The sequence below is a fragment of the Ictidomys tridecemlineatus genome, chromosome 10 (genome assembly GCF_052094955.1).
Source record: "Ictidomys tridecemlineatus isolate mIctTri1 chromosome 10, mIctTri1.hap1, whole genome shotgun sequence".
Classification (NCBI taxonomy): Eukaryota; Metazoa; Chordata; class Mammalia; order Rodentia; family Sciuridae; genus Ictidomys; species Ictidomys tridecemlineatus.
Genome location: NC_135486.1, coordinates 62,334,954 through 62,772,995, shown reverse-complemented (window position 1 = coordinate 62,772,995; position 438,042 = coordinate 62,334,954). Strand labels below are relative to the sequence as shown.

The window sequence follows — 438,042 nt, the reverse complement described above, 5'->3', positions numbered from 1 at the left end:
GATAGGGGAGGAAACAAAGGAACTGCCATTTAAAAGAAGGACTTAAGCCAGGCGCGGTGGTGCACGCCTGTAATCCCAGCAGCTCCAGGAGGCTGAGCAGGAGGATTGCAAGTTAGCACTTCAGCAAAAGCGAGGTGTTAGGCAACCCAGCAAGACCACTACAGAGGGGAGGGAAGACAGGGACACCACAGACAGGTCTGTCCCCAAAGTAGCCTGAGCCTAGGGGTCACCAAGGCTGGTGGTTGAGGAGATGGTCCTGAGGAGGCCGGGCTGTGGCGGCTGCTGCAGGGACCAGGGGCGCAGTCCTGGGACAAGGCCATGCCGACGGGGGCTTCTGAGAAACAGGCAACACAAAGACACGCCTGCCCCGCCTCCCAATCCTAATTCTTGCGACCATTTCAGACATGTCCCTCAGAGTAACAGGCGGGAGTTTAGAAGGAATAGGAAAGGGGACATTCTCAAGGGAGAAAGTGGGTCCTCTGAGAGATGAGAGGGACAGTGTTCCCCTACTGCCCTTCAGTTTTATTCGGGATCCCAGAAAAGTTTCCAAAGAGTCCCACCTAGGTTCATGTCTGGACTTTTAACTGACAGCCAGATGACAGACTTTCAAGTCCCCGCTGCCATGGCAACTCCAGGTCACCTTGGCACATGCTGACTCGTTCTAACTGGAACCTCTTCTGTAGTTTTTTTCTTTTTGGTACTGGGGATTGAACTCGGGTGCACTCAGCCACTAAGCCACATCCCCAACCCTATTCTCTATTTTATTGAAACAGGTCTCACTAAGCTGCTTAGCACCATTGCTGAGGCTGGTTTTGAACTTACAGTCCTCCTGCCTCAGCCTCTGGTGCTGTTGGGATTACAGGCGTGCACCACCATGGCCATCTGGTTCTGCAGTTTCCTCACCCTTCCTTCTTACAGGTTTTGTGGTTAGGAGGAGCTACCCTTATCTTCCAGAATCTGGTCTATGAAACGGTCACAGAATCTCTCCCTTCAAAGTAACCTGGGTTCCTCTTATCAACAGTATTTCCTGCCTGCATTTCCTTGCAGATAAAAGGTAGTTAGCTGAGGAATGTCACATGTCCTGTCCACTTAGGCCAGACAGGGCTGCAGGCAAATGCTCTTTGGCAAACAAAGCATGTGGGGCCCATTTTATCTGTCTGTCCCCTAATACTGTCCCAGCAAGCCCCTTCCCTGTGGCCTAAGGTGTACATAGCAGAACAGGAATGGAACAGGCACAGAGAAGACTGTACCCAGGGGGATTCAAGTCAGAAATATGGAGGGGAGCCCAACTCACCCTCCCTCCAGTCTGGTGGCTCACGTAACCAGCAGAGGTGGGTCAGGAATCTGAAGCAGGTGTAGACTGGGAAGGCTGCGTTGGTGGGCAGCAGAGGGGTTGGAGGATTGGCTCCCCTGCTCTGCCTTCTGGACCTCCCTCCCCAGTAGAATCCCTGGGAAGATCCTGAGATCCAGACTCCAGCAGGGGTCAGCAACTGCCATGCCCTAGGGTGTGCTGGCCCAGTCTCCCCCGGCAGACACCACCCAGCAAGGCCCTGAGGCCTGATTAGACCTAAGCCCACTCACGGAACTCCCTTCAGAGAACTCTGCAGCAGGCCCACCCAGGAGTGTAGGGAAATGGTCTGTGCAGACAGAACTCCAAAGGACAGACCTCCCTCTCCACCCTACCTACACTGGTGAGAAGGGAGGCTGAGAGCTTCTCCACCAGCCTCAGTCCTAGGCCACTCCAGCTGGCAGCTCCCCGAGCAACGCAAGAGAAGGAAGGGGTTTACGACCACACACACACACACACCTCCCTCTCTCAGTACATACATAGCTCAAGAAGAAATGGAAAGAGACAGCTGGGCATAAACAGTGACCATCCACTCTTGGTGACCATTCACTCTTGCCAGGTTTTGCACGTGACTAAAACACTCAGGAGTCACTCCAGGGGAACTGGGCCGACTGGGCTGCATGAAATAACCACACAGGAGACAGAAATACCTTTTTTTCTTTGGCTTCTCTGATCTTAAGGGTCCACAGAAAGAGAGAATGAGAAAGAAAGACTTTTATTGAGGAGAAGCCATTCAAATGAGACAAGGGGTCAAGTTTCAGGGGCTGAGTCTAGCTTCATGATGTCTGCTGTCAGCAGGTTGACTGACATCTAGGAAGGCCACACCCAAGGGCACTGTAAGATAAGGGGACACACAAAGGGTGTTTCCATGGAACATTCTATCCCAAACTGGACAAGGGGTTATATCACAAAGGAACAGATGAGCATAGCTCCACCCATGGAGCTGTAGGAAGACATGCCCAGGCACAAAGACACCATCCCTCCAACCCAAGAAGGGCAGGGCAGTCTGGCATGGCTGCTGCCAAATGCCTCAATCACCCAGCCTGGGAGTGACTCAGTCACGTGCAAGGTTGGTCTCCCACACACTCTCATCCACTATTCTGACCACCTTGGTGGACACAATTAAATCTTTTATTCTTTTGTCGAGTGTGTGTGAGTGTGTGTGTGTTCTTGCTGTGCTGATTGATTTGTGGACATACGCACGTTTCTGTTTTCCTCATAATTAGCATTTTTACAATAGCTCTTTTCCTTGTCTTATGAGGCTGAGGGTTTTGGTTTTTTTTGAATTTTGGTTTTGTTTCTCTTTCTCTCCTTCCTTCTTCAGCTAACAACCAAATTCTCCTGCTCTTTCTCTCCCCCTCTCTTTGTGTTTCCTCCTTTTTCTCCTCTTTCTTTATAACCATCACTTGCTGCGTCTCTTCTGTGTTCTCTGGGTTCACATTTTGAACATAAACTCTTTGCTACCTCCTACCACATTTTCTTTTCTCTTAATGAATTGTATTTTTACCATTTTTAGAACTATTTGGTTTGTATAACTGCTGCCCCCACCATTCATGCTGTTGCAGTGGTTGATGCTATGGATGGCGTAGTTGACACCTGCTGTTTACTTTAATGCCAGACCTCGTTCACAGTTATTTATCATTTTAGCTGCTGTCAACTGCTGACCCACCATTCCTGTTTCTGTGGTGATCAGTGTTGTTGATGTCAGTAGCACCAGGCTTATACAGTTTGCATTTGTTGTTGCCATTGTTTCTCCCTTTTCTGTGGGGGGCTGGGAACCTATGGGAACAGCACAACTTCCGAGAGTAGCACCCCAGCTCCACCCACACTAACCCCTCAAAACTCCAGCTCTGTTGTTCTGCAAAGAACACAGACAAAAACTAACTACCAGACCCCAAGTAGGGACAGCTAGGGGTGGGCCCTCAGGCCCCACTCACAGACCCCCACTCCTACAGCATGAGCAGAGAGAATTAACACAAAGCCTCTGACACCACACCCACAAGGGAGCTCCATCAGGATCACTTTAGGACACTTTGGGAAGAGAAGACCCTGGTCTAAAAAGGCCCACACTAGGAGTGGAAGAGAAATTCCTCCAAACAGAAGCAAAACTCATCACAGGAATACAAAAAATAGGAGGAACAAGTTGACACAACACCCCCAAAGCTCATAATTCACCAGCAATTGAGGATATTGAAGTAGGTGAAATATTAGATAAAGAATTCAAAAGAATGTTCTGTTTGGAAATGTGGGGAAGCTTCTTCATGCTCTATAGATACAAACAGTGGCCATCCAGAAGGATGTCCAACCCCCAAAGCAGCAGCTAATGATATATCTTGGAGAATGTCATACAGAAAATGAAATAAAATCCATGGATCCAACCAGATGTAGAGAATATGGGTACAGAATAATGTACAAGAAAAAGCCCAAAAGACTGGTGAGTTTTGATGCTCAACAAGATACGGGAATTCATTTGTACTTGGGTGTCAGCCATTAATGTCTCTCATTGGTGTATAGATTTTGATTTAGCACATTTATTAACATAACCATAATCATATGATTTGATTTTATTTCATTTTCCAAGCCAGATTGCATTTAGGTATCTATTAATACTTTGCCTAAAATTTTCTGTTTAATCGTAAGACTTTTAATTTAATTTTATCATACTATGAAATCTGAAACAAAATTTGCTTCCCCAAACTACACTTTTAACCAAAGTCTTATTAAAAATGCAGGTTTCTAGCGCCCTATAAAGGTGTGATTAAATAAATAATAAGTCAAGATTTTATGTCACACAAAAGAAAAAAGAATTCAAAGGAATGATTATAAAAATAATGAATGAGCCAGTTGCAATGGCACATGCCTGTAATCTCAGTGACTCAGGAGACTGAGGCAGGAGGATTGCAAATTTGAAACCAGCCTTAACAATTTTGTGAGGCCCTAAGCATCTTAGCAAGACATTATCTCAAAATAAAATATAAAAAGAGCTGGGGATATGGCTCAGTGGTAAAAGTGCCCCTGGATTCAATTCCTGGTACAAAAAAAAAATTGATCAATAAATTTCAAGAAATACAGAAAAACATCTGAATGAATTAAGAAAGTCAGTTCAAGATATAAATGAGAAATTTAAAAATGAGACAGAGATATTGAAAAAGAACTAAACAGAAATATTAGAAATTAAAGACACAATAAATCAAATAAATTGTTCAGTTGAAAGTCTCTCTAAAAATGGGGCTGGGGATGTGGCTCAAGCGGTAGTGCGCTCTCCAGGCATGCGTGCGGCCCGGGTTCGATCCTCAGCACCACATACAAAAATAAAGATGTTGTGTCCGCTGAAAACTAAAAAATAATAAATATTAAAATTCTCTCTCTCTCTCTCTCTCTCTCTCTCTCTCTCTCTCTCTCTCTCTCTCTCTCCCTGTTTAAAAAATAAAAATAAAAACAAATTGAAGTTGCAAACAAGGTCTGCATGCTTAAAAATATCAAAACGGTGAAGCTCTGAAGTTTTTTTTAAAAAAAGAAAGTCTCTCTAAAAGAGTGGATCATGCTGAAAACAGAATCTCAGCTGGAAAACAGAGTGTCCTGATCTTGAAAATTCAGATAGTATTAAAGAAAATGAGTAACTATGGTCAGAATATGTAAGAACCATGGGACAACATTAAGTCACCAAATTAAGAACCATTGGAATTGAAGAGGGGTTGTGAGATGCAAGACAATGGAATGGATAACTCCTTCAGGAAAATGATAACAGAAGAACTTTCCAAACTTCAAGAGTGAGATGGACATCCAAATACAGGAATATAAGAACATCAAATAGACAAGATTTAAAAAAAAAAAAACCCTCTCCACAACATATTATAATTAAAATGCCTAACATACAGAACAATGATAGAATTTTTAAAATCTCAAGAGAAAAACATCAGGTCACATTTAGAAGCAAACCAATCAGAATTACTTCCAAATTCTTAACACAAACTCTAAAATCCAGGAGGGCTTGTAATGATGTATTCCAAGTCCTGAAAGAAAATAACTGTCACTCAGTATTTATCCTAAAAATTAAAATCATCATACTATAGCAACATAGGGATACTCATGTGTATAGCAACACAATTCACAATAGTCAAACTATGGAACCAGTTTAGGTGTCCATCATTGGATGAATGGATAAAGAAAGTGTGGCATATGTACACAATGGAATTTTATTCAGCCACAAAGAAAAATGAAATTATGTCATTTGCAGGAAAACAGATAAACTTGATAACATTATGTTAAGCAAAATAAGTCAAACTCAGAAAGTCAAGGGTCATATGTTTTCTCTCCTCTGGAAGCTTGAGCATAAAAAGGAAAAGAACGTTGGGATAGGAAGGGTCTCGCGAAAATTAAAGGGAGGAGACAGAACAGGGGGAAGAAGGAAAAGGGGAAATACTGGAGAATGAATTTAACCAAACTATACTGTTATATTGTTTGCACATATGAATATATAATAACAAATCTCACCTTTATGTATACCTATGATGCACCAATAAAAAATGTGGGGGGAAAAAGAAGATAAATCTCAACCAAAATTGATATATCTAGCAAAGCTATTCTTTAAAATCAAAAAATAAATAAAAGCCTTCCAAGATAACCAGAAACTATAAGAATTCATGACTACAAAGCTGGCATTACAGAAAATACTTACATACTTCACACAGAAGAAATGAAAAACAAACCCCAGAACTCACAAATGAACATATCCTTGGAAGAGTAGTTAAGCAAATGAGAAACAGACCAAATTAAACATTAGAAATAAATAAAAATGACAGTAATTAATAAATGTCTCTCTCTTTGAAAGAGATAGGCTGGCAGAATGGGTTGAAAAACAAGACCCAGGGCTGGGGTTGTGGCTCACCTAGCATGTGTAACACATTGGGTTTGATCCTCAGCACCACATAAAAATAAATAAAAAGTAAAGGTATTATGTCCATCTACAACTAACTAACTAAATAAATAAATAATTTTTAAAAAGAAAGAAAAACAAGACCTGAATACGTGTTGTTTGCAAGAGACTCACCTTCAGGCAAAGACAGTCACAGGCTGAAAGTAAAAGGATGAAAATTAATATACCCATGCAAATGGTACCAAAAAACAAGCAGAAGTAGCTATTCTCATAACCAACAAAGAAGACTTCAAAAGAAAGTTAATCAGAAGAGACAAAGAAGGTCACTTTATACCAGTAAGGGGGGGGTAAGCCAACAAGAAAATATAATGATATAAATATTTATGCCCCAAACATTGGTGTACCTAATTATATAGATGAGACATTACTTGAATGAAAGTCTCAGGTAGACCCCAGTACAATAATAATGGGTTATTTCAACATACCACTCTTACCAGTAGGTGAGATTATCCAGGCATAAACTCAGTAAAGACTCTTTGGACCTGAAAAGTTTTCTAAATCAAATGGCCTTAACAGACATCTAAGGAATATTTCATTTAACAACAGCTGAATACACTTTGTTTTCAGAGACTCATGGAGCCTTTTCTGAAATAGACCATATTTAAGTCACAAAGCAACTCTTACCAAATACACACACACAAACACACACACACACACACAAAAAGAGTTATAATTCTTTGCATCTTATCAGATTACAATGGAATGAAGTTAGAACTCAATGCCAAAAAGCCCTACATAAACTAAATAAATACATAGATATTGAAAAATACACTTCTGAATGATGAATGAGCAATATAAGAAATCAGGAGAGACATTTAAAAATTCTTAGAACCAAACAAGAATAATAATAAAACATACCAGAATGGCTGGGACAATCTAAAGACAGTACTAAGGGAAAAGTTAATAGCTATGAGTACCTACATAAGAAAATTAGAAAGATTCGAAATAAACAACCTAATGATGCATCTGAAGACACCTAAAAAATAAGAACAAACCAATTACAAAACCAATAAAAGGAAATAAGTAATTAATATCAGAGTGGAAGCTGGGCACAATAGTGCATGCCTATAAGCCCAGCAGCTTGGGAGGCTGAGGCAGGAGGATAATGAGTTCAAAGCCAGCTCAGCAAAAGCGAGGTACAAAGCAACTCAGTGAGACCCTGTCTCTAAATAAAATACAAAATAGGGCTGGGGATGTGGCTTATTTGTCTAGTGCCCCTGAGTTCAATCTCTTGTTCCTCCCCCCAAAAAATCAGAGCTTAAATCAATGAAATTGAGAATTATGAAAAACAACAACACACCTTTGAAATAAAGAGGATTCTTAAAAAGATAAACAAGATTGATAAAACTTTAGTCAAACTTAAGAAAAAGAGAGAAGACCCAAATCAATAAAATTAGAGATTAAAAAAAGGAGAAATCATCACAGACATAACAGAAATATAGATGATCATTAGACTATTTTGCAAATGTATACTCCAATTAATTGGAAAACCTAGAAGAAATGGATACATTTCTAGACACATAACATCTGCCCAAATTGAATCAAGAGGACATAGAAAACCTACACAGAACAACTAGCAATGAGATACAAGCAGTAAACAACAACAACAACAACAACAAACTTGCAACAAAGAAAAACCCAGCACCAGATGAATTCTCAGCTGAATTCTACCAATGTTTAAAGAAGAACTAATGCCAATACTCCTCAAATTAGTCTATGAAATAGAAAGGAATGAAACACTTCCAACTACCTTCTATGAAGCTAGCATCACACTCTCATATCAAAACTAGATAAGAACACATCAAAGAAAGAGAACTACAGACCAATGTCCCTGATGAACTTAGATGAAAAATCCTTAATAAAATGTTAACAAATCATATTCAACAACATATTAAGACTGTACACCATGACCAAGTTTGTTTTATTTTACAAGAATGGTTCAACATATACATGGATATTATTCATCACCCAAATAAAATGAAAATCACTTAGTCATCTCAATAGATGCAGAGAAACCTCTGGCAAAATTTAGCACCCATTCATTATTAGAATACTGAAGAAACTAGGGATAGAAGGAACCCACCACCAATATCATAAAGGCTCATATGAAAAACCCAAACCAACCTCCTGGTGAATGGGGAAAAAACTGAAAGCATTTCTTTTAAAATATAGAACGAAACAGGCTGTCCACTCTAACCACTGCTATTCAATAAAATACTAGAAGTTCTAGCCAGAGCAATTAGGCAAGAGAAGGAAATAAAAGGGACAAAAATAGGAAAGGAGGAGGTCAAATTATCATTTTTTACAGATGATATCATCCTATACTTAGGAGACTCAAAAAGTTCTGCCAGAAAATGGTTAGAGCTAATAAACAAATTTAGCAAAGTAGCAGGTTACAAAATCAACAGCTTTACCATATACTAATAATGAATCTGTTAAGAAAGAAATCAGGAAAACAATCCATTCACAAATCACCTCTAAATAAATAAATAAATAGTCTAATCAAGGGGGTAAGACTCTATGAATAAAACTATAGAACACTGAAGACGACACAAGATGGAAAAACTTCCATGTTCATGGAGAGACAAAATTAATATTGTTAAAATAGCCATACTATGAAAATCAATACACAGATTCAATGTAATCCCCATCAAAATACCAATGACATTCTTTACAGGACTAGAAAAAACAGCTCTAAAATTCATTTGGAAGAATAAAAGACCCAGAATAGCCAAAGCAATTCTAAGACAAAAAAGCAATGTTGGAGATATTATAATACCTGTCTCCAGATTATGCTACAGAGCTCTAGTAACAAAAACTGCATGGTACTGGCATAAAAACAGACACATAAGGGGAAAGAAGGGGGGTGGAATAGGAAAGACAGTAGAATGAATCAAACACAACTTTCCTATGTTCATATATGAATATGTGACCAGTGTAATTCCACATCATGTACAACCACCAAAATGGGAAGTTATACATCATGTATGTCAAAATACATTCTACTGTCATGTATAACTAAAAAGAACAAATTAAAACCTTTTTTAAAGACATCTAGACCTATGATACAGAATAGAAATATAGAGACAAACCCACACAGATATAGTCATCTAATTCTGGACAAAGGTACCAAAAACATATTGGAGAAAAGACAGTCTTTTAAACAAATGGTGCTTGGAAAACTGATTATCCACATGAAGAATGAGAGTAGACCCTTACCTCTCACTCTGCAGAAAAGCCAAATTACAATGGATCAAAGACCAAGAAATTAGACCAGAAACTATGCAACAAAATGAAGGCTCAACAATCCAGTTTTTAGGCAGAGGCAATGACTTTTTCAATAGGACTACTAAAGCTCAGGAAATAACGTCCCAAATTAATAAATGGGATGGCATCAAATTAAAAAACTTCTGCACAGCAAAATAAACAATGATGAAAGGGAAGAGACAACCTACATAATAGAAGAAAATCTCTGCTAGCTACTGTGACAGAGGATTAATATCTAGAATATATAAAGAATTCAAAAAACTTCACACACACACACATACACACACACCCCAAATTAATAAACAGGCAAATGAACAAAATAGTATCAAGGGAAGAAATACAAATGGCCAACAAATATATGAAAAATATTCAGCATCATCAGCAATTAGAGAAATTTCCTGTAAATAGGAAATTTAGATAGGTACATAATGCATTGTATTTCATCTCACTCCAGTCAGAATGGCAATCATGAAGAATAAAAACAACAATAAATGCTGGAAAGGGTGTGAAGAAAAAGGAACACTTTGGCAGGAATGTACATTAGTACAATGGAAATCAGTATAGAGGCTCTCCAAAAGACTAGGCATGGAACCACCATATAATCCAGCTGTACCACTCCTTGGTATTTATCCTAAAGAATTAAAGTCATCATAATATAGCAATCCATGCATGCACACCCATGTTTATAGCAGCACAATTCACAAGAGCCAAACTATGGAACCAGTGTAGATGTCCATCAATGGATGAATGGATAAAACAAAAATGTGGCATACATATATACAATGGAGTTTTACTCAGCCATAAATAAGAATGAAATTATATCATTTGCAGAAAAATAGATGAACTTGAGAACATTATGTAAGCAAATAAGCCAAACTCAGGAAGTCAAGGGTTATATGTTTTCTCTCATATTTGGAAGCCAGAGAGGAAAAAAGGGGAAAAAAAGGAGGGATGGGTGTGGAGAGATTAGTAGAGGAGAGGAAACCGACTTACATAGTGAAAGGGAAGGGAAACAAGAAATACTGGGGAATGATATTAGCCAAACTATATTGTCATATTGTGTGCTTGTACAAATATGTAACAAAGCCTACCATAATGGACAACATAATGCACCAAAAAATATGGAAAAATAAATATATGATGAATGAATTAATACAATATTAGCAATCATGCATATATTATTATATGCATATAATATTAGCATAGCTTGGCAAAAACTTATCATTCAAAAAAAAGTCCTAAAAAATAAAGGCAAAATGTTTATTCAGATAAATAAAAGCCAAGACAATTCATTAACAGCAATAGAAAACAAACAGCAAGACAGTAGATTTCAACTCAACCACATGGTAACTACACAAGAAGCAAATGATCTAAACACTCTAATTAAAAGGCTCATATGCCAGCAGACTTTAAAAAGCAATATCCAGCTGTCTTCAAAACAGAAAATCTCACTTTAAATATAAAGGTTCAGATAGGTTTTATCTTTTTTTTTTTTAAGTTGTCAGTGGACCTTTATTATTTATTTACTTAGCTGCCTGGTTGAGAATTGAACCCAGTGCCTCATACACTCCAGGCACCTGCCCTACTGAGCCACAAACCCTTGCCAGATTCAGATAGATTTTTTTAAATAAAAGAATAGAAACACGGCTGGGGTTGTGGCTCAGTGGTAGAGCGCTTGTCTCGCACGCGTGAGACCCGAGTTCGATCCTCAGAACCACATAAAAATAAATAAAAATAAAGATATTGTGTCTATCTACAACTAAATATATATTTAAAAAGAATAGAAACATATATCATGCCAACACTATGGTGAGAAATTGCATTGGCTTTATTGATATCAAAGATACCTTAGGAACAAGAGCTGTTAGCAGGGATGAGGGACGGTGCCCAGCCCTTCAGAGGGATGCCCAGAGAAGGGCAGAATCCCCCGAGGGCCTCGGAGACTGATTCCTGTGGTCTGAGTGGGGCCTGAGAGTCCTTATCTCTGACGAGGGTGGGGTGGGAGAGGAGGTGTCCCTGTTGCTCCTGTTAGGACCCCTGGTGGAAACGCTGGCTTCCACTGACCGTTCAGTTTCTTCTTCTCCACAAATTCATAATTCTACCTGGAATACTAAGGACGTGCCATTGAGATAGGAGGTGCAGGACAGAGTTTTGGATGACAATAATGAGCCCCCCCCCAATAAAACAATAATAATATGCCCAATTTTGGATCTGTTGGGCTTTCAATACGGTGCCTATAATCTTCATTTAAACAGCAGCCTAAGAGGGCCTTGGGGCTCAGGGGAAGCGGCGTGTCCTGCGGGCTGGCCCAGGGGCTCTCTGGCTTCCGCGCTGGCATCAGCTCCCCCTCCGAGAGGGTGCGCATTTGTCCCAGGTAAGTGTCACCTCGACGGGACTCGCGGCGCGGAGAGCGGTGCCCTGTGTGGCTTACGGCCAGTCTCGGTAGCTGGTGGAGGACACTTCAGCTTATCAAGAAGTGTCCCAACCGTCAGTCGGGACCGTTTTCACAGAGGGAATATATGTCGGCCTCCTTTTCCACAAGTCTTGCCAATGCCGCTCGCAACGCGTCCGCGGCTTCGCGTGCCGAGCACTTTGCGTAGCCGCGAGGTGAGCACTGGGCGGCGAGGTCATTCTTCCCTCCAACAGCAGGTCCCCGGTAACCAAGCGCTTCACAGCGCCTGTCACGAAACAGCCCCAAGGGTGAGGCGGACGAGCGCGGCCGGCGGTGCCTGGGGTCTCGAGGACTCCCCGCGGCGGCCGCGGTGGGCTCTGCGTGAGCGTGGGAACCGGACTCGCTCTCGGGACGCGGCCGCCGGTCCTCCCGGTTACCTGACGATGCGGGGGTCCCCTGCCCGGGTGGCGCGGGCCGGGCCGTGCGCACTTGGCGGCTGTTCAGCCTCTGTATGAGCTGCCCACCCAGGGGTGCAGCTCCTGCGCGCTCCAGGTGAAGCGTGGCTGGCCGCGCCCGGATTCGCCCCGGCCCCGCGGCCCCAGCTGCGCGCGCTCCAGGCGGGAGGGCTCCGGTCGGGGTCGCGGACCCGGGCGCGCGGAGCCCGGTGCGGGAGCCCCGGTGACGCACCAGTGACGTTGGCGGCGGCAGGCGGGATTTCCCGGCCCCTCCCGGGAGCTGGGCGAGACCCCGCCACCGAGTGGGCGCGGCCAGAGCCTAGCGCAGGAGGCGAGAGCTAGGGTCGCCACTGGGCATCAGGGGCCTGGCGCGGACGCGCACTGCAGACCGAGGAGCCTGAGCCCCCCGACTCCCGCGCCCCGCCCCAACCGCGCGGTCTCTCCCTGGCCCCGCGCCGCGATGCCACTCGGCCTGGCCGCCCCCCGCGAGCGCCGCGCCAGAGCCCCCACCCGCGCGTGAGCGGCGCCCTCGGCCTGCGCCCACTGCGGTAAGTGGCGCCCGCGGCCGGCCGGGTCCCCGGGCAGCAGGGGAAGGCGAGGGGCCGCGTCGGGGCAGCCTCAGCCCTCCGCCGGCGAGCTCGGGGCGAGCCGGGAACCGGAGGGAAACTCGGGCGGGAAAGTGTCCGAACTGGAGAAACGGTTCCGGCGCCTGGGTCGATCTGAAGCTGCCAACGGCGGCACGCGACACAAAGACTTGTGGTTCTCGGCCGCTCGCTCCAGCCCATCGGGCGCAAGTCTGCGGCCGCGGGGTTCCCCGCAGCGCGACCCTCCTGCCGAGCTGGGCAGGTCCACACAGCCCGCTCCGAGCACCCGGGCTTACAGAGGTCCGGCGCGGGCGGAGGCTCCGGGGACCCCTTTAACATACGTGGGTCGTGGAGCGTTTGCTGATCCTTCGACAGGGACGTCCTCGGTGCAGAGGACCTTAGAGGAAGGAAGTCATTTTGTTGGGGGGCAATGGCGAATGCCTGTGGAAGCCCTCTTGATTCCCCCGCGCAGAACACCGACCTCGGGAGCGGTCCGCGGAGGCTGCAGACCCAGGTTCTCTACTCTATGGCGTCTGTCCCCGCGGCTGGTGCTGAAATGTGCTGAGCTCCTAACGTGCGCACCCAACAGCGTTGGGGGAGCTTTGGTTTAATTTTTTAATCGCTTCGAAAATAATGAGAGTAGGAGACAGAGGTATGATTGGGAAGGAATCCTTAATTTAGACGGCTCTGCTTCTTTTCGTGTATTTTAAGCTAAGGATGTTAGAAAACCCCCAAAAGGGTAACTTCGATCAAGTGATATCATGCATCTTGGCCACCGGGTCTGGTACCTTCTTGGCCAGCTCCCACAGCTGCGGGTTCTTTTCCTTTTCTGTTGCCTCCCAAATCTGTACAAGGCTGGCATAGAGCAGGCAGATTCAGCCAGAGCCGAATATGAAGGCCTTCTGAGCTGTGCCTATGTTCCCTTTTTAACGTGCTAGTCCTGTTTTCTGCTCAAGAGCAAGGTGTGATGGTTCCCACGGTGGCACAGGGAAATTCAGCGGCAAATGCCTCACAGCCACAGCGAGGACGCCTGGTGCTGTGGCTGGCTTCTCCATTCCTAGTGCAACAACCCCTTTTTCTGATGTGTGCCTGCAGCAGAGAAAGGGAGACAGGCCACCATCCGATCTGACCCTGTTCCCTGCGAGAAGGCTACTGTGCAAACAGCTGGGTAATAAAGCCTTTTCAGTCCTTAAAATCAAGACAAGGCACCTGTAAGCTATTTGTTCTTTTTGTGAGGTTGGCTTAGCCCTCAGTCATGGTAAGAGATGGCCACTGCACTGGATAGACAAGAGGTGTTGATGTAAACCAAGGTCTGTTTCATAGAGGGCACTGGTGGTGGGGTTATTTGGCTCAAATAACTGCAGGGGGCTTCCTGTTTGCTCCTCCACCATCCTTAGTTCCAATCCTTATTCTCCTTTAATTGAAATTGCCCAGAGGAAGGCTGTGGAAGATGTCTGGCTGAGAAACAGCAGCAGAATGGTCATTCCCAGCAGTCCTGTGATTGGCCAGGAAGCTGCCTTGCACATGCCTATGCTGATCCTTTAGAGGAACCAGAAAAGAGCTTTCCAATGCTCATGTCACAGGTTTAAAAGTAAAAGGGACAGCCCCCAAGGCCCCATCTCAGTGCATCTTTCAAAATGGTGGAACAGCAGGTGGGAATGTGGACCCTTGTCCCTGGGGAAGTACTCGTCCATGCTGACTCAGGAGGATAGGACACTTGGGATTGAGGGGTGATCGTGTGCCACTTCCCCCACACACACACAACTGGCACCTGGGCAAGGGGCCACCAAAGAGCAGAGAGAACTTGAAAGTCTACACCAACAATCTTTTTTTAATTTATTGCCACATCTCATTATCATTTTTTTTCTCAGTTTGTAGAGTAAAGCATGCCTAATAATGTGTATCAGAAGATTGTCCTTTTCTTTATGGAATTTTGAAACATTGCCTTTCAAATGTTACCTGTTTTTTACTCTCAGAACAATTTTATGAGCTTCTAATCTTGCTGATTTCCTTTTTTAATATTTATTTTTTAGTAGTAATTGGACACAATACCTTTATATATTTATTTTTATGTGGTGCTGAGGATTGAACGCAGGGCCTTGCACATGCTAGGTGAGTGCTCTACCGCTGAGCCACCACCGCAACCTGCTGATTTCCTTTTTTAATTTGGCATTTGTATTCACTGTAGAGAAACTCGGGCACGGTAACTTTTATTATCCTATACAAAGGTTATTTGTTCAGCATTTAACTTCATAAATACTACAAAAATATGCCATCAGCAGTGACTAGGACAAGATATTTTAACTGAAAGTTAGAAAGAAACTAAATGAGTATCAGAAAAGGCAAATGAGGAGGTGAAGCACAGGACACTGCCCCCTCCAAGGCATCAATTAGCTCGTTAAAAGCATAAACAATAAGCCAGGGACCTGAAATAACTGGCCAGAGTGAATGCACAAGTGACATTCTCACTCAGGGAAGGAAATGGAAGTGGGAATTACTTCAGAGAAAACAGTGGGTACCAAAGAGATGCATGTACTGAGCCAGGGGAGCCTCTGGGGTCTCTGGCTGCCAGGAGCTTTGACTGGGTCAGAGGCCAGCTGGAGTGTCAGCGGGTCTCCCGCTGGTGGGGGAGTTGTGTTGAAGCCAGGGCACTCCGCATGAAAGAGCCCTGGGTGCACAGAAGTGAGCACACATAAGTGGTGGTGGGGAAGCTGTTCGTCCTGTCTGCAGGCAGATCCATGAAGGCCTGACCCAGGAGAGCAGGCAGGGGTGGGAGCCCAGGTAAGTGGCAGCAGGGGGAGGAAGGGCCTGTCATTGCCTTGGGCGGGATGTAACTGACAGGTGATTTCCCTTGATCCTCATGTGGTACCTGCAAGGTTTCAGTTTTGCAAAAACAACAACAGTGATGTTGTTGGGTGTCCTCTCTGTCCAAGAGTGTTGGCAGGGTATCGGATGGGTGACAGGGATTTTTACCAACAAAGGAAAGCATGATGTAAAATGATGAGCAAAAGTGATTGAGACAGAGGGCAAGGGCCAGGACGAGGGAGTGAGTGGGCAGAACCCACCCTGGGAGGAGACCTGGGCTCCTTTCCATGGATGAGGATTTTTTCCTCTTTCTCCTTAAATTTCTCAGGTCATTTCTGATTGACTGGGTTGGCCCTCTGTAGTGGGTCAGGTATTTATGAGGCTGTACAAGGTCCCCCAGAGATGGAAGTAATGCTGTAAGTACCTCTGCGCAGTGCTGAGCAGCAGCTGTGCCCAAGCTGGCACTGGCTGCCCAGCCGCCTGTCTTGCTTGTCCTGTGGCTCCTCCTGCTGAAGGCACTCCTGACTGATTCGAAGCCGTGGCCTTGTCTTTGAGCCCTCCCCATGGTCATCAGGGGAAACTCTTATTCAAGCACCTCCACAGTTACATCAAAGGTGCTAACATTGAGAAACAGGAGTTCCCCAAACCCTGCCACCAGGCCAACCTCATTCACTTTTGGTGTTCAATATGTAATATTGAAGGGTTTCTACCATAACAGGGCCCAGTGTGGAGGTCCAGTTGGGCTTATAAGATGGGCAAGGAAGAGCACAGGGGAGCACAGCCGGCCTGGCAGCTGAGGCAGTGCCTCCACATGGCCCCACACAGCTGAGTAGGACTTTCCAAGCTTTCCTGGTAGAAGGCCCAGCAGTAGTGACCTGGGCTTTGGGGTCTCCTGGAAGTTCAAGGCAGAGGATAAGAAGGCCCCGAAGCCAAGGTATGGAGGCTATTGAGTGTTTAATGGTACCCATGGGTGTTCTGAGGGAGTGGGGATCCAGAGCAGCTGTCACAAGTGGGACTAGCCTTGCCCTCCAGCTGGGTCTGCTGTGTGGTCAGGGATGCTCTGGTGCAGCATCCCCAGGATACTCTGGCCCCAGCTCTGTCAGCCCTCTGTCTGATCAGAAGTGGAGGGCCAGGTGGGCATTGGTGTCTAGGGACCCCAGGGTCTCCAATTTGGGCTGAGGGGTGTGACATGATCTGGTTTTGTGAATGGAGCTGGGCAGGTAGAGAGAAGACATACACCTTGCCATATGAGGACGTGGCTTCCGGGGGCTCGCAGGTCTGTTGCTGAGCAGAGGTCTGGCTGCACAGCCTGGAGGGTGGAGGTGGTGGTACCCAGGTGAAGCTGTGTGGTGCACAGGATTGCCTAGGGATCCCTAAGGCCTGGTAAACCATGTAGGAGCCCCACATTTCAAAGGACAGATGTGAAGTTTAGGGCAAACCAAAACCTTCTATGAAATGCATGCTGTTTCTAAGACAGGCACTCTCAGGGCGGATGCCCTCAGGAGAGACCCCTGGGCCCTACCTCCAGCTGCCCATCCCCAGAGCGACTGCAAAGCAGCAGCACACTCGCCAGGCCTCTCTCCTGAATGACTCATTCTGCCTGTGGTCAAGCAGAAGCAGCTCTGCCTCTTGTACATGGTTCCTTTGTCCCCTGTTGCTGCTGCATGTGGCCTGCTGGCACCAGCCTCTCACTCTGTGTCTACACAGGGAGCTAATTTGTTAGCCTTTGGAGCATGAGCATCTTTAGCGGAGGAAGAGTTTTCAGTTTCTGTTTCACTCAAACCTCTTCATTACCTTTTCCCACCTGCGCATTCTGGGACCCCAAGGTGGATAGCTGGATCCTGCTTCCAAGTAACCATGGCAACATGCCTGGGCCACCTGCTGAACAGCCCAGGACCCAGGCCTGAGCTCGGCCTCCCTGGGCCTCATCCCACCCATGGTTTCTTGGAGGGGCCTCTGTGGGCAGTGGTGATGGCTCTGGGTCTGGCTGTACTTCCTAAGCCTAATGGTGCAGCCGTGGACACAGGCAGGCCACTAGGGTAAGCCAAATCCCACCCTCAGGGTTTACTTTTAGTGAGGACGCACCAGTAAGAAGTCAGGAAAGCAGACATAACTTAACAAACGAGCATCTCAAGACAGCGCTGAGTGCCTATGAGAAAACGAGTTAAGGAGGGGTCAGGATGCCCGAGAAAGGTGTTGTACAAGTAAATGGGCTGCTCCTGGCAGGACATGTGTGATCTGAGACCAGAGGGCCTCCCTAGTGAGCCAGAGAAATGCAAGTGTGGGGCCCATAGGCAGCTGTGTGTCCCCCATCCCCACCCCTAATGAGAGGAGGCTACCTTAATCGAGAGGAGCACTGGGTAATGTGACAAGCTGGAGGAAGAGATGGAGGTTCTTGGAGCAAAATAGCAAATACAAGAGGTAGATCTTTCTGACTCTGAAATGGACCTTTTGGCAGCTGATGGTTCTCTGGAAGCCTCACCAGTCCACACTGTGGCTCAGGGGCTCAGTGACTCCTGACCAGCTAGACCCCAGGTGGCAGTGAGAGATGGGAGAGACCAGGCCTGAAGGGGAGTTTGACCTGCCCTGGAGCCTCCAGAGGGTATCCCCAGAGGCTGGATCCAAGATACTCAGGCATGAAGAGGCCACCCTTAACTTCATCCTGCTGGGGCTCAGATGGGGCTGAGGACACGGTGGGGTAAGAGCAGTCCCACAAGCTCAGCTCGCTTTGCTGGGTGCATCTGAGTTTGTCAAGGATCCGGTTGCTTCTGGATCCTGTTGGTTTGACCCACCAGGTTTGGAACTACCTACTTGCAGCTCAGGCTATCTGTGACATCCATCTCTAAGCCTGGCTGTGCAAACTTCATACAGTGTTTTAAATACAGCTTCTCAGTCCTCCCCTTGGGCTTTCTGGCTCACAGGTCTGGGCTGGGGCTGAGGAACCCCTTTGAGCTTTACAGCCACCAGGATTGGAAAGCATTGAAGCAGAAGACTTTTGTGGGCCCTTCTTCCCAGCATCTGGTTACCACTGTCCTGCCTGAACACGCCCAGGGTTCTGTATCCTGTGCCAGCCGCTTCGGCCCTCACGCGGCTGTGGGCAGTGACGGCCAGTGAGCACAAGGCAGCTGCCACCCTGCGGGAGCCCAGGTCTCCTCTCCAGTCAGAATCTTGGGTCTGCCTTCCCCCGCCTTGGAGAAGAGAGTGCCTTCTCCTCAGGGCCCTGGCTGTCCCATCCTGCTGGAATCCTCTCCAGGGATCCTCAGGAGCCCAGGGAGAGGTCACCCTGCCTTTCCCTGCTGTCTTTCTAGTGGCTCTGGAATCCTCCCTTCCCCAGAGCCTTGTGTTCCCCAAACATCTGTCCTCGAATAGACCCAAAACCTCTGTGTCCACAGCCTGTTCCCAAGGACCTCAGGGCCCATGCTGGAGAAGACAAAGGTCCTGTTGGCTCCTCCCTGTCTTCCTCCTTCCCCTTGACACAATGGTGTGTCTGCTGGCCAGAGGAGGGCCAGGGACCAGGAACAGGGGTGCTTCCTGTCTGCAGCCAACTGGCCAGGATCCCCCGCCTCAGCTCATGCGATCAGTGAAACCAGGAGCCCTCAGGGTCCCCAATGTGAAGAAGAAAGGACCGTGGGATCTGTCACTTGGGTGCCTCCTGGCAGGGGGGTGACACCAGATTTCTAACTACCAACCGGCTGATTAAGGGAGGTAAAATCACCCCATCCTCCACCTTCAGCTTCCTTAGAGTCTGAGAGGCCTCTGAACCCAGGTGGCTCTGGGACCCCTGGAGGCCAAAGCCAGACTGCTACTTGGCAGGCCATGGACTGGGGCTGATTAGGAAGTGTGGACTCCAACAAGTTACTGAGTCAGTTACAAGTTTCATCACTGCTCTCAGGTGTTGAAAGTAAAGGACCGCCTTGAATGGAGGCTGCATTTTTTAAATTAATTTTAGGAGGGACCCAACTTCTGTTTAAGCCTTCGTGGCCTGAGACCCCTGGAATCAAGGTCTGCAGAGCCTTCTGTTTCTGGTTCCAAGATCCAGAAGTGATGCCAAGAGGTGGTGGGTTTTCTAAATATTTTGTGAGTTTTGGGCCACTGGCCTGGTTCTGCACCCACACACAGGACTTCAGAGCCAAGAGCTCCTCAGAGGAGGTGGTTCTGAGGCTGGCCCACCCTCCCCCAGACCAGCCTCACCACTGCACTAGCCTGAGCCCTCCCCTGGCCCCAGCCTCATTTTATCTGCTTCTCAGGTTTGGATGCTGGTCTTTTTATCCTGCCTTGATGCTGTGAAGACTGCCTGAGCAGAACCATGGGGACACTTGGCTGACTTTGTGTGGTCTGGTCCTGGTTGGACTTGCAATCCCAGGGGCTCCTCCACTGGCACCTGTTGACTGTGGGCTGAGAAGAGGAACGGCCCCTGGCAGGCTGCCTCCCTCCTGTGCCCATTCCTGGCTCAGAAGTAACTGTGTCACTCAGGCACTATGCAAGGCACAGAGGTCAGATCCTTCTGTCTGTGGCTTTGGCTGCTGGGAGGAGGTAGGATTTGCCATTTGCCACCACTACTCAGAGACAAGCCACTACCAACAACCACATCACAGGATCTGCAGCAGGCTGTCAACACAGTGAAGAAAAACATTGTGAGGCTCCCTGTCTTTCCTGGAAAATATCCAGATTATTTTCAGACTTATTTAATGTGTTCCTTTTTTTTTTTTTTTCCACTGCTGGTAAAATATTCTCTTCCCTGCGTGATATAATTGAGCAACACAGACGAGTCTACCTGCAAGGTATGAGTAACCACCTCTGGGAGTGCTCTGTAACAAATGATCTGGGTGTCAGTGGGTGAGAGCCTTCCATGTCAGCTTCCTAACTCTTTGAAGGCAGTTGCCTTTGAGTAGTCTTGCAAATTACTTGAATTCAGAGTGAAAATGATATTACTGGGTTCATTTCCTTTTTCCTTTCAGGATCAAGACATTAAGTTGTTATCTAATCTCAAAAAAAGGCAGGTGACAATATCTAGTAGCCCCGGAATTTGCCAGCCTGTGTCATTGATCCTGTTCCCATAGGAAGTATTTTCTTGATTCTAATTATTTTGGGGCAAGAGGATGACAGACTGTTACAAAAAGGAAGACGGAAATGCAGAGAGGCAGATAACGCGCTCCAGGTCTCACTAGTAATTGGAAATAGAAACAGGATTGAAAGCAGGTCTCCTGACTACTTATCCATTTTTTTTGTACAGGAAAAATTATTTTTTCTAAAATAATTCACAGATGCTCAAGCTGCATCTCCAGAGCCAGCATCCCACCTGTCCCTATGTCACCATGAGGGAGAGTTCTTTTACTCAGTTCTGGCAACACTTCCTGCAGCCAAGGTGTGCATGTGCTGAGCCTTGTCCTCCATCCTGTTCCATTCCATCTGGGACGTGAATCATCTCCATCGAGTGTATTCATGCTGTATATGCTACCCTTCTGTTAATGTTTTTGTAGCCTTTTTACTGCTCTGACCGAAAGACCTGAAAGAACAATTTTAGAGGAGGGAAAGATTATTTGGAGCTTATGGTTTCAGAGATCTCAGTCCATGGTTGGCTGGCTCCAATGCTCTGTGCCCAAGTGAGGCAGAACATCAAGGCAGAAGAGGAAGGCAGCTCAGGACATGAATAATCAGAAAGCAGAGAGACTAAGCTTTGATCAGCAGGGACAAAATATAAACCCCACAGGCACACCCCCAGCAACCTATCTCCTCCAGCCACACCCCACCTTTCTACAGTTGCCACCCAGTTAATCCAGTCAAGTGGATTAATGCACTGATTGGGTTAAGCCTCTCATAACCTGATCACTTCTCATCAAAGCTTTCTTGCATTGTCTCACACATGAGCTTTTGGGGGACACCTCACATCTAAATCGCAACAGTAAGTCACTTGGTAACTGCCTCATGAGATGAACCATTGCAGTATCTCCTGCTGTGTTCAAGTACAAACACACTAAACTTCATCACCGGTACGTATGACCATTGAGGTTCCCCGTACACAGTGTACATTGAGGGTTCTGTGCTGTCCATGGTTTCAGGCATCCACTGGGGCTTGGAATGTCCTCATAGCTAAGAAGAGACCACAGGGTGTGAGCAGAGAGAGGGTCGTGGATTGGCAATGGCAGATGGCAGCAGTTCAGCCTGCTGAGGGTATGAGGAGAAGATTTGCAAGGCACGCTGTGATTGGGTGAAGTGGAATCCCCGTTAAGGTCAGCTTGTGGCTTCTGATTGGTTCAGCTGAAATTGCCTCTTGCTGTCGACACGGAGTTGGGTTTGCTTGGTCTCCCGCGGTACAGGAGCTGCTGGCTTTGACGACCTCTCTGAACAGTCTCATGAGGGAATTCGTAAAGATCACCAGCCTCTTTCATGAGTGTGCATTGGGTTTTGTGGAGGCCAAAACACACAGCGGAGCACCATCGGCATTAACAGATAAATCCCAGGAAAGCATATGGCAGCATGCGCATATGAATGTAAATGTTTTTAAATAGGAACGACTACTGTATGCATTATTTAGAGATATATACATATGTTTGAAAGGAAACAGACATATGGGACTCATCCACCAAATTCAGGCTAGTGACAGCGGGCCAGGCACTCTGTTAAGGAGAGGTGCCCGGAGACCTCAGGCGTTGCATTGTGTTTCATAGTCCAGGTGGTGGATAAATCAATGTGTTGGCTTCTCTACAAAGTATATGTGGGTCCCAGACATTCCTTAATGAGAAGTAGGTTGGAAATTGTCCAATTCACTTGCCTAGGAGAATATGGGAGAAATAACAGTCAAGATGAGTAGATCAGAGGGATGCTCCTAAAAACCTCAGTGCATGGCCTGTGCTGCTGCTCTGTGCATACTGAAGCCTGACGTCCAGGGGTCGTTTCCCAACTCACAGCTGCCCAGACAGCAGATCATGGCTCCACCAGGAGCCCTAGGAAGAGAATCCAGTGATCAGTGGCCAGAGAGGTCCACACGGGGAAGTGGACATGTAGAAGGGCCAGTTCCTGCAGCAGCTACCAACTGCCCCATCCTAAGAAAACTTTGTGTCTGACCCCAGCAGCAGAAACCAGCCAGAGCCTTACAGGAGAGGGGGTTTAGGGTCATAGGGAAGTTCACGGGCCCAACATGGCTGCAAGAGCTTTGAATGAAAGCCAGCTCAGGCTTCTGGAGACGGGGATTGGGGACCATGGGACGAGGTCTCCATCACCTCTGAACCCATCCCCCAGGGCCAGTGGACATTATCTCACTGCCCTATGTCCACGGACCTCGCAAGGAGCACACTGGGGAGAGAGCTTGAGAGGGCCTGAGCAGTCACGTGGCCACACTGCCCCAGTGAGGCTGAACTGTGCTCCGCTAAGCTGACCAGTCTTGGAATTTCTTCCAGCCTATTGATCCTTGGTGTTTTTTAATAGTGAACTTATTTAATATTCTGAATTGGCACCTATACACAGGAGTCAGTACAGAAACCTGTCTTTACCTCCCTGGATTCCGAGGAATTTTACAGATGTGGTTGCTACTACCTCCGGTTATCCCCTTTTATTCTAGTTGGAAAACAATCTAAAATTCTTCACTAAGTTTTGATTTTTGAAGGAGTCATAATATTAAGGCTACTATATATATATTTTATGGAATGAAATCAGAATATAAACAAAAAAACTATCTCAACTGAAATAATTAAATTAACTTAGAGGTGATTTTAACTTCATATTTCCCCATGGAGTTTGGATACTTTTATAATGCACACTTATTTAGGGATGGGGAAGCTGAGTCCATTTGGAAGTAAGCACCCCCCCCCATTCCCCACTTTCTCTTAGTTTATTTGTGCTCCTAGAACAAAGTACTTGAGCTTTGGGTAATTTAGAAACAACAGAAAGTTATTTCTCATGGTTCTGGAGGCTGGGAAGTCCAGGGTCAAGATTCTGGCAAGTTCAGGTTCTTGTGTAGACCTACCTGTTCCCCTTAGATGGTGCCACCTAGATGTCCTTATATGGCAGGAGTGATAGTTGTGTCCTTGCGTGACTGCAGGAAAAGGCCCAGTTACTCCTCTCAGCCCTTCGTGGGTCACTAATCCACTCGGGAAAGTGGCACCCACAGGACTCACCCAGTTTTCCACTGGCCCAACTCCTCACATCACACTTTGCTATGTGAATTTCGGGGGAGGCACACATTTCAACCTTCGCCCCTCCAGCAGAACTATTGGGTCATGGCTAGCCACGCTTGAACCTCTCCGTCAACACCACTGTCCTGTCTGCCCCCATGTATTCCTTTGCAGAGAAAAAGAGTTGAGGCTGGTTTCTTCCATTCGATTCAATGATTCAAACACCTGTGGAATGTGAGCACCTTCACTAGGTGCTCTGGGGTGTAAAGGTGAACCTGACAAGCCCCCATTCTAAAAAGAGCTGTCTTAGAAAGGAGGAAGACACGTCGGTCTGCCTAGCAGGTCTCAAGCTCACATGAGGTGGGGACAATCAGAAGCCCAGAAGTGGAGTGGACTGGCCCAGGGCTCAGGTCTAGGACCAGGGCTCAAGAAAGGTTGGAGGAAGCAGTTCATGAAGTAAGTGGAGGAGACTCTTCCCCCGAGGGAAGAAGAGCAGCAGGAGCAGGAAGGTGGGAAGTGCTCTCCCTGGGAGCAGACCAGGCAGGGGGTCAGCTGGGTTGGAATGGTGTCATTTTGAATAGCATATAGGAAAGTTTATTACCCATTTTTTAATGTTTTTTTAAGTTGTAGTTGGACACTGTACCTTTATTTTATTTATTTTTATGTGGTGCAGAGGATCGAACCTAGGGCCTGGCACATGCTAGACTAGCACTGCACTGCTGAGCCCCAGCCCCAGCCCCTGTTACCACGTTTTTAAAAGTCTCTTGTAATTGGCATTTGACATTTCTGAAGAATTATCCCAGCCACTGCATTTTAACCATTTATGTTTTTTGAAAACAATGGCCCCAGGGCTCTCTACAAACCCTCCTCCCCTGTTTACTGACTACTGCGGGCAAAGTCAAGCAGGTGTCACTTGGTCACTCCCAAAGACAGCAGTGCTGATTTAGTTCACAGAGGAGCTGCGCGTCCATCTCCTGGCCCTGCTCTGTCCTGCAGGGCTCAGGCGAGTTATTACAGAGGGGGCTGCGCAGTCCAGGACTGGGGACATGTTTCCAAGGAAATGAGCCATCAAAGAGGTGGCTGTAATGACCACTAGTGAGGTACAGAGCTGGGTGGTTGTGGAGGTTGGGGGTCTTTGACCGGTGAGTTGTGTGGAGCCCCAGATTCAAAGGCAGCCCAGGGCTCTGATGCCAAAGTGAAGGGGTTGGCCAGCGGCCAGGGGAGACCCACAGGCAAAGCTGCACTGGCTGTAGGGAGGCTGCCCTTGAAAGGGACCGCCGTCCAGCACCTGCCAATCAAAGTGAGTGGGCTGGTCAGAGTCTCAGTCCGAACACTCGGGTGTGGAGAGGATGATGTTGGATTTTCCTGACTCTAACAAGGCATGCAGCTGCCTGAGTGGCAGGCTGAGGTTGCCTCTGGGTCCCCCTGGACCATATGCAGGACCAGGGTGTTGGAGGTCCAGGGCCTTTTCATCCTTGAGGCATCTGTCTACTGGGTGACCCATGGGACACCATCAGCTGCTATGGGCTTTTTTAGGCTGGTGGCTATTGGTGTTGTTGGGCCCTGAATGGGGACACAGAACTCTCCCCAAGACTGCCCTGCTGCCTTCTGCCTAGGGCCCAAGTGGCCATTTTGTCCTGGGATCTCACCAAAGCCCCACCCCTTCCTGACAGTCCCCAACCACCCTGGTCCTGAGGCATCTCACTCTTCCTCCTGCTTCTGTCCTAGCCATTGTCCCCTCTAGACCCCGAATGCTTCCCTGTATTAGGCTTCTGGAAACAACTGCTAGAAGACTCTTGGGTGGAGTCTGTTTCTTAACCTGCCACACCCAGCTCCTCTTACAATGGGGAGGTACAAGTTAGCCTCTCAAAAAAACCATTAAATTCCTTATTTGCATTCTGTGTAGGCAAATAAGGAATTTGTTGTTGTTGTTGTTTTTAATACATCACCAGTTCAAGGTGTTAACGTCATGGAAGGCTTGCTGTTCCTGAGAGTCCCGGAAGGAGGCAGTCATAAGGTCCAGATTGTGGGATAAAGTGTGTGTGCGTCTCCATTGCCGGGTGCTGCATGCCCCTGTGGTGTTAGAGACTGCCACTTCCTGAGGCTCCTCTGCCAAGCAGTCTCCTAGATCCTTTGCTCCCATCTCATTTAATCTTCAGAACCACGCCATGTTGGGAGTGCAGCTGCACCTGTCCCACAGGTGTGAAAACCCAGCTTGGGAAGATTGGTGGCTTCTCCAAAGTCACAGTGCACAGTGCCAGAGCTTTCCCTGAGGTCAGCCGGTGGCCACGGTGCCTCCTTTTGTTGACCATAAGAAGACAGCCTCAGCTTTGGGTTCTGAATTGCTTGTCTTATGACAATACTGTCTGCAGCAATGGCCAGGGGAAAATCCTGTCCGGGCAGAGCATTTGCTCAGTAGACCGTGCGCTCGGGCTGGGCGGGGTGATTGCTGGCACCAGACAGCTCAAGGGAGCAGGGAAGAGGTACATGCATGGAAGGACTGGGATTAGGTGAGAACTAAGAGGTCTCCAATCGTGCGGCCTCACACTCGCAGAGCCCGGGGATGGAGAGCCTCTGAGTTCTCAGCTCAATGTGCCTTGTAGCCTTCACTTAGTTCAGGCTCTACCCAGGAGCTTTGAAAAGGCTAGGAAGGAAAACGAGCAAGAAGACAAGCCACAGACAGGGAGAAAATATTTGTAGGACATGTATAATGAAAGACTCACCCTAAATAGGCAAAGAACTCTTAAAATTCAGCAATAAGAAAACAAACAGCCCTGTTACAAAACGAGCAGACATTCTGAGCCAGCAGCAACTGACTCAAGAGGAGCAGATGGCACATCAGCCAGGCAAGGATGCACCACATCATGTGTCGTTAGGGAAATGCAAATGAAAACAGTTAACAAGATAGCACTATGCACTTACTACAGTGGCCCAAATCCAGAAGGCTGGGAACACCAGATGTCTGCCAGGACAGGAGCAGGAACTCTTGCTCATTGCTGGTGGAAATGCAAAACAGAGTGACCACTTTGGAAGACAGTTCGGCAGTCTCTTACAAATCTACACCCCCTTTTACCATAAGATCTGGCAATTGCTCTCATCAGTATTTCCCTAACAAGTTGAGAACTTATTTTCACAAAAATCCTGCACATGAGTGTGTGTGGCAACCTTATTCATAATTGCAAAAATGTGGAAGCAACTGAGATGCCCTTTGGTCAGTGGGTAGATAAATAAAATGTGGTGCATCCAGACAACGGAACATTAGCACTAAAAACAAGGGTACTACTGGGCACAGTGGCAGATGCCTGGAGGCTGACACAGGAGGATTGCAAGTTTGAGGCCAGCCTCGGCAAGTTAGTGTGAGACCCAGTGTCAAATAAAAAGGACTGGGGATTTAGTTCACTGGTAAAGTGCCAGTGGGTTCAATTTACAGTACAAAAAAAAAAAAAAAAGGTTACTATCAAAACACGAAGACACGTAGGAACCTCAACTGCATATTGCTAAGTGAAAGAAGGCGGTATGCAGAGGCTGCATGACATTCTGGAAAGGGCCAAACTGTGGACACACTAAAAAGATAAGTGCCAGGGACCAGTGGGAGGGAGAATGGACAGGTGGTAGAGAGCTGGGACGTGTAGGGCAGGGGGTGCCCTGTGTGGCACTGTGAAGGCAGACCCCATGTTTACACATCGTGCAGACCCAGGGAATGTGCAACACCACGACAAATCCGAATTCACTCTGGGTCGTGAAGCTGTCGACGTTGGTTCACTGTCCCTAATGTACCACTCCAGGGCTGAAGGCCGGTTGTGGGGAGGCTGTGTGTTTGTGGGGACAAGAAGTTTGGGGAACCTGCTGTACTTTCCACTCAATTTTTCTGTGAATCTAAGCTGTTCTAAAAAAGAAATAAAATCTTACAAGGGCTGGGAAGGTAGATAGCAAGAGAAGTTTAGGAAGACGGAGGAGAAAGTGCTACCCCAGGGTACTGAGAGACCCAGGAAGGGGTGTTGTTCTGTGGCTGTGTGTAGGTCATAGGGTCTGTCTGCAGAAGGTGGCATTGCTGATCCTTCTTCCAGGCCCCAGAGGACCTTTGCCACATGAGGTCCTCACGGGCTTCTGGCAGTCCCTCCCTTCAGCTTGGCAGCTCCTGCGCTTGCGTCAGGGCCCCCATGAACCTCTTTTGGGATCAGTGGTCACCCAACCTTGAGAGAGCCAGCAGGAGGTCAGACACTCCCTAGGGGCTGAGGCTGAGGCTCACTGGCAGCTCCCCTCACCAATCCCTCAGGAGCTGTCTGAAAACCACACCCATGACCAAGACGCATACCAAGGTGGCAAAGGGACCTGGAGAGGAAGCGGTGGCAGAGCAGAGAGGACAGAGGAGCCTCCTTGATCTGTTCTCGTGCAGCACAGAAGTCCTAAGGGGAAACATGTGACATGGGAAATCACACACCCACCTGCACGCTCCACAATAAAATCATCCTGCTTTTAAGAAAGATTGAGTCTCCAGAAATGTGGAAATTGATGGTTTGCCCTAAAATCGTTTATGGAAAATTCATTCTTGCTGGATGATGCTAGGAGCTGGGATGTGACAGCATTTGTCCTTCCTTCAATTAAAATTACATTGAAGACTCAAAACTATCATTTTTCTCTGTCAGTCACTTCCCCATCTGTAAAAATAGCTTTTCTGTTGAAACAATGCCATGTGAAATGGAATTTGACATAATCTGACGTCCCTGGCTGCCTTCAAGGGATGGCAGAAGCTAAGGTCTTCAGACTTGTTTGTTCCAGCTGTCCTCTGGCAAAGGCCCAGGGGATCCTCCGGCTTCTCCCTTCAGCATTTAAAAAAAACCAGGGAGCCTTCATAGTTTTGCGATTGCCATTTTCAGATGTCCCTCCTGCCTCTTTAATGATAGATTCAGGTATAAAATAGAAACAATCACTCCATTGCTTTATCAGCCTTTGCAAGCCAGGAATACAGTGATGATCCAGGAAGATGAGGCCCTTCTCCCTGCCCAGCTGCTGCTTGGCCGTGAGACAGACTGAAGGATGCACAGGAGGGCTGTGCATCTTGAGCTGAATTTAAAGGGTGAGAGAGGTCAGGGAAGATTTGGAGGTCAGCACAGCCCACCACATTATGAGAGTGGAACTAGCATTAAGCAGAAAGGAAGGGCATTCTTGGCAGAGGGAATGGCGCACAGAAAGACCTGGGTGGAGCAGTCCCTCTGCAGCCTCAGCAACTTAACAAGGCCTTGAGCAACTCTGAGAGACCCCGTCTCTAAATGAAATTTAAAAAAAAAAAAAAGCGTGGGGATTTTACAAGAGAAGCAGAACTTGAGAAGTGACCCTAAGGGAGAAGCGCTTCGGTTTCCCCTTACTCTTGTGCTGTTGCCTGAGAGTGGGCCAGGAGCAGAACGGTAGTGTAGACAGCTAGTGCATCGATAGAAACCCTCATATCTGGCCAGAGAACCTGGGAAGGGAGCCCTTGAGGTCATTTTTCCCTTTTTCTCCTTTCTCCCATAGCCTTGCCCCAAGGGCAGGCTCCAGGTACAGAACTGCACAGTGGTGGCAGCATCTTGGGCCATATCTCCAAGATAAACCCTGTCTTTCCAGCAAAGAAAACAGGAAAGGGGGCTCTTGTGAACTGGAGAGTGTGGGAGGAGTCCTGGGGGAGAGAGAGTGGGAGAAGTGGATCATCTCATATGAACCCACAAAAGCCCCAGCCTCGCCCATGAGATGCACGTGCACAGGCTAGATCTAAAGCAGCTGAACAAAATTTTGAGAATCCAATCAAGATCCACATCAGTACTCAAAGCTTTGAGTAGTACATGCAGGGAATTGTACACACTTTAAAAACTTAAGAGAGGTTAGACTCTGACCTAACCACATATGAAAACATACTCCTGAACATCCCATGTGTCAAAGGGGAAATCACAAAGGAAACTAGAAATGTTTTGAGTTGATATCAAAATGTGTGAGTTTCAGTGCTTATGGGGAAATTTTCACCATTAAATGCTATTTTAGAAAAGAAGAAAGGTCTCAAATCAACGACTTCATCTTCCACTTTAAAAAGAGAGAGAGAGAAAATTAAACCGAAAGTAAGCAGAGAGACAGGAACTAATAAAGATAAGAATAGAAATCAGTGAAATTAAGGACAAACAATATTAAAAAATCAATTAAACCTACAGCTAGTTCTTTGACCCATAGCCAAATTGACAAAGAAAGAGAGAAGACAGATTATCAGTATCAGGAATGAAAGAGGAAACATCACTACAGACCCTACATACATAAAAAGAATATTTTCAAAAACTTTACATGAATTCAATAGCTAGAAGAAATGGACAAGCCCCAAGGAAGAGACAGCAATCAATCAGACTTATCACAAGAAGAAACAGGAAAATTGAATAGTCCTATTTCTACTAACAAAAGTGAATTCATAGTTAAAAACATTTTACAAAGAAAACTCTAGTCCTAGGTGACTTCACTGGGGAATTTTACCAAACATTTAAGGAAGAATGAGACTAATTCTAATTCCATCCAAATTTTCCAAATAATTGGCAGATGAAGAAACATATCCCAAATGATTTTCTGAGGCCAGAATTTTTCTAATACCAAACCCCAACAAAAACATTGTAAGAAAGCTGCAGACCAATATTCCTCATGAACATACACAGAAGTGTCCTCAACAGAATATTAACAAACTGTGCCCAGTTATGCGCAAGAGGGGCAAGACATCATCACCAGATGGGGTGGGTCTCAGAAATGAAAGGCAAGAAAAAGGCACAAGTGAGTTGGGAGGCTGCAGTAGTCCAGCACTCCTGTGACAGGTGAAAGGTGGGGGCACCAGAGATGAGGCTGAGAAGGAGCAAGAGGCCAGCCCTGGACAATGGTTTACAACCCTTCCTCCCCCGCTGCATGAGAAGACAACCTCGTGAGCCAGCTTCCTCTGTTACCCTGGATTGCTGCTGTCACAAACCACCAAACAACCTAAAACAACACAAATTGACTCCATGACAGTTCTAGAGGTCAGAAGTCCAAACGGGTCATCAGGGGCTGACCCCAAGGTGTGGCAGAGCTGTGCTCTTTCTGGAGGCTCCAGGAGAGATGCTTTTGCTTGCTCTTTCCAGCTTTCAGAGGCTGCTCGTGTCCTGGGATCCCTCTCCTTCAGGGCCAGCAGTGTCACAGCTTTACATCTCTCTGACACAAGTCTCGTGCTTCCCTCTTTCACTTTTAAGGGCAGTCGTGATTACAGTGGGCCTTACCAGGATGATTCATGATACCCTGCCCACCTTAAGAGGGTCAGCTGATCTGCCATCTTCACCCACCTTCTACCTTAGTTCCTCCTCGTCATGGAGCCTAACAGGTTTGCCGGTTCCTGGGTTGGGTCACGGACATTTGGGGGAAGGCTGTCACACCCCAGAAACCTGATGAGATTAACTGTATTGCTAGGCAACATTTCTTATGGTAAAGATGTGTCCCTTTGGTAAATTACATGTGAACTGGGAGTAGCTAGGAAGAAACCTTAAGTACCTGATGTAGAAACCACTCTGGAGTTTGGGCCGTTGCTATTGTCTGAAAGTTTGTCACGCACCGTTCATAAGTTAGGGCTTACCCTCAATGCGAGGCATTTAAGGACTGTAACACTGGGGGCCATGGTCACGGAGTTTGTCCCTGACGAGTGGCTTGTGCCTTACACAAGGGGCCTGAGGAAGCTGCATTTTGCCCCATGAGTACTGAGCGAGGAGCTGGCAGGTGGTGGGCTCAGATAGGGGACCTGCTGGAACCCACTGGTGATGACATCCCAATCTTGGATTTCCCAGCCCCAACAACTGTGAGAAAGACATTTCTGTTATTTAAAAGCTACCAAATCAGTTGGGCGCCATGGTGCACACCTGTAATCCCAATGGCTTGGGAGGCTGAGGCAGGGGGATTGCAAGTTCAGAGCCAGCCTCAGCAATTTAGCAAGGGCCTGAGCAACTCAGAGAGACCCTGTCTCTAAATAAAATATAAAAAGGGATAGGGATGTGGCTCCGTGGTTAAGCATCCCTGGGTTCAATCTTTGGTACCTAAAGGAAAAAAAAAAAAAAAAGCTACCCAATCTATGGCATCTTGTGGCAGCAGCCTGAAGGGACTAAGCCAGACTCCTGTTGAGGGCCCGCGTGGCTGTCACTGGAGCTGCGGCTCTTGTGAGAGGCACCTTCCTATGTAGATCTAATCTCCTCGCACCTCACCCTTCACGCGGGGCTACGGTCACTCCTGGCTGTAGCACAACCTGCAGTGAGAACTTCCCACAGAGGAGCACCTGTGCTCCTGGAAGTTACTCGGCTTTTGCGTCATCGACGGTAGCCCCCTCTAGTCTGTCCCCTCTCCTCGGCTGTTGGAGGACCCCAGTCCTTTCACTTGCTGACGGTGCTCTTGGAAACCTTCCTGCTGTCTGTTTTCAGACCCCAAGTTCCAGGCGCTTGGAGCCTGAGTGGCCGCCTGGTCCCTGGTTCCAGCCAGGTCCCTTGTTTTTGTGGCAAGTTCCTCCGGATCCCTGGAGTGAACGCAGCTGAGCAGGGCACCTAGTGGCACTTGGGAACAAGCCCATCATCTTAAAGTTGGCCACCCTGGAGCGGCTCTGTCAAGGAGGGAGGCAAACAAGGACATTTGTCCCTCTGTGGAGACCTTTGGAGTCACCTGACTTTGTCCCACCTCTATGCTATAAGTGCGCTGTGGCTGGAATCAAGTTGTTCCTATTAAGTATAAGAATGATAGTCACCAACACCATAGGCAGAATTGTCTCTAGGAAATAGAATTGTGCTGGGTCTTTATCTTCTTTGTTGCAATTTTATCTTCCCACACTGGACATGTATTTGTATAGTAAGAATAAACCTTGTGAACTGCTTCCACTTGTCAGCAGCTGCTAGAGCTAGACCTTCGAGTGACGGGCAGAGGAACAGGGCAGGCGGGTGGGCTGTGGGCCGTCTGATGAGGCCCCGGTGGCCTTGACCTGCAGATGGAGTCCCAATCTACTGTGTCCTCTCAGGGGTTCTCTCTCTCTGCCTTTAGCCCACAGTCTTCTGAAGGGTTGATCTGAAAGTCCCCACACTTACAAGGAAGCTGCTAAGCTTGGGAGCGAGATGCCATGGGACAGTAGGGACACCGGGACCCAGCAAGGAGGCTTTCCTGAGCCTCTACACACACCTCTGGTTGTGCTTCCAGGTGAGCCCCAAGGCCGGAGCTCTGAGTCAGCCTCCAGCTGACGACTGACTGCTGTCACCACCAGCCTGCGTCCAGGCCTCTCACTGTGCCACCTCTCAGCAGGTAAGGGAGTGGTGACCTGTCCTGTCCTGGTTCGCTCAGGAGCAGGGTGGGGATAATGCTTGCAGCAAGGCCAGCTTCTTCCTCCAAGCAGTGCTGCTGTCCCCCAAGCACACAGCCACAGGCCACTGCTGAGCCTGAGCTTGATGAGGGGTGTTGGCCTCCACTCTTCCACAGCTCCCCAGCACAGGGCCCCGTGAGTCAGACCAGCAGCTCTGGGGAAGGAAGCAATGCCCTGGCGCCACCCCAACTCTGCGCTCCCTGGGTCAGAGCCACGGGTGCACCCCATCAGAGGCCCCATGAAAACTCTCCACCAGGTCCTGGCCGCAGCCCATGCAGCAGGGGCAGGTGTACCTTGTGCATCTGTTTGCAGTGACCGTCCTCCCTGCTCAGGCCTTAATCCTTGCCTCTCATGGGCGGAGTAACTGATCTGTGCCAGGCAGACACTCACAGTGAGACCATTGGCATTGCAGGGTCTTGTCTTAGTCACTGTCATCTTTATGGGACAGGCCAGCAGAATTTCTTCCCCCTCTAGAACAGCAAAGCTATACTTGGGATGGAGTGTGGGTGAGGTTATTTAGAAACAGACTCCCGACCTGAGGTCTGTGAGTCTCTTGGAGTGACAGCAAATTAAAATCTACAGCAAAGCAGTTTCCCCTCAGAAGTGCCTGTGAGCTGTGTGAGCCAAGGGGAGAGCCTCAGCCAGCCTGCGAAGCCTAGAGTCTGGGTCCTGGATCCACACAGTGGGCTCTGGAACTTCTGGCTATTGGCTTAATTGCTCTGATTTTTGCACTTTTTTTTTTTTTTTTTTTTTTTACAAAATAAAAATGAGCACTGTCCTTCCAACCTGATGGGCTGCTAGAGGAGTGACCATTACTGACTTCCAACACACTTCCAGGTCTTACTGGTGGTGACGCCCTAACCAGGGTTCCACCTCTTGGTCCTCATTCTCCCCAGGGCTGAGAAAGTCTCCACACAAGAGCACAGCGTCCCCCTGCCCTTGCTATCCTAAGCATTCCCCTCTCTGTCCTGGGAGGGTTTGTAGCGGGAGGCAGGGAGGCTGGGAGAGCAGCCTCCAGACCTCCCCTGTGCTTGCTTCCAGGGAGGCAGGATGAAGGAAGGCGTGTCCACTTCCAACAATAGCACCACCAGCATCTCCCAGGCCCGGCGAGCTGTGGAGCAGCTGAAGATGGAGGCCTGCATGGACCGGGTGAAGGTGAGCGCGTGGGCGGGCGCAGGGCCTTGGCAGGTGCCAATTCGCTTGCATGGAGTTCGGAGCATGCCCAGGGTTCACGTGACACGGAACACAGGGAGGTCCTGATTGTGCAAGGAGGCCCCCAAACAGACCCCTGCTCACTTCAGCCTGAGTAACCACGTCCTCCTGCCAACAAGTGAGCAATGGAGTCCAAGGATGAGGTCAGTCCCAGAGTTTCTGCCCCATGCGGTGACTTTGAGGTCAGGCAACTTCACATATTTGGTGACAGGGGCATGCTGGGGGTGCAGCTTGGAGCCATGCCCCTGTGTCAGACGCTCCTGGGGGAGGCTGGGAGTGCCGGCCACTCCCACTGTGAGTTGCTGCTGAGGGCAGGCTACTTCACCAGGGAGAGCTTCAGCAAGGCGAAGCTTACATCTCCAGAGCCCCGTAGAAGCTGGTCAGAAACCAGCGGAGCTGGCGGCTCTGAAACGCAGCTGAGCGTCGTGTTCATGGAGTCTGTCAGGACACAAATCCAGGGCTCCTCCTGCTCAGCATCTAGGATTCAGAAATTAGAATCTGCACCAGCAGGCGACTCCTAAGGCCTGTGTTGGCAGAGCCCGCACCCTCAGGGCTTCAGCACCGAGCCCTGCCTCACCTGGAGCCCTGCCTCACCCTGCCAGCCCTCGCCTCTGTGAGATAGTCACCCTTCCCCCCAGGGCTTCGGGTACAAGCCATCAGAGGAGGCAGAAAGCCCACACAGAAGGACCTGAAGGTAGCCCTGTGTGGTGGTGCACACCTATAATCCCAGAGGCTCAGGAGGCTGAGGCAGGAGGATCATGAGTTCAAAGCCAGCCTCAGTAACATCAAGGCGCTAAGCAACTCAGTGAGACCCTGTCGCTAAATAAAATATAAAATAAGGCTGGGGATGGGGCTCCATGGTGGAGTGCCCCTGAATTCAATTCCTGATATTTCCCCCGGCCCCCCAAAAAAGAAAGACCTGAGGGTGTACTCGGCAGGCAAGGATGGCACTAGGAAGGCAGTTGGTTCAGGTGGAGCCTGATCACGTGGGCGTGTGTCTCGCACCACCCCGTGCCAGCCGTACCACAAATCGGATCTGGAATGTCCTGGAGGCCAGTGTGTTAAAGGCTTGGTCCTTGGCTTGCTGCTGTTGGGAAGTCACGGAGCCTTTAGGAGGACCTGGGGGAGGGGAGCGTGTCTTCTGGGGGGAGTACGGGGCTCTGGGGTCTCCCCCACCCCGTCTCCTATGTGCTGGCCATGAGTGAATGACCGCTCTGCCATGTGCATGAGGTGCTGTGGCCCCCACCCTGCACAGACACAGTCCCTGGTCCTCGGTGAGAGGAGAGAGCAAAGTTAGCACCCAGAGAGCAGGGAAAGCCCAGGGGTTGGGGGGACTGAAGAATGCCTGCGAGGGCCAGTGCTGGGGGAGTGCAGATGGGCAAGGCCCCTGCCGTGAAGACCCTGGTGACAGCGTTCCCAAGCACAGCGCTGCAGGTCCTGGGAAGCCGCATTAGCAGGCCGTCTCCACCACAGTGATCAGGGCTGTGGGCTGGGACGGGTTTAGGGCTGACCCTGGACGAGGAAAGGTCAGCAAACTCATGTGCAGAGAGCCACCCGCTGGACCGGGAGAGGGCTTTGGGCACCTCAGGAGCAGGTGCCATGCACACAAGCGCAGGGCTAAGCCACAAGGCCACCGGGTGTGGGTGCGAGGCGAACTACCAATGAGTGGCAGATCCGCTGGTCAGAGGCCAGGAGGCAGCAGAAGCCCTGAGTAATCGGGAGAGACAAGGGACAGCGGCTGGGCTGAGCAGAGGGCCAAGGGGCAAATGACCAAGAAAATGAGCAGAACTCATGGAGACTGCAGCAGAGCGGTAGAGCCCTGATGGAGTGCCTGGCCAGGGGCCTGGGAGGAGTGGCTGGCGGGGCTGCAGGACGGCCGCCAGGTGGGGGCTCTCCTTCAGCTATGAGGCTGGGTCTGCCCGTCAGGCCCTCCCTGCCCTTGAGACCCTGAGACACTAAGAGGAGAGGTCCGACGCCAGGTCAGAGGCAGGGAGCCTCTGGGAAGCCTGTGCTTTGGGACGTGTGGCTGGTCCAGACCCTGGGGACTCCAGGGAGCAGCCAGGGACAGCCACATCACTGTGGAGAAAACCATGTCACTGAGGAGAGGCCGCCCTTCAGGCACAGGGCATGATCACTCCTGCCATATCTTCCTTGTAGAGCCTTCAACATTGTAAAATATCATGGTCAAATGCACAGGTGCATGATGTGCCATTTAAACCCCTTCTAGATGTACGAGTCATCACGTTAAGTATGCTCACAAGGTGATGTGACCATCGACACCCTCCAGCTTTAATCTTCCCAAACAGACATTTGTGACCTCTTCCCCTCCCCCATTCCTGGCAGCTGCATTCTACTTTCCGTCCCTATGAATTTGAGCACTCAAGAGACCTCCCACAATTGGAATCATAAAGCACTTGTCCTTTTATTATGGCTCATTTCACTTAGCACACAGCCCTCAAGGTTTTGTGGCCCATGTCAGCATTTCATTCCTTTTCAAGGCTGAGTAGTATTCCCATTGTCTGGGTATGCACTTCCTGTATGCATTCCTCTGATGACGGACACCTTGACCCATCTGAGCCTTGGCTGTCAGACTGGTCGGCACTGTGCAGATGGGTAGGGGTCTCTTCAGCACACTGAGTTCATTTCTTTTGAATGATCTCCAGAGATCATTCTCTGAGAATGTGAGAAAGTCAGTATCTTTATTTGGGGGCTTTTAAAAATATATATATAGCGGGGATTGAACCCAGGGGCACTCAACCATTCAGTCACATCCCCAGCCCATATTTTTTTTTTTTTAAATTTAGACACAGGGTCTCTCTGAGTTGCTAGGGCTTTGCTAAGTTGCTGAGTCTGCCTTTGAACTCACAATCCTCCTGCCACAGGCTCCTGAGCCCCTGAGATTACAGGCATGCACCCCAAGCCCAGCTTATTTGGGGGTCTTTAATTCTTGTTTTGAAAATGATACTCTGTTTCTCTGTTCACAAAAATGGTACTTTCTTATTTTGGAAAATTTTGGGGAAATGCAGACCAGTAGAAAGAAGAAAACTGAGTGATCTGTGACAATCACAGGTGGTGTGTTCCAACTGAATATGTCTTACATATCATAAAATTGAGGTTATAGTGTACCTCTTTTGCTTTTCTCATTCTGATTTATCACTGAACAATGTTTTGTGATAATATATCCAGGTCTGTAAATACTCTCCTAAAATGTCCTATTTAGTATCGGTTTTCTACGTCATCTGGAGTACAGTGCTTTATTGAAGTGTTCTCAGACATTTCACTTGCTTCGACTTTGGGGTACTGGGGTACTTTGGGCACTCAGTGAGCCCACTGGCAGATAAAATTTGCATGTTTGATTATTTCTGTGGGATAAATTCCTAGAGACTGAAAAATTTCTTGAACAAGGATACACACATGGGGCTGTGGGTGTGGCTCAGTGGGAGAGCCCTTACCTAGTGCCGGTGAGACCCTGGCTTCAATCCTCAGCACCATATTAAAACAAACAAATAAATAAAGGTTAAATTCCTAAAAAAGAAAGAAAGAAAGAAAGAAAGAAAAGATACACACAGAGTGTTTGAATCGGTTTCAACCTAACCTGACCCTGTGTAGAGTTAGCACACAACCTACGGTTTCCGTTGCAGACACCATGTCCCAGGTCCCCAGGCTCACTGAACTTCATTCAGACTTGCCTGCAAATTCAGGCGTTCCCAAGTACACCTCCCCTGCCCACCAGCTTCCATCATTCATGAGAAGGACTCAGAACTCAGGAAATTGTTTTAGTTACATTTACTGGTTTATTATAAAGATTATAACCCAGGAGCAACGCAATGGATGAGAGGCACAGGACAGAGTATTGGGGGTTTGTGGCACCAGCCGTCTGGAAGCCCCACCTCCCAGAACAGGAAAGGGTTCACCAACCTGGACGCCGGCTCCAGCCCATGGCTTAGGGTTTTAATGGAGGTTTGGCCACTGGTGACTGAACTCCATCTCCAGGCCTTCTTCTGCTTCTGGAGGTCAGGGGTCAAAGCTAAAACTTCCAACTCTAAACTTGGCTGGTCTTTCCGGTGATCTCCCCCCATCTGAAAGCTATCCAGGGGCCCCTCATTCATTAGCATACAAAAGACACTCTTATTACTCTGGAGACTCCAAGGGCTCCTGGAACTCTGTACCAGAAACTGGAGAGATCAAATACTTCATATTCACCGCAATCTAATATAAAAATCTGACTGTGCATTTTTCTACATGAAACTCCACAGTGAGTAAAATACTAGTTCCTCAGCATTGTGCACCAGACTCTTGATTCACTCCATTCATTACAGTTAGGAATTTTGAATTCTCCCCTGGGTTCATCTCCTGGTACTCCTGTCCATCTGTCTGTACCCGTGCTCCCCGTCGATCTTGCAAATCCTACCATCTGGAAGCTGTCTTCTTCTGCCTGGAAAACTCCTACCCATCCAGCAGCGCCAGTTCAGAGGGCAGAGCAGACCTGAATCTGGGAGCCTTCTTGTGCTGGAAGAGTTCTGCTCTTCTTTCTGTTTTTCAGTGAGTCCTATTCTTGGGCTCACTCATCCTGATGTGTGGATTTTGCTCTTTGAATTCATGAGACAAGCACCCTGAAAGAAGACGTTGATGGTGAGCTGCTGGAGTCTGCTGCAGCACTGGAGGACATAGCCCACCATTAACAGATGCGGCTCTGGCCTGGGGATGTGGCTCAAGTGGTAGCGCGCTCGTCTGGCATGCGGGCAACCCGGGTTCGATCCTCAGCACCACATACAAACAAAGACATACAAACAAAGATGTTGTGTCTGCCGAAAACTAAAAAATAAATATTAAAATTCTCTCTCTCTTAGAGAGAGAGAGAGAGAGAGAGAGAGAGAGATGCGGCCCTGCTGGGCACAGTGGTGCACACCTGTAATCCCAGCAGTTCAGGAGGCTAAGGTAGGAGGATCATGAGTTCAAAGCTAGCCTTGGCAAAAGTGAGGCACTAAGCAACTCAGTGAGACCCTGTCTCTAAAGAAAATACAAAATAGGGCCGGGGATATAGCTCAGTGGTCCAGTGCCCCTGAGTAACAAACAAACAAAAAAGAAGTACCACTCTTCTGTAGAGGCTGCAGCTTGTGCAGACCCCACCTGCCAGCAAAAGCCCTCGATCTCTCTTTCACCAGCAGAGAGAATAAAACAGAATAGAAAAGATCTAAAAGGAGATAGCATTAAAAGCTTTCATTAAATAGAGGAAGATCTGCAGATATAGTTTGCCATATCCAGGAAATAATTCGTAGAAAATGATCAACACTGAGACACTCATACTGATGAGTTTCCTTCAGTTCAGAAGTGATTAAAAAAAAAAAAGCCCAACATCACCAAAAAATAATAACAGAAAAGAACAATTTTTATTTTTTTAAATAATAAAGTCTATTTGGTAGACCAGAGGAGCGACCACATGGGCACTGCACCTAACTCTTATTAAATTCTTCATATGGTCCTCAGGGGCTTGAATGTCCACAGCAGCACTGAGAGTTTGATGCTGCCAGTGTCCCAGGCCACAGGCAAGAAGACTCAGTTTCAGCAGCTATGTGAAGACGTGAAGACGCAGACCCAGAGCCTCGCCTTGGGAGGAGGGAGGCCTCTGTCTAGACACTTGGCCATGGTCAGAAGAAACAGCCTCCTGCAGCCAATGAGCCGAGTTCACATATATATTCTCAACTCTGCATAAACATAAACATAATACAAATATGTGCTGCTTTTCTTTTTTCTTTTTCTTTTTTTGGTACCGGAGATTGAACTCAGGGACACTTAACCACTGAGCCACATCCCCTGTCCTTTTTCACATTTTATTTAGAGACAGTGTCTCCCTGAATTGCTTAAAGCCTCACTAAGTTGCTGAGGCTGGCTTTGAACTCACGATCCTCCTGCCTCAGCCTCCCAAGCCACTGGGATTACAGGCATGGGCCACCATGCTTGGCTATGCTGCTTTTCTGTTTTATGCTGTAGAACTTTATGAAAGAAGATGTAAATGTGCATAAAACTGTTAATTTACACATGAAAATATGCATTAAGACTACAAGATAACCTCTGGGGAAACTCCCAGTCACCAGTTCCTCCCCCAAAGGGGGAGCAAGCCCAAGGACTTGCTCACCACTGGACCCACACACTATCTGGGTCTCAGGAGTCTTTGGTCAAAGAAGATTCACTTGATCTACTTAGAACAACTCAGTTTTGATTCAGATCCCAAATCAACATCATGGAAACAGGATCAGGTGGGATAGTCAGGGCAAAGACTAGAGAACTTAAGCATAAAATTCAGTTTCCGGGACTAGTCCTCAGAGCAGTGTGGAGGGATAATCACCACCCAGCTCACACGCTCCAGCTCGTGCCATTGCCGCTCTGAGCCAGGGATTAGCCATCCAGCCAGGGCCACTGACACTTCACCAGAACAGGGCTCCGACTCCTCCCTCTTAGATCATTAGTTGAATCTGGCATGTAGGTAGGTCTGACAGACAGGATCAAGGTCACATGATGCTGGTGCCCAAGCTGCAAGGGATTCTTGGAAAGTGAGAATTCAACATTCTCAGATCCTGTTTTGAGAAATCAACTTTCTCCCTACACTGAGCACATGGAGAAGCTAGTCCCTCCAACCAGAGAAGAGGTCCAGGTGCAGGGGACAAAGTGTATGACCACTGTCCACTGTATCCCATTTCTGCTTATTTCATAGGTGTGAAACAGTAAATAAGAGTTTATTTCTGAAATTGATCAACATATTTTGAATGTATTAAAACTGCAAAGAGGGGCTGGGGTTGTGGCTCAGTGGTAGGACACTTGCTTGCACGTGTGAGGCACTGGGTTTGATCCTCAGCACCACATAAAAATAAATAAATGAAATAAAGGTACTGTGTCCAACTACAACTTAAAAAAAATGTAAGACACCAAAGCAATCCCAAAGGTATCTGTCATAGTAAGTGTTAAGTGGAATTTAGGTTTTCTGATTTAATGTTAAAAATAATGTACTTTACACTAGGCAGACACTTAAAATAAAACAACCCAGACTTAGAATTTTTTTAAAAAATGGGCAAAAATATACCAGTTATAGTCAATATGTGCAAGATCTACACGTGAAAGATAGTAAAACTCTGAAGAAACAAATCAAAGAACATCTGCATGAATGGAGAAGTAGTCTGCATTCATAGATAGGAAGACCCAGTATTGTCAAGACATTTTACCCAGCTCCATTTCTAGATGCAGTGTCATCCTAATCAGAATCCCAACAAGTTATCTTGTGGCTCTGACAAGCTGATTCTAAAGTTTATATGGAAAGGCAAAGGCCCAGAATAGCCAGTGAAATACCGAAGGCAAAGAACAGTAGCAACAGTGGGAGACTGGCTGGACCTGCCCACACGGCTCACTTGAGCTGCAGCAACCAGTGGGTGGGCTGATACAGTAGGGACAAGGGCTCAGCGGGAGGAGATAGAGGGCCCAGACATGGACCCTCACAGATACAGAGGAGCAGGGGCAGCCCACGGAGCAGAGGTGGTCATCTAAACATGCTGCTAGACATCCACTGCAAAAAAATGAAGCCAACTTGGGCCTTTCACATTGCACAAAAATTAACTCAAAGTGAGCCATAGAAACCCAAAAGACAAGACTGGAAACTGCCAGAAGACAACACGGGAGGCAATCTGGATGACCTTGGGCTTAGCAATGAGTTTCAGGCACAACAGCAAAAGCATAACCCGTGAAGGAAAGTATGAGTAAGCTGTTCTTCATTAAAATTAGTAACTTCTGTGAAAAATACTAGTAAGGAAGTGAAAAGCCACAGAGGGGAAGTCTTTGCAAAGAACATAGATGGTAAAAGACATATTCAAAATAGACAAATCTCTTAAAATTAAATAATGAGAAAACAACCACGTTTAAAAATGGACAAAACATCTGAACGGATCTCACCAAAGATAACATATGATGGTAAATAAGCACAGAGTCCTGACATTGCATGTCCCTAGCGAATTGCAAACCCAAGCAATGAAAGCCACTATCACCTATGACAATGGCAAAAATCTAGAAAACCAACAGTAATTTAATAGATTGAATTATGTTGGGTGCATGGATGAATACGCAAGAATGAATCCCACTAATGCCAGCAATGAAGAGATTAAATACCTAGGCACACATATCAATAAGTAAATAATGTCAAATGCTGGTGAGGACCGGGAATAACTGGGCATCTTATTTGTTGCAAGAGGGAACTCAAAGGACACGGCCACTTAGACTGTCTCTTACAAAGCCAAACGGTACCCAGAGCAAAACACGAGGAAGGATCCAGGGCAAAATTGAATCAGGCCAACTTTCCCACGCTCCTAGTGGTCTCTGCTCGCCTCCTTTTGTCTGGCTAACCAACCAAGGGCTGGGAGGACCCATTGGATTCTGACCAGCTGTGCTTCTCTCCTGGCCCTTCCTCATTTTCACCTATAAAACGAAAATATATGAACTTCTTTACCCAGAAAATGCCAAGAAGACCTGCCCGTAAGCAGCCCTCGTGGGGCACCTCGCACATCCTGGAAGCCCAGGGCTCAGCCCAGGCACTGCCTGGAATGCAGGCTCACAGAAGCAGAGGCTGCGCTGCCTGTCTGCAACCACTTCCCCAGACATGAGTGGACTTGGGAAGGCCATACCTGAGAGAGTGAGACACTCAGAGCATGGAAGGGCAGAGAGGTCTGAACAGCAGAATGCCTTGCCTTGGACTCTGCAGTCCTTACTGCAAAATAGCTGCTCTCTAAATTAATGTTCAGTTAAGATTCAAAGTAAGGACCACCCCAATTCTACTGTGGATTTCCAGGAAGCAGACTTTGAATCATCCTGAGGTTCAGTTAGATGAAAATGTGTGGGTAACCTGGAAGTTTCTTTCATTGAGTCTTTGCCTTTGCAGTGCTGGGTTGAATCCAGGGCCTCCCACTGGCCAAACAAGTGCTGTGCCACAGAGCTGCACCCCAACCCAGGAGGGTTTTCCTAAGTATATGTGTTTTAGGAGGAAGATACTAAAACATATCATAGAATCATAATATTTAAAGATTTCTAATACTCTTTCAGGAACAGATAGATCATTGGAACAGAGTAAGAAGTCTCAAAACAGACCCCAGACTACTGAGAATTTGGAACACAATCCCAGATGGTATCTCAAGTTAGTGGGGAATAGATTATTAATAAATGTTGTTAGATGTTGCTAGTACTTTGGAAAATAAATAAAGCTACATGCTTCACTAATTTTAACTAAGTAAATTTCAAATGAATTGTATTCATTTGCTCAGACTGTCAAAATATCAGGCTGGGTAGCTTAAGTAACAGATTTATTTTTCTCAGTTCTAGAGGGTGTACGTGCAAGATTAGGGTGTCAGTGAGTGTTTGTGTGGTGAGGCCACCTTCTCAAGTGTCCCGACACAGCCTTTGCTTTGTGCTTGCAGGGAGAGAGGCCATCCCTCGTGTCTCTTCCTTTTCTTATAAGGACTCCAGTCCTATCAAGTTAGGACCACCCTTTGACCTCATTCAACCTAAATTATCTCCTGAAAGGTCCTGTCCCCTATCACTGTCACATTGGGTTTGTGGCTTCAGTTTGAATTGGGTGGGAATGTGATCAATGCATACCATGGATCAAAGATTTATATATAACCAAGGAAACCACAAAAGTACTAGGAAGCAGGAGGGACTTTTTTATGGCATGAATTTGAGACAGACTTTCTGATCATGCCATGAAACCCACAGTTCATAAACTAAAAGTTTTGACTGTGCATCAAGTTGGGATCCTGTCGTCCTCCAGCAATGTGGACACATTCCATTTGGTGAAGCCATGTGGGAATCATCAGGAAGTTTGCTGAGTGGGCGGGGATCTCACTCCCGGCTTTTCCAAGTTTGTCTGGATCCAAGGCTCTCCCCATGGTCTACTAACAGACACCTTTACCACACCCCGGCTCCAGTTCTCTTGCACTTCTCCTAAGAGTCACCAGCAAAGCTGCCACAAGAGGAATTCTTTTGGAAGAAAAGCAGCCAGAAAGCAGCCAAACACATAAGGGAATATGTTTCCTGTGGTTATGTTTTCTCCAGTTGATAAAACTCACATGGTTGAGTTGATGAAGCCAAACCAGAAGATTCTAAAGCCAAAGACTGTTGCTAAAATAGAAAGGACAGACTCCAAAGTTATGGCGTAGCTGGTGAAAATCTGAAAACCAGCAGAAGCAGGGAGCGCCTCCTGCTCCCAGGTTGCTCACTGGTGGCTGAAGGGAGGTCCAGGGAAAGAGGGCAATTAGGGAATGGGAAGATGGAGAGAGCCACCCTCTGAAAGAAGAAACCAACAATGCCAAGTCCCTGGCCTGTGGGGGTCTTGTCTTGGCAGTGGCCACTATGTCCCAGGTCGAGCCTGAACCTAGGGCATCTTCCTCATTGCAGGCAGAGGCCACAGTGTCCCCAGGTCTAGCCTGAGCCTAGGGGACCTTCCTCATTACAGGCAGCAGCCTCAGTGTCCCCAGGTCCAGCCCTAAGGGACCTTCCTCTTTGCAGCTCCTCCTGCATCACAGTTTGGGCATAGCCAGTTCTTCTTTCATCACCTTCCACAAGAAGCCTCATCCAGACCTGCAGGAAGTAGCTGTGCTTTCTACAGTCAGATTTAGAAATGAGCTCCAGGAAAGGGTGTCAGAAGGCCAATTCTAGGAGTGGGGTCAGATCAAAAGAGAGCAGCCTTTGAATTAAACCAAAGCATAAGGCAGGATAGGGATCCAGGAGGGAGGAACGTGCCCCAGGAAGGAAAAGGGCCCTTTCAGGCACCAGGCTGCTTCTCTGGGGGCGCTGTGGGCATGGAGTTGCCCTGAGAACTGGGAGAAACCTTCCCATTCCTAAACATCCTTTCCGTCCTTCAGAGAGCAACCAAATACATAAGGGAACAATAGTAGCCCCTGCCTGCAGGGCACCATCTGCCTCCTCACCTGGCTGCAGTCCAGCAGGCATTGCTGTTGCCATTTGCAGAGCAAGCTGAATGCCTAGATGTGCCTCCTGCCCAGATGTGCGTCCTGCCCAGGGGACGTCCTGCCCAGGGTGAGTTCTGTCCAGGAGGACAGGGCAGATTAGCCCCTGTTGCAGCCTAGCCAGGATGGTGCTTCTAGACTCACATCCACTGCTTCTCCCTCAGCCTTCCTGTAGCCCCTCTGCATTGAGGCCAGATGACGGGGATCTTGCTGTGTTCTTCGCTCACCTCTGAAGTTCCCAACACCATACAAAATGCTCTTTTGGTAAATTTACAAAATGACTGATTTGTGGCTTTCTTTGTAGTAAGTTGGGAGAAACCAAAGTGGAGATGGTCCATCAGGTAAAACTTCTACCAATCTGTTGGAAGGGTTTGGCTAAGTTAAGGTCCAGGGTAGATGTGGGTGAGTCACACATAGATGGGCTGCACGGGAGCTTTGCTGGTCCTGGGCTGGGGCCATGTGAGGACACCTCTGATTTAGGACAGCTTGGAGATACTAGCCCTCTCACGTGCCTTAGACTCACCTCTTAGTGTGCAGTCAGCTAGGACATGGGGGAGCCTTTATGGCAACTGTGGTAACTGACCCACGGTCAGTTACGCAACCTTACAATTCAGAGGGGACTCCCTGCTGGGTTGTTCTTTTATTCACACACAGATCCTGCCACTTCTGATTTCCACCTGTGGCATAGGGTAGCACTGGCTGGGTGGGCAGAAGGTGGGTAGGAGGACTTATTGAATATCTGGTTTTTTTTGTTGTTGTTGTTTGTTTGTTTGTTTGTTTGTTTGTTTTTTAAAGAGAGAGGATTCCTTTAGGAAGTGGCATTAGTCTCAAATACTTTCCAATGTGAAAAGAAGAAGAAAAAAAAAAACGATCTTAAGAACTCACTCTTGTGCCAGTATAGTGGCGCACACCTGTAATCCCAGCAGCTTGGGAAGCTGAGGCAGGAGGATCATGAGTTCAAAGCCAGCCTCAGCAACTCAGTGAGGCACTTAGCAACTCAGTGAGACCTTGTCTCTAAATAAAATACAAAAAAGGGCTGTGGATGTGGCTCAGTGGTTAAGCACTCCTGGGTTCAATCCCCAGTACCAAAAAGAAAAAGAACTCATCCTGCAGTGTTTGTTCAAATTTAGAGACAAGGTACACACTCTAATGTCCTGGGGATACCCTGGGGCTAGCAGAATTCCTGGTGGAGGGTGCACCAACTTTGACCTTGTAGAAGACGCCATGCCTAGAGCTGGCTACAACCCACCTGTGCCCCTAACAATGATCCTGCTTTGTTTTCTGGGGGTAGAGGGAGGAATAGGCAAAGCCAACAAAGATGCTTCTAGTTGATTCCAAGTACTATTGTTCAATAGACCCAGACTGCTGAGAAATAGGTGTGGTTTCTCTACTTTAAATGCAAAGTGCAGAGGTTGTCACAGTAAGAGTAGTAATTATGTCATCTGTCTTGTCATGGAATGTGACTATAGTAATTGCAACATTCTCTCCCATCCCTGAAGCTTGTAATTATAGTGCAACTAACAGGATTATGTGCTAACTTGGGCTGTTTTAATCACCTCTTTTACTCTGAAATGGATGGTAAAATTCCACAGTTGTTCCCAGACTACTGATTCTGTTCAACATCTGCTGTCCTATAGCTTTGTATGTGCATGTGCTGGGGATGGAACCCAGGGCCTCACGCTCGCTAGTCAAGTGCACCACCACAGACCACAGTCCCGGCCCTGGGCTGTGGCCCGAGCAGTCCATCACCACGGAGCTGAGAGCTGATGGGGGATGGGTGGGTAAACATCCACAGTCAGAGAACTGTAATTTTCTACCAGGATGAAATTCTGTCTTTGAAAACAAATTGTCTATTTTATGTTTCAAAGATAGCAGATGTCTTCTGGAATCTGGAGATGTCTATCACCCTTATTTTATAGGAAGGAAACTTCCAGTCGGAAAAATCAATCTAGGGCTGATTAAGAAAACCCTCTCTTGGGCTGGGGCTGGAGCTCAGTGGTACAGCGCTTGCCTAGCATGCATGAGGCGCTGGGTTGGGTCCCCGGCACCACATAAAAATAAAAACAAATAGAATAAAGGTATTGTGTCCATCTACAACTAAAAAAATATCTTCAAAAGAAAGAAAGAAAGAAAACCCTCTTGCCTCACGTCTAAGGAGCAGATGTAGGTTGATTAATGCCCGGATAATACAATGAGAGTCAGGATGTCACCTTTCATGTGTAAGTCACAAGGTGACGGTCGTGGCCTGTGCTTATGTTTTCCAACCCCATTACCGTAAATGCCCAGGTTTATCTGAGATCCTGTGGGTATAGGGGAATAAAGGGACTTCGGATGCCGTGTCTGGTTAGGGGAGCTCCCTGGGGTGTTTGTTGTAAGATGACAAACACTGCATTGGACACCGCTGTGCCTGACAAGCCCGTCCTCAGTGGTATAAGTCTTAGTCCATTTTCTGCAGCTGATACGGTTCTCGAGGCTGAGAAGTCCAAGAAAATGACTCTGGAGTCTGGCAAGGACCTCTGAGCTGCGTCATAACGAGGCGAGAGGGCAGGCAGTGGCCGAGAGGGAAATCCAGCCAAACCACCTTTATCAGGAGCCCTGAGAGACAGACTGCTTCTCCCTCTGCTCATGAGGGTGGAGCCCATGTGGACCTCCTCCTAGAGGTCCCCACCTGTCAGCACCTCACAAGGCCATCACACCCCAATCTGGATGTGGGGGGTGCACAGATGGCAGCAGTGGTGCTCCAGAAACTTGGGGTGCTGCTGAGAATCCACCCAGACACAGAATGTGGAACCAGTGCTCTGTGGCTGTACACTGGCTCCGGTGGCATCCACTCCTGCGATTCCTGCGGTTCAAGCACAGACAGGGCTCAGGATCCAGAGAGGCATCGTGATGGCTTATAGGGACACAGCTGTGATCTGGAAACAGCACGGAAGGCAGCTGGTCTAAGAGCAGCCTGTTTTCTTGAGAGTGGTGGCATCAAGTAAGTATCACTTTGGGGAGGCGGCAGAAAACTTCCTGGATGGGACCCGCTCAGGACTGGCAGGACAGTCACAGCACAGCTGTTGAGCTATGAGGGAAGAAGGCTCACCAATGTGGGAGGGACAACACGAGGACCCAGCCAGAGTGGCCCCCCAAGCCCCTTGAGCCCCCTCCTCCAGGATGTGGCCTGATGCAATGTGGAGGTTCCAGTGCAGCCCCCCGGAGGCCACCCATGAAGGCTGTTGCTGACATCTGCAGTAGACTGACCCCAGGAAGAAAGCTCTGTGGCATCCCGCGAGCTCGCCTCTGGCTGCAGGGGGATGGCATGTGCAGGTAAGCCATTGCGTGGTCAGCCTTGATCCCCCCACAGTGGGGACAGTCCACACATCCCGATGATTATGGTGACTTCATCACTTCTGAGTCTTCTAAGGGGACAAACACCCCACTTTGCTCTTTTCCTACATCCTCTCAATTAGTTACAAGGAGGATGCTCAGCAATCGCTTCCTTGATGAGATAATGAGGTTGATAGAGAATTCAAAATCAACTGGAGCGCGGCCAAGTAAATGAAAGAGGTGGAAATTGAAAACTAGACACTGCAGAGGACGGAGAGCCAGAGGAGGTATCCTTGAAGCACCTGCAGGCCTGACCATTCTGAGGAGGAAGGGGTTTGCAGGGTGGAGTCCACAACAAGAACCCAGCGGTGTCTGCCCCTGTGGCTGCAGAGATGCTGGCATGGGAGGAGGGAGCTGGGACCACTTTCAGGAAGGAGCTGTAGCAGGGCTCAGCCCAGGTGCCCACCCACCACGTGGTTCCTGTGCAATGTCCCGCACAGCTCTGTGGCCTCCAGAGTCGACTTCCCTATTCCTTTGCTCCTATCCCTTGTGATGCTCCACAGGTCCCCTGCAGGCTTGGTCCACCCCAGGCCTCTATGTGCCTGGGAAATTGCAAACCATTGCCAATTTCAAACACTCCCATTCAACTCAACAGACATTTATTTAGGATCTAAAATACTGGCCACAGTGCTACTAAAGGTAGAACTGGAAATCGTCCCAGTAAAAACAAGCTTAGGGATATCTAACACTCCCAGTTTTTACTGAGAAAAGCAAAACTCAGAGAGGTTGATTTCTTTGCCCAAGGTCGCACAGCTAGCTTAGGGGTGGAGATGAAATGAGAATCCCTGTGTTCCTTGGTGCCCCTTTCTCCATTCCACACTCCTAACAAATGTAGGCTATCGGGATTTAGGTGGACTCTTCAGTTCTACTCCTACTTGATTTATCTGAGGGAAAAAAAAATCATTTTGGAATTATTAGTAGGATTCCAACCACTGCTAGTGTAGGTGTGTCTGGCTGGAAATCAGAAGAAGACTCCCTGTAAGATGTGAGCCAGCCTGTGGAGACGCAGGGGGCTTTAGAGCACCTTCTCACTGATCCGCTTTATAGTTCTAGAGAAGACCTGGCGTTGGGTGCACCCAGAGGCAGTGGGGGTGGGAATAGCTGCTGTGCATTCCCCTGCACTGAGCCTCTTGAGCCTAGGCCTCTTGTAGCCATTGCCAAGAAGCCTGAGGGGCAGCTGAGTTAACGCTCAGGCCATTCGGGTGCCAAACGCTGAGGAGACATGAGTGAAAGAACTGGTAGCTTCATCTCCCCCAGCGAGCCCCTCTTGGTGCCGCTCTGCCCCCCAGCCTTCTCTCTGCCATGACAGATGACCATGCATGGATTAAAATAAGTCTGGAAGGGCCAGGGCTGCCTGGCCAGGAGGGGTTCCCTCTGAGGGAGTGGCGTCTGTGAGCTAAAAGGTACAGTCTTGTAAAACAGCAAAACCATGTCCTGTGAGGCGAACAGAGTCCTCTCTGTCCTCTCTGGCTTGGTCCTGAGAGCAGACTGCAACACAAGAGCTGATCACGAGGGTACACCATCCAGCGGCTGGCCAGGGCATCAGCCTTCTGTCTGACTCCTCTAGAAACGGACCAGCAGAGTCGTTGCTGGCCGCTGGCCTGGACCCTGCACTTCTCCCCCAACGAGAGTGTGACAAAGGGCCTGGGCCTTCCCGCCAGCTCTTCATCCCTCTCCGGATGCCGACCTGGCTTCCAGGGGTAGCATCTCCATGGCAACATCGTCCTGGGTTAGCACCGCCCGCCTGCAGCCTGTCCTCGGGCCTGTCCACCCTGCACGCGGACCTCTACCTGGACCACCTGGCCTCTAACCAAGCACCCGTGCTTTGTCCCCACAGGTCTCCCAGGCAGCCGCTGACCTCCTGGCCTACTGCGAAGCGCACGTGCGGGAAGACCCTCTCATCATCCCGGTGCCTGCGTCAGAGAACCCCTTCCGGGAGAAGAAGTTCTTCTGCACCATCCTCTAACCCCAGTGGTGAACGCCCCTCCCCCGTCCTCCTCTGTCCACGGAAGCCGTAGGGACCACGCATGCTCTCAGCCTTGGGGCGCCCCTGCCCCGCCCCCGCCCCCCCAGGCCGGCGGCTCACCTCGGTTTTTCATGTTTTCTCCTGACATTCCATTTCTTTTTATTTGCAATCTCTCATTTTTATGTCATTATTTTCATTAGTGGCAAAGAGAAATAGACGTTTTATAGCCAAATAACAAATGTGCCCTGTAATCGTAAGATGGATTTAAGGGTTTACGGTTTTTAAACACCAAGTTTCAATACATGCAGTTAATGAATTTACTCAATAATTCATTGAAATGAAAAAGCGTGCCCAAGTAGTCCCCACTTTGGTAAGTTGGTTTCGGATGAGAGCATCTCGACCAACTGCGAGGTTCAGGGATCCCCCGCCGGGGAGAGCAGTCCTGGGGTCCCCCACTCCGGCTCCTCCAGGGAATCAGCAGCTTCCCTGACCTGCGCTGGGGGCCACGCAGCCCACCCCCGCTGGATGGCCCTTTCTCCCTCCGTTTCACGGGGCCCCCGGCAAGGCTGTCCTCTTCCAAATGCAGCCACTGGAGTGGTAGCCAGGACAGCCCGCAGTCAGGCAGACCCACCGCCACCTCTCCTGCTCCCTCCTACTCTAGCCCGATCCCATCCACAAGGGCCCTTGCTGGGAGCAGCGCAGGTCCAGCGAGGCTTCAGAGGAGTGGCAGCAGTTCCCGGGAGCGGCTGCTGATCTGGCCTTATTTAACTCTCCAACATTGGAGACCTGGAGGGAGGGAAACTGAGGCATGAGAGATGACACGGTTTGCCCACAGTTACCGACAGCTGTAGGGAAACCCCACCTCCTGCTGCCGTGGCTGGGAAGCCTTCCAGGCTTATCTGTGACAGGGGTGTGGAAAGCTCGCCCTATGCTCAGCAGACCTTCCCACCAACGCCCAGAGGAGCCTGCTGAGCCTGCATGGGGGCAGCTTAAGGACGATGATGAGCCCTGCGGGCCCCAGAGAAAGAGCAGACAGTGTGCTTTAGCCTGGGGGCTTCTGAGACAAACTGCAGGCCCCACCTAAACCACTCAGTCCCTGATGAGGGGGAGGAGCAGCATGGGAGCAGAGGCTCTTAGTCTAAAATGGTCCTATTCTGAGTATTTGGAACCAGCCTCTCTCCTGGGCTCTGCAGGGCCTTGCTGGGTGGCTGGAGCGATCCACTGTGTGCCCAGCTGTTTTAACGTGCAAAGAAGGCCCGATGTCATTACTCCTCCTGCCTTTCTGTCTGGAAGGAAATCAAGGAGAGCTCTGATTATTGTTTAAAACAAATACATGCACCAAATGCCAAGGTGCAGTGTAGGGAAGAAAGTGGGACTTGAAAGACCCCCCCAGCTCAGTGAGATGAGGAATATAAAACTGCCTACAAAGAAGCAAATATGATTTTCAGATCAGTTAATGACGGGCTGCCCTCAAAAGTGGTGTGAGCACAGAGTCATCCTTTGTTGCTTTTTGAACAGGTTCTTAGTTTCCGAAGGCTCACTGATGGCACCAGAGCTGTCAGGAGGCCATCGACTCAGACTTCAGAATTGTACACTGAAGGTGTGATGGGACTTCCATCCTCCTGCAGTGGGGGCTGTGACCAGGCTCTCTTTATTCTGTGGTCAGCATCATTAGCCTGATAAAGCAAAATGCAACCCATAAAAGCACATCAGAGAAGCTGAGAAAGTGGGTCAGCACTTAGTGGCAAAACCAGGTCAAGAGAAAAACGTGCTTTGAATCTTCCACCGAACTTTCTCAACCCTTTTGTTTTTGCTTCTGTCCCTCTGTGTTCCATCTTCCTTTTCTTTCTCTGCCCTTTCCCAGCTCTCTTCCTCACATTCCCCAGGTGAGATCCTTTCACCACACCCCAATTCCAGACCTACAGCACTTTCTGTGGGTCACCCCTCCGGGTGTTCCTGAGCTCTATTCACACTGGGGGCTGTGAGCTGCTCCTTCCCATCATCAGTGAAGACAAATGACATAACAGCTGCCGCTCTCATGGACTGCACCTGTATTGGACAGTTGCCATTTCATACTTTCAGCTTCCTGTAGGGGGAAGTCACCCCTTACACATGAATTTAGTGGGATGTGGTACTCACCCTCCTGCAATGGAAGCTGGAGTGGGTGGGTGTTCCCCATTTTTCAGGTGACCCCTTTCCCACTCTGTACTAGCCAGGGGGTGGTCAGTGACCCAGGCAGACTACATGGATCCCCCTGCTTTGTGTTGTGACCCTGTGTGAAATGCTGAGAATCATCTCATGAAAGCTGCAGTGGTCCTCGGATGGTAAAAGCCCAGCAAGAGAAGCCAGACTGCAGGGGTGCATGTCCACTGGTAGCAATGTCCAGGGACAGCAGGGTCCTGGGCCCCACTGAGCTGCCTTGTCCTTCTTATATCTCCCTCCTAGCTTCCTGTTAATTCTGTGATCCTCCAACCTCCATCTAGTAAATTCTTTATTCTTTTGTGAAATAGCCCAAGTTGGATGGAAATACCATATTACCTAACAATTCTGCTCTTAGGTGTATTCCCAACAGAAATGTGTATGTAAATTCATTAAAAGAAACACTAGAATGTTCACAGAGCACTGTTCATAAAATCCCCAATTGGGAAAGCACCCGAATACCCATGTTGAGTGGGTAACCATATTAGGGTCTCTTCACATGCTGGAATCCTGCATAGCCTGAGAATGAACGGTCTGCAGCTTCAGCCCATAGCCTAGAGGTGAGGGAGGTAAGACGAGTATAGATTATCGATTCCATTTTTATGAAGCACAAAACCTGGCAAACCAATCCAGGTTGCAAGGAGAGATAGGAGGTTCTACTACTACTACAGAGTCACTACCAAGGGAAGATTTACCAAGGGAACAGCCACCGTGGGGGCAGGAGGGAGCTTCCGGGGTGCTCTGATTCTGGATCTCATGCCATTCACCTGAGTGTGTTCCATTTGTGAAAGTTCTTTCATCTGTACACCTTGGATTTGGGTGCTTTTCTGTATGTATGTTGTACTTCAATAAAAAGTTGGGTTTTGTGGCTACCAGTTATGAATCCTACGTCATTTATTTTTTCTATTCTGGCAGTTTTCTCAACTCTTGGCTCCCCCTCAGACATCATCAACATGACGCTAGTGATAACTAACGTCAAGAGTGGGGCATTTTCAGAGTGTGTCTGCAACCCTTTGAATTGCCATCCACAGCCTTCTGGATGGAGAACAGGCTATCAGCACCACCCAGGTGGCTGCCTGAACAGATGTGCCAACACCAGGCTGTGGGCTTTGTGGGGAAACAGGAATTCTACAGGGACACCCCCAGCAGGGCTGAGGTGACAGCCTCTCAGCCCTCCTGCCTCTGACCATGAGGAGTGGAGTGGGGATGGCCTGCCAGGAAACCCATTCTGAGACACCGCCTCTGAGCCAAGAGCCCAGGGGCTCCCTGAGGATCCACACGACACATGTGAGTGGGTACAAAGGGGCAGGAACTCTGGGCCTGACCCTGCTCTTCCGACACGGCTCCCTGTCTGCCAGGCCATGTAGCCAGCCTGCTGGTCCCGATTCCTGAGAAGCTGCGTTGGAGCGTTGGAGCAGTGGAGCCCGGAGTGGTGGCCGGGTGGGTTGGAGTGTGGGCAGCAGGCGTGGCCTGAGGCCATGTGGAGCCCACCATGCAGGATGGGGGTCCTGAGGCCCCACAAACCAAGATGCCAGCCTGTCACCCTTCAGGGGCCAGACCTGGACACCATGGGTCACCTGCTCAGAAGCCCACTCCATGCAGTGCCACAGCCTGGAACCTGGGAGCACAGACCCTCTCACTACCTCAACCTCACACTTCTGACCTGGCCTGAGAAAATGGATGTGGGGCAGACCTGCATGGAAGTCAGGGCTCCAGAGTTGGCCAGTCGGGTTAGTACCTTTCCAAACCCTAATTAGCATAAGTCTGGACCACTAGCAGTGCCCCAAGTGCTATGCAAACCCCTAGACTAGCCCACCCTTATACTGCAAACGGTCTGTTCCTGTTTCTGTCTAGTAAGTTCTACTTGACACTCATTCATCCTGTTCTGTGGATTTCATTCTTGGAATTCAGGAGGAAAGCCCAGAAAGGAAAAGAAAGAGCCCCAACATGTCTTGGCGACAGAGCCTGCTTCCTTACACACAGTGGAGTGGTGAAACTCCAGTCGCCCCCAACAGCAGAAGCAGGAACTGAGTTTCATCTCAGCAGTGTGGTCTCACCTCCACCCTGTGCCCACCCCCAGGGACTCCCGCCCACCTCCCACACCTCACACTGTTTCCAGGAACTCAGTGCTGCCTCCCTCGCTCTCAGCCATTCCCTATTGGCAGCTCTGCTGCACGGAACCCCAGGGGGATCACAGGATCTTCACACTGTCCAAGCGCTTGCCTTTGATCCTGAGCTCCAGGCCTCACAGAACTCAACAATGAGTCAGGAATTGTCAGCAGCCCCCCTCTGAGTGAGCCGTGGGGGAGAGCAAACCAAAGGTCAGAAGGGATTTTGTTCCAGTGGCTGTTCACACTTGAGATTAAATAGTAATGACAAGGGGCTGGGGTTGTGGCTCAGCAGTACACGTGCCTCAGCACCACACAAAAATAAATAAAATAAAGGCATTGTATCCAACTACAACTAAAAAAAATATTAAAAAAAATAGTAATGACAACAACTCATGCTTAGACCTGTGAACATGGGCCACGGCAGTGCCCAAAGGGCTCCTTCCACTCCCTCAGCTCTTCCATAGAGAGAAGACTCCTGTCGCAGTGGTTGTTATGCGGCACCGGGGCACCCTGCCCCTCAGCCTCGTGTCCTCCCCAGAGCCCAGCCCTGGGCAGCATGCTGGAGACGAGCTGGGAGCTCTGCTGGCTCGGAAGGGGTGGCTCTGGGCAGCCTTTGGGGGTCAGCCAGTGCAGGCTTCTCAAACACATTACCAGAGACTGGGTGGCTTATAAACAGCAGAAAGTGATTTCTCCCAGTTCTAGAAGCTAGCCCTCAGAGGTCAGGGTTGCAGCATTGCTGGGCTCTGGTGAGGGTCCCTCCAGGTCACATGCTGTCATCTTCTTGCTGTGTGGAGGACAGAGAGAAGCAGACCTTCTCTGGACCTTACAAGGCACTAGTACCATCTAATCCTAATCACTTCCCAGAAGCCCCATCTCTTAACACCACCAACGAGGGGATAAGGTTTCAGCACATCAACACGGGGGGACACAAGCTCAGTCCACCAGGAAGGCTGCTGGAGATTGACAGGCAGCTCTAGGCCAGCCATGGTCCTTTCCTGCTCTCACGCTGCCATTCCCACCTCTTGGCTTCTCATCACGTGACTCTGGAAGCAGCTTTGTGCTGGAGGCACAGTGGTAAGGCTCAAGCTCAGCTTGCAGGAAGCCCCCAGTAGACCCCAGCACCAAAACAAGGAGAGACAACATGGCCTTCAAAGAGAGGTCATTTAAAATGAGGCCAGGTGGTTGAGTTAGGACCTGATCTGACAGGTGTCCTTAAACGAAGGGGACATCAGGGCACAGATACGCAGAGGCCAGGGAGAGGACTCAGAAGGAACCAATCCTGCTGGCACCTTGGACTTCCAGCCTCCAGGACTGCAAGGACATAACTGTCCTTTTTGCCACGCCGTCTGCAGGATTCTGTTACGGCTACCCTTGCACCTAACACAACTCTGAACTCCTCACCTGGGGCTTAAGTGGAGCCAGTTGCTTTCCTGGTTCTTCATAGTATCAATTTACAAATCCTCATGACAACCCAGAACTAGGATTAGAAGGCAGCAAAACAAGGCTCAAGGAGATCACATGAGTCACCAAAGCAACATGAGTAGTACCGGGCAGAGGGGGATCCAGGAGGCCCTGGGGCCCCGAGGGCAGGCTCCTGCCCACCTTTCTGTGCTGCCCCTCAGAGAAGGCAGGGAAGTAGTCAGTGTTGGGTTCAAATGGCAACAGGGAGCACCTGAACGGGAGGCAGGGGCGCCAGGGCACCAGGCAGATGGCGGCCATCACCATCAGGACAAGAGACGTGGAGATGGGGAGCACATAAGCAGACCTGGGATTGACCTTTTGCATGTTCCAAAGAAGGGGAGCCTTTGAAGAGGAGCTCCCGGCTTCTCGTCTCCAGGATCCAGTCATCCCCCACTTCAGAGTCTACAACAATTTTGTGACCAACTGAGTATTAACCACATCTGCGTTCCAGGACTGGTGGTGTACACCTGCAACCCCAGCAACCTGGGAGGCTGAGGCAGGGGGATCTCAAGTTTGAAACCAGGCTCAGTAACTTAGTGAGGCCCATTCTCAAAATAAAAATAAATAAATAAAAAGGACTGAGGATGTAGCTCCATGGTAGAGCAACCCTGAGTTCAATCCCAAATCCCCCAGATACCTTTACCCCCTAACTTTCATATGCTGATAAAGTTACATGAAGCTATGCCTAATCCATTAATAGTTCATGTATTTTTGTAGGAAATGAAGCCCCCACACCTTGGGAGAGTAAGTGGACTCACTTAAGAGTACAAACAGGAAGATCTCAAGTTCAAGGTTAGTTTGGGCAGCCTAACAAGACCTTGTCCCAGAGATCCAACATGGCAGCGGGCATGGAGAGATCAAGTCTCTGACCTCTTCAGCTGCGTGGGCATAGGGAGTCCTAAACCGTCTACATGCTGTTTGCTCAGGATCACTAGGCAAAGCTGAGCTGACGTGGATCTGGGGCAAACTGTCTGGGCCTCTCAGAACACACATGGAGCCCGGATGGGCTGAATTCAAGCTCCTGTTCATCTGCGTCTCGCAGACAAACCGCTGTGACTCAGCACTAAACGATCCCACTGAAACAATGGTTGGCCCTTCTGAATCTGCGGAGGTTAATGCCAACCGAGCCTTCATAGGCAGTGCCACAGGATTGAGACGGGGCTTGGGAGAGTCAGTCAGGACCCACCCGTTGCATTGGTCACCCAGCAAAGGGAACAAACTGTCGCCATTTGCATGGGATACCACCATGGCAGAGAACTGACATCACCAGAATGCGGTGGAGGAGATAACTCCATTGAAACCGGCGGCGACAGGTGTGTAACCCCCTAGCCCTTCCTCTCCACACAGCGGGGAAACCTTAAGGGCCCCTCCCAGCTCTCCTGTGTGCGCGATAGTCAGACCGAGGGAATCAGGAGTGGCGCGGGACCGCAGCGCGGAACCCCCGGCTACTGCTCCCTCCAGTGCTGACAACTGAGGTCTCTTGCACCAGTTACGGGGGCGTGGCTACCGGAGGACAAGCAAAATTCACTGAGGGTTCTCAGCCCCAAGCTCCACAAACTTAGGGTCTGAGGGAATGGCAAACAGGGAGAGTGTGCCCAGTCGTTCATGAAAATAGGGCTCCCCGGAGCAGCAGACCTGGCGTGTAGCCAGTATTGTGTTGAGCTTCACCGGTGAGTGGGGCCTGGCTTGAGGAAAAGTGGGGAAGTGACTAGACATTAGAGAAGGCCCTAGGCACTCAGGATTGGAGACCCACCCAGTCTGGGAGGAGGAGCTGCTGCACAGTGATTGGTTCCCCCGTATTGAGAGGAGAAGCTTGGCCCGGTGGACACAGCTCCACCTACTGGAAGAGAAGTTATTCAAACACTAAGACTGCATTTATTAATTTTTTTTCTTTTATTATTTGGGTTTTTTTCCTTTTCCTTTTCATTTTTTTTATTTTTTAAATTTTTGAAAATATTTTTTTAATTTTAATTTTAATTTTTTTGATTATTTTTTAAATTTTTTTTCTTTTTTTATTTTCTATTTTCTTTTGTCTTTTCATTTCTTTTCAATTTCCTTATTCGCCCTTCCTTTAATTCTACCTGCTTACTCTCATTCTCTTTAGTGACTTCTTCCCTTCCCTTATTATACCTTTTCTCCCAAGCATCAAATAAATTTATAGGAGTAAACAGTAACTCAGCAGTCAAACAGAACAAGAAGTAACATGAGCAGCATGAAAAAGCAAGGAAGAAAAGGAGTACAAACAATGCAGGACAGCCTAAATATTCAGGAGGACCTAGAGGCATCAGAAAAATGGTCAAATAAAGAACTCAAGGAATACCTTAGACAGATGGAATGGAACCTTAAAGAGGATATGAGACAGCAAATTCAAACAGTGAAAGAACACATTGAAAATGAATTACATAAACAGATAAAAGAAGTAAATAAGCATCTTTATCAGGAGAAATAGATTATAAAAAAATCAAACAATAATTCTAGAAATAAAGGAAACTATAAACCAAATTAAAAACTCAAATGAGAGTATCACTAACAGAGTGGATCAAGTAGAAGCCAGAACATCAGATAATGAAGACAAAATATATCATCTTGAAAAGAGTCTAGCCAACTCAGAAAGGCTGGTAAAAAATCATGAGAAAAACATCCAAGAGATATGGGATAACATAAAAAAACCAAACTTAAGAGTCATCGGGATAGAGGAAGGTATAGAGGCTCAATCCAAGGGAATGAGCAACCTGCTGAATGAAATAATTATAGAAAACTTTCCAGAAATAAAAAAGGAAACGATGTACAAATTGTAGATGCATACAGGACACCAAGCACACAAAATCACAGTAGACCAACGCCAAGACACATTGTTATGAAGATATCCAATATACAGAACAAAGAGAAAATATTAAAAGCTACCAGAGAAAGGAGGCAGATTACATTCAGGGGTAAACCAATAAGGTTAACAACGGATGTTTTATCACAAACGCTGAAAGCTAGAAGATCCTGGAACAACGTATTTCAAACTCTGAAGGATAATGGATGCCAACCAAGAATTTTGTATCCAGCAAAATTAAGCTTCAGGTATGACAACGAAATAAAAATCTTTCATGATAAACAAAAGTTAAAAGAATTTGCAGCCAGAAAACCAGCATTGCAAAGCATCTTGAGCAAAACACTACACAATGAAGAAATGAACAACAATAACCAAAACCAACAGTGGGAAGTACCTCAGTAAAGACAGAGGGTGGGGGGAAAGCTAATCATGGAGAAACAAACTAAATTAAAAAAAAAAAGATAAATAATCAAACATGGCTGGAAGTACAAACCATATATCAATAGTAACTCTAAACGTTAATGGCTTAAACTCTCCAATAAAGCGACATAGGCTGGTAACATGGATTAAAAAAACAAATCCAACAATATGCTGCCTCCAGGAGACACATCTGATTGGAAAAGACATACACAGGCTGAAGGTGAAAGGTTGGGAAAAAAATATACCACGCACATGGTCCTCATAAGCAAGCAGGGGTGGCCATCCTCATATCGAATAAAATCGACTTCAAGACTAAGTTAATCAAAAGGGATAAGGAAGGACATTATATACTGTTAAAAGGAACCATTCACCAACAAGACATAACAATTATCAATATTTATGCAACAAATAATGGTGCTGCGATGTTCACAAAACAAACTCTCCTCAAGTTCAAGAATCAAATAGACCACAACACAATAATTATGGGTGACTTCAATACACCTCTCTCACCATTGGACAGATCCTCCAAACAAAAGTTGAATAAAGAAACTATAGAACTCAATATCATAATCAATATCCTAGACTTAACCGACATATATAGAATATATTAACCATCATCAAGTGGATATAATTTTTTCTCAGCAGCACATGGATCCTTCTCAAAAATAGACCATATATTATGCCATAGGGGAACCCTCAGTAAATATAAAGGAGTGGAGATAATACCATGCATTTTATCTGATCATAATGGAATGAAACTGGAAATCAATGATAAAAGAAGGAAGGAAAAATCCTACATCACATGGAAAATGAACAATATGTTACTGAATGATCAATGGAATACAGAAGACATAAAGGAGGAAATCAAAAAAATCTTAGAGATAAATGAAAATACAGACACAACATATCGGAATCTATGGGACACAATGAAAGCAATTTTAAGAGGGAAATTCATCACCTGGAGGTCATTCCTCAAAAAAAAAAAAAAAAAAAAAACCAACAAATAAATGAGCTCACACTTCATCTCAAAGCCCTAGAAAAGGAAGAGCAAAACAATAGCAAATGTAGCAGAAGGCAAGAAATAATTAAAATCAGAGCGGAAATCAACGATATTGAAACAAAAGAAACTATTGAAAAAATTGACAAACCTAAAAGTTGGTTCTTCGAAAAAATAAATAAGATCAACAGACCCTTGGCCATGCTAACAAAGAGAAGAAGAGAGAGAACTCAAATTACTAACATACGGGATGAAAAAGGCAATATCACAACAGATACTACAGAAATACAGAAGATAATTAGGAATTATTTTGAAAACCTATATTCCAATAAAATAGAAGATAGTGAAGACATCGATAAATTTCTTAAGCCATATGATTTGCCCAGACTGAGTCAGGAGGATACACACAATTTGAACAGATCAATATCAATGGATGAAATAGAAGAAACAATCAAAAGACTACCAACCAAGAAAAGCCCAGGACCGGATGGGTATACAGCGGATTTTTACAAAACCTTTAAAGAAGAATTAATACCAATACTTTGAAACCAGACAAAGACACCTTAAAGAAAGAAAACTACAGACCAATACCTCTAATGAACCTAGATGCAAAAATCCTCAATAAAATTCTGGCGAATCGGATACAAAAACACATCAAAAAAATTGTGCACCATGATCAAGTAGGATTCATCCCTGGGATGCAAGGATGGTTCAATATACAGAAATCAATAAATGTTATTCACCACATCAATAGACTTAAAGATAAGAACCATATGATCATCTTGATAGACACAGAAAAAGCATTCGACAAAGTACAGCATCCCTTTATGTTCAAAACATTAGAAAAACTAGGGATAACAGGAACTTACCTCAACATTGTAAAAGCTATCTATGCTAAGCCTCAGGCTAGCATCATTCTGAATGGAGAAAAATTGAAAGCTTTCCTTCTAAAATCTGGAACAAGACAGGGATGCCCTCTATCACCACGTCTATTCACTATAGTTCTCGAAACACTGGCTAGAGCAATTAGACAGATGAAAGAAATTAAAGGTATAAAAATAGGAAAAGAAGAACTTAAATTATCACTATTTGCGGAAGACATGATTCTATACCTTGAAGACCCAAAAGGGTCTACAAAAAAACTACTAGAACTAATAAATGAATTCAGCAAAGTGGCAGGATATAAAATCAACACGCATAAATCAAAGGCATTTCTGTATATCAGCGACAAAACTTCTGAAATGGAATTGAGGAAAAACACCCCATTCACAATATCCTCAAAAAAAAAATAAAATACTTGGGAATCAACCTAACAAAAAAGGTGAAAGATTTATACAATGAAAACTACAGAACCCTAAAGAGAGAAATAGAGGAAGATCTTAGAAGATGGAAAAATATACCCTATTCATGGATAGGCAGAACTAACATCATCAAAATGGCGATATTACCAAAAGTTCTCTATAGGTTTAATGCAATGCCAATCAAAATCCCAATGGCATTTCTTGTAGAAATAGATAAAGCAATCATGAAATTCATATGGAAAAATAAAAGACCCAGAATAGCAAAAACAACTCTAAGCAGGAAGTGTGAATCAGGTGGCATAGCAATACCAGATTTCAAACTATACTACAGAGCAATAGTAACAAAAACAGCATGGTACTGGTACCAAAACAGGCGGGTGGACCAATGGTACAGAATAGAGGACACAGAGACTAATCCACAAAGTTACAACTATCTTATATTTGATAATGGGGCTAAAAGCATGCAATGGAGGAAGGATAGCATCTTCAACAAATGGTGCTGGGAAAACTGGAAATCCATATGCAACAAAATGAAACTGAATCCCTTTCTCTCACCATGCACAAAAGTTAACTCAAAATGAATCAAGGAGCTTGATATCCAATCAGAGACTCTGCGTCTGATAGAAGAAAAAGTTGGCTCTGATCTACATATTGTGGAGTCAGGCTCCAAATTCCTTAATAGGACACCCATAGCACAAGAGTTAATAACAAGAATCAACAAATGGGACTTACTTAAACTAAAAAGTTTTTTCTCAGCAAGAGAAACAATAAGAGAGGTAAACAGGGAGCCTGCATCCTGGGAACAAATTTTTACTCCTCACACTTCAGATAGAGCCCTAATATCCAGAATATACAAAGAACTCAAAAAATTAAACAATAAGATAACAAATAACCCAATCAATAAATGCGCCAAGGACCTGAACAGACACTTCACAGAGGAGGACATACAATCAATCAACAAGTAAATGAAAAAATGCTCACCATCTCTAGCAGTCAGAGAAATGCAAATCAAAACCACCCTAAGATACCATCTCATTCCAGTAAGATTGGCAGCCATTAGGAAGTCAAACAACAAGTGCTGGAGAGGATGTGGGGAAAAGGGTACTCTTGTACATTGCTGGTGGGACTGAAAATTGGTGCGGCCAACTTGGAAAGCAGTATGGAGATTCCTGGGAAAGCTGGGAATGGAACCACCATTTGACCCAGCTATAGCCCTTCTTGGACTATTCCCTGAAGACCTTAAAAGAGTGTACTACAGGGATACTGCCACATTGATGTTCATAGCAGCACAATTCAAAGTTGCTAGACTGTGGAACCAACCCAGATGCTGAATGGATAAAAAAAAATGTGGCATTTATACACAATGGAGTATTACTCAGCACTAAAAAATGACAAAATCATGGAATTTGCAGGGAAATGGATGGCATTAGAGCAGATTATGCTAAGTGAAGCTAGCCAATCCCTAAAAAACAAATGCCAAATGTCTTCTTTGATATAATGAGAGCAACTAAGAACAGAGCAGGGAGGAGAAGCAGGAGGAAAAGATTAACATTAAACAGAGACATGAGGTGGGAGGGAAAGGGAGAGAAAAGGGAAATTGCATGGAAATGGAAGGAGACCCTTATTGTTATACAAAATTACATATAAGAGGTTGTGAGGGGAATGGGGAAAAAACAAGGAGAGAAATGAATTACAGTAGATGGGGTAGAGAGAGAAGATGGGAGGGGAGGGGAGGGGGGATAGTAGAGGATAGGAAAGGTAGCAGAATATAACAGTTACTAATATGGCATTATGTAAAAATGTGGATGTGTAACCGATGTGATTCTGCAATCTGCATTTGGGGTAAAATTGGGAGTTCATAACCCACTTGAATCTAATGTATGAAATATGATATGTCAAGAGCTTTATAATGTTTTGAACAACCAATAAAAAAAATACCTTGTCCCAGATATAAAAAATATAAAAGAACTGGAGGTAGAGTGGCAGAGTGTGCCAGAGTTCAATGCCTAATACTGAAAAATAAATAAAGGCATGCAGTTCAGTGATAAAGCACCTTGGGTTCAATACCTAGTACTGAAAAAATATATATATTAAGCTTAAACTTTACCAGTATGATATTTATAGTTAGACATAAGTGAATAATTCATTTGTGATCACACTGAGTCAGATATTTATAATGCAAATTATATTTTTAGCACCCAGATAACAGCAATATATTACCAAGAATTTATTTGCTCACCAAAGTCCTTTATTAGCTTGCATATAATTAAAGCAATTTTTTGGCACATGTATGCTTCAACACAACTATTTACATTTTTTAGAACATATTTGTTTATGAACCAGCAAATGCTTTACAGTCTTTAGTCTTAATTGGAAGAAGAAAAATAGAAATTTCAATAAAGAAATTCTCTCTAACCACCCCGCCAAATAAAATATGTACAACCAAGGTAATCAGTAAACCAGGCACTGTGGGAGACACCTGTGATTCTAGTGACTCATGAGGCTGAGGCAAGAGGATGGCAAGTTCAAGACCAGCCTCAGTAACCCAGCAAGACACTGTTTCAAAATAAAAAATGAAAGGGACGAGGCTCAGAGGTAGAGCCCCTCTGGGTTCAATCGCCGGTACCACATATACACACAAAAAGGCAATTCATGCTAGATTTGGAAAAATTCTAATTTATAATGTATGTGTCATCAGTGACTGTTTCATAAACAACACGAGACCACTCATTTCCTGTCGATTATGAGCTGGTCGTGTTAAGATCCTAATCTTCAGTGATTTTTAAAAATCTGATTACCAACATACGTGCTCGTAGATCTGACTGATCCTGTGTTTAAAACTGTGGCAGAAAAAAGCACATGAAGCAAGAAGCCACTAGACCAGGCAAAATGGGAGATGAGCCAAGAGCAGCTCATGCTCACCAAGTACTCACCGCGCAACAACCTACTCAGCCCTCTCACACACTTCACCACCAGGTGTGCATCCCATGTTACGGATGGGGAAACTGAGCAGCGCTGTTCTGGTCCCTGGTAATAAGCAGGTGGGGGAAAGGGGCTGGTGTCGACTTGCTGGTTTCCTTGGTGCAGAGACTCCCTCCAGGACCGATCTCTAGCTACCAAGGTAGCATCTACAGGTTTGCCAGCTCCTGAAAACTCAACAGCCTGCTCCGACTGGCCAGTCTAGTTACTTGCCTTCGCTCCTAGTCAAGGCAGGAGTTGGGATTTGAACTCAGGAACTCTGACCTCAGAACCACTGTTTTCAGGAAGGATAATCGGCGAGGGGAAGATGAGGGCACATGCATGGGGCTCCCAGGGCTGTTTCTGAGCAACAGCAGCCGGGGCAGTTTGCACCAGTGTTCCAGCGCTCTGACTGGAGGTTTCAGACAGAAGAGGGAAGGAAAAGTCAATCTTGTAGTATATGGACACGTAGAGGAAGAAACATTGACAAATTTGACAGTTCTTAAGTTTGACAGTTCTTAAGTTCTAGGTTTTGTTTTGTTTAATTAAATGCTGCGTTCCAGAGAGATCCTTAGGTGGTGGGGCAGGCAGCTAAGCTGCTGTCATTTGGTGGAGTCAACTCAGATTCCTTTAACCCCTGGGAAATGGGACGCAATCAGAGATGGCAGTGCTGTGTGGGCCCATGCCCAGGAGGTCAGTGTTCTTCTTGACTGGCCCTCGCTCCTCTTCATTTCTGTCAGAGGCATTATGGAATACCTTGAAAAAACATAGAAAGTATTGTTTTCTCCAAAGCAATTTACAAAATCCATGTGTTCTCTGCATTCTTATGTATTGTCCTCTCTATAGTTTACTGTACCTCGGCACACAAAGGCAAGAAAGGATGTAATTCCTTTTCTCTGAGCTCAGGGCAAAGACTGTCAACTCCATGGGCTGATGGGGGAAGTGTGGTCAGGGCTATTCCCAGAAGGGGTTGCTTGGAATCAGTGGGGGCATCTAGGAGGGCAGGAGCCTCTTTCCAGGAGTCAGGAGGCAGGGCTGTCCAAACAGAGACCCAGGGTAAATTAAAGTCTCATGAGACCTAAGGCTCAACCACTTTACGAAAAGGAAAACCAGATGACCAAATCAGGTGCAAGGGCTCCGGGTCGACTCTGAAGCTTCGGCTTCGTTAGCTTCGTGGGAAATGTGCCATTTCTGGTAAGACCTGAAAAATAAGTGGGAGCTATCCAGGCCAAAGACCTGGAGGGACGGAGAGCAGGCAGAATGCGTGACTCATGGAGGACAGGAGACTGACGGTTCCTAGCCTTCCAGAGGTCCGGGAGTCAGGAGTTGCAACCAGATGGAAGAGGGCAGTGCCTGAGTAGGTGAGCAGGCGAGAAGGAAGAGCCAAAGGGCTTTGAAAACAGAGAGGGGAAGACCGTGGTCAGAGCTGGTTCCCTGGGACATTCCAGGCCCCCATCAAGGTGCAGAGAGCTGTCAGTTTTGCTTTGTGCTATAATGCCGAGGCTCTCCCTGTTTGAGCATAGTCCCCCAAAAGAAATGCATTATATATCACAACTCAGAACCTACATGAGAGGTTCAGAATGCATCTGACCTTTACTATGTGCAGGGCCCGTGTTTTCTACTGTGTTCTCTCGTTTGTTAACTGCCAGGCATGATGCACTACATTGCTTCCACACACAGCAGTGGCTCCTGACCCCAGTTCAGAAACTGCCTCTGTATAATGTATGATTACGATAGCTGGAAGCCTTTGAACTCCCCAGAAAAAAATCCCACTCACATTGGAAGCAGTAGCGGTCACTGGAGAGTTTGCAGGGATGATGGAGGAGGATTCTACATCAACACAGACTCATCAAGTTCCCCTGGACGTGTCTGCCCCACCAACTGAGAGTCCCCAGCCTTCTCCCCAGCAGGCCCAGGCCCCTCTCCTCCTTGTCTTTCCCTCCCAGGAACATATGCACCCTTTTCCATGTTTCCCACTGGCCAGCACAACTGGTGGCTTTCACTGGTCCACCTCTTACAACCTGCTAAGAAGTTACGATTCTTAAATTTCCCCCCATTCTTCCATGTATCTATTTCCCCTGCCCCACTGTGACTCCAGGTGCTCAACAAAGGTGCATCCATCCAAGAATTCACTAATCAGTGATGTGGATGATCAAAGCCATTTTATAAATTAGGGAAGAAAGGCTCACAGGGATGGAGGATGATGGCTCCGCTGGTGAGCCGAGTATCCCCTTCCAAATGGAAGCCCAGGTGGGCAGGACTCACTCCAACCAAATGCACAAGTCAGTTCTTTCAACGCCCCTGAAGGGGCCCAAGAATGAGTCAGTGACAGGGAAAGAGTGAGCCTGGGTCTTACCACTGTGGAGGGGAATGTGATGGTGAACGTGTCCACTATTTCAGACTGAGTCTGGGCAAAAGGGCCTTCAGAGAGTACTCACAAAAGGCCCTACGTTCAGTTCCATTTGACACTCAAGGTCACTGGTGGCATCTCATCTGTAAAATCATTTTCCTTATTCAATTTGTGAGTGCTCTGGTACGCTCCAAGTGTGTTGGTCCTTTTCAATTGAGATGCTGTATCTTGTGCCCGAATGGGAACAAGACAGTGAGAAGACTGGAAGGGGGCATCAGTGGCTGACTTCCACAAACACGTTCTCAAAGACTTTCATTCATTATACCACATGCTTATAAATCCAAACGCTAGAAATATTGCAAAATTGTGATCTAAATTGTTAGTTTTTGCTGGGAGCCATCTGTGAGCCATGGGTAAACTGAGAGATGTTGGAGCCATTAGGCAGGAAAGCCTGGTATCAGGAGCTCCTAGTAGGAATCCACTGGTTGGAGAACACCTGATTCACGTGTGGCACTCTCCTATCTCATTGCTCAAGTTCTGGCTCAGCTCCGGGATGCGAGAACCGAAACAAGACTCCTCCCCCTGAAACCTTATTCCTGCCTTTCATGTACTCCCCCTTAAATAAAGAATTGGGGCCTTGTTCAGTTGTTCAGTTTCAGCTCCTATCAGGACAGGAATACTTATCAAGCGCTCCACTTTAAATCTAATTTCTGGATCTGTCTTTATTTCTTACTGCTCATTTCAGAGTTTTTATTTTCCCAGGCAGCTCATACCTCCTGGGCAGGAACCTGCTCCGTTGGGGTGCTGACTACCTTAATATAGATTTAGGACAATACACAGAATCCATTTTAGACTTTTTGTAATGCGAGGTCGTTTAGCAGACTGAGTCGTATAAAGAGGAAATGCCCAGTTCCTGCAGGGCACATAGCATCATACAGGTGTATTAGAAGGGTTTGTAAGGAGAGAGAGTGGAGTTCCTCATTTGACATTGGAAGGGCTGGGGATGCAGCTCAGCAGCATTTCTTTGCATGCGTGAGGCCTGGGTTCAATCCCCAACATGGAAAAAAAAAAATCAGTTCACATAGGTCAATTCTGTCTTCTCTCAAAGCATTTTCATGTTCTATTAACCTCATCTCAGATGATCACAGCGACCAAAAAGGGCCTCAGTGAGCTGGATAAAACATGGAAGCAACTGTCTACCTGCTCTGAATTTGTGAAAGCCTCAGAATCATTCCCATAATGTTTTGTTCCCCACTCGAGCTCACACTATGGAAACTCACCCCAATGGAGGTGTCAGACCCAGCAATCCCACTTCTAGGTATAACTAGAAAGAAATCCATGTGCACACAGCAGTGGGTGTAGGAGTAAATACTGCAAGACTGCAAGAGTGAAAACTCAGACACATCGAAGGAGCAGCAGGCCCAAGGTTAGGACATAGAGCCTGATGTGAAAGGGAACTTGGATATGAATCCTGGTTTCCCCATGCACCAGCTGTGTGACCTCACATGGGTTAGTTGGCCTCTCTGTGTCAGCTTTCTCATCTATAAATAAGGATAGTAACAATGCCACCTGTCACATGGTGTCCAGCCCCAGGATTGCAAAGGCCAGGCATACTCTGTTCCCATCCCCGAGAAAGAGTTTGGAGGACTCAACAGGGAGGTCTTGGACTCTCTTACTCACACACTTCTCATTGGCAGCAGGCAGGGAAACAATAGAGGGCCGCTCTGGGCCTAGGAGCAGGGGGATCTATAGGGTGGGCTGCACACCCACCGCACAGGGGGTTTCCTGGTGTTTTATTAGTACATTCTTACTTTACAACCCAGATCCTTGGCTTTGATCTTCACCTAAGGATTGGAGACCAGGGAAGTGGCCAGGGGCCCTCTCCATTCCCTCTGTTATCCCATTCTTTAGAGCCCCAGCCACCTCCCACCCTGGCTGGTCTGTGGCTTACTCCGCCTTCTATTCTCCCCACCTCACTCTGGAAGGCCTTCAGCACACGGACCCCCCATTTCTCTCCCTGTCTAGGGGCCTGTGACCTTACTTTGACCTCCCTCCTGCCTGCCAGCGCTCCCTTCACATACTTTCTAGTTTCCAGAGAAAGCAGGTGACCTGGGCTTACACCTGCATAGAACAGGTGACTGTCTCCTCCTATGCTCTGGAACTGAGGGTCAACCTGCCTCATGGCCACGCCTCCTCCTGAGGCCATGTCCCTCATGCAGCTTAGCAGGGTGTCCTGCTGCCTGTCACCCGGTGAGGATTATGGGTTACCTGCCGATAGCCCCCTGTGGTGAGCCCCCCCCTCTGGCACAGACCCCTACTGCCTGGCAGATGGTCCAGGCGGTTTTTGTTTATTTGGGGGGTTCCCTGGCCTTCCTTCTTCCTTCCCTTCCTTCCTCCCTCCCTCCCTATCCAGGTGAGGTTTGCAGGTGCTGCAATGAGCCTCAGCAGGCCTGTGCACATAGCCTCCTTCCCCTGGAGTCTGGCTGCAGTCCTCTGCCTTTGGAGAACCAAATCCTCATGAGCAGAAGGCCCTCGGCCTGGCCTCCTCCTTGGCTGTGGGCAGCACAGCCTTCTCCCTCCTAGGGGACACAGCACCTGGCCTGCACCTCCAGAAGCTCCCTCTTCCCTGGAATCCCACGACATCTCCAAGGAACCAGGGAGATCTCAAGGTCCTCCCTGAGGCCAGACCAAAAGGAAGGACCTCTGGGTGTGTCCATTCATGGGTAGGTCACTGATCTTCAGGAAGCACAGGTTCACCCACTACCTGTTCGTAAACATCAGGTAATAAATGTCAACAGCAGAACTGTCACTTTCACCAGCATCATTCATTTGGTCTGTCTGCTTTGCCGAGGGCACTGTACTGTGTCCACCCAGGCTCCCTGTGAAATGATGGACATTTCATTGCTATCCGTCCATTCCTGCTCCCCCAGTTCGTAGGCTGCCAGCTCCTTCTTGCTTTTCTTTTTTTTTTTTTCTCCAGTGCTGGGAGTTGAACCCAGGGCCTCACATGCCAGGCAAGCACTCCACCACTAAGCTGTACCCACAGCGGTCCACTCCTTGCATTTTATTAGCCTGACCCAGACCAGGCCCAGTTCTTTCCAGTGAGGTCCAGGGACTGCTTCTCTGTGGCCCAGGAGGTTGCTCCCAATCCTCATCCCTCCACATCCATGCCCTTTGCGTGAGTCTTTGTAGCTCCTCCTACAGAGGTGGCTTTTGTCTCATTGCACCACCCAAGGTTGTGCAGGGCCTGTGGGTAAAAATGACATCACCCACCTCTCAGCTGAGGTCTGAGCAACCCTCCTGTGCTTCTACCTCTGTCATTAGGACAAGTCTGAGCCACCACTTGTTGGGTTGCACGAGACTAAAACATTCAAGGTCACTCCAGGGGAACTGGGCTAACTGGGCTGTGCGAAATAACCACACAAGAGACACAAATACCTTTTCCTTGGGGTCACTGTGATGGCTCCTCTGACCCTAAGGTCTACTGGAAGAGAACAAGCGAGCACGTGCTGACCACTTTTATTGAGGAGAAGCTATTCAAATGAGGCAAGGGGGTCAGGTTTCAGGGGGCTGAGTCCAGCTTCATGATGTCCACTGTCAGCAGGTTGACTGACACCTGGGTAGGCCACACTCAAGGGCAGAGTAAGAGAAGGGGACTCACAAAGGGCATTTCCATGAAACATTCTATCCCAAACAGGGCAAGGGGGTAAAATTACAAAGAACAGGTGAGCATAGCTCCACCCATGGGGCTGTAGGAAGGCACGCCCATGTACAAAGACACAGTTGCTGGCACCCAAGAAGACTGGGGCTATCCAGATCACGGCGTGACAGCCAGATGCCACACCGGTCAGCAGGGGAGTCTGACCTAGCCACGTGCTAGTTTGGCCTCCCACAACCACTTCCTCCTGCATCGGACACAGGAGCAAGAATGAACACTGAGTTTGGAGTTCAGGTACGGTTTCTTACACTGAGTAACTAATCCTGAACTCTCATTCCTTTGGACTCACAGTTCATCTTTATTTATTTACTTTGGTACTGGGGTGAATCCAGGTGTGCTTCACTACTGAGCTACATCCCTCTTTTCGATTTTTTTTTTTTTTTAAATTTTGAGACAGGGTTTTGCTAACTTGCTGAAGCTGGTCTTGAACTTATGATCCTCTTATCTCAGTCTCCCAAGCTGCTAGGAATACAGGTGTGTGCTACCACATCCAGCTCAAAGCTCATTTGTAAGCAGCTGCCAGTGGTAACTACTTTCACAAATAGCATAAGTTTGTTTGGTTTTTAATCTTGTGGTCATTCTTTATCACATTCTACAGACAAGGAAACTGAGGCTTAGAGGAGTTAAATTAGCTCCTCTGACATCAGGATTAGGATTTCTTACCAGATCTTCTGTTGTCACGAGAACCCTATTTCCACTACCTGTGACCTTAGTAAGATCAGATGAGGTCACTCACTACTGCATCTCTACAGAAGATTATCATAGGTTTTGTTCCCCAGCTTCTGTTTATCTGAAGAAAAAGATTCTCAGTTCATTGTGTCTAAGCCAGAAGAAAAAAAGTTTAGTAGTGTATAAAGCAGAATCTAGTCCTAATATCACACAGGAAATTCACCTAATACTTATTCCAACATGAACAGTGAAGCCTATGCATAATAAGCTACTTGGAATTGCCCTTTTATCTTTTAAGATCAAAATATATCCTGTCCTCTGACTCAGAATGGCTCTAAGATATTCTTGCTGAATTAATGTAACATCATTTTGAAAACTATCCTCTCTGCTAGCATTTGAAATTAATTTGCTCTGCAATGCAGTGCAAGACTTCTTTGCACACATTTTGGTCTAAAAGCTTTGAAGTAATTTTAATGATGTGTCTTGGGCAAATACAAAAATAAGGTTGACTTTTAACCTAAACAAAAGACAAAAAATATGGGAGAAACTGGTTTTTCCTTTTCTTTGATCTCCTAAAAGCTAGGTTTCTAACACATCTCAAGGCACAGAAGGAACAAGAAAGAACAAGATGAAAAAATGAGAAGAGGAGGGGACATAAATCTGAATCACCCGAGTACGGAGCTATAGAACTCTGCAATCTGGGGAAGGTACACTGGTGAAGAATGCTTAAGAGAAATAACAGATGTTTAATAAATATTTTAGAAATAACAGTTCTACATAACACAGTTAAGAGGAATCTTAGGGGACAGCCTTCTCAGAAGGCTTTCAGATAAGCAAAAGTGGAAAAACCTGAAACCTCTCCAGAAAAGGCACTTGCTGTGTTCCCAGAGTTGAATTCACAAGAAGAGACCAGATGCTTCTCAGGTGTCTTTAGACTCTCTCATTAGAGCCGTCTCTTTCATTTTTAAAGTTTTTGTATTATTATTATTATTATTATTATTATTATTATTATTATTATTATAATACCATGTGGAACGCTGCCATCTGCCCACTGCAACCTGGAGAGCCCCTTCCATCCATATCACAAAGCAAGTCACTCCCGTGTGTTGGTCATTGCTGAGTGTTTGCTTCCTGGGCCATAGCTGCCCCCTTCCTTGACCCCTTTGGGTTTATTTCTGTTCCTCCTAATTGCCCTCTTTGCTTCCAATTACCTTGATTCCTTCTTACCCAGCTGCTGGTCATCCTCCGAATCTGCTGCATCTCCATCCTCTGTGAGGCATTCTCTGTGTGGCAACCTTGACTGCAATCTGCCCTAAGGCCCAACTAGTAGAAATGACCTTCATCCTACCTGCCCACTGCTACTGAGCCACAAGCACAAGACCGTGTGGCTTTGAATCAGACACAAGCGGGCACTGTATGCAGGATTTTCAAATGTGACCCATATAGGAGAAAGTCCAAGAGCATCTCCTGGATTCAAGACGAGTGGTGGGAGCCCACTGGACAGGTGAGGGTAGCAGTGGTTTGGTTTATGCAGCAGTCATTGTTGGGGCTCTGAGCAACACTGGGTGGCCAGCTCACCACTAATGTTTTTGTTTAACTATAATTATAAATGTTTCTTGGTAAAAGGAAACTGAACCGCCACGCTTGCAAACCTGCCAGTTGTTCATTTCAGTGGGAAATCTGGTTGTGCAGACCACACAGCCACGAAGCCACTGAGGTGTCACCATCCATGTGGCAGTGGATCCTAAATCCAATTAATTCCAAAGAAAACCAGCAGTTGCCCCTTTCCCCCCATCTGCGTGTTCTTTGTGTGCCTTCCCACCAGAAGGGTTGACCTTGGGGCTGCCAGGCGAGCTGAGACGCGTGGCCAATGTTGAAGAGTCGAGTTAATGAATGGATGCCATTAAATTGGGCACGTTTTTATAACAGGTAAACTTGGCCTTCCTGGTGCAGCCATGCTCCCATGGTCTTCCTCTTCCAGCCCTCATCTCCCTCCAGCCTTCCTCCCCAGCCTACCCTATCACACTTCTCACACTCACTACCACTCTAGCCACTGGGATGTCCAGGACTGAGGATCCTCCAGCCCATGAACAAGCATGTCTAGGATACTAGCAGAACGCCAGGAGAACTTCTAGGATCAGGGGCATTTTAGAGAATGTTGCAGAGTCGGACATGTCTCGTTTGTTGTCATCAGATCCCGTAGTGATGCCAGCTTTGACACTCCCAGGCTGGCCAGGGCATACTCTCGTCTCAGGACCACCCTAATGCAGCAAGGCTCTGGGTGTGGCAGCCCCCAGGACCAAGGCACCTCCACATGGCTCTAGCAGGAACTGTAGACTGCCAGTGTTTCCTCTCTGCCATGAGGAGGGAAAGAGAACTTGGAGAAAACAAAGGAGTGACGTAGTTCTCTAACCAGGAAAAGGCAGCGGACTCTCAGCAGAAAGAGCCTGAATTCTGACATGAATCCAGAGATCGCAAAGAACTGTCCCCTCATCCCCAACTCTCTTCATAGGGAAGCTTCTTCCTAGGTCAGGTGATGCCCGAACAAATGAAGTCTGAGATGCAAAATTGAAGAATTACGGAATTAAGGTGTGTCCAAGTCTTTTTTGGTTGTTTCCCTTGTTGTAAAGCAGTTGTTACAATTAATTTCTTTTTCTGAGTCTTCGTGGTACTTTTTCGAGGGATTAAAGGGGCGTATACCTAATTGTAATCTGAAAGTGTTCGTACTCATGTTTAGGGAAGAGAAGGAATGTATCACGTACAGGCTTTACCTTCGTGTTTTCTCCTTTAATATTCAAAACAACCCACTGAAGGATGTCCCATGAGTCTCATTTCACAGATGAAGTATCTGAGACCTAAAGACACAAAGCACTTCCCTGGCTAAGGAAATAAAAGTGTTTGCCTTTATTTTGCTTAGATTTTGAACTTAGATTAGTCTAATACAGCTGCAGAGAGCATTTGATTCTGTTTTTTCTCTCATAGAGTTTTCTAAATTTTAAACTTTATATCATTAGACGGGGCCACAGTTGCCTTGGTGGCATGTGGTCTTTTGTGCTACCATTTGGAACCTCTAAAATGTTTTCTCTTTGGACATCTCTAGTCCTATCTTTTTTTTTAATATTTATTTTTTAGTTTTGGGTGGACACAATATCTTTATTTTACATTTATGTGGTGCTAAGGATCAAACCCAGTGCCTCATGCATGCTAGGCCAGCGCTCTACCACTGAGCCACAACCTCAGCCCTCTAGTCCTATCTTTGATAATAAGAAATTTCCTACCACGTGTAATAGTTTTTATTTTGTTTTGTTCTGTTTTGGTACTGTGGGTTGAACTCAGGGGCACTCAGCCACTGAGTCACATCCCCAGCCTTATTTTATATTTTATTAAAGACAGGGTCTTACTGAGTTGCTTAGCGACTGGCTTTGAATTTGCAATCCTCATGTCTCAGCCTCCCAAACTGCTGGGATTACAGGCATGCACCACTGTGTCCGGCTTGTAATAGTTTAAATAAATACATGTATGTGTGTGTGTGTGTATACATATATATATATATATATATATATGACATAATATATATATATGAATAAGAAATGTTTGCATAATGGTTGCATATGGGCAGTGCATTGTTGAAGGGGAAAAATTAATGCAAACCATTCTATGTGAGGAGGAAGACAGAATCTCATCTTTTTAAAGGCAAAATGACTCAATGTGGAAGTACAATACAACCGACATATTTTATAATTATTAAAATGTTATTTTCTCTTTGAGGACCAATAGACATACTCCTTTTCGTAAAAATGTACAATATGGATTTCTCAAAGGAAAACCTGAGTTGAGATCTATTTTGAGCTTACAACTGTTGCTAACTATCCTTTCCCAATCTTGTTTGCCACCTAATTTCTCCAAACCAATAATTAACAGGCAAAAAGAGGCAAGTTTTTTACTGCCACCTACTGTCAGAAAAAAATGGCCCCGCTAAATGCAATTAGGAATGACTTCATGGAGGTGCGATGGGGTGACTGACCTCACGCCTGCAGGAAACCCCTGTTGTCTTGAGTCTGTCTAGGCTCACATTTGTCTGGCTCCCCTCTCTCCTCACATCCCTGATTCAGATGACGATGGTATAGTTGCTACTGGCTCTTCCTCGTCCTTACACAGGCCCCAGTCTGGCTTGGCTTCCATCTGCAGTCTTCCAGCTCCCATTCTCCCCCTTCCCTGACTCAAAATAGCAAGGCATACACCATTTCCACGTCACTACTTCCTTTTGCTCCTCACCTCCAAGTCCTGTCCCTCAGCCCTCCCTGCTCCTCCATGGAATCTCCCTGCCTCTGAAGGTGACAGCCCTGCACACACCCTGTCTTTCCTCCTGGGTTCTGGGTTATTCTCGCTGTCCCTTTTCATTTTCTCTCCTCATATCTAAATGTTGGGGTCTCAGTTCATCTTGACTCTGTGCTCCATCCCCAGTGCTGTGAAAGAAAAAGATGTTTAGTTTTAAAAACTTCCTACGGAATTACATACACAAAACAATATACGCTACATGTATTAAGCTATTTAAGGAATTTTGGGAGAGCAATTTTGATTTCGTAGATTGATGATAGAATTGAGATCTGTTGAAGAGAAGATCATCAGCAAGAATGACCTTCTTGTGGAGCAAATGGACAGGCTTTTACAAGTGGCAGTATAGGAACAGGGACCTGTGGTAAGAGATGGGCCGCAGGAAACAACCCCTGGATCCCAGTTTCATCTCACACCTAATTTTATTTTATGCATCTTTTAATTCATATATGTTTATCCATTTATATCAGTGAACATTCTTGTTGACACAAACCAATTTACATGAACTATGGTTTTTGAATACCAGAGCACATTCAAAGAAATCAAGTAAAACCCAAGTTCTTTTAAGTTTCCTGCTATAGAGATAAGAGTAACCAAAAAAAAACCATATAAGTAAGAGCATTTCAAAAAGGAATCTAAAATAAAATGCAATGCAGCCTTTATTTTATAATATGTATAATTATATAATTTATTAAAATTAATTTAACAATATACAAAATATTAGCAGTAATTTTTAGGTTCAAAACCATAAATGTTGAGATGGCAAAACTCTACAGAGATCTTTTCCATCAACAATCTGATCTAGCTCACTAGTTCAGGCTGAACATTGACTCTTGAAGCACTTCTTCAGTCATGCAAAAAACAGGACTAACAGGTTTAGTCTATTCTTCCCCCAAAAGTGACAATCCAGCAATGCCAAATAATATAAGAAAAAGGATCCACCATGTCTCCTGGCCTATCTGCAAACCCTCCAGCTTCTTCATCTTGACATGCCAAAATGAAATCTTGCAGTTTGTTTCTGTCAATCCACTGAAGCCTTCTAATTATCTTTAGGGAAGCCAATACCCACCACAAATAGCACACATCTGGTAACTTCTCCAGCCTTCCATTGAGTCCTCCTGAAGGTAACTGTCAGTTCACAAAGCTATCAACCAAGTAAATCAGAACTTATTTGATGCAAATGACTAGTAATAGCCAGGAGTCCTGTGCAACAATAGATCTGTTCAGCATGGGATTCAGAACCAGGTTTACAACCCAATCCACCATCAAAGTTCATACAGGATAAAACAAATTCGATTGCCTTTTCCACATTAATAGCATCAAGTTTCCCCAACAGAGCCAAAGTTGTCACTGCACAAAAGGAGAATCTTGTATCATTTCTCCCTACTTTACAAAAGTAGATTTTCATATCCCATGAAGCAGCTAATCTCTCTGGTCTGCACTTGTGTTCAGCCCTTATCTTTTTAGATTGGACCCCTCTGTTCCAGTGCTCCTATATGCTGATATAACTACCACAGGGCATGCTGGAACTCCAGTTAGACCAGTTGCTTACTGGGATCCCAAATGTTTCCAGCAAAAGAACCATCTTCTTTCTGTAGACTTTGAACATATTCCACAACCTTACTTACATCAATAACATTAATACTATCATAAGAGTAAGAATCTGGACAGCACTAAGGGTATACAAAAGATAAAGATCATGTCCAATGCTTGCACTGATTCCACCACACTCATATTGGTATGACTTAATAAACGTCAGAATTTCTTCTCTATTCATCTGATCAAGTTGTCCCATGAGATCCATTACTCTCAGACCCCAGGAGATGCCACTCATTCTCAAATACTCAGACATACAGTATTCATAATCATATTTCTTTGAGCCATAGGATGCAATATAATCTGCATGTTTCACCAGTAAAAGGGTGATAGGTGCATCAGACTTGAAGATAACATCCTTCTGTGGTGTGCCCATGTCTGGGAGTGAAAAGCTCACACCTAATTTTAAATGTTCCTGTCGGTCACTTGTTAGGCTAATTCCTTCCTAAAGTGTTCAACATGCCAGTTGTGCCTTAACTATGATTTGGGGGACATAGGGAGGCACTGTGTCCATTTGTATGGCCCAGAGAAGTGGCATGAGTTGAGGAGGTTGGTGGGGAAGGCTGGGGCAGTTGTTGGGACCAGGCGGGGTGAGCGAGGATCAGGATGAAATGGGGGAAGCCAGTGCTCCTGGGGCACCCAACAGTGAGCTAGGAGGGAAAAGCATTTGTGGAGTCCCCAGCAAAGGGCAGGCTGCATTCATCACTGGAAAAGTAAAGTATATACATCAAGAAGAAATAACTAGGGCTGGGGTTGTGGCTCAGTGGTAGACTGCTTGCCTAGCATGCATGAGGCACTGGGTTCGATCCTCAGCACCACATAAAAATAAAAGAAAGATATTATGTCCACCTAAAACTAAAAAATAAATATTAAAAAAGTGGAGATGATGAGATCTGTTCAATGCTAATCACCAGCAGCCCCCAGATTTATGATTATCTTTAGCTCCAGGGCAGTTGGTGTGGACAAGTTATTTCCCAATAAATGAGCTGACTTCTTTTGAGCTCAGGTACAAACTGATGCTAAAGGAATTGTTTTCAATAAACATTTATATGGCTGTGGGGGTATCCCTAGGACTGTCAGGACTGTCCTCTGAATCTTCAAAGCATGGTGTCATGCAAGCAAGGAGCACAGGAGACAGGAGCACCAGCTCTGGGGAGTATGATGTATTCTCTCTGGGACAGGTGGAATTTGAGTGGGTCATCTACGTGGAGGTGCCAGAGGATACCTGAGAATAAAAAGAAGAAGGAGGAGAAATAACTAGGCCATAGTAGTTAAATCTGGACAGAAAATTGGAGTGGGCTAAAGGAGGATCCCAACATTACATTTTAATTTACATTTTATTACATGTATCTATTCTGATAAGTGTGCATTCACTTCACGCTACACATGAGGTTTAGGGGAAGCAGAATAATCACGAGCAACAGTGATGACAGCATCAGAACGAAGAGCACTGAGACAGAGTCGCCCTCTTGGTTACAAATGTTAAACAGCCACAATCACTAGAGCGCTGCAGTGCTGAGGAAAGGATAGACTAATGCAAAGATGGAGTTCATAAAAGGTGTCATTGTGTTTAGAACTCTAATTAAGTTAGTGACTTCATAAAGCAAGAGATGGGGTGCAGTGGCCAATGCTTGTCAACCCAGGTACTCAGGAGGCTGAGGTAGGAGGGTCACAGGTTGAAAACTGCTGGGGCAATTTAGGGAGACCCTGTCTCAAAATAAAAAATAAAAAGGGCTGGAGGTGTAGTTCAGTGGCAGAGTGCCCCTAGCTTTTATCTGTAGTAGAGCAAAATCAAAGAAAATACTTAAGTAAAGATATAATGTGCCCAGGGCAACAGTTAGCTTATGGAAAAAAAAATTAACTGAAAAAAAAAAATTTAAAAAAACCTATTTAGAAGATTTTTGCATCACACCATATTCCAAAATAATTCCCAAATGGATTAAAAAGTTTAAAAAATAAGAATATGGATCAGATGGGCTGGGGCTCAGTGGCAGAGCACTTGCCTAGTGTATGTGAGGCACTGCGTTTGATCCTTAGCACTGCATACAAAAATAAATAAAATAAAGGCATGCTGTCCATCTACAATAAAAAAAAGTGTATTAATCAGATGCCCTGGTCAGTAACTTCCAAAATTATGGAAAAATAAAATATGGATAATTTGAATTTATAAAAATGTTAAATGTTTTTGTGTTCTAAAAGTCATAATTCAAAAGAAAAATATTTTCAATAAAAGTAAAATATAAAAAGTTAATATGTAAAAAGCTCATCCAAGTGGTTAAAAAGCAAATACATGGATAATTCACAAAGAATAGAAACAACTGAAAAACCATAAAAATATTCCATATAAAAAATGTTCTGCCTTTTGAATCAGGAATTCTTTTTAGTTCTGGGGATGAAACCTGGGGCTTCAGATATACTAGACAAGCAGTATACTATACTACTATACTACTGAACTATACTACTGAACCACATCCCAGCCCCTCAAGGCAACATTTTTAATGCCAGGGGAAGTGGAATAAGAGATTCATGTTCAAGACAGCCACCTGCACTGATGATAGGGCAGTGTGAATAGAGACCCCTAAAATAGTATTTAAAAAGAATATCCTATGGAATGTGGGTAGTTTTGTGAGCAGATGTGCCCATATTATTTGTTTTAGCAGAATTAAGGCAACAACCTCTACATCCAATGATAGGTATACCAAATGAGAAATCACAATGGGATAAATGATTAGGTGATTAAAAATCATAGTTTCTACACTTACAGGGTAGGAGAAAAGAAATGAATATAAGTTCTTATTTATAGTATTCACAAAAATATTTTAAATGGGAAAAAACTAAATAAAACATATGACTTGTATTTAGTGTAATTTAGTTCTTCACATATTATTCTACATTTTCCAAATTTCTTCTCATGGTCACATTTTGATTTTGTAACAGGGAAACAAAAACAAAAACAAAAACAAAAGTCCTCTCCTGGAGCCCTCAAGCTGGACTGTAAGCTCCTGGTTGCAGCCTTCGATCTGGTGCTGCCTTCTGTCCTCCTTTTCCACCGTGTTCCCTGGCATTGAGGTCATACCAGACTGTTGAGATTCCCTCACAGCAGGTCACCTCTCCTGCCTAGAGTGCCTGTGAATGTCCTTCCTCACCCCTTTGTCTGCAGGCTCCAGCCCTGTGTTTACACAAGACAGCCCCTTCTGCTTTGTGCTGTCATAGCACCCATGCATTCCTTTCTCCCTGCGCTAGTGGCATTGGATGGTTGTGCAGTTGACCAGCCATCTGAGCTTGCCCTTCCCTAACCCCTAATCCTTGCACCCACAGGTCCAAGGATTTGAAAGATGGTAACAAGTTATAAAAACTATTTCAGCTACAGGGCTGTCAGAGAGCCAGTGACGACCCACCCCTCTAGGTTGCCAACTGGAGGGATACTACCTTGATTAGTGAGTACTTATTTCTACCTTTAGTACTCACTCGAAAGTTGTTTCAATACTGATATTTAATACTGCATTCTAACTGGGCATGGTGGTGCAAACTGTCATCCCAGCAACTCAGGAGGCTGAGGCAGGATCACAAGTGCAAGGTCAGCCTCAGCAACTTAGTTGAAACCTTTTCTCCAAATAAAAAAATAAAAAGGGCTCAGTGATAAAACACCTCTGGGTTCAATCCCCAGTGTATGCGTGTATGCTTGTGTGTACACACACACACACACACACACACACACACACTGCTGCATCTGTCCACCTCAGGCTCACACTCAAATCCTCCTGCCCTGCTGTTATGGTTTACATCTGGAGTGGCCCCCAAAGGCACTAGCCTCCTGTCTGAAAGGAATGAGGGGACACGGTGAAACCATAAGAGGGACATAGTTGAAGGGTCCTTGGAGGTATGTCCTTTGGGACTGTATCTTTTTCCCAGCCCCTTCCTCTCTGTCTCGGAAACTGCTTGCCAGCCTCCTCCATAGGCTGAGTGGCTTTTCTCTGCCACACCCTCTGCCATGATTTTGTACCTCACCTTAGACCCAAGACAATGGAACTGGCTGAACGTGAAGTGAAACCTCTGAAACTGTCAGCAGAAGTAAATCTTTGTTTTTCTCAGGTATTTTGTTACAGCTAAAACACCTGCTCTTTTAATATTTTACATAGAACTTTCAAGAGCTTTGTAATGTTTTGAACAACCAATAAAAAAAAATTTACATAGAACTTATCACCTTCCAATATTTATGTGTCTATATATGAAGTCTGAGATCTGCACTTGCCTCTCTATTACCACAGGGCAGGTTTTACTTAAAGTGCCCTGCATATACATAATATACCTGTAAAAGTGCCTGGCATATAGATAATAGATGCTCAGTGAGTATTTACTAAATGAATGGATCTGACAAAATTACAGGCAATTTCTCTTTTGGGGCTATCTCATAATTCTTTATTCACAAAATGAAATGATAGGTTATTAAGAGGGCATTACTACCTTTTTTAAGGATTAAAATATATCCTTTGTGATAACCAATTATTACTCTCTTGACAATGGATTTCCCTCCCACACACACACACCCAGTACTGGCACTTGAACTCAGATGGATTTTACCACCAAGCTACATCCCCAGCCCTTTTTAATTTTGAGAAAGACTCTTGCTAAATTGTGTAGGGCCTCACTAATTTGCTAAGGCTGACCTCAAACTTGCTATCTTTCTCCCTCCTTGCCTCAGCTGGGAGTTGTGACAACTTGACAACTTCTTTTTTTTTTTTTAATATTTTTATTTTGTAGTTGTAGTTGGACACAATACCTTTATTTTATTTTTATGTGGCTGAGGATCGAACCCAGGGCCGCACAGATGCTAAGCGAGCCACTACCCCAGCCGCGCCATGCTCTTGACAACTTCTAACTGAAATATAGAAAGCATATCAACATAGCTTCTAAAACAGAAAATTCTCTTTGTGCAGTACTGGAAACTGAACTCAGGGCCTTGGACTTGTTAGGCAAGCACTTTACTACTGAGCCACATCCTAGCCCTGAGAGTTCTATCAGGATATGTGAAGACAATACACATTCTCCTTCCTTACTGCAATATGCACATGATGCCTGGGAAAGGGAAGGCTGATCTTGGTGACATTTTCCCATGTCACAATGATCAGTCTTTGAATTCCATCTGTTTCCTACAGGAAGGAAAGTGTTCCTTTCTGTCTTCAGGGAAACTGCCCAGAAACATTTTCTGCTCAAATTTGCATCCAATACTGCGGTAGTCAGCCTGAGAAGGTGCCCAACAATCCTCTTCTCTTGGAATTCACTCCGCATTGACTGGGGGCTGCTCTGTGCAATCAACAGGCAGAAGCGGCAGTCATCCAAGGGTTCACAGTGCAGGTGCCCACCGCGTGAGTCAGTCACCCAGGACGGGGCTCTCCAACCAGTGCCCGTCCTTCAGATGACTTCAGGGCCAGCTGACATCTGCCTACAACTTTTTAAGATCCTGAACCAGGGCTTAGCTCCCAAATTCCTGACCTACAGAAATTGAGATAGCAAAGGATTACAGCTGTTCTTAGAATTTTGCATTTGTAACAGATAATTTAAAAAAATACACAAATCTCTCTTTAAAAACATATTTTTGGCCTCACGAGTTTATTTAAAGCATAGACAGTGTATAAACCCTGTAGACCCGTAGCTTTTACATGACCATTAAACCAAGAACACAGTGCAACAATGTTTAAGAACAACCAAATACAAAGTAACTGCAAGAGAGGGCTGCTCTGCAGAAACTAACAGGCCCCGCAGCGACGCTCGGGCTCTGACCGCGCGGAGACCGCGGGGGGAGGCCGCGGGGGAGGCCGCCGGAGCCTACGCGTCCGTGGGGGCCCCACCACCCAGGGCCCGCACAAGCCCGGCCCCCGCACTTCCGTCCCGCCCGCCGGGTGCCGGCCTGGGCGGCGCCCTGGGCTCCACCGCGGGAGCCCTCGCGGCCCGACGTTCCCGCCCTGCGGTCCTGGAGGGCGGACCCCGCCGCCCCGCGCGGGGCCGGCCCCCACACTCTTCCTCACCACGGCGGGCAGGCGGGCGCGGGACTTCGGCCCGGCGCGAAAGGCATGCGCATGCTCCGGTCGCGCGGGACCCTGGGAGCTGTGGTTTCCGGGGCGCGGGGCTCTGGGCGCGCCCCCTGCTTGAGGCCCGCGCGGGACTCCAGCTCCCGACCGGCGCGCGCGGGGCGGGGCCTGCGCGCCGATGGGCGGGGCCTGCGCGCCGACGGGCGGGGTTGCGCGGGGCGGGGCCTCGGCGCCGTGCGCCGCTGCCCGCTGTCGAAGGCAGGCGAGACGTAGGCCGGGGTCGCCCGCGGGGCCGGGCGCGCGCGGGGCCCTCGCAGTCGGCCGGGACGCGGGGGAGCCTTGCGCACGGCGGGGCGCGAGGGGGAGCGGCTGGGCGGCCAATGCGAAACTGGCTGGTGCTGCTGTGCCCGTGCGTGCTCGGGGCCGCGCTGCACCTCTGGCTGCGGCTGCGCTCCGCGCCGCCCTCCCGCGCCCCCGGGGCCGGCGCGGCAGGTGAGGCGCGGGGCCGGGGCCGGGGGTCTTGCGCGGAGCGTGGCCGTCGGGCGCCGGGGCGACAGGCCGGACGGAAGCCCATGCCGGGTGGGCTCGCTGTGCGCTCTGGGCCACGGCGGGGTCGAGTGGGACGGGCGCGGCTCGCGTGCCGGGTCCCGGAGCGCGGGGCCGGTTGGCGCGGTGCATTTGCGGGCACCCGTCTTGGCCGAGCGCGGCCACCGCGGGAGCGCACCCAGGTGCAGAGGGGTCCAGCTCCCCAGCACCCCTACAGCTTCCCCTGCCATTCCTCCTTAAGGGCTTGCCGAGGACTGTACCCAGAGCTGGAAAGCAAGCTATTTTTAAAGATGAGGTAATACCTATTTTGTTTTTTTAACTATGTTGGGATTATTTTCTTACCTCCTTTTCGCAAAACAGCTGTTTTTTTTTTAATCGGAAAGTTTTAAAAACTGGAATGTTTGCCGTTAGGCAGATGTCTCTTGAGCCTTAACTTAACAAAATATTTAGTAATCTTCAAAACTGGCTCACTGTCATATGAGATTATGTTGGAGTTATTTTAGTTTCCTATTTGACAAACCACCAGCTTTTTGAAAAGGCTATTTGTGACCTGAATAGATGAAATATTATTTAAGTGATATGACGGAAGTACATATCACTTAAATACATATCACTTAGTGCTGTTAACCTATTAACAAGTTGGGGGTTTGTTTTTTTTCTAGCCTGAGTTAATAAGAAATTGCCATACATTTGAAGTGCTTGGTAACATCTGTTGGGTTGGTGTTTTATCAATTTCCCTTTCAATCAGTGAGTCCTACTGAAATGTACTTGCAGAGCACCCTTAGAATATTTTTTACCTTAACAGTCTTTTGGGGTTCAGTAAAACAAACAAAAACCTTGCCTTCATGCTTCCATCTTTGTGAGCCTGCAATCAGTTTCCTAGTTGGAGACAAGCTTTTCCTATTTGCTTGGTGTGTGACTGGTGCCTGTCACCCTGTTAGACCAGGCTAGATTAAGTAAACAGGTGAACTGTGGGAAGGGACAGTGAGGAGATCAATACTGGTTGTAGAAATTAACTCTGACTTTGAGTGGGTATTGGGCATCTGGTCAGATAATAAATAGGATATTGTAATCTAAAACCTGACAGACTCTTAACTTTTTTCCCTTAAGCACTTTCAAAACAAAACAGGACAAGGTTTGTGATTGCCAAGATTTCCCACAGCTGCTTTCTCTGTTATGCTTCTCCATGTTTAAACTAAAACATTTGGGAATTTTTGCATTTTGATCCTACTCTTTAAACCTAGACAGAAAACCCCAGGATTTTGCTAAATATTCTTCCCACGTGTTAGCATATTAAGATTTACTTCTGTTCTCTCTTCTGCCTCTTTGTCTACCTTCCATCCAATCAAATCGAGACAGTATTTTTTGGGAGATTTACCTCCCCAGAATATTAAGAAAGGCCTTCTGGCTAGCAGTTGGCTCAGCAAACATTGCAGCTTTCTCTGGGCCAGCTCCTGTTTTAGGTGCGGAATTAAGCAGTAATCAAGATAAAGGGCTTGCCCTTGTGCATTTATTAATTGGAAGACAGAGGATAAGAAAATAATTATAAATCTCATGGAACGTTGACAAGTATGTTTCAACAGGGAGTCACCGAAGGCCACTGAAGAGGTGACAGTTGAGCAGGGACCTGAGTGAAGTGAGTTGTGTTCCTGCCAGGATCTGTTCTAGTGGGGATTGCCTTCAACAGCTGAGACCCGCAGGAAGCAGCTGTTAAGGGGAAGCAGGCCTCCTTGTGAGCTCCATGCATCTGGAGGATCCTGCAGGATGAGGGAGATAGCCATCAGGCTAGGCATGCAGCATACTGGTTTTGGGTAATGCCTTAGTAAGGATGGTTTAACAGTTAATTTAGAAGAAAGATGTGATTTAAAAGAAAAAAGGGGGCGTGGGGGGGCCTTCCCTGTGTAGGCTATTTGGAAAGAAGAAAACCAAAGAAAGAAAAGGAACACATTCACTGAGTGAATACCTGCAGTACAAGGTGTGCTGGATGTCTGGTATGCTCAGAAGCCTGTGGGGACCTAGGGCAAGTAGGTCAGAAACCAATTGCTGCTTGCTTTGCAAGTTTGCCTAGGCCTAGTTCTTCTAAAATTACCCCCTGTATGCTGTGTGCTAATTGTGTCTCTGTACTTAAGTTTCTTTGTTTTGAAAATGATGATATAGGGTTGTTTTGAAGACTCAGTGAGTCCCAGGACAGGGCCTGAGTCACAGCACTCCATGGCTTTGGGAGAGGAGGAGTAGAGTGCAATGGTGGTAGCTGAAGTCTGTGTTAGCAGGCTGTTTGGGAAGGTACCTCTGAGGCTGGCAAGAGCACACTGTAGTAGAGTACATGGTGATTCCTTCTCAGTAGGTCTGGGAGGAGCTTGTGTGGTTTCCTCATTTTCAAGATTTTCACCTTTAGTGATTGATATTCAAGAGCATGCAATGTGAGAGTGGAATTTTGTTTGATTTTTTTTTTGTTTGTTTATTTTTGAGCTTATTTTGAACAGTCAGTTTGAGGTCAGCCTCCCTAGGTTTTTGGATGTATAGTCAGTGCAGAGCCTAGCAGGTAGCTAGACTTTCAGAATGTATTACAGTGTTTTTTAAGAGAGAGAGTGAGAGAGGAGAGAGAGAGAGAGAGAGAGAGAGAGAGAGAGAATTTTTAATATTTATTTTTTAGTTCTCGGTGGACACAACATGTTTGTTGGTATGTGGTGCTGAGGATCGAACCCGGGCCGCACGCATGCCAGGCGAGCGTGCTACCGCTTGAGCCACATCCCCAGCCCTGTATTACAGTGTTTAAGAAAAGAAATGGTCACTATCCTGGGGAGCTTCCCTGGAGATATGAATTATTCCTGACATTGTTGCTTGCTGCTGTCCGCACCTTTAAGCACAGAGAACACAGGAGGTGCTCAGTAATTTGAATGAACGAATCAAGAGAATAAAACTGGGGGGGATGAATGAATAGGTCATCCATCTGCTTTCATGCCACCGTGACTTTATGATTTAAAGTAGTTTCTTTGAAACAAGTTCTAAGTGTACTTGTTACAGAATCATATTGGTCATATATACATACAGTAATAATGTCTGTTTCATTCTACTATCTTTCATATCTCCATATCCCCTCCCCTTACCTCGCATCACTTCCCTCTAACTCCAATCATTTACTGGAAAATGCCATAATTTTACTCTTCTTTAAAGTTGAATAATGGGCTGGGGATGTGGCTCAAGCGGTAGCGCGCTCGCCTGGCATGCGTGCAGCCCAGGTTCATCCTCAGCACCACGTACAAACAAAGATGTTGTGTGCCGCAGTCTGGCTGGCTGGGCACAAAATAACCGTGAGGTCACGAGCCACATGTAGGTTCAAACAGGAACTACTTTATTGCCTGAACCCCACGGGAACTCTCTAGAACTCCATGGGAACTCAACGGGAACCCCTCGAGAACTCCAAAGTAGCGGGCACCTACAGCAGCAGGAGCCGCCCCACTGCCGGACAGCAGAGGTCCACATACACAACTGAATACACAGCTTGCCCCAATCCAGCATCATCCAGTTACAGCAATCAGTCATCATCCCAGTAATTATACACAGGTTAACCCAATTATCACCATCCCAATGGCTCGCCGGTGTTACCTCCCAACCACTCCTGGCAAAATGCCAGGCACCATCCTGACTTGGTTGTGGCTCTCAACAGTTGTGTCCTCCGAAAACTAAAAAATAAATATTAAAGCTGAATAATATTCCATTGAGTATATATATCACATTTTCTTTATCCATTCATATATTGAGGGACACCTAGGTTTCTGGTACACGTTTGGGGGAAATTATTTAATATGCTTTAATATGTCATTGATGTAATACACATTCTTTTCATGTATCTGCAGCTTAATTTATTTGCACAAGTTCAAAATCCCCAGCTAATGAGCACTTAAATTTTTTAAAAAATCACCACTGAAGTGCCCTTCCTGCTCTCCTCCATCCCTGCCTAGTAGAAACCATCTCCCTGACATAATGGCAGAGCTTTGCCTGCTTTTGTGCTGTATATAAATGGAACTGAACAGTATGTACATAGTTTTTACAGCCTATTTCTCTTGATATGATGTAGGATAGTATCTGACTCTGTGGTATTCTGTCATAGATACACCATGATTTATTTGATGGGTTCTTTGCTTGTTCACTGTGGGCTTGCAGTTTTCACTGTTGGCGAGTGGTGCAGTGGTGAGCAGATATTTGTGTCAGTGACTGTGTCTTAAGAGTTCTCAAAAAAAAAAAAAAAAAAAAAAAGAATTCTCAGGATGGAATTGCTGGACAAAGGTTATTCCCTTCCAAGGTGTTTGCATATTGCCAGAGTGCCCTGCAGAAGGCAGCACCAGATTATATGTCCATAGCAGTGAAGGAGAGGGTCCGTTTCCTTGAAGTCCCTGCCATCATTTAGTTCATATCACTTAAAACACTTGTCAGTTTGTACGTAAAGGAAAAGTGGTGTTTTACTGCTCTAATTCAAGTTGAAGTTTTTTTCTATGGGTTGTTGACTATTTGCCTTCTTTCGTGAGTGATCTTTATGTCCTTTTGTCTCATGTTTTTCTTAGTTTTCATTTTTGTCCCTGTTTTCAGGCACCAGGGTCAAACTTGGTGCTGCGTGGTTGTAGCACATAGCAGGGTGGAGAGAACACAGAGTTGGACTGGTAAAGGGAGCTGCCGCACATTCCTGCCCAGTGCTCATGAAGCATCCACTTGGGGTGTAGACCTGTAACACTCAGCAGTCTGTCCTGCTGTTGCTTTTGATAGTATGTGGGAGGCCCGTGTTTCTCAATTCTGACTTCCATGTATCTGGAAGCAGAACTTCTCTAAAAAAACAGAATATGCCCTCCCCCTGCCGCAGCAGGAGTGGAGAAAGGCACTTGAAGCAGAGCAGTTGAAGAGAAGCAGCATGGGTATTAGGAGCAGGAGGACTAACAGAGGTAGAGAGATGGAGTAGGACCCAAAAGTAGTTTCCAACCACAATCCTATGGGATTGTCACATGCCACGTGTTTATCTTTAGATGTGTTTATTTACTTATTTTTAGAAAAATCTTGCAGGAATATGGAGAAATCGGGGAGAATAATTCATGTATTTTTGTCCTGGTTCAGGTGAAAGATACCACTGAGACAGCAGCTAGAAATAATGCCAAGACAGCGATAAATTTGAGGCATTTTTTAATCAAGATTTTGATTCATTCATTTTGATTTAGTGGCACATGCTTGTAATTGTTGTGACTTGGCGGCCCAGGCAGGAGTCATAAGATTGAGGCTAGCCTCAGCAACTTAGAACCTTAGCAAGACATTGTCTCGAAATACTAATTATTTATTTATTTAAAAAAATTTATTCATTTTTTTTGTAGTTGTAGAAGGACAGAATGCCTTTATTTTGTTTATTTTTATGTGGTGCTAAGGATCGAACCCAGTGCCTCACGCATGATAGGCAAGTGCTCTGCTCAGCCCCAGCCTGAAATACTAATTATTTTGATTATCACCAAAGCTAAGGTAATAGCTGTTTGGCATTCAGATGGATATTTTAGTTATTTTGAAATTTTGCTTTTGTGAAACACTTTTGTTTTGTGATGGCATCAGATAAGTGAGGCATTTAGGTTAAGTGTAATTTTTACCTTTCTATATCTTTAAATCTTTTGAGGTGACATTTTGAAAGACTGAACTAGAGCATCTAAATACTTTTTCGTTCAAGTTTTCTGTCATTAAGAAATGAGACAACAAGCGGTAGCGCGCTTGCCTGGCATGCGTGCGGCCTGGGTTCGATCCTCAGCACCACATACAAACAAAGATGTTGTGTCTGCTGAAAATGAAAAATAAATATTAAAAAATTCTCTCTCTCAAAAAAAAAAAAAAGAAAGAAAAGAAAAAGAAATGAGACAAAGCTGAGCATAGTGGTGCATTCCTGTAATCCCATCGACACGGGAGGCTGAGGCAGGAGGATCACAAGTTCAAGGCCATCTTGGGCATCTTAATGAGATCATCTCAAAATAAAAAGTGCTGGGCGATGTAGCTCAGCGGTAGAGCACCCTGATTTTAGTCCCTAGTACTTGAAGGAAAACAAAGAAACTGAGGCTGAGGGATGTAAATACCTTCTTGCTGAGGTCACATAGCACATTGGCTGTGGAATCCATGTCCGACTTGACTGGTGATGGCATTTGCCTACCTCCTGTCACTCGAAGGTCCTTACTGTTTTTCTCTGTGCAGGGAGTGGTAGGAATGTCAAAATTTTCATGTATGCATTTCAGTTTTCCAAGTTCAGATTCATTTACTTCCAGCAACAGGTACAGCTTTCACAGTATAGTTATATATCTGAGAGAAAAATGTTTCTGGGCTAAGAATTAAAAAAATGTGTTTTAACCAGCATGTTCAGTGATTTGCCCCATGGCTGATTCCTCATTTTTAACTGGTGTTGTGGATAAGATCAAATAAGCTACATGGGGCTGTGTAAACACCGAACAGAATAGAGATGAGGGCTAGACTCAGGTCTTCTGGAGTAATGTCAGCCCAGTACTGACTAGCTTTTGACTTGGGGCAGGTCCTGAGTTCTCTGTACCTGCTTCCTCATTTTGTCAGTCTGTACCTACCAGCTGGGTTGTGAGCATTAAGTGAACTTCTGTGTGTAATCATTTATCACATATCAGGTGTTCAGTGAATAGGACTGTTAATAAGCAAGCTTAATCCATGAAAGTTTGGGTTTATTTTAAAGATATTTCTGTATTTTTAAAAGAATTAATTTTGGTACAAATGTAATAACAAGTATCTGTTTCTTTTAGAAGTGAAGTCTTTTGTAAATATATATTATCTGTTATCTGGAAAATTAGGTATGCATTTCCTGTATTCCTATCATAATAATGTAACAGCCTTAACAGTTTCCTAGAATAATCTTACCCTGATTTTATTATTTTAGTTGGACCTTTGAAAAAGCATCAAGGTGTTTTTTGTTGTGTGTTGGGCTGAAAACCTGGATCCTGTAGCATATAAAAGCACTACATTTAGTGTAGTAAAGATTCCTGGCTAAAAAAAAGATTCCTGGCCTCATAGTTTATTTTTGCCAATATTCTGGGTCAGTTCCCAGCCCTGGAGAAAGGTGACGTGGATTGCATATAAGCTGGTAGCTCTCAAACTGTATCGATGAGAAACAAGGATGGAGCCTGTATCCTCTTTCTAAAGACAAGTTTTAGAGTTTGCATGTAGTCCTGCCCAGTAGAACTATGACAGTGAAAGATGAACCATTGCTCCCTGGCCTCCTCAGCCCGCTGCCAAAATGTCTGCAGGTGCGCCTGCAGGTTCCAGTGCTGCCACTGGCAGTAATCGGAGAATTCAACAGACACAAAATCAAGTAGATGAGGTGGTGGACATAATGAGAGTCAACGTGGACAAGGTGCTAGAAAGAGACCAGAAGCTCTCTGAGCTGGATGACCGTGCAGATGCGTTGCAGGCAGGAGCTTCTCAATTTGAGACAAGTGCTGCCAAGTTAAAGAGAAAATATTGGTGGAAGAATTGCAAGATGTGGGCAGTAGGGATCAGCGTTCTGATCATTATCGTCATCATCATCATTGTATGGAGCGTCTCTTAATGAAGAACAGGTGGAACAGGTGGAACTTCCTGCTGTCCAGGAAACCTCTTCAAGACGTTTGACTTCGAACCTGCTACATTATCCAGCTTACCTACTGTTATTTCCAAAATGATTTTTTTTTGTTAGTTCATGTAAAGTTTGGTTTCTAGGCTGTGTGCCTTGTTTTTTAATATGCACTCCAAACCAGAGGGCCAGCTTGCCCCCGTTTTGCACAGTGCCTTTACAGATTTACCTATGAGCAACAGAGGACATCTGGACTCCAGAGTACTGTATCTAGACTTAACGTTGTCACTAATTCATTGCCATTGATTCCAGTTAAGGGAATCCATTCCAAGTTCGTTCTCCTGTCATTTGACATTATCTTCAGAGCCACATTTTAAACCTTTGGGTAATCAGATTTCCAACTTGTGCCTTCTCGGAAAAACACTACTGCCTAATACTGATCTGTGACAATAATAGGCTATGCCTTATTTTGATACTTTTCTGGTTCCTTGTAAGCCGTCTTCTTTTTGTAAGCAGTACTGACTCTTGCTGTATTTAAAATAAGATGCTGGTAAAGAATTTTTGCTCTTTCATTAGATATCAAGATGTTTACTTTCTTGTTATATATATCACTCGATAAAATATTAATTAGAAATAACCCCTTTAAAAAAATTTTTATAGAACTATGAACATGACCAAAGTTCCTAGTTTGCCAAAAAGTTAAATATGATTAAATTTTCCTTAAGTCTGTCCCTGACAGATAAATTCAGAAAAGTGCCAAATGGAATTCAAGGTGTCCTTCAAAAGGAGAATGGTAATGTTGTGTGTGGACCTTCCACACCCTGAGCACTGCGGTGTCTCTGAAACGCTGTAGATGGCTCCCATCCCTTCTGCTTCGGACTTTTGCAGTGGGGTTGAGAGGGGAGTGAGGCTCTCATTGTTTCCTCTCACACTTATAAACAAAGAGTTTTCCCAGCTTCTTGCAAACCATCAGCTGTGGACTCCATTGTCTAATAATTACTTGAGCAACAGTTTTGTAGCCCTTTAAGTAAGACCACCTGTGCAGTTGATCATTACCTAATCCAGTCCTCAGAGGTGATAGTTTTTTGAAGTTTGTTTCCTATTTTTTTTTCATATTCTGCTTCTTAAATCAGTCTTCTAAATTATGGTTGTGATGAGGCATTGGTTAGCGGTGGGTGACTCTTCACAGAGGATAGCTAGCCGAGATGCCTGCTTTCTTCAGTGACAAACTGCACAGGATGCTGCTGTGGAAATAGCTATTCTCTTCTGAGAGACTTTTTGTTACATACATTAGACTTAACATGAGGGTATGTGGCTTAAAGGTGGGAATTCCAGTGTGAATGAAAGCAGGTTAAGAGGCACTGAGAGAGAAAAACACATGAGCTTTATTGCTCTGTGGCCCACTTTTACTAGAATGTTCTAAAATGCTTGTTTACATGCTAGTATGACTTTACAAAGCAGCAACAGCTGAGCTGCACCAGGAACTGGTTCCATTTCTTTAATATCTGTTTCCCTGATATCACTGAGATGATTTAATGTTGGAGACATGCCTTGCAGTATGCCCAGCCGTGAGAAAGCAGCTGTTGGTTTAGAGACATCTGCACACCCTCAGCACAGGGTCCCTAGCTGGGTCTGACTCTGAATCCTTGGTGCTCACCCTTCAGCCTTAATACGCAGTCCCATGTAACCCACTGGCTCCGGAATTAACCTAGGAATACCTCGCTTGTATCCGTGCATTTAGATGGGAACTCACGCACTATAATGACCTGAATAAAGTGTTTATAAATAAAAAAAAAAAAGATGAACCATTTATGACTTGTTACATGATTTTTTAACTAAAACTGTTTCTCCTCTTTTTTAATTTTTATTATTATTTTTTTTTGCAGGGCTGAGGATTGAACCCCGGGCCTTGCCCATGCTAGGCATGTGCTCTCCACTGAGCCCCATCCCAAGCTCCTTTATTCTTTAGAATAATTTGTATATAATGAAAATTTTGCTAGGTAGACTTCATTGACATAAGTAAGGGTTCTGATACTTTGCAGTATGAAAGTCCTTTGACTTCACCCCACAAACTTAATAACTAATATCAATGCAGGACTTTACCTGTTGAAGCACTTTTCTTCTGGCATTTGCTGTTGAGGGTCTCTTCTGTGTCTGGAGCCAACCCAGGACCTTGGTAAACATTAAGTTTTACTAGAGCTTTATGGGAAGTGTTGTTATACCCATTTTTAGTCAAGGAAACGGAGACTCAAGAAATTAAAAGGGGCTGGGAATGTGGCTCAAGTGGTGGCACGCTCACCTGACATGCATGAGGCACTGGTTCAATCCTCAGCACCACATAAAAATAAATGGGTGAAATAGAGGTATTGTATTCAACCACAACTAAAAAATAAATATTAAAAAAAAATAAGTTAAAGAACTTTCAGCTGAATGTGGCAGAGCCAAGATTCTGTGGCCTGATTGACTTGTTGTCTGTTATTGTTTGACATATTGCCTTTTCCCTTACCACAAGCATCTTACCTGTTTTGAAAAACTTCCATGCTTGCATGAGTGCAGAAAGATGGAAAAGACTGAGGTAGTGTTTACCTTTGAATGGGGGCTTATGGGTAATTAAAGAGGTGTTTTTCTTTGTAATTACTGCACACCTAAAGACATTTTATTTGTAATAAACTGCTCCTGTTATACACTGAACTTGTAGCAACTGAGACATAACTTATTTCTGGTTTCTCATTGTTTATAGATTCCCTGGCCTTCTTTCCTCAGTGGAAGTCCAGTCACTATGATGTGGTGGTGGGTGTGTTGTCAGCTCGCAGTAACCGTGAGCTCCGGGATGCTATAAGAAACACCTGGCTGAAGCACTCGCTGCGTCACCCAGCCCTGAGTCAGCGGTAGGTGTTCTGCAGGCTCCTTGCCTGCTTTGAGGGTGTTAAGACCCTGTCTTCGGGAGCTGGAGATGCTGATTGAAATACTAGGCCACCTTGCTTCTCTTACACATTGTTGGGCCCCAGAAGTGGATTTGACCAGTTTGAAGCTGATGGGCTCTTGGAGGAGAGTGTGTCTGTTGGTTATGTGCCGTGGTTTCTTTTTGGCTCTGACCTCGTCTAGCAATCCCAAACATTTCTACTCCAGAGTGCTTTTCCCTGACTGCCCTGAGGTGGACACTTGGGGTGTGGCAAGCACCATGCACATTCCCTTTCCTGACTGCCCTGGCCACACTGTGCTTCTCAGCACCCCTCCTGCGGCCAGAAGGTGGCTCAGCCATTGGTTAGGAGCATGGGGCCCTGTCTGTTCTCCTTATAATGAGGGAGCTGCAGAAAGGAAACTTAGAAGCCAGGCCCCGCGATGCGCAGACACTTGAGCCATGAGCAGAAGAGGCCTCTTGGGAGTTGAGCTAGCACTTTTGAGTAGCACTGCAAGTGAATTGCAGGTGTGAGTTTTCTTGTCACTGGCCATGAGCATTTGGGGATCTCCTGTCCTCCTCATGCAGCTTTCATTCCTTTCCAAGACAGGTTTCCTTAGTCATGATCCCAACGATGGTAGAAATCATTGCCCAGCAAGCAAAGGCCTAGGATTGTCACCACTGTCAGACCACCTCCAGAACACATACTTCCTACAGCCTTTCCCACCTCGGTGCCAGTTTCACCGTGGCTTCCTTGCTTTCACGGGCCACATCCTGTCCCTTGGTGCTGCTTTAGGTCAGATCTGGAATGGACTTCTTCCACCTTCTCTGTTCCATTCTTACCTGATTGTGCAGGAGCCCCTTCTGTGGATTTCTTGCTTCTACCTTTGGCCCTATACATTCTGTTTTCCATATAGCAACCAGTGTGGTCCTTTTTAAAATTAGTCAAATAGTAGTAGTTTATACCCCTGCCTGACTTTCTTGCTTAGAATGAAATCCCCAGTGTCCAGTGGCCTCTGTTCCTCTGTGCCACCATCTACTCTGCACTCTATGCCCCTGCTGTTCCCTGCTGAGACCTCACTTCCACTAGAAGTTCTCCTTGCCATAGGCCCATGCATGGGTGAAGGGCCCCCTGTTACATAGCAGCCCCTTCTTGCCCGCTTCTTATTCCCTTCTGGTGGTATTGCCACACTCACCACCCGCCAGTGTGCTGCTGTACTTAGATGTGCATCTGCACTTCACCGGAGCAGCTGTATTTAGATGTACATTACACATCATTTGTCTCCTTGACTTGGTGAGAATCCGGCCTCTGTGTCTTACTGGGTCCTGGCGTGGCCTGAAAGCAAGGCACTCAACACTTGAACGAACAACTCAGAACTAAATGTAATGAGCAGAATTTACATTCAGACGCTCACCAGTAGTTCATTCACCTTCGTAGCAGTTCTTGCTTTAAATTTAGTAAGCTGGGTAGCTTGTTTTATGAAAATGATGGCTGTCTATATACAAATAGGTACTAGCTAAAAGCACCTTTCTGGGGAATAATTACATGAATTCAGTAAGAGCATTTAAGACAGCTGAAAGGCCACTTTTGGTGAATGCATGCAGTAATCGAGTGCATTTGTCCGTGCCTGTTTTGTTCCTATACTGGCCGGCCATGTGTGGGTTTCTGCCTTCAGTGGCCTTTGGAGTGTTTGCATGTCTGGGGCCTGGCGCACTTTCCTTTCTCTGGGAGCCAAACTCAGCACTAGACACCTTGAGGCCCTTCCTCAATTCTAGGCCTTTGTAGTGAAAATGTCATTTGTCGATTTGACATGTTTGTCAAGTGTCCTTTGTAAGCAGGCGGTGCTCTCTGTGGTGGAACACAAATGTAGGTGCAGGATAGCCCAGGTGTTTGGAGGGCTCGCTATTAGGAAGAACCTGGACGTGATGGTGTTGCAAGGTGTTTCATGGGCAGTACTGTAAATAGGTATAAGATGGCCTAGGGTGTTTGGGGTTGAGGGGGTTGATGAGGGCAAGTGTTAGAAAGCCAGGGAAGGAAGGAAGGACCCTGATAGGTTGTGCAGAGGGGTAGGGTGGGGTTCCTGTGCCTGCAGGAGTAGGCAGCGGCCCGAGCAAGCAGAGCAGGTGTGTGGAGGCTGAGGGAGCTGGGCCTGTTCAGCCAGGGCTGCTGAGGGACGAATTTACCTGGTTAGAGAAAAAGGGACTGGGGTGACTGCTAGCTTTTGTCAAAGTACTGAGTGAAAAGAGCAGTTTGCATGGGAAAGAAGCTCAGTGCAGTATGCTGAGTTGGGAGCAGGGTGTCCTGAGAAGTGTTTGTTGCCTGGCTGTCTGGAAGAAAGTGCTTCTATATACATGTTGTTCATTGTAAATTTCCCAGTTACAAAGGATGTGCACCACTTAATCGACAGATAATAGAATATATAGCACTCTCAGTGAATTCCATGTGGTCAGTCGGTTCTCACAGAATGTTTTTATTGTTTGCTTGACTCTCTCTTTTTTTAAAAAAATATTTATTTTTTAGTTGTAGCTGGACACAATGCCTTTATTTCACTTATTTATTTTTATGGGGTCCTGCACGTGCTAGGCGAGCGTTCTACCACTGAGCCACAACCCCAGCCCCGTTAGCTTGATTCTTGTGTCTTAGCCAACTTGTGGTTGCAACTAGCAACTCTTTAAGTTAAAGAGTAAGACTGAGGGGCTGAGGCTGTTGCTCAATGGTAGAGCACTTGCCTTGCACATGTGAGGTGCTGGGTTCAATCCTTAGCACCACATAAAAATAAATAAATAAAAAGGTATTGTGTCCATCTACAACTAATATATATATATAAATAAGACTGAAGTGCCAGTTAAGATATGTTAGAGTTTGCTGGGTGCTGTGGTGCATAGCTATAATCCCCGCAGTTTGGGAGGCTGAGGCAAGAGGATCGCAAGTTCAAGGCCACCTCAGCAGCTTAGTGAAGCCCTGTCTCAGAATGGAAAAATGAAAAGGGCTGGGGGATGTGGCTTAGTGGTTAAATCCCTGGGTTCAATCCCTAGTGTCCAAAAAAAAAAAAAAAAAAGATATATCAGAACTTGACTGTCAGACAATGAAATCAGTGATGGCTTGGCTGAATCAGACCATAGTCTTGAACACTGGGAGGGAGTTTCCTTAATTTTGGGGTCCCATCCACAGTGTGACAGCTATGGGTACTTCACATTAAGTTTAATTTGCATTATTAACATTTTCCCCACACTTTCTTGAATGGAGACAATCAAGAAAACAATGTGTTGAGCGCTTCTTTGTGTTTTTGCCAGTTTCTATGGTGGAAGTATTTCCACCATAGCAAATTGCACACCACTAAAGTGACATTCCTGAATGCAGAATTGGAGAATGATGTGCATAACATGCTTTTTGTCACATCTCCATCATACAGCTATAGATACAAATAACTTCAAGTGCACTGTTGAGAGCCACAGCCAAAGGGGCCCCAGCAAACTTCCAGCTGCCGGCTGATGATCCAGCTGCCAGCAAACTTCCAGTTGCCGGCTGATGATTGGCTCACAGTGGCCCCAGCAACATCTAGCTGATTGGCTCCTCTGCGGTGATGTTCATTGGGCTGTTTCCCTGCCCTTCAGACTGCTAGCTGATGATTGGCTCACAGCGGCCCCAGCAACATCTAGCTGATTGGCTCCTCCACGGAGCTGCTCATTGGGTGACTTCTTTGGCTCTGCCCACGCAACCCAGCCAATCGGCCTCAAGAGCAGGAGGATTGTGGGAGGTTGAGAGGCTGGTGTGGGGGGGAGAGGCTTGTGGAAGCCGGTGGTGGCAGTTGGGCTCTGAGGGTTTTTCCCTGGAGCTGTTTTGTTTGGCGTTTGTAGTTCTAAAAATAAAGTTAGTTTCTTTTTGACAAGTGGCTCCTGATTTGTGCCAAGCCAGACTTCGGCAGTGCACAATAGTAAAATATAGTAAAATCAGAGAATGGTGAATCTGAACATTTCCTTGTTTTTGATATATTTAATGGTAAGATGTGCAATTCTAATTTTTAATAAAGGCTGTGCTTAATCATCATTTCACAGCATTCCTGTGAGAGATGGCACTAGCCGGTTCAGGACGCACCTGCCAGTGGGTTGTGCAGGTAAAGGTGGCTGACTTAGGGATCTTTTACTTAGAGGATGAGTCCAAACTAAAGATACTAGTTTGAGTCATTCCCAGGCTAGTTTACCCTTGGGGGGTAAGTGACACTGTCCAGGGGGAGGGAGTGGAAAGAGTTAGCAGACTGAGAAGAGCTCCAGAGGTGCAGCTCAGGAGGAGAAGAGCCGGTTACAGGCGTCCTGGTGGATGAGGTCTAGGAGTGGCGGGAGCCTCCCCTTGGGGAGGCTGAGCTCGAGCAGCAGGAGTACCTGCCGGAGCAGAAGAAAGCAAAAAAGGAAAATTGTGGCCTCAGAGGTTTTTGAGACGCTGCTTCAGGGTAGTTTGCTTCTGCGTGGCTTGCCTGTTTGCTCCTGCTTGCTGTTAGTGCTGTCAGTGCAGCTCACAGCAGAGGGCTCTCTCAGAATGCATGTGCTGTGGTCAGCACTGTGCCATTTGCGTGTTCCCCCATTTTGCTTGACTAGAAGACTGTAGAGTATTCTTCAGTGATATTCAGATGCATCTGGAAATTCCTTATGCTTAGAATCTTGAATTACTGAATTTTGAACTTTGGAAACTGCTGATTTCACCAGTTAATTTATAACAGTGTTGATGCAAATACCGTAGTCTTGTAGAGATTAATCCTCATGAACACTTGCATCTCAAAATAGAAGTTCTGGAATGGGTGAGGAAGCAGGCACGGGTGTGGTCAAGGTCACTGACTTGTGGATACCCACGTGTCTTTCAGGGTGCTTGTGAAGTTTATCATAGGTGCTAGGGGCTGTGACGTGCCTGTGGAGGACCGAGAAGACCCCTATTCCTGCAGACTGCTCAACATCTCCAACCCAGGTAGGTCATCTTCCTCCAAGCTGCATCCACAGCTCAAGTGTTGAGTAAAAGTTGCTAAGTTAAGTGGCATGGAGTCTGTTTTTTTGGGGGGGTTGTTACTGGGTATTGAACTTGGGGGTACTCGACCACTGAGCCACATCCCTATCCCTATTTTGTATTTTATTTAGAGATAGGGTGTCGATAAGTTGCTGAGGTTGGCTTTGAACTCGAAATCCTCCTGTCTTAGCCTCCTGAGCTACTGGGATTATAAGTGTGCTTCACTGAACATGGCTGGAGTCTGTTTTTAACAGACTAAATATTTGTCATGAGAATTTGTGTGTCTTTCTTCTCCGACAGAGTGACTAATCACTCAGGGTATTTGTAGAGCTTCTTGACAGATATAGAATTTTAGGATCCAGAAGAGTATTCTTCAGTGATATTCAGATACATCTGGAAATTCCTTATGCTTAGAATCATGAATTACTGAAATTTGAACTTTGGAAACTGCTGATTTCACCAGTTAATTTATAACAGTGTTGATACAAATACTGTAAGTCAGCTTTCTCTTAGAATCATTGCCTAAGCTTCTACAAAAGGAATCATAAAAACTTTAAATGCATGTAGTATTTTTTAATTCTTGAGAGTTAAAGATGTGTGGGAGTCCAGTATGGTGGCACATGCCTGTAACCCCAGGTGCTTGGGAAGCTGAGACTGAAGGATCACAGTTTGAGGCTAACCTCAGAAACTTAGTAAGAACTTGTCTCAAGGTAAAATAAAAAGGGTTGGGGTTGGGTAGCTCAGTGGTAGAGTACTTCCTAGGATGTCAGAGACCTTGGATTCAACAGCCCAGTTTGAGGAAGTGCCAATTCTCTTTCAGCATTTCCTGTATTTGTTTATTAGTATTTTCTGTTGTGTTTAGCTGTGGTTCAACTTTTCACAGTATTCAGTGGGCTGAGTTGATTTCTGGCATTTTGAGGTTTGTCCAACCTTTGCAGTGACCCATAGGTTGCTTTTAGAGACAGTGCTAGTGTACTGGTCAGAGTGTGGCTCTGTGGCTGGCTCTGCCCTACTCGGGCTGTGGGGCCTTCTGTGCCTTCCCTTTGTCCCCTGTACATGACTGCAAGGAGGGTGCTGGCTACTGAAGTGTCTGAGAGGGCTCCTAGGACTGGAAGCAGGACACGCTGCCCCCACGGGGAGTCTGAAGATGTGCATGTGCCAGGGAGTGGCACAGCATAGGCAGTGCTCCGTATTAGTTCATTTTAAAGAACCTACCTTTTTATGAGGTTAGGTTTTAGTTGGCTTTTAAGTAAATTGGGCCGTGTTATTTGGGTCTGTGTTATATAGCGGGGTTTCTTACTTAAGATGTCTAATGAATTAATGTTAATTAATGTTTATGTTGTAAGCAGAACATTGTATGTAAGTGTGTTGTTCCGGGAAGAGGATCCTTTAGCTTTCACTGGAAGCCCAAAGGGTTTTGAACTCCTAAAAATGCTGTATTGGTGATGATGTGGTAGCCTACGGCAAGTTACCCTTGAAAACCAGAACCAGACCGCAACCAGGAAAACCATCTGGAACTTCATTTTGAAGAGCTGTTATTCACTAATAGTGAAGGAATGGACCTTTGCATTAGTAGAAAATTTCGATATATGTATTCAATGGGTTACACACTTTTTTAAATATATAAAATCTAAGTTAATGTTGAATCTAACTTTATCTTTTTGACTACCCTGAAAGCATTTATAGTTATTTCAGTACCTTAGAAGGTCATGCTGGGCATTAATTATGACACTATGGTGTGTAGAAGGTTTGATTAGTAGCATTATTAAAGCAACGGGGTTTCCTGTGTCTAGGGAGCTTGAGTGCAAGGCATGTTTCAGACAAAAAATATGACTGTTGTGATGTGTTTGACCAGTTGCTTTTAACAGATATGCTTCTACTTTTTTTTTTAATATTTATTTTTTGGTTAGACACAATACCTTTATTTTGCTTATTTATTTTTTATGTGGTGTTGAGGGTCGAACCCAGGGCCTCGTGCATGCTAGGCGAGCGCTCTACCACTGAGCCACAACCCAGCCCATGCTTCTACTTTTGATGTTCTTTATTTCTTGCATATACAAAAGAGAGTTTTTGTTGTCCACTGTGTTTGGAGTCTGGACTCCTGACGGTTCTTGCCCAGCTCCTGACCGAAGTCTGTCCGCTTTTCCTTCCTGCTCATGTCTGTGATTGACTAGGAGCCATCACTTCCCTTTAGTCACATTTTATTGAAGATCCAAGTGTAAAATAGCTCCTAGGAACTCTGAGGTTGGAATCTAAATGATCTGCAGGTGTGTGGAAAGAAATTATAAGGTTTTAAAACTTATAAATTTAACTTTTTTGTGTGTGTATATGGTGCTTAGGGTCAAATCTAGGGTCTTGTGCATGCTAAGCAAGAGCTCTCCAGTGACCTACAGCCCCAGCCCTAATACCATTTTTATTTATCTGAAAATAAGTAAATAATCTTTATTTAAAAAAACATTAATTAATCTTTATTAATACTGAACATACAGAGTGACCAAAGTGTATATTCCTGTGCATACAAATTAAGTAATTATGTGGGTTTGCATGTAGACTTAAAACTGATGGAGTGGTATAATCAAAATTTGAACACTGGGCTGAGGCTCAGTGGCAAAGCCTAGCATGCGTGAGGCATGGGTTCGATCCTCAGCACCACATATAAATAAGTAAAATAAAAGCATGCTGCCCACCTACAGCTACAAAAAAATGTGCACACTGTAAGAACTTTGTTATGATAACTTCAAATAAACATAGGCTTTATATCATTTCTCAAAGTAGCTCTGATGTTCTTGGCCATATTGGTGGTTTCACATGATCTCTGGTGATTCTCTCCTGGTACCTGGGGAGGTAAACTGGGAAGGACTGGGTGCCCATCAGCCATCTGGGAGAGGGGAAGGAGCACGGGCTTTGGAGTCCTTGCAGCTGGGTTTGGTGCCTCCTCTGCCACTTTCTGCAGCTTTGGTAGATAGATTAAGGTCTCTGCACTTTAGTTTGTGGACCTGCGAGCTGGAAAAGGCCCCCACCCAGAGCCTGTGAAGGTGCCTGGGGTGGGGGGCGGGGATCAGACGCCAGCCTCAGTGCTGTGGAGATTCCTCTCATCTGTGGTAGTAAGCAGGCATTCTTAAATTGGCCGACAAGAAGCAGCATTTGGGGGATTTGCCTATCAAGAACAGACTTCATGACTGCAGTCAGTGCATTTTTGTTACTTCTGTTCATCCAGTTCTTCTGGTTGGCCTGAATTTAATATTCTCCTGTGGTTTTCAGGTGTGTCTGACCGTGTATGCAAAACCCTGTTAAGGCTGTGATGATAATTGAATGATTTACCTAAATTTGGCTGAAAACTTCTTTTTTTTTTTTTTTTGGACACAATACTTTTATTTTTTAATTTATTTTTATGTGGTGCTGAGGATCGAACCCAGTGCCTCGCATGTGCTAAGCAAGTGCTCTACTGCTGAGTTACAACCCCAGCCCTGAAAGCTTATTCTTAAATTTCAAAATAGGTTTTTTTCAAGGAGCAGCCTTGATTTTCAAACATGAAAAAAAATTGCCATTTGTGAAAAATCATATAATAAATAGTTACCTATATTTTGCTGTTATTTTTTTGGATACTGGGACTTGAACCCAGGAGCATTTCACCTCTGAGCTATATCCTCAGCCCTTTTGAGACAGGGTCTTGCTAAGTTGCCTAGGGCCTCTCTATGTTCTCAGGCTGGCCTCAAACTTTTGATCCTCCTGCCTCAGCCTCCATGGAGTTGCTTGAATTATAGACTCCACTACTTCTTGTTGGTAAAGGAAAAGTTCATATCTGTTTGTGTAAAACCCATGTTCTCGTTATTTCCATAGTTTTGAATCAGGAAATCGAGGCATTCAGCCTTTCTGAGGAAGGTTCATCTGGGCTCTCCGAGGCCCGGGTCGTCAGCGTGAGCTTCCGAGTGCTCCATCCGATTGTCATTACCAGCCTGGGAGTGTTCTATGAAGCCAGTGATGAGGGTTTCCAGAGAAATATCACCGTCAAGCTCTACCAGGCGGAACAGGAGGTACGTGCCTTGTTCAGAAGCCTAAGCTCTTGCTCTTGGCGAACAGCAGGTGGGAGGCCAAGCAGCTCTCTCATGTGGGAGGCTCTCTTTTCTTGCCTCTCAAATTGAATACATGGTACTGCAATACATTATAAATGCTGGTTTGAGGGCTGGGAATGTGGCTCAAGTGGTAGCATGCTCGCCTAGCATGCATGAGGCACTGGGTTCGATTCTCAGTACCACATAAAAATAAAATAAAGATATTGTGTCCACCTAAAACTAAAAAATATATATATAAAAAATTATATTTGGGAGAGATTACCTATGAATAAATGTGTTAGATCTAGAAAACATAAGTAACTAGATTAGATTAGAAGTTCCCATCCTAAACTCCCCTAAACCTCAAGGATTTCAAAATCTAGTCATGGAGGGGTCTGGGGAGATAGATAGCTCAGTTGGTAGAGGGCTTGCCTTGTTTGCATAAGGCCCTGGGTTCAATCCCCCTCCCCCTCCCCCCCAAAAAAATCTAGTCATGGATATATAAAGTTTGGGACTCTTAGGATACGTGAGTGTTACTATGTCTTCTAGCCCTTAAAATCTAAAATACAAGGTTAATAGCTGCTTGAGATCTTTTTTTGTAATGAAGATGTGTGGGAAATGTGCGTTTACAAGAACTGAGGTCACTCTGTTCCTGAATTTGGGGAAATCTGATTTGAAGAAGCAGAGGATCTAAGAGGACCTGTTTCTGGGTCTTAAACGTACAGAAAACTACACAATTATGCAGTGAGCACTCACTCATAGCCACCAGTCATGGTCTGCAGTAATCCACATCTTGCTGTTTATCACCTATGTTCATCCATCTTTCGAAAATGTCTTTCAGAGTAGGTTTCTGGATGGGTGCCCTTTAACCCGAACATTCAGCATGCTGCCATTCACCAGACTTAAGTTTTTAAAAATTTGCATAAAGTACAACTTGTAGATTTTTAAACTGCATAGACCTGCTTTACCCACACTCCTCTCAAAGTACGTGGGACACACATCCCCTAGAAATTTCCCTGCGTTCCCTCCGGGTCTATTCATCCCCCATCCTCCAGGGGCTGCTGCTGTTGGGAGTGTTTGCCATGCACTGGCCTTGCCTGTCCTGGGACTTGGGTGGAGTGGAACTGCGCTGCAGTGCTCTGTGGCCGTGTTCCTTTTGCTCATTTTCCGACTCACTGGTCCTGCTATGTGACTGAGTTTTCCTTCAGTCTTCTATTAGCGGGTTGTGCTGCAGCATGGTGCTCGCCTGTGTGTTCCTGCCAGTAGGCACCTGGGATGTGTCCAAGAGTTTTCTCCTTTACTCTGTGTGAAGAATCAGTCACTGACTTAGTCTACTGCTCCTGGATAAGCTCCTCTTGGTCACAGTCTGCTGTGATTTTCATACAGTGCTAGAGGTTTTGTTTCTCAATGGGCAATGTAAAGTTTGGTCTTTTTTTTAATCCAGTCCTAGAATTTCTTTTTTGTTTATTTTATAGAAAGTGTTTATTCCAGTTACATTTAGCATAATTATCAAAGAGGTTTTTTCATTTTGCTTCGTGTGTGTGTGTGTGTGTTTGGGGGGGGGGGTGCTGGGGATTAAACCCAGGGCCTTGTGCCTGAAAGGCAAGGACTCCACCACCTAGGCCATATCCCCAGTCCCAACTGAGCCATATCTCCAGCCCTATTTTTTTTTTTTTTTACTTTATTGTTGGTCGTTCAAAACATTACACAGTTCTTAATACATCATCTTTCACAGTTTGATTCAAGTGGGTTATGAACTCCCAACTTTACCCCGTATACAAATTGTTGTATCACATCAGTTACCCTTCCATTGATTGACATATTGCCTTTCTAGTGTCTGATGTATTCTGCTGTCTGTCCTATTCTCTACTATCCCCCCTCCCCTCCCCTCCCCTCCCCTCCCCTTTTCTCATCCCTGTTTAATGTAAATCTTCTTCTCAAGCTCTTCGTCCTTACCCTGTCCTTGTTTACTCCCCTTATATCAAGGGGGTCATTTGGTATTTGTTTTTTAACGATTGACTAGCTTCACTTAGCATAATCTGCTCTAATGCCATCCATTTCCCTCCAAATTCTATGATTTTGTCGTTCCTTAATGCAGAGTAATACTCCATTGTGTATAAATGCCACATTTTTTTTATCCATTCATCTATTGAAGGGCATCTAGGCTGATTCCATAATCTTGCTATAGTGAATTGTGCTGCTATGAACATCGTTGTAGCAGTGTCTCTGTAACATGCTCTTATTAGGTCTTTAGGGAATAGACCGAGAAGGGGAATAGCTGGGTCGAATGGTGGTTCCATTCCCAGCTTTCCAAGAAATCTCCATACTGCTTTCCAAATTGGCTGCACCAATTTGCAGTCCCACCAGCAATGAACAAGAGTGCCCTTTTCCCCGCATCCTCTCCAGCACTTATTGTTGTTTGACTTCCTAATGGCTGCCAATCTTACTGGAGTGAGGTGGTATCTTAGGGTAGTTTTGATTTGCATTTCTCTAACTGCTAGCGATGGTGAGCATTTTTTCATGTACTTATTGATTGATTGTATGTCCTCCTCTGAGAACTGTCTGTTCAGGTCCTTGGCCCATTTATTGATTGGGTTATTTGTTATCTTATTGTCTAATTTTTTTAGTTCTTTGTATATTCTGGTTATTAGGGCTCTATCTGAAGTGTGTGGATTAAAGATTTGTTCCCAGGATGTAGGCTCCCTGTTTATCTCTCTTATTGTTTCTTTTGCTGAGAAAAAACTTTTTAGTTTGAGTAAGTCCCATTTGTTGATTCTAGTTGTTAACTCTTGCGCTATGGGTGTCCTATTGAGGAATTTGGGGCCCGATCCCACAGTATGTAGATCATAACCAACTTTTTCTTCTATCAGATGCCGTGTCTCTGATTTAATATCAAGCTCCTTAATCCATTTTGAGTTAACTTTTGTGCATGGCGAGAGATAGGGGTTCAGATTCGTTTTGATGCAAATGGATTTCCAGTTTTCCCAGCACCATTTGTTGAAGATGCTATCCTTCCTCCATTGCATACTTTTAGCCCCTTTATCAAATATAAGATAGTTGTAGTTTTGTGGATTGGTTTCTGTGTCCTCTATTCTGTACCATTGGTCCACCCGCCTGTTTTGGTACCAGTACCATGCTGTTTTTGTTACTATTGCTCTGTAGTATAGTTTGAAGTCTGGTATCGCTATACCGCCTGATTCACACTTCCTGCTTAGCATTGTTTTTGCTATTCTGGGTCTTTTATTATTCCATATGAATTTCATGATTCTTTTATCTATTTCTACAAGAAATTCCATTGGGATTTTGATTGGCATTGCATTGAACTTATAGAGAACTTTTGGTAATATCGCCATTTTGATGATGTTAGTTCTACCTATCCATGAACAGGGTATATTTTTCCATCTTCTAAGGTCTTCTTCTATATCTTTCTTTAGGGTTCTATAATTTTCATTGTATAAATCTTTCACCTCTTTTGTTAGGTTGATTCCCAAGTATTTTATTTTTTGGGGGGATATTGTGAATGGAGTAGTTGTCCTCATTTCCGTTTCAGAGGATTTGTCACTGATATACAGGAATGCCTTTGATTTATGCGTGTTGATCTTATATCCTGCCACTTTGCTGAATTCATTTATTAGCTCTAATAGCTTCTTTGTAGACCCTTTTGGGTCTGCTAGGTATAGGATCATATCGTCTGCAAATAGTGATAATTTAAGTTCTTCTTTTCCTATTTTTATGCCTTTAATTTCTTTCGTCTGTCTAATTGCTCTGGCCAGTGTTTCGAGGACTATGTTGAACAGAAGTGGTGAGAGAGGGCATCCCTGTCTTGTACCAGATCTTAGAGGGAATGCCTTCAATTTTTCTCCATTCAGAATGATGCTGGCCTGTGGCTTATCGTAGATTGCTTTTACAATGTTGAGGTATGTTCCAGTTATCCCTAATTTTTCTAGAGTTTTGAACATAAAGGGATGCTGTACTTTGTCGAATGCTTTTTCTGCATCTATCGAGATGATCATATGGTTCTTATTTTTAAGTCTATTGATGTGGTGAATAACATTTATTGATTTCCGTATATTGAACCAGCCTTGCATCCCAGGGATGAATCCTACTTGATCATGATGTATAATTTTTTTGATATGTATTTGAATCCGATTCGCCAGAATTTTATTGAGGATTTTTGCGTCAAGGTTCATTAGAGATATTGGTCTGTAGTTTTCTTTCTTTGAAGTGTCTTTGTCTGGTTTCGGAATCAGGGTGATGTTGGCCTCGTAGAATGAATTTGGAAGTTCTCCCTCTTTTTCTATTTCCTGAAATAGCTTGAAAAGTATTGGTGTTAGTTCCTCTTTAAAGGTTTTGTAAAACTCTGCTGTATACCCATCCGGTCCTGGGCTTTTCTTAGTTGGTAATCTTTTGATGGTTTCTTCTATTTCCTCTATTGTTATTGGTCTGTTTAGGTTGTCTATATCCTCCTGACTCAATCTGGGCAGGTCATAAGACTTAAGGAATTTATCTATGCCTTCACTATCTTCTATTTTATTGGAGTATAAGGATTCAAAATAATTTCTGACCTATTTTTTTTTCTTAAGCTGTAGGTGGATATAATACCCTTATGTATTTTTATGTGGTGCTGAAAGTCGAACCCAGTGCCTCATATGTGAGGGGCAAGCCCTCTCCACTGAGCCCCATCCCCAGCCCTGTTGTGTTTTGTTCTGTCTTCTCTGTTGTTCCCGTTTTTCCTTTTCTGCCTTCTGTGGGTTGACTGAATATTTTTTAGAATGCTGTTTTTAATTTCTGTTCTTTCTTTAGCTTCAGCTCTTTGTCCCATTGTCTTGTGCGAGGATAACAGTATGCATTCCAGTCTTCTGTTCCTGTCCTTCCCCTTCAGGTCCAAGGCAGAGTGTTTCCTGTCGTTGCCCGTGGGTTTCCTGTATGTGCACCCTCAGTCCCACAATACTTGTTACAGTTTAAACAGCTGAGTGCATGTTAAGGGAATATAGAGGAAAATACTCTTTGACACTTGCCCACATATTCACCATTTCTGATGCTCTGTATTCCTCCATGAATGTCCAGTTTCCATCTGATATCATGGTCTTCAACCCAAATAATAACCTTCAGTGTTTCTTACAAACAAGTTTACTAGTGATAAATTTACTTTTCATTTTTCTGAAAATATTCTTGTTATACTTTTATTCTTTTTTTCTGCTTTATTACTGTGGAATATTTTCTGGATATGGAATTTTCCTTTTTTTTTTTCCTCTAGTATTTTAAAGATGCATCCCCGTGTTTTTGGTGACAGTTGTGCTAGGGAGAACACAGTCATCCTTCATATTGTTGTTTGCGTATGGATGTGTGCAGTGGTGTGTGCGTTTGGGGCTGCCTTTAAGGTTCTTTGTATTTTGTTGTGAGCAATCTGGATGTATTGTGCCTTGGAGTGACTTTTCTCTTTGTTCCCTGAGTTGCTGAAGCTGGCCTCCCGAGTCACTGGGATTGCAGATGTGGCCCCTGCACTCGGCCCTGTATGTGCATGACACTTATTTTGGTATCGTCCCCTTTGTGAACCACTGTTCATTTTTCCTGTTTTTCAGAGTTAGGTAATTTTTAAAGTTTTTTTTTAATATTTATTTTTAAGTTTTAGTTGGACACATTATCTTTATTTCACTTATTTATTTTTATGTGGTGCTGAGGATTGAGCACTCTACCACTGAGCCACAATCCCAGCCCCAGAGTTAGGTAATTTTTGTTGATCTACATTCAAGTTCCCTTAGTCTTTTATCATCTCAATTATGCAATTAAGCCTATCCAATAAATTTTTTATTTTAGATTTACTTTTCTTCAATTTTCATCTGAAAACTCTCTCTTGCAGTTTCTGTTTCTCTAAACTTCTTGTGTGCTCATTACTTTGAGCATGTTTCTCCCTGACAGACACTTGACTACAGTTATAAAGGCGTCATCCTTGACTGCTTGTCTGTGAATCGTCTTCTGTCTTGAGTGCAGTGACCTTTTCTGTTTGATCTTCTGTCCAGTAACTTCAGCTTGTGGCCCAGATGCTAGAGCGAGTCGCTGTGGGAGCTTGGGTCCCCCTGTCTTCCTAGGAGAGCACTGGATTCCTGTTCTGTTTCAGCAGTTGCACTGGCCAGATTCAGGCTCTGCGTGGCTTCCCTTGCCAAGGACAGCAACTGAAATCTCTGTTCAGTTCTCTGGACCTCAGGGGGGCTGCTTCAGTGCCCTCACACTGTGCTTCCTGAGCAGCCACAGGTTTGGGCAGAATCCACAGGAAGACCGTGGCTCTCCCTCTGTGGCCCCTTCCTTGCAGGGGTTTCCTTTTCACTGTTTAGCTGATGTGTCTGTGCCAACTCCACCCTCTTAATTCTTTAGCCAGAAAGACTGCAGGTCTGCATTCAGTCTCAGTCACCCTAGAGTGGTGCCTTCAGACAGAGATGGGATGAGCACCCAGGGTCCCTTCTGGTTTTGATTCTCCTCTATGTTAAGTGGAATTTAACTGCCTTCAGGTCACCTTTTTATGCTTTGTCCAGATTTCATGATTGTTACCTCTAGGAAAATTAGTCTGATATTACTGGAAACAGAACTCTGTTTTCTCAAATATTTCTGTATTATTGTTATTGTTAATGTTGATTGTTACCAATGGATACCGTGTTGGAGTCACAGATAATGTGACTTGAAATAATCTATTTCAAGATTAAGTTTATACTCTGCAGTTTTTCATATTACTTCCTCTGAGAGCCTATAGTTCATGTGTTAATGGAAGAGGGAACAAGTGACTCCAGCCATTACGATTGTGGCATGAAGAGCTTTATCAGGTTACTCTACTTCGTAGTCTCTGTGTTCCTGTGGTTAAAGATTTCATGGAAGGGCTGGGAGTGTACCTCAGTGGTACAATGGTTCAGCGCTGCGAAAAAAAACCCAAAACAAAGCAAAAAAAGCCAGGTGTGGTGGCACATGTCTGTAATCTCAGCTACTCCAGCTCATGAGGCAGGATGCAAGTTCAAGGCCAGCTTGGGCCACTTAGCAAGACTCTGCCTCAAAAGGAAATTTACAAAGGGCCGGGGATGCAGCTCACTGGTAGAGCATCCCTGGGTTCAGTCCCCAGTACCGCCTGCCCCACAAAAGATTGAATTGATACTGAAGTTTAGATAGGTAACCAAAATAACAGTACTCTGAATTCTGCTGTTGTCCTGATTTAGAGATTCCAATTACTCTTGAATTTTTGATGTACTCAATTGTCTTAGTGCGTGTAGTCTTTTTATAAAAACTATTTGTATTGCTTGCATTATCAGTCAAGTAGTTTAGTTCAGACACATAATACTTTGATCATGTTGAATAATCTCGCTGTATTTTTAGCTAGAGAGAAGTCCATAGTTTCTGCCTTTGAGGATGCACTGGTCTAAGGTGGATACTAAAGGGTTCACAGGCAGACACCAGAAGTATCCTCACTTCATTTCTAGAACTGGTGTTCATGAAAGATGTCATCTTAATCCATTGACACACCTGTGGTTGTGACTTTCTGCATGGTCTTGATCCCTGTGGTGACTTGGTGTATAAAAATAGTCATGGAAGAAAGAAATGCTCCTGCCTCACAGTGACATCCTGAGAATTGTCTTTTTTGTAGTCCCTGTTTTGCTTAAGATCAAATTCCTTTTTTGTGGTTTCTCCTATTCTTACTTCCTTTAGAGAGTATGGAGGTTCATTTTAAGGCGGTTTCTGAGTGCCTTCTGTTCTCTGGAAGCTGTAGTCCTCAGTCTGTTCTGCACTCTCGGGAGCACTGGGGTTTGACACTGAATTGGCCTAACACCATCTCCCTTCCCTGAATGCTTCTCATTCCAAATTTCCTTTTAAGGTCATGTGGGTTACATTAGTATGTGAGAACCTCGTGACAGTTTTGATTGTCTTCTGTTTATTTAATAAGCCACGATGGTACTAGAAAACCCCAAAGTTGCTAAAACCTCCATGGCACGATTTTGGTGACCATGGTTGGGGTGCCTGTGGATTTTACCTACCAAGGGGCAGCGTCTGTCTTTGTTTTCATGTCTCTTCTCCCCCATGTGCAGGAGGCCCTCTTCACTGCGCGCTTCAGTCCTCCGAGCTGTGGTGTGCAGGTGAACAAGCTGTGGTACAAGCCCGTGGAGCAGTTCATCTTACCCGAGGTAAAAGCACAGTGGAAGCCCCTGCCAGTGTGGTCCTTCACAGGACAGTTGTGTGTTGGTGGGCAAGGCAGCTCTGCAGAACGGGAGGCAGATGCTGGGCGAGGTGTACTGGAAGGTAGCCATCGCTTCTAGACCCCGAGGATGCCGTGAGCCCTCAGGTTCAGAACACACTTGGGAAGAGTCTCGCACCTGGCCGTGTTGGCTCGCTGCAGTAGACACCCCATGACTATTTTAGTGAAAGCCCAGTGGGGGTGCTGACAGACAGACAGACATTCTGGTAATTCAAACTTTCTGCTTATCTGAAGAAGGAAGGAGAGCCAGGTGTGGTGGCGCATGCCCTTAATCCTAGTGGCTCAGGAGGCCGAGGCAGGTGGATCGTGAGTTCAAAGCCAGCCTTAGCAACTTAGAGAGTCCCTAAGCAACTCAGCAAAACATTGTCTCTAAAAAAATACCAAAAAGGGTTGGGACTCAGTGTGTCCAGTCTTGAGTGTGCTGGAGACCCCTCACCTGCGAGGCCTCAGCAGTCCTGGAGTTGGCCACAGTGTGCCATAGGGTAGGTGGCTGCAGGCATGCACACAGCGCCACCCACCACTTCAGCCCACTGTGAAGTGCTTGGCAATTGAGCACAGTAGTTGAAACGGCCTGTGATTGACAGGGATCTTTTTTTTTTAATACCTTTATTTCATTTATGTATTTTTTTATGTGGTGCTGAGGATCGAACCAGGGGTCACATGTGCTAGGCAAGTGCTCTATCGCTAAGCCACAACCCAGCCGGCCATGGGGTCTTTCACCTACATTTCAACTTCCAATTAACAAACCTCTCCAATAAAAGCAACACTAAAACATTGGGAAACAATAGAAAAATGCAGATAAACTAAAGAAAACCATTAAAACCACCAAAATCTCATAACCCAGGAATAATCACATTTTAAGATTGACTTCTGTGCATGTATAGATGTTAGGATTATACTTCCTCCCTGTTTTATAGTTTAACACAGCATGGACATTTTTCATAGAAATATAGTTCACTATTTTAATGCCTGTGTAAAATTATGCTATATAAAAATATTGTCATTTTTTAACATTAGCTGCATTTTGATATGTTGAAATTTTTCAGTGTTATGAAAGAAAATTATAGTGAACATCATTCCACTTCTGTGTGCATCACTGATTGGTTTCTTAGGATGAGTTATTAGACCGAAGGGCATACATGTTTTGAAGGCGTATGATTCTTTTTGGAAGGCATTTTAGCAATTGTATCAATTTGAATAATCATTAGCATTATATAAGAGTGCCTATATCTTTTTGTTTCCTGTATCTTTTTTTCTTTCATTTATGAACTTGTTTCTTTTTAAGGCATGAACAGCGTGCCTTTATTTTGCTTGTTTATTTTTATGTGGTGCTGAGGATTGAACCAGTTCCTCACACGTCCTAGGCGAGTGCTCAACACTGGGCCCCAATGCAGCCCTGAACTAACTTGCTTTTGAAGTGCAGCGTGTGCCATTAAATTATCCTTTATTTTGGATTAAGATTGTGGCTCAGCTAAGCAGTGCTGGCCAAGCATTGGATCTCAGTTTTTGAAGGAAACTATCTTTAGTTAGTTCCTATGTTTACCCAGAAGGTTTTTGCTGTGTGCCAAGCATGGGCCTCATCAAGACTCAACCTGGGGTGCTGCTGCCTAGTGGCTCACATGCGGTGGGTGCTGCTACCTGTGCCAGGATGCTGCTGAGAGTGTCGCCTGGTTACCTAGTTGGTTTGGCTCCTTTAGACTGAAGCAGGCCAGTAAGAGTCCCTCCTGTAGGCTTGTCCCAGTGTGGGCAGAATCTCCCGAAGACTGGTTCCCATGGGGAGGGTCACTTTGTCCCAAGGGACCAGGAGCACTGGCGTGGTGTTGGGTATTACCCAGAACCATCTGAAGCCTGCTGAAGGCCTGCTTTTCACAAAAGGTGCGAGAGGACTGGTCTGAGAAGATATGGGGATACACGTGACTGAGTCGGAGCCATCTCTCTGCCACTCTGGGGCTTGCGACCCTGCGAGGAGCCTGCCCTCACTGCCTGTTTCTTCTGGGCTGTGGAGCCTTGCCACCCAGGTCTGAGGCCATTCCAGGGATTTGGTAGTCCATGCCAGGAGGCTGCTGAGACACGGCAGGAGGTGTTTGCACGCTCCTTAGGCCGCTGCTCTCCCCCCCACACACACACCAGTCTGGACTTGGGTCTTGCTTCTTAAGAGCAGTGTTTCAGTCAGGGGCAGTGTACCCTTGGAGGACATTTAGCAGTGCTTGGGGACACTGCCCAAGCTGGTTTCTGGTGGTTGAGGATTAGGACGATGCCGCACGTCCTTGTCACTGCATGTCCTTGTCGCACAGGAAAAAGTGGCACGGCCCAGTGTCAGTGACGCTGAAGTTAAGGGAGAGAAAGAAGAGCAACCCTGGTGCTCCAGCTGGTCACAGTCTGCTCCTCAGTTGTCCTGGCTACACACTGTTCCTTTTCTCTGGATGCCCTTGTTCTTAGGAAGGCCACACTGAAATGCTTAAGGGTGTGCTGTTGTGATGTCCCTATTTTACTTTCAAGTAATGTGGCAACTGTCAGTGTGGGGAGGGGCCCAGTGTGGCCTCATCGGAACTGCTGGGGGTCTCTGAGATCAGATGGTAAGTCCAGGCTGACCACCTGCTGATGCTGGTGAAGGAGGTACTTGGCGGAGTAGTGAGTGCAAGGCAGTGTGCCTGTCATCCTGAGACCTCCGGATCCCCATAGGCTTTTAGATGTGCTTGCTCTATCATGATGGTTGAATAACATTAACAAAAACTCAGTTATTTAACAAGGCTACATGGGAGATGAATGGTTTTCATTTTCTTTTTTTAAATTGGTTTCCTCAATGGTCTATAATACATATTAGCTTTATTGGGAAAAAAATAAAACCATGGCTTGGTGCGGTGGCCAGTTGTAATCCCAGTTGCTTAGGAGGCTGAGGCAGGAGGATTGCAAGTTCAAGGCCAGCCTGGGCAACATAGCAAGACCCTGTCTCAAAATAGAACAAAGGGCTGGAGATGCAGCTCAGTGGTAGAGAACCCCTGGGTTCAATCCCCAGCACCACCAAAATAAACATACACACGCCGGTGCAGGAAGCACGAGGCCGGAGTGAACATGGGGAATGGGTTGCAGACAGCTTGCAATGTCACGGACAACATGTTTCCAACCTCTTGTCAGGCTTTCTCCTTTTCTCTTGGTTTTATGTCTTGGCACAAGTTGCCATGAACATGTTGCTCCCCTCCTTTAGGTTCCTGGTGCTGTGACAGCTTATGTCAGAGGATGGACTGCAGGCCAGAGGATGGACTGCAGGCGTGTGAGGAGGAGGGGAGGGCGTGGCTCAGCCTGGGTTCGCAGGCAGGTAGATGCAGCTCCAGCGGGTTCAGTATAGAAAGATGGTTTTCTGAGCCAGGCCTGGGGGTCATCTCCTTTGGGCCAGTGAACTCTGGTACTTCCCTACCCAGAGTGTCACAGACAGGCACAATGGAGTTGGGTGTACTGAAGGAGCACAGTGGGAGAGCGGGTCAGACACCAAGTGTCAGCTAGTGGGTAGGGCGAGAGCAGTCTTCAAGGGACTTTCCTTGACACGCGGCTTTTCCTGAGGTGTGGGTCATTATTTCTCCTTTTGCTTTTTGATGCTCGCCTTCTGTTTGGCTTATTTTTCTCAGGCCATTTCATCTGTCACTGCCAGTGGGCTGGTGTCTTGTCACTGCAGCCCAGACTGCTTTCGACTGGCTGCTTGCTGAACTCTGCGTGCACGTCCCACAGGCATCCTACTGGGGATATCCCCTCTGTGCTACCCTTTCTTGTCTCCTGTGTCTTCAGCCTTAGGTCTGGTGTCTCCACCTGAACCAGCACCATGGGACACATTCTTGGCTCTCCAGTCCCCATACTGGCCAGCAGGCACTCTATTTTAAGGTCCTCCATGGTGCCCAGTGGGTACATTTTGAGGTCCTCCATGGTGCCCAGTGGGTACATTTTGAGGTCGTCCTCCATGGTGTCCAGTGGGTACTTTTTGAGGTCCTCTGTAGTGACCAGCGGGCACATGGCTTTGAGGCATTGGTTTTGCTGCTGGAGCTCTGCTTAGCAGCTCTTCTGGTCTGGGGACACTGCCTCCTTCCTCTCAGGCGAACTGATCCTGACCCAGCCTAGGCACCTCCTGCCCTCCCTCTCCAGTCACCCTAGCAGTGCTTGCTCTTCCCTGACCTTTGTGTGTGTGAGCCTCTCTCTCTCTCTGCCCCTCCTGAGGCCCTCTCCTGCTGCAGCCCTCTGTCTTCTGGCTTCCTGTCCCAGGGGTGGGTGGCTCCCATCCCTGCCTTGGCTGGTGCCAAGCTCTTCATGGTTTTCTGTGTGTGCCTGCGGTTACCTCCCACTTTCTGACCCAGAGCCCTTGGGGACAGCGCTGGTGGTACTGGGAGCCTGCCGAGCCCCGACCCCGCAATGACTTCCTTCCCTTGTCATGGAACCTCATCTCGGTGTGTTTAGATAATTCCATATTAGGGTGATTTAAAGATATGGGCTCTTTCATTTTTGTTTCTGATCTTGAAACACACAGCCAGAGGCCTGGTAAATCATACATACTGAAACGTTTAAGTAATGGCTTGTGGAGGAAGACTGACCTTAAATTTACTTGTTGGTCATATGTTCCAGGTTAACATTTTTTTCATGATTATCAAAGTACAGAAATGTATGAAAGTGACATGTATTCATTGTTGGAAATTTGGCAAAATGCAGAAAGTTTTAAGGACGTGACTTCACCCATCTGTTGCTCAATATATTTGGTGTATTTCTTCCCTAATCTTTTTTCTTTATCTCCCTCCTGTATATGTGTCTATTTAGGGGAAGGTTTTGTTTTTTAAAACTCAGATTTGAGCTAGAGGGTTAAGGACACCTAGGAAAAGTAGAGTCTTTGAAAAGGACAGTTTGCATCCTTCTGTGCTTCTGATAGTCAGAAGCCTATTTTCTGAGCAGAGAGTGCACTTCAGAGCAGCCCTTAGAGAAAGACGTGGCTCTCTGTGTTTTATTAAGAACTGAGAAGCAAGGACACAGGCTGCAGTGTGTCTGCAAGGTCATCTCCAAGGAAGGGGGGTGGAGACAGTGCCTGGGGGGTTTGCAGATGAAGGTTAAGGGCACCTGAACAGCATAACCCAGGCTCTTGCAGTGTTTTTGTCTGCTTTGGTAGAGAAGAAAAGTTTCATTGCTTTAAAAAAAAAAAAGTTTGTGAGCCACTGACCTAGTCATGAGACAGATTCACTCACTTTGCCTAATTTTCTGAGCTGTTGACTGAACTAGACGGTACTGTCAATCCTCATCTTTTCATTTCATACATGAGACTGTTGATATGTTAGAGCCAGGTCTTCATGTGCCACATGGAGGTCATCTACTTGGCTTTAATTCCACAATTCAGTTTTAGTTACGTCAAGCCATTCTCTTGCTGGGGACACGGTGGTTGGAAAAACAGCAAGATGCTTGTGTTCCAGTGGGAACCATCAGTTTGACAGTGGAAAAAACAGAAATAGCAGAGCAATAAATGGCATTAAGGAAATGAAACAGGTCGATGTGGTGGGCAGATTGGGCCTTGGTAGCTTCTGTTTCTGGAGAAAGTGGAGCTAAGACCTGAGCAGTGTCAGGAGCCAGCTGCAGAGTTGAAAACTGACCACAGAGAAGTCGGAAGGCATCAGGACCTTGGGGCGGGGAAGTGCAACTTGCTAAACTTGGAATTCAGCAGTGATCATCACAAAAAAGCTTGTCAGAGTCCATAAGGAAGCATTTTATGGACGTTTGAATTTCAAAAAAAAAAAAGTGGCAAACAACTCTGAAAAAATACTTCTAGTGCACACAGCATACACAGGATCAAGATAAGTATTCTGCAGAATTGCACACAGATTAACAAGGAATAAAAAACTCAAAAACCAGGTGACGCAAAAGAGGACAGGCCGTCATCAGGAGAGAACAGCCCTGGGATCAGAAGTGTAGCTGAGGGCTGGGAATGTGGCTCAGGCGGTAGCGCGCTCGTCTGGCATGCGTGCGGCCCGGGTTCGATCCCCAGCACCACATACCAACAAAGATGTTGTGTCCGCCGAGAACTAAAAAATAAATATTAAAATTTCTCTCTCTCTCTCTCTCCTCTCACTCTCTCTTTAAAAAAAAAAAAAAAAAAAAAAGAAGTGTAGCTGAACCAGGGGTCATTCCCTGCACCCACATCAGGCATTCTCAAAACCCGCTCATAAGGTGATTGAAAAGAACTTTTGAAAAGCACCTTAGCGATGTGTCCCAACACACACAAACCTCAGCCTAAGAATTTCACCTCTGGAAATTTAGTTTTTAAAATACAACTTATTCGGAGAAAACAGACATTTAAGCCAAAACACTTCCGCATTAAGGTGGTAGCTGTTTGGCAGCCCCAAATGTCTGCCGCAGGGAGTGTTCCAGTAAACCCAGGTGCATCCACCCAGGGCGCACTGTGCCCACTGAAGGGAGCTGCTGGACTGCACGGGGAGGCTTTGGGTCAGGGGAACCGAGGCATCTGCCACCCAGCCTTATGCACTCTGGTTGATTTCTAGATGTGCATGGAAAAAGGTGTTAAGAGTTGCAGCATGATAGCTTAACTGATGTGTTTTGGGGAAAGAATAAGCATTTCTCTCAGGTCTGAACCTAAATACTTAATCCAAATGACAACAGTAAAGAAATTGGCTCGCTCTTCATCTTTTCCCCAAAGAGCTTTGAAGGGACTGTGGTGTGGGAGAGTCAAGACCTCTACGGGCTCGTGTCGGGAAACCTGCACAGGGTGACCGTGCATGACGGTGGCGGAGTCCTCCGGATCATTACTGTAAGTCAGCCTTCTCTTGGGCTTTTCCTATATCTGAAAGTGTCTTAAAATTTGTACCATCCCAGGCAGTATTGAATAATGATTCTCATGTGCTTTTAAAACATATGTAGTAGTAAGTGTTGTTAAGTTGCCATGGTAAAGACAGAAAGCTCAAGTGTTCAGTGTGATTCTGTAGTTCTAACACTGATGAATATGGAGTTAGCCTTAAGATTGGTGCATGTTTTGGGGGCTGGGGATGTATCTCAGTGGTAGACCACTTGCCTAACGTGCACAAGACCCTGAGTTTGATCCCCATTGCTGCAAAAAAAGTGCATTGTTAAAGTACAATATTTTATTTCTCAAAAATTTTAAAATAGTTAAGAATATTTGTTCAGTAGTTTAGAATGTTCACTAACTCACCTTAATAGTGAAATATCAGCTAAAATTCTATAGATACCTGCCACATGCCTGTAATCTCAGCTACTTGGGAGGTTGAGGCAGGAGGATCACAATTTGGAGCCAGCTTCAGCAACTTAGACTCTGTCTCAAAAACAAAAACAAAAAAGAATGGGGATGTAGCTTAGTGGTAAAGTACCCCTGGATTCAGTTCCTGGTGCCAAAAAAACATATGTGTAAAATAAAGTACTAGAGATAAAGTGCCGAGTCAGATGCAGTGACATGCACCTGTGATTCCCACTACTCAGGAGGTTGAAGCAGGATCACTTGAGCCTGAGAGTCTGAGAGCAGCCTGGACAATACAGTGAGACCCTATCTTAAAGGGAGAAGTGGAAAATAAGTTGGATATTTGCTTTTATTTTTCTTGCTGAAGCAAATCTGATTTTGATTTTCTGATTCTTCTGTTTCTCATTTTTTCAGACTTGCTTCAATTTTTAAAAAAAATTTTTTTTTTTTTAAAGAGAGAGTGAAGGGGACAGTGAGAGAGAGAATTTTAACATTTATTTATTTTTTCTTAGTTCTTGGTGGACACAACATCTTTGTTTGTATATGGTGGTGAGGATCGAACTCGGGCCGCATGCACGCTAGGCGAGCGCGCTACCGCTTGAGCCACATCCCCAGCCCTAAAAATATTTTTAATTGTAGATGGACGCAATACTTTCTGTTGTTTATTTGGTTTTACATGGTGCTGGGGATTGAACCCAGAGCCTCACACACGCTAGGCAAGCACTCTACCACTGAGCTACAACCTCAGCCCCCACTTCAAATTTAAAATATACAAATTAGGCAGATTTCTGAAATGTGGAGTGATGAGGAAGGTGGGGCGGCGGGCCTGTGTGTGCTGTCAGGCCCTTCTCTCATTCTGTCTCTGGGCCAGCAGTTGAGGATGGGCATGGGGCCTTCAGCGAGTTCTCTGAGTACTCATCTGTTCACGGGGTTGGGTTCCCCAGACGGAGATGCAGAGGATGTCCTGGGGAGATGCAGAGGACGTCCGTGGCACAGTGGCACTCTGCTGCTCGTGCTGAGATGTTCACTGAACCTGCCCTGCCACAGGCCTGTCATGGGAGTCGTGGGAGCTCGGTGTCCGGGAGAGGAAGGACACCAAGCACACGACTCAGATGCATGCCGGACGGCTCCCAGCCTTGGCCATTTGCATCCCGGGTTCAGGATTCCACCCTTTTTTGAAAAGTCCTTTGGGTAGAAAGTTCTATGGAGTTGATGGGTTTCTCTTAATTTCCATATTTTTTTAAGCCAAGTGCCTTTAATTCTTGCCTCCCTATAGTATATGAGTTTATTAGAGTCAAGGAAATAAGTTCGGAGTTGAGAAGCGGGTTCGGACGTAGACTCCGGTGCTCTGCTCTGGAGTACCCACGGTGGCAGAGGGTGAAAGGTCGAGGTTCAGGTGGGGGAAGAGGAAGCTCCGCAGAGAGGTGCTTGGGCAGAGGAGGGTTTTCACCAGTTCTGCTCCCTGCCAAAGAATGCTGCCCTCCAAACAGGCCAGCACAGCACAGTGGAAGCAATTCAAAGATGAAGAGTACATGACCTTTCACAGAACTGCAGGGTTGGGAGGGAGAGGAAGTGCTGGGGAGTGGTACTGGCCAAGTTGTGTTGTGTTATTGTGTAGTGTGTGCAAGTGTGAATGTGTAACAACAAAACCCACCAGTAAATACAGCTGTCACACACCAGCAAAAAAAAAAAAAATGGTGAGTAGAACTATATGGCTGCATTCTGTAGCATCCCCCTGGACTAATTTCTTCAGCATTTGGCTACAAACCGTATTTTAAATTAAATGATGTGTTACCACAGTGCCTTCAGAATTCTCTCACTGCTGGCCCTCGAAATTGCTTTACACAGTAAAACTCTGCTGAACAGATTTGTTTGAAAAGCAAATAGCCCAGCAGTATCCCTTCTGCTGAGGTGAGTTCACAGAGGAAAGGCCAGGAACACTCCCAACCAGTAGCAGCTGGAGTGCAGCTCTGATGGAGGCTCGCTCTGAATTGGCATGTGACACTGTTTGAGTAGGGGTGTCGGGCAGCTTTTGAGGTGACTCTAATAATAAAGGCACTCTAAGCCTAATAGGCAGAAAGGTCTGTTTCTGGCTTTCAGCAGAATTGGCTCTAGCCCTGAAATTCACCAGCAGTCCCTTGGGTTCCATCCGAACTGTTTGGGACAGAGTGCTGACCTTAGAGAAGCTTTTCTCTGCATGTTCACTGAAAGGTAAAACATGCCTATCTATTTGAACTTATAAGAAAAAAAAAGTCAAAATTTTCATTAATTTTTAAAGGGGTGGAGTTGGGATGTAAAATAAAGTGGTTTTGGTTCCATTATGGTAGTGAATATAAGAACATATGATTCCACATTAAGTTGGAATTCAGAACACCTTTGTGCCACCAAGCATATATGATCTTAAGACTGCAGTTAAACCAGGCATGCTGGCGCCCACCTGTAATCCCAGAGACTCCAGTTTGAGGCCAGTGTGAGCACATAGCAAGATTGTGTTTCAAAATAAATAAAATGGCTGTGGGTGTAGCTCAGTGGTAGAGCACCCAGGTTTAATCCCCAGTACCAGTACCAAAAAGGAGATTGTAATTAGATAACAAAAGTAGCAGCTCACTATGTGCTGCAGTGGGATCCTGTCAGGACCGGTCAGGTGATGGTCCAGTGCAGTGCGTTCCCTTCTGCTGTGCAGCCCTGGACACTGCCACTCTCATTCATTCCAGGCTGGGGAGGGCGCACTGCCTCATGAATTCATGGAAGGTGTGGAAGGAGTTGCAGGTGGCTTCATTTACACCATTCAGGGTAAGTCAGCCTGTTGAGAAGAACACTGAACCTCCTTACACCTGATCTTTTTATTTATTTATTTTTTTAATACTTGGACATAAAATGTGATCTTGTTAGTCGCTGAAAAAAATAGCTTTACTGAGATAGCTTTACATACCATACAATTCACCCTTTTAAGGTGTTGATTCAATATTTGGGGAGTTCTGAGACCATCTACACTAATTCAAGAACATTTCCATCCTGCCAAAAAGAAAAGAAAAACTCTATACCCACTAGTCCCATTCTGTTTTCCCTACCTATTAAAACTACTAATTTACTTCTCTGTGGATTTGCCTATTTTGAACATTTCATGCAAATGGGATCATACAACATGTGGTACTTGCCTAGCTTCTTTTGCTTAGCATAATTTCTCAAGGTTCAGCCTTATTGGCCAATATACTTAATTCTATTTTTGTGATTATAATATTCCATTGGATATATAATGCCATAGTGCCATTTGTTAATTGATGCACAATTGGGTTGCTTCTACTTCTTGGCAGTTATGAATAACTGCAGTGAACGCTAATGTACAAGCTTCTGTGATCATATATTTTCACTTTTTGTAGTTAAACATCTAGGAATGAAAATGCTAGGTCCATATGGTAATTCTGAGCAGCCATCTAAGGCCCTGCCAGACTGTTCCCAGCAGCGGCTGCCTGGTTCTGCGTTTTCGTCACTCTGTGGGTTTCCGTTTCTCCACCTCTTTAGTGTTTACATTGTCTGTCTTTTTAATATTCCCCTCCTAGTGGGTGTGAAGTAGGATCTCATTGTGATGCTGAGTGGCATTTTCAAGATGACCAGTGATGATTATATATATGGTGGGGCGGGAATCTTCCCCAAAGTAACAACCCAGCTGAGCAAGGTGCAGTGGTACACACCTATAATCTCAGCCACTCCAGAGCCTGAGGCAGAAGGATTGTAAGTTTGAGGTCAATTTAGTGAGACCCTGTCTCAAAATTAAAAATTTAAAAAAGAGCTGGGGATGCAGCTCGGTAGAAGAGTGCCCCTGGGTTCAAATCCTAGTACTACAGAAGTACAGATTCCTGGGCCCCACCCCCAGACCTACTAACTCTGCAGGCTTTGGGCCCAGGTGTCTGTATTTCAGGAAGCATTCCTCAGAACCACGGATTTAGTCTGCTCTGTTTTATTGCAAGAACACTGTGGCCCAAGGGTGTTCTGTGGTGCCGCCTGTCTCACTGACAGTGGCAGGGACAGTGGCAGGGGTGGGCCCCACCCACCCTTCCTCGTGCAGCAGAGAATGCAGTGCTAGGCTGCTCTTGTTGATCCTCTCCTAACCCCTTGGCAGCTCACTCTTGTTTTTTCCAGAAATTTTCCTTGAGGTGTTTGAGAAAATCCTGACTTACTGTGTCCTAGTGAAAGAACTGCTGTCCTAAACCCAAAGGATCTGGGGAGAGTCCCTGTACATACATGATCTGTGACTCACTGCCAGCTTGTGAGCTGGTAAATAAAATGTCTTTTAATGACATCAGTAATTATTTTTACTGTGGAATATTATAAATACACCAAAAATAAAGAATAAGAAATAGCTAGCTACACATTAAGAATTAGCAAATGCTTGCTTTTTGTTCTATTTATTAGAGGAGGTTTTTTTTGTTTTTGTTTTTTTGGTGCTTGGGGACTGCCATTTATTAGAAAAAAATTTTTATAGAGGCTAGGTTGTAGCTGGTAGTAGAGCACTTGCTCAGCATGGGCAAAGCCCCCAGCACCAGGGGAAAACCAGGTGCAGTTGAGACCTCCTCCCTGGTACTGCTCCTGGGCCCTGTTATTCTCTGCCCCTCCAAAGGCTGCGTCTGCTTCGGCAGCCGTGTGCCTGCCCTACTGTTTTTCTGCTTCCTACTATATTTTAACATACCTGTAAACAGCATAGTTGAGTATTTTAAAAAATTATTTTAAAGCAGCATAATGAGTAAATGACATCTGTGCTATACATACATCATTCAGTGGTTTTCATCAACATTACCTTTCAATGCCATTCCTTTTAACCTTCAAGGTCATGTTGATTTTTATATCTGCTATATTATGTGAATATAGCACTGTTGGGCTGCTTTTGACTTAGGGGTCTGGTTCCCCCCACTGTTATAAACACAGCTGCAACGAATGTCCTTGCACCCAGGTCAAGTATGGTCTCCAGGGTTATGTCTTGAGGTGGGCTTAGCTGAGCCACGGGACTTGCATATCTTCAGCTTAGCTAGATACCACCATATAGCTCCCGCTAGCAGTGTGTGGACTAGAGCTCCATCTCTCTCTCTACCTGAAGTTCCTAACTGTCCTGATGTTGCCTTGGCCCCGTGGTGCATCCTATAATCCTAGTTACATTAGAGGCTGAAGCAAGAGGATTCAAAGTTCAAAGGCCAGGTGTGGTAGTCTATGCCTATAATCCCAGCACCTTGGGAAACTGAGGGAGGAGGACATTCAAGGCCATACTCAGAAACTTAGCAAAGCTCTAAGCAACTGAGCTTAGCTGGGTTTAATCTCTAGTAACACCTCCCCTCTTTGGGGAAAAAAGACTTCAGTAACTTATCATACAAGTTCTGGATCTTGGCTTGTTTCTCAACTGTCTTTTCAGAAGGTGATGCTCTCTTGCGTAGCCTTCACTCTCGGCCTCAGAGACTCGCTGATCACATGAGGAGCCTCCATGAGGAAGATGCCTTACTTTCAGAGGAGAGCAGTGTTCATGGTGACATTGTTTTTGTGGATGTTGTAGACACTTACCGAAATGTTCCTGCAAAATTATTGAACTTCTATAGATGGTAGGTTGGGTGGTTAGAACTTGTTTTATTGTTCTTTTGATGGAGGAAAAAAAATGAATCGACATCAAACCACTGAGATTTTGAAAAATAGAAATTTAAGGTCACTGCACACCTGGGAGGTGGCCTGTTATGTCTCCGTTCCTTAGGAAGACATCTTTTAAGATGCTGCTGCTGCTGCTGCTTATTTTGACGAGTGAATGTATTAACTGATCGAAAACAAGGCAGAAGCTAATCCATCTGGAGTCATTCCTCCTTGCCTTGGGAGTATCAGCTAGGAGTAGATAAAAATCAGTGGGTTTGGAAATGGTACCTTTCCAAAAGATCTACCCAGATCCTCAAACTAGAGTCCCTCCCATCCAGGTCACTGAGTTCTGCTCAACTAAATATAAAAAGTAGCATAGAATGCATCTTGTACAGTAATGTCCCATTATGCTGGGCATTCGTTAAGAACAAACTGGGCAAGGTTCAAAGTTTAATAGTTACGGCAGCCTGACATGAATGCCTAAGACATTTGTTTGAAAATGTGTTCCTTCAGCCAGAGAGTTTTCATTGTACTTTTTCCTTTACTTAAATGAACTTGATGTTTCTCTATCACTTAGTAAATATCAGTGAGGATTGTAATTGAGAGCAGTACCATTCTAAAGCCAGCGTTCTTGGTGGTACATGAGTGAGACACTGGGCATGGTCACACAGGCAGCTGTGAGAGGGTGCTAGTGATGGGTCTTCACTGGTGTCGCTGTGTTTCCTTGCACAGTCGCACCAATTCACACACCCTTTTCTGCCAACAGGACTGTGGAAACCACCAGCTTCAGTTTGTTGCTGAAGACAGATGATGACTGTTACATAGACTTAGAATCTGTGTTTAAAAGAATTTCCCAAAAGAGTCTGGATGGGCCTAATGTTTGGTGGGGAAAGTAAGTGAAACATGGTTTGTTTTGGCATTCGTGTACCTGAGCAAATGTGATTAGAGTGAAAATGTGCAAGCCATTTCCATAAGAAGAATGCGTCTGAGAAATGCATTTCCTACTAGATGCCTGGGTTACTTATTAGTATTCTGCAATTAGAGTGAAAAATATTTTGAATGAAAAACCTCAGGCTGAGATATGGTGGAGAGCAAAAGATGTGGTTTGTGTCTTTGTGCTCTAAAAATACGTTATGCTCAGAAGCTTCTCTACCTTCTGTGTTAGAATGAACACATGACACGTCTCTGCAGCTATTTTCTGCTGCTTCAGGAGCACTGTAAAAGGTTAATGATTTGGGGTTTTTGTTTTGAATATACACCAAACCATGATAGCTGGGCTCAATGTTATATGCCTGTAATCCCAGCAACTCGGGAGGCTGAACCAAGAGAATCACAAGTTCAAGGCCAGCCTCAGCACTTAGTGAAACCCTGTCTCAGAATTAAAAGGACTTAGCTTAGTGAGCAAACGCCCCTGGGTTTAATCCCCAGTACCTAAATAAATAATAGTAGTACTGTTACCTTCCCATTCAGAAACTTAGAACTTAATATACTCGTCTTCTATATAAAATACTCCTGGATAAAATAGTTCCTTTTCTTAAATTTTTTCTTATTATTCTCTGCTTTTCAAGCTCTTTCCTTTATAGTGATAACAAAGGAGTCCACAATCTGATAGTGGTAGGATACATGTCATAACAATACAGAGAATCCACGTTTTTTAAAAATCTCAGTTTCAGATTGAATTGGGCAGTGGACAGAACTGGAAAGTGGCAAGAACTGGAGTACCCCAGCCCAGCTTACCCTGCATTCGCATGTGGGTCAGGATATGTGATCTCCAGGGACATTGTCAACTGGCTGGCAAGCAACTCGGGGAGATTAAAGACCTATCAGGTAATTACAGATTTCTAACCCAAGGCAACTCACAGTCCAAGTCTCAGCAGCCTAAGGTTGCATCCCTGCAGCAGCCAGCTTGCCGTGGGGGAGCATGCTGTTCTGTGGGAGTCACCCATCAAGGGTTATTGTTGCTCACATCTGGCTATCCAGTCTGCTCCTGAGTCGTTTGAGCCCACAAGTGTAATTGGTGTGAATATCAAGATTGCTGTTCATAGGAAGAAAGCTTGAAGAGCTTGCTCTCTGCTGAATCTGGGTATAGTGTCAACGTGCAGTTTCTCCTGGTTACTAGAGCCACAATTTGCTGCTGTTAGCCCCAGAAGTCTAAGGTTCGTGAGGGAGGGGCTGTCTGCTTGCTCTGTTACCATGCAGTGTGGTGCTTTCTGTCTGTGATCACTGCTTTTACATGTGAATCCATGTTTTGCCTTAACAGAATAATAGCAGAACAAAGAAGTGGAAAGACTGTTTATTTGGGAGTGGGTATGGCATTATTTTATAACATTTAAACTTTGGGACCTGTGTAGGGTGAAGATGTAAGCATGGGTATTTGGATGGCAGCCATAGGACCTAGAAGATACCAGGTAAGCAGGCCCAAGGGTGCTGGCTTTGTGGTCTTGGGAGTTGTGGCGTGAGGCCATATAGTGCACAGCTAGTCCTGGACCACAGCTGTACGCTGGATTTAATTCAGAACTATCCACCTCATTTCTCATCCAGTATTTTTCTGAGTATACTAAAAAGGAAATGCTATGAATGAAAGTTCCCTGACTCACAAAGAAGAATTAGGTTTTCATAGAGTTGATCAGAAATTCTTTGCAGTTTTGAAACTTAAGAGTTTGCTGGCTTGTGTTCCTAGCAGTGTAAGGACCTCTGGACCCTTCTGACTGATGTCCATTTCTTCTGTTGTAACACAGTATTTTTAAAACAAACTGACTGCTGAGCCAGAAAAAATTAATCTGCAAAGACCAAATCACTAAGTAGGAGCCCTGGGAAGAAAGCAAGCTTTTGTCTCATAGAGTATTGTTACATTCTGGATTCTTGCAACTTCCACTTTGGGCACAGAAGGTGCCAAGAGATGAAGGCACACACAGTGCTCCAGAGGAGCTGCAGGGACTGTTGCGTCCCCCCCACCCCATTGCAGCATGCCCTCTACTCAGTAAATGAGACCGTGAGCCCAAGTCAGCCTGGCAGCTTGGTGGACCTGTTCTTTTGTCCTGCTGTGTCCCATCTTTGATTCACTTTATGTTGAATATGATGTTTTACTTTCCATCTCTGAGCATCCTGAAATGTGCAAACCTGGCAGTTCTGATTTCCTGGTGTGCTGCTTCTGTAGGCTCCTTTGAGGCTCTTGTTCCTAATGTGTTGATTTTTGTGTGTGTGACCTCAAGTTTTTGGAACCCCAGCCTGTCTTAAAATTCAGCCCTACAGAAAGGGTGTCCACTGTCTTCTGCCTTAGGCCAATTTGTGCAGCCCACAAAATCCCATCAGCCCCAGGCACTCAGGAAGACCCCCCACTCCACTTGGCAAGACTGAGATGGAGCATTGACTTTGTTCTCATACATACCCTGGGAGGCTGTGGCCCTTTGGGGTGTTGGCTCTCTGGCCATTCTGATTGGTCTCTTGTCCTGTGCACATGGCCTTTATTTTAAAGCCCAAGTATCCAGGTACTTTTGAGTCACATACTGACTTTAGCTGTTTCTTCTTCATTAGCGGAGTCCATCCAAACTTTAAAGAGTTTGTTTCTCATCTGTAAAAGGGAAATGATCCCCACCTAATTTTATTTTATTTTTTTTCAATTTAATGGCGGGGTTGGGGGGGTGGTTGAAACCAGGGATGCTGTACCACTGAGCTACACCTCCAGCCTTTTTTTTTTTTTTCAGACAGCTAAGGTGCTCAGGCTGGTCTTGAACTTGCAGTACTCCTGCCTCAGTCTCCCTAATGCTTGTAATCCCAAGTGTGTGCCAGGCACCTGGCCTCACAGGGTTCTTGAGAATTAAATGAGGTAATGTTTGTAAAGACTTGGCATAGTTCCCAGAATACTGCAAGCATTTCATCCAAATAGTAGCTGCTATGAATGCTGCTACACAACCAGTTTCTCAAAGCAGATATGAAACTCACCATTTGTAGTTCCCAAACTTTTCCTTCTTCTCCACTTGCTAACCCTTTTTTAACAAACTAACAACTTACTAATCGTGCATGTATGGGGTCCAATGCGACATTCAAGACATGTGCATAGGGTGCCATTTGCTGACTGTTAATCCACACACAGCCGCACAACTGTGAGGCCTGATCTTTCCTGGAGACAGAAGATACCCCTCCTCAAACCTCGAGTTGGTTCATACATGGAATTATCCTTGGAATAATTTCAGCTTCGTTACCATACATAAACATGCCCTGGTGCATGCTTGCACAGTTCACAGCTTGCTCTCCCCCTCTGCAGGACAGCCTGTGGCTGTGTGAGAAGACCTGTGAGACAGGAATGCTGTCTTCCCCTCAGTACTCCCCTCACGAGCTGACAGAGCTGTGGGAACTAAAGGGAGTGTGTGGTGACCCTTGTCAGTGTGCAACAAGGTGACAAGAGATTCATACGGGCTGCATGAAGACCAGGGCAGGTGGATGATAATCTCCATGTAAGTCTGAGAAGAGCAGCCATGGTTGGCAGTAGAATAGATGGTCTTTCAGGAGAGCCCTCGGCTGGCACCTTCACCTGAACCAGTGTGGTACTAATTGTGCAGATTTCCTTCTTTTAAAAAAAAAATCAACTAATAACTATAGCTAAGTTTTTATTTATATATTGGAAAATGATTTAAAATTACCAAATTGTTTTATAAAAGGAAAAGTATTTCTAAATCATGATTAATAGTTCATCTGAGTTTGAATTTCTGCCTGGATTGCATAGGTCTGTATGGCTTGATTAGACAACACATGCCAAAAAAACTCACAAATACTGTGTGCTTACTTACATGAGCAGTGATCACTTATACCAAAGTTTTGGGTTTCTGGAAATAATGTCAGATTTTGTGGCTCTTGAATGAAATGAGCAGTTTGACCTTGGAGAGGAACTAATTCTCAGTCATGAACCTGGCTTAAATATGTTCATTTACTTAGACTAATATCCATGGTTTTTTGTTAATGCTTTTTTTTTTTTCATTTAAGATAAATCCTGAAAATCAGTTTAGTACTCCTGTTAAAACACATTTTTATGAATATATCTCTTTGGGTTTTTGTGCCATAGGGAGGATTTTGCTTTCATCATTGCCCCCTGGGTAAGTCCGTCAGAGCTGGGAACCTGCGAATACTATGCTCAGTTTAGGTATAACTATAGAGAAAAGCCTATGATTGCCTTGTTAAGGACTCTCAAGATAGTATATCTGAGAAGAAAAAGTCTAATACTCAAATTCTAATAAATATGTGCTCCCTGCTCAGACCTGGACCATGTCAGACAGTTTAAAGGATGTGCCTCCCTGAATTTAAGGGACACTTCCCCATGTGACCAAATCATTTCGGTAATCTTAGTATCAGTAGAGAATTTCATTAAAACTAGTCTATGACAGACATTAGCTATATTCAGATGTTATTAGACTAGTTAGTTTCTATTTAATAATAGTGAGGAGCTATAAAAATACATATGAAGTAAGATCAGAAGATCATGAGTAGTCAAAGCCTTTATTACTGCTATTATATACAAGCCTACAAATGGTCTCTTCCTGGTGAAAAGTACATCCTCTGTTATACTTTGGGCAAGCTGTAAAACCTCATTTGACAGTAGAACTGTTCCAGCAAATCATTTCTTCCCAGCGAACCCCAGTCACAATGAACAGTCTAGTCACTAAATTTTTAAAGCTGGTTGTTACCATCTCACTAGTAGACAATCTCCATTTTCCACAGAATAAAACTGTAATGACTGAAGGTCATTTCCTAGTTCAATTTCTCTGCCCGGCATCTAAAATTAGAACAAAGGTAGGGGGTAAGACAGATCTGACAAAACATGACCTCCATGCCACAGGTTACTCAGAAGTCTAATAAATATGTGCTCCCTGATCAGAACTGGACCATGTCAGACAGTTTAATCATGTCTTACTGTGGAGAATTGAGCTTGACTGCCTCTTGGGGGTGGCTTACCTTGGGACTTTCATAGGACAGCAAAAGTTCTGACACAGGAACTTTGAGAAGACGTGACAGTAATGCCTTCACCTTTTGAATGGTCATGGAACCTATCAAAGAAAAGGAAGATGTCTCAAAGGACAGCTACCTGTAAAACCAGGTCACATAATGAGACCAAGCTGCAATGATAGCTGTCCCTGTTGGTTATCAGTTCATCCAGGAAAATAAGTAGAGGTAGATTTGTGTCTTTCTACCACTTACTTGAGTTATTTGGGAAACTCATGGAAGTGAAGCCAGTGTATGACCCAGGTGCCCCTAACAGTTTTTGTGCCGTTTCAGTAGGTATTATTCCTTAATCTGATAATCTAATTTCTGGTTTCTCAGCTCAGAGGAAAAGACAGGTGAAATAATGGTTTTCTTTGTAAATCTTTGTAATTACTTCTTCTGAGTTACTTACTGAAAGAAGCTTGGAGTGGGCTCAGGTGCCCTGAGGAGGTGGCTCAGCCTCCTCTGGGAAGGGAGGGTATAGACTGAGATGGACAAGTTCCAGCATACCTATCCTGTGATTATCAAAAATGTGTCTCATGTTACACAAGCAACCACTAGGCCTGGAATGTAATTTAACTGAGCAAATGCTTTGGTGTATTCAGAACATGGTATGAACTTCTTTCCAAAGATGGCTTGTGGTAAATAGTGGAGATTTAATTATGAAAACCAGTTTCTTTGAAGCTTTAGCTGGAGGTACAGCAATAGTGTGGTGTTCCCACAAATATCACGACATAGTCAAATGAGTATTTTTCTATCAATCATTTTTGTAAAAGCTGTGTTTTTATGCAACTTGTGATAATAAATGTGATCTTTATTTTAGAATAAAAACTGGCCTTTTCTTATTTGTGTACTGAATACAGCTACTTGGTAGGTATTTAAAAACTTTATCATATTCACACCTAGGAGTAAATTGTAATTATAAATTGGACCTTTCAAAAGATTTGGGTGAATTGGCTTTCACTGTTGGAGAGTGGTGAGGAACTGATTCCTGCACACCAATGGGAAATAACACAATTCCTAATCAATGCCAGAAACAAAGTTTCTAAGAGACTTGCCTACCTGCACTGTGTAGGAAAGTGGCAACCTGTATGTAAATAACTATCATTTCTAATGTGATTGTCTTATTTAGAAAATATGAAGATAGTTACTTCTTTTTCTTTCTCTGACCAAGCCTGTTAAAGGCTTCTTGTGTTCTCATGGGGGTGCCTGAGTTTTTGTATTTTTTACTTGCCAATTCCTCTAGACCTGCATTACCCAATATAGCAAGCACACATGGCTATGGAGCACCTGACAGAAATTAGTGAATTTAAACTTGCTTAGCCACACATAAATAGTGGCAGGCACGGCGAGCAGCACAGAGCTAGGCCTGGTTAGCTTTCCTTGACTTCACATGATAGTATGGTTTTTTGAGTTGATTCAACTATGCCCTGCCCCGCCTGCCCCTGCCATCAAACTACGTGTTTTTTATCTTTACCATTACAAGTGGTACAAAGTAGACCACTAGAAAGCCTGTACAGAGCATGCATGTATTTTCAGTTTTTATAGCAATTACCACATAACTTAATAAAAAGGGTATATGAATTTTTCATACCAGCCAATATTTGTTTTGTTAAATTCATGCTACTTTTTAAAGGGTATTTATCTACATTAGTCATTAGTTATAGCATGTGGCAAAAAAATTACAGTTAAGAACCCTGTAATCTGGTTTACTGCTGAGTTTATAGGATACAGGACTCAGATTCTGAAGTCTGAAGCAGTAATCATCACACATAATTTCTATGGTAATTCTAACCTCTGCTGGTTCATCCGAGGATTAAAAGAAAGTGCATGGACATGGCAGGTGTTTCCAGAACAGGTGTGCGGTGCAAAAGAACCATGTTAGCACACATTCCCAGACTGTAGCCTTTGACTGATGGCAGCATTCTTGGGTATCAGTATTCCTTAGTGATAACATTTCCATATTTGTGGGAAAGAAAAGGGAAAGTCATCCAAAGCTACTAACACTGACAGAGTTCTGGCTCTTTTGTTATTTTGTACCTATGTAGCATTTACGTGTGGAAACTGAATATGAAAGGGAATCACTACTAATTTTAATAGTAGCAAAATTATACACTCTAGGACTAGAAATTGAATTGCTAACAAATACTTAAAATGGAGAAACAGTGGTAGATTAACACTAAATGAATAGTTATCGATCATAAATATACTTCTTGAATATCACCACGCGTATCATAAGCAATGCCATGGTAAGCTTGCTAATGTGCAGTTACTGCACTGGGGCAGACAAGTGAATTTAGTTTACTGAAATCCTATAAACTGATCTGCATTTCATTCCTCCAAGTTTTCACTGCTCTAGATTTGGTATTTTAACATTTAGCTCATGTTTAGCTATGAATCAATTATGGTATACTAAACAATTATTTGTCTTTTGAGTGAAAGTTTAATTTATTGATCTAATTTGTTGACATAAAAGTATTTTTCTAAAACTAATTCAGTTCTTGATTAAACCCAAGAATGCTATACCTCTAGCCCATTTTTATTTTCTGTATGTGTTACTTACTGGGGACTGAACCTAGGGGGTGCTTCACCAAGGAACTACATCCCTGGTCCTTTATTTTGAGACCTGGTCTCAAAAATTGCTAAGGCTGGCCTTGAACTTGTGGTCCTCCATCTTCAGCCTTCCAAGTTACTGGAATTACAAGTGTGAACCACTGTGGTTTCCATAATTTTTTTTTAATTAACATTTTTTAGTTGTAGTTTCACACAATACCTTTATTTTATTTTTTATGTGGTGCTGAGGATTGTACCCAGTGTCTTGCATGTTCTAGATGAGCGCTCTACCACTGAGCTACAACCCCAGGTCCTGGCCATATGTTTTTAAAAAGTTCCAAAGTCTTTTTTTTTTTTCCCCTAAAGGAAAGCATTCCAGTGTGTCTGATGGGGGAAAAAAAAAAGCATGTGAATTCCGAAGAGGCTAAGCCAGTCAACCCCTTAGGCCATAAATATCACAAGCAAAGGCTCCCAATTAAAAACAAAAGACTTTTCCAGATAAGCTGATAAAGTTATGGGAGTCAGAAGACATAATTTTTAAGTATACCATGGTAATGGTATACTAAATTCCCAAGATTCCCAAGTTAACTTGATTCATAGCTAAATATTAGCTAAATGTTAAAATACCAAATCCAGGGAGTTGGGGAGGCTGAGGCAGGAAGATCCCAAGGTCCAGGCCAGCCTGTGCAACTTATACTGTATCTAAAAACATAGTATGTATCCTTGGGTAGAATCCCCAGTACTGCCAAAAGGTATGGGAGACCTGAATTTTGGGGGGCTAGAGGAGTGACATTAACACAGCTGATTATATTTTAGAATACAAAAGACTAATGAAAACCTTTAAATTCTGAGGTCCACACTTCTAGATATGAATTGAATTAAAGGTTTCAATCACTGGTCTATATATAAGAGCCAACCCATCCCCACACCAGTGATTCACAAGTGCAAGGAAGGCAAAGATGGTTTCATTCATCTTACCTGGCAGTTGCTTCTCTAAGACCTTCTGTTCAAGTTGGTTTGGATATTTTATCTTCAGTGCTTTAAGGAAAGAAGGAAGGACTACATTGATGTCTACTACAGTACTGATTTAAAGTTTACATGCAGGGTTGGTTTACATGCTCATTGGTAGAAGTGTGCTTAGAATGTGTGAGGCTTTAACTTCAATCCCAGTAATAAAACCTACAAGTTAATATCACTGCCAAATAATAGAGCTGTTTAGTATAACTTGTGTCAGTCCTGATAAAGAAATCTATCTAAATTATGTTAATTTTTTTTCCTGTTAAACACTTCCATGAATTCCTGGTGACTACAAAACAGCTGGATTACCGGCCTTCCAGTGCTTTGCTTTTCGCTTCAGCATTCCTTTCCTGACAAATGAGCTGGATTTTCAAGTGTAAGAAAAGTCACTGGTTTCCAAATCACAATGTGGTTTACTACTCAAATCCCTCCCACCTTTATAACACTATTAATGAGTTTAAAGCCCAGGAATTGTAGAAACATTAAAGGTTAGAATGTAGGGGGCTGGGTGTAGCTCAGCAGTGGAGGCTTGCCGAGCATGTGCAAGGCCTTGGGTTCCATCCCAGCAGGACACCACACACCAAGGAATTTCGGTATAGAGAATTCCTTTAAAGCTCAAGGCATTTCACTCAGTTCTTCCTAAAAGAAATGCACATCCCTATCAGGCCTTTGCTATCCCTTCAGCCTAGAATATAAAGCTGTGTGTGAATTTGGGATTCTTACTCAGTAGTTGGTTTTTCAGCATAAATGGTTGTTGTACTTTGAGTTCTCCGTCCTCAGGTGCACCATATTCTGTTTTAGAAGAAATCAAGAGGGACAAATGATGAGAGGTGCATGTCAGTGCACCACCTTTTCCTTCCCCAGGATAAGCCTAGCAACCACTGTGTGCTAACCTGAACAGTTTGCTTTTATTCAGCCGCTCTGATTTTTAGGAGAGTGAATGCGCCCCTCCCAAGGCAGAAGCCTCCAGTGTGTATCACATCACTGTTCCTCAGGACCTACAGCGTCCTGGCTCCAACTGTGAGTTAACCTGCTTTCAAACACTTCAAGTGGACACACAGTTTCAACTTTGAAAAATGTTCCCTTTCTGTAAGGTCTGGGAAAAACCCAGTACTATTTGGGACACAAGTCACAGGACACCTTCAAGTGTTAACATGGTATAAGGACAGACTAGGTGCCCAGTGCCTGCACTGCAGACCAGCTCTTCTGCCTGAAAATGCAGTACAGCAGACCCCTAGTTTGTGGGGGACATTCCAGGACCTCAGTGAGTACCTGGCACTGCAAATAATGCCAAGCCTTATATCTGGAATATACATATCTATGATAAAGTTAGGCACAGTAGATCAATATAGCTAGCAATTGAACAATAAACTAATAAAAGTTATGTAAATGTGCACTTTCAAAATATTTTACTTTTTCCTTTACACTTAAATGGAGCATTTTATATCTTATCTGTGACTTATCCAAATTGTAAGCACCACTGCTTTTGTGCTTTGGGGTCTTTTCAAGTGAAATAAGGATTACTTAAACACAAGCACTGTGACACTGCAACAAGTCTACAAGGACATAGCTGAGCGACTTTAAGGTGGGCAGCATATACAATGTGGATGCTCTGGTCAAACGTATTCCTGTCCTGGGGGGACAAGATAGGGTGTTCATTACGTTCCTCAGAATGGTATGCAATTTAGAACTGAGAATTTTTTTTTTTTTTCCTAATGAAAGTTGCAACTGCAAGCTGGGAACAGTGGCACATGCCTGTAATATCAGTGACTCAGGAGGCTGAACCAGGAAGATCAAGAGTTCAAAGCCAGCCTCAGCAACTTAGAAAGGTCCTAAGCAACTTAGCGAGACCCCATCTCTAATAAAGTATAAAGGGGCTAGGGATGAAGCTCAGTGGTTAAGTACCCTGGGATTAATTCCTAGTTACCCCCCCCCCCAAAAAAAATTGCAACTGCAGATAGGGGTAACTACTGTACTTCTCTCCTGCTCTGGGCCAACAGATGAGGGAATTCCTCTACACACCCCAGAGATCTGCTTTTCTCTCGTGGCATTCTGAGCAATGAAATAGTCAACATAGCTGCCATCTGCTTTAGAACCTTTCCCTCCTCACCCAAGTGATTGAGAGTGGCCAGGAAATTGGGCCAGCTAATGAAGTAATTTGAAAGCATTCCCCATAGGCAGGTTTTCTTCCTCTCAGATAAGGTTCCAGCCTGAAGCATTTATGCAGTGAGCTTCACCTTGAATTTGAAAATATATAAAAAGGAAATTCACATAAAAATTAAATGTGGAATAATAATGAAGTTTTAAAAAAATTAAAAGTACATCAGGTACAAAGACTCACAAATTCTTAAGCTTGAAAGCCTGAGAAGCCAGGCTGAAGAATTTAAGGGACTACCACACATATCAAATGCCAAACTCGGAACATGAGCAAGCCTGGGGACAGAAGAGCTGAGGAGAAACCAGGTGGTGTGACTTCTGCATAAGTTAAAATTACCCCAGGATGTTAAAAAATACCAAGTCCTTGGGCTGGGGCTGTAGCTCAGTGGCATAGCACTCGCCTAGCATGTGTGAGGTTCAGGGTTCAATCCTTAGCACCACATAAAAATGAAACAAAATAAAGTCATGCTGTCCATCTACAACCACAAAAAAAAATTTAGTGGGAAAAAAAAATAACCCAAATCCTGTGAGATGAACTGGAATGCTTTCCACCCCCGCCTGGAGTGGAGAGTGGTAACCCCTCATGAAACTGACCATCTAGAGAGCACAGGCAAAGATGAGAGGACTTACATTAAGGACTGCTTTCCCTTCCTCAAATGCAACTCTCCCCCTTCAGGAACCTCAGAGTCTCCCAGCTCCTTCTGCCAAGAGACACTGATTTACCTCTGTCTGCTCTCAACTTGCTGAAGTGGCCCCAAGAAAGTACCTATAGCTCCAAGAGAAGGAGAAAAACAAAAACACACTGAACTGCCTGTGCTGCCCCAGGAAAGACCAGCAGGTCATGTGGACATACTGTGGCACAGGAGCTGGTATCTAGGATGGGCTGCAAGAAATTCTTCATTTGGTCTGTTTTTCTCTGGATCCTGATGTCCACCAGCCTTTTTCCACTCATTTCCAAAAGCTTTTCGGTAATCAAGCTCAGCTCCTCGCCGTTCCTCTGGAAGAATCTATGTTGAAGTGAAATATAAACAAGTCTATGAAAACACTCACTTGTGTTTTGTACCTTGCCCTTCTCCTCCACTGCCCAAGCACAGAATAATCAAATTTAGAGGGATGAGATAATTATATTTTTTACCTTTCTTTTTTGACATTGACTGAACTCAAGAGTTTGTTCAAAAAGATTTCCAGTTTTATCTTTTTCTTCATGAGAACATTGCCCACAGGCTGGCTGATACTGGGTGCCTGGGGTCCCCTCTCTGGGGAATGGCACAGTGTGGCCAGGCCTGGCCTTCCCACTTCTATGGGGAGAAGCAGCTGACAAGGAGTAGAGACATGTTCTGTACTTTTGTCTTTTTTCTACCTAACTCCTCCAAAGAAATCAGAGGAAGTGCCCTATAGTACTCTTTGGAGTGTGCTCCTTTGCGTCTGTTCAAATGAAAATAAATCAGCAAGGGCAGTAGAGCGACAGGCATTTCTGGCACTAAACTAAGTGTAATCCTCTCTCCTGAGGAGTCAGAAAAGAACCATTATTACTAAAATGGACAAAAACAACCTACCACCCTTTGAAGGAAATTTACATTTCATACCCTTTTACAGTATCCAAATATGATTTCTTTTTACAGTTTTTGGTAATTTACCTTCTAGTCTCAAAAATATCTAAAGCCAGGCTTGGCTGTGCATTATTGTCTCCACTGTTCAGGAGGCTGAGGCAGCAGCACCTGAGCCTAGGACTTTGAGGCCAGCCTGGGCAGCATAGCAAGACCCATCTCAAAAACAGAATCCTGTCACGATACCACTGCTCACCTCACATTTGTTCAGGGTTTTCAGCTGACCAATTTTGGCAATAATGAGCTGTCGAGTGGTCTGTGCTTCCTTGCTTCCTTCAGTCAGGGGGTTCCTTAGACAGGACAGGGCACGCAAGCTCTGTAATTTGTTTAGCTCATTGATGAATGACCACTGAAACCCAACAAGAAGAAATAAAAGCAATGTTTCAGACTACTTTTTCAGATTTCGTGAACTAACAACAGAAAAGCAGAAGTCCCCGTTCTAACCTGAGGCAGGGAAGCTTCAGGCACAGAACACCCCATTAGGAAGACCACACTTTTCCATGACTGTGCCACCTGAAACCTTGGCAGCCTGCCTGGACATGCTACACCAAGCTCGCTCTGAATATTTTTTACTTTGCATGAGGAGTTTCACTCTGCGGAGTTATTTCTCTTTTGATTTAAAAGGTTTTCAATAGAAGAAGGAACCTAGGAACTCCACAAGAGTGGGAATAGGCGATAATGCGCTGGGCGCACTGTGACGCAGCCCTTACTTGTGATATCCGATTGTCATTTACTACAAGGTACTGCAGGGACGGGAACATGGATGTTTTGCACCCTACAAAAAAGGAGAATTAAGTCACATGGTAGAAGTGAAAAGAAATGGCTAAAGAACAGGGGCAAGGAGGCCAGGTGCAGTGGACCATGCCTATAATCCCATGTTATCAAGAGGCTAAGGCAGGAGAATCGAAAGTTCAAGGCCAGCCTTGGTAGCTATAGCAAAACCCTGTCTCAAATTATAATCTTAAAAAAGGACTGGGAGTGTAGCTCAGTTGTAGAGTGCCTTTGGGTTAAACCCCCAATAACATACAACAGATGGGGGAGTAGGAGGGCGGCTTTACTAATCTCATACCAATTCCAGCATCCGGAAAATGTATAGAAGAAATTCCAGTGTCAGAAAGGATTAGTTGTTCTAATCTGAAATTATAAATGTTAAAGTTGACTACACAGAACAATATAAATGCTATGGGTTATCAACCAGTCTAGGTTTATAAATTCTTTCCTCTATCCTGGGTTTTCATTCCATGTAAAATGAACAGAAATCAGAGTCCAATTAAAGGCATGCAGAATGATTAATGCTGTAGCCTAGTGATTCTACAGGCCTCTAGCATTCTGTGCCCCTACTGCTGTCTCTCTTGCTAAAAGGGTCTAAGAAATAGTCTCAATTCCCCAAGTTTAACAAAGTTCAGGCTCAGTATTATATCACTAAGGTCAAATTATCCATTCTTCAAATTATCTAGTACATGGTCCACGTTGTATGTGGTTCACAAGTAAATTCTCCAAATGAATTAAAATAAAACTTCCTACAGGAAATTGCTCAATTTAAGAATCTTATCACTATCATATTTCTATTGACAAAGGTAATAGCAAATGAAAATTCATTCTGTAAAAATTTACTAGGCCTACTGTAATAGCCATTTTAGAATCAAATTACCTGGGCAGATAGGCTATCAGGAACAGCTGGTTTTCATCAATTAATGGGTTAGAGGAAAGGTCTAACAGCTTGAGCATCTGTAGAACATTACTGGGCCTGTATGGAAAACACCATCTTTTCAGCATGTGTTGCTGCCATGAGCATGTGGCCTTAGAATACCTGCATTTGTTATTAGGGACCGCTGGGGTGGAAACAAGTGGGTGTGACCATGGAAAGGGAACCTGGGAGACCCTCATGGTGTGATTCAAGTAATCCTGGCCAAATCAGTATCAGCATCCTGCTTGTGACACTGTGCCACAGATCTGCAAGTTTTTATCAGAGAAGAAACTGGATTATGAGGACAGGTAAATTCTGTATATTATTTCTTTTTTTTAAAAATATTTATTTATTTTAGTTTTCAGCGGACACAACATCTTTGTTGGTATGTGGTGCTGAGGATTGAACCCGGGCCGCACGCATGCCAGGCGAGCGCGCTACCGCTTGAGCCACATCCCCAGCCCTGTATATTATTTATTATAAATGCAGAAAAACAGCTGCATTTGGCTGTATAATAAAACCATTCTGTACAATAAAATCTTACTAATTTGAATCCAAATTTGTTGAAAAATTTCCCACATGTGTTTATTTCACACAATTTAATGATGTAATAATGAGTAATTTAACCCACTGTATCTAAACATCTCATTTATAAAACACCTAAAAAATAAATAACAAATTTGCCACTTACGGTAACTTTGAGATAAACATTTACATTTTTAGAATTGTACTCTTTTGAGGAAAATAATAGATGAATGATTAGTAAGAATATTTATTAAATTACTGACATAATTAAAATTATTAATAATAAGCTTTATATTATGATTTCCAACCTATTTTAACGTACCTGTGTCAATTTCATTGAAATAGACAAAAACTGATACCCTGAGTTCAATCCCTGGTACCAAAAAAAAAAAAAAGAAAGAAAGAAATAGACTTATATCTGAGTGTGTTAATAAGGAGAGGCAACAATACATATTTTTTTTTTTTAAAGAGAGAGTGAGAGGAGACAGAGAGAGAGAATTTTTAATCTTTATTTTTTTTTTTAGTTCTCGGCGGACACAACATCTTTGTTGGTATGTGGTGCTGAGGATCGAACCCGGGCCGCACACATGCCAGGCGAGCGCGCTACCGCTTGAGTCACATCCCCAGCCCAACAATACATATTTATTTAAAAGAACGCACTTTTGGGGGCTGGGATTGTAGTTCGGCAGTAGAGCACTTGCCTAGCACATGTGCGGCACTGGGTTTGATCCTCAGCACCACATAAAAATAAATAAAGGCATATGTGGATCTACAACTAAAAAGAAATACATTAAAAATATATTAATAATATATATTTAAAATAAAAAAGTCAAGGCTGGGCATGGTAACCTGTAATCCCAGCTATTCAGGAGGATCATGAGCTCAAAGCCAGCCTTAGCAATTTAGTGAGGTGCTAAGCAACTCAGTGAGACTCTGTCTCTAAATAAAATACAAAATTGGGCTGGGGCTATGGCTCAGTGATCAACTGACCTTAAGTTCAATCCCTGGTACAAAAAAACAAAAAACATTCACTATTCAGCAGAGAACAACATCACATGATTGTAATCTCAGCAACTCAGGAGGCTTAAGCAGGAGAATAGCAAGTTTAAGGCCAGCCTGCGAAATTTAGACACTGTCTCAAAATAAATAATAGGAAGGTCTTGGGATGTAGCTCAGTGGTAGTTGCATTTAGCTGTCTCCAGTATCACCAACATAAATAAATAAATCTATTATTTAATCCTTAGCAAAGAAACAGGAGAAAGTGCCCAGCATATCCTACAGAACTGCTATTGAGAAACAGCAAGCTGAATATATTTATGCAAAAGTAGAAGTATTTAATTCAGGGTGTCACCCTCATGAGTTTCCCTCAATTCAACTAACTTTCTAATTGGTGAAGGCAATAAATAATCAGAATTTAAGAAAAAAAATTTTTTTAAGGCAAAACAGATTTATTGAAGGTGAGGATAGGTACAGCAGAGAAGGCTGAGTCCCAGAGGCTCAAGGCCAGTTTGTTTCAAACTCTTATCCGTAAATCCTCCTACCAGTTAAAACTGGATCTAACCATCTCCCTCAGGGTGACTAAAGGGCGCAGGCTGAAATAGAGCCACCTATTACCTTTCAGAAATGAAGATGTTGTTGGAGTCCAGATACAGCTCCTCAAGGACTGGCCACCCCAGGGCACACTGCAGCACCTGGAAGGGAAAGCTGTTCAGGGCTAAGTGGCCTCTGCTGGTGCTACTTCCTGCAGGCTCACTGCCACAGTTCCACAGCAATTCCATGCAGTTGCTGTTTTAGAAACACTGCGTCAAACACTTCTCACCAGCTGCATGTGGTCTGGGTGGGGTAGCAAATTAAAATGTTGATTGGCTGCACTGTAACATGCTGGAGCATTTTGAACCCAGCTGGTGAGCATCAGTAGCTGGCTTAGGAAAGGTGCTCAGAAAGTGGAGCTGGAGATGGTGACCAAGCACCATCTACCAGAGTCTGATTAGCCTAAGGTGCACAGTGGTGCTGAGCACCCTTCTCAGTTCCAGATGTCAGTATGGTGTGTAAAGGATGCACCATTCAGACAATGTGTCTCAATATTTCTAAGCATCCTTCCTGTCCTGAGGCTAAATCTATACCTGGTTGATATCTATCTTATCCCAAGAAGGAGTGTGGGAGTGGAGTGCCAGGGGTTGGGGCCAGGTCAAGGGTGATGGGACCCCACTGAGCTACCTCTGTGGCACTCTGTAGACAAAGGACGCAGCTGAGCATTTCTGTGCTTGCTTTAATGGTGGAATATTTTGGGTGTGGAAGCAGAGAAACCATGACTGAAGACGGTACCAGATGCGAGTGCCAAATGCTGCTGTGCCGAGGACCCAGAGTCCACTTCTGACTCTGGCTGTCTATGAGGAACAGTGGTGTGAGGAGCTGGACTTTCTACAAGGAAATTATGAGGTCTCTGCTCGTGAGACCTCTATCTCAAACCCCATATCAAAAAAGGAAAGAAAGCTCAGCACATATTTACTGCCTATCACTATGGAGTGCCAGTGTTTATCAGGCCACTAGAGCAAATCCAAATGGGCTGAGGGAGAAGGACCAAGGAAGAACATGGATTCCTAAATATAAAATTCTGATTTTCTAACTCCTGTTATGCAGTATAAAGAATCCCATTACTTGGATAATAGGATGATTTAAATGAAGCCACATTTGTGCTTTAATTCCCTATAAAGCAAACATTTCCAACTGCTTATTACTATGTAATAAACCAAAGAAACATAATTACCTCAGCCCACGTAATTCCTGTTTGATTGAGAACTAATACCTTCAATGTAGAAAACGTTCCAGTTAGCACTGGTGAGCCAGAGGGAAACTGTAGCTTGTTTTCACTGTGTAGAAAGAGAAGATACAGTGTACTTTATTGCTTGTACAACTGAACCAATGAAGATAGCAAACCTAAGGGGTTTGGTTTGTTTCAACCCTAAATTAAATGCTTATTGAAAACAGTGAGTGAGCCACCACAACTAATCTTAATATTTACAACATACAACCTTTTAGTACCTGATGTGCAAAAGTGTTTCCACAGAGTTAGGCATAGTGTGAGGCTGCAGGTGCCTAGAAGCCTGAGGTGCAGGCATCTCTAAGGTGAGATTCCAGACTCACAGGATGAGTCTCTGGATATTGCAAAGGGCAATTCTGTTATCAAAAGTGTTACTGATCTCATGCTAGAACATGAACTAGAATTCTGCTTTTCTAAACATGGAGTCTGCCCCTGTGCTATTAGGATGGATAAAATAAACTGCTGTCCTTTCACATCTTTCTCTGAAGACAAAGTCTCATCTTGGAAAGTTGACAGTCACTTTCAGACCTTAGTCCAGCCAAGAGTGGTAATGCACACCTGTAATCCCAGTAAATTGGGAGGTTGAGGCAGGAGGATCACGAGTTCAAAGTCAGCCTCAGCAACTGAGCAAGGCCCTAAGCAACTCAGTGAGACCTTGAGCTGGGGCTCAGTGGTTAGTATCCCTGGGTTCAATCCCCAGCAGCTCCCCCTCCCCTACAAAAGAATGAAAAGTGAAGAACAGGATATGATGTCACATGCCCATAATCCCTGAGACTTGGGAAATTTGTAATCCTATGATTGCAAGTTTGAGGCCAGCCTTGAAACTTGAGGTGCAGGCAAGTTTCAAAACAAAAAGAGCTGAGAATGTAGCTCAGTGGTAGAGCATGTACCTATCATGTGCAAGGCCCTGGGTTTGACCCCTAGCACTGCAAAATCAAACAAACAAAAAGGAATGAAAGGGGAGGCCTGGCTGAATCCTTGGAAAGTTAGATTCTGAGATTAAAAATAATAAAATATTCAGAAAGGCCTACAAAATTGTGACATTACTACTCTAACAAAACTGAATTAAACAGTATCCCAATGAAATCACTATTCCTAATACACTAAAAACATCCATATGAAAAAGCACTTTTAATAATATCACCTATCTTCTCCTCCCCAGCTAAATATCACCTCCCTTAATGTTCCACATTTCATTGTCATATTTTCAAGACATCTGAAAATCTTCCAGTTTAATGTTAACCTATCTCATTCCCCCTCTTGATAAAGAGTCAAACACATTTCTTATTAATGATCATCTTATTGGACCCTCTAAAAGACTATAGTAATCAATGTGCCCTTAAAGAATAATTTAATTTTAGGGAATTTAAATAAGCCCAAATTTGTCCACGACCTAATAATATCTACTAGGTGGCAGCCTTACCATCTGATTCCCACAGAGATACTGGGAGGGTGAAGGACACAGGAGTTTTATGATTCTCAACAATAAGGAAACCAGGAGTTCATACCTGAGATTAAGAACCACCAGGTTTTTGAGTTGATCAGCAATACGAATCACTTCATCCCATGATGACAACAGGTTTTTTGACACATCTACTCTTGTAATATCTAAAAGCACATGTTAAGAAACAATAGTTTCAAAGGACTCATGTAAGACATAAAAGTATTTACCTCTTTATTCTGGAGCACAGGCTCTTTAACTTTTCACCTTATACTCACTGTTCTATTTGAAATTGTTTTTGTGTGAACAGAGCATAATGCTTTTCAACCTTTTAAATTATCCCCCAGTTGTCAATTCAAAACTAAAAAGCTCATTGTCATATACTTGAAATAAACATCTACAATCTTATGAATAAGAACCAGGTATCATAATTAAACTATTATCCAACAAAAAAGAGGGGGAAACGACAGAGATGGTAACTGATACATTAAGCATCAAGCTGAACCCCCAGGCCTGGCCCTCAGAACTGCACTGTAGCTGTAGGCTTCACCGTTCTCCTGCGTCCTCCTATATCCGTGTTACTGTGACCCACAGGAATCTCCAAACACATGGCATCATCTGGGGGAGGGGGTGGGGAGACAGGGGTTAGTTTGAACACAGGTTCAAAAGTGTCAAGAATGATTTGGGAATTCAGAGGGTCTCTAGTACCCTGGAAATAGTATGACACCCACTGTCACTGGTACAGGGACTCAGAGAAGAGTAACCCAGCAGGACAAATAGCTCTGAGCAAGCACCAGAGCTGACGGGCAAGCATGACTGCTAACCAGAGACGGTCATCATGCCCTAAGAGGGCCCTGGCTCCAAGAGTTCCAGTGAGGGAAAGGACTACCAGCTAAAAGAGCTGGACCTTACCCTAGATTCTGACATGGGTAACCATTACTCAGTTTGCTCATCTACCTTACAAGTAATTACTGAGGGCCAGGAGGCCAGCAGTGGGCAAAGAAACGTCTGGGTGGGGGAGAGACAGGTGATAAGCATGTGTCCAAGATGAAACAGGGCACGTGGGAAGGCAAGGATGGTAGTTTGTATAGTGTGCAGGGAAGACCACCACCTCTTATAAGAGGGCATTTGAGCAGAGACCTGGAGCAACCGGGGAAATGACACCTTGAAGAAGCACATCAAGAACAGAGGATGACAAGAGCAAAGGTCTCTGGTTAGGATGGGTTCAGCCTATGACAGGGACAGCCAGTTTCAACATGCTAGGAGTAGAGAGGGCTGGGGTTCTGAAAAAGAGGTCTCAAAGGGGCTAAGGATGTGGCTCAGTGGCAAAATGCTTGCCTTACATGCATGAGGTCCTGGGTTCAATCCCCAGTGCCAGAAAAAAGAGGTTGCAAAAGTCTCTAGGTGGCAGACCAGATCACAAAGGGCCCTCCCTAGGGACTATGTTAAAATTTAGTCTTTGCCAGCCTCTGCCTAAAATGAGAATTGAGTTTGGAATAGTGTGATGGGATCTGACCTGGGTCTTTAAAAAGTCACTCCTGCACACACCTATAATCCCAGCAACATGGAGGCTGAGGCAGGAGGAGGACTGCAAGCTGCAGATCAGCCTGGCAACTTAGCAAGACCTTGTCTCAAAATAAGGATTGGAGAAGTAGCTCAGTGGCAAAGTGTCCCTGGGTTCAATCCTAATGCTGCAAAAAAAAGAGCTGAGAACACTAGGGGCAGGATGCTCCCTTCACAACTAGGCGCTGCTGAGTAGCACAGTGCTTTGGAGCACACAGGCCCAGGTCTCCCTGGTGTCAAACAGGGAAGGAGCAAGGAAAGGCCAGGCCTTCGGCTATGCGAGTTTCTGCCCCAAAGAAACAAGGACCACCCTGAGGTGAAAGCTTGCATGCACACTGCATGGAATGCCAGACCAGCAAACAATCTAGTACCTGAGGGATCCCCCCCCCACCTGGCAACACAATGGCCCTCAGCTCCAACAGATGTGAGCTGTCCCCGCTGCTGTTCCAAAGGCTTCTCTCAGGCTGCCCCAAGGTACTGATAGCCATTGCATCCTGGAGGACAGTGGTATCCACCTAGGACCAATGTGCGGGGTGCTTTTCATTGCCTTGCAGTCCGAAACTTGGGCCATCCCCGCTAACCAGGGCAACAGGATGCTTAGAAAGAGATTAAGGCCATGGCTCCTGAAGTCCATCATGTAGGCTGGGGCTGTGCACATTTCTGCTGAGCAGGACACAGCACGTGGAATGGCTCTTCTCCAATCAAGGCTGAACACTGCAAAGGTACTTCCTGTAGTGTTCCTTTTCTCTCTCCCTCACCTCCTCTCTCTCTCTCTCTCCCCCTCCCTCTCTCCCTCTCCCTCCCCCCCCCCCACACACACACGGTGTTCAAGGATCTCTTACTAACACTTCCTGCTCCTGCACAGATTCTCTTCCCCAAGTTCAGAGCCAGCTGGTGAGGCAGAAGATGGCTGGTCTCTTCCCCTGGAGGAGCACTCGGAGTTGACATGCTCAGATCTATAGCCCTTCCACTGCCTATCCAGTGAACGACCTCAAAGATGGATCAACCCAGCCAGGCACAGTGGCACACGCCTATAATCCCAGCAGCTCGGAAGGCTGAGACAGGTGAATCCAGAGTTCAAAGCCAGCCTCAGCAAAAGCAAGGTGCTAAGCAATTCAGTGAGATCCTCTCTCTAAATAAAACACAAAATAGGGCTGGGGATGTGGCTCAGTGGTCGAGGGCCTCTGAGTGCAGTCCTCAGTACCAGGAAAAAAAGAGGGATCAACCTAAAGGAGGATGGCTACATTCTATACAATAGCAATACTTCAGTGTCATCAGGAGCTCAAGAACTAGACAGTGATCACTTCTACAAAGACCAATCACAGTGTGATTAACTCTTGGAACCTCTTTGAGTGTTGGGGGTCTCTTTCCCTGGGAAAGAGCAGTATAAAGAAGCAATATGTTGATTCTCCAGTATGCTGCTAACATCTCTCTTCAGCCAAACAGCCTACTGACCAGATGTTCTCTTACACTGAAAGAGCCTTGGACTGCCTGGTTCCTGATGTTCTGAAATCATTTAGGAGTGGGGCAGGCAGAAGCCAGATGCTACAGACATTCTGTGGCATTTTGCTCCTTATCAGTCGCTCCTCCATGTCCAACTTACACACAAAGTGACCATGTTTGTGCAGCACACTGGAATCAGAGAGGGCTACTCATGACAGCAATGGCCAGCCTAGATGTTACAGCATCCCCAGGTCCCAAGAGACCACCAGGGGAGTGCTTAGGGGAGGAGTTCCGCTTAACTCCTTAAGTCACACCATCAGGAGACAGCTTGCTAAGGAGAGCTCCTTTATGTGCAATCTTTATCGCAAGCCAAAGTAATTAATCATAAATTGCTACATTTTACATAAATTATAATGTAGCACTCAGGCCGATTTAGAGAACTGGGAGAAAACTTGAAGGTCTATTTGACTTGCCATTTGACTTACCTTGTCTTAGTTATGGGCATAAAAGCAATACATGGCAAAAACACAATGAGAGAAGGCAGAGAAGAGGTAATGACTAATTGAACTGCAGTCAGCTGCCTGAAAGCAGAACAACACTTCTTTGTCTCATGAAAGGACATCACTACAGGGCAGTTAAGCTGGGGCACTGGCCTCGAAGCACCCTCAAAGCCACTGTTTCCCTTTCTATGTCACTGCTCTCCAGGCACTCCAGTCTTTCTCCACACTTGCAAGACAGGTGCCAAAGCCCTGAGCATACCACCTGCACTCAGGTGTGAGGGAGGCACAGGCAATGAGTAAGTGTGGCCCCTTGGAAAGAGCCCCATCTAGAAACTTCCACCTTACATCTCACTGGCCAGAGTTAGTCACACTGCCACACCTGCAAGTAAGAGTCAGAGAAGCTAATTTATCTGGGTACCAACTGCCCCAAGAAAAACAGTTGCTGATAGGAAGAAAATTGGGAAGAATGGACATGGAGTATGCAACTAGCAATGTCTGGCACAATTATCAAATCCAAAGTCAGGTTCAGGAATAAGCAATCCATGAAAAGGATACTAGGACATGTTCTGGCAATTCCTCCTTTTTCACCAGCACAACTTACTGCACAGTTCCTTAGAGAAATCTCTTGCAAGTTGTTCAGATGACTGCATGAGAAACATAAGAGTTCATATGTACACACAAGCACATAGGCTATCTAATAGCCCTTTAGAAACACGCATTTCAGATAAGAAAGCACTACCAACACCACTCAGGCTCCCTGGCCCTGGTGTCCCTCTTCATACACCCCCATGCCTCCCCACCTCAGGAGAACCACACTCCACATCTGGAGGACAACTGATCCCAAGCAGACCATACTTCCACTACACACCCAAAATGAATTAAAGCATTTTTGCATATTATGAAACTTGATATGAATAACGTTCTCCTATATTAAAAGGTGCAATGAAGTAAACGCCAAAGCCATTTCTGATTACTACTGTCTTCTGACCATAACACTTACATATTTAAATTTCACTATAATTACATTACCCTAAAAAAGATTTTTGCTAGTTTTAAATACCTTTCAATTTTCATTAACATGTAAATAGATTTTATGACAATCAAGATATATAACTTCTTTATTAACATTTTTCTATAAATACTTTTGAACACTCCACAGAATCATCACATTAATCACTACAATGATTAAGTGTGAGCCAGGCATGGTGGAGCACACCTGTAATTCCAGTGACTCAGCAGGCTGAGGCGGGAGGAACTCAAGTTTAAGGCCAACCTCAGCAACTTAGCAAGACTGTCTCAAGCTGGGCGCGGTAATTATAGCACCTTGGGAGGCTGAGGCAGGAGGATCACAAGTTCAAAGCCAGCCTCAGCAAAAAGCAACACACTAAGGAGACACCATCTCTAAATAAAATACAAAAAAGGGCTGGGTATGTGGTACCCCTGAGTTCAGTCCCAGTAGCCCCCTCTCCTGCCATCCCCCAAAAGGCTCTGTCTCAAAATAAGAAAAAAGGGCCTGGGTGGCTAAGTGATAGACCAACCCTGGGTTCTATCCCCAGTATTGCTAGAGATTAAAATATATATATATATATATATATATATATATATATATATATATATATATATATATATATATATATATATATATATATAATATACATATAATATATATATAATATATATATATGTATATGTGTGTGTATATATATATACACACACACATACCTACCAGGGTCACTGTGCTGATGCCTAGTTCAGTCAGTCACCAGGGCATTACTGTCCCTTCCCTGAGTAGCCTGCCAGGTTCTGGTGCAATGGTGCTGAGTCTGTGTAAACATCAGCTGCCACTCTCTAATTCTGAATCCATCACAACAAGTAGTACACCCCTCTGCACAGGGTTACCATGCACAGTTTCAGAGAAAAGAGAATGCACTGGCACAGCAGCTGTAAAAGACATTACTTAGTGCCCTCCCAGACTGAGGCACTTCTCAGGAGCAAATTCCTTAAAGTATACACCCCAAAATTCTTATTCTGCGGGTCGGGATGAGACCCAGGATTCTGCAGGTCCCAAAGCTCCTAAGATTAAAATGTGCAGAAGAGAAAACCAATCTTACAGGTGGTACCTGTTCTCTCTACCACACAGTGGCAAGTCGCTTTGTGTCCACACCTAACCTGTCATAAGCTGAACCATGAATTGGAAAAGCGCTGAAATATCAGCCTCAGTTATAGAGTAGTCCACAGTGATAATATGGTGAAAATATTAATAATGGACAAATTAGTGTTTCGATGCCAATCCAGAAAAATACAACCCTGCACTAAATAAAGATGTTAATTTCCTGGAACACTGAATCCTCAGATTGCTCAGATTTCAGTGTGCTGTTTCCGTAGAAAGGATAGTCCAGTTTGGAAGAGTCAGGAGTGTCCACAGGCAGTCGGGCAATTTTGACCTAGAAGCTGGAAAAAAATGCCAAACTTAGCTCCACCACTATCAGCTCCACTTACCTCTGCTGTTTGATCACAGAGTCAAAACCAATGGTCTCCACAGGTTTCTTCCCAATTATAATTATTTGCTCTTCCCCATAGTCTTCTGATCCATCTTCTAATGCATAGCGGTTCTTAACTGCAGTAAGAAAGTCCACTCCAAAATTTACCTTGTTTGGACGAATAAAAGATCCTCCCGTTGGGTGCCTGGAAAATGGAAGAAATGGAACATAAAAATTTCATCTCCCAATAAAGGCCATAAATGCAATGTTCTAAGGTTTTCAAAACTGCCTACATGCTGAAAAATCAAAACCAGCACACAATAAAAACAATAAGGAAAAATGTATAATCAGTATGACACAAAGGATACACAAGCATATAAAATCACAGTAGAAAAACTGACAAGAAAGATGGAACAGACAACTAACATGAGAGGGAACAAAATTAGACTCACAGGGCAAAGCTTGACTTTGCTAATGACAAGAAATACAAATTAAATGAAACTTTTCTGGCATAAAATGAAGAAAAATTATAAAACCTCAAAGACTTCAGGTTCGGTAGGTCTATAATCATATGCTTGCATTCCTTGGAATTTGTTAGCGAGCAATAATTTAGAAACATAACAAAATTGCATTTGCAAATATTTTGTATAATATTATTTATTTATAATTGAGGAATGCTGGAAGCCATAAAAATGACCAACTAGATAGTGACTATTAAGTAAACCAGAAAGATGCAGTTATTAAAAAGTGTAATACTTGAGGGTTGGGGCTGTGGCTCAGTGGCAGAGCACTTGCCTAGCATGTGAGAGGCCCTGGGTTCAATCCTCAGCACCACATATACATAAATAAAGGTACTGTGCTCATCTACAACTAAAAAATAAAAGTGTAATACTTGAAAGTTGAGATTTTTAAAAAACTGAACAAATTGTACATGAAACAATGACAGGGATCACTTCTAAATACAAATAAAGAAGAGGAATTAAAATGTAGATGGTAGGATTATGTACAAAATCCTTTACATGACCACTTATATATTTTTAAAATGCAGATAAATGGGAAGAATTCTACAGAACTACAGATTACCATACTTTTTATTCAGGTTTCATAGCAATTTTTAATACTAATTCCTGGCAGAATTTCATCATCCCAGAACCAACACAACATCACTGCTACCATCCTAAAGCAAGCAGGCCAGCTCACATTCAAAGGGAGGGTGTGAGCTGCTGTGACCAGAAAATGAACTGTGGCAGAGCATCTCCTCAGCTGGCTCCCAGGCCATATGCCTTTGGCAATGGGATTCTGCCAACTGTTCCCAAGTGGAGCCTTTCTCTCTACTCCTCTTCACTAGATTCAATCAGTAACTAACTTCTTAAGGGCTAAGCCTTAAGAAGGCTTGATGTTTCCTGCTTTGCCTTCCTGGAGGCAGACAGCACAGACAGACAGTAAAGCTGCTCAGTCAATGAGGAAAGTTCACAGGGGAGAGAGACTGAGCCTATTCACAGGAGACCCAGAGCCCCCCAGTCAGCAACAATACTAGACCCCAGTCGTGACAGGCCACCCAAGGGACACGCTGCAGCCAACACAACTACAGCAAAGGAAAGTATCTCCTAAGTGCTCACGTCCAGCTCCCAGCACAGAACAGCAATCGTGAGCCACCAGAACAGTGGTGGGTCATAGCTAATTGAAACAAGCTTGGAAGAAGAGGAGAGGTGTATTTTCAATAATCTCTAATCAAAATTCAGTATTTCTGGGCTGGTACTTTAGCTCAGTGGCAGAGCACTTGCCTCATATGAGTGAGGCACTGGGTTTGATCCTCAGCACCACCTAAAAAATAAATAAATAAAAGCATTGTATCCATCTACAATTTAAAAATATTTTTTAAAATTCAGTATTTCCTTTTAATCATAAATCCCAGGCAACAAATCAAGTAGTGTCCACAATTTTATGGCATCAACAAACAGAAAGAGATATTTTCACATCATGTTATACTTCTTGAAGATATATTAAAAAAAAAAGCTTATTTCTATCACTATTTCAAAATTTAGTAGTTACTATATATACTGGTAAATCTTATTACTTAATGTTATTGAATGAAGAAATATAGCTGGGTTCAGTAATGCACACCTATAATCCCAGTGATTTGGGAGGCTGAGGCAGGAGGAGCACAAGTTTGAGGCCATCCCCAGCAACTTAGCAAGACCCTGTTTAAATAAAAAGGAGTACAGCACTTACCTAGCATTTGTAAGGCACTGGGTTCAATCCTTAGCACCACATAAAAATAAGTAAATAAAATAAAGGTATTGTCTCCATCTACAACTAAAAATTAAAAAATAAAAAGTTCCAGGGGTGTGGCAATGGTTAAATGCCTCTGGGTTAAATCCCCAGTACGCTCCCCCACCCACAAAAAAAAAAAAAAAAAAAAAAAAGAGGCAGGAGGAGGGAGAGAGAGAGAGAGAAATATACATTATTATACTCATTAAACATTGGTTTTTTTTCCCCTTGGCAGTACTGGGGATTGAACTCAAGGCTTAAACAGGTAAGCACTCTACATAGCTACATAGCTACATCCCTATCCTTTTTTATTTGGAACTAAATTCTAAGTTGCCCAGGCTGGCTTCCAGCTTGCAGTTCTCCTGCCTCAGCCTCCCAAGTAGCTGGATTCCAGGCACGCACCAACTTGTATGGCTTTAAAACTACCTTGATCACTACATTTCAGTGTAACAAATTTTCTTTGTAATGTAATATATTTTTTCATGCTTTAAAAAATATTTTCTACTTGGTGCCAAAATCATTCATAGAACAACAACAACAACAACAACAACAAAAACCCTCTAGAGTATATTCCATAAAGAAGTAGAAGCTGAGCTTGGCCTTGAAGGATGAAAGATGAATAGGAGTTTGGATTTTTTTAAGAAAAGCTTTCAGGGGCTGGGGATGTGGCTCAAGCAGTAGCACGCTTGCCTGGCATGCGTGCGGCATGGTTTCGATCCTCAGCACCACATACAAAACAAAGATGTTGTGTCTGCCGATAATTAAAGAATAAATATTAAAGTGATTTAAAGAATAAATAAAAAAAATAAAAAAATAAAAAGAAAAGCTTTCACACGACAGTGGCACAAATCTGTAATCCCTGAGGAGGTTGAGGCAGGAGGTTCATGAGTTTGTGGCCATTCTCAGCAACAGGGAGGCCCTGTCTCAAAATAAAAAATAAAAAGGGGGCTGGGGCTCAGTGGTAGAACACTTGCCTAACATGTGTGAGGCACTGGTTTGACTCTCAGCATCACATATAAATAAATGAATAAAATAAAGATCCATCAATAACTAAAATTTTTGTTTTAATTTAAAAAATAAAAAGGGCTAATGATGTAGGTCAGTGGCTAAGCAATCTGGGTTCATTGCCCAGTAGCACACATACACACACCAAGAGAGCACTAGTTTTTTTTTGTCCTAACATAGGCATCAGGCAGAATCTAACATGTAAAAACCTATAAAAATAAAGTACTGGTATCAGAAACAATAAAGGTTACTTTTCAAAGATATGATTTAAATGAATTTAAATAAACTACAAGAACTCACAAGAAAATACTAGTACATTTATGTGGGTGGGGTAGCGCATGTAATCCCACCAATTTGGGAGGCTGAAGCAGGAGGATCTGCAAGCTTGAGGCCAGCCCAGGCAACATGGTGTGACCCCATCTCAAAAAAAAAAAAAAAAAGAGGAACTGGAGATACAGCTCAGTGTATATTGGACTTGGATTCAATCCCAGGTACCAAAAAAACAAAACAAAACAAAAAACACCCCAAAGCCCCACAAATCGAGTACATCTATAAGAATACAAATTACAAATCCCTCAGTTTATGGAATTCCAGTGGCAGAGTTAGAGCGTGGTTCTTATACAGATGGCAGTTTATATTTTTGTCCTACATTTACACTTCTTAAAACAGTGGCTATGAAGAGTCAAAAAAAAAAAAAATCTTCAGGGCTGGGGCTGTAGCTCAGTGGCAGAGTGCTTGCCTAGTATGCGTGAGGCACTGGGTTTGATCCTTAGCACCACATAAAAATTAACAAAATAAAGGCATTCTGTTCATACACACAGAAGGAGAATGAGAGCTCTTTATTATTGTTAAGTCTGTGGGCGGGCAGATGAAAGAGTTAGGAACAGTGTTAGGAGGCTGCAAAGCAGATGCTAGGCCCTTTACAGATTAAAGGCCAATACTGAAGATTAATCTTTGATTTTTTTCCCCCAGAATTGGGGGATGAACCCAGAGACACTCTACTATGGAGCTATATCCCCCGACCTTTTTATTTTGTATTTTCAGACAGGGTCTCTCTGAGTTTCCCAGGCTGGCCCTGAACTTGTGATCCTCTTGCCTCTCAGCTTCCATAGCAGCTGGATTACTACATGTTTACACCACTTTACCTGACAAATAACAATCTTTTATGGAACATACCCAGCAGGTTTCTTAAAAAACAAAACAGCTCAGTAAACAATGAAAAATGCAAGCTGGGCATGAATCCATCAACAAAAATAAATCTCCCAAAAAACAAACAAAAAAACTGTAATGATTTATACAGTCTCTACTGAAATTCTAGATGGACATTTACATGCTCACTGGAACACTGAAATTCTGAACTCTTGTCTAAAAAGAAAAGTCCTGGTAGAGTCCTGTTTATCTTGTAAGCACTTGACTTGTTCAAGTTTCTTCCTCTTTTTACAACAACAGCTCCTGACTGTGGCCTTCATGGAAATGGCAGCTGCTCAAGAAATTCGAAGAGTCTCAATCTGCCTTATTTCCCCAGTAGGGCTCCCATATCAAATTCAGGAGGTCCAGTTAAATTTGAATTTCAGTCAGACAGCAAATCATTTTAGTATACATCTGAAATCCAAGTTTCACTGTGTATCTGGAAGTTTCATTTGCTGAATGTGACAGCAATTCAAAGGTGAAAGTCCCCAACAGATTTCTAAACTCCCAGAATAAGTTCTTTCTTGTTGGGCTTTGGGTGCAGGATGCTGGAAAAGACTGGATCTCTGGTGAGTGTCTAATCAGTGCTGTTGGTCTTTCTGAAAATGTCATTTGTCCCAGGCATGTTCAGCCTTTCTAGCAAATGTGTGTTAACTGACATCCATGGGGAAAGAACTCTTGGCTCTCCTGCACTCCCCGCGCTGCACTATGTATTCCCCTTAGTACTACATCCCAAGGAGCTGACCTGGTGATACTGTCTCTCTCCTAAGGGAAGCAGCATGGCCGACAAGCATCTGATTGTAGGCTGCTTTGAATAACAATCATGACTCTGTCCATACTAGAGAGAAGCTTTCAAAAACAAAGCAGATCTACTTTTGCCTTTTGGTCAGGTGTACCCTGCTTGCAAACTACTGCTACTGTTAATGGCTCTTAACACTCTTCTAACATCATACCAGAATACTTCATGCTGGTCCATTAGTGCTCATCCAAGAGCCTCAAAACACTTCACCACAACCTGTGACTCATATAAGATGAAGAAATCAAGGGCTTTGCCTCCTGAGGTGCCCAATATGTGGACATGGTCTGAAACAGTATGTTCTCTCTGATGCTAGGGACTAAAGTTAGATTCTCCTTTTGACTGCTCAGAAATCACATTTTAGAATTTAATTCTCGCCAGAAAAGAGAAATCACACCACTGCTTGGAAACAGAACCTTTGAAGTAAAAGCTGAGTGGGTGAAATAGTGACCCACACAGTTCTGCTTAGAGCAGACTGCAGCTTAGATTGAAAGGAGAAAATTGGAAACTTCTGCCATCTAGCAACAAGGCCAACTAACAGGTGCGAACCTCTCAGGTCCCAAAAGATAGAGGTGGAGAACAGGAGCACCTGGGAGATGTTGATACTGGTTCATAGCCACGAATTTTGGGTAAACCTGTAATTGACTATTAATTGATAATGTGGCAAATATTTACTGGGTAATTACAGCTTAGATGATTGCCATTATGTACTGTAAGTTACACAAGAGAAAAGAAAGATTGGAGAGAAACTGACATGGAACCATCAGAACTCAAGTTCAAGGGGGACTTTATGAGGTGATCTGGTCCATTCCCGACTTACCAACTGCTCCATGAAATCCTACTATTTTTAGAGACCCACGATGCAGAGCAGTCCACAACTGCCCGACTCCAGTTTTTTATGTTGCACTCAACTTTTACTTCAACTGGTCCTCAGTGAAAGGTACTACTAACAATGATGTCAGAGAGTTCAAGTATGGGACATGTAGTGAATACAGAAACCCTGTAAACAAACTGCAAACAGCTCAGCCCAGGTTAAGCTCTGGTATGTTTTACTGAAGATCTCTGTGGAAGCAACTGACACTACCTTGCAGTGGAGTGCATGAGATGAAAGTGAGCTGAACTAACTGGCTGATGGGAAAAACACTGGCCAGGCCTTGAAAACCGCATAGTCTGTCCCCAGAATATGTCAGAGAGCAGAACTCAAGCCTGAACAGAGGCACACCACCTCTCAAAGGTGCGCTCACCAAACATTCCGCTCAATGCTTAAGAAGCAGAGGATGCAAACTAACTTCCATAAAATCCATTAGGCCCATGGCTGCACTGCTACATGCCATCAGTCACTTGATATTCAGACACAACTCTGAAGAGATGAGACCTTAGCTATGACCACTCTCACTTACCTTTTGCTCATTTAAAACAGTGACACCACAATTTTGCCACCTGAACTGGCTAAAATAGCAACTAAACATTAAAAATGAAGTTTACAGTAGCAAAACACTTTTTAATACTCATTGTTATTATGACAGATCAAGTTAAAATTTGAAATATAAAAGACTCCAAAGAAATTTTTTCATTTTTTGGAATTATAGATTGAACCAAGGGGCACTTTACTACCAAGCTCCATCTGCAATCTTTTTTATGTATTTTGAGACAGAGCCTCGCTAAATTGCTGAGGTTGGTCTCAAACTTGTGGCTCCTCCAGCAAAGTATAGGACATATTAAGATATCTGCACTAGCTTAATGACAACTATGAGGGGTGCAGTGCACTCTGTTTTGCCGATTGGAAGATTCCAAGATCCTGACAAAGTTTTCACTAGTTGAAGTCAGGTTATAATTAAAAGTAACATTAAGCAGAAGGATGAACAACTGTAAGGACAAGTTATATTCTTGTACTCTAGACCAGTGGTTTTACACATTTACCCTTATGGTCCCTTTTGTACTGCCTCAAATCTTTTTTTTTTTTTTTTTTTAATATTTTTTAGTTGCCAATGGACCTTTTTATTTTATTTGTTTATATGCGGTGCTGAGAATTGAACCCAGGGCCTCACATATGTTAGACAAGCACTCTACCGCTGAGCCTCAACCCCAGCCTTGTACTGCCTCAAATCTAGACATGAAATTCATAGATAACTTTACCTATATAGGACATTTTTCAGCCAATAAAATGCCCATTTCAATGAAATGAAAGAAAAATATCTAGAGTAAGGTAAAATGTATATCAATATGAGAAGGTGAGCAGAAATGGGTGAGGTAAGAACATGGCTGTGGCAGGGGTAAGTGCTAATACCGAGTCCAGACCCCTGTCTCAAGGCTCCCTCAGTGCTTCAGCGTCAATCCTACATGCGCCAGGGCCTCAAACAACTCTGGATTTTTCTGTTCAGTGACCAAGACTTTGACACTATGGCTGTATCCAGAGACTACCAGGGACCGTGTAGCCAACGATCATTCGGACAAGCTTTTAGAAAAGGGAACTGGGCTGGGGCAGACTCAAAATGCACAGTCCCTCACTGCAGGGACTGGGGGGCCTTGGTCCTGGCTGAGATGTCTCTATTTCCACACCTGGCTAAACACACACACACTGTTATCTTAAGCCTCTGCTGACTGTAGCCTTGGGAAAACAGCTGGCTTGTCGAACCTGACTTTCTAAGTTAGGAAATGGTGAACCAGAAAGTATTTGCTATCTGATTCTGGTCTTCATCTCAGATGAAGTCTGGTCTCCCTCAGGGTCAGGAAGATGAAAAAGCAGTCAAGAGGCTTCCAATTCCTAGGCCAGCGTTTTGCTCAATGCTTCAGGAAAATGGGTTGATAGTAAGAGATCCTTGTGGGACACTAAGAGTCAGGAAAACAAATGACAGAAGCGTAGAAGATGGCTCTGTCTGAAAGCTACCATGCTCAGAGCTTCAAGCAATTTCTCCAACATCAGGCAGTTAAGTATGTTAGTAGACACATGAAATCATATGTGACTCGCTTTAGATAGAAACTTTAAATGCTGGCTCATCATTCCACTACAGAATGGATATTCTGGATTTTATAAAATCAATTTCTTCTTACTAAATATTAGGCTAATTCTCACCTCCATTATTCACTTAATGAGTGTAAATTACTGCATCATTGAGATTTATAGTAACCCAATTAAAAAGAAACAGTCAAAAAAGCACAAAAGGCTGAGTATGGTGGCACACGCCTATAACCCCAGTGACTTGAGAGGCTGGGGCAGGAGGATCACAAGTTTGAGGCCAGCGTCAGCAATTTAGCAAAGCCTAAGCAACTTAGCAAGACCCTATCTCAAAATAAAAAATAAAAAGGGCCGGGACATGGCTCAGTGGTTAAGTGCCCCTGGGTTCAATCTCTAGTTACCTGCAGCCACCCCAAAAAAGAAAGGAAAAAAAGCCTACGGATCTGATTCTGGGTATATAGCTCAGTGGTAGACTAGTTGCCTAACGTGTGAGGCCCCTGAGTTCAATCCCATTATCACACACATAAAAACACACATAGGCAAAAAAAAAAAAAAAAAAAAAAAGTCTGGGTATGGTAGTACACACCTAAAATCCCAGTTACCCAGGAAGCTGAGGTAGAAGGATGGCAAGTTTGAGGCCAGGCTGCACAACTTACCAATACCCTTTCTTGAAAAAATAAAAAGGGGGCTGGGGATGTGGCTCAAGAGGTAGCGCGCTTGCCTGGCATGCGTGTGGCCCGGGTTCGATCCTCAGCACCACATACCAACAAAGATGTTGTGTCCGCTGAGAACTAAAAAATAAATATTAAAAATTCTCTCTCTCTCTCTCTCTCTCTCTCCCCTCTCTCACTCTCTCTTTAAAAAAAAAAAAGAAAAAAGAAAAAGGGTTGGAGATGTAGCTCAGTGGCAGAGCACCCCTGAGTTTAATTCCCAGTACCACAAAACAGAGAAAAAAAAAAGGAAAGGAAAAAGACAAAGCAATCCCACAGGGAAAGTTAAGAGTCAGAATTTAAGCTGGGTACAGTGGCACACACCTGTAATTCCAGTGATTCAGGAGGCTGAGGGAGGAGGATCACAAGTTTGAGGCCAACCAGCCTCAGCAATTTAGAGAGACTCTGTCTCAAAATAAATTCATACATAAATAAAAAGGGCTGAGAATGTAGCTCATGGATAGGGTACCCTAGGAGGTTTAATGCCCAGTACAAAAATAAAGTGTTGATTTAAAAGAGGGAAAAACTCTACAAACAGCATGATTAAATCACAAATCAAAGAGGTGTCTTTTCAGAATGTTTCCCAAATTGTACCTATAACCACCCTATGAACCAAACAATGTTGTTGCTTCTCCATCCTTCCCATTCAATGCTTCAACAGGATCCTGACCAAATGACCAAGCCAACTGAGAATGAAAGTTACCTGCATTTAAAGTACACAATCCCTTCATGGCTCCCATCATGCTTTCCTCTCTCTGGATTGTCCCATTCCACTCCTAACCAGAGTCCTAGCAGAACAAGAAAAAACAAATGAGTAACAAAGGATGACAGAGGGATGCTCCACTTTCCTGCAAGTAAATACAATTTGTAATGGAAACCACATCCCGCAGACAATACTGAGGGAGGAAGAATGTCTTGGGAATAGACAACTTAACCTTACGCTCAGAACTTCAATCAGAACAGCTAAGTGCAGTGGCACATGCCTGTAATCCCAGCAGCCTGGGAGGTTGAGGTAGGAGATCACAAGTTCAAAGACAGCTTCAGCAATTTAGCAAGACTCTGTTTCAAAATAAAAAATAAAAGGGACTAGGGATGTGGCTCAGTGGTTAAGCGCCCCTGGATTAAATTCCAAGTACCAAAAAGGAAAATCCTCATGTTTAGAAATTAAGCAATATTCTTCTAAATCATTTTGTGTCCAAAAAAAAAAAAAAAAATCACAACATAAACTAGAAACTATTTTGAACAGAATGACATAAGACTACACGTGAAAATTTGTGGAATGCAGCCTAAAGTTGTGTTTAGATTCATAAGTTGGATGACAACTGAAAATAAATCATCTGTCTCAAAATGTTCAGGGCTTGAAGGTAAAACTAGAAAATCAAACTTACAGCAAGCAGGAGGAGACAGACGACAATGGAGAGAAATCAAGACAGAAAACAAACAAGTGGTCTCTTCCCTACAGCACCTCAGTCATCTTGCAGGACAGACTTGTAGACCAGCGGCTAGCATAAAGGAAAGTACGGGTGCTATGGGAGCACAGATAAGGGTGCTTATTGGTACTGCTGTGGGGGGAAATGGAGGCCAAGGCAGGGAGATCCCAGGACCTGTTGTGGGAACCAGAAATCATCCAGCACAGTTGGGGTCAGTGTTGCCCAGAGTCTGGGGCAGGAGCATGGTCAGGAAAACTAGATTAAAGATGAGGAAAGTGGCTGAACAACTGGCTGGGGCCTGACTAAAAACTCTGGTAAAGCACCCCAAAGAACTTGTGCCTCATCTCTCTTCTCCCAAGAACCATGTTAATAAGCAAGGCAGAAATGATCTGTTTTATTTATTTATTTTTTAAAATGCATTATTTATTATTCAGTTATTTAAAGACAGACTCTTTTTTTTTAAAGAGAGAGTGAGAGAGGAGAGAGAGAGAAAGAGAGAGAGAGAGAATTTTTAATATTTATTTTCTAGTTCTCGGCGGACACAACATCTTTGTTGGTATGTGGTGCTGAGGATCGAACCTGGGCCGCACGCATGCCAGGCAAGCGCGCTACCTCTTGAGCCACATCCCCAGCCCATAAATGATCTGTTTTAAAGAATAAAAGCTCAGAGAAAACATCTAATTTGCTGAATAACACTACAAATAAAGACCAGATCATGGCCTAGCATGCCCAAAATACACAAATCTTTTGCTTTTTTTTTTTAAAGAGAGAGAGAGAGAATGAATTTTTTTTTCAATGTATATTTTTTTTTAGTTTTTGGTGAGCATAACATCTTTATTTTATTTTTATGTGGTACTGAGGATCGAGCCCAGAGACCTGCGCATGCCAGGCAAGCGTGCTACCGCTTGAGCCACATCTCCAGCCTCAAATCTTTTGCTTTTTAAACCCTTTTTTTTTTTTGGTACCAGGGATTGAACTCAGGTGCACTTAACCACTGAGACATATCCCCAGCCCTTTTTATTTATTTATTTTTAAATTCTGAGACAGTTTCACTGAGTTGCTTAGGGCCTTGCTGAATTGCTGAGCTGGCTTTGAACTTGGGATCCTCTTGCCTCAGCCTCCCAAGCCACTGGGATTACAGGTGTGCACCACCATGCCTGGCTCTAATCCATTTTTTGTCAAATAATAAGCTGTTATGTGAGAAGTAATTATAACTATGTTCTTCAAGAAAATTCTCAGAATAGGTTGAGTTGATGGTTGTTAACAAGAAAGCAATTCACAAGGCCATTCTTTCACCTGATGAAGAATAAGTCATTTTTCAGCTGAAACAGGTAGAAGGGGCAAGACCAGCCTTCACTGTGATTTCCTTAACTATCTGTTATGGTTTAGATATGAGGTATCCCCAAAAGCTCAAGTGTGATATCATGCAAGAAACTTTAGAGGCAAATGACTGTCATGAGAACCTTAACCTAATCAGTGAATTAGCTTACTGACAGGGTTAACTGGGTGGTGATAACTGGGTAGGTGTGGCTGGAGGAGGCAGGTCACTGGGAGTACACTTTGTTATACATTTTGTATAACATATATATTTTGGGTATACATTTTGTCCCTGGTGAGAGAGAAGCTTTTTCTCGTTCTGTTTTCTGATTGTCAATGTCCTGAGCTGCCTTCCTCTTCCATCACGATGTTCTGCCTCACCTTGGTTCCAGAGCAATGCAGTCAGCCGATATGGACTGAGACCTCTGAAAAAGATGAGGATGGGCAGTGCCAACCTTAGCTTTGTTGTTTCTCTGCTCATTGGCTTCCTGGACTGACCAACTCCTGAGACAACTAACATTTGTTTTTTAAAAAAACATGTAACTACATTTAAGTGATGTAAATCTGAGCAATTCAGACTAAACACCCTCATTAAGCAGCATTGCTTATCTGATTCTCTTTTTTTAAATGTTTAGATGGACATAATACCTTTATTTTATTTATTAATGTGGTGCTGAGGATCGAACCCAGTATGCCAAGTGTGGAAGGCAAGTGTTTTACCAACTCCAGCCCCAGATTAATTCTCTTTTAATTTCACATTACACTCAAAAAGGCACTCCCCTAAGGGCTTTGGAGTATGGATAACAGCTCATTACCAAAATAAATTTTCTATACTCCAATATCTGGAATCATGTTATTTCAATATTACTGTAAAACAATCTCAGGCTCTTGGAAATTACAAAGCAGTTTGGTTTCAACATCACCCTACACAGTCTCGAGTTCATATCTTCCAATGCCTCTGAAGATAGCCTTTTGTTTTTATAACCTATAACTTGAGGATGTTTTCAAAGAAGCTGTAAAACACAATTTAAAAAAACACAAACACTTCAAGGAGAAAGAAAAACATAATACTGAAAGATCAAAAATCATCAACAAAAAAGGGGGGGTGGAAAAATCATTAGAATAGAATAACTGAGAAAGAGTAATGAAGATGTGGCTCTGAGCTTCCTTACAGCAAGATGCAATTCTTTTGACCACTGTTAGAATCCTTTCAGTTCATTAGAAAAGATATCCTTCCTTTTCCTGAGCCAACAGCTCAGCTCCTGTCACAGTAGTCCCTTTGTAAGGAGCAAGCTACTTTCAGAAACAGCAACATCATCGGTTCACAGATGTTTCACAGAAGCTGTGTCTCACATAGGCCTCAACAGGGCTTAGGGTAAAAAGCTCAGTTCTGCAAAGGCAGCTAGAGAGAGGGCCCAGAGGTTCTATGTGGCTTTCTAGTGATTTCACTTTTTACCAGAATATTAGCACTTCCTAAAGGATAAAAACAACCCCTCTCAAAGCATGGGCACTAGAATCAAATAGGGAGAATGTTAAAAATGAGGAGTCCTTAAAAAAAAAAAAAAAAAAGAGGAGTCCTAGGGCTGGGGTTGTGGCTCAGTAGTACAGTGTTTGCCTAGCATGTGTGAGGCACTGGGCTCCATTCTCAGCACTGCATGCATAAATGAATGAATGAATGAATAAATAAAAGTACTGTGTCCATCTACAACTAAAAATATATATTTTTTAATAGTGCAAAGCTATTTTAATAACCTAAACTGAATGAGTCAAAAAAATTTAAGTATAAAATGTACATATTATTTTGTAAGAAGATGTACTTATTTGTAAGAAAATGTACAGTGAGAATTTAGGGATAAAAATTCTACAATGCATATAATTTAAAATGTTAAGCAATGCAGGGTGTGGTGATACATGCCTGTAATCCCAGTGACTAGGAAGGCTGAGGCAGGAGGATTGCAACTTCAAAGCCAGACTCAGCTACTTAGCAAGGCTCCAAGCAACTCAGTGAGACTGTCTCTAAAGAAAACATTAAAAAAAGGGCTAGGCTGGCTGGGGATATAGCTCAGTTGGTAGTGTGCTTGCCTAGCAAGCATAATGCTCTGGGGGTTCAATCACCAGCACCAGAACCACCAAAAAAACCCCAAAAAACAAAAAACAACAGGAGTGCAGGGTTAGGGGTTAGGGATGTGGCTCAGTGGTTAAGCACCCCTGGGTTCAATCCCTAATGCCAAAAAAAAAAAGAAAGAAAGAAAAAAGAAAACCACATTAAGCAAAAATAGTGATAAAACAAATATGGCAAAATGCTGACGATTGTTAAACAGACATGACAAGTAAACACAGGTGTTCATTACACTATTCTCCTTTTCTCTCATTTGAAAACTTATAATAAATACATATAAACCCTCCTTAAATCTATTCTATTTCTAAGAAGAATCCTCCAGATATATCTCTATTCACTAAAAATGCCTGGAAACAATATCATCCTGGTAGCAGTGAGTACCTCTGGACCTCAGACTATGGCCTCTACATGCTATTTGCCATTTAAAAAAACAGACCAGAAGAATGAACCTTACACTCTTGACAGCTTCCTTATCATACTAGGGCAGCTCTCAAAGCTGTAGAGGGTGCACACATCCCTGGCTTGTGACCTTCTTCCACATTCAAGGTGAGATGTGGCTAGTGAATCATCCCACATCACTTCACTGACAATGCTAATGCCTCTTCTGCCTTCTCTTCAGCTTCTAATGCTTCCTATGATTACACTAGGCCCACCTGGATGAACCAGTATAATTTTCCAATCTTAAAATCAGCCAATTAGCAAACTTAATTCCACCTGCAGCCCTAACCCTCTTTGACATGTAACTTAGCATAACCACAGGTTTTGGGGACATCTTTGGAATACCATTATCTGCCTCCCACAGGAGCCCATCTTTACCTCCATCTTAACAGTTTTCATGCATAACACTCTGTAATCTACAGTAATGCTTACCACAGGAAATTATATCCAGTCATAAGAATCCATTTGTAAAACATTAGAATTTGTTCCTAAGTAATTTTTTTAAATGTTTACTTATAACAATGGCTAACAATATGATCAATGACTGGTCTAATGACTGGCTTTAAACACATCAATGCATTTAGCTGCCATGATGGCCCTACAACTACATCTGGTGAAATACCCCTGAGAGTAATGACTAAATGTGTTTTCACTCTGTCTACCTCTTTGTACAATTCCACCAGATGACCTCTAACATCAGAGCTCTCAAAGGGGAATGCCGAGCCCTTTGTTAAGACCAGTGACTAGGAAGGCTCAGGCAGGAGGATTGCAACAGCCCACCTAATCCTTTTGCCCAATCCTTCCATAAGTATTGCTTCCTAATGAGCTTTCTGAACATTGAGCTTTCTGGATGCAAATCTCTACCCCATTCTGCTTTGCAAAGAACTTGGGTATTAAAAATTTCCAAGTACTGCACATTGATTCAACCTGCAGATGGCAATCTGCCTATATAATATGTACCTAGAGAATATGTATGTTCTTGGAAAGCAACAGAGTAGAAATGGCATGGGCTCTGAAGCAGACTCATATTTGAGTTCTGCTATATGGAAGTTTTGAGATCTGAGACTTGGTAGAGACCAAATCTCTCTATATATCCATATATATATCCATATCTTAAGGTTGTTACTATAATATTCAAAATAGAGGGCATACATGACAGAACCTGGCACACAGTCATTATTATTTAAATGTTACTTTCTCTTCCCATTTATCAATCATCCCAGTCAAATGGAGGCAGAAGGAGGACCCCCTTCCCCTTCTCCATCTTACATGCTTGTTTAAAGCCTTTCATGGCAATTTCCATGAAGGCAGAGTCACAGTGATCTACGCAGGGGTTCAAACTAAAACTTAATGCACAGCCAGTATGGTAGTGCATGCCTGTAATCCCAGCAGCTCCAGAGGCTGAGGCAGGAGAATTATGAGTTCAGAGCTAGCCTCAACAAAAAGTGAGGCACTAAGCAACTTAGTGAGACCCTGTCTCTAAGTAAAACATAAAAGAGGGCTGGGGATGTGGCTCAGTCGTTGAGGGCCCCTGAGTTTAATCTCTAGTATCCCCACATCCCCCACCCCCCACCAAAAAAAAGAAAAAAAAAAACTTAATGCACATAAAAATCTTCTGGAAGGCTGTATTTTTATTTTTTTGTGATGCTGAGGGTAAAATAATCCAGGGCCTGTGCATACTAGGCAAGCACTCTACCTCTAAGCTATAATCCCCTTAGAGAACTACTTTTTCTTTTTTCATAATATTTTATTTTATTTATTTATTTTTATGTGGTGCTAAGGATCAAACTCAGCGCCTTGAATGTGCCAGGCACTCTACCGCTGAGCCACAGCCCCACCCCAGAACTACTTTTTTTTTTTTTTTTTTTTTTTTTAGCAGTACTAGGAATAAAACCCCAAGGGCACTCTACCATTGAGCTACATCCCCAGTCCTTTTTAAGACAGGGTCTCGCTAAATTGCTGAGACTGACCTTAAACTTACAATCCTCCTGCCTCAATCTCCTGAATTATAGGCATGTATTACCATGCCTGGCCCTGGACAACTTCTTGAAACACAAAATTGCTGGGCTCTGCTCCCAGAGTATTTGTAGATATAAGGTGAAGCTCAAGAATCTACATTTCTAAGGAGTAATCAGATGAAGCTGATTCTAGTTAGGGGCCACACACTGAGAACTTCTGATTTAAATTTCTCACTGAGTCTGCCTGTACCCACTCAGGCCAGCTCAGAACATACAGAAAATACTCAAATATTTAGGCAGGAATTGTGTCTACCTACAACTTAAATAAATAAATAAATAACCCCATCTAAAATGCTTTTTATAGAAACATGTAATTATACATCAAATAAATGAAAATAGGTGACATAAATTGCATGTATATTAGTTTACAATAAATACATTTACATATAGATTAATGGCAAAGGACTTTGTAGAAAAATTATTTATTTTTTGAGTAGCAAATTATAAGAGTTCAAGACTTTTGATTGCTTAAAATTTCCTCAGATAACATTTTATGGTTGATTTAATATAAAACAGAAGTACTAAATAATTAAATAGCATATAATTAAACAAAACTATGTGTACCACATGATATCGTCAACCAAATAAAACTATTATGGGTAAGTGTCTATAATTGGTGGTTAATTTCCCAAAAATTGATATTAAAAAGTGCTACTGAACTAGGTGCATTGGTGCACACCTATAATCCCAGCATCTACAATCTACAGAGTCTTCAGGAAGCTGAAGCAGTAGGACCTCGAGTTCAAAGCCAGTCTCAGCAACTCAGTGAGATGCTGTTGCCAAATAAAATACAACAAAGGGCTGGGGATGTGTCTCAGTGGTTAAGTATCCCTGAGTTCAATCCCTAGTACCAAAAAAAAAAAAAGTGCTACTGAGAATCCTACAAGGAAAAAACTGCAACACACATACACACATACACATACACCCCACTTACCTGCCACAGGAGGGACAACGCCAGAAAAACGCACTGTTGCATATTCTCCATTTACTTCAACTCTTTGACCAATGACATCTAATGTCAAAGTGTCACTCATGTTAAGACAGCCAGAATCCAAAATGTGAGATCTGGGGGGAAAAAAATCATAGCATTGAGAAGAATTTAATAAAATTTATTTAAGAAAGCTACAAGCAGGGGCTGGGGATGTGGCTCAAGCGGTAGCGCGCTCGCCTGGCATGCGTGCGGCCCGGGTTCGATCCTCAACACCACATACCAACAAAGATGTTGTGTCCGCCGAGAACTAAAAAATAAATATTAAAAAAAAAATTCTCTCTCTCTCTCTCTCTCTCTCTCTCTCTCTCTCTCTCTCTCTCTCTCCCCTCTCTCACTCTCTCTTTAAAAAAAAAAAAAAAAAGAAAGCTACAAGCAGTAGGTGGGGCACACCCATAATCACAGAGATTTGGGAGGCTGAGACAGAAGGATCAAAGTTTGAAGCCAGCCTCTGCAACTCAGCCAGGACAAAGCAATGTACCAAGACCCTGTCTCAAAATAAAAAAATCCAAAAGGGCTGGGAATGTAGCTCAGAGGTAAAGTGCCCTTGGGCTCAATCCCCAGTACCAAACAAAAACCAATTAAATTTAAAATACACACACACACAGAATTCTAAAAATAAAGACAAGGTCTTAAAAGGTGCCTGGGTATCTTTAGTGTCAGGATGGATGAGGGCCTGCAGCTCAAGATATGTTGGCATCAGAAATGGGTATCTGGCCAGCACAGTGGCTCATACCCATAATTCCAGCAACATGGGAGGCTATGGAAGGCAGGACTGCAAGTTTGAGGCCAGTCTCAGCAACCTAACGCTATCTCAAAATAAAAAGGACTCGGGATGTAGCTCAGGGTAAAGTGTGCCCGAGTTCAATCTCCAGTACCAAAAAAAGAAATGGGTAACCTAGAAGTCATCAGAAACTAATACAGTAAGGGTGGATGAGACCAAAGGTGCATTGGAGGAAAGAAGAGAGGAACCACGGTAGAACCCTAATGAAAGGGAGAGGGAAGAAAACCCTAAGGAGTGAGATGAAGAAGAGCCAGAAAGGAAAATAGAAAGCCAGACTCTGGGGTCTTGGAACTCAAGAGGCAAAGCTTACAGAAGGGGCAGAAGAGCAACAGTGCCAGATGCTGCGGAGAGCTTGCAAGATCAGAGCTCAACTTGGCTTCCTCTTGCTGGACAGATATGGTTCACAAACACAGTCTCAGAATAAAACTTGATTTTTCTTATAAAAGGTTAGCAATGTGGCAGTGCAAGAATTTCCTTTTCCCAGGGCCTCATGCATGCCAGTGCAAGGATTTTTAGATGCATGCTACAGGTCTACTAAACAAAAAAGTTCTATATTTATGTAATACATGAAGGTAATAAAAGCTTAGATTGTGAATCACAGCTTCTTGGGTCATAATCATAGTTTGCTTGTATGTGGGCTACTGGAGGCTCTGGCACGACACCTGTCCACCTCTCCCACCACAGAGAATGGGAGACATTTCTTCTACTCCTGGAATTGTCTGTCACGTACGCCCATATTATAGAACAGTGTGAGCATTATTATCTCAGACTGCAGAACGTAAATTTATCAGATTTCAGTGTTAGTTCCTGTTAATCAAGTCCTCTGGCTTTCATAAAATATATTTTCCCAATTCTTGTGAGAAAAATCCTATTTCAAATGGAGCTGAATTTGTTGAAAAATGGGAGGAAAGGTACACATTTATGAATATGCCAAAATGAACCCCACTGCTACATAAAGCTATAATGTGCTAACAGAAACACTAAAAAAAAGGGGAGGGGGACAAGGTTGGGATTGTAGCTCAGGGGTAGAGTGTCTGCCTAGTCTGCGTGAGGTTCTGAGTTCAATCTCTAGCACCAAAAAAAGAAAAAGGAAGACAGCAAGGAGCCGGAATCTCTAGATCTAGATCCAAACCTGCCCAATAGTACTGAAAAGCAAAAGAATCATTCCAGAGCCTAAACGTGGTAGGAAAAGTTTAGACGATTTTGAGGTAAGATCCATGCGCTGGTAGGAACTGGTGGCGGAACCTTGAGTTTTAGGAAGTACAGAGACAGAGCTGCTAAGAGGTCTGGCCAAGGCTATGTTCAGAAGCTGAGTTCTAGTCCCTGAGGAGAGAGAATTAATAAATGGTTGTAGAATTCCATTCCTACAAGGAATTTCCATTAACTAGAGTGCATGGATTTATCTAACCAGAAACTCTTAAGGCCCTACCATCAGTCTGGAGCTCTGGATGGGGCTCAGCCCTAACTCCCCACCTTGAAAACTGGGCTACCAGTGAAAAAGAACAGAGTGATGATCAATGGGTGAGTAAAACCAAGTGAGCAATTACAAGAGGAGGAAGACACTAGGAAACCATTCCACTGACACTCTTAACATGTACACATAATTCACGAATTATGAAGTTCCATGTGCTAGATCCTCTCTGATCTCCAGTAGCATTTTTTTCATTCCCACAAGCATGCTACAGCCACAGGACCAATTACATCAGCAGGTATAAAATATCTACACTTGCCAGGCGCAGTGGCACATGCCTATAATCCCAGCAGATGGGGAGGTGGAGGCAGGAGGATCGATCGTGAATACAAAGCCAGCCTCAGCAAAAGCAAAGCACTAAGCAACTCAGTAAGACCCTGTCTCTAAATAAAATACAAAATAGGGCTGAGGATGTGGCTCAAGTGCTCAAGTGCTCCTGAGTTCAATCTCTGGTACACTCCCACCAAAAAAACAAAAAAGACACCTACGGTCAATCATCAAGTGGCTCCGCATTAAGTCAGTATTTTGATGATCCTGCCCAAGCTCTTGACTCTTCAAATAATGTTTCTTGATGCTGTGATTTTTCTTCAGTGATGACTTGAAAACTGGATCCATGTCTCAAGAACTACGCCTCAGCTCCAAGGCCTTTACCCTGTTTCTCTGACCAGTAAATGAGTCCCTGCTTCCTGTTGTTGAACCTACTTGATGCCATTACTGGCCCCACTGCACCTCTACGGCCCACTGCTGACACCACCACTTACATCCTCCCTACTCCTACCTCCACTTTAGTGTTCAAACTGTCCTGAAGTTAGCAGCCCACCTAGATTTTCGGTAATTGCCTGCACTGGGTTTCTGAGAGGGATCTTTTCTGTGGTGGTAATCTGGATGCCTTGAAACCTTCATTAAACTGGGATACCTTTTTTAAACACACGTGTTTGCTAATGAATGAAGGTAGACCATTTAGTTTTGGAGTAACTCTCCTTATTATTCTTTTTTTTTTTTTTTAATATTTATTTTTTTAGCTCTCGGCGGACACAACATCTTTGTTTGTATGTGGTGCTGAGGATCGAACCCGGGCCGCATGCATGCCAAGCGAGCGCGCTACCGCTTGAGCCACATCCCCAGCCCCTTTATTAGATTATTCTTAAAAGAAACAGACGGGGGTGGGGGTGGGGGTGGGGGTGGGGGTGGGGGTGGGGGTGGGGGTGGGGGTGGGGGTGGGGGTGGGGGATGGGGGGGCTGTGGCTCAATTGTAGAGCACTTGCCTAGCATATGCAAGGGACTGGGTTCGATTCTCAGCACCACATATAAATAAATGAATACAATAAAGAGCCACCAACTTCTTTAAAAATTAAAAAAAAAAATAAGAAGAAAGAAATAGGCAGGATTCATAGCTTTGATAAACCCAACCTGATCTTTTATTAAAATTGGAAGCCATCTTGCCACAAAGCCATGAAAAGCTAATTTCAGCCTTACTACAAATTACTGCAAATTCTGAACCTGCTTGGAATGCCTGCCTGTGCCTTGAACTCACCCATGCCTGGCTCTCTGACCAGATAGCAGCCCTCTCTGAAACTTTAGTGACATCTCATAAACATTGGCCTTCCCTGGCCAGACAACTACCCTCTCTGAGGCTCTAATGGTCCTCATAAATTCTGATGTTGGGGCCAGCAAAAAATGTAAACTACCATTAGTGTGATGCTTGTCAGAGTTCTGTTATCTGTAACCCCCCCTTTGTGTAACTTTCTGGGCTATAAAGCCGGGCTGTAGGAAAGCTGGGGCTGCTGTCTTGTTCCCCGCTGTTTTGGGAAGGAAAGGCAGCCCGGCTGGTCGAAATAATAAGCTTACTTTAATTTGATTTTAATTGGAGTCAGTGGTCTTTTCTTGCGTCCTGGTCTAACAGCTTTATGCCTATAATCCCAGGAGACTTGAGAAAGGAGGATCTCAAGTTTGAGGTCAGCCTTGGCAACTTAGTGAGAGCCTGTCTTAAAATAAAAACCTAGAGGGGCTAGAGCTGTGGCTCAGTGGTAGAGTGCTTACCTCACACATATGGGGCACTGGGTTCGATCCTCAGCACCATGTAAAAAATAAATGAATAAATAAAGGTATTTAAAAATAAATAAATAAATAATAACAAGAAAAGGGTTGGGGAGGCTGGGGTTGTGGCTCAGCGGTAGAGCGCTCGCCTCGCATGTGTGAGACCTTGGGTTCCATCCTCCTACATAAAAATAAATAAGTGAAATAAAGGTACTGTGTCCAACTACAACTAAAAAGTAAATATTTTTTTTTAAAAAAGGCTGGGGATGTATGTCAGTAATAGAGGACCCTTGAGTTCAATTTCAATCCCTAAACACAGCACGCGCACACACACACACACACACACGCATGTGCGTGCACGTGTGCACCATGAAATCTACCCATCATCTTTTAGTATTGCCCTCTCCAACTGTGACCCACCAATGTAGTCCCTTTCCAGTGGACAATGGAATATTTGAAGGACATCCTTATGTTATCATTTCTGCTTTCCCTCTACCTGTCTTTGTACCAGGTAAACATTCACAGGCCTTTAAACCATCCTCATAAGAATTGTAAGTTTTCAGGCTAGGATTATAGCTCAGTGGTTGAGTGCTTGAGTGTGAGGCAATGGATTCAGCACCACATAAAAAAATTAATTAAATAAAGAGATTGTGCCCATCTACAACTAAAATAAAAAAAAAAATTCCAAGTTCTCAGGTACAGCGGTGCACACTTGTAATCCCAGAAGTTTGGGAGGTTGAGGCAGGAGGATCGGGAGTTCAAAGCCAGCTTCAGACTTAGCAAGGCACTAAGCAATTTAACAAGACTCTGTCTCTACATATATTTAAAGTCTATAAAAGGGCTGGGAAGGTTGTTTCAGTGTTTAAGCACGTGGTATCAAAAAAAAAAATTCCAAATTTTCCCTATAATTCATTTACAAATTCCACTGATAAATTTTAACACCCAGAAATGAAAATCATGTTACAAATGTGACATGTGACCTGTCTGGGTATTCAATGGTCAGGATACCACTCACCCACCAGCATAGACTTAACAACACATTCGCCTTTCTCCCTTTTCATGGGAAAGACAGTTGTAGGAGATTAAGGTTGCAAGGAAATAAATACCAAAGCCATTTCTGATTACCACCATCTTCTGTCCATAACACTTAAATAAATATTTAAATTTCACTATAATTACATTACCCTAAGAATGGTTTTTACTAGTTTTAAGAACCCTTTTAATTTTCATTAACATGTAAACAGATTTTATTACAATTGAGATACATACTTCCTTTATTAAACATTTGTTTTCTTTTCTTTTTGGTACTAGAGATTGAACTCAGGGGCACCTGACTGCTGAGCCACATCCCCAGCCCTATTTTGTATTTTATTTAGATACAGAGTCTCACTGAGTTGCTTAGCACCTTGCTTTATGATGAGGCTGGGTTTGAACTTGAAATCCTGTCTCAGCCTCCTGCAGCTGGGATTACAAGCATGTGCCATCACACCTGGCTATTCTATAAACACTTTTGAACAGGGCTACAGAATCATCATATTAATCGATACAATGTTCAAGTGTGAGCCAGGCATTGTGGTATACATCTGTAATCTCGATGACTTTGGAGGATGAGGAGGAAGGATCTCAAGTTTGAGACAAACCTCAGCAACTTAGTGAGACTCTGTCTCAAAATAAGATAAAAAGGGTTGGGGATGTGGCTCAGTGATAGAACACCCCTGGGTTTAATCACCATTACCCAAAACCAGCCAAAACTCTGGGAATGCTGAGTCAAAGGTCATATGTATTTTACATTTGAGTAGCTAATACCAAATGTCCCTTTATAATGGCAGTTCCAATTTACAATCCCATCAGGAGTATTATGAGGGAAGCTGAGTATCTCTCCTTTTATGTGAACTACCCATTCATGTACTTTGCACATTTCCTACTAGTTTATTTATTTATTTTTTTCTCATCAGTCTGAGGTTTTTTTCATTGTTGTTGTTTCTTTTGTTCTGAGATGGGGTCTCACTAAATTGCCAAGGTTGGCCTTGAACTTGCCATCCTCCTGCCTCAGCCTCCAGAGTAGCAGGAGTCACCACAGCTGGCTCCCTCATGATCTTAATAATAACTACATGATTCCTCAAATTAATTTTAAAAAACTAGAAAAGCATACCCTAAAGCAGCTATTTGCACTTACATGTTTATAGCAGCATTATTCACAAAGGGCCAAAAGATGAAAGCAACCGAAGTGCCCTTCAATAAATGAATATGGTGTGCATGTGCGCACAAAGGAATATTATTCAGCCTTAAAAAGAAATCCTGACACCTGCTACAACATGGATGAATCTTGAGGACATTACGCTAAGTAATGCCTAGCATGTGTGAAGCACTGGATTTGGTCCTCAGCACCACATAAAAAATAAACAAATAAAATAAAGGTATGCATGCCTGTAACCCCAGCAGCTGAGGAGGCTGAGGCAGGAGGATCGCAAGTTCAAAGCCAGCCTCAGCAACAGCAAGGTACTAAGCAACTCAGTGAGACCTTGTCTTAAATTAAAAAAAGGGTTGTGGATATAGCTCTGTGATAGGGCAATTGACCAGAATGTGTAAACACACATGCACCAAAAAAGAAGAAAAAAAGCTATAGTGAAGATAAATCTTGCCTCAAACTGTTTTTTTTTTTTTTTGTACCTGGAATTTAACTCAGGGTCACTCAACCACTGAGCCATATCCCAGCCCTATTTTATTTAGAGACAGGGTCTCATTGAGTTGCTTTGCACCTCCCCACTGCTGATACTTTGAACATGGGATCCTCCAGTCTCAGCCTCCTGAGCCCCTGTGATTACAAGGATCTGCCACTGTGTCTGGCTCTTGCCTCAATCTTTAGAGGAACTTGAGTGACCCTGATCAAGTGTGATGAAGTAAATCACCAACATGTGAACACTGTAATCCCAGTTGCTGAGGAGGCTAAAGAAGGAGGATTCCAAGTTGTAGACCAGTCTGCACAACTCAGCAAAACCCTGCCTCAAAAATTTAAAAGATTAAAAAAATAAAAAAGAGCTAGGGTTGTAGCTCAGTGGTATAGCACTTGCCTGCCATGCATGACCCTGGGCTGTATCCCCAATATGGAAGGGAAAAAAAAAAAAAAAGGAAAAAAAAACAAACATTATTGACTATTTTTTTGGTACCAGGGATTGAACCTAGGGGAACTTACCATTGAGCCACATACCCAGCCTTTTTAATTTTTTTACTTTGAGACAGGGCTTTGCTAAATTGCTGAGGCTAGCTTTGACCTTGCAAACCTCCTGCCTCAGTCTCTTGAGCTGCTAGGATTACAGGCTTGCACCACAGTACCTGGCACATTATTGACTTAAAAAAAAAAACCAAACAAACAAAAAGAAAACCCTTTCTAACTGAAAATTTTTACTAACTTTTAACTGAAAGTTAGAACTTTCCTTAATTATGTACATAGACATAAAATATCACAAGTTGGATTAGCAGCCTCTGAGATTCTCATCTTTAGAAATCATAAATATTTTTATATCATATTACAGCTGTTACAGATTTCTCAAAGTATAGTTCATATCCATCACTATTTCAAAACTAAAATATTTCTTAGACCTACTAGGCCTGAGGCAATAGCTCAGTGATAGAGCGTGCCTACCATGCACAGGCCATGGGATCCATCTCCAGTACCTTAAAACAAACATAAAAGACCTGACACCTAGATCTTGTTGCTTAATGTGTTAATAAAGAAACACATTATATTACTGTTTCAAAATATTTTGACAACTATTTCATGAGAGTAGTTACCTTTGAAATCTTATGTATTTATTTTCTGTAATTAAATAGTCTATGAAGGAGTCTACAGGCTTTTCAGACTAAGAACTGAGAAAACTGGAGAACATGAAAGGAATTCAGGGGTTGAGTATCATCAACAAAGCAAAAATTTAAAACTAAATTATGCACTTTGCAAAGACGCTTTCATTTTATCTGAATTATGCAATATTAGTTGAAATTCTTATTATTTTTGTGATTTTTATTTTGAGATGGGGGTCTTACTAATTTCTGCAGAATGACCTTGAATTTGCAATCCTCCTGCCTCAGTTTACAACTGGCTGGGATTATGTGAATAGGTCACTGTGCCCAGACCATAACTGTTACTTATTTATTTTTTTGAGGTGCTGGGGACTGAACCCAGGGCCTTGTGCATGCAAGGCAAGCACTCTACCAACTGAGCTGTATCCCCAGCCATAATTGTTATTCTTTAAAAGTAGAAGACCTGTTGGGTATCCCCAGCCATAACTGTTATTCTTTAAAAGTAGAAGATCTGTTGGACTCTAATCTCAGGGCCTCAGAAGGTTCAGGCAGAATTGAAAGACTGAGGCCAGCCCCAGCAATTTAGCAAGATCTTGTCTCAAAATAACAAATACAAAGGGCTGGAGATGTAAAGAGCCCCTCTGTTTTCAATTCCAGTATCCAAAAAAGAAAGAAAACAAAATCCCTGTCCCCATGAAGCTACTGGGGAGAAACGTGATAAAGAATAATGATAAGCACAGTGGATCTGTTAAAGAGGAAGGCCTCCCTGAGAAGGTAATATTCCAAAACCTGGAAGAGAGAGAGAAGGGATTGAATCATTGAGACCATTCCCGGCAGAGAAAAAAGTGTAGATAGCCTGGGGGAGTGCTTGGGGAGGCAGGCCACACAGCAGTCAACAGATTAGTAGAGAGGACATCCAGCATTTAGGTCTCCAAACAGTTGGCTTTACTGAGTGAAATGGCAGATCATCTGATTTATTTTTTCAGAAGGATCCCTCTAGGGATGCTAACAGACCAAAAAGAAAAAAAAAAGCAGAGTCTAGTTGGGTGTCCTTAGGCCAGGTGAGAGGTAACCGCAACCTGAACCACACGCAAAGGTGGTTCGGAGTGGACGGATCCTGCTGACAGCAGCTGCTGAAGCTCAGGGGAGAAAGCTGAGTCAAGAGGACTCCCAAGCGAGTTCTCAGTAGAGACAATTAAGTTCAACACAATAAACCTGCAATTCAAAAGGCAGACCATCACCTTGGATGGGGAGACCCCAGAGGCATATTGTTTATAACAGCACATCTCATATAAAACAAAAACACCAGGAAAAGCCACGAAGCAAACAGCAAGGACGGCGGCAGGGCCTGCGCACCCGGCGAGGCGAGCGGCCGCACCACCAGCCGCTTCCGCGGGCGGCGCTGCCACACCGTGTTCCTCCCCGGCTGGCGCCGAGCGCCGTGCGCGGGGCGGACGCCGACGCGGGCTCCAGCGGCTAGCTCTCCTAGCCGGGTGCCGACCGCGGCCGGGGATCCGCGCAGCCCCACCCCTCCCCAGCGACGGCCGCGTCTCCGCGGGCACCTCAGAGCCTGGGCTGCCGCCCGGGTAAATCCAGGAAGGGAAAGGACACAGTGAGGCCAGACGAGCCCCCAGTCCGACCTCCGCGGCCCAGCTCTCAAGGCTCACCTGCCAGCAGCAGCTGGTGGTCTCGGCGGCTGCCCCTTGACAGCGGAGGGCAGCAGAGCTTCCAGCCTCGAGCGGAAGTGCCATGGGGAGACCGGAAGTCCCGCCCCGCTGATCGAGCGGCGGCCGCAAGAGCTGGCTGAGATCCTACAAGTGTGCCCTAGGCCAGCCCAGCCCCGGCGCCGGAGCCCGCCGGACAGCGCGTCCCAGTGACCGCGCATCCTCCGGCCCAAGGGCCCTCGCCACGCGGGTTGCCAGCCCTGGAGAGTCAGGCTTGACAGGTGTGTACTACGTGGGCAGTGCGCAGTCGCGCGTTCCGGCCTCCCCTGCGGAAAAGGAAGGCCGGCTAGGACTGCAGGCGGGTGGAAGGCAGTATGAGTACCAGAGACAGAACGGGGAAAGCCGCCCCTGCGCACGACAATCTCCACCGTCGCCGTTCTCGGCGGTTAAAAATCTAGAGATTGGGCTGGGGACGTGGCTCGGATAGAGCGTTTGCCTGGCGTGCCGGGATTCCCTGCGTTGCCGGGGTGACGCAGCGCATCGTGGTGAGGACCGGCAGTGACACTAGGAACGTCTTGCGCGGGGTCTGGCACATGATTACAGCACGCGACGCCGGGTTAAGCGTGAGCGGTGTTGGAGAGTTTGCCTGTCAGGCGCCAGGTCGTGGGTCGTCTCTGCCGCAAAAGCAAGGGGTAAATTATCGAGGGCGTCACTAATCCAACCAAAGGCTGCTGCAACACGCATGCTGAACGTCAAGGTTGACCAGAATTTCAACTGGCAAAGGAGAGAGAGAGACTCCGGTTGTGAACCTGCTTTTGTTGGTAAACGAAAGGACATACACAGTGAATCTTGGGTCCTAAAAATAAACTTTCAGAAACTGCTGTTTGGAATCCTATAAGAATACACCATCCCACTCTTGCTTGGAGAATCCTCTGAGCCAATCCTCATTGTTGCACTTTTCCAATACAGATATAAAACTTCAAATAAGGATTTCAGATAACATTCCACATTTATTTTATATTTTTAGAGCTCTATCTGTGGATATGTATGTTTTGAGACCGGGCTCGAGATTGGAGGCCGGCCTCAGACTTGTAATCTTCCTCCGAAGTATCTGAGATTACAGCCCCGAAAAAATTAACCTCATCCACTAAATTCAGATGATCCATATAAAACATGAATTTTTCTTTATAAAATAATTTACTTTGTTAATTGTGATAATATTTACCCAGTTTTTCTTAGAATGAAAAGATGACACCTCTTCACTGTCAGTCTTCTCTCTTCATGTTGATCAGCACACTCTTACCTCAACTATGTTATCTTCTTCAAAGTAGTTGTCCTCTAAATTCTTCTCCCAAAGAGGCGGGTTTTAGGTCAGTGGTAGAGAGATTGCCTGGTATGCTCAAGGCTCAGCGTTACAATCCCAGCAATACAAAATAAATACGCTACCCTGAAATAAAGTCTTCCCAAATAGAAATCTATATGCTTGTCTCTTATTCCTCATCCCTCTCTCTTTAATCCTTTCCAGCCTGACACTTTGTCTATTCTTCCTCCAGTTCTTCCAAAATCACCTACTCAAATGTTATTAGTGACTTCATATCACCAAGGTGCTTTCTCAGTCCCCACATCCTTTGATTTTTGTACAGCATAGTTTCATAGGGTTAATTATCCCAATAGCTGTAAAAATCATACTTCAAACATTGTAGGAAAAAAGCTCTAACTCAAAATGTTTGCACTGCAATCCATTCTGAGTCCCATCATTCATGCAATAAGTAAATATTTAGTGAGTACTAGCTTTGCACTGAAGATCTAGCTATGAAAGGAGAAATGCAATATTCCAATCCTGGAGAGATGTATGCTTGATGGTGTGAGTTAGACAATATGTGCGGGGTACATGGCAGGCCAAGGCAGGAGGATCACCAAGTTCAAGGACAGTCTGGGCAATTTAGTAAAAGTAAAATATAAAAAGAGCTGAGGATATAATTTAGTGATAGATCACCCTTGAGTTCAATCCCCATTTATGAAGAGGAAAATAAAAAGTGGCTTAAACCAGAGAGGTAAGGCCAAAACTGAAAGAGGGGGTTGCAGCTACTCTGAGAGAGAGTATTAGAGTACCTTGCTTCCTTATCCACGTGTTGCATATCCAAAGACAAGATTAAAGCCCAGCCAACCAAAGGCCTTCTTATGACTTCACTGCTAAAGTCAAAACAGGAGCTTTTGCCTTTGAGGTCTTGGTACTTGGCTGATAAAGACATTGGAAGCCAGTGACCGTTTTTCCTATCATGGGAAAGAGTTTGTCCTTTAGCATCAAAGAATGAGGCCAACATTTTTTTAAAAATGTAGAACTAAGAGGAAAAATGAGGAGAGAATAAGTGATTTAACCCCCAGGACTTAACAATAACTAAAGTAAAAAAAAAAAACCCTGGATTTTCCAATTATAAGCTCCAGCTAATTCCTTTTATGATTAAATTGGTTTGACTTTAATTTCAGTTGCTTAGAATGGAAAGAGCCCTAGCTACTACAGAGTTCAATACTCACAACCTATGTATCAATTAGGCTGGGGGAAAGATAAAGATTAAATGTTTTAGATAAAAGAAATTTAGAATTAGGAAAGCAGTACAGTGGCAAGAGTATTATTATGTGCAAGCCCTGGACAACAAAAAAATTGAAAAATATGGGAGCAAAGATAGATTATGAAAGCACATGCCGGCAACTCAGGAGGCTGAGGATTACAAATTCAAGGCCAGTCTCTACAATTTAGTGAGGGCCTAAGCAACTTAATGAGACCTTATCTCAAAATTAAAAAAACAAGAAGGGCTAGGGATATAACTTAGTGGTAAAGTGCCCCTAAATTAACTCTCCACTACAGAAAAAAAAGAATTGGGTGGGAGAATATAGCCAATAAACAACAAAGGGTGTTTGTTATAAAGCTCAAGCCTCATTTATTTTACATATATTTATTAATCAAATAAAAGTGACTCAGGTCAGCAGTAGACATTTGTAACTTGTGTTTTTCTTTTAAAAGTGGTGTAGAGCCAGGTGCAGTGGCACATGCCTGTAATCACAGCAGTTTGGGAAGCTGAAGCTGGAAGACTGCAAGTTCAAGGCCAACCTCAGCCATTTACCAAAACCCTCAGCAATTTAGTGAGACCTTGTTTCAAATTAAAAAATAAAAAGGGTTGGGGATATGACTGATTGGTTTAGCACCCTGTTTAGACTCCATTACCAGTAAATAAATAATCCCATATTGAATAAATGTTCTCTAGCTGCCTTACAGTCAAGTCAGTAGCTTATTCAGGGCCTCTTGTATGTTGGGAATAACAAAAAAGACTGCAGTTGAGCCAGTCTTATGTATTTGAAAATCCATTACCTTAACTGAAGGCCATATTTAAGTTTCACTTTGAAAGGTACCTATTAAATACTTAGCTAAAAGCCACTTTCACTGATTTCCTATTGGATGGAAGGGAGTAGTTTGTTTAGTTACATCCTTACTATTATTTGTTATAAAGACATCTTAATTGTTCAATTCTCTAAGGTTAATTGACTTAGTATCTGTGGCACACATCTGTAATTCTAGTGCAGTGTGATTGCAAGTTTGAGCCCAAGGCTTGGCAACTTAGTAAGAGTCTGTCTCAAAGTAAAAAAAAAAAAAAAAAAAAAATTAAAAGTCTGAGGATGTAGCTCTGGTACAGCACCACTTGGGTCAATCTCTTGTACTGCAAATAAATACATTAAACAAATAAAACCATTTGTTTCTTATAAAGAATCGACATCTGCTGGATTTAGTTGCATATACCTATAATTCCAACAATTTGAGAAGTTGAGGCAGGAGGATCATGAGTTCAAAGCCAGCCTCAGCAACTTGGCGAAGCCCTAAGTGACTCAGCAAGACCTTGTCTCAAAAAATAAAAAAGGGGGGCTGAAGCTGTGGCTCAGCAGTAGAGAGCTCACCTAGCACATACAAGGAGCTGGGTTCTATCCTCAGCACAACATTAAATAAATAAATAAAATCAAGGTATTGTGTCCATCTACAACTAAAAAAAAATACCTAAAAGTAAATAAATAAAATAAAAAAGGGCTGGGGTGTGGCTCAGTGGTTATGTACCCTTGGGCTCAGAATCTGGTATCAGAAATAAAATGAGATATTGACATCTATATGTTAAGAGTATTTATTAGGCTAAATCTCTTGAAAACTTGTTAACTCTTTTAAATGTTTAACTATTCCCATTTTACAATTTCTTTTAAGCAACTCATCAAGTTTTGGTTAAGATTTTCAAACCACTTTTACCAGTTTACCATTACTACTACTTCACCATTGAAGTCCAAGTATCTTCTATTACTCATCATAGTAATTCTAATATCTTTGCATATATTTTTCTTTGTGTACACTGATATAATATGTAATTCAAAGATATTAAATTAGTAATTCTCCAAAGCAGAGTACTTTTAAAAAGAATGTGCCAGCTGCTGGCTAATGACATGAACCTATAATCCCAGCACTCAAGAACTGAGGTGGGAAGATCCCTGAGTCTAGGGAAGCAAGGGCAGCCTGAGCAACACAGCAAGACCCCATCTCAAAATTTAAAAAAAAAAAGAGGGGCTGGGGATGTGGCTCAAGCGGTAGCGCGCTCGCCTGACATGTGTGCAGCCCGGGTTTGATCCTCAGCACCACATACAAAGATGTTGTGTCCGCCAAAAACTAAAAAATAAATATTAAAACAAACAAACCAAAAAAAAAAAAAAAGAAATGTACGTGTTTCCAAGCTATCTCAGTGACAGAATGCCCATTAATCAGTGGTATGAAACACTGTACATAATTCACTTGAACTAAAGGGTTAATTCTGAAATTTATTAGATTATTGCTTATTGCACTTTTTGTGGGAGGAGGGTACTAGGGATTAAACCCAGGGGCACTTAACCGCTGGGTTACATCCCCAGCCCTTTTTTGTGTTTTATTTAGAGACAGGGTCTCACTGAGTTGCTAAGTATCTCACTAAATTGCTGAGGCTTGCTTTTAACTTGAGATTCTCCTGCCTCAGCCTCTCAAGTCTCTGGGATTACGGGCATGTGCCACCGTGCCTGGCTTGTTGCATTATTTTTTTTAACCAACTCATGTATAGTAAAACTATGCCATAACATTGTAGGTTATGTCCAATATATTCAATTACAAATTACTAAAAGTACCAGAGTGAGTCTGCAGTTAGCTAAGTGGGGGTATAGGGGTTGAGGTAGCCAAGTGCCAACTGCATTATATCTGAATTCACATTATTGTAGGGCCTCTTACTGTCTTTTTTTGTACACACTGAATATTAGCTATTGTGGCATACTGGGGAGAAGGATGGACTGAAATGGGGAGACATTACAGGAAGAAAACTTTCTGTTATTTTAATAACCAAGTGTTTTCCAAACTTTTAACAGCATCTAAGAGTGCATGAAGCATTAGAGACAGTGTGTACAAAAGAGCCCACTGCTTTGGCTTGACTCAAGGTCCTGGTGCTGCTTTGCAAATACTTGAAGAAAACATAAATATCTCATATTTGAAAGACACTTCATGAATCCCCCCCCCCTTTCCTCCTCTTTATACATTGATGAAAAGAGCCAATGGATAAATCTTGAGTATATAAGATGGAATGGAACAAGGCTTTCAAAATATAGAAAGTGAATCCAGGCATGGTGCCTCAGGATTATAATCCCAGTGGCTCAAGAGGCTGAGACAGGAAAATCACGAGTTCAAAGCCAGCCTCAGCAATGGTGAGATGCTAAGTAGTGAGACCCTATCTCTAATAAAATACAAATAGGGCTGGGGATGTGGTTTAGTGGTTGAGTATCCCTGAGTTCAATGCCCAGTACCCCCCAAAAAACAAATAGATATAGAAAGTGAAGGAATCAGGAGTTCCTTTGGCTTAGGGCAAGTCAAACTTTTGGGGGGACTAAAGGCAGACTATTTGAAGACAGACTTGAAATAGAAGGGAGGAAAATTAAGAGAGTTTACATTTCACGAAAGAGTGGGAATCAGGGGACATTAAATTGATAGTTGAAATCTTCTCTTGGAAAGATTAGATGAAAAATAAAGGGTTATTGGACTTCAATATAGTAAGTTATAATGGCCACAACAGCAATTCTGAAAACATTCCCTAGAAGCACTCAGCAGCAGAGCAAGAACGAAGTAGATGGTTACTTAGGCCAAGGAAAGGAAGCAATGATCTAAAAGTCTTCCTTAAGTGAATGATAATAGGGTGTAGGTTAGGGACAGAAGGAGGTAAGGTAGGAAGAGGTCCATAGAGCAGAACAGAGAAGAGCAGCCGAATTTCAGGTCCTGCTGAAGCTGAATATTAATTCCAGCTACTCCAGAGGTTGAGGCAGAATGCAGAGTTGGAGGCTGGCCTTGGCCATTTAGTTAGACCTCATCTCGACAAAAATAAATCTTGCTCAGGTAATTGACCTTTATATTCTTTTGAATTTGGAAAATAAATGAAATCAATTTGTATTTTGGAGATGTATTGACTAGAAAAATTATGTTTTATCTTTACTTTTTTTTGGTATTGGGGATTGAAGCCAGCCGTGCTTAACTATTAAGTCATATCCCCTACCCTTTTTTAATTTACTTAGATACCAGAAATTTAACCCATGGACACTTTACCACTGAGCTATATCCCCAGTGCTGTTTATTTTTTGAGACAGGGTCTCAGGAAGTTGCTTAGAGATTTCTAAGTTGCTAAGGCTTGTCTTGAATTTGTGATCTTCTTGCCTCAGCCTCTAGATAGTCTCTGGGATTACAGATATGTGCCATCATGCCCAGTCCTTTTTATTTATTTTGAGACAGGTCTTGCTAAGTTGCTCATGCTGGCTTCAAATAAGAGTAGCTGGGATTACAGGTGTGGGCTACCACACCTGGCAAATACTCTTACTAAATGGTAAAACCCAATTCTTACTTGATCATGACAAGATTTTCCCTTATTCAGGAAAAAAAATTGCTGTATCATAAACATAAGCAGATGAATTAATTCATTTTGATTTAAACTATTTACTTATTATCTCTTTCTATATTAATAGCTCTGACTACAGTTCAAGTGAAAAGAATGGAGTTTTATTTAATAAAATGAATTTTTGTCAAAACGTTCTCAATTCAACGCCAAGCATTTCTGTCAATGGCAAAAGCAAGATAAAAATGGCAAAAGAATCATAAAATTAGCACCAGGTCAAAACTATTTTGATTAGACAAGGACAAAAAAATTATATAACCATTCTTGATACTTAAATTCTTTTTTTGGGGGGGGCAATATTGTGGATTGAAACCAGGGTCTTTTTGTTTTCTAGACAGGATCTCACTGAAGGGCACAAGCTAGCCTCAACTTGCAATCTTTCTGCCTTGTCCCCACTTTTATGTCACAGACAGTTTAGTACCATTATGGAATTAGACATGTTCAGCTTCAGCAGGACCTTAAATTACTGAATTTGTGATCTTCTTGCCTCAGCCTCCACAGTCTCTGGGAGTACAGATAGGTGTCATCATGCCCAGTCCTTTTTATTTAGTAATCCTAGAGGATTACTGTATTCACCAGGCTGTCTGGGTTTATTATTTTTTTGTGGTGCTAGTCAAGTGCTCTACAACTGAGCTACACCTCTAGTCTTCAAAGTTTAATACTTTAATTTCTTATTATAGTCAGCATATTTTTAAAAATAATCATGTTTTTCTTGAACTTGTGATCCTCCTGCCTCAGTCTCCCAAGCCATTGGGATTACAGGGGCATACCACTGCACCCAGCTTGGAAAACATTAACTTTCAATTTTGGGATATCAACCCTTATGTTATTATTATTATTATTTTGGTGGTGCTAAGGATGGAATCCAGGGACTCATGCATGCTAGGCAAGCACTCTACCCCTGAGCCATATCCTCAGCCCCAGGATGTCAAAACTTCTAATAGAGCAATCAAGGTATTTTATTTTACCCCATACCTCGTGGGCCACATCATGTGTCAGTGGCATGGGTCTGGAAATTATACTGCAGGAACAGCTGGGTCAGGTTAATGATCTCAAAAAGCTGATCAGTGTGGTGAAGCCTTTATTGCTATTCAGCCACACTCTGAAGGCAATGCTTGTTACCTTTAATCAGAGATTAAAGGTGTCTCTTCTCTTTCCATTCAAGCACCTACCTATTGCCTTTTCAAGGGTGGTGGTGATGTGGTTGGGAAAGAAAAGGGCATTTTTGTACTGAAGGTACTCAAACAGCTCTTTAAATATCTCTACCACCAATGACCATGAAGTATGACAGGTTAAGAAGCCCCCTCCTAAAACTTATTCTTTATATTTTTTCTTTCCCAACTAGACAGATGGGGACTGGGGTTATAACTCAGCACTACTACTCAGAGCTTGTTTAGCAATGCATGATGCCCTGAGGTTGATCACTAGCACTGCAAATAAATGAACAAAGCCAGAAATTCAAATGGAAAGACAATTCTGTACCTTGATACTAAACAGTCTGTGACATAAAAATATTACAAAGAAAAAGAGAATTCAGATTAGCATGTGAATTTCATTAAATGGGACTCTGGTTAAAAATCAGAATTTACAGGGGTAGGAATATAGCTCAGTGGTGGGCACTTGCCTAGCATGTTTGAGGCCCTGGGTTTGAACCAACCAACAAAAAAGTAAGGTCGCAGGGTGAAGGTAGAGGAAAAAAAGAAGAGGGTAGGAGAGAGAACATGGTATTTACTGTTTTTCACCTGCTCAGTCTTTTCATAGAATACTTTAGCAATATACTTAGTAGCAGCATTTTGGCAAAAAAGAGGAGTTTGTGATCTTTGGGTCAGCAAGCTAAAGAAATCAGTCTCAAGTAGTCATCGGTTTGGAAGTGGGATAGATGAACTGGGAACTGCCAATGTAGCATGAGTAGGAAGTACCTAGATAAAAACTCCTGGAAGCTAGTCCTTTTTATTGACAGAATCAATAGAACATTTATGGTACCATGGCAGACTGGTCACAATGTCCTGCGACCACAACTTCTGACATTCAAATTAGATCTATATAAATGTGAATCCTTTTTATTCTTTCAACTCTGTATTACATATATGGAGGGGTTTCTACATTGGAACAGTTTCACTCACACCGTCCCTATTTACTCAGTTTTTGAAGACTAAAGCTTGGTCCAAATTTGTGAAAAGGTGACAGGCTAAAAGAAAAATTAACTTAAAGAAGCTATCCGGCCCAATCAAGAATGGCTTAATATTATTCATTTTCTTCTTTGAACATCTTACTTAAGTGCTTTATTAGAGCCACTAGCGCAGGGTTCCCACCACATGCCTCAATTTGTTTATAGGCTTTAGATTCAAGCTCTTTAAGAGTATTCCGAGTGTACTCAAAAGAACCTACATCCTCCAGATAATGTACACAATATTTTTTAATATCTATGTTTTCTGTTCTTTGGCGCAAGATGTTCTGCACTTGGGTGCTTTCAGGCCTTGACCAAATAGCATGAATAGTAGGGAATGAGAATTTTCCCTCTGTTAAATCTTCACAAAAACTTTTGTTTTCACTATATTCTTTGGAGTGCAGATTAGCATAATCATCTCTAATTTGAAAAAAGAGGCCAAGTGTATTAAGTAATGGCTTTAAATCTTCTTTGTAGTCAGAGAATAGCTGCATGAGACCTACTGCTAATCCAAACAGTCCACCAGTCTTTTGCAGCACCATGGCTTTATATTCTTCTTCAGTGGGACAAGTGTAATTATCCCTCCAGTAAATGTCCAGGCCTTGTCCCTGATGGAGTTCTAAGAGCTGACGGGTAAAAAGTTTCACTGCATCTGGATGATCCAGAGTTAGGACTTTTTCTAAGCCAAGGAAATATACATAATTGGCTGAATTGATGACAGATGGAATTCCATAGATGCTATGTGCTACTGGAAAGCCACGTCGGAGTTTTGAATTGTCTTCAATATCATCAATGAGTAAACTGGCATTGTGCAACATTTCTGTCACTTCAATGATAATCTAAGAAAAAAGAAAAGAAAATAATTACTTCACATTATTTGAAATATTCAAATAGTTTATATTTAGTGGTAGTAATAGATTAAGGAAGTCTCAGGTGTCTTAAATTTCATAATGAAAAATTATTTAGTAACCTGAACATAAGACAATACTGTATGAACATAAAACTAAGTCAAGAAAAGTAATTTCATGAGAAATCTACTAATTTGGGGAGACTGAGAATGAGATCAGAATTGCCTAAATACCTGTAATTTGTCTTCTGGAACTTTTAGCCAATGATTAAATGCCTGTGAAAGTTTGGTTCTCACTTGTTTACCTGCAATTAAAAAATAAAATATGACAATAAAACAATTATTTACTTACACAAAACAGGAACTTCCTTCAAAACACGTCAGATTTGGCAAATGCACCCCCATCAATGCATTACCTACTGCAGAGATTATATTTCACTGCTAAATACCCAACCCTATCCCTCTGAAATCAACAGGTATAACCTTTCAGAATTAGAGCAGATAAGATAGATTCTAGATAAATTCTATGGCACTTCAGGAGGCTTTAATTTTTTTTTTTTTTGGGTACCTGAGACTGAACTCAGGGGCACTCAACCACTGAGCCATATCCCCACGCCTATTTTGTATTTTATTTAGATAGGGTCTCACTAAATTGTTTTAGCATCTGGCTTTTGCTGAGGCTGGCTTTAAACTCATGATCCTTTGGCCTCCTGAGCCTGAGATTACAGGCATGTGTAATCCGTGCTATGGTGCCCGGCAGTATGCTTTAATTTTTTTAAAATATTTTTTTAGTTGTCAATGGACTTTATTTACTTATATGCGGTATTAAGTGCCTCACACATGCTAGGCAAGAGCTCTACCACCTAGCCACAACCCCAGCCCAGTAGGCTTTAATTTTTAACTTGCCATCAACAACTTCTGAACGGGCATTTTTAGGAAATCCTCCTGCCTCAGCCTCCTAAGGTGCTGAAACTACAGGTGTGTGCCACTGAACCCAGCACAGAAAATCTTTTGAGATTATGTTATTATAGATCAAGAACATATTTGTCCAAGGCGTGGTTCTTTTTTTTGTTTTGTACTGGGAATTGAACCCAGAGGTGCGCTTAACTACTGAGCAACATCTTAAATAAGTGAGTTATCACTCAAAAGCAGTATCCTGGATTTTTCTTTTGAGTACTAGGGATTGAATGTAGGGATATTCAACCACTGAGCCATATTCCCAGACCTTTTTTTTTTTTAAAAAAAAAATATATTTTATTTAGAGACAGGGTATCACAGAGTTGCTTAGGGCTTCGCTAAATTGCTAAGGCTGGCTTTGAACTCATGATTCTTCTGCCTCAGACTCCTGAGCCAAGGGCACCACTGTGCTCAGTTTCCTGGCTTTTTCTTTCTTTCTCTTCTTTGGCACTGGCCTCAAATTTGCAAAACTCTCCCTCAGCCTCCTAAGTCACTGGATTACAGATATGTACCCTTACACCGGGCTTAGGTTTTCTTAAACATTTCTGACTTCACTCCATTTTTTTTTTTTTTTTTTTAAGAATTAACATTAGCAGGTTAGTTTCTATTAGGGTATGCCAGAACAGAAATACTACTAATCATGACAGTTTCCTAAGTGTACCTAAGGAGCTAGCATTCTTTTGGCTTTTTTTTTTTTTTTTTGGTACAGGTTCTCATTAAGTTGCCTAGGGTGGCTTAAACTCTTAGCCTCACACTATCCTCTTGCATCAGACTCCTTAGTACTCAGGACTATAGGCATGAGCCACTGTGCCTGACTCTTTTTTTTCTCTCTTCTTCCTTTTTTCTTTTGTGGTGAGGGGATTGAAGCCAGGGCCTTGTGCATGTGAGGCAAGCACTTTACTCACTGAGCTATATCCACAGCCCTTTGTTTCACTGAGTTGCACCACCAGCCTTTATTATTTTGGATAAGAGTCTAAGTTGTCTAGGCTGGCTTTGAAAAATGGCAAGTGATTCTTCTGCCACAGCCTCCTGAGTTGTTGGTATTTCAAGTGTGCATCAACATTCTGGGCTCTCTTTTGGCTTTTGATAACCATATTTATCCTACCCAGATTCAGGAAGAACAGAAAAGCATATTACCATTGTGGTGTGGTCATAAAGATAGATATGTACTTTAGGAAGAGAAAAAAATATCTACTGTGATTGAAAGCATCATTATAGTTTAGCTACACTATGAACTAAATAGACTATTAAGGTTTCAAATTGCCTTTTGTGTTATTATTTGTGGTATAAGAGATTGAACTGAAAGGTGATCTACCACTGAGGTACACTCTTAGACCTTTTTCAATTTAAGATAAGGTCTTGCTATATTGCTGAAATTGGCCTTAACTTCAGGTGTGTGCCACTGTGCCCATCACTTCTTATATTATTTTTATGAGAAAGAGCATGCCAACTTCCAAGTAACTCATTTATTTAGAAGTAAATAAAAAGTTTTAAAATTTTTTTTAATTTTTTTTTTTTTTAATTTTTAAAGAGACAGGGTCTTACTATATTGCCTAGGCTGGCACCAAACTCCTGAGCTTTAGCAATTCTCCTGTCATGGCCTCTCAAGTAGCTAGAACTACAGGTGTATGTCATTGTGCCTTTCTGTATATGAAACAAACAAAAAACAAATTTTTTTAGTGTTGAGTGTTGAATCTAGAGCCTTATGCATCCTAGGCAAGTATTTTACCACTGAGTTACACCCTTTAGCTCCTCCAAATACTTTTTAAAATTTTTATTTATTCATTACTGGAAATTGTATGTAGAGAGGCTTTACCAATGAGCTACACCCCCAGCCCTTTTAATTTAAAACAGTCTTGCAAAGTTGCTTAGAGTGACCTCAAATTTGTGAGCCTTCTGCTTTAGCTTCTGAAGTTAATGATTACAGTTGAGTGCCAACAGGCCGGCTCTATTTTATTAATTTTTTTTTTTTTTTTTTTTTGTACTGGGGATTAAACCCAGGGACACCTAACCACAGGGCCACATACCCAGCCCTTTTTCCTTTTTGAGACAAAGTCTTATCAAGGATCTCTTCGCTAAGAGAGAAGATAAATAAAAATAAAAAAATAAAAGGGCTGGGGATGGGCTGCAGTTGTAGTTCAGTGGTAGAGCACTTGCCTAATGTGAGAGGCTTTGGGTTTGATCCTCAGTACCATATTAAAAAAAGTCGGGGGAGGGGGTGGTGGCTGGGGCTGGGGATGTGGCTTGGTGGTTAAGTGTCCTTGAGTTCAATCCTTGGTACCAACCAACAAACAAAACAACCTCATATATAAACACAATAAGGCAGCCATTAAGTCAGAAAGCTGTGTTCAGGTGATACTCCCTTATATAAAATAATATGGTTAGGTTTCCAGATAAAGTGACTTAGTTGTATTAGTTCTCAAAGGAACTAATAGTGTAAGAAATGCCGGTAGTTGTATAGTGGGAGACATGAACATGGAAGGTGACACTTTAACATGGAGTATAAATCAAACTTTCTGTTGTTATACAAATCAGAGATAACTTCCTCTAATATCTAAATAGTGAAAAAAACAGGTTTGGAGGTGCAGTCCTGTTATCTCAGCTGGAAAGGTAAGGTAGATGGATCTCAAGTCCTAGGCCAAGGCCAGCCTTGCCAACTTAGCAAAACCCTGTCCCAAAATGAAAAATAAAAAGGGCCAGGGATATAACTCTTGGGTAGAGTGCCCCTGATTTCAGTCCCTAGTACTGCAAAAAAAATAAAGGGGAGGGGGGTAGGGGCGGAATTTGAATTTGCGGTCATCTGTAAAGAATAAACATCCAAAGAGGCCTCAAAATGTTTATTTTTTAAATTTTATTTATTTAATATATCTTTTAGTTGGACATAATACCTTTATTTATTTTTCTGTGGTGTTGAGGATTGAACTCAAGTGTCTCACACATGTGAGATAAGCACTCTACCACTGAGTCACAACCCCAGACCCGGTACATTTATTTTTTGAAGAATATCATTGTATTTTTTAAAAAAATGTTTTTTAGTTGCAGATGGACATAAAACTCTTATTTTTTATTTTTATGTGGTTCTGGGGATCAAATCCAATGCCTCACACATGCTAGGCAAGCGCCGTATCACTGAGCCACAACTCCAGCCCATCATTGGATATTTTTAAAATTACTTTTTAGGAGTGAATAATTATAAAGTTTATTTGTAAACTTTCTCTAATATATCTCTCTTTCTTTCTTTGCAATACTGGGGACTGAACCCAGGGGTGCTTTACCAGTGAGCTATGCCCTGGGACATCTTTAATTTTTATTTTGAAGTAGGGTTTTCTTTAAGTTGTCCAGCCTGGCCTTGTAGTTGTGATCCTCTTGTCTCAGCCTCCTGACCTGCTGGGATTATAGTTAATGTATCACTTTCAGCAGGAAATCTCAAAGGCTGATAAAGCTAACCTTTTCTGTTTGCTAACATTTGAATGACCACTACTGTCTGATAACTATTCTATACAGACTGTAACTGAACTGTTACCCGGTAACTGAAGTAAGTACTTGTAGGGTTCTAGAAGAATTCTTTGGGCAGTTTCTTGAGTCTTCTCCATTGTTTTTAAATTTCAAAGCTGATCTGTAGAAAAGAAGAAACAGAACCGTGATCTTATGAACCAAATTATCAAGCATTAAACTGCCAAGAAATTTGTATCTCAAGGTGTTCTGGGAAAAGCATACCTTTAGTTTAGTTTAACCCAATTTTTTTCAGTTGTTGATGATATGATGGACCTTTATTTATATGTGGTGCTAAAAATGAAACTCAGTGCCCCACACATGCTAGGCAAGCACCCCACCACTGAACCACAACTGCAGCCCCTGGTTTAAAATTTTTTAAATGTATAAAATATTGAAAACATTAAACTAGGAGTGGTGGCGCATGACTGTAATCCCAGTAGCTTGGGAGGCTGAGGCAGGAGGATTGTGAGTTCAAAGCCAGCTTTAGCAAAAGTGAGGCACTAAGCAGCTCAGTGAGACCCTGTCTCTAAATAAAACACAAGATAGGGCTGGGGATGTGGTTCAGTGGTCAAGTGCTCCTGAGTTCAATCCATAGTACCCCCCCAACCAAAAAAATTGAAAACATTATATTACATTAAAGAAGCCAGTCCCCAAAGACCACTTATCACATAATTCCACTTACATGAATGTTCTGAATATGCCTATATAGATGGAAAGTAGATTAGTGGTTGCTGGCACAGGAAGAACAAGGAACAAGAACTAACTGCTAGTGAGTAATGGTTTGTTTTTTGGGGGAAGCATCAAACCATAAAATTAGATTGTGGGGATGGGCACGGTGGTGCACACCTGTAATCCTAGTGGCTTGGGAGGCTGAGGCAGGAGTATTCCAAATTCAAACCCAGCCTCAGCAACTTGGTGAGGCTCTAAGCAATCTGGCAAGACCCTGTCTCTGAATAAAAAGTAAAAAGGGCTGGGGACGTGGCTCAGTGGTTAAGTGCTCCTGGTTTCAATCCCTGGTACAAAAATAAAATAAGATAAAAAATTCAGATTGTGGAAAGACTGGGGTTATAGCTCAGTCGTAGAGTGCTTGCCTAGCATATGTGAGGTTCAATCCCAGCATCACATAAAACTAAATAAACAAAATAAAAAAATATTGTGTACATCTACAACTTAAAAAAAAGAACATGGGATGGTTGCACATTGTGAATATACTAACAATATAGAACTGTCCACTCTTCTTGATTGTGTGAGATGGCATCACACTTTGCCGCCCAGGCTGTTCTTAAAACCGTGGGCTCAAGCAATCCTTACACATTAGTTTCTCACGTAGGTGGGACTACAGGTAGTTACTACCACATCCTGCTTAAAGTGTACACTTTAAATGGTTGGTATATGGTATATAGATCACATCTCATGTTTTTTAAAAAATACAATTCTTCATTGAAATGATGACATTGGTCAAAGTGTTCAGCTGATTTAAGTGGTTTTCTTAGATACATAATGTATTATAATGCCTTGCCTGTTTTCATCAACCATAAAAGACTTAAATGATTGAAATCAAACAAATGTCAAAACAAATCACAGAATTAGATATTTTCGTTATTAATTGATTATATAAATTAGTAAGCATGTTCCTTCTATGAACATTAAGATAGCTTTTTAAAAATTTTATTACTGGGGATTAAACACAGGGGCACCCTACTACCAAGCTACATTCACAGCCTTTTTTTTGGGGGGGGGGGTGTACTAGAGATTCCCCAGTCCTATTTTGTATTTATTTAGAGACAGGGTCTCATTGAGTTGTTTAGCACCTCACTTTGGCTGAGGCTGGCTTTGAACTCGTGATCCTCCTCAGTCTCCTGAGATTACAGGCCTATGCCACCACACCCACCCCTTTTTGAGATAGGGTCTCAACAAATTGCTGGGGCTGGTCCTCCTGCCTCACCCTCCTGAGTAGCTGGGATCACAGCCATGCTCCACTGTGCTTGGCTGGCTGGGTTTTGTACCTCCAGTCCCAAGATGGTTGTTTTATATATTTATAATTTAAAGGGAAGTACTCATATTTGCTCTAAAATATGAGACTCTGTTTTAAAATATGCATTAACTTGAATGTAATCTTATGTATTAAAATCATTCCCCTGTAATGTTTTATTATTTGGAATTTTGTATGTACTTTAACATTTTTGTTGCTGGGGATTGAAACCAGGGGTGCCTAACTACTGAGTACATTCCCAGCCCTTTTAGTGTTTTGTTTTGAGACAGGGTCTCAATAAGTTGCTGAGGCTGGTTTTAAACTTGTAGTCCCCCTTCCTCAGCCTCCCAAGTCACTGGAATTATATGTATGTGCTACCGCATCTGGCTTATTTCAATATTTCTTAAGAGTATCATGGTCTTGAGTATCATGGTCTTTATAGGGTCCTCCTTTACTGCTGAATCTCTCTCTCTCTGGCAATCTATTTTTATTTTTACCTGTCACATTTTAGGAGTTTATAATTTTTGTCCTCTTTCTTTTGCCTTTTGGGACTATGATTTGGTCTTCAGGATCACAAGACATCTTCTAATCAATACTTTTGGCTTAATTGAAAATATACAAACATAAGAATAAACCTAATATGATATGGAAGTTCAAGATTAGTGCAGCTGAAAGCATTTACACATCATAGAATTTTGGAACTGGAAGGCATCTTAGAGTTCTCTTGTATGCTTGAATAAAGCTCAAGAATATATTCACTTGGGTGAGTGTCACTTTTTTTTGGTGCTGAGGATTGAACCAGGGCCTTGTGCAGGGTAGGCATGCAAAAACTCTACCAACTGAGCTATGTCCCCAGCCCCCAAGTGTCACATTTATGAAATCAGGTATACTTTGTGTTATTTTGCCTAGTCAAAGGTCTTTTTCGGATTCACTAAGTCTGGGAAGAGGACTAGGAATCTCCATTTTTAATATGCATCATATACAATTCTTAAGGAGCTGCTTGAGAAAATGGTACAGGATCTGAAGATAGACAGCTTCATCATACTGCATAACAACACAACCAAGGGGGATGGGCTCATATTTTTATTTACTATAATGCTGAGGGTGCATTTCTTGATTTCTAAACCTGCTCTAGTAACTTCATAAAATTAAATATGAAGCCCATTCTTCTGTAGCCCAGTCATCTGAGACTATGATCTCATCATCTACCACCTCATGGATAAGGCAATTCTAGTATCTATTACTGTTTACAAGTATCAATTAAAAAAAATTTAGATGGACACGATACCTTATTTATTTTTATGTGGTGCTGAGGATTGAATGCAGGGCCTCACACATGTGAGGTGAGCACTCCACCAGTGAGCCACAACCCCAGCCCCAACAGGTATTAAATTTAAAAATGTAAAATAACTTTAGAAGAGTCTCATGTTTAACTCATAAAATACAAGACTCTTTGAACATATTTTCAGTAGATGAACACACTGATACCTTGATCCATACTTCCAAGCAGAGCTGAAGCTCCTGAATAAATACTGACAAAGTGCCACAAAAGTAAATGATTTCTAAAAGCTATTAAGAACATAGAAAAGGGCTGGGGATGTGGCTCAAGCGGTAGCGCGCTCGTCTGGCATGCGTGCAGCCCGGGTTCGATCCTCAGCACCACATACCAAAAAAGATGTTGTGTCTGCCGATAACTAAAAAATAAATATTTAAAAAAAAAAAAAGAACATAGAAAAGCTGCAACTGATCAACCTGTAAGAACCAGCTAATGTTCCTGCCTTAGCAGGCACCTAACATGAAGTAAAGTGTGAACCCTATCGTGCCTATTTTTCCACTATGGAATGAGATGCCAACAGGAGGGAAGAATAAAACCTCTACATTATCTAGTCATTGTGAGGCAGACAGAAGGCCTGTGAGAAAGGAGAGCTAAAATGAAAATACACAGATTACCATCAACTCTACAAGTATTTGGATGCTTCCACTAAGTATAAACCACTTTAAGGGTAGGAGAAACCTTTTGATATAATAAAAGCTATGGATCTTCTTAAAAAAAAAAAAAGCCAGTGTGTAAATCACTAAGCTCCCTCCCACATACATATGCACAGCAACAAAAATAAAATCTGTAACCAACTTTTAAGGAATCACATAGTCCCTGAATGCTTTACCTGCAACTCAGATTAAAATCCTCAAAGAATATTTTCATACTTTTAATATCAAGCAAATCTGGTGTTTGCATAATAGGGCAAGACATAAAACCCATTACCTTAACTATTTCTCTGGTAGGGGAAGGGGAGGATATAGGGGATTAAACCAGGATGTTCTCCCATTAACTTATGCCCTCAGCTCTTATACACACTGGCTAAGTTGCCCAGGCTCTCCTGGAAATTATGATCCTCCTGTCTAAGCCCCCAGATTTGGGATTACAGGTGTGCATTACTGCATCTGGCTCCATCTTAATTTTTTATTGAAGGCAGATTACAAATGGAAATCCAATCTCAATTCATGTAGGTATCAAAAAATCAGTTTGTCTTGTCTTTTTTTAAAAAATATTTTTTAGTTGTAGGTAGACATGATATCTTTATTTTTATGTAGTAGTGCTGCTGATCGAACCCAGTGCCTCACAGGTGACAGACAAGTGCTCTACCACTGAGCCACAACTGCAGCCGTCTTGTCAAGAGTCCAAGGGGACCAGTAAAGGGGCAATATTAGGAAATGTTATTGGGTGCACGTATGAACAGGTGACAACTAACCGCACCACTATGTACAATTATAACGCACCAGTACAAATACGGGGGGGAAAGTCTAAGGACTTATTTGCCCCCCCCACCTTTTTTACTCAGCAGTCTGAGTTTATGAGAGCCGCAACTTCGACTTTCAAGTCTAAATACCGAAGAAGACAGTAGTGTACATTTACGAATCCTCCTAATTCATTTTTACGGTGAAAAACTACAGAAAGCTCCAACCAGAGTCTCAAACTATTCTCCCACTTTTAAAAGTTAGAACCTGCAGGAAACGTGCTCAGAGTGGATCAGTGAGTTCAACCCTTGCACCAGCGAACCACGGCCACCGAAGGGCCTCCTTCCTCCCAGAGGAGAGCCCCCGAGGCAGCCCCCGCGCGCCCCACCGCAGGGCGAGCCCGCCCCGGCCCGCCACTCCCTCAGGGCCCGGGGGTCCTTTCCTCCGCTCCTCCCAGCCCTCGCCGGCCCCTCCGCCAGTCCCCGCGCCCTGCACCGCAGCCAAGCCTGCCCCACGCCCGTCTCCTCCGAGAAGCACACCGCTCATGCGCTCCGTCCGCCCTCCCGCCGGGCGCCAGGCACCACGCGCCACGCGCCAGGCACCACGCGCGGCTGCCTCACGGCAGGCGCCCACCGCACGCGCGAGGCCTGGAGGGCTGCAGAGCACCCACTCGCGCGACCGAACTGGAACTTCCGCGCAAAGCATTTCTTTAAAGGGGAAGTCTGGATTCAGAATTACTAAACCCGGACAGACGAAAAGCGTGGCGGTCGGGCGCAGGCGAGCCCTCCCACTCCTAGGGACGCGGCCCATCGGCGGGGAACTTCGAGTCCCGGGGGTCACCTGAGACATCCCCTTCCGCCCGCTCGGGCCGCTCCTCCTCCCTCCGCTAGGCGCTGGCAGTCACCCGAGCGCCGGGTCAGCATCCGGGTCCTCTCACTCCTTTCTTCTCCCCGCGGCCGCGGCCCCGCCCCCGCCCCCGCTGTGTCCCATCCGGGTCCCCCCAGCCACCGCCGCCGCTCACGGTTTCACGATGATCTCACGACTTTACGCCGTCGGTCGGGAGCAGCAGTACCTCATGTCAACTTCCCACTCCGGAGTTCAGACCAAGGCTCCTCCCGGCTCCTTCATAAATCTCTCTTCCTACTTCACCACAAAACTCTCCGCCCTCCTCAGCCGCCAGCGACGCCGCATTACTCGTAGCAAGAAAATGCGCCATCCCGGTTACACTGCGCAGGCGTCGTTGTCACCTCCCCGTTTCCAGGTGGCCCCTCCCTCTTTCCCTCTCGCTTCCGTCTCACGCAGGCGCGGGGTGTTGCGGGTCTTGCAGTTCTCGCAGGGTAAGGGTTTGCGCATTGGTCCCGGGAATTGGACTACATTTCCCAAGATGCTTTGGGGCGTAACTTTCTGTTTCCATAGAACTGGTGGGAAAATGGCGTCGTTGTTTGTATGATGGGGACCAATAGAAACAGGGCAAAGGCGGGCTCTGGTGGACCCCAACCAATCCGAGGTCGTCTAAGAGGCCATCCGGGAAAGAAGTAAGGGAGGGGAAAAGAATCAAGGGGAGGGGAGAAGGAGGGAAGGGGGGGCCGGGGTGGGGGGAAAGCGATGTTTGCCCGTCAGTCGAGTCCGGAGTGAGGAGCTCGGGCGCCGGAGCGGAGGAGTCTCTGGAGCCCTAGCTTGCCGCCGTCACGGCCGCCGCCTGGACCATTGCCCGGAGGGAGCCGCAGAGGGTCCGTCGCCGCCATCCTCTGGAGGGCGGCGCGCCCGGGGGCCCGGACCTCAAGTCCGGGAGGGATTTTTCGTCGGCCCCCTCCCCCCAGCGAGGGAGCCCGAGCGGCCGCCAAACAAAGGTACCAGTCGCCGCCGCGGGAGGAGGAGGAGCCGGAGCTTCAGCCTCGTCCGCCGCTGGACCCGCCGCCCTTCTTCTCCATCTCTGCTCTGGGCCTGCCGCGTCGGGGGAAGGAGGAGCGCGACTCTGGACGCGCCAGCTTGGACCTCGCCTCCGCGGAAGGTAGGGGCATTTTCCGGGCGCTCACCGTCCCTGGCGTTGTTCTCGGGCCCGCCGCGGAGCAGGGCGGATGGCTGCGGTGCTGTCGCCGCGCCGGTGTTCGCGGCCCCGGCCTCCCGGGATCCCCGCCCGGCCACAGCTCGGCGCCTGGTGGCCTGCCGCGGGGGGCCCAGGCGGGCGGGGGCGGCGGGCCGCGTCTTCTCGGCCGCTGCGGCCGGGCCCCGCTCGGGTGGGACGAGGCCCCCGGCGCCGTCCTGCTCGGCCCTCGGCCCGCCGGGCCCCGGCGCGACGCGGGTGCCTACCCGTGGGGGCGGACTTCGGCGCCCGCGCCGGACCCTGGCGCGTTGCGAGTTTCTTCTGACAGAAATGGCGTCATCGTCGGAGACGGGGCTCCGTCGGGTCGCGACAATGGGGACGCGGAGCTGCGGGCCGTGGGGTGGCCGCGGGCGGCGGGGCGGAGTGCGGCGCGTCTGGCTCTCGCCGAGTGCCTTGCTGGCGGCGGCCGCGCAGGCTGCCCGGCTCTGAGCGGTGCCTTTTGTCTCCCCGCAGGTGCAGGTGACGCTGGTGTGGTCGCGGGGGTCGCGGTCCCGGAGTCGCCATGAAGGTAAGCTTGCCGCCCGGCGCTGCGGCGGGGCCGAGGTCTGCGGGCGCCGCGCTGGAGGCTTGTGCGGTGCCCGCGCGGGGATGGCCTCGGAGTTGCGGTGCGGGGCCCCGCTTCCGCGCGGCTGGCCCCGTGCAGGCAGCGCCGGGGAGCTGCGGGACGCGGGCCAAGCAACCTGACCTGGGCGAGCTGTGGGCGCTCTCGGGTGCGCCGCGGAGGGAGCACCTCGCCCGTTGTGAGAACGCTGCTGTGGGTTGCTAGCCGCGGACCTTTTTGATGACCACAAAGCTCATCTTATTGGAAAGATTTTAGAAGGATTTTGGTGATCTTTGCACACTTCGGAGAGAACAGTTCCTTTTTTGAAGGGACTTGGGGTTATATGTTTTCTTTTCCTTTATCGTTGTGTGCCTCTGCAGGTTGTCGTTGCTCTGTAGTGTCGTATGGAAAAGTGATGGCTAGTTCCTTTTCAGTAAACCTGTTAAATCAGTACATACTGTGTCTAGTAAGGCTTAATTGATGGAGGAAATTAAAGCCATAGAAGTACCGGGCTTTTCACTTTAAAGAACATGGGAACAAATTCTGTCTCGTTTGTTCACTCTCTCAGGGATGACAAGCCTAATGTACTGGAAATGTCTAGATTTCACTGGTGTAACTTAGATACCAGCAAGTATTTTTTCACCTATTATAAATTCAGAAGTGCTTAAAGGGTAGAGTGTTCACAAGTATAGATATGCAACAGATAATATGTTAGAATGTAAACTTCATGTACTTTTATTTTTTTGAATACTTTTTATTTTATTTGTTTTTATTTTTGCTATACTGGGAATTGAACCCAAGGTGCTTTATCACTGAGCTACGTCCTCAGCCCTTTTTATTTTTTCCAGATGGGGTCTGGTTTCGTTGCACAGGCTAGCCTGGAACTTTCAATCCTCCTGCCTCACCCTCCCCAGTAGCTAGGATTATAGGCATGTACCACCATCCCTGGCTGCTTTGAATTTTTTTTTTTTCCCACTTCTCTTCAGAGTAAAGACTACTTTTACAGAAATGCATCTAAATTAAAATTTGTAATGCTTGTATTTATGGGAGACAGTGAAAGCTGTCTATTTATTAATATTTATCTACTGTACAAAGTAATTTAGACTAATGAGGCCTCTTTTTGAATTTGGGGTGCTGTGGACTGCCTAGAACAGTTTATATCTGCAGAGTTCTGTCTCACTTTCATGTAAATGAAAACAAACACTGATGTTTCAGAATGAATTCCTTTTGTTAGTCACAAATGCTAGTTAAAATTCCTGTGATCTGTAAAGCAGTGAAAAGTGAATTTATTAGGAAAACCGTGTATCTATGTTGGATGAGAATTTAAGAAAACTTTGGGTTGTTTAATAGATAACAAGTTCAGAAGCTGAATAGTATTTGGGATAAATGTATTGTGTTGCAGTTACAATTGTAAAGCCTGGTACATTATAGTTCTCTGTAAATGTTTGGCTTGTAGATATATAATAAGCAGAGGTGTTTTAGTTTTAAAGTTTCTTTTTTTCCTTTCGTTTCCTTTTTTAAACTTGCCAGGTTAAAAAATGAAAGCATATGGGAAACTTTAGCCCTAAAAGTTTCAGGGTATTAGGCAAATGCAAATTTTTTGATATAATTTTAGAACTAATAATTTTAGTGCTTAGCATTTCCATTCTTAAAGTTAAAAAGAAGTTAGTAACTTTAAAAGGAAAAAGGTTATGAAAACAAATTTCCAACTTTACCAAGAACTGTACAGCAAGTCTTCTCTTAGGGAAATTACCAGTAATCATTAGTATTAACAACTTAGAAGTTATGTGGTAAAAGATGAACTGCTCATGATTTTTATTTTGCTTTATAGCAAAAACAGCAATTGGAAATGCATTTAGTGTTGATTATATTGGGCTTAATTTTTTTTTGAGTTAGTGTGTTCTCAGTTTTTGCATTATGGTGACAGTTGTGCTGTAGAGGATTTATACCATTTATTGGCTCTTAACCAAATTTCTGCTTTGAAGTAGGGTTTTAAGTCTATATTTCATAGTACTCTTTGCTTGTTGCCTTCTAGTCCCCAAATAAAGAAAATGTATACATCACTCTAAGTATTATGCTTTAGTACCAGTTTTCCAGTAGAAAAGAATTTATTTAAATAAAGCCCTGTGCTGCTTAGCATACTCCATCGTGTGATATTTTTGCAGTGTGTTTTTTGAGAAATATAACTTATGACATTAAAGCACTTTATGCCTTATGTAGATCATAATGTTGGTGCTCTGTTGGATTTGCTTTTCCTACTTTTGGTAGACCTTTCAATATCAGTGTTAGCACATTAGAAGGAAGCGGTAGATTATTAAAGTTTGTAAATAATTCTAGGGATTGTGTCAAGATTCGTTTTCTAATTTTTTTCTAATGAAACCTTTTTCTGCTTTCATATTATGTATTTTGCTAGCATCTGCTTATAATGAGTGTATTTTTGAATGAAATGGGCCAGACATCTTACAATTTTCAGGGGATCCGTGATTTAGATAATTGTACTCAGAATCTGGGTAGATTGGCTTTTTGTATATTCCATTATCTCTTTAATAACCCTGGCTTAGACCCTGTAAAAATGTGGATTGATTACAAATGTCTCTTTTTTTAATGCCCTATATGTGTGCACATGTTCCCTCTATCTCTTTCTTTCCCCTCTTCTGTCTTTATCACATCCTTTTCTCCCTCCCTCCCTCATCCTTTCCTTCCTCTGCCTTTGCCCCTCTTTTATAAATTGTTCATTTAACAATGTCTTCTATGTGTCACGCATGTGGGATGAACACGTATAAGTTATCTGACTTGCTTTCAAGGAGTTCACAATTTAGTAGTAGACACAAACAGTAAAGCAAAACTCACAGTATATTGCATTACAAGAGTATTTATTCCAACATATGCTAACTGTGGTAAGAGTTGTGGGAGGACAGACAATGTCTAAATCAGAAAGTTTTCTGATGACATTGTGTAAGAAGTGTTAAAGCTTTTGCCAGACAGATAATGAGAAGAATGTTTCAGGTAGAGGGATAGACAAGATATCGGACAATAAAGAACAAAACAGAAGTGGTTTATTTGTAGTTTGCCAAGTCTGTGGTAACAAAGTATGATGTGTTGAGTGTGAGAATAGAAGGACAATGATCAGTAATAGGAGATGGAGCAGGGTGAAGGAGTTGAATATTTTTTGTGTATGTTGGGGGGGGGTGGAATTGGTGCTGGGGATTAAACATGAACGTTTTGCTGTTGAGCTGCAACCTCAGTCATTTTTATTTTTTGAAATAGGGTCTCACTAAGTTTCTGAGACTGGCCTTGAACTTGTGATATTCTTGCCTCAGACTCCCAAGATGCTAGGCTTACAGGTGTGTGCCATTGCACCTGATTTTCTTTTTTTTTTCTTTCTTTTTTTTTTTTTTTTTTTGCCTTTTCTTTCTCTATTTTTTTTTTTTTTTGGTGGTGTTAGAGAGTTTTAGGGTCTTACGCATGCTAGTTAAATGGGCTACCACTGAGCTATATCCTCAACCTAAAATTTTTCCTTTTTTTTTTTTTTGATATTTGTATTGAACTCAGGGATGCTTTACCACTGAGTTACATTTCCAGTCCTTTATATTTTTTGAGACAGGGTCTATCTGAGTTACCTAGGCCCTTACAAAGTCCTTGGGGCTGGCCTTGAACTTGTGGTCCTCCTCACTTGGCCTCCTGAGTTGCTGGGATTACAGGTGAGTGCCACTGTGCCAGGCTCAAAATTTTCTTAAAAGCTGCATGGAACCACTGAAATTTTTAAGAAGGGGCAAAGATGTTGGATTTGCATTATGGAAAATTCACTTCGGAAGTATATTAGTGAGTACATAAAAAGGAAGATCTGAATGGAAGGTATGGAGATTGTGCATGAGAAGTCCAAGTGAGTTGTGAATTAAGAGACTGAATAATGCAGCAGGAGTGGAGGAAAGGGGAGAGATGAGAAATTTTTAAGTAGAATTTAAGATCTATTAACTCACCCTGAGGTAGGAGGAAAACGAAGGTTTCTGTCAAGGAGAATTAGATGTTATTTTCATTTGAAGCATGTTGTCATTTCAGTAAAGATGAATAGGGTTTTTAATACTTAAGGAGGTAAGCCATTTATGTCTAGTGGACCTACTAGTTAAGTTAAAAGACTCAGAGAGCAGGTAGTTGAAGCCAGAGACTTGGATGAATTAATGTGAATGTTTGTACCTAATTATGATAGTTGAGGGATTTAAGAGTCTTGATATGGCAATGGTATTTTATGTTATAAATTGTAGTCTTTTGGTCAAGAGGTAATTTTGTAAAATCATACTTCTTTCTGAATTAGTAATTTCTTGCTTATTTTAATTTAATAAACTACAATAGATGAGTGCATACTTCACTGAGGAGTGAGTTTTTGCCAATTCAGCCATCAAACAGATAGTGTACCTTGTTTGTGCTACACATGGCTCTGGGTATTGAGGATGCAGCCGTGAGCAAAAGTAAGAGTTCTTACCCTCATGGAGTTTTCCTTCTATTAGGGTAAACAGACACTAAGAGGAAAAAATGTAGTAATTAGTGCTGTGAAGCTGAAGTAGAATAACCATTAACACCAAATCTGAAGTAGACCAAGTGTGCTACTTCAGATTTGGTGGTAATGGAGGATCTTTTTTTGAGTGAGTGTGGTTCTGGGGATTGAATGCAGGGCCTTAGTGCATGCATGGCAAGAACTCCAACAGATGAGGTATATCCCCAGCCTGAGGATGTGTTTGAACAGATGACATTTAAGTATAATATGAAAAAAGTGATATAGTGAGCCATTCAGTTTTCTGGAGGGAGGGGCATTCTGGACAGAAAAAACAAGTGCAGAAACCCTGAAGTGTTTTGTGTTTGGCATGTTTGAGCTGGGCGTATTTAAGAAACAGGATGATGGCCATTATGGCTGCAGTAGTAGGAAATGAGACTAGAGAGAATCACCAGGGCCAGTAAAATGTAATTCCATGTGGGCCATGGCTTGAGCTTCAGATAAAATCTAAATATGTTAGTGCTGTGGTTTGGGATGGTTTGAGTGTTTCCCCCAAGGGTTCATGTGTTAGAAGCTTGGTCTGCAGTGTGATGATGTTAGGAAGTGGTAGGATTTTTAGTAAGGAGGCATTTGGGCATGCTGCCCTTGAGGATTAAGGTAAGGTAGTTCTGTTTGGACAGTGAGTTAGGTCTCTCCAGAGAGTTGTTATAAAAAGAGAATAACTGGGCCCTCTCCCAGTTCCTCTGCCTGTTGCACATACTCCAGTATTTACAGTATCTATCGAGGTTGAACATGTGGGATTGCCTGATCTGGGACTTTTAGCCTCTGAAATTGTGAGCTAACTAAATCGTTTTCTCTTTCTTTCTCTCTCCCTCTCCCTCTCCCTCCCCCCTCCTCTCTCTCTTCTCTCTCTTCTCTCTCTTCGGTGCTGGGGCTTGAACCCAGGCCTTGTACATGCAAGGCAAGCACTCTACCAACTGAGCTATATATCACCAGCCCATAAATGTTTTTTTTTCTTTATAAATTACCCAACCTTAGGTATTTTGTTGTAGGAAACAAAAGTGAACTAACTATATTAGGAAAACTTATTAGTCTTTGTTGACCTAAATTTTTTTTTTCAATTTTTAACTAAAATTTCTTTTTATGGGAAAACTGTCACTTGAACCTAGGGACTCTTTACTGTTGAGCTACATCCTCAGCTCTTTTTAATCATTTGTTTATTAATTTTATTTCAAATTTGTTTTTAGTTGTAGATGAACGCACAGTATCTATTTATTTTAGTGTGGTGAATCCAGTGCCTCACACATGGGAAATAGGCACTTTACCCCACTGAGCTACATGCTTGCTTGCTTGCTTGCTTGCTTGCTTATTTATTTATTTATTTATTTATTTATTTATTTATCTATCTATCTATCTATTTATTTATTTATTTACTGGGCTGGGGAATCAAACCCAGGGCCTTGTGCATGCAAAGCAAACACTCGACCAACTGAGTTATATCTCTAGCCCTCTTTTTTATTTTTTTATTTTGGGACAAGGTCTCACTGAGTTGCCCAGGCTGACTTTGAGCTTGTTATCCTTCTGCCTTAGCCTCCTGGTTGCTGGGATTATAGGTGTGTGCGCCACATCAGCCTTTGAAGGTCTGAAGACTGAAGCCATCTGATAGAACAGTAATTTCTGTGTGGAGAATAGGTTATAGGGAAGTAAAAGTGGAAGAAAGGAGAACAGCCAAGGCTGTTAGGTTAGTTCCGAGAGAGATGGTGATGAACTGAGTCCGAAAAGTGGTAGTGTTGAGGATATGTTTGAAGGTGGGGATGATTAGATTTGGATGGATTTGACATGATGTGAAGGTTCTACTTGCTGTTATTTACAGATGAATAGCCCCCAAAACACAACCTTTTTCCCCCTTTTAAAATAATTTTCCTGTAATTGATAGGTGGATGGGGTTCTTGAAACAGTAAAATCAAGAAGATAGTACCAATTTTTAGTCTTTCCTTATTATAGGTGAACAGTCAATATTGAGCCAGGCAGTCCTCTTAGTTGTTTCTAGTTTTGGTTTTGAATTTTAAAAATTGAGGTGTTGGGCTGGGGTTGTGGTCCAGTGGTAGAACACCCGAGTAGCATGTGCGAAGCCCTGAGTTTGATCCTCAGCACCACATAAAAATAAATTAATTAAGTAATAAAGGTATGGTGTCCAAATACAAGTAAAAAGTAAATATTTAAAAAAATTGAGGTATAACTCTGACTGCAAAATTTTTTTTAAAAAACTATGCAGTTTATCACGTTATTTTTACACAGTTGTGTGTCTATCACTATTACCTAACTCCAGAGTATTTTCATCCTCCCCATTAACTCCCTGCTCTTCTTCCTCCTATTCCTCACTGGCAACTACTGATCTACTGACTGAAAGAATTTGCCTGTTCTGGACATTTTCTGTCAGTGCAATCATACAATATGAGGCCTTTTGTGTCTGAGTTGTGACTTTGCACAGTGTTCTCAGGGTTTATCCATTTTTTTGAATGTGTCAGTACTTTTATTGCTGAATAATGTTTCGTTTTGTGGGTAATATTACATTCTGCTAATCTGTTTATTATTTAATGGACTAGTAGGTTATTTCCACTTTTGTCTATTATGAGTAATACCGTGAGCATTCATATATAAATTTTTCCACAAATGTTATTAACTCTTAATTTAAGAGTGGACCTTCCAATTTTCAGGTATTCATTTTAGCTTTGTGATAATTTGTTGAGTGGTTTTTTTTTTTAAAGAGAGTGAGAGAGGAGAGAGAGAGAGAGAGAGAATTTTTTTAATATTTATTTATTTATTTTTAGTTCTCGGCAGACACAACATCTTTGTTGGTATGTGGTGCTGAGGATCGAACCCGGGCCACACGCATGCCAGGCGAGCGCGCTACTGTTTGAGCCACATCCCCAGCCCCTGTTGAGTGTTTTAACTTCAGGTGTTTTGCTTAGAAGTGGCTATCTAGGCTTTGGACATTTTAAAAATTCATACAAATGTGTATTGAATGAATTCACATAATTTATGCTTTTATTATGTGATATTTGTTCTAACCATTTAGGAAATATCAGAAAATAAAATGGGTAGAAATTGCTGGCTTTGTGGATCTTATCTTTTAAGGTATGCCTGGTGGCAAACAAATAAGTGTAATGAATTAAATGTTAAGTAGTGTGGAGATAAAGAAAAAGTTTAGCTGATTTAGGGAAGGTAGAAAATATAAGGCAGGGACAGTTGCAGTATTATGTACAGTGGTGAGGGTTGGCTTTATTGAGAACACTATGGAGCAGATAGTGAGCAATTTGGCCGAGTGTCTGGGTGGCAGGCCAGGGTTCAGAGTGGCAGCATGTTCAGTGAACAGAACAGAGTCCAGAGTGCCTGGAGTGAAGGAAACGAGAAAACAGTGAATGGGGTTAGATAGCTAAAGGGGATGGTGGCGAGGGGATTATTGCGGATTTATCCAGGAGTGATGCAGTCTCTCATCACAGAGTGAAAAATTCTGACTATATTTCTACATATCTTTTGAAGGTAGATCCAATAGGAGTCCCTGTCAGATTAAGCATGGAAAGAGGAGAAAGAGTCAGAGGACACCAAGATTTTTTGTGTGAATAACTGGAAATGAGTTTAGGATGAAGTAAGGGCTACTTAATTTTTGGAAATAAGCTTTGATATTTTATACTTCGGAAAATGCCTGACTGGCATGTATTGTTATTATTTTGTGGTATGGGGGATTGAACCCAGGAGCACTCTACCACTGAGGTACATATTATAGCCCCTTTTACTTTGAGATAGAGACTTGTCCAGAATGGTCTTAGACTTGTGATTTTCTTGCCTCAGCTAATGGAGTAAATGGGATTGTAGGTGTGTGCTGCCTGTTATTTTTTTAATCTTTATTTTTATTATTTTAATGACTGAAGAAACATCTAAAGCTGAAATTTTCAGAAAGAATCATTTGTTCTTGTCTGTCTTTGTATCTTTTTCTGAACTTGACCTTGACTTCCCTTTAGGCCCTGCACTTAAGATCAGAGTCTCTGAAGACATCCTTATTGACAACAGTTTTGTCTAAGACTATATCTATAGAGTACCTTGTGTACATGAGATGATTTCAGTATTCAACTTTCACAAAAGATCTTTGACTGTTTGGTGATTTTCTTTCCCATGGCAGTTTTACTTTAGGGATAGTAGTCAGTTCCAGCCACCAGAGTGTGGTTGTGGGAGTGCTAAGGTACAATTATCCTCAGTGTTCCATGGTGAGAGCTTTGTGTCCAGCCAGGACCAGTCCCACTTTCCCTGTTTTTTTTTTTTTTTTGACTTGTCAATTTTGACAGCAGTCAACCTAGTCTAGAGCAGAAAGTAAAAGAATTGTTTAAAAATAGCATTTAACACTTTCTTCATTGTCTGGGAACAAAAGTAGAGAATCCCATAGGTTGTTTCATTCATTCATTAGAGTATGACCAGCCTTTAGCTTTTGTTCCTAAGATGATTGAAATATTTTTATTTAATTAATTTGTATGAAAATAGTATAACATAGCAGAGCCCTATGGCGCATGTCTATAATCCCAGCTACTTAGTATGCTGAGGCAAAAGGATTACAAGTTCAAGGCCAGCCTTTGCAATTTAGTTTGTCTCAAAAAAAAAAAAAAAAGTGTATTTGTGACTTCTTAAGCTACCAATCAGTATAGTTAACTTTTAATTTTACTAATCAGTTTAACTTTAAAGAGAAGTTTGGTTATAAAAAATTTCTACTCTCATGTGCAGGAAATTCTGACATTCAAGTTTTCCATGTAAAAGAGTATGCTTTTAGAAACTGGATAGTTTTCATACTAAAATTGGAGACAGGGCTGGGCTTGTGGCTCAGTGGTAGAGTGCCTGCTTAGCACATGTGAGGCGCTGGGTTCAATCCCAGGTACCACATTAAAAAAATACAGTTATTATGTCCATCTGCAACTAAAAATGTTTAAAAAATAAATAGAGACAGCATAAAGTGATTTTATGAAAGGTATATAAGCAGGTTATTAGAAAATAAAAAGCAGATCAAAGATCAGCCTATATAGACAGAGAAACTGTGTTTTACATTTACCCTGCTGTGCTGATCATCACATATTGCCTTACTTTGAACATAGTTCTCAGTACTCCTTTAATTAATACTCCTTTATACTTGTTCATACTTAGAAAGTGCAGGTATGGCTTCTGGTATCCTCTAAGTTTCTCCCTTCCTCCAGAGTTATGTGCAGAATTTCATAGGGTCATACATATGCTTTCCCAAAGAGAAGCTTTCCGATAGCTTTTATCAGGTTGTTGATGGAACCCACTATACACATGATAAGAAGCAAAACTCTGTAGCAGTCTCTTAGCTTATCTATTTCTTATCGAGTTAGTAGGAATAGTCTGTTCATTCTTCTACTCTTACCATTATCAGTTAATCACTAATTTTCTAATTTTCTATTGCTTAAAAAACACTGCAGTATCAGCTGGGCATAGTGGTATGTGCCTGTAATTCCAGTGACTTGGGAGACTTGAGGCAGGAGGATGCAAGTTTGAGGCCAGCCTCAGCAACTTACTGAGACCTGTATTTAAAAAAAAAAAAAAAAAAAGTGGGCATTTGGGGGGGGGTAGCTTAGTGTTAAAAGTGCCCCTAGATTCAATCCCTAGGACCAAGAAACATAAATAAATCACTGTATAATAGAAAAAAGTTATATTGTTCCTGAAACATTTTTATGTGAAACACATATTACTTGAGGTGTTTATTGCTCTAATTCCTAAAAAGAATCTGATTTTTAAAAATTATAATTAACCTTTGATTTCATGGAAGCGTAAAATCATTAAAAGGTTACTCTGGAAATCTGAAAGTATAGTTTTTAGCATAGTGGCTCTTATTTATTTATTTACTCATTTATTTATTTTATAGCACATCTCAATTTCTTTTTTTTTAAGTTTATTTATTTTTCTTTAGTTATAGGTGGACACAATATCTTTATTTTGCTTTATATGGTGCTGAGGATCGAACCCAATGCCTCACGCATGCTAGGTGAGCGCTCTACCTCTGAGCCACAACCCCAGCCTGTAGCTTTTATTTATGAAATTATCATGAAAATTAGAATATATCTACTTTTAGATGTATTCAGCAATTAAGGATAAGTATAAAATTGGGCATTACCTTGAGTTGGGTCAGTGTCTTTCCAGCTTGATGTTAGTATTATTAGTAAGGTAGTAGAGGGTCTACTTCTCTGGGCCATTAAAATAAATTTTTTTAAAGAATTTAACCTTTAATTAATTAATTAATTAATTCATTTATTAGTGGGATGCTAGGGATCAGTCCCAGGGCTTCCCTGGGCTAGGCAGGTGCTCTAATACTGAACTACAACCCCAGCTCCTGGACCATTAATATTGATCTGTAAGAAAGGAAATCTTAGGGAGCATAGTCTATATATCATTTTTAAGTAACAAATTTTAGCTGACATCATTAAAAGAAAAATAGTTCTTGCTAGGCCTGGTGATTCACACCTGTAATCCCAGTGGCTCTGGAGGCCGAGATAGGAGGATCATGAGTTCAAAGCCAGCCTTAGTAACATAGTGAGGCCCTAAGCAACTCAGCAAGACCCTGTCTCTTAAAAAAAAAAAAAAAAAAAAAATGGCTCAGTGGTTAAGAAAAGCGCCTGTTGGTTCAATCCCCAATTAAAAAAAAAAATAAGAGAAATAATTCTATATATAGCTTTAAACTGTTAAAACATATCAGATTGCAATTGCAGCCTTCTAATTTGATATTTTCTTCTCTTTTGGTGGCTCTAGAAGTCAAACCCAGGGCCTTGTACATACTAAGGAAAGCACTCTAGTAAGGTGTTTCCTAGCCCCCCACTTTTTAAAAATATATTAATATAGTTTTAGTTGTAGATTGATACAGTACCTTTAATTATTTTTAAATGGTGCTGAGGATCGAATCCAGTGCCTCACATGTACTGGATAAGCTTTCTACCATGAGCTACAACCTAGCCTCCAGCCCCAGATTTGATAGTTTGATTGGAGGGCATATATTTTTTTGTTTTTTTGGTACCAAGGATTGAACTCAGGGGCACTTAACCACTGAGCCACATCATCAGCCCTTTTTTAATATTTTATTTAGAGACAGGCTCTCATTGAGATGCTTGGTGCTGGGGCTGGGGCTGGGGATGTGGCTCAAGCGGTAACATGCTCGCCTGGCATGCATTCGGCCTGAGTTCGATCCTCAGCACCGCATACAAACAAAGATGTGTGTCTGCCGAAAACTAAAATAAATAAATATTAAAAAATAATTCTCTCTCTCTCTTTTAAAAAAAAAAAGATGCTTGGTGTTTTGCTAAATTGTTGAAGTTTGCTTTGAACTTGTAATCCTCCTGCCTCAGCCTCCCGAGCTGCTGGGATTAAAGGCATGTGCCACCTTGCCTAGCTGAAGATTTTTAAATTTTGACCTCCTGTTTACCTAGTTTGTGCATTTTTCTTCAACTTTCTAAGAAGGCTGGTGTTCTCTAAAATGAGGAATGGTTGTAGTATTTAAAGGGGCTGTTGAGATTGACTAAATGCAATAACAGGATTTACTCTATAATGAGTTTTAATAAATTTTTAGCCATTATTGTTCTATAGAAAGAATGTGCAAATATTTGTGAATTTAAATAGGCATTCTGGGTGACATAGTGACTCTAGTCTGTGGATGTGTGTGTCTGTGTGTAGGGATGTGTTTTACTGAAGATTAAACCTAGGGTCTTCTGCATGTAGGCTAGTGCTTTACCAGTGAGCTACTATCCCAGCCCCTGCCCCACTTTATTTCCAAGACAGGGTCTCCTTAAATTGTCCAGGTAGAACTCAAACTTTTGATCTTCTTGCCTCACGCTTGCTGCCCAAGTAGCTAGATTACAGGTATGTACCATCAACTGAGAAAGGACTCTAATTCTTATTTATTTTAGAAGTTTGAGGTAATAGTTGTAATTTTGTAATTAAGGATAAAACCTGTTATTTTTTGTTTGTTTGAAATCCTGAAAAAATGTTTAGAAGGTGAAAAGCATCCAATTTTTGTTTTCTCAATCCTTATCAGTGTGGAAACTTAGTACTTACCTTTCCTTCTGGTTTGCTGCCATTTTATCCAGAATGGTATTCTTTTACTATTCTTTAAGGAAAAAGTAAATTGTACTTCCCAACCTACAGGGTTGTTTACTGGATTAGATGAGAGAGGTTTTATTATTTTTTATTTTTTTAAATTTCCTGGGTAAGCATCTATCACTCCTCTTGCTTATGTAGGGCAGAAATGCTTTGTGACTTTTCATCAGATCACTGTTCTGATGTGGCACTTAGTCACCTAAAACCATGCGAGTGGGACAGGCAAAAGCTGGGGCCCTGTCAAACTAGTATACTGGAGAGGAGTAAAAGGAAAGCTGAACAATCCTGAAAGTGGAGGAGCCACTACTACTATCATAGTTTAAAGGAGAGGCAGCTTTCCTTATACGTTTTTGGAAGGTTTTAAAAATTCAGCTTTTTATATTTTCAATTTTATGTTGATAAGGATAATTCACCAAAAGTCTTTTGTCCCCACCCCAAGGCTCTGGGGATAAAAAACTAAAGTCTTCTGCATGTTAGGCAAGTGTTCTACCTCCATTTTTCTTTCTTTCTTTTTTTAAATCTCAATTTCTGGGCTGGGGTTGTGGCTTAACAGTAGAGTGCTCACCTAGCATGTGTGAGGCCCTGTGTTCAACCCTCAGCACCACATAAAAATAAACAAAATAATGGTATTGTACCCAACTACAACTAAAAAAATAAAAATAAAAAAAAATCTGAATCTTTCTTTTTTTTTTTTTTAAATACTTTTAGTTGTAGATGGCACAATACCTTTATTTATTTTGTATTTATGTGGTGCTGAGGAACCAACCCAGTGCCTCACACATCTAGGTAAGTGCTCTACCACTGAGCTACAGCCCCAGCCCTAATCTGAATTTCTTGCTGAAAGTAGTGGCGCTTTTTTTTTTCCTTTTGATATCATCTCTCGCTATGTTTCGCAGGCTGAACTTGAACTCGAACTCCTGGACTCATGTGAACCTCCTGATTCAGCTTTCTGAATAGGATTTTTTTTTCCCTCTAAGAAAGGCAAATCAAAGAACTTTTGACACTTAGTAAGTCACCTGTTTGCCCTGCCCCGACTTGGATAAATATTTTTCTAAATTAGTTCTACTCTTTACAAATTTAAGCTTTTATTGTAAGAATAAAAGTTTGCTGTAAATATTAAAAATTACAATATAGTTTACAGTGAACAGTAAAAGTGTTACTTTCTCCCAGTCTCACTTCCTCTGGGGAACTTGATTCAAGCTTGTGATATATTTTTCTATTTCTTTTTCTTTCTTAGTATTTTTATTTGGTTTTGTAAAAATAGATTTATACTATAATTATTATTTATGTCTTTTAAACCTTTGTATGAGTATGAACAGATGTATGTCATTGTTTCTGGGTTTAGCAAGATTTTATTTGCATTTGAGGTGTTGTTTTTCTCTAACACTAAATCATTTATATAGATCACCACTATGGTTCTTTGAGTTTTGGTAGGTAAGTTTCTGGAGGTCTCACTAAGAGGAGTGTTTAGCATTTGGTAGGTATATTGTAAGTATTCTTAACTCTTCTGAATGTCTCGTACTACTAGTTGGCATTCTACCAATACCTGTAACACATACAAAACCTCTTGTAGCCATATATGTGATTTTTGCAGCTGCTGTTAATGCCTCTAATTGCATGTGATTGCTTCTAAAAAGGTAAGCTGTGAGGACTAGTGAAAGAGCCACCCTCTGCTGGATGGCTGCTTCTCAAGGAGCTCAGACTCTCTTGGGATCCATACTAGTATTCATTGAAAGGTTAATTTTTGAACAGACCACTGTAGACAAGTGACCTCAGCAGACGCTCAGGGTCAGAATTAACAGTTTATAAATGATTCTTTTTTTTTTTTTTTTAGAATTTTCAATATTTATTTTCTAGTTCTCGGCGGACACAACATTCTTGTTGGTATGTGGTGCTGAGGATCGAACCCCGGGCCACACAGATGCCAGGCGAGCGCGCTACCGCTTGAGCCACATCCCCAGCCCTCTTTTTTTTTTTTTTTAAAGAAATCATTTCTGTTTTATTTTTTGTTCTGGGATCTGAACATATGTAAACATGCTAGTCATGTGCTCTGCCACTATTCTGCCATTATTCTGTAATGGGATTCTTTAACATTAAGCTGTTTAATGTTCTTAAATGGTGCATTGTGTTTTGAAAGTTTTATAATAATCAGTTATTTCTTACAACATCCCTTTGAGGCAGGTCAGCAACATCCATCCCCCACCCCCTTTTGAGAGGTTTCCATATTTACACATTTATTTGGGTTTAGAGAGAGAACACAGATAAAATTCCCCTTTGTATGGTTGAAGAATCAGATGCAAAACTGTTCAGTGATTTGCCCATAGGCACACATTAAACTGATCACAGAGCCTGCACTCCAGTTAGTACACTGATCCATGCTGCCTAGTGTTCTTTTGATAGCTTTATTGAACAGTGAGTATAGTTTAGAATCTTTTTATCAACTTTCTTTATAGGAAGAAAATACTTATAAAGATAGAATTTATTGATATCATGGTATTAAGCATCTTAAATACATTTACTCTATTCTCTTAAAAATAGAAGAAATCATATGAAAACATATTAAACTATGATGGGAAAACGTTCACCAGTTTGAAAATTAGTATTGTAAATCAGGAAAACAGTATAAGGCTTTGAAGACTTCATACTTTGAAATAGGAAAAAAAATGAATCCTTATATTTTCAAAAATGAATCTTCAGGTTGCATTGCCACAGGTTGAGTTGAAATACTGTGTCCTATGTAGCTAGAAAGAGATCTTTCAAAGGTCATTTTGGCCCTGTGGAGTTAGACCCCAATTTTTTTGCCAAATGACAATATAAAATGTTTATTTAGCCTTAAAAGACATTACATTTAGGATGACTTCTCTTAAGTTCATTTTGGGCCTGGAGCTCAGTGGTAGAGCACTTGCAAGCATGTGCGAGGCTCTGGGTTCTATCCTCAGCACCACAAATAAATAAATAAACATGTAAATAAATAAATAAAGCATACCTGTTTTTGTTTTGTTTTTTTAAGTTCATTTTGTTCATTTGAAACATTTCTGTTTACTTGTTTGGACTTGGTTGTTTTATTCCATTACCACTTCCCCATTGTAATTATTTTTTCTGTATGTGTGGCCCTCCCAGTTGAAAATCATTCTGTGATTTTTCTGTGTTAAAAGGGGGAGTGGAGGGGTTCAAGTAACATGACTATTGTAAAAAGATTTTATTTAAGGAGTCAGAGTTTGAAAATTGCATATTCACATTCAGAGGGTTGAGACAGATGTCTTGACATGTGTGCATTATATGTCTCTGATGATAAATAATGGGTAAATTCTGTTTTTTTGTAATTAGCATAATCCAATGTTTTAGTAAGTGTTATGATTTCTAAATTCTTTTTTTCATCTGTATATTGTGGTTTGGATTGAATCCAAGGACCTCATGAGCATGTTAGACAGTTGCTGAATCCCCAGCCCAAAATTCATCTTTTATTACTGTATAAACACCCTATTTTTCTCAAAATCAAGCTATCAGTTTTGACTTGTTCTCTAGTATTAAAATATTTATCATATAACTTCTGTCCTGCTTATGTTCTTTTATGCCATCATTCTTATCATTGTTTTTATTATCATGTTATTTAAGCTACTACTTATTTCATGCTTAATGTGTTATAGTAATTTTTTACATTTCCAAATGTAATTCTCAAAAAAAATCTTGAGAGCCAGACATAGTAGTGATTATCTGTAATCCCGGCTATTTGGGAGACCAAGGAAGGAGGACTGCAAGTTCAAGTCCAATTTAGGCAACATAGTGAGACCTTGTCTCTAAAAGATTAAAAGGACTGACATGTAATTTAGTGGTAGAGTGCCCCTGGATTTTATCCCCAGAACCTAAAATCAATCAGTTCATTCATCCTGAGAGATTATATGTGTGTATTCTATATTATAGATATAAACTATCAGTGCTGAGAGAGAGATTGTAATTTATCTAAGGTTATGTAACTGGTTAAGTGGCAGAGCTAGAACTTAAACCTGCACTACTCTAAACCAGAGCTCTTACTAATGCTAATGCTGTTTTAATTCTTATTAACATATTTACTGAAATACCTGTTTTTCTTATTTCACAGAAGATTTAGAACTATCAAATTCTGTGTGAGTTGTATATGTTTGTGTGTATGGGGGGGTGGATTTTTTTTTTTTTTTTTTTTTTTAAAGAGAGCAGCTTCTCTTTAACATCCTATAGGTCAAGATAAGGGAGCTGGCCACCAGAGGTTGGAGAACCAGGAATGCAGACTCTCTCCCCAGGTAGTCCAAATGCCCAAAGGATACCAAATGGTAGAAGATGCTCTGGAGTGGGGAGTCTTTAAGAGGAGAGGGCTGGAGACCGGGAAACTGGACTGCTGTAGTGCATTGTGTATTCCTTTGCTTATTGAGCCAAATGTGGCAGAAAGTAAAGCCTCTGAGGAGGAGTAAAGGCCTGTGGCTTTGAAACAGTTGTAGCTGACTTGCTCATAAAGGGTTGTATATGTTCTGAGGCTCATTCTCAAAATCCTTCCAATGAAGGGAACATGTTCTATTAACAGTGGAATAGACATTGAAAAATTTGAGAATTATATTATTACTCCCCAGGTGATGAGGATGGGCCCCTGGCACAGGAGTGACTCCATGAGAAAAGGGAATCAGGGACTGCTTAAGTGTGAGTGAAGGGTAAAGGTGATGAGAAGCAGTCTTTGAGGGTGTGGATTTTGAACAGTAGTGAGAATTTGATTCATACTGATGGGAAGAGATGTACTTAAGACACATACATTATTGCCTAGTACGTATTACATTTAACTTTAAAATATATACGTTGAATTGTCAAGCTCTTAAAATTTTCCATATTTTTATTTAAGAGAACAAAGAAGTAGAAAGATTTACAAATAATTCTATTAAATTTTCATAACAAGTTTTTGTTCTGGAAAGTCTAAACTTCTCATTTAAGAAAAGACTTTATGGAATTTTTTATTCTTGTTTGGTGCTAAAAATTGATGTAATATTTTAAAAACGTGAAGTTTTAAATTCAGGATTAATTGCTAAAATTTGTTAAGAGTCAAGAAATTGTTATGTAAGAATATGCCTGTTGAATTTTTTAAAAATATGTTTTTAGTTGTTAATGGATCTTTATTTTTTAATTTAATTATATGTGGTGCTGAGAATTGAACCCAGTGCTTTACACATGCTAGGCAAGTGCTCTACCACCAAGCCACAATCCCAGTTGAATTTTGAAGCAAACAATGGGACAGAAGTTTTTATAAGCATATATTACTAAATTTTACTTTTACTATTTCACAAAATCATTTAGCAAATTTACTTTGCAGATTGGGCTGTATTTTATATTGTTGCTGTAACAAATTATTACAAATTTAGTTGGCTGTTAAAACAACACAGACTTTTTTTTTTTTTAAACAGTTCTGGAGGTCAGAAATCCTACATGGGTCTTATTGGGCATTTTCCTTCCGAACTCAGGCTCCAAGGAAGAAGAATTTCCTTGCTTTTTCCAGCAGAGGTTAAGAGCCTGAACACTTTTTCTTTTCTCTCTTTTCCCTTATTGTTTGGGTACTGCCAAACCCAAGGGATGCTCTACCACTGAGTCACATCCCCAGCCCCTTTTCTTTTTCTTGATAAGTTGCCTTAGGCTGCCCTTGAACTTTAAAATACTCCTACCTCAGTTTCCCCAGTAAAAACATTCCTTTTCTCCTGGGCTCTAACTTCAGTGCCAGCAACCTAATATCTCTCTGACTCTGACTATGCTTCTCAGGCTACCTCTTTCATGAATAAGGATCCTTGTGATTATATTGGGACCCAACAAGATAAACCAGAGTAATTGTTCCATTTCAAAATTAGTTGATAAGCAATGTTAATTCAGTCTGCAATGGAAAGTCTTTCCTTGATAGGTAATATAATATTTTCAAATATTTTGGGGTTTAGGATGCAGGCATGTTTTTCTTTTTTTGCTGGGGGGCGGTGTGGTACTTTGGGTTGAACTCGGGGCACTGGACTGCTGAGCCACATCCCCACACAGCCCTATTTTGTATTTTATTTAGAGACCGGGTGTTTTGATTGGTTTTGTTTTTGTTTCAAGCTGCCTATCCCTAGAACTTTCTAAGGCAAACTAGGAAGAATGGTTGGCTCAAGGTTTGAAGTTGTTCGCCCCTGAGGAAGAGATAGAAATAGATCACAAATGCACATGTCAAGAAAATAGGAAAGTTGATACAACAATTGTTCTGTTTTTGTTTCATTCTGTTTCAGTTTTGTTTTCTGTTATCTTGTTGTAGATTAGAAATTAGTAAAAAAACAAACCGAAAGAGTGTTAAGTAAATTTTTAGAGGTTCAGACCATGGAGAAAGACATTTTAGATCAAGTAAAAGAGAAGGTCTCTTGAGCTAGTCAGACAGAGGAAGAAAATTTAAAGGAAAAGGGGCTATTAGGGAAAAAGCTACAACAGGAGGCTGCTACTAACACCATTCTATCACCAGAGGGCGTAATTCAACCAACACTTCCACCTATGGAGACAGCTGAGTGGCCCTCAACCCCCATAGTTGATAGATGGGATCCTGAGACAGGACCTCTAAGAAGGTTGCCAATGAGGAACTTTGCATGGAGGCGGCTAGGTTACCCTTAAAGAAATTTATATATGTTGTTAGGAAAAGGACCTTATGAGGGTCGACGGCAAAAATTGAATATGATCCTGCTATATGTTCACAAATTGCTGCAGATGCAGTTAGGGCATGGAAGACTTTACAAGGACATGGAGATTTACAAGGTCAATTATCTAAGGTAATACAGGGAGCTAATGAACCTTACGCTGAATTTGTAGATAGGCTTATTCAAACAGCTACCAGAGTTTTTGGGGATACAGAACAAGCAATGCCATTAATAAAACAACTGGCTTATGAGCAAGCAAATTGTTGGTGCAGAGAGGTCATTAGACTATGGAAACATGGAGATTTAAACACATATATTAAATTATGTAGAGACATTAATGAACAAGGGCAAGTCTTGGCAGCTGCAGTACAACAGGCTTTAGATGCCAGGCCAAAAACATGCTACAATTGTGAACAAACAGGACATTTTAAAAGGAATTGCCCCATAGGAGGAGGATTTAACAAAGCTAGGTATCAAAGGAGTAGAATACCGGGTATTTGCCCACGATGCCGTAAAGGGAGACATTGGGCTAATGAATGCCATTCTCAAACCACCATAGAGTGTACTCCGTTATCAAAAAACGGACAAGGAACAGGTGTTTACCCACGATATCGTGGAGAAAAGCATTGGGCTCCATTGCCAAAAAACGGACTGGGGGGCCCAATGCTCCGGGGCCCACGACCACAAATATACGGGGCAATGGAGGAACCCAACAACACCATCAGGGTAGTGCCCAGGACACATTATCCATTAGATCCTTCATCAGACAAACCAGAGGGAGCGCAGGGTTGGACATCTGTGCCTCCCCAGAGCAGTACTAACTCCAGAGATGGGAGTTCAAATCATTCCCACAGGAGTAAAAGGAACTCTTCCCTAAGGAACAGTAGTAGGCCTATTATTGGGACTCAGTTCTTCTACACTAAAAGATCTTATGATAAGTCCTTGGGTAATTGATCCCGATTATGAAGGTGAAATAAAAAGGGGTATATCAGTAATTTCACCAGGAGATAGAATAGCACAGTTATTAATAATACCCAGCCTGCATGATAAATTTTCCAGTCATACCGTAGAAAGAGGTTCCAGCGGATTAGGCTCCACAGGTGTAGATTGGGCTATGCTGTCTTTAAATTTAAGATTCTCGCCCAATGCTAAAACTAAATATTCAAGGACATGAATTTAATGGGCTACTGGATACAGGTGCAGACCTTAGCATCATATCTTCTCAAGAATGGTCAAAACATTGGCCATTACAACAAGCCACTCAAATGCTTCGAGGCCTAGGAGTGGCGACTAATCCCCATAGAAGTGCAATAGTATTAGATTGGAAGGATCCTGAAGGATGTAAAAGAACTATACAGCCATATGTATTGCATCATCTTCCTATAAATTTATGGGAACAAGATGTCCTAGATCAATTAGGTTTGACATTAACAAATAACATCAATCCTAATCTTATTCTCCTAACACTATTCTTACTAGGTATCCTGAGGCCGTAGGACATTAATACTCAAAGGAATAAAAGCAGCAAAGGGAGTGTTTGTAATTTCTCCCAATAAAATTATTATTCCATATACTATGGATCGAATTGATGAATCAGCTAATGAGTTAAATACTTGAGCAATAATCATGTATAAATCTAATGTTTCATTTGATAATCCTTTGTTGTCTTTTTGGTCTTCGCATCCTGTAATTTTTCCAAAAATGACAAGAAAAACACCTATCATGAATGCTCCAAATATATTCACTAATAATGATATGGCAGCAGTAGTTACCTCTGATCAAACTTTTACATTTTTAGTACCCAAACAATCATCTCAAAAAGTAGAGCTTAATGCAGTTTTACAAGCTTTTGTGATGTTTAAAGATTCTGTATTTAATTTATTTTCTGATAGTCAGTATATAGTTAATGTTATAGTATCCCTTGAAGATGCTGATAGGATTTCCCCTTCCTCTACTGTTTTCTCTTTGTTTTCCACTATACAAAGTCTAATCTGGGACAGAAAAGATCCATTCTTTATAGGACATATCAGGGCACATACAGGATTGCCTGGAGCCCTTAGTTTGGGCAGTGATTTAGCAGATAAAACTACACATGATATATGTATTTTCTCTACAATAGAAGAAGCTATAAATTTTCATAAAAGGTTCCATGTCAATGCTAATGTTTTACAAAAGCGGTTTAAAATAACTAAGGAACAGGCTAGACAAATAATAAAACAATGTCAAAATTGTGTGATCTTTTTACTATAAGGGAGTCAATCCTAGAGGATTGATACCTAACCATATTTGGCAGATGGATGTCACACACTTGCCAGAATTTGGAAAATTAGAATATTTGCATGTTACAGTTGATACGTCTTCTGGATTTTTGATGGGCTCCCTTCATGTCAGAGAAAAAACTAATGATATTATAGCTCATTGCTTACAAAATTTTGCCACTGTAGGCATTCCAAAACAGTTAAAAACAAATAATGGTCCTGGTTATACTTCTACCTCTTTTAAACAATTTTGCTCATCATTTGGCATTACTCACATAACAGGAATTCCATACAATCCACAGGGACAATGCATAGTTGAAAGAGCTCATCAAATTATTAAAATGTACTTATTAAAGCAAAAAGAGAGAATTGGAAGGGGGTATATATTCCCCAAAGATAAACTTAAAATAACCCTTTTTACTTTAAACTTTTAAAATTTGAATTCATCAGGGCTTAGTGTTGCGGAAAGACATATGTATCCAAAAAATGTACATAAGCATAAGGTGCTTTGGAAGGATATTCTAACAGGACAATGGAAAGGTCCTGACCCAGTGATTGTCAGGAGTCGGGGTTCTGTTTATGTGTTTCCACAGGGAGAACAGCAGCCGATTTAGATTCCAGAGAGACTAACCAAAGTGATTTCTACAGACCAAAAAGAAGATGATTTGACTCAAATCCATAACAGCTGATATCCAGAGCTCCAGCTTGGCTATTCTTACATCTGGGACAGTGATTCTCCCACACCTGGAGGCTAATGAATAATGAACACCATTAAGGCCGATTTCAAATGTAAAAAACCTGAGGCTTGCTTATGGGATTACCTTCAGACCCATGTGCAAGTTACAGGAAGAAAGATGGGATATCCAAAAAAGAGTCAAACCCAGGTGGTAACCAGGATGTCCTTTTCAATATCAATATCTATTTTATTATTGCCTTTTCCCACATCATAAAGTTTTATTTTATTTTTTGAGCTCATACAGACCTAGGTTAATGTTTTTCTGATCAGTTTTATTTTTTGACTGTGGAGTTCTTAAACATTGCAATGGAGATTTCACCTATGTAAAGCTACAAGGCCTTTACTATTGTCTTATGTGTTGTATGTTATGTGTGCACACTTGTGTTTTGTGTTGTATGTCTGTATGTGCCTATGTCCATATATCATATATGAGGAGCGCTCATGAATAAATGGATCCAAATATTTTTATTATTCACGTGATTTAAATGGTTTAATTTACATTGGATAAACAGCTGTTGAGAATTGTTTTAATATGTGAACAAATAAGGAGGTTAACAGATCTGTTTGTTTACTTTCACCTTTCCTTTTCATTGTATTTAATAATTCTGTTCAGGATAATGTAAATTGTTTAGAAAATTGTTTTCTTGTAAATTGGAATGTTATATAATTTTTTTTTTTAGCCATCATTGCCAGAATTCCTATCTTCATCCCAGTGCTGGTGAAGACAAAGATAAAACCAAACTACAGTTTCTTCGATAGCTATCATAGTAAACTGTATAAACTGATGCATCAATGAATAATAACTCAACAAGTAATGCTCAATCAATGAGTCGATTTACTTTGGGAGGAAATGGACATATTGGTAGATTTCTGCTTTGAACTGCTTGCAGAACTTGCCTGGACTATGTATCACTTGTATGCATTGTGAACTCTCTGTTGGTGCAGCAAATTGTGGTAGTGCTGGCGTATCTTTACTGATGGTGTCACCGGTGGTACAATTTTTCCAAAGGAGCCCTCAATTTGCCTGGTGTCATGACATTTCTGTATCCTCATCCCTTCTGCTAGTGATGGTCTAAAATTTGGGGGCCAACAGAGGTGAGGCAAAGAACCTCACCTCCCCACTGGCACCAAGCCCAAATTTGTGGGCCAACAGAGGTGAGGCAAAGAACCTCACCCTTGCACTGGTGCAAAGGCCCATCCACATGTATGGATGTATGCTGGACTGGTAGTCAGTGACGGGTAAGATCCAATTGCAGTGATACCAACCTAAGACAGGAGGCTGACGCCTTGAGGTCAGCTTATCCGATGACGGGTAAGGACCATATGTAGTATTGGACAGCCTAACAGGCACGGTCCCTAAGCCACATGCTTGGTGTTTTTTTTTTTTTTTAAATATTTAATTTTTAGTATTTGGGGGACACAACATCTTAGTTTGTATGTGGTGCTGAGAATCGAACCCGGGCCGTACGCATGCTAGGCGAGCGGGCTATCGCTTGAGCCACATCCCCAGCCCCCATGCTTGGTGTTTAATTAAACAGAAGAAGGGAGATGCTGAGAGCCATAGCATGGCATTTTTGCCAGAATGGAGTGGTTGAGAGGTGATGCCAGCAAGCCATTGAAATGATAATGGTTATGTTAAGTTGTGTATATTAGACCCCTGCTGTCCGCCTCCGCCTGGTACTTTGGAATTCCCATTGGTTGGGGAAGTGCCGGAGGAGGGATTTTTTGGTTGGTGATTCCTGGAGGAGCCGCGTGGCGTTCTGGAGAGTTCGTGGGGAGCGTGTGTGGAGTGTGCTGGTGGAGTTCAGAAATAAAGTTTGTTCTTCTTGAGTGGCTTGTGATTTGTGCCCAGCCAGACTGGGGCAACAGAGTCTCATTGAGTTTCTTAGTGCCTTGCTTTTCCTGAGGCTGGCTTTGAACTTGAGATCCTCCTGGCCTCAGCCTCTAGACTGGCTGGGATTATAGGTATGTGCCACCACACATTTGACCCTTCTAAAGTAGATTTTTATTTTAGAATTCGGTCTTTCTAGACTTTGCACAGTGCTAAAAAATAGATGAGTAGCTTAACTCTTAATTTGTTCTATGTTTTTTTTTCCTAAGGGGTAGAAGTAATTTATTATTTTTATTATTCTATATATCTTTTCATTTTGCATTAGCATTCATAATTTTTAATAATCAACAGTAAGCAAATTAAAAATATGGCCCTTGAAAACTGGAAATCCATATGCAACAAAATGAAACTGAATCCCCTTCTCTTGCCACGCACAAAAGTTAACTCAAAATGGATCAACGAGCTTGATATCAAATCAGAGACTGCGTCTGATAGAAAAAAAAAGATAGAATTTGGGCTCCAAATTTCTTAATAGGACACTCATAGCACAAGAGTTAATAACAAGAATCAACAAATGGGACTTACTCAAACTAAAAAGTTTTTTCTTAGCAAGAGAAATAGTAAGAGAGGTAAATAGGGAGCCTACATCCTGGGAACAAATTTTTACTCCTCACACTTCAGATAGAGCCCTATTATCCAGAGTATACAAAGAACTCAAAAAATTAAACAATAAGATAACAAATAACCCAATCAATAAATGGGCCAAGGACCTGAACAGACACTTCTCAGAGGAGGACATACAATCAATCAACAAGTACATGAAAAAATGCTCACCATCTCTAGCAGTCAGAGAAATGCAAATCAAAACCACCCTAAGATACCAACCATCTCACTCCAGTAAGATCGGCAGCCATTATGAAGTCAAACAACAACAAGTGGTGGCGAGGATGTGGGGAAAGGGTACTCTTGTACATTGCTGGTGGGACTGCAAATTGGTGCGGCCAATTTGGAAAGCTGTATGGAGAGTCCTGGGAAAGCTGGGAATGGAACCACCATTTGACCCAGCTATTCCCCTTCTTGGACTATTCCCTAAAGACCTTAAAAGAGCCTACTATAGGGATACTACTACAACGATGTTCATAGCAGCACAATTCACAATAGCTAGACTGTGGAACCAACCTAGATGTCCTTCAATAGATGAATGGATAAAAAAAATGTGGCATTCATACACAGTGGAGTACTACTCAGCACTAAAAAATGACAAAATCATGGCATTTGCAGGGAAATGGATGGCATTAGAGCAGATTATGCTAAGTGAAGCTAGCCAATCCCTAAAAAACAAATGCCAAATGTCGTCTTTGATATAAGGAGAGCAACTAAGAACAGAGAAGGGAGGAAGAGCATGAGAAGAAGATCACCATTAAACAGAGATGAGAGGGGGGAGGGAAAGGGAGAGAGAAGGGAAATTGCATGGTAAAAGAAGGAGACTCTCATTGTTATACAAAATTACATATAAGAGGAAGTGGAGGGAAAAGGGAAAAAAACGAGAGAAATGAATTACAGTAGATGGGGTAGAGAGAGAAGATGGGAGGGGGGAAGGGAGGAGAGGGGGTATAGTAGAGGATAGGAAAGGCAGCAGAATACAACATACACTAGTATGGCAGTATGTAAAAAAGTGGATGTATAACTGATGTGAATCTGCAATATGTATACGGGGTAAAAATCGGAGTTCATAATCCGCGTGAATCAAATGTATGAAATATGTCAAGAGCTTTGTAATGTTTTGAACAACTAATAATAAAAAAAATTAAAAAGAAAAATGTGGCCCTTGGATTTACACACTTTCAAAATAAAGGATTTAAAAAATATTATAAGGGCTGGGGTTGTGGCTCAGAGGTAGAACATTTGTCTAGCATATGCGAAGCACTGGGTCCGATTCTCAGCACCACATAAAAATAAAATAGATTGTGTCTACCTAAAACTAAAAAAAAAAATATTTAAAAAACATTATAAACAAGTTAGTATCGAAGGAATATATTTAAATTACATGTATGCAAAGTTTTTTCTATGAAAGAGAAGGATTCACCTAAATTATAAAGAACTATAAAATAAATATCAAATTCGATCTTCACAACAACCCATAAAAATCTATTTGAAATTCATTCATTTGAATATTGATTCACTCATTCAACATACTATTGGGCAATTTACTATAGGCCTGGAATTACATCGGGAAATTAAGATGAAACAAAAAACAAGTGTAGCAATTAATGGAAGTGAACACAGTTCAAGATATCACTGCTTTCAAAAAATAAAAAAGAAATGTTACATGGAACAGAAGTAAAATTGTTTAAGTACTCAGAAGCAACTGGTTTGCTATATTCAGCATTTAAAACTCTTACTGGACTAGTCTAGGGCTCTAAACTACACACAGATAGGAAATCATGGAGACTTTTTACAGAAGAACCACAAAGACAATTAAAGGATTAAAAAGTAATATTTATGAGAAAAGGCTACAGAAAGGGGATTATTTAGCCTGCAAAAGAGGATAGAATGGTAGCTTAATATTGACCTTTAAAATAAGCAAGGGTTCTAAAGATCCTGGATTACAATTCTCTCCCTTAGCTGAGAAAAGAAAAATAAGGAAATGATTTGAAGCTACAACATCAAGTCAGACACAAGTTAAAAGTTAGGGTTGTTAGATGTTGGCATGAAGTCATGGCATTTCTTTCTCAGGGAGCTTGGTCTTTAAAAAGAAAATTGATTTTCGTCTGCTTAAATGACTTCCCAAATCCCCTTCGTTCTTCTGGTTCTTTCTCTGGAGAAAGGATTCCTTGACCTGGCTTAGCAATCCATTCCTAAGCCCAATAGCCTTCAAGGTCAGGAAGCTCTCTAGTATAATACACCTAAATATACCCAGCTTCAACTTGAATCCATTTCCTCTTGCTCAGTCATGGACCACAGTAAACAAGCAGGAGTTTCCATTCTTATATCAGATAAAGTGAACTTCAAACCAAATAATTTCAGAGGTCTTGGTTCAGAGAAGGCCGGCTCCAATCCTTGGGGCTCCAGGTAAAGCTGAACATCATGGCGGAAGAGTGTGGCAGAGGGAAGCAGCTTACAGGGTGATCAAAAAGCAGAGAGAGATGTTCTATGATTTGAATCAGTCTAAAAGAAAAAACTCATTTTTTAAGCTGTAGGTTTTTGTACTTACTATGATTATTTTTAAAAGGATTGCTATAGAAAATAATTAACGGGATGCTAATTGCATTCTTTATTTTTTATTTTTTTAGTTGTAGATGGACACAATATTTTTATTTATTTTTTTACGTGGTGCTGAGGATCAAACCTAGGGCCTCCCATGTGGGAGGCAAGTGCTCTACCACTGAGCTACAACCCCAGCCCAACTGCATTTTTTAAAATTAATTTGTTTAGGATTATATTGTGTGTGTCTGTATGGTGCTTTTGGAGGTAATGTTGTCATTTCTTACTCTTTCTTTGGGCTTGTTAACTCAGGTCTTTCAAACTCTTAAAATCTTCATTCTGTGAGGCAAGCGCATGTGAAGGAATATAAGGTGAAGGAGAGTAGATCTATACATCTCCACAGTAAAAGAAGTAGGTGGCAGAAATGACTATCAAGAAACTGAAGGAAAATTTAGAGACAGGCTTATACCATGTTATTCCTACTTACATGTTGACAAACAAAATATTTATATGTTAGCATTCTCTAGCTCATGTTGTAGATGTTCTAGATAGAAGCAGTTGTCAGCTAATTCTATCTTATTAGAAATAGGCAAGTAATTGAGATTTTTCTCAATTCTCTGGTTTGAAAAAATCTTTCTAGATTGCCTTATGGTGTATTCCTTTGCAAATATAACTGATGTTTAAATATGATTTAAGTTAGAATGTGTCTGAAGATTGATTGAGTTGTAACCAGAGATGGCTGACAGGATTCTGTGATTCTGGGATTTCTTTCCTGTTTCTGATCCTTCTCTGTCCTATCACTACACATTTGGGCTTATTTCCAGCATGAGCCCTACAGTTCTCTAAAGACAGGAAGTAAGTATTGAATTGACACTTATTTTAATGCGTGCATCAGAATAAAATGAGTTTTATAAAGTTTCTGTGCCCTGTGTTGTAAATTCATGCTCTCAAATTTTGTTTTTCATACGTGAAGTATTTGGTACTGTGTGCCTAGAATGTGGATTTGTGGATGATTTGAGTTTGATAGTACTTTTGGTGTTATATTCAAATTTTTACTTGTTAAAAATTAAAATACCTATTCCTTATTTTCATGGAGGTGATAGATTCAAGTGCTGCTTTTAGCTGTCAAACTTCATCAGAAGTGTATTAGAATTAGAAGTAAAAGAGGGGGCTGGGGCTGGAGCTGGGGCTCAGTGGCAGACAGCTCTTGTCTAGCATACATGGGATGCCGGGTTCAATCCTCAGCACCACATAAGAACAAACAAATAAAATAAAGGCATTCTGTCCATCCACAACTACCAAAAAAAGTTGAAAAAAAAAAAAGTAAGAGTGTGTTTCAGAATGTGTTATTACTTAACTCATAGATAATACAGTACAGTGGCTCAGCTTCTTACCTAGTTACATTGCCTTATGCAGTTTACTTCTTTAAGCCTTACTTTCAGCATGTAAGAAATATGAATAATAATAAGTACTTTGCATGATTGTAAATTTAAATAAGATGATGAATGCAAAATAATTATTGCCATGTTTGGTTTATAACTGCCCCAAAATGGTAGCCTGTAAGATGATAATAGGGTGAGGGGAAGATCACTTTAGTAGATCTTCAAGTTAGCAATTGCTGATAGTTTAAAATATATATTTTGTATGTTCAATATGCATTGTATTTTAATAAAATACAGTGCTTATTGCTGTGCATATTATTATTGGAAGTTAGGCTCATATTCCTTTTGCTTTTAGAACTAGTAAAAAATACCTGTTTGGAGGACAGTGTTTTTAGGTGATATAAAATTTAGGAATATAAATTTTGGTTAGATAGTAGAGCATTGGTGGTGGTTAATAAAAACTTTCAAATCAAACTTTGAATTTTTATTCTAGTACCAATACTTCCTGCCTTGTACTTTTTATTGTCTCTGATGCTTAATTTTAAATAGTTTCTGAAATGAGAATAATGAAAAATCCTGTCTTCTACTTTGGAAAAGTTCAATGAGATAATCCATGGAAAGTATTTAGCATGGTGTCTAATAGGAACAGCTGATCAACAGCTCTTAGTTACTGTTATTAATAATGATAAATAGGAGAAGGGATTAGTAGAGGGCAGGTATTTAGGTGCTAGAGTATATTGTTTGGAGCATTGTTATCAGTAGTAATAAATGGGAGCCAAGAGCAATTTTAAGTGTTCTAGTACTTATAGTAATAAGAAACTGGTGATATTCATTATAATAATTTTAAAATTAATCCAATATATCTAAAACATTCTCATTTCAACATGTAATCAGTATCTTTTATTTTATTTTATTTATTTTTCTTGTACTGGAGATTGAACTTAGGGGAGTTCTACAGTTCAGTTAAAAAAACAAAACAAAACAAATACCAAAAAACAACTTTTATTGTGAGACCGGGTCTTGCTGAGTTTCTGAGGTTAGCCTTGTATTTGTGATTGTTCTACTTCAGCCTTCCATTAGGCTAGGTTTCTAGGCATTCCTACTGTTTGTGGTGAAGATTTGGTTTTCATTCAACCTCTTGTATTAAGTTGTGTATTTAGAATTTGAATTTTACTTTGAAAAGTGTATATTTAGAATTAGCCAGCTGGATTCCAGTTTTGTTGGCAACGTCCAATGTGTCAGTCAGGAGCTAGTGGAACATATGCTTTTTTTCTCACATTTAGACCAGACCAAGGTGTTGACTTTGGCTATGTTAATGTCATAGAGTTTTTTCTTAGCCTGTTTTATGTGATGGTCCATGGCCTTGATATCCACAATGAAACAAGTGTGGTGTTATCTCCGTCTTCTTCATAGCTGACTCAGTAGTCAGGGGAAATTGATAGTGGCATAGTAGTCCATAGTGCCTAGGGGGAACTCTTTAAAGGACTGCCTCTGGAGCTCCCGTATCTTGGACCACCAGAAGGAGGGTTGATATGTGATCTTTTTTCTTGTGGTTGTAGATACCTTTTAGCCTGGCTGGCTGGCTGGCTGGCTGGCTGGCTGGCTGGCTGGCTGGCTGGCTTGCTTCCTTCCTTCCTTGCACCTTCCTTCCCTCCTTCTCTCTTTCCTTCCCTCCCTCCATCCTTCTTTTCCTCTCTCCTTTCCTTGAATTGAACTTAGGGACAATCAAAACCGAAGAACCACATCCAAAGCCCTATTTTGTATTTTATTTAGAAACAGTGTCTCACTGAGTTGCCTAGCACTTCATTTTTGCTGAGGGTGGCTTTGAACTCCTGATCTTCCTGCCTCACCAGCTGCTGGGATTATAGGCATGTTCCACCACACCTGGGCGCAGCCTGGCTTTCTTGGTCTTCAAAGTCTTTACTTTGACTTTGGCTTTGGGGGTTCCCTTCTTTGCTTGCTGTGCCTTCTTGATGAATAGAACTATTTAACTTTTTATATTTGTATCTTGTGTTTAAAATCTTGGTTCCTAACAATATTAACATTATATTTTATAAATATGTTTTGAAATAATACCAGTCTTATTAGTAATAAGACCTAACAAGTGGAACTTAACATTCTGTGTGTTTATATTCTTCTGATGTCTATTCCTCTAGGAATGTAAGGTCAATATTTGTTCAAATAAATATTGAAATGATATTTCTCAATGTACTTATACCACCAGCTTAGTAAAATAGGACATGTATGAAATTTTGGTTTTTACTTTTAATTTTTTTTTCTTTCTTTCTTGCAGTACTGGGAGTTGAATTGAGAACCTTACATGTGCTTGGCTAGCATTCTACCACTGAATTATATCCCCAGTGCCAGTTTAAAATTATTTTTATTGTTGGTTAATCACAATAGTGGAATTCATTATGCCATATTGGTTTTTAGTGATTTTTATATAAAGTATTTACATGATTTCAGAATGGTTAGGTTACTTTTAAAAATAATATTATCATCTTATTCTGAAAATAGAAAGAAAATAAACTTTTATTTTACCATATTTTAGGATTTTAAATGTTTTACTGGGTTTTGAACATAGAGCATGTCATTTACAATGCAGATGGATCTACCATTATATAAAAGTTGAGATTGTAGTATTTGCAGATAATGAATTTCTTATAATCCCTTTTCATCAATTAATAAAATGGTTTTTTAAATTTTTTTTTAAGTTGTAGATGGACACAATACCTTTATTTTTTATATGGTGCGGAGGCTCAAACCCATTGTCTCACACATGCTAGGCAACTGAGTGACAACCCCAGCCCCTAATGAGGTGTTTTGCAGGTTAATATTACTGAAATTATGACATAGAGTTAAACTTTCAGATTACGTTGCTCAAATTTGCCAGAGTAGAAACTTATCTGTGGAGGAGAAAGGAATCTTTTCTTAAAAGTCTATTGTATGCTACAATAATCTCCTGTATCTGCAGTTTCACTTTCCATGGTTTCCGATATCTGCAGTCAACCCTCATCTGAAATTTGTTTATTTATTTAGGTACCAGGAATTGAACCTAGGGGTGCTTTACCACTCAGCTATATCCCCAACCCTTTTTTATATTTTATTTAGAGATAGGGTCTTGCTGAGTTCCTTAGGGACTTGCTAAGTTGCTGAGGCTGGCTTTGAACTTGCAGTCCTCCTGCTTTAAATAACATTAGAGCATATTGTCATAATTGCTGTCTTTTATTATTAGTTATTATTATCTCTTATTGTGCCTAATTTTAAAATGTATATATTTTTATATATTTTTAATACTGGTGATTAAACTGAGGGGCATGTGCCACTGTGTCCAGCTTCATCTGAAAATATTAAGTGGAAAGTTCCACTTAATTCATAAGTTTTAAATAACATTACAGCATATTATCATAATTGCTGTCTTTTATTATTAGTTATTATTATCTCTTACTCTGCCTAATTCAAAAATATATATATTTAAATGTTTTTAATACTGGTGATTAAACTGAGGGCATTTAACAACTGAGCTATATCCCTAGTCCTTTCTATTTTTTTGTTTTGCGACAGTCTCACTAAATTGCTGAGAGTCTTGGTAAGTTGCTCAGGCAATCTCAAACATCCCAGTTGCTTGCTTATACGTATGTTCTACCACACCTGATTCTAAGTTTTATAAATTAAACTATATTGTAGGTTGAGGAAACGACTGTATACGTACAGTTTGATATTACTAAAAGTTCCATGCATTGAACTATAGTCTTGAAATGTATCACCCAAGCATAAGAATTGTGTCAACTGAATTGACAGGATTGTTAATGCTTCTTTGGAATCATTTGGACAGACCTTTAACAATGTGTTAAAAATGATTGTATAGAAAATTTTTAATTTCTATTTTGTGGACATGTGTGATTATTTCAATTGTTTATTATTTGTTGTTGTGAGATTGAGTGCAATATTACTAGATATTACTAAAGCCTAGTGCCTGCCACAAGATGAGCGATCAATAAAATTGAGTTCTGATCTTTGTGGATCCTAGATATGCTGCTCTTTAGGTTTTGGAAGAGAGTAGTATAGTTATAGAAGTATATTGTGGAATCTTGGAAGAGTTATGTGTTCTTTTCAGTGTACAACCTTCCCTTGGAGCTTTCTTCCTATTTACTTCTACTTCATCTTTTCTCCTCTGTAAGTTATGTCCAGAAGACTCATTTGCAGTTATCTGCACAACACTTTGGGGTCTGCTTTGTATTTGTTCTGTTTCTGTTACCTAAAAATAGATTAGAAATTTATCCTGTTAATCATAATCTGAAAAGTGAATCTTTAAGTTTTATGTTATGTCCTGGATGAGTCCACTTTGCCCAATCTTAAATTGGGTCATATAATGATAAAAATTATTGGTGCATTTTCCGTGTCACTGTAGAAATAATTTATGGAAAACGTGGAATTTCCAAGAGCCTTTTTAAGTTTATAAATCAGTAACATTGAAATTGAACATTTTAAACTGGAACTGTTCCCAGAATATTCAGAATATAATATTTTTATAGGCACATGCAATACTTCAAAAAAAGCAGATTGTTGGGGAACATGATCAGGATGAAAGCAAAATTATATCAAATGTAATTTATAATGAAATGAGGAAGTAGACAGCTTATATTAGAGGGTATATTCATATTGTTGAAGCCCAAATCTGTTTTTAAGTTTAATGTTTTGAATGAGTAAAACACATGGCAGAAAACTTATAAAAAAATACATATACAAGGAATGTATATTGTATTTTTGTATAGGAATATATATATTTCATCCTATCCTTTTGTCTTCATTTGTTGAGGTTTTTTTTAATATTTAATTTTTTAGTTGTAAGTGGACACCTTCATTTTTTATTTTAATGTGGGTGCTGAGTATCAAACTCAGTGCCTAATGTGTGCTAGGCGAGCACCGTACCACTGAGTTCCAGCTCAAGTTTCCCTTCTTTATGCAGATATTTACTTTTATTTATCTCTTATATATCGATTCAAAGTTACTTACAAATAGAAAAACAAACACAGATTTGCTTCTTATTCCCATCTTTTTTGACCTTTGGCTTTTAAATCATGCCTACATATCTGTACTTCTTAATTTTTTATCATTCAACACATCTGGGAGAAATTTTTTTTCTTTTTATTTTAAAAAAAAGACCACTGAGAATTGAACCCAGGGTTGCTTTACAGTTGAGCTATACCCCCAATTCTCTTATTTTTATTTAGAGATAGGGTCTTGCTAAATTGCTGAGGGTCTCCCTAAGTTGCTAGGGCTGGCCTAAACTTGTGATTCTCCTATCTCAGCCTCGCGAGTTGCTGGAATTATAGGTGTGTGCCACCACATGAGGCTTTGGAGAATTTTCTTCATCACTATACAGAGAATGCCATTGTTCATATATTCTTATAAACAACTTTATTGAGGGATAACATGCACACTAAAACAGTAAACCATTTTAAGTGTGAAAATTAATGATTTTTAAATGTCTGCGGTTGTATACCATCACTACAGTCCAGTTTTAGAACTTTCCTCTTTCCCCTGAAAAGTTCCCTTCTGCTCATCCATGGTCAGCCTCACTCCCAGGTCTCCTCATTATTTATTTATTTTTTGGGGTGGTGGGAGTGGCAGTGGTCAAGTATCCTTGATTGAACTCAAGGGTACTTGACCACTGAACCACATTCTCAGCCTTATTTACTTATTTGTTTGTTTGTTTATTTAATTTAATTTAGAGACGGGGCTCACTGAGTTGCTTAGCACCTTGGCTGGCTTTGAACTCTCAATTCTCCTTTCCAGCCTCTGAGTAGTTGCTGAGGTTACAGGTGTGCACCACTATGCCTGGATGCTCATTTCTTTTTGCAGTTCTACACTAGTTTATTTTGTAGATGTAACATAATTTATTTAACCATTCTCCTGTTTTTGGATATTTAGTTTGTTGACTTTTGACTTTTACAACCAGTTCTGAAATGAGGTAACTTCATACATATATTGTTTCATATTTATGCAAGAGTGTCTCTAGGATTAACTCCCGAAAGTATACTTACTGATTAAAGGGAATATGCATTATTTTATTTTGATGATCATTGACATATTTTCCTCATGTAGATTAAACAGGTAATTTTAAATATATACTGGTGAAAACATGTTTTCTTGGTAGATCCTTGAATATTTAGAAAAAGGAGACTACTGTAAGAATACCCTGAGTGAGTGACAGTAGCTAAGCTGATGAAGTACATAGGAAGGGAGAAGGTGAAGGGAGACAACATTTATTTTTATGTAATTTTATGTATTTGTGATTTTATAAAAACTAATTCATGTACTAACTTGTGAGAAAAAGAGACTTAACTTATATGAGACCAGGAATTCATGAGAATGGGTCTTGTTTTGTTAGGCTTATTTAATAATTTTAGTTAAAATAATAGCTGCCAGTAGAATCGCTAGGTAGAAAATAAAGTTGTCAACAGAAGTAGTTTATGAATTTTCTGGTAATTAGACATTAATTTGCATAATGTGATGGGTGTTCATCATTGTTGGGCAAGTACAATAATTAAGTAAACCCTTTCTCCTATACTATCTGAAAGAAGAGTTTCTGATACATTCAAGATAGTAAACAGCCAGCTTCTTGCTCTATAGCCTCATCTGGAATTCCTTTTGTCTTTGTCTCTATAGCCTCTTTGGCTATTTGGTTAGCTCTCTAGTTCAATTTTCTTTTCTTATGAAATTGGAGATCAGCAGTTAAGGGGATAAATGGTAATATTCTTCATCCCTTTGTTTAGTCACTAAATATGAAGATGGATGGCTTCCGCTAGTCATTCTGTCTGTATGCCAGTCTTACTGTAGACCATACATTCTCATTCTAGATTGTGTGTGAGTGTATACACATGAGCACACACATACTTATATATACACATACACACATATACATATGTATATATGTGTGTTTTTCATTGGTGGTATTGCAGATAGAACCCATGAGTGTTTTTTGTATGAGCCACATCTCCAGCCCTTTAAAAAATGTTTGAGACAAAGTCTAGCTCATTTGCTCATTTCTTAACTGGTCTTTCTGATCCTGCCTCATATTCTTGGAGTCTGTTTTATGCAAGCTGTGTGATCTAAGACATAAATTGTGTCACTCCTTTTCATGAAATAAGGCTTACTCTATCAAAATGTTTCTCAGTAGGATCATTAGTAATTGTAGCCTATATTGCCACCTTTCCCTTGTACTGCATTTCCCCCAAATCTTTGTTGTTTCTCATTTCATGTCATTGAACATCTTTATTTCTTTATTTCCTAAACTGCGAATCATTGTTCATGTAATTTCTGACATCCTAAGAAAGATGTAAGCCCATTTTAGGATGTCAGAGATGTCAGGATATCTACCCTTGAACAGAACAACTTCATAGTAGTTACCTAACTGCTCACCTGTTTAATTGATACCTCTGCTAGACCGTTTAGAAACAAAGACTAGAAGCTGGGGTTGTAGCTCAGCGGTAGCATGTACGTGGCTAGCATGTACGAGCCCTGGGTTCGATCCTCAGCACCACATAAAAATAAATAAAGGTATTGTGTCCAACTACAATTAAAAAATAAATATTAAAAAAAGACTAGGTTTTAGATTGTATGCTGTTTCTGTCACGTGGAAGTTTGTGAATGGTTAATTTTACCATGCCACCAAACTTTGCCCTTTTCTGAGTTCTTTCCCTACCCAGTAATAGTGGGAGTAGAAGAAATGGAGGGGAATATATAATCAGGGATTTGATAAGTTATTGTATAATGGTGTATTAAGACTTGTAATGCAAAATAAATTAAAAAAATAGAAAAAAAAGAAATGGAGAGGAGAGGTTTAAAAAAAGGTGGGGGGAACTAACAAAACGGAGTGGAGTTTTCTGCTGGGATTCATAGTATTCTATGCCTAATTTTTCCTTTCCCTGCCATACATATACTAGGTAAAAGGAACTAAGGCATGCAGGCCTTCAGCATGAGGTTTTGTGTTCTTCTGGCCAGGAATTAGGCTTTATTTTGTACTTGCTGTAGCTATTTGTGTTAGAGGCTGACATTTCCTCTCGTGGCATTGTTTTTATTTCTTCTTTTGTCTTTGAGTTTTCCTAGAAACTCCTTGAATAAGTTCCAGTTGGTTCAGTTCTTTGATTTGTGATCCCTTGTTATTATATAGATGTTCTGTTGATGTGGTAGAAAGATGTTGGACAGTGGGAAATGATCTGGGTTTTATGAGCAGGTCTCATTTTTTTTTTTTTTTTGGTGAGCCTATATCCCTTGGCTGTGACCTTCATAGGTGGTTCTCTGCCCATTTCCTCTCTCAGGTAAGGCAGGAAGGCTAGAGGGGGCTTTCCCCCAGGTCATTTAAGCTCTATGTCAAACAGAGGGCAGACCTTGTTAAGAATAGAATGCTCTGGGCATATTTCACAATGATTTCTTTCTCCCTTCCCCGCTTAGAAGCTGGAGGGGATTTTTTCTGTAATCTCTGTGAAAACCTGGTAAGGCATCTATGAAATATGGATCCCCCTGAAGATGGAACTGCCCTAGATTCATTGTTGTTTGAGATACTGGGATTGAACCCAGGGACATGCACACATGCATGTACTCTGAGACACATCCTCAGCCCTTTCAGGGGCCCACAGTACATTGTTTAGGCTGTCCAGCTTGTAATCCTCCTGCCTCAGCCTTCTAAGTAGCTGTCCTGGAGTTTTTAATTACCAAGTTTGTATATATTTAGCTTTTTTATGAGGAAGTGGAGGTTTCTTCTTCTGGACTAGTGCTCTGGTAAGTTGTGATTCTCTGTTTCTGCCTGCCTGTCTCTCCACTTTGGAGGACAGTACTTTGTCCTGTGACCTCAGTTCTCCGACAGATCCAGTAGGAGGTGTTGAATATCAAATTGTTCAACTTTGTTTTAGTGGAGGAAGATCATGACTTCTAATCTTCTTTATATGGTAGACTAGAAACTGGAATTCTTTTTGTATTTACTTTAAACAATTCAGAGAAGATGGGGGGATGGAAAGAGAAACATATATTGTAAAGTTGTAGACTAAAACATTGGTAGGATGTATGTGCTCTGAGCTGGGACACAAAGAAGGCTAGGAGAATGCAGAGGGGACATTGTAGTGGGCATACAGGTATACACTGTGTATTTCATTTTTCTTCTCTTTTTTGGGGAGGGGGGGATATGGGGGATTGATCCCAGGAACACTTTGCCATTGAGTTATATCTCATCCTTTTTTATTTTTATTTTTTTATTTTGAGACAGTGTCTTGCTAAATTGCTGAGACTGGCCTCCAACTTGGCATTTCTCCTGCCTTAGCCTCTGAGTCTCTGGGGTCAAAGGTGTGTGCCACTGTACCAGGTGTAGTTTTTCATTCTGTTGTAAATAGTATTGCTTTCCCATTTTAATTTTTAATTGTTGGTAGAATAGGAATTTATCTATATTGATTGCGTATCTGATGATCTTGCTAAACCTACTTAGTAGTTTCATTAGCTCTTTTGTAGATTGTTTTGGATTTTTTTTTTATAATGGATTATGTTACTAGCCAATAAAGAGAGTTTTTTTTTTTTTTCATTCCAATCCAAATGCCATATCTTTCTTGGTTGTATTGGATAGAATCTCCAAATCGGTGCTGATTATAAGTGGTAAGGTGGATATCTCTATCTTATTCTTAACCTTAAGGGAAGCATTTAGTCTTTCATCATTAAGTATCATGTTAGTCGAATATTTGGCATGAATGCTTTTTATCAGGTTGAGACGTTTCCTTCTGTTCCTGAGAGATTTCAACAGGAATGCCTTAGATTGCATCAAGTACATTTTCTCTGTTGAAAAGATTCTGATTTTCTGTTTAAAGAAAAAAGCAGGTTGATATGGTTAGTAACATGGATTAACTTCTGGATTTTAAAACAATCCTCTATATCTAGAGGATGGGGGCATAGCTCAGTGATAGAGGGCATACTTAGTTTCTGTTAGACCCTGAGTTTAATCCCAGCACACATAAAAACAAACCAAAACAAAACCCTCCATTGCTAGGGTAAACATTACTTGATCATGATGTATTTATTACCTTAAAAAAAAACCCCGATTGATTGATTGATTGATTGATGTACCCAGTGTCTTATATATGCTAGGTAGGTGCTCTGTCACTGAACTACAAGCCCAGTCCAATGTATTACCTTTTAAAAACATTGTTGTATTCTTTTAAAAATTTTTTGCATTTGAGAGATGGTCTGTACTTTTCTCATAAGCTTATTATATGTTAGAATAATGCTTGCTTTGTACAATGAGTTTTGAAAGCATTTGTGCTGAGTTGATAACTATTTCCTTCTTAAGTATTTCTCATAATTCTCTAGCAGTGGGACATTTACTTAGTGGGAGGTGTTTTAAACTGCAGAGTCAATTTTCAAAACAGATTTAATGCTATAGGTTATCTATTTCTTGTTGAGGGTGCATTTGTACTTTGTGTCTATCAAGGGAGATGTCCATTTTATCCAAGTTGTCTAACTTATTGCTATAGGTTTGTTCATAATATTCCCTTATTGTGCTTTTAATATTTGTAGAATCTGTAGTGTTGTTACCAGCCTCATTCCTAATAGTGGTAACTTGCATCTTCACTCTTCATGTTCCTTGTGGCCAGGACTGCCAATTTTATTGATATCAACAAAGCCAGATTTTGTTCTTCTTGATTTTCTGTTATTTTACTGATTTCTGTTTCATTGATTTTCATCTTTTTTAAGTTATTGCTTTTCTTAATTCTGACTTAAAATTTTCTCTTTAAGGTAGAAAGTGAGGCCATTGGTTTGAGACAGCTCTTTTTTTTCCTTTAAAAACAGTTTTTCCAGTTTATTGGTGCATTTTGTTTTAGCAATACATTCTAGTAAGTAATTTTTTGGTTTTCATTTTACACATAATACTTTCTAATTTTCCTTTTGATCTCTTCTTTGATTCATGAGTTATTTTGAAATGTTTTATTTACTTTTTCAAATATTTTTAGACTTTTCAGAATTTTTTTGTATTGACTTCTAAATTAATTCCATTTTTGTCATACTTTGTATAACTTAAATGTTTTCAAATTTATTGAGATTTAATTTATGACTCAGGATATGTTGTCTTGGTAAATGTTCTGTGTGTAGTGGAAAAGAATGTGTATTCTGTTCTTGTTGGGTGGAGTGTTAGATGTAAAGTGGATTGATCAAGTGGATTGATAACGTTGTTTACTTATGCTTGCCTTTGTTGAACAACTTCAACTCCTCCTCCTCCTCCTCTTTCTCTCTCTCTCTCTCTCTCTCTCTTTTTATTTTATTTTTTTTTTTTGGTACGGGACTGAACTCAGGGGCACTTGATCACTGAGCCACATTCCGAGCCTGGTATGTATTCTATTTAGAGGTAGGATCTCACTGAGTCACTTAGCACCTCACCATTGCTAAGTCTGGCTTTGAACTTGTGATCCTCCTGCTTTCGCCTCCCAAGCTGCTGGGATTACAGGTGTGTGCCACCTTGCCCCGCCGAACTTCTTGATCTTGGTTTATATTTTTTGTCTAATTTGGAAACAGTTTGACCATTATTTCTTTAAAAAATTTTATTTTTCTGTTTCTCTTCTTTCTCTTTCCTCCTCCCTTTCTCTCCTCCCTTATCCTTCCTCTCCCCTCTCCTTCCATACCCTTTTCTTCTCTCATAGTCTCGAGGATTAAACCTTGGGCCTCACACTAGGCAAAAGCTCTGCCACCCCCAGCTCACAGGCCTGCATTTTGCTTTTTTTTTTTTTTTTTTTTTTGTATGCCTGTTAATCTTTGGTGATCCTAGATGTAGTGAATTTTGCTATGTTGAGTACTGAATTTTTCTGTAGTTCTGTAAGTCTTCCTGAGCTTTTTCTTAGCATATAGTTAAGTTCCTTGAGAAAAGCGTGATTTTTCTGAGTCTTGCTTTAGAATCTTATTAGGTGAGGTTGGAGCAGTGTTCTTCAGAACAGAGGTAATTATTAATCTGCTACTGGGACCAGACCTTCTGGAGTATACTAACTAATGCCTAGAAATTGTGTATTTTTCTGAGTAGGCCGTTAGGCTCAAACTCTTATCCTTAGTTAATTTCAAGCATTTTTCACTCTAATTTTTTCCATTGTCTTAGATAATTCCTCATATGCAAGTGCTAGTAAGTTCTCACCAGAGTACTGAGAGGACCCTCTGCACATCTCTTAAGTTTCTCTGTCCAACAGCTCTCCTCTTTGGTATCTGATGCATAATCTGTAGGTCTATGTGCTGGTAATTCTTAGGGCTATACAGTAAGGTACTTCTACAGCCTGCCTTACATATTTTTTGTTGCTGTCATTCAAGAAAAGAAATTTCTTTTTTTTTTTTTTTGGTCCTGGGGATAGAACTCAGGGCCTTGGTACATGCTAGGCAAGCACTCTACCACCTGAGCTATATCCCTAGCCTCAGGAAACTTGTTTTTTGAAATCATCTTTTCTTCTTTATCTGATGTCCAGTGATTGACATTGCTTAAAGTATTTTGTCTGTTTTTGGGGGGTATTGAAATGTCAATTGTTACTCCATTTAGGCTGAAAGAAGAGACTAATTTTTTTTTTTAAAGATGCTATCTTACACATTAAGAAAAAAAATGAAGTCAGGATTCCAGAACAGAGTGGAGCATCAGAATTCATCCTTAATTCCTGCTGAAAAAATAATCACTAATTGTAGACTTTTTTCAAGGCATTGATAATATTCAGGTTTGCGAATTAGAAATCAGACTGTCATTAGGAATGTTGTTCCTTAATTTATTTAGGTCTCTCTTTACTTGCATTCTTTTTTTTTTTTCTTAAGAAGGCTTGAATTTTCTTGTTATAATATTTGAATAGTCCTATTGCTTGAGGATGCAGTAAAACCTAGGCTCTCTGGAATCTTTTGGAAAAGTGAGTAACTAGATACCAGCTGTGATTTTGCTTATTTTAGCATTGGGCTTAAATTTTTTGAATGGAAGTCTTATAAAATGTCTTAATTATTTTAAGTTGTTTAAAAGATTATTTTGAACTCATTTGAACCTGTTCTTGATAATGACTGTGTTGATAAGTCTTAGTGCCTCTTCATATATTTATTTATTTTTTAGTTGTAGTTGGACATGATATTTTTTTTTAAAAAAGTGTTGATGGACCTTTTTTTATTGGCTTATTTATATGTGGTACTGAGAATTGAGCCCAGTGCCTCACACATGTGAAGCAAGAGCTCTAAACTACTAAGCCACAACCCCAGCCCCACAATACCTTTATTTTATTTATTTATTTTTATGTGGTGCTGAGGATCAAACCCAGGGTCTTGCATGTGTTAGGCGAGCCCTCTACTGCTGAATCACAACCACAGCACAGTATAAGATGATATATTTATTCTGTTCTCTGTTTAACTAAATAAAATATTTTACTCTGTGGAAGAAATGTGTTTACTTCCTTTTGATAGCCACCAGATAACAAGTCCAAGTATACAGAAAATTCTGAAGTTTTTGCAAAGTTAAAAACAAAGTTGAGGTGACACAAAGTTAAGGTGACAATGTATAAATGTAGAATTAAATCATTTAATTTTTAATTACCATGATAGGCCATAGTTATTATGGGCTGATTTTTTGTTTGTTTGTTTGTTTTGTTTTGTTTTGTTTCTTGGTGATGCTGGTTATTGAACCCAGAGCCTTGTACATACTAAGTAAGGGTTCTGTGGTTCTAAAGATAACACTTGTTACATTACAGCAACAACTGAAAGCCAGGGAAGTAACTGTAATTAATGTTCTCTGATCAGTTGATTACAAGCATCTTAAAATAGGTTTACATTATATCTAGAGAGTAGGCAGTTTAGGCCTTAAAGAATTATTGGAAATTCATTTAAATTGTACAATGGATTTAATTTCCTTTGTATAGATAGTGTCAGCAAGAAATCATTGATGTTACCATCTTCAAATAATAAAATTTAATATTAATTTTGTTATTTAATAATAAAATAAACTTTTTATTTAAACAAATTTGCATTATTTTTAACTCATTGTAGGAAGAATGAAAAATCCAGAAAATTAGCAGAAGAAAATCATTTATAAATTAGCATTTTTGTGTGGCATCTCAAGTCTTTACCTATGCATTTTTCTAAATGTATGTTGTGATACTTTTTATTTTTTCCATTGTGGTGATACCCATGGCCTTGGAATATGCTAAAGCATACACACTACCACTGATTTGTGGACCCAGACCAATAATTTTCTTTTTTTTTAAATATTTTGATTTTTTTAGTTATAATAGGTGGACGCTATCTTTAACTTAATTTTTTTTTTTTTTTATGTGGGGCTGAGGATCGGTGCCTCTCGCATGGTAGGCGAGCGCTCTGCCTCTGAGCTACCACCCTAGCCCTCAGTAATTTTTCTTTTTAAATTTTTTTGGAGGAGCTGGAGTTGTGGCTCAGTGGTAGAGCGCTCGCCTAGCATGCATGAGGCACTGGGTTCGATCCTCAGCACCACATAAATGTAAAATAAAGACATTTGTCCACCTAAAACTTAAAAATAAATACTTAAAAAAATTCTTTTGGGGGGGTGGAATCAGGGCACTGGGGAATTAACCCAGGTGTGCTTTGCTACTGAGCTGTATCCCCAACACTTCTTATTTTGAGACAGGATCTGGCTAAGATTTTTAGGATTGCTGAGGCTGGCTTTGAATTTGTAATACTTCTGCCTCAGCCTCCGGAGTTGCTGGGATTATAGGTGTGGGCCACCATACTTGGCTTCTTCTTCTTCTTCTTCTTCTTTTTTTTTTTTTTTTCATTTAGTTTATTTTTTTATGTGGTGCTGAGGATTGAACCCAGTGCCTCATTGTGCGGGGCTAGTACTCTCCCTCTGAACTACAACCCCAGCCCTTGGCTTCTTCTTAACAGTTTAAAATTACTTCCTTTAATGGGTAGGATAAATTGATTTTTTTTTTTAAAAGAATGATACGTTGCTACTGCCTGATAGTCAGCATAAAATGACATTCAGTGGAAATCGGGGTTTAAGCTCTTTTCCTCTTTTTTTGGAGGAGGAGGGGCAGACCAGGGATTGAATCCAAGGGTACTTAACCACTAAGCCACATTTCCAACCCCATTTTAAAAAATAATTTTTATTTTGAGATAGGGTCTTGCTATATTGCTTAGGGCTTTGCCAAGTTGCTGAGGCTGGCTTTGAACGCAAGATCCTCCTGCCTCAACTGCCTGAGCTGCCAGGATTATAGGTTTGGGCCACTGTGCCTGGCTCTTTTCCTGTCTCCAATAGTTGTGTTCTTTAAAATAATTTAAAGCTCTGCTTCTTTCTTTTTTTCCCCCTTTGGTACTAGCGTGAAATAGTGCTTTCTTACCTAATTTTTTTAATAAAAATGAAATGTGTAAAGCTTGCTGTTATAAAATGAAATACTATCTAACATAGTAAATATTTTCATATCTGGTTAAATCTGAGTAGCTTGCCTCAAAATATTCTCGTTTTCCTTTTCTCCCACATTAGTAACTTATATGAAAAATCATGGTGCAATAGTTTTTAAACTTTATTAAATTGATTTGGATCAGGCTTTATTGCATTAGATACATAGTCTTCTGAAAAATTCTGTCTTTAATTACAGTGAATTCAGATAGTTCTTCAGAGACCCACAGAAAGTTTTATGGTTTCCAGGTTAAAATTTTTATAGTAGTTTTCATTAATTGTCTATACCACCTTCTTGCACTTCCAAACTTTGATACACCCATATAACTAATTATTGTACTATCTGAATCTATGTACTTTTATCCCAGAATCTACCAAAAATATGTCCTTGAGCTTACAGTATTATTTCCAGGAGACTTGAAGAACATTACCTTCTGTGAGTTAGAAACAAGATAAAAATCAATGCTTCTTGGGTTTGGGGGTGGGGGTGGCCTGGTACTGGAAGTTGAACCCAGTGGTGCTCTACCTCAGCCCTTTTTAGTTTTTATTTTGAGACAGGGTCTCACTGAATGCTGAGACTGGCCTACAACTTGCCTTCCCAGTTGCTGGGATTATAGACTTGTACCACTGCGCAAGGCTAAATCACAAGTTCAAGACCGGCCTCAGCAACTTAGTAAGACCCTATCTCAAAAGATAAAAGGGGCTGGTGTTATAGCTCAGTGGTTAAGTGCCCCTAGGTTCAAACCTTCCCCCCTCCAAAAGACTAAGAAAATGGAGATAAAATAATACTTAAACATTTAGAGTATTATGAACCATCAGATTTAATGATATTTGCCTCATTTTTATCTTGGTATGTGACTGTCAAAGAGCTCATTTATCTTAGAACTAAGATAATGTATTGGGGATCCCTCAGGTTAGATAATTTGCAGGAGAACTTGCAGGACTCAGTGTGTGGGTTGCATTACTCAAAGTTGTGCTTTATTAAAACAGAAGGATATAAAGTGTAATCAGCAACAGGAAAAGGTGCATGGGGTGAAACCAGGCACAAGTTTCCTCAGTAGAGTCACATAGGCAAGACACATTTAATTTCCCGAGTAAGAAATTATGACAGTGCAAGTGAAATGTTGTTAATTAGGTGAATCTTGCTGGAGACCAGCATGCAGTGTTTTATTGATGTCTGGTCACATAGGCAGTCCATGCCTGGCACATACTCAAATTTCAGACTCTTGAGAATGAAAACAGGTTTTAAACATAAGCCATATTGTTTGTACATTACAGTTCAGGCACTGGTTTCTTATCAATTCATGGTGGAAATCTGGAAATCTAGATTCATGTAAGATCTCAAATGCTAGCTAACCTTGCAAGCAGAAGTCTCAGGCATGCCTTTAACTCTTCTGTGCATAGAAGTATTGGCTTTCCATTTCCTTAGTTTTTACTTATTTGTATTTAAAATTGTGATTTCTTTTTAGAACCTTCTCAAAGCATCTTTTCTATTATATATTTTAATGAATGTTCCTTTTATTGCCCTATTTTGTGTTGATGTTTTATTTCTTTTTCATTATCATCATCTTGGCATCTTTTAAGTCTTTAATAGTTACTGGATTTCCCTGATGCTTTTCACTCTTCCATTTCATTTCTTCCATATGATCTCATACTACATGGTTAGGAAAACAAATGGTGATTCTGTTAATTGCCAGCTATCCCATTTAAGACTTAGGGAAGGGCTGGGGTTTTGGCTTAGGGGTGGAGCGCTTGCCTAGGACAGGTGAGGCTCTGTGTTGGATCCTCAGCACCACATAAAAACAAATAAACAACAAATAAATAAAGGTTAAATTCTTCTTAAAATTTAAAAAAAAAAGATCTAGGGAAATAACCGCCGGGCTTAGTCTTCCCACAGGCGAATGATGCCTCAGAGTTCAGAGTTCTCTTGATGGCTTGATAAAACACAAATGGCTGGTTTCCTTCCCTAGAATTTCCAATTCAGAGTGAAATGGAGCCTGCACTTCTACCAAGTTCCCAGGTGTTGCTGACCCTATTGGTCTTGGGAACCCACTTTGAGAACCATTTTTCTTGTTTATAACCATTGACTCAGGTTAGCAAGAGTAATGCACTGTGTAAGACCCCCCCAATGCAGGTTCACCTAATGCAGTATGCTAAAAGTGAATTAGCTCTTGGTACCACTGTCAACTCTTGTGTATTTTGCATCTGGTACATTTTTCTTTTCTCTCTCTCTCACTTTTACTGGGGATTGAACTCAAGGCCTTGAGCATGCTAGGCAAGTACTCCTCCACATGGCCTATATCACCAGCCTTTCAAAAATTTTATTTTATTTAGATATAGGATCTCACTAAGTTGCCTAGGTTGATCTTGAAATTGAGTTCCTGCTGCTACCTCAGCCTCATTAGTAGCTGGAATTATAAGCATGCACCTCTATGTTCAGCTAACTTTATTTCCTATTTGTTTTTAAGATAAATAATAATAATGTTTTGTGTGTGCTCAGTGACTCCTCCTCAGATCACAGGAAATTTATCATCTCATTTGGATAATCACAGTCTTGTGGATTTCTTCTTTCTTGGGGAAAGTGAATTGGCAACCAAAATGCTAGTATTTTAAAGTGCTTTCTGGACTTTTCTCTCCTCCTGGGAATGCTTATGGGAAGAGATACCATAGAAGTGTTTTTCATGATCTTACTAGGGATCAGGAAATCCTAGGGAGACAAAACTTAACCTGTGACTTGCTGGGGCTATTGAGTAGCAGTGCAGGTTTTCTAATGAAATTCTAAAAAATATTCTGACTCACATGGGATCTCTAGGTAGACAAGCAGCCTAGTAATTCATTTCATTGGTATAGTTTTTTTAAAACTCCCATGTCAGTCCACTTTCTTAAATTAGTGTTCAGTGAAGTGAGGAATACTCATTTCTAAAATTTGATATTGGCTCCAACTTAATAGAAATATCTAATGGCTCAACACCAGTGTGATTTTATATTTTTTAGTTTGAAATAGACTCTAAGTTGTAGAGGCTGGCCTTGAACTTTGCAGTCCTCCTGCCTCAGCCTCCTGAATAGTTGGGATTATAGGCATGAGCCACCATAGCTGTATATATTATATATTATTTCATTCTTAAAATTTATTGTGTTATCTGTCTTTATGTTATAGTGGCGTGCACACCCAAACACACACCATGTTTATCTAGTATTTAAATACATCAATTAGTAAGTAATTCTTTGATAAAAGAGTAGGTAATAATAGGTGAACAGACTTAAGAGTTTATTTATTTATTTTTGTATAAAGCTAAAATTGTATTTTTAGCACAGTGTTTTGAAATTTTTGATCAAATGATTTTGAGGTTTCAAACTGAGTTTTTCATTGTCTTTTTTTCTTTAAACATTTAAACAAATGTTAAAATTCTATCCCATTAGTTTTGGGGGAGACCATCCTCCCCAATTAAATCATGACATTTTTAAGACAGGAAAATAAAAAAGCTTTTTATATATCTTGGCATCTAGCCAGGAACATAATAGTCAATTTCGATTTGATTGTTTGGATATGTTCACTCCTTCACTTAAATGGTATTTATGGAGCAATTACTATTCTTTTATTATTTCTTGTTAATGATCTATTTTTCTTCAGATTTTATAAGAGACTTCGTAACTGCACTTAACAGCTTATGGAATTGTTTATCCTCTTTATAAGATGGAGAAACAGAATAAGAGAGTTAACTAATAGTTGCATATTGGGGTCATAACCTGGGGTATTCTCCACATAAATCCTGTCCTCATGTTTCTATATCCTGTTACTCCTGTAAGAGTCTGTGTCAGACTGAACTCCTCAAATTCTCTTGGGTCTAGTCTCAAAGTTCTCTTTAAAATTTTTAAATAATTTCATTGGCTTATACATGTAACTGTACATTCAAAAAGTATATACATATTCTTACCTTGTTATATCTTCCATTTTCTGCCATTTCACTCATAGACAGATAAAATGATTCAACATAAAAATTTTTCTGAGAATATCTACATCTGAATAATAGAACTATCTTTTCAGTTTCTGGATCTGCTTTTTATGTTTTACAGTCAGAGGTGATAATAATAGTGTTTCTTTAGTTGTAAGTTTAATTAGAAAAGAACAGAGATGGAATAAGTGATAAATTTATATTTCCCTGCCTTATGAAGCAATATTGATCTCCCTGGTAAGGGTTTTGTGTTATTTTGAATAGAGGAAAGTTGTGGGAGAATTGATTGGTTACACACTGCTCAGTTTTAAAAAACCTGGTAGTCCAAAGTAGTCTATGTCATGTTTATGTTGTGAATGTGAAGTTTCAGCAGAATAACATCCATCTTAGTGAATTCATGTAGAGTTTCATAGACTTTGTTGGTTTGTGGAATTTAATTTATAGATTTGTGTTAGTTTTACGCATATGTAGTGCTATAAGCATAAAGAATTATCAGGTCCAAGACATGCTTTATCAATATTGTAATATTTCTAAATACATCCACCAGTCAGTTGAGAATATGCCATTGTCTAATTGCCATCTTTTTTCTTTCATGGCGGTAAGTGTGGTTTATAATTAATTATGTAAGTTAGGTAGAATATGGTAACCTTATTTATATGAATTTTTGGTTACATAAAAATAACTTGTCATCACTCTAGCGGGTAGGAGTGAAATTTTAGTTTTTGAAGGGAGATACTGGGAATTGAAACCATGGGCACTCTACCACTGAGCTACATCCCCAGTATACCCACAACCCTCTTTTGCCTTTAATTTAAAAAAATTTTTAGACAGGGCCTTGCTAAATTGCTTAGGTCCTCACTAAATTGCTGAGACTGGCTTCAAGATTGAAATCCTCTTGCTTTAGGCATCTGAATTGCTAGAATTATAGATATGCATTGTTTTTAAAGAACAGTTTTATGTAAAAAATGGTGATCATGTTTTCTACCATACTTGTATCATATTTTTTGTTTCCAGTACCCATACATAAATGTAATTGCCAGGAAATTGAGATTTCATAAAACATTTTTTCAAAATATTTGGAAAATCACGTGGTCTAGTCAAATGAAATTCCTACTTGTGAATATTCACATCATTCCTATCTCTGGTATTATATTCATAAGACTAATAGCTTAGCTGCTAATACCTATTTTTTTTTGGTTATTGTTTTTAGTTGTAGATGGACACAAGACCCTTATTTTTATTTTTATGTGGTGCTGAGGATTGAATCCAGTGCCTCACACGTGCTAGGTGAGTGCTCTACCATTGAGCCATAACCCCAGCCCTGCTAATAACTGTTCTTGAGCTGCTTTTGTCATTAATTTTTACATCATCTGATTGTTAAGAACAAAATCTGCTTTAAGAAGAATGCAACAATAAAAAATTAAAGCTGACATTTATTGAATGCTTATTACATGCCATGAACCATTAAGCATTTTACATGGGATTTTATGTGTAACAGGTCACAACTTTATTGTGTATTTTATTCAACATGTACATAATTTATATTTAATATGTAATGAATCAATAAATATTTATTTTTACTGTCATCACGTTTACCTTACAAATGTGAAGGTAGACTTAGAGAAGTTAATGTCTCACGAGTCAAGTATTATGGACCTGGAGTTTGAATCCAGATATTATGATTCTAGAGATTATGCTTTTTTACTTCCCAGCATAAGGTACCTCCAGATAGAAGATATTTTTGAAATATATGTAATTTTCAACTTCAGTGAAATCACATTTAGTAGGGCTTAAGTGGTGTCTAATATCTTTGGTTTAACAAATATTTTCTGAATTTTTTCTATATGTAAGTGCTGTTTTAGGACTAGTGCATACAAAGATGAATGAGACACTATTTTCTGCTGTGAGTAGTTCAGTCTAGATAATAGATAGTTATGGTTAAAATACAATGTGAAGGAACTGAGGGTATAGTTCAATGGAAGAGCACATGCAAGTTCCTGGATTGGATCTTTACCACCACCTAATAAAACTAACTGTAAAAGGTCATCTTTTCAAAATGTTTTTTTATTTGGGGCAAATTCAGTATTGTAGTATTTAAAAGCTCTGAAATCAGAATGAATTCTATGACTTGAGAGTATTTATTATATACTTCGTGGGTCAATTTCTTTTAGTCACTAGATATAGTGGAAAAGGTTTCATGTGATCAAAGATTAATGTTTCCTATTGATTACTTAAGAACAAGTAATCAACAGGGCTAACCTTGATTGTTGGGGGTTTTAAATGAATTTTATTGATCAGTCAAACTCTTAGAAGCGTACTTTAGATGCATCTTCAGTTGTTAAGTTTTAAAATGTTTTACTTATTGCCCGTGTGTGTGTGTGTGTGTGTGTGTGTGTGTGTGTGTGTGCGCGCGCGCGCGAGGGATTGAAACTGAGGGGGCTTTCAATCACTGAGCCACATCCCCAGCTCTATTTTATATTTTATTTATTAAAGACCCTTGAGTTGCTTAGCGCCTCTCCATGTGCTGAGGCTGGCTTTGAAGTTTCAATCCTCCTGTCTCAGCCTCCTGAACTGAGGGATTGCGAGTGTGCATCACCCTGTCCAGCTACTTACTGCCTTTTAATTTGATGACCTTAGATACTACTCACATACTTTAGATAGAAATCATAGCAATGCCAGGTTTGGTTTTTCTTTGTAATCTTCCGTTTTAACTCTCTGCATCACCAGGCTCCTCTAACTTTCAGATTATTACAGTTTAAATATATTCTGAGATTTCTGTTATTCAGATGAAGATTTGTTTGCATTTGAATCAGATTTTGATCTCATTAGTAAGGTAACAAATTATGACTAATTTTTTTTTCTGAGGGCAAAGTAAATTGTCTACCTTTGCATTATGTGAAATAACTACTTTGCTTTTCTGCACTTAGATCAGTGTCTTTTTTTTTTTTTTGAGGAAGGGTGCTAGAGATGAAACCAGGTGAGCTCCAGAGCAATGTCTTAAATATAGTGGGCACTTAATAATGTCTGATCTGGTGTCCTCTCTTACCTTTTTGCTGAAAATTCTAGTTAGAGTACCTATTTCAATTTCCAGGATTATGCAGAAAATCATCTGTTAATATCTGTAAATACAGATTTATCCCCTGGTTGATAGACGTGGGTCTAAAGGGTACTTTGTGATTTTATCTTTGAAAGCAATTTAAATTTTAATAAGAGTATTAAGAAATAGAGGTAGGATCCAGAGATAAGATTGTGCTTTGGGGAGGGTTTTTAAATTCAGTATATAGCTTTTTCACAACCAAGTTAAAAAAAAAATGAGTAACTTGGAAAGAGGTAAAAACATAAGTAGATAATTCATAGAAAAAGATAGTAAATGCCCAATGAATACATACTCCTTTTTATTTAATTTTTTTAGTTTTAGGTAGACACAATATCTTTATTTTTTATTTATTTTTTTAATGTGGTGCTGAGGATTGAGCCCAGTGCCTCATGCATTCTAGGCAAGCGCTCTAACACTCGAGCCACAAACCCAGCCCTATATACTACTTTTTTTTTAAAAAAAATATTTTTCTTTAATTGTAGATGGACACAATGACTTTATTTATTTGTATGTGGTGCTGAGGCTAGAACCTAGTGCCTCATACATGCTGGGTGAGTGCTCTATCACTGAGCTACAATCCCAGCCTGAATATATACTACTTTTAAAAATGGTATATTTTCTCCAGGTGTGGTGGTGCATATCTGTATCTCCAGCAGCTTTGGGAGGTAGAGGCAGAAGAATCAAGTTCAAGGCCAGCCTTATCAACTTACTGAAACCCTCAACAATTTCTTGAGACCTTGTCTTAAAATAAAAAATAAAAAGAAAAGGAGTGGGAATGTAGCTCAGTTGTAAAGCACCTGTGGTTTCGATCCCCAGTTTATAAAGATAGGTTTACAATTTCAAACTTACAGAACTAAGAATTCACATAGTTCCTTTTACCACATTAGCCAATTGTTATCTTGCACGTCATTTACTCTGTATCTGATCTTTGTCTTTCTCTGTCCTGTCACCCATAAATACCCCAGAGTGTAATTCTCAAAAAAGAACATTCTTTTACTTACCCTGCACTCAACATTCTAAACCAATAAATCAGCATTGGTACAGTACCTATCCTTTCCATGCCCATTCAGAGTTTATCAGCTACTCCAAATAATGTCTTTTTCTTTTTTGGTCCATGCTTCTACTCAGGAACACAGGTTGTATTTGGTTGTCTTGTCTTTCCTGACTATTTCAATCTAGAACTTTCCCCAAATTTTATTTAAATTATAAGAAATAGAAATCTTATATTCTGTAGGATAACTTTCAACCTAGTCCACGCAGGTTTTCTCATCATTAGGGTCAATTTTGGCAGAAAGAATATACTTTTATTCTCAGTGTTTCACATCCTCCACCCCTGAATGGTATTCTAGTATTAAGCCAAAAATATCCTGTTCATCAGACCTTTTACCAACCCATCAGCTAGTATCTCTTGACAACTTTCTGAGTCAGTTCCTTTATGTTGGTTGCCAAACAGTGATTCTCTGTTCTAGTTATTCCTCCTGTGCTAACATTTTTATTAAAAGGATAAGCTTCTTTTCTGTCTTTTTTTTTTTTTTTTTTTTTGCTTGTTGTTATTTTTGTTCTGGGGATTGAATCCATGGGTGTTTACCATGAGCTTTTGGGATGCTCCTGACTCAACCTTCCAAATCCCTGGGATTACATACAGATGCGTTCCACCATGTCTGGCTCTTTATTTAGTGCATCTTAAAAATTCATTCATTCATATGTTCATTCATTTATGTAAATATGGACTCATGGATTCCAGATTTAATACATTATAATTTATCATTTTTTAAAAACCTATATAATCAACTTATAGTAGAATACACAGATGGTAAGTGTATCTGTTTGGCACAAATATACAGCTCTGACAAGATAATAGATAGCTAATATTTATTTATCTATCTATCTATCTATTTATTTATTTTTGGTACCAGGGATTGAATCAAGATGTACTTAACCACCAAGCCACATCCCTAGTCTCTCTTTTTTCAGTTTCTCCCCGCCTGGGCATTTATTTATTGTTTATATTAGACCTTTATATATAGTAGTTGGGTTCATCCTGAGAAATTCATATATGCATGGAATTTGATTTCAGCTTAGGATCTCTCCCTTTTCCCCTCCTGTTCTCTCTCCTTTCTCCCATTCTCTTTCTTCTTTTCTATTAGACATCCTTTCCTTTATCTGTTGCCATTTATATTTGATTATTCTATGTATGCATAAAGGTGAGATTCCCTGTTGTATATTTATGTATGCATACAACATGATTTTCTAAGAATTCATTCTGCATTGCTTCCCCTTACTTATCACTCCATTCTGTTTCTTGATCTCCTGCTTCTACATTACTGACCTTCCCTTTATTTTTTGTTATCCTATTCTTCCCTCCTCTTTTCCTTTATTTTACTCTAGCTTCTACATTTTAGAGAAAACATTCAACCTTTGAGTTTCTTGAGTTTGGCTTATTTCACTTAGCATTATATTTTCCATTTCCATCCATTTGCTGGCAAATGCTGTATTTTCATTTCCTTTTAGGCCGAACCCTTTTTTATTTTGTTACAGGGTTTCGCTATGTTGCTTAGGGCCTTGCTATGTTGCTGAGGCTAGTTTTGTACTTGGAATCTTCTTGCCTCAGCCTTCTGAGCCACTGGGATTACAGCATGCACCACCATGCCCAATCTAATATTTATTTTGATGTTCAGAGTTATTTGATTGATAGGATCTCCTTCAAATTCCTCCTGTGTTCTTTTCGAATGTTCCCATCATTTATTAAGCATTTTCTTACTTTCTGGCACAAAATGTTTCAGATTCTTCTTATACATTCCCTGCCCAACCTTGAAATCCGCCATTTTCTAAGGATCAATAGTTTCTTTCTTTTTTAATATTTATTTTTTATTTGTAGTTGGACACAATACCTTTAATTATTTATTTTTATGTGGTGCTGAGGATCGAACACAGAGCCTCACATTTGCTAGGCTAATACTCTACTGCTGAGCCACAACCCCAGCCCAATGGTTTCTTATAATGGAGGATTTAGAAAGACTGGGCTATTGCCATGCTCCAGTCTTTCCCCCATAACACTTCTCCTCTTTTCTGTCACTTGCACATTCTTAGGCCTTCTTGGTGGACAGACTTGGGAAAATATAAGGTTGTACGTAGGTACATGCATAGGTACACACAAACCTATACTTGTGGTGTGTATATATGTATTTCACAACCATGAATCCAAATTGTGTGTGTGAGAGAGAATGTGTGTGTGTATCATACACCCCCACACGGCTAGGAGTTGAACCCAGGTCGTTGTGCATGACAGGCAAATGTGCTACTGAGCCACATTCCTAGCCCACTTAAACCATATTCCGAATTTCAGTCCATTATTTTGACTTCTTTATACCATGTCCATTTTCTCCTTTTTGACAATGAGAAACATGGTCCCCATTATCCTCCAGTGTATTTACTTATTCATTCAGTCAGTTTATTTATTTGGTATGTGTAACACATGTTCCAGCCATGTTGCTCAACTCTTCTGTCCCTGTTGAGCCCCTCCTACCATATCCTTACCTGAAGATTGGGACTGTGCCTCCATGTGGCTTTCCCTAAATTCCTCCTTATTGCTTTTTATACTCAGTATCTGTTCTCTCTACCTCCTTGTGCTTTCCCAACCTATATCCATCCTTCCTTCCTTCCTTCCTTCCTCCCTCCCTCCCTCCCTCCCTCCCTCCCTCCCTCCTTTTTTTAGTTGTAGTTGGACACAATATCTTTATATATTTATTTTTATGTGGTGCTGAGGATCAAACCCAGGGCCTCACACTTGCTAGACAAGCACTCTATCCCTGAGCTACAACCCCAGCCCAACCTGTATCCTTTCATAATCCATGTTCTTAGTAAAATGAAAGTGAGATGATTTTAAAATTAGATTATGTGATTTTATTTTCTTAATGCATGTCCTAAAAAATGTATATTTAAAGCTTAGTTTAAAAATGATATACCCTTTGATATTGTATGTGGAATTTCATACATTCATCATGAAATTATATCCTCTCTGAGATTGTCATAATGTAACATAGGTTGTTTTTATAGATTTGTCACTCTGTTTATTTATTAATGTATGTCTTTGATATCAAATTTAATTTTTTTGTTTTCTGATTCTCCCAGCTCTATTGGCATTGTAACCAATTTGAATGTTGTACTCTTTTTAAGAAACTAGATCAGTAAAGTTTCATGTAGTATGTTTTGATTTTTAAAGAATCAGTCTTGAATAACTGAATGTTTTCTGGGTTGTTTCATTGTTAACCAGGCATTTGAAGAATTGATTTTTTAACTATCATCTAAAACTTATTTTATATATTTGGTATACTGCAGTTCAGAGGCATATGAGAAATTGCTGTATATTCATTTGTATACTTACATGCTTCCTTGGCATAGTGACATCTTGAAAGACTTTTTCCACAAATTTCTAATCGAAAATTGCTTATGCCTTTTAGTGGTCTTATGGAACACAGCAGTGATTTTTTTTAGGTGCCAAATAGGACATTTGGTAGATTGACTAGAAAAATAATTGTTTAAGAAGTGCTGTGAGGTAGCTGTTTCCTTGACAACTAGAAAACTCTTTTGTTTGCTCAACAAAGAGATGATAGTTTAGTAGTTTAATTTCTTTTATGTTATGGTTGTGTTACATAAATACATCTTATTTGAGCCTTTGAGATGGTCCATATTATTAACCAAAATCAGAGAAACAGCAAAAAGAGAAGGTATGGCTGTGTAGATATGTATGTATATGTATCAGGGCTGGTGTTGGTCAAAGGAATCTTAGTTAATCCGGGTATATAATTCTTTATACATCTCTACTTTAGACCAAAGTACATTAGCCTGGAAATAGGTGTATAAGTCTTGGTTGTCTTTCTGTCATTCTTAGGGACCATGATATACTTCATTATGGAGCAGAAATACAAAGCCATAACACCTCTTGCTGCTACTAGAATTCAGAGTGCTTACTTCACATATGAATTGAATGAGGGAGTCGTTATGTTAAAGGTGCTTTGCCCCCATTCAGATCCCCCCTGCGGCCCCCCCCCAACACAGGCATCTTGTATATGTGGGAATTCTTAGTGACTTAAATCCTTTTTCATAGGAATTAAATTTTTTTTAAACTCAGTTTCTCCTCACATTATTAAGCATAACAGTAGCCTTTAATTGGTGCTATATGTTGAGCTCTGTACTAAACACTGTAGGTATGAAATCTTTTTCCTCATCCCTATGATATCATAAACTGTTACTGTATCCTGAGGCACAAGAGTCCTAGACCAAGTCAGGCAACTAAATAAGTGGTAGAATTTAATCTAAGCATCTAATGCAGAAGTCTGTACCCTTTGTTGTTGTGTTGTTGTTTGTTTTTTGATGCTAGGGCTTGAACCCAGGGCCTCGAACATGCTAAGTACAGGTTCTATGACTGAGCTGTATCCCCAGCCCTAGTGCTTGTACTTTTAATTACTGTTTTATACTGTCTTTCATTAATATGGTTGCATCAATAAAATGTAGGGTATAAAAAATATTAATAACAAAACTCAAAGTAAAATTCAGTTCCAGTCACTGCAAATAATAATTTTGTTGTTGTCCTGATGAAGTAATAACAGTATCTGGAATTTCCTTCAGGATAATCAGGATTGAGAGATAATTAAAAGAGGAGGGTTGATGAGACAGTTGTGTGGGTTAATAACTATGGTTACATGCAGAATTTATTATAGTAGTCTGACTTCTTTCTTTTTATTAGTACTGGGAATTGAACCCAAGGATCTTTAGCCACTGAGTCACATCCATAGCCCTTTTTATTTTTTATTTTGAGACAGGATCTCATTAGATTGCTTACCACCTCGCTAAGTTGCTGAAGCTGGCTTTGAACTTGTGATCCTTCTGCCTCTGCCTCCTGAACCAAAGAGATTACAGGCATGCACCACTGTACTGTTCTGTCTTCTTTGGTATTATGTTTGTAACATTCCTCAGTGTACATTTTTAAAAACAAAGAATACAGTCAAGTTGTTTAAAAAAAATTAACCTTGGAAGTGGACTTTGAATAAAACTTTTTTTCTCTTCCCTCATTTTGGTTTGGATGTGAAGTGTTCCCCAAAATCTCATGTGTGATAAGAATGTAATTAGTTCAGAGATGAAATTATTAGAGATGTAATCTAATCAATGGATTAATACAATTGAATGGATCGAATGGGTGGTTAACTGTAGGCAAGTAGATGTGGCTGGAGGAAGTAAATCATAAGGGACCTGCCTTTGGGGTTTGTATTTTGTCCCTGGCACCTCCTTTACTGTCCTCCTGCTTCCTGGCTGTTATGAACTGAGCTGCTTTTCTCCTCCATGCTCCTTCCGCCTTGCTGTTGTGTCTCATCTTGGGCCCAAAGCTAAGGATTTGGCCGATCATGGACTGAACCTCTGAAACCGTGAGCCAAAATAAACTTTTCTACCTCTTAAGTTGTTTTTGTCTATTGTGGTCACAGGGACAAAAAGCTGACTAAAACATTCCCTCGTTCTATTCCCTTATCCCTCTTAACAGTTGTTATTATTAGATATACTCTTTTCCACATACATAATATAATGTGTCCTTGGTTATTTCCACTTTTCTATAGGGGGAAAATATATAACATTTTAAAGGAGTACACATTACCAGTTATCCTGTGTTTTTTTTCCTCATTAGATTTAGTACTGAATTCTCAGGATTATTAACATTATTTGAAAAAACTGAAGAAAGTGATTTAAGTTTGAATTTGCATAATTTATGATGTTAATAGTCATTTAAATTGAGATGTTGATTCTTGAATTTTTTTTTTTTTTTTTGGTGTGTGTGTGTATGTATACATATACATAGTGCTGAGGATTGAAACCAAGGCCTCCTAGGTGCTAGGCAAGCACAGAGCTACTTTTCATTCCTTTTTATTTTACTTTAAGACAGAGTCTTGCCTAAGTTGCCCAGGTTGGGCTTGAACATCAGATCCTCCTGCCTTAGTCTCCTGTGTAGCTGGGATAACAGGTGTGCGCCACCAGGATCAGCATTTCAAGTATTAAAGGAGGGGGTGTGTGGCATGCAAAATGTGAAATCATACTGCTCTATTTTACTTTTTTTTTTCCACTATGTTAATCAACTTTTTGTTGCTGTGACAAAATATCTGGGAAAACAACTTAGGAAGAAAAATTTACTTTGGGTTTTGTTTTCAGAGATTTCAGTTCATGGTGGGCCAGCTAGCTCTATTACTTTAGGCCTGGGGTGAGAATCAAACTCATTGCCTCACACACATTGCTAGGCAAGTACTCTACCACTGAGCAACAACCCCAGCCCCTCCTTTTCTTTTTTGATGGCGCATCGTGAGATATGAAATATAAACACTTTGACAAAAACGGTTTACATAATCATCCTTTGGCTATGGAATTGGTTTATACAAGCAGAACTCCTTAGAAATAAATAGGTCTTATGCAGAAATTTCTGTAATTGTAAAAGGTAAAAATAATTAGATTAGGGCTGTTATAAACACAATCACAAATGAGGAAATATAAGAGTAAATAGTTTGAACCTCTATGAATGCATTTGAGATGTTTGACAATAATTTATTGGACATGTCTCAGATTGTATTATAGGTTTCATCAGTGGTTTGAATACATTTATTTTCTTTTCCTTTTATACTGTTTTACCTTACGTTGTGTGTACATATAACAGCTATTCTGAATTTGGGTTGAATCTTCAGATATAGCCTGAAATATTAGAAGATATATATATTTTTCAGATTTTGTCATCTAGCAAATGGATCCTTCTCTTTAATCATATAACAAATCAGTGTTTTAGTGAGTAAATGAATGACTGGAGGTGGAAATGGAAGGCTATACTTTGTAAGTGAGCTAATTCATATCAGGGACTATATGTGTTTAATAGGAAAGAAAAACATATTTTACATGATAGATATTTAATACATTTAAGTAGGTTTTATGGTACATATTTTATTATTTTTATTTTATAGATTTATGGTAAAATATAATTCTATTAACTTAATAGCTAAAATAGGATTGGATTCACTATTTTGATTTTTGGAAAGGAACGTCGCAGTTTGAGTCTAATTATATTTCTTTGCATGTTTAGGCCCTTGATGAGCCTCCCTATTTGACGGTGGGCACTGATGTGAGTGCTAAATACAGAGGAGCCTTTTGTGAAGCAAAGATCAAGACAGCAAAAAGACTTGTCAAAGTCAAGGTAAAGTAGTCGTAGTTTTTGTAAGTTCAGTATTTGATATTTAAACTCTTGTTGGGTAAGTATACCTAAGAGTTACTTTTCTGCCAAATGAGTTTCTTGGAGTAATGATTGTAAAAGTAACCCCAAATAAGCATTATTATAAAACATTGCAGTTGGAATAAAGTTAGATTTTCATAGTTGTTATTTTGAATACAATTTCACAATGGTTGTTTATTGTATGTAATGTTAGTGTTTTAGTGCTGGGAAGGATATTACAAGTCGTCTATTTTAATTCCTTAATTTTACTATAGGAAAATTGAGGATTACAGAGGGTAGTGATTTATTTCCCCAAGGCCATTATAGCAAAACAGTTTGCCAATTTTAACCATGAGCTTCAGTTGTGACTCATAATTGATAGTATCTTAATGATGAAATAAGATACATCTGGTTGATGATTCTTAGAGTTTTTTGAAAAATCTAAAGTTACATGAGTTTTCTCTCAAATACCAGACAAAAAGAAATGTAATTGCTTTCATTTTAATAAATGATCATGATCCTGGTGTAGTAGTGTTTGCCTATGGTTCTAGCTACTCCAAGAGATGGAAGCAGAATCACACTTAGAAGTTTGGAGACCAGTCTCAGGAATATAGCCAGATTTTTCACCCTAAAAACAAACAAGAGTATAGCTCAGTGGTAGTGTATTCACCTGCCCTGAGTGAGGCCATGGGTTCAGTCTGCAGCACCACAAAGAAAGGAGAAAAAGAGAAAGAATAAAACATGGGCCACCTATATTTAATAACAAAAATATGTCTATGTATTTGAAAAATATAAGACAAGTAAAATATTTGAATGTTGATATTTATTCATTTATTATAATATATTGATTAGTAAACCATATTTATGAAACTTAGTGGGAAGGAATGTGTGGGGATACGAGAATGAGACCTGAACTCTGTCCTCCAGAGATTTATCATCTAGATGAGCAGATATGTCAACCATTGGCTGCAGAGGTGTTGTGCTTCCTGTGGAGAATATCTGTTTCTCCTCTGTAGCTTTTCCCATGTTGCATGCTTGGGTTCCTCACTCATTATGTTCTTATCTAAGAACCATTTGAAAAAGCCTTAGAATTAGCTATAGACCTATAAGATACGAATCTTGGTCCCAAGGTGCCTCTCCTTTCTAGTCTGCATGCTGACAGTTCACTTATAATGTGGTTTTATGAGGGAACTGATGTTTCTTCTTCTGACTGCACACACTGGTGTTCCCTAAACACTCCATTTTTCCCAGCACTATACTAGAGTTGAAGAGAAAAACACTCACTAATTTTCTCACTTTTTCTGGGGCTGCTTTTAACACATGTAACACCTTCCTGTGAATTAGACAAAGGTCCTCCCTTCTGGTGGAGAGCTGAGGACACACAACAACTCTGTTAGAAGAAACATGCTTTGGGGGCAGGAACCTTGTTATTCCAGGACCGGTGGTTTTGGCCCAAGAATTATCGTCTGAATTTTACCTCCAACTTGCATTCTAGCTAAGATGACATCTAGCATTCCTGCCATTTTTTGATCTAAATAAAAGGAACAAAACTTTGTTTTTGGCTCTACTGCTTCCATTGCTAGGAGAGAACACCTTGTGCCTCATACTTTTTTTTTGGGGGGGGGTGCTCTAAAAAATTTGTTTTGAATTCAAAATTAATGGTTTTCTTAACAGATTGAGAGCATATATCTTGACCAGTTTAATTTGTTTATAACTAAAAGTGAATGCATTTTAAACAAAATTGTTGATAAATTTCTTTACTACCAGTTTTCATTTGTTGAACATGTATTCTGTGCTAAGCACTATATGAAGACACTTAAACTCTAGTGTTAAGACCTCCCATCTGCCAGTGGCTTATGGTTTAAGTGAAGGATACATACAGATACCTATGAAGATGATTTAAGTAAAGTGGTGATGCTTAGTGATACAGAAATGCCTGGGATGCCACTATGCAATCTCCTTTCATAGCTGGTTTGATAATCACATAAATCTGATAATAACATAATGATGGTTCAATCCTTTTAAGAACCGTTTTGCCTTGTGTAAGAAAAAACAAGTTTTTCTGTACTGAACAGTGGAAACTATCATGTTTTTCACTAGCTAATTAAATATTCCAACACAAACCCTTTAGTTTAAATATTCAAACTTGAATCCTTTAGTTTAACTTAAGTGTGTTCATGTCTGGTGTTCTGTTTTCTGATTTCTGTAGTACTGACATACAGTACAGTAAAGTTCTGGAGCTCATTGAACTTTAGTGCCACCATGTACTAGTTATGAGCTCGGACCAGTCCTGAGTTTTGTTATCAACAGACTGGAAATACTCAGATCTACCTAAAAGGGTTGTTTTGGAGATTGATTGATTGATGATTGATTGATTTTGTCAGTATTGGGTTTGAACCCAGGATTGCATGCTTGCTAGGCAAATGTTCTACTACTGAGCTACATCCCCTTGAGTGTGATGCTTAGCTCTCAGTAAATTCTTGTGGCTACCGCTTATTATTATGCTAAGCCTTCACAAAATTATATAACCTCCAATAGCTGTAGGTCTCCATGCTGTCTTTCAGATTTATTTTTTATTTTAATTAATTAGTTAATTTTTGTGGTATCGGGGTCCTTGACCATGGAGCAAGCCATATTTCTAGCCCTTTTTATTTTGAGACAGGGTGTTGCTAAGTTGCCCAGGCTGGCTTCAAACTTGCCATTCTCCTACTTCAGCTTCCCAAGTTACCAGATTACAGGCATGGACCATTGTGCCCAGCTGTCAAAAGATTTTTCAGTTAATCCATTTAGGATTTAGGATCTCATTTAAATTAGGCAATTGTTAGCTTTTACTTCTTATAACAGAAACGAAAAATTAATGTAAATATAAGATTATGTTGCTTGATTTTTGTTATTGTTGTTGGATAATTAAATTTATAATTTCTAGGTGACCTTTAGACATGATTCTTCAACAGTGGAAGTTCAGGATGACCATATAAAGGGCCCACTGAAGGTAATTGATTTATTCATTATCAGTTCTGTGATTGGAAAACAGAAATACGTGATCTTTTTCTTTTGGTTCACTTTGTTTTATAATTAATAAAATATATTCTTTTCTCTAAAAATTGAGTAGTAGAAAAAATAGCTTTAACATTAAAAAATACCTAATATGTCAGTAAAAACTAATAGTGTGTTCAGAAATGAAATATGAATGTCCAGAAGGCATTGAGTGTTTTCATTATCTAGGATGATGGATTTTTCCATGATGGAGAGATGGTGAACTAGAGATCATTGATGCATGTTTTGCATGAGAAACTTAAACACTAGAACTCTTAATTCTTTGGAGTACCTGCTGGAAAATGAAGTCTAAGAGTCACTAGGCAGCTGTAAATAATGAGCATGTTCCTATTAAAAGTTATGGAGTTTTATTTCTTTGCTTTCATTTTTTTCCTCATTGACTCGTAAAATAAATGTTACTCTACTTTGTGTCAGTGAGCAAGCTCTAGAACATGTGAGGAGCCACTTTGTGATCTTGGGCCCTTTGAAATGTCTGAAAATGGTCATTGGCCTGGCTAGGAGAATTTAAGAAATGTTAAGAGTATTGAAGAAATATATTTGTAGATATAAGAAAAATCTCTTAACTGTTGAAGCTGTAATTTTGAGACAGAAATAGATGTGTTTTATACTTGTTCAATCTTAAGACTTAATTCAACCCTCAGGGCATTAATATTTTGCATATATAGTAGGTACTGTGCAGGATTAAAACTCCTTAAGTTTGGTGGTGGTTGTTTTGTTTTGGTTTTATTCTTGCCTTGTAAAAATTTATTTCCAATCATTTCTATTTCATAGGTGTCATCTTGAATATTCATATACATGTTTATTTCTTGCAGGGACAGAAGACCAAAAACATGTACTTTTGTAGTGTAACATTAAGCCACCATTTCTTTACCCACCAGTATGGGCTAGTACAGTGCTAAGTCTTTTTGCACATAATATTTATCATAACAGCTTTTTAGGGAAGTGGAAGCTGAAGGGAGGAGAAATAACTAGGCCACAGTCTCAGTCAGTAATGGCTGTACCAAAGTTCTAATAGGGTCTTAGCCTATCATCAAAAAAACTTCCCTGCTGAACATTCAGTACACATACATATCCATGCTCTGTTTGTGTTTGGCTCATAAGCACAGGAGCATGGCTCTTCATTGCTTGACTGCCCTGTTGGCTGGCATAGACACACAGGTGTTAACTACAAAGTTCTGTTGTACAGTTTTAAGCCATCTTCTCTGCTTTTGACCCCCAGCTTCCTGATAGGTTATAGTTGATTTATTTTGTTCATTTAGTTTTCCTACATCAAAATTTCCTTTGTTTGTGATTAGGACTTAAGACTATTTTGAGTTTGACATACGCAGCGCCACATTTTGGTCTCAAGATTATTAAAATATTTTTCTTTTTTAGGAGGCAGGGTTAATGAGTATTGAACACAGGGACCTTTTACTACTGTGCTACCTCCCCACCCCTTTTTATTTTTCAGTTTGAGACAGGGTCAAACTATGTTGCTTAGACCCTCATTCATTTGCTAACGCTGAACTTGAACTTGTGATCCTCCTGCCTCAGCCTCCCCAGCTACTGGGATTTTAGGCATGTGCCAACACACCTGGCTGAATTGCTTTTCTTACATGTGGTTTTGGTTTTTGTTGTTTTTTTTCTCTAGAGTTTGATTGTTCCTTAATATCCTTTGTAACTTTCTATCACCTGGTAGAGTGTCAGCATTTGGATAAAGAAATAAGTCTACCAAAAATGATGGTCATTTGATATCAACACATTTTCAGTAATGAGCTAATATGGAAATAATTCCTAGGCCATTTAACAAATAAAAAATAACAATGGTGTTTACTGATCGTAATCATTTAATCAAAGTCCTGTTAATTCCTTAGAGTTCTCTTTTCTTTCTTGGGCATAGTTGGGGGTTAACAGTCTCTTTGAACAAGTTTATTTTTATTATCACTGTAAAAAGATTATATAGTTATCAGCATTTAATGATCAGATGGATAATAAATTGCTCTCATTAGTGGAACATACTATCCCTTTAGGAACCTCAGAGCTATTTTTTTCAATTGTCAATTTCATATGCAATGGTTCTTAAAAGAGTAGTTTGCTGATCCTTTGTGGTTCCCACAACCCTTTAAGAGGATTGTGAGAGCAGAACTGTTTTTTTTTTGTTTAATTTATGTTATTTATTTTTTATATGGTGCCGAGGATGGAACCTAGTGCCTCACATGTATTAGGCAAGTGCTGTACTACTGAGGCACAATGTCAGTCCAAAACTGTTTTTGTAATAATACTTAGTTGTTCAAGTATGTTTTTCTGCTATGTCAATATTTCATTGATGTTATAAACCTATTAGTGGGTAAAATTGCTGGTATCTTAACACAAATCAAGTTCAGTAATCATTTTATTTTTTACTACTGTGCACTCATTTAAAATAAAAAAAAAGAAAGCCAGGGTTCACTTTATTTATCTTTAAAAAGTTTTTAAAAATTTTTTTTCTAATATTTTAAAAATATTTTTAGGTAGGAGCTGTTGTGGAAGTGAAGAATCTTGATGGTGTGTATCAGGAAGCAGTTATCAATAAATTAACAGATGCAAGTTGGTACACTGTAGGTAAGAGAATAATTTTTCTTTTGATGATATGTTTTTAATTATATGGTAAAACTTAATCTTAAAATAGTGTTATTGGTTATTTTTCTAGATAATTTACCTTATTTCACTGCATAATCATGCCACCACACTAATGTATACTCAGTAGTATTCCATGCATCCTAATCTTTCACCAAAGACATTTAATTACTTAAATTACTTAAATGATTTTTAAGTAATTACACTACTGAAAATAAAAAGGGTTACATAATGGAACAACCAGAGACATGAAAAATTGTGCTTTATATGTGTACTATGAATTGAAATGCATTCTGCTGTCATGTATAACAAATTAGAATAAATAAATAAGTTTCTTTAAAAAGCTTTACATAATAGTCACACCCAATTTTTTGTAAAAACAAAGCTCATAAAACTGACAATTATGTGGTGAAATATGGAAAAACGTTTTTACAAGATGTATATTTGTATACATAACAATTTGAAATTATTTAATGCATATATTATGCAATGGGTTTCTATTTAGTTTTCACTTTATATTGTATAGAGGTTTCTTTATCGTTGTAACCCTTTGTAAGTATGGAGTCTAGTAGTGTTAGATATTCACATTGTTGTTTAACAGGAGTTTCTTCTAACTATTGTATTTCATAATAGTCCATGCATTATAGTTTATTTTCTCTTACTATTTTGCCTGTCTTCTTGCTCTTAGAGTATATATTGGATAGAATATATTTTGTATGTGTATGTGTCTTTTGTATGTATAATATTTCTCTAGTGTGTGCACTGAGAAATAGAAATAGTTTGAAAGGACTGTCCTTTTAAAAACTTAGTAGTGAAAACTGTGTTCTTAGAAGACTCCCATGAACAGTGTATGATATGCTGCGTATACCTGTTTTTTTCATATTTGTCTTTTAAAATTTTTTGTCAATTTTGACATTTTATTTTAATGCCTCTCCCATGAATACTAATGAAACTGAACATGTTCTCATAATGTGTTTGTAAGGAACATCATTTTATTTGTTTTCTCTATTGTGAATTGCTTGACCTTCCCATTCTCCCTTTTCCTCTTGGGATGGTTTATCTTTTCTTATTATTTTTAGGATGTGAGTTCTTCAGATATTCTAGATATTAACTTTTTGCTCCTTTCATTGCATGTTTTGATGTCTGCTTTAAATTTTCATGCAATTTTTGTGTGGTCACCTTTTCCCTTGTTCTGAGATTTGTTTAAGAAAGGCCTTTAGGGACTAGGGTTGTGGCTCAGTGGTAAAGCGCATGCATAGCATGCATGAGGCACTGGGTTCAATTCCTAGCACCACAATAAAAATAAACAAATAAAATAAAGGTATTGTGTCCATCTACAAATAAAAATTGTTTAAAATTGGCCTTTATCAGTGTTACAGATCTATTTGATAATATGTTCTTCAGCTTCCTCATGGTTTTACTTTTGTTTTACAAATAGCTTTTTATTTTTGCCACAATTTTTTCAAACATTCTAAAATAATGATTTGAACATTAGTTTTTAACGGATAGCCAATTATTCTATATCATACTTATTAAATGATAGTAAGTCTTATTCTTAAACAACCTCAAAGTTGAGAATAAACATCTAGTAAAATGTCTTTGGAGATGTCCGAATTCTATAGAGCTTTGACATAATGTGGGTGAGGTTTGTTTATATTTTGGTGGGATTAGGAAAAAAACAAAATAAAGAGAAGGAAATGTTTCATTTTGCTATAAGCAAAATATTTGATGATGTCAGTTGCAGTACTGGAAATGATTCTGTGTAGTCTAGGTGGAAATTAGATGTGGTTGTCAGTTTCTTGAACATGGCACTTTTATCACTGCATTGGCTCAGTTGCAGCACTAAAAAATGTACTGAGAGTTATTTGTCCAATCTCACATATGTGAAGTGTCACTTAATGTCTAAGAATCTAATTTTGATAGGTAGGCAGAAACTGTATAATTTTTAAGATTGTGATCTTGGTAACTCTAAAATAGATGTACTCTTTTCCATAATTTCTGAGAAATGTAGTGTAGCCCCAAATTATATTTATCATGGAAATATACATACATTCCTTTTTTAAAAATTTTTATTAGCTATTGATGGACCTTTATTTATTTATTTGTTTATGTGCGATGCTGAGAATTGAACCCAGTGCCTCACACATGCTAGGTAAGCACTCTACCACTGAGCCACAACCCCAGCCTGTGAAAATATACATATATTCTATGTTTACAAATTTACGATAGTTTTGCTAGAATATTTTAATATTTTAGTTTTTGTTATTTAAAAAAATTTTCCCCTAGTTTTGTTGTATTGTGTTTTATTATAGTGCTGAGGATTGAACCCAGGTCCTCATATATGCCATGTTCTACCAGTGAACTACATCCCTAGTCTCTATGCTCTATGGAAATATTAAGTTCCAAATAAAATCGTGTAAATTGATTTCATTTGGAACTTGAACTTATACATGGAACATATACTTAATGAGGAAATATATAAGTATATATTTATATACTTTGTCAAGTGACACTTGATAACGGTGCCAAAAATATACGTTGGAGAAAAGGCAGCCTTTTTAACAATTGGTGCTGGGACAACTTGGTTTTTATATGTAGAAGAATGAAGAGATGTCTTATACATGATGATTTAAGACATGTACATTTTGTAATGTGATTATCACAATCAAGTTAGTTAACACTTTATTTACTCATATTTTAGTAGACATTTGAGTACTTTAAATGTATAGTTTTCAACCAGGGAGGGAGTTGAATATGCTCCACCAGGGAAGCTTTGGTAGTATCTGGAGACATTTTTTGGTTGTGACAACTGGAAAGGAGGAACTAGTGGCATCTAGTGGGTAGAGTTAGGCCTGCTGCTAAATATCCTGAAGTATACAGGATAAACAAGTTAGACGGGGAAATATCTGGTATGATATGTCACTGTTCCAGTCTGTGAAACCCTGCTTAAAATAATGAAAATAGTCATTTTTGTAGGAACAGTTTGAATGTATGAGTTTGTAATCTTTCTGTCACTTAGGTAAATATCTATTGGTAACTACCAGTAGGACAACTTGCCTTGATAAGCATTGGTTAGCATTTAAATGATTTCCTCCTTAAATGCCACCTTGTTTTTATTTTTGTTTCCTGTTTCAGAGAAGATATTTTCATTTCAGGCATATTTCTTTTTTACTAGAAATGGTAAAGATATACTTCATAACTCTGACTTTAAAGTTATTCACTAAAGAATATAAAAATGTGCGTTGAATTTCAACGTAATGTTAACAGGTCTGTTCTACTCAGAAAATTAAATGATTTTACATTTTGATGTTAATCTTCAAAAAACTCTTCAGTAGCTTCCATTTTTACTTCTTTACATAGTTTTTGATGATGGTGATGAGAAGACACTGAGACGGTCTTCACTGTGCCTGAAGGGAGAGAGGCATTTTGCTGAAAGTGAAGTAAGTAGTGACCATATGATGAATTAACATCTTAATATCTTATGTTAAGGGGTAAATTTTTGCTTCCTTAATTAATCTACTTATTAATCAGGAAAATTTATTAATATATGGTATTATTATAATGCCATCTGTGAAACGTGTTTAAGGGCTTGTTTTTGAGCACCAATTTCTGTTGTCCTGGTTGTTTCAAGTATTTTGGTGTTAATATGGTAAGCTTGTATAATTATCTTTAGGTCACTTTTATATAGATTTCTTTAACTTGTCAATAATTATAAGAAGAGATGACTGATTTATTGCCCACTTGAATTCTGTCAATAGTAAAAGATGTGTAAATACTAGCAACAGTCCCTACCTATGGCCAATCAACTTTGTCAGAGCCTCACCTCAAAGAAGTCTTACCAGACCGCCCTTTTGAAAATAGTCTCCCCATTCCTCTTCATCCTTTTAGGTTGATTTAATTTTCTACATGACACTTATTCCTTGACTTCAAAATATGTAAATGCACTTAATATTTTGTTCGTTGCCTGTCTTCCTCACAAGAGTGGGGACTTTGTGTCATTTTTACTACTTTGTTCCTAGTTTCTTAACACTGCCTGGCACAGAGTGGGAACTGAATAATTGTTATGTGAATAAATGAAGTGCTTTATAATTCCCAGAGACTTTGCTAAGAGACCAATATATGTTATCACATTTGCTACATTATATAGATACCATTATTATCCCCAACTTACAGGTAAGGAAACTGATGACTAGAACAGGCTAAACCATTGCTTTTCTAGCACCAAAGCTATATTCTTTATTTTAAAGTTGTATCATGAATGCAAGGTTTGTCCCACACAGATACATGCATCTGACATTTGACAAAGGTGCCAAAAACATACATTGGAGAAAAGGCAGCCTTTTTAACAAATGGTGCTGTGACAACTTGGTATCCATATGTAGAAGAATGAAACTAGATCCTTATCTCTCACTCTGCACAAAAATCAACTCAAAATAGAAACTATGCAACTTTTGGAAAGAAAAATGTAGCATAAATACTCCAACTTTTAGACACAGATGACGACTTTCTCAGTAGGACCTCAGACACTCAGGAAATAATTACAGACGTTAATAAATGGAATAGCATCAACTGAAATAGCTTCTGCACAGCAAAGGAAACAATTAGGATTGTAAAGAGAGAACCTACAGAATGGGGATTAATATCTAGAATGCATAATAAAGAGCTCAAAAACTTTACATAAAAAATTAAATAACCCAATTAATAAATGGGCAAATGAATTAAACAGACTCCTTAAAAGAGGAAATACAAATGGCCAACAAATACATGAAAAAATGTTCAACATCATTAGAATTAGCGAAATGCAGTTCAAACCTAGACTGAGATTATATCTCATATCAGTAAGAGTGGCAGTCATCAAGAATACAAATAATAAATGCTGGAGAAGCTGTTGAGAAAAAGGAGTACTTTTACACTGTTAGTGGAACTGCAAATTAGTACAATCACTATGGAAATCACTGTGGATTCTTTTCAAAAGGCTAGAAAAGACTTCTCAGAATTTACCCTGAAGAAATAGCCATCTTACTACTTGCTGACTCATGTTTATAGCAGAGCAATTCACAGTAGCCAAACCATGAAACCAGCCTAGATGTTCATCAGTGGATGAATGGATAAAGAAAATGTGGTATACATACATATTGGAATTTTAGTCAGCCATAAAGAAAAATGAAATTATGACATTTGCAGGAAAATGAATGAAACTAGAGACTATAATGTTAAGTGAAATAAGTCAAACTCAGAAGGTTAAAGGTTGTATGTTTTCTCAGATGCAGACGCTTGAAAGGGAAAGAAAGGTGGGGGTGGATCTCTAGAACTCAGAGAGATCAGTAGAGGAAAGGACAGGAGTGGGACAAAGTGCTGGGGAGTGATATTGGCCAAATTATGTAGTTATACTGTGTGCATATGTGAATATGTAACAGTAAATTCCATAAATATGTACAACTATAATGGACCAATAAAAAATATGTGGGGAAAAAAAGTGAATACAGGGTTTGCAAAGTTGTGTAATTCAGTAGTTTGCTATTAAAAATTTGAGATGTTATTAAAATGGTGTTATATTTCTAGCCCTGTCTATATATATTGATTGATGCACAGTGTGGCCAAACTGTAGTTTATTTTTACTAGTCACCATTTGGGACAGTGTTTCTTTGGGGACTTACCTATTAAACTGTTAGACTTCATAGGGTTTCTTGTTTAGTTTTGAAAATATTTTTGCTTCCTCAGTGACTGAATTCCCATTTAAATTTAGAATTTGGGACAGGTCCTCTGTATTATGATTTCATCTCATTTTACTATTTCCTGTACTTCTGCCTTGGTAGATTTCTTGGTATTTCTAAATTATATTTTGTATTTTTCTTTTCTTGGTTCCTGCAGAGCCCTGCTCCTCTGTTTGTTGGAATTTTCCCTTATTTCTTAATCCCCCTAGAAACAATTCCTCCTCTATCATGTCTTTGATGAGTTTTCTACCCAAATTTGTTCTCTTTATCCTTTGAATCCCTTGGCACTTTCCTTGCTTATCCTTGTTTTATGGTCTTTTTGTTACTTTTCCTTATGAGATTGTAGCTGTTTGAGGGGAGTAACCATGTTTTCCTCATCTTGATAGGCCTTCCTTTTCCCAGCAGTGCTTTCTACACATTAGTTTTCAATATAATATGTGGGCCTTGAAGTTTTAAAATCAGGAGAATTTTAAGTCATAATAAGACAGATGTAGATTGAAATATTATGAACAAGTACCTGAGTATCCTTTATACCTTCGGGGAGGATCTGTTTTACCTTGTATGTTTATGCAGCTGTATACTATATGTTTTGTGAGAGGAAAATTAGTACACTGGTATGATTCCTTAAATCCTTCAGCATGCCAGGAGCTGCTGTGCTAAGGATTCAGTGTGAACCATGTAGACATGGAATTTATACTTAGATAACATCTTTTGGAGGGGGAAAACATTCATTAATCAAATAATTTTAAAATTTGAGTATATTAAGCCCTGTAGAGAGATGGTCAGGAATGTACACAGGGAATTTAATTTGCCATCTATATATACTCCTTTCCCTTTGATATATATTTTTGGTACCCGGATTGAACTTAAGGGTACTCAACTACTAAGCTACATCCCCCAGCCCTCTTTTGTATTTTATTTAGAGACAGGGTCTCATGAGTTGCTAAGTGCCTCTCCGTTGCTAAAGCTGGCTTTGAACTCAAGATCCTCCTGTTCCAGCCTCCTGAACCGCTGGCATTACAGGCATGTGCCAGTGTGCCCGGCTGCCTTTGATATATTTGATACTAAAAATGCTTTAGCTTTTTGAACAGTTATTTGGAATAGTATCAGTATCATTTTTGCCTTGGGAAGGATGTTATACTATACCAACAGTATTTTGGTTAATTAATGCCATTAATATACTGTGTACTTCACAACAAAATCATAAATTTGAGATTTTCATGATGAGAACAAAAGTACCTCAGTCATTTCAAATTCCCACTCTGAAATTGCTGGTCCAGTCATAATCAGCTCATTGAGCATGTTAACTGCTGCTTAAAAATCAGGGTATTTCTACAGAGCATTCATACTTTTGTTTATTATCTGAAAGCAGATTTTTTATCTGCTTTGCTCTCTGTGCATTTACTACATGCAATTAAAAACTCTATCAAGAAGATTAGATAAAATTCTAGTCCCCTATTTTCTGCATCCCATTTTAGGGAAATAGACATTTCCTTCTAGGCATGTGGGATTTTCTGTGTGCCTTTAATATCGCTTCCAAGAGTCTCTGGTGTTTACTCTTTAGATATGACACAAAGCAGATGCTATCTTTCCACCAGTCTCTTTTGTCCCTTGACTAAAGATACTACTCCTTTTTTGGTCGTGGATTGAGGCTATGACAGAGATATTGCTATTTACTGTTTATAATTCTTCATTACATACCAGAGAAAGATTGTAGTTTCTTAATTGAAAATTACTGTAGTGGAATTGGTGGCACATGCCTGCCTATACTCAGCAACTTTGACATCTAATGTCAGAGGATTGCAAGTTTGAGGACAGCCTAGGCAACATGGACCCTGTCTCAAAATAAAAAATAAAAAGGGCTGAGGAGGTAACTCTGTCCTAAGTGCCCATGGGTTCAGTCCCTAGTACTGGAAAAATTTTAAAAAGGAAAATTACTGTATGTAATTTCTAAACTCTTCAGAAATTTTCCTCCCTGTGAAAAGTGAAATGACAAACAGATTCTTAAAGTAGAAATCACAACACATAATAAAAATCTCTTCTTTCAAGAAAGCAGCCTTAGTTTTTGTGGAGGGGGAGAAGCATTTAATCCAGCTCTCAGCTTGGCAGAAAGTGAGTCCAGAGAATTTTTTTTCCTTATTTACCTAATGGAGTACTTCCAAATTTTCACTCTTTAGGAGTATAATTAGTAGTTAAAAAGTAACTTCTAAGGACTTTCTGTTTGGCAGATATTGTGTTTGGGATGGCTTTGGTCTCTAAACAATACTTTTCAAATACCTGTTTCATTTGTATAGAGTATTACAAATAGCTCCTCTATGCTCTACCAACCTTAACAGCTGTTATTTACTTCCAGTTTCTCCCCGTGTATATCTTGGTGGTATAATTAGAATGGAACTAGTCCATAATCTCTATCAGCCTTTGTACAAACTGAATTTGAAAGATGAGGGGTTTTTTTTGCCCTATAAAAATTAACAATTTTGCCTTAACTTGAGGGAATCAGTCTTTTTGTAATTCTTTATGACTGGTACCTTTTTCTTATATACCATATTCTTTGTTGTTGGATGAATATCTAGATATCTTAAACACATTTACATATATTTTAATGGATCATACACAGAAGATTATTAATATGCTTTCCCTTTCACAATTCAGTTCATCATTATTTTCATTAATGTTACCTCAATTTAAAAAATGGAAGTCGAAAATTTCTTTTTAAATTTAGCATTGTTTGTTTAGATGCCTGACATTTAAATCAGAGTCGATGGATATCTTTTCTTATTCTATACTCTCTTGATTGTAACTTTAAGAAGTCCATAGTTCCTCACCCTTATGTCCATCCTGACCGTTTTCCCAGGAATCCTTTGTTTTCTTGGTGCTCATAAAATTATCTCCAATAGCAAAGGACACTGAAGGAAAACTAGCCATGGAAATCTCAAAAAGAGTTTTTTGAGAGAAAAATAGTAGAGACAGTAGGCATATTGTCAAAGTTGATATTGAGAGACTCAAGTTTAATATCTTTGAATTGATAGCATTTTATGTCAAATCCTTTCAGGAAGTAAAGGCCAGGCAAATTGTAAGAAAAATTTTTTGAGATATCTAATATTGAGAAAGTTAGGGCAAAAACAAACAAACAAACAAACAACAAGAAAAACTAATTTTTTTCTTCCCCTCCTTCTGTCTTCAACCATCAGTCTTTTACTGGAAATCATTACTTTTGGAAGGGGGTGAGGGACTTTGGTTGATGTGAACTATGCACTTGATAATAAGAAAGAAATGTTCATTTATTGGTTGACATTTTCATATGAAGTATCATGATATTAGCTGCTGCAGATTAAAGAGGAAAGGAAAATAAATTTAGAAAAACTTATGTTTTAATTTTCTTTAAAATACTTATATTTTCCAAATAATCATACAGCTTCTCTGAAGTCCATTTCAAAGCAGTTGGTGCTTATCTCGAACTGTATTTGTGTTACTTGTTAATCATTTTATGAATTATAATCCCATATGTACAAGGGAAAATTTGAGCTACTGTACACACCCACCTAAGAGTTTGATGGGTATTTTACTTCTCGCATCCATATTCCCTGAGTTATTTTTTAACTTTTTCTTGTATTTTAATCATTCTGAGATGCCTGTCAACCTTTTAATAGGTAATGAGTCATCTAGACAGAAGAGCCAATTTTTGTTTTCATTTTTTTTCCTCATTAATGGTCTCATTCATCTTTATTCTAATATCTTTGAAACTAGAATTTTCTATCTTTAGGAAAGTTGTGTTTTAGGTTTTAGCCTTCCTTGGGGAATAATTTAGTCTCGAAATCTGAGCATAATCTTAAACTGATTTGGTTTAAAAAGAAAGCACTTGCAAAGTAATAACTTGTGATGGGTTTATGTTCTTACCCACAGACATTAGACCAGCTCCCACTCACCAACCCTGAGCATTTTGGCACTCCAGTCATAGGAAAGAAAACAAATAGAGGAAGAAGATCTAATCATATGTAAGTCCATTTTCATAACTGTAGTTGAACCTGAATTCATTTCTCCTAATATTGTTTTAATAGTTCTTATTTTTAAATTGTAATTTGCAGAATGCTAATGAGATCAAATAGTAATTTTAGATCTAGTATTGCTTTCAAACTGCTCAGCATGGGTAATTGAGCTTCTCTATGCTCTACCAATCTTAACAGCTATTATTTACTTCCAGTTTCTCCCTGTGTATATCTTGGTGGTATATTCAGAATGGAACTAGTCCATAATCTGTATCAGCCTTTTTTTTTTTTTTTAATCTCTAGTCCCTCCTTCCAAGTCACTGTCTTGCTCATTTTTTAATTCTCAACAGAAGTGCTACTTGCTTTATGTAAACCATTTTGTGTCTCCCAATTTTTTCTTGAAACCAGACATGCCACATATTGTTGGAGTATCTATTAAAAATAAGTATTGAGTTAATTATTAAAAACCTTCAGTGTAAGTGAATGCTTTCATTCACTATGTTGAGTCAGAAATTAATTCTAATTGTGTCTGAGCATTGGAGATAGTTGGGTAGGCGCTCTCTCTAATTATTTAATTTCAGCCTTACAGCAACTCTTTAAGATAGGTTATCCTTATTAAAATTAAGAAAATAAATCTAAGAGAAATGAAATATCTGATCCAAGGAGAGGAAGAACCAGGCCTTGAACTCACCCTTACTCCATAAGCCCTTTCCTGTTCAACTAAGGGACTCTTTTTTTAGAGTACTTCAGTTACTGATCAAATTATGTGTAATAATAAATAAAAGTTCATTTGAGGGAGTAAATTAGAAGACGAGTTATTGCATTGAAAAGATACTTAATGTTACTCATTTTCCTACCATGTCTGTGATTAGTTACCACGTGAATAATTTCTCTGACTAGTGACTTAGATTACTGGTTATTTGACTATTTTTAGGATACCCAGGTTGTAAATGTTAACTTATTTATATGTATGACATTTAAAAATTGAGACAGAAAAATAAATTAAAAATATATAATAGCATTATTAGTATGAAAGACCTCTGTCATGAATATTAGGTGTAACTGTGATGTAATAATGCTTCCAGTTTTTCCAGAGGGCTATTAGGTTGCCATAATGTATTCACTGAAGCACTTCGTTTTTGATATCTTTGGATGTCTCTTTGAAAATTAATGACTTTAATTATGAATTAAGATCTTATATATCACTGATCATTATAGTCTTCCTCTAATTCTCTACTCAACTTTTTTTTGTAGACTTGATGTTTCTTTCTTTTTTAAAAAATATTTTTTAGTTGTAGTAAGACACAATATCTTTATTTATTTATTTTTATGTGGTGCTGAGGATGGAACCCAGGGCCTTGCACATGTTAGGTGAGCTTTCTACCGCTCAACCATAATCCCAGCCCCTTACTCAACTTTTAATTATGATTTATGATGTCAGAGCAGTGAGGTTCATGAAATTTAAAATTATTTTTTTATTGATGGATTTCTGATTATCTAGCCCAGTGTGGAACCAGATGGCTTGGGCTTGAGTTCTAACTCTCCCACTTTTTTGCTATGTGATGTTTAACAGGTTACTGAATCTTTTCATGTCTCAATTCTTGCCTATAAAAATTGAGATATTAGTATTACTTATTTTTTAGAGTTGTTATGGAAATTGAATTAATATCATGAGTTTGTTAATATAGTAAGTACAAATAGAGAATCCCTTATCCAAAATGCTTGGGACTGGAGATGTTTCAGATTTCAGAGTTTTTCAGAGTTTAGATTATTTGTGTAGACTGTACTGGTTAAACATCCAAAATTCAAAATGCTCTCATTTCAGACCATTTTAGATTTGGCATGGTCACCCTGAAGTAGGTAAATACCATCATCATGTTATTTATATGAAGAAAAAAATTCATGAAGAATTGGTAGTGTATCATCTGAACTCATTATATATGAAAATATGTGTATATGCATGTATATAAAAATACTTCTTACTAGTATTTACATCTAATAGTCAAGTATTGGTTTTTGCTGCATTATCTGCACTTTTAAAAAAATATATATTTTTTTAGATGTAGTTGGACATAGTATCTTTATTTTTACATGTGCCTCACATGTGCTAGGTGGGTACTCTTTCCACTGAGGTATAGCCCCAGCCCTAGCATTATCTGAACTTTTAACAGCATTCACATATATTTTAGGAAAAATAGTTTTTTATAAATATCAATTTTTTCCATTTTGAAAAAAATTGTACGTGCTGTTTATAGCATACTTTAAATTTTAAATAGATATATTATGGAGTATCATTTAGACTGATGTACAAAAATGATTAAAAATTAGAATCTATTAAAAAGTCTGTTAGGTAGGTGCTATGGAACAAGTTGATCTTTGCTTTTTAAAGACTCCAGCAAACATTCTAAGTTGGGGGTTTTTCTATTAAGAATCTCTGTGTTTAATGAGAGATTTGCCTTGGGATTGTACTGTACACACACCAAGTATGAAGACAGATAAAAGATTGAGAATTGCTTTTCTAGGGGATGAATCCCATTTTGATCTGTGATCTTGTTTTACTTGCTGATTCTTCCCCTTTACTAGTGAGGTTGGTCATTCTCAATGCTGAGGGACCTGAACATGTTGTGCTTGCTTAGTGTTTGGAACCCTGTTGTGTAAGCATCATGAACAAGTACCACAGTTTGAATTACCCATATCCTTCAATCTAATTCCTCAAACCTCATTCTTCTGTCTCTTCCAACTCATTCTCTACAACAAAGTCTTAGACCTGGATCTCAAGACTGCTCATCTGACCTTCATTTCTATTTTTAATACTCTACTAAAAAACATCTTCATTGTGGTTCTCTGATTGCTGTTTAAATGTATTTTTGTACAAAGATAAATAAGGTTGTCTCTTCACAGGATTCCATTGTTGTAATAATCTATCACTACCTTTGTTTTCTTTTAGCAGCTACACCAGTTAATGTGCCCCCTGTTATTCCAGAATTATTTTTGACATATTTCATTTAATCGGCTTTCATTTATGTTCTACCTTTAATTCTAACAAGTTCAACTATTTTCTTTTTAACAATGATCATCTTCTGTCATTAATTTTTTAAATTAATTAATTGATCTTTTTAATTAGCATGTATGTACCCATTGTGGCAGACATAATTTTGTAATGCCTCCCTTTCTCAGTTTTTTCCGATAATTTGGCTAAAGAATATGTGCATTTGCAATAGTAGGAAAGCAGTCTACTTGCTGTTTTCTCCTTCAGAAGTAATGATTCTTGCTAACAAGGAATTATTTATGAGTAAATGTTTTACCCAGTGACAGTGCTAAGATTAACCTGACGAACTAATGATTTAACTTAGTATTTACAGATCTACAGATCTTACCACATTTTTTATTGATACATAATTCACACACCATAAACTTCACCCTTTTGAAGTATACGGTTAGTGATTGTTAGTATATTCATGGAATCACACGGTTGACACCACTGTTTAATTCCAGTAGTGTTTTTACTCCTTTATTTTGAAATGAGAATTGGATTCTAGTTTCCTTCATAACTCTTCTTTCTTTCTTATGTTTGGCAGTGTTGGGGATTGAACCCAGGGCCTCACACATGCTAGGCAAATGTTGTACTTGAGCTGCATTCCCAACTCTAGTTTCCTTCTTAATACAAGTTGAGAAGAAAATTGGAGCACTTTTCTTTTTTTCTTATGTTTTTTAAATTTGTTCAAACTCTTTTAAGTGTATAAGTCCATATATTCCATATTTCTCAATATCTAAGACCTGATATATGTTGTCAGTTTTCATGGTACTATATAGGCTTTTAATATACAACACCCAAAGTATGAAATGGATATTGACTAGACTGAAATAATAAAGGATCATTGAATTTGGAATAGCATTTCAAAGACTGATCCTCTGAAATTCCTAGCCCAGTTTTTCATTTGCATCTTACCATTTGCCTTTCTTTGGCCTACATCTTATCTGAAGTTCTTCTTTCTAGATTTAAAACTTATTTAATAGTGATAATCACCTTTGAGTATTTATTATAGTATTATGGTAAATATGAAATACTTTGTTTCCAGTGGCATCAGATTTTATTTCATAGAGGCAGGGCATTATTTTTTAAATATTTTTTTTAGTTGTAGATGGACACAATATCTTGGTTTGTTTATTTTTATGGGGTGCTAGTGATCGAACCCAGTGCTTCACAGGTGTGAGGCAAGCGCTGAACCACTGAGCTATAGCCCCAGCCCAGGGCATTATTTTTTTGTGACTCTATTAATAAATGCTTTGCCACTGAAGAAAAAACAATGTCGGAGGTGAACAGAGACCAAGTAGGCTCTTTAATTGCTCTGTCTCCTCCACCTCACCTTGCCATACGTCTATAGTGTAGTGCTGGGCCCGGAACCCACATGATGGGCAAGTGCTCTACCGATGAACCAAAACCCTATTCATTCATTCATACACACACACACACACACACACACACATACATACATACACACAAACACATTTTTTAAAAAATATTTTTAGTTTTAGATGGACACAATACCTTTACTTTATGTATATGTGGTCCTGAGGATCAAACCCAGTGCCTCACATGTGCCAGGCAAGCACTCTGCCGCTAAGCTACAACCCCAGCTCTCTTCATATATATATATATATTTTTAAATTTTTTTAGTTTTCGGCGGACACAACATCTTTGTATGTGGTGCTGAGGATCGAACCCGGGCCGCACGCATGCCAAGCAAGTGTGCTACCGCTTGAGCCACATCCCCAGCCCCTCTTCATATATTTTTGATGCTCATTTATTTTAGTTCATCAGTTTATTGAGTACTTGCCTTCATTAACAATTTCCTGGCTAAGTTCCTTTAAAAGGACATAAGAAAGGAGCTATGGGCATAATTGTATTATTTACACTGACTGTATATATTTTTTGATTTAAGAATAAAGTCAGAATTACCATAGTAGAAAGAAGGAAATCTTTTTATTTGTTTCATCAAATATTTATTGCTATGTCAAACACTTGAAATACTTCAGATTGTTTCAGTGGAAAAAATAAACAATTATTTAAAAAATTCTCTGCCTTTAAACCTTATATTTTCTTAATGGAGGAGTTGGACAATATGTAAATTATACAGTAGTAGAGCAGGGTAAAGGGAGATGGAAGGGGTGAGCAGGTTGAAAACTTGAAGAAGATGGGCAAGGCAGCCTTACTGAGGGGACATTTTAGACTCAGATGGGTGTTTATCAGTTTTGAGGGGAGGATCAAAAAGAGATGAGAATAAGGTAAGAGAGGCTGGAGGAAAAAATGAGATTAGGATTTTTTTCTTTTTTTAAATTTATTTTTTAGTTTGTAGTTGGACACAGTACCTTTATTTATTTTATTTATTTTTACGTGGTGCTGAGGATCGAACCCAGGGTCTCCCAAGTATGAGGCGAGCGCTCCACCGCTGAGCCACAACCTCCAGCTGAGGACTTTTTTTTTAAGATGAGAAAAATGACAATAAATTGATGGAAATAATAGCATATTGATGTTACTGAATCTAGTAGAGGCGGAAAAAATGGATACCAGAGAGTGGAGGATTCATGGTGGGAGGAAATGTTGAGGGAAGGATAAGGATGAGGTTGATCTAGACCAACAAAGGTTGTTTCTATTTTTGTATAACTTTGGGATGTGAAGTCTTCATACTTGTTAAGTCTGAAAAGTCAGAATTTTGATAGAGAAATTTACTTCCCCAATAAAGCTCAATTTTCTATATTTTACAGATTTTCATAAGTATGTTTTATATGGTGATGGGATTTTCTAGCATGCTAATGATATAAAGGGCATATACAAACCTTAGTATGAGAGTTGAGTGACTACTTTTGAATAGCGATATTGATGGTGTTAAGTTTGGTTGTGCTTTATATTTATTAGAGGGTGGAGAGATTAAAAGTCATTGCCCTTCAGAATGTCTTTTACTGAAGGAGAAATCAGACTTTGGAAGTCTGTAATCATTATAGTCCAAGTTGTGTGCCCATATGTATAGTCTCATGCTCTGGTAATAAACAGGCTTGTTGAGTTTTTTGGTTTCTTTCTACCTGCTTTCTAAGTGGGCATTAATCTCAAGTGCTATTTGAAATACAGGACTTTACTTGATAGCCGACTTGGCTTTGTTATTTACTTGGCTGATTGTTAGAGTCAAATTTTGTTATTCCCATGTCACTCAGATTATTATAATTTTTTTGCTTTGTTTACATTCATATTGAAATGTATACATTTAAAGAGATGTTGTAACAGATATCAAAGATAATTTCAGAATATACTGGACTTGTCCCAATCAACCAAATAGATGAATCACTTTAAAATTTGGTGTTGTTTTTGGTGCAATGGATGAAGTGAAGGGCTTTAGCATGCTAAACAGGTATTCTGCCATTCAAGTACATCCCAAACCCCAATTATGTTTGAAGTTTTAAAGTAGCAAATCTGTTAGCAAGTTTATTGACAACAAAAAAAGTAAACTATCTTAGATGTTTTCATCCTTGTATATATTCAGTGCTAGACATTATTCTGTGTTATAAAAGAGCATATTTTATATTTTATGTATATTCTTTACATAAAGAACATATTTTCATGTAGTCAAAATTTCTTAGTGTCCTTTCTTATTCTGGGCATTTTGAGCAGTCAGAAATCTTTTTGTTAGCAGTGATTGTGAACTTTCTTGCCACCAGATATAAGGTAGAATTATCTTTTTGTTTTACAATTTTGTTCTGTTTTTCTTTTTGAAATTCGCTTTTTACTTTATTTACCTCAAATATTGATAACATAGCATCTGGTTTTAGGTCCTTCCTTTTTCTTCTGTCAGTTAACAGCTTTCTAATTTACTAGCCCAATATTTTATGTTACTATATACATCTTTAAAACATAATACAAAAGAACCATATAGAGTTTATGAATTCCTATTTTTTGTTTGATACTAAGGATAGCAGTGGTGATCTCTTACCAGATTGCCTCCTCTCCCCATTCTAATCTCTACTTAATAAAGATCTGCAGGTCCTTTCTTAAATTTAGCTTTATACTGGGAATGTAATATGACTTTCTCCCTAACTCCTAAAATCTGAGATTGAGATCTAATATATACATTTATTTTCATTTTTTGTAGTTATAGGTGGACAGAATGCCTTTTAAAAATTTGTTTATTTATATGTGGTGCTAAGGATCTAACCTAGTGCCTCACATGTGCTAGGCAAGCGCTCTTCCAATGAGTTACAGATCCAGCCTGGGATCTAATATATTTTAGTGTAGTATTGAGATATTTAATAGAGACCTTCAAATTTGGGGGGATTTGAGCACCGGTTATTCTGATCTGTTGTTCCCCCTTAATCTTTTAAAATAGTAGTAAATAAATTTGAAAGAGATTTAGGAATTTGATGTGCTTTTCTTTGAAGATAACTCTGTTACTCTTTAGAAAGTTCAGAAACTTTAAAATTTAAATTTGCCATTTTGTAGGTGTTAAGAAATCTGATAAAAGGTCTGAAACGCCTATATTCATCATTGGCATGTTTATTCTTTCTAAAGATAAATGGAAATATCTTATTTTTTTTCCTTTAGACCAGAGGAAGAGTCTTCATCATCCTCCAGTGATGAAGATGAGGATGATAGGAAACAAATTGATGAACTACTAGGCAAAGTTGTATGTGTAGATTACGTTAGTTTGGATAAAAAGAAAGCACTGTGGTTTCCAGCATTGGTGAGTAGTTTCAACATTAAAGAATTTAATTTTCAAGTATGTAATTTATGAGGAAAAGAATGGATTTTCTTACTGGTGTTTGTCATAGATGCACAATGAAATGTTTCTAACATTAAGTTCACACAAAGATTACTTTCAAAATTGTTTTTAAGTTCAGTGATTTCTTGATGACATCTAAGAAAATAAAAATTTGATGATCTTAGAAGTAGGTATATGACAATTGCTTATATTGCTCTATTTTAGGTAGAAAATTAATAATGCAAACTTGTAAAACTCCAAATCTACCATGAAGTATAGACTGAAAAAGAAAAAACACTTTCTTGGTTGACATCCCCCAAGTAGGTATTTTCCCCATACCTACTGGACCAGGGCATTTGCTTGGATCTTAATCTTGCCTTTTTGGTACTTCATGCATAATCACAACTTCAGTGACATATTACCCAGTCTCTGATTTTCTTTATAGTGAATTCTCTTATCTACCTACTCTTTCATGTTTCCTCTCAAATTACAGTTCTGTAGGTTGACTATGTAGAATTTTCTATTTTCATTATCTTTCTGAAATTCTGAGGAGATAGTGCTTCATCATCAGGAGTATCCTGATTATTTGTTTCTAGTTCCATGCAGCTCAGCAGCAATGGCAGATGACAGAAAGTCTTTTGAACTTCATTTCATTGGTGTTGCTAACCACTAGCCTCTGTAGCAAGTTGGAGGGGTTCTGTATAAGAGTTTTTGCTTTGTTTTGTTTTTCAGCAGTACTGACGATAGAACCCAGGATCTCTTGTCTGAGAGGCATGCACTTTGTCATTGAACTACTTCCCCAACCTCAGATAATTTTTCTTTGACTTTTAGAAAGAAAACACATATCCACATATCTTTCAAAGACTAGCTTAGGTTGGCTTTCAACTAATCTTGTGGTGGACAGCATCATAATTTTGTAGTTCTTAAGGCAGACACAGACTTTACTAATAGTCTTGCTATACTTTAATGAAGATTTAACTCTTGTGACAGTAATACATTTTTTTCATATAATTGGATAAGTGATAAAAAGGTGTTTTTTGGGGGGTCATGCTGGGGATTGAACCCCAGGACCTTGTGCACGCGAGGCAAACACTCTGCCAATTGAGCTATATCCCCAGTCGAGTTATTAAAAGTTTTAAATTTCAAACAGGAGAATGAAGTGAATAATCAGTATCTCTTCAGAATTATCTTGAACTCTTAAAATTTGATGTGTCTAAATTTATGACCTCTGATGAGTTTGTCTGAAGACCATTGGTTCATTTGTGTCCAACACTGGTAAACACATCTTTTACAGAGGTATCCCCCACACACTTCTTATTAATAGACCTTTTGCCTGAAGACCTATTGACTAAATTAAGGGTACATTGCAGATAACATTCTCACCTCTAACAACTACTTTGTTTTCAGATATCAAGAGACAGAATGGGTCAAAAATTATTCACTGAACACTGTTTTATGTTTTACTGTCCTACTAACAGTAATTAAACAAATTCCCTTAGAATGCATTTTTCTTCTGCTAAAGTCATTTAGTGAAGTTTATATGTATTCATGGGATTCTTTAAAGCATATTTGTTAAATGTGGCACTTTTTATGTTAAGCATTGTTTAAAATGTTTTATAGGGTTTGACCCATTGAATGAAGTAAAAATTTTTTGTTATTGTGTTTAATTAATTTTTTAAATTATCGGTTGAGAATCCACTAACCATTATTGTCATCTTGTTTTCCTTTACACTGAATACCACTTGCAGAAACTTGGAGATAGGATTAAAATACATTATTCAGTGTTTAATGTGCATTTGTATGAAAATGTATGTCCATCATATGTATAAACTTTTATACATTTGCAGTTTTATTTATTTATTTTTATGTGGTGCTGGGAATTGAACCCAGTGCCTCACCCATGCGAGGCAAGTGCTGTACAACTGAGCCACCACCCAGCCCCTTATATTTGCAATTTTAATGAACTATACTTAACCCTAGCCTCATTATTATTTCTCAAATTAAATACAGTAAATTTTGGAGTAGAAACATCTTTCTTATGTACTATGTACTGTTGTCTACAAGTGATGACTATAATCCTTTTCAGTTTATACATTTTGTAGTCTTTATTCCAGTGCTTAGTTCAGTGTTTGACACAAAATAAAGTACCAAATCAATGTGAGTTTTTATAAAGAAAAATAACAAAGATGATTCTTTGGTTTGATAAATATAAATACTTTCTGATGCCTTTATCCTCCAAATATCCATCCATCCATTCAACGTTTATTGGGTGCCTATTATGTACAAGGATTGTGCTAATAAGCCTTCACAGGTACTCTGAGGATCAGTATTATTATTTCCCTCATTTGGAGATTAGGAAACTGTGAATATTAACCAGAAGAGTTAAGGTCATACTTTGGATGAATAAGTAAACTGAAAATTTAAATCCCAATGTATGTGACCATTTTCTTTGTTTTTATATATGAGGGATATTGAACCCTGGGGCACCTAAACCCTAAGCCACATCTCCAGTCCTTTTTTATATTTTATTTTGAGATATGGTCTCACTAAGTTGCTTACGGCCTGACTACATTGCTGAGGCTGGCTTTGAACTTGCAGTCTTCCCTGCTTCAGCCTGCTGGAGTTGCTGGGATTACAGGTGTGCACTATCTTGCCCAGCCATTTCTTTGTTGTTAATGTGGTAAAATTCTTTGTATGAATTCCTTTTGAAAATATGTTTTAAAAACTGTTCTGTGTATCTTTTTCTCAACGATAAGTAGTTGTACATGTGTTTTTATTAAGATTGTATTTAGCCATCTTTTAAGAGGAGGAAGTCTTAGCTTATTCTCCTTTTCAGTTTTCTTTATCAAGTGCTCTCCTCATCAACTTTTAATGTTTGTAATTCAGAGTATGTCAGTATTTCCTTTAGGGTGATAGTATTCTGTTTTTATAGCTTCACCCCTAAGATAAAACAAAGAAGTGTCTTAGGGACCAAGAAAATAACGAACAGGATAAAATATAGATTTGGGTTCTGTAACAAAGCGAGTATGAACTCACTTACCTACACACCACTGTCAGCACTGGCCAGAGATGATCATTTGTATAGATTGCATAACCTCAAGAAAAAAATGGGTGACTTTGGTTCACAGGCCCTATGTTGTAAAACTTAGGGCTTTTGACTTCCAGATTTCTATCTTAGAATCCAGATTTGGGCTGAACTACAGACTTGTGTATTTTCCTGTTCATTATCTTCATTCGGATATCATTTAGCTGCCTCAGAACTTAAGCCCCAAATTTACCTCTTTGTTCCTTGTTTTCCTTTCTTGAGAATGCAGTGTCATTTGCATGAGATAGAAAAACCTAGTGTCCTCTTCTATTCACCTTTTACTTCTCTAATTCTATGGTTTTTCTCATTCATTTAATTTTCTATTGTTGCCACTTTCTATTCAAGCCACTGTCTCTTGCCCAGGTGATTTCAAGAGCAAAATATTTAAGTTCTTGTCTCTTTCTTGTCTGGTATAACAGCCAAAGTGAATTTCTAAAAGGCAAATTTATGTTGGCAAAATCTTGAATTAGCCTTTCTAAAGATCTTAGATTTTATCCTAATAATTATGCGATCAACAAGGCTTTGGAAACGTTGGATCTCTATTTTAGTCGTGGCGCAGCTCTGCCTCTTTTCTCTATTCTGCTGAGAACTTTGCCTACAACTTCATCCCCCTTTCAGCCATGCTTCTGTTTTTAACACCATCCTGTACCAAAAAACCGGTCTGAAATGTTCAGAATTGGAAGGATGTAAAAGATTGATTTAAAGTTACATAGGTGTGCTTACTACTCTAAAACTAAAATTGGTTTTAAACTCTTTAAGTTTAAGCTAATTTTTAAAAGGATTTAATTGAAAGGCACATTTGTAACTAATATGCTGATAGTCTCACACTTCTTTTAAAAGGTGGTTTGTCCTGATTGCAGTGATGAGATTGCTGTGAAAAAAGATAATATTCTTGTACGATCTTTCAAAGATGGAAAATTGTAAGTATCATTCATTTGGTTTGAAAAACCTATCTAGAAGTACCTATGCTTTCCCCTCTTCAGTTTAAAATGTTAAGGGATGAGTGTTATTTCCAATGACCTTAGCTTTCATTTTTCACCAGAGAGAATGTTTCAAAGATAACCATTTTTCACATTGGAGATTTAAAAATTTAAACTGTGCTAGGGTTCAAATCCAGGGTCTTGCATGTACTATGGAAGACAATGGAAAATTAAACTACCACTGAGCTTTATACTCCAGCCCTTATGTTTCTTTAAGTAGTCTTATAGTACCTTTCATTACTCATTTTGGTTCATTTATACACACACACACACACACACACACACACACACACACACACACACACACAGGGATTGAATCCAGAGGCACTTAACCACGGAGCCACATCCCCAGCCCTTTTTATTTTTTATTTTGAGACAGGGCCTTGTTTAGTTGCTGTGGCTGGCCTTACACTTATGAACATCCTGCTTCAGCCTCCTTGAGCCTCTGGGTTATTGAGCCAAATTGGATATTTTTAATACTAATAAACTTACTGACCTTTCTTTATGGTTCATTTTTGTGTGATTTGTTAGTTTTTTCTAATATTTCTAGTTAGATCTGTTGGATAACATTTGGCTTTTATATTAGTCTGGAGGTTTAAAAATGGATTACATTAAATTTATGTAACAATTATTTTTCATATAGAAAAATTTTAGAGCTGAGGTCTTAAAATCTGTGTGTCACGCCCTCCCCCCCCCCCTTTTGACTAGAGAAGCCAGGTATTTTCTTCTGAGCCTTATCTGGTATTGTCACATTTAAGATTTGGTGTTCAGGTTTTAAAGTTTTCAAACATGATTTTTAAAAATAAAGCTGTGACACACACTTGTAATCCCAGTGGCTTGGGAGGTTGAGGAAGGAGGATCACAAGTTCAGGACTAGCCTTAGCAATTTAGTGAAGACCTGAGCAACTTAGTGAAACCCTGTCTCAAAATAAAATATAAAAAGGGTTGGGGATGTAGCTTAGTGGTAAAGCAGCCCTGTGTTTAATCCCTAGTGCCAAAAAGTTGTTTTTGAAGATCCATCATGAAATATCATATAAATTATAATGCCTTGAATTTGTTTCTGAATAATCCATTAAGTTTGGAGGCTCTGGTAAAAATATCTGAGTGATTGAGTTTACAGTTATTGTAGTTGGATGATGGATACATGGGGGTTCATGGTACAATTCTGTCTACTTTTTTTTGTATTTGAAATTTTAAAAATAAGCTGGTATGATGGTGCATGACTGTAATTCCAGTTACTTGGGAGGCCAAAGCAGAAGGATTACAAACTCAAGGCTGGCCTCAGCAACTTAGTCTCTATGTAAAAATAACCAAGCGTGGGCTGGGATTGTGGCTTAGTGGGACAGTGCTTGCCTGCCATGTGTGAGGCACTGGGTTTGATTCTCAGCACCACATACAAATAAAATTAAAAAATTTCATCAACAATTAATAAAAAATATTTTTTAAAAAATGCCAAGCCCTGGGCATACAACCTAATTGTAGAGTGCTTGCCTAGCATGTGCAAGGTTCTTCAGGGTTTAATCCTTAGCACCACAATGAATGAATGAGTTAAAAAATGGCAGACTATACATGTGTTTGAAATAGTTTTCAGCCATTTGTAGTTTGAGTAACAGAAAAATCAAATGCTCAAAAGCTGAAAGAAGATTTATTAGGGTAAAACAGAAAATACATGTTATGAATATCATAGAACCTGTCCTGGTTGTGTTTAACTGACCTTCCTTATGGTCAGGGAATTCCATAAATGGCCTCAGATTGCATATTAGAATTTATTTTGAGCCGAGAAACCATTGAAAAAAATTATCAAAAGAACATTTAGATTTAACTTGGTACATATTCTTCTTAAACTCATTTTTATTGTTGACTTCTTTTTTTTTACTGTATTCATATATTTTTGTCATCTAAACATTTTTATTTATTACTGTATTATTCTAAATAGTTTTCAGTATTTTTTTCAGGCAGAGGTCTCTTTGATAACTGGAAACCAGGGATTTTTATAATATTTCTTAAGGCAGAATCCTCTCATAGATCTTCTCATATTTTAACATGCTGTCCAGCATGTGATTTGGGATTTGCAACCCTGTGTATAGTCACTTTCATTGTATATGTCAATATTTTCCTATATGTAGTATCTATCTGTGGTATTTAATTGACTGAACTCCTAATCTGTCTTTTCTTTTATAATTAAATAATACAGTACTTCAGTGCCAAGAAAAGACGTTCATGAAATTACTAGTGACACTGCACCAAAGCCTGATGCTGTATTAAAACAAGGTAAAGATAATCTTGGAATGAATTAGAACTACTATAAAAAGGGCTCAAGTGTTTTTGAAGATTATGTTTTGTTTTTAAATTTTTTTGAAGTTATATCCTTAAAATTATATTTGATTCTATGTGATTTATACTTTTAAAATCTTTTTTGGGGGGACGCCTAATATTAGGGGCAGTATTCTGGAAAAGTGGAGAAAACTGTGTCATCAGCTCTTGACTTTTCTCCTAGTAAATGAAGTATTTGTTTTCATAGTTATAGAAAAAGGAATCAGGGGCTGGGGATGTGGCTCAAGTGGTAGCGCGCTCGCCTGGCATGCATGCAGCCCGGGTTCGATCCTCAGCACCACATACAAAACAAAGATGTTGTACCCGCCGATAATTAAAAAATAAATATTAAAAAAAAATTTAAAAAAAAAGAAAAGAAAAAGGAATCAAAGTAGTTTTGATGTGTTAACTTTCAGTATGAATGGAGGCTCCAATAGTTACATTTGATTGAGGAATATGCTATAATTGCATTTGTTACTTTATTGTTTGGCCTTGTAAATATTGTTATTTTGTCTTTGCCCTTATACATCAGTTCAGTAATATGCTGTGTAATCTGCCTTAAAAATCATTAAGATTTTATGTTTTGTAATTAATTTCCATGTATTGTAAAAGGAGGAATGATTGTGTCTAGCTAAGTTTAGTTGAAGCTAATTGTTATACTTAGATTTAACTGAAAATGTAGAGAACATTTATGGTCAATTATTAGGTATTTCATTATAACCATGGCTCACGTGCCTTGTACATAAAACTATTCAGTAAACGTTGGATAAAATATCGAATGACTGTGTTAAAGTTGTTTTCAGTAGACAAGCTTAATATCCGTTTGAGAGAAGAAAACTGTTCCTCTTGTATTTGTTTGAGCCTGATAAACCTTCCAAATGATATCAGTTTTGCTTTCTGTGTAAGTGGATACCAATGGCCTTGAATGAGCAAGACTGCATGAATTGCTTCATGGAAAAGCAGCACACAGGGCCTAGAGCTCAGCAAACAGCAAATACCTTGTAGCAACATAGTTTTGTTTATTTCTTTATCTTTTTTTTTTTTTTTAATTTACAGTTGTAGATGGACAGCATGCCTTTATCTGTTTAGTTTTTTACATCATGCTAAGGATCAAATCCAGTGCCTCACACATGCTAGGCAAGTGTTCTGCCACTGAGGTCCAGCCCTCTATTTCTTTATCTTGTTAAATATTCTTAGAGAATATCAGTTGGCTTTATTTCTTTATCTTGTTAAATATTCTTAGAGAATTTCAGTTGGCTTAATTTCTTCTATGTGATGGATATCATTATCCAAAGTACATGTATGAACACACAAATGGTATGAATATACTTTATATACACAAGAGATATTTGTTCTCTCTATATGTAATATGAATTGTAATACATTCTGTTGTCATATGTAGCAAATCAAAATTTTTTAAAAAATGATAAATATTTATCCAGTTCACATTTTATGGTCCTCTTCCAGCTTTTGATCAGGCACTTGAATTTCACAAAAGTAGAACTATTCCTGCTAACTGGAAGACAGAATTGAAAGAGGATAGCTCTAGTAGTGAAGCAGAAGAGGAGGAGGAGGAGGAAGATGATGAAAAAGAAAAAGAGGATAATAGCAGTGAAGAAGAGGTAAATAAAAACAGTGATGCTTTAAAATTCTAAATAACAACTGGTTAGGTCTTCACATGAAGTCATTAATCACGTAAATATTTTTAGTGTTAGAAATACTTCATAATAAAATTATATTTGTGAGATTCATCGTAATCGAGTTGTTTGCTTATCCAAAGTAGACATATGATCTTGTGACATTAAATATATTTAGTATAGATATTCTGGTAATTCAGTAATGTCTTAATCTTGCTGTGGTTTTGGTTTATTGGATGATTAATGAAATATCACCTAATACTTCAATATGAATTTCACTGCCATATACACAGGAAAGCTGTCACTTCCTGAGTTTTTTATTGAAATACCTTGAAAATTATAAAACATTTTCCGTTATTAAAAGAAAAATCAATAAAAGTAAAGTTAATATTTCCTTGATTCAGATAATCTTAAATAATCTCATACGAATGGGCAGCACCTATGCATTTTTAGCTCTTGGATCCATATCCATGAACTAAAATCTTAAATTTTACTGTAATTGGTGCTTTAGGCCTAGCAGTGACTGACACTCATTAATGGTTTTCTAAACAACTTTTTAAAAATCATTAAAGTGATGCAGATAGTGACAAGTACTATTTTTGACCATGAAGTGTGAACTATGTTTAATGTGTTTAGAAAATTAAGGTAATTTCTATCAGTATATAATACTTTTGTGACTTATGAAACTCTGCCCTTCATTTGTAGAGACTATTAATGAAATAGACTCTTTATGAATTTATATTTTAGAGTATAGTGACCTGATGCAATGGATAGTGTAAAATTTCTCTGCTTGAGTCTATTTCCTGACTTCTTTCTATTTAATAAGCTAAATGAGCAGTCAGTCCCTTGCTTAAAACCTCCAGCAGTCAATCCCTTGCTTAAAACCTCCCAAGTGGCCTTTTGCCTACCACAAAAGTAAAGCTTCAGTGTAGAGCCTCTTTTTTGGTACAACCCCTGCCATTTTTTCTTTGTCACTTCTTTGCTACGTTCTTCCCCTTTGAACTTTACTCTCTAGTTATGTCAAAGTAGGGACCTTGCTGCATCTCTGCATATCACACTACCTCTGCCAGCACCACTTTTCCTACCTTTTCTTAGTCTCTGGGCACATTTCTGTTCAGTTTTCAAAACCGTGTTTGTGCACACTTTTGTGTTTCATTTTTATTAATGAAAACCTGTGAACCATTGCTTTCCTCCTTTCCCCCAGGAAAGGTAATCATTCTAAACCATTACTTTTTTTGAACGTATCTTTGCTACTTATGTGTATGTACACATACATGATATATATTTAGGTTAATAGCCTGTTTTTTATTTTTTGGTACTGGAGTTTGAATGGTTGAACACCCAGGTTTTAGCCACTGAGCTACATCCCTAGCCCTTTTTATTTTTTTATTTTGAAATGGCCTGAGTTATTTAAGGTCTCACTACATTATTGAGACAGAATTTGAACTTGTAATCCTCCCACTTTACCCACTGGAGCTGCTGGGATTACAGGAGTACGCTACTATGCTTGCTGATTTTCTTTCTCCCATGCTACCCTGTAAGATCCTCAAAGATGGGGGAGAATCCTGTCTTTCTCATCTTTTTGTATTTGGTTTTTGCCATGGTGCATAAAATTAATGGATGACTGATAAATATTAGTTACCAAATCTTTTGTTGTTAGGTTTGTGTTTATTATAGTTGTGTGTGTGTGTGCATGTGTGTGTTTTGTTTTTTATTTTTTTGGTAATGGGGACTGAACCCAGGAATATTACTTCCCCAGTCCATTTTAATTTTTATTTTGAAATAGTCTTGGTAATTTGCTGAGGCAAGCCACAAATTTGCAGTCCTCTTTCTTTAGCCTCCCAAGTCACTGGGATTACAGATGCGTACCAACATGCCCAACTTAAAAGCAAATTTCTAGTTTAAGAATTTTCTCAAAAACTTTACTTAAATATTTTTGGAATAGGAAAAAATTTGGCAGTTTAAGTCAAATATTGTACCACAGTATTTTAAGATAATGTTTAAAAAATAGACAACTCTGAATTTGTTTTCAGTTACCTTACCAAAACCCAACATATGTGTACTATGGGAAATAACACATTTGTTATAAGGATATCATTGTTTTTCATTTTTTATTCTCTGTCCAACTATCAATGAGAAACCTACTAGTTAATCATCATGTTTCTTCTTTTAATTTTAATTTTTGAATTTGCCTGCCTTTGCTGTATTAGTTTTTAAAATTAAAGGGAAAATTTCACTAAAACAATGACATTAGGTACATGGTTTTCCAAACTTAACAATGCTGTATTTAGATTTATTGAGCATATCAGTTGAATATCCCACCATATATATCAGTTGAATATAACTACCATATATATTTCAGCTGGAGTAACTGTAAAGTCTGGCTTTACTGTTTGAATACCTTTTTTTCTGCAGTTACTCCTAATCATGTTCTGTAATGGTAGGCTCCATAGCTTATTTTTCTTTTATTTGATTCAGCACCTAGTACAGTGCCTACACTTACAGGTGCTCATTAAATGTATGTTGAATGGATGAAAGTCATTGGATTGGTGAGTTCCTCAATCTTACCTACTACCCTGCTCCTTGCAGGTTGCTTCAGGACCAGCTCCCTACTGCCACAGCCCTTGGCCACAGCAGCAAGAAGCTAGTCCCTCCCTTGTAATTGATAAATCGGGGAACTATTTTATTACTTGAAGATTTCCCTAAGTCTGAATCTTCAGGTATTGTAGATCAAGTTTGTTCCCCACTTTACTGATTATATAAGCTTGAAGTACTATACAGTGGGGCTGCCTATAATGAAGAATACTTGTAATAATACCTAATGGGTCCCATATTTGTACAGTTCCTTGAGGAGTAATAATAGAGTCAGATATGACCCGATTTAATGTAAGTAAGAGTAGGTCTTATTGAGTCTGTGACCCTATTGAAGAATAGCTCTCTGGTCATTAAAAAAAAAAGTTCATGAACAATCTTTAGTGACTTTTCTTTCATGAGAATTTATGTTTGGAAATCTATTGAGATACCTTTTAGGATATATTCCTCTGTACAGCATAAAATGTTAGACATACCTGGTTTTGGACAGCTTAGTATTAAGAAATATATTTTGTTTATTAAAACACTTGAAATATTTTAATGAGTATTAGTTTTTGGTGTTGGCAGGATGTCTGCTTGTATTATTAAAATGCTGAATTGAGAAAAATAATATTTTTCTTCTGTGATTAAAATTAGGAAGAAATAGAACCATTTCCAGAAGAAAGGGAGAACTTTCTTCAGCAGTTATACAAATTTATGGAGGACAGAGGTGAGTGTTTTTGCTTTCATTCATCCTTAAATTTGTAGATTTCAGTGAGGTAATTAATATTTTGAAAAAAGGTATTCAGCTTATTAAGCCTCATGTCATGACTAATTAAGACTGTGTTTCGACTGCTCGTATTAAAACACTTGGCACAGAGCTTGTCATATAGTAAAAAAGAAAGGACCATGAAGAATTTGATTGTATTTTGACAGATTTTGTCCAGTTCCCCTCCTATATGTATCATACCAAAGAATCATTCATTATCTTATAGAACAGTAGCAGCATGGGAACCATGGCACCATTTAAGTAGCATCTGCACAAAGGATTTTATTAAAATGTCTCCTCCAAATCAGTTCAATATACCTAGGTGTGTGTATGAGAGAGAGAAATAGAGAGAAACGACACACTTAACGTGGCCCTTATGTCTCTTATGACCCAGCCACATAGATATAAGAAGAGAATTAAATCCTTCACAGAGAGCCAGAAATACAAAAAGAAACATGACTTGGTCTCAAGGTGAGCCTTGGCTCAGTTGTATAGCTACCTAATGTGGAAAAACTGCAAGGATGAACTGAAGAGGAGTGGGTGCTAACCTTTGTAAATTTATAGTGATGGCCTAGATCTTCAGTAACTGTGTCCTTGTTTACTCTTGCTTCTTTACTTGACCAGAGTTTGCTGGAAAGATTCTAGAAAGGTAGAAGGGAAAGGCAAAAAAATTTGTAGCTGGAAGGAAAGGACAAGATGAGTGTGATAATATTTGGAAGTGCCACACTACTCTGGGAATTAGTGTTTTCTAAATCCTTGTTTGTAATGCTGATGTCTAACTGGGTCTATATGTCTTCTTTTGTTCTAATAAATGTTAATAGCTACCCTAATATGGGTATCTTTTCATTCTTCAATAAAAAGTGTTTTTTTATTCCTGTTTTCTTTTCTTTGAATGGAGGCTTGGCCCAAGAATATGCTTTTTTCTTAGGCTTTTAGGTAAGATACATTACAAACTGAAGAATACAAATAAAATGTGGTGTTAGAAAAGAGGATAAAATAAGCCATCCATTTTTGGAGAGGTTCATAGATTGCAGTCCATCACTATATTATTAATCTCCTACCATTTTTTTTTAAATTTGTTGTAGGTGGACACAATAATCTTTATTTTATTTTTATGTGGTGCTGAGGATCAAACCCAGTGCCTCACACATGCTCTACTACCACTGAGGCACAACCCCAGCCCCCTCTACCATTTTTTTAACAGTTTTAGAGTTTAATGTAGTATCCTTGTCCTGCATTTCTCTGTGTTGGAATGAAATAAGACTGTAGAACCAGTGTTTACAGTAGAAGTGAATTAATAAATATAAATAGAGCATCATATAAACTGATATCATTGTGAAGCAGTTCCTTATCAATTATCTCAGGACTTTCTTTTGTTTAGCCACACCTTGCTTCCCTTATTTTTAAAAGCTTGGTTCTGTCAGCATTTCAGTTTGTTTTGAGTATATGCTTTTTTCACCAGAAGGAAGATGATGTAATGAAGTTTTTAAGGTTTCAAAATTCTGATATACAAAAACTGTAAAATTGTGACATGGGTTTAAGTATGGTTATCATGTCTTGCAATAACAAAGGAGATTTTTTTCCTGATATGTATGTATGTGTATTATTTGAATCTTTGAGACTTTAGATAAAAAAATGAAGCATACACTAATATATTTTGTGATTTCTGTAACAGGTACACCTATTAACAAACGACCTGTACTTGGATACCGAAATTTGAATCTCTTTAAATTATTTAGACTTGTACACAAACTTGGAGGATTTGATAATGTAAGTATGGTCGTTGTCTTCATACAACATGCTTTCTCAAGTGTCTGCTGTCATTAAAATTATTTTCTTTTAATAAAAATGCAAGAATATAAGGAAAAGAAAATGGAAAGTACAGTTTAGAAACAAGGAAGTTTCACCCTTGGGTAAAATAAAAAATTTTTTGGCTTGTGTTGACACTGGGTATTATATGTTGATTAGGCTGGAGTTCTCCTATCTTAGCCTCCTGAGTAGTTCGGATTATAGATTTATATCACTGTACCCTGAAATTTTTTTTTTTTTTTAAAGAGAGAGTGAGAGAGGAGAGAGAGAGAGAGAGATAGAGAATTTTTTTTTCTTTTCTTTTTTTTTTTTTTTTTTAGAGAGAGAGAGAGAATTTTTAATATTTATTTTTTAGTTCTCGGCGGACACAACATCTTTGTTGGTATGTGGTGCTGAGGATCGAACCCAGGCCGCACGCATGCCAGGCGAGCGCGCTACCGCTTGAGCCACATCCCCAGCCCCTGTACCCTGAAATTTAATTTTAATTTAAAAAGTCTTCACAGTGAGCTTTCTGATTTTGTCAACATTTCGTGAAAATCCTGTGCATGTCTCAGTCATAGAATGACCATATAGTAGAAACAGTTTCTATAATTTTTTGTCATTAGACTTGTATATTTCTTGAGAGTACAGATCCTTTTTAATATTCTTTACATTTTTAATCTTTTTCACTGTGCCTTCTATAGATAGAAAATGTTTGTTGAACTGACTTAAGGAAATAATTCTAAGGTTGCCATGATGTGTGGTATTCATCCAAATAAGAATATTCTGTAGAATAAAATGCTTTACTACTTGTAATAGAATTTCTTTGATTTATTGGCTTGTAAGTTTTATGTTTTGCAACCTGGATACTTCCATGTTTACTATATACAATTTTATTTAAAAGTCATATGGTCCAATACCTTTGTAAGTCTTTCAGATAATTATTTATTTGTAAATTAAATTTAGAATTAATCATGTTTGAGAGATTTCATTCTTTTGAAACTAGAATCAATAAATAAAAACATTTATATGCTGATCTATCAAAATATTACTATATTCATACTCTAATTTGAAAATTTTCATTTCACTTTGTCTTTTAGATTGAGAGTGGAGCTGTTTGGAAACAAGTGTATCAAGATCTTGGAATCCCCGTCTTAAATTCAGCTGCAGGATACAATGTTAAATGTGCTTATAAAAAGTAAGTGTATCTGGTAAATTATTCTATATTTACTGTAGAAAACAGGATTAATTTACCAATTTAACTGAAGCTAATTACTTCATTAAAGAACTCAGAAAATTTTACTAGAATAATCCTGAAAGTTTTTGTGGACAAGAACATTAGTAAAGTATTGCATATAGGTTAGAAAGTTAATATTCTAAAGTAAGATAAACCTAGATTTGAATCCTAATGTTTTTTTAAAAATTTTTTTAGTTGTAGATGGACACAATATTTTATTTATTAATTTTTTTGTGTTGTGCTGTGGATCAAACCCAGTGCCTCACACATTCGAGGCAAATGCTCAACCAGTGAGCTGCAACCCCAGCCCTGAACCCTAGTTTTGAAGGTTATTATCTCTTTGTGCCCTTTGACCATTTATTTGTTCTCCTAAGCCTTAGTTTCTTCATTACTACTATTTGCCTCTTAAGATTACTATTTATTATATGAGATTTATAATACTACCTGCCTCTTAAGATCACTGTTTATTAAATGAGATTTACTGATTGGCCCAATTTTGTTGCACTTAAGAAATATCAACAAGTAGATGATCTTACTAATATGTCTTATAGCTATTATTGTCACTTTTGTTATATTTAAGATTATGAAGGTCTTTTTTTTTTTTTCCCCTGGGGAGGGGAGGGGAGTGGTTAGTGCTGGGGAATTGAACCCAAGGCCTTGTTCAAGCAAGGCAAGCACTCTACCAACTGAGCTATATCCCCATCCCATCTTTTTTACTCTTAATAGTTGCTTTTAAATGAATTTTTTTCTTGTGTATTTTGGTTGAACATATTGAAAAGAAATAAAGATAATAAATTGGCTTTATATAGCTTGATATTTGAGAGCATAAACAAAAGAGAGGAATACATGTTAAAGAAATCTCTACACTAATATTATATCTTATGTTTCCAGGTACTTGTATGGTTTTGAGGAGTACTGCAGGTCGGCTCATATTGAATTTCAGATGGCATTGCCAGAGAAAGTTCTTAACAAGCCATGTAAAGAGTGTGAGGATGGAAGAGAAATGAAAATTAAGGAAGAAAATGAAACAGAGATCAAAGAAGTGAAGGTTGAAGAGGAGAGGAATGTAATACCAAAAGAAGAGAAGCCTACTGAGGATGACATTGAAAGAAAGGAAAATATTAAACCTTCTCTGGTAAATCAGAAATTGTTGATTGTCTTTTTCTACCTTTGGTATATATTTTTTTAATAATATTGTACTTTCTTGTGTACATTTTCCTTATGTACTACTTTTGAATATTTCTGATTATATTTTTAAGAAGGAAAGTAGTTTCTAAAAAATGACAAGAGTTTCTTAAATGTTAAAAAATAACTGTATCTTCATTAGTATTGGCTGGTAGTTCTTGTTCCTGACACTTAAGATGATGGCTTTGGGTTGAAATTTTTTACTTTTGTTTGTTTAGTTCCTCTGATCTTTTCCTAGGGAAATAAAAAGAATTTATTAGAATCTGTATCTACACAATCTGATCAGGAAAAGGAAGTTAACATTAAAAAATCAGAAGAAAGTGAAAATCTGGAAGATAAAGACACTGATATAAATAGGATAGACGAATCCCTCAGCATAAAGGTAGAAGCTGAAGAAGAAAAAGCAAAATCTGGGTAAGAAATTTGTTTTTGGTTATGATGTATTTTGGCTAGATGAATTCTTCTCCTTTGATCTTTATGTTTATGTGTGTGAATCTAAATTGATTGACAAAATATGGACTAGTAGTGATTTGCATTTATTAAGAAAACAGCATTTGCCTCTTTCAGAGACCGTAATAACGTTCATTTATAGAAAGAGATCATATTTTTGATCCATTCTTGCTCTCATCATGGAAATTTATAAAAATTTTTAGAGAAAAGTACTTAAAATTTTTTTTTTAGCTGTGTTAAGGTCTTTTGAATGACCAGATAATATGAACTTGAGACTATACCCTTCTTGTGTTCTGTGGTTGGTTTTTTTTCTATAGATTTGGAGAGTTGTATGTATTGAGGGGAAAAAAAAGGGAAAAAAAATACTTTTATAATAATAATCTTCAAAGGCCAAAATCATTGTTGTGTTCTATATTGTAGAAGCATTAACTTGTTTTGATCACTTTGGGATGATGAATTATTTAACAATTTATGGACCGACAGGGGCCCCTTAGATTTAAGAGGTATTCTTTGGCATTTAATTTATTTCTGAGGTTGAAAAAACATCAGCATTGCTAGGTGTGCATTTCTATTAATTTCTGTAATCCCATCAGCCCATGAGCTAAGGCAGGAGGATTGATAGTGGGACCCTCTCAAAATGAAAACAAAGGCTTGCGGCTAGCTTAGTAGTGTGGCATCCCTAGGTTTAATCTCTAGTACTACAGACAAAATGTAAAACACAAACATGATTAAGCACATTCAATTAAATAAGTACAACCAATTTTTTTAAATCATTTTAGTATTTTTCTTACATTTACAGCATACAAACAAGGAATTAAGAAAGAAACAAAAACAAAACTGGGCCTAGGGGGATATAGTAAGAAGTACTTTTTTATTAAGCTTTGTTATATTTCTATATGTATAAATACATACTTGAAGTACATCTTACTGCTGTTGAAGACTATTTAACTATTAAGAAACTTAGTGAAATTGAGCCTTTTGCCTAAAATATCTTCATTATTTAGACTTCTGAAATTTTCGTGGCAGTGAACATGGAAGAAAACAAAGTGGGGTTTAGAGGAATATAATAAAATGTTTATTATACTTTGTTATATTTGTGTATAGGTGTATATGTGAAGTTTTTATTTTTCATAGAAAGTATTTCAACTAATAAGAAATCTAATCAGGTTTTAACATTTTGCCTTAAAATCTTTAGATGTTTTTGGAACATCTTTTTGTAAGGCACATTGGTAAATCTGTGTTTTTCTTCATTATCATTAATTGTTTTCAGTTTGGTATCTTATTATTTTTTTTTTTACGTTGTATATGGACTCAAAACTTTTAGTTTGTTTTTATATGGTGCTAGGATCAAACCCAGTGCCTCACACTGGTGAGGCAAGTACTCTACCACTGAGCTATACAACTCCAGGCCCTGCTATCTTATTTTATAGAATAGTTTTTTTGTTGTTGTTTTATTAATCCCTTTAACTCTTAATCTGTATGACTTTTTTGGTGCCAGTAATGTAGTTCTGTGCTGCATAACAATTTTAAGGTCAAAGATAGTCCCTTTATATTATAATACAGCCTAGAGTCCATCCTACATAGGGATGCATAAATATACTGTGTGATTCTTGCACAATGATGTAATCACCTCATAACTGACATGTTTGCCTGAATTGTTCTGTTTTTTTTAAGCAACACTTGCCTATATTTATACCAGAAACAGTTTTCCTAAGGTGGCAGCCTAAATATGATAAATATTCTTTAAAAGCATTGTGTGTTATTATTACTGATACAGTAGTTGCCCCCACTCTTTGGGGACATGTCCCAAGAACTCCTAGTGGATGCCTGAAACCTTGGCTACCACTTAGTGACAATATATTGTACTGTTTTTTTTCTTATGCTCTACAGCATTGCCAGATTTAGTCTGTCCTTTCATATTTTATGTCCTTGTATCTTCTTTGAATCATTGCTGTTTCACTGAGTGTCCGTTTTAAAGTAAAATACAAGTTACTTGAACCCAAGCCCTGGTACTATGATATGATAACCTAGATGGCTACTAAGTGACTGATTAGGTAGGTAGCCTATACATTGCTGTTGGACATAGAGATGATTGACATTTGGGCAGGATGGAACAGGATGGGGCAAGATTTTATCTCAGTCTCAGAATGCTACACATTTTAAAATTTATAAATTATTTCCAGAATTTTCAGTTTACTGACTGCTGTTGACCATGAGTAACTGAAAAAAAACTGGGGAAAGCAAAACCCCAGAGTGGGGTGGAAAGACTGCTGCAATTTTTTAGTTTTTTAAAGTGTAGTTGGAATTTTTGCCACATGAAGTGTGGTGTGTGTGTGTGTGTGTTTCTAATATATGAACTTTTTCTAAGTATTTGACTACTACTAAAACTTTTTATTGTCCCTTCTTTATAGGCTAGGCATGATAGATTGAGGAAGTTATATATATATATATATATATATATGGGCCTATGATGTAGCTCAGTGGTATTGCACTTGCTTAACATGCATGAAGCCCTGAGTTCAATCTGTAGTGCCACTATAAAAAAAGTTAATATATATAAAACGTCTGATTTTAGTGATTGGCCCATAGGTAGGTCCTTAGTAAACTGAAGCTTAAAAAAAAATTGTTTCACTTTAAGTATAACACCAAACTGAGGGAAATTTGGCATTTCTTTGTTAATTCAGATGAAAAATCTCTTTTTAACACATTTGGTTTCCCAAAATGTTCTTTAACTTAAATACATATGCATGTATTTATATACATGAATCAGCTTAATTTTAAAAAATCTATATATTAGTCACATTTAAGACATTCAGAGGATGTCTTTCTTGACATTCTTTGTTAGTACATTACCTTCTGAATTTGCCACTGGATCCTTTGAAAGAAGAGTAGAAGTGTTGCATAACTATAATCCCAGTGACTCAGGAGGCTGAAGCAGGAGTATCATGAGTTCAAGGCCAGCCTCAGCAACTTAGGAAGCTTCTCAGAAATATACTGTGACCCTGTCTCAAACTAAAACAATAAAAAAGACTGGGACTGAAACTCAGTGGTAAAGTGCTACTTAGCCCTCCAAAAAGAGCAAGAAGATTAGAAGAAAGTTTTATTTGGCTGATTGCCAGTAATTCCATTATTTGCTTCTTTATTTTTTGGTGGATTATTTACATAAATTTTATTAGCTTGTGTCTCAAATTGATATTAAATGCAAATTTTTGATTTTTGATTATTTTATTAATGTAAGTATTTGTTTTCATTCTAGTATAAATAAAACTGCCTTGGCTACCACTTAAAGTATGATAGTTGTTTGTGTTATTGGCATTCATTAGTTGTATTCAGCCTGATATATACTGTAAAAGTACAGTTTAGTGTTTGTTTTCAATTTTTAGAATTTGAACTTCTTATTCTATATCTCTGTCCTTTCCTACATGGTGATTCTCAGGTGCATGATAAATCTCTTCCTTTTACTGTGACCACTAGAATATACTTTCTTTTTTTCCTGACATGCAGGGATATAATCTTAAGACTTTTTCAATGATATTTCTTAGCTGTTTTAATTTACTATATAATTTTAAGAACAATTTTTTTAAATGTTATTTTTTAATTTTATGGTTTATTTTAAAGTTTAATGTCCATAGTACCAGGTAATTTCTTAGATTTTTTTAGCCTTATTAAAGTTATTTATTTATTAGAGAATTGTTTATGTATTTTCAACAATAGTATTTTTTATCTCAAATCATAGCTGGTTTCAAGTTGTATCAAACACTTATTTGACTATAACTGGGTGTTTAAAATAAGAATAATTCTTGAGAATCTTTGTACTCTTTATATTTCTGACAAAATTGAAACCTTTGGCACTTTGTGAACTCAGAATTCATTCCCCACATCTTTTATGTTTCTTCCCAACCACACAAACCAGAAAATGGGTGATGAAATATTTGAGAGTACTATTTACATCATTATTTATAGGTTATTTTATTGCCTATATAGTTTACATAATTAGAAATGACAGAAAATATGTTGTCACTAAAGGGGTTACATATAAAAATGTAAAACTGTAATTAACAGTAGAGAAAGACGTATATTACTCTGTTGTTGTAAAGCGTTATTTATTAGCTGTCTTGTTCTTTTTCATGGTATTTATTCATTTGTCAGTTATCAAGTGATGGATGCTTTTTTTTCTTAAGAGAAAACTATTGTAATAAGAACAGAATAGTGCGGAGGATATCGAAACTGACCAAATATGGTCTTGAATTTCATAATGATATAGCAATTGGAAATATTTATAATTGAAAATGTTCTCCAGTTCAATGTAGATTTGTGGCTAAAGAATGCTCTGGTTTAGAGAGTACATGGTATTGAGAAGATCAAATTAGTTGTAATAATTCTAGAATAGTTTTGTGTATTTGGAATTGGTCTCATATATTACATATACTTATATCTTTGAAACTTTAAAGTTGAGAGAATCTGTAGAAGACGACTCTCAGTAAATATTTGGTAAAGAGTAGAAACTAATGTTCAGAAAGAGAAAAAACAAGCTTGATGTGATATTGATGTGACATTAGTAGAATATTCCTAATAAAGTTAAAGTAACATTTCAGTTAGTGTAACATTTGAAAATGTGGTTGAAGCATGTTTTATTAAGACTAGCCATCTGCTAGTAAATATTTTTGTTTTAAGTATCCTGAGTCTGGAAATATGTGTTGAAAAATATTTTTAGTCAGAAAATGTCAATGAAATATAATGACTTTCTTTGTCAACTGAGATGTAAAACACTTCCATAAATAAAACCTGAGAAAATTGTTACAGTTGATCTTATTAGTTTCTTGATCTTACTAGTTTCTTGCTATTTAGCCAACCTTCTGTTCTTCTGATTGTTGGAAATGTTCTTTGAATGCACTTATTTTTAAATCTTCATTTTTCACTAGACATATCTTTCTGTAACCATGGTCATCTTACACAGTTTTAGTTGTTTACATTAAATTGAAACTCAGAGTATTTCACACACATGGAATCTGCTTTTCCCGGAACAAGCACAGCCACGATTTTTATCAGTGTATGTGGTTTGGAACTGAAAAGCTTATGAAGTATCTTTTATTAACTCTGCAATTTTTTAAACCTTTCAAGAGATGAAACGAATAAAGAGGAAGAGGAAGATGATGAAGAAGCAGAAGAGGAGGAGGAGGAGGAGGAAGAAGAAGAGGAAGAGGATGAAGATGATGATGACAACAATGAGGAAGAGGAGTTTGAATGCTATCCACCAGGCATGAAAGTCCAAGTGCGGTATGGACGAGGGAAAAATCAAAAAATGTATGAAGCTAGTATTAAAGATTCTGATGTCGAAGGTGGAGAGGTCCTTTACTTGGTGCATTACTGCGGATGGAATGTGAGGTAACTTGAGTTTTAGCTAGTGATTATTACCTAAAAGCACTACTAAAATACTTTTCTATTTTAAAACTTAAGTAACAAATTTCGGACTTGTTAGTATTCTAATTGAGGTCATAGTAGTGTATAAAAAATTCAACCCGTAGTGTGTAAATACCTCACCTAGTGACTTTCTCCTTAATGTTTTCAGCTCAGTAGACATCCTTAGTGTCTAGAAACAGAAATCTATGCAGTTGATTTTTATGTAATAAAAACATAATAGAGAAAACATTATTGATGGAATGATACCACATCTCTTAAACAGGTAAAAGGGATTTGAATGTCCTGATTTCTACCAGGCCATCCATTTCCAGTCTGTCTTCTCTGTTTTAAACTACATTGCCACAATAGCCTCTTGCTCACATTCTTAAGTCATCACTCTTTCTTCAGTAGGCAGAGATTTACAAGTTGAGGTTTCTTAGGGAAGATTAGTTGTTTCAAGAAGTCCTTATCTCCTCAATAACAGCTGTTACATTATACCCTTTTCTAAAGTCTTAGAAATTTATTTATGTCTTTGAAACAATATAATTGAAGATGTTCCTGGCTTGATGAGAATAGAATGCACCTTGTCACTGCCGCTGATTTAAAGAACTGAAAAGCAGATTTAATTTCAGGTTGTGTTCAGTGGCTCAAGGGTTTTTTTTGTTTGTTTGTTTGTTTTTAAACACCACTTTTCTTTGGTTTCCTCAAAGAGATTTTATATTTCAATTTTATCCAAAGTTGGCAAGTCAGTTTTACGATCCGGTTACTTTGTTATCTTTTAATGATACCTTAATTCATTTTGTAATATCTTACAATATGTGTGAAATCTAGACTGTGATAAGAATTAGAACCCCTGGAAAATCAACCACTGACATTTTAAGTGTCAGTTTCATGGTTTGCCTATTCTTTAAAGAGGAATATGGTTCTTTTGTTTCATATTTAAATTGGGATAGGGGTGTGGCTTATCAAGCACAAGACACTGAGCTTGAATCTCAGCACAGTACTCATGTGTGCCTGCACACATACACATCAAAGTATTCTGTGGTTTGACCCATCTCCAATTTTCTGTTTCTTTGAAGTACCTTTTTTTTTTTTTTTTTTTTTTTAAAGAATAGGAAGTTCTGGAAGTGTGGCCTAATTAATTACATTTGTTATTTTGAGACAAGTTAAATTTTGATCCATTATGAAACTGGAAAGAATACAGGAACTTCTGTCACGCGAGAGTATTCAGGAGGTTTGTTTGGCCTCATTCTTTATTTTTTTTCTAATCAACAAGATTTGCCAAAGGAAATAGTAATTCTAAAAGCAGTTTTTTCCAGAAGATAGAAATATTTTAGTTTTGAAAGTGATAGGGAGAGGGTAGGGTAAGGAAAGATTTTTAACAGAGCCATTCATGTTTGTAATAACTAAGGAAGAAAATGAGACCTAGTTCAACAAGTCATGCTTATATCATTAAGGCTGCCATCAATTTCTGACAACTCAAGTGTTCCTACGCTAAGAACTTTCAAAAGAAGAAAACTTGCCCTCTTGATGAAGACTCGTGTGTTGGAGCTCTACAACTCCAGCATCGTAGAGAAAACAGCTGCACTTCAGTAGACTAAGCAGTTAACTTTCTTATTGTTCACATGACAGTGTCTTGTTTCTTTCTGTAATAATAACGAAAGAGATTGTCTTATTGATAAATCAGCAAAAATTATAATATTTGCTACATCTTCATGTCTGAAGTTAATCTCATAAGGACTGCAACGAATCCTCATGAACTCTACAGCTATTTTCCTACTGTTTGGGGGTCTTCACCTTTAACTTCACAAATGAAATCAGAAATGAAGATTTATGCAGAGGGAGGCTCATGAAAAAAATTTATCTTCAGTGACAATCATTCTCAAGAAAATTTAGGAAATTTTATGGAGCAATTTATACATGCTTTTGTTTTATCTGCAGCTTTTTTAACAAATAGATTTTTCTTAAAAGAATATCTTGTTTTTTTAAAGAAACGTGTTTTCTCAATTTCTACATTTTTTCCATTTTTTCTGAAATGCTATGTGGATATGCAAATATCCTTATGTCATAGATGAAAAAAAGTATTGATTTTTGTTATGCACAGATTAGTATTTGAGATAATTCGTTTTTTACTACAGAATGAAAGGGGGGAAAAAAACATTTTACCTGCTTACATGAAATTTATTGGAAATAGCCGGAATTCTTGACCCAAACCACAAATGGTATAATGCTACAGAATTTTTCTGGTGTGTTGACCATATATAAAAACTATTGTCTATCTCTGTAGAATTTATTAGGTTATCAGGCGGGGCAGAATATTTGGGCATTCTGTCATTATTTTATAAATAATTTTTAAACTTTCCTGAATTACATTCAATATATTGACAAATGTATTTAGTTATAGTGTGTTCTCTTTTAGTCTTTAAAAATATATAATTACATTTTTAAAAATTACAGTTTGGGGCAGGGGGTGTACTTCAATGAAAAATACTAGCCTAGTGTGTATAAGGCCGTAGGTTTGATCTCCAGAACTGTCTCCCCAAATATACATACAGTTCTGTTTTAGTAATTTTTAAAAGTAGACTTTCTGTTAATTTTAACTTCTCTTAGTTATGTTGATATTTTACAGAAGTTCTTAATATTGTTACCTAATTGATCCTCTTCACTCTCAAGTCTCCAAGGCATGTCATAAATATGGGAATGATTTTTGTAAAGTAAGGCTACCTACTGAATTAACATACCTTAAACTTCATGGAATATGATGGATTTACCCTTGGTCTGTAAAAGTTGAATGTATTGGAACCATAAGGATTGCTTGGCATGAGATTTAAAATGTATCAGTACTTCACTATGTTGTTGTGATTTCTCTCTTCATTTCCAATTTGGCTTTCTGCAATCAAGGGAGCTAGGAATGTGATGAGGGAATAATATTTTCTATATTGAGGATAATCAACTGAATTAAAGGATACCATAAAGTAAAAGAGGAATAGAAAAAAGATACTTTAAAATTCAAAGTATAAAGCTCAAGTGGGTAACAACAGTTCTATTCCTTATTAGAAATTATTGAAAACTGAAAATAAGGCAAATTATTTTAAATAAAAATTGATTAGATTTTAAAAATATCTAATTACTCCAAGTGCACTGAATCCTCTTTGGAGGCAGGGAATCAAGAAGAGAAAAAAAAAATCTGAGTAAAAGACTCACAAATAAATGGATTCAATTCCATTTTTATAATACTCAGTTGCTTTTTATTAACTTTATTAGAAGCAAACATAAGTTGAACATCTATGTGCTAAATACTGTGTTGGGACTTAATTAAAAAGAATTTTTTTTTAAAGGAATTTCTAATCCAGACAAGGAAATCGGTCACTACAATAGGATTTTTTAAAAAATTCTTTAATTTGTTTTAATTAGTTATACATGACAGTATAATGCATTTATGCACTTTGATATATCATGCATAGATGGGATATAATTTCTCATTTTTCTGAGTGTACAGGTTGTAGAATCATATTGGTCACGCAGTCACATATACACACACAGTAATTATAATGTCTGTTTCATTCTACTATCTTTCCTGTCCCCACATCCCCTCCTCTTCCCTCCTGTCTCTTCCCTCTACCTAATCTAAGGTAACACTATTCTTCCCTAGTGCCCCCAGCCTCATTGTGAATTAGCATTTGCATATTAGACAAAACATTCAGCCTTTGGTTTTGTGGGATTGGCTTATTTCACTTAGCATGATATTCTCCAACTCCACCCATTTACTGGCAAATGCCATAGTTTTACTCTTCTTTAAAGCTGAGTAATATTCTATTGAGTATATATACCACATTTTCTTTATTCATTCAGCTATTGAGGGACACTTAGGTTGGTTCCATAGTCTAGCTATTGTGAATTGAGCTGCTATAAACATTGATGTGGCTGCATCATTATAGTATGCTAATTTTAAGTCCTTTGGGTATAAACCAAGGAATGGGATAGCTGGGTCAAATAGTGGTTCCATTTCCATTTTTCTGAGGAATCTCCATACTGCTTTCCATTGCGGTTGCACCAATTTGCAGTCCCACCAGCAATGTATGAGTGTACTTTTTTTCTCACATCTTCACCAACATTTATTGTTGCCTATATTCTTGATGATTGCCATTCTGACAGGGGTGAAATGAAATCTTAGAGTAGTTTTGATTTGCATTTCTGTAATTGCTAGAGATGTTGAACACTTTTTCATATTTTTGTTGATCAATTGTATTTCTTCTTGTGTGAAGCATCTTTTTAGTTCCTTAGACCATTTATTGATTGGGAAAAAAAACAACAAAAAAAAACTTATCCAGTAGGATTTTTGAGCCATTGAATCTACCACCCTTAGCCCTCCTTTATACCCTCAGACCTTTTCTTATGTGGTGTACTTTTGTTGATCAGTTGTTAGAATAACTTCTTGTGACTCCCAGCCCTGCTGTTGCTTTGTAATAATAGTATTCCTTGACAAAATCACAAGATCCTCAAACACTCTTACTCCTTGCCTTCTGCTTCAGCAGCCATTCCTGGTTGGAGTTAAGCAAACAAACCATATTGACTGTACTTATTTTAAATTCCTGACTGTGAACCTTAGGTGATCCCTTAATTCTCTATGTCTTTTTCCCATTCACTTTCCTGGTTTTTTAGTGGACTGTAATATACTGTTTTGTTTTGTTTTTTGTCTTTACATCTCTAACATCTCTTTCCTGCCTCACTTTCAGATTGTGACTTTGCTTTTTGCCTCATTGAGAAATTGAGAAGAAAATTTCTATAGATTTACATTGCATCTACCTTCCTACCTGCATTTGCATTCATGTTCTCTGTATTTGCATTTTTGGCGATATGTATTTATAATCACATTACAGTCTAAATGCCCTCCTTTCTTTCCAAAGCAAAGACATGGGCCTATTTTTTACTTGTTCAAAATCATTCCCACCTTTAGACCTCTAATTATTTCTCCTATCTCAAAGAAAACTTTGCCTTCAGTCTATCTGGTCCCACTCTGCCATTTTTTTTCTTCATTTCCATCTAGCAAAACTATTTGAATGAGTTATTTTAACTTGTTTCCATTTTTTCTCTTGTATCTGTGTAAATCCACTCTAACTACCCCCACCTACTCCACCTCCAGAACTAAGTTTATCAGGATCACTAGTGAGTGACCTCATGTAGCTGAATCCATACTCCATCTTTTCTTCTATCTTGTCTCATCAGTGGTATTCGTAGCATTTAGTTTATCATTCTTTCCATGATGTGCTTCACTTGGAGCAGCTGCAAATGATTTCCTTATTTTTTCTTTTCAACCTTTCTCAAAATTAAAACAGACATTCTTCAGATATCCTAACTTTTGTCTCTCTTTGTGTGCTTTTCCCTTATTTTTTCTTCTGTCCATTTAACTTTTAGCTGTCTTTTACATTTGATTTCTCTTTCTTTTGCTATTCAGTCTTAAACTTGAGTCGCTTTTCTAATATTGAATCAGTCAATCTTTCTTTTTTTAAATGGAGTTGGGGATTGAACCCAACAGCACTTTACCTCTGAGTCACATACCCCAGTTGTTTTCTGTTTTAAGACAGGTTCTCGCTAACTTTGCAATGACTGGCCTCAAGTTTATGATCCTCCTATCCCATTCTCCTGAATTGCTGGGATTATAGGAATGCCCCATCATGCCTACCCACCCTGATATTGAATATTCTATGTGATTTTTCTGAGCTTAAGAAATTTCATCTCCCAGAATATAACTTCTGCCTAAGATTCTGGCTCATTCTCTCTACTTCTTCTTTTTTTTTTTAATCAAGCTTTCTGTATCTGGACCAGATTACTTTATGTTCCACAGACATTTCACTTAAAACACGGGGAGAAAATTCCTGTTATATATTAATTCCATTAATATATATTAGCCATGTTTAGAAAAGTTAAAAGTATGCCTGGCATATGGCAAAAGGAAATGAGTTATTTTAACTTGTTGCCCATTTTTTCTCTTGAAGAAGTTCATATAATAAAAGAAGCCTCAATGCTTTTTTAAAGTGGTTCTTGAAGAATATAAATAATAATGAGCTACTGTGACAGATGTGGCCTGTACCTTGAAATGGAACCTCCTCACAGCTCATTTATAAGTGTAACTATGTGCTCACTCCCCCCCCCCCCCCCCCCCCCGTACCAGGGATTGAATTCGGGCACGTGACCACTGAGCCACATCCCCACCCCTATTTTTTGTATTTCATTTAGAGATAGAGTCTCACTGAGTTGTTTAGCATCTCGCTGTTGCGGAGGCTGGCTTTGAATTCATCATCCTCCTGTGTCAGCCTCTCGAGCTACTGGTATTACAGGCATGCACCACTGCACACAGCTGTGCACTCACTTTCTAAGGGACTGTCAGACATTTCCATAGAGGCCTCACTAGCAATGTATTAGAGTGTCATTTTCTCTACATCTTTGTATCATTTGTTATTCTCCATTAAAAAAATTTAGTTATTCTGTGTGTGAATTGATATCTCATTGTGATTTTGATTTTGATTTTCCTAATGATTAGTGATGGTGAACATTTTTTTACATGCAGTCATTCATACATCTCTGGAGGAAATTTTGTCTTCAGGTCTTTGTTTTTTGTAATTGGTTAGGTACTTTGTTCGTGAGCTGAAGAAGTTCTTCATATATTCTCAATATTAATCCGTTATCAGATATGTGATTTACATGTATATATTTTTTGTTTAGAGACAGGGACTTGCTTAGTTACTTAGGGCCTCACTAAGTTGCTGAGGTTGGCCTTGAACTCACAATCTTCCTGTCATAGCCACTGGAATTACAGGCATATGCCACCAAGCTAGACTCAACATACATACATTTTCTCACCCTGTGGCTTATCTTTTCATTATCTTGGTGGAATGCTTCTCTCTCCCCTTTCCAGTACTGGGGATCTGAGAATTAAATTCAGGTCTTCATGCATGCTAGGCAAGTATACTACCACTGAGCTACATCCCCCAGCCTTTGGAATGCTTTGATGTACAAAAGTTTTTAATTTTGACAAAGTCCAATTTATGTATTTTGTTGCCTTTTTTTTAATTCAACAAACTTCCATATCCAATATTATGAAAAATTTGCTTCCTTTTATGTTGAATGGGTAATATATAGGTCTGTCTTTGACCCATTTTAATTCATATTTGAATATGTCATAGTCAATTCTTTTTTGTGACCTATTTGGGTACTATAAAGAGAGCCTATCTTCTAGATAGCAACCAAAATGGAGTTTAGACTGAGATACTTGAATGAATTTAATTGAAAATGCTTTATCTGTGATTTTCCTTTTTTTTTTGTCTCTTTTTATCTCTAAAGAATTTTTAACATTAATTTTCATCTTAATTTCTCTTTTCTTTATAGACTATGCTGTATACTTTATTTCCCTCTCCCATTTTACTTCCATGAAATTTGATTCCTGCTATACTGTTAATTGAATGTCATTAGATTTAGGAATATTCATGAGAGGGTGCAAAGTTGTTCTTGTCATACGTACATTTTGAAATAATTGATAATAATAAAAATGGTAAAAGCAAAGTGCAATAGGAAATTATATGTTTTGCTTCTATAGTATAAAAATTAAAGGCCCATAAAATGAAGGCCATTTTATAGTGGCTTCTTAGTAAATACCTGTGAAGTAGTTTTCGAGGAGAGTGACTTTTTTGGGTGGTGGTGTTGATGGTGGGGTAACCAAGGATTGAACTCAGGGACACTCAACCACAGAGCTATATCCCCAGCCCTATTTTGTATTTTGTGTAGAGACAGGGTTTCACTGCGTTGCATAGCGCCTTAGCCTCCTGGGAATACAGGCATGTACTGCTGCCCCTCGTGAAAGTGGCTTTTTGAGTAACTATAATTTGGGGTACATGTAAACATAAACATTCTCAAAGGTAGATAATATTCAATTATTTGTTATAATCAACTGAGCTTTAATTTTTCTTTGTTTATTTAACTTAGAATGTTTACTAAGCGTGGGCCTGTCCTATTAGGTAGTTTTTATAGATTGGCAGTTAATGTAAAGCATAAACTTAAACATGTTCTCTTTGATTGTCTTATAGATTGGCCAGTGTATTAGTATTTTGGTCTAAATATACACAAATACCAGTTCTCCAAGCCTTTCTGATATTAAAGTAAATTTTTGAGGTATTTAAAAACCTCATCTGTATCATAATATATAGTTTATGTTGCAGTTATTAGTCCTTTTTAGTGTTCATTATAAGCTTGATAAATTCTTGGGTGGGGTGTTCTTGGTATTGCATATTACATCTCCCTTGAGATCTATACTTTTGTTAACTTTTCCTAAATGACAGATCTTAAATATGGTTGTGTTATAATATTCATATTTTTGTCAATCTCTGTTTTGAATTATGATGAATGCCATTCCTGTTTCTTAGAGTTTAGCAGTGTTATGTTTTTTGCAGTTTAGGTATATGACTAAAAGCATTAAATGGTGATCAATGGTTCTTTTTTAAAAATTTGCTTTAGATATTTCATCAGATTAAAATATAAATTGAGATTATGTAAAATTCACATTTAAATATTGCTAAATTGCTTATATAAAATTTATAGTTATTAAACTAATGATACTTCTCATTTTCACTTTCCTTCCCCCCCCCCTTTCTTCTGTTAATTTTCCTTAATCATTTAAGGAGGGGAAACATTTCCTTGTTAAGATAGTTTAAGTTTCTACTTTGGATCTGAAGGTTTTAAAAATTAGTTGATATGATATGTATTTTCTTTGTCTCTGGAGAGGCAAGATAGAACATACATATTGTCTAATAGTTATTAAATGAGTATCCAAACAAGGGAGAAAATATAAATGTTTCAGATATATTGATGTAAGGTCATTTATCCTTTTAATAATATGTATATATATTTCAGAGTTTCAAAGTATTAATGTCAGTTTGGTTTTGCTGCAATATTATCTTTGAGATAATTTTATTAAGAATGTAATTTATTTGTTAAAAATCTCCAAACTATGCCATTAGAATGTTTATTAAGTGCTCATGTTATGTCTTTGAAAGTTGGGCATTAGAACTGAAATCTTAAGTGATATTTGCGTGGTAACTGTTTTGGTCAGTATATCTTGTTTGATGAACTGTACTGTTTTCATTATTACTAAATTATTTCTTAGGTGATTTGCCAGTATATCTGAACAACAATCAAAGTTTCTCTTTAGAACTTTTATTTTTCTCTGGTGAGAGCAAGTATGCTATGGTCTCTGAATGGTTTCTGTTAGTTTTATACTGTTATTTTAACCCATCTTAAAAAATTGATGTTCGATTCTCAGCACCACATATAAATAGATAAAGGCCCATCAACAACTAATAAAATATTTAGAAAAAATACCCATATGGCTGCTTCTTTCAAAAGGTTTGTATTGTTACTTTTGTGATTACTACTTAGCATTGTTATCTCTATTCAATTGTAAGCCTCTTGGTGAAAGGAACTTTTTGTTGCATTCATTGCTGAATACCCAATGCCCACTGCAGAGTCTATCAGGTAATAGGTACCTGTGAGGTATTTGTTGAATGAATTAAGTCCACTGAGGCTTGGAATCTCATATATTTTGTCTTGTAGTTCAGGTACTGCATTTTATGTGGTCAGGGAGCTTCTGAGAGCTTTAAAAAGTTAAATATTTGAGTTGATTATGCATTGTTCCTCCATGTCTGTTCCATTAGTTAAATGTTAGATAATCTTAATAGAAATACTCACATATTATTCATGTATATACCTTGAAAATATTTTCCTTAGTGGTGTAGATGAATATTGGATAAAGTACTTGTCTATGTTTCATGTATATCATTAATTGTAATGAATGGTTTGATAAGTGAATTGAAAAATATGGAGTAATAATCATATTCTTTTATTTTTGTTTTTCATAATGTTGGAGATTAAATTCAGGGTCTTGCAAATGGTGGGCAAGCACTGTACCACTGAGCCATACTTCCATACCCTGCTAATCACGGTTTTAATTTTCTAACCCAGTATTTATTTCAATATTTGTTTATTTACTTATTTATTTTTGTGGTACTAGGGATTGGACACAGGGGCGTTCTACCACTGAGCTATCCACCCACCCACTCACCCCCTTTTATTTCAAGATTGGGTCTTGGTAAGTTGCACAGGCTGGCCTCACACTTAGAATCCTCCTGCTTCAGCCTCTTAAGTGCCACCCTGTCTGGCTCAATATCTGTTTTTATTTGGAAGCATAAGATTAATTTTCTTCTGTTCTGGCAGAAATTTTTTTCTTAGTGTCAAGAAGAGGACAATTAATCCTCTGATCATAATTTCTAAAGGTAAAGTTCACTTCAAGGCAGGATAGTTTAAATCAACATTCTGCCTTGTTCTTCATATCCATTCCCATAAAATTCTATTGCATGATTCTGAAGTTGTAAGACATTTTAATGTTTTTTATTTTTTATTTTATTTTTTTGTGGACCAACTGCTCAGATTAAGTTTTTTTCCCCCTCAGTTCTCCAGCTACATTATCATTAAACATGTAGCTAATGGCAAAAGACCTGTTGTGCTTAGAGAGAATTCTAGTTGTTAGGTATAAAGTGACTTTTCTGAAGATCTGCTGCTGTTATAATACTGTGTCCTTCCTGCTCAGTATAGATGTCCATCAGAATGTGCTAATGTCCTGTGTGATGTTTAAACCAGAGTCAGCCATAATGGAGTGCCCTGTACAGGAATAACCAGTGTATCTGAGAGGATAGGGTTTTCATATGTTTGGGGATCCCTAAGAATAGGACTAGAAACATTTTAAAACCAAAAGGTTTGTAACTTACCTATGAAGACTCCAGTATTCTTCAACAATGCACTTTTGAGTCAGGAGCAATGATGCACACCTGTAAGTCCAGCTACTCAGGAGGCTGAAGCAGGAGGATCATAAGTTTTGAGTCCAGTGTAGACAATGAGACTCTATCTCAGTAAAACAATAAAAAGGACTGGGGATGTGTAGCTGTGTGGTATAGTGACCCTTGGTTCCATCCCTAGTAGGTGAGGCATTCTGTTCCTTGAGGAATGAAAAGGTATTTTACGCAATAAGGTATCCTAAGGAGAATTTGGGAAATATTTTATGGTCTTCTGTATCTTAGTTGCAGTTTTCTGCTCTTTGCTATTTCCTTTTCAGAAATTTTACTTTTTAATAGTGTTCAAGGTATTTGAACTTGAGCTACATTTGCCCACTTTTTATCATCATTGACTACTTTATCTGTTATGCCTAAAATAAATGTGTCATAGTCATTTTAGGTTATATTAAGTATACTGAATAAAAAGTCTAAAGTTTGTATAGATTAAACAGGGTGAGTATAGCTTTTTGTTGTAGTTCTGAACTGAATTACTTTTTATTCATGTTGTTTCTTTTGGTATTTGATTAGAATTAGAAATTTTGGCCCATTATTGCTTCCCTTATTTAAAGCAGTTGGCATTAGTAATATACACATTGAGCACTTTTTGTGTCTGTTGATTGTTGTTGTTTAGTGAGGTGGGACTAATGTGGCCCTGGCTGGCCTCAGAATGCCTCCACCATTCCTCCTACCTTCACCTTTCAGGTGGTATCTGTAAAGAATATTGGGTTTGGGGACCCAGCTTTTTGGTCCCCCCAACACACATGAATTTGTTTCTTCTTTTCTGTTCTTTGAAGATAGTCTTTAAATAAGAGCAGTTGTGTAATAATCTAAAGGTAATTATATAAAGGGAAAAACGTTTCCTGTTTTCAAATAGAATAATCAGTTATAATTATTATTTTATCTTCTGGTTATCTTTTGCTTGGAAGATTGGTCAGGCAACTAAAATGCTATTTAAAACCTCATCACATTTTAAAATATTTGTCTGCCTGTATGTCTGTATTCATAGTCTCAACCTCTGTTTGGTAAGAGCATTTGTATTTAAAAAGATTTCCGGTGGCTGGGGTTTGGCTCAGCTGTAAAGCGCTTGCTTCCCATGTGTGAGGGGATTCTCAGCACCACATAAATCAACAAAAATTTTTAAAAATCCATTTACAACTAAAAAAAATATTTTCAACCAAAATTCTCATGTATTGTTTTCACCTGTCCATCCTATTCACGGGTAGTTTCTTTTTTTTTTTTTTCCTAGTTATAGATGGATACAACTTCTTTATTCATTTTTATGTGGTGCTGAGGATCGAACCCAGTGCCTTACATATGTGAGGCAATTGCTCTGCCACTGCACCCCAGCCCCACGGGTACAGTTTTAATGAGGCTTTTTCAGTCAGTGGTCTTCCCTGTGCTTACTTTGATAAGGCCAGGAATGCCCCACACCATTATTCTGGTGTTTTACCAATCAGTGGGTATCAGGGATTGAACTCTGGCACTGGACCACTGAGCCACATCCCCAGCTGAGTTGCTTAGCACCTCGATTTGCTCAGGTTGGCATTGAACTCGTGATCCTCCTGCCTCAGCTTCCCAAGGCACCCGGACTATAGGGGTGCACCAGCTCCCAGCTTCCTTTTGTTCTCTAATTCTCCAATTGTCCACATAGTGTCTTATGGAAAGCCTAGAATAGTTGAAAGAAGTCAGTAATATTGTTGTGTCAAATAAGTACAGTAATTAGGATTTTAAGCATACACACTATACTTCTAAAAGCTGTTAATTATGATGACAATTACAGTATTCTTACTACATTTTATAAAATGAACAGAATTCTGGCTAAGAAAAGAGAAATCCAAAAGAATAGTGTCAGAACAAGGGAATACCTCAACAAATTAATGTTAAGTACCAAAAAAGTGGATCGGGAAAAAAATGAAGGAGTCATAATATTAGCTAATATTTTATAGACTTGCAAGTTAATATGTAATTGCTGTAACAAGACATATAACCAGAGTGACCATGGTGGTTCACACATGTAATCCCAGCAATGTGGGAGGCTCAGGTAGTAGGATCACGAGTTTGAGTGCCAGGCTAGCCCAGGCAACTTAACTTGACCTTGACTCAAATTTTTATAGTAAAAATAAAGTGGTTATGGACGTAGCTCTGTGTTAGCGCACTCCTGAATTCAGTCTCCATTACTGCAAAGCAAAAAGTTAAAAAAAAAAAATCAGAGAAAGATAACCACTGACTTTCCAAATAATTTCAAAACCACATATGGTATTTGATGGTAATTTTGAAACAAAATTGTTACCCAGAATGATTAAGACCATAGTGATTAATTGCTATTATTGAAATAGTAATAAAAACTATTTATGTAGATTATTCTATTCTATCTAAGTCTAGGTTGATGTCTTACTTGTAATAGTCTGCTTGGTCCAGTGGTCTTTCCACATCAAATTCTTCTGACAGTCAGTCAGTCAATCCTTTGATACCATTCTTATTTTATAATTTCAGGGAAGAAGATGAGGATTACCAGATAGTGTCTGTATACTGTGGCATTTGGGAACTGAATACCAGCCTTTACTATATAACAAATAGTCTTTGGTTAAGAAAAGTTTTTAAAAAAGACATGTTTATCTCACATTAATGTTATGTGTAGCCACCATGAACTGCCTTTAGTGTATCTCAAATAGGAAATTTGTTTTCTTTTACTCAAATTTGATAGCACTGACTTCTTCCATAGTATATTCTCATAAAGGAACTTTTTAGGAATCACATCGAACTTTGCAGAGGGTTGGAAATTGGAGGTATTTTGTGTTAATATTCTATCATCTTCACAATTTTTAAAGGAACTAAATTGTTTCTTTTTTCTTTTTGCAGTGCTGGGCCTTAGACCCAGGGCCTCATACATGGTAGGCAGGCACTCTGCTATTGAGTTACTGCCCAGCTCTAAATGGCTTTTTAAAGTATAATGTAATTTTTTGTATTGCTGGGAAAGATAAAATGCATCATAAATGTATAGTAGATGCGCTCTGCCAGAATAGTTCCCAAAGGAATAATAATACTTGTTTTTTAAAGCTATTCAGAGTACCTAACATATATTTGATCCTCAAAAATCTTTATGTGGTATGTAGTCTTATTTTTTTAGTGTATTTTTAAAAGCTGTCTTATGTTATACAGTGGAAAACTTGGCCTAGTATTGAGAATAGGGACATATGATGAGTAAGCAGGTATTATATTAAGACTTTTCCAGTGCTCCTTCCATTCCTTTCCCTGTTCTCATTGTTGCTCTCAGCAGCTTCCAGTGGGTGAGACCATGGCATGATCCCTTGCATGGAGTTGAGTCCTCAACAGTAGTTTATACTAGCAGGTAGTTTATACTAGCTATATGTAGCCAGTAGTTTATACTAGCAGGATGTCATTTTGCCTGGGAGTTGCTATAGATAATTTTTAGGCTATAGTAGCAGGAGAATGTAATTTCCTTATCAAGTCATGACTCAAGTAATTTACTTGTTCATTTGGGACCCTTGTTAATTTATTTAGTATCACTAATTTAAAACCTCCTTTTTAAACTTTCATGTTCTAGAGTTTAAGATTTGAGTTTTTCTGCAATAATGTATATAACGTTAGAACACAAAAAGTGAATGACAATTTATTTTATTTTATTTTTAAATTTTTTTTTAGTTTTAGATGGACACAATATCTTTATTTATTTTTTAATGTGTTGCTGAGGATCGAACCCAGTGCCTTGTACATTCTAGGCAAGCGCTCTGCCACTGAGCCACAATCCCAGCCCGACATTTTATTTTTAATGTTTTTGCTTTCTAAGATTTTGCAGAAAATGAAAAAGTCACCGTTTTTTTTTTCATAAACAAATAGCTTTATTGTAATTAGTACTAAGTTGCACCATGTAAAATCATTAAGACGAGAGGTCACCATAGCTCTCTTGATGTACAGCTGTCTATTCACATAGGAAGTAAGCATCTCAGAATACTGAAAATTTGACAAAATGTTTTTCTAGTATTTTATGAGCAGGCTTTTTTTTTTCCCCCTAGGTGGTTTTGCATCATCTATAAGTTACAGTAGGAGGCTTTTGAAAATCAGATAATGCCATTTAAAATCACCATGTTACTTTACCTTTCTCATGGATCTGGAGAAAATAATTGCCTACTTGCTGCTTAATAGCAAAACAAAACAGAAAGTGTAGAAAATACCGTGATTTTTCCTAATACTTATTATACAGATTTGGTTTCTCTTTTGTGTAGCAGAGTAAGGAGTGCACCTCCGAGTCAAGACTTCTCGCCTTATCCAGTAGCTAACATTGTGAACTTTGCCAAGTAAATCTCTTTGGGCCTTGGTAGCTTATTTATCAGACCCAGGAAATTGAACCAAGTGCTCCCCAAGATCTCCAGTTCTAAAATGTTACAATTCTGTGTATAAGTTTCTCTTTAACGTGGTATAGGTTCTTTGGTGGTTTTATGTTTTGTATATTTATATCAGTTTCTTTTAATTTTAGATATGATGAATGGATTAAAGCAGATAAAATAGTAAGACCTGCTGATAAAAATGTGCCAAAGATAAAACATCGGAAGAAAATAAAGGTAAATGTGTTGATTTTGCTACACATGACTGGCTCTTAAAGAACTTTTCCTCCAAAATTATGAGTTCAGTGTGTGCACTAATATTGTTCTTAGTTTTACACTCTCTTGAAATAGTGTGGTTTTTTTTGGTGCTGAGGATTGAACCCAGAGACACTCAACCCCTGAGCTATATCCCCAGCCCTTTTTTATGTTCTATTTAGAGCCAAGAGTCTTGCTGAGTTGCTTAGGGTCGTTAAGTGTTGGTTTGTTTTCTGGGTTTTTTTTTTTTTTTTTTTTGGTACCAGGGATTGAACTCAGGGGTACTTGACCATTAAGTCACATCTCCAGCCCTGTGTTATATCTTATTTAGGGTCTCAGTTGCTTAGTGCCTCAAAATTGCTAAGGCTGCCTTTGAACTTGCGATTCTCCTATCTCAGTCTCCCAAGCCACTGGGATTACAGGCATGGACCCAGCTAAAATAGCATGTTTATGAATGCTGTATTTTGTCAGCTTGTTGGAATGCATTTTTAGAAATAATGCTAAATGATTTTTGAGGCTTCATCAGTCCCAATGTTGTATAAAACCACCCAACCAGTTTCCACTTAACCTGCTTCAACACTTGATTCTCTACTTCTGGTCCCCAGTTACCAGCCATAAAGTAGTATGGCTGGGAAACATGGGTTAAACCTTGGGTAAACCGTTCTGTGGAAGAAAAGATTTTTGAAGGCAGAGGAGAGAGCCTAGCCTATCTGACAAGTCGTCTTTTTATCTTGTCTTTCTCTGACTGTAGGTAGTGGCTTAGAGTATATTCATAAGAGCCTCACATGTTGCATCAGTACCTCGGGTACCTACTAATGAGCTCACATGGAAAATTGTTATTACAGTTACATGTGATAGAATTCTATTCTTTTAGACTAAATCTTTTTGGATGTTTGATGAGAAAGCAGACCTTTAGATTTTTAGAATTTTTAATGTTTTTAAATTCTTTGATATATTTACTTTGGGAAACTTAATAGTTCTTCTGAAATTCAGTCTTCATATTCAAAGTGAAGAGCTATTTACCTTCTTGCCAAATGTTATCCTATTATCCCCAGATAGTGAAAAGCTTTTCCCTAAATTGGTTCTTCTTTACTTACTATGAATTAAGTCTGTGTTTTTAAATTTTTGGTATAGCTGTAACTCAGGACTTCTTAACCCCTTTATAGTTCACTCTTGGTCTTTACCATAAAGTATATAAATAACACTGTATTTAGCATTGTTTTTAGTTACTGGAAGAATATTTTTTTTGTGGCACTCAAAAAAGCCAATGTCTTTATACAAAAAAACAGAGCAACTGTTTGAGCAATATTTCTAAGGTGAAGGATAGGTTAGGGGTGCAATAAACAATGTTAGAATATTACATAGTGATTACATAGAAAATTTTTTTCTATAAATATTTGCCTCTATTCACTTCTTGATGACTCCTCAGGCATATTAAAATTCCTGATCATGGGGAAGAGCCTTGTGAATTTTTAAAAGGTTTTCTAGGTAATATTTTCTGATATTGTACAGAACTCCTTGGAATACCTGTTAAAACTTAGATTGCTTAGCCCCCATCCTCTGCATTTCTGATTCAGTAGATCTGAGATCAGATTTAGGAATTGGTGTTTCTAACAAGTTTCCGGAGAATGCTATTGTTGGGCCAGGAGCCACACTGAAGGGTCACTACCCTAAAGGCACATTTATTATTAAATGTAGGGAATTAACTTCTTTTCTGCTCATATGAAATAATAAGCTATATACCATTCTTAGGAGAATTTAAAAATAATCCCTCAAATATGGTAGTATAGCTAGATAACAGGAGTTCTGAATTATTTATTGGTAACCCACACTTCTGAGTTTGCTAAATTATATTTTTTCTATGAGGCATTTTTAAAAATTTTCTTTTAGTTGTACGTGGACATATTACCTTTTATTTATTTGTATGTGGTGCTGAGGATTGAACCCAGTGTCACACGTGTTATGCAAGTGTTCCACCTCTGAGCCTCAACTGTAGCCCTTTACAAGGCATTTTATAGCAAAATTTAAAAAATATCTTTCGGAAAATATGTAAGCCTCAGCTCATCTAAGCAGAGAGTTTGAGAAAATTTCAAATTTTCCCCAAAATGTCAATTTTTTTCAATGAAGTAAGAAAGTTTCCCTTGACTTGATCTTACAACTGATCATTTGTTTAGAGTTTTTCAAAGCTGTCATTTAAATGAAAATATGGAATATTGTCATTACCATCCCACACTTTATAATGAGAGTGTGAAATTTTAAAACAAACAGGTTAAAACTGTGTTTCTTTTTTTGTGCATGAATATTTAATTTGAATATACTGTGATTTTTAGTTTTAAAGAATTTGTAATATCAATTATTAGTATATTTATTTGTTGGTTTAAAATTCCTGTCTGATTACTGATTTGATTCCCAGTATTATGTGGTAAATACAAAACCTTTTTGCTCGTTCTATAATATTTTGTTTAATAAGTTTTTAAAAACCTTGGCTTTTTGAAAGAGGGCTTTATATATTCTGTTGAATAGTTAAATAACAATATATCCTATAACTTTTAGTTAAAATGGTATTAACACTGTTATTTATAAATTCCTTATGATAATGTATGATCAACATTTTTTTTTTGCTTTATGCAGAATAAATTAGATAAAGAAAAAGACAGAGATGAAAAATATTCTCCAAAAAACTGTAAACTTCGACGTTTGGCAAAACCACCATTTCAGACAAATCCATCTCCTGAAATGGTATCCAAACTGGATCTCACTGATGCCAAAAACTCTGATACAGCTCATATTAAATCCATAGAAATTACTTCCATCCTTAATGGACTTCAAGGTAAAAAAGCAGATATTTTATTGCATGCAAGTATTTGGTTTTAGTTTCTGTAAGTTAAATTATATAAAGACAATTCATCGTCATTAGTAGGTTGCTTTTTAGTGAGAATTTTGTTATCTCTTATGTTTGAAAAAAAATTGGTCATTGATTAAGACATCATGAAATTTTAGTTAAAATATAATATTCACCTTTCGTTTATTTCAGGAACTTTTTGTTGTTGTTGTTGCCATAAAGAACAGTGTATCTTAAACAATATCAGACTGTAAAACTGTATCTTTAACAATATCAGATTGTAAAACTTTAATACCAAACTCTGTTTATCTTGATTACATCTGTTAAAGTTTCTTTTATGGTGATATTATAGCTTAGTATAAAAGGCAGAATGAAGTAAAAAGTATCAAGTAACAAAAGCAGTAGGACTTTTGTTAAATTCACTTTGCAGGAAAGGAAGGACATCTGATCTTTGAACTAAGGCCTTAGAGAAATTATATTCCTAAAAACATTTTCACATTGCTCATGTTTTGAGACTGTTGATTTTTTTTTTTAGAATTTTGAATATAATAGAAATTGGTTTTTGACCCTTATTTTAGGTGAATATTTACATGAAACTATTTTTCTCTAAGACAAATGCTGTATAATATTGAAAGTTTGAGTTTTACAAGTTTTCTAATATATGTGATAGAATAATCTATGGAAAATATATGTAGAATTTGAAGGACTGTAATATTATGGATACTAGTGTATCTCCACAGTCATGAGCAAATTGTATTTACTTAAAATCCCCAGAAGTACTTACCACTCTTGACTTGTGTGTGATTACCCACCCACCTACTTTCCTTCCTTCCTTCTCTCTCCCTGTCTCCCCTCTCCCCTCTCATTCTTCTCACTTTCTTTTTGTCAAGGGGGTACCAAGGATTGAACCCAGGGGCACTTAACTATTCAGACATCTCCAGCCCTTTTTAATTTTGAAACAGGGTCTCCTAAGTTGTTGAGGCTGACTTTGAACTTGGAATCTTCCTGCCTTAGCCTCCCAAGCCACTGGAATAACAGGCATGTGCCACCAGAGAGAATATTATTTAGATTTTTAAAAATTGAACAGAAGACATGAGCCTGTCTTTGTACAAAAGCTCCCTCAGAATGCTGTTTGAGTAGAGTTCTCTAAGTCGTATCTGATTAGGAATTGGCTTCTTTTGAGAGTTACAGAAGCTTCTCCAGGGAATTCATTTGGATGAGGTCATAACAAGTTCTGGGTAACAGGTACTCACCACATTTGGAATGTCTGAAACAGTTTGAAATGGATGACTAGTAAATATGCTGTGTAGGAACAGAAGGATGCTCTGTGTTTTCTGAGAATAGGCTTCTTTTGATTGACCTCTAGCTTTCAGAAGTAAATGATGTCAGCTAATGTAGGTAGTACCACAATAAGACATGGAGGGAAAGTTGGAATTTCATTAGCATGTACTCAAAACAATATAAAGAATAAAAAGAAAGACTATACAAAGACTATACAATGGCTGTAGGCCCCTTAATAGACTATACATTGGCCCTCAGTATGACTGTCTTTAGAAATAACACTACACTAGTTTGAACTGGTTTCCTTTTACATCTGGTGAACAGCTATCTTCCCAGGAAAGATACATTCATTTTAGGGTGGGATGGACAGATGGGAGGGATCTCCCTTCAATGTAGTACTGGAAATTCCTTTCTTGATAAAAGGCCTCCCTATTCAAACTTTTGTTTTGATGTGGCACATTTTCTAGTAGCTCCTTAAAGATGAGTATAAGGGAAGGAAAGTAAATTTTTTAGACACTGAAAGTATTTATTTACTTTTGCAAATGGCTTTATTCTATTTATGATTGAGTAGTTTAGTCTGTTTTCTCTAATATAAAAGAATGCTGTACTCTGGACAATTTATAAAGAAAAAATTATTTTTCACAGTTGGGGTGGCTGAAGAGTCTACTGTCAGGTCACTGGTATCTGGTGAGGGCCTTCTTGCTGTGCTGTATAATAGCATGGTGAGGGCATCATCACATGACAAGAGAGTTTTATGTAACAAAGCCACTCCTATTGCGCAGCTAACTTAACCCTGTGACAATGACATTAATCTGTTCATGAGGGGGTACTCTCATGGCCTAATCACCTCTTAATGGCCCCAACTCCCAACATTGTCATGGCAGCAATTAAACATGAGTTTATAGGACATTGAACTGCATCAGCTAGCATTGTTCAGTTGTTCGTCTGTTTTTTCTTTTAGTATCATTTCTGTTAAGTCCTCTGCTCTTCCAATTCCTGATTCTTTGTGACTTGTTTTATTATCGTTTCGTTTTTTGTTTTTGTACTGGAATTGAGCCCAGGGACACTCTACCACTGAGTTACACTCTCAACCCTTGTTATTTTTTATTTTGAGATAAGATCTTGCTGCAGTTGCCTAAGCTGGCCTCCCCCCATTGCAGTCCTCCTGCCTCAACCTCCCAAGTTGCTGAGTGGTTTTGGTTTGCTTCCCTCCCTCCCCTGCCCCAAAGAATTTGTTTTTAATGTCCTCAAATTCCATAATGAGATACACCTTGTGTAAATGTATTTTCTGCACCTGTGGTGTGTACTCTGTCATTCTAGGAGCTTGCATTTGTGTTTCAGACAGTTTTCTTGGGTGATTTTGTTGATTATTTCTTCCACTTTTTTGTCCAGTTAGTTCAGTATTATACCTTGTACAGTATATTCCAGTATATTTTTAAGTTTGGAGGGGGCTTTTAATTATTTTTTTTAATTTTCCATTAATTTTTATTAAATTTCTGTACTTTTCTGATTCTTTTATTGACTATACATTTAACAGTTATGCTATTTGCCTGCTTTAATGCTTAATGTCTTAAATTTTTTAAATTAAACTTGCTTCTTATTTATTTATTTATTAGTATCAGAGATTGAACCCAGGGGTGCTTTACCACATGAACTACATTCCCAGCTTTTTTAAAAAAATTTTTGAGATAGGGTCTCACTAATTTGCTGAGGCTGGCTTTGAACTTGCAGTTCTCTTGCTTCAGCTTTCTGAGTTGCTGGCATTATAAGCGTGCCCCAGCCTGCCTGGCTTAAATTGGTTTTATTTTTTTAAGAGTTCTATTTCCTGCATGTTTTTGTACCATGTTCTGCTCATGTACAGTTAGCTTTATTGAGTTCTAATTTGCATAAATCAAATTTACAACTTCTGTATTTATAATTTGATGAGTTTGGCAAGAGAGATCCAGTGGTGTGGGTAACACTATGATCATGATATAATAGACCATTTCCATTTGGGGTGAGTGTTTTCACCTTTTGGAAAGAATTTCTTCACCTATGAAGTGGGGATAAAAGCTGCAGGGACTGTAAACCTAGGAGCTGTTACATTAAGTGCCTGGCACTTAGAAGACATTGCTTATGTTCACATTCTTATCATGTTTTTTCCCCCTCTTGTTTTTTAGCTTCTGAAAGTTCTGCTGAAGACAGTGAACAGGAAGATGAAGGAGGTGCCCAGGACCTAGAAAATAATGGCAAGGAGGAATCAAAGATGGATCATTTGACACATACCAGAAATGAACTTATTTCAAAAGAGGAACAGAATAGTTTGTCTTTGCTGGAAGAAAGCAAAGTCCATGCAGATTTGGTAATGTCCAAACCAGTATCTAAGTCTCCAGAAAGATTAAGAAAAGACATAGAAGGAATATCAGAAGATACTGATTATGAAGAAGAAGATGAAGTCACAAAAAAGAGAAAGGATGTCAAGAAGGACATAACTGACAAATCTTCAAAGTCACAAATAAAACGTGGGAAAAGGAGGTATTGCAATACAGAGGATTGTTTAAAAACAGGATCACCTGGTAAAAAGGAAGAGAGGGCCAAAAGCAAAGAATCACTTTGCATAGAAAACAGCAGCAACAGCTCTTCAGATGAAGATGATGAAGAAAAATCGAAAGCAAAGATGACACCAACGAAGAAATACAACGGTTTGGAGGAAAAAAGAAAATCTCTGCGGACAACTGGTTTCTATTCAGGATTTTCAGAAGTAGCAGAAAAAAGAATAAAACTTTTAAATAACTCTGATGAAAGACTTCAGAACAGCAGGGCTAAAGATCGGAAAGATGTCTGGTCAAGTATTCAGGGACAGTGGCCTAAAAAAACACTGAAGGAGCTTTTTTCAGACTCTGATACTGAAGCTGCAGCGTCCCCACCCCATCCTGCCCCAGAAGAGGGGGCAGCAGAGGAGTCACTGCAGACTGTGGCTGAAGAGGAGAGTTGTTTACCTGGTGTAGAGCTAGAAAAACCACCGCCAGTCAGTGTCGATAGCAAGCCCATTGAAGAAAAAGCAGTAGAAGTCAGTGACAGAAAAGCAGAATTTCCAAGTAGTGGCAGTAACTCAGTGCTCAATACTCCTCCTACTACACCAGAATCGCCTTCATCAGTCACTGTTACAGAAGCCAGTCAGCAGCAGTCTTCTGTTACAGTGTCGGAGCCCCTAGCACCAAATCAAGAAGAGGTTCGAAGTATCAAGAGTGAAACTGACAGCACAATTGAGGTGGAGAGTGTCGGAGGAGAGCTGCAAGACCTCCATTCTGAAGGGAACAGCTCACCTGCAGGCTTTGATGCCAGTGTGAGCTCCAGCAGTAGTAATCAGCCAGAACCAGAACATACTGGAAAAGGTGAGGAAGGAAAAAGCATGTGTTGACTTTAGGATCTTCCCACCTACAGTTTTAATGCTTTCACAGTATCTCTCCTTATATTGTGACATTTAAGTGTCATACTTGTGTGAACCCAATAAAATAAAAAATTTGGAATATAATTTGAAAATAATGATGATTGAATACATTTAAGAGCTTGAGGTTTTAATGTCTTTTGCCTTAACCATCCATGACATATCAAGGGAACGGAACACATGCGAGAAATTAGACCTAGGCCCAAAGCCAAGCCTGTTTGAAAATTTGTTACACTGGTTTACTGTATGGCATGAGCACCTTAAATAGATTTCTGTGACATTGTTTTTGCATTTGTAATGTGCAGTTTTTCACATATATTTTGATTTATTGATAGGCCCTCCATCCTTAACTAAATACTGTACGTAGGGGTTTGGAACAACCAACTGTCCAGGCACTTGCTATCTGCAAACGACCATGTCAAACTGATTTTCAAGCCTAACTAACTTAGGAAAGTTTGTAAAGGAATTTGATGCTTCCTTAGATGCATAGCCCCCAAATTGAAGGACCAGTGTTTTTGTTAATAACCTAAAGTAATACTTTTTTTATTTTTTTTCAGAAGTACTTGAAAGTGGAAATTCAAATTAGTACTTTGTATATATATTAATGTCTATTGATGTTGCCATACCTATATTCTGTCATCATTTTTCCTATAAACTAGTTTGTTCAGGTGTATTAAAGAACATTTTAAACTGAGCCTTGGCTTTGAAACACACATTTTCTCTTGTGAAGTTAGAGCACCAGAGGGTATATGTTTCATATAACATGTCAGATTTTAGTGTGCTTGCTTTAGGTTTTTAGTCTAGATCAGATTGCCTAATTAAAAATTTCTCACAAATCTTTTCTTAAAATATGTCTTTTTAAAATTTTTTGAAGTAAATAAGTAAAAAAATATAGTTGCAATTGGGATGTTCAAGTACAGCTACTACAATTGCATTTATGTGCCGTGCTGTCTTGGAAGCTGCATAATCCCAGCAGAAGGCTAGATGGGCTATCAGCAGTAATGTTGCAATGCTAGTTGTACAGAGCTTGCATCCTTACCATATTCCTCATACCTTAAAAGAGATTAAAATTAGCCCAGAATAATTAGAATATCATGTCTGCAGACAGACTAAATCATCTCTGCCCATTTGAATCTGTGTGTGTGTACACACACACACACACACACACCCATAGAGTTGGGAATCGTGTGTTTATTAACCAGTGCCCTAAGCACCAAGTTTTTAAAATAAGTTGGTAAAAACAAGTGTGAATTTCTTCCAGAATTTATCTCATTAATATCAGAGTATTTATTTTCAAATTATATTAATTCATTAACATTTTAAGCTGTTTAAACTAAATCTTAATATTTTGGTTTTTATTAAATCGTAAGTTCAGGTTTTCAGTATGTGTCCATTTTTTAATTACTAGACTCATAAATTCATCATTTTTGAATTACTAGACTACTCAGAACTATTTTCAGTTTATATGTAAGTTTTTTGCTTTCCAAAACCACTTTAACTTATGCATAAGAATTCATCTTCATTAATGACAGTATATCAAAAATTGGTAGTGATTTCTGTGATAATTTATAAATCTCATAGAGAATATGTAGTTTGAAATTATTTTCTAAAATGTAAAATTATTAAATACCTAGGGAATGTTTGATTTATTTTGTGTTACTTAATTTATTTCCTGTCATAGCCTGTACGGGTCAGAAAAGAGTGAAAGACGCTCAGGGAGGAGGCAGTTCATCAAAAAAGCAGAAAAGAAGCCATAAAGCAACAGTGGTAAACAACAAAAAGAAGGGAAAAGGCAGTAAGTGTGAAACCTCTAATTTTTAAAATACAACAATAATAGCTGATGTATTTTTTCCTCCCATTAAGAAAAGGATATTCAGGATATGGAATAGTTCAACATTTTGATTTTGTTTCCATCCTCAAAAAAGTTAATTATAGAAGTTTTCTGATCCTAGCTATATTCTACAATTAAACAATGTTGGTATTATTCAGCCTTGGTATTGACTGCTGGTGAATGATCACATAATTCTTTTTTTTTTTTTAAAGAGAGAGAGGGAGGGAGGAGAGAAAGAATTTTAATATTTATTTTTTAGTTTTCAGTGGATACAACATCTTTGTTTGTATGTGGTGCTGAGGATCGAACCCGGGCCGCACGCATGCCAGGCGAGTGCGCTACCGCTTGAGCCACATCCCCAGTCCACATAATTCTTTTTAAAATGTAGCCAGCATAATGTAAATACCAATATCTTTGTTAGCTTTATGTTTCACAGTTCTTTCCACTTGATTGTATATGTCTCATATTATGAAATACTTCAATCGTATATAATTTTATTACAGTGAAATAAATTAGTAATTCTTCAAGGAAATATCAGCATTCAAGTAAACAATCAAGATAGCTTCAGAGGTATAATTCCCACAATTCCAGGCTATGACTCATATCTTGAGCACTCCAAACCATGTGACCTGAGAGCAGCTACAAATAATACTTTGGCTGAGTATGTTCCAGCTTAAGACATTAGTAATGACTCTCTCCATCAACTTGCCCAGAACATAATACTGTATTTCTTCTGAGGGCTGCACATTTGATCTCTCTTTTTTTTGTAAACAACATAAGAAGCAGAAAATATGTAAAGAATTTTTTTTCAGGTGCCCCACATTGACCTCCTGCTGCTCTTCCAGGAGACTCCTGCCACCTCCACTGCCTGACCTTTGCTAGCAGCCGGCTTGGCTGCACTTCAGTGCAGAAAAGGGTTATTCGGCCAGCTCCCCGAGGTTCTGCTGAGCCCATATGACTTCCAGGCGGTGAATATGGCATCCCTTGGGGCCCCGGGCGGCTGTGCTCAGCAAGGCCACGAAAGGCAGGCTGAGGCAGGCCACTACATAGAGTGGGGCCAAGCCTTGGGCAGCTTAGCTAGGAGTTTCCAGGGGTTCCAGAGCAGCAGTGGGGGCTGGGCCTGGAGGGGATTTGTACAAGATATATGTAAAAGAGTGATAGAGTTTCTTTATTCCCAAACACCACAAAGGGAGGAGTTGCTTTATACCTTTGTTATTTGGAATACTTTTGAGACTTTGCGAGCCTGTTTTTTGGTTTGTTTTCGGTTTTCCTTTTATTTTCTGGTTGCTGTTAATGAAGAATCAATAAGCACATGACAGGTCACAAATTATTTGGTGTATCTGAAAGGATGTAATTGCTTATTTTTCTTACCCTGTGATGTTTTTGTCTTCAAGACTTTGCCATTTGAATGATATTTTAAGAGTGCCCATCTTTAATGAGTAAACATATATCTTTACAAAGATATAGCCATTAATTGATTCTCCCATTTTATTTACTGGGCTTCTGCATGGTAAATCCAAATGAGTTGTCCATTCTCTGAGGATAATTTAGTAAATTAACTCTAATGGAATCTCAAAATAATACCTTTTATCCAGAAAAAGGTAATTTATAGCAGTACTAATTCTACCACCTATTCACCTGGTAAGCTGTCGTGGTTATATATTTCCATTTCATTACTGAAACTTCACTAACAAAGGCAGATGTGACATGATTATCACACAGACTTCTGCAATCTTCATGAAGTATGGAGTATATCTAGCAGGGGAGACTGATGGGTTTATTGTAGCCAATAAGCTGTAACATAACAGGTACTTAAGAAGAAATTTATTATACATGTCAAAATTTAGAGTTTTTCCCCCAAAGAATTGTTTATTGAATATTATGATTATGCTTCATTATTTCCTTGTGGCCCAGGTGTTAACTTGCACACAACCTGAATTTATTGAAATGAGTTTCTACAATGAGTTAGTTTAAAAGATGGTACATTCTACTTTATGTATTAATATGATAGAATAAAAAAACCATTCCAATGATTACTGTCTATTTAACAGTCTACTTAGTAAAATAAAAGGTTATTATGACTTTTTAAAACCTAGTATTGGCAGTTCAGGTAAGAAGAGTTTTTTTTTTTTTTTCTTTTTTCTTAATTAAGATACTTCTGCATTTGCGTGTGATTTTCTAGGTTTTATAGGCAGGTTGTTTACTGTAGTGGTAAATTAAAATGGTTAACTTTGGTAGCTACTAAAATCTGGGCCAAAATACATTGTTACATTTTTTGTTTGTTTGTTTGTTAATTCTTTTCTTTTTCTTTCAGCAAACAGTAGTGATAGTGAAGAACTTTCAGCTGGTGAAAGTGTAACTAAGACTCAGCCAGTCAAGTCAGCCTCCACTGGAATGAAGTCTCACAGTACCAAATCTCCTGCAAGAATGCAGTCTCCTGGAAAATGTGGAAAGAATGGAGATAAGGACTCTGATCTCAAGGAGCCTAGTAATCGATTACCCAAAGTTTACAAGTGGAGTTTTCAGATGTGTAAGTGATGTGCATTAAAAATTGATCAGCAGAAACTTTATTTTAGTAACTTTTTCTTCACATTTTTTATTAGTGCAGTATAGTGGTACATATTGATGGGATTTGTTGTTATATATTTGTACATGCACACATTATAACAATATAATTTGACCAACATCTCTTCCCAGCACTTGTTTCCTCCTCCCCCTCCCCCCCATCCCCTTGTCCCTTCCTCTCTCTCCATCTCTTTGATTTCCACGAGATCCACCCTCACCTTTCTTTTCCCTTTTCCTTTCAAGCTTCTCCATATGAGCATACATTCATCCCTTTACCTCTGCGTTTGACTTATTTCATTTAACATAATGGTCTCTAGTTTTATCCATCTTCCTGTAAACAACATATTTAATTCTTTTTGTGGGTGAATAAAACTCTATTATGTATGTGTATGTGTATATGTAGGTATATATCTCCTAGTAACTGTTGATGCAAATACTAAAAAGGAATCTACCAAACCTGAGAGGAATTTTAATCAATTGCAGCATATAGACCTTACTTGGATCATGATTTGAATACACAAATTGGTAAAAGAAAAATTTTAAGGGAGTCAAGGACAGTGTCAACGCTTGAGTTGATATATCTGATACAATATTGGGAATATGCTTTTAAACAATAAGGTGTTGGGATAGGGATACAGATAAGACAAGATTTGCCATAAATTGAAAAATTACTAAAGCTGGGTAAGGATACTTCTCTCTATACTTCATATATGTAAGAAATTGCCAGAATAATTATATAATTTTCCTTGTACAGGGGATTGAATTCAGGGGTGCTTTACCACTGAGGTATACCCCAGTGCTTTGTATTTTTATTCATTTACTTTTTGAGGTAGGGTCTCTCACCAAGTTATCTTAGGCAAGCAAGCCTTGAACTTTCAACTCTTCTGTCTCTGCCACCCCAAATCGCTGTAATTGCAGGCTTGCACCAGTGCCCCTGGCTGAAATTTCTTTAAAAAAAAAAAACAGACTACAGCAGAGTTTCTCACATGGGCAGATACCTCAAGTATTCATAGGACATTGAAAATGTCCTAAGAGTTTTAGGTCTTTTAAATTTTTCTTCCAATTTAAAAGTTATACACATTTTAATAAAATCTCTTTAAAATTATAAAGGTAAAAGAGAATCTGGGGGGAGGAGGGTATGAGGAATGAAATTCAGGGGCTTTCAACCACTGAGCCATATCCCCAGCCCTATTTTTTTTTCTTTGTATTTTTTTTTTTTTTAAGAGACAGGATCTCACTGAGTTTACTTAGCAATCCTTACCATTCTTGAGGCTGATGCTGAACTTGTGATCCTCCTGCCTCAGCCTCCTGACCCACTGGGATTGTAGATGTGCACCACTGCAAAAAAGAAAAATTTATCCATACTTCTGTCACTCAGAAATATATACAGTGTTAACATTTGGGTGTCTTTCCCATCTTATTTCTACATATGATATTTTAAAATCATACATGATAGTGCTACTGTTTGTATGACTAGGGATTTTAGCACACTAGGGTTATAAGGTCTTTAATTCTGTACATTTTCTTTCATTCAACAGATCTTGTGTTTTTGCATAAGGTATTATTCTAAAATAGAGAAAGAATCTCAGGAGACAAATATTTAGAAGTCTGTTTGTTCATTTTATCTACTTCAACCTTATTCTACAACCACACTCTATGTTCTCTTTTTTGTATCAATTTTTTCCCCAAAATGCATATTAATAGAAGTTTTATAAATTGACAGCGGATCTAGAAAATATGACAAGTGCTGAACGCATTACAATTCTTCAAGAAAAACTGCAAGAAATCAGAAAACATTATCTGTCCTTAAAATCTGAAGTAGCTTCCATTGATCGGAGGAGAAAGCGTTTAAAGAAGAAAGAGAGAGAAAGTAAGTATTTCATTAGATAATTCATATTATAAAATTAAGTTCACTCCAAATCATTTTTTAAATATTTTCTGTGTATTTATTTATTATAAAGTGGACATAATACTTTTATTTTTATGTGGTGCTGAGGATCGAATCCAGTGCCTTATGCATGCTAGGCGTGTGCTCTACCTCTGAGCCACAATCCCAACCCCTCCAAATCATTTAATATGCACAAAGTAATTATAAAAATCTGAATGTAATAAGATTTAATATTTCACTTGTACTTTTGATATAAACATTGTCACACAATGAATATTTCATAGCAAGCAAGAAAAGTAGCAGCTAAAAGGTAAGTAGTTGATTTGCAAAGTGAAAGTGAATATTTTTAGCCTACTTAAACCAGCTTACTGCTCTTTAGTTAATGTGGGTTTATGTCATCTGTGGCATGGAGAACTTTTTATCCAAAATCATACTTTCACTTTCACAGAGCTCACAATCTACCCCTAAAAGGTAAATAAAATAATTTTAGTTAATGAAAAGCACTATGAAGAAAATTGAGGGATATTTAGATAGTAGTGACTGAATGGGTTACTCTATTTAAAAATGTATTTTTAATAGATAATAATCTTTCTTCTTTAACAGGGTATAGTATGATGTTTCATATTCACACATTGTGTAGTAATCAATTCATGATATTTATGTATTATATATCAAACATTCATCATTTCTTTATTGAGAACATTAAAAAAAAAGAGAGAGAACATTCAAATCCTATCTTCTAGCTGTTTTGAATGTTATAACACACTTTTGCTGACTGATGACCCTTCTGTATATCATAGTACACCAAAAATGTATTCCTGTCTGGCTGATATGCTGTAACCATTAACTAAACTCTCTCCATGTCTCCTTCTTTACTCTCCCCAGCCTATGGTAACTACTGTTTTATTTTTTGAAACCAGCTTGTTTAGATTTCACGTGTAAGTGAAATCATGTGAAATAGAAGTACAGATCTTTTCTACAGACTTATTTTTATATTCTTTGGATATGTACTCATTAGTGGGATTGTTGGATCATTTGGTATTTATATATTTAATTTTTGAGGAAATTACATTCTGTTTTCCATCAGGAGTGTACTAATTGACCTTCCTACCAATAGTATATTAGATAATTTCCTTTGCTGGGTGGGATACTTTAGTTAAAGATGGTTGGGATATTTTTACTGAGATGTTAGTGACTAGAGGAAGTGAAATAAATTAAAATCTGGGAAAGAGTTTTCTTGGGCTCCAATTTAAACAACAACAACATAGACTGGGCGACTTAACATTAGAAAGTATTTTCTCATAATTCTGTAGGCTGAAGGTCCACGATCATGGTTCCAGAATGGTCCATGTCCTTCCCCCAGCCCCTCATGCTTTCTGGATGCTGGCTGCCTTCTTGCCATGTCTTCACATGGCTTCTATGTCTGTAGGTATCCTTTCTCCTTTTTATATAGACACCAGAGTTGTCATTCTAGGGACCCACACTTACTATGTTAATCACCTCCATATCTACAAATAACAGTCACATTGACAATTAGGGATACAAAATAGTGTTTTGGAAATACACAATCGAGTTCATAATGAAAGTCCTGGACTGAGAGAAAAACAGGCCCTTAATACAGCATTTCTCAAATGTGGCACTATTGACATTTAAAAAAATATTTTTTTTAGTTGTAGATGGACATATCTTTATTTTATTTATTTATTTTTATGTGGTACTGAAGATTGAACCCAGTGCTTCTCACATTTGAGGCAAGCACTCTACCACTAAGCCACAACCCCAGCCCACTATTGACATTTTGAGCCTGATAACTTTTTGCTAAGTGTGTCATAGTGTGTTGAGAGCAGCATCCCTGGCCTCTATTAGATGCCAGTAGCACTTCACAGTGGTGAGAACCAAGAATGTCTCCAGATGTTTGGTAACATCCCACCTCAGGATGGTGGGAGATGGGTAAAATTACCCCAGGTTAAGAATCGGCACTCTGAGATGAGAATGGTAAAAATATCAGCCAGGAAAGCAAAGGGCAAATCGTGTGGGGCCATGCAGGTCACAATGAGGAAATAAGATTTTATTCTAAGTGAAATGAACAGTTCCTGAAAAGTTCAGGAAACGAAATTGAATGATATCTTTGAAGGTTTATTGTCTGCTGGGTGGAGAGTAAAGTGTGCGGGGGTGAGGGGGGGCAATAGTGAAAGCAGTGTTGGTAAGGGGACCCCATTGCTGTAGTTGACGTAGGAGCTGATGGTGATTTGACCCAGGATGACTGCAATGCAGATGGAGGTAGATTAATTTTGAGTTAACAGCAATGCTAATGTATTGAATTTGGTGGGTAAAGGAGAGGAATTGAAGATAATTTTAGTTTTTTGACTAAAACAGCTGTGGACACATGTTGTCATTTGTACATGGTGTAGCTCTAGAAAAGACAAGACATGGATTGCGGAGCAGAACAAGGTTCACATACTGTTTTATCCATGGTGAATTCTAATTCTATTAGATATCAAGGTGGAAATGTCAAATAGATCCTCCTACCTCTCAGCTTCCCCAGTTGCAAAGATTACAGGCATGTGCCATAGCCAAAGCACTTTCATTTGTATTTTCTTTTTTCTTTAAGTGAGGTTATTTTTTTTTCCCTTTGACTTTTCTTATCTGTTTTCATGGTACTCTAAACTCTTTCCACCTTAATTTTAGTTTGTTTTGATTTGTGGGGTGGGTGAACATCTGAGTTATAAGAGTATTTGAAAAGAAATTAAATGTTAATATATAGAAAGTATATATAGGAGCATTCAGTTAAAGGAAGGGGATTTTAATGTTTTATGTGTTTGATGTCATGTAATCATTTTTAAATGATTAAAAATAAGGTATAGTAATCATTCCAATTGTTTAAATGATTTCACTAGAACACCTCACTCTTCGGTAACCAAAGCCTTTCTAATAGGAATTTTCTATGTCATAAGACATCAATCCAGAAATAGTTCCTTCACAGCAGTGTTCTGTAAGTCTGGTCAATCACAAATACTCTGTAATGAGACACTATGATATTTAGATGTGTTCTCTGAGTACTTAGCATAAAAGTCAATTTCTAAGTACAAGTGAAAAAGTAGACAAGTGATTGTCATGACTAACCCATAAAATACAAATCAAGTAAGGTATCACTGTTTGCTGGGGGTGGGGGGATAACCCCAAAACCCTATATATATCTAAAATCAATACTAGGGAAAAAAATAGTGAGATTTACATGTTTATTCATTGCTGAATGCTTTTACATAGTTAGCTTGTAAACATTTTGTCAGATATATCTGAATAACTTGATAATTCCAGTTCTAAGTATAGATCTCTAGGTCAAATATGTAGCCACAAAATTTATTATATTGATATTTAAAACAGCAGATGGAAATTGTTAAATTTCATCAAATTGATGAAAATAGATTTAAAATTTTATGATGCTCAAAATATTTATTACATTTTTTGGTAACAGCAAAAGACCAGAATTTAAATATTGTGATTCATAGATACAGTTGATTACTACTTTGAAAAGGAAAAAGAGCTGTATATACTGTGGAATAGTCTCCTAAAATGTAGTTTTTCAAAAAGTCAGATACTATACAGTTTCCACTTGTGTTCAAAAGTTATATCTCCAGATTTTAAATTTGTGTATCATTTCTCAAAATTCTAGAGATCAAATTTCTCTAGAACAAAGGTTATAGATGTTTTCTGTGCGCACCATAGTAAATATTTTAGGCTATGAAGTCTACAAAGTCCCTCTAAATCTACTCAGCTCTGCAGTTGGAGGTTTGAAATCTCCCACAGATGATGTGTACACAAATTGGAACACGATGTTCCAAAGCAATTTTCTTTTAAAAATTAGGCCTTGGGCTGGGCACCATGGTGCACATCTGTAATTGCAGCTGCTCAGGAGACTGAGGCAGGAAGCCACCCTCAGCAACTCAGTAAGGACCTAAGCAATTTAGGGAGACAGAACTCAAAATAAAAAGTAAAGTAAAAAAATTGAAATGGCAGGGGATGAGGCTGTTGCCCCTTTGGGTTCAGTCCCCAGGACCAAAACATACTATATACTCAACGACCTTGGAACAGTAACTTTCCAGTCTTTCTTCAGTTTTTAAAGAATATGAAGTAGCTGGTAAAAGTGGGGTGTAGAATTTCAGGGATTAGGAAGGTCTTATTTGAGAGGAAGATTTGGTTTTCCAGCTTCTTCCTCTGTGCTAAATATATATATTTTTTCTTTTAATCTGGGCATATTATTCTTTTTTAAAAAAATCTTCCTTTTCAAACACTAATTTATAACAATGAGTGAACTTCTCTGAGGAAAATAACTGTGTTATTTATTTGCCTTGTAAAACAAGTGAAGAATGCAATTGTTGAACTATGGACCTCCCCCTAGCAACTTACCCTCCCATTCTTAGCACTGTATAAGTTTATGAGAAAGCTCTAAACGCAGAACGAACGGAGGCATTAGGAGGGAAGAAAAGATTTTGGGAATATAATACAGACTTTTCCCATTGGATTCAAAGCTCTTTGAGGCATTTATTGCAAAAAGTGTTTCCTGTAGTTTGTTTCCATGTCTTATAGACCAGGCAGGCACCCAGTCCCTCCCTGGCCCTCCCTCCATTCCCTTGAGACATGCAGATCTGTCCTCTTTCATTACCTCTGTATTTGGGCACTGTCAAGATTCTGGAAACACACTGACTTCTTCCTTATCATAGTGGTGGTAGTGAGAACTGATTTATCTTTTAAGCTAACAGTTTTGAAGAGTACAACAGAATTTAGTTCAGAGGATTAATGTTTTTTCCTGTTGTTAGACATAATTTACTAAGTTATTGGTCTCCCTTTTCCTTAGGTGCTGCTACGTCCTCTTCCTCCTCTTCCCCTTCATCCAGTTCCATAACAGCTGCTGTAATGTTAACGTTGGCTGAACCATCAATGTCCAGCGCATCACAAAATGGAATGTCAGTTGAGTGCAGGTGACAGCAGGACTTGCTAAAGCACTTTGCACTTAATGGCTGTTGAGGGCCACGTCTTTTTTTATACTGCACAGTGGCACAAAAAAAAAAAAAAAAATCAGACAAGCACTATTTTGTATTTAAAAATTGTTTCTTGACAAGCTGACTTGGCACTTAAGTGCACTTTTTTATGAAGAAAAAGTACAATGAACTGCTTTTCCTCAAGCAATAATTGTTTCCAACTTGTCTGGGAATTGCGTGTCTGGTAACTTGAAGGCCTTCCACTGTGGCAAAAGAAGGCTTTTCACTGCCTGTAGAGACAATACAGTAAGCATAGTTAAGGGGTGGGCCAGAACATGTAAGATAACTTACTGTATATGTATTCCCTCGTATTTTGTTAAAGCTGGAACATTTGATATTTTTCCATTTATTTATGAAAAATATGAACCTATTTTCATTTGTACAAGCTAATTGTTTTTTAAAGCAAGTCACCTTTGGGTGGCTTTAATTGTATAAGTCAAGCACATGTAATAAATTCAAAACCTGCAGTTAACAGGATATTAGACATCAGTCCTGGTAACCAAATATTGAAGATTCTCCTTAAAAAAGACTGAACATGTTTACAGGTTTGAATTTGGCTAAAAGGTCTTGCAGTGGCTTTTCATGCCCCTTCAAATTGGAATGGAACTACTGTACTTTGCCATTTTTCTATAAATCAGTATTTTTTTTTAATTTTGATATAATACATTGTGTGAAAAAAGAAAATGGCTAATAAACTGTATTAAATCTTAAACAATGTATAAAGATTGTAATTAGCCAGTTCAAAGTGTATATTTATTCATAATGAATTATAACAGTTATATTTTTGTGTTTTCTTGTAAATGTTTCTTTCCCCTTAAATACAGATAATTCATTTGTATTGCTTATTTTATTATGAGCTACAACAAAGGACTTCAGGAACAAACTGTGTTAGTATGGTTCAAGGTTTGTATGAACTGTCTTGAGAAAGATGGTTGTTATTTTAAGTATAAATAGCTAATTGGGGTGATAGGCCTTTAAAATTAAATGCCTTGTATAAAATCCAAAATGAACGCAAAATTGTTTTCACTTGTATTGACTTTATGTTGTATGATTCCAATCTCTGTTCTGTTTGGCACTTGTATTTAATTCTTCACCTTTGTAAGACATTTGTATATTGAGGATGTGTTCATTGAAGCTATTTAATACCTGGCACTGTTAATACACAGTACTTTGCTGTACAGACTGTTTTACTGTTTTAATTGTAGTTCTGTGTACTTTTTTTGAATGGGGCTGGCATGTTTTGTTTGTTTTCTGGCAATACGACGTGAGAATTTCAAAGCATTTTGTTGTAGATGCTAACGTGTCAGAATCCTTAATCCTTTACATTCAACTTTTCTAAGAAAAGCATTTTCAGTCTTGTAGTGTGTGCTTATAGTAACTAATTTTGTTGAAAATGGTTTCAAGTTACTCAGATTTGTACAGGACTGTAAAGATTTGTTGACAGCAAAATGTTGAAGAAAAAGCTTATAGAATAAAAGCTATAAAGTATATATTAGGATCTGCAAACAATGAAGAATTATGTAATATATTGTACAAATGTAAGCAAAGGCTCTGAAATAAAATGCCATAGTTTGTGAATCCTTGATTTTGTTTCTAAAAGATAATTGTAGTTCATTACTATATGTAATGAACTAACTAGAACATATACCGCTAGTATATATATTAGCACAAATGGTTAACTGACATATAAAAATGGGAATATTCCATCTTTAAATATTACAAGTCCATTCACCAGGGCTGGAGGTGTAGCTCAGTGGTAGAATGTGTGCTTAGCATGCATAAGACAGAGTACAATCCCTAGCCTCAAAATTTTTAAAAAGTCCATTTGAGATGATTGATAGGAATTTGGGAATAAAGGAAGAGAGAGTTCCAAAGGAAGTGCCTGTAAGCCACTGAAATGCAGCACCTGTGAAATGCAGCTCCCAAGCAACATGCCCTCGCCTGTGCCAGTGTACAGAGAGTAGTTTGCAAGTGCAGGAAATACTTGGGCAAAATTAGGTAAGTCTGCCTGGGTCCACCTTAGATCTAGCCTCTAGCATGGATGCTGCACCAATAGGTTGCTGCCTCTCTCTGGAAATGGCCTATATTTTCCCTTGAATGCATAATCCTTGCTTTACCCCAAGGTATCCGACTACCCCAATCTCCTTTGAATATCTGCTTTCCTAAATAAACCTGTCTCTGCCTCTGACTGGCACTTGCTGAAATTATTTTTTTGTCACACATGCCAAGAATAGCACTGGTCAATTTTCCCTTCTCTCTGGAAACTCCTCAAACCCTTCTTCAGAGACATGTCTTCTCCTGTGACATCTTAAATCAGAAAAGGGATTGTTTTAGGCCTTTTTGAAGTACATACACTGTTTCACTTGAATCTGTATTTTTCTTAAGACTTCATTCTCCAAAGAAGAAAAAAAAATTAAAAATTTTCATTTAACACAAAAAACATTACCAGTAGCTATTTTTTAAAATTTTAACTAGATCTTTATTAAGTCTGCCTTACTCTTGTTGTTGCAATCTGGAATCAAATGGGCATTACTAAAACAAGTTAATACTAAAACCCCACCTCAGAGAGTTCTATTTAATTGGTCTGGCACAGTACCTGAGTTTTGATTTTTTTTTTTTAAACAGAATTTATTATACTCATTAGGTCCTGGAGGAAGGAGACAAAGGTATTTATTCCATGCAGATTCACATGGGAAAGATGGCAGGATGGTCAGGTGGAGTAAGACAGGAATGAAGGGAAGGGATACGTCTATGAGGGTTTTTTTGTTGTTGTTTTGTTCAAGGTATTGAATCTTGGGGCCCTTAATAAGTCACATCCCAGCCCTTTTTATTTTGAGATACGGTCTTGCCTAGTTACTTAGGGCCTTACTTAGTTGTTGAGTCTGGCTTTGAACTCCAGTGATTTTAATGTGTACCTGTGTTGAAAACCATTGCAATGCTCCAAATCTTCTACAATCAACATTTAGCTTTTTGTTCCCATTTAGTGGATTTTCCAACAAAAGAAAAAGTTCTTAAGACAATGAAGATTAACTTGGACACAAAAATCTCAAATATGCATTAAAGCATCTTTGGAGGATCCTTTATTTTACAGAAATTAGTTTTAAGGGAGAGGTTTTAAAATCTGTCAAACCTGCTTCCCCAAATGAGTTTCTAAATATTGTGCCCTAGAAATGTATTCTCAAATACATCTGGTAATGCTCCATAGAGCATACTCTTTGTAAGGAGTCGGTGTTGACTATTTAAAAGGTGAGAAAGCTTGTAGAAAGATACTTGGCTAAATAATTTCCTTTATCCTATTGTTTTCAATTTTACACATCACAAAACCCTAACATGTTACAGACAGTGCTCCAGAGAGTAATGATTACCAATTTTGTTGGTAATCATATGCTTATGCCCCTTTTTTTACTAATGTCTCTAAAGGGATTGAGAATTTCATTATATATCTAGAATTTGACCCAAGTCTACCAAGGATTGCCTAAAGTACATTTATTAGGTTAGCTTACAGTATGTTATAAAACTGAGATGTTATATTGTTTTCCAAAAGGTTTGTTTCTTATTGAAGTAACTTTAGGCAATTTTCTGATAAAGTGGAGCAGAATCCATGAAACCCCTAACATTTCTTTCTCTTACTTTTGGAACCAGGGATTGAAGCCTGGGAACTGAGGTACATCCCAGCCATTTCTAATTTTGAGACAGGGTCTAAGTTACTTAGACCCTGTTAAGTTGCTGGGATTTTAGACATCTGCCATTGCACCTGGCCAAACGCCTTAGGAAGGGTTAGTGATATTTTAATGGTTAAAAAACAGTTCTGAATGGCAGTAAGGATAATCTTTTATATTATTTCCAACAACAGTCTCTTGCACACTACTTTCCGGTTTTTTTTTTTTTTTTTTTTTTTTGCAAGGATGGGTGGTACTCAGGGACCAAGGATTTATTTAACCCAGGGACATTTTGCCACTGAGCTAAATCTCAGACCTTATTTTTCCTAGAGCCTTGTACATGTGAAGCAGTCTACCACCTGAGCTATATTCCAGCCCCAGCCCCAATCCCAGACCTTTTTAAGACAAGTTCCCCATAAATTGTTTAGGGCTTAAGTTGCTGAAGCACTTAAACTTGCAATCCTCCTGCCTCTGCCTCTTCCTGGAATTACAGGCATATGCCTGGTCTTTCATTTCTGAGTCCTTTTTTTCTAGTTTTAACCTGTCATCTAGGGATTTGGGACTAACATCAGGTGAAGGGTTATGCACTCATAAGATAATGTTTCAATGGTACAGTTTCATGGCTTAGTTGTGCAATTATGGTAAGGCATAAAATCAAGTGCAATTTTAAGTGAACTGCTTGGTCTGGGAGAACCAGTGTATAATGGCAGTGTATCAGCACGTGAAAGTTGTGGTATCTGCAGACAGTAAATGACCCCAAAATGGCGATTTACCTGGCAATCAGACATAGGCTAGTGTGGAGGCTGGAAGTCCCCAGGACCAGATAGGATGAGACTACAGTGTTTTAGGTAGAGACAATTCTTGGAACGTTAGGGACACACCATAGAGAAGGAATGGGATAGGGAGACATTCTGAGGAAAACTGAAGAGTTTTTCAATAGATCTGATGTAGGATACATGCAAGGTGCATAAGTTGCACCAACTGCTTATGTGGATCATTTTATATTTTAAATAAAAAGGATACCAACACTACCGGAAACCAAAATAGGAAGCACAGTAATCAAAAGCAGGGTCAAGCAGTTGAATATTGCGTGAGTTCTTCATAGTTATTGGACAGGGCAAAAAAAGATCACATGTATTTCCAGTCAACTTATGTTAAGCGACTTTCAAAAGCAAGGCTGTTTCAAAAAGATTGCAAGTCAAATCCTATTCTATAACCCAAACTACTGAATTGGATACCATCTTATTACATAAAGGTCAATTTAGCGAATATTCACCAGGTACAGTGAACAGATACGAAGTATGGATGAATAGGACGTAAATCCTTACCGTCACGCCTTTAAGAAGGCAGTGCGAATAATTAGCAAAAGATGGACAGAGGAGGGCAGGAGAAACTGGCTAGGACGCAAGGGTTTGGAAGGGGGCCGCGAGATGAGCTTGGAGGAACCAGTGTCTCTAGGCAGAATCGCGGGCGGCACGAGGATCTCAGCAGCTCTAGGTGCGAACGCTTGAGCTGCGGCTGCATTTTAAGATGTCAAGTCTGTTGGGAGTTCATAACCCACTTCAATCTAATGTATGAAATACGATATGTCAAGAGCTTTGTAATGTGAACAACCAATAAACAAAAAAAAAAAGATGTCAAGTCTGAGGATCGTGGAAAAGAACTCAAAAGCGCAGTGCGCCCGTCGCGCCGCCTCCCCGACCGCGAGGCGCACTTCCCCTCCGCAGCCTTCAAGCCCTCCAGGCCTCCCCGCCCTCCTCAACTACCCACGGTTTGCTCTTCGCCCACTCCCCGCCTAGCTGGACCCTACTCATACTCCATGCCTCAAGCACTGGACCATCTCCTTCATTCCCACACCAGTTTGCTCCGACAACCTCGACAACGCCGGCCAAACTCACGACCCCGCCCCGCCGCGGCACCCCTAAGGTCGCCAAGATGCCGCCGGGAGCGTAGAGGCGTGGCCAAGGTCGGAAGGGGCGTGGTCACGGGCGGAAGGGGGTCGGAGTGGGACGTTTGTTGCTGAGGCAGTTCCGGAAGTCTTGCACGAGGAATGGCCTCAGAGGGGAAGAACAAGCTTCAGAAAAAGAAAAGCGCGAGGCGCACGTGAGTGGTGGGCAGCGCAGGGGGCGAGGGGCGCGTTCGCTGGGGCGCGACTGACTATCGGGGTCCTTTCGCAGGGCGCGCGCGGAGGACGGCGGAGGGAGCGCGGCCGGGGACTACCTGGTGGGACAGGTCGCCGACAGCCTGTTAGGCGGCTTGCGCGCTCCGCGAGGTAGCGACACCACGCTGACAGCCCTCTTCAGCGCCTCCACGCCGCGGGCCCGCCCGGTGTACGTCCCCGCGCCTCAGGTGAGCCAGCGCGGCGTCCCCGAAGGCCCCTGAGCGCCCCGGTGCTCGGCGCGGCCTGACGTCGTGCTCCTCACAGGAAGCCTCGCGGAAGCGGGGGCGCGAGCTGCGAGAGAAGAGCCCACCCCAGGGTCGCAGGCCACTTTTGCAGGAACCTGCAAAAAAGACGAAAGCGAGGAAGAAACTGTCCGAGGCGGAGGCCAGGTTGGCCGACAGGTTGGTACAGTTCTCTTAGCCGACGTTAAAGAATCGCATGGTAAGAAATGAAACTTCACACGCCCGCAGTATGCATACTAGTTGTTTTCTCACTTCATATTTCGTCCTATTTTTTGTAAAAATCTTATACGAAGTTGCAAAGAATAAGAAACCCACTGTTGGCAGTCCTTAGGACAGACCTGTTTCACCTCTGCCCTATTCAAAGTGTCCTCCCCATATGGAATCGAACTTATGGTTTGTTTTATCAGTAATTATTTCAGAATGTTTATAAAAGGTCAGTTTGGTTTTCCTAGGGAGGAAATTTTTTCTCTTAATTTTTTTTTGTCTGTGCTGAGGATTGTTCAAAATTATCTCTGCCACTTGTGCTGCATCTATCACAAACCTGTTCTGCCTCCTTAGAGATTGTGCTATCAGATCCTCTCCTTTTCTTCTCTTTTCCTTTGTCTTTGAACTTCTTTAATATATATTTTTTTAGTTGTAGATGGACATAATATCTTTATTTTTATTTATTATGTGGTGCTGAGGATAGAAACCAGGGGCTCTCTTGCAGGGCAAGCGCTCTACCACTGAGCCACAGCACACTGCACTGTGTTTGAACTTTTAACCATTTAACATGCTCAAGATTCTCTTCTTGAAAAAAGAAATCCAACAACCAAAAACCCCCATTCACGGTTGTTGTGTGTTTGCTACTGTTCCCATTGTCTTTTTCTTCATATTTGTACTTTTGGGAAAAAGTAGTTTGTTGTTGGACTCTTCCCCATTTTGTGACTTTTTTTTTTTTTTTTTTTTTTTTGTACTGAGAATTGAACCTGGGGATGCTCTACCACTGAATCACATCCTTTGCCCCTTTTTTTGAGACAGGGCCTCATTAAGTTGCTCAGGGCCTTCCTAAGTTGCTGGAGCTGGCCCTGAACTTGGCCATCCTTTTACCTCAGTCTCCCAAGTCATTAGGATTGGAGGAGTGTGACACCATGCCTGGCTCCTTTTCATGATTTATGAATTTTCCCACAGACTTACAGTCTGGTGGTGTTTTTGTTTTTGTCCAAACCATATAACAGTGCTTGGTGATGCATCTTGACTTACTCGTCGTATATAATGAGCATTGCAGCTCTTGTCCTCTCCATCACATTTTACATTGCTGCTTTCATCTGTGAAGCTGTTGGTTTCTCTGAAAGCAGTTTCTTATAATTCTCTTCTTGCTTGTCTTTTCCTTTTCACTGTTAATGTGGGTTCATTTTGTCTCTTTAAAATGTTGCTTTTCCTTAAAGTTCTTGTTCCTGGTCATCTTCTCAGAACTTTGATTTTTTTTTTTCACTGTTCATTGTCGGCATTGTTTGTTTTTTTGTTTGTTTTGTGCACCCTCTTACATTTCTCCTGATCTCTAGACTTGTTTAACTTTTTCCTACTGACATCTGTGCCATGTGCTTTAAATGGAGATGATTCTCCTCATCAAATCTGTTTATGGGCATGATGGTTCCACTAACTTTGTAAGTTGACTAAGCCAGTTGACTAAGCCTGCAAGAGCCATTAGTTGCCAGATGCTTGTACTTTGTTTTGTTTTGTTTTGTTTTTAATAGACAGGGTCTCACTTTATCCCTAGGCTGGCCTGGTATTCCTGGGCTTGAGTGATGCTTTTGCCTCAGCCTCCCAGGTAACTGGGATTATAGGTATGCATCACCATACCTGATCAGTGCTCTTTTAATTACCTCTTTAATTTGTTTTCTTCTTTCCACCTCCATCCCTGTTCTGATTAATCTGTTTTCTTCTTAGATACACACTGTTGTAATCATCTCCTTACTCGACTGTTTTCTCCATCCTTGACCTCTTCTTTCTTTCTGGCTGTTGCTCAGATTGATCTTTTTTAGATATTTTCAATCTTTGGCAGCTCCCCGTCTTCTGTAGAATAGAAATCTAAGTGCTTTTGCATAACATGGATGTTTCTTCTTGACGTGGACCTTAGTTTACCATGTCATCGTAGTTCCTTTCCATCTTACTGTATACATGGCATACCATGGTGAGCAGATCTGGATGTGACATGACATACCATGGTGAGCAAATCTAGATGTGGACCCTCTCTGTAGTGGAGATTTGGTCTGGTGAAGAAGTACTTGTAGCCCATGTTTCTTGAGGATTGTGTGCCAGATACTGCTTTTCTCCTCTTAGAAATCTTGTTTCTCTTATTTCTTTTAAGTTCCTATACCATGTATTTTAGCTGATATTTTTTTCTGTTTTGAATTTGGACTGTCTGGATTTTGCTATTGAAAGGTTGATAGTTCTTCATGTCCTCAGAGCCTAGAACATAGTCGGAACTAGCAAGTATTTGCTCGTGGGTGAATCCCACTTCCCATTCTTTCTCCTCACTTCTTAAGATTCCCTATCTCGTTCTCTCTTTGAATCCATGTCAGACCTTATGTCTTTATGTGCACCAGTTTACTTTTGATAAGCAGCCTTTTAACTATTACAGAACTTTTGTAAGTTTGGTGATCCAGCTTTTTCTATTGACGAGATTCTTTTTACAAAGTGAGTGCTTGGTGGCCATATAAACCTTTTTAGATTCCTGGGGAATGCTGCATTGTCCAATTGTAGAGCAGAGACTGAAATTAGGATTGGATGAAGTGTAAACTAAATCTCCGAGAGCTTTGAATAAACTGACTTTTGTTTAGATGAACTTTTGTTGCTGTTGCTATTGCCTGGTTGGTTTTAGCTTGTGTTTAAAATTTGTGCTTAACTTTTTCTAACTCCTGAGTAATAGAATTCATTTTCTAAGTCTCCTAGTCTCTTTTTAGTTATGCTACTTTAAGTCTTTTGATATATTTATTTGTAGTAAGTTTACATTTAGAAAAACCACAAGTCCTGAGAAATGTTTCTAATAAGGAGGGTAGAATTATACTTGGTCAAATGCTTATTTCCATAACTTCTCATTCTATGTTTTTGCCTTAAAATTAGGGAAAGTGCTCTAGCAAGTGCTGATTTAGAAGAAGAAATTCATCAGAAACAAGGACAGAAAGGGAAAAATTCCCAGTCTAGTATTAAAGTAACTGATAGACAAGTACCTAATGATATAGATCACAGCTACAATGTAAGTCAAAGAAAGAAAATTGAGATCAATCAAGAAGAAGAAAGATTAAAGAATGAGAGGACTGTATTTGTTGGGAACTTGCCTGTCACATGTAATAAGAAGGTGAGTTTGTGGTTTTGTAAATATTTAAAGAAATTAATAACTTTATCTACGCTTTCACTATGAGTAAGCACATAATTGATAAGTCATTGATGTAACTTTATTATCAATTACTACATTTATCATTCTACTACACATTGGTTCCAATGTTTGTCCCATTTTCTTATTTCTATAGTCATTGCCCAAATTCAGGCTTTTACAAATCATATTTGAAATGTCAGAGTGGGCTTTTCCCTAGCTTTTTTCTTCTGGCCTCATCTCTGTTATATGCCATTGGGATAAAAAATAACATGCAGGAGTATTTGTCTCTCTCCTTCACTGCTCTGTCTCTCATACATGAGAATGTACCTCGAGCATAGTAGGGGCTCTATAAACATTTGCTGTTGTGAAAGAATGAATACATTCTAAGTTTCTTGAATTATGTCAGTTTCACTAAATCTAAAACATGCCCTTACATTACTATTTTTTGGGGGGGAGTGGCGGAGGGACCTATGATTGAGCTCAGGGGCACTTGGCCGCTGCGCCACATCCCCAGCCCTGTTTTGTATTTTATTTAGATACAGGTTCTCACTGAGTTGCTTAGTGCCTTGCTTTTGCTGAGGCTGGGATCCTCCTGACTCAGCCTCCTGAGCCACTGGGATTTCAGGTGTGTACCTCTGCACCTGGCACTGTTTTCATGTAGTAGTCACTGTATTGACAATTCTTGCATCAAAAAGCTGCTGGTGTTTTGAAAGACCATATAAATTCTACTTCCTTATAATACAAGAGATGTCGTGGTTTTTTCCTTTCTCCCTAATGCTTTTGTCTCCTAGCATTTGATTTGTGATGTTTTTAGTAGGCCATCAAACATTTTGCTCAGTAATATAGTTTTATTTGTCTTCCTGATAGATTATAAAGGGCTTAAGGGAAGGGCATGTGGCATATGGTGGTTTGAACAAATTATTATTTGTAAGTTATTTTTTAAACAGAATGAGTTATGGAAATTATTGCCTATCTATAAAACTGCCTTACCTATAAAATCTATGTGTTCTTCACATCCAGGAATAGGAATAATGCTTAAAATTTGCTTTCTAGGAGTTTGTTCAAGCTGGTGGTCTCAATTAGACATAACTGAAGCATTTCTTAGTGTGACATAAACTTCTTTAAAATTCATTTTGTTTTAAGCCAATGTGAAAAAAATGAGAGAATATGTGAAAATCCCAGTCTACCCTTAACTAACATGGATAAAAGACTAAAAGATGAAACAAAAGTATTGTGCAATTTATAGGCATTAATATGAACTGAAATTGTGTTTTGTTTTTACTGTAAGTTTCAGTAAAACTTTTTTTCCTTCTGACTGAACAGTACTCATCTGCTTTTCCTTGATTATTCTTTTTTTTTTTTTTATTTACTTTTTAGTTGTAGTTGTTCACAACACCTTTATTTCATTGTTTATTTTTGTATGTGGTGCTGAGGATCGAACCCAGGGTTTCGCACGTGCGAGGCGAGCGCTCTACCTCTGAGCCACAACCGCAGCCCTCCTTGATTATTCTTAAAGTGAAAGCTGGCTTTCAACTTTCACTCAGTGGCTGGGGTTGTGGCTCAGCGGTAGAACGCTCACCTAGCATGTGCAAGGCCCTGGGTTCGATCCTCTGCACCACATAAAAATAAATAAGTAAAGTTTTTTTAAAAAGACTGACAGACAATTCGATGGCATTACTTTTTGTGACTCCTACTTGATATTCTGAAAATGGACTAATTTGTTTTTGTTTTTGAATTTTAGAAACTGAAGTCATTTTTTAAGGAGTATGGACAAATAGAATCTGTACGGTTTCGTTCTCTAGTAAGTTCTCCCCCTCTTAAAATTTCTATCGTTGTAAAATTTTTCATGTGAATTAAACTAACTGACTTTTTAGTAATAATGATGATGGAAGAGCTTTAGATTTTGGAGTCAGTAGGTATAAATCTAGCACAGGAGAAGATGGCTCTCAGTGTCTGTTGTTGAATGTCAAACTAGTTACATAATTTAATAAGCTCATGTAATAAGTAAAAGTGATGTTCTTGTGTATGCTTTATTGCTTGGTGTTGCATTTATGTATTATCTTCAGTGACAGGTATATGCCCTGTGTCTTGTACTGTTTTTCTGTCTACATTGAGAGTTTGACTATACATTAGCAATTTGAGTAAGACAAACTGAGAAAAGAAGAAATAGTTCAAATTTCTTAGTTTTGTTGTATAAACTTACTAGGTAAGTAAGAGGAGGGAAAAGTGTTCTGGAGATTTTTTTTTTTCTTTTTTCTTTTTTTTTTTTTTAAGGGAGAGAGAGAGAATTTTTTTTTAATATTTATTTTTTAGTTTTCGGCGGACACAACATCTTTGTTGGTATGTGGTGCTGAGGATCGAACCCGGGCCACACGCATGCCAGACAAGCGTGCTACCGCCTGAGCCACATTCCCAGCACCTCTGGAGATTTTTAACAACTGCCTAGAGAGATTCACCATTCATGGATTGTGAGCTTGCAGGCTTGGTGTATTTTCACCTTGGCCTTTTCAGTACCCAAGCTGTGTTTGGCACATTACTGACCTGACATTTATAAATGTTTTAACTTGAAATTCCACCTCTTCCAAAAAGTATTATCTGCCTGATTCATTCACTCTTAAAAACTGTATATGACTAAACTGTGCATAGTCGCTCACACCTGGAATCCCAGCAACTCAGGAGGCTGAGGCAGGAGAATTGCAAGTTTGAGTCTAGCCTGGACAATTTATGAGATCCTGTCTCAGAATAAAAAGGGCTGGGATGTGCCTCAATGATAGTGCCCCCATGGGTTCAGTCCCCAGTACTGCTAAATAAATAGGTTGAATAGGACTGCAAATAAAGTGATCCTGAATATTGCCCAATTTAAGAAAGCACTGAATGTTTTTCCAATTAGAATACATAAATACTTAGAGATACGGATGAGGTAACAAATCCTTTTACATTATTTACTAATTTAGTTAGACATGTTTAAAATTATATAAGATAAACAAGATATTAATCTATAAGCATTGCTCTTTTCTTACTCACTCTATGAAATGATTTTCCTTTTCTTCTCATGCCTTCATTACCGGTGTCTCTACCCCTTTGAGTCACTGGGCGGTTGATGAAAGCAGTGTGCTGACTTCATCTAGGCCATCTGGCAGACCTGGCCTGTTCAGCCTCGTGGGTTCTGCATCTGTAGGGATTTCTGTCCTGAGCCAGGATATCCCTCTCACGTACCATCAGGACTGTTATTTCTGATGTGATCATTTCCCTAAAATGCTTCTGATCACAACATGACAGTTAAATATTGGCTTCAATCGAAAGGAAATTATTGAAGTAATATTTCAAATATTGAATTTTCTGTAATACTTTTTTTTTTCCTCTTAACAGATTCCAGCAGAGGGAACTCTATCCAAAAAGTTGGCAGCAATAAAGTAAGTTTAATTCAAGGAAAGGAGTTGTCTTAACCTGTCTTCTGTTTTTGTTAAAAATTGAGGTCATTACTTAGCATTTTCATAGATTTTTGTATTTGATCATGTAGTGTGCTTGACTATTTCCTTTTGTCTGTGATAGCATATAAATTTGTCAGATGTTTATATTTAAATATTAATTTAAATTGTAGTTACAAGAAAGTATGGAAAATAATTTATTGAAAATGTGCCATGAGAATTTCAAGAATGTTTATAGTGTTTGGAAGAAAATAAAGATGTTTTGTGCCCAAATTCTTTGCTATCAATTGTATATACCACATTTCCTCAGTTCTTAGGGATGTATCAGTGACTGAGCAAGGTGCATCTAAAAATCAGGAGTGCATATACTTGCTATGGCTAGTCAGATTTTTACAGAGAATTCTGTAGTTAGTTTTGCCGATCATCTTAAAAATGACCAGCCTGTAGCCACTTGAAGTTCCCTGAGGGTTTGGGGACCATACAGGAAGTGATGCTTGGGGTTCAAAAAGGGATGCCCCCTTTTTCTACTCAGTGTTAAGAGTAACATACAAGTCTTGTTCCCTCTTTCCACATGGAAGGTTTATTTCTCATTCCCTTTCAGCTTTATGCACGGTTTATATTATTGTCTCTGTTGGCTGTTTTTTCTTGATGGTACTTCAAATGGTATATTTCAGAGACAGAGGTGTCTTTAAGATGCACTAAGGTAGAAGCATTTCAATCCTTTTGAACATGTTTATGGCTTTTTTGGTAATTTGCAGTTGTTTGGTAGAGCAGAGTTTTTGCTGGTCTTTCCCCATAACCATTGTAGTGCCAGATGTGTGGTTAGTACTTGATAAGTATTGACTGACTTCCACAATGTTTGTTGAGGTGACCGAATGTGTAGGTCCTCAACTTGGGGTATTGTGCAGATGCTTTGGGGAATGGGAGACTTGGTGTAGTGCAGCCCTTCTTTTTGAGGTATATAAACACTTATTTCTGTGTGAGGCTGAAACTCAGAAACCTAAATTTCAACAGAAACAGAAGTTCTGACCAGATTATGTTATAGCAGTATTGAGAAGTTTGGGTGGGATATGCCAGAAAATTGGAATTTGCATACTGTGATTGCCATCAGTCTCTGTTTTCCCCAGGGTTTTGTGTTTTGTTTTTTGGGGATTTTGTTTGTTTGTTTGTTTTTTAATTAAATAGATAATGAAGTGGATGATTAAGACCCACAAAACATGAAAGTGTGTACTATGAAAAGTTTCCTTCCTGTACCTTTTCCCTAAGTTGTAAGTTTCTTGTGCGACCTTCTTGAGGCATATTGTATGTATTTTCATATTCTTTCCCCCACAGATGACCTGTTTTTTGGATGGGAGGAGTCTAGGGATAGAACTGAGATCTTTATGTTCTAGGCTCTACCACTGAGTTGCCCCCCACAGCTCCTGCTTTTGAACTCAGTGATAGTTGGTGTTTGCACTATTCCATATGTTCCATTTTTCTAGTGAGCACAGCTTGGAGATCTGTCTGTATTAGTATAAAAGTAATTCTTTCTCAGAATGTATCTTGTCAGATTTATCTTAATTTATTTGGAAAACATTCCACTGATGGTCATTCATTTTTTCCTCCAAGTTTTGTGGCCATAACAAATAATGCAGAAATAGGTGAATAAACTTGTACTCAGATAATTTGTACATGTGCTAATTGATCTGTAGGATAAATTCATGATGGTGAATTGTTCCATTAGAAAGGTGTGGGAGGCTGTCATGTCATGTGACCGGCGTTTTTCCTCTCCTGATTGGTTTGAGGCACTGTTGGTCACCGGTGATCTGGCTGCTTTTAAGTAGTCGAAGATGGTAGCCCAAATCTTGAGGGTAGAAATAATGCAACCAAATGTGTCTTCATGTGTAGATGTGCCTTCCTGCAGCCCCATGGGTCAAGCTATGCTCACCTCTTTCTTTGTGATATAACCCTGTGCCCTGTTTAGGATAGAATGTTCCATGGAAATGCCCTTTGTGTTTCCTCTTCTCTTACTCTGCCCTTGGGTGTGGCCTTCCTAGAAGTCAATCAACCTGCTGACAGCAGACATCCTGAAGCTACACTCAGCCCCCTGAAACCTGATCCCTTGCCTCATTTGAATGGCTTCTCCTCAATAAAAGGGGTCTCTGCTCTCTCTCTTTCTGTAGACCTTTAAGGTCAGAGGAGCTGTCACAGCACTCCCAAAGATAAAGGTATTTCTCTGTCTTGTGTGGTTATTTCCTGCAGCCCAGTTCTCCTGGAGTGACCCTGAGTGTTTTAGTCACAAGCAACTGACAGAAAGGATGTTTGCATTCATTATTTTGGCTGCCATCCTGTGGTGTTGGTCACTTATTAATATTCTTATTCATATTCCCACACCTTTACCAACAGTAGCGTTTTTTTGCTTTATAAAAATAGTATGCAGCAGCTCAGTGAGTGAAAGTGTTTCTAATTTGCATTTCTCTTATGCGTGAATGTTTTTAAGTATTAAGGAATCATTTGATACTTTTTTTCTTGCTTTTGAATTGTTGGTTTTAATGATTACTGTGATGTTAATGAAATCAACCCTTTGAAATAGGAGTTACAGATGTTTTCTCTGTCTTGTGATCTGACTCTGTGGGGGATTGTGCTTATGTAAAACTTTTTGCGTTTTCATATAAACCAAAAAAATTTTTTAAATGTTTAACGTTTAATTTATCTCCAGTGAAACAACATATTTGAAGTGTTATTCTACAATTTTAATGTATGTGGGCACTTGTGAAATCATTGCTAGGTCAAGGTGATGATTATGTGAATACTTCTAGCCCCAGGGGTCTTGGTGCATTGGCAGTGTATTCCTTCACCCCTGTCCCAGGGCAACTACTCACCTACTTTGTCTTTGTTTTCATTTTCTACAGTTTTATATGAATGGCTTTATCATACAATATGTTGTTTTAATTTTGGATGCTGGAGATTGAACCCGGGACCTTGTACATGTTAAGCATACACTCTACCAGTGAGCTGCACCTGGGCCCAGTACGTGCTCTTGTCTGGCTTTTGCTCAGCATGATTATTTTGAGATTTGGGCATTCTATTGCATGCATCAGTGGTTTATTTATTTTTATTGCTCAGTAGATTCCATTGTGGAAATTCCAAAAATTGTCCATTCACAGTTATAACATTCAGGTTATCTCAGTCTTAGGCCATCAGACATAAAGATACTAAAAATATTTGGGTATAGTTATTTTCTTTCAAAAAAGTGTCTGTGGTAGATTTTTGGATCATATGGTAGGTTTATTTTAACTTTCTAAGAAATTGCCAGATTTTCTTCAAAAGTGGTTGCGGCATTTCATATCCCCATCAGCAGGAAATGAGACCTCCAGTTGCTTAGCCAACACTTGTATTGTCAGTCACTTAATTTGCCATGCTAAAAGGTTGTCATTATAGATTTAATCTGTGTTTTGCTGATGACTTAAAGATGGTAATCATTGTTTTTATGTGCTTAGTGACATTCATATCTGTTCTTTGGCGAAGAAGCACTATAAAACTTTGCCCATTTTCTCTTGACTTTTCAGTCTTCTGTTGAGCTGTAAAGAGTTCTCTATATTGTATGTATGAAAGCCCTTGTGATCTACATGTTTCAAACATTTTGTTTCAGTTTTTGGTGGTGGTTTGCTTGTTTGTACTGGGGATTGAACCAAGGCATGCCCTTTCACTGAGCTGCATCTCTGGCCTTTTCTATTTTTTATTTTTAAATTTTATTCATTTTTTAATATATATATTTTTAGTTGGACACAAAACCTTTATTTTGTTTATTTATTTTATGTATTGCTGAGGATTGAACCCAATGCCTCTCGTGTGCAAAGCAAGCACTCTACCACTGAGCTATAACCCCAGCCCCTTTATTTTTGAGACAGTCTCGTTAAGTTGCTGAAGCTGGCCTGGAATCCTCCTGCCTTAGTCTCCTGAGTATCTGAAATTACAGGAGTGTACCACCATGCTGGCTTGTGATATTTTTTAAAGATACCTTTTAAAGGATCTCAAGTTTGGGGATGGGAATGTGGCTGAGTGGTAGAGTGCTTGACTGGCAAAGCATGAGGCCCTGTGCTCAATTCCCAGCATGACAAAGTAAATAAATAAGTAGATAGATAAATAAAAAGAATTGCAAGTATTAAATTTTGTTGAAGATTTACTGTAGAGAGTGCCATTGCTTGTTGGTTGGCTTGGTAATCTGGTGGGAGTGGGGAACAGTGAGATCTCTACTGTATTGGCTCAATCCAGGCACAGGCAGGCCCAGGAGTCTGTGTCTCGGGAGGTTACTGGTCAGCCCCTCCTTCCTGTGCACCCAAGCTCTACTTTTATGTTTTTTTCTTTCTTTTGATCCTGGGAATTGAACACAGTGGGTGTCTTACCATCTCCAACTCTTAATTTTTTGAGATAGGATCTCCCTGTGTTGCCCATATTGATCTTGAAATTGTGATCCTTCTGCCTCAGCTTCCCATGTAGCTGGAATTACGGTGTGCACCAATGCACCCAATTTGCCTTATACCTTTGTTAGTTCTGCTATAGTAGAACATTTCCCATCTTTCTGCTGTAGTAGGAGACCTCTCTTCCTTCAGCCACAGTGGTCTCTGTGCCCTGGAAGACAGGGTTACCGTTGTTTCCTAAAGGCTTAGTCTTCTCCATTGGGACAAGAATCCAGGTGGGACTTGGTCATTCCTTTTTCTTGGCTGTAGTGAGTGCCCCAGAATGCATTCCTGTCTTTTCTGCGTACACCAGTGGAGGTGGTGGTAGGGGTGGGTGCATAGTCCTGCATCATTGGCTTCTGGTGTTTTTCTTGAGGCCCAGCTCCCTGCAGAACTAGCATTCCTGCTGTTTCCTCCTTAGAGAGGTGCTGGTTCCTAGCTTAAAAGCTTGTAATTTCCCCCAAATTCCAGCTTTCTGATAGCTTCCACAAAAGTTATGATGCTATAGTTTATCTGGTTTCTTCTTAGGGGCAGAAGGAGGATGTTCTTTTGGCTTCTGCATTCTCTGTAGAAGAGCAGAACTCTGTCATTAGTTATTGGTGCTTATCATCAGGCTTGTTTCAAGGCCTTTCTTCAAGTCAAGTGGAGCAGAACTGCATGCTTGCCCTTTGTGTTCCCTATGCTAAGGAGGCCTTTTCCCAGAGTAACAAAACCATGTGGCATTCATGTGTTCCTGGGGATAACACTAGAATGTGTCAGATTTGGATGTCATCAGAAGCTGTGTATTATGTGGAAAGAGCAGGGCTCTATAGAGTCAGCTAGAGTTTGATTCAGACCTAGACTTAGGATCAGAGTCATGTACTTCTCAAGTCTCAGCTTCCTTATCCATAAAATTTAAAAAATAATACCCATATCTGAGATGTGAGATTAAATGAGAGACATAAAATGTTTAGCTCAGTGCCTCATATATGTTAGGTATCCAATAAATTGCAGCTGGTTTCATCCGTGTTGGCAGTGTAACTCAGTGGTCGAATGCTTGTCTGGCATGTGTGAGACCCTGATTTTCATCCTTAGCATTGCAAAAAAATAAAATAACAATATTATTAAATGGTATAGTATATTATTGTAGAATGCTATGAGCCATGCTGTGCATTGTATTTCAGTTTCCTTCTTAATGATACCTATTCATGTGTTAGCATTTTTGTTGCTTCAAAACAATAGGCTGACATCTTCAGGAAAAGATCTTTAGTCATTATGAGGTCCTTTTGACTTATCTAAATTGTATCACCATTTTGAAAACCTACTGAGTTAATGGATTTAGCCTTTGAGTAGCACCAAGGGCTAAATCTTAATGATTGTTGTCATTAAGAAAGAATGAAAACCAGTCATAATGTGTCTCCCCATCAGAGAATATAGCAACCTATCTATGGTCCTGACAAAAGGGCCGAGTCCGAGCCTTATCAATCTTTTGGATCCAGCTGTCAGCTTCCAAAAAATACATGACTAAGGTACATGTTGGACTACATTGCTAGTTTACAGCAGGAAAATTCAGGCACAGTTACTCACTAGACAGTGTTTAAGAACCTGCTTGATCTGTTCAAACAATAAGAGATGGGGGAATCTTGTAAATTAAATGATACTCCAAAGACATATTGAGTGAAAAAAATGGACAAGAGCCAAGTGTAATGTTTAGGAATAGACACTTGAGCGATAGCACCACTGCAGAAAGCAGTTCTTACAAACATGGGCCTGATGATGACCTTTGAAGGGAAAGGAGGGACTGTAACTTCGAGGGGTCATAGAGGCTGCTGGTTGGACTTTGGCTACCAGGGCATTGACCTGTTGACTGAATAAGCTGTCCATGAAAGTTCTTTGTTCTTTTGGAATTCTTACTACATATTTACCCAAATAGATGAAACTTCCACCCAGGAATTCTTTTGTCATATGTGTAGATAGTAGGAAAAAAGCTAGATTTATTTTAGTGACTTTGAGGTTAACAAATTTCACATTGTTGTCTTTTCTTTTTCTTGTGTAGACGTAAAATTCATCCTGATCAGAAAAACATTAATGCTTATATTGTGTTTAAGGATGAGATTGCTGCTACAAAAGCACTGAACAGGTAATTATGCCTCCGAAGTTTGTAAAGAATGATTATCCTGTTATTTCTATGGAGACTTTTTTTATTCACATTAGAGCAGATTCACATTGGAACAGATACTTAAGTAATTTAGTGCTTATTTTTTATAAGTATTTTTTAGTTGTAGTTGACACAATACCTTTATTTTATTTTATTTATTTATTATGTGGGGCTGAGGAACGAACCCAAGGCCTTGCATGTGCTAGGCGAGAGCTCTACTGCTGAGTCACAACCCCAGTCCCAACTTAATGCTTATTTTTAACAGCTATTTCCCTCTTATATTTATAATACAGAAATGGGGCCCAAATTGCAGATGGATTTCGTATTCGAGTTGATCTTGCATCTGAGACCTCATCTGTAAGTAGTACTTAATTACTTTAAAGAACTTAACCAGAACCTTATGGAAAGAAATATTTTCTTGTGAGATTAGCTGGGAGTAATTAGTGGAATCAGTAATGTGAACATAAGGAAAATGAAGCAGTCTTTGTCCTCTGGGATCACAGAGTTGGTGCTGGGGCTGGGATATAAGGACTGGCATCTGCATTGCCTTTAAGAACAAGTCATTTTCCCCTTGAAGATTTCTCTACTCTGTCACTCTCAATGATTATGGAAAGTTGGGATGGAGAGTGCATGACACCTGGCCCAACACCTTGTTTTCTAGACTGAGGTCTAAAAGTTCAGTTACTCACTAGACAGTGTTTAATTCTAAGGAATAGTCTCAACTCTCATGCTATATAGTGGAGATGAGTAGAAGGACAAATTGTGATTCTGCTTTATTGTGAATACTGTTACAAGTGCACAAGATGCTCAATTCAGAAATGAGGCACTTGAGGACATGTCAGCAAGAAGAGACAGGAGGGCTTCCAGGAGAAGGGATCTCATATCATTTTTGAAAGATGAGTAATATTTACATAAGGAGGGGAATTTTTTTTTTTTTTTGAGTGATAGCAATATCTGGGCAGAAAAGGCAGTATTAACAGTGGGGACAGAAACCCCATTGCTCAGGGACTGGCAAGAGCTTGACAGTGTTATTGGGTGGATAGGATGTGAACGCAGTAGTAAGAGTTAAAGGCCAGATCAATGCAGAGGAATCTGGATTTGTCAGGAGCTGGTCCAGAAATTCAAATGTGGGAGCAGTGGGGCCAGGTTCACTGTTGGCAAAGGCGTCTGTAAGTGGATGAAGAATGGTTTGTAGGGGTTCACCCCCAGAAATAGTGTTTCTTTTGATGTCAAAACAGTCTAGCTGAGCTGGGTGTAGTGGTGCATGCTTGTAATCTCAGCAACTCAGGAGGCTAAGACAGGAGGATCACAAGTTCAAGGCCAGCCCCAGCAACTTAGTGAGGCCCTAAGGATCTTAGACCCTGTCTCAAAACAAAAAAATAAAAAGGTCTGGAGGTGTAGTTCGGTGGTTAAGCACCCCTGGGTTCAATCCCCAGTACCAAAAACAAAATTTTTAAAATGGTCTAGTTGAGATATGTTAGTTGCCTATTTGGCATCCTCTCATAGTTTCAGCAAACCATAGCCTCAGGGCCATACCCATCTAACCACCTGTTTTTGTTAATAAAGTTTATTGGTGTACAACCACACTTGTTTCTGTATCATCTGTGGGTTGTCTTTGAGCTACAGTGCCAAAATTAAGTAGTTTTAACAGGCCACATGGCCCATAAAGCCTATAACATTTGCTGTCTGACCCTTTTCAGAAATGATTTGTCAATCCCGAATACATCAAGCCTTTCCTGAGTACTACTATGTGTCAGTGCCATTCTAAAGGAAAAGGCCCTCCTTGCTAGTCTTTGCTCACTCAGTCCATTGGGAAGATGGAATAGTGAGAGTCACACAGAGGGCAGAAGCATGGTTAAGTCAGAAGGTGCATGACCCTTCAGATGTGGGGGTATGCTGGATGGGAGGATTTAGGGTGCTTCCCATTTTCTCATCCATTGAGTGATTTTTATTAACCCTCTTTGTTTCAGAGAGACAAGAGATCAGTATTTGTGGGGAATCTCCCATTCAGTAAGTTTGTTATATTGTTATTAAAATAAGGGGCAGTCATAACTCAATGTCTTGCTTAACATAATTTTAGGATATGTGTAACTAACAATATGTTCTTGGCTACGTTCAACTTGCTATATCAAATATCTCAAGCTTTCCAAGGAGAAGGCAAATTTTTATTTCTGTTGTGGTTGAATTTGTTTTAGAAGTTGAAGAATCTGCCGTGGAGAAGCATTTTTTGGACTGTGGGAGTATTGTGGCAGTGAGGATTGTGAGAGACGCAGTTACAGGAGTAGGCAAAGGATTTGGCTATGTGCTCTTTAAGGTATGGAAGACTAATGCATTTTTTCTATCCCGTGAAGTGCTCAGTGAATTGTCAATGCTGAGTCATCATTCAAATGTCATTATTATTTTCATGTCAAATTCCAACTTAAGAAAACTAAATTCATTAGGCTGGGGTTTAGTTCAGTGGAAGAACACTTGCCTAGCCTGTATGAGGCACTGGGTTCAATTCTCAGCACCACATAAAATAAATAAAGATCCATCACCAACTAAAAAATATTTTTTAAAAAAAAGTAGAAGAAAACTAAATTCATGATGTTCAGTGGTAGAGTGTTATTGCTGTAATTGCACCTAACCAAAAAATGTTTTGGTTCTCCCTTTCTTCGTACTAACACTATTAAGTAAGTAATTTTGTAGATATTGGATATTACTGGGATTAAATATCTGAATCTCCACCTTGTATAAAATGGAAAAAAATAATTTACTTAAATCTGAAGAGAATTTTAGTCTTTGCACAAGATTAAATTTCATTCACTAATTATTAGCCAGTGTTTCATGCCCAGCTTTAAGTAGTAAAAGAATGTATTTACATAGCACTTAATTTTTTCTTACCCAGCAGTAACCCCTTTATATAGTTCATTTTAGTTTTTTCCTTCATCTGCAAACATAAAGCTTTGCAACCCTGCTTTATTTTCTGTCATGTAAGCATGTTTCAGTAAGTGATGTAACATGATCTATAGTGTTTCCCTAATGTTATCAGTGTTCTCTGTTCTTCATTAAAATAATGGAATTATAGTGGTTATGTGTTTCCTTGCATTTTGGATTACTTCTTTAGGAAGCACCCCACTGGGATATATGTAGGTCAGAGTATATCACCATTTTAAAGACTTGATAAGTATCACTACTTTTTAGTTGCTTGCCCTATGTTGTATATTCTAGAGATCTTACTGCTTCCCTGATTTGTCTTTTTCACTTGGTAAGCTTGTAGAGTCTCTTTAACAAACATTCAGGTTAATTAGCATTAATAGTTCTTTATTGGGGGCTGGGGATGTGGCTCAAACGGTAGCGCGATCGTCTGGCATGCGTGCGGCCCGGGTTCCATCCTCAGCACCACATACCAACAAAGATGTTGTGTCTGCCGAGAACTAAAAAAAAATAAATATTAAAAATTCTCTCTCTCTCTCTCCCCCCCCCCCACTCTCTCTTTAAAAAAAATAGTTCTTTATTAAAGTAAAATAATAATAGGATTTTGGAGCTGTGTGGAACTCTAGAATGTCTAATCCCATATCTTCAGGACTGTAATGGAGAATTCCCTGCTCTCACCATACAGTAGGACTTTTACAGAAAGGTGCCTTGGGAGAAGGTTTATTGGTGTATGTATGTTAGTTGAGATCCCTTACGATGGAGCAATGAGGCCTGACCATGACTCACCTAGGATTTGCCAAGGCAGCTTGAGGGCCCCTAGGGCTGTGTGGAGCTTAGCCAGGAGGAGCACAGCAGCACACACGAGATTGGGCTTCTAGAGTAGGGCTCCTGTGCAAGCTTGATGATCAATGCAGTTCAGTATTGTGGATGTTTTATTAGTCCCTTTGCAGGTGCATTTCTGTTGGAAGTTAACGTATTGGATTTTTTTTTAAATTGCAGGACACAGATGCTGTTCATCTTGCTCTGAAATTAAATAATTCTGAGCTAATGGGAAGAAAACTGAGAGTCATGCGTTCTGTGAATAAGGAAAAATTAAAACAGCAAAATTCAAATCCAGGTTTGAAAAAAGTCATTAAATTTAAGCAGAGTCTTAATTCTGCTTCCAAAGATGCAGGACATTCGAAACGTGTATTTATTGGGGAAAAGGCTGTTCTGATTAAAAAGAAAAAGAAAGGACAGAAGAAAAGTAGACAGGCTAAGAAACAGAGAAAACAGAAGTAACCATCAGAAGCCTATGCTCTCCTTCCTGTAGAGGACTGCTGATTTAAGTGGATGAACCCAGGAGTTGAGTCAGTTTGTTTATGGATCCTACGTGTGAAATATGAAGACTTCCACAGCCTTAGTTGGTTTACATCATAATGCTACCTTTGCAGCATTTGTTTTTAGATGCAGGCAAACAAGTTACCATGGATTATGTGTCACTACTGAAGGTACAAGAGATGACTTTGGACCTAAGATGAATGTTAAGATTTTGATGATTATTTATTAGTTTATATTAGAAATACACATTTTTATACTTCAGATGGTGATTGCAAGAATATTATTACTTGGGATGAGACTAAGTTGAAAAGTAAGTAAATTTAAAAGCAAACTTAATACTGATTGCACTTAGACCACGTCTAGTAGCCTCAAAGTGGGAATGCTAATCCCAAGTCTAGTCATAAACCCTGAGAAAGATTCAAAAATTGTTGTAGAATATCTACTCATTTTTCTTTCCTTGCACTTGAGACAAGTGTACTTCTGTATTCTTATCTCATTCCACTAACCCAGTAATAACTAACCAACAAGAATATAAAATGAAATGTGGCTTTCATTTCTTACGTGTAACCAGTGATTAGATTGGTTATTGAAATCCTTGGCAAATTGGTCATCAGTTTCCACTTTTTATTTTAATTTGAAAAATGTTCTTGGAAAATTTGTGTTCCTTAAATAGTGTCACTGTGTAGAATAAAATGGTCTTTCCAGAAAAAAAAATTATTTTTAAGATAGTTTTCTAATAAAATACAGTAAGGCACAAAGTATAAAGAAAGGTCAACAAGGGAAAAGAATAGCACTGCATTCACCTAATGGCAAGCTGGTATCCTCTCAGTTATCTTATCAAGCTGAGTGGTATATAGGAGGTGGCTGATCTCTGACAGGCAGAACCTGCAGTGAACAAGGGGTGCAGTCAAGGGAAAGTGAGTTACAGCTGATTTGAAAATCCTGTCTGGGAAGTAACACACGGAAGACCTAGTGGATCTTTAAAATAGCTATGTAGAGAGTTGATAGAGCTTCATTTTCCTGTATGCAGGGACTGCACATTTTATATTTGGTATCCCTTATGGCATTTAGAAATTTGATTTTTTTGTAAGTAGGGTTCAGTAAGTATTTATTAGCCAATCATTGTTGAGCATTTTGCACATATTTCTAGTAAAATAAAAATGCAACATCTGTAGACTATAGATTTTTATGGCCATATGTAATGCCTTTGCATACACTTGTGACCTATGAATTGGTAGTTTTTGAAAACACAACAGTAACATTAAAATTTTACTTCATGTTTGTTACTGTTTAATTGAAATTTGTACTTTCTCTAGGTGGAATATGCATGTGTTACTATATAGTTTAAAACATAATGTATTTTGTAGAAAAATCCCCAGATATTTTGTGTAATTCTTTGTTACCTGAAAAAAATTCTGGTATTGTGCTATATGTGATTAAATTTTTAGCCACAAGAGTTATATATGGGTGGTCAACAGTTGCTAAACTTTTCATGATTGTAAATAAAGATTATTGGTTGTCTTTATTGATCATGATCATTATTCTTGTTTTTACTCACCCTCTTCCCCCCCAACTCTGCCTTGTGAATGTATTTCCTAGTAATGATCCTGGGCTTAAAATGCTAGGTTAAAGAATTCTCACTTATAATGAGAATATAAAGGAATGCTTTTACTTCACTTACCCAAGTACTTTCTCACTGGGATCAGATGGAACTTAGTGCTCTGAACATAGCTTGCATAGTTTGTTTCCAGCTTTCATGTACAGAGCCCTGGAGTGGTTGTGTTTTTTGTTGTTGTTTGGTTGGTTTTTGGTACTGAGCCACATCCCCAGCCCTTTTTTGTATTTTATTAGGGTTTCACTGAGTTACTTAGTGCCTTGCTAAGTTGCTGAGACTGGAATCCTCCTACCTCAGTTCCTGAGTTGCTGGAATTAAAGGCATGCACCACCTTTCTCCGCTTCAGTGGGTTTTTGATCTAGCTCATTAACTCTGACCCTCAGCAATCTCTGTACCTAAATATTTTGATTGGATGGAGATCAGTGGTCTCCTGTTTTTGTGACTAAAATTACCTTTAATTTTACATAGTGACAAGTATAAACATGAGTATATTTAACTGACATGCTAATTTTTAAAATCTATTTAAAAATACTGGTTATGATCCACTAAGGTTATTTCACAACAGAGTCCACTTAGAACCTTGTTGAGGTAACTTTCAGTCTGAAAACATTTCTAAAGTGTAAATGTAAATGTTTTTCATTAGAGTTTTGCTTTTGTATATCTCACAGTAGCTGTCAACACTGACATTGCATTTACTTCACACAAGACTGAGGGGGGGAGTAGTACCTGTTTTGTGTTTATTCAGGAGTCATAATGTGGCCACCTAATCTCATTTTCAGGAGGCCTCTCATTGTCAGCTGTGTGGCTTTTTACAAGTCTGATTTCTCTTTTCCTTGGAAGGAGGGGTGCTGGGGATTGAACCCAAAGCATTGTGCATGCTAAGCTAGCTCTCTACCAATGAGAATCCCTCAGGCTCTGCAAGTTTTTTGTTCCACAGGGCTGAGGCTCAGGACATAACCTCCTTCAGTAATTGAGGTTTTCTATCAGCTTTAGGGAATGAGAACGAAAATGTGTGTATGCGGGATATAACAAAAATTGCGTTTTGTGTGTCTCTTGTGTGCAATCCTGAGTCAAATCATTCACTCCACCTCCACACCTCTTGCTCCACCCCAGTCGGAGCAGATGCACATGTTAGCCAGGTCTGACTTCCAGTCTTGGGGGGCTCCAGGTTCCTCAGCACTTAACGTAGGCGATGACGTTGGGTCCTGTGAGTGCAGGTCTCCACGGTGCCTCGGCCTGGCTCATAGGGTGCTGGGACAGTCCTCTGTAGACTGCTATGCCTCAGACCCGGCCACGAGCCTGGGGACCTGGCACCTGGTGTTACCTATTACCTTCTCTGGTCCAATGCACTGAAAGGGCTGTAAAATCAGATTGCAAACCTAGGCGCTAGTCAGAGCCGGCCATTGGAGAGGCGGATGTTCCATGCATGTTCTACGGAGTTGCCCTATTTTTCTCGAACATCTCATGACACCTATTGCAACATATATTATTTTTAATATTTATTTTCTAGTTCTAGGTGGACACAATATCTTTATTTTATTTCTATATGGCGCTGAGGATTGAACCCAGTGCCTCATGCATGCTAGGTGAGCACTCCACCACTGAGCCACAACCCCAGCCCGCAACATCCTTTTATAAGTGAATTACTGTGCCCAACTCGATCAGGACTGGATTTGCAAGGAAAGTACACGTCACAGACCGCTGGAATCAACTGCAAGACAAAGCTCAGTATGCACTGGCCTTCTACCTTTGTTCTTGCCTGCAAAGATCCCTAGCGCCCGACGCTCCGCTGCGCTCGCTGGGGTCGCAGGCTGTGCGTGCGTGCGTGCGTGCATGCGTGTTAGCGCACTCCGCCGCGCAGGCACCAACGCGAGCGCCCCGGGGTCCTCGGAGCCGGAAGCGCCTGTTCCTCCTTCCGGCGTCCAGAGCGACGGGCGGCGAGGCTCGTTTCGAGTGCTCGCGGCGGCTTCGCCGCACTGGGGAAAGATGGTGGGCCGGAACAGCGCCATCGCCGCCGGCGTGTGTGGGGCGCTCTTCATCGGCTACTGCATCTACTTCGACCGCAAAAGGCGGAGCGACCCCAACTTCAAGAACAGGCTTCGGGAACGTGAGTGGGCCCTCGCGGACCGCGCGGCGCCCCTCCATCTTGGCGGCGGGCGCGGCCTCTCCTTGGGCCACGCTCCGTTCTAAGCCTCGGTCCTTAACCCGAAGGTGGAGCCTCCCTACTAGACAGAGTTCAGCCCGTGCGGAACCTGCATGCCCACTGCGGGCGTTGCATTCTTAAACCCTCTTGGCGGCTTCGCCTAGTGCTTCCAAGATATGAGTGAATGCTAGAGAAATTGCGGGGGAGTCCAAAGGGCTGTGCCTCTCTCGTGGCTCAGCCTCATTTCATACCTGCGACATCTTTTAAGAGCCGCTTCCCGAGGGAAGATGTCATGTCCCCAGAAACGTTCGTAGGCCGCCTTGCGTTTCGGGGGGAACTTTGTTCGCAGCAGTAGAAAAGCAGATTTGTTTTAATAAGAAATATTTTGGTAATCTGTCCAGGTGGCCCAGCCATGAGGGTTGTTAAAGCTGCGGTCGCACGAAGAAGTGGCCGCTCTGCTTGGTACTGGGTGGTTAATTCGGCAGTACCAGGTCGCCGCACGTGGTCCGTAGCCGCACGCGGCTCGCATTCTGGAGCGCGCTGGTCGTAGACCTGCCTTGCAGCACGGACTGGCTCCAGGCTTTAGTGGGGAGTGAAACTAAGGATTTGGTCCATTTACCGCTAGGTAGTCTCACGGAAAGAGCGATATTCTGGACTCAGACACTGAGTTTCCAGGCCCGGGTTGGTCACTGATGAGCAACATGATCTTGGGCTTTCTACATCTTAATTTCCTTAGCTGTGAAATCAGGTAATGCGGCTTGCCTCTTGTTGGTTTGGGGGAAAATAAAGTGTGAAGTGCTCACCATGATTTATGATGTAAATGCTGACCCTTAAGGATGATTGTTGGAATACAGGTCTATGGTTTCAAAAATGTATTGAGGGTGGAGGTGCAGGTGCAGAGTTCCATAAAAGTAGATTAATTATACCTTTGGAAGATTTGAAGATCTGTTTTAAAAGGCTTTCTTCCTCCCCTAAGTACTGAGGTTGGTAGGGAAGTCCTCTACTACTGACCTATACCCCCAACCTTTTTTATTTTGAGGCAGAGTCTAAGTTGCCTAGGCTGGCCTCCATCTTGCCATAGTACAGGCAAGTGTCACCATACCAAGCAAGAAAACTGGTTTTTGGTTAAAGAAATCATAAGAGCTATCATTTTAGACGAATTGAGAAAGTTATTCTCAGAGTGCCTTTTCCATCACTTTCAGTCCAAATATTTTTTTAGCTTTAGCTGTGATATGATCATTTTAAGTGGATTACTAGCTCCAGCAGTAACAACTTCAAGCTTTTTTGTAAATGATGTGATTAAAGTATAGAGTTTAGTACTGCCCTGACACAGTAATTGGTGAATGCTAGAGATTTTAATTGATGTTTTTTGCTAACAAGTAAAACATCTTTGATTCATGGTAATTTTGCAGTTTGTTTAAAGTTGCATGGTTGATACTAAGATTTGGGGTATTTTGTGTTTGTGGAGTGAAGTTGATTTCAGTTCTTTTAAATTTGAATTTCTCTAGTCTAATTTCCAATAGAATACTTAGAATATTTATATTTGCAATGAATAGTTCTTCAAATCAGTCATTTAGGTTTTTTTTTAATAGAAGCTTATGTTGTTGAGAACAAGGTTTGGGCGTAGTTTGAGATTCAGGTTTATTGATACTTTTTATTTTCTGTTACCAAATTGTCTACGCTGTGTGTGCATGCTAAAGATTGAACCCCAGGGTTCCCCAGGGTTTTGTGTAAACTGGGCCTGTGTTCTACCTAAGTTTTATACTTACAGCCCCTTTCAATACTTCAAAGCATATTTTTTTTATCAATCTGAGTAATCATAAGTGAAATTTAACCTCTAAATTATAGTGCCAGCTGTATTCATGCTGTGAAAAGGGTTTTGCTAAATTGCCAAGACTGGTCTCCAAATTATACCTCACTCAAAAAATAAAAAGGGCTGGGAAAGTAGCTTTGTGTTACAACCTCTGGTTATACTATGCTGTGTAAAATGAGACATCATTAGAACTACTTTAAGCTAGCTTTAAAAATGATTTGTGACTATTGTAAGCTTCTATTTTGTGGATATTTTTGAAAGTACACATCCCTGTTTTAACTTAAGTTCCCAAATTTTTTGAGATGAATATCAGCAAATACTGAGTCAAGGCCTGGTTTTGCAGATTGAATGTGTAAGTCCTTTTGGCTTTTTTTGTTTGTTTGTTTGTTTTAGGTGAACACACTATCTTTATTTTAAACTTTGCTGATGTGACAGTCACACGTATTCAGTGACACCATGTACTACTCCTCACTCTGATCACAAATGGAAACAAATTTCATTCTACTGGGTTTCATTGTCATTTTTGTCATTTTCCCCAAATTCTGGTTTAATGAATTGTATTTTTCACTGTTAATTCCACAAATTTCTTTTGTTCATTTCTGAAAAGCCTTTTATTTTTACGGGTATGTCTTTACTGCTTTATGCTGTTGAGTAGAGAGGCAGAATAGAATCATGTTTGAGGACATGTGCTCTGAAGTTCAGCTTACTAGTGACCTTGGCAATTTTTCTCATTTGTAAGAGGGAGGTGACATTAGTATTTGTTTTTTAAAGTCATTGGGAATATTAAATATGATATTTAGACCAGGCATGTTGGTGTACATCTGTAATCCCAATGACCCTGGAGTCTGAGGCAGGAAGATAGCAAGTTGTAGACCAGCCTTGGCAATTTAGTAAAACCCTTAGTAATTCAGCAAGACCCCATCTCAAAAAATAAAAAAGGGCTGGGAATGTATCTCTGTGGTATAGCACTTCTGGGTTCCGATCTCCAGTTCCTACAGTCTTCTAGTCTTACTGCTCCCCTTCCAGTGCAGGGCCAATCTGTACATGTCTACCTGTTAGGTGGTTTTGTCTGTTATCATTGGTTATTTTTGGCCTGAAGAGGGCCAAAACCCTTAAGCAGATAAAGGGTAGAATTATGTTCTGTGTTTGTTTTTCACACTTAGTCATGCAGTGATGTGAACACTTTAGTAAAGTTAGTTTATAAGAAAAATTGGTAGTCTTTATGTAAAGTCAACTTATATTTTTGTGTTGAAATGGTTAGAATTGTTTTTAATTCGCCTTAAAGTGGCAGCACTTTGTGTATTATGAGGGACTAGAGTTGGCAAGGGATACTGGTGTGATTAAATGTACTTTGTAGGGATAGAATCAGAAAAAGTGTCCTCTGTCCATTGTAAATTAACCATGTCTAGATTTATGCAAACAGGATACTACTTCTTCAGGCATTTACTGATTCTAGGTGTTCAGGGGACCAGGGGACATTGCTTGTTTTGTGGCTTTTGTTTCTCTATTCCTATAGAGAGTTGGAGAGTTAAGAGATTTAAGTTAAAAGAGATTTCTCTAAGTTTCTCTAGCTAATAAGCATTATTAGCTATGCCAAGTGATTATTGGCCCTGTCATAGTGGTTTTTAGTAGTTATTACTTTTCTAGGTATTTCATAGTATAATTCAAATTAGACAATCTAGACAGAGGCCTTTATTCTCCTTAACTAGGGAGCAGTACTTAATTTAAGATTTAAGTAGTATAAGAACCTGTTGCCTAATTCTTGCTCTGTACCATGTTAGCTCTGTTGAGATCCAGCTGTTTGGAGCAGTCTTCATCCTCTGAATTGTTTGGCTTGATAATCTAGAGAAAGAAGGCTTACTGACCAGAACTATTCATGTGTCCCTGACAGATTACAAGGAGTCCAGGGAAGCTGAGATTTTAAGTCCCCATGTTTTGCAAATAGTATTAATGACTGCCACCGCAATCAGACTTACTTTGATTCTCATTTTTGATAATGGGAAATGAAAATATACATAACATTTCTTGTAGGAAGAAAGAAACAGAAGCTTGCCAAGGAGAGAGCTGGGCTTTCCAAGGTAATACTCAAGTCTGATTTTTGTTTAGATTATGTTATGTATTTTATTCTTTTTTATTAATATTGTTTAGTTGTCATTGGACCTTTACTTATTATTAGTTAATAACCTGTTAAATATAACAAAATTATTTATATGTGGTTCTGAGAATTGAACCCAGTGCCTCACACGTTCTAGGCAAGTGCTCTACCACTGAGCCATAGCCCCAGACCCATGCATTTTATTTTTTATTGAAAAATTATCTAAAAATCTACTTCTGGTTTTGAGAAAGCTAGTTGATGTTGGATATTTATTTTCTGTTTTAAATGTAGTTTGTGAATGGGTGAATAACTTAGTTTAACTGTAGGTCGTCTAGTCCTCTGTTGGCAGTAACAGCATACAGCTACTAAACAAGGAAGTAGTTAGAGGCAATCAGATGACGTCTCCAAAAGATATTTTCACGAGAAGGTTAAAGTGTTGGCTGGGGTTGTGGCTCAGGGGTACAGGGCTTGTCAAGCATGTGTGAGGCCCTAGGTTCGATCTTCAACAACACATAAAAGAAAGGATAGATAGATAGATAGATAGATAGATAGATAGATAGATAGATAGATAAATGTAATTTTTTAAGAAAGGGTTAAAGTGTTCTCAGTTGCTTCAAAATGATAAAATATAGAAACTGTTTATTTTAATTCCCTTGTTCCAAGTTCCTTTAAAAGAACCATGTTATTCATATCCAAAATTATTCAAGATTATTCACACTGATCCAGAATCCCAATGCCCTGACTAGTTTTAACTTTGTTATATGTAAATCTGTTTATTTTTTATGTTCAAATCTATGATTATTTTTACTGACTACATAGGTTTATCTACTTGATAAAAAATTTTTCTGTGACACATATAGGAAATTAAATAAATGTTAATGGTGGTGCTTAAGACCAGGAAAAACAAAATCAAATGTTGCATTTTGGTGTTATGAAGCAGTTGTATAATCGGCACAGCTAATTGAATGGACATGGTAATAGTGAAATAAAATGGGGAGGTTCTTCTAACATGTCCAAATTATCTTTCTGACACATGTGATATGTTCACTGTGGATATAAGAGAATAAACATATGGGGTTCTGTTTTGGGTCTTGGTTTATGTGTGTTGTCAGGGATGGAATCTGGTCTTTACTCATGCCAAGCAGTGGCTCTTCCACTGAGCTACTTCCCCAGTCCCATTAATGCGTTTTTTAGATGCTGGAATATAATCAAATTCTTACTGTATGCTTGGAAAGTCAATACCTCCCATTTTCTGAAATTTTTTTTTATATCTAGTGGCATTATCTATTATAGTCATTTAGTGTGGTAATGTTGTTCGTAATAGCAAAAAACCAAAAAAGACTAGCTCAGCATAAAGAGGAAAGTATATAGATGGTGTAGGTATTTGTACCCTTCATTTTTTATGTTTGATTCAGAGCTTTCCTTTTTATTTCTTCCTGAGGTATTGGGGTTTGAGCTCAGGGACAGGTTCTCACTATAGTGTCCAAGCTGGCTTGGAACTTGTGATCCTCTATTTCAGTGTCCTGAATAGCTGGGATTACAGGCATGCCTCACCAAGAACTATATGATGTTGAGCATTTGTTCTGGTTAAGAACTAAGAACTATTCAGATACCAGTTTGATCAATAGATGTTTTTCTTTCATTTGTTTTTATTTAGGAGTTTTGGGGGAAGAAGTCTTCTATTATTTTTTTTTTCTGTGTATTGGTTATATCCCTGGCATTAATTTTGGTGTCACTTACTAAATATTCTGTTTCCAAACAGTTACCGGACCTTAAAGATGCTGAAGCCGTTCAGAAGTTCTTCCTTGAAGAAATACAACTCGGTGAAGAGCTGCTAGCTCAAGGTGATAGTCACTGAAGATGGAGGAACTAGACAGAAAGTCTTTACACTAGTGTAAACTTATAATGGAAAGGGGGTTTGCTTGTGTAGTTTGGCTGTTTTAGGAAAAAGGAATTCTAAACGTTTCAAGATGAGGTTTCAGGTACTTAATAATGTGAGGATCATTTTATAAGATTGACTCCAGGAAGAAATATTCCTTGTGGGTTATCATTGTCCATGAGGTCCTCTAATATTAGTTAGTTACTTGCTCCATCATTTGATATAGAGGACATAATAAGTACTCTTTACAGTGAGGTTACTTTTGATCCTTTTAGAGTAAGTAGCCACAGTGCAGTATAAATAATAACAGAAGGAAGGAAAGTTAGGAATGTATTTCTCTAACTTATACGTGACAGCAGAATGCAATATAATTCTTCTTACACATAGAGCTCAATTTTTCTTATCTCTGGTTGTATACAAAGTGTATTCACACCAATTCTTGTCTTTATACATGTACTTTGGATAATAATGTCCATCACATTCCACCATAGTTTCTAATCCCATGCCCTCTCCCTTCCCCTCCCACCCAGGAATGTGTTTCTCAATTCTCCCATCTAATCTTGAGGTCTTTTCCAGTATATAAGGGAAGGAATGGCTAATCTTAGTCCTAGAGAAAGTTAACTTACCTAATTGAGGTCACATGGTAAATTCAAGACTGTTATTTCAGAACCAGTCAATAATCTGATCCAGAATTTACCTTGTGCCTCATTTATTCAATCAGTAGTATTAAGAGGTGCTTTGAGCTGAGCATGGTGGCACATGATTATAATCCCAGCAACTCAGGAGATTGAGGAAGGAGGAGAATCATGGATTGTCTAACCACTGTATTCAGATTGACAACAAATTATGAATGATTAAAAACAAGTAAATAGGGGCTGGGGCTGTACCAAAAAAAGGCATTCTGTCCTTCTTTTAAAAAAAAAGTGAATAGGGGCTGGGGTTGTAGCTCAGTGGTGGAGCAGTTGCAATAGAATTGTTAAAAAGTGAGTAGGAAAACCTATCAAGTGTCTTAAATGTGAATGTGAGATAGATGCCAATCAAGAAATATTTCCAGGTTCCTTATGGGCCATGTGCTTTAATTTCCCCAACAGCAAGAGAAAGAGGACCCAGGCATTGGTAAGGGAAAGAGCATTCCCCTAACACAGTACTTAATCTCAAATGGCACTGCTACTGAGGTCCTCTAATATTGGGTTTGATCTGTGCTGTGTTAATAGATATATGATGCTTTTGATGCTGTTGGAGTTAACAGTAGATTTCACTTTTAATCTGGCTATCCAGTTAGCAAAAATAGTAAATATCCACTTTATACAAGAAGGAAGCTGAAGTTGACTTACAGACTTACGTTATATTATTTTGATTTATGTTGTATTGAAATATAACACTGACTTACTAGTATGTCTTGAATACACCTTTCAGCAATGTTGGAGCCATAGAAAAGATTATTTCCAGTGCTGGTTCAGAAGAGATTTAAGGTCCTAAGGTTATCTATTCACAAGGAGGAACAGAATGAATCAGCCTATCTTACCACCCACAACTGTACCAACCATTATATGGATCAGTGCACAACCTGAGTTGGTTCTCTTGTGATGGGTATCATTATAGCATCATTTTAATATCCAGGAAAGAAATTTGTATAACAGGTGGTGGCTACATACAACCCAGCAACAATGGTCAGCATAATCAAGAGGTATCCTCAGTGCGTAGATGACATAACTATAATTTCCACATTGGCAGGAGAGAGAGCTGTTAGTTGAGAGGTTAACAGTGTCCTTGAAACCCTTTATATGCAGATACCTCAGACTTGGACCTAAAGATTTCTCAGCTGCTCAGACTGTAGAATAAGAAACACCATAATATACCAGATTTAAAGGAAGAACATCAAGAATGACAGTCATGATACCCATGCTTGTCCTTAGTTTATAGGATTGTGGACATGGAGTGTGCTGGTGGAACCTGAAACATGCTTAGTCCCCTCAAGCTTGTGTGAGTGTATAATATGGTAGAAGAAGATTGGCCAGTGTATGGAGCATGGTTGGGGAGAGCGCCCAGACTGGTAGAGATGGTCCGAAACAGTTACCTTTTTGTAAAGGCTCAAAATACAACTGTTTTTGTAGTACCTTTAATCTGTTTTATAGTACACCTCATGTCATTGTCAACGTGGTTTAGAATAAATCTGATTTGGTTTAATGTTTGTGCTGTCCTTGGATTAAGGAGAAAATTCAGAAACTAGCAGGATTATGGAGTAAAGGGGCCCCCTGGGTTTAATAACCTGAAGCAAATTGCTTGTAAAATGATTGATATAGTACATTAGTAAAGTAGTGATATGAACCTATTCATAAAAAATCACTTACGAACACCAGGCACAGTGAATCAACACCTGTTCCTAATGGACTGCATGGTGGGTTGCGTATAGAAGAGTCCTGAATTTAGAGGACCGGAGTCTTTTCTAAGAGGTAGTCATGAGGATATTTGCCCTTTGCTTCAACATGAAAGATGTGATACTAGGTACTATGCAAACCTACCCTTGCTCCAGAATCTAAGGCTGTTCACTGTATAGACATTCTTGAAAATATCTGGAGCAATGGCAGTAAATGCCTCCATTGAGAAGTTAAGAAACATGAGCAACACCTGGAGAAATGAACCCCAACTATCTTTTTTTCCCCCAAAGAATACAAAAGAGATCATTTTTTTTTCCTAAAAGATAACTCTTAAATAATTTTCATTGAAATTCCTATATAAAGTACTTAATTTGAAATAACTTTAATAAAGTCAAGGTATTGTTCAGAAATTTTGTTAACAGTTCTTTGGAGTTTAATTTAAAACAATTAACTGAGAACAAGGACCACATGTCAAGTACTTAGTATTTATTGAATGAAAATCTTCCAAAACAACCTTTGTTGAACTTTTTGAAAGTTATTTATAAATGTCTGTTGAGAGAAATTCACAGAGAATTGAAAATAAATTCTACTAAGAGAAAATGTTTTTTTTTTAAATCTGCTACTTGTCATGCTTTCATTGTGACCATTTTTCCTAATATAGTATCATTTGAGATTTTTTTCTTTTTATGGGGTAACATTGAAATTGTCAAAAGGGTTGGTTTGAAGTGAAATTTGGTCTCCCTTTTCACTTAAGCCTCTAATCTTCTACTTCTCTCTTTTTTTTTTTTAAAGAGAGAGTGAGAGAGGAGAGAGAGAGAGAATTTTTAATATTTATTTTTCAGTTCTCGGCGGACACAACATCTTTGTTGGTATGTGGTGCTGAGGATCGAACCAGGGGAGCGCGCTACCGCTTGAGCCACATCCCAGCCCCTCTACTTCTCTCTTTAATGTTCCATTGTTAGCAATTTCTTATGTAATCTTTCAGAAGTATTTTAGAAATGTGAATAGTAATGTATTTGGATATTTCAACATTTAATTTTCCTGTTTTGTGTATTGTGCACATTTCCACATTAGTACATATAATGTGACTCATTCTTTTTACTTCATAATATTCAGTTAATATGGATGCCCTATAGATTATTTCTAATTTTTTACTTACACAGTGTTTTTGGTTAGCACCACTGAGAGACTGAGTAAGAAGTTCGATTTTTGACAAAAGCCCAAACTTAGGTTGCTTATAATTTTGTGTAAATTTTTCAGGTGAATATGAGAAAGGTGTGGACCATCTGACAAACGCAATTGCTGTTTGTGGACAGCCACAGCAGTTGCTGCAAGTGTTACAGCAAACTCTTCCACCACCAGTGTTCCAGATGCTTCTGACTAAGCTCCCAACAATTAGTCAGGTAAAAATTGGGGTGTCATGAAATAAGGAGTGAGTGGGATCTAGGGTTGTTTTTAAATGAGCTTAGCAAACGTCTAATACTTGTAATACCAGTGCTTGACATTGTCTTCCCTCAGGTGTAAACTTCAAATGTCTTCACCCTAGACCTGAGACAGGAAATGTATATCTTAGTGTTAGTTGTTTTAGGCCTTGGTATTTAAGCCCCTAAAGGCTACTCTTAGCTATTTTATAAAATTTGTTTTCTGCCTGCTCTTCTGGAACATCATGCCTTCTGTTAGGTGGCTTGGTTCTGGGCATAGAGGAGTATAGATTTCTGGCCTCTCTTGTCTAAACACTTTTTACCTCTGTTTCTGCTAAGATGGGCTTAAGTTTGGAGCTATTTGACTACATCTCCAGATTCCTACTCAAGTACAAAATGCCATTTATTTAAAAGGTTAATGCATAACTTAAGACTTCAGTAAAACAAATTCTGTTCATTTTGAGTTCTTTCTAAGGAACCCAAATAAATCTATTTTTTGGCATAGCATGTCTATCTGATCCATATGTTGACTTCCAAAGTCATTGTGATTAAAAATTGGTGATGATGGGTAGTTTTCACAGAATTTTATAGTTACTAACTGACCAGTTTTTCATACTGTCTTGTTGTTTGGTCCTAAGGATCAAATCAAGGGCCTAGTGTGTGTTAGATAAACATACTGCCACTAAGCCATGTCTCTAGCCCCTTCAGACTGGTTTTTACATTTGAAAAGGACTGAAAAACTAAGTCTCAAAAGATTTGAAGAAAAGAATTGGAAAACCAAAAATCTGATCTAAATCTTTTAAACTAATGTAGTTCTATTATATCTGTATTAGAATTCTGTTTGATGTTATATACTGTTGAGGGGCAGCTGTCTTAGTCTGCCTGCTGTTGCTATAACAAAATGTGCAATGTTGGATAATATATAAAGAAAGTTTGTTAGCTAACAATTTTATTTGCTGGAAAGTCAAACAACATAGTTCCAGTGTTGACCAGGGCCCCCTGCCTTTGTCACAAGGTAGAGGAGCAGGAAGGGAGCCAACCATGTGTAGAAGGGGCATATGTGCCAGTGAAGAAGCAAGGAAGCCGGCAGGTGCCAGGTTAGCTCCTGTAAAGGAACTAACTGGGACTTGTGGAAACTCTAACCCCTCTTGAGGGTGGTACCCCACTGACTTAAGTAGTACCACACCAGGGAACAAGTTTCCAACACATGAACCTATCCAAACTATAGCAGCAGCATGACGGTACTTTGACCTGAGGGTAGTGTCTTTGAAATGTCAGTTCAGGATGAAACCTAAGTTTCCTTCTGTAGAAATGTCCTCCTCTACTCAGTTCAGCTGTCTAAATGTTATGTGGAAATGTTTGCAGAATGCTGTGTTCCTTCCTGTAATGGCTGTGAGCCATAAATGGAAATGTTTGGAGCAGAGAATGATTGGTAAAAGCACTAATCACTATTCTTAGGTTGTATGGAAGTGTAAACTCTGAAAATCCCTATTTGTTTACGGTACATGATTTCTAGTCCCATACTGTGCTACATTTGTCAGTGGTAATAATCATTTTCTTAGATGATAGAAATGTATAAAGTATTAAGTGTTGAAATAAATATCAGAATGGATGAAATTCAGTACCATATTTTATTTGAATACAGAGCATTTTATGTTGGACTTTGGGATCTGGATTAAAATGCTTATGACACTCAAAAATTGAATTTTTATTTTTCTTTCAGAGAATTGTGAGTGCTCAGAGCTTGGCTGAAGATGATGTGGAATGAGAAACGTCAACATAATAAAATCTCAGATAAAAATGTTAAAAATTGTTAACTTGGAAGATGAGCAGCTCTGGGGGAATAAGGGCAAATGTGTTTGTTATAGACTGTCCTACACTGAAATCTACCAAAGTTATTGTTTGCTTTGTGTAGATCCATTCATTTGTTTTATTTATTTTTCCCAGTGAAAAGTGTATTTTGATAGAGCTTTTCATTTTATAAATACACTATAAGTTACCAAAATATCACAGATTTTATGTATTCCTAAGACATGCAGTTAAAGTGTATGCATGGCATAGGTTTCTTGGGCTAAAAAACAGCCAGTTCTCAGTTTTAAAAGTTAAGCAAAAAAGTGTGAAGAGTGCACATTTTTTAAGCTAGTACCTTTTACTATAAATCAGAAAATTGGATAGAAACTTCATTGTTTGTGAAAATGGAGCATTAAATCTTTGAGAGATCATTTCATCTCTGAAACATGAGGTGTGCTACTGTGCTGTGTTAACTTTACCTCCTCCCTGTGTATCAGTCCTAAAATCTTTTATTTAAATCAGTGGGCTTCTGTGTTCTAGGTATTATATCCTTATTTTAAGAATATGGGGTTGCAAATGGCACCAGGAGTTAGATCTGTGTGCACCTGGTGTCACCACATGAGCTTCGCCAGTACATGTTTGCTCACTTTCCTCATTCATAGAAGGAGAGACTGGTCTGCTGATCCCTCAAGGGTCCCTTTAGTTTGCAATTCACCTGAGTGTATTTGTGCAGCCAGGCCTTGCATTTTTTTTTTTTTTTTTTTAGTATTCTGAATTTTGCATGCTTGCCTGAATTCGTATTTCTGAATTAATCTTTTCTAAATGGTATAACTGTCTTCGTTTTCACTGAGACTAAATAGTTTTGTCACTACTGTGTAAATTAATCTGGAACTTAACCTTTTAAGTAACTGGGATGATCTGCTTGTAAGATGATTCCTTTTTTTGCTTTTATCTTCAGTGTACCTCCTTAATTCTTCAGCTTGATTGTCTTGTGCAGTGAATGAAGTGTGATCTTGTAACTAAAGATTTGGGAAGACTGGGGCTGGTGGGACCTTTTATTTTCAAATAGTGGCATATTATCTGAGTCATGGACTCCATTTCAGAACTGAGAATAAATAAAGATTCTTGGTACTTAATGGCATCTGTTTGTTTCAGGAGCATTTCTTGTTGTAAGGGTTGCCTGTGTTCTGACAAATCTGTGGAGAAGCCCAGAAGACTACTGTGTAGCAGACTTCATTTTGGTACTTAGAGGCTTTTCTTACCTTTTATCTTGGGTTTGTTGTGTTTGTGAGTATGGCTCTAGTTTCTGCCTCCAGTTAGCTGTGTAACCTTGGGCAGTTACCCCCACATATTTGAACTTGGATCTTGGTGGGGGTTTGTTTGTTTGTTTGTTTTTGTTTTTGTTGTTGTTTTTCTACTGGGGATTGAACTCAAGGGCACACAACCACTGAGCCACGTCCCCAGCCCTGTTTTGTATTTTATTTAGAAACAGCTTCTCACTGAGTTGCATTGCTGAGGCTAGTTTTGAATTTGCGATCCTCCTGTCTCGGCCTCCTCAGCTGCTGGATGTCAGCCCTGTAATATTTGCTGCCTCTTTCTGAGGTGCTTCCTGGGCCTGTGAACAGTAGTGCTTCCTGGTGACGACAGAGTGTGCTTTTGGGGGCAGTGGCCTGTAATTATATGCTGGTTAGTGAGTTTGCTGATGGGATCTCAAATACCAAACAGCATGGTGGCAGCTGACCAGGGACTGAGCACACAGCCAAAAAATAATCCTCTGAAGCTCAGACATGGGCAGAGGGCCAGAGGGAAAATAGGTGGGGAATGGGAGTGGCAAAAGCTTGGCAGACAGAATGGGCCCAGAGAAATGAGGGCTGGCTGGGAGTATGTGGGCCAGTTTAGGCTGACCACCTCAAGAAAATGAGAAAATGGTGTGGTATCAGCTGTGTGTCCCTGGGCTCTCTGGAGATAATAGATTTCCCCACTGGAAAAGGCAGTGATTAGGCTGTTTTCTTATTTCAGTAATAGGCTTGTGTCTTTAAAATTAAGTACCACCTTTGAGAGCTTGCCGTGTTTGTTTTAAAATAAAAGTCAGCTGGGGCTGGGGTTGTGGCTCAGCGGTGGAGCGCTCGCCTAGCACGTACGAGGCCCTGGGTTTGATCCTCAGCGCCACATAAAAATAAAAAAAGGTATTGTGTACAACCACAAGTAAAAAATTAAGTTTAAAAAAAAAAAAAAAACTGTCTTTCTCCCAGAGTCGCAACTGCTGAATGCTTAGTGATAGAACCAGCAAGTCCTGGGTGCTGGCCAAATAATGCTCAGAAGGTCAGTGAAGAAATGCCACATTTCAGTAGACTGGGTAACAGTTTGAATGCCTGTGAGCTCATCCGAAAGCTGTGGGAAGCACAACTTGATTATAAGAGCAGGTGACACACTTCTTTGGGCAAAAAGATGCATTATTTGGTTCATTTTGTACTTAAAAAGAAGCATTTAAAATCCAGGCAAGCCTGGTGATAGCAGTGCTATCCTGGGAACAGATAACTAGAGCCGTGCTGGTCTTGCCTTTACATAAGGAAGTAGACCAAACAAGCAGCCTCTCCGGTTTGGTTTTGGTAGGGTGGGTATCTTTGAAGTCCTGAAGTAAGACTCTTCCCACCGTAATAGACTGGTCCCTGGAGGTGGAGCAGTGTAAGAAGGACAGTGGGTGTCCTGGCAGCAATTCACTCTGCCTGTGGTTTCAGATCTCATTTCCTAAGGAGCCTTGCAAGCAGAAGTTCCCAGCACTTGCACTAGGTCCAGTGTAAATTAAGGCTCCTGGGAAGTACAGGAACCAGCCTGGATCCATTTAAGAAGTAATAACCCGGGCTTGGGATGTGGCTTAAGTGGTAGCATGCTCGCCTGGCATGCGTGCGGCCCTGGGTTCGATCCTCAGCACCACATACAAATAAAATAAAGATGCTGTGTTCGCCTAAAACTAAAAATAAATAAATATTTTAAAATTCTCTCTTCTCTCTCTCTCTCTCTCTCTCAAAAAAAAAAAAAAAGTAATAACCCTTGTTAGCTCCTGGGAAAGAGTAGCTTCAGGTTGGATCTACTGGGGTCTCTGAACAAGGACATCTCCCTGGAGCAGCTGCAGGCTCAAAGTGACAGTGTGTTAACTGATGCTTTTCATCACCCAGTAAGGCACTTAGTTGAAGAAGCCTGTCCAAGGGGTTGTACCTGGCAACCTACTTGATAGCAAGGACAGAAAGAGAGGAGACTTTCTTAATCTGAAAGGCATGAAAAGATAAGCAAACAAAGTGGCCTCCACATTGTTTGAGTTGTACAGAGGATGATTGCTTATTTCTAGGGGACACACAGCCTTTGGGGTTGAAAGCATAAAGCATTGACCTGTCATACCTTTAAATTTTATTTTCATGTTTTGCCAACAGTGGAACCCAGGCCTTCACCCATGCAAAGCAGATACACCACCCCTGAGCTACACCCCAGCCCTCTCCTACCTTTTTAAAAAATATTTATAATGTTACTGTTTGTGACATACAACTTTTCCCCCTCCAAAGTTGCTGAAATGGTTGATGCTTTGGGAGGGTATGCTGTGACTTCAAAGCTCCTGCCAGGGAGACCTGGGAAGTAGGACCAGAGGTGTTAGAAAGGCTGGGTTGGAGAGCAGATGTGTGTGAGAGGGTTGGAATAGATCTGGGCTAGATCCAAAGTTGCTCCTCAGAAATGTCCTGATGGACTAGACTACTCCTGTCTTCTCCATTCTTGAGGGATTTTTGTAGCTCCCAGCCTAACACTTAAAATCAAGTTCACTTGGCCTTTCCCTTTCCCAGCAGTCTTCTGCCTGGCTGTTACTGGCCTTGTCCTGTCAGTGACCCAGCCCTCCCATCCTGTTCCTGCTGGCTCTTCCCCTACAGTCTACTCTTGCCTACAGAGTACCAGTGCCCTCCTCCCCTCTCCACAAGTCTAGTCCTACTAAAGTAACATCACCACCACCACCACCACCCCCCCCCCCGTGTACCCCCTGCCCAGCTGCCACCCCATCTTTTGCCTAGGGGTTTTACCCATGATGCATCCTGGGCCATGAGCCAGCCACTGGTCCCATGCCTGAGGTAAACACCCCATGCCCTCAGTACCATCTAGCTAAGAGTCTTCACACCATCTTCCCCCGTGTGTGTGTGTGTGTGTGTGTGTGTGTGTGTGTGTGTGTGTGTGTGTGTGTGTGTGTGTGGGCGCGGGGGGAGTTAGGTACTCCTTACTAGGAGAATGTAGAGCCCTGGGATATTCATAACCATGGTGTTTACCAAGATCTACTGTAATCTGTTGGCTTCCATATTTCCTACTAGACCTTGGAGTTAGGTACTCCTTACTAGGAGAATGTAGAGCCCTGGGATATTCATAACCATGGTGTTTACCAAGATCTACTGTAATCTGTTGGCTTCCATATTTCCTACTAGACCTTTCTTGTAAACAGTCATGTATCTTACTGATTATTAGCCTCCCCAGCATAAAGCGTCGATAAATGGTCTAAATAATGAGTGGAAATCCACATGGGCAAAAATAGGTTGGGAATTTTTCACAGTGAAATGTGAAAGATAATGCGGATGACCCAAGGCAAGTGGAAAGAAAAAAGTAAGCTTTGTGAGTAGAAGGGAACAAACCTGTTTACCTTACCTCATACCTAATGGTCAACTCTCCTAGCTTGGTAAGATGCCAAAAAATAAAAACAAACTCAACAGCCATTGAAGTAGTATTTATAGTTTGTTTGGTTTTTATTTTAATAAAAAAGCATAATTTTCTCTAGGCCACCATTTCCATGGAAACCTCCCCTGAGAGTTATGTGCAGTTCATCATGGAAAGCTCCCCTTCTGTGGACCAACCTCTGCTTTGCTCTCCCTGGTCCGAGGACAGGGCAGTTTGATGTTTGTGGCTTCCCTTGACTGAAGGAGCTGGAGACAGTAGTCCAGAGAGCTACCTCCTATAGACTGTGGAGACTCAGTTTAACCTGCTGGTTCTTAAAGTCATTTTTACATTGAGAGAAATTCTAGCTAAAGGAACCCTGCCTCCATTAGATGCTGGCTGACAGGAGACTTGCCAGGCCTTCCCTTACAGTATTGCATTGGACATCGGGTAAGTTCTGTTTAAATGCTGCCCACCAGAACAGTACAGGACAGACTGTAGTCTAATAATAGCTCTCGTGCTTAGAATTCTGGCTCTGGCTTTCTAACCTTGAGTGACTAATTACTTGGGTACTTAATTACTTAAAATTATTGTCTGAACTTTGGTTCCTCAAAAAGAGTAGATCACAGTCATTTGCTTAGTTGCTTCTTCCCTATTAGACTGTGAGTTTCTTGAGAAGAACTGGCTCTTCCTTTTCTTTGTATACTCAGATTCTGCTCTGAGGTGTCAACAGGCAGATGTAAATATGTGTTGAGTGGACACAGGGTGAGCCGGTGGTCTGAATTAAAATATTCTAAGACGAGATGACTTTCCTTTCTAGACTAAGCCACATACTAGTTTTTTGTTTGTTTGTTTGTTTTTTAGAAACAGGGTCTTGTTGAGTTGCTTAGGGCCTAAGTTGCTAAGATTGGCTTTGAACTCCCAAGCCACTGGGATTACAGTGTGCACCATAATGCCTGGCTCTGGTTTCAGGATCCTATAAGAAGTCAGCCACGGGCAGAGTTGTGGCTCAGTGGTAGAGTGCTCACAGTACATGCAAGACCCTGGTTCAATCCTCAGCACTACATAAAAATAAATTTATTTTATTTAAATAAGATATTGTGTCCAACTACAATTAAAAAAAATAAGTAAATATTTAAAAAAAGAAAAAAGTCAGCCGCAGGATTTCTGCTACCCATTTACTGTAGTCAAAGATGAAGTGCAAGCCACATTCAGATGGTTTGGGGGGTCACAATTTCCTTGGTTTTGAAGGTGGGTCCCATATTCATCCATGATCTGCCCCCAGGCCCCATGCATGTGTAGGATGTAGAGGTGCTGATGACTTCCTCAGAGGGATTACTGACTCACTGCACTTGGGTGACTTAGGTAGTGTATCTTTTCTTGATTCTTCAAATAAAGCAAGCACATACCTACCTTCTCCTCTGCCTCCTTTCCTCTGTCTCCCTTCTTTCCTTATTTATAGTGCTGGGGATCTAATCCAGGGCCTCAGTTAATGCTCTACCACTGAGCTACACCTCCATCCTCCATCCCTGCCATACTTCTTAAAAAAAGGAATTTCGCAGAATTTACATTCTTTTTGCCATATGTAACTTCTGTAAAAGGCCACATAGATAACTGGTGCACTTGCATAAGAAAACTAGTATGAATTCCATGGAAAAGGAAAAAGTATTCCTTGTGAAGCCCCTGGTGAGGGGATTAATTAACTATTGGGTGCCTGGGGAGATTGGAGTGGGGGTTGGAAACAGGAAGTTCTCATCAAGTCCTTTAGGCAGCTGTCAGTTGCTCAGCTTGTTGACTGGATGTGCTGTAGTCCTCAGGCCACCTGGACAGCAGCACCAGCGTGAAGACAGATTCTGCTATCTTCACATTCACCACACCTTGTAGAAGCTCTGGATTGCTGCATTGGACAGAGACTCACACAAACACCTTCAAAGGCTGGGCCTCTTGTGTCACCCCATAGGTGGTGGCTTTGAGCTTGCAGGATTATTCTTCATTCCATGAGCTGGACAAGCCAGACTTTTCATGCAGAGTGATCTGCCTAAGGCTCCAAGGGAGTTTCTGCTAGGAAGACTCAAAACTCATTTTCCTTTCCAGGGCTGAGATAGTGCTATAACTTAAATATAAGCTAGCATTTGTGTAATTTTTTACAGCTCTATATTGTCCTTGAGTTCCCAAAGCTGTGATGAAGGAAGGTGGGACATTGATAAAGGATACTGAGGCACAGAGCCAGGAGGTGACTGGTTCGCAGTCATCAAATAGGCAGCTAAAATGGGTCAAGCTCATCTAGGCTAGGCATACCACCCCAAGATGCTTTAAGGACAAGAAGATGATAAACATCATCTTCTGTGTGTGTATGATAATCTACATACATCCGTATAAATATAGAATTTTCTTCAACACAAAATAATCCCCTCTGACTCTGCTGAGGTGGCTGTCGAACCTGCCTCAAAAGAATTCGGTGTCTGATGAGCCCGCTTTCTTGGTAGCACAGGGTACATACAGTTCCCATCTGCAGGTGCTGTCTTCCTTCCCTGTGTGAGCTGCAGGCCACTCACCCTCAGGCTGAGGATGGCTGCCATGAGAGTGCAGTCTGGTCTCCAGAAGCAGGAGCAATGATCTCAAGAGACACTGGGGCCCACGTTGGCAGGGTAGACATAGAAACTTCTCCAGGCCAACTCCCTGCATGTAATCTTGAGGCAGAAAGACTGTGTGACATGAAGATCAGGCACACTCTTGTCCCTCTTGGAGAAGTTCATAAGGGGCAGTCAGATTCTTCTGGGCGTCAGCTGCTGGGGTTGAGGCTGGACAGACCGCATGTGTGTTTTAAGGTCTGTCGGCCAGCTCTGGGAAACCCCAGACCAGTTTACTATGTTTGTTCCCTATGGCATCTCCAGTGTGGTTTCTGGCAGGAGATGATGGGCAGAAGCATCTCAGGAGAGCTGTCTGGGCTGCTACAAGCTGGCAGACTGCACCTCCACAAGACAGCCACAGCTGGTCGCAACTCACCCTTAGTACAGCCTCATCTCCCAAAGCCAAGAGCAATTGTAGAGGAGACTGACATCTTCCTGGATACAGGGGTTAGTATCTCTAGCCCTAGGGTGGATATAAGTAATATTAACTCTGGCCAGTTCAAAATAATTTATGATGCAGGATATGGTGGTGCATGCCTGGAATTCCAGTGGCTCTTGAGGCTGAGATAAGGATCCCAAGTTCAAGGCCAGCCTCAGCAACTTAAGGAGGCCATAAGCAACTTTGTGAGACCCTGTCTCAAAATTAAAAAAAATAGAAATGGCTGGGGATGTGGCTCAGTAGGAAAGTGCCCCAGGGTTCAATCTCCAGTACAAAAAAGTAAAACAATTTATGATGAGCCTGGATGTGACTCTGGTAGAGCACATGCTTGGCATGTGTGAGGCCCTTGGTTCCATCCTCAGAAAATAATAAACGAAACAGCTCATGATTTTAAATTTTTAGTTCATTCCCTGCTGAAAAGCAGAGGCATTTTGAAGTAAGCATGTCATCTGGGTACCTTTCCAGCCTGGTGGGTAGTATAGTTCACATACTCATCATGTAATGAGCCTGTCGCCCCTGTCTTGGGCACACCCCCTCCCCCTTGAGTTCTTCCTCCAAGTCCCTGTGAGCTGGCCAGCCTGTGCCCTTGGGGTGTTACTATGACAGGAGGGAAGTAACAGGTGAGCAGCTGTGCATAGGCCTTCCGGAAGATGAGTTTGGCCAGGCTGTATGGAGCCTAGTCCCCATAACAGAGGGCTCTGGGCAGCAGAGGTTTTCGACTTGGAGACCAGTTTTTTTGAGAAACTACAATCAGCGAAGTATGTGTCATATTAGAACATATATAATGTGTCTATGTATTACGTATATCCACACAACTTCTCTCTTCTCCCGACGTCCCATCCGCTTTTCTCTGCAGGGGCATGGTGGTCCCTCACTGCCCTGCAGCTGGCTGCTCGGGCGTGGGGAAGGGCCTCTGGTCCCCGCGAGGCGGAGGGGCGGCAAGCGCCCTCTGGCGGCGGCGGCGCGCTATGCTGGCCCCCGTCCCTCTGGGAACAGTGTCCTGTGAGGTTTGGGGAAGGTGACAGCCAGAGAAGGAGGCAACCACGTTTAGGGAAAACCAGGCTCACCTGGAAATGTTGCCAAGAAGTTTTGTTTCAGTTCTTCGTGAATTAAAATTATGTATGGGGACATGCTGAATGAGCCATGTGATTCAGAGCGGCTGGAAAGACTGCTGCCTTGACCCCGAGACACCCCAGCTTCATCCTCAGAGGGATCCAAAGTAGCTTATGTGATCTTTGCTATTAAAGGCAAAGAATAAAATACACCAGTGACTCCTTAATTTCCTGATGCTGTGTAATCATCTTGGAAGAACAGAGGCCCCAGGGCTGTGACTCAGTGGTGGAGCAAAGCAGTGGGTTTGATTCTCAGCACCGCATATAAATAAATGAATAAAATAAAGGTCCATCAACAATTTTAAAAAAGAACCCTGTGGTTAAAAAGAAAAAGAAGAATAGAGATACCTAGGGCAAGGGTGGAGCACACACAACACTTGGATGAGGAAGCCCAAGCCCCAGAACTGCCACTGACTCTCAAACTCATCTTCGAGTCTCAGCTGCCTGCTTTCCAGATGAGTGGCAGTGTCACCTCATAAGGAGAGTTGTCACCTTGTACATCCAATCCCACAGCAGTGGCCTTCCCCAAGATGGGTTTAAGAGATACTTTTGTGATGTTTTGGGGAGATCTGAATATTAACTGGGTATTAGATGTTGAAAATTCTATTGTTAGCTATTTCAATATATAATTTTGATTGTGTATTAAAATAACCATTTTATTTACATATAATTATGTCTATAAAGTTTAATGATTAGGGGTAAGATGTCATGATGTGTGCAACTTAAAATTCTTTAGCACATGAAGGGATGCCCGAGTTAAGCTGGCAGCATAGTCAGTGTGGGAGTGGATTACGTGGGGACAAATGTTAGTTACAGTAATCTCATGTTTGCAAATGCTGGTAATTAAGAAGCGTTGGAGGGCATGCTGTGGACAGCCACTTGCCACTGAGGAGGCACTCCGCCCCTGATGGCCAGCAGCTCCAGTAGGTAGAACTCACTTGCGCAGGCCCCAGGCAGGAAAGCACTGCCCGCCTCGTTGGGAGAAAGGTACTGACTGACTCTGCGTGGCTCCCGTGGGGCCTGAGGACAATAAGGGGTGAAGGGCACACCTGAAATGCCTGCCAACCTCAGGCACCAGTTCTCCTGGCCAACTCTGTGGTCCTAGCAGAAGGGCGTCCTGTGCCTCCAGGGCCCACACCAGGCCTCTGGCTCTCAGTCGCATAGATTCATCCGAAAGGAGAAAAGGTATCCTAAAAGCAAAGTCAAAAACCTGCTGGGACTCTTCTTTCCAGCTAGCAGTAGCCAGAGGTCAGTCACTCACAGCCGGCATCTAAGGGGACACTCAGGAGGGCACCTGATGGGCCAGCTCTAAGGTGCTTCCAAATGGCATGTTTTCCGGTCTCCAGCGTAAATTTTGGGAACTGAGGGTGTGATAACCACTATCTCTTGGTCATGAGATTATAGCTCCAGCTTCAATGATGCTTCCAGCAAAGATTTGTAATACTGGGAGAAGAAAAGGTACGCTAAGGAAAACTGCTCAGAATCTAGCTCTGAGCACCCTGGCAGCTTGTTCACAGAACATTAAACCATCAGGCTAAACAGTAAGGAAGAGCTGACGCTCTGAGAGCTTCCTGTTCACTGGATGCCTCTTCTTTCCATCTCTAGAACCTCTCACTGTGCTCACTTTTCTCAGTTCTTGAAGGCTCTTTACCCTTTTTTCTCATACCCTGAGCTGAGTCCTTGTCCTGTCTCTACCTAGAGCTGCTTTGTGGCCTGCTCACCTTCCTTGGCAATTGGATGGGAAAATCACACAACGCCTGGGCTGGCAATGCCAGCCTCGTACAGCATGGTGAGGTCCTGGAGGGACGTGGGCAAACTCAGAGCTCAGATGAAAGAAAGTTCACTACTACTGGACGTTAATCAGAAACCAAGGGCCAGAGACCCGGCGTTCTGTCCTGTTTCTGCCAGAGGATCACCTTCCTGGGCTCACGGTGGAAATAGAATGAACTGGTTCAGCTGGTCACCCCAACATTCCCAACTGACTGAAGCTCCCATTGTAGCGGGACTCACGAAAGCCCATTTTACAACATCTTTTGCCCCAGGGGGCTTGCCAAGGATCTCTCCAGACCACCTAGTCTGTCACAGAGAAGGTTTTACACTGGACTTTTTCCTGTGTTGACAACTGTAGGAAGCTCACGTGTCTGGGTGGCCGGCCACCATCCCCCTTCCTGGGGCTCATCGCCTTGTGGCACTTCTTTGGGAGAAGTCTGGCAGCTGCTCACATGCCCTGTAGGGAACCCACTGGCAAGTGGCCCCTGCTGCTTAGGCATCTGAGTGGCGGCCCCTTCCCACACACCGTGGGCAAAGTGGCTGTAAAAACAGTCATTCCCAAAAGCAGAGGCAAGGAGGGCACCCTTTGGCCTCACTTCCTGCTTGGGATATTTTCTCCTAGATTTGTCTTATGTACAACTTTTTAGCGGCAAGCCATTTTCTGGAAAGGTAAGATAGAATAGTTTACTTGTGGGAAGACGAGGATTTGTAAACTTTCCTGTGAAGTCTGTTCAGCCTCTCTTTTGTGTTATTCCTAGAGTGTAGTTTTGTATTCTAACTTGCAGGAACACACCTGCGTAGGTGACAGAATTCCCTGGGCAGGGCTGGTTAGAGTCCTGACTCCCAGGAAAAGGTAGAGGTAGGCCCAGAAATCTCCATTTTAATAAAGAGAAAGTAATCTGCTTTCCTTGGATCCCAGACCAAAGGTTTAGAATGATGTTAAGAAATAGGAACGCACTTTCAATACTTAGCATGCTGTTCCTGAATGTAGTAAGAGTCACTATTTGTGGAGTCTCCATCACGTGTGGGCGCGATGTTGTATTTAAACCTCACCAGCTTTGACAACAGGTAGTATTTGTCTCCCTTGTACTTTTGAGGACACTGAGGCTGAGGAAAGGATGATGACTTAAAGGTCTGTGAGGATCATGATTTGCACTGAGACCCTAGACTGTCAGAAAACAGGACAGAACCAAACCTCCTGGCTCTGGGGGCCTTCCCCGACTTCTATTGAGTATAGGATAACCAGTCTCCACTGCACCCATAGGGCTTCCACCCACCCAGGCCAATCTGTGTTTCAGAAATCCCTTCTCTTCCTCTTCCTAAAGTCCGTGGTCAGCCTGAGGTTGGCAGGCATTTCAGATGTGCCCTTCACCCCTTATTGTCCCTGATCCACTTTGCCCAGGCCTCACGGAAGGGGTCTCTCTTGCCCAAGCCAAGGCCTTTGCCCAGATTCCATCTTGATTACTGCAGTCCCATTGGAGAACAGCCTGACTAAGAGGAGGAGCTCCATGGCCAAGCTGGCAGAAGGGCACAGTCCACATGTTTAAGGCAGAACAAACTTTCAGTCCCTCTGTCCCTCTGTTCTCTCTTGGGTGGACAAGGGGACAGGCTGCAATGTTTTTCTTCCAAGATAGAAAGCCTATAAGGTTACTATTCATGTCGAGCATTTAGAAGATTTATTTTAAAAACTGGATTGCCAAGTGGAGTCCAGCGTGTCTGAATGTGTCCCCCAGAACCTCACATGTGGAAAACCATTCCCAAATTCACCCTAATGGTATTTGGAGGTGAGAACTTCAGGAAGTAGTTGGGACAAGAGGAGGTCATAAAGGTAGGGTGAGAAGGATTGAACCCAGTGTGCTTAACCACTGAACCACATCCTCAGCCCTTTTTTATATTTTATTAAAGACAGGGTCTCACTGAGTCGTTTAGTGCCTCACTAAGTTGTTGAATCTGGCTTTGAACTCACGATCCTCCTGCATCTGCTTCCTGAGCTGCTGAGATTACACCACCATGCCTGGCTCACATTCGTGGCTTTTTAAGGAGAGGCGGGAGCTGAGCTGGCAGGCTGGCTAGCAGGTCCTGGGATGCAGGACCAGGCCCCCCCCCCAGGTGCCAAGTAGACCCTGGCCCATGCCCTTTGACTCCCAGAACCACGAGCAAACAGCTCTTCTTTACTAATCACCTCATCTGTGGCATTCAGGTACAGCCACAGAAGACACATCAAGACAGCAGCTCAGATGATAGAAAGTCATTTTTTTCCCCAATAGTTTTTTGTAAGTCTATTACAAATGGCCTCATTTTGCTTTAAGCAAAAGGTTTCATTGTGCTGACAATATATATACACAAATTAAAGTAGTTCCTTACAAAGCAGCAAATGGAAGAATAATGAGTAATTTTGCTGATAGTGGTGCTGTGTTTGAGGTTTTATGACAAAAGAGAGCTATGTGGCAAGCCTGGCCCTCACCTTAGCACAAGGTCATTTATGGACCTGCTGAGTGTAGCCCACACTGGAGCTGTTCCTCAGGAGGAAGTGACACAGTCCCACTGAACTCAAGAGCCTGCCTTTAAACCTAGAGATGCTTCCAGTTGACAATGGGGATGTAAACAGGCTCCAATTAGTGAATTTGCTAATGGCTGCTTCCTGTCTGTGTTTACAGCTGTGTTCGGCTAAAAAAGTAAAATGTCTTCCCTTGTCTCCCCACGTATTTATCTCCAGTTAAGTTACTTATAATCTATCTGCAGATCTTCAGGGATCTTTGGCTATTTTTTTATAATATTATTTTAGTCGTAGATGGATACAATACCTTCATTTTACTTATTTATTTTTATGTAGTGCCAGGGATTGAACCCAGTGCCTCATGCATGCTAGGCAAGCGCTTTACCACTGAGCCCCAACCCCGCCTCCATCGGCTGTTTTTAACCATTGACTAAAAGTTCTACCCTTAGAGCGCACAGCCCCACAGGTCAGGGCAGGGCCCTCAGAGGTTCTGCTGAGAGGCACTCTTGTAGGCCTTGCTCCCCGTATAGCCTTCTGGGGTGTATGTGGGAAACAGAGTGACGGGTGAGCCTCAAGTTCTCTGGGAGGAAGCAGAACTCTGGCCCCACACTCCACTGTCACACGCAGGGCTGTTGGGAGCAGGCAGGCAGGGGGTTCTTGTCCCCATGAGAGACTGTGGCTTCTCTGCACTGACAGCTCACGGTGTGATTCCAATTTTAAGTGTCACTGGGTGGTGTTTGGAGGAGATTGACTTGTACTGTTGACTCTGAGGAAAGCGGAGGCCCCTCCTCATAGGGGTGGGTCTCTTCAACGGAAGGCTGCCTCTGTGTGGCTGGAGCCCTGACACATCCATGATGAAACCTAGGATGAAGCTCTTCCCGTGGGTGCATTCACACTGTTGCTTCCGCGTCTTGGAGAAGCCTGCTAATACAGCATGTCCTGCTGACACCAGCTTATCTGAGTAGGATCACAGGCCTTCAGTCAAGGGGACCTTACCGGTCACTGACACCTCCCTGGAGCCGCGGTGGTCTGGATGAGTTAACAGCACTTTCTGGCGTGCTTGGTTGCCACCTAGTGCCGTGTGCAGGTACTGCAGCCCTCAGCCTCTTTCACTCCCCCCAACTGTGCTTCATTCTCTATTCAACAAACATGTAAGCTTGTGCACCCGGCAGGCAGCAGTTGGTCTCTCCCCCCCACCCATGGAGCTGGAGTTGGAACCTGGGCCAGGAGAGAAACCTGACAAGGATCCCAGGAGCTAAGGGGCTAGCCAGGGTGACCAGAGGGTGGGCCACTGTTGGCACACGTTCACTGTTCTAGCATTGTGGGCTTTGGGTTTTGAAGGCTGCAGCCCCTCCGTCCAGCACCCCGGTGAGCTACCGGGCATACTCCTCTTCCCTTCTGCTCTGGATCTGGCCTCTTGGACACAGGATGCTTCACTCTGGTCAGGCCCTGGGAACAAGTTCCCTGCACTGGCCGGAGTGTGGCAGCGGCTCTGTGAAAAGGGACCCACCTGTGGGGGCAGCTGCAGGACCCACCTGTGGGGGAAGCTGCAGGGGGCTGCGGGCTGGGAAGGGTACAGTGAGAGTGGGCGCTTCCCAGCACTGCCCCTCTGCTCTGTCACTCACTCTGGCATAATTGGCCAAGAGGAAGCAGAGGAAGCCTTGGGCCCTGCTGGTGCCCTGACATGCAATGGGGGAGGGGCCCCACGGGTCTGTTGCCTATCTTCTCCACCTCTGCAGTCAGTAAGGTGGGCACCTGAGCTTATGGCTAGGTGGTATTGGCCTGTCTGGGAGGCTGTCACTGGTGTGGGGCTGGTGTCTAAAGCAGTGGTGAAGCTGTCCAGGAGCTCTGGGCCCCTGGGATGCTAAGCTTAGGTAGGGCGGGATCCATGCATAGGGGACAGACTGGTGCAAATGGTGGGAACCCCGGGTTAAGAGAATGATTTTATAAAATGGGCCCCCTGTGCTGACCCCCACATGCTTTCTTTTCCTGCAGCCCCGCCTAGCCCAAGTGGAAAAGCTATATCTCGTTCCTCAGCAGAAGAAGTGCAGGCCTGAAATAACATTAATAAGGGGAACCCAAGCCACCCTGAAGGTGGAGAGCTTTGTGACCCTTTTCCTAGACCAGATCCGAAAACTCAGAGAGATAAGGATAATCAGTAAGAAGGTATGGTTAAGGATCCAATTAGAACCAGTCAGCTTAGGTCATAGTTGCCATGGCAGTGGGGACCTGAAAGTCTTATGTCAGCCTGCTGTCAGTCAGAAGTCAAGAGGTGGAGCTGGGTGGGACTCCCTGGAAACTTTTCTGGTATCCCCAATAAACCTGGGGTACAGGAGGGGCACATTGTCCCTCTCCCCTCTGAGAGAACTCACTCTCTCCCTTGAGTGTGTCCCCTTTCCCTTCTCCCACCCCTTCAATAAACACATGGCTGTTACTCAGAGTTACATGCATGAAACTTTTCTGACTTGATGGCAAGAATCGGGGTTTGAAGGCGGGGGGGGGGTCTTCACACTGCCTCAGTTTCCCTGCAGGCCTCTCTGGAGCACAGGAAAATGGCAGGAATGGAGAAGGGAGTGCAAGGGAAAGGTCAGGCTTGGAGGGTTGGGTGGGAGGTGCAGCCAGCTGGATCTCACCTGCAGTCTAGGTAACAAGCACTGGCACACCCTTGAGGAGACAGCCGCTTCCTTCCCCTTTAAGACCATAGAGCTGGAGACATCCCCAGAGCCACAGGCCACTGCTGCTGAGCTTTGGAGAAGAGCAGAGCTGAGCAGGGTGGTGCAGGGAGCAGGAAGCAGAGGGCCTCAGTGGGGCCACCCTTGTCACTCTTGCCGGGAAGTGCCTTGACTCTGAGTGGCAGGTGTCTCCAGCAGGCTGCTGCAGCTCTGGCTCCCTCTGAAGATCATGTGTCAGCCACCCAGGCCTCTTTTGGTCCATTTACTCCCCTGTACAATGGGCCTTCTGGATTTGCAGGACTGTTACGAGGCTTGGATAATGGGTATGGAAGTGACCAGGGGCTCAGAACACACTGGGGTTTAGCAGGGCTTAGTCCCTGGGCAGGCAGCTGGTTAGACCTTAGGATTCTTCTTTCCCAGAGTTATAAAGTCTTACCATCCCAGGGTCAGCACCATCACTGGCCCAGCTAACAGGTGAGAAGGCTGAGGTCAGGGTGGGGCTGGGCCCAGGCTTCCTGCCTCCACGTGCAGGGTAAGGAGGGGTTTGGGTGTCCCTTAGCCTCTGGAGGGGCCAATGTAGACCCTGTGCATTAGACATCAGTTCTGGCCTTCTGTGTGGGGGCTTCCTGGTGTCCAGGAGCCTCCTGCTTTTGGCAGATAGGGAGCTTGGGTCCAGCATGGCTGGATGGTGTCACAGTGCCGCTTGCCGCCTGCAGCCTGCCCGCTACATCCTCTGGCAGAGCGGACACGGATCCTGGGTACAATCAGTAGCCTGGGCCCAGCTCTCCCCACAGGGACTGCATTAATTTTGCCACACCACTGCTTCTCGTGACAGCTCAAGATGTTTTTCTGCTCCGGAGTATCCCTTTCTTAGAGTCTGGAATCCCGGGCGCGGGGAGCAGCCGCCCCTCTGGCGCCCCCTGCCTCCCCAGGTTCCCAGCGCCGCTTCTGCCTCCAAGTCTCCCACAAGTCTTTCCACATCATTCATGTTGACATTTAAAAGTTTCCAAGCTTGCTCTGAAATGCCACAAATGCTGCCATTGTTGTTTTGCTGGCTTTGGAATGCTGAGAATCCCAGGACATCGGGAAGGGCGTCGTGCCTTCGCAGGGAGCTGGCATCTGGACAGGGCTGGGAGAACGTGGCCAGACAGGCCCAGAGGCTGTGGCTCTGGCCTTCTTCCATTCCCACCGCGCCAGGCCCTAGTTTTGTTCTTCCCGGAGCATCACAGAATCGCTGCAAGCATGCCTGCTATTTAGGAAACTCATTCCTCTTCACCGCACTCTGGGATTTTTTTCACCTTCTGCTTGGTTCTTGCTTGTAAAAGGCCCTCGGGGTGTCTGGAGAGGAGGTCAGAGAAAACAAACCCTGCCGTGTGTGGATTCCCAGCCATGAAGCTGCTTTCTCACAGTTCTTATGCAGCCTGAGAGGCTGGGGCCCTTTCCATGGGACTGCATGTCCAGCCTGCTTTGACTGTAGGTGCTATTTTTGCACACGGCATGCTCACAGCTCTCTGAAGTTGATGGATATGCAGGGCAGCTGGAGGCCCAGGGGCAGGCAGGCCTGGACTTGTGGTGAGCTTCTGGGACCTGGATGGGCTCCTCAGAGGTGTTGTAGTGCCTCCTGGTGCCTATTTCTGAGCTCACAAAATGCTCCTCTCAGAGAGGGGGACCCCGAGGGTTTCCAAAAGGATAAACGATGACTTAAACAAGGCTGTGCCTCAGTTCCCAGCACAGGGCATCACATTCCTTAGCAAGACCTGCCACTAGCTTTGATTTTTCACTAGCTGCTCCCAAACGGGTGGGTTCAGGGGCTAGAACATGCTAATAACAGTAGATGTAGCTGACCAGTTTCATTTGCCCAGCAAAGGTATAAAACACAGCAAAACGACCCCATGATCACAGCCACTCTCATTTCCTAACACAAAGCGTATTTTAATGCCAGAGCATGGGTAGGGAATAAAATTGGTGACAAGCAGTACTTGCTGTCAGGGACAGACCTGCTGCAGTGGCGAGGCCACTGCTGCCCAGCTTCTAGGGAGGTGATCCAAACTGCTGTCCCTGCTGGTGCCTCGTCCCTTGGAGCGTGTGCCAGTCCGCCAGGGATCTCGTTAACTGCAGAATCTTCACCAGGACCTGGCTGCCCTGAGAGTCTGCTTTTCAACAGGCTGCAGGTGAGCTGGGGACTACTGCTCCCCACTGGCCACTCTGAGGGGCAAGGCCCACTCTACACCACGCAGAAAGGATGCTGAGGTTTGGTCAGCTAAGAAGACAAAGTTTGGTGAAATGGTTATTTCATCACTCTTCAGGTGAATTCTCTGCTATTGCGTAGACGGGGCTGGAGTTGGCAGAGGCCCCCACTGTCCTTCCAGAGTTTACATGTAATGACATGTGGTGACCCCTTGTACCATGGGAATAATGGTTACAGGACAGCTGCCATCCTCCAGTGTAACCAGAAGTAGCCAGAGATTTCAATCCTGCTTCTTGTATTCTGCTGATTCTGTGAGCACCCTGAACCTTCCTCTCTGTCCCAGCAAAACCAAATGCCAGTGTAACAGTGAGAGCCAAGTGGGTCTATGTGGGAATTCAATAGGGCAGGACTAGCCAACGGCAGGGGCAGCGCTCAGGAAAGACCAAGCCCTGCCTGGGCTAGTGCTGGAAAGCCCTGAAGTCCTGCAGTATCCAGCCTGTGTCTGAAACCTTGGTGCTTTAGTTGGGATCTTGAATGTCTAAAAGCCAACTGACAGTGGCTTGGTCCCCAGAGAGGCGCTGTTGGGAGGAGGAGAACCTTTAAGAGGTGGGGTTTGGGGGAGGTCTTTATGTAACTGGGGCAGGCCATTCCTCTTCCACATGAGTGTGAGGGGTTCTACTTCCACACTCTCCTGCCACAAGCCCCAAAGCAACTGGGCCAAAATAATGGTGGCCTGAAATCTCCAAAGCTGTGAGCCCCACAACCTTTTTTCTCTGTAAGTTGACTGTCTCAGAGGTTAGGTGGGGCATGAACAGCTGGCTGCCACAACGGCCCTTGGAACTAGTGAAGGTGCTCGCGCTTGCCCACAGGCATGTGAGCCCTGCTGGGTTGTGGGGAGGGACGAAGGGGAGGGTCATGATTGGCGAGCTTCTCTGCCCGAGGCCCGCCAGGAGTGGCACCTCCACATCTTTACCTGGTACTCAAGCCTTCATGGATCTGACTCTGGTTTCTACAAAATAACACTTGGGTTGATTGCTTGTGACACACTGGTGTGAAAAAATATTCAAGTGCTCGTTATGACCCACTATGTTGATTGGGCCCTCTACTGGTCGCCCCAAGTGTGACACATATCAGGAAGCCTCCTCTTAAATGAGAATGTACGACAGTCATCCAGAGTGAGAAAATCTTATCTAGGAAACACACACTTAAAATGAAGATGCCTTCACATGCTCCCCTGGATGCTCCTACTGAAGGGATTTGGGGCATCCGTTTCTTTGGTAAATCTCTGGGCACCTAAGAAATGGAGAGGTGGACGACCGGTGAATGGCATACCATTTACAGATAATCACGTCCGTGGGAAGTTTCAGGACAAACAAACTCAAAGAAAAGTGTTAGGTGTTACTAGTAAGGGCAGCCCAAGTGGATATGAACAATAAAATGCTTTTGAAATTAAAATTTATAGCAAAAATGTGTTAATATGACCTTTGTGTCATTGTGACCAAAACACCTGACGTGAACAACTTAGAGGAAGTTTATTTTGGCTCATGGTTTTAGGGATCTTAGTCTGTGGTCAGCTGCCTCCATTGCTCTGGGACCAGTGAGGTGGAACATCATGGGAGAAGGATGTGGTGGAGGAGAGCAGCTTAGAACTTGGCAGCCAGGAAGGACAGGGCAAGAGAGAGAGAGATGAGTGCTAGGGGCAAAATATAATCCCAAAGTCACACCCCCAGGGACCTGCTTCCTCCATCTACAGCCTACTTGCCAACAGTTACCACCTTTCAAATGATTAATCCACTGATTAGGTTACAGCCATCACAATTTGAGCATTTCATCTCTGATCATTGCTACTTTGTCTCCTGAGCTTTTGGGGACACATCATATTCAGAGCATAATAAATAGGAAAAATGATTGATTTTCAAACGACTTTTGAACATGTCAATGGTCATGACAGCATCAGTGATGGCTGGGTCATTATGTGCCATGTTATAAAGCATTTTAATTCCCAGTGTGTCCGTCTATTTAGAAATCACACTTTATTTTTGAAAACAAGATGTGGCTATGGAGAGACCATGTATGGCACTGGGCTGAGCTGATCTTTATTCTCAGAGCTGGGAAGACTTTTTAGATGATCTCATCTAGCATTTTAAAGCTTTTAACAGAGGTTCCTGGGAACAGCCTAAGAACAATGGTGGACATTTTTTGTAGGAGAACATGGTACCCACGTTGGGGTGCAGTGGTTTGGGGAGCTGGGTGCATGCTCTGGGCAACTCCATTGTAGTTGAAGATGGATGCCCCGTGTCACCTCAGCCCCTGGGTTGATGTGAGGAGACAGACTTTGACTAAGTTTGATTCAGTTTCAAATTCAGGCAGGGAAAATCAGATGGGTAGGTATCTGTCTTTTGAAAAATCAGTAATAGTTCAGGTCTGGGATCATGGAGGAGAAATAGGATGTGAGGATTGTGAGTTTGCTGACAAGATGGGCAGTTCTGAGAGACAGGGACAGGGCTGCTCCCTCCACAAGTGACCATGATGCCACCATGAAACCCTCTGTTCAGATGAAATCTTACCTAAAACTAGTCGTGGAAGATGGAGGAGGGCAGAGCTGTTCTTTCTGGTAGAGGGCCTGAGGGTCCAGGTCCCACTGCACCCTGGGGCTGGGGAGAGTGGTTCAGAACCCCAACTCACCCCATCCCATTTGCACAAGAGAGGAGGCCACCCCCTGAGAGGGACAGTCCTCCCTCCTCTCAGACCACCTCCTCCTCATTCCCAGTCGAGAACGTCTTTTGTTTCTTTTAAGTTCCTTGTCTTAGAAATGAAACCACTTTTGTGTTTTTTAATGACTTTATTTTATTTGTTTGTTTATGTGGTGCTAAGGATAGAACCCACTGCCTCATACGTGCTAGGCCAGCGAGTGCTCTGCCACTGAACTACAGCCCCAGCCCCCACTTTAGTATTTCTAAGGTGAATTGATTTTTGAGCTGCGGAGCTTAAAAAAAAATGAGGGGGATGGCAGGAGGACATGTGCCCCACGTAGGTGAAATGCACTCGCGTCCGGGCCCTGAGGAGAGTCTGGACAGTGTCCCCAGTACTGGTGCTGGCTGCAACTGTCCTGCTCAGCACCGAGCTGCCCTTGGTTTGGCCACCATGGACAAGAGGCTGATGTCATCCATGGGCCTGCTCTGGCACCTTTTATTCAACAGTGACTTCTGTCTTTTTGCTTCTGGGCAGAAAGTTCCCAGGAAGCACCTTCAGGAACTTAGTAGGTAACCTTGGTAGGTAACTTCAGTAACTTGGTAGGTAACCTTGACCGCAGGCTCCCTTTAAGGCTATCACATCACCTGCAGACCCTTCTAAGGTGTGGTGCCGGGCATCCGCACTGAGGCTGTAGGCTGGCCCTTGGCCTGCAGGGAGCCCCAGGCTGGACCAGCCCCTCTGTGAGGCCCTGCTGCTCGCCCAGGCTGTCCTAGGTGCTGCCCTGCTCCTGCTGGCTGAGCCGCTGGGTGGCACTGTGAGAACTGCAGAAAGTCCCAGGCCGCCACCCACCTTCTTCCACACAGAGCAGGACACAATCACTGCTCAGCTGCTCCTGCTGCTGGGCCCCGCCCTGCCTCCCTGGTTCCTGGCCCCTTGGAGGTCGCCCCGCCCTCTTTCCTGCCCGGGAGCTCCCACTACTCCTGGTTTTTGTGCAGCCTGAGTGTCCTGTGTTGGGGGCTCCAGCAATCTGCAGGAGGAGAAAACACCATGAAACTTGGAAGAATTTGGGAATTTCTCTGAAAGAGAAAGCAGAAGTCCTAGAGACCATGTGGTTGTTTTCTAGAAGAAGCAAATGGCAGTGGGTGAGGGCAGAGGGAGGCAGTGGGAGAAGGTGCTGGAGGAACGAGAGGAATGTGCAGAGAGGGTAGGGTCTCCGTGGTGGAATCTTGGCCCTGGGTTGCAGCTTTAAGGTTCTGTTCTTGGCTTCCAGCTGCCACTATGTCACCCCCCCCTCCATGGGTCAAGGTGGGTGGGGCGATGTCAGAGGGGGGCCCTGCCTTCATGCCTCTGGTTTCCAGTTCTTGCAGCCACTTCCCCTTCCTGGGAGAGATGGGACAGGCAGAGGAGGCCTCTGAGCTGCCCACTTCTTGCTCACCAGATCAAAGGCCCACAGTGCCACCCGCCCCTTCCAGTCTCGCCTCCCAGGGGCTTCAGAGGCAGGAAGGAGAAAACTCCATGGCTTGGGAGGAATTGCTGTGAGAAAAGCATTTTCCCCAAACAATGACCGGGAAATATTGTCCTGACTGATACTTGAGACATGCACTACCTCCTGGGCAGGATTATCTCAAGGTTTTTTGAGGCACGTGAAAGGTGACCGGGCACAGTTCCCAGACTCAGATGACCACCCACCCCAGCTGCCAGGGCCTCTGGGTCCTCCAGACAGGAGCTGTTGCTCTCACCCCCTGTGAACCTGACCTGAGCAGGGCCCCAGTCGTGTGTTGGTGGGGGGCCCTTCTCTGCTGACTCAGGCCGGCACTGGGCAGGTGCACGCCTTCAACCCATGAGTAATGCCAGCTTTCATCTTCAAAGGGCCTTCCGAGATTCACCATTAGTCACCCCCAGGAGAGCCGCGGAGCAGGTTGTTATTGTCTTCATTAAGCCTGTAGTAGGAAGGAGGCAAGTGGAGTCCCTCTCCAGGCAGGGAGAACACCAGTAGGAGTGTATGGACTCGGGTACCAGAGCGGACAGCCACTCCAGCCGCTCAGGGCGTGGAGGAGGCTGTGGCGAACCAAGGGCCCCTCACCAAGGGCCCCTCACGTGGAGTGGGGGCTTCCTGCCAAGCAGGGGTGGGAGATGCCCTGAGGGGTTGGTGGAGGAACCAGGAGTCTTAGGCTTATGAAGCTCAAACGAGGAGATGGGAAGACAGATTGACCTAAATGTACCCAAGGGGGCACCACCATATGTTCCAAGCAATTCAGAAAACCATTGCTGATTGTGCTCAAATCACTTGGCCCTGAGCTGTCCAGGTATCTGTGAGAGGAGTCTGGGAACACTTTTGGTTTGTGTGTGAGGATTTTGAGGGGTTGAAAATGATTTCGACCCATCGACTCAAGGACCTTGCAAAGAAAAACTGTGATTTGAAAACGTGGAAGAGTAAGAGGTGAATGTTCCTGCAGCTCACAAGCCCCAGGCCTGTCCCCTTGGGTGGACAGTGCAGAAAGGGTTTCAGAGGCAACTCTGTGTCCTGCTGACATAGTGAGAACCAGAGCACCTTCTGGAAGCTAGACAGCAGAGCGAGCCTTTCAGTCAACCCTGTCTGCAGCTGCTTTTTATAAACTTGGCATAAATATGTGCTTAGGAATGCCAGGACAGTGTATCTGGAAAATATTTTCCACCATTTGAAAACACACACATGCACACACACATACACTCACAGAAAAGAAAAAAAAAAAAACCCAGAATTTGTGCGTGGTATAGAGTGGCTTCACTTGTGGTTTTTTTCCATTACTTCCTCAGTTCATTTTTCTGTTGCCAATTTTAGAAGGCCATAAGTCATAGTTGTTGTTAAACTTTGTCAGTTAAAGAGTAACTCTAAGAACAAGATCATATGATAGGCTGTGGTCAGGTAGCCTTTGGAGCACAATCCTGCGGAAGGCACACCTTCCTGCACTGGTGAGCAGTGAGTTGGCTCCTGGGATCTCTGGTATTTTCTGGTGTGTGTGGCACATCATGCTCCCAGACAGGCCTGCCTGCCTCCCCTCCCGCCACTGCCAGCCGGCTCACCACAGCTCCATAGCGCCTCCTATCAGAGGAAAGAAGATGTGACAACATCTACTCTGTGACCCAGAAGCTGAGTGGGTCTCATTAGGGGATGTTTGTTATAAGTTCTCCACTTTCATTTCTCCTAGAAATGGCTAGATTCACTTTCTTTTTTTCTTTTGTGAGATGGAGGACCTAACCCAGGGGTTCTCTACCACTGAGCTACATTCCAGTCCTTTTCATTTTTAATTTTGAGACAGAGTCTTGCTTAGTTATTAAGGGTCTCACTAAGTCAGACAGTCTGGCCTTGAACTTGTGATCCTCCTTCCTCAGCCTAGCTAGTCACTGGGATTGCCACTGTACCTGGCTCTCTCGGTTCTTTTTTTTTTTTTTTATTTTATTTGTTTTTAGTTGTAGTTGGACACAATACCTTTATTTATTTATTTTTATGTGGTGCTGAGGCTCAAACTCAGGGTCTCGAACAAGCTAGGTGAGCTCTCCACTGCTGAGCCCCAGCCCCAGCCCCAGCCCCCTCTTGGTTCTTTTTGCTCTGCCTGTCCCAAGGGGCTTGCATGGCCCCTGCTGTGTGGGGGACACTTTCCCTACCCACACTCACTGAGCCCTGGTGGGAAACGCAGGGGCAGCTTCCCTGCCCTGGACCCTCTAGCAACAGCACATTCAGCCCGGGAGGTTCCTGGTGCTGTTCCCACCTTCCTGTGCAGCAGCTGGCTTCCCTGGGACGCCTCCCAGCTGCGCTCTTGGGGCTTCTTTCTTCCTTCAGAGCAGAAGTGTGTTGTACTCTCCTTCCTTCAACAGGCACATGATGCACTGCTCCAGGCATCTGCACTCAGCACTGGACAGTCTGGGAAGAGGAATGTCCCTGTCTCCATAGAGATGCTGTGTGTGTGTGTGTGTGTGTGTGTGTGTGTGTGTGCGCGTGCGCGTGCACCCATGCTGATGGACATGGACCAAGGCCCCTGCAGATGACCATTGCTAACAAGCTCTCCTGGGGTGATGAAGGAAGGGTACCGGTGGCCAAGACAGAGGTTCCTGGCACCCATGTCTCGGTCACATCAACTCTCACCTATGGGGGGGGGGGTGTTTGCTCCACGGGGTGGCGTGAGCGGTGGGTAAAATCACTCTCCCATGTCCCTAACAGTCTCCTACGTTCATTTTTTTCCTTCTCTTGGGTAAACTGAAGCCAGCTCTGCCTGGACAAACAGGGAAACGCACTCTATCTTCTAGCCATTGTTTGGAGGATGGAGTGGGGAGAGGACTGATGCTCCCTTCAACTGTCCCCTTGCTAAGTCCAGTCCTGTAGATGGCTGGTGAAGAGCAAGTGCTGGGGAAGTTCTTCCTTCGTTGGCTTGTGCTGCCTGCCGGAGGCCGCCTCTGCCTTCTGGCCATAGCTTCTCTGTGATTTGAAGACTCAGGAAGTGAACTCACATTTTTTTTTTTTTAAATTTCCTCCCCCTCCTGTTCCAAAACAGCACAACCTTCCAGGAAGAAAGCAAACAAAATAAGCGTGACTATTTAAAAAGAGATGGGAAAGCCCGCTCTGAACAGTAGACTCTGAATGTCTCCTGGGTGGGGGTGTCACCTGCTGCTGGCCCTTCCTCTGAGACTGAATCCAAGCTGTGCAGGAAGCAGAGGGCAGGGGACAGAGGGACCATTCCCCCAGAGGCAGGGAGGGGCGAGTCCCCATGTGCTCATGAGGCCATGTCCAGCTGGCATCAGGCAGCAGGACCTCCCCGCCCTACAGTGCAGACTCTGCCAGTCGTGAGTGAGGATGTTGGGTTTAGGTGTCCACGGTGACTGGCGGCATGCGCAGGGTGTTGTTTCTGACACCACTGGCTGCACAGGGGACAAGGATGCAGCCCTTTTCATCGCAGCCATCTGGCCAGAGTGAGTGCATTTCCTTTGATGAGGGAACAACCTTGCAGGGTTTCCATTGGATTGCTGCCTCCCAATTAAGGTGACAGCAGATACTGGATCCCGCCCTTGCAGGAAGCAAAGGCTCAGCCAGGCTGTCAGGAGGGCGGGAGCAGCACCCTGCTGTCAACTGGGTTTGGTATGCAGTTCAGGCACCGACTTGAAGGGACACTGGGCCAGAGCTGCCACGAGGTGTTTTCGGGTTGGAGGGCTCAGCTCAGGTTTTCCACGGCCAGGTGGTGACAGTGTCACAGACACTCCCCCTACTCAGCCATTCCTCTGCTTTCATAACAATCGAGGACTTTTTTTTCTGACTCATCTTCAGAGGACCCCCCCCTCCCCTCTCTGTTTGAAAGTAAATATAATTAGCAACAGGCAGACATACTGCACATAGCCAGCCCTTCCTGTGCGGGAGGGTTATAATTACACATGCGCCCGTCTGTTGCTCTCCGTCTGTGGAACACCTGCCTAAATCACCTTTACAGGGTGCTTTATTTTGAAGTAGCCTAACCACCTTCAGGAGGGGTGCTTAATTTTGAAGCAGTGGTCCCCATGGGTATTTCTGGGAAAGAGACCTGTCTGGACTTGAGTCAAGGTCAAGTGCAGTCTGAAGCTAAGACTTGGCCTTGTGGCAGAGGAGCCCATCGGTCCTCAGCCCTCCCCCATTCTCGACCCTGGCTTGCTCCAGCAGCCCTGGGATGAGCATGGCCAGTGCTGGGCCTACTCCTCTTGGGGACTGAGTGTGGTTGGCATGGAAACAGGGTGGCCTCTGCCGCTGCTGTTGGCTGCAAACCCTGCAATGGCGAGGGCACCTGTGCCTGCAGGTTAGGATCTGCCCTCCCGGGTGAGAGCCAGGCGTTTGCCTTTGTTCCCAGCTGCCTGCTCAGGAGGCTGGCACCAAAGCCGCAGCCCCACCCCGGGGTTGGAGCCACATAGGTTACCCCGGGTCACCCTCAGCCTCCCCCCTGATGAAAGGGCAGGCTGGGTGCATGGGGGCTGCTGTCCAGGCCCGGGGAGGGCTCGGATTCTGCTGAAATCAGTGGGGCAGTGGCCCCAGGAAAGCACACACACCTCGTGGGCATATTCCGGGACCACAGCCCAGCCAATGGGCTTAGTGACACAGGAGAGGCTGCTGCACCTCCCACCCCTTGGGCAGGCTCGGTGGTGACCGGATGACAGGCTGACCCAGCCCTCGCTGGCCTGGATGGAGAGAGCAGGCGTCATGGGAGCCGTGGGCACCTTTCCCCAAGTTGCTCAAAGTGTTTTCCTAGCAAACAGTTGTTTCATAACACCCGTGAGAAGTAGGTGGGGTGACAAAGCATTCTTTGTCCCTGTCTTACAGATGGGGAAATTGGAAGGCTTGCCCAGCCTGAGGGTAAGACCAAGAAAGGTAAAAGGCTCTGGCCTGAGGCTCTGGGGCAGGAGGGCTGGGGCCCAGGGTGTCTGTCACCATTCCTGCAGGGAGGGGCGGTGCCTTCAGGGAAGAGGCCTCTGACGCCACTACAGCAGGACATGTCCTGGGCCTTGCAGCCACAGGGTTGGCACTGACCACACTGACCACGGCAGGTGTCTGGGTGCTCTGGCCTGCTCAGTGTACTTGAAGTTCTTGGGGTCAGTAGTGAACTTCCAAGCACCCTGTTGTGGCCCAGGGATTGTTCTCAGCTTGGAGATACAGGGGCAAGTGAAGGGATGTGGCCCTGCCTTGTGGTGCTCGAAGGAGACCTCGTCATGATAAAAACAAAGGAGAGGTCATTTCAGAGAGTGGCATGAATTACAGGGACAATAAAAATACACGAGTGACAGAGATCGGCTACAGGAGAGCCAGGAGGGGGGATGGCTAAAGGAGATCAGAGAGATTCAAGCAGAAGCCAGACCTGGGACCAGATTCCAGGGGCCGGGACCCATGGTGTGAAGGCCCTGAGAAGGGAGTGAGGGAGGCTGTCCAGGAGTTGGGGGGACCTATGCTCCTGGTGGTGAGATGTGGCCTACAGGGTGAGCAGGCCCTGGTCACCTAGGGAGGACCTTGCTGGCAATGGGGCCACAGGTGGTCCTGGGTGCCAGGGGAGATGATATGCAGTCAGAGTTTCTTGGGAAGGTTGTGGTGACATATTTGCTGAGGGGACTCCGTGGGCCCGAGGGAGGAGGAGGGAAAGTTTCAGGTGTGCCTGGGCTGTGGCTGGCACAGGAGGAGAACCCATGTGGAGTGCAATAGAGATGGCTTGGGCCACCGTGAGTTTGAGGTCCTCTTTCTAGGTGGCTGCAAGTGGGGCCAGTCTCTATCTCTGACTCTCTCCCCTCAGGTGGTGGAGAGGATGACCTGGAATTGCCTGAGGCTTCCAGGGCTCAGCCTCTGTTTTGCAGCTGGAGGAGGTGTCTGTGAATTCTGGAGTGGGGAAGGGGGTCAGTTAGGAGGGTGCATCTGCTGGGCCTGCAGGTCTACTGCCACTCACATCCACCCTTGGTGATTTTCCTTGGGGCCGTAGTTAGTCCAGTGTAATCACCTGTGGGGGAGGACAGGCCTGTCTTGCCCCTCTTTTGATTGATAAATGGAATGGTAAATTTTAGCGATTTCTTCAGTAAAGAGGCTCTTTGAAGAACATGGGCCCACATGATCTGACAGGCTCCACTAGGCAGGAGGGCAGGACTTCTTTTAGGCTGTTGACCTGGCATGCAGCTTTGGAAAGTTTGTGGACTCTGGTGACTGTGTAAACTGGAAGCTACAGAAGGAATTGCCCCAGAGAGCAGGCCTGAGTTCCCGCTGAGCACCCAGGGACCCACCCGAGGATCCCTTTGCAGCCATTAGTGCAGTGTATGTTCCAGGGCTGGGTCTCTGGGCAATTCTTTTGGGGAAAAGTATATGCATTATGTTTACCTCTGTGCGGTGTTCTGGCACCTCATTACAAAGCTTTGCATGTGGCATGAGGCTCATTTTTTTGGAATTTACGGGGGATGATTTCTTGCCAACTTACTAGAAGTCCTGTATTGGGGGCCCTCTCTAGGTGGACATCAGTTCTCATACCCCGAGAACCCTCTGGGTAAAGATATGGGGACAGTTTTTCCTCAGGGCAGAAGCACTACACTTGCTTTACGGATTTCACCGTCATTTCTCATTTGCTTCTCCCGCAGTACCTATCCCTATTGGCCATGTCTAGATGCAGAAGCTAAGAGAGGCTGAGCCCAAAGCCACACAGCAGGGCAGAGCTGGGAATTAGCGTCAGTCCTTGGCCTTGGCTGGCACACTTTCCCAAGTCCCCATTGTTGGGCCTTTGGTGGCAATGGGCCAGGCAGTTCCGGGCACCTGGACGGATAGGGTGATGGTGAGTCTGGTAAGCCGAGCTGGGAGGTGTTTGCGATGCCCTGAGCGGGCTCCTGGGAACTTGCTTTGTGCACAGAAGGCAGTGTTGCAACGTGACTAATGGATGAGAGGGCTGAGGCTGAAAGCCATTACTTCACCAATTCGAATCAAGGTCACTCGTCACCCCAGGAAGCCCGCAGAGCTGTGACACTCAGCAGCCCTGCCCTTGGCGTGGCCTGGCTCTCGTCCTGTGTGGCAGGGATCTGGGAGCTACTGCAAGTGAGGATGGGCAGGGCGGCGGGCCAGCAGCGTGGGTCTGCAGCTGCCCCCTTTCAGGGGGTCTTGCCCACAAACTGGGGCGAGAGTACCTATTCACAGGGTTTTTGGCAGGAGATGGCTGACTGCCATTACCAGCTAGAGTGTCCTGGACACTGTGATGGGGGACTGGAGGGTCTGTAGCTCCTGACTCTCTGGGGTCCCTGAGGAAATCAGGCCATCCCAGGGCTCTCAGAGTGTCCTCACAGGGCCATTCCCTGTTGGCAGCTGTCCACCACATTGCTGAGCCTCAGAGAAGGGGGCCGAATGTCGAGACCATCCCACTCTCGTTTGGGTCAGTGTGTGCCTGTGTCTGACAGCCTAAAGGAGTACCCATGTCCTGGGCCACTTCTGCTACCAGCAACACAGGTTCTCTACTGTGGCTTCCCTTGGGCTCTCCTTCCTCAGGGGACCAGCCCTGAATATTCATGCATCTGGTCACTGAGCCCCAGCAGAGACCTCCCTTCCTCTGCAAGGATGCATTAGCCCTCCTCACCAATCCTGATGTCCTCCGTGGTCCTCGCCCTGTAGGAACCCAAGTGTTTTTTTGCTGGCTCTGCTGTCTCCCCTCAGTGATAGGAAGGTTCCATGAGAGATGGATTCTGCCTGGTTTGGGCCACTATTGCGTCCTCCACATCCTTGCATAAAGCTGGGTGCTAGGGACACACATCTATCCTTTGAGTGAGGGATGGATGGACAGGGCCAAAGAAGTAGCTGAGGTGCAGATGGAACCAGGAGGAGCAGACACCATGCGAGGTCCCTCCAGGTGCTCCTGGGAGCTACCACCAGGGCGGATGGCTGAAGCCCCTGGGTGGGGTCTCCCTGCCACCCTGCAGACTACTTGTGGGCCGAGTAGGAGGCACATCCCAAGGGCTGAGGTGTTACCTGGAGTGAGTGGGCTGTGCAGGAGAGTACACAGGGCTGGCCAAAAGGTCAGGTGTAGTCCAACCTCAGAAACTGCACGTGTGGCCAGGAATGTTTTTCCGTTGATGCTGACCTGCCACAGGGGACCACACCTGCTTCTTGACCAGGAGCGTGGGAAAGAGAAAGCACAACTTGTTTTGGTGGCAGCAGAGCTGGTGCTCATGGAGGCGTGCCCTTGCCCTGAATCAGAGCGGGAGGTGCTCCGGCCCTGCCACTGCCTAGGGACATGGCAAGCTGCCGGGCTCTGCCCTTCCCAGAGGATTGAGCATGGCTCTCATGGGACAAGAGTGGGCTTTCTAGATGGCAAGAATGGGTTAGGAAGTGGAGGTTGGGTCTCCTTGGACACCAGAGTCCCCAGCTGCTGCCCGTAGGCCATACCTTTGCTTCTAGCCTCCAGCTCCTGCAATGGTACCAGGGGCCTCCTTGCAGGGTCTCCTTCCATTCCCTGGACGCTGCTCCTCTGCCTCCCCAGCCTCTGGTGTCCCGCAGAGAGAATGCTGCAGGCTGGAGAGTGGTGGGACTAAATCCCACCTGTGCAGGGACCCCAGCTCCACCCTGACCACTCTGCAGGCACCAGAGGCCTAACTCCAGAGAGGCATAGCTGTGACTCATGAAGGGCCAGGTTTGGCTCTCATTGAGCAAGTTGTCACCAGTGCCAGGTGATGTGTGTGTCCTCTCCTCTTCCCTTGCCTGAGAGCCACTGGTGGGGTGGTTTGACCTCCTCGCCACAAGCAGTGGGAAGGGCTGCTCTGGGCCAGGCATGGGTGTTCCATGAACCATGTGCCTCGTCCCTCACCACATGCAGTGACCTGCAGTGTGTCCAGGAATGTAAGAGCAGAATGGGTGACCCACGTCTGTTTTCTCCAGTTGCTGTGCCACCTATATCATACTGGGCAGCAGGCATGCAACGGACGAGCCCTACAGCCAGCTCCCTTGGGAATCTGGCTCCCAAGGGTCAAGAGCCCTGGGAACCCTTACCTCCTGCACTTGGTGCCTGGGTAAGGCACCAGCCGGTCAGGGGAGCAGTTAGATCCCTGAGTCTTTAAAATACTGGATGTTTATTTCTTCTTGCTTCTTGATCTTCCAACCTTGAAAATTTTAAGCACATCAAAGTCTTAAAATGCCCTCAAATTTCTGTCTCCGGAGGCTCTTTGACTTGGCTCTGAAGACGGGTGATTCTTCTTTGTCAGAAGGTGGTGTTTGGTTCTTGAGTCAGGGGTAACAACAGGGCAGAGACAGCTTTCTTAAATCAGTTGAACCACTATTATTTATTTATTGGCAGTACTGGGGTTTGAACCCGGGGACACTTTCTCAATGAATTACACTCTCAACCCTCTCTTTTTTAAAAAAATATTATTTTTTAATTTTGAGAAAGTTTCTCATTAAATTGTCCAGGCTGACCTTGGACTTGTGATCTTCCTGCCTCACCCTTCTGAGTAGCGGGGATTACAGGATGCACTACCATGCCAGGCTTTGTTATATTTTCATGGTTTTTGATAGTGTTATATATTATGTCTTTTTGATATATACATGCCTATGATAAAGTTTGATTTAAATTTTTACTTGCACACAAACACTGGGATACTAAAACCATCTACCTGATAATCAAGTTGGCTGTTGTGTAGTGGGCAGATAGCATCTACAGTATAGATACACTGAGATAATTCCTGTCCCAAGGGGTCAATGTGGGAAGGTAAGAGATTTCGTTATTTTACTCAGAACAGTGCACAATTTAAAACCTATGTATTTTGTTTCTGGAATTTTCCATCTAATATTTTCAGACTGTGGGTAACTGAAAGTAAAACTTTCAGGGGTAGGGTGGGGTGGGGTTTCCCAAACTTGATTTCTGACTGCTTCTCCTGGATGGACCACAAACATCCTGAGGGCAGAAACTGTTTCCATAGAGCCTAGACCCTAACCTAGTGCACAGCACTTAGTAGACCCTCCATAAAAGTATTGTGAACCCTCAAATAGCTGAGATGGGTACCAAGGGGCTGGTCCTAGATCCTCTTCAAAGCTGATAGGAGAAAACTCAGGAGTGCCTGAGTCCTTGTGCCCTGTCCAGGCACCTGGCTCAGGTCAGGAGACCTGAGCTGGGGTTTGACTGTTCCATTACTGAAGCCCATGTTGCTGAAGGAAGGAGGATCCAGTGAGATGCTGTGGCCTTGAACGTGCCATGCCACCTGCACTCCAGGACTTTCCTCATGCCCACTAGGGCATGGGCTGGCTCTCAGCTGCGTACCCAAGCCTGAGTTGTGCATCTGGGGTCAGTGTTATGAGAGCGCACTGCCTGGTCCAGAATGCCGCTTCCCTGGGCAGTGGCTGAGGCGGGCACTAGGGCATAATTTCTGGGAGGTCTTGGGATGGATGTGAGATGGAGCCACAAAATTTAGGCTTCAGAGTGGACTCCACGGGAGCTCAATGTGCTGGTCAGCAATTCCCGGGTGTGGGCTGGGTGGAGGCTGGGTGGAGAGGGGTTGGTGGGTGCTGCAGAGCAGGCAGGCCTTCCCAGGTGCAGGGCTGTGATTGTCATGGTCATAGAGCTGTTGGCCATGCACACCTGAGAGCCAGCAGGTATGTCTGACCTGGGCTCACGTGGTCACGAGCTGTGCAGCCCACTCAGCCGAGCAGAACTTGGGGGGCGGGTACTCAGGCAGGGGACCAGCTGCCTCCACTGTACCTGTTGTGGGCACTGGACTGAGTAACACCTGGCTGGATTTCACCCTGGAGGCAATTGTGTAACCTGCCATTAGCTGACAGCTTAGTCACCCCTACACCTCCTGAGTCCTTTCTCATTTTCCAGCACAAATCCTATAAACAGGTCACACAATATGACACATGTATTTTGCCACATTCTTCTGTAGTTATGTGACTGCAGTTTGCATATCCGGGTTGCCTCAGAGGCTGGCCTCCTCCCATGGGTGTCTCCCTGTGGGTACTTCCCTGGAGGTGCAGACTGGCTTTCTCTGGGGCATCCGTCTGCTTTGTGCCTCTCGGTGTTCACCTTGACTCCTTTCCTCCTGCGGCAAGCGTTGCTGAGACCCACTGAGCCAGGCCTTCTGCTAAGCCAACGGCTAGGAACTAACCTGGGGCTTGATCCCCGGTGGGTGGAGAGATTGGGAACCAGCCATCTGCCATCAGTCCACGGGCTGAGCACCATGGAAGAGCAAAGTACTGTCAAAAGGATGAATAATAATCAGGGGCTGTGGTGCAGGCATCCAGGTACAGTTGCTTAGCCTCTCTCCTGGGGCAGGCGCAGTAGCATCCAGTCCATCAACGATAAACAGAAAAGACTTCTATATACACATACCATGCAGCAAGGACGATCCTTCAAAACAGGTGCTTGGAGTCATTATTATAATCAAAAGTACACGGAGCAGTCCACACCCATCAATCAAGCATAATAAATAAATAAGTAAACACACACACACACACATACACACACATATTTGTTTTGTAGTTGTTAAAGCATAGTTCAGTGGAAGACTTCTGCAGGCCAGTTATAACAGGCCAAAGAACTTTCTCTTTATTTTTTATTTTGTGGTGCTAGGAATGGAACCCAGGCTGTACATTTATCTATCTATTTATCTATCTATCTATTTATATATGTATGTATTTAGTATTTATTTTTGTGTGTGGTGCTGGGGATCAAACCCAGGACATTCTTTTACACCTGCAGGAACCCTGGAGTGAAGGCTACCTGCAGAGTGGGAACCCATGGCTTGTCTCCAGGGGCCTCACCTGGCCAAACACATATTTGCATATTGACCTCTAGATTTTGAGCTTCTTTCCTGGGACGAGAAGATTCCCTGTTACATGGGTGGTCAAGTAGCCAAGGAGCTCAGATCCTGTGCAGTGGGAGCACTGGGGGCTGGAATGTCAGGGCTGTACAGCAGTCCCAGGCCCCTGACGCTGTGGCCCACTGGCCCCACCTCTGCCCGCCCCTCCAGGCTGAGGCAGCTGGCTTCCACTTGGCACAGCTATTGTAAAGAACACCTGGTTCTTGTGGGGGGAAGAAGGTGACTTTGATAGCTGTTGATGAGCTCTCAGGTGTGCATAGAACTTTTCAAACAGGCCACACTAAGCTCAGGCCTTGTGTTGGGGCCCTGTGCTGCAGGCAGCAGGTGGGAGGTTCTGAGAGCATCAGAGTGGCCAAGTGCAGGTGAGCTGGTAACTGGATTGCCTCAGAGAAGCTATGGCACTGAGTGGTGAGGGTGGGGAGGCCGACACTGCCACACGGTGTCCCTCTCCTGGAGGTGTCCGCCCACAGGCTGACCCAGGTCTGTTCCTGCAGGACCTGCAGACAGGTGCGAGTTTCATCGGGTGAGGGTTGGCTCAAATTAGTGCCATTTCCTTAGCAGCCATAACAAACCTGCAGGCACCTGGTAGGCAGGTGGCTTCAGGAGGATGATTCTGGAGGTGAGCACTGCTTTTCAGTGTGTGTTCAGTTCCAACCACCAGAGAAAACCTCATACGTCCAACTACTGGACAGGGAACATGGACTTGGTGTGTGAACAGAGGGTCTGGGAAGTGAGTCTGCTTACAGGGACACTGGCTGTAGACCATGTCCTCGGTTTCCTCATCTGTCAGGGGAGGGCCGTGGCCTCACCATCTCCAGGAGCCCTCTGCCTAGTGACCTGTCTGTTCTCAAGGCTCAGAGGCCTGGTCCAGCCTGAAGCCCCTGTCCATCTGCCTGAGCCGTCACAGTGGACACCATGAAGTCTACAGGTGGCTTTGAGGACAGGGCCACCCCCTCTCTCTGAGGCAGTGCCTCCAGCCAGATGGTTGTGGGGGTGAGTGGCCCAGGGAGCTGTGTCCTCCATCTTGTAACCCAGTGCGTAGGTCCTCAAGACCTGAGAACCACTTGTGCAAAGCGGAGGGAAGGACTTCCCTGGGCTCATGCTGAAGCCTCCCTTGTTGCCAGCAGCATGTGGATGTGTTTTCAGTGGGTTCTCCCCACCTCCACCCCCAACAGATACCAGTGAGAGAAGTCTATCCATTATCCATGTTTCAATGACAAGGCCATCCAGGTATGGGGTGGGACAGCTCATCTCTGTGGAGGTGGCACCATGAATAGGCAGAGAGACCTGGGTCTGTCCACTTACTTCCGTTCTCCCTGGCAGCCCTCTGCTCCCTGGAGCGGGTGTTGGGAGGTGTCACAAGGCCTACTACACACCCCAGTCAGCCTTCTGGGAATCTAGACTTGGCCCTGGTTTCCAGAATGCCTGGTTTGTGGGATTGAACTCAGGGGCACTAAACCACTGAGCCACATCCCCAGCCCTTTTTTTGTGTGTTTTATTTAGAGACAGGGTCTCACTGAGTTGCTTAGAGACTCACTAAGTTGCTGAGGCTGGCTTTGAACTTGCTATCCTCCTGCCTCTGCCTCCCAAGATGCTGGGATTATAGGCGTGAACCACTGTACCGCCCAGCTATGAGTCCTTCACGGGAACGTGGAGGCTGATGCCTCTGGGATCATACATCCAGGACTTAAAAGTGCAGGGCCAGATGCCACCACAGGCTGTCTTACTCTGAACTGTTTTTGAATTCCACAGAAAAAGAGTATTAAAGTTATTTTTTAAAAACTTGGAGTCCCTGAAGTTTTCTGCTTCTGGGAGTGGGCGGGGCAATGGTCCTTCCTCTCTTGTTACTGAGCAGTGTTTTCAAGTCTGGACAGGTCAGCAGGCCGATAGGGATGTGCAGACCCATCCTGAGGTGGCGAGACCCAGAGGTTTTGTGTGGTTACTTTGGATGAACCCTTGGAAACAGATGGAGAACCCAAATTTAAATGTAGACCCCATTGAGGGATGGCTCCTGACTTGAGGGGACCATCCAGACAATCCACAGTGAACCTTCACTACTTTCAGATGACTAACAAAATGCAAAGATAAAATGAAAAAAACATTTTTCATGGATAATAAGAGTGCAGATACCTGAGCTCACGTTTGAGGAGCCGCAGCAAGTGGCTGAGATCTTTGACTTGGAGTCAGAGAATTCAGACTGCCTTCCTGGCTCTGTCTTAGGAACTGATGTGACTCTGGGCAAATCACAGGACCTTGTCAAGCCTCTGTTTGCTCATGAGTAAAATCAAGATTATAACAGCACATACCTCAAAGGTCTGTCATGAGGACCAAGCCAGAGTTCTACAGTATGTTCCGGAAGGCCTGAGATCTAGGAAGCAGCCAAAGCATGAACCAGGGGTGAGAAGCACAGCCCTGTGTGAGCAGAGGCCCCCATGGCTGCTGAGGACCTCTGAGGCCACTCAGGCCAGCTCGGTAGAGGACCTCAGGGGCCAGGAAGCCTGAAGATCTGCCCTGCCCAGGGAGAGCTGGTGGAGGCATTGGAACTGGATGCTGAGAACTCTCCCGGGTGACAGGAAGCAAAGCTTGTGGCTCACCTCAGCCTGTCTCCCTATCTGTGTGAAACTCATTTTACTAAATGTGCCTCACACCCTTGATATTCAGGAGGGAGAAGTTCTTTGGTGATGACCCAAATTTGAGGCCATCTCCAATACTGTACACAGACAAAACTGGTTTGTAGGCCACCATCTGATAACACAAGAGTAAGCTATTGATGTGACCCACTCCTGCTGCACATGGATCATGTGCGTGTGCAGAGGGCTGGGCGTAGGCAGCCACGTGGAGGAGGAGGTGGCATCACGGGCTCAGCTCACCCTCTAGCCACATGGCCTCCACCTTCTGCACGATTCCAGCTGGGCCTCGCCTGAGTGACAAACTCCTGTGCTTGTGGGTGAAGCTGTCAGAGAGGCTGGGTCTGCTGCAGTCATAAACAAGCCCCGGATCTCTGGCTTAAAGTTACACTGTAAGGCATGACCAGGCAGCAGGGTGGTTGGTGGCTCCATCCTGACCATGTGCACACGGTGGCAGGGATAGGACATGGGGAAGGCTAATCACATGGTACTCTTAACATCTCCTGGAGGCAATGCCCATCCCTTCTGTCCACCTCTTATTGGCCAAAGCAAATCTATGGCCACACCCAACTTTGAAAGGGGCAGGGAGATGCCCAGTGGAAGAACAGGAGGAGGGAAGAGGAGTATTTGTTCTTTAAAAAAACATTTTGATTGAATTTCAACTGAGATATGATGAAATGCACACATTTAAAGTGCATAGTTTGGTAAGTTTGGCACATGCAGGTAGCTGTGAAACCAGCTTACCAGCAGGAGAATGAGCAGCTCCATATTGCTGGAAGCTTCCTTTGCCTCTGTGCACCCATACCCTGACAACCCTAGTCCCCAGTCTCTGGGCGGTCACAGGATGGCACTCTGTGGCTGTAACAGAGGAGTTTGCATCTATAGGATTTTATATAAAGGGAATCTCACTGCAGTTCCCTTTTTATCTGACTTCTTTCACTGAGCATAATTAGTTTGAGATTCATCCAGGTAGAAGAGACATATTTGTGATCAACCTTAATATCTACCACAAAAGACTTTTGGGTTCCTAGGCTTTGTTCTTTTCAAGGACATATCTGCCATGGTGGAGCTGTGTCCTCTCCTGATGCATAGGTTGGGTTCCTAACCTCCAGTCCTGGGAATGTGGTTCTATCTGGAGACGGGACCCTTACAGAGGTAACCAAGTTCAACTGGGAGGGGAGGGGAAGGGCCTGGGCAGATTCTTTCCAAGCCCAGGGAAGGAGCCAGCCTTACCTTGATTCTGGCCTCCCAGCCTCCACGTGAGGAGACCATCACTGTTGATAAGTGGCTCAGGGCATGGCATGCTGCTTGGCAACCCTGACCAAGTGAATGCAATTGCTTTCAGGTCCCAGGAGGCAAACTGAAGTGAGCTCCCTTGAAAATCTTCAAATGTGTGTGGGTGTGGGGTGGGTGCGGGGACCCCAGTGCCTCAGTGTTGAAGGCACAGGTGACTTTTGCTGTCCTCTAGGCTCTATGGGCTAGGACTTGGGTACAATGAAGCCTCTGGTGCTTCAAATTCTGTGTCCTTCTTGGGTGGCTCAAGGGCCTTCGCAGCTGTTCCGTGTGCAGGCCTGGCTCCTGGGGGCCACAGGCTGAGCTGGGAGGGACGGTGGCTGGAATTGGCTCCCAGGATGAGCATTGCTTGCAGCACTTGCTGGCAACGAGCAGCAGAGCCAGAGTCAGGAAGGAGGATGCTGTATGCATTCTTCCAACTGTGAAAGAATGGACCAGGGCCATTTAAGAGATGAGGCAGCTGAGGCTCAGAGGCACACACACTGGGGAGGGACCGAGATGGTTCCAGAACTTTATCCTTAGGTGTGTGTGTGTGTGTGTGTGTGTGTGTGTGTGTGTGTGTGTGTGTGTGAGGGGGTGATGGAGGTGGACTCTATGGATCTCCTAGAGTTACGGGAATATTCAGATACTCAGATGTATGAATTTGCTTCCTGACCTTTGACATTTGCCTTGATGACTGGAACTGACTTTGTCCTTGAGGATGCAGCCTGCTGCCCAAAGGGTGAGGATCCTGTAGCATGTGGCCACTGGACCAGCCACAAACAACAATGTAATACATTCAGATAAATTTGAATTGAATTTCAGATAAACAATGAATATATATACTTTTTTTTTTGCAGGGGAGGGTATAAGTATGTCCCATTCAATTATTGGGACATATTTATACTGGAAAAGGATTTGTTATTTATCTGAAATTCAAATGGGACTGGGCATCTTGTTTAATGGGCAGTTTTGGGTCCGGTGAAGCTGTAATTGGCCTAAAGCTGAGGAGGCTCCATCTGAAGAGGGGTCCTGGGGTTGGCTCTGCCCACTAGCTCCAGAAAAAAAGGAACTCTTTCTGAAACAGCCTCTCCATCCATACTGGAAGTTGCCAACTGGTAACTCAGCTAGAATCTAACTAGTGCTTTGTTTAACTTGCACAATTTTAATTAAGACATTTTTACTAGTCAAGTTTTAAAAATCAGCTTTCACATACAAACTTAAATTTCTGACTTAGAAAACAACCAGCTGGGTGCAGTGGTGCATGCCTGTAATCCCAACTGCTCATGAGGCTGAGGCAGGAGGATCGTGAGTTCAAAGCCAGGCTCAACAACTTAGCAAAGCACTAAGCAACTCAGTGAGGCACAGCTGCCTTATCTCTATATAAAATACAAACTAGGGCTGGGGATGTTGTTCAATGCCTGAGTGCCCCTGGGTTCAATCCCTGTTATCCCCACCTCTGCAAAAAGAGAAGAAAACATCCAGGTCCTCTATGCTGAGCCTTTGAGACTTCATGGCCGCAGCATGGCCAGTGAAGTACCGGCATCTCCAGGCAAGCCCCTGACTGCCTGGTCCATCCTCCAGCTACACTGGCCATAGGACTCACTCCTCTTGTTTGTCTGATGGCAGGGAGTTTCTGACTCTCCGGATTCACACTGTATTCCAGATAGTCCCTTTCTTCTCGCTGTGAAAGAAAAATATACCAAGAGTCTTCCACTGACTGCTCCCTCCATTTCTAAACCCCCTCCCTGTTCCATGCACTGGTGCCCACGTACAGGTTGCTGCATGGTAGCCCCTGGCCCATGGCCCAGGCTGACCCTGAGACCAGTTGGCATGCTTCAGTTGAGTTTCTTCATTGTTCAGATTAATAAATGAAAAATCTGATTCTTAAGAATTACACTCAACTAAAACTGTGCAAAATTGTGACGAGGACCTGGGCAACAGGGAAGTGGGTTTTCTCACCTACGCCTCTGCTGTTTGTGAAGATCCGGCTTCACCATGTGCTCAATGAGCCTCTCTCTGACTGATTGATTGATTGATTACTAAAACACTCAGCCTCCTGGCAAAGCAGTTCTCACTCTGTTGAACAAATTATCTTTATGCATCTTAGTTTCTTGAGCTCAGATAAGGGGAGTGCTCCGCATGATTGCTCAGCAATGTCTGGGAGCCTTGGATATGAGGACTGGATCCAGCATGTGCAGGAGGAGGGGGATGAGAGCTGGACTCTGAGACCAATGCCTGGGGATTTCAGATTTATTTCCCATCCTAGACCAGAGGAGGGCCAGCATGGCCTGCATGCCTTCTCTCACCTGGTGCCTGTTTTTATAAATAAAGTTTTATTGAAACATGTTTAAGTATTGTCTGTGGTTGGTTTTGAGCTGCAACAGAAATGCACGTGGCCATCAAACCCACAATATTTATCATCTGGATCTTACTAGAAAAGGTTTTTCTGACCCAGATCCACTTGCCAGCCCTCCAGGTGGATGTCATTTTCCTCACTGAACACTAAGTGCTGGTGCTTAAAGGGGGCAGTGGTGCTGGCCAGGCTCACCACCCAAAGGGGTCACAACGGAACTCAGCTGTTGGATTCTAGACCCGTCATCGTTTGACCAGCAGACGCCCACAGGATAAATCCAAACTCCTCAGCTTGGACAACGCCACTACTCCTGCCTCCTTGTGTCACCAGGCCAGCCACGCAAGACTCCTTGCTGGTTTCTGAGCATGCTGGCAACTTTGTATCTTTGTAAACATTGCTTTCTTTTCAGGACCCACCACATCCTCCTTTCTCAAGAGCCCTTGGGACCCCGAGAACTCTCCCCTCCTCTGCTGAGCCTTCTCTGACTTTATCAGGCAGCCTAGTGAGGATCCCTCCACTCAGGGGCTTCCCTGGAGCCAGGCTGGTCCCTCTGCCAAAGGTGGATTAGGTTTTCCTGCACAGCCCTGTGAGGTAGGCATGGGTAGCCTCACTCTCTAAGGGGTTTAAACAGATTTCGAGAGGTGAAGTAATTGGCCAAGTTCCCAGAGCTAGCAAGGTCTGGACTCAGGATTTGGCCTAGGTCCGTCGATGCTACCGCCCAGGACAGCGCAGCCCTGTCCGCTCATGGCTGGCCTCCTCCAGGCCTGTCTTTGCACAGTTTGCTCAGCCTGGTGTGAGCTGCCTGTCTCCCGGGGGCTGGGAGCTCCTAGTGCAGCCGGCACATCCCATTTACCACGCAGCCTGGCTCTCAAAGGCGCTCAAAAGATACTGGAAGAAGGACAGCACCTTTGGCTTGGGGCCACCTGACCCCTGTTTCGTCATTCTGTTCTTGTTATCTCAGTGGCATGTCGCGTGTGGGTGGTGGGCATCAAGGCTTCTCCAGATTCCTTTCTGCTGGCGCCATGGTGGCACTGCCTCTGGCAGGTCGTAGACCTGTGGCAAGCCCACCCTCAGCTCAGCACCGACTTGACTTGGGTTACTTGGTCTACTCTAATTAACCTTTCAGGGAGCTCCTTGCATTTTATCCTCATGATAAAGGTTTGTGGCTGTGAATAATAGGTGGGTTAAAAGTAATGACTGCAAATCAACCTTTCTCGTAGTCTCTCTTCCCCTAGCAAAGCCCCAGCTGCAGTCAGACTGGGACATGGATCCACACACCCTAACAGGCTTTCTTGGGCCCCAGAAAACAGTGAGATGAGGGTCATTACTAGCCCCTGCCATCCTTGGAGATATGTTCCAAGACACCAGCGAGTGTCTGAAGTTGCAGATGTCATGAAACCTGGTTGCAGTCTATCTTTCCTGTACACATGTACCTATGCTGAAGTTGGTAAAGCAGGCGTAGAGTCCAGCAGCCCCAGCAGATGATCTCTTTTGGCCTTCATGAAGCCGTGAACTCTCACCTTGCCTCTGCATGGAAGCACCATGGCTTCTCTTGGGCATCCACAACTTGCTGGCACTACTCTCCTTGAGCTTTTGACCTTATTGAGTGAATACGGGTCACTTAGACATAAGCACTGTGATCAGTCCACCTGATGACCAAGAAGACTGCTAGATGACTAGCAGGCAGGTAGTGTACACAGTGTGGACACATAGGATGAAGGACTGACTTGTGCCTGGGGTTGGATGGAACAGGACAGTGCTAGATTTCATCGCATCGTGAAATGGAAAACTTAGGGGTTGTTTATTTTATGGAATTTTCCATTTGATATTTTCAGACAGTGGTTGACCTTGGGTAACTGAAACAATGGGGAGTATAATTGTGGAGGAGGGGGAACATAGAGCTGGTGTATTAATTTTACATTTTATGTGATGTGATGGGCCCAGTCTCCAAACTCATTGTTCCTAGTCAGCTGGGAAGTGACCCTGCCCTCTGTGGTGTGCTGTGGTTGGTGAGAGGCTAGGCCCTGAGGACAGGGAGCAGGGCTGCCTTGGAGAGGGGAGGTGGAAGGCAGCAGCCATGGTTTGAATTGGGCACAGCTTGCTGTATCTGCAGTGGCCCTGGGCAGATGACAGTCAGACAGGATTTGTACTTTGTCCCTCTGGCACCAAGTCCTGCTCCCTGCTGGCCCTAATGTCAGAGCACTGTGGAGCACCCCTAAGGCAGAGCCCCATGTTCACAGCTCCCATTCAGAGCACCAGAGCCACAGAGAGGTGCAGCAGAATATGGTGCCCAAACCTTGTCCCACTGGCCCCCGTTGACATTCTTTTCCTTAACTCCAAATAGCTGTCTTAGTCAGGACACCTCACTGTGTCCAGGACCATGCAGAGGAAGGGGACATGGGACCCACTGTCTTCCATGGACTCACATCCTCCTGGGGGTTCCAAACAATGACCACCTACAGGATCCCTGTGCTGTGGGTAGGGGCGGAATCTCCTGCCCGCCGGGTAAACGGTGTGCTGTCCGCCAAGACTTCTGGAGGAGACTGGCTCTGTGCTGCAGGAACCTTCATGGCTGGGCTTTTCCAGATGCTGGAAGAGACCAGAAGGTCCAAGGAAGACTCAGGGTCTTAGCTACTGGCCTAGGGCAGGCCAAATGACAGTCAGCATCACCACCACCCACACCAGCTCCATCCCTGCTGCTGCGCTTTGCTGGTGTCCTGAGGGGGACTGTGTTCAGCCCCTACCTCTCACAGGTGCCAGAGACAGAAAAGCATCCTGGGTAAGAAGGGCAGAGCCCCAACCTGTGCAGCATGCCCTCCTGGGCCTCGCCTCCCAGAAGAATGAGTGAGGACACACAGCTTGAGTCTGGCCAGCCACGCTGACCTTGACCCTCACCTGTGACCCCTCCCTGTGTCTCCCCTTGATTTCCATATGGGCCCTAAGTATGTTGGCTTGGTACCTCTGGCCCTGGTGATCACAGGGGCTGTGATCATGACCCTGGCAGCAAACGTTTTGATCGCCCATGGCATAGACCCATGTGCTTTCTGCAGGGCGGGCGCTGCAGCTGCTTTGAGCTGCTCACTCGGCTGATGGCAGCTCGAGTCCTTCCAGGCAGAGGGCTCCGCTCAGGAAGCTTGCAAGTGATACCGAAAACAAATTTGCATTTTTCCTTTCACAGGAACTCAGCGACTCTCAGTTCCACTGAGATGTTTTTGCCGGGCTTTGTACAACCAGGACGTTGATGGAGCCCAGCTTGTGTGCACTTGGAAGCCGCCTCAGCTTCTGTCCTGTATTGCTCCTTTAAGATTTATTCAGCTGGATTCATGTTCCCTGGCTCAGGATGAAAACCCTGGCAGGCCTGCACTTTTCTGCTCCTCTTAGGAAATAGTCTGTCCAATGCTCCCTTTAATCGAAAAACAGTCTCAATTTGGAATTTTAATATCCAGGCCAAGACATTAGTCAAAACTCCAAATTTTAACATCCCTCCCCCTCCCCACTACCTCCGAGCCAGCAGAGGCTGGATGTCGGCATGGGAAAGCAATGTGGACGGTGGATGGACGCCCTCCTCTCATGCTTGGGCTCTTGCTCTGCCTCCCTCCTTGCAGGGTGGGGCTGGGCGAGAGGGGACCAAGGCAGCCTCCCCTGAGGGGGTGCTGGGAGCTGATTCTGCATTCTTTGAGGGTGGGTGAAGGTGCCCTTGGCCTTGGTGGGCTCTTCTGGGGGCTGCCCTTCCTTGACCTCTTCTGGGCTGTCACTTGAGACTTGGTCCTCCGTCCCTTGGGTTCACCTTTGACTTGTGGCTGCTGGAGTTTCTGCCCCTCCAGATGGCCTCTGTGGTCAGGCCCCTGGTGAACTGTCCCTGTTCCCTCTCCACATGGCTTGGATCCTCCTGGATCACCAGTTCTGACAAGCTCAGGGGCAGAGGTCAACCCAACTAGGGCTCACCCTCGGTTCTGACACCTGAGCAGGTGGTGGCCATGCACATCAGATTCCTGTGGTACTGTGACAGCATTCCTGGACCCACTGCCTTTGTAATATTGTCTCTGCCGCCCTCTAGGAGGACATGAATGATTGCATTTGGGGCCCTGTTCTCTCATTTAGGGAGAACCCAGTACGATTTTCCTGTCTCACAATCCTTAATCACAATGACACAGACCCAATGAGACCTGGCATCTTGGGCCTTTTCTTCCTTCAGCTAGAGGGCATGCCGTGGCAAGCTGGCAGTAGCTTGAATGTGTGGGCAGCGTGTTGGGCAGGAACACAGCCTCCCTATAGAAGCGCCTCGCAGAATCCTGGCTTCAAATCCTGTCTCACAGCCAACCGGCTCTTCATGTTCTACAGGGTTGAGGAGGCCTGAGGTTAGACAGTGTCACTCCAGTGTCACTCCTAAGTGTCTGTTTCCTTTGCTATGGTATCAGTACTGGTTGGTGTTACCCAGGGCTTGGCCTACGGGTAGTGCAAAGTGTAGCCTGCCTCAGAGACCCACGAGAGGCCACTGGAAATGTGATTGGCCATGCTTTGCCTGACACACCGGCCCCACCCTGCTGCCTCGGTGGCCCCCATTTGTGTCTGCTGTGGAGGGATTCCTGTGGTCCTTTCTGGGCCTCCTTGAGGCTGGCCTTATTCTGGTCTCCACAGCCCAGGGCCTTGCTGTCGGGTGGCTCGATGATGCAGATGCCGCCATGGGAATGATCAATGCGAGTGACAAATGACACAGACGTTTTGTCTCTGCCCTTCCTACTGTGCAGATCTAGAAACCTTCTGCTCTGTGGGTTAGTAGATCAACATCGGATGAGGATCCAGTGTTCGTGAGGGCTAAGCAGAGATGGGCAAGGCTGTTTGGAAATAAAATATGCTTCTCATTTCAGAATGGGGTCCAACCTTGGGGGATGTTGGGAGGAATAGATTTGTTTGGAAGATTCCAGAATGTTCAAATACTAAAGCCCTTTATCTCCTTCCATCTTAGCATTGAAGGTGAGTGGCCTGTCTCAGCTGGTAGAACAGCAAAAGAAACATCACAGCACCTCGGCTGCATTCCTGAGGGCTTGGGGAGGCCGCCTTCCATGAAGCCCACTCATTCTCAGGGTTACCGGAAGGCTGCAGGTCATGGAGAAGGAACCGTCAGTGCCACTGAAGACACTGTTCAAAAGGACAAAAAGCTTAAAAAATCGCACTTGCTCAGAGATTATCAGTGCATCTGATTGTTGTTTTCCTTTCTTCTCCTGTTTTCTCCTTTACTACGCCCAAAGCCCTACCGAGGAATGACTGGGAAGAAAATTCAAGTCTTCTCTTAGTTGCTACATCATATCCTATTCTTAGATCTCAGAATCATGTGTCACTGGTTCAAATGAGGGTCCGTTCTAAGTGGACCCAAGTCTCTTATTTGGAAACTACTAGGGGAAACAGGAAGATTTTTTTTTTCTTTTTTGGTACTGGGAATTGAACCCAGGGGTGTTTAACCACTGAACCACATTTCCAGCAGTTATTTTACTTTATTTTAGTTTTTTATTTAGAAACAGAGTCTCACTAAGTTGCTTAGGGCTTACTAAGTTGCTGAGACTGGCTTTGAACATGCGATCCTCCTGCCTCTGCCTCCTGAGTGGCTGGGATTGTAGGAATGTGCCACTGTACCCAGCAGGAATCAGGAAGATTTGAGAACAGCTTCAGGAGTCAGATTTTCTCTGGCATGGTTGGCCTGGAATTGGTTCCTTGGTGTATTAGTTTGCCAGGGCTGCTATAACAAGATTCCAGACCTGGTGGCTTAAACATTAAAAATGTATTCTCTCATAGTTTTGGGGACTGGAGTCCGAGGTCAAGGTGGGCAGGGCTGGCTTCTCTTGAGGCCTCTCTCCTTGGTTTGCAGATGGCTGTCTTTTCCCTTTGGCCTAACATGCTCTGAGTGTGTACCTGTGTCCTACTCTCCTTTTCTTATGAGGACACCAATCAGACTGGATTAGAACCCACCCTAATCACCTCATTTAATCCTAATTAAAATTACAAACCCTATCTCCAAATACATTCCGAAGTCTTAAGGTTAGAATTTCAACAGGGGAATTTGGTGGGGAGGGGGACAAAATTCATCCCCTAACATTAGGTTACAGTCAAGCTATCCTCCCAGTGACACTTTCGGGTAGACACGACTGTCCCCATCTAAGCATATGATGATATCAAGTCTGGACAGATGACTAGCCTGACCACATGACAAGCACGTGGAGGAGACATGAGTCAAAGCAGGTCTGTGTGCCCCAAGCCTGTGCTTTTTCCATTGTCCCACAGTTGCTGGGGCCAGGTGGTGGCACAGTGTGAGGGGTGGGGACCTGAGAGGAGAAAGTGTCATATCATAAGCTGGCACTAAAAATAAAGTCCTGGGGGTCACATGCCCATGCACAGTCCACCCAGACTCTCCCTCCCACTCTGTGTCTAATGCTGTGCTGTGTCTTCTTGTCCCTAGGTCAACCCAGAAACTCATGTCTCACCCAACTGCAACAACTGGCAGTAGCTGAGGAGGTGCAGAAAGGAGGGGGCCTCTGTGGGAAAGGTGGGCCTGACAGAGGCAAAGTAGGCAGCTTGGAGCCATGGAGAGTCCTGTCCCTGCCTCAGGGCTGGTGTGGAAATCAGCCTGGACGGTAGAGGGGGACGATCAGCCACACCTACCTCTTCCCCCAAGTTCCATCTTAGCTGCTCGGGAGTTCACATCTGGTTCTTGAGTGTTATTGTGTAAGTTGAAGACCAACCTTACTACCTCAGACTGGGACTATGTTGGACATAGAGTCTCCAAGAGGCAATTAAACTGAAATCAGATCATCAGGGTGGGTTCTAATCCAATTTAACTGGTGTTTTTAGAAGAAGAGGAGACAAGGACCCAGATAGCCAGGGGGATGACCAGGTAAGGGAGAGGGAGAAGATGACCACTGCAGGCCACAGAAAGAGGCCTCAGCAGGAACCAACCATGCCTACACCTTGACCTTGGACTTCCAGCCTCCAGAGAGGAAGGAAATTTCTGTTGATTAAGCCACCTGGTCTGTGGCACTTTGTCATGGCAGCCTGGACAAATCAATGCACTAGATGTATAAGCTAATTTCTTCCTCTTCTTCTCCCTCCCATCACTTGAGTAGTCTCAGGGTAGCCACGACTCTGCCTACATAATTTACAAACTAAGAACAGGAGACACATGGAGAAAGGCCAAACATGGAAAAGCAAAAAAACTATTTTAGTGAATCTGGGGGTTGTAGCTCAGCAGTAGAGAGCTTGCCTAACATGTGTGAGGCCCTGGTTTTATTCTCTGTACCCCATAAAGGTTAAGTAAATGAAAATGAAACAAAGATATTGTGTCTACCTAAAAAAAAAAAATCACCTAGAAAATGGGCTGGACTGTAGTTCAGTGGCAGAGCGCTTGCCTAGCATGTGTGAGGCATTAGGTTCGATCCTTAACACCACATAAAAAAATAAACACATAAAATAAAGGCATGCTGTTCATCTGCAGCTATAAAAAATAAATAAATAAAAAACTCACCTAGAAATGGGTCCTTAAAAAAAAGATTCACTTTTTTGGTTGTTTTCAAAGTTCCCCATAAGCCTTTCTTCTCATAGTTGTCTTGATCCAAGGACACATCTCAATCCTTTGTGATTTCTAGAGACTACTGCTCAACCCTTGTGTATTAATTTGAGAATCGACACCTTTGCAATATTGAATCTTCTTATCCAGGAACAAGAAATCTCTTCCCATTTGTTTAGTTACTTAATATCTTTCAACAACATGTTATGATTTTCTTCTAGAAAGGACTTATACTTTTTTGCTATTTCTTAGCATTTTTTATGCCTTTGGTATTTGTTTAAACTACATTTTCTATTTGTTTTTGGTAAATAAAAATGCGATTTTTTTTTTGTATTTTGACTTTGTGTCTAGCATCATGTTATTTTCCTATTAATTTTAGTAACTTATATGGAGATTATGTAGGAGAACTCCTTTGTCAAGATCACATCATCTGAAAACTTTGTTTGTTTCTTCTTTTATATGTTTCCTAATATTTTTCTTGCCTTATTGCATTGTCTCTGACTTCCAGAGCAAGGTCTCCAACTTTCAGAACAATGTTGAAAGGAGTGGATTGACAGGAACCCTTGTTTTGTTCATTCTCATCTCAGAAGGATGGTGTCAATAATTAGTTTCTTTTTTTTTTAAAATAGAAAAAAATTTTTTTTGAGAGAGAGAGAGAGAGAGAGAGAGAGAGAGAGAGAGAGAGAGAATTTTTAATATTTATTTTTTAGTTTTCGGCGGACACAACATCTTTGTTTGTATGTGGTGCTGAGGATCGAACCCGGGCCACACGCATGCCAGGCAAGCGCGCTACCGCTTGAGCCACATCCTCAGCCCCTCAATAATTAATTTCTGTGGTTTACTGCAGGCTTTTTTTGTAAGTATCCTTTGCCAAGTTAAAGAGTTCCTTTCTATTCCTGGTTTGATAATATTTTTTTTTCTAATAATGAATGGGTATATCCAAGATTTTTCCTTTTTTAATTTTCTAAAATAATAAACTATTTTAATTTATTTTAAAAATTAAACCAAACATACATTAAAGTTTTAAATTCATTTTAAATTTTATACATTGCTAGATTTACTTCACTATTTTTTTTAAAATTAGCCATCTTGGTTTTATTTTTAATATTTTTATAGTAGACGAACACAATACCCTTTAAAAACATTTTTTTTATGTAGTGCTGAGGATCGAACCCAGTGCCTCATGCATGCTAGGCAAGTGCTCTACCAACTGAGCTATAACCCTAGCCCTACTTTTCTAATTTTTAAGTAAAAAAATCATGAGAAAATTGGGCCTGCAGCCTAGATATTTTCTTTCTTTTTATTTTTAGAGCATAATTTTTCATTTCTTTGGTTTCAACCTAGAGATTTTCAATGTGCCTTTCCAGAGGTGCTTGCTCTCTTGTTGCCCCTTGCTCATTCCTGGGCCTTGCCTGTATGCATGTCTCCACTGGGTTCCAGCACACTCCAATTCACACTTGAGTGGGTCCAGGAGTATCCAGGTAGGAGACTGGAGGGAGAGGGACCGACAGCATGGTTACCTCAGTGTGGTTATATTCTTTGAGAGAAGGCTATTAAAGTAGTTCCATAAACACGTTTTCTTCTTCTGAATTTTGAGACTCTCCCTTCCCTGGTTCCTGTCCCAGGAGCAACCTTGTATTCTTCTTAACCACACACTATAATTAAATCTTCAAATTATTTTTTTGATGTAGTTTTTGTTGTTGTTGTTGTTGGAACTCTCTCTGATGCAGTCTATAACTTTTTCTTATAATACTCTTTTTTGGGTTTTATAATCAAGACTAGGATGATTTTAAGAAAGAAGTTGGAGAATGTTTCTGCTTTTTCTATACTCTGGACTAGTATTAGTCCCTTGATAAAATATAACCTAAGGTTAAAACTGTAGTGGGATTTGCTTATAAAACCATTTGGGCCTTTGGTGTCATATCTAAAGAGTCCTTGCTAAGGTCATCTAGTTGCTCTCCTGTGTTGTTTTCTTAGAGTTTTATAGTTTTGCATTTTGCATTTAGGGCTCTGATCCATTTTGAGTTCATTTTTTGTTAAGGGTGTATGATTTGATCTGTGTCCAGATTATTATTATTATTATTTTGCATGAGGAAGTCCAGATGTTCCAGCTCCACTTGTTGAAAAGACTGTCTTGTCTCCACCCTTCGCTCCTTTGTCAAAGCTCAGTCGACTACACTTACACAGTATGTCTCTGGGTTCTCTGGTCTAGTTGATTGATGTGTTTGTCTATTTTTTCGCCAAAACCACACTGTCTGGATCACTGTAGGTTTGTTGTAAATCTTGAAGTTGTGTAGTCTGAGTCCTCCAACTTTGTTTTTCTCTTTTAATATGTGTTGACTATTTGGGATCTTTTGCCTCTTCACATAAACTCTAGAATTAGTTTAAAGATGTCCACAAGGCACTTGCTGAGAATCTGATTGGAATTGCACTGAATCTATAGACCAAGTTGGAGAAGGGCAGTCTCTTAACAATTCTGTTCATGAACATGGAATATCTCTATTTATTTAGTTGCCCTTTGATTTCTTTTGTCTCCATTTGATCCTATAGACTGTGTACATATTTTGTTACACTTATACCTAAGTCTTCCATTTTTGGGGGTGTTAATATAAATGGCTTTGTGTTTTTAATGACAAATTCTACTTATTCATTACTGGAATGTTGGAAAGCGATTGACTTTTATACATTAATTTTGTATCTTACAAACTTGCTCTAATCACTTATTTGTTCTAGGAGTTTTTGTTTGTTGTTGTTGTTGATTCTACATAGACAATCATGTCATGTGAACACAGCCCTGTTGAGTAGTAACCTGGATTCTCACTACCCACTCTACCTCCTGCTACTCCATCTGACCTAGAACTGGTTCTTTTTTTTTTTTTTTTTTTAGAGAAGAGAGAGAGAGAGAGAGAGAGAGAGAGAGAGAATTTTTAATATTTATTTTTTTTTTTAGTTCTCGGCGGACACAACATCTTTGTTGGTATGTGGTGCTGAGGATCGAACGCGGGCCGCACGCATGCCAGGCAAGTGCGCTACCGCTGAGCCACATCCCCAGCCCCTAGAACTGGTTCTTTAGAGCAGGTCTTTGTGAACAAAATTCCCAGTTGAGATTTTTCAGACTTCTAAATTCCTAACTTGAGTTATTTTGGGCCACCAGGGTAGATTAGATTGGACTGTGAAGTTGGCCTTCTCTGTGTACCACATGGGGGCTAGTTTGTAGTTGCAGAATCTCAGATAGATCTCCCTTCCATGCTGAGCCAAGGTGCAAGACAGGCTGTGGAGGTTCCTTATTAGACTCTTTCCCTTGTCTCCTGTCTTCTTACTGAGCTCAGCCAGTGTCCTCAACCTCGCAGCTGGCTCTGGTGCTTGCTAGGCCATTAAGCTGACTTAGATCTTTACCTAGCATTGTGCTGTATGTATTCTTTAGTTTCTTGACGATGTTCAGAACTGATTATTACTTAGAAAATATTTGGTTCAATATTGTTTGTGGCAATTGTGCTGGTCAACTTATCAGTGTACTGTATTGCAAAAGCCGGAAGTCTCTAGAACGTGTTTTAAGTTCCTAATTATGCTCATTAATCTTCTGATCTTGTAAAGATAACTTCATGGGTGTGTGCTCCTTTCCTTTAGGGACTTTATATCTATACATTTATTTAATTTATCTTATTTAAAATAGCATTTGGAGATGAAAGTGAAATAAACAGTATTTTCCAGACTACCTTTTTTGATAGGTTCTGATACGTATTTTATCAGATATATTTATCTGTAACAATTTAGCCCACACTCAATGCCAGATATATCAATGAAATAAGATGTATGAAAGTATTTTGAAAATGATGAATCACTACATAAATGTAAGATGCTATTATCCCAATAATTGAAAGTCTCTTTATATCTAATCAGGTCACGGATTACTGGTGAGGGCTAAATTAAAAAGAAAATTCACAACAAATGCCTGAATGGAAACCCTAGGGGGCTGCTGGGGACTGCTGTGCTCCTTGACGCTGGCACCTGACTTTCACAGGTTTCAAGGAGTTCCTGCATATGAACTCGAACTGGAGTTTCTTACCAAGAGAGCGGCGGGAGTCAGTTAAGCAGTGTGCCCTCAGGAAGTCCACTGCTGGTTGGATTTCTACACAGTCACGGCTCTGGCCTGATTAAAGGCATGCTGCAGTTTGCCCACACTGAAGGAGGGAGGGGCTTGTGTGATTTTGGGTATTTGCAGGACTTGGCATCAGGAATTCAACATAGGTCTCTGTACTTTAATCTCTTTTCCTCATTGGCTCCTTCATGGTGGAACATTCACATATTGTGTCTGAGTGGACTGTGAAGTTTGGCCTTCTCTGTGCACCTGATCAAAACCCAGGATGGGACATGGCTAGGGATGGTTAAGGACATGGGCTTTGCAGGTGTCATGTCTGGGTTCATTCTTTGGCTCTATATGACACTGGACAGTTCCTTCTCCTCCCCACACTTGACTTTTCTTGTTATAGTTTGAATGCAGAGTGTCCCCTTAAGGCTCATGTGCTGAAGGCTTGGTCCCCAGAGCAGTGGTGTTCAGAGGTGGGGTTTCTAGGAAATGAACGGATCACGGGAACTGGAACCTCATCAGTGGATGACCCCATTGACAGATTCAGAGCTGAATGTGGAGGTGGTCGAAGCTACTGAAGGTGGGCCTCGTGGAGGCCCCGAGACTTGCCCTGGGGGTAGGGAGCAAGTTTCCTTGGCTACCTTTCCTCCATGAGGTTCTGTTCTCCTTGGCCCCAAAGCAGTGGAGCCGTGGTCCGTGGATGGCAGCCTCTGCAAGGGGAGCCAAACAGACCTTTCCTCCTTAAAGTCAGTTCCTCGGATGTTCTGGTCATCGTGGCAAACAGCTGACAACACAAGATAAAGGTAGCTTTGGTGAAAGATCCAAGAGACAGCCCTCGCCTGCTCAGCACAGTGGTCTCACTGGGCACCTGCAGCAAGAAGCATTTCAACAACTCGCTTAGGATCCTCCTACTGTGTTTTGAGCAGAGACTTCCGACTTTGACCCGACAGGAGGTTCACCGGGGGATCTTTGAAAACCAGAACAAGCACAACAGAATATCGGGGTGTGTAGGCAGGTTGAGCCCTACGTGGGCTGTGAGGTCAAATGGTGTGAAGATGTAGACATTTACAGAAGGGTGCCCCCAACTCCCCTCCACACTCCTGCTACCCACCACTCGAGGTGGCGGGGGGGGGGCACTGCCAGGAGCAGGTTGCCCTGCAGAAGCTGTGTGCAATTCACCTGGCTAAGAGGAGGAGGAAGATCAATGTATGCAAAGGCCCTGAGGTTGCAGGGAACAAGGATGACTTGAGGAAGCAGAGGAAGGCCACCTGAAGGGCAGATGTAGGTGGTGCAGGAGAGTGTATGAGAGGAGACCACTGGGTCCACCCTGGCAGGGGATAGAGGCCATTGTTGTGTTCTCAGTAGAATGCTGAAGGCAGTTGTCACAGGGGTGGACAGGTGCAAGAGACTTCGGGTTGGTGGAGTGGATAGGACTTGGGGGAGTTGGAGGGGCAGTGGGGACGTTGGTGGAAGGCAGAGGCTGGTGGATGGTCTGGCTCATGTTCCAAAGAGCCCCTGAGGTGCTATTGTCCCTGTGGGTGCTGGTTTCAGGTGTGACCTTGGGCACCCCACCTCCCCTCTGCTGCTGGGCTTGGGGCTGGCCCGAGCAGGAGCTCCTTGTGGTCTGAGAAGTAGGTCTGTCTCTGATGATTCCTTGACACTGGTCCCCATCCTCAGAGTGGGTGGGGACAACAGTGCAGCAGGCAGAGAGCCACCCAGCCTCTAGGGCACCGTCTGCCCTTCGCGTCTCTCCTCCCGGCACCTGCCTGCCAGGCCTCTGCCCATCTCCCTTCCTGCACATCCCCCCATAACTAAGCCTCCGGGTGGATTTTCCTCCTTGATGTTCAAGGACAGTGCAGTGCCTTCCGGAGGCCCGTCCATCTTTGGCCCTAATTTAACCAGAGAGGGAAAGGCTGGGTTCCCTTTGACAAGGGTCCTGGGTGGGTGGGTGCTTGAGCCAGAGGTGGACTGTCCTGCCATCATTGTGGCACCCACAGATGTCTTCTCTCAGACAACGAGTCTGTATTGGCTTTCCAGGGCCACATCACCAAGTGGCACCCACTGTGGCCCTAACACCAGCCATTTGCTCCGGGCCCTGGAGCTGGGAGCCCCTGGTGGGCATCCATCAGCAGGTCTAGTGTCTCCATGGTCTTTCTCCTGGGCTGGTGGGCACCAGGTTGCTCTCCGTGTGTCTCCTCTCCTCTTCTTATAAGGACACCAGTCAGATTGAGTGGGGACCCACTCATGTGCCCTATTTAACTTAATGGCCCCTTTGAAGACCTTATCGCCAGTGAAGTCACTTTCTGAGGTGTTGGGTTGGGACCTCAACGTGGGACTTCGTCGAGACCTGATCCAGGCCCTGACAGTTTTCCGAGGTGGGCACAGAGCTAGGAGGCCACACGGCTTGGGAACAGTAAGTTTTGGCTCTGGAGGCCGGGAGGTTTTTGACAGGAGCCTAGGAGGTTTTTCTGGATCGAAGACACTGTCAAGTGGGTAGGCTTGGAGCTGGCTGAGGGAATGTCCCCTCACTGGGGTGCTGGCTCACTTCAGTGGGGAGCAGGCAAGGGACAGGAAGCCTGTGGGAAGGACACAGACCCAGGGCTGTGTGGGGCAGACACCCTCGGCTGTCGGTGACGAGAGCTCACAGGTGGAAGCACTGCGTGTGAGGCAGGGTGTGAGCTGGCCGGTGTCTGGGGTCAGAGGCCGATGCAAAAATAACCTGCATCCCAGCCCTGGGGATGGCCAGGGGTCAGCCTTCCAGATTCATCAGAGGCCTCTATCCCTGGCTGTAGTCCCCCACCTCCCCAGCCACCTGCCCTGCCATTTCATATTGTGACAAAAGGCAAGCAGAGTGCCTGGTGCTGGCAGCTGGGGCAGGGGGTTGGAGCGGTGCTTTGTGCTCAAGGATGGGGGACGAGGGACGTCTGCCTGGTCGCCTGAGCCAAAACTTACTGTTACTCGTTCCCCAGGTCCCCATCCACGTTGGAAGGCTGTTCCCACATAAGTCACAGTGACCATCAAGGGTGCAGGCTACAAGAGTGTCCTCAGGGAGGCTGGCTTGTGGGAAGTTCAGGAGGCTGGGGGACTTGTGGGAAGCTGGAGGCCCCAGTACAGCCAGCCTGTCCGCTGACCCCTGTTGCCACAGGACAGTAGCCTCTGAGTGGCTGAGGGTTCTTCCTTACTCTGCCACTCCACCCTGCCACCAGAGGCCTCGCTGACCTTTCAGGTCACAACTGAGGCTGGCCATCCCTGTCCAGGTGTCCCGCAGGAGAGGTTTGCTCCGGATGCTCACAGGACATTCCCCTTTCTGTTCCTTTCCTTCCTGTTACTTCCATGATACTAGTTCTCCCTGGAGCCCAGCCAAGAGTGCCCCTTTCTCTTGGTGGCTGCGTCCTCCACAGGCTGGTGAACGGGGCCTCCAGCTGGGGCAGAGTGCTCCCCAAGGTGGCTACTTGCTTTTCTAGCTCCTTGGTTATCTTTATTGCTTTGGCCTGAATTTTCTGAGTTCTACACCAGTTTCCTGAATGGATGGAGCAGCTGCTGCTCCAGCAGGTACATCATGGAGAGAGCTTTTGTCTGGTCACCAACAAGCACCTCCCGTGTGACCGATGGCAGGGGGCTGTGTGGAGATGCCGCCAGTTTCCGGGAACCATGTGGGCTGCTCTGCCCTGATCTTCCCAACAAAGGCTTTTAACGGTTTTTCAGTATGAAAACAGCTTTGTTACAAAGAAGGACCACAGCAAGGACAAAGGAAATACCCTGGGGAGAAGGGGAGGGAGTCCGGGGGACCCTGCAGAGGAGAAGGAAGGAGGATGGAGAATCATGGACCATCACCAGCAGAGGGTGATGTCCACTCCCACACATTCCTGGTTTGGGGTCACCGAAAGTGCACCCATCTGACCTCAAAAACCAGAGTGGGGATTCTTATTCCCATCCCCGCTTCCTGTCCAGCTCCTAGTCAGGCTCTTAAGTGTCTGGGGTGTTGTGGGTGGCAAGAACATTGCCCTCACAAGGTTGGTGGGATGTTGATGCTACTTGGGCAAGGACAGGATGGTTCTGCTCCACGGGGACCACAGTCAGCCAGTGAGACCTCACTTCATCCCTGGAGGGACTTCCAACTGAGGCGCCCTGGCCCTTAAAGCAGGCTTCCTTCCACAGCTCTCCAGTGCCACCTACTCACGGCACACAGATGCCCCTCCCCGGAGCTGTTCCTCATCCGTGGATGCTGCCTCCAGTACTTTAGGACTGCAGCCCTCTGTAGCCCCCAGAGCAGGTGATGGAGTTCCTGTCCCCATCCTCTCTCCCTTAAGCCACGGCATCTGCTTGCTGAGGAGGATAAGCAGGGCCTGGGCCACAGCAAGACGGGGGCTGGGGGTGGGGGCAGTTGTCTCTTCCAGGTGCTGCCCTTCTCCAGGAGAGTTGGGGGCTCTAACTAAGTGTGCATGCTTACATGTAAGCCCAAGCTGGGTCACGCTGACCTCACATGGTTTTCATGAGAATCAAGTGAGGTCATATGTATGACCGTGTCTCCCAGGCATGAAAATGGGACCCCAACAATGAGCTGGTACTGGTTCTTTGGTAGGAACCATTGGAAGGGAAAGGACCTGGGACTCTAGGCTTGGGAGCACTCACTGCAGCCAGAAACACCTGGCACTCCTTGGGACCTACCTTAAGAACTTGGGGGAGCAGGGAAACAGGAAAAGTGTGCTCTCTTCAGAGGGTCCGTGTGAGAGTTCCGCTGGCCAAATGCTCCCTCCTTTTGCCTGGGCATGGGGAGGCAGGCAACCAGTCTCAAGAGCAGCCCCTGTCGGTGCTGAGCAATGGGACCTGGCCTGGACACGGCCTTCATGCCGTGATGTGTGGCATTGCTTGATGTGAGGGCCTCTTTTCAGAACCTGGGGAATTGTTTAGGAAGTTGTCTCTAATGGAACATGATTGACAGGACTGAAAAGAAGGCCTGAGTTTCTGTGACCGTTTGCCGTTTTCTATCGTCTCTGCTTTGTCCTCTGTGAGTTTGAGGGACTCGTCTGCGGTAGCTGGCCGGACCCATCATTTGCTGGCTCCTCCCAGCATGCCCTTTCGTTTGGGTAGTTGGCTTCTCTCTGGGCAATATGGGCTCCCTGTCTAGACTGGGGATTCATGGTGGCTTTCCCAGCCACACGCACCAGCCCCCGCTGCCCTGCCATTCCCTGAATAAACACGCTCTGTCTCTACAGCAGACTCTTTATCCTCTCAGTGTCCAAGGAAACTGATTCATCGCCCTGAGGTTTCTGTCTGGGAGCTGCTTCCAGACAGCCCAAGCCATGCTTCCCCCGTGTGTGGGATTCGGGTTTGAGTCTGGCCCTTCTCTTGCTTTGCTTTCTTACTTTGGTCTTCCTTGGGATGTGGTCTCCATCTCTTTCTGTCCCACTTTTTTTTTTTTTTTTTTTTTCACACAACTCCATGCCCAACTTCAGGTTTAATCCAAGAGAAATTCTTGTAGGTCAGTGACGTGTGAAACTTCTAGAATCGCATGCGCCGAGCTCAGATGTGTCACCCTTTTCTTACCAGCAGGCTGAGGCCAAACGGGGAGCCTGTGGGCTTGGATTCTTGTGGCTTCCTGTCTCAAGTCAGTTTTGGGGGCTTTGATGGTGGAAGGAGAAGCATTTCTTTCCATGTGGGGAAATGGCTGCTCGGCTGTCTGGAATCCATTTTCCTTGTCCAATTAGTTTCAATCAAATGGCATCGTGAGGAAGTCGCTGTGAGCTTGTTTAAGCCCTCTTCTGTTGTGTTTTTGTGGTTTTTCTTTGCAAAATTCAGTGTCATAAAAAAAAATTCAGTGTCATATTTCACCCCTTTAAGAAGTTCTGACAGGAAGTTACAGAGAATTAACAGGGACCAGGTTGTAAAATGGAATTGAACCATTCATCATGGAGGAGGGGCTGTGTACAGGATGAGAAGCCCCTCTGTGGGGAGGGAAGCACTGTGTCCTCCATTCTCTGGAGTCAGGGTCTTGCATCAGGGAGACTTGCTTTCTCCTCTAGCAGCTGACTCAGGGCAAGGCGGAGAGTGACAGAAAGACATTGATGGGCCAACAGAGGAACATTAAGGAGACAAATAGTCCTTTGAATGGCTTGGGAGAGTAGCTGAGCATGGAGAGCATCTCAGGCAACATGGCAGGACTCAGCCTTGACATTCTGTGCTTCTTTTCCCCTTAAGGCCCAGGATCTGTTTTAGCATTTCTACTACTGTGACCCAAAGACCTGACAAGAACAATTACAGGAGAAAAAGTTTATTTGGAGGCTCACAGTTTCAGAGGTCTCCGCCCTTAGAAGGCCAGCTCCATTCTTGGGGGCCTGAGATGAGGCGGAAGTACATAACAAAGTAGCCCCAGAAACAGAGAGAGACTAACCCAGCTCACAAAGTAGAGACCCCCAACGCCCCACCCCCACCCCCATGATCCACCTCTTCCCACCACACTCTTAACGATCTGGTTAATCCCTATGAGATTTCACCTCTACACCTTCTTGCATTGTCTCACACATGAGCTTTTGGGGGACACCTCATATCTAAACTGTAACAGGGTCTATGTCCCTTCTCTTGACAGACTTGACAGTACTTTGGTAAAAATATGGGGGAAGTGACGTTGTATGATCTCCAAAACTGGGTCTCACAAAGACATGCTGATCTGTCCTTTCCCTGGGACATACCCTTGGGTGTCTGTCACCAAGAAAAGTCTGGCCATGCTGTGAGGAGGCCATGCCTCTTGGGGAGGCCATAGGGAGAACTTGGCAGTCTTAGTCTGAGTTTGCTGAGCCCAGATGCCAGATACATGAATGCACAGGTACCCAGGTGGTCCAGATTCGAGCTGGTTAGTCACTTCCTGACTCCTGGTTTTGAATCTTCCCTGTTAAGGTCCCAGTCACTGAGGAGCAGAGAAATCCCGCCTCTCTCTGTCCCTTCCAAATTCCTGACCACATTCTGGGTAATTTGTTATGGTAATTTGTTATGGCTTCATGAAACAGCATGCCAAGGAACTACGTTTCTGGGTAATTTCTTGTACAAATGTAAATACTCCTCAGATCTTGTATCTGTTGGTGTTTGTCATGTGTTTCATGAAATGATGTGCCAAGGCACTAGGTTTCTGGTTAATTTGTTATACAGCAAGAGAAAGTAAAGCAGGCAGTTTATAAATTGAGGGAAAATAAAGCAGATTAAGGGGTTAGAGAGTGAAGTGGAATTGGGGTTGAGGAAGATATTTTACATAAGGGGTCAGAAAACTTCTCTGGGGAGCTAGCATCGAAGCAGTGAGTGATATGGGGACTTGAGGACACCAACATCTGGGGGAACATGTCCTGGGGATGAGCACAGCAATGCCATGCCCCGTGGTGGGAGTGAGACTGCTCAAGGAAGGGCAGATGACCTTCAGGCCTCGGGATGAGGGGGAGCGGCAGGAGATGAGATATCGGAACACCACGCTGGGCTTTGGTGGCCATGAGGGGCTTGGGTTTCATCCCAGGCCAGTGTGAGGTTTGCATGGGATCCATTCTCCTCCGGCCCTCCCTCATGGATTTTAAGCAGTCTAATGACTTCAATTGGCTCCCATACATTGGTCATTTCTAAGTATTTGTTCCCAGCCTAGACTTTGGCTCTGAACACCAGACTCTTTATCTAGTTGCCTGCTAGCTCTATACATGGATTAAACATTAGTATATTTCCTGTCCCCAAAACTGCTCCTCCCTCAGTCTACCCAGTGTGACCCAATGGCCATTGTCCAAGGTCTCAGGTCACCCCAGTCCTTTCTCTCACATCTCGCAGGTATCTGATCGACCTTTCCTCTTTCCATCTGTCTCCTGACACAGAGTTTGGCTGTTGAAATGCTCAGAGGTGGTCTGATGTTTCCTCCCTTATGAGTAATGTGGCCTTTTTAGCCTGGATGTCCAAGAAATTTTGTATTTTTCTTTGATGTCTAGAAATTTTCCCACACTATATTTTTTCATGTTGATTTACTTTATGTAGTTTCACAACTTGAATTTATGACATTAATTTCAGAAAAGTTTCTGGCATCATTGGTTATTTAGTCTTAGTTTTTTCCTTTCTTTGATTTTTCTTTTGGGAACTCCTATTATACAAATGTTGGATCTTCCTGGTCTACATTCTGGATTTGATACTTTCTCTTAAGTCCCTCTTAATTCTTTCTTCTTTTGATGTGATCTTTTTTTAAGAATACTTTTTATTTTTTAAAAAATTTATTTATTTATTTATTTTTAGTTATAGAATACTTTTACTTTAAGCATTATTTTCTGGACTTATGCCTTCTCTTGTTCTTTAAAATTTAATTCTCATTTCTGACATGTTTTTTTTCCTGTTATTTCTAATGTCCTGAATTTTATCACTTTATTCCTGAGTTTTTCTAGCTTTAATTTATGTCATTCTTTTAATTTGTTTTGAAACTGGTTTCATTTGTTTGTGATCATGTCTTTCTGCTATGTCTTATGTCTTCAGGGATGTGATTCTGTAACGTTTATCCTTTTTTCCTAAGTACCATTGTATATTATCTGACTTTTGGTAAATTAACTTTGTTAAATGTTTCTGTTGAACATTTTAATATAAAATTAGTTTATCTGAATTGTTAGAAGATATCATCCCACTCGGCTTTTCTACCTTTATTGGTTTGGAGCTCCCTGCTCAGCAGTTATTTTCAGGAGTGTTCTAGAATATGGAAGTCCCTGTTTTGAAGTCTCTAGCTTCTGTCCCCTTTCCTTCTCTCAGATGGCCTTTCTGTTTGTCTCCCTCCTTTGTCTCTCTTGCCTTACATGCTGCTCAGATTGGATTAGAGTCTGAGAAGTTTCTCCTCAGTGTTGTCCTGCAGGGATTTTTGGTTGGTTGGGTTTCAGGATTCTTGGACTCTCTCAGACAGCTCTAGCCCTTTCAAATCTTTACTGCAGACCCCTGAAAGTCACCCACTGTTTGAGTGGTCAAAACTTTCCCAGTCTTAGCTGTTGTCCTCAAATTGACTCTCCCAACTCTCTATGGAGTCTCACTGGGCATTTTGGAATTCTCAGGTTTGTCATGGGCCCTGATTCCTTCCCTTTGCTTCCTCTTGTACAAACGTTAACACTACTCAGATCTTGTATCTCTTGGTGTTTGTCTCTGCATGCTTATATTTTTGAAATCATGAAGATACCTTGCCAGATGTTTTTCTGGTACACACTGACCATGGGTCTTTTGATTTTGCTATTCTCTACCGCTGTTATCCATTTTTCATGTTGGAATTTGGGGATGTTCAGAATTATGGTATAGACATCATCCCAGAACATTCCTCAGTCTATATTCAATACATTACCCAGAGTGGTACTTCCCAATGTACCTCAGGTCATGGTACCCTCCACCAACATGCTTCAGTGGCTTCCCCCAGTGGAGCAGAAGCCCAAGTCCCTATGTTGGCTGACAAGGTGCTTCATGCTCTGGCTTACTCCTGAACTCACTTCGTCGTACCCTCCTCCTCACTGTTACACTGCAGCCACGCTGGCCTTGGTGTCATTTCTGAAGGTTCCAGGAATGGCGTTGTCCAGGGTGCTTGCACCTGCTATCCCACGGTATTTACTGTGTCATCGTCCCTCTGAAAGCTTCCCTGGCTGCCCATTAGAATTGCAGCCCCTCCTCCTGTAGCTACTCCACA

The 438,042-nt window shown here is 41.5% G+C and overlaps 8 protein-coding genes, 1 long non-coding RNA gene, 1 other non-coding gene and 1 pseudogene across 33 annotated transcripts; 7 read left to right on the top strand and 4 right to left on the bottom strand.

Annotated features, from left to right (window-relative positions):
• The first annotated feature begins 12,593 nt into the window (after positions 1-12,593).
• Gng4 (G protein subunit gamma 4) lies at positions 12,594-53,874 on the top strand. Its single transcript, XM_078023086.1, has 4 exons — positions 12,594-12,946; positions 33,091-33,192; positions 34,292-34,405; positions 50,672-53,874. Exons 3-4 carry the CDS (start codon positions 34,301-34,303, stop codon positions 50,798-50,800), a joined length of 234 nt encoding a protein of 77 aa, XP_077879212.1. The 5' UTR covers positions 12,594-12,946; positions 33,091-33,192; positions 34,292-34,300; the 3' UTR covers positions 50,801-53,874.
• Positions 53,875-76,807: 22,933 nt separating this feature from the next.
• On the bottom strand, positions 76,808-83,933 carry LOC101963970 (geranylgeranyl transferase type-2 subunit beta-like; annotated as a pseudogene). The gene is made up of 3 exons (XR_013426630.1): positions 83,763-83,933; positions 77,693-83,229; positions 76,808-77,526 (listed from the first exon to the last, which is right to left on the bottom strand). The product of XR_013426630.1 is annotated as a geranylgeranyl transferase type-2 subunit beta-like (transcript).
• A 39-nt stretch (positions 83,934-83,972) lies between these two features.
• B3galnt2 (beta-1,3-N-acetylgalactosaminyltransferase 2) lies at positions 83,973-171,087 on the top strand. Of its 7 annotated transcripts, XM_078023078.1 has the most exons (13): positions 83,973-84,257; positions 94,634-94,781; positions 99,649-99,749; positions 103,626-103,819; positions 111,901-111,996; positions 118,741-118,851; positions 122,007-122,085; positions 124,694-124,877; positions 125,666-125,791; positions 126,567-126,726; positions 127,251-127,307; positions 128,604-128,725; positions 129,164-129,299. In XM_078023078.1, the coding sequence occupies exons 1-12, from the start codon at positions 84,146-84,148 to the stop codon at positions 128,718-128,720; spliced, it is 1,485 nt and encodes a 494-aa protein (XP_077879204.1). In that variant the 5' UTR covers positions 83,973-84,145; the 3' UTR covers positions 128,721-128,725; positions 129,164-129,299. The 7 variants fall into 7 exon arrangements, with proteins under 7 accessions (XP_077879204.1, XP_077879209.1, XP_077879205.1 ...); XM_078023083.1 differs by lacking the exons at positions 128,604-128,725; positions 129,164-129,299 and adding an exon at positions 170,749-171,087; XM_078023079.1 differs by lacking the exons at positions 128,604-128,725; positions 129,164-129,299 and adding an exon at positions 146,798-146,899.
• On the top strand, positions 91,183-93,692 carry LOC101964250 (vesicle-associated membrane protein 3). Its single transcript, XM_005320358.5, has one exon. The coding sequence runs from the start codon at positions 91,579-91,581 to the stop codon at positions 91,888-91,890; it is 312 nt and encodes a 103-aa protein (XP_005320415.1). The 5' UTR covers positions 91,183-91,578; the 3' UTR covers positions 91,891-93,692.
• Positions 124,883-178,140, bottom strand: Tbce (tubulin folding cofactor E). 6 transcript variants are annotated; one of them, XR_013426628.1, is made up of 18 exons: positions 177,660-177,892; positions 167,849-167,979; positions 160,296-160,380; positions 150,686-150,871; positions 148,742-148,830; positions 144,748-144,847; positions 143,186-143,288; positions 142,033-142,109; positions 139,858-139,953; positions 139,276-139,340; positions 138,917-138,981; positions 138,403-138,555; positions 137,453-137,606; positions 135,166-135,234; positions 134,404-134,484; positions 130,846-130,937; positions 128,288-128,470; positions 124,883-125,148 (listed from the first exon to the last, which is right to left on the bottom strand). XR_013426628.1 is itself a non-coding variant. In XM_078023076.1 (17 exons), the coding sequence occupies exons 1-17, from the start codon at positions 177,875-177,877 to the stop codon at positions 128,399-128,401; spliced, it is 1,836 nt and encodes a 611-aa protein (XP_077879202.1). In that variant the 5' UTR covers positions 177,878-177,892; the 3' UTR covers positions 124,883-128,398. The 6 variants fall into 6 exon arrangements, 3 of the variants coding, with proteins under 3 accessions (XP_077879202.1, XP_077879201.1, XP_005320416.3); XM_078023076.1 differs by having other exon boundaries at positions 124,883-128,470; XM_078023075.1 differs by lacking the exons at positions 124,883-125,148; positions 128,288-128,470 and adding an exon at positions 130,371-130,666 and having other exon boundaries at positions 177,660-177,817.
• Positions 178,141-186,567: 8,427 nt separating this feature from the next.
• Positions 186,568-198,334, bottom strand: Ggps1 (geranylgeranyl diphosphate synthase 1). Of its 8 annotated transcripts, none has more exons than XM_005320360.4 (4): positions 197,832-198,330; positions 192,131-192,223; positions 187,885-187,955; positions 186,568-187,642 (listed from the first exon to the last, which is right to left on the bottom strand). In XM_005320360.4, the coding sequence occupies exons 2-4, from the start codon at positions 192,198-192,200 to the stop codon at positions 186,881-186,883; spliced, it is 903 nt and encodes a 300-aa protein (XP_005320417.1). In that variant the 5' UTR covers positions 192,201-192,223; positions 197,832-198,330; the 3' UTR covers positions 186,568-186,880. The 8 variants fall into 8 exon arrangements, with proteins under 8 accessions (XP_005320417.1, XP_005320418.1, XP_021578755.1 ...); XM_005320361.4 differs by having other exon boundaries at positions 197,883-198,329; XM_021723080.3 differs by lacking the exon at positions 197,832-198,330 and adding an exon at positions 197,651-197,784.
• Positions 198,335-198,391: 57 nt separating this feature from the next.
• Arid4b (AT-rich interaction domain 4B) lies at positions 198,392-339,283 on the top strand. 5 transcript variants are annotated; one of them, XM_040278636.2, is made up of 24 exons: positions 198,393-198,821; positions 199,368-199,422; positions 258,717-258,827; positions 261,769-261,834; positions 264,389-264,479; positions 267,855-267,934; positions 274,112-274,203; positions 281,786-281,924; positions 285,868-285,947; positions 288,202-288,278; positions 289,788-289,942; positions 293,186-293,258; positions 294,973-295,067; positions 296,186-296,283; positions 297,214-297,457; positions 297,746-297,921; positions 303,079-303,234; positions 318,730-318,814; positions 321,464-321,662; positions 325,115-326,329; positions 328,064-328,177; positions 330,528-330,743; positions 332,502-332,648; positions 337,522-339,283. In XM_040278636.2, exons 2-24 carry the CDS (start codon positions 199,417-199,419, stop codon positions 337,647-337,649), a joined length of 3,843 nt encoding a protein of 1,280 aa, XP_040134570.2. In that variant the 5' UTR covers positions 198,393-198,821; positions 199,368-199,416; the 3' UTR covers positions 337,650-339,283. The 5 variants fall into 5 exon arrangements, with proteins under 5 accessions (XP_077879199.1, XP_077879200.1, XP_040134570.2 ...); XM_005320363.5 differs by having other exon boundaries at positions 303,079-303,342; XM_078023073.1 differs by lacking the exons at positions 332,502-332,648; positions 337,522-339,283 and adding an exon at positions 329,059-329,181 and having other exon boundaries at positions 198,392-198,821; positions 303,079-303,342; positions 330,528-330,658.
• On the bottom strand, positions 336,647-343,493 carry LOC120887662 (uncharacterized). The gene is made up of 2 exons (XR_005730975.2): positions 343,181-343,493; positions 336,647-342,931 (listed from the first exon to the last, which is right to left on the bottom strand). It is a non-coding gene; the product is annotated as an uncharacterized LOC120887662 (long non-coding RNA).
• On the top strand, positions 343,311-362,890 carry Rbm34 (RNA binding motif protein 34). The gene is made up of 11 exons (XM_005320365.5): positions 343,311-343,467; positions 343,542-343,713; positions 343,790-343,926; positions 346,873-347,107; positions 348,867-348,926; positions 350,495-350,538; positions 357,028-357,111; positions 357,423-357,486; positions 359,100-359,139; positions 359,325-359,443; positions 361,045-362,890. The coding sequence occupies exons 1-11, from the start codon at positions 343,415-343,417 to the stop codon at positions 361,324-361,326; spliced, it is 1,290 nt and encodes a 429-aa protein (XP_005320422.1). The 5' UTR covers positions 343,311-343,414; the 3' UTR covers positions 361,327-362,890.
• A 1,967-nt stretch (positions 362,891-364,857) lies between these two features.
• On the top strand, positions 364,858-377,636 carry Tomm20 (translocase of outer mitochondrial membrane 20). Its single transcript, XM_040278641.2, has 5 exons — positions 364,858-365,087; positions 368,968-369,014; positions 370,794-370,875; positions 374,549-374,691; positions 376,433-377,636. Exons 1-5 carry the CDS (start codon positions 364,967-364,969, stop codon positions 376,475-376,477), a joined length of 438 nt encoding a protein of 145 aa, XP_040134575.1. The 5' UTR covers positions 364,858-364,966; the 3' UTR covers positions 376,478-377,636.
• LOC120887719 (small nucleolar RNA SNORA14) lies at positions 365,253-365,385 on the top strand. The gene has a single exon (XR_005731053.1). It is a non-coding gene; the product is annotated as a small nucleolar RNA SNORA14 (small nucleolar RNA).
• Positions 377,637-438,042: the final 60,406 nt, after the last annotated feature.

Excerpts from the sequence above, each read along its gene's own strand:
- Gng4 (XM_078023086.1), top strand. The coding sequence starts at position 34,301 with ATGAAGGAAGGCGTGTCCACTTCCAACAATAGCACCACCAGCATCTCC. Across the intron at positions 34,406-50,671 it reads CCTGCATGGACCGGGTGAAG|GTCTCCCAGGCAGCCGCTGA; the intron begins GTGAGCGCGTGG and ends TTGTCCCCACAG.
- B3galnt2 (XM_078023077.1), top strand. The coding sequence starts at position 84,146 with ATGCGAAACTGGCTGGTGCTGCTGTGCCCGTGCGTGCTCGGGGCCGCG. Across the intron at positions 94,782-99,648 it reads CACCCAGCCCTGAGTCAGCG|GGTGCTTGTGAAGTTTATCA; the intron begins GTAGGTGTTCTG and ends CGTGTCTTTCAG. Across the intron at positions 99,750-103,625 it reads GCTCAACATCTCCAACCCAG|TTTTGAATCAGGAAATCGAG; the intron begins GTAGGTCATCTT and ends TTATTTCCATAG.
- LOC101964250 (XM_005320358.5), top strand. The coding sequence starts at position 91,579 with ATGTCTGCAGGTGCGCCTGCAGGTTCCAGTGCTGCCACTGGCAGTAAT.
- Tbce (XM_078023076.1), bottom strand. The coding sequence starts at position 177,877 with ATGCGCGGTCACTGGGACGCGCTGTCCGGCGGGCTCCGGCGCCGGGGC. Across the intron at positions 167,980-177,659 it reads CCACCAGCTGCTGCTGGCAG|ATCTCACATTTTGGATTCTG; the intron begins GTGAGCCTTGAG and ends TTTTCCCCCCAG. Across the intron at positions 143,289-144,747 it reads CTGGTGGTTCTTAATCTCAG|TGAAAACAAGCTACAGTTTC; the intron begins GTATGAACTCCT and ends CTTTCTACACAG.
- Ggps1 (XM_005320360.4), bottom strand. The coding sequence starts at position 192,200 with ATGGAGAAGACTCAAGAAACTGCCCAAAGAATTCTTCTAGAACCCTAC. Across the intron at positions 187,956-192,130 it reads GTACTTACTTCAGTTACCGG|GTAAACAAGTGAGAACCAAA; the intron begins GTAACAGTTCAG and ends TTTTAATTGCAG. Across the intron at positions 187,643-187,884 it reads TTCCAGAAGACAAATTACAG|ATTATCATTGAAGTGACAGA; the intron begins GTATTTAGGCAA and ends CTTTTTTCTTAG.
- Arid4b (XM_005320363.5), top strand. Across the intron at positions 296,284-297,213 it reads GTTAAATGTGCTTATAAAAA|GTACTTGTATGGTTTTGAGG; the intron begins GTAAGTGTATCT and ends TTATGTTTCCAG. Across the intron at positions 297,458-297,745 it reads AAAATATTAAACCTTCTCTG|GGAAATAAAAAGAATTTATT; the intron begins GTAAATCAGAAA and ends ATCTTTTCCTAG.
- Rbm34 (XM_005320365.5), top strand. The coding sequence starts at position 343,415 with ATGGCCTCAGAGGGGAAGAACAAGCTTCAGAAAAAGAAAAGCGCGAGG. Across the intron at positions 343,468-343,541 it reads AAGAAAAGCGCGAGGCGCAC|GGCGCGCGCGGAGGACGGCG; the intron begins GTGAGTGGTGGG and ends GTCCTTTCGCAG. Across the intron at positions 343,927-346,872 it reads GAGGCCAGGTTGGCCGACAG|GGAAAGTGCTCTAGCAAGTG; the intron begins GTTGGTACAGTT and ends CCTTAAAATTAG.
- Tomm20 (XM_040278641.2), top strand. The coding sequence starts at position 364,967 with ATGGTGGGCCGGAACAGCGCCATCGCCGCCGGCGTGTGTGGGGCGCTC. Across the intron at positions 370,876-374,548 it reads TGAAGAGCTGCTAGCTCAAG|GTGAATATGAGAAAGGTGTG; the intron begins GTGATAGTCACT and ends TAAATTTTTCAG. Across the intron at positions 374,692-376,432 it reads AGCTCCCAACAATTAGTCAG|AGAATTGTGAGTGCTCAGAG; the intron begins GTAAAAATTGGG and ends TTTTTCTTTCAG.